At 42.0% G+C, this 430,232-nt stretch overlaps 2 protein-coding genes across 9 annotated transcripts; both read right to left on the bottom strand.

Moving 5' to 3' along the window:
• Positions 1–15,304: 15,304 nt before the first annotated feature.
• Positions 15,305–331,896, bottom strand: gab2 (GRB2-associated binding protein 2). Its single transcript, XM_048532916.2, has 10 exons — positions 331,656–331,896; positions 133,462–133,762; positions 33,417–33,654; positions 31,176–31,774; positions 28,982–29,076; positions 25,965–26,250; positions 19,141–19,231; positions 18,209–18,311; positions 17,279–17,401; positions 15,305–16,322 (listed from the first exon to the last, which is right to left on the bottom strand). The coding sequence occupies exons 1-10, from the start codon at positions 331,725–331,727 to the stop codon at positions 16,182–16,184; spliced, it is 2,049 nt and encodes a 682-aa protein (XP_048388873.1). The 5' UTR covers positions 331,728–331,896; the 3' UTR covers positions 15,305–16,181.
• Positions 331,897–335,032: 3,136 nt separating this feature from the next.
• nars2 (asparaginyl-tRNA synthetase 2, mitochondrial) lies at positions 335,033–418,840 on the bottom strand. Of its 8 annotated transcripts, none has more exons than XM_059646586.1 (14): positions 418,602–418,839; positions 409,083–409,192; positions 405,447–405,567; positions 397,972–398,112; positions 393,731–393,811; positions 386,547–386,647; positions 375,104–375,236; positions 369,492–369,590; positions 368,116–368,153; positions 367,374–367,440; positions 365,045–365,182; positions 360,653–360,750; positions 342,131–342,157; positions 335,033–336,979 (listed from the first exon to the last, which is right to left on the bottom strand). In XM_059646586.1, the coding sequence occupies exons 1-14, from the start codon at positions 418,764–418,766 to the stop codon at positions 336,835–336,837; spliced, it is 1,464 nt and encodes a 487-aa protein (XP_059502569.1). In that variant the 5' UTR covers positions 418,767–418,839; the 3' UTR covers positions 335,033–336,834. The 8 variants fall into 8 exon arrangements, with proteins under 8 accessions (XP_059502569.1, XP_059502568.1, XP_059502570.1 ...); XM_059646585.1 differs by having other exon boundaries at positions 418,596–418,838; XM_059646587.1 differs by lacking the exon at positions 393,731–393,811 and having other exon boundaries at positions 418,596–418,840.
• Between the last annotated feature and the right edge of the window lie 11,392 nt (positions 418,841–430,232).

Here is a 430,232-nt window from a genome sequence, read left to right as displayed (position 1 = left end):
CTAAAGAGGTTCTGAAATAAATTACTTTGAGTTAGTAACAGTCCAGAATAAGTTAGCCTATAGTGTGATTTCTTTTGTGCCATACAACTAAATTTTTAAAGAAGAATGGATGATGTAAGCAGATTGTAAGGAGAAAGTAATGAAGAATATCAAACAACTGTTCTAAACAACAGTGATTTCATTAGGAACAAAACTGGTCTTAGGCTGACACTGGCATTGGATACTGATTTACAGATAGAAACTAGCAAAATAAATTAGAAGATGGTAAACAGAGCAGCTATATTTCACTTAAAAGCTGTGTGTCAGGTACTACAACTTGCTGATCAAAGAGCAGTTGCAGCTACTCTCTCAAAGACCAGGGCAGGTGATCTTAGGTCTTGTTCGAAGCCACGTGTCACATGCCATGACAGTATCAGTGTGTATGGATAGGAAGCTGGGACCACAGGACAGACAAAGACAGAGGTGATAGGAACAATAAAGAACTGACCATTGTGGTCAGAGAGAAGGTCACAACTTTACAAGGTCTCTTTCCCCTGGTGAATTTAAGATCTAGGAGGAGGAAAGGTTGTTGAATGATGGATATCTTAAGCAATTTGACCCCTTCACCACCATCCTCCACTTCCCGACCCTCAGTCTTATAAAGAAGTACTTTTACGAAGCCGAGAGTAGATTGTTTTAACAATGACAACTTGAATTTACAGAATGTTGTTTGCGAAGATCAAAGATACAAGAATGTTAGTTTGAGGAAGAAGCTAAGATATTTGGGAGAAATGGACAATAATTTGAACTCCTGCAAACTGAAATTAGACCAATGTTGGAGAAGAAAAATTAAAAATTAAAACAGGGCTTTGGCTTATTTTCCAAGATATAAAAATAAACCTGAAATTTGGCCCAAAGTTTTAACTTAACTGAAAACATTAAAGGAACAGAAGGAAATTTTCTCTTGACAGCTTTTTAAATAAAAATCCACCATATGTTTTTGTATTGCTAAGTGTATATTTTGGACATTACTAAAGCATGTTTCCAAAATTTCATGTATGATTGGACATTATTAACCCATTGAGTTTCTAACCCCTGAGTCACTATTGATTTGTTTTTTAAATTTTTAATAAAATTATTTCCAGAGCCACCTAATTATTGATATCATGGCAAGGGACCCAGGAGTCTTGGGAAGCAAGGGAAATGCAGTTAAGTGTAAGACAGAGACGGATAGCTTTCTCGTTGTTAATTACATCAAGGGATTCGGCAACATCACAGAAAAATGGTGTTGAGATAAAAGCAGCCATGATCTCAAATATTGGAGCTGGCCCAAAGGGTTGAGTGGCGAATCTCACTCCTATGTTTATGTAGTATCAGAGATAATGGGAACTGCAGATGCTGGAGAATTCCAAGATAATAAAATGTGAGGCTGGATGAACACAGCAGACCAAGCAGCATCTCAGGAGCACAAAAGCTGACGTTTCGGGCCTAGACCCTTCATCAGAGAGGGGGATGGGGAGAGGGAACTGGAATAAATAGGGAGAGAGGGGGAGGCGGACTGAAGATGGAGAGTAAAGAAGATAGGTGGAGAGAGTGTAGGTGGGGAGGTAGGGAGGGGATAGGTCAGTCCAGGGAAGACGGACAGGTCAAGGAGGTGGGATGAGGTTAGTAGGTAGCTGGGGGTGCGGCTTGGGGTGGGAGGCAGGGATGGGTGAGAGGAAGAACCGGTTAGGGAGGCAGAGACAGGTTGGACTGGTTTGGGGATGCAGTGGGTGGGGGGGAAGAGCTGGGCTGGTTGTGTGGTGCAGTGGGGGGAGGGGACGAACTGGGCTGGTTTAGGGATGCAGTAGGGGAAGGGGAGATTTTGAAACTGGTGAAGTCCACATTGATACCATATGGCTGCAGGGTTCCCAGGCGGAATATGAGTTGCTGTTCCTGCAACCTTCGGGTGGCGTCATTGTGGCAGTGCAGGAGGCCCATGATGGACATGTCATCTAGAGAATGGGAGGGGGAGTGGAAATGGTTTGCGACTGGGAGGTGCAGTTGTTTGTTGCGAACTGAGCGGAGGTGTTCTGCAAAGCGGTCCCCAAGCCTCCGCTTGGTTTCCCCAATGTAGAGGAAGCCGCACCGGGTACAGTGGATGCAGTATACCACATTGGCAGATGTGCAGGTGAACCTCTGCTTAATGTGGAATGTCATCTTGGGGCCTGGGATGGGGGTGAGGGAGGAGGTGTGGGGACAAGTGTAGCATTTTCTGCGGTTGCAGGGGAAGGTGCCGGGTGTGGTGCGGTTGGAGGGCAGTGTGGAGCGAACAAGGGAGTCATGGAGAGAGTGGTCTCTCCGGAAAGCAGACAGGGGAGGGGATGGAAAAATGTATTGGGTGGTGGGGTCGGATTGTAAATGGCGGAAGTGTCGGAGGATAATGCGTTGTATCCGGAGGTTGGTAGGGTGGTGTGTGAGAATGAGGGGGATCCTCTTTGGGCGGTTGTGGCGGGGGCGGGGTGTGAGGGATGTGTCGCGGGAAATGCGGGAGACGCGGTCAAGGGCGTTCTCGATCACTGTGGGGGGAAAGTTGCGGTCCTTAAAGAACTTGGACATCTGGGATGTGCGGGAGTGGAATGTCTTATCGTGGGAGCAGATGCGGCGGAGGCGGAGGAATTGGGAATAGGGGATGGAATTTTTGCAGGAGGGTGGGTGGGAGGAGGTGTATTCTAGGTAGCTGTGGGAGTCAGTGGGCTTGAAATGGACATCAGTTACAAGCTGGTTGCCTGAGATGGAGACTGAGAGGTCCAGGAAGGTGAGGGATGTGCTGGAGATGGCCCAGGTGAACTGAAGGTTGGGGTGGAAGGTGTTGGTGAAGTGGATGAACTGTTCGAGCTCCTCTGGGGAGCAAGAGGCGGCGCCGATACAGTCATCAATGTACCGGAGGAAGAGGTGGGGTTTGGGGCCTGTGTAGGTGCGGAAGAGGGACTGTTTCACGTAACCTACAAAGAGGCAGGCATAGCTGGGGCCCATGCGGGTGCCCATGGCCACCCCCTTAGTCTGTCGGAAGTGGGAGGATTCAAAAGAGAAGTTGTTGAGTGTGAGGACGAGTCAGCTTTTGTGCTCCTGAGATGCTGCTTGGCCTGCTGTGTTCATCCAGCCTCACATTTTATTACCTATGTTTATGTACTTGCCTCCTCACAGTGCCTACACAAATACATTTATCTGATTCAAAACAGCCTCAAGCTTATATGTTCCAGCACATGTTTATGTGGAGATTCTCTTTTCCACCAGTTTTTACAACATAGATTTATCTCTTTACCCTTGCTGGACTGTCAACGGGTTTTCTCATCATTGTGATGTACAAAGAATTGGTCAGAAAGTCTATAGTAACTTACCTGCTGCTTTTTTATCTGAATGGATTTCCAATTCATTTCTCCTGATCCAAACCTTTGAATCTTTCCCTTTTGAGATACTAAGTGAGCAATTACATCATCCTGAGCCAGTAACATGTCCCATCTCTGATCAAAGTCCCTTCATGTTGTTCCAATGATGTCATTAAAGTGTTTATGTTCAAGAAAAAATGTTTTGAAATTTTTGTCTAGTTTATTTGTTAAACATTTTAAAATTCCTTAGCTTTTCCTTGTCCTCACCAGATCATTCTGAATTTAATTATTTTCAGACTGTGTCAACAGCATTTGTGATTTCAGATTTTGCTTTCTTCTCTTACAGACTGTATATTCAGTTTGCAAATCAGTTTATCAAAAAATAGTTTAAATTGAGTTCAGTAACACTTCTGCAGCTGTATGTTTAGATCAATTTTGACTGGTATAGTTGATCTCTGTGCTATTTCTATATATACAGGATCATTTAATTCAGTGATTTCTGCTACTTAAGAGTCACTAAGATTGCAAACTGTTCTGCGGCCAAGTTTGATTTGGGAAGTTTCCCGATTGCTTTTCTGCATCTCTCTACTGACTGCGCTTGGCTTCAGCCCTCTCAATAATCAAGTAATTAGTTACAATGCTTTCAACTTAGTGGAGCAACACCCTCACTGCCTTTTTGCCTATTTGGAGATTTTCCTGTTTAGTGTTAGTTTGCGTCTTTTGCTCGACCATTTCAAACATCATGGGTTATATCGCCCTCTGCTGGCTTTCTGTACCTTTTTCAAGTGGTTGCAACACTAGATTGCTGCTGAAATTGTTCAAACGGGTGTAACTTTAATGGACTATTCGTGAGTTTATATTTTGGGTGTTGGGGCAATGGGAGCTGTATCGTTTTCTAGCCTGAGGTCATTTACTGGTAAAGGGTGAACACACACACTACATGTGCAAGTTTGAAATTACATCCACCATCACCATGTTAAAAATTGACCTATTAAGTGTATTTTCAGTAATTCTGCCTTGACACCTCCAGTTATTCCTTTGACTATGACATGGGAGTTTGTTCTGTTTTTGCATGGGAAGACTTTATTTCTTTCAGCTAGCTGTGTCTTTAAAGAACTAATGTCCTGGACAATGTCAATCTCCTTTATGTATGGTTCTATGGGACCATTAGAGGCCACTCCCCCTTTATACATAACATCATGGTAGATTTTCCTTTGTATTTATGATATTCATGACTACACAACTGGGTTGTGTTGAAATAGCACCTGTGCCTTTTCTTGAATGCCAGCAGAGTACTTTTACATGGACTGATCGGCTATGGTTAAAGCGGCTGTCCAACTCTGCATTCTCCATTCCTTCTGTTCCCTTAGGCTCTGTTTCCTATTCCTCTGTCTCTCTCTCTTGTTCCTTGCTGATGCAGATGATTTGACTCATGCCGGTTGTGATTCAAATGTCTCAGTCAGTTCCTTCATGGCAGCTGCCCTTGCTGATGTAACTTCTTGTTCCTTGACATGCATTTTAATATTGCAAATTCTTAGCCTTAGACAACTGTTGACAATGTAGACAACTTCTAAGAAACACTTCTGGTCTCTCGCAAATATACTGTTTCTATAAGAATGCACCTATCCAACATGATCTGTTTTACTTTTTCAAGTTTCAGATTTTTTTTTGTGGATTTCTCGTGAATATCAGAACTGCTGATGATATACTTCTGGTACTGGAGCACGAGCAATAAGGATTGCACCTTTGGTCTAATTGTAGTCAGAGGATCACTTTACGAGGCAGTGGAGAAGACATATCTTGAGCTTTTCCTGTGAATTGATCCAGCATCATCAGTGTTCAGATTTCTAGGGATAATTGTATCTGATTTACTACTTTTCTTTGTAAGTGGCAAGGTATGATTCCTGTTCAGATTTAGGAAAAACAAAATGGGAAATTCTAGGGCTTTGATGCCTATTTTGGGGTTTGAATGTTTGAGTTGTCATATAGCAGTGAAAGTTTTCCTGCTTTTGGTCTCAGTCTTTCTGTGCTTGCAGTTCCAATTCCAAATTCCATAGCTGCAAATCTCAGTCCTTTCTAGCTCCTTTTCTCAGACTAGTCTTTTTTTCCCTTTCTTTAAGAATATTAAAACTTCAGCTCAATTTTCAGCTTTCCCAACACTTTTTGGGCTGAAGTAACCTGGTCTGATTCTGATTTAGTTTCTGCTACCTATTTTGACTCTGGACCATGTTCAAAATGCTCAGCTAGCGTTCTCAGGAATTTCTGTCTCATTGTCTTTCCCACTTTCTTAAATCCCTGCCTGCTTACAAATGACTTAATTGTTCCAAGTCTAACTTTGCCAATTTTAACTCTCCTGAACAATAAAGGCACTGCACCAAACATTGCCACCTTAATTTATCATTAGCATTTTTACAAATCAAAACTTGCTACTCGAACACCTGACATGATTTCAAACCAACCTGAACTCTTTGTTACTTTGCAGTACAGTCCATTAAGGTATTGCTGCAGGTCCAAAGTTGCATTTTACGTTTTGGCAGCTTGGAGTGAATAGTTAGGGCTTAGATAACTTCCATTATGGAATATTGGAGTTTGCCTTTGTATTTGAGATTTTTTTGGGATCATCTCATGTCGCAACTTCAATGAGTAAATGAAGGTCCCTTTCCTAACTGGTCCTGCTAGCATGGTATTCAAAAGCTGCCTGGATGTCCTTTTTCAGCAGAACAAGATATTTTGTATGCACCTTCCTCTGACAGGGTGAAACCACTCATGCTCTTCAGACACTTCGAGCATGAATACAGGACAGCATAGGAACAGATCCTTTGGCCGACAAAGCCTGTGCTGATCCCTAATCCTTATTTAGACTCACTGTTTATTGTCCATATGCAGTTTATAAAGCTCTGTTCGCCTTCCATTTTGAATTGTGACATGGAACTGTCTGTTAGGTCCTCCTGAGGTCCCTACACAAAATGACCGTTTAAAAAAAAATGCTCATGGTATACAGGCATCATTGGCTGGCCCAACATGGATTGCCCAACTCCAGGCACCCAGGCTTTGGGATGGGCTGCACCTTGAATCACAGCAATTCAAACTGGAGATACTTCATCCTTTTATCGACTCAGAAATTCTAGAACCAATCCCAGCATGCATTCCAGTCAGATGCACCTCATGCACCTCATCCTTTAAAGATTTTAGTGTTACTGACCTGACAGAAATCTGGGCTGAAGCAAGCAACAATTCAGCACTGATTGTCAGAATGCCACAATGATTTTAAATTGCACCAATTGTGTTCCCAGTTCATGATTACTGGCGTAATCCTTCTTTGTACCCTTTTGAGAAACAAACAAAACAAATCGAATGCAGTAACTGCTTACGTTTAGTTTGTGTAATTAAAACATAGTGAAACTTTCAGCATTAAGGTTTATTTTCACTTCACGTCACATTGTTCTCTACAAAGTGTGCAGAAACAAGAAAGCAAATTGTGTAATAAAACAGCACAGAGGCTTATTAGAACCTTAAGCAGCCTGTAACACAGTAATTATTATAGTTTGTGCAATAATGCAGTGGTAGATCTGTTCAAGGTATTTCTGTTGTTGAGTAATAAGTACCTTATTGACAGCTCATATTGGGATTATTTTGGTCACAAGCTAAATTTGAAGCACTTCTTTAATCCTGTATTTGACTTAATTGCTACCATGATGCAATGCCAAAAATAGACAGAAACAGGCAAACTTCAAATAAATTATTATACAAAAACACTGCCCTTTGGTCCTCATTAAATACTATTTCATCTTTGCTTCTGGAAAGAAATATCTACATAAGGTAAAAAATATCAAAGTATTGCAAGGAAAAATTTGTAAATATTTACTTCAGTGTATTGAAGCGCTGTTATTGTATATACAGTATCTCATGCATTAAAGCAATGTGCGGCAGTGACAAGGGTGCACATCTAATCCAAATGTGATTCTTAAACCAAATATGTACATTTTCCATGATATTTTGTTTATAAGTGCTATGTTATATTTATACCACATATACTGACAAAATTTTCATTAAATAAAATATAATTATACATTCTACAATGGGAAAAAAAATACTTTTTATGGTTCGACATGACTACCCTGATGGCAAACATCAAAGCAGTTTAACTGCCTTCAGTGTTTAATTGATTTGAACACCGTTATAATAAATTACCTGTGGTATAAACAACACAATAGACAGAAGGAGGACAATGAACTTAAGACACTTGTGAATTAACTCTTCCATTCACCATTTGTGATTTCATAATTCATGATTGGTGACATTCATCTCCCTAAAATCCTTCTGGCTCCATTTGTAAAACTCCATTAATCCTTTGAAATTCAATTCTCCAACAAAGAATATCAGATCTTCTAATAGTGCAAATATAATCCAAATGGTTATGATTCCAAGATAGTCCTGAGTTTCTGGTAGGATGCATTTCTATGAAAATCTATACTTACTCGGGGTCAGAATGGCATTCATAGAAAATCAGAAGTATTTATGAATGCTAAGGAATTACTAAACTAATCGTCCTATTCTGCAGTAAATACAAATGGTACATGTTGAATCCCACAGCTTTTAACACAATTGTTCCACATTACTGAACCTTACTAATTGGAAGTACTCCGGTATTTCTGTGTTTAGGGGATAGGCAAACTAAAATGTAGAGCATAATTTAAATTTGCATTTTGTCTTTGAGTTTATATGCAATTTCTTTAAAATATGCCTTACTTCTGCCTGGACCCCTAGGAACACTATATATACTGAGTAAACTATTGTTCATGCAAAGCAAATTGTCTTGAAGCACTGAAATGATGAATAAATCTATGAAACTGTAACCAAGAAAAGATAAAATTGTGGTTAGGTTTCATTGCTGTAATGATATTGTAAGTTATTTAACTTTTTCCTTTTGTCCTAAAATTAGAGAATACTAGTATTATCCTTTGGCTGGTGTCACTCAATTTGATCAACAGTTAATATCTTCCAAATTGAGAAAGGAATAGTGATATAAATCGGGATCAAATACAAGACAGAATTAAGATATTTCTTTCCCATTTTTAGATTTTCTTACTACTGCACTTATGTGGAGAGACTAGAAAATTACATTTTTCTACTTAAAGGAGAGAATACTGAGGAAAGATTTAATAGAAATGTTCAAAACTAAAAGGGATTTTCATAGAATAAGTATAAAAGAACTTTAAACTCTGGCAGGTGGATTAGTAACCAGAGTAAACAGGTTTAAGAAAATTAGCAAAACAAGCAGTGGTGAAATGAAGAGATTTTGTGTAGCAAATCATTATAATCTAGAATGCACAAGCTGCCTAAGTGGATGGCAGAAGCAGGTTCAACATTAACTTTTAATAGAGAATTGTATACCTGGGAAGGAGACAATTGCCATGCTATAGGGAAGGAACAGGGAGTGTGACTAATTGTATTGTGCTTTTAAAAAATCAGCATAGGCATGATAAGCCAGATGGCTTTCTTTTATCTTGAATGATGCTACATTTCTATTTTCTACACATAGTTCTTCCTTCAACTTGGACAGTGGGACAAGCCAGAATGCAATTCTCAAGGCTACCTTGAATGCGTATTCCATTCTAGTTGATGTGAAACAGAGCTCGGCATTATCGAACTAGCCTTGTTACTTTTCTTCTTGCAGAATTAAAACCCTCTTCTTTGTAATATGACCCGATTGGCAAGGAAGTTAACCCATGCCAAAATGAGTTAAAATTTCAAATCGGAGATTAAACTACAAAATTGGAATTTAAATCAGGCTAACCTTTAAGTCCAACTTTACTGAAAAGAGTTACTGTGTCTCCTATAAGGTTCTATCTTCATTTTATTTCACTGTCATTATTAGAAAACTTTAAATTAACTTCTATATATCCTCTAACTTGCAATGAGGTGCTTTTGTCCCACAATATTTCATTTTTACCAAAACAGTGGAAAATACTTGAATAATTAACTGTTAATCCAGACTGAAATAAAGTCAAAATCTATTCAGACTGTTGTTTGTAACTTGGTGATAATTTAGATGTTTGGCACAAGAGATTTCAATGCGTGGAATATCTAGCCTGATTTATTTTTAGAAGACTCAGATTTTTGGATAATCAGGCACAATAGAGTACAAATATAGCCAGAGGTATGTATAACTTTAATATATTCTTGGTGAATGTCATCACTGCTGTTAAGAGAGAAATAAACAAAATTTAAATAAAAATAATATGAAGGGATCTCATACAGATGTTCCTATCACTTCCATCAGAAAGTGAGATTAAATCTTATGCACTCAGGTTGGTGGGATGTGAAAAGTAACATTACCCAGGAACTGTCTGAAGACTCAACTTTTCGTGTTATTTATTAATGACTTGAATTAAGAAATGGAGATCCGTATATTCAAGTTTGCAGGTGACTTACAGTAATGTCAATGATAGCAGGAAGTTGAAACGGAATAAAGATTGATTAACTTAGTTGGGAAATATATGGCAAGTTGAATTCATTGCCCATTTCTATAGATCATCCATTTTGGACTCAAGAAAGATGGAGTATTTTCTAAGTGGTGAGAAATTAACTACAGAGATCCAAAGAGATTTCAGAATCCAGGACTCATAATCAAACCATATGAGGAGCAGGCATGCAAGTGGAATTGAGGCATTAATGTTTCCTAAAATTGGATTGAATGATAGAGTAAACTCAAAAGAGTCCATTTGGTCTATCCCGATCCTATTTCTTATCTCCTAGGTTCTGAGAAGTGGTCACTCAGTGTCTAATTTCCCGAATATCAACCGCATCGTGAGCGATGAACACAATGTCAGAAACTGAAAAAGCACAAGTAAACTGCTCTTTATCTTGAAAGGAATGGTTGGAGCTTGGATGGTGATAAGGGAAGATGTAAGAGGTATTGCACTCCCTGTGTTCGCATGGAAAGGTGCAATGGGAAGGAGTGTTGGGAGTAACTGAGGTGTGGACGAAAAATGGTCCAGGGAACTATCTCTTTGGAACGCTGAAAGTTGTGTTTGAGGGTGCCATCGTGCTGGAGTTGACAATCATGGCAGAGGATGTTCCTTTGAATATACAGTTTGTGAGATAGAAGGTGATTACCAAGGCAAGACAATTGTTCTGGAAGGAAGAGGGAGGAGTGAGATGATGTCAAATGGAATTACTGAGTTAAGGTTCAGGCCAACCATGATGGGGCAATCATCAGTTGAGGAGAAAGGAAGACTCATTGAAAATACTTGGAATTGAAATCCCGCATTTATGAACAGGATGGAATTAGAGTAGAGATAATGGGAACTGCAGATGCTGGAGAATCCGAGTTAACAAAGTGTGGAGCTGGATGAACACAGCAGGCCAAGCAGCATCTTAGGAGCACAGAAGAATTAGAGTAATTGGGAGGATTTAGTGTTGTCCTTAAAGTATGCAAGGTGTGAGAAAGTATAGTCAAGCTAGCTGTGGGAGTCAGTGCAGTCATTGTGAATATTGGTTGATAATCCATTTCAAGAAATACAGAGAGAAGTCAAGGGAAGGAATGGAAGAGGTGAGGATAAGATATGTAAAGGCAAGAGAAAAGTTTAAATTGGAAGCATCATGAATTCAATTATCTAGCTCAGGGCAAGAGCAGTTCACAGCACTAAAGCTTTCAATGTACCTGGATAAGGGAGATTGTGGATAGAACTGGATCAAAAATGTTCCAAATATCCCACAAGGAATGTAGGCACAACAAACCCAATACAAATAGTTCCAAAAGTACACATTGGTTGGAGGAAGTGAGTGAAATTGGAGTAGATGTCATTCAATTTGGGTAAAATTTTAGCGAGACAGAGGAAGATGGTGGTTGATGGAGATTGGTTGGATCTTTATTCAGTGAAGAAACAGAAAGCTCTTAGACCATCCTGCTAGGGGATGCAAATGTGGAAGGATTGGATATAATAATGAAAATGAGCTAATAGCTGATCATTGCTAATTCTTATAATGTCACAGCGCATCTGGCTAGTTTATTAGCAATTACGCATTCTGTGATTTGAGAATTTATCTAATAGTCTCCCATTTCCATTTTATCTGATAATTGTATGTACTACAACCAATTTGCTTATTTTGTGAAGGCCTACTGAAATTGTTTACACAGAATTATCTGGATTCAAAGAAATAGGGGTCTTTGTCGGTTTGTCTCGTACTACAAAATATACTTGAAGAAAGACTATTTGAAATATATGATCTTAACTGATGTGATCATGAGGCTTTGACTGAAAGGGATTGCAACTGATTCATAAATTCACACATTGCAAAAATATCCCTTAAAAATTATTAACAAAGTACTATTTACATAGAATATACAGAGTAGAAACAAGCCACTCAGCCCAAATTTTCCATCCTGGTCTTCAAATCCATTTAATCATCCTTACATCCATCTTAACCATCTCCATCGACATAACCCTCTACTTCTCCCTCATATCCTTCAAATCTAGAAATCCATTTGTACTTTATGGCGCTGGCAAAAATGTATTACACATTTATAACTTTTCAAAAGATTTTCCAAAGAGTTACCATTTCAGTTATTTCACATCTGTTTGCTTTGTTTTTCTTTGTTAAAGCAAAACAGAATTATTCCAACCTTTTAAATTTGTTAAGAATAATTTGTATTTGACACCACTTCAAATGAGGATCATTTCACCATACATAAACAATGTATGCATCATTTTAGATTAATACTAAGAATTTCTTTTTATTAAATATCATAAATAGTTTTCACATGAATTCTATTTTGTATCTCAGTTCAATATGGTGAACAAACATGAGACTTCCAGCAATTTTTGAAGATTGCATTTACTACACTGCTTTTTAAAATGTACTTCAGAAAGTGTATTAAAGTCACATTGATAATAGTTGTGAAGTCAAGAGTTTGTTGCTGATGAGTCCACTGAAAGTTGTCCACATTTCTAGGGTATCCTGCAACTTCTTTTTGAAGATTTCCCTTCATCGTATAAAATTCTACTATGATAATTGGAGGGAGTAGAAGTATTCCTTAGTGAATACATTTCTCAGACTTGAAGAGACAGGATTCCCTCAGTTGTAAGGGTATGTTTCCAACTTGCTGCTGGGTGTAAACCTGGTTTAGCAGATCAGCTAAAATCAATGAAAGTGAAAACTGGGCATTTTACAAACGGATAATAAAATGTGAGGCTGGATGAACACAGCAGGCCAAGCAGCATCTCAGGAGCACAAAAGCTGACGTTTTGGGCCTAGACCCTTCATCAGAGGGGGGGATGGGGAGAGGGAACTGGAATAAATAGGGAGAGAGGGGGAGGCGGACCGAAGATGGAGAGTAAAGAAGATAGGTGGAGAGAGTGTAGGTGGGGAGGTAGGGAGGGGATAGGTCAGTCCAGGGAAGACGGACAGGTCAAGGAGGTGGGATGAGGTTAGTAGGTAGCTGGGGGTGCGGCTTGGGGTGGGAGGAAGGGATGGGTGAGAGGAAAAACCGGTTAGGGAGGCAGAGACAGATTGGACTGGTTTTGGGATGCAGTGGGTGGGGGGGAAGAGCTGGGCTGGTTGTGTGGTGCAGTGGGGGGAGGGGACGAACTGGGCTGGTTTAGGGATGCAGTAGGGGAAGGGGAGATTTTGAAACTGGTGAAGTCCATATTGATACCATATGGCTGCAGGGTTCCCAGGCGGAATATGAGTTGCTGTTCCTGCAACCTTCGGGTGGCATCATTGTGGCAGTGCAGGAGGCCCATGATGGACATGTCATCTAGAGAATGGGAGGGGGAATGGAAATGGTTTGCGACTGGGAGGTGCAGTTGTTTGTTGCGAACTGAGCGGAGGTGTTCTGCAAAGCGGTCCCCAAGCCTCCGCTTGGTTTCCCCAATGTAGAGGAAGCCGCACCGGGTACAGTGGATGCAGTATACCACATTGGCAGATGTGCAGGTGAACCTCTGCTTAATGTGGAATGTCATCTTGGGGCCTGGGATGGGGGTGAGGGAGGAGGTGTGGGGACAAGTGTAGCATTTCCTGCGGTTGCAGGGGAAGGTGCCGGGTGTGGTGGGGTTGGAGGGCAGTGTGGAGCGAACAAGGGAGTCACGGAGAGAGTGGTCTCTCCGGAAAGCAGACAGGGGAGGGGATGGAAAAATGTCTTGGGTGGTGGGGTCGGATTGTAAATGGCGGAAGTGTCGGAGGATAATGCGTTGTATCCGGAGGTTGGTAGGGTGGTGTGTGAGAACGAGGGTGATCCTCTTGGGGCGGTTGTGGCGGGGGCGGGGTGTGAGGGATGTGTTGCGGGAAATACGGGAGACGCGGTCAAGGGCGTTCTCGATCACTGTGGGGGGAAAGTTGCGGTCCTTAAAGAACTTGGACATCTGGGATGTGCGGGAGTGGAATGTCTTATCGTGGGAGCAGATGCGGCGGAGGCGGAGGAATTGGGAATAGGGGATGGAATTTTTGCAGGAGGGTGGGTGGGAGGAGGTGTATTCTAGGTAGCTGTGGGAGTCGGTGGGCTTGAAATGGACATCAGTTACAAGCTGGTTGCCTGAGATGGAGACTGAGAGGTCCAGGAAGGTGAGGGATGTGCTGGAGATGGCCCAGGTGAACTGAAGGTTGGGGTGGAAGGTGTTGGTGAAGTGGATGAACTGTTCGAGCTCCTCTGGGGAGCAAGAGGCGGCGCCGATACAGTCATCAATGTACCGGAGGAAGAGGTGGGGTTTGGGGCCTGTGTAGGTGCGGAAGAGGGACTGTTCCACGTAACCTACAAAGAGGCAGGCATAGCTGGGGCCCATGCGGGTGCCCATGGCCACCCCCTTCGAGAACGCCCTTGACCGCGTCTCCCGTATTTCCCGCAACACATCCCTCACACCCCGCCCCCGCCACAACCGCCCCAAGAGGATCCCCCTCGTTCTCACACGCCACCCTACCAACCTCCGGATACAACGCATTATCCTCCGACACTTCCACCATTTACAATCCGACCCCACCACCCAAGACATTTTTCCATCCCCTCCCGTCTGCTTTCCGGAGAGACCACTCTCTCCGTGACTCCCTTGTTCGCTCCACACTGCCCTCCAACCCCACCACACCCGGCACCTTCCCCTGCAACCGCAGGAAATGCTACACTTGTCCCCACACCTCCTCCCTCACCCCCATCCCAGGCCCCAAGATGACATTCCACATTTAGCAGAGGTTCACCTGCACATCTGCCAATGTGGTATACTGCATCCACTGTACCCGGTGCGGCTTCCTCTACATTGGGGAAACCAAGCGGAGGCTTGGGGACCGCTTTGCAGAACACCTCCGCTCAGTTCGCAACAAACAACTGCACCTCCCAGTCGCACACCATTTCCACTCCCCCTCCCATTCTCTAGATGACATGTCCATCATGGGCTTCCTGCACTGCCACAGTGATGCCACCCAAAGGTTGCAGGAACAGCAACTCATATTCCGCCTGGGAACCCTGCAGCCATATGGTATCAATGTGGACTTCACCAGTTTCAAAATCTCCCCTTCCCCTACTGCATCCCTAAACCAGCCCAGTTCGTCCCCTCCCCCCACTGCACCACACAACCAGCCCAGCTCTTCCCCCCCCACCCACTGCATCCCAAAACCAGTCCAACCTGTCTCTGCCTCCCTAACTGGTTCTTCCTCTCACCCATCCCTTCCTCCCACCCCAAGCCGCACCCCCAGCTACCTACTAACCTCATCCCACCTCCTTGACCTGTCCGTCTTCCCTGGACTGACCTATCCCCTCCCTACCTCCCCACCTATACTCTCTCCGCCTATCTTCTTTACTCTCCATCTTCGGTCCGCCTCCCCCTCTCTCCCTATTTATTCCAGTTCCCTCTCCCCATCCCCCTCTCTGATGAAGGGTCTAGGCCCGAAACGTCAGCTTTTGTGCTCCTGAGATGCTGCTTGGCCTGCTGTGTTCATCCAGCCTCACATTTTATTATCTTGGAATTCTCCAGCATCTGCAGTTCCCATTATCTCTCATTTTACAAACGGATGTCTGGACTACAACAGCAGTTTTAGCTTTGGGTGGCAAGTTGAAAATTTAGTTCTAAGGTTTCTTTTAAAAATTATTAATGTGCTCAAAATATTTAAAGCTAAAGTATTGTGGAGGCTGGAGATCCAAAATAAAAATAAATGGAACTGCACGGAAACTCAACATCTGTGGAGACAGAAACAAAGCTAATGTTTTGAGTGCAGTATGACTCACCACTCTTTTTTGGAACTCTGAAGATCTAAAGAAGTCATAACCGGACTGAAAACATTAATTTTATTTTTCCTTCTCCAAATGCTGCCAAACCTGTTGGGTTTTCCCAGGATTTTCAGTTTGTATTGCTGAAATAATTAATTTAATTCAGTTCACTTACAATTTATTATATTCTGCTGCTGTGTTTCGAAAAGGTTTCAAGCTTCCATGACATTAAATGACAGTACAGTGAAAATAGTTAGTCTTCTCCCAATTCTCTTGTGCTGAAGAAATTCAATCAGGTAGCTAACAATTTCATTCTTTACTCTTATCACAAGTTTTTGTTAAGCAAAGTATAATAGGAGATATTTAGATGCGGCAAATGTTTGGCCATTGTGAAATCTGCCTTATCTTGTAAGCTTTTTTGAGTGAACATATGGAAGAAATGCCTTCTGGTTTGAACAGGTACAATGAAGTAGCTGCTATATCACAAGGTAATGGAAAGCTATCTGTAAAATTTTGAGACAGTTCAAGAAATAATGCCTCTTCTCCCATTCTGGCATACTATCGTGTAATAGAAAGTGCAGATTCATCTTTCACAGAACTGCAAATACTTTGATTTCCATTGTTTTTCCTTTATATTGCTATTTCAGACTCTTCAAAGTCTCACTAGATTGTCTCACATCAGTCCACTCTTGCATGGTGTTCTGTAGAGCCTGGGTCCTCTCCTTATCCACTTGTACGTAGTCTACTTTTTCATCTGATGTCACTGAGGATGTGGAAGGCTGGTTCAAAATAGGACATAGATTTGAATGAGTTTGTTCCGTCATCACAAATTAACACTGGAATTGGTTGTAATGTATACATTTGACAAGCACATATATAGGATAACTTTGTTCATTTTTGATGGCCACCCACATTGGTTTTGTATTGAAGTAGCCAGTCTGAACTTTCACTAAGTCTGGACAATTTAGATCAGTGGAAGCGCACAAGAGTAAAACTGGCAGGGGAATGAGAGAGAAAAAAGAGAAGCTGAGCCAAATTTGAGTCATAGAGGTTTACAGTATGGAAATAGGCCCTTCAGCCCAACTTGTCCATGCCACCCAGTTTTCACAATCTAGTCCCATGGGCCTGCATTTGACCTATATCTCTCCAAACCTATCCGATCCACGTATCTGTTCTAATGCTTCTCTAGTGTCAAAATTGTACTCGACTTTACAACTACCTCTGACAACCTGCTCCAAACACTCCCCACCCTCTGTGTGAAAAAAATTGTCTGTCTGGATTGTTTTATTTATGTTCCCCTCTCACCTTAACCCTATGCTCTCGAGTTTTAGATTCCCCTACTATGGGGAAAAGCAGTTGGCTGTCTACCTTATGCCACTCATGATTTGACAGATAAAGTCACCCCTCAGTCTCCTACACTGTAGGGAAAAAGTCCCAGTCTATCTAGACTCAACTTATAACTCAAATTTTCCAGTCCAGGTGGCATCCCGGTAAATATTTTCTGTTTTCTTTCTAGTTTAATAATATCCTTTCTATAGAAGGGTGACCAGAACTGCCAGCAGGACTCCAAATGTGGCCCTACCAACATCATGAACAGCTGCAACAGGACATCCAAACTCCTATACTCAATTGTGTAATAATTGTGTAGTGCTTAATCCAACATATTTAAATCCACAGAACATTGACTATCAAAGCAGAAACAAATGATCTAAAATAAACAAACTATGGATTTTACCTTTCGATGAGGACCAGGAGAGCTGGGCTGAAAGTCTAAAGACAAATAATCCACACTCCCAGTCTTTCTTGCACCAGGGCTGCCAGTCACAGCATTCATTGGAGAGGTAGAAATTGGATTCTGCTATTTTAAAGTAAATGAAATAAAATGATAAATGCTTCCTATCGTAATGATGGCAGATTAACTGATCTTAGTTACAAGAACATCCTGAATTCAACAAGCAGCTGTAAAATTCTTTGGTATATTCTGAAGTTATAGATAGGCACAGGATAAAGGTAGATTTTTATTACTTGTGTGAAGAGAGTCAATAAAGATATTTTTGGCAGGCCAAACACTGAAGCACCCTGTCCATCTGGATCATTGTGAAGTCATCCCAGTTTCAGTAAATGAAGAGTTGAAATGGCCCTTCTTGTGACACAGCACACTGGTAACACCAAGACACTGGGGACAACAACTGCAACTTTGACTGCCATAATGTGTTAGCCCTGGAGGAGCCCTGTATAGTTGAGAGGCTCACTGATTTGCACAAAAAAACTGATGTGGTTAGTTAGTGGAGAGATTCTCACTTGCACACTGCCTAGTAGGTCTCAAGTCTTGTGATGTCAGGGGCTGAAGAAGATGTCCCATTCCTGCTCTTTATGAATGAGGATCTCCCAGTGTGAAGGTAGTAAAGTTTCAAAATCAAACTAGAGCAACAAGCTCTCTTGTACAAAATGCAACATTGGATACACTTGCATTCTTGAATGAAAATATGCACTTCAGCATAATAAATCATTTACATTGTGAGAGATTGGCTTGTTGGGTTAACTGATTTTTTTTCATGGTTGTCATTCTGTATGTTAATATAATCAAATTAAGGCGGTATCCTATTTCTGCTTAGTTTGCAACTTACAACTGATCTCCTGGAGCATCGTGTTTTCAATTACTTACCATTGGAACATAATTTTCTTCACTGTCTCCTGAGTCGGTGCTGGTGACACTTTGTGTTGATAACGGACGGCAATTTTGTGAAGAAACAGGGTTTACAGCGGCTCTAGAAGCAATGAAATACAATTTTCCTTCAAGAACTAAAACGCTAACAATGAATCACAAAAATGTTATGGCCCAGGAGGAAGCCATTTGACCCATCCTGTCTGTAAGCGTAATCCAACCAGCATTCTGACTTGGTGTTATTCTACTACCCTTTCCCCATGCATAACCTTGTACATTGTTTCTCTTCAAATAACATCCAATGCCCCTGTTGAATGTCTCAATTTTACCAGCCTCCATCACATTATCTGAGCAAAGACTTTGCATATTACTAAAAAGTTACGTTGCATCATCAAAAACACATGGGTCATAACACCAATGTTGCAGCACACTGAATCCCCATCAAATTTCCCAGACCTTTTTAATGGTCTCTACACAACCACACATGACAGAAGGAATGTACTTCTGTGAACGGGAGGAAAAAGTCATTGGGCAAATCTTGTCCTAGATGATACAGTTCTCTGTCCAAAATATATTAAAATAAACATGATGATCTTTTCAAAATCTCTCAAAGGGAAGTCATCATTTTTGTACAACTGCCATCATTCTGCAGGCAGAAGAAAGTAGGGGATAAAATTGGTCTAAGTCTGTAGTTCTGAGTGAGTTCATGACAAACAGATAGCTTTTATCGCCATGTCAGTTCCTTCTGTTGAAGTTCAAATTCTTAGCAATTCCAAATCAGTGAAAAATAAAAACTGCTGAGAAGTTGGCTACTGATTCACTATAAACTTATTCTGTGTTGCTACCTCGGAACAGTTTCACTCCCCAATGGTTTACTGTTTTGGAAGCAACTTTCAATGGTCTTCTGGATTTATTTTTAAAAGGACACTTACACAGGCCTGGACCAAGATCTGGTTACAGGAGACTTGAAGGGAAGCTCATCAATGAATGTGTGGTTCCGTGATTCCACAGTTCCTGCTTTGGCTGAAATATAAAACATAATTACACAATTGCCGATTACGATATAATTAAACATTGTTAACACAAACCTTTTCAAAATGGCTGACTTTCTGTCTAAATGAGATGTTCTGCAAACACCTTGCAGAAAGGCCAATCACTGGAAATATGTGCGGATGTGAAGATCAGGGTGATAGAAGAGTGACCACAACCAGATCAACACATTGATAGGTAGGAAAAGAAGCCAAACTATACATGCATCATGGGAGTCTAGACGAAGTGTTGGTGATTTTAACAACACAATATACTATAGGAACATTATAATCCCTCTCTACAGTTTTGGTCATGATCTTTGGGATCCTGACAAACTCTTGGCCATCCACTTGGCCTCTCTCTCACCATGACGGAACTTATCCAATCTATAGACTTAGTGACTTTGGTAATCACTTTCTTGCCTTCTGTCTTTTTGAGCTCTCATTCAACCTTTCCTTTTGATTCCATTGGTATGTTACATGGAGGTTAAATCAAAGCCTTCTTTGCTGGGTGAATAGTGATATGATATTCAACATCCTCAAAGTATCCAACTGTCTCATTGAAACACTTTATGTATATTTGCACCAGATCTTCTCTCCATATAATTGGAAGGTGCTTTTTCAATGGGTGTATTATACAACAGCATAAAATGTCCAGAACTGACAGTTCAGGGAAAATAAATTTAAACAACAATTGATATTAGGAAAAGTAATCAGGCGACAATTATAAATCTGAAGGTAAAGAAATATACTGGAGCACAGGATAACATCATCCCAAACCTGAAGGTCTTTTCTGAAAACTGAGAAGAAAATGGCTATCCAAGGAAAGGGGCTCTGGAAGCATTCAATACCATGCTAACAGGGTACAGGGGAATTGTGAGTCAACCTAAATCAGAGAGTCACACAGTGTATGTTCTACCTTGTAGAAACAGGGGTCCTGCTATGATGAAGATGAGCAGTTGTGAAGAGCTGCAGATTGAACCACGAGACGAAAGAAGTGACCAGAAGGATAGTGCAACAGCTGGAGTGATCATAGAATCCATTCAATGTACAAACAAGCTCTTCAGCCCAACAAGTCCGCACTGACACTCAGAGCATCCCACCCAGACCTATCTCCCAAAACCTCACCTAATCTACACATACCTGAATACTACGGGCAATTTAGCATGGCCAGTCCACCTAGCCTGCACATCATTGGACTGTGGGAGGAAACTGAAGCACCCAGAGGAAATCCACACAGACACAGAGAGAACATGGAAACCCAGAGGAAACCCACACAGACACAGAGAGAACATGGAAACTCCACATAGACAGTTGCCTGAGGGTGGAATCGAACCCAGGCCCCTGGTGCCACGAGTTTACAATGATAACCACTGAGCCACCAAGCCCATGTACACTGTTGCTTGTGTGATGTGCTACAAATCTACACATGCCAAAAGAACAACAAGAGCTGAATCTGTAAGATTGTGGAACAACATCTTACTACCCAAATGATACAAACACCTTGCAGAAAGCCCAATCACTGAAAAAATGTGCAGATACAAGGATTAGGGTGATAGAGGAGTGATCGCAACCTAGCTCCAAATATTTTGAAAAGGGGCTCAGTTTATTTCCAAAAAAGAAGAGTTAATTTGTAATTTTCCCACAGTTTAGGAAAGCCATTGACTGGAGCAGTTATAATGATAAGCACAGGGCTTCAAAACAAATAGGAATATTAAATATTGTTGGATTAGTTGTAAAGAGTTAGGAATTTAGCTGAGAACCAATTGTATGTGTACTTTTCCCAGTGGCAACATTCATCCTGTTCTGGGCAGCCAGCTTTTGTGTAACTCAGAGATAATGGGAACTGCAGATGCTGGAGAATTCCAAGATAATAAAATGTGAGGCTGGATGAACGCAGCAGGCCAAGCAGCATCTCAGGAGCACAAAAGCTGACGTTTCGGGCCTAGACCCTTCATCAGAGAGGGGGATGGGGAGAGGGAACTGGAATAAATAGGGAGAGAGGGGGAGGCGGACCGATGATGGAGAGTAAAGAAGATAGGTGGAGAGAGTATAGGTGGGGAGGTAGGGAGGGGATAGGTCCGTCCAGGGAAGACGGACAGGTCAAGGAGGTGGGATGAGGTTAGTAGGTAGATGGGGGTGCGGCTTGGGGTGGGAGGAAGGGATGGGTTAGAGGAAGAACCGGTTAGGGAGGCAGAGACAGGTTGGACTGGTTTTGGGATGCAGTGGGTGGGGGGGAAAACCATTTCCACTCCCCCTCCCATTCTTTAGATGACATGTCCATCATGGGCCTCCTGCAGTGCCACAATGATGCCACCCGAAGGTTGCAGGAACAGCAACTCATATTCCGCCTGGGAACCCTGCAGCCATATGGTATCAATGTGGACTTCACCAGTTTCAAAATCTCCCCTTCCCCTACTGCATCCCTAAACCAGCCCAGTTCGTCCCCTCCCCCCACTGCACCACACAACCAGCCCAGCTCTTCCCCCCCACCCACTGCATCCCAAAACCAGTCCAACCTGTCTCTGCCTCCCTAACCGGTTCTTCCTCTCACCCGTCCCCTCCTCCAACCCAAGCTGCACCCCCATCTACCTACTAACCACATCCCACCTCCTTGACCTGTCCGTCTTCCCTGGACTGACCTATCCCGTCCCTACCTCCCCACCTATACTCTCTCCACCTATCTTCTTTACTCTCCATCTTCGGTCCGCCTCCCTCTCTCTCCCTATTTATTCCAGTTCCCTCTCCCTATCCCCCTCTCTGATGAAGGGTCTAGGCCCGAAACGTCAGCTTTTGTGCTCCTGAGATGCTGCTTGGCCTGCTGTGTTCATCCAGCCTCACATTTTATTATTTTGTGTAACTCAGATTGGGTTTAAGCATTCTGCTAGTCAGGCAGTATAACAGTTGTACTAAACACAAAGGGTTCTCAGCTTCTAAGCCTAAAGTGTGATTATATCAAATATATGAGAACTAGAATACAATCAGAACACATAACAGTAGCAATGTTTGATTAGGCATTGTTTAATTGTTCAATCTCAAGGGGAGCAGATTCAATTCTTGCTATGCTCAATCTCATCTAATTTCTGCAAGAGCTCAAAAACAACAGTTGGGACCCTTCATTTTATATGCAAGAGGTCTGACATCTCTTTTATGCAGTTTTTGTGGGACACCTACAAAGCTTCACTTGGCAATATGCTCCCATTTTTCATCTGGGTCAACTTCAATCTCTTAACGTCTTGGTCAGGAATTAAAGGAACTGTCTATCACATTGTTCAGTCATCTAGCACTGGTTGTCAATATGTAATTTTTATGCTATTTGCTTGTTCTTACAAATAGTTTATTCTATGTTTTAAACCATGAGTTCATGTGAGATCAGAGGCTGAAATCTCTACAGTGAGTACTCACTTTCAGACTCCTCAAAGACTTACCACCACCTACAGTGCACAGGACAGGAGAGAGATGGAATAACCTCTGCTTGCCTGGAAAAGTGCAGCTCCAACTACACTTAGGAAGCTAGACACCATCCAGGACACAGCAGCCCACTTGATCAACACTCCATCTGCCACAGATATTTAGCATTCTCTTCCTCCACTACTGCAGCATACTGACGACAATATATACAAGAGGCACTACAGCAACTCACTATGACTTCTGAACCGCATTGTCCAAACATACAATCTCTGGTACCCAGAAGGACAAGGCCAGTGGATACATGGGAACACTAACACCTGCAAGCTCCCCTCCAAGCCACCCAACAAACATCATCAAACCTTAGCTGGCATTGAGTCAAAAACACAATACTCCATTGCAAAAAGCAGTGTGGGTGTACCCACACCATGTGGACTGCAGCAGCTCAAGAAGGTAGTTCATCATAACCTTCTCAACTGCAATTAGTGATGGGAATGTCTTGTTGGCTTGGGAATGTGGGTGATATTAACAGATCAATCATACTTGCAATGCATTTGGTTTGCATTCCTTGATTTTCTATTTTAACTACAGTGTTAATACATTTGTTATAAAATACAATCTTCTATAATTCGTTGATGAAAGATTTTGAACAGTTGCCAGCTGATATTGCCAACAAAAATTTCTGGTACTTTAACTGATTATTGCTAGAGATATAAACAGGGCTGTAGATTATACATTGAAACATTATAGTAATTTGGGAGGTGCTCAATGCCTTAGAGTTGATATAGAAATTACTGCTGCAGAAGTTTAATATAGTTCAGCAATTTAAACATATCAAAGGAGTGAGCTCTTACTTCATACAGTGCAAATACTTAGGATCAAGAACTACGCAATTATGTGATAATGCAAATTCATAATGAAACATAACAAACAATATATCACAGATGTGCACACATGAGGGGAAAAAGTTTTTACCTTTAAAATTCCAGCTGGATATCTTGTCTGTTAGCAGTTTACATTTGTGGCCTCAGTGCACGGTGTGCAATATCTTTAGCCATTATCTTAAATAGCCTTCTGCCACATATACCTGAATTTCTGGTGCAGGCTTCCATCTGGCAAGGTCTCCAGCAACAGCACAAAGTCAGAAATTACCCTCATAATGGAGGAGAGGTCAGAATAGCTGACCTCAATATCAATCACAAATGCCACCAGGAACCATAGTAAAACTATGCTCTATTGAAAGAATTAATCACAGCGGGTGGAATTACACGGGTCAAACAGCAAGAAGTTGTTATTATCAGTTGATCATTATTGTGCTCATTGGTGTCAGGTGAAGAAGAAAGCTTTCACCCACATCCTTGATTCTTACAGAGTCCCAAATAACTGATATCTTTGGGTCTCTATTGATTGAAGGTAACTTAATATGATCCAGTAGATCAATAAAATGTTTGCAGCAATAAGGCACAGGCTGAATCCTCTGTGGGGAATTACTCACTTTATGAGATCTATACCATCTATTAGCAGCCTGAGGAGTTTGATTGAATGCTCATTATTGACCTGAATGAATACAACACTCAAGTAATTCGGTACCATCCAGGAGAAAGCAATTCCCTTGTCTGTATCCTTGTTACAGATTCCAATGCCATTCTGTACACCACTGGTGTGTGAAAATATATTGTCTCCAGGTGAATTAACATAATTTGTGAATAGTTCTTAAATCACATTGTCTTTGCTGTGGGATTATGGCTCATCACACTCTAGAGTAATTGCTCTTTCATTTAAAAGTCTTGGAATGCCCTAATTGGCCCTGGTTTGGCAAAGCATGGTGTCTTGACTGAAAATCAAGGCTAGCCTTACCATTAGGCAACTAAAGATGAGCAATTAATGTAGCATTGTCAGTGACAGTCACATCTTGATCTTTTAAAAAAAATTCCTTTTTGAACATGGTAATAGCCAAAAGCCAAAATCAAAATACTGTAATTGTTAGAAATTTGAAATGGAAACAACATAAAATAATCAGTAGAGTTAACTGGAACCAAAATGTTAACTCTGATTTTTTCCTTCACAGATGCTGCCAGACCTGCTGAACTTTTCCAGCAACTTCTGTCTTTGTTCCTGATTTACAGCATCCGCAGTCCTTTTTGTTTATATTTAAAATAATCAGGAGGTCGGGAAGCATCCATGGAGAAAGAAGTTAACATTTCAGGTCATAATCGTTCATCAGAATACACAGGTCTGAATGTTACAGGCGTTGGCAACTCATATATGCCCATCCTCACAAAAACACTTGGTCCCAAATGAACTGACACTACCTGTGTTTGCTCTGCAGCCCTAATTCTGATGGGGTGACCTTAAAGAGTTGAGAGTCGGACTTCCATTCCAAATCAGGACAAGGTTCTGCCCTCAAGAATTGCCAGCCTGTGTGATCAGGTGGTAGGCCAAGCAGTCTGAGCAATGGCAGAAGGGACTACAAAGCAACCTATGAAGATCAAGGATGGATCTGAGATCCAGGTAAGTCCCAGGCCTTTTAGGTGGGTACTATCAGGAGTCTGGACAGGGGTGGTTTTGGTGGCCAGGCAAGAATGGTGGAGTGAGGGAACAGTTACTTCAAAGTGGAGTTACCCTCATGTGTTTGGACACCCTTTGAATCCCCATCTCCCTGTTCACATATTCCATTTTATGTCAGATGTAATATTTGGGTGAAATGACTTGCTGACAGGTTCAGTTGTCTCACTCATTAGTTTTTGAAAAACGTTGGGTGGGCTGCTCATGCCAGTACCTACTGCTGACTGTTTCAATGGGACCAGGTAGGGGATTGGCAGGAAAGCTGGAGAAGACGGCATATTTTATGTTCCACATATAGTTGAACACAACAGATTGAACGTTTCGGGTCTGGTGACCCTTCTTCAGAACAGGAAGGGTCACCGGAACCGGACCTGGAACGTTAACTCTGTTTTCTCCTCCACAGATGCTGCCAGACCCGCTGAGCTTTTCCAGCAACTTTGTTTTTGTTCCTGATTTACAGCATCCACAATTCTTTTGGTTTTTATTGTATATTTTATGTTTCTCCCCACCAAAAACACAGTAAGCTTAGGGGCCATAAAATCCTTCTTATAATGGGAAGTCTGACTTCTGATTAAAGGTAATGATCTGAAAAGTTAACTCTGTCTCCCAACAACTGCTGCTAGAGTTGCTGACTTTCTCCATTGTTCTTCATTTTTATGACTATAACAGCACAGGTTGAAATATTATATTTGTACATCTGAGGCAACTAAGGCATACTTTTCCAGATAAATGTATGTGAAACTGATAGAACTTACATTTTCTGTCTGGTTTGAGATTACGGTTGACTGGAGGTGGCAGCAAATCTCCAGGAAAGTTGGGTTTGTGGCAGAGAGAGGCCGAACTTCCTTTGCGTGTGGGGAATGTTGCTGAGGAGAATCCGGGGAAGTCAAAGTGGTGCGGACCAGGACTCATGGGTATGTAGACATCCTGACAACTCTCTCCAGCGGTTGTAACAAATGAAGATAAGGAACCTGGGTTCATTGGCACATAGTTATCTTCTGATTCCAAACTTTCTGAGCGGGACGCTGTGCATGTTGACCTCTGTGAAAACAAACAATGTTTTTCAACTTCCTAACCAGAAGTAAATGTGTTTGACTGTGTTCCGTATAACTTTGTATTTTGTAATGTGTTGAGATTTCTCGTTGCAGAATGCTAGTGCATTAACATTATGTATCTTCAATTTCTCACAATGCCTCAGTTTAAAAGAGGGATCACAAATTAGGCAGAAAGGTTGATAAATTCCAGGTGCAAAGTGACAACTGGGTAGATAAGCAAAGCGTGAAATTAACTGACAATAAATTTTATTTCTAAAGCACTTCTAAAGTAATAAAATATCTCAAGATGCTTCAGAGGAATTATAAAGTAATATTTATCACCATATTATTTTAGGAGATATTAGGTCAGATGAAAAAAATGTTGGTCAAATAGTTTTTAAAGAACAACTTACATGAGAAAAAAAATAAAGAGACAGAAAGGTATCTGAAGGGATTTCCAGAAGATGGAGCCTAATTAACTCAGCAGGCATGGCCACCACTGGTGGAGCTATTAACATTTGTAATGCTCAACAGACAGAATTACAGGAGCGATTATATGTTGGAGGGCTGTAGGTTGGAGGAGATCACAGAGATCGGAAAGGGTAAAGCCTTGGAGAGATCTGAAAGAAATGATGAGAATGTTAAAATCAAGGGATGACTTAATCAGGAACCAACACAGGTCAGAAAGCAAAGAGACTTGTGTAAGTTAGGGCAGCGGCAGAGTTTGGATGATCTCAACTTTATAGACGGTAGTCAACTCTGAGGTAACAAAGACATGAATGAGGGTTTCCGTAGATAAACCGAGGCTGGGATAGAAGTTAGAAAATAATCTGTAGGGAATAGTGCAGCCCATTACAAAACCTTATTTCTGTGGAAAGTTCAACTCTATGTTACACGCACGGAAATTGCAAATAATTAATAGAAAAATAAAATTTCAAGTGGTTGTATGTATAACAAAATATGGAAAGCCTTGAATTGTCTTGCAGTCAAGCATGTACAAAAGGAAACCAATAATGCATATCACACTCTTTAGTCATTCATCCGGCCATTGGTACCTTCTGATACACTTACACATAGTTGAAATGTTTAAATATTATTCATACATGCTAATTCTCAAAATGCAGACAACTTTAAAAACAACACTTGGCACAAGGGAATATGGGAACAGAGAGACTGAGGGTCACAGATCACTACCTGGGTCAGTGCCCTGACCAGGGTTCAGAGGATTGCGCAGCAGTGCTGAAAGAAGGTCAATGACCATCACTGTGCCTTCCAGGTGAATGCCATTGTTATTCTTTGCTGCCTCACGCTTGCTTGATTCCTGCTACAGTACCCATCTTCCACCAACACTTCTGCTCTGACAGCCCCTCTGTTGCATTCTTCTCCCATTACCCCACCACTTTCCCACACCACTAACTCTGAATCCACTCTGTGTTGCCTCCTGACTCCCTTGGAGCATTTCATATCTTTACCCCACAGCCGTGCCATGCGCTTGAGTCTTAACCATTTGCCTCTTCTATGCTGACACAGGAGAAGGCATAGAGGGATACAGCTTGGAAACATCCAACTCATGTGTGCTGACCAGACATCCTGATCTGACCAAGTTCCATTTGCCAGCATTTGACTCATATCATTCTAGATGCTTCCTATTCATATGCCCATGCAGATGCCTTTTAGATGTTGGAATCGTACCAGTCTCCACGACTTCCTCTGGCAGCTCATTCCATACATGCATCACCCTCTGTATAAAAAAAGTTACCCAATAGGTCCTCTACAAATCTTTCCCCTCTCACCTTAAATCTATGCCATTTAGTTTTGGATTCCCTCACCCTAGGGAAAAGACCTTGACTATTTTCACCCTACATACCCCACATGATTTTATAAACCTCGATAAGGTTACCCCTCAGCCTCCAATACTCCAGGGGAAAACTCCCAGCCGATTCAGCCTCTGCCTTTGCTCAAACCAGGGCAGAGAAAAGTAAACAGATTGAGGGAGGGGGCGGTTTCCAGGTATTAGCGTCCTTTCCCGCTCGACCATGAAGAGAGGATACTCACACAAGTGAGGGAAGATGGGGACTGCAGAGATGTCCAGGTCCCAGCAACTGTGTGAGCAGCTTTGTGTGGTTAGCAGACAGCAAAGTGCTTGACTTAGTGGACTACCGCAGCCAGGCATGAGAGGTAAGCAGTCTGTACTTAGATAAATAATTTATCCTAGCATTGTTAGAAAGAAAGAAACAATGGGGCAGGTTTTACAGTAGATAGTGGATTTAGGATATTCTCCTTCAACTAAGGAAGGCACTGATGGGAGGATTCCTGAAATTACTATTCAGTGAAAGAGGGGACTGTCAGCACATTGGAAGCTGGGAGCAACTCTGTGGGCTGTTTGCTACATTGTTTTAATTCCCTAAAAAGAGAGAGAGTTAGGTAACAAGTGTAGAGGGGATTTTTACTTTCTATTGTTTAAATTACAAGCTGCCTATAAAAAGTATTGAGTTCAATATTTTTAGCCCTTTGTTACTATAAAACGCTTAAAACCAAAGTCTTGATGCATCATTCTTTTTAGTTATTAACTGGAAATTCAAATTTCTCTCTAAACTCATCAGTTTCTGTGGAATTCTGAACAAGATACAAAATTTGACAGCGAGAGAGAGATATGGAGCAGTTCAGGATAGTAGTGCATCACAATTAATATAAAGAGCCTTTAAGTTGTGAACATGTTACTTCTTTATGCTCCTTACCAAGTAAGAGCTGAATCCATCATTAACAGACTCCATCGAGAGGCCTTTGTTATTAGTAGCGTGACGGGGATAATCATATGTTTCACATGAAGAAGCTGGTTGGAAGAAATTTTGCACAAGACTGAATCACCAGAGAAATGGGACCATGTTATTTTTCAATTAAACACAGTAATTCCTCCCTTCTTCAGAAAGATACACAGAAGGGTGCATGTTTTGATTTAATATTACTGGTGGGAATCCTCAACTGCCTGCAGCAAAATCAGAAAGCGTGCACGTCAGAACTTCAAATTCAACCATTGACAGCAAGATGGTGAATGGTGCAAGTCTGAACTTTTGATCTATGCTGCAGGCTGGTGAGACACAGAACACTTCCGTTTTATGGAACCATACATTCAACTTAAATCTTCATTTCAAAATTAAATCACAGAATAAGTTACGTAAGAAATGCCCAATTGTACATCCCCATTTTGCTTGTTAAATGAATTATTCATGAATCTTGTCAGTAAGAAATTATAATCCATTCCAACAGACTCATAAATCAGGAATAATGGGAACTGCAGATGCTGGAGAATCCAAGATAATAAAATGTGAGGCTGGATGAACACAGCAGGCCAAGCAACATCTCAGGAGCACAAAAGCTGACGTTTCGGGCCTAGACCCTTCAGAGAGCTCTCTGATGAAGGGTCTAGGCCCGAAACTTCAACTTTTGTGCTCCTGAGATGCTGCTGGGCCTGCTGTGTTCATCCAGCCTCACATTTTATTATCATAAATCAGGAATTGGCTTAGGGCTTACCTGATTTGCTATTGAACCTTTGAGATAAGATTTGCAGAAACCCAGATGAACAGGGGTAACTATGGTTTCTGCTGATTGTCGCAGTTACAGGAACCTATTAAGAATAGTTCCCACTGAGGAAATTCCCGGTCTCATCATATATTACTTATCTCTTGAGTTCTGACTTTCAAATTAGTTTAACACTGGTCTCTGCAGTGTAAACATTACTTCATTTGGTTTGTTGCTAAGTTGCTCCCTTATTTTCTGTTCTTCTTCCCTATAGGCCTTTTATTACCCATCCTCCTAAGCCACAACCTTCTTGCACCATGAAGATAATGCATGGTCTGTTTCCATATTACAATCAAAGGGACTCTCACTTGACTCTTCACAGACAGATTTGGCATTTTAATATTCTCTCAAACAAAAAAGCATTTGCCCGGCTCAGTAAATCCCCAAAGATCTACGACAGCAATCAATGACTCAGCACATGTTTGGGTCTTTCTGTTTTGAATTGCTGCAAATTGCATACGCGCCAGTGCACAGAACCAGAATATTGCTACTATCTGTGATAATGGGAACTGCAGATGCTGGAGGATCCAAGATAATAAAATGTGAGGCTGGATGAACACAGCAGGCCCAGCAGCATCTCAGGAGCACAAAAGCTGACGTTTCGGGCCTAGACCGGCCCGAAACGTCAGCTTTTGTGCTCCTGAGATGTTGCTTGGCCTGCTGTGTTCATCCAGCCTCACATTTTATTATCTTGGATTCTCCAGCATCTGCAGTTCCCATTATTCCTGATTTATGAGTCTGTTGGAATGGATTATAATTTCTTACTGACAAGGGTCTAGGCCCGAAACGTCAGCTTTTGTGCTCCTGAGATGCTGCTGGGCCTGCTGTGTTCATCCAGCCTCACATTTTATTATATTGCTACTGTCTTACTGCTTATTTTCTCAAAAGGGTGTGGCATCTAGTGTCACATCACCAACAGGCTGTTGTCTACCCATCTGCACTGCTGGGCTTTTAAACTCTAGAATCTGGTTGGAAAAAAATCGATTCTATAGATTTCAGTGTCATTTCTGCAGTACTTTATGGAATCTTATGGGGTCAAAGGCAGAGAATGCCAAGCTAATCAATAAAAACAATGTTTTAACAAATATCTGCACCTAAGCTGTTTTGAACCTATTTCCCTCAATAGATGCTTTTTGATTTGTGTATTTGCAGTATTTCATGCTCCTATCTCAGACTTGCAGCTGGTGAAGTGTTTGCTTCTTTAAGATTTTAAAGTGAAGGAGACATTATCGAATATGACAGTGAACAGATCCAAGTTCTATCTAGCCATTTCCAGTCAGAGGTTAAAATACCTGGAGCTATGTGGCTACTTTACAGTGTTAATAAAAATCACTTATAATTTGAAGCCATTACCTCTGTGTAGTCTGTTGTTATCCACTGCTGGAAGTGTATTTCTTCTAGGGATTGTAGCTGCAGACAATGCTTGTTTTCCTTTGCTATTGCGAGTATATTGCTTAGGGCTACCCCAGTCTGGCTTCCGATCTATCTGAACAGGCTTTGGTGGACGTGGAGGAGGTGCAGCTGCTGAATCACCAGAGCTCGTGGATAGCGGGTTGTGGTTTCTGTCAAAAGTGAAGGTCCTTGGAATATTGTAGCAGGACATCGGCGTTGATGGAATATCATAGGAGTCTGTGGAAATCTCACTAAGTCTTCTACAAAGAGTGCTATTGGGAGTGTTAAACGTGTACACCTCTTCGTCATCATTGTCGAACCCAGGTGAGCCAAATTTGGCTGCACCGTCATATCCCAGACTCCTAGGCAAATCAGAAGCAGTGGTGTCCTTTTGTTCTATGTGCGGTTTCTCTGGTTTTGGGAAAATGTGAAAGCCATGTGTTTGCTCACTGACCCCATTGACACAATGTGAATTTGCTTGTGATAACTTCTCTGAATTTGTGTCTCCATCTCTCTTTGCGGTGCCATGCAATTGTACAGACTGAGAAAAACTGGCACTCCTGGATAATACAACCAGAAACAAATAGCAATGAGTTTAGTGCTTCATCTTAATGATCATGCTCAAAGTATCTCTTTTACTTTCATCAGCAAACATTATAGTTTCCAGCTCAGCTGTAATGGTGAGTTTAGTAACTAAAGTATATATCCAAACTGTACAATGCTGCATTGCAATTGAAATGAGCAACTGCACCAATTGAAAAAGTGGAGAATATATACAGAATGTTTTCAATGAACATTTCAAAAGATAAATTGAGGTGCTGCCATTTAGTACAATATGTGAAAGCACATACAACTGCATATAAAATGATTAATAAAAGTTCATGTTAACAGCAAAGTTTCAAAGTTTACAATGTTTTCCTCAAGTGTAATTTGATTCCTACAGTCAGTGGATCTTGTTTTCACAGATTTCTGACCTGTTTCCAAACTTTGCTTAAACTCAATCCCAACTGATTTGCTATTAGTAAGCAACATTTTATTACCAAATGTCGTATCTCTCATAAAATCATCTTGATTTGTATCCTCTAATTCACAATTAAATGTGTTAGCAGGAAGAAATTTTCCAAAGCTATCTCATGGCTCAAAGTGGGAAATACAATGGGTGTAATAAAGGTGTTTTTGGCTAAGTCTGAGTTGCACTGAGTTTCATCGAGGATTTGTTGGTATGAGGCCTAGCAAGTACTGTCATCGTAGCTTATAGATACCTGCCCAACAACTGAATTCCTTTATGCCTGCACCATCTTTATCATTGCCTATACAAATTAGAGACAGGAATGTCAGTGTATTGCTACTAAATGCTCTCTTCTGTTTTCCAGACATGTTTATTCTGATAGCATCATAAGGTACATTTAAGTCGTCATTGGACAAGCATATGGACGTACATGGAATAGTGTAGGTTAGATGGGCTTGAGATCGGTATGACAGGTCGGCACAACATCGAGGGCTGAAGGGCCTGTACTGTGTACTGTGCTGTAATGTTCTATGTTCTATAATAATCAGATCTAAGACATTTCACAAGTCGATCATTATAATATTGCAGTACTGGGTTTTTATCATTTGAGGGCACCAGTAAACTGTACAAATTTTTGAGCATGTTTCAATGTTTCAGCTCTTCTCTATCGGCTATAAGGCTTCTTACATGGATATTTTCAGTAGAGTTTGAACTTTAAGCAGCAAGTTTGAATTTTTGTCCATGGAACATTTAGTTGCTGCTGTTTTCTAAGTACTGAAGTTCTGCACCAATGAGAAATCAGGCTGGGTCCTGCGCAGATTACAATCTAAACTTCTATCAAGCTTGCAGCCATAAATAACCACAGGGGTGGGAGAAGACTTAACATTCAATGGAAGAATTGCTTGTTGCAAACACAAATGCAATGTGAACTGGATTGATATCGGCCAAACTCATTCCGCTCAGTCATTTGGAAAAATAGTGAAGAGCAACCAGGGAGCAAACCTTCCTTTTAAATAATATCAGTCTTGCCATCTGCTGCAAGTTAATGTTTATGAGTTCAGCTCCAGCTGCCTTTGGTTGAGATTTAACACAAGCAAAAAATAGCCCAACTTTATTCCACGTTCTGATGATTGTAGACAATGTAAATCAGACAGCAATGCTGTCATTTTAGTATACAGCTTGGAAATGCATACCTAGCACTTTCGGTTTTCTTGCTCATGCACTGGTGGAGAAAGAGGTAGTCCTGTGGTGCACTGGACGAAAGGATGGGCTGGGCCTGGATTGGGTTTTCAAATGTAAACACTGATGGTTGACTGGCATGTGAAGAGCTGTGTGTGCCGTGGTCTCCAACTAGAGCTTGAACAGAAACACCAAAATCAACAGCAGATGAGCGAGGAGCCTGAGATCCAATCGCAGCATTCCTGGTGACATCTATATTGAAAAGAAATGAATCCTTTCTTAATGGGTTTCTTATTAATCCAAATGCTAACATGTTAACAATAAAAATAAAGTAATCCATGTCAAGGAGATATTTATTCAGTATATGATATAACAAATCGCCAGTCTTATGTCAACTTCAGTATAAGACAGTAATGTTACCATTTACTTCAGCTTCTTCAGCTATAATTTGTGATAATGCTAACGTTATCTAGGTCTGATGACAGAATGACATAGATTTAAGCTTGCCAATGTCTACTTTAAGATTCTTTTTTGCACGTTAAAGGTATTTTCTAATCCTCATTCATATTGTGCCATTGCTTAGTTAACTTATTCATTTCTAATTAAGCTTTACATACCTAACATCCTAATATGCCACCTTTGGGCATATTTTAGCCTCAACTAAAACCCTCTTACACACTGGAAAGTTCCTGTAGGCATTGACAGAGTGGCTTTAATACAGCATGGAGGCCTGATAGACCACCTGCCATTGTGAGTAACCCTCGGCACATTCAAGCCTGTTTCAGGATGACTCAAAGATAGGCAAATGTAGGTTAACTGGGAGTGGGGAAAATTGCTCATCGGCCTGCTTCTAATCCTACATCGGCACCCAAAAGTCCAATTTGTCCAGCAGTAGATCTCTGTTCAAACTTTAACAACAGATATCTTCCAGAGTCACAGACATCAAATGTCAGGAAACTGGGCTTCAAGGTATGTCTAAAGCTGCCAAAGGTCAGTTTGTTCAATGGTGCTCCTTCTCAACCCTACAGTACACCAGATTTTGACTGACTGTCCATTCACTTGGCCCCAGTGCTGATCCTACTTTGGCTGTGACAATGTTTTCAAAATCAGCAAAGGTGTTGCAAAGCAAAAATGCTTGTTAGAAACCTGCAGCAATGAATTACTTTTCTGTAATAAGTAATCACCTTCTCAGTTTCATCCCTCGTCTGAGGCATGGTGACCTTCATGTTAAACTCACTACCAGTCATGTCTCTCTGATGAGAGAGCAATCCTTGGTCCTCTGCGAGAATGGCAACTTTACCTTGTTAGGTAATACTGTAGAGGAGTGAAGCCTGAGACCTTCAGCAGTCTCAAAGTGGCCAATCAGCACAAAGGACATTGGGGATCTGCACCAGACTGTGGAAATATTAATGGGCCCCAACCATTATTGAAGAAGCTGCTTCATTGTGAGATTGAATGCCTGAGTAATGCTCTGGCCCACGTGGAAAACTGATTTGTGGCTTATTTGCCCTTGTGCTCCTCGTGGCTAAAAAAAATCTCTTAGCACTGAACAAGGAGAATGTTCCGGAATATAAGGCTGAGACAATAAAAGGTATTATCGCTAGATGTGGATTTGAGGGATACCCTGGAAGTTAGTCAAGTTGAAAAAGAGCGAGACGATTTCGTACAGGCTGGATGAGTTGAGATCCAGATCATCTAGAAATGAAGATTAGAATTTTTCATTTAATACACTGGGGACAGAGTGGCTAGTGAGGTCAGAACGTAAGCGGTAGATAGGACAAATCCACCTTTACCAAAAATATAAAATTAACTGTAAATGTGACATTTTTACATTGAGTGAGGACATTTTAGTTTCACAAATCACATCCTTGTATAATGGCAAAGTCAAAGCATTACCACCTCAGATAAAATACAATCAGCTTGTTATTATCTGTATCTTTTGAGATCATCCAGGTTCAGAGTTTCTGAGGACTGCACATTAGTCACAGAATGTGAAATTCAGTAAAAGCATTCATTCCCCAGAGGAAGGGTGAGTCATCAATGTTTAAAACAACCAAGCATTGATTTCTTAAAGGATTTACTGCGTGAGTATGCTTTCTGTCCAGGACAACTAAAAGCATTCATTCAGATGACCAAAACCTATTTAGCTGATCAATTATTTTTTCCCTGGTCAAAAATCAAATTTGAGCAAGGGAAAAGGGAAAAGATCTTGTGTGTTACTGTGCTTTTAAGATTTCTGTAGAAAGAATTATGTTCTATTTCTGCATTGTTTTGGTTTGGACAAGGCTTTGCTGTAAGCGTCAAAGAAAATCAAAAATATATTTCCTTTAAAGGTAGGAGTTTATGAAAATTTAGATTTATAGAATCCCTACAGTGCAGAAAGAGGCCACTCAGCCCATAACGTCTCCACTGGCCTCCAAAGAACATCCTACCCGGACCAACCCCACCCCGTATGAGCTTTTTACTGTGGCTAATCCACCTAAACTGCACATAAGACATAGGGACAGAAATTAGGCCATTCAACCCATCGAGTCTGCTCCACCATTCAATCATGGCTGATAAGTTTCTCAACCCATTCTCCTGCTTTCTCCCTGTATCCCTTGATCCCCATGACAATTAAAAATCTATCTATCTCCGTCTTAAATATACGCAATGACCTGGCCTCCACAGCCAGCAGTGAATTCCATAGATTCACCACTCCCTGGCTGAAGAAGTTTCTCCTTATCTCTGATCTAAAAGGTCTTCCCTTTACTCTAAGGCTGTGCCCTTGGGTCCTAGTCTCTCCTACCAATGGAAATATCTTCCCAACATCCACTCAGTCCAGGCCATTCAGTATTCTGAAAGTTTCAATTAGATCCACCCCACGCCCCCATACTTCTAAACTTAATTGACTATAGACCCAGAGTCCTCAAACGTTTTTCATATGCTAAGCTTTCATTCCCGGGACCATTCTCGTGAATCTCCTCTGAACCCACTCCAGGGCCAGTACATCCTTCTTGAGATATGGGGCCCAAAACTGCACATAAGACTCCAAATGTGGCCTCATCAAAGCCTCATAAAGCCTCAGAAGTACATCCCTGGTTTTATATTCAAGTCCTCTCAAAATAAATGTCAAAGTTGCATTTGTCTTCCTAATTACTGACTCAACATGCAAGTTTACTCTGAACTCCCAATACTACCTGTCCCTCCACCTATCTTTGTATAATCTGCAAACTTAGCCAGAATATTCTCCGTTCCTTCATCTAGATCATTAATGTATAAAGTGAAAAGTTGTGGTCCCAACACTGACTTATCACCAGCTACCATCCTGAGAAAGACCCTTTTAACCCCACTCTCTGTATTCTGCCAGACAGCCAGTCTTCTATCCCGCTAGTACTCTGCCTCGAACACCATGGGCCATTATCTTACTCAGTAGCCTCCTGTGCGGCACCTTGTCAAAGGCCATCTTGAAGTCCAGGTAGATAACATGCATTGGCTCTCCTTTGTCTAACCTGCTCATTACGTCCTCAAAGAATTCTAACAGATTTGCCAGGCCTGACCTCTCCTTGATGAAGCTGTGCTGATGTTGCCCTGCAGTGTGGAGACAGGCCCTTCAGCCCAACAAACCCACAAAGACCCTCAGAACATCCCACCCTAACCCATCGCCCTATAACCCACCTAATCTTCCAAGTGTTGAAAAATCTCATCCTTCACAATGGACTCTAAAATATTACCCATGACTGAGGTTAGACTAATCAGCCTGTAATTTTTTGTCTTTTGCCTTACTCCTTTTTTAATCAAAGGTGTCACGTTAGTGATTTTCCAGTCCTCTGGGACCCTCCCTGACTCTAGTGATTCTTGAAAGATTGCCACTAACAGCTCCACTATCTCTTCAGCTACATCTTTGGACTGTAGGAGGAAGCTGGAGCACCTGGAGGAAACTCACGCTGACATGGGGATAATGGCGGTACGATGGCTCAGTGGTTAGCACTGTGGCCTCACAGCACCAGGGACCTGAGTTTGATTCCAGCCCTGGGTGACTGTGGAGTTTGCACATTCTCCCCATACCTCTGTGGGTTTCCTCTGAGTCCTCCGGTTTCCTCCCACAGCCCAAAGATCTACAGGTTAGGTGGCTTGACCAGGCTAAATTGTCCATAGTGTCCAGGAATGTGTTGGCTAAGTGAATTAGTCCTGGAGAATGCAGGGTTGCAGGGATAGGGTAAGGGTTGGGTCTGGGTGGGATGCTCTTCAGAGGACGGTGTGAATTCGATGGGCCAAATGGCCTACTTTTACATTGTAGGGATTCTATTAAAAACAAATGTGCAAACTCTACACAGTCACCTAAAGCTGGAATCAAACCCATGTCCCTGTTGCTGTGAGGTAGCAGATTGCTAACCACTGAGCCATCGTGCCACTCAGAAACATGTTGAAGCAATTGTGGTATGCATTATACTTGTCAGACATGTAATAACATGAGCATCTGGACCTTTGAGGACACAATGGTCAATGTACTTCGAGCTAACATGTCGAAGTGGGAGCCTCCCCACAGGCCTGAGAGCTGCAAAGCAGTAAACCAATGTCAGGAGCAGTGTTAATTGCTGTAAGACAAGACCTCAGCCCCTGCTGGCCACTTGGTCGAATGCTAACTCTGTGGTTCTACTATCTCCACAAGGAGACCTCTGCTGGGTATAAAGGCTGTCCTAATAGCCCAGAGAGCCAAGATAAGTCCGTAATTAGAGGGCTTTAGTAGGGGCTGCTCCTGGACACTGAAAAGTGGGTAGGGAATGCAAGGCCAGGTTTAGAAGCCAGGGCAAGTGATAAATGGGGCATGACTCAGGAGTGTACGGGGGTTTAGTGATGAGGTCGGGTGAGGTATCCCTCCTGACACCTGATGTACCACACAGTATGGACCACCCCTGGTAAATACCAGCAGTTGTGGGAGAAGCTATTTAGTTCCAGTAATTACCACCTAAGGGCCTCAAAAGCCCAACGGCAAATTGGCTGGAGTCTCCCCCCAACACTGTAAACTTTCCCACAGGTAGGTAGGTGGTTAGATATTGCATATCCTTGCCTCTAAACCTGCCAGTGGGGGAGCAAAAAATCCAGTCTCGGGATATAATCAATAGGAGCAGCAACAAGTTATAAAGCGCCCTCAAGCCTTCACCATCATTTTAACACAATCCTGGTTGGTCAACAGTCTCAACTCCAACTTGCTACCTTCTTGTCAAAACTCTCGACTCCTTAAGAGGCCAAGAATTAGTTATCACATCTTAAGTTTATCTAAAAACTGAGGATTCACAACTCACAGAAGTAGAGAATTAATAGTCATAAGGCCATAGAGTTATAGAGCAGTGAAACAGACCCTTTGGTTCGACCAGTCCATACTGAACATAATCCCAAACTAAACTTGTCCCAACTGCCCGCTCCTGGCCTATATTCCTCCAAACATTTCCTATTCATATGTCCATCCAAATGTCTCTTAAATATTGTAATTGTACCCACATCGACCACTTCATCAGGAAATTCATTCCACATGTGAACCACCCAATTATAAAAAATTTGCCCCTCATGTCTTTTCTAATTCTCTCTCCTCTCACCCTAAAAATGTGCCCGCTGGTCTTGAAATCCCCCATCCTTTGTAAAAGGCAACTACTATTAACCCTATCTATAACCCTCACTATTTTATAAACTTCTATAAGTTGGCTTCTCAACCTCCTACACTCTCCTCTGAGGAAAGAAATCTCTCCTCATCCCAGCTTCTACCAACATTTTGCATTAGCTCATATTTTTTGAACTGCCAAAGATATTGGCTTTGGGACATCAAGTGAAAGCATTTATTCAAACCTGGTTGTGCATAATAGCATGTTGTTTCAACTCAAAATCGATATTTTCTAAATATTATGCCCATTGTCGGCTGAGTTGGGTGTATCACAAAGATCAGTAGGGTCCTCAGCTGTTTGTAAACTCAAGTGACTTAAATGAAGACAGTGACAGTATCAATTATAAGTTTGCAGATGATACAAAGGTGGGAAAGTGAGCTGCAACACAAGCAGAGCAAGCAACTTATATGATTGGCTCCTTAACCTGAGACTGTGTTCCAATGTGTTAAATTCCCCAGAGAGGGGCAACAACCTCCCAATATCTAACCGATCAAGTCAGTTCTTGTATGTTTCAATGATTTCACTCCAGAGATTACAGATGTAATGTTTCTGTCCCTGATTACTGAACAACAATTAGATTCCATTAATGAAACTAATGAAGCTTTGCTGCATTGCCTCCAGCATAGGCATATCCTACCTTAAATACGGACGCAGAAACTGTGCCCAGTGATCATGGTGTAGTCTCACCAAAACCCTACACAATTGCAACAAGACTAATTTATTACAGCACTCTGTACCTTTGCAAAGAAAGCAGCATATCATTTGCCTTCCCAATTGCCTGCAGTACCTGCATGCTGCTTTTCTGGGCTCCTTCTATGAGTACAGCCGCATCAAATTGATAAGTTTCACAACTTTTCAAAAACGGTTCTGCTTTCCTGCCAAGTGAATGACCTCACACCGTACTCTGTCACTTTGTGGCTCGCTCTTCTTGTGTTGCAACTTACTTTCCCATCTATCTTTGTATCGTCTGTACATACATATATATTTATATAGGGATATATAAAATACTCGTGTCTTCATTTAAGTCACATGAGGTTAAAAACAGCTGAAGACCCCAACTGATCTTTGTAGTACTCCCAACTCATCAGACAATGGGGGTAATATTTAGAAAATGTCGATTTTGAGTTGAAACAGCATGCTATTATGCATGATAATAAAATGTGAGGCTGGATGAACACAGCAGGCCAAGCAGCATCTCAGGAGCACAAATGCTGACATTTCGGGCCTAGACCCTTCATCAGGCTCTCTGATGAAGGGTCTAGGCCCGAAACGTCAGCTTTTGTGCTCCTGAGATGCTGCTTGGCCTGCTGTGTTCATCCAGCCTCACATTTTATTATCTTGGATTCTCCAGCATCTGCAGTTCCCATTATCTCTGATGCTATTATGCACAACCAGGTTTGAGTAAACTCTTCCAATTGATGTTCCCAAAGCCAGTATCACTCACAGCTCAGAAAATATGAGCTAATGCAAAATGTTGGTGGAAAAACTAATTTTATTGGCTTTGATAAAATTACATTCCCAGTCTCACAAAGATTGCATTCAATCATCAAAAAGTGAAATAAAAAGAGGATGTGGGAATTTATGATAAAATACAATGCTTTGTCCAAGTCTCTGGCTGGTTGTTAATCTTGTCAGAACAAGGAACAATGTGTGCATGCTGGAAGACCATTAAATTACTTAGTGCTGACTTCTACAGAGTTTCCAATTTGGAGCAAAATATGAATTCTACCTTTGAGCTACAAGAAAACTTACTGTGCTGGGCCACATACATTGGCCCTGAGATTCTGATCCACGTCAGAAATCTAGAGCTGAGTTTTACCAAAAATTAAATGTTGATTTTGATGAGTTTCATAGGTTTCTCTCTGTGAACTTTAGCAGTTCTCTGCAGTTCACCTCATTAGGTATACACCATGGCTTTATAGGGGCCAGCTCATGCTATTGTGCACTCTCCAGTGCTGGAAGCCCTTGCCATATCTGGGACCTCCTGGGGTTCTTGGCACCATGTATAAAGACTAGTTATGGACTAGATCCAGTGCTGCCAGTCAGGACCTGCCCTTCACAGTGCACACAGTTGAAGGAGAACAATAAAGAAACAATTCTGCGGGTGACACTTAATTACAAATACATGTTCACATCAGTCAATGTATTGCTAGTTTACATCATCACCTGTTTGACTGACTGTTGTTTTTACAACAGCTACAATAATCAAGTTACACGGGTTACCAGTCCTTAGCATCAGCCCAACTCAGAACTCTACCGAAGGGCATGCTACTCTTTCCCTAATGCCTCACCTAGCCTAACATGTCCTCATTGTTCAACATGGCAAAGCCTTCGAATAGTTGAAAACATTCACTTTTATTCAACAACATCAACGCAAAGGAAAACAAAGGCAAGCTGCATTCACTTATGGAAAGTAGTCTGGTTGTGTCTGGCTTATTGCAACTGACAGTGCTATACTCTGATATGCTGAAGGCGATTGTTATGCTGAACGTAATGTCCCTCTTGCTCAAGATCCACGTCTTCTGCCCAATCAATGGAACCTCATCTTCAAGAGACCTATTGTCTCCCCTGGCTGAAGAATGCAGTGTACGTACACTCAGGCTCAGTCTGGGGCTCGTGTAATGGAGCCATCAGCCATAGTTGCAGAGGGTGGCTCTGGTTTCCCAGCAGCCATCCTTGTAAGGAATCCAGCTCCTGCAGTTAATAAGCAGAAACAGCCTTATTTGCATGAGTATTAGCTTTGGTATATTTGTGGGTTGAGGATCAAGAGATCTCATTCTGGTTCCCAGTAGGACCCTTGGAAGCAGCCAGTTGCATAAAAATTTGATGTAACTGACACCTTTGACAGCCATTGGGATAGGATGGGCAAGCCATTCAACCCACAACTGTAACTGCAATGAAAAGGCGTGTTCCAAAGCACAGCACTGATTTGCAGGACCATTCTCAAAGTGGATCAGAGATGTGCCATGATGACACAATGAGGCTGGTGCACGTTCAGTTCCAATCTCTGTGGACACAGGATACAGGCTGCCATTACCCATTGAGCATAGTGTGAGATGTTGTGCCTGCTGTCTTGAATGGGGACCTGGAGCTGCCAGGAACCTGGTCTGATACTCATGTTGGGAACTGTCGTTGTCTAGTTTCTATCCAGTGGGTGGGAGAATAGAAAGCTTATATATCAATGAGGCAAGATTAGGTACTAATGACATGTAAATGAATGCAAATAGGTCTTTGTGCCGCTCAGACTCTCTTTCTTAATGTTGAGAACCTCATTTTAACGATCTCACCATATTTCTCATCTGACTTGACATTGCCCACATTGTTCCTGCTCTATCTCAGTGTAGTCTGTATTAACATTGCACTGAGGCTAAATCGTTGCAGTAATCAATCCTTAATTGATCCTGAATTGAAGCAGAGAATTCTTCCTGCAACAGTGTCTCCACTTTGCTATGACATCAGATCAAATTATTCAACAGTTAATTTCTACAATAGATCTGTTCCACATTGTTTTTCAAAGTTGGACTATAAATGGACCCCTAGTAGAAATAAATACTGATATTTTACTCCTGTTCACAAATGATACAAAACCTTTTAACGGTGGTAATGTCATACTAATGTAAAATTATATCACAGAAGCTATTTTTGTTACTGGAAGGCAAGGAGAAAGTGATCCAAAAGAAACATTGATTGTCACACAAAGCTAATTATTTTATCAAGATTAAACCCTATGTATCAAGAGTGACATGAGATTATTTATAAGTCATAGCTGAAAACATGTCGTGGGAAATTACGGAGAGAAATAAATTATATTAATGGTAACAATTACAGTGAAAAACTGAAGAAAAATACGGAAATGAAAGAAAATAACTAACTTCATAGTTTAGGCTTAGTGTTTACTTAAAGGCTTTGAATGTTTGAAGCCTCACAAGGTCCAAGAGGCAATGCTGTCCAGTTAAACTAGAAGGGATTTTCACAGCAGTTCGGCAACATATCTGTACACTCCAAGGGGCCTAACCTACAACCAGTAGGCCACACATGCCCCACCAGACCATTTCACACAGACCAATGTCTGTTTTACTGGCAGACAAGTTTACAGCTCATTCATAAGGTCCCATAATGACTAATTGCATAACCATACATTGGAAGGACCAAGTTAGTAATGATGTAAAGTGGAAGTTTTATTTGGAGATGGAGTTTCAAACATGGGTAAATGTAAATGGAGTATTTGCAAAGAGCTGCTCCTCCAATAGCAGAGATAATAGGAACTGCAGATGCTGGAGAATCCAAGATAACAAAGTGTGGGGCTGGATGAACACAGCAGGCCAAACAGCATCTTAGGAGCACAAAAGCTGACATTTCGGGCCTAGACCTTTCATCAGAAAAATGATGAAGGGTCTAGGCCTGAAACGTCAGCTTTTGTGCTCCTAAGATGCTGCTTGGCCTGCTGTGTTCATCCAGCTCCACACTTTATTACCTCCAATAACAGACCCTTTCTTTCCTGGATGTGCTGCTGCTGCAGGTTTACTGGAAACCTATCAACAGCAAATGTGGGAGGGAACCAGCCTGTGAATGAAGGAGCAGCCAGCAGACCAAGGAGCTGAGCATGGAATAGGACGCATTCAGGAACAGTCTGACTTGGCGAGGAGGGGAAGGAGCTAAGCGCTGCACCAAGGGGAGAAGGCAGTGAGAGCAAAAGAGCAGAAGGGAACTGCAAGTTGGGCTGTGACAGTGAGGGAGGGGATGGTGCGGGAGTGGAAATGACAGTCAGGCTGCCAGGTTGCCCTCCCTAATTATCCTTTAAGCAAATTGTAAGAAACAAAATCGTCTTTCGCTAAAGTGTAGGTAAATTTCTCCAGGAAAAAAAAGAAAACTTGCCTTCAATTTCAACATGGAATGTTTGCTGTGGGGCAATGATGCTGGGGGAAATGTTTTGGAATGCAAAGCCTCATGGGTTAATTTCTTGACACTTGAGGGCAGAGTAAGGACAGAGTGAGAGGGAGAAGACGGAGGGGGAGAAGTATGAGGGAGGGGGAAGGGATGAAACAAAAGAGAAAAAGTGGTGAGAGAGAAAGAGGGAAAGAGATAAGAATGTGGGAGAAGGAAAGAGTGAGGGAGAGAAACCAGGCTGTGAATGGTGAAATTCAACTTACATCTGACCCCCACTGTCATGCACCTTCCACTGAGGCCTGTTCAGAGTGTGCCCGCCAGAGAGATCCAATGTCAGTGTTAGTGAAACCTAACTCCTCATGTCAGGCCCACTCACCACCCTGTCCCTGGTGATTATGAATTGTGGTTTATTCTTGTTCTATCCCCAGCTCTAGTTCTGAATCAGAAATGGAATGATTGGCTTTATTATCAAACCTTGTTTCGTTTTTTGGTGATCATTTCCATGAAATAATCATTTTAGTTAATAATTTATTACTTTCTACTTTATTTTCCTGAAGATTATTTGTACTATTATTGCAACAAATTTGGTTGAAATTTGTCCATTGCCCCCGCCCCCCGACTTATGAACAGAAACACTGAAATGCGACCTGCCCATGTGAACAGGTTGGCCAATCTTGCTCCATAATACAAATTATATCAAAAGATCAAAACAACAATACGTTGATGTATTTTATGCACGGCTCCGGGTTAGAGAGGAACAGGACTCGAGAGGTATTAATTAAGCAGCATTGGATTTGAGCTCAGAAATTTTGAAAGTATTTTAAACCCATTTAATTTAAATAAACAAACAGTCGATTTTTCTGATAATGAGGTGTAGAACTGGATGAACACAGCAGGCCAAGCAGCATCAGAGGAGCAGGAAAGCTGATGTTTCGGGCTGAGACCCTTCTTCAGAAATAGGGGAGGGGAAGGGAACACTGAAATAAATAGGGAGAGACGGGGAGGTGGATAGAAGATGGACAGAGAGGAGACAGACAGGTCAAAGAGGTGGGGATGGAGCTTGTAAAGGTGAGTGTAGGTGGGGAGGTAAGGAGGGCGGACAGGTCAAGGGGGTGGGATGAGGTTATTAGGTCAGAGATGGAAGTGGGGCTTGAGGTGGGAGAAGGGGATTGGTGGGAGGAAGAAAAGGTTAGGGAGGTGGTGTCGACCTGGGCTGGTTTTGGGATGTGGTGGGGGAGGGGAGATTTTGAAGCTTGTGAAGTCCACATTGATTCCTTTGGGCTGCAGGGTTCCTAAGCGGAATATGAGTTGCTGTTCCTGCAAACTTCAGGCAGCATTGTTGTGACAGTGCAGGAGGTCCAGGATGGACATGTCGTCTGTGGAATGCGAGGGAGAGTTGAAATGGTTCACGACTGGGAGGTGCAGTTGTTTAGTGCAAACCGAGCATAGGTGTTCTGCAAAGCAATCCCCAGGCCTCCGCTTGGTTTCTCCAATGTAGAGGAGGCCACAATGGGAACAGCGGATGCAGTATATAACATTGCCAGATGTGCAGGTGAACATCTGCTTGATGTGGAAAGTCTTCTTAGGGCCTGGGATGGGGGTGAGAGGGGAGGTTTAGGGGCAGGTGTAGCACTTTCCATGGTTGCAGGGAAAAGTACCAGGTGTGGTGGGGCTGGAGGGGAGTGTGGAGCGGATAAGGGAGTCACGAGAGAGTGGTCCCCCGGAAGGCAGATAGGATGGGAAGGGAAAAATGTCTTTGGTGGTTGGGTTGGATTGCAGATGGCGGAAGTGTCGGAGGATGATGCGTTGGATCCAGAGGTTGGTGGGGTGGTATGTGAGGACAAGGGGGATTCTGTTCCCTGCAACCACAGGAAGTGCTATTCCTGCCCCTACACCTACCCTCTCAACCACATCCCAGGCCCCAAGAAGACTTTCCACATCAAGCAGATGTTCACCAGCACATCTGTTAATGTGGTATACTGCACCCACTGTTCCCGTTGTGGCCTCCTTTACATTGGGGAAACCAAGCGGAGGCTTGGTGACTGCTTTGTAGAACACCTACACTCGGTTCACACTAAACAACTACACCTCCCAGTCGTGTACCATTTCAATTCCCTCTCCCATTCCACAGATGACATGTCCATCCTGGGCCTCCTGCAGTGCCACAATGATGCCACCCAAAGGTTGCAGGAACAGCAACTCATATTCCGCTTTGGAACCCTGCAGCCCAATGGTATCAATGTGGATTTCAAAATCTCCCGTCCTCCTACTACATCCCACAACCAGCCCAGTTCGTCCCCTCCTCCCTAGCCTGTCCTTCCTCCCAACAATCCCCTCCTCCCACCTCAAGTCCCACTCCCATCTCTGAACTACTAATCTCATCCTGCCCCCTTGACCTATCCGTCCTCCCTGGACTGGCCTATCTCCTCCCCACCTCCACTCACCTTTACAGGCTCCATCCCTGCCTCTTTGACGTGTCTGTCTCCTCTCCACCTAATCTCTCCTCGATCCATCTTCTATCCACCTCCCACTGTCCCTATTTATTTCAGAACCTCCTTCCTCTCCCCCGTTTCGGAAGAAGGGTCTAGGCCCGAAACGTCAGCTTTCCTGCTCCTCTGATGCTACTTGGCCTGCTGTGTTCATCCAGCTCTATACCTTGTTATCTCAGGTTCTCCAGCATCTGCAGTTCGTACTATCTCTGAAACAGTGTTGATTTTTGTTTTGATTTGATAGTAACAGGGCTAACGTTGATGTTAAAAGCAGACAGAGAAATAGTATACAAATGTGATGTTTCCAAATGCCGTTCTTGTCACATAATGGTTTGAAAGGGTTAATATCTTGCATAATGTTGTAAGCACCTTCCAAAGTGATGACGTAAGCGATCATATGACTAAGATATTCAAGAAGAAAAATCAAGCATGGTTTCAGTTGAAACAAAAGCAGAAATTGCTGGAAGAAACCAGGAAGTCTGGTAGCATCTGTCAAGACAAAGTAGAGTTAATGTTTTAGGTCCAATATGTTGTGAAGAAGAGTCACTGGATCCGAAACGTTAACTCTGCTTTGTGTTGATAGATGCTGCCAGACCTGCTGAGTTTTCCCAGCAATTTCTGCTTTTGTTTCTGATTTCCAGCATCCACAGTTCTTTGGTTTTATGCTTCAGTAGAGTTGGACAGATTGCCGTACAGCTGAACAAATGCCTTAATATGTAATAAACTACTTATTGTTTAAACATACTAAAGGTCCAGTAATCTCTCCTAAGATAGACTAAGCAAACATACAATCATTTCTATAATGTTTATGCTAAAATTTCATGTTCCATGTCATATGAAGTCTAAACTTATTAACATATAATAGATGTATTAATAATTATTGAAATGAAAACAATGACCTTTAATCCAAGAATAAGCCCATTAGGCTGAAACTACACCGCAGCTATTAATAATATTCAAAGTCAACAGGCTACATCAGGGTGGTCAGTACATCCTTTCATCACATCCAGTAGTCTGAAACCCACATTACTCACTATTGCTTTCTGTTTTTAGCCTGACTATTCTTCCCTTTCATTTTCCAATATTGTGCTACTCCTCACTCAAGCCATCCACGCTTGCATTTGTCAGGCACCCAAATTCGAACACTTAATGTGACCAGCAGCTCTTTGAAAGCAAATCTTCATTTCAGTACTTCAATCAATTCCATACAAAAGGAATAACTTTAACAAAGCAATCTCCCAATGCCTTTGGCACTGTGTTCAGGAAGTAACATACCACCTCATGATTTTCCGCCCACTCATTTTAATTGAATGGGAGCATACATTCATACAAATGCTCCTCATCAATATTAAGACAACTTATCTGCCAAATGCCAAAATAATGCTAGAAAATTACAGTCATTGCAGAACTAGATGCTGATCTGTCTCAGGGCACGATTCCTAGTGGCAGCCAGCAAGTGGTTCGAAACAATGACTGAAGCAGCTTTCATTTATCTTATCAGAGATAATGGGAACTGCAGATGCTGGAGAATCCAAGATAATAAAGTGTGAAGCTGGATGAATACAGCAGGCCAAGCAGCATCTCAGGAGCACTAAAGCTGACGTTTCGGGCCTAGACCCTTCATCAGAGTGGGGGAAGGGGTGAGGGTTCTGGAATAAATAGGGAGAGAGGAGGAGGCGGACCGAAGGTGGAGGAAAAGAAGATAGGTGGAGAGGAGAGTATAGGTGGGGAGGTAGGGAGGGGATAGGTCAGTCCAGGGAAGACGGACAGGTCAAGGAGGTGGGATGAGGTTAGTAGGTAGGAAATGGAGGTGCGGCTTGAGGTGGGAGGAAGGGATGGGTGAGAAAAAGAACAGGTTAGGGAAACAGAGACAGGCTGGGCTGGTTTTGGGATGCAGTGGGGGGAGGGGATGAGCTGGGCTGGTTGTGTGATGCAGTGGGGGGAGGGGACGAACTGGGCTGGTTTTGGGATGCGGTGGGGCAAGGGGAGATTTTGAAGCTGGTGACGTCCACATTGATACCATTGGGCTGCAGGGTTCCCAAGCGGAATATGAGTTGCTGTTCCTGCAACCTTCGGGTGGCATCATTGTGGCAGTGCAGGAGGCCTGTGATGGACATGTCATCTAAAGAATGGGAGGGGGAGTTAAAATGGTTCGCGACTGGGAGGTGCAGTGGTTTATTGCGAACCGAGCGGAGGTGTTCTGCAAAGCGGTCCCCAAGCCTCCGCTTGGTTTCCCCAATGCAGAGGAAGCCACACTGGGTACAATGGATACAGTATACCACATTGGCAGATGTGCAGGTGAACCTCTGCTTAATATGGAAAGTCATCTTGGGGCCTGCGATGGGGGTAAGGGAGGAGGTGTGGGGGCAAGTGTAGCACTTGCTGCGGTTGCAGGGGAAGGTGCCGGGTGTGGTGGGGTTGGAGGGCAGTGTGGAGCAAACAAGGGAGTCACGGAGAGTGTGGTCTCTCCGGAACGCAGACAAGGGTGGGGATGGAAAAATGTCTTGGGAGGTGGGGGTCAGATTGTAGATGGTGGAAGTGTTGGAGGATGATGCATTGTATCTGGAGGTTGGTGGGGTGGTGTGTGAGAACGAGGGGGATCCTCTTTGGGCGGTTGTGGCGGGGGTGGGGTACGAGGGATGTGTTGTGGGAAATGCGGGAGACGCAGTCAAGGGCGTTCTCGACCACTGTGGGGGGAAAGTTGCGGTCCTTGAAGAACTTGGACATCTGGGACAACTCGTCCTCACCCTCAACAACTTCTCTTTCGATTCCTCCCACTTCCTACAGACAAAGGGGGTGGCATGGGCACCCGCATGGGCCCCAGCTATGCCTGCCTCTTTGTAGGTTACGTGGAACAGTCCCTCTTCCACACCTACACAGGCCCCAAACTCCACCTCTTCCTCCGTTACATTGATGACTGTATTGGCGCCGCCTCTTGCTCCCCAGAGGAGCTCGAACAGTTCATCCACTTCACAAACACCTTCCATCCCAACCTCATGTTCACCTGGGCCATCTCCAACACATCCCTCACCTTCCTGGGCCTCTCAGTCTCCATCTCAGGCAACCAGCTTGAAACTGATGTCCATTTCAAGCCCACCGACTCCCACAGCTACCTAGAATACACCTCCTCCCACCCACCCTCCTGCAAAAATTCCATTCCCTATTCCCAATTCCTCTGCCTCCGCCGCATCTGCTCCCAGGATGAGGCATTCCACTCCCGCACATACCAGCCTGTCTCTGCCTCCCTAACCTGTTCTTCCTCTCACCCATCCCTTCCTCCCACCTCAAGCCGCACCTCCATCTCCTACCTACTAACCTCATCCTACCTCCTTGACCTGTCCGTCTTCCCTGGACTGACCTATCCCCTCCCTACCTCTCCACCTATACTCTCCTCTCCACCTATCTTCTTTTCTCTGCATCTTCGGTCCGCCTTCCCCTCTCTCCCTATTTATTCCAGAACCCTCACCCCATCCCCCTCTCTGATGAAGGGTCTAGGCCCGAAACGTCAGCTTTTGTGCTCCTGAGATGCTGCTTGGCCTGCTGTGTTCATCCAGCTCCACACTTTATTATCTTCATTATCTTATCGCTTTTTCTCACATTGGAACAATTGCATTATGAATATTCAATATCAGCTGTGTGTATTTATACATGCATCTTAATATTATGTACTTCTCATTAATTTTGGGATCAGGTAGCTTGGTTCGCTGGAAGGCTAGCTTGTAATGTTGAATGACACCAACAGTGCAAGTTCAGTTCCTGCATTGGCTGAGGTTACCATGAAGGACTCTCCTCAACTTCTCAGGTTAAACCACCACCAGTCACCTCTACCTATTGGGTGAGTAGCCCTATGGTCTGGTAAGACTATGGTACGTGTGAGATTTGATTTGTTAATTTAATACAATATTCTTTATTCATCAATCTCTAATTATGTAGAAGTTGAATCTGCAATTTTATCTTACTTTAAATAAAGTTAATTCTCATTTGAATTGTGTAAAGTTTCTGTATTATTCTAAGTATTTTCAATTTATCTCTAACTTTTCAATTAATGTTTCTTACAGACACTGTACAATTGCCTATACAAGCAAAACGAACGTCATCTACAAAATACCTTGCAAGAACTGTGACAAACACTACATTGGACAAACAGGCAGAAAGCTGGACAAACAGGCAGAAAGCTTGCCACCAGGATACATGAACATCAACTAGCCACAAAACGACATGTCCCACTATCACTAGTATCCTTACATACAGATGAGGAAGGACACCACTTTGATTGGGACAACACATCCATCCGAGGACAAGCCAAACAGAAACACGCACGAGAATTCCTAGAAGCATGGCATTCCAACCGGAACTCCATCAACAAACACATTGATTTGGAGCCAATCTACCATCCCCTGAGAAAAAGAACAGGAAATGACATCACCAACACAGGAAATGACATCACCAACCCAAGGAAACCTAAACAGATAAATAGAAAGCGGGACATGACACCAGTGCTTCACCGGAGGCTCACTGATGATGTTACCTAGAATGGTGACGAAACATCTGGGAACAAACCTTCAAGCTCAGTGAACCAGCTTACATCTGGAACAAAATAAAGACCCACTCTCTTGTGGACCGAGAGGAGGAGAGCGCTGTGTTGGAGGTGAAAGGAGGACGTCGGGTTGGCTGTGCACCCTTGCGACCAGTGGATCTTAATGCTGGCTTCGGCCTAACGCTGGTTCAGGGGAGCAGCCAACCTGCATCGATGGCTGCGGCAAGTGCTCGTGCCCCAGGTCAGGGGGTCTGGAACACCATCCGTGTTTCCGTAAAGAAGGTGGATGAAGATGCACCTGTGGACCGCACCTTCTTCGTGAAGAGGGTCCTGTTGGACTGTTGTGGGTTCGCTGCTGCGGACATTTACTGCCTGCAGGATTTCCCCGGAGGAGGTTTTTACTACGTGACCTTCCGGAGTGCCAAGCTTTGCGAGCGCTTCCTGGAGGTTTTCAAGGAGAAAGGAGGTGAGGGCCCCCTCTCTGTATTGACCGCTATCCCACTGTTTGTGATGCCAGCACAGAGGAGCCGTATAGTGACTGTACACATGTACAACCCGCATGTGCCAACAGTTGATGTCCTGACCTTCCTCGGACGGTATGTGAAGGTGGAAGGGGACCTAACTGACATCGTGGACCCCTTTGGCATCTGGACGAGTAAGAGGCAGGTCAAGGTGACGTTGAGGATGGGTGCAGACGGGAATGTCGCACACCCACCGTCCAGCTTCGCGATCGGTGGGAGCAGGGGCTACCTGACCTATGCAGGGCAACCTAAAGTCTGCCATGCCTGTGGTAGGTCAGGTCACATGGCGGCCGACTGCAAAGCCACCATCTGCAGGAACTGCAGGGAGGAGGGACACCTTGCAAAGGATTGCCCACGAGAGAGAAGCTGCAACCTTTGCAGGGAAGCGGGCCACTTCTATAGGGCATCCCCGCAGCGGGGTGCCACCTACGCCCAGGTCGCCGGCAGGGGAAATGCGGGGCCAGCCCCCCCGGAGGAGAGGAAGGCACCAGGACCCAGCAAGGACCCCACTAATGTGCAGGAGGGCCAGGCCGTGCAGGATGGGCCCGAGGCCAGCAAAGCACCCCTGCAGGCTCCGATCCCCCCCGACAACCTGGAGTCGATGGAGGCGGCGACAGGCGACCCAGGGGAGTGGACAACAGTCTGGAAAGCGAGGAGAAAGGTGCGTCGACGGGCCCAGGAACCGCAACAATCAGGCGGGAAGAGGCAGCTACAGGGGGGCTATAAGAGCTCCTCTGACGAGGAGGATTCGGAGAGGGCCCACCTGAAGCAGAAGTTAAAGGTCTCGAGGGGGAAGGAAAGCAGCACCCCGCTTCCAGGTGATGGGAGGCGTCCTGAGGCTCACTCCGACACCCAGTTAAGTGCCGCTGGAGCACTGGAGGGCCCCCCGGAACTTCCAGGCGGGAAGGAGGAAACAGCGCGTCCCCAGCCTGACCCGGAGCCGGACCCTCCTGCCTCCGCACCCCTGATGGGGGGATGCCACCCGGAAGGCAGCACGGACGGTTTCCTGAGCCCGGAGAGCGTCCAGCAGTTAGCCCGGGCAATGGGCATGAAGGGACAGATGGAGGGGGCTGGACCTTGGACTTGGGGAGGGTACTGCGGTCACTGCCCACAATGGGGGTACGAATTGCAAGCATTAATGTGCGCAGCGTCAAGTCAACCGCGAGATGTGTGTCCACGTTGGCCTACCTGACCACCATCAAGGCGGACCTCCTGTTTCTGCAGGAGTGCGGGATACCGCGCCTCGGCAGGTACGGGAAATGGTCCGGCGCCTGGACCTGTGGGCCTTCGATCTGGTCGGGGGGTAACGACTGTCGCTCCTCGGGCCTGGCTATTCCGCTGCGGGGGCGCAACTTTACCATCTCTCAAGTTCAGGAGGTGGTGGGGGGGCGCCTCCTAGTGGCTGACATCACCTAAAGGAATGCTCCCCTGAGGCTGATCAACGTGTACGCCCCAGCGGTACGGAGTGAGCGGTTGGCCGTCCTGCAGCGGCTTCCACCCCTGCTGGCTACGTCCAGGCCGGTCATCCTAGGCGGAGACTTCAACTGCATCATTGATGCAGATGGAAGATCCGGCGTGGGGACAGCGGGTCGGGGGATTCAACTGGGCGTCACGTCCAGATTCCTGATGGGCACGGTGAAGGACGCCGAGCTGCTCGACGTCTTCAGCACCCCTGCAGACGGAGCGCAGCAGAGGTACACCTGGTCGCGGCCAGACGGGTCTATCCGCTCAAGGATAGACTTCCTGTTTGTGTCACGGGCGTTCTCGATCAGGTCCACCGGCGTCGAGCCGGTGTTCTTCTCTGACCACTGCCTCCTGTTGGCTGTCACTTACAGGACGACCAGCAGGCCGGCAAGGGGACGTGGAAGCTCAACACAACTCTGTTGACCCCAGAGAACGTCGAGGAGCTTAAGAGGGAGTACACCGGTTGGAGAACCGTGAAACCCCTCTTTGAGTCTCCAGGCGACTGGTGGGAGACGGTGAAGGAGAACATCAAGAGGTTCTTTGTCCTCAAGGGTGTTCGGAAGGCAAGAGAGAGGCGGGGAAAGCTGTCGCGACTCCAGAAAAGGGTGCAGAACCTGCTCCTTCTGCAGTTGATGGGGGTCGATGTCACGGAGGACCTCCGCGAGGTGAGGGGCCAGCAAGCCTCGCTCTTCGCCGCGGAGGCCTCCAGGATAATCTTCCGGTCCAGGGTCTGCTCCGTGGAGCAGGACGAGACGTGCTCGCGTTTCTTCTTTCAGAAGGTGCACAAAGAGAGCTCTGTGCTTAGCCAGCTGAAGGAGGACGACGGCTCGGTGACGTCGTCTCGGCCCGACGTTTTGAGGATCAGCAGATCCTTCTATGCCGGACTGTACGACACGAAGCCCACGGACAGCACGGCCTCCGAGTCGTTCCTGTCGTCTATCACGGAGGTCTTAGACGACAGCACGAGGGAGTGGCTGGACCGGCCGATATCCCTGGACGAGCTGGCCAGAGCCCTCAAGTCCTTGGAGAGGAATAGGACTCCCGGAAGCGACGGCTTACCGGTCGAGCTGTATTCCGCTCTGTGGGGCCTGGTCGGCCAGGACCTGCTGGAGGTGTACGATAGTGTGCTTCGGGCAGGGGAAATGTGCAAGTCCATGAGGAAGGGCATCATCACCCTCATTTACAAGAGGAAGGGGGAGAGGGAAGAAATTAGGAATTGGCGTCCCATTTCACTTTTGAACGTGGACTACAAAATCCTGGCCAAGGTCATTGCCAACCGGGTCAGGTCTGTCCTGGAGTCAGTGATTCACCCTGACCAAACCTGTGCTGTGCCGGGCAGGAAGATCGCTGAGAGTCTCGCGCTCATCAGGGATACGATCGCCTACGTACAGGACAGGCGAGTGGACACCTGCCTCGGCAGCCTGGACCAGGAGAAGGCCTTCGACAGGGTCTCTCATGCTTACATGAGGGACGTCCTCTCCAAATTGGGGTTTGGGGAGGGCATCCGCAATTGGATCCGGCTGCTCTACGCTAACATCGTTAGCGCAGTCTCGATCAACGGGTGGGAATCAGACAGTTTTCCTGTTAGATCTGGAGTCAGGCAGTGCTGCCCACTCTCTCCTGCCTTGTTCGTGTGCTGTGTGGAGCCCTTCGCCGCCTCCATCAGGAAGGACGTGAGCCTGAAGGGCGTGACTATCCCAGGCAGTGGAGGCCTTCAGGTCAAGACCTCCCTGTACATGGACGATATCGCCGTCTTCTGCACCGATCGTCGGTCGGTGAGTAGGCTGTTGGACATCTGCGGCCAGTTTGAACTGGCTTCGGGTGCCAAAGTCAATAGGGGTAAGAGCGAGGTCATGTTCTTCGGGAACTGGGACGACCGCTCCTTCGTCCCCTTCACCGTCAGGACAGACTACCTGAAGGTGCTGGGTGTTTGGTTTGGTGGAGCTGGGGCATGCACTAAGACTTGGGAGGAGCGTATCGCCAAATTTAAGCAGAAGCTGGGCAGGTGGACGCTCCGGTCCCTCTCCATCGCGGGTAAGAACCTGGTTGTCAGGTGCGAGGGGCTTTCGGTACTGTTGTATGTGGCGCAGACCTGGCCTATTACCTGGACCTGCGCCGCTGCGGTCACCCGGGCCATCTTCCACTTCATTTGGGGGTCGAGGATGGACCGGGTCCGCAGAGACACCATGTACAAAGACCTGGGAAATGGGGGAAAGGGCGTACCGAACGCCACCCTCGCATTGATGGCTACCTTTGTGTGCGGCTGCATCAAGCTGTGCGTAGATCCTCAGTATGCAAACACCAAGTGTCACTACTTACTGAGGTTCTACCTGTCCCCGGTGTTGCGAAGGATGGGCCTGGCCTCATTGCCGCGGAACGCTCCGAGTAGTTGGGCCGTTCCGTACCACCTGTCCTTCATGGAGAAATTTTTGAAAGGAAACACCTTTGACCACAAGGCCGTCAGGCAGTGGTCAGCACATAGTATCCTCAGGACCCTTCGGGAAAAGGAGAGGGTGGATCCCGTCGTGTGGTTCCCCACGCAGACTGCCAAAGTCGTTTGGCAGAATGCCTCATCGCCAGAACTTTCAAACAAGCACAAGGACATTGCTTGGCTGGCGGTGAGAGGGGCTCTGCCAGTGAGATCCTGTATGGATGCCCGGAATCTCTGCACCACTGCACGCTGCCCTCGAGGTGGCTGTGGGGGGGACGAGACTGTTGATCACCTCCTTCTGGAGTGTGCCTATGCGCAGGAGGTCTGGAGGGGGATGCAGTGGTATTTGTCGAGGTTCGTCCCGAGCAGCTCCGTGACGCGGGACTCTGTGCTCTACGGGCTGTTTCCGGGGACGCACACCGAGACCAACATCAACTGCGCCTGGAGGACCATCAATGAGGTGAAAGACGCTCTTTGGTCTGCCCGCAACTTGCTGGTCTGCCAGCTGAAAGAACTGACCCCGACCGAGTGTTGCAGACTGGCGCACTCCAAGGTCCAGGGCTACGTGCTGAGGGACGCGCTAAAGCTTGGGGCAGCCGCCGCCAAGGCGCGGTGGGGAAAGACCACCGTATGAGGCCCTCGTCCAGAAAAGGGAAAAGAACCCTATCTGGTAACTGTGCCCAGCTGGCGCCTTCCCCAACTGGTCAGGGGGCCAACTGGGACTGTGCGGGGTGACGACTGCCGGGGCGGTTTCTTTGCTTTGTTTTTTTTTCTCTGTTTTGTTTTTTTTCCTTTAGTTGGTGTACGTACCCCCGGGTAACCCGGAGTGGCTTGCATGACTGGGTAGGTGTATAAATGTTTTATTTTTTGTACATTCTATGAATAAAGTATATTTTTTCAAATAAAAATAAAAGGTGACAAAACATCTGGGAACAAACCTTCCAGCTCAGTGAACTAGCTTACATCTGGAACAAAATAAAGACCCACTCTCTTGTGGACTGAGAGGAGGAGAGCGCTGTCTTGGAGGTGAAAGGAGGACGTCGGGTTGGCTGTGCACCCTTGCAACCGGTGGATCTTAATGCTGGCTTCGGCCTAACGCTGGTTCAGGGGAGCAGCCAACCAGCAACGATGGCTGCGGCAAGTGCTCGTGCCCCAGGTCAGGGGGTCCGGAACACCATCCGTGTTTCTGTAAAGAAGGTGGATGAAGTGCACCTGTGGACTGCACCTTCTTCGTGAAGAGGGTCCTGTTGGGCTGTTGTGGGTTCGCTGCTGCGGACATTTACTGCCTGCAGGATTTCCCCGGAGGAGGTTTTTACGATATGACCTTCAGGAGTGCTAAGCTTTGCTAGCGCTTCCTGGAGGTTTTCAAGGAGAAAGGAGGTGAGGACCCCCTCTCTGTATTGACCGCTGACCCGCTGTTTGTGATGCCAGCGCAGAGGAGCCGTATGGTGACTGTACACATGTACAACCCGCATGTGCCAGCAGTTAATGTCCTGACCTTCCTCGGAAGGTATGTGAAGGTGGAAGGGGACCTAACTGACATCATGGACCCCTTTGGCATCTGGACCAGTAAGAGGCAGGTCAAGGTGACGCTGAGGATGGGCACGGACGGGAATGTCGTACACCCACCGTCCAGCTTCGCGATCGGCGGGAGCAAGGGCTACCTGACCTATGCAGGGCAACCTAAAGTCTGCCATGCCTGTGGTAGGTCAGGTCACGTGGCGGCCGACTGCAAAGCCACCATCTGCAGGAACTGCAGGGAGGGGGGACACCTTGCAAAGGATTGCCCACGAGAGAGAAGCTGCAACCTTTGCGGGGAAGTGGGCCACCTCTATAGGGCATGCCCGCAGCGGGAGACCACCTGTGCCCAGGTCGCTGGCAGGGGCAATGCGGGGCCAACCCCCCCCCCCCGGAGGAGAGGAAGGCACCAGGACCCCACTAATGTGCAGGAGGGCCAGGTCGTGCAGGAGGGCCCAGCCCCGCAGGATGGGCCCGAGGCCAGCAAAGCGCCCCTGCAGGCTCCGCTCCCCCCCCGACAACCCGGAGTCGATGGAGGCGGCGACAGGCGACCCAGGGGAGTGGACGACGGTCCGGAAAGCGAGGAGGAATGTGCGTCGACGGGCCCAGGAACCGCAACCATCAGGTGGGAAGAGGCAGCTGCAGGGGGCTATAAGAGCTCCTCTGACGAGGGGGATTTGGAGAGGGCCCGCCCGAAGCAGAAGTTAAAGATCTCGAGGGAGAAGGAAAGCAGCACCCTGCTTCCAGGTGACGGGAGGCATCCTGAGGCTCACTCCGACACCCAGTCAAGTGCCGCTGGGGCACTGGAGGGCCCCCCGGAACTTCCAGGCGGGAAGGAGGAAACAGTGCGTCCCCAGCCTGACCCAGAGCCGGACCTTCCTGCCTCCGCACCCCTGACGGGGGGATGCCACCCGGAAGGCAGCACGGACGGTTTCCTGAGCCCGGAGAGCGTCCAGCAGTTAGCCCGGGCAATGGGCTTGAAGGGACAGATGGAGGGGCTGGACCTTGGACTTGGGGAGGGTACTGCGGTCACTGCCCACAATGGGGCTACGAGTTGCGAGCATTAATGTGCGCAGTGTCAGGTCCATCACAAGATGTGTGTCCACGTTGGCCTACCTGACCACCATCAAGGCGGACCTCCTGTTTCTGCAGGAGTATGGGATACCATACCTCGGCAGGTACGGGAAATGGTCCGGCGCCTGGACCTGTGGGCCTTCGATCTGGTCGGGGGGTAACGACTGTCGCTCCTCGGGCCTGGCTATTCTGCTGCGGGGGTGCGACTTCACCATCTCTCAAGTTCAGGAGGTGGTGGGGGGGAGGGGGGGCCTCATAGTGGCTGATGTCACCTACAGGAACGCTCCGCTGAGGCTGATCAATGTGTACGCCCCAGCGGTACAGAGTGAGCGGTTGGCCGTCCTGCAGCGGCTTCCACCCCTGCTGGCTACGTCCAGGCCGGTCATCCTAGGCGGAGACTTCAACTGCATCATCGATGCAGATGGAAGATCCGGCGTGGGGACAGCGGGTGGGGGGATTCAACTGGACGTCACGTCCAGATTCCTGATGGGCACGGTGAAGGACGCCAAGCTGCTCGACGTCTTCAGCACCCCTGCAGACGGAGCGCAGCGGAGGTATACCTGGTCGCGGCCAGACGGGTCTATCCGCTCAAGGATAGACTTCCTGTTTGTGTCACGGGCATTCTCGGTCAGGTCCACCGGCGTCGAGCCCGTGTTCTTCTCTGACCACTGCCTCCTGCTGGCCGACTGTCACTTACAGGACGACCAACTGGCCGGCAAGGGGATGTGGAAGCTCAACACGACTCTGTTGACTCCAGAGAATGTCGAGGAGCTTAAGAGGGAGTATGCCGGTTGGAGAACCGTGAAACCCCTCTTTGAGTCTCCGGGTGACTGGTGGGAGACGGTGAAGGAGAACATCATGAGGTTCTTTGTCCTCAAGGGTGTTCGGAAGGCGAGAGAGAGGTGGGGAAAGCTGTCGCGACTCCAGAAAAGGGTGCAGAACCTGCTCCTTCTGCAGTTGATGGGGGTCGATGTCATGGAGGACCTCCGCGAGGTGAGGGGCCAGCAAGACTCGCTCTTCACCACGGAGGCCTCCAGGATAATCTTCCGGTCCAGGGTCTGCTCCGTGGAGCAGGACGAGACGTGCTCGCGTTTCTTCTTTCAGAAGGTGCACAAAGAGAGCTCTGTGCTTAGCCGGCTGAAGGAGGACGACGGCTCGGTGACGTCGTCTCGGCCCGACATTTTGAGGATCAGCAGATCCTTCTATGCCGGACTGTACGACACGAAGCCCACGGACAGTACGGCCTCCGAGTCGTTCCTGTCGTCTATCACGGAGGTCTTAGACGACGGCACGAGGGAGTGGCTGGACCGGCCGATATCCCTGGACGAGCTGACCAGAGCCCTCAAGTCCTTGGAGAGGAATAGGACTCCCGGAAGTGACGGCTTACCAGTTGAGCTGTATTCCGCTCTGTGGGACCTGGTCGGCCAGGACCTGCTGGAGGTGTACGATAGTGCGCTTCGGGCAGGGGAAATGTGCAAGTCCACGAGGAAGGGCATCATCACCCTCATTTACAAGAGGAAGGGGGAGAGGGAAGAAATTAAGAATTGGCGTTCCATTTCACTATTGAACGTGGACTACAAAATCCTGTCCAAGGTCATAGTCAACCAGGTCAGGTCTGTCCTGGAGTCGGTGATTCACCCTGACCAAACCTGTGCTGTGCCTGGCAGGAAGATCGCTGAGAGCCTCGCACTCATCAGGGATATGATCGCCTACGTACAGGACAGGCGGGTGGACACCTGCCTTGTTAGCCTGGACCAGGAGGAGGCCTTCGACAGGGTCTCTCATGCTTACATGAAGGACGTCCTCTCCAAATTGGGGTTCGGGGAGGGCATCCGCAATTGGATCCGGCTGCTCTACGCCAACATCGTTAGTGCAGTCTCGATCAACGGGTGGGAATCAGACAGTTTTCCTGTTAGATCTGGAGTCAGGCAGGGCTGCCCGCTCTCTCCTGCCTTGTTCGTGTGCTGTGTGGAGCCCTTCGCCGCATCCATCAGGAAGGACGTGAGCCTGAAGGGTGTGACTATCCCAGGCAGCGGAGGCCTTCAGGTCAAGACCTCCCTGTACATGGACGATGTCGCCGTCTTCTGCACCGATCGTCGGTCGGTGAGTGGACTGTTGGACATCTGCGGCCAGTTTGAACTGGCCTCAGGTGCCAAAGTCAATTGGGGTAAGAGCGAGGTCATGTTCTTCGGGAACTGGGACGACCTCTCCTTCATCCCCTTCACCGTCAGGACAGACTACCTGAAGGTGCTGGGTGTTTGGTTTGGTGGAGCTGGGGCGTGCACTAAGACTTGGGAGGAGCGTATCACCAAATTGAAGCAAAAGCTGGGCAGGTGGACGCTCTGGTCCCTCTCCATCGCAGGTAAGAACCTGGTTGTCAGGTGCGAGGGGCTTTCGGTACTGTTGTATGTGGCGCAGGCCTGGCCTATTCCCTGGGCCTGCGCCGCTGCAGTCACCCGGGCCATCTTCCACTTCATTTGGGGGTCAAGGATGGACCGGGTCCGCAGGGACACCATGTACAAAGACCTGGAAAATGGGGGAAAGGGCGTACCGAGCGCCACCCTCGCCCTGATGGCTACCTTTGTGTGCGGCTGCATCAAGCTGTGCATAGATCCTCAGTACGCAAACATCAAGTGTCACTACTTACTGAGGTTCTACCTGTCCCCGGTGTTGCGAAGGATGGGCCTGGCCTCGTTGCTGCGGAACGCTCCGAGTAGTTGGACCGTTCCGTACCACCTGTCCTTCGTGGAGAAATTTTTGAAAGGAAACACCTTTGACCACCAAAGCCGTCAGGCAGTGGTCAGCACGTAGTATCCTCAGGACCCTTCGGGAAAAGGAGAGGGTGGATCCCATCGTGTGGTTCCCCACGCAGACTGCCAAAGTCGTTTGGCAGAATGCCTCATCGCCAGAACTTTCAAACAAGCACAAGGACATTGCTTGGCTGGCGGTGAGAGGAGCTCTGCCAGTGAGATCCTTTGTGCATGCCCGGAATCTCTGCACCACCGCACGCTGCCCTCGGTGGCTGCAGGGGGGTCGATCACCTCCTTCTGGAGTGTGCCTATGCGCAGGAGGTCTGGACGGGGATGCAGTGGTATTTGTCGAGGTTCGTCCCGAGCAGCTCCGTGACGCGGCACTCCGTGCTCTACGGGCTGTTTCTGGGGACGCACACCTAGACCAACATCAACTGCGCCTGGAGGACCATCAATGTGGTGAAAGATGCTCTTTGGTCTGCCGCAACTTGCTGGTCTGCCAGCTGAAAGAACTGACCCCGACCGAGTGTTGCAGACTGGCGCACTCTAAGGTCCAGGACTACGTGCTGAGGGACGCGTTAAAGCTTGGGGCAGCCGCTGCCAAGGCGCGGTGGGGAAAGACCACCGTATGAAACCCCTCGTCCAGAATAGAAAAAAGAACCCTGTCTGGTAAGTGGGCCCAGCTGGTGCCTTCCCCAACTGGTCAGGGGGCCAACGGGGACTGTGCGGGGTGATGACTGCCGGGGTGTTTTCTTTGCTTTGTTTTTTTTTCCTTTTTTTTCCTTTAGTTGGTGTACGTACCCCCTGGGTAATCCGGAGCGGCTTGCATGACTGGATAGGTGTGTAAATATGTTCTTTTTTGTACATCTTACCAATAAAGTATATTTTTTTCAATAAAAAAAGTGACAAAACGGCTGAAAACTAACCTTCCAGCTCAGCGAGCAAACTCACATCCAGAATCATATAATGTCTCCGCCCTTCAAACACATTAGTCTAGGTCCTCAGATTGAGATTTCCCCAGTTGCCAAGTGTAAAACAGAACAATCCTCATCAGAAAAGTAGCCAGACACCAATAAAACATTTCTCCCCACTTTATCTGATGGGCAATTTTCAAAAACATTGAACTAATTCATTGCAGGTAGTTGCTTCAAATTGTTGGGTGATGGATGTATGTATCAATCTGAAGTTTTTTTGATGTTCTGGCATGTGTGAGCTTAATTAATTCTTGACAATGTGAAATGGATAGGTAATGTTAAGTATATGTAACTACTTGAAAGTGAATGCAATAATATTTTTAGTCATTCCTTAATTTTTTTTCCCATTTGCTCTTTCCAGCTGGCACAGAGGTTCTCATGGGACTTGCAATTTGTTTTTTTTCCTACCTCATCACCATTACTCACACTAATGGATTTCTTGATATGATTCCCTCCACCATATTTGGTTGGAAGAGAAAAGCAAACTTAGGAACTTGAGGCAGCTAAGAGTACAAAACAAGTGCAATGTTCCCCATCTTCTGGTACCTAAAAATTCCAAGTTCAGACAGAAGTGGACGTACCTCACTCATGTAAACAATTTGTCCATGTGTTAATCAACGGCCAAAATACTCCGTTTCCACATGTGCCAAGTCACCACAAACTATATTTGTGAGAATCTGACAAACTTGCCATTGATCATAGTAATTGTTAATGCCGAGAGTTTTGAGAAGATTTGTAGCTCAGGTTGAGGTTCTGGATGTGAGTTTGCTCGCTGAGCTGGAAGGTTCGTTTTCAGATGTTTCGTCACCATACTAGGTAACATCATCAGTGAGCCTCTGACGATATGTTAATGCAGAATTTGGGTCATTTTGTCACATGGAATGTTGCTATTTAGTGCCTGGCATAGTCAATAACAGCAGTGGTGACCTATGCACTGAAACTTGTCTCAACACGGCTTTGCGAACATACGGCAATTCTAGAGCAGCAAATGCACAGCCCTGCTGACAGTTATGTCCTGCAGTACCACGTCTGCATAAGCAGGCATCTAACTGGGGGTTGACAGCTGGGCTACCACCACTTGCTTGCAGACTCGATGCTTACAAATTGAAATTTCCTTTCCTTTTTTTGCTCTTTCCCCATTCATTCTGACAAAGGAATTCAGAATTAGGGCATTGCCGTTAAATAGTATCCACCTCTTGAAATTTTACTTAAACTTTTCAATATAGTCCCTGCAAATGTCCAAATCAGCACATTGTGCAATGCATAATTATGATAATTAGCTGACCATTGAATCTTGGGCATAAGTAATATAAATCTATTCAAGTTAGTGCAACCTGTTTCTAACTATCCATGTCTAAATTGTACTCATTCTATTCCATTTACAAATACAATAAATGTTAGGTTACCTTGTAATCTACAAATTGAAGTGCTCCTGTGCGTTATCCCTTTGAAAAATATGCACATTTCTAGATGTTTAATATATTTGTTTAAATGTGTTATGACATACGTCTGGAGCAGGTGGGTCTTGAACCTAGACAGTTTGAATTTGTCAACTAGAAGCTACATTGATGATAACCAATATCTGAGCACTGTTCTGATGGAAAGACAAGCGTCAGCTGGTCTGCAGGATGTTCAGTAACAGCTCACCTAAAAGCAACTAATGCCCTATTATTTCTTGCCATGGGCCTTGTATGGCACAGTAGTAATGAACTCCCACTGGAACACAAGGTCTAGGTTTGAATCCTACCTACTTCAGTGGCTTATCTTAATATACCTGCATAGGTTGATTAGGAATATTACCTATGATCCCTTGCTCAGGCTCTGATGTTGCAGTGGATGCCCAGGAAGGTGTCTCAATGCTTTTTCAGACAGTGAGGGAGATATACATGTCACTTGAAATACTCCAGCCCACAACAACAGCAATGCCGTGTAAGATAATCATATGAGTGTATGTGATATCAATTTGCATGTATGAAAAAGCAACAAAGGATGATAAAACAATTAACGAGGAAGAAAAAATTTGAGACAGGAGAAAACTAGCTGAAAGTTTAAAACACAGAAGTGGAAATATAAAACAGATAGTCAGAGTTTCTCTAGCTATTTTAACAAAAAGTTAACCAAGTGAATGTTGATCGCATAGAAAGTGTGTGTGGAGAATTATTAATGGATAATTAGGAAATGGCAGATGGATTGAACAGTATTTTGCATTGCTCTCCATTGTAGAGGATACAAATAATATTACGGGAATATTGGGAATCAGGAAATGGAAGGGAGGGAGGAACTAAAACAAATTACAGTCACCAAGGAAGTGCTACTATGCAAATGGTTGAAGCAGGTGCTGGACAAGTTCCCAAGTCTGACGGATTTCCTCTGAGGACTTTAAGAGAAGTAGTTATTGAGATAGTTCATGTGTTGGTTCTAATTTCCCTGAATTCTCCAGATTTGGGAAGGCTTCATTCGATTGGAAGAAAGGAAATATAACTTTTTTGCCCAAAGAACCATGTTTTACGTGATTGAATAATTTAAATTCTCAAGTTGGACAGCAACTGCATATTGCATTCAGAAGCAGTGAATTATTTTTGCAGAAGCAAGGTCAGATATTTTGTTCATGATTAATGGACTGAATTTTCAGGTATTTATCCTGCAGCTCCACTTGCTTGATGGAAACAGAATGGAGGTAGAAGGCAGGAATCTACGGGGTAGTTAAAATAACATCTGTCAAAGATGTGAGAGCTGTTAATAAACATGTTATAGCAGGCAATTAGAAAAATTCAATGTATCAACCAGTCAACACAGTTTCATGAAAGGGGAATAATGTTTCACCAATAAATTGGCGTTCTTTAAAAAAAGACACACTGTGGATAAAGGGGAATTGCTGAATGTTCCGTACTTAAGATTTTTGAGATGGCATGGAAAACATGCCACATCAGATTGTTGTGGAAAATTAAAAACTCGATGTGTTGTTGTTAACATATTGGCATGGGGAGAAAATTCGCTAGCTAACAGGAAACAGAGAAGCGTGTCATATTTTGGTGTCAGAATAAGTAGTGGGCTCTTCCAATTTGTACAAATTAGTTAAATCAATAATGTATGTTTGAATGATTTTTAAAACTGAATTATTCCTTGCTGATAACAACATGATATTTAGTTTCAATGCAGAGCAAAAGCTGCTGATAAACCAATCCTCTGTTTGGCATTTTCCTCTGTGTGGCATTGTCTGGTCTGTGTTGCACATTACACAAACACTGAATAAATGCTGGGGAGAACGTGTCACCTTTAGTTTAGTTTTCCCTTTGTTCTATCTTTCCATCAAGTGAATTTTCACCTTGTTCAAGGCCCTTAGTGCAAGAACAGTGTGCCTGACCTGATTTTGGTGTGTGCTGGATGCTGATTCACTGGTAGCAAAAAGTAAGACAACGTGAAACTGTGTGCATGATAATTCCAGGAAACTCAAGTACTGGTTCATTGACTTCTCTTTTCCAAGTACTAAAAAGTGCTTTTCCCTATAATACAATTTCCATTCTCTCTAGATCTGGTAAATTCATTTTGAAACCTTCACTATCTTTAGTACACTGGTTTTGTACAGCAAAGTCTTGAAAATGTGCTGAGGTAAGGCTATGGCATAGCCACATTCATATGTATAAAACACAGACTATGAAGCTGATAACAGTGATGGGGGGTCGTCTGCCAATTCATACTAAGGCTCAGAAAAGGTGGGATCATTACCATCTGTAACACAATGAGTGTGATTGTGAATCCTGATTGCAATCTGCTTAATTCTGTGTTTCTAATTCTCTAGGTATCTGGAGACAAATTTGTATTGGGTATTTTTATTCTTTTAAATTACATTAAGTTTCTGGTCACAAAATTGAGCTTCCTTGAACCTGAGTTTTGTCCGTACAGGACCTGTTTTGTTAGCAAATGGAGTCTCTGCCAGAAACTTATGTGTCCAGTGAGGCATGCCCTGACACCATCTTGGTGAGAGCTTTGGTACAGCAGCTAGGAGAGTGAACTGCAGGATGCAGCTTAGGCAGATCAGGAAATTAATAATTTGATGTCAGCACTGTCATTACAGCTTTCTGCTCCAACAAACCTTCTTCCTTCAACATATGTACAGCTGAACATGCACTCAGCAGACAGAAGGACCTTCCCACCGGCATTATTCAAAGGGCATCAACTATTTTCAGACTAGTTGCCAATTCATCTCCACTGATAAATCAATCCTCCATATGGCATTGCCTGATCTATGTCACATGTTCCACAAGTTTGGAATGATTGAATTTTTCAAAAGCTTGGTAGTCTGAAAAGTTGGTGAATTCTTTAGCAATTGGTGCTGCATATGGTCATGGTTAGAACACAGAACAGTACAGCACAGTACAGGCCCTTCACCCCACGATGTTGTGCTGAACTTTTACCCTAAACCTAAGGTCCATCTAACTTCCATTCCTACCTTTTACTATCATCCATATGCCTATCTAATAGCCGCTTAAATGCCCCTAATGAGGCCGACTTTACTACCCTCTCAGGCAATGCATTCCACGCTCCTACCACACTCTGAGTAAAGAACCTACCTCTGACATCTCCCCTTAACGGTTAGGGTGCTGGTCAGACCATTTGCAAATAGACATGGATACTACAAATTCAATTCAATTTGACTTGGGTTATAGCATGAACTGAAAATAAGCCAGAAGCAGTAAAGTCAACCTCAGTCTGAATATCTGGTCCTGAGATGGCAATGGTTTAAGCTGCAATGGAAGCTGAGATACTGACTATCCTGGTTGAGCCCACAGGAGTTCTTAAGGATTTGATCAGCATTTCCATGCCATAATGTGTGCTCCAATCCTGTTAAAGGTTATAGCCAGCCTTTTTCATGTTCTTTGACAGCCAGATCTTCCCATGTACCCGCACTGCTGTGCCCACGTTGTCCATCAGCTTCTTCCTTGACCAAGTCCTCTGCAACAAGTTGATGTGTGAGCTTACTGTCTAGGGATTTGGCAGCAGCAATATTATCCTTTCCCTGGCGCAACTCCTGCCCACACGTGCTACCTGATTCATTTGGCCTGAATTTTGTGGATTCTTAAAGAGGGGAAAGGAGGCAAGGGGTGAGGGGAATGTCCGGAGGTGGAGTGCTGATTGTCTTCCCACAGTCATGGCATTCTGCCAATGGCAAGGAAATTGGAGGGGAAACAAAGGGGTGAAAAAGAGACTGAGAAACAGAGGGGAAGAAACAAAGGGTGAGAAACAGCATGTGAGAAACAGACACATAGAAACAGTGGCGGGGGGGGGGGGGGGAACAGAAACTCAGAAACAGGGACAGAGAAATAGAGGGCAAGGAAAGGAAAGATAGGAACCCAAGGGGGAGGAAGCAAAGGGGGAGGAACAGGGGGGGAAGAACCAAAGGCGGAGGAACCAAAGGCAGAGGAACAGAGCGGGGAGAACCAAACAGCAAGGCATTTGATAAGGTTTCCCACGGCAGGCTCATTCATAAAGTCAGGAGGTATGGGATACAGGGTGACTTGGCTGTCTGGATTCAGAATTGCTTGGCTGACAGGAGGTAGAGAGTGGTTGTAGATGGTAAGTATTCTGCATGGAGGTCAGTGCTGAGTGGTGTCCCGCAGGGCTCTGTTCTTGGGCCTCTGCCCTTTGTAGTTTTTATAAATGACTTGGGTGAGGAGGTTGAGGGGTGGGTTATTATGTTTGCTGATGACACAAAGGTTGGAGGTGCCGTTGATAGTATCGAGGGCTATTGCAGGCTTCAGCGAGACATTGACAGAATGCAGAGCTGGGCTGAGAAATGGCAGATGGAGTTCAACCTGGATAAATGCGAAGTGATGCGTTTTGGAAGGTCGAACTTAAATGCTGAATATAGGATTAAAGGCAGGATTCTCGGCAGTGTGGAGGAACAGCGGGATCTTGGTGTTCAAGTGCATAGCTCCCTCAAAGTTGCCACCCAAGTGGATAAGGTTGTTAAGAAAGCATATGGTGTTTTGGGTTTCATTAACAGGGGAATCGAGTTTAAGAGCCGCGAGGTTATGCTGCAGCTCTACAAAACCCTGGTGAGGCCACACTTGAAATATTGTGTCCAGTTCTGGTCGCTCTATTGTAGGAAAGATGTGGAGGTTTTGGAGATGGTGCAAAGGAGGTTTACCAGGATGCTGCCTGGACTGGAGGGTTTGTCCTACGAGGAGAGGTTGACTGAGCTTGGAATTTTCTCTCTGGAGAGAGGGAGGAAGAGAGGTGACCTGATCGAGGTGTACAAGGTAGTGAGAGGCATGGATAGAGCCGATAGCCAGAGACTTTTCCCCAGGGCAGGACTGACTGCCATGAGAGGTCATAGTTTTAAGGTGTTAGGAGGAAGGTATAGAGGAGACGTCAGAGGGAGGTTCTTCACCCAGAGAGTTGTGAGCGCATGGAATAGTTTGCCATTGGTAGTCATGGAAGCGGAGTCATTAGTGACATTTAAGCGACTGCTGGACATGCACATGGACAGCAGTGAATTGAGGGGAATGTAGGTTAGGTTATTTTGTTTTTGGATTAGGATTATTCCACGGCACAACATCATGGGCCGAAGGGCCTGTACTGTGCTGTACTTTTCTATGTTCTATGTTCTAAACAGGGAGGAACCAAAGGAATGAAACAGTGCAGTGGAAAAAGAGGCTAAGATTCAGAAATGGAGAAACAAACACTAAGAAAGTGGAGCATGGCCTCTTGACAAGAGGCCAATTATGTCATTTGAATATTCAACTGAAGACCTCAAATGCTGCCAATGGCTGGCTTTTCACTGGTAAACTCTGACTCTTGAAGTGGGAACAGGACACTGTGTTGGTCAATCAGCCATGATCATACTGAATGGCACTGCAGGCACTAAAGACTGGAATGCTGAACCTTGTTCCTGTATTCTATGTTTCTATGCAAAGCAAGAAAACATTAAGTAGAGCTACCTTGACACAAATGTGGGTAAATCACAATTCACAGTTCCTGTGCCTGATTACTTATATTTCATAGAATCATACTAAGCGAAAGAAGCCATTCAGCTCGTTCAATCTGCATCAGACTAAAGATGACTCTAAATTTATACTAATCCCACTTTCCAGCATTTGGCTCAGAGCCTTGAATGTAATGACATATCAATTGCTCATTCAAGTGCTTTTTAATGGCGGTGAGGTTTCATGCCTCACACACTAATGCACACTAGTACCCCACAGCCATCTGGGTGAAATTTCTTTTCCTTAAAGCTCCTCCAAACCTCCTGCCTTTTACCTTAAAATTATCTCCCCTTGTAATTGAATCTTCAACTAAGAGAAATAACTGTTTTCGATCTGCCTCATAATCTTATACAACTCAATCATAACTCCTTTCAACCTTCTCTGCTCTAAAGAAAATAACCTAGGATTATCTCGTCTTTCTCCACAGCTAAGATGCTCCACGCCAGGCAACAAGCTAATGAATCTCCTTTGCATCCCCTCCAATGCAATCACCTTCTTTCTACTGTGTAGTGACCAGAATTACAATAACCAAAGTTGTGTAGAGCCCCAACATAACCTCCCTGCTCTTAAAATCTATGCCATGACTGATAAAAGCAAATATCCAAGCACTCCCGTAACTACCTTATTAACCTGCCCTGCTGCCTTCATGGACTTGTGGACAAACCAAGCTACCAATTTGTTTATATCCTCCTTCTTCCTCGCTGTCAAGCACCCAACCAATCTTTGTGTCATCTGCAAATGTTATCATCCACCCCCTCTACATTTCCTTCTGAAATTACGAATAGATGTCAAACAGTGAGGGGCTTAGCACTGACACCTGTGGTACGCCAATGAATACTAGCCTCCAACCATCCTCAGTACTTACAGCAGCTAACATATTTAGATTATTTAAAAATTATTTTTCAAATAATCTTTAAATAAAGATGTTGCATTCTGCAAATTACATAATATTTTTCCAATTTAAGTCCATTTGCAATCTCAGGTGCTACTAAACTGTAAACATTTTGATAATTTTGAAAGAAATGATGACAATATCAGTTTGAGAATTCACAATGGTAAAGTTACCACTGTTCTACTGGACCATTAAGCTGCTCTCTGGCTGGAGAAAGACAACTGGTGGCGATTTGACCTGAGGGTCACCACGCCTCAGCTGAGGGCAGACATTGAGAAAGGGAGTCCCCGGTGTTAGCCGTAGCCAGTGTGGGAATTGAACTCTTTGCTATTGGCATCGGTCCGCAGTAAAAACCAACCGTCAAGCTAACTGACACTCCAATAAAAGTGAGTTAAACAAAATCAACAGTTAGGTCACTGCTAAATAATTTTGCTTTTAATTTAAGATCTTGCTTCAAGTGTGGATAAACCTGTTTCACCAAAGTTTTGTTGTTTGCTTTGAAGAAATGTGTACCATTCTAATCAGTGCAATCTCATTCGCAAATATTACGACAATGCAATTTGTTGAGAAACACGGGATCAAGTTGGAAACAATGCATGAACTGAAACTGGATTGTGTCCAAATTGTGGCAGGATCCATAATATACATTGCACACAGCTAAAGAAACCAGTGGCCAATCACAACAAATTGTTCACTTGCCTCATTCAATTAGTTTTTGAGAGCATTGGGCATATTCCATGGCCCGACAAGCAGTATACAACAATGGGCAGCAAGATGCGCCAAAGATTTGAAAATTTTGATATGACAATATAATTGTTGAGACTTGGATTTCAAACAGACCCAGACAAGCTGGTGGTTAATTCTGTGAAGAGTTTTCTTTGATCAGTTGTGGAATAGTGATACCAGCATTTATCAGAGAACTGACGATTGCAAACCCTACAGTGTCAGCAGAAAGACATGTAAGATAATAAAATGTGAGGCTGGATGAACACAGCAGGCCAAGCAGCATCTCAGGAGCACAAAAGCTGACGTTTTGGGCCTAGACTCTTCATCAGAGAGGGGGATGGGGTGAGGGTTCTGGAATAAATAGGGAGAGAGGGGGAGGCGGACCGAAGATGGAGAGTAAAGAAGATAGGTGGAGAGAGTATAGGTGGGGAGGTAGGGAGGGGATAGGTCAGTCCAGGGAAGACGGACAGGTCAAGGAGGTGGGATGAGGTTAGTAGGTAGATGGGGGTGCGGCTTGGAGTGGGAGGAAGGGATGGGTGAGAGGAAGAACAGGTTAGGGAGGCAGAGACAGGTTGGACTGGTTTTGGGATGCAGTGGGTGGGGGGGAACAGCTGGGCTGGTTGTGTGGTGCAGTGGGGGGAGGGGACGAACTGGGCTGGTTTAGGGATGCGGTGGGGGAAGGGGAGATTTTGAAGTTGGTGAAGTCCACATTGATACCATTAGGCTGCAGGGTTCCCAGGCGGAATATGAGTTGCTGTTCCTGCAACCTTCGGGTGGCATCATTGTGGCACTGCAGGAGGCCCATGATGGACGTGTCATCTAAAGAATGGGAGGGGGAGTGGAAATGGTTTGCGACTGCGAGGTGCAGTTGTTTGTTGCGAACCGAGCAGAGGTGTTCTGCAAAGCGGTCCCCAAGCCTCCGCTTGGTTTCCCCAATGTAGAGGAAGCCACACCGGGTGCAGTGGATGCAGTATACCACATTGGCAGATGTGCAGGTGAACCTCTGCTTAATGTGGAATGTCATCTTGGGGCCTGGGATAGGGGTGAGGGAGGAGGTGTGGGGGCAAGTGTAGCATTTCCTGCGGTTGCAGGGGAAGGTGCCGGGTGTGGTGGGGTTGGAGGGCAGTGTGGAGCGAACAAGGGATTCATGGAGAGAGTGGTCTCTCCAGAAAGCAGACAGGGGTGGGGATGGAAAAATGTCTTGGGTGGTGGGGTCGGATTGTAAATGGCGGAAGTGTCGGAGGATAATGCGTTGTATCCGGAGGTTGGTAGGGTGGTGTGTGAGAATGAGGGGGATCCTCTTTGGGCGGTTGTGGCGGGGGTGGGGTGTGAGGGATGTGTTGCGGGAAATGCGGGAGACGCGGTCAAGGGCGTTCTCGATCACTGTGGGGGGGGGGAAGTTGCGGTCCTTGAAGAACTTGGACATCTGGGATGTGCGGGAGTGGAATGTCTTATCGTGGGAGCAGATGCGGCGGAGGCGGAGGAATTGGGAATAGGGGATGGAATTTTTGCAGGAGGGTGGGTGGGAGGAGGTGTATTCTAGGTATCTGTGGGAATCGGTGGGCTTGAAATGGACATCAGTTACAAGCTGGTTGCCTGAGATGGAGACTGAGAGGTCCAGGAAGGTGAGGGATGTGCTGGAGATGGCCCAGGTGAACTGAAGGTTGGGGTGGAAGGGGTTGGTATACTGTTTATTTTATGACATATAAATACACATTGAAGGCAATTAGTTTTGCCCTCAGTTCAGAAGAATTTAGGTGGAACGGTGGCTCAGTGGTTAGCACTGCTGCCTTACAGCACCAGGGACCCGGGGTGAATTTTCATCTCCAGCAACTGTCTGTGGGGTGTTTGCATGTTTTCCCGGTGTCTGTGTGAGTATCCTCTGGGTGCTTCCGTTTCCTCCCACAGTCCAAAGATGTGTAGATGAGGTGGATTGGCCATGTTAAATTGCCCATAGTGTCCAGAGATGTGTAGGTTGTAGGTGGATTAACCATGGGAAAATATAGGGTTATAGGGATAGGGATGGGATGCCCTTCGGAGGGTCAGTGTGGGCTCAATGTGCTGAATGGCCTGCTTCAACATGGTAGGGATTCCACGATTCTACAAAGAATCTAGGATTAAGCAAGTTTTTAAATTTAGTTCAAGACATCAGAGATGGAGTACGTAAGCAAGTTTAGCTTCTTTCATAGAAGGCAATCAAAGCAGTTCAGGGAACTTGTTGCCTCAGTAGAGGGGCCAATTTGTAGAATTCAATATGAGAAGTGTTTGGTTGGAAAACTGCAGTTTCGTCCAAATGAGAACATTTGTTAGAAAATTCATGTTGACAGACTTAGAAAAAACTCATGAGTAGCTTCGAGAATCTGCAGCAAAGAAATGGTGAGGAGGCATTTAAATGGAACCCTAAAGAATTGAGAGAGACGTACAATTTTTTTCTGGGCTTCAGCATCTGTAACTTTATTTTACTTTGTGTTTTGATATCTTTATAATATTCTTCTACATGTAGAGACCTTGGTTTCTTTTGTTTGTCATTTAAATCATAAGGCCATTAAACACAGGAGCAGAGTAGGCTATTTAGCCCATTGACTTCTCTCTGCTGTTCAATGAGATTATGGTTGATAGATAAGCCTCAACTTTACTTTTCTGATTTATCATCAAACCTTTGATTCCCTTAATGAGTAGAAATCTAACTATCTCAGCCTTGAATGTACTTAACAACCCAGCCACAACAGCCTTTGCAGTAAAGAATTCCACAGATTCATTACCCTCTAAGAAAAATTTCCTGCCCATCTCTGTTTCAAATGAATAATTCTTTACCCTGAGATTATACCCTCTGGTCCTGTACTCTCCGTCAAGGGGAATCAACATCTACCCTGTCAAGCCGCCTATGAATCTTGAATGTTTCAATAAGGTATCCTTTCATTCTTCTCAACTCCAATGAGCACAAGCCCAACGTTCTCAACTTCTCCTCGTAAGAAAATCCTTGAATACACAGAATTAACCTGGTGAACAGTCACTGGACTGCCTCCAACACCAGTGTATTTTAGAACTGTAGAACCTCCACTGTGCAGAAAGATGCCATTCACCCATCAAGTCTGCACTGAAGCTCTGAACAGCATCCCACCCTGACCCAACCCCCATCCAGTTGCGGTAACCCCACATTTCACATTGCTTATCCACCTAGCTTGCACATTCTTGAACACTATGGGGCAATTTAGCACGGCCAATCCAACTAACCCGCACATCGTTGGACTCAGGTGGAATCTGCGGAAACCCATGCAGTCACAGAGGGAATGTATCCACGTTCTCTGTCCACACCGACAGACATCCAAGGCTGGAATGCTAACCACTGTGCCTCCCCTTCCTCAGATAAGGTGACCAAAACTGTTCACAGCACTCCAGATGTGCTTGTATTCCAGGTGTGGTCTGACTGGAGTTTTGTATAGTTTTAGAAATACATCCTGATTTTCTACTCCATTACTCCATTCCCTTTGAAATAAAGGCCAACATTCAATCTGTCTTCCCTATTACCTGCTAAACTTGAATGCTAATCTTTTCTTATTCATACACCAGCACTTCAAACCACTCTGAGTTGCAACTTTCTTATTCTTTCCCTATGTAAATTATATGCAGCTCTTCTATTCTCCACCTGAAAGTGCATAACCTAACATTATCCCGCATTATATTCCATCTGCCAAGTTCTTGCCAAAACACTTTACTAAAACTTTGAAGAGGTTGTTGACTTGCTTGCCTAGCTGGCTTGTTCTCGTTCAGATGTTTTGTCACCATGCTAGGTGACATTATCAGTGGAGCCTCCGATGAAGTGATGTTATTCTACTCTGCTTGGAAGTTATACTGTCTGGTCCATTATGGTAAGTACTGTCATTTCTAGTATTGATCAGCATGGGCTTGTATATGGGGTCCAATTCTATATGTTTGTTGACTGCATTATGGTTGGCGAACCATGCCTCTAGGAATTTCCATGCGTGTCTAAGTTTGGCTTGGGCTATTATGGCTACCTTGTCCCAGTTAAACTGATGGCCTTCATTGACCTAGTGTACTGATATTAAGGAGAATTTGTCATGCCATTTTGCTGCTTGCTGATGTTGATGTATTCTGATGGTTAGTTTCCTTCCTGTCAGTCTGACGTAATGTTTGTGGCAGTCATTGCATGGTATTTTATAAAACACGTTGGTTCTACATGTTGTGGGAGTGGGGTCTTTAATCCTTGTAAGTGTTTGTCATAGAGTAGCTGTGGGCTTGTGGGCCACCATGATTCCTAGTGGTCGTAGGAGTCTTGTTGAGAGTTCCGATATGCTCTTGATGTATGGCATTGTGGCCAATGTGATAGAGTGTACTGTGTCCTCCTGTTGTTGTCTGTTAAGTAGGCACCTGTGGGTGAAGTTGTGGGGATATCTGTTTATAGCGAGGGTTTCGTATAGGTGCTCTTCCTCTTTCCTGCATAATTCCAGGGTGTTGTAGTTTGTCCAGGTTGAGTTAAATAGTGTCCTAATGCAGCTTTGTTTGTGGGCGTTTGGGTGGTTGCCTTACTTGAGGAAGGATATGCAGGCACCAGAAGGGAGGAGGTTCACTAGGTCGATACTGGAATTGAGAGGGTTAGCTTATGAGGAGCAATTGAGAGGGATGGGACTATATTAATTGGAATTTAGAAGAAGGGGAATCTTATAGAAGCATGTAAAATTCTGAAAGGAATAGATTAGACAGGTGGCGGCAGGTTGTTTCCACTGGCAGGTGAAGCTAGAACTAGGGAGCAAAGTCTCTAAATAAGAGGAGCAGATTTAAAACTGAGTTGAGGAGAAACCTTTTGCCCGAAGTGTTGTGAATGTGGAATTTCCTGCCCAGTGACGCAGTTGAGGCTACCTCATTGAATGTTTTCAAGGCAAAGATAGATAGATTTTTGAACAGTAAGGGAATCGACAGTTATGGTGAGTGGATGGGTAAGTGGAGCTGAGTCCACAAAAAGATCAGCCATGATCTTACTGAATGGTGGGGCAGGTTTAATGGCCTACCCCTGCTCCTATTTCTATGTCCTTCTTATTATAATGTTAATCTTTTGACAGCCTTTAAAGCATTCTCAATCCTTTGATTTAACACTGTTCCTTGTCTGATTTTTCTTTCAATTTAATACTATTATTATCATTAGCTTACCTAGTTAACCATGGTCAGTTTATTCCTTTTCTGCAAATTTACTCCCTGTTTGCTGTGAGTCATATACTACTGTTTAACAATGTCTGCCATTGTTCAACAACTGAGTTTTAGAACATAGAACATAGAACAGTACAGCACAGAACAAAAGCCCTCTCCCAGGCCACTTCTGCTAACTGCATCTTAATTCCCATGTAATTACCCTTATTTATGTTTTGTGTACTAAAATTTTGTTCTGTTCTTAAAGAAAAGCTGGAATGTTGAGAACATTTTTCACAGGTGAAACTCAATAGGCCTGGCAGCATCTATTTAGACAGAAACGAGGCTTAGTGTTTTGAGTCCAAAATGATTGAACATTTCCGAAGAACAGTCATACCAGACTCAAAATATTAACACTGTTTCTCTATCCACAGAAGTTGCCAGACCGACTGAGTTTCTCCAGCATTCTCTGCATTTGTTTCAGATTTCCAGTGTCCACAAATTTTAGTTTTTATCTCTCTGGAGAAACTCACTGTTTCAGGGCCACTGTACTAAGTCAGAGGCAAAAAGCAGTCATATTTGCAAGTGTGGTCATATCAGATCACCATTTTGAGGTAAACATGATGAGTCAGATCAGAATGTGTCATTCCCAGGCTTTGTTAATTTTTCCTTGTGGAGAAACACTGGCAAACTGTATTGTCCAAGCCAGCCCTCCACCCTGCCTACCCCCAACACACACACACACACACACACACACACCCCTTGACAGCCTGGCCCTGATCAGGCTCCATCGCTGAATGCCTCCTTTGACACTGGCTACAATCCCAGCAATATCAAAGGGTGGAAACCATGAACAACAGGTGGTTAAGCTACCTTGCAAGACACTCACATACTTTGCCGCAGCTCATTGTTGTCTGTCTGCAACCTTTGCCAAAAAGAAAACATAGGGTGTAATCTTCCAGGCTCTGAAATGACATGGGCTTTGGAAGAAATGTAGCAAAATTGTATTGAAATGTCCAGTAAAGAGCTTCTCAACATTGAGAGCAAAATGTCCCATTTTCAAACCAGCTGTTGAAAGCTGAGATGAGAATCTTGAGCAAGAACATAAATTGCTGGAGAAGCTCAGCAGGTCTGGCAGCATCCGTGAAGAAAAATCAGAGTTAACGTTTCAGGTCGGGAGATCCTTCCTCAGAACTTGAGGCCTGTTGCATACATTAGCATTATCCTCATTATAACGCTACTTAGTTCATCATTAGATAAGGGGTTCCATTCCCAGGGGGGCCACATCACTCCCACCTCGAAGGATAAGCCAGATGCGTTAGAGAATGAGTTTCGGGGGCAAGGGCTATTCTCTGTGACATGGCTGCTCAGTCTGTTACATGATCCCCTGCCTGAGACTGAGCTGCCCATTTTTTCACCAGGGCCATGGCAGAACAAACCAAGGTCTCCTGATGAAGTGGATTCTGAGTCTTAGGTTGGTCTGATGATTTAGGGGAGGAGGGGGTTCCCTGTAGTACTTCCACACAGAAAGTGCTGCATTATCCTGGCATGCTATGCTCTGCACAACTGCAACAGGCAAAGAGAGGAGTAATGGAGGCTTAAGAGCTGGAAGAGCATAAGCAGCCTTGTGAGGAGTACAGTAGGACACTGAGCAGGAAGAACAACACTTTTTCCATGGCAGTAGTGTCTAGCACAACAAACCAGACAGGGCTAATTGCCGTCAATGCAGCCAACCCATTTTCACCTACTCCCCCATTATCAGCTTTTCTTCTTCTCTGGCTTATGATCAGCCAATGCTTTGTCTCCCTAATTGTTTTTCTTTCTCTCTGGCAGCAGTCTCAACCTAACCGCTCAGTCCTTATTTCCTGACTCTCTGCAATTAGCGTATATATCACCTTTGCCTAGTCACTATCATTTCTGAAGAAGGGTCGCTGTACTCAAAACATTCACTCTGATTTCTCTCTTGCAGATGTTGCCAGACCTGATGAGCTTTTCTAGTAAATTCTGTTTTTGTTTCAGGATGTAATTGCCACTGGATTTCAATGGCGAGCTGGGTGCAATGATCACACATTGCTGCAAATTTGGTGCCCTTGAAAGGTAAGCAGTCTGTTCCTGTCCTGAATGACAAACACAGCTTCTGTACGCTTGTTGTTTACTTTGGCTGTTTCTAAATACAAGTGATTGTTTTGAACATTTTAGGGCTTTCCTGAACCCGACGGTTCCAACATTTGACAACATGATGATGCTGGGCTACACTGGGGAAAGATTAGCAGGGTTGTAGGATGGGTTGAGGTTACGGACAGGTATTGCGTTGGTTCTTAACAACAATAAATGTTTGCTTTCATGTGCAAGTACACATTCAAGCATCAGCTGTACTACTTACATGCCTGAGAAGCATTGGTTTGTGACTGCTCTCAGTGTACAGTCAAGGGCACCTGCAGGCTGCTAATGCTTGACCTGTGGCACAGCTGGACGTCAAAAATGATTCTGGGGCCAGGGATTGCAGGCCATCCTGGCAGTGGTGGCAACTTTGGCCTGTGTTGAGAGGGATTATAGAACAAGTAGAACATCATAAGGGGCTAGGGTTCAACATGAGAAGATGACTGGAAGGATCTTTGTTGAAAGACTGCAGTTTTTAGGAGGGACCAAAGTCAACAACTTCAGATATTCAGTGTTTAGTAAATTGTGGCTTCTTGAAAACTTTACCTGCTGATGTTACTTTGAAGTACTCTCCTTCTCCAGTTCTCTCCTTGCACGTGGTGACCCTCATGTTCGGCCAAAACCAGTTGACTCTCTCTCTCTCTCAACGAGAGAACAGCCCAATGGTTTGATAAGAGTGTGGTGACTTTATCTTTACCTTATTAGAAGCTGGATGACTCAGAAGCAGATTGACAAGGCAGATCACATGAAAGGGAAGTGCTTGGTACACCACCATGCAAAATGAATGCAGCTTAGTAAAAAATGATCTTTTATCCCAATGTGATTACATTGGTATATTTAGTGTAATAAAGTTTGATAAAATGTTTGGAATAAATAAGGTAATGGAAGCAGTACAACTGTGATTATCCAAAACAATATCACATTTTTGTATGGGAGTGAAAATTTACTTTTTTGGAGTTCTTCAGGCTTACAGCTTCTGGTTTCTCATTTAATGTATTTTATTAGTTGCATCTGCAGTTCATAAAACATGAAACAAATTAGTAGTACATCATCAAATGAAGATTGCTGATGTCACAAAATATTTGTTTGAATCTCTCTACATGCAGAATTCAGTGCTGTTATTGTCACATTCTTTGATGTTCAAGTCTAAGTAATGTTACTATCATTAAAAGCTTTATTCCAACTCCATGAAAACAGTATTAGAGCTGATATTTGAGATCAACAGACATTGTAGACGTGCTCAGATCAACACAAGAAGCACTAATAATGTTATGGATCAGAGATGGGAATAGAGAGAGAGGGTGAGAGAGATAAAGAAATAAAGCAGTTCTCTCAAAATCTGTCACATTAAATATCTCCTCCACTGCACCACACAACCAGCCCAGCTCTTCCCCCCCCACCCACTGCATCCCAAAACCAGTCCAACCTGTCTCTGCCTCCCTAACCGGTTCTTCCTCTCACCCATCCCTTCCTCCCACCCCAAGCTGCACCCCCATCTACCTACTAACCTCATCCCACCTCCTTGACCTGTCCATCTTCCCTGGACTGACCTAACCCCTCCCTACCTCCCCACCTATACTCTCTTCTCCACCTATCTTCTTTTCTCTCCATCTTCGGTCCGCCTCCCCCTCTCTCCCTATTTATTCCAGTTCCCTCTCCCCATCCCCCTCTCTGATGAAGGGTCTAGGCCCGAAACGTCAGCTTTTGTGCTCCTGAGATGCTGCTTGGCCTGCTGTGTTCATCCAGCCTCACATTTTATTATCTTGGAATTCTCCAGCATCTGCAGTTCCCATTATCTCTGACATTAAATATCTCAGTTATTTTAACAAAAATCAATCTTCTGAAGGGCAACCTGGACAACAAAAATCACAGGATGACTGAACATATCAGCATTGATGCAAAATTGACCTTGAGCAAGCTTGCTGCAATTTTTGAATGGCTCCTCTCTCTTAGATCTGGTCATCAGAGAAATCATACTACATGGAATATAGCTCCCAGACTACAAGGATAAACACTCATTTTTAACATGATGTATGTAACTGTACTGTGTAAATATGAAATCAAGTTGTATGTTATTAGCCTTTGATGAATGGATAGACTATTATAGGAGAGTGTTTTAAGAATGAGATGAATCTTTTGCTTTGGGCATAGACCAAAATTATTACACAAGAGCCATTTATTGAAGAAAGTCGGGAAAGAAAAGTTAGATGGTGCTTATAGTGGGTAGTCAATTGATAATGTTAATTTCATGACTGGTGCTAGACTGAAATTTTAACCATTATGCTTAATATTGTGCAATTTGAATAAAACATGTTGTTTTTGACACAGAATATCCACAAACTTTGCTTATAGAAACAGAAGCTTTGATTCTTACACAGATGGACAGGATCTCGGGCTTTGCTAAAATGGCACCAGCAGCCCAATTTTAGAAGTCCCACCCCTGAACCTGGCACCCACCAACATTGCTTGGTGGGTTGCAAAGGGCAAGTTGTAGATTTCGCATCCATAGGTTACACATGCAGTACATTGAAAACTGCAGTTGTCTTAAAACAGACCCCTTTTCATAAGTATATCGGAGATAGTAGGAACTGCAGATGCTGGAGAATCCGAGATAACAAGGTGTACAGCTGGATGAACACAGCAGGCCAAGCAGCATCTTAGGAGCAGGAAAGCTTAAGGTGATGTGGCTGTAGTAACTGGTTTGCTTCAAGACATGGTCGAGCAGTTTCAAGGCTGAAGAGATTACGAGAAGCTGCTTGGCCTGTTGTGTTCATCCATCTCCACACCTTGTTATCCCTTTTCATAAGTGGACTGCTCAGAACATGACTCTTAGCTTTTTGACATTTCACTGAAAGGTCTAACATTGCCAGAGTTATTTTGTGACTTGGATATCCTTTTGGACAGGCCTACCACCCACCCTTCTGGGGCAGATCCATGAATCACTTTGGGAAAGGAAAGGAGCCCTTGTGAAGGATAAAATGAAATCTGGGACTGGTAGAATTGAGATGAATATATGTAAAATGTGGATAAACTCTATGGAACCATCAAACCTTTGAGGCTGTTCATGTTAACTATATTAAAAAAATCTGCACATTTTTAAAAAGCAATCAGCAATTACAATTTTACTTTGGCTGCTCGTGTAAAACTGGGGTTAACATTATTAAATTTGCACTTCATAACTGATTCCACAACCTATCATTTACACAGCATGGATCCTGTCCGTACACAGTTTCATTGGCAGGTCCCAGTGGTTATAAAGTCTTTGACTGTAGGGCTATGAATATTAATAGTTTTTTTAAAAATAAGGAATTAAGTGCAATAATGACATGCTTGTTTTTACAATAGACTGAGTAGTTGAAAAAAATTAAATGAAGTGCATGTTTTTTTTAGCTGACAGTGTATTTTTAAAAATATAAAATCTGCAATAGATCCTTTAAACTTTATTTTAGATTGTCTATGTATGGTTCATGAGGTATGGCTAGGGTGAATATTGTGTGAGTTGGCAAGTAAGGTGTTAGCTGGTAGGAGGGAACATGGATTGGCATGAATGGTACTGAATTGGAACCAAATGGGGCTAGAAAGGGGCATAGATTGGCATAGGCACCATGGTGAGAGGTGTAGATTTTCACAGGGACTTTTAACATTTAACTTTTTTTGTATTCTACATTAAGGGCGACTGTAATGTTTAAATTTTAGTGTTGTTCCTTATTTCTCTACACCTTGTTCTTAAGTTTTTGTACCTAGGTTTTTGTAGCTAAGATGACACCTTGTATGGTGACATGGAAAATTTTTTATTGTACTCCTGTACTTTAAATATATAAAAGACCTGCACAGCACCACAGTAGCTCAATGGTTAGCACTGCTGCCTCACAGCACCAGGGATCTGCGTTCACCCTCAGGTGATGTCTGTGTGGAATTTGCACATTCTCCTAGTGTCTGCATGGGTTTTCTCGAGTTGCTCTGGTTTTCTCCCACAGTCCAAAGATGTGCAGGGCAGGTGGATCGGCCATTGTAAATTGCCTATACTGTCCTGGAATGTGTAGGCTAGGTGGGTTAGCTATGGGAAGCGCAGAAATGGGATATGTCTGGGTTGGACATTCCTCGGAGGGACTCAATTGGCTGAATGGCCTGCTTCCACACTGTAGGGATTCTTTGATGGGATTCTATGAGTTTGTTCTTGAGTACATGTGACAATAAAGTCTGAATCTAGAGGGCTGAAGGGGTTAGTTGGGCATCAAAATAGAAGTTGCTGGAAAGGTTCAGCAGGACTGGCAGCATCTGTGAAGAAAAAATCAGAGTTAACGTTTCAGGTCCAGTGACCATTCTTCCATTCTAAGGAAGGATCACTGGACCCGAAATGTTAACTCTGATTCTTTTTTTTTTACAGATGCTGCCAGGCCTGCTGAGCCTTTCCAGCAATTTCTATTTTCATTCCAAATTTACAGCATTTGCAGTTTTTTTGGTTTTTATTGAGTTGGGCATAAGTTGGCCAGGGGCATGGGAGGCTATGGGACGGAGGAGGTAAGGGTGTAGAGGAACATAGATTGGTATAGGGTCTATAGATGTCCATGAGAGAGTGGATTGAGAGGCATGTGGGACACAAAACTCCCGGAGGTAGACAGGTGTCATGATGTCGCATGGAAAGTTGTAGGGCATGAGGGAGTATGAGGGGTGCGGGCTATGGGGCTAATTTGTCTTTTATTCTTTTTCTTACAAACCCTGGAAAATCAACGTTTCACGCAATGTGACAACTCCTGTAGCTATGCAGTGTTTCCAGGGACAGCCAACCAGACTTCAGTTTTATCCCATTGGTGCATGGGCCTTAGTGGCAATTATTTTATGCATTGTATTTTGAACAGAGTTGCTTGTTGGGTTGGTTCCATTTTGACCAGATATCAAGAGTCCAAATTGAAGCAGATGACCTGTGGAGGGTAGGGAATGATATCCATTCCATTAAATAAGATAGGGAATTCTTTACGTAACCTATCTTATTTGAAGGTGAACTGCATTTAAATATAGTGTTAGCAGAAAAAAGATAAAATAAGAAAAAATAGGATGGATAAATAAAATATATTTTAAAAAAGTCTCTTGACAAACCTTAATGGTGTTTATTCATTAAACTAGTGCTCCTAATGTAACTTGCACAGATAGATAAATCAAAGCATTTATCCTGTACCTTGGCACATTTTTTTCACAGATATCTTTATGCTGAAACACAGTAACTGTTTGCAGTGATAATTATTCTACAATGGATTGCCCAATTTACATCCTTTGAGACAACTCTAATCTGTTTTCTGATTACGTCTAGGATTACGTTTCAGTAAGAAAGAATTCTTCACCACTTAATTAATCCCTTCCACTTGAGCACTAATCATTTACCCGAGATAGTAAAAACTGTAGATGCTGGAGTCAGAGACAACACAGTGTGGAGCTAAAGGAATACCACAGGACAGGCAGCATTAGAAGAGCAGGGAATTTAACGTCTCAGGTTGGAACCCTTCTTCAGAAACCAATTATCCAAGTTACTTTGCAGAAGTTTTTAGATCATTGTAAAATCTATGTTGTTTTAAATTTTAAATGGATGTTGCTGTACTGAAATAGGCCACCATCAATCACATGATACAAGCTGACAACAATTTCTAGTGACTTCAGCAAAACCAACCAGGACAAAGCTAACCTATTATCATTCTGGAACCTCTCACCATCCATTGTGTGAACACTGCAGTCAAATCAATACAATTGCATGTTGATATTTAATGCTGTAAGATGACATGCCTTAGTTGGGTATGACAGTATATTGAAGCACATTGAGTTTAATTACTGGCAGTTTACAATTCTGGAAACAATCTCCATTGTTAAATGGGAATTTTATAATGAATGATTTAATATTTTGATCAAAAGCTAATTATGTCACTTGAATTCTATAAGTGGAATGTATCTGAAAGGCTGTACAAGAATTTGAATTTGAATTCTTCGGTTTTCTTCAGAACCACATTAAATAAAGTCTTGCGTGTGATAAATGTTTTTCATCTTTCCAGTTTCCCTGACGTTGCTACTTGAACCTCATTGATTTGGATGGAGGTCCTGACTAAAGCATGTCATTTTGCTGGTTCAGCCTCATCTAATATTAGAAGATAAGAATGCATGCAGAAAATGACATATAAACTCACATCCCGTCACTGTGTTGAACAAATTCTTTCGTTACTTCATATGGCACATTGACATGTCCTCTCAAATAAATTAATAATGCTAAATAGTGATAAGTTTTATCCTGAATGATACTGAGGACGCAGAAAAAAATGGAGAACGTATATTAGCTTGCACAAAAGCTAGAGTTTTCACATGTAGCGATGAAAGTTTTAGTTAGCCACAGTTAGTGCTACATTTTTGGTTTTGCATACAAGGACAGGTTGCAAGGGAATTTATCTATCAGTGTCAAAGTTCTCAGAAGGCTGAGTGATCTGTGGAGCATTGCAACTAACACTGTGGATTGATTATTGTCTATTTTAAAGCACAGGTAGGTAGAATCTGTACAAGATGATGAGTCATATCTTAGCAAAATCTGGACTAATATCCTGGTGGCGAGCTTTGCTACTTCTGTTGGGGCAGGTTTAAACTGATTTATCAGGGGATTGGAAACCTAAGAGGGAATTCAAATAGAATAAAACCAAAACTGGTTACAGATGTAAAAAATCTGTAAATGAAAGTGGAAAGTAGCAGAAACAAATCCTAGAATTTACTGGAAGCACATTACAAAATGGAGTTAAAAATATAGAATTAAAAGTACTCGATCTGAATACATGTGTATTTGGAATAAGGAAGTTCAACTGATGGTGCAAGTAGAAGTAAAATGGTATGTTTTAATGGTGAATATCAAGGCATGGCTGCAGGGTGACCAAGACTAAGAAGTAAATAGTAAAGGACGTTCAACATTGAGGTTGGATATGAAAAAGGAAAAGGAGGTAAGGTAGTGTTGATGATATTTGATTTTATTTGATTTAATTTGTTATTGTCATGTGTACCCAGGTACAGTAAAAAGTTTTGTTTTGCATGCAGTACTAGAAGATCATGCCATACAAAGATCATAGAGAGGAACACAATGTTACGGGCTGCAAAGGAGGTGCACAAAACACCAGATCAACATTAGATTGGAAACTTGAGAGGTCCATTCAGAAGTCTAATAGCAGTGGGGAAGAAGCTGTTTTAGAAGCTGTTGGTACGGGTGTTTAACCTTTTGTATCTTCTGCCTGATGGAAGAGGTTGAAAGAGTTATAGCTGGAGTGGGAGGGGCCTTTGATGATGCTGGCTGCCATGCTGAGGCAACAAGTGTCGATGGGGTCAGTGAATGGAAGGTTGGCTTGCTTGATGATCTGGGCTGTGTTCACAACTCCCTGTCGTTTCTTATGGTCCTGGGCAGAGCAGTTGCTGTACAAAGCCATTATGCATCCAGATAGAAAGCATTGTATGGTGTATTTGTAAAAGTCAGTGAGAGTCCTAATGGATATGCTGAATTTCCTTAGCCTCCTGAGGAAGAACAGGCATTATTGTGCCTCTTGACCATGGTATGAACGTGGGTGGTGCAGGGCAGATTGAGATCACAAAGAGATGGGATCAGTGTATTAGTGAGAAAAGATCTCTATTTGGGAGAACAGGATGTAGAATCTGTTTGAGTAGAGATAAGAAACAAGCAGGTACAACAAATATTTTTGGTTGGGGTTTCTAGATCACTAAATTTACCGTATTAATATCTGAGAAGGAAATTGACTGCGGTGGTTTAGAAAAATGCATTAAACAGTTTGTCAGTAGATAGACAATGGCTAGTATTTAAAGAATTAACAGTTGGCTTAAATAAATCAAACATCCCTTCACTTTAATATTGTAGCTGCTCTGTGACATCATTGGCCCCAGTAGCAGGAGGCCACATACTATCCTGGAATCACATTTACAGCCAGAAGCATTATAAACAGCCAATGGGAAATGCAAGGAAGCCTAAAAGGAAGGAATTAAAGAGTAGTCAGATCAAAGGAGGAGGCTTATAAAGTTGCCAAAAAAAAATTGTAAGACTGAGAATTGGGAACATTTTAGAATTTAGCAAAGACTGACAAAGAAATTGACACAGAACTATGGAACAGAATATAAATGTAACATAGCAAGAAGCACACAAAATAGATTGTGAAAGCTTCATAAAGTATGTAAAAAGGAAACGATTTGCAAAGACAAATGTAGGTCCATTACAGTCAGAGATAGGAAACTTTCATTTGGAAATGGAGAAATGGCAGAGAAGCTAAATAAACGCTAAATAAATCTGAAGTGTCCCAACCTGAAACATCAACTTTCCTGTTCCTCTGATACTGTCTGGCCTGCTGTGTTCATCCAGCTCCACACTTTGTTGTCTCTGACTCCAGCATCTGCAGTTCTTGTTATCTTTAAATAAATACTTTGTATCTGTCTTAGTAGAGGAATATGCGATAAATAATTAAGATTCAAGGGCCTTGTGAACTTCAGGAACAGCAAAAAATTAGCATTAGTGAAAAAAGAAGTATTGGAGAGCTTACTGGAACCTAAGATTGACAAATCACTGAGAGCTGAACATCCTCACTCAATTGTGCTGAAAGAGACGGCTACAGAGCTAGTGATGCTTTGCTGATCATCTTTCAAAATTCCATTAATTCTGCAAAGTTGACTGCACATTGAAAGGTTACAAATGTGAGCCCTCTATTTAAAAGAGGGTGAAACAAAACAGGGAACTACAGAACTGTAAGGTGACATCAGCAGTAGGGAAAATGCTAGAATCTACTATAAAGGATGTGATGTTTGGATATGTAGAAAATGTATGTTTGACTGGGCAGAGGCAACATCAATCATGTTTCAACCCTCCTGAGGAAGGGTCACTGGGACCCGAAAAGTTAACGCTGATTTTTTCTTCACAGATGCTGCCAGACCTGCTGAATCTTTCCGGCAACTTCTGTTATTACCATGTTTGACAGCCCTGCCAAGAGGCTTTTAAACAATGTAACTCGCAGAGTTGAGAAAAAAAAATCAATTGATGTGATGCATTTAGATTTCAGAGAACATTTGTTAAGTCCCACACAGGAGGTTAGAAAAATAAAATAATGCATACAGGTTGGGGTAATAAACTAATGTGGATTGGCGATCAGTTAATAGGTAGAAAGCAGAGAGTAGGACTGAATAGCTACTTCTCTATTTAGCAGGCTGTGATCAATGATGTACCTCAAGGATCAGTGCTTTGGTCCCAGCTATTCACAATCTATATCAATGATTTGGATCTCAAGCCAATTGTAATATTCTGCATTTGTAGTAAGTCTGTAGAATAGACAAAACTTGGTGGGAACGTGAGTTATGATGAGGATGCAAAGAGGCTTCAAAGGGATTTAGACAAGCAGGTTAAGTGGGCAACAGCACATCAATGGAATTATAATGTGGATAAATGTGAGTTATCAGCTTTGGTAGGAGGAAAAGAAGTACAAACTATTTCTTAAATGGTGAGAGATCAGACAGTGTTGATATTCAAGGCAACATAGTTGTCCTAATTCATGAGTCATTGAAAACTAGCATGCAGTTCTAACAAGTGATTTGGAGGGCAAATAGCATGCTAGCCTTTCCTGCACAGGAATCTGAATATGGGAGAAAACAAGTTTTACCTCAGTTGTATCGAAGACTGGTGAGACCATACATGGAATATTGTACTCGGTCTGGTTCCTTTGCCGAAGAAAGGGGTTCTTGCCATAGACAGAGTGCAGCAGAGACTCACCAGAATATAGACCTGGTTTCCTCAAAGGACAGTTCGACCATCTCAGAAACCAAAGAGTGGTGGAACTGTTCTTTGAAGAAACTGGGCCTATGTTCTGTGGAGTTTAGAAGGGGTAATCTTACAGAAAATTTTAAAAATTCTGAATGGGATAGAAAGAATAGATGCAGGAAAGATGTTTCCCTGGCTGTGGGATCTAGAATCAGAGGACCCAGACTCAGAACAAAAAGCAAGCCATTTAGAACTTAGATGTGGAAGAATTTCACTCAGACAGTGGGAATTCCTTACCCAAGATGACAGTGGAAACGCAGTCATTCGTTAATGTTCAGGGCAAAGATTGATAGATTTCTAGTTATTGATGACATCAAGGGATATGAAGATTACACAGGAATGTGGTGGAGAGGTAAATGAGTAGTCATAATCTAGAATGGAGAAGCATGCTCGAGGTTCTGAATCATTTATTCTGACTTCTATGTCTGTCTATCTCGAAAACTGTCACACAAAACATTGAGCTTTCTGTGAAGTCAATTAGTGTATTAGTGCAATTCAGCAGTTCAGAACCACAGGTATATTTTTAAAATATTAGGACTTGGTATTTGAGTTTTGACTTTTCACCTGAAGTAACACATCCTTTCTTGTCATACCCATCACAAATTAATTTGCTTGTATGTATTTTGTTGCCAACTGTATTTCACATGTAAGTAATGTGCAGAAGCTTCATTTGAATCAATATTGTAAACAAAATAAAAATACATGATCCTGAACTGTAAGTAATAAAGCAGGAAAAGCAGTCTTCTCAGGACTATCTAACTTACATCAAGAAATCTACGCATTCAATAGAAAATAAGCTTCAACTTAAGGCACGTTCGTATTTTCAGAACAGTCATGAGATGTCAGTACCCTCTGCACATCCTCCCAGTTCATAGTTTATTTTCAAGTCACAGCTCTCAGCCTGAGGGCTGCCCTGAGGGTAACTCTGCTCTATGCGATGGATCCAAGATGGCCTCCGGCTGATCAGTATCCCTCTACAATTGTCAAAACTCACATGTGCTTCACCACGAGCAACTTCTGACTCTGATTTCTTGGCCAACCAAGCAATATGTATATGGATGACAACCCCTGTCTGGTTTAATCTGAAAACTTATTTGTGCCATCTTTAGTTTTGTAACATAATTTGCAAACATTGTGAATGTGTAGATGTAAATACTTAATTATTTAAAGATATTTAAAACTTGATTATTAAAGTAATTTTCCTTCAAGCAGCAAAAAGTTAAGGTTCAAAAATCCTTAGCTACCCAACAGGTCTGCAAAATCTATCTCATTTTTATGACTTTAACATGAGTGTTCTTATTTGATTGGTGTGCTCGAGAGCTAGCAATGCCTTGAATTGAGTTGTTTCACTACAGCTATAACACTGGCATCAACCTGATCATGTGGAAAATTGCGTTGGTATATCCTGCCCAGAACAAATTCAATTCAACCAATTACTACTACAACAGGACACCCTTAATTGGTCTGCAAAAAGCAGGATAAATTTAATTTAGTCACTTATGTCTTGCCAGTCTATAATTGTGGCACAGTGACAGTGTGAATGCCTCTGAGCAAGGAAGGCTAGGTTCAAGTCTGACCTGCTCCAGGGATTTGGAATGACATCTCTGAATGGGTTGATTAGAAAATATCTGACCAGTCTGCTCTTGTCCATGATCAAAGTAGGGAAAGAAATGTAAAATCAATTGGCAATTATTCAGTAATAGCCTACTCACTCATGCTCAGTTCAGGTTCTGTCAGGACCACTTATCTCCAGATCCCATTATACCTTTAGTCCAAATATAAATTCCAGAGGACATGTGAGAGGGACTGCCCTAGATATTAAAACAACATTTCATCAATAGCAGCACCAAGGAGCCCAGTGAAACTGAAGTTGATGGAAATCAGAAGGCATGCTCTCTAGAAGATGGATTATATGAAGAGCAGAAGAACTAGAAGCAGGAGTAGGCAATTCAGTTCCTCAGGGAGGCCTCCTACCGTCCCTCGACCTCTTCATCTCTAACTGCCGTCGAGACATTAACCGCCTCAACCTCTCCACCCGTCTCACCCACTCCAACCTCTCCCCTGCAGAACGGGCAGCCCTCCGCTCCCTTCGCTCCAACCCCAACCTCACCAAACCCGCTGACAAGGGTGGCGCAGTGGTAGTGTGGCGCACTGACCTCTACATCGCCGAGGCCAGACGCCAACTCTCCAACACCACCTCCTACCGCCCCCTCGATCATGACCCCACACCCGAGCACCAAACCATCATCTCCAACACCATTCATGACCTCATCACCTCAGGGCACCTCCCACCCACAGCCTCCAACCTCATTGTTCCCCAATCCCGCACGGCCCGTTTCTATCTCCTTCCCAAAATCCACAAACCTGCCTGCCCTGGTCGACCCATCGTCTCAGCCTGCTCCTGCCCCACCGAACTCATCTCCACCTATCTGGACTCCATTTTCTCCCCTTTGGTCCAGGAACACCCTACCTACGTCCGTGACACCACCCACGCCCTCCACCTCCTCCAGGACTTCCAATTCCCTGGCCCCCAACAGCTCATCTTCACCATGGACGTCCAGTCCCTATACACCTGCATTCCACATGCAGATGGCCTCAAGGCCCTCCGCTTCTTCCTGTCCCGCAGGCCCGACCAGTCCCCCTCCACCAACACCCTCATCCGCCTAGCCGAACTCGTCCTCACCCTCAACCACTTCTCTTTTGACTCCTCCCACTTCCTACAGACTAAGGGGGTGGCCATGGGCACCCGCATGGGCCCCAGCTAAGCCTGCCTCTTTGTAGGTTACGTGGAACAGTCCCTCTTCCGCACCTACACAGGCCCCAAACCCCACATCTTCCTCCGGTACATTGATGACTGTATCGGCGCCGCCTCTTGCTCCGCAGAGGAGCTCGAACAGTTCATCCACTTCACCAACACTTTCCACCCCAACCTTCAGTTCACCTGAGCCATCTCCAACACATCCCTCACCTTCTTGGACCTCTCAGTCTCCATCTCAGGCAACCAGCTTGTAACTGATGTCCATTTCAAGCCCACCGACTCCCACAGCTACCTAGAATACACCTCCTCCCATCCACCCTCCTGCAAAAATTCCATCCCCTATTCCCAATTCTTCCGCCTCCGCCGCATCTGCTCCCACGACAAGACATTCCACTACCGCACATCCCAGATGTCCAAGTTCTTCAAGGACCGCAACTTTGCCCCCACAGTGATCGAGAACGCCCTTGACCGCGTCTCCCGCATTTCCCGCAACACCTCCCTCACACCCCGCCCCCGCCACAACCGCCAAAAGAGGATCCCCCTCGTTCTCACACACCACCCCACCAACCTCTGGATACAACGCATCATCCTCCGACACTTCCGCCATCTACAATCCGACCCCACCACCCAAGACATTTTTCCATCCCCACCCCTGTCTGCTTTCCGGAGAGACCACTCTCTCCATGACTCCCTTGTTCGCTCCACACTGCCCTCCAACCCCACCACACCCGGCACCTTCCCCTGCAACCGCAGGAAATGCTACACTTGCCCCCACACCTCCTCCCTCACCCCTATCCCAGGCCCCAAGATGACATTCCACATTAAGCAGAGGTTCACCTACACATCTGCCAATGTGGTATACTGCATCCACTGCACCCGGTGTGGCTTCCTCTACATTGGGGAAACTAAGCGGAGGCTTGGGGACCGCTTTGCAGAACACCTCCGCTCAGTCCGCAACAAACAACTGCACCTCGCAGTCGCAAACCATTTCCACTCCCCCTCCCATTCTTTAGATGACATGTCCATCATGGGCCTCCTGCAGTGCCACAATGATGCCACCCGAAGGTTGCAGGAACAGCAACTCATATTCCGCCTGGGAACCCTGCAGCCTAATGGTATCAATATGGACTTCACCAGTTTCAAAATCTCCCCTTCCCTCACCGCATCCCTAAACCAGCCCAGTTCGTCCCCTCCCCCCACTGCACCACACAACCAGCCCAACTCTTCCCCTCCTCCCACTGCATCGCAAAACCAGTCCAACCTGTCTCTGCCTCCCTAACCTGTTCTTCCTCTCACCCATCCCCTCCTCCCACCCCAAGCCGCACCCCCATCTCCTACCTACTAACCTCATCCCACCTCCTTGACCTGTCCGTCTTCCCTGGACTGACCTATCCCGTCCCTACCTCCCCACCTATACTCTCTCCATCTATCTTCTTTTCTCTCCATCTTCGGTCTGCCTCCCCCTCTCTCCCTATTTATTCCAGAACCCTCACCCCATCCCCCTCTCTGATGAAGGCCCAAAACGTCAGCTTTTGTGCTCCTGAGATGCTGCTTGGCCTGCTGTGTTCATCCAGCCTCACATTTTATTATCTTACTTCAGTTCCTCAAGCTTGGTCCACCTTTTGATAGGCTGATCTCATATCAACAACAATTTCACTTTCCTGCCTGCTCTCCATACAAATTAACAATCTGTCCATCTCTCCATAAATTTACTTAATGTCTGCGCATCTACCACACTCTGGGGGAGTAAATTCCACAAGTTCATGATGCTTCTGGACAAGTAATTTCTCCCCATCTCTGTTTTAAATCTGCTACCCCTTGTAGTAAAACTATGACCTCTTGTTCTTAATTTCCCACATAAGGAAACATCCTTTCCATGTCTACTTTGTTAATCCCTTTACAATCTTATATAACTCAACTAGATCTCTGCTCAATCTTCTAAACTCCAGAGAGTATAGTTGGCATGAAGAACAATGGTTGTGGTTGTTAGAGGCCAATGATCTCAGCTCAGTATGGCACTACAGGAAGTTCCTCAGGGCATGTCTTCAACTCAACTGCTCCTTCATTAATTTCCCTTCATGTGTCATAACATTGGAAATGGAGCTTCTTGTTGAAGTCTACATGGGATTTGGTTTATTTACAATGCTTCAGATAATGAAACAAGACATGCTTTCAGGCAGCAAAATCTGGAAAGCATTTTGGTTTTAGTTGATAAATGGAAAGTAACATTCATGCCATGCAAGGCCAGGTGATGACCATCACAAGCATTAGAGAGTCAAATAATACCTTCTTGAGATTCAACAACATACACATTCTCAGGTCACCAGGCACCAACATAGTGATCACCATAATGTCCTCCGGTTATACAATTCCCTGGATCTCTAATAGGGCAGAAATTGGGTATTCTGTAGTGATTGGTTCACTTCCTGACTGCGTATATCCTCTCCATTACCCGCAATGTACAAGTTAGGAGTGGATGGAATAACTTATATTTGCCTGGTTGGCTAAAACTGCAACAGAGGTTTAACATCGTCCAGAAAAGACACATCCACAATCAGACACCTATACCATCGATTCACTCTACCATGGCTGAAATGTGGAATATTAATAGGGTGCATGGCACAAACTCATCAGGATTTCCTGAACAAAAGCTCCTAATCTTTGATCAATTGTAGCATCAAAAAGCACAAGAGAAGAATAGCAGGCACATGGGAACACTGACACCTTGAAGCTTCAAGTCACACTCCACACCATGTACCATTACTCATTCATTACCATGAGCTCAAAATCCTAATATTCTCAACCGAGAAGCAACGGGAGAGAATCTTCACTAAAAGAGCAAGCAATACCACAAGGAGATCCTTATCACTTTATTAAGGACAGCATAGATGGGCAATACATGCTTGCAATGACCGTAACTTCATTAGATTACTACCATCAAATCTAAGCTGATATAAATCAAGCACCCTCCATAGTTCTGAGATCCTGATCATTAAGCAAGTATACAATTTGTCTCCCAGTCACGTCATTCTGCCATAGCTCTTTGGAGGATTTTTGAGGAGTAATCAGCAAAATGGGTAAAGGTTAGAAAAACATGCCAATGTAAACTTAAAGGGCTGAGTCAAGTGGTTCCATATTATAACAGAGATAACAAGGTGTAGAGCTGGATGAACACAGCAGGCCAAGAAACGTCAGCTTTCCTGCTCCTCTGATGCTGCTTGGCCTGCTGTGTTCATCCAGCTCTACACCTTGTTATCTCAGATTCTCCGGCGTCGGCAGTTCCGACGATGCATGTTATAACATTCTGGTTATAAAGTTCTCGTACAAACTAGGAGCAGGAACAGGCTATTCAGCATGGTCCCGCCCCCTAATCTTTTCTGTCCTTTGCGAAAATTGTGCTGATCGCTCAATTCCCAAACCCATGACCACTACCAACCAGAAGGACAAGAGGAGCTGTAACATGGAAACATCGCCACCTACAGGTTCCCTTCCAAACAACTCACCATCCTGACTTGGAAACACATCACCTTTATGACAGTAATTGCAACTCTCATCTCCATCTTCGGTCCGCCTCCCCCTCTCTCCCTATTTATTCCAGCTCCCTCTCCCCATCCCCCTCTCTGATGAAGGGTCTAGGCCCAAAACGTCAGCTTTTGTGCTCCTGAGATGCTGCTTGGCCTGCTGTGTTCATCCAGCCTCACATTTTATTATCTTGGAATTCTCCAGCATCTGCAGTTCCCATTATCTCTGATACCTTTATGACAGTGCTGTTTGGTCAAAACCCTGGAACACCTTCCAAAACAGCATGTGGATCTACTTGCATTAAATGGACCGCAGCAGTTCGAGAAGGGAGCTCACCTTCACCTACTCAAGGGAATCTAGGGTCGGGCTATAAATGCAGGCCCAGCCCGTGATTCCCACATGTCCTGAATGAATAAAAAACACTTTTTATGGCTTTCCTGACTTCCTCCTAAACCTCTGACTACCATTCAGTCAACAATCTATCTGACTCAGCTCTAAATTATTCAATGCTTCTGCTTCCTCTGTCCTCTGGGTAAAAGATATTCTCAAGGCTATTGGTCTGTGGAAAAAAAAATCACCTCATGTGAATCTTAAATTAGGGAGACATTATTTTGAAATTGCATCCCCTCATTAGTCCCTTCTGCTGAGAAAAATATCCTTTGGACATCCAGTCTGCCAGTCCCTTTCAGGATCCTTAAGATGTTTCAATAAGATTGCTTGCTGTTCCTCCAAATTTCAATGAATACAGTTAAATAACCTGCCTACCTTTATTGGATTACGCTAATTAGACTTTCCAGAAAGGCTGCTAAACTCTAGAAAGCCAAATCATGGCCATTTCCCAAATAGCATTTGAAAAAACAATCGTTCATTCAGAATCAGTTCACCAAGGGTCAGCAATTTCTTTAAAGAAGAGAAAGGAGTTGAAGTGAATGCACAGTCAAAAAATTTGGTAACATGACAGAGACACCTCCTCACTAATGTAACGCTTTACAATAAGGATGGCCCAACCTACAGCAGACCACATGCACCTTGCATTTGACATAGCCCGAAGAGTGCTTTTCTGGTAGACAAGTTTACAGCTCATTCATAGGGTCCGCATATTTAATAATTACATTACTTTCCTGGTCTATGATCCTTCTTGCGTAAGGTTCTGATGTGAAGTGAAAGTTTTATTTGGAGCTGGAGTTCCAAATACAAGTAAGTGTAAGTGGAGTATTTTCAAAGAGCTGCTCCTCCAATAACAGACCCGTTCTCTCCCGAACGTGCTGCTGCTGCAGGTTTACTGGAAACCTATCAACAGCAAATGTGGGAGGGAACCAGCCTGTGAATGAAGGAGCAGCCAGCAGACCAAGGAGCTGAGCATGGAATAGGACGCATTCAGGAACAGTCTGACTTGGCGAGGAGGGGAAGGAGCTAAGTGCTGCACCAAGGGGAGAAGGCAGTGAGGGCAAAAGAGCAGAAGGGAACTGCAAGTCGGGCTGTTACAGTGAGGGAGGGGACGGTGCGGGAGTGGAAATGACAGTCAGGCTGCCAGGTTGCCCTCCCTAATTATCCTTTAAGCAAATTGTAAGAAACAAAATCATCTTTCGCTAAAGTGTAGGTAAATTTCTCCAGGAAAAAAAAGAAAACTTGCCTTCAATTTCAACATGGAATGTTCGCTGAGCATTAACAATGCTGGGGGAATTGTTTTGGAATGCAAAGCCCCATGGGTTAATTTCTTGACACTTGAGGGCAGAGTAAGGACAGACAGAGTGAGAAGGAGAAGAGGGAGGGGGAGAAGTATGAGGGAGGGGGAAGGGATGAAACAAAAGAGAAAAAGTGGTGAGAGAGAAAGAGGGAAAGAGATAAGAATGTGGGAGAAGGAAAGAGTGAGGGAGAGAAACCAGGCTGTGAATGGTGAAATTCAACTTACATCTGACCCCCACTGTCATGCACCTTCCACTGAGGCCTGTTCAGAGTGTGCCCGCCAGAGAGATCCAATGTCAGTGTTAGTGAAACCTAACTCCTCATGTCAGGCCCACTCACCACCCTGTCCCTGGTGATTATGAATTGTGGCTTATTCTTGTTCTATCCCCAGCTCTAGTTCTGAATCAGAAATGGAATAATTGGCTTTATTATTAATTTTCACTGTTTAGAACTTATTAATTCTCAATTTCTACTTATTACATCTTTTTAAGGTTCTAAAAGGGGAGGGCGAACAGCCAGAAATCGTTTTACATATTGGCACAAATGATATAGCCAGAAATAGGTTTGAGGATATAAAAAGTGATTTCAGGGAGTTAGGATGGAAGCTGCAGAGCAGGACGAACAGAGTAGTGTTCTCTGGTTTACTACCGGTGCCACGAGATAGCGAGGTGAGGAACAGGGAGCGGGCGCAGCTGAACACGTGGCTACGCAGCTGGTGTAGGAGGGAGGGCTTCAGATATGTAGATAATTGGGATGCCTTCTGGGGAAGGTGGGACCTGTACAAGAAGGACGGGTTGCATCTGAACTGGAAGGGGACCAATGTCCTGGGTGGAAGGTTTGCTCGAGTAGTTCGAGAGGGTTTAAACTAGTATGGCAGGGGGGTGGGAACCTGAGCTGTATACCAGAGGTGAGCGTTGATGCAGGTGAGGCAGTAGCAGGAGGTAGACCAGCTAGTGGGAAGGATTTTCCTGGGAAGGAACCAAGGGATCGGTTAAAGTGTGTTTGCTTTAATGCAAGGAGTATCAGGAATAAAAGTGATGAACTTAGAGCATGGATCAGTACCTGGTGCTATGATGTTGTGGCCATAACAGAGACATGAGTTTCTCATGGGCAGGAATGGTTGCTGGATCTTCCAGGGTTTAGAACATTTAAAAAGAATAGGGAGGGGGGAAAAAGAGGAGGGGGTGTAGCACTACTAATCAGAGAGGGTATCACAGCTACAGAAGCTTCCTTTGTCGAGGAAGATCTGCCTGAGTCAGTATGGGTGGAAATTAGGAACAGCAAGGGAGTAGTCAGCTCGTTAGGGGTTTACTACAGGCCCCCCAATAGCAGCAGGGAGATTGAAGAAAGCATAGGTCGACAGATTTTGGAAAAGTGTGCACGCAGTAGGGTTGTTGTAATGGGTGACTTTAACTTTCCTAATATTGATTGGAACCTCTTTCGAGCAGAAGATTTGAATGGAGCTGTTTTTGTAAGGTGTGTTCAGGAGGGTTTCCTAACACAGTACGTTGACAGGCCGACGAGGGGAGAGGCCATTCTAGACTTGGTGCTCGGAAACGAGCCGGGGCAGGTATCAGATCTTGTGGTGGGAGAGCATTTTGGTGATAGTGACCATAACTACCTCACATTCTACATAGCTATGGAGAAGGAGAGGATTAGGCAAAATGGGAGGATATTTAATTGGGGAAGAGGAAACTATGATGCGATTAGACATGAGTTAGGAAGCATGGACTGGGAGCAGTTGTTCCATGGTAAGGGAACTATAGACATGTGGAGACGGTTTAAGGAACAGTTGTTGGGAGTGATGAGTAAATATGTCCCTCTGAGACAGGCAAGAAGGGGTAAGATTAAGGAACCTTGGATGACGAGAGCGGTGGAGCTTCTAGTGAAAAGGAAGAAGGTAGCTTACATAAGGTGGAGGAAGCTAGGGTCAAGTTCAGCTAGAGAGGATTACATGCAGGCAAGGAAGGAGCTCAAAAATGGTCTTAGGAGAGCCAGGAGGAGGCACGAGAAAGGCTTGGCAGAAGGAATCCGGGAAAACACAAAGGCATTTTACACTTACGTGAGGAATAAGAGAATGATCAAAGAAAGAGTAGGGCCGATCAGGGATAGCATAGGGAACTTGTGTGTGGAGCCTGAGGAGGTAGGGGAAGCCCTAAATGAGTTTTTTGCTTCTGTCTTTACGAAAGAAACGAACTTTGTAGTGAATGAAACCTTTGAAGAGCAGGTGTGCATGCTGGAATGGATACAGATAGACGAAGCTGATGTGCTGAAAATTTTGTCAAACATTAAGATTGACAAGTCGCCAGGCCCGGATCAGATTTGTCCTCGGCTGCTTTGGGAAGCGAGAAATGCAATTGCTTCGCCACTTGCGAAGATCTTTGCATCCTCGCTCTCCACTGGAGTCGTATCTGAGGACTGGAGAGAGGCAAATGTAATTCCTCTCTTCAAGAAAGGAAATAGGGAAATCCCCGGCAATTATAGACCGGTAAGTCTCACGTCTGTCGTCTGCAAGGTGTTAGAAAGGATTCTGAGGGATAAGATTTATGACCATCTGGAAGAGCATGGCTTGATCAAATACAGTCAACACGGCTTTGTGAGGGGTAGGTCATGCCTTACAAACCTTATCGAGTTTTTTGAGGATGTGACTAGAAAAGTTGATGAGGGTCGAGCTGTGGATGTGGTGTATATGGACTTCAGTAAGGCATTTGATAAGGTTCCCCATGGTAGGCTCATTCAGAAGGTCAGGAGGAATGGGATACAGGGGAACTTAGCTGCTTGGATACAGAATTGGCTGGCCAACAGAAGACAGCGAGTGGTAGTAGAAGGAAAATATTCTGCCTGGAAGTCAGTGGTGAGTGGAGTTCCACAGGGCTCTGTCCTTGGGCCTCTACTGTTTGTAATTTTTATTAATGACTTGGACGAGGGAATTGAAGGATGGGTCAGCAAGTTTGCAGACGACACAAAGGTCGGAGGTGTCGTTGACAGTGTAGAGGGCTGTTGTAGGCTGCAGCGGGACATTGACAGGATGCAGAGATGGGCTGAGAGGTGGCAGATGGAGTTCAACCTGGATAAATGCGATTTGATGCATTTTGGAAGGTCGAATTTGAAAGCTGAGTACAGGATTAAGGATAGGATTCTTGGCAGCGTGGAGGAACAGAGGGATCTTGGTGTGCAGATACATAGATCCCTTAAAATGGCCACCCAGGTGGACAGGGTTGTTAAGAAAACATATGGTGTTTTGGCTTTCATTAACAGGGGGATTGAGTTTAAGAGTCGTGAGATCTTGTTGCAGCTCTATAAAACTTTGGTTAGACCGCACTTGGAATACTGCGTCCAGTTCTGGGCGCCCTATTATAGGAAAGATGTGGATGCTTTGGAGAGGGTTCAGAGGAGGTTTACCAGGATGCAGCCTGGACTGGAGGGCTTATCTTATGAAGAGGGGTTGACTGAGCTCGGTCTCTTTTCATTGGAGAAAAGGAGGAGGAGAGGGGACCTAATTGAGGTATACAAGATAATGAGAGGCATAGATAGAGTTGATAGCCAGAGACTATTTCCCAGGGCAGAAATGGCTAGCACGAGGGGTCATAGTTTTAAGCTGGTTGGTGGAAAGTATAGAGGGGATGTCAGAGGCAGGTTCTTTACGCAGAGAGTTGTGAGAGCATGGAATGCGTTGCCAGCAGCAGTTGTGGAAGCAAGGTCATTGGGGTCATTTAAGAGACTGCTGGACATGTATATGGTCACAGAAATTTGAGGGTGCATACATGAGGATCAATGGTCGGCACAACATTGTGGGCTGAAGGGCCTGTTCTGTGCTGTACTGTTCTATGTTCTATGTTCTATGTTCTTAACTGAGCTCATCTGTACTGTGCAGCAATATACATCTTGCTGAAATCTGTTCACCTCTGAGGAAAAGAAAATGAAATGCCTCTACTCCATGCAAAAAGATTGGCAACCATGCTTTACAAAGTTTTGAGCGTTGGGAATAGTCACAGAAAATATTAGATTTATAGACAGCTGCTCCATCTTTAATCCATTATATTAATATTTTGTTGGTTTTCTTCAGACCTTAAATGTCACTTTTTGATTTGATTTATTATTGTCACATGTACTGAGCTACAGTGCAATGTGTTGTATTGTGTGCTAATAAGTACATTAGGCTAATAGAACAGAAAGCAGATTATAGCGTTACAGCTTTCGAGAAGGTGCAGAGAAAGATCAGGCGTAATATATGAGAGGTCCATTCAGAAGTCTGACAACAATGGGGAAGAAGCTGTTCTTGAAACTGTTGGTATGTGTTTTCAAAATTTTGTATCTTCTGCCTGATGGAAGAGGGTGGAAGAGGGTATAACTGGGGTGGTAGGGTCTTTGATCATGTTGGCTGCTTTCCTGAGGCGGTGGGAATTGTAGATGGGGTCAATGGATGGAAGGCTGGTTTTCGTGATGGATTAGGCTGCATAATTTGTAATTACAGCTCTGTAATATGTACCATTGAGTTAGATTGGATATTAATTGTTGATCATCTATCAATAAAAAACTTGAGAAAATTGTTGGCTGCATTGTTGTGAAAATGTAGGTCATGGTTTATATCTTTCAGAATATAATATTTAGTTTTAGCAATCAAAGTTTTTAATTCTAGAAAAATGGGGCACTCGATTGAAAAACCTCCTTGCAACACTGATGTCAATGCAACCCAAACAAACCTGGGCACATCACGATTAAGTCTTAACTCGAGTTTTGTGTTGCAAGAGCAGAGTTGATATTGTATTGAAGAGATTTGAGCAATGAATGGTCCATCTCTAAATTTGTAATGGAGCCTTGGAGTCTGGAGAGAGCGAGTAACTATACCATTGGTATTATAAACTATTCATATGGAATGCAAAATCAAAAAGTTGAGCTGAAGGCAATATGATTTGTTTGCATTTCAGGTCGGATCATCAAAAAACATACCATATCATCACAGAGATACTGATTCAGGGTAAAGTCTTGGCTGGAAGGCTTTTTTGTTTAATTTTTCTATGCACTTTTCCTTAAAAATTGGGTACATTTTATATATGCTCAAAGCCAGGACAAGAAGAGTTTACAGTCAGTCGATGTCTTTAAAAAACGGAGGACCACCTAGACCAAAATTAATGGAATGATCCCCTGGTAATATGTACCTCAAGGAAATACTTGGAATACGAAGCAAAATTAAAATAAATTTCGGTTGGCCGTGACATATGCTTTGAAAAGATATTAGGATGGGTGAACAAACCTCAGCATTTCATAAGATAAGAAATGTGGGCTGTGGTGTAGATATTAGAATTATGATTATAGCTTAAGTCTTGTTAAGGTATACTGCTGCGTTAGTGGTGTTTGTTTGGTTCAAGCTTTCTACATGTACAACAAAGTCAGCTTTGGTTAATAAATGTGAGATCTCACTGTCGAGATTAGTTCTGTTGGTTAACTGCTGCAAATTTTGATTTCTTCTTTAGAATGTTAATGGACAGGACTGAAATAGAGTGGAGTATTTCATTGATTAAATAACAGATCACTTTTCTCCCCAATTTACCTCTGGGTCTCCCCTCTCAGATACCAACTGTATTCTCAGTTCCCTCCATACTACAGTCATGCTTCTTACCGATCTTGCCCTTTGTAAACATAGATTCAGAAAATGCAATTAAGAAACAAGACTCCACTGCACTTTGATCAACTGTCAGTAATAACCTACGCTTACCTGAAGACAATGCACACAAAGACTCTGATACGATATGAAATGAGTTGGCCTTTCACTTAAATAGATTTAACATGCTTGGGAACATTAAAATAAGACCATGCCACCCACACATTATTATGCATTGCAAATAAGACAGGTGTCCAGGTATTAAAAGCTGACTAAAAGGTACATAGTCAGAGGCAGTACAGTAAATTCTGTTCTGTATTTTAAAGTGTCAATGATCTCCTCTTCACAAACTGAATAATTGATGATACAAGACAGTAAATGGAGATGCTGATTAACATCAGCTTCTAGGTCTTTTCCTCTTGAGGCCTGTCCGTTAACTAAACATTGTTTCATGTGTAACTTTATATTTTCTCATTCCAGATGCTCCACAATACGGGGAATTAATTTTCTCCCAGCATAAAGGCCTAGTTTACTGATGAAGTTTTTTCTAATTTTCCTTAGTAGCAGACACAAATGGAAAAATGTTCTCTACAAATTGGACACATTGCATACAATTAAATTGTCAAGGGGATCAAGGGATACGGGGTGAAAGTGGGAGAATGGGGCGGAGAAACTCATCAGCCACGATTGAATGGTGGAGCAGACTAGATGGGCTGAATGGCCTAATTTCTGCTCCTATGTCTTCTAGTCTTAAATAGAAAGATTCCACCTCCCCGCACCCCCGCACCCCCCCTGCCCACCCCGGAGTCTGAACAATCATTGCTTGGTCAACATGGCTTCTCCAACTCACTGTGCTTGAAGGATAATATGGATGATGGTGTCCACTTTGAGATGAAGGAAAAACAGTCACACTGTATTCTGTAGCTATGACTGCCACTTAACCTACATTTCTTTTAATTTTAGTGAGTGCCAATTGCCTAAACTTGGTAAATATAGCAAAGGGTGTTTCCGGTGTCAGCCATTCATGGAACAATATTGCTGGCCTGGATTTGGCAGCGAATTAATGAGTATGTTTCAGGATGCATCTAACAGGCTAAAAGGCAGGTCTGCAGATTAAAACAGACTGGCCATTCAATGGACTGAATTTCCTATCTACAGCACATTCTGAGCACAAATACAAGACTAAAAAAAAAGGTGACTGATTCCCACTCTCTTGCCCTTTCACACATTTTGGCTGCCCAAAATAGATAGGTCCAGGAAGGCACTCATGTTACATATAAAATTGCGGTTTAAATGCAAGTAACATGAGATTGTAAACTGTGATGTGTATAAGTCACTTCAACACACTTTTTTATTGCATTTGAGCGTGCAGGATCCCTTGGCATCAAGAAATAGATAGAAGTAGATTTAACTGGCAGAAATAACATGCATGTGACAGTTCTAGCATATCGCTACTTTTTTGAAAATTTTTACCCTTCTGATAAATTGAGTTTTCAAAAGCTTCTATGTTAAAATGTTTTGAAGAGGTGAGAAACTTGAATCATTGACACTAATTTCTTGACTGCTATGAATACAGTTAGTGGTCTGAAAATACATGGGTATTCACAGCGAACAGCACAAAGACCTATACGCTTGAGGAAATTAATGTGTAGTCATAAAAATCCAGTGTAAGTAGATCACTATGTCATTCAGTGTGTAACACAAGTTAAACATATCAACTATCATCATATTTTGGATCTTGCTAAGACATTGTTTCTTTCCATAATTCCCACAGATTGCAAACATCTACAAAATGTGGCATGGTCGTTACTAAAGAACACTTTTCTGACTTCAGAGCTTCATCAATAACCAACTATTGCTGCTAGACATAGGATCATGAGTAGGTGGCATTCCTTTGACTACAGCTTCACTTGGAGACTGACCAAAGGTCACTGTAGTGAATTACATATATTAGATATGTTACGCATTTAGAATCCAAAACAAAGGCAAATGAATTTTTTGTTTTAAAAAGGTCAGTAAGTTTTTCTGGAACAGTGACCTAAATGCGTAAGTTCCAAGATGACAAATGATTACAATTAAGTTCCTGGCAGTCAGGCCATGGTGTTAATGGGATAAAATGTTTATACTTTTGGATTGATGACAGGCAGTGTAAAAGTCTTGTGTCATTTTATGTTTTGACTTCAAGGCAGAGGACTGAGAGTTCAGTTGGGAAGTGAACAGTTTCTTTCATAGCAGAAGAATTAAGTTTTGTTTAGTTCATTTCAGAGGAACAAGTCACTTCAACAGATGTGAATTCTAGATTGCAAAGCTTCCAAACCAAGTGAGTTTGGGATAAAAAAATTCATGCCATTAGAATTGAGAACGTTTTGGCCATCAGAATTGTGAAGGGCTAATGCCATCAGTCTTGAAAATAAATCATAAAATTGTCTCTACAGTGCAAGAAAAATAAACTGGAAGGAATCATTTCTATAGAATTGTAAAGAGTTGAGAGAGGAATAGGAATCTCTGCAATGCGTTGTATGGGAAACAGTTTAAAACGTTGCATAAGAGACAAAAAAAAAACTGTAGATTCTGGAATCTAAGGTAGGCAAATAGAAGGCTGCAAGAACATAGCAAACCAGGCAGCATCAGGAGGAAAGCAGAAGTCAACATTTCAGGTATTACCATTCTTCCCGACTGGATGGGGAGGTAGGGGGAGCTGCAGATAAAGGTGCGGGGTTCTCAATGTTGAGTCCTCCGGGCTGTAGGGTGCCCAGGTGGAATATATGCTGTTGTTCCTCAAATTTGAGTTCTGAGTTGCTGCGACACTGGAGGGGGCCGAATACGGGCACGTCAGCGGGGGAGTAGTGAGAGGGGAGTTGAAATGGATGGTGACCAGGAAGTCGGCCGATATGGGCCAAGCAAAGATGCTCGGCAAAACGGTCACCTAGTCAACGTTTACATCGGTGACACCAAATGTAGACTAAGTGACTGTTTCGCTGAGCATCTTTGCTAGGACCATATTGGCCAACTTAACTTCCTGGTCACTGTCTATTTCAACTCCCCTCTCCCCTCTCCCCACTCCCCCTCTGACATGCCCGCCCACAGTGCCCCCCAGAGTTGCAGCAATTCAGAACGTAGACTTGAGAAACAACATCTTATCTCCCACTTGGGCACCATATAGTCTAGAAGACTCAACACTGAGCTCACCAATTTCAAATAACCTTCCCAACCATTCCCTGGCTCCTGGCCTCCTTTTCAGCCTCAACTGTTCCCTCCCAGCTATCAACTGGATTCAACCCTCCCATTGACCACCCAGGTCATACCTGCTCCCAGTGTCCACCTATCACCACCATTCTGCTGCCCAGCCCGCCACCCCCACCTTTATCTGCAGCTCCCCCTATCCTCACATCAGTCCTGAAGAAAGATAATATCCAAAATGTTGACTTTTCCTTTCCTCCATATGCTGCCTGGCTTGCTACGTTCTTCTAGCCTACTGTAAAACTTTGCGTTGATGCCTGTGTTAAGATCTTCTGAGCTGTAGTATAGGTATATACATATATACCGTATATACTTGCATAAAAGTCAAATTTTGAGACTGTTTTTAAAGGTTAAAATTTATGGGCTCGACTATTACATAGATATTAGTTTTGAGGGGCTGAAATTCATGCTAAAGTCTGAAATACTATTTCATGAGCAGAAGCCCAACTAATCTCTAAATGAATAAAGCAAAAAAAAATCACAACAAATTATGGCAATTACCAGATAAAGACAATTGAAAACAAAATGAATTAGTAGGCTATTTATACATACAAAAAGTGAAATAGAAATATAATATACCTTTAAATTCCAAATACATAGTATATTTTAAATTAAACATGCCAAATATAAAAGTTTGTTAAAGCCCTGCAAAATCACACTGTTCAATATCTTCAGCAGCAGTGAACAAAGCTTCATAATCATCAGGATGAATGATATCATCATATGGACCCTCTTCATCTTTGCTGTCCATAGTTAGAGGTAGCACATCATCTACTTCCACTTCTTCATCTATGTCATCCCGTAGATAATTATCCTCTGATTGTCCAATGCTTTCGAAATTCCACATCTCTTGAATGATTTGAAATTAGTGTCTGCTTTTATTTCCTTCTATGAATTGATGATCCATACACAGATCAGTGGCAGTGATAGAGCATGCATACTGCCTCCTTTCATGTGTGTTTATTCTCCATCACACATCCTGTCATTCCACTTCATTCTCATCATGTCCCTTAGTGGCTTATTGACACTAACATCTTTTGCAAAATACTTGTAAATCCTCCGGGAATTACAGTTATGTCAGTGTTATATGATTGGATGTTATGACGACATTCTTCACTAGATGTGATCTAAACTGGTCCCAGACATGCAAACTCTTTTCCTTGCATAGTCCACCAGTTTGCAAAACATGGATGGATATGGATGACAATTCCTTTTTGAAACTTTTCCCTTTGGCAAAATTTTTCTCTTAAAAACAGCCATGGTTTTAACTTAGTGCCAACAGCTGCATAAGAATGAACTAAAGTAAAGATATTTTTCTTACAGCCAGTGGTTTTCACCAATACTGTGTTTCTTCTCCTTTTTGGTCACAGTTCGATTCTGCGACATGTCAAGAGTAATAGGTGTTTTGTCCATGTTTCCAATGCATGATGACTTGATGCCTTCCTCCTGCCAATTTCTGATTACAAACTGGTGAAACTGTAATACCTTATCTTCTAGTTCAGCAAGCAACTTTTGTGCAATTGAGTTCTCTGCAAAAATACTAAGTCATGCCTTGTCATGAACCTTGTACAGCAACCAGCTCTTGCCTTAAAATCTGAAATTCCATCCTTTTTTGATTCGTTTCGTGCATGAACTTGGATAGCTTCACGATCAACACATTTTCCATTTTGACGATTTTCAAGTCCCCACTCAGCAACTTTTTTCACCAATTGTGGCCACTTGCTAGGTTTATGTTGTTGGCAGACTCTCACTTTGGCGTTATCTGATGTTGGTTCAATATTATTCTCCAGTCTCTTATAAGTTTTTCCAAAACACAAAATTCTCTCACTGCTACACAATTATTTGTCTTCTCTGCAACCTCAAGAAAACTTTGAGTTTAAATGCTACTGTATATTTTTTGTTTTTTTTTGGGAGGGCATTTTTACACAAAGTGATGAAGAAATTTCAAAACCTCAACTAGTTATATGACTGTGTTCCATGAGGGCTACAGGGGAAGTGAGCTCAGCTGAGCTACACACAAAGGGAGGTTGTTGCCTGACTTTGACATTATGCATCCGAAACTTTTGTGCCAAATTGGTGTGAATTGTACATCAAATCACATAATAACACAAAAAGAATTCATTTTCTCATCGTAACATTTATGTACAGGATACTATCTTGACTCACAAATGTTGATCTGTCAAGAACCAAGGTCAACTTTTACATGCGATATATGGAAAATTCCAGAGTTTTTGGCCAAATATAGGAGGTCGACCTTTACATGAGATCGACTTTCACTAGAGTATATATGGTAGACTTTTTTTGTATTCTTTTCTTTGCGAAATAAATGTACATTCTGTTGTTAGAAAACATCTGCAGCCTCATGTGAATAAGTTTTAACGAGTAACCATCACATTAACTAAACAATAAATATATGATCTATCAAGATGGGTTTCTTTCTGAGATGTGACGTGTTCAGTATTGCCATCAGTTGACATCATAATAACATACAGAACGGGAAAGTTGCTGGAGGAAGGAGGAGGATCTCATTGGAGGCCATATATACAAGGAATATTAAGGGAGCATCCTTTCTACGTGAACTCTGTGAGGATGGTCTCACTGTAATTGGCACCTTCTGCATCCAGAACTCTAGTCATTTGAGGGCAGGGTCAAGACTGCAATGGCTGTGAAGGTGGAGCTAGAGATATTTGTAAGATTTCAGAGGTTAATATTGATTCTTGCAACAGAGAGCTTATTGATGTTCTATATTCATTGAGGACTAATTACATTTCATTCTGTCTTGCTACAGGTAAACAGACAGTGTGTGTACAAGGATGGCAGGCTTTCCCATGGTGCATAGTGCTATTGACTGCATGTGTGTCACTTTGTGGGCATGCCATACAACTCTGCCTTATACAGAATAATAGTGAATGGTTGTATCTTGAACCAAAGGAAGGTAGAGAGTGGAGTGCCGCAGGGGTCAGCATTCAGATCACTTTTGCTAATCTATACAAATAATCAAGATGTGGGTGTATATAGCACAATTTTAAAATTTACATATGTCACAAAACGTGGAATAATTGTGAACCATCAGGAGGATACCGATAAACTGCAAGAGGATGTAGATGAATGGGCATCTGGTAAATAAAAGTCAATGCAGAGGTAAAAAGTGATAGTTTTTGGTTGGAAGAATAAGGATAGGAAAAAGAAAACAAAGGATACAGTTTAACAAGGGGTGCAGGAGCTGAGAGGCCAGGGTTGTATATTTACACAAATTTTTTAAGGTTGCTTGACAGCTTGAAAGCTCTCCTAATAAGGTGTATGGAATTATTGGCTTTGTAAGTAGTGACATGGATTATGAAAGCAAAGAGGTTATGAAGAACTTTTATAAAATATTGATTTGGGCTCAAATGGAGCTTCTGTGCAATAATACCTCAGGAAGGATGAAAATACTATAGAGTGCCTAGAGGGGAAATAAAATATTATAAATATAGTCCCAGGAATGGGAAACCTTATTTCTGAGGGAAGATTGCTGATGCTGGTAACTGTTCTCTTTGGACGAGAGGATAAAGAGGACATTTTTCAAAATAATCAGGGCGGGGTAGTGTTCTGGAAAGAGTAGACAATCACACCCAAGTATTGTCATGCAGGAAACCAAGAACTTACAGGTTTGCAATGCTTTTTATTTTAAATCTAAGATAGTGAAATAAATGATTAGGCTATGGCAGGAGCTAAAATAAAGTCTTAAACATTTACATTTCAAAAATATAATTATTTTCATCATTATGGAAAAATTTGGAAACCCATAATGGTATAATGTTTGTGATAATAAGGGTGTTTAAGTAGGAATTCTCATTTCAGCACATAACCAGCAAGGTTTATTTTCACAGCAAGGTAGATATGAAGTTTTCATCAAATTGTGACTGAAATGGGTTTTAACAGTCTGTGGCCGCCTTATCAGCGCTCCATGCAAGGGAAATGGACTCACTGACAGCACTATCTGGATTACTGCATGATGCCCCCATGTAGATTCCAGAAGTTGCAGCCAAGGATGTATAACAGCAAATGCAGAATAATAAGAAAGCACAATCCAGACTGTTTAATAACTATTTGCATTTTTTTTGCAAAAGACGGTGGAAGTCAAGTAGGTGTACTAGAAGATCAATTGAATCAACTGTCCAAAACAAAGACGGAACAGGAATTGGTTTAGAAAATGTTAATAGAAAACAATATGGATGTTGCGGCTCATACTTAGTTCAATGCCTTAGATTGTTTAAAGAAATGAGACGAAAGATAGCAGTCATTTTGGGAGAACCTTTCGGTCTTTCACAAATATGTAAATCCTGCCACGGAACTGACAGTAGTTAACTTAGTATCCTGTTCCAAGATGATAAAGAAGGACAAACTGGATAATGACAAATCAGCTATAGGCAAAACAGAACTTATAAATCCATCATCCAAGATTAAGTTAGTAAGTATTGAGAAATGCAAGTGTTGATCAAGGGTAGCTGGCACAAATGTGTTGAAAGCAAATTGTATTTGACAAATGGACATTATTTTGCAGAAGTAACATCTTGGAATGAGCTCCTGTAATGTAATTTATATATTGAACACTTTTTGAAACTGTAAAATGTCTAATAAAATACGACATCAACTTGTCATGTGGTATACCAGGAAATGTGGCAATATGAAAAAGGAACTTGGTTGACAGGCAGGAAATAAGACGTTGGGTAAATGCTACTGAGTTAACATTTCAGATTGATGACCAAACCTGAAATGGTAATTTTGTTATAACAAGGTGTAGAGCTAGAACACAGCAGGCCAAGCAGCCTCAAAGGAGCAGGAAAGCTGACGTTTTGGGCCTAGACCCTTCTTCAGAAACAGGGGAGGGGAAGGGAGTTCTGAAATAAATAGGGAGAGAGGGGGAAGCAGATAGAAGATGGATAAAGGAGAAGATACGTGGAGAGGAGACAGACAGGTCAAAGAGTTGGGGATGGAACCAGTAGAGGTGAGGATAGTTGGGGAGGTAGGGAGGCGACAGGTCAGTCCAGAGAGGATGGACAGTTCAAGGGGGCAGGATGAGGTTACTAGGCAGGAGATAGGGGTGGGGCTTGAGATGGGAGGAGGGAATAGGTGGGAGGAAGGACAGGTTAGGGAAGCGTCGACGAGCTGGACTGGTTTTGAGATGCAGAGGGGGGAGGGGAGATTTTGAAGCTTGTGAAGTCCACATTGATACCATTGAGCTGCAGGGTCCCCAAGCAGAATATGAGTTGCTGTTCCTGCAACCTTCGGGTAACACCGCTGTTTCCCTGATTTAGAGGAGACCACAACGGGAACAGCAGATGCAGTATACCACATTGGCAGATGTGCAGGTGAACATCTGCTTAATGTGGAAAGTCATCTTGGGACCCGTAATGTGGGTGAGGGAAGATGTATGGGGGCAAGTGTAGCACTTCCTGCGGTTGCAGGGGAAGGTGCCGGGTGTGGTGGGGTTGGAGGCGAGTGTGGAGCGGACAAGGGAGCCACGGAAAGATTGGTCTCTCTGGAAGGCAGACAAAGGTGGGGATAGAAAAATGTCTTTGGTGGTGGGGTTGGATTGTAGATGGCGCAAGTGTCGGACGCTGATGTGTTGTATCTGGAGGTTGGTGGGGTGGTATGTGAGGACGAGGGGGATTCTCTTTTGGCAGGTATTGCGGGGACGGTGTGTGAGGGATGAGTTGAGGCAAATGTGGGAGACGTGGCCGAGGGCGTCCTCGAACACTGCAGGGTGGGGGAAGTTGCGGTCCTTGAAGAGTGAAGACATCTGGGATGTACAGGAGTGGAATGCCTCATCCTGGGAGCAGATGCGGCGGAGGCGAAGGAATTGTGAATAGGGGATGGAATTTTTGCAGGAAGGTGGGTCGGACGAGGTGTATTCTAGATAGCTGTGGGAGTCAGTGGGCTTGAAGCAGATGTTCACCTACACATCTGCCAATGTGATATACTGCATCCGTTGTGGCCACCTCCCAGTTGCAAACCATTTTAACTCCTCCTCGTATTCCTTTGACAACATGTCCATCCTGGGCCTCCTGCAGTGCCACAACGATGCCACCCGAATGTTGCAGGAACAGCAACTCATATTCCGCTTAGGAACCCTGCAGCCCAATGGTATCAATGTAGATTTCACAAGCTTCAAAATCTCCCCTTCCACCACTGCATCCCAAAACCAGCCCAACTAGTCCCCGCCTCCCTATCCTGTTCTTCCTCTCACCTATCCCCTCCTCCCACCTCAAACCGCACCTCTATTTTCTACCTCCTAACCTCATCCTGCCTCCTTGATCTGTCCGTCCTGCCTGGACTGACCTATCTCCTCCCTGCCTCCCACCTATACTCACCTCTACAGTCTCCATCCCCACCCCTTTAACTTGTCTGTCTCCTCTCCACCTATCATCTCCTCTATCCACCTTCGATCCGCCTCCCCCTCTCTCCCTATTTATTTCAGAACCCTCTCCCCATCGCCCTTTTCTGATGAAGGGTCAAGGCCCAAAACGTCAGCTTTTGTGCTCCTACGATGCTGCTTGGTCTGCTGTGTTCAACCAGCTCCACACTTTGTTATCTCGGATTCTCCAGCATCCGCAGATTGCATTATCTTTGTGGGTTTTATGGTGGGGTTGGGATTGGAGCGGAGGGAGCGGAGGGCTGCACGTTCTGTAGTGGAGGGGTTGGAGTGGGTGAGAGGGGTGGAGAGGTTGAGGCGATTGATATCATGATGGCAGTTGGAGATGAATAGTTCGAGGGAGGGTCAGGGGCCTTGGGGTGGTGCCCAGGAGGAAGGGGTGTGTTGGAGGTGGGAGAAGGGGTCAGTAGAGGGAGGGTTAGGCTCATGGTTGAAGAAGTAAGCGCTGAGGCGGAAGAAAACTGCTCTATATCTAAATGTGACCAGGATGGTAATTTGTTTTTCGCTTCACAGATTTCATCAGATCTGCTGAATATTTCTAGCATTTTCCAGTTTTATTTTGGATTATCAACATCTGCAGATTTTACTTCTGTATTGGGCAATTGCTGTTGCCGTGACAGGAGAAGGACTTGAAGTGATGTATCCTTAGGCTTAGCGCTACCTTATTTGGACTTACTGAATGAATAATTTGTTTATTGTCACTTGCATTTTACAGTTAATAATTCAGTAAAGTACAGCAAAAATCTTCAACAGTCGCCACAATCCAGTGCCATTTTGAACAGTTTAAGAAATAAAAGGGTGAAAGATAAAACTGAAAGAGCGTTTTGAGCCTTGCATCGCCAGCTGTCCTCCACTACCTCGGTGCCACCTGTACCAGAACGGCCAACATAGGACTCATTGGTTTCCATCACTTTGCTGCTGGGCCCACCTCGCCAACAACGCCACTGATGCTGATGCTGGAACCTGTGTGAACCTACACTCGCCCCGCTACCGGATGCTCCTGACTCTACTGCCAACTCAATGACACCAGGAGTGCCCGCTTTGGGTCTACTGCAATCAAGAGTCTCTGGCTCTACTACCAGACCAGGACGGCACCTCTGCCTTACTAAGAGTCCCGCACTGGTCGCCCTCCCCCTGAGATGTCAGCTTGCCGGCGCTGCCATCATGTAAAGTCTGTTGCCACCGCTGACTCTGATCGCTGTTGCCGTGAGAAGCCGTGTCCATTGCCACCTCCGACCACTGGGAGGAGTTGCCATTTCACACACGGCCCACTACAGCTGCCTTGCTGATTTTGCCAACTAAACTGCCACATAAGGCTCCGAAGAAAAGAAAAAAAGAAGAAAGAAAAACAGCAGAAGTAGAAAGGAAGGGAAAAAAATAGGAAGAAAACATGTGGGAACTAACGACACTTGGGCAAGGGTCCTGCTACTCCACTGCCACCTTGAACTTCGTTGAAATTTGTAGGAAATTTTACAACTAGTGGAAAATAAGCATGCACTTACAATGGTTTAGTGACAAAGACTGTAAAATATATGGCTGAATGTTAATAGGACAGTACAGGGAGGAAGGAGGAAAGCTGTATTCTTGGTGATAAATTTGTTGTTACTTGTTGGAGATGATGAACCTACTGTACTTTGCCAGTCTTCTGTGTCTTAATTTCAAACATTCATTTGTGTTTGGTTTGTTTTCCACCTTTACCTCTGCAAATATACTTCATCTAGCCTTTATTTCTTTGTTCCCAAGAATCTGAATAGGTATTTGTTCTGTTCACACCTGCTGCCTGAGCTTATGTATTTTATTTGGAGTAGTCTGTTCAACTCTTCTCTAGATAATGAAATCAGCCAGATAATCTTGGTTAGATCTTATACTAATCTGCTACATGCTTGCAGATGGTGTCATGTTTATGATTTTTTTGTATTGCAAGAAAAATAAAGCATCTCAAAAAAGTTAAAACACAACACCAGTTCGTGGACAGGGGTGGGTTCAATTTTGACTCTGGGGTGATTGTAGCTCATCTGTGAAGATGGCCCAGTAGTTTTCGGCGAGGTTTCAAGCTATTGAGTTGCTAAGTGGAATGTGGAGTAAGGTTTAACTCTACCTTGACTCTAATAATAACCTCTTGGCCTGCATGTTAGGAGCTAGGTCATGATGAAATCGAATCACAGGGAAATGGGACTCATGGGTATAAGGTTCCAGAAAGGTTCTCTGTTTTCGACTTCGATATATAGATTATACTTAATAAATACTTCCACTGTTCATTGATATGGGTGTGACTACAATCTATCAACAATGCAGCAATGGTGACAAGCAGTGAACAGATCCAGGAAAAAAAATGGTAGCAGTGTCTGAGGAGCATCCAGGGGCAGTGTGTGGAGGACAAAGCCAGACCAGTAATTGACTGCATAAGAGAGTGAAAAACCTGAGGAGAGGTTGATGAGCAAGGAAAGACTTCAAGAAAACCTAGTCCTTCAGAGAGGGAAACCCTGCGCAAGGCTGATGAAGTGCAGCAAGAGCCCATAATAGGAATGTGTCAAGCTGAAAAATCAGTGGACCCCAGTGAGTAACAGATGACTGTAGATTAGAGGTCTTTATAAGCATTGGGTATAAAAGGACACAGTAAATTCACGAGCAGAAAGCATGGGAGAAACAGGGTGTGGGTGACACCATTAAATGAATCCTATTTAACATGTCTTTCTCTTACTGTCTTTGAGAGCACACTATAAAGCACTTCTATTGCAGTAATTTTCAGTGGCTTTTTTTCAAACTCCTGATCTGTGCTGTATGTCTCAAAGAAATCATTTATTATCATGGGCCTGCTCTTGAATGGGCAATAATTGGTAGTAAACTCCATTTAATATGCCTTATCTCATTGTGATTTACAACTGTGAAAGAATTTTCTTTAATGTGATAGTTAATGCATTTTAGGTGAAATAATAAATTCATTCATGGTCTGTGGGCACTGCAAACAAAGCTAGCAATTGTGGTGCATTCTAACTGCCCTTGAACTGAATGCCTTGCTGGGCCATTTTGTTTCATTAAACGTGGGACGTGGGTGAAAAAAGTCCAGAGAGGCCAGTATCCCACCACCAAGTCACCCTTTATTTCCAAGTGCATCTTACATGACACTGATACATCTCCCTCAGGACTAGCTTTCACAGTGAGCAGAACCTTTGACACTCCTGTTCATATCTGCCATCCTGGGCTCCCTGATTGGTCTAGATTGACCTTGTTACAATCACTATGTTCCTCCCCCTCCGAGTCCAGGGACGCCGGCCTCTTCCTTTTCATGTAGACTCTCCCAGGGCATTTTTGCAAGGGCCTGTTTCCTCCAACTAAGCTTCAAATATGGGCATTGGGTAACGGATCATAGCCGGCCTCTTGAGCCTGGAGTGTCTTGGAAGAACTTCATCCTCTTCTTCAGGCGTAAAGATGTCAAGACTGGGGCATGCACTGTGTCCATCACAGACTCTGAGGTTTCTTTAACGCTAGGGGGAGAACCCATGGGTTTCAATTGCCTTTCTGGATGTTTTGAGGGGCCGGGTATATTTTGCTCCTGCCATCGTTGAGAGTTTCAAGTGGTCCACATGCTTGTTCAGGACCATTGCAGCTACCCAAACTTTGTACGTCACAGGATCTGATTTCACATTGACCATGCCTCCTACCCACGCACGGCCATATTCCAGCATCAAACTTTATCCCTGAAGTAACCTGTCCGTCAGCATCTCACTAAGGGTTCAACCAAAGTCACATGCCTCTGCCAGTCATCTTAACTTTGTCAAAGTTCCGACACGGATTCCCCTGGTTCTCGAACTGCCGAATAAAAGTGGTAGCATCTCAGAGTTACGGGAAGCTTGAGGTCATGATATTCATTAACCAAATCTGTCAATTCTTGAGAGGTTTTAATATCTGGTGCCTCAGGAAATGTTAGGGTTCTAATAACCAAAAAAGCTGCAGGTCTACAAGATGTCGGGAGAATTACTCATTCCCTTTCATTTGCCCCCAGTGTTATTTGCCCAGAAAAAAATAAAGCACCCTTTCCACATACTGGGCATAGTCTTCAACAGCAGGATTGAATAAGTCAAGCACACCCAATAATTGCATGATACCAGAAATGCCTGCCCAAACTCAAAGTTGACTATTGCAAACACATTTCTACAGGAGTGTTTTTTTTCTCTTGTCGCCACTGAAATAACTCCAGACACAAGTACCCCGTCACCGAGTCACCCTTTATCTATAGGTGCATATTATTTGACACTGGTCCGGCTATCTTAGAGCCAGTTCTCAGAATGAACACGATGTCTGACACTCCTGTCTGGTTAAAAAGGCATTTAGCACGCTTGCCTTCAATCCTTTGAGTTTAGGAGTTGGGACATCATGTTGAGGTTGTGCAGGACATTGATGAGACCTCTTCTGGAATACTGTGTCCAGTTCTGGTCACTCAGTTATAGGAAGGATATTATTAAGCTGGTGAGGATCCAATAGAGATTTATCAGGATGTTGCTGGGTAGGGAAGGTTTGAGTTGTAAAGAAAGGCTGGAAAGGCTGGGACTTTTTCACCTGATTGTTGGAGGTTGAGAGGTGACCTTATACAAGTTTATAAAATAATGAGGGGTATAGATTAAGTTAATGGTAGTTGTCTTTTCCTTCGGATGAAGGATTTCAAGACTAGGGGGCACATTTTTAAGGTGAGAGGAGAGTTATTTAAAAAATACATGAGGGGCATATTTCTTAACCAAAGGGTATTTTGCCCGTGGAATGAACCTCGTGAGGAATTGGTGGATGTGAGTACAATTACAATGTTTAAAAGACATTTGGATAAGTACATGAATAGGCAAGGTTTGTGGGGATATGGGCCAGGAGCAGGCAGGTGGGACCAGATTAGTTTGGGATTATGTTCAGCATGGATAGGTTGGACCGAGGGGTCTGTTTCCATGCTGTATGACACTATATCTATCAGCCAGGGCTCCCTGATTGGGGCTGTTAATCTGGTCCAATCAGGGAACTCATTTTGAGGTCTATCTGGCTAACCTCGTTACAATCACTATACCAGGCATTACTGACTAGGCTAGCATTTATTGCCCATCCTTATTGATCAGATTAAGAGTCAAACACATTTCTGTGGGTCTTGAATCATGTGTACACCAGAAGAGGTTTAAAAAAAAACACAAGTTTCCTTCCCTATAAGATGTTAGTGAGCCAGATGGGGTTTTACAACAATTTTAGAGGGCAGCTAAGAGTAAACCATGTTACTGATGTTATCAGGCAATATGTTACATTTCTCATGAGCATTTTGTGTGTAGAACCGTAATGTCATTTGGAAGAGAATGACTTTCTAAAATTACCCTGTAGAGCTACTGCCATTAACTTGATGTGATAAGATGGGGCATTTAAGTTTATCTTTTAATAATTCCTGAAACTAAACTTGAAAGGTGACATAATTGGGCCTTTTTTTCCCAAACTGCTGAACTACATCAGAATAGCAGATTTCCCTCTCTAAATGGCATTCGGAACCAAATGGATTTCTGACAGCAACAATTTCACAGACACTAGTTTTTAAATTCCTGATGCATTAACTTCCTTAATTCATTTCAATTTCCATTGGCCGTTGTCATGAGATTTGAACCTGCACCCCCAGAACAACAGCCTAGGCCTCTGCATACCTTGCCCTGTGACATTATCACAGTCTCCTCATACTCCAAATGAGTAACCATTTTCATTTACCAGAGTACTAAATAGTTTGATGCAAATATATTAGTTCACACGTAATAGATAGAAAAATAAAATCCAAAGTATATGTAATTATAAATGAATTTAAGTGGTTTCTTCTAGGTGAATACCTTGGATGAGCAGCTGAAACAAGCTGTCTGAAAAAACTGCAAAAAGCCTATCAATTTAAGTTTCCAAATTTAGTTTCAGAAGACATTAAAAGAAAAACCTAAATGCCTGTGAAACTATCACATCAAGATAAGGTAATCAGCAGTGTTACAACTGTGGCAGGAGGAGAGCTTAGTAGACCTTACACAAGTTTATAACATAACGAGGGATATAGATAGGAGATAGCTGAAATGTAAATGTTTTATTTGATTACCAAAAACTCAATTCATTTCTCTTTATTATGCTAACGATAACAACAGAGATTTTTACAAGGCTCTTCAATAAACTCACCTCCTGTAATGCAAGTACAATGTAAGGCTTCAAGGAAACCTGGTCCTGGACTGCAGACAGGGAAACCCCTTAGAGGGCAGCTAAGAGCTACTGGTGTTATATCAGGCTGCATGATGTTATGTTTCTCATGCACATTTTGTATGTAGAGCCATAATGTCACTGGAAGAGAAAGGCTTTCTAAAATTATCCTGTAAAGCAACTGCTGATTAACTTATCTTGATGTGATAAAGATGGGGCATTTAAGTTCATCTTTTAATATTTCCTGGAACTAAAGTTGAAAGATGACATTGATAGGCTGTTTTTAAAAAAAAACTACTAATCTGAGTTAGAAAAACTACTGAGGCAGACGGGGTAAGGATAGCAGATTTCCCTCTCTGTATGACATTAGTGAACCAAATGGATTTCTGACAGGAACTATTTCTCACAGCCACTATTTCTAAGACTAGTTTTTAAATTCCTAATAAGTTAATTACTTCAATTTCCATTGGCCGTTGTCATGTGATTTGAATCCGTACCCCCATAGCAACGGCCTGGTTCTCTGAATACCTTGCTCTGTGACATTATCACTGCACCACAGTCTTCTCATACTCCAAATGAGTAACTAATTGCGTTTACCACAGTGCCGAATAGTTTAACGCAAATATATTAGTTCACACACAACACATAAAAAATGAAATCTAAAGTAAATACAGTAATAAATAAATTAAAATGGTTTCCTCAAGATGAACACCTCAGACAAGGCTCTTCAACAAACTCAAAAATAACCACGTTTACTACAGGAAAATGTACTCTTCAAACAAATGGAAAATTGGCAAGTTACAAAGTGAATTAACAACACGTACCTTAATCTCTGTGTCTCTCTCACTCTCTCTCTCTCACACACACACACACACACACACACACACACACACACAAAATAGGCAGGATCAAGAGTCCAAATTAAAAACGGTATAATCAGACTGCTTTCTCACAGTTCCTTCACTTTCATGTTGATGGGTTCACATTGCTGACAGTCACAGAATAATGGGAAATCTTCAGAACAGATTACAGATTCAAAGAAGATACAGTTATCAGGCATTTTCCACTGAAGGATATGGAGCATTCTGCGATCAGCTCCAGATGCTAACCCTTTAGACTGAAAGAAACACTACTGTATACTTGCAAGCTTCTGCTAAAACTGCCCACAGCTTCTACATGTGTACTGAAAAAAAACACCCATTACCTCAATCCAGAGGTTGTTGCAAGGTGATGACAGCATAGTTCCAGTAGGACTTTGTTTAGGTCAGTTTGGTCAAAATTAAAGCAATAAACTCCACCATTATCTCTTTCTAAAATTTTGTTGGACACGACTTTCTAAAATCACTTGTTCCTTTGTAAACAACCAACGAATCACTGTTTTCTTTACTCTTTTGACTTTGCAGTTCTAAGCAAAGAATATGCTAAAGCCTTTGCAACTCAGTAATGCCCATATGTCTATCTTTCCTTTCTCATAGTTCATAAAATTGTGCATTCCCAACAGCTGTAGCTTTATATGATATTTTTCGAATGTCTTTTTCTTTCAAATCCCTTTATGTTTCTGCAGGCCAAAACATGATTACAGGTGTAGCATTTTACCTGTATACAGCCTGACAGAAATTTTGCTCTTTCAAACTTTGCTAACAATGCTTTTAAGAACAGCAGCAATGTAATTTCACATCAGAGGCAACCAAAATAGAGCAAGTAAATTTCACATTTTGTAATTAAATACACAAAATTGTGCTCCCTCAAGTGCACCACTGAAATAATATTCAGCAATTAATAGAACATTAGCACCTTCCACAGTCATTGCTTTTGGAATCCCAAATGAATGATACAAATTTAGGAGTTGGTCCTGCCAGTCCCTGTGGTATAAGTTAATGTTTATATATTCCTACTGTTTATATCTTTTCAACGCCTAATATCTCTGCTCCCTAACGGGGTAATTGTCTTCCCTAAATACTTCATATGCTTGCTCACATAGTAGTCAAAAATGCTCTTTCCTTTTTTTAAGCTATTGTGTTCAATGTAAGGGATGTTACTGCTGAAAAGTCGGACATATTCCCATATTAATCATGCAGTACGTGCTACTGAGTGCTCTATTGGTTAGTTAGGGCAGTTCTATCTGCTTCCTGGGCCATTTTCCAAACGGTGAGATAGGACAGAGGCAACCTGATCAGCGAGTCGCTCCTAGCTAATTGCCCTTGTTAAAGGCCAATGTTAAATTTTCCTGTTGGTCTCCAGGTGTGCAGAGGTGACAAGGAAAAGTATTTCTGGAGAAAACCTTTTGGTGTTACGCCAGAGCCAGTGGTTCAGGCAGCCTTAGAGACATTCCCTGCCAGCCTTATTTCAGCTGCACTCTGCCCTGTGGAAGGGGCTTAGCTGTTGTGGTCATTTCCAAAGTTAAAAAGAAGTTGGACAAGCAGTACCTCTATCAAGGGGCATCTTCTTCACTCACCAAAAAGTGCAACATTCTGCTTCCTCACTGATGGAGGGCCTACCATTGGTCAACCAGTTTCAAAAGCCTGCCTCTTATCCTTAACTGGATGACCAACCTGCCTCCTCACCAGTAAGTGGCCAATTTTGGAAAAACTAAAGCAAGTGGCTGCTCCTGAAGCAGCCTGAGTTTGTGAACCCCATTTGAGATTCTTGTCTTGGTACAGGGAAAAGCCCTGCTCAGGATATCTGAGTGCAATGCATACTGTTCATGATTTGTAATGAACTTGTACACAAAACCTTCGTACATGTGCCTATAGTGTATTTATCATCTTATGGCACCCTCAATAACTGATTTACTACTACTTGCACCCTTTTTGATTCCTTCATGACAGAACTAATGCTGTAAAATAGCTGACTTCAGCACAAATGACTCCAGTTCAAAGTCAAATTTAAGTAACTGCTATCACAAAAGGAAATCTGCAATGAAATGTACAAATATATCAATGATAGCAATGGTCATACAACCATACTAGGATGGATCACTGTTAACATTGCAATGTACAGTAGTTTTACGCAGAACTAGGAAGGTACAAACGTTTTAACACTATAAATTAGATGATGGATTTAGGGTCACAATAAGGAGAGCAGTAAACCAAAATCATAATTGCTACTTTCATTAATTAACTGCTGATGAGGTCTGCACAGAGACATGACAATCCTTTGGGAGAAAATTCAGGCAATGTAATTCCTGTTATTTATCATATAGACAAGAAATTGAAGATTTAAGAGGTAGTCTCTTTATGAACAGCCTTTATTCCCCACACTTACATTTTGTTCTGGAACACATTTACATCATTTTATGTTGTGGTGGAATGGGTTGAATGATAAGGAATAAACTGGAACAAATTAAGAAACAGAAAGTTGAGCACTCAGGATAATTATCAGTAAAACTAAACAGCAGACTTCAGCATCAGTACTACAATGCTCTCTGCAACATGCTTTCTGCAAGTTCCTAATGTAGAGTGAGGTATATTTAGTAGATTTCTAACTCTGCGTGACTGCTCACATTTCTAAACAAATATTGTTAAGTGTTTTCTTTCTGTGAGCATGTCTTGTTGCAGTTATGCAGTGTGCCTCTGACTGCTTAAATTGCAGAATCAGAGAACACTGATCTCATCAGCAATGTAGTTCCTGATTGGAAGTGACTAAATCATAGTAAAGCCACACTCATCTCAGAGTAAAAACTACACAGATTCAAACTCCAGTACAGAGATGTAAACAATTGAATGCAGCAGTTGCAATTCACCCAGAAAACGTAAGCCTGACCTGGTCAAAAAGACGATGTGGAGGGTGGGCCCCAGGCAAAAGGCAAAACCTCTTCTGCCATCTATTTTTCAGATGATTCACTAAAGGACCTGCTGGAGATGGCGTGAACATTTTCCATGTCTTCTAGTCAGAGTACAACATCGAAACACAGTTCCTGTTTTCTCCCCATACCCTTTGATCCCTCTCGCCCTAAGAATGACAACCAACTCCTTCTTGGAAGTATTTAATAATTAACAGTCCAAAGATGACCAGGCTAGATGGATTGGCCATGCTAAATTGCTCATAGTGACCATGGAGGTTAAGTGGATTAGCCATGTGAAACGCAGGGTTACAGGAAGAGGGTAGGGGGGAGTGAATCCAGGTGGGATGCCCTTCAGAGAATCAGTGGGACTTGATAGGCTGAATGGCCTGCTTCCACATTGTAATGACTCTTCAATTTTGGCCTCAACCACTTTCTGTGACAGAGAATTCCACAGGCTGTCCACTGAGAGAGATGGGCATCCTCAGGGTGCATAGAGTTTTGCTAATCATGGGGGAGGGTATGCTAAGGAGTTCCTGAGGTGAGGTCAGATCCTTGCAGCTGCTGATCAGGACATTGGAGTGCAGACTGCAATGTCGTGGGATGAATGAGAAGCTGCAGCTAGAAAGTTATGAAACTGTTCTTCACCTTCCAGGTCAAACAGGTCTTGAATATTCAGGAGAAACAGAGTGAAAAGAGAGGAGAAACACTGCCATGTTTTGAGGAGCAAGTTTTGTTGTGCCCTGAATGATCAGCCTTAGTGTCAGCAGAACAAATAAGGAGGGCATATGTAGACAGGATGATAACACCTCCACATCTCCATGTTTAGAGGTACATGATAGTGATCCTTGTACAATGATTCTAGGAGCTGTTAGCTCAGTCATTTAAGCAGCAGAAACACTTGTAGCTTATCCAAGTGAATGTCAAGTGGTGAGACATACCTATGGATGGCCTTCCTGACCTGCTCCCAGTTGAAGTAAGGGAGGCAGCGGTGCAGGGGTAATGTCGCCGGACTTGGAATTCAGAGCCCCAAAGCAAATGTTCTGGTGACACAGGTTCACCATTACAAATGATGAAATTTGAATTCAAAGAAAATCTGGAAATAAAAGCTGGACTAATGGTGACCAGGTAACCACTGTCAATTGCTGTAAAAACCCCTTTAGTTGTTGAATATCCTTTTAAAGGAGGGAAATGTGCCATCCTTACCTGGTCTGGCATGATTCCAGATCAACAGTAATATGGTTTCCCAGTAAGTCAATTCAGTTGAAGGGGCAAATGCCAGCCTTGCCAGCAATGTCCAATCTGTGAAAGAATAAAAAGAAGTCCTTGTTTTCAGGCTCCTATAGTCAGGTATCTTTGCCCTCAGTACCTGACTAAGGGACTGGTGCCTGGAACATTGTGGGGGTGAGGGAGTGGGGCATGCTGAAAAGCACCCTCCTATCCTTGTGTCAGCTGCCTTCCTTACCAGTACCCTAGTCCTTCCTTGATCAGAGGCACTGGGTAGGTGCAGTACCAGAGGTGGTCACCATAGCCCTGGTGGTGCTAAGCACAACATAACTGCCAACCTCTTGTTGGCTGTCATCCTTAGCAAGTGGCATCCCAGTTGAGGTAATTCATTTAGAAACAGGGATGTATCCTCCTGTGTTTATGTAATGAAGGAAATTTGGGACCTTGCTATCATGGTTTATACATAAAGAATGGTCAAGTGGAAGACAGGACTACCAACATGTGTGGGTCTCAACCCTAACAAGACACAATGTTTTCCAACAGAAATTAAACCAAATGTGGAACAATTGCTGAATGTATAAACAAAAATATTGTTTAACCTCTTCCAGCAAAATCATCCTCACTTTATGATGTTACATAATGAATATAATCATTGGAACATTGTCACAAAAATGTTAGCTCATGCCTGGGGGACTGTTAAATTATTTCATAGTTAGCGCATCAGATGAAAAATAATTTCCTCTGCAGTTTTGTTACAAACTTTAAAACAAATTTGTTGTTTATCTAAGAAAATTCTGAAAACCAAATGCTCACTTGATTTAAATACATCTGATTAAAATTACTATAATATTGTAAAAAGCTTAGGGTTCAGATAACTATACGCATGAACAAAAATAAACATGTCTCATTGATTCTCACTCTCTCAGACCAGTGCATGCCGTCCATTATCATAATATTTGGTATTGTTTTAATTTAAATTGCCTAGGTAAATATTTCTGACAGGAATTTCCCATGCAAAAGCTTACAGTTGAAGACTGCATTCCATTGATGGATTCCCCATTTCGACCTGGTAAATCTCTGCTTTTACTTTCTATTATTTGGCCAGCTGCCTGATTTTGGGGCTGCTGCTTAGATCTTAACTCCTATTAGGCAATCCTCCAGATCCTCCACTGCTCTGCTCTTAAATTTAAAAAGATGACTTACACGTGTTCCCAATACAGCAGAAAATCTAGCCTGCCCTTCTGACACAACACTGCCTCGCCCTTGTCTCCAGCTGTGCTGTCTGTCCTCCTCTCCCAGTTTGATTATTTCAGCTCTTGGGCAGCAGAGAGTAACATCCTATAAGATTCATTTTTGAAGATAGCATAATCCAACAATGATTAAAATATAGCAATTTCATTGAAGGATTCAGAAAATGCTGGAAACTGAGGAAAAATGTTGGCACAGCTTCTAAACATCATACTACAGCTTCCTCCATTTCCTACAAACCAAAGGCATGGCTGTGGGCATCCGCATGGGCCTGAGCGATGTCTGCCTCTTAGTAGGATTCGTGGAACAGTCCCTCTTCAACAACTACACCGATACCATCCCTTACAAGATGATCAGAGGATTAGATAGGGTGGACAGTGAGAGTCTTTTTCTGAGGATGATGACTTCAGCTTGTACAAGGGGGCATAGCTACAAATTGAGGGGTGATAGATTTAAGACAGATGTCAGAGGCAGATTCTTTACTCAGAGAGTGGTAAGGGCGTGGAACGCCCTGCCTGCCAATGTAGTTAGCTCAGCCGCATTAGGGGCATTTAAACAGTCCCTGAATAAGCATATGGATAATGATGGGATAGTGTGGGGGGGGGGGGGGTGCTTAGATTAGTTCACAGGTCGGTGCAACATCGAGGGCTGAAGGGCCTGCTCTGTGCTGTATTGTTCTATGTTCTATTACCTCTTCCTCTGCTACCACAAGGAGTTTGAACACTTCATCAACTTCACTAACACCTTCCACTGTGCTCTCAGGGGCCATTTTTGACACCTTCCTCCCACTCCTGGACCTCTCCGTTTCCACCTCCGGAAACCGACTCGCCACTGACATCCATTTCAAATCCACCGACTCCCACAATTACCTTGACTATATCTCTTCTCACCCACCCTCCTGCAAAAATGCTATTCCGTACTCACAATTCCTCTGCCTCTGCCACATCTGCTCCCAGGATGAGGTGTCGTAGTCTAGGAATTCCCAGATATCCTCCTACCTTAGGGACCTTGGTTGCCGCTCCTATGTTTTTAAGGATGCCCTCAACCACATCTCCCCATTTCCCATGCTTCTGCCCTCAAACCCTCTCCCCCCAACAACAATAAGGATAGAGTCCCCCTCAGTCCTCACATACCACCCTGCCAACCTCCAAATACAACATATCATCCTCTGACATTTCTGCCACCTACAATCAGACCCCATCACCAAAAGGATATTTCCCTCCCCACCCCTGATGCTCTCCGCTGATTCCATGACTCCCTCCTTAGCTGCACACTCCCTATCAACCCCTCCACCACACCCAGTACCTCTCCCTGCAACTGCAGGTGGTGCTAAACCTGCTCCTACACCTTCCCTCTCACCTGCATTCAAGACCCAAACAACCTTTCCAAATCTGTAAGAAATTCACCTGCACTTCTTCTAATCTCATTTACTCTATCCGTTGCTCCTGATGTGGTCTCCTCTATGTCGGGGAGAACAAATGCAGACTTGGGGATTGATTTGCACAGCATCTGCACACTACATGCACCAAGCAGCCCATTGCCATCCATTTTAACTTGCCCTTCCACTCCCCTGGTGACATGTTCATCCTTTGAGAGTGGAGGAGGCCAGAGTGAGGCCAATGTAAACTGGAGGAGCAACATTTCATATTTCACCTTGCGAGCTTACAGCCCAATGGCCTGAATATTGATTTCACCAGCTGCAAAATCTCTCCTATCTATCAACATCTAAGCATCTTCCTATTCACCTTCCCACTCCACCCTTCCACTGGCCAACCACAATAACCACTTATCTGCATCCACCCACCTCCATCTCACCGACCCTCCCCATCCCCCTCCCTCTATTTATTTCTGGGCTCCCCACCCCAGGCCCAACAAACAGTTTTCGTTCAAAGCATTGACTTTTCTGCTCCTTGGATGTGGCTGATCTCCTGTGCTTTTCCAGCTCCACATTTATTGACTCCAGCTTCTAGAATCTGCAGGATGTACTGTCTCCATCTGACACATACTAATTGATTGCAGCATTAAAGTCACTTGTATGTCTATTATTTTAATGAGGCACATTGTAGAGATTGAGAAAATAATTCTAATGTGTCTTGAGGACTTCAATGGTGACAACAACCATCATGCTAGTCAAGGATGGCTTATAGATTTTAACGCTTATATCTTGAATCTCCCAGAGAAATAATCTATGTTTAATTAACCTTAAATAATAGGGGGAAAATTGAATAAGGTCCAAAATGGTAGCGCAATGGGTGGTTGACCAGTGCACATTTGCTATGCTGTGTACTTCGTATTGCCTCTTAAATTAAATGATATTTATGTGCTATCCAAAACTAGATGTGCCATTTAGTGGCTACAGGTCTCAACAGGGGGCCCACAATTTTGCAACACTGGGGTCAAGTAAAGCCAGACTTAATCACTTAAAGGGTTGGAGGTTGGAAGGGATGTTTTCAGACAGCAGTACGTGCTGGAAGAGCCTAGGGAGGACTGCCTGATCTTAAAGTAGAATAAATAAGGTCCAGTAAAACAGACAGTGTGCTTCATGGCTCTCTGATGCAGAAGGCATAGCAAAGAAAGGTCCACTATCCATAGTGACCAAGAAGCTCTTGCTGTGACATGGAGAAGGCAGTGGGAGCAGATTATTTTGGTCGATGCCAGTTGTGTAGCTCCTAAACTCATGCACAGAGAATTCTAGGGTTGTGCAGTGGTTACACTATTGCCTCACAGCACCAGTGACCTGGGTTCGATTCAGCCTTGGGTTACTATCTGTGCACACTCCCCTCTTAGTTGTGTGGGATTCCTTGAGGTGGTCTGGTTTTCTCTCACAGTCCAAAGATGTGCAGGTTAGGCGAATTGGCCTTGCTAAATTTCCTATAGCCTCCAGGACTGTGCAGGCTTGGCAGGGTGGGGATTAGCCATGGATAATGCAGGGTTATAGACAGGGTGGGGGAGTATGTTTAGGTGGGATGCTCTTCAGTGATTCAGTGTAGATTCGATGGGCTGAATGGCCTCCTGCCAGGTAGGGATTCTATAGTCATGGGGGAGTCAACATAAATGAACATTCTTGTTTCAATTATCAGTTGTGATGTTAGTCAGCATTGTAAATGAATAAGACTGAGGTTATGACCATTGGCAGAGTTGAACCTATTGAAGAAGGTGACAGTACATTCAGATCATCAATACATGATAGTTCAAAACGGAATTTAGAAGGAGGTTCAATAGAGTGATGAGAACGTGGTCCTCGCTATCTCAGGTACAGTGAATTGAATGGTAGAGATACATTAAAGAGAAATCTAGACATTCTATTGAAGGAAGAAGGGACTTGAGGTTCATGCTGGTTGATATAGAGAAAAGGAAAATGGGATGAGGCTTAATTGGAGCATTAAAATCAGATGGGCTGGGGTGGCTGAAGGGTCTGCTCCTGTGCTGCATATCCTAAGTGATCCTCTGATCTAATCTATACTTTCACATCTCTCTTCTCCCCCGTCCCACAATCTCTTCCCACCCTCATGCTGCAAACTATATTAGCATGCATTTTGCTTTCCATTACCAATGTACATCCTCATTCCTTTCTCCATCCAGGCACCTGGCCAAACACTGGAATACAAACCAGAAGTGGGAATGGAAGAAGAAAGTGTCGATGAACACACATCATTGACACTATCTCATCCTCTCAGATACTGGTGCTGCTTGTTGAGCTGTGTATATTTAGCTGGAACAGATAAGGTTGAAAGTTGCAGCAGCGGCATCAAACCAGCATTACACATGTCTGAGATCGTGACCTTCCTCCGCTGAGTAATTCTGGTGACTGCTCTGAACATCCTCCTCAAGATGGTGTCCAATTTCAGCGGTGTCAAAGGTATGTGTAGCAGTGCAGCCACCAGCTTGGCAGCAAAACAGCCCTGTAACAAACAGGTGTTAAATAGCCAAATTTTGGATTTCAAATGTTTTGGATGTTACTAACAAAACCCACTAACATCCTGGCATTTGTGGGAATTTAATATTTGAAATTACAATTAACCATCTGCTTTGACTGTGACATTATTTCCTGGCCAATCCCTTCATTCTTTCACTGCTGTCAGTTCTGTAGCTTGTCTTGTGCCTAGAATTTGGTAATTAAAGTTTGTGTGTCTTAGACTAATTCTTTTTCTATAGTAGGGAATGGCATTTGTCCCTTGGTTTATGTCTGAGTTGTTTCTATGATTCGTTTATTGGATACTACAATAAGTGAAAAAGCCCAAAACAAAAGACAGTTGAAACATGTGGCATTGAATAATGTAAAATGGCATTTTTACAGGAATATCTAATGGTTAAAGTGCTAAATAATCAGCTGTGCAGGCTATTTTCGCAGGGAACTGAGGCATTGCTCAGTGAACGGAGGATACTGACTGCCAGGACTGACACCCCAGCAAGTGAAGCTCTTGTGATGCACTGGTAGTCTCCCTATCTCTCATCCAGACCAGCCAGATTCAACTCCTACCTGCTTCAGAGATGAATAATAACATCTCTGAACAAGTTGATTGGAAAGTATCTACCCTAGCAAGTGGGAGGCAATCAATGGAATTAGCATGCATATTTTTACAGGTTATTCCAACAAATGGTGGCAAATACATGTAAAGGCAAAATGGAAATAAATAAACTAAACTCAAATATTAACATTTTAGGAACAGAAAGAGACAAAACCGCCAATATTTCAATCCTTACCCCTCCTTGCACCACCCCACTCGCTCCACAAATGTCACGTCTTCAAAGCTCCCAATCCTTCCCTCTCCCTAACATCACATTTTGTTGTTTCGTTCACTGCCCTGGTTTTGCCTGGAGATATATTCTTTAAAGTTATCACCAGTTGTTGAAGTTCCATCTGACCTACCCTTGTCAAACAATTATCCTAAATTTTAGCATTAACAGAATATTCTGTAAACATACTTATTTGGACATCATGGGGGTCATCTTGAGTTCTAAAGGGGAAAAAATGATTTTAAGAATGAAAGGAAGTTGCATGGACTAACTTTCAATCCTCACCTCTGGATCTTACAATGATACAGAATTGTCATTTGCACTTCTGGTTTCACTATATTCATTTAGTAGGATACTGATAGCTTGAATCCAAAACAAAAATGTGGAATTTTCCCAATTACAGTTATAAGCTTGCTGAATGAAATTCATGATACACTAATAACAATATTCTGACAATAATGACTTGTACTGCTTAATATAATCCCAAATCTCATGAGCATAGTCAATCATTTTCTGAAGAATGCACAACACTTCACGCATCATGTAATCACATTTTTATATGTAAATACATAAAGTTAACTCAAAGTTTTTTATTCATTATGGAAATCTTTAAATCACAGGAACCAATGGGATTTATTCATATGATGTGGGTTTTGCTGGCAAGGACACCACTTAGTTTCCATCCTTAATTGCCCTTGAACTGAGTGTCTTCTTAGGCCATTTCAGAGGACAGTTAAGAGTCAACCACCTTCTTTTGGATCTGGAATCACATGTAGGCAAGACCAGGTAAAGACAGCCCATTTCCTTAGCTAAAAGACTTCAGTGAACAACATGGGATTTACGACAATCACTGACAGTTTCATAGTCAACATTACTGACATCAGCTCTGTATCCCAGATTTTAAAATACTATTTTAATTCTACCAGGGTAGGGTTTGAACACAGCTCCCACAGCATTTCACTGACCCATTGGATTACAGTCTAGTCACATCACCGCCATCGCCCCATTTACTACAGCAGGATATTTTTCACATGTTACAATATTAAAACAAAGTAACCAACAGCAAAGTGGAACAATCACAACTGCTGATCTTAATGCTCGTGTCTAATGATTTTAAGTCCAAAATGCAATCAATTATTACATTTATAGAAATCCTATCATGCTCTGCATTGCATTTATGCCACAAATAGGTCCATGGTTGATACATCATTTTGTCCACAGAATGAAAGTGATTCAGAGTAGTTTTCATGTACCTGAGGATGATCAATAATGGGGTAACTATTACACCATTCATTATTTTTCCGCTCAGTCTTGTGGAATGCTCCACTTGCTGGGAAGTGGGCTGCTTTCAGGTAGGTAAAGCTAAGTAAACAGGGATACACCAAATAATAATGAATTGTTTTGAACCAAACTTGGACTTTCAGTATTTCACTCTTGTAAAGATATCATCAATGTTTGTTAGAGTCATTTAATACACATTACTTTTTTTAAACTTACTTAAATGTAATTCATTTTCAACAGGTTGTTCCTAAAAAATTAAGGAAATGATTATGGAAACTCAAAATATAAATGCCCAATTTGCTTCACCAAAGTTGAATACAACATTGTAAGTTCGAGCTGGAGTAACTCATTTGACCCTTTGAGTTTGTTCTGCCATTTAACAAGTTCATGGTTGATCTTCTACCTCAACTCCATTTTCCTGCCCTACGCCTGTAACCCCTTAATGCTTTTAATACACAGTGTTCTATCTGGCTTAAATATATGCAAGACCTAGTATAGAGACTTCTAAAGATCCACAACACATTTGATGAAAATATTTCTCTTCACCTTAGTCTTACCCTTTATTTAACAACTGAGTCTGTTTTCTAGATTGTTTTGCCAGGAAAACATTTTCTCAACCTTCAGTTTGTAAAGCACCTTCGTATGTTTACAAGATAATAAAATGTGAGGCTGGATGAACACAGCAGGCCAAGCAGCATCTCAGGAGCACAAAAGCTGACGTTTCGGGCCTAGACCCTTCATCAGAGAGGGGGATGGGGAGAGGGAACTGGAATAAATAGGGAGAGAGGGGGAGGCGGACCGAAGATGGAGAGTAAAGAAGATAGGTGGAGAGAGTATAGGTGGGGAGGTAGGGAGGGGATAGGTCAGTCCAGGGAAGACGGACAGGTCAAGGAGGTGGGATGAGGTTAGTCGGTAGCTGGGGGTGCGGCTTGGGGTGGGAGGAAGGGATGGGTGAGAGGAAGAACCGGTTAGGGAGGCAGAGACAGGTTGGACTGGTTTTGGGATGCAGTGGGTGGGGGGGAAGAGCTGGGCTGGTTGTGTGGTGCAGTGGGGGGAGGGGACAAACTGGGCTGGTTTAGGGATGCAGTAGGGGAAGGGGAGATTTTGAAACTGTTTTTGCCTCACATTTTATTATCTTGGAATTCTCCAGCATCTGCAGTTCCCATTATCTCTTCGTATGTTTACATTTGGACACCTCTCAACCTCTCTTCTTATGTTCTGTCGAGTTCAGACAAATAAGTAGACGGACCCAAAGACAATCCTCTCGTCCCAGGAATTTGTCAACTGAATGTTCATTATGATTGCCCTAAGAAGAATGCATTCTTCCTTAAGAGAGGAGACCAAAGCAGCACTTCAAGTGTGATCTCACAATTGTAACAAGAGTTGTTTACTCTTATAGTACAATCCCTTTGTCATGAGAACCAACATATACCACATCTGCTCCCAAGGTGAAGCGTTCCACTCCCAGACATCCTCCTACTTCAAGGACCGCAACTTACTCCCTCCAGTGATTCATACTGCCCTCAACCTCATCCGTTGTATTTTCCACACTTTTGTCCTCAAACTCCTTCTCCCAAACAAAAATATTGACAGCCCCCTTTTTCCTTACGTACTGCTGCACCAATCTCTGCATCCGCCAACTTTAGGTACATTTACGTTGGCATTGGACAAGCATATGGACGTACATGGAATAGTGTAGGTTAGATGGGCTTCAGGTCGGTATGACAGGTCGTCACAACATCGAGGGCCGAAGGGCCTGTACTGTGCTGTAATGTTCTATGTTCTATGTTCTATATCATTGCCTTCCTAATTGCTTGTTGTGTCTCCACATTCTCTTCCTATGATTCAAGTACAAAAACATCCTAAAGGTGACTGCTTGAAGTCCTGCCATTAATTATGTATATTTTGTCGAATGCAATGGCTATTCTGAAGTTCTGCTGGATGCTCTCCTGCCTTCCTTCCTCTGTGAACCTTAAGCTCATCCAAATCATTATGATCCACACTCCAATTCGCACCAAGTCACATTCACATTTCACTGTTGCGCTCCCTGGTCTACATTGCTACACTGGGAACCAATGCTTTGAATTTTAATTTTCATTTCTGTATTCCAAAGTCTACCTTCTTACTCCTTATCTCTGTAATCTCCTCCCAATCTGCAAGCATCTGAATGAACAGTCTTCCTCTAATTTGGCCTCTTGTGCATCTCTAATTGTTTTCACCGCATTATGGGCAGAAGCCACGTTTTTCAGCTTTCTAGGCCTGAAGCTAAGAAATTCCTTCCATGAACCTCTCCAACTGTCTGTGTCTCTTTTCTCTTTTAAGAAACTCCATAAAAACAACTCTTTGATCAAGTTTAAGTCATTCTTTCCTCATATCTGCCAAAGTGAATTGGTGTCAAATTTCCATAAAAGCACTCCTGCACCCTGGGAGAATTTATGACATTAAACAATACATAAATGCAAGTTGACACAAAGCATTTACTCAATTTCTTTCTCCACGGACCCCTGCTGTGTAATTCTGGCACTTCTTAATTTTATTTTGGTTTTTCAGCATCTGCTGAACTTTGGTTTTATAAAAATTGAAGGTGTTGATGTTATTTATAATAATGGAAAACATGAAAATAACAGTATTTGTGATGTTTCACAGCAAATTTGGTGACTGGCAGTGCTTTTGCAAATCGCTAAACATAGTTCTTTATGCCATTGATTGAAAATATACTTTACTGGCTTCGTGGACACAAAGATTTCTGCTACCAAGTCAGCTGATTATTGCTTTGAATACAATACCGCTCATGATACTGTTGCGTCTAGTGACAGAATTGCATGTAGGCAACCAGGGGAAAAAAAATTGCAGGAGTACCAACTGCCAATTTCATTGCATAAAGCCATCAACACAAATATATGGCAATTTTTTCATATTAATCGTACCTAAAGCATCTAGCCAGTCACTGACAAAGATCGAAAATGACCAATTGAGTGAATTCTTCGTTTACCAATATGAAGGAGGTCAATGCTTAGAATTAGAATTCCATCCAATTGCCTCATGCCATATCATTTCAGGGTCAGGTAAAGTACAACTGGCAGCAAAATATAACTCCTGCTGCTTTGCATGAGTAGTGTGTCTGAGCTTTAAGCTCAGAAGATCATTGAGAACTTTTTTCAGCTCCGTTGAAAGCCTTCCGCACATCAGTGCTAGTTTGAAATTATTCAGGCATGTTCACTTCATATTGGGTTGAGTTGCTGGGCTTCTACCCACAATGCAGAGGTGAACTATATGTGTGAGAACCAATGTGTTACTCAGATTCCTACCAATGAACAGAAAACTAAAAATCTTCTCCCCTCTGGCATTTGAAAAGATAAAACACAGTATATGATTTTAGTATAGTATAGGAGTTCAAATGTCATGATGTGGCTGTACAGGACATTGGTTAGACCACTTTCTGAATACTGCATTCCATTCTGGTCTTCCTGCTATAGAAAAGACATTGTTAAACTTGAAAGGGTTCAGAAACGATTTACAAGAATATTACAAGGGTTGGAGGGTTTCTCCCGTAGGGGGAGGCTGAATAGGCTGGAGCTATTTTCCCTGGACCCTCAGAGGTTGAGGGGTGACCTTATAGAGGCTTATAAAATCATGAAGAGCACGAATAGGGTGAACAGCCAAGGTCTTTTTCCAAAGGTGGGGGAGTCCAAAACTAGACGGCACAGGTTTATGGTGAGAGGGAAAAGATTTAAACGCGACCTAACAGGCAATTCTTTAATGCAGAGAGTGATATATGTATGGAAGGAGCTACCAGAGGAAGTCATGGAGGCTGGTACAATTGCAATAATTGAAAAGGTACCTGGATGGGTACACCAATAGGAAAGATTTAGAGGGATATGGGTGAAATGCTGGCAAATAGGACTAGATTAATTTAGGATATTTGGTTACATTGGCTAGTTGGACTGAAAGGTCTTTTTCCATGCTGTAAAACTCTATGCCTCTATGACATTCTTTAAGATTTTAACTCAAATCACTACCTTCTGCTCAAGTCTGCAATATGTTTCTAACATGTTCCAGTTTGGAGATTTGTAGCATAGTTATTTTCATATCAGTTGAAAAATCCTTTCAGTGCATTGTAAGTAGAACAAAAGCCCTTTCAAAATTAAAATTACTTTGCAATTAACTATTACAATAATTGACCATCAAAACTATTGGAAAAATTAAAATTGAAATAAGTAGATATTTTTACTGTTCTGGTGCATTTGTTGCTACCCAATATGTTAAAACCAAGTAAACAAACATGTAATTGCCAAGTGGTAAACAGAGATCATGGAGAATAACTAGCAAGTGTCGCATTAGAAGATTTCAGTGTTGCATATTTCGTTACCTGCATTCTCATCAGATTGATTGAATCCACAGATCTGGCAAATGGATCGGACCCACTTGTTCATTTCTTCCTCAGTTTCTGCCACCAGATAAAAGGTACGGTCAATTGTCTTGATGTCAAACACAAAGCTGTCTTGAAACTCTTTCTTTTTGAATGTTAGTCCAGCATCAACCTGCTCACAGAAATGAAGATCTATCACACGGATTGGTTTTTTAGAATGGTCATTTTTGTAGTACTCCAAGACATCAGGGTCTCCACTCATCCGTCCACTACGTAGAATGAACCAACGCTTCTTCCAGGTCTAAGAAATGAATTAGATACAGGAACCATTAAGGAAGTGTACATTACAATATGGTTTCTATTCCTCTATCATCAGCTTTTTAAATTCAGTTAGTTTATCATGTTCAAAACATTGAGATGTTTCCAGTTGTTCTTTTTAAATCATCATAGCCGATATTACAAATTAAACTTGCTTAACTATTGCGCAAATTTTAATAGGGAATTCTGATCTATAATACCATTTTATTTGAAAACAATGGGTTGATTTTCCATTCTACCTATGTGAAGAAGGGCTACAATCTGTAAATAAGATGCCAGGCAAAGAGGTAACATCTTTCTTGATGAGAATCAAAAATTGAAAGATATAATCCTGTCAGGGTGTGGTCTTGTACCTCAAATGACCAGCCAGAAAGTAAGACAAGTGCTGATTTAAAAACTAGACCATGACAACCATTATAAATCACAACGTTTACTCCACAACGGATATAAACTTAAAAACGGACAAAGCCTGGTGGAATTGGCAGAAAAATATCAGATTCAACACAATTTAATGCAGTGAAGTGTGAAGTGATACATTTTGGTTGGAACAATGAACACAAAGATGTGACGGCATGAGACAGGGTACAGTAACGTTTATAAGGAAAATGAAGAATTTCAGTTTTAAAGATAGATTGAAAAACGAGGACTGTTTTCCTGAGGGAAACTTTAAGGATATTTGATAGATACAAGAGGTTTAAATGAAGTGGAGAAAGTAAAACTGTTTCCATTGGAAATGTTCAAAGTTGGAGGATACTGATGATGATGAATGGCAAGTGAACCAGACGTAACAAAAGAAAACCTTACGTAGAGAATATTTAGGATCTGAGATGCATTGTTGGGAGTGCCGCAAAGGTAGGAAGTTCATGGCTTCCACCAGGAAATGGAAAATTAACAAAATAGAAGGGATTACTGTATGGAAAATAGGACTATCTTTTTGTTCTTGTTGACAGCCAACACTGAAATAGCAGGCTGGATGTCTCCTTTGTACTATAAACGTTCCGTGATTCTATAGATTACTGTGTAGCAGATGGTTCATTTCTGTCTCAATCATATAAAGAATAAGAGCATATAAAGAAACTGGATGGCCATCATATATGAATAATCTGAGCCTTTAGATTCCATAGAGATTTGACACAATGGGCAAGGGAGTGTGTGTGTTTTTTTGAAGTTACAAAGTACAGATACATAGTACAATGACAAAGTTGAGTAACTAAAGAACATTTGTGATGATTTTCACTCAATTTTATTTTGGTTTGATTGTATAAGAGAGAAAAGTAAAGGTAAGGAATGTCTCACTTTGCTGACTAATGTTGTCCAAGTACGAAAACATTCACAAAGTCTTAAAAGCACTATTATTACTTAAATTTGGTTTAGAGGCATGTAATAATATTAACAAGATTAGAAGCAGTATATCCATTTTTAATTAATCTATTTTAGTACTGTACAAGTTACAGAACCAAAAGTGGTTTTTCATTCCATCATAATCTTGCTAGCTTTATTTTCCTTCAGTAAGTCAAAACAAATATTATTCCTTGCTTTTCGCTGTAGTCCTGTATCTTCTTCAACTTTAATTATTTATATCCTTTTCCCTTAAAAAAAACACTGGTTTGTCTCTCAGCCAATTCCTTGTGTCCAGACATTCCATATATTAATACTTTTCTCTAATCCTTTGCATCAAGAATTTCTGCCAACATCTATCTGCCCTGTCTTGGTGTCAAATTCTTTATTGATGAACATGCACTATTCACTCCCAGTTGTTCAAAGTACACTGGCAAATTTAGCAAGATGATTTTATGTGTAACTTTCCATGCATAGCCATCAACATAAAAACTCAATTGTAAATTTTCCTTTGGCCAAGCAGTGCAATTGTATAATAACTGGAGCAGGGCTTCTCCAGCATCTCAGATTAAGTGAGATTATCTGAAAATTAGCAGCTCCTCAAGTGACTGATCAATGTTCATAGGTCTTAGTTATTTATTGGTTCCATTCAGTTGCTTTGATCATCTTTGTTACACTGGACCTGGGATCGGAATCAATTGAAGGTGCACAGATTTGTTGCGCATGGCTGTAATTGACTACATTCAGCTAGAATGAATCTAAAATCAAAATAACTGTAGCAACAGCAGCAGAAACCAAACTGAGCCAGCCTTCATTTCACTTAAGGTTATGGCATGTACGAGTGATCAGTGAAGAATTTAAGTGACAATTGTTGTCTGTGCACCAGGTTCCAGGCGCACGATGACTAATGTTCCCTAATGGTGGAATCGGTGGAAATTAAGAGACTACTTTGGACTAGTGGACTTTGGGGCACAAGTTTGCATATACTCGGGTGTAACATAGTGATAGGTGCAACTCAAGTCATGTTTTAAATTCCACAACCTTAGACATTATTTCAGTTGATGTTTCGTGTCTTAGTTGTAATGGGAGATACTGTAAAATGAGGGAGGAAAGGAAATGGAGATTTTAAAAGCCACGTTTACTCTGCTTTAATTATACTTCTGTAGGTTAGACTGATTAAAATCTCAGGTTCTCACCTTCACTACCACTACTTCAGAGCAGATTGAGACAGAAATGAACCATCTGCTGCACAGTAATCTATAGACATTATCTAGATCAGAGATAGTATGTTCTTGCAGAAGAGGCTCACTACAGCATGAGGTTTGTCGGATGTTTCAATCCCAGGAGATAAAGTACATCAGAAAGTCGGTTTTCATCAGCAACTTGACACAAAGTTATGCTTGCAAGAGGCAACACCCCCGTGTTTTGAGATGTGGAAATATCACTTTTTACAAGTTGCCCTCCTATGCTGCATGGCTGTCCAAAGATTCCTGCATAGGCTGGACAAAAGGCATCCCCTTTACGTATCTGTGCAAAAAGTATTAAAGGAGCTCCTCACTTAAAGTGTCCATGCAACCCAAAATGAATTTAAGTAAAGAGATAACAAGGTGTACAGCTGGATGAACACAGCAGGCCAAGCAGCATCAGAGGAGCAGGAAAGCTGACGTTTCGGGTCTAGGCATGATCTGTCAGTCATGACTCCCTGATTGGGGCTGTTAAACTGGGCCAATCAGGGAACATGTACTCAATGAGATCCACCTGGCCAATCTCATTCTAATTAATTCCCCTGCCCAAGTCCAGGGATGAAGGCCTGGCTTCTTTCGTGTAACTTCTCCTGGGATGTTTTCACCCCAGGTCTGTTCCTCTGACTCTGACTCAGGCAGTGTGTAGTGGACCATAGCAGTCTCTTGCTCCCCGACCGTCTCAGGGGAAATTTCTCCTGTTCTTTGGGTAGTAATGGTATTGAGGCTACAACATCGGTTGCATCCATCTTGGACTCTGAGGTTTCTTTGATGCTGACAGAGGGAGGACCATGGTTTCTGACAGCTTTTCTGGCTGTTCCAAGGGTCAAGGTATGTCTTGCTCCTGCCCCGTTTGCGAGGTAGCAGATTTCACGATATGCACATTAGTTCAGGATAGCATCACCTACTAGAGCTTTGTATGTCACAGGACTTCACCTCGTGTCAACCTCCCCTCACACCCAGGCAGGGCTATTTCTGTGGTTTCAAAACTAAACTTCATCCCCTGAAGTAAACGGTCTCTCTCACTGAGAAGGGACACGTGGCTGGCACTGGCATCCCTGAAGCCATTTCACTCTTGCCCCACAAGTCCATGAATATCTGGTTTAAGGTGGTGTGGAGTCTTCTCCCCATCAGCAACTCTGCTGGAACTATCCTACTCTTGACACCACTGAAGCTGGATATCCTATCACCAAGTACATACATTCACACACACACCATGGCCAGGGCTCCCTGATTGGGGTTGTTAACCTGGGCCAATCAACGATTTCCTAATCAGTGACATTAACCTGTCTAACCTCATTGCAAGTTATTATCACATTTACCAACACCTCATTCTGATAGTGGGAAACTTTCCCCTCATTTGTATTATGTTATGAGAGACCTGAGTGACTGCATTGATTTAAATCAGCAATCTCCCTCCAAAGTAGCTGACACCAATGCTTTTCTTGGAGAGTGACCTTCAGCTCTCGAAGTAACATCTTTGTTTGGTGCACTTCTTACAGCAATACTCCAATCCATCAGCATTAAACAGCACATGTGGTGTAATGGTAGTGTCACTACACTAATAATACTGAGGCCGAGGTTAATGTTCTGGGGACATGCATTCAAATCCCACTGTAGCAGCTATTAGTATTCAGTCAATAAGTCTAGATATAAAGCAACTTTTAGCAATGACATTTATCATCAAATTTTTGTGACATGAAATTGAAAGCATTTAATTCATCAAACATGGTGTATTCAAGTCTGTAGCTTCTTTATTAGTTTTCTCTTATGCTTTGGAAAAATCCCCATTGCCCACCTATAAATTTCATAGGATTTCAAGAGTTCTAAATTCAAATGTAAATCTTTAAAAGCTAAGAGATTTCTCACAGCTTGTGAACAGTTGGGAAGATTACCTCACCTTGTTAGTGTCATTTACTTGTGAAAAGATGTGGACACACAAAATAACAAAACAGATGACAGTACAAATATAGTGCCATAAAAGCATTTTTTTGTTCAGACTACCCACTGTATGTAACAAGTCTGTTCAAAAGTACTTTATCATAACAGGCATAAAGAATACTAAGAATTTTCCACTTTATAGATGGATACATTCCTGAAATTAATACATTCCTACATTAAATACTATATAACTAGATGCAATTATTATAAAGGGTCCCTTTCAATTACACCAGCAAATTATTTCAGTTCCAATACATCTTATATGGTTGCTCATGTGAAGGGGGAATGCTGACATCAACTGGTTGAGCCACATAGCCTGTTGCAATGTAACTTCTGCATATTTCTTTCACTAGTATGGTATTATTATGGCAGATTAGAGATAAGTTACAAAACAACTCTGGGTTTTGTTCCAACATTGGTGGGAGTTAGGGAACAATGATAATGACTTATTGGTGACGCTTTTGCCTGAGTCAGTAACTTGTGGGTTCAAATCCCACTCCAGACATGAACATAAAGACACAGCTGACATACTGAGGGAATGCTGCAATGTCAGAGACATTGTCTCTTGCTTGAGATGTTAACTTGAGTTCCTGTTTGCCTGATTGGATTATTATAAAGTATCTCATGACATGATATTGAAGATGACTGGGGGAATTCTTCTTTGTTCCTGACCAAAGTTTATTTCTCAATCAACATCATAGAATATTTTAATATAAAATAAAAGAAAGAACTGAGGATGGCGGAGATCTGGAGCAAACAAAACAAATTGCTGGAGCAATTCAGAAGGCCTTGCAGAATCTGTGGGGAGAATACAGAGTTAATATTGAATCCTTTGACCCTTCTTCAGAACTAGACGCAACTAGGAAAAGGTGGTATTTAAACTGATGACAGGGGTGGGATGGGGGAAGGGCTGAGAAGATAGCTGGAGAGAGGGCTACATAAAGAGACAGAAAAAATGATAGGCAGACAAGGGAAATGGGCCAGGGAAGAAGACAAACTAGATAGGTGATAGTGGTGACTATGGGTAATTGAAAATGGGTTGATTAGAGCGAAAGCGACCCATTTCATGACAGGAACTGGGGTTGTGGGTATAGGTAAATCGATAAGAAAAGTAGTGTCCACATTCTGAAGTCATTAAACTTGATATTGGGTCTTGAAGGCTGTGCGATGCCAAAGCAGAAGATATGGTGTGGTTTCTCCAGCTTGCACCGAGTCCAAAATGTTGGTATGCAGACCACATACATGTTGCATTGAGAGTGTCACATAGAAACAAAGAACCATAGGAATGATATAGCACAGAAGGGAGCCATTTGGCTCAACTTGCCCAAGGTGACCCAAAGACATCTTTTTTCTAATCTCATCTTCCTGCACATGGCCCATAGCCCTGCACCTTACAGCACTTAAGGTGCAGAAACAGGTACTTTTTAAAAAGAGTTCAGAGTCTTTGCCTCCACCACCAACTCACCCAGCAAATGCCAGGTTCCCACTACCCTGTGTAAAAATGGTTTTTCTCACTCCCCTGCTAATGGTCCTGCCACTTGGCTTGAATCTATGACCCCTGGTTTTTGAACTCTCTGCCAAGGGAAACGGGTTCCTCCTGTTTATGCTGTCTCTACCCCTCACAATTTTGTATACCTCAGTTGTGTCACCCCTCAGCCTTCTCTGTTCCAGGGAAAACAATCCCAAACTCTCCAGTCTCTCCTCTTTGCAACAGTTCTTCAACCCTGGCAACTTTCTAGTAAATCTTCTCTGCATTCTCTCTAGAGCAATTATGTCCTTCCTGTAAATGTGGTGTCTAGAACTGCACACAGTACTCCAGTTGTGGCCTCATTAGTGTCTTGCTAGTTTCATCATTATATCCCTGCTTTTGTATTTTATACCCTGCCACTGAAGGAGAGCATATCATAACATAGTGACGTCACAACTAGAAAAGGATTTCATTCAGTTAATGCTCAAGTCATCGGAGATGATCGTTACCATGTCTTCGAAGTCTGCATCTGATATCCCACAATGCCTATGTCTGTGAGAATTTTCAGACTCCTGCTGCATTCTTTACAAGGATGACTGCTGGGATACTAAGGCAACCCCCTCACCCTTGGCTGGTGACTCCATTAGGCAAACTCCCTGAATGAAACCAAGTATATTGGGACAGCACGGTGGCTCAGTGGTTGGCACTGCAGCCTCACAGCGCCAGGGACCCAGGTTCGATTCCAGTCTTGGGCAACTGTCTGTGTGGAGTTTGCACATTCTCCCCGTGTCCGCGTGGGTTTCCTCCGGGTGCTCCGGTTTTCCCCCACAGTCCAAAGACGTGCAGGCTAGGTGGATCGGCCATGCTAAATTGCCCGTAGTGTTCAGGGGTGTGTGGGTTATAGGGGGATGGGTCTGGGTGGGATGCTTCAAGGGGCAGTGTGGACTTGCTGGGCCAAAGGGCCTGTTTCCACACTGTAGGGAATCTAATCTATGTATATAATACTGCCTCATCTTAAATCAATCAACAGGCCTCCTTCAGGTCATGTTTATGCTTGGATTGTTGTGGCAAAGACTGGATGAGATAGTTGCTGAAGAACTGGAATAGCAACAGCAGTCTTCCAAACAGAATAATGAGGATATGGAGCAGGACAGATATCACCTTCTGCATTGCAGCAACAGGCACAAGTTAATCTGGACTTAATGGACATGCACTTCCAATAGATGCGAGTTTGGGAGAAGACACCATTCATTGGCTGTATATTTCCTGTTGCTCGAAAGGCAAACAACCCTTCTTTAGTCCCAGGACAAAATGTAGCTTATTTGTTTGCTGTTCTCTACTGTTGTTTAATATAAGTTGACTTTGACAACTATTTGAAGGCTTCACAACGTCTGATACTTCCACATTTAACAATGACATGTTTGATATGTTTGTACTTAGGGAAAATGTAACACTTCTGACAGGGTTTTAACATTGTATGGCACCAAGAAACGGTGCTTTCTGTACTTTTGTTCTTGTAGTTGTAATGATGCCAGTTGATCAGACAGACACTGGTTTAAAGTGCTAATATATTTAAAAATATGATAGCCTCTGTTAACAAAGTGTCACCCATGCCACCTATATCCCCTCATCTTTCCTTGCCTCCCACTACATCGAGGTGTGTCCTGACTTCTGTAGCTGGGGTGGGGGGTATTGCCCTATGGTGCAGCCTGCTGGAAATTTGGGGTCACCCAAGGGATGTTTGTGTCTAGAAGGTCAAATGTGCTCAGCGTGTCCTGTCCAAATGCAGGCTCACATTCTCCAGTATAAACTTAAAAACAGAGTTGGAGGTCATAGAGTGAAGGTGGAAGGTCCAGGTAATGCTGAGAGGAGACTTTTTGGGGAGGGGGGGGGTTACGGTCAGAGGATGTGGTTTCTCCTCAGTCAGGATGCTTGCTGCTGTTGCCCTGTCTCCTTGTGAAGAATGGGACTTGGTGTGAGGTTGTAAAAATGTCCCCCTGGTGCCTTGCTGCTGATGCTGAGCACCAAGGGCTAAAACGATGGGGTGCAGATCTGTGTGGGCCTCCAGCACCCACCGAAACATTCTGTTGGACCTGCTCTCCAAGGGAGCAGCCAAGCTTCCCAAATGGATGCACACATGCTAGAACCAGCTCAGTTCCATTAACATTGGTGGATTTTGCCATCCTATGAAATGGTTTCCCGAATGTCTCCAACAAACCTGCCTGCTCCTTCTGTGTCTGTTTGCGTATTTTCACAGTTATTAATGGCTAACTACATGGGTCCTCTCCTTCCTGGGGCATATCAACAGCAGCCTTTTGAGTTCCAGTGATTGGGGTGTCTCTTCCTCAGCCAGTTGCCGAGTTGTGCCACTGATGTGCTCACCAGATTGTGCTCCTGGCTCTTGCTAAAAAACCCACTGAGGTATCAGGATCTGAACTTGTGCAGGGTGCAGATGAAAGCCTTGCTGGTGCTTCCTCTGAGTGATCTGTGCCTTCATCCTCTGAGGTTGAGGAAGGGCTGGCCTCCTGTGTGTGGAGGGTGTTTGGACACCACTGGTGTGAGCACAAGACAAGAGAGAGATCATTGAAAATTAGGGGCTGAAGGTTGAGTATGTTAAGAAAGTATGTTAAAAAAGTATGTTCAGCAGCACAGCACTTGACAATGAGTTTTATTTTGTTGCTAGGATGTGGAGATCTCAACATTCTTATGAATGGTCATGGTCCTTTCTTGGAAGTTTGAGGAGCTTTTTGTTGTAGGAGGGGAGAATAAAAACATTGGTTTGGCCCTGACTGCTCTATTGTGGCCTGCTTTCTCCCTGCAGCACAATAGGGAGGGATTAAGTGAGATGAAAGTGGCTGTAAGCACTGTTATTATTGGTGAAGGTGCAGGACAAGTGAAAGGTCTCCTCAGCAAGTGAGTAGGCAGCACAGAGGACAGCAAGATTTCATAACCTGGGGAGATGGGGTACATTAGGACCATTGAGGGGAGATATTATATGCAATGGTGCAAGTGGTAGACCATAAACCTTGGGAAGAGATGGGTGCCGTGGGGAGAGAGAGAGTGTACAAGCTAGATAGTGAAGCAATGATGCTACTAACCCTTATGGGACACACAGGGTTAATTACCTTTCTGTGGCATTGCTGCGTGTCCCTTTGCATTGTGGATTCTGCACTGAACCAGCTTGCTACTCTGGACAAAGCTGGGGTTTTTGGTGTCATGACTCCTCTACTGGTCCTTAGGAAACAGGACAGCCATCTTCTCCACCACTCTATCGACCTGGACTTCCAGGTCCCTGTGGTGAAGTGGTTGTCAAAATACCTCGCAGCCAACAACTAAGGACAGCTCATGCCTTTCAGCATTTGGAATGGTGCAGAGCTGGACTGATGATGGCCAGCTTTAAGCTGGAAGATCCTTGCACTGCCTGATCACCTCCATCTCTGCTGAGCTCAGGATTGTAGCACTGTGAAGGTGGGATGCATAATTAGTGTGGCAAACAACAGAGAACTGCAATGGGAAGTTGACAGTGCTCCCAGTTGGAAACCCTCTATTAAACTCCCCGATATCAACACTCAGAGCCAAAATGTGGGAAGATTCAGTTTCTTGTTTGCCTTGGGAGATGTTAAGTATACAAACAGGAGCAAACATTACTTGATGTTTTTCCAACCTCTTCATCTGTCTATATGAGTGTGAGACCACCTACAGTGAATGATGATGAGGCAAACCAGCCCAAACAAATGATTCTTCTGTTTATACAAGAACGGCCAACACTAATCCTAGTCTGAGACTTTCAGTTGCAGATAGCGTATGAAAGCGTGTTTATTTTCTCATTTTGAATGTGCAGAGCTGGCAGCTGAGGTCCAGTGGACGATCAAAAATAGCAAAATATGTGCTGCGGTCAGTTTCCAATTATTGGTTGTTGATTAATAGCACACAGCATCTACCTGAACTGGCATTGCTTCTGACAGTGGTTCTCCACCATTAGGTTGTACCAGAAATTTATCCAATTTGCCCATTTGTCTCAAAATGGAAATATAATTAAACTTACCAAGCTTAAATTAAAATTTCTCTTAAACAGAGGCATACCCAATTGTCATTTGCCACCACCCTGCTGAACTTGGAATCATATTGAAAAACAGCTCTTTTAAGTTTTAAACAAAAAACCCACTGATTTCCATAAATGTTGACTGCATTTCCTCAATGTTTTCTTTTTGCAAAGACTGTATTCCATTTTCAGTTTGTCCCTGCTGCATTTGATTGGACAATGCCACTTTCGATAATGACTGTTCTATTTTCCTATTTCCTCAATATAGGACATTCCCATCAAGATTAACAGGGTATTTGACTATGTACATTCTATTTCTTGCCCTTCTGCTTTTACCAACTCCCCTCCCTGCTAGAGCCATGATAGAGTATCCACTGTTGTCATTTTCCACCCCACAAGACTCTGCACTCAGTTAATCACCATTCTCCGTTTCTGCCAGATCAGGTGTGAAGCCACCACAAAAAGAAATCTTCTCCTCTGCTTCCAGCATTCCAAAAGAACTATTCCCTTCCTTACAGCCTGTTCCATTCCTTAGTAATCTCTAATACCCCTCCCTCTCTATTCTATTGAGCTTTTACATGCAAGAGCAGGAGAGGCATCGCCTGCCCTTTTATCTCTTCCCCAAGTATTATCCAAGGTCTTAAACACATCTTTCAGGCAAAGCAATGACAAAGTTCTATATTTTCGAATCAGTATACTGCACATTTGCTGCTCAAAGCATGGTGTCCTATGTACTGACGAGACCAAACACATGCTAGTACGGCAAACACCTCTGTTCAATCTGTAAGGGTGACTCTGAACTTCATGTCACTTGTCATTTAAATTCTCCATGTTCTGCCACTCTGACCTATCTCCCCTTGGTCACTAATTGTGTTCCAATGAAGCTCAATGAACGACTGAACAGTTTTCAACCTTCTGCACTCACTCTACACGAAGTTCAACAAATTTAGTTTGTAACTTTTTCCCTGTTCAGTTTTCTCTCTTTTCTTTGCTGGTTTGATTTCTTCCTCTCATTTCTCACTTTCATTTGCTTTTTGACAGCAGCCATCGAACATTTTGCCTTTCTCAGCTCCTCCAGATATCTTTTGCTCCTTTATTTTTAACAATTTTCATTCCCTTTGAACTTGTACTGTGATATTTATTCTTCCTTACCCTTAACTCTGTAATCAACACTCTTATAGATTTTGAGCAAGTGATATAGGGGAAGGTGAAAAATAAAACCAATTATGCATCTAATATTTTCCTGCTCTGATGAAAGGTCACAGACAAATCAGTTTCTCTCTATATACATGCTGGCCAGATCTGCTGAGTATTATCAGTAACTATTTTCCATTTCCAGTGTCCACAATGCTTTGAATTTTCACGAACATTCTCCCATTTCCCCAATATCTCTGAGTCAATCATATAACACTGAAACAGACACTTAGGCCCAACTCATCCATGCTTAATAGGTTTCCTAAACTAAATTAGACCAATTTCCTTGCATCTCTTTGTGTCTTCTCCTTCTATCCCACTGGACTGTGGGATTTGCAGGTTCTCTTCCCTGCTGGAGGACAGCAGGAGAGGGAAGGTGGCCTATAGTATGAGAACAGGAAGAGGCATGGAACAAAAATGCGAAGGAACTGACTGTTGGTGCAGTCATGACATGCAAGTTAGAATTCCCTTCTTCCCACATAACTCTTTAACATCCATACTGATCTACGTCTGAATCTTCATCATCAAGACTCTTGTTTATTTAACAACCTTGCTTTTTAAAAAATTGCCATTTTTTTTGCAAAGAGAGGGAGGGAACAAGGTAACAATATCAAATTGTTGTAATGTAAAAGGATATGAATGCAAGGCATTGTATCCCCTGCAATTTAGTAGACGTAGTGAACGAAGTCATGTCAAGATTTTCTGGGTTGTTTGCAACTGATTAGTTTGTGAAAAGATTCATCAGGATTCTTTGCAGCTTTCCTATATATATGTTCAGCTTCTGCTTTTGGTAGTGAGAATGATCTGGATTTGATGAAGTAGTGTGAAAAAGATGGGTGGTAGCTCACATTTTACATCTCTCCTGATTTTTTTTTCCCCCCACTGTCTTTCAAATTTGGAGAAAAGCTGAATGGATTCTCAATTTCACCCGTTTTCCACTATTGCATAAAATGCAAGCACACTTGTGTCTGTATGCTGTCATTGTTAGATATTTAGAGAGGAGTGATGCATTCTTGTCCCCTGGCATTCGTGGGAGGTTTTACATTCAAACTTTGAGATCTGATGTCAGAAACCTCCGATGCTCTCCCACTTGGCAACAGCAGCATTTCCCACTGTTCATACTGAATTTCATAAAGTACACCAGGGATTGCAAAAGTAATGCCACCAGGTTCAAACGACTCAAAGTTATAAGTTATGTGGAAAATTATAGTTTGATAAAGTTTCTCCACAGTGTATTATCATTATTCTAGTGAATGGATTAAAAAAGCAAATCATCAAGCAAATTCAATTTCAAACTTAATGTCAGAATATTTACATTAATGGAACTTTTATTGTGCAGAGCAAATGATGGGAAGATATGAGGAGTAAATAAATATTATGCTGATCTATTACAGGTTTCCTGTAATTGCAACAAATTACAGACATGTACATGAGAAAGAAAAACATAGATAATGTGTTGTGGTTCAGAGGCAATTACACCTGTGACTTAACTGTCTGTAATTGCAGCCAGTGAGAGTTCTGAAAAGGAACTCAGCTTCAATACAACTATTTGCCATTGCACAAATGTAGACACAGGAAGTAGTAAATAATTATTTTCCAGCAGCTATGTTTGTGCATACAATCGTTGACATGTAAAGCTGTCACCTGCCAAATCACTAACAGACAGCTAACATCATGCCTGCTGGTTACAGCAAATTCAATGAAGAATTTGAGAGAAAATTTCATGCCCAGTGAGCGATCAGAATGCTAAACTTGCTACCACAAGAAATAGTTGAGATGAATTGCACAGATGCCTTTAAAATATGTACATGAGGTTGAAAGGAATTGAAGTAAAATGCAGGTAGGTCTGGATGAAGTGTGTGAGTAGACTCAGGTGGAGAATAAGCAGCAGCAAGGAATAGTTCAGTCAAATGGCCTGTTTTTCTTTTTAAATGTTCTGCAACCCCTCTGTAATTCTTTTTAAAATCCACTTGTGGAATATGAGCTTCACTAACTGGTCAGCATTTTTTGCCTGTTTCTAGTTGCTGTTGAGAAGGTGGTGCTTGGGGTCATGCATTGAGATGGATTGAAGGCAGGATGGCAGACAGAAAACAAGTAGGAGGAATAAATGGGTCTTTTTCCAAATGGCAGGCAGTGGATCCTGGACTGCCTCAGGGATCAATGCTAGGAACCCAGCTACTCACAACATATTAATGATTTAGATGATTTAAATGTGATAGCTCCAAATATGAAATCTCCAAAAGGAAAGCAAGCTGTGAGGAGGGTACAGAGATGCTTCAGTGTGACTTGGACAAGCTGAGTAAGTGGGCAAATGCATGGCAGATGCAGCAAAATGTGAAGAAATGAGGTTATCCACCTTTAGAGCAAAATCAGATTATTATCTGAATGGCCATAAATTGAGACCGAAACTATATAATCAGACTTTTGTGTCCTCGTACATCAATCACTGAAGGTAAGCATGCAGTTCAGGTTGCTAATGTTATATATGATGACAAGGTGTAGAGTTGGATGAACACAGCAGGCCAAGCAGCATCAGAGGAGCAGGAAAGCTGATGTCTTTGGCCTGGACCCAGAAATCTGAAGAAGGGTCTAGGCCCGAAATATCAGCTTTCCTGTTCCTCTGATGCTGCTTGGCCTGCTGTGTTCAAGCAGCTCTACACCTTGTTATCTCAGATTCTCCACCATCTGCCAATGTTATGTTGGTTTTCAAAGCAAAATCATTTTAGTACAGGAGCAGGGAAGTCTTGCTGCAACTGTACAGGGCCGTGGTCAAACCACATATCAAATATCAGTTTTGGTCCCCTGTCTGAGGAAGGGTGTTCTTGCTACAGAAAGACAGCAGCGAAGGTTTACCAGACTGTTTCCTGGTATGGCAGGACTGATGAATGAGGAGAGGTTGACGTAGTTGGGATTATATTCACTGGAGTTCATAAGTATGATGGAGGAATCTCATAGAAACATACAAAATTCTAACAGGACTAGCTAGGGTAGATATGGGAATGATGTTCCTAATAGTGGGGAATGCTAGAACAGGGGATCATAGTCTAAGGATACAGGGTAAACCACCTAGGTTTGAGATGAGGTGAAATTTCTCCAGTGGTGAGCCTGTGGAATTTGCTACCACAGAAAGCAGTTAGGGCAAAACATGGCATCATTTAAAGAGGGAGTTGAATACAGCACTTGGGGCAAGAGAGATCCAAGAATCTTGGGGAAAAATAGGAATTCCGTGCAATTCCTAGTAATATCACATTATGACTGGATACAGTTGCAATTTTTGAGACAAGGATAAGCCAGTGATGGTGGAGTACGGGGGTAGGTTGTGGATATGGAATGGGGTTGGGGGCACAGAGATGTAAAGTGGGAAAGGCCCTGGCTGCCTGGGTATGGACTTGGGAAAAATCAATCATGTAAGAAGTTGGCTAGTTTAAAGGCAGTGGCGGTACAGTCCACAATGCCCAGGTATTGACTGGCAGAGACATTAGCGTTTGCTTATAATTCAAACGTCTCTATTGAGAGTCCTTGGACAACATTCCTCAAAATGCACGGAAGAGAAGACCAGCAGAGCCTGCAAGCTAACCGTTATCCCACAGAGGGACCAACATAACAACATAGGGCACCGATAAGAATATTCAAAAAAGGTGAACTGAAAATTATTTATTCTGAAGTCATGAGTGGGCCTGAACTCCCTTGTAACTATCAATATGTGTCAACCAGAAGATGAGCCAGCATATCTAACCCGCTGGTTATGCTAGCCTCAACACATAACCATGATGCTCACGTGTATAAAGAAGAAATTTGCATTTGAAAAATAACCATGTCAACCTTGTGTTCTCAATACATCTTATGTTAATGGAAACAAAGTCAGTTGTGGGGAGATAAGGCCTCGAGCTGCCTCATTGTCAGCTTACAGCAGGATTCTTCGGCGAATAGCTTCCCTAACACACGATCGCACGTCTACTGTGTGAGCTGCCAGAACTTTACATTTTACTTGTAAACTTTCTGTTCCAGTGCCAGAACTGGTGGGCCATGATTAGATTCTACTCAAGATGTGTGTAAAAGCTACACCACGATCACAAGCCCTGACTTTTCATAGACTCATACACCTCGCAAACAGGTCTTTTGTTCCAACCAGTCCTGCTGAACATAATCCGAAACTAAACCAGTCCCACCTGCCTGCTCCTGGCCCACATCCCTCCAAACCTTTCCTAATCATGGACTTATCCAAATGTTTTTTTAAATGTTGTAATTGTGCCCATATACGCCACTTCCTCAGGAAGTTCATCCCACATGTGAACCACCCCCTGTGTAATAAATTTGTCCTTGTCTTTTTTAAAATCTCTCTGTCCTCTCAACTGGAAAATTAATCCCTAATACTGAAATCCCCCATTCTACGGAAAAGACAAATACCATTATCACTGCCTATACCCCTCATGATTTTATACACTTCTATCAAGTCACCTCTCAACCTCCTATGCTCCAGTGAAAGAAGTCCTAACCTATCCAGCCTTTCTTTATAACTCAAACTTCCATACCCAGCAACATCCTGGTAAATCTCTTCTGAGCCTTCTCCAACTTAATAATATCCTCCCTATAACTGAGTGAACAGAACTGGCACAGTATTCCAGAAGAAACCTTGCCAATGTCCTCTTCAACCTTTATCTTTAAAGATTGTGAAGTCCTCAGCTAGTGTTGGTGAAAAACATGAAAGCAAATATTTGAGAAATGCCATGTGCAGTTTTGTGGCCATAAACCCACATTTTCCTGCTCCAGAACTTACTGTTCACTGAAGCACTAATCTGTCAGAGAAATCTGTTGCCCTAAAATGTTAGTATGTATCTCACAACAAACTTAAAATCAACTAAGATAAATAAAATTACACCCCTTGAATGATGGACAGCTAAAACAATACTAATTTAAACCAAATAAAATCTATCAGTGACTGAGGAAATTAAGAGGACTACATGAAGGATTCCAATTAATATGTTAAAGCAGATATTACACTAACAGTCATGTTCAATTGTCTTAATTGATGTAACGACAACTCAAGACATAAACATTTCTGAAGAAGGGTCCAGGCCCGAAACATCAGTTTTCCTGCTCCTCTGATGCTGCTTGGCCTGCTGTGTTCATCCAGCTCTGCACCTTGTTATCTCAGTTTCTCCAACATCTGCAGTTCCTACTATATCAGTAAAATGAGAAGATTGTTTTACTATCCTCAAAATGTGTTTCTGTTTAAGCTGATAGTAGTTTGGGGCTAATGATGAAAATTCTTTATCGATTAAAACAGTATTGAAAAGGCAAAAGTGGTTGGCACTTTTAAGATACAAAAAAGGAACCTTGATTTTCCACAACTGTGCCAGGAAATGAGATCTTGCTGATTGGGGAGTGAATTAAAATGATGTTATGCCGTTCCCCACTTCATTTCTGTTGATTCCTCTTTGTAACACCTCTTGGTTTTGGCAGTGGGTGACATTCCCATCAGATCCCTGTGGAAGTCTCATTAGTGCACATGCAAATCGAGATTCTGTACAGGAAACCTGTTATTCATATACTGTCTGGCTGCTTTGCTAGCATTCAACATTTTTGTATCTTCGCTTTCCCCTAAAAGCTGTACAAACAGCTGTGGTTCAAGAGAAAGAGCAATTACCACCTCGTCTAGGGGAAATTAGAGGTGGTTAATAAAAGCCAGTCTTTTGAATTGCAGGGACAGATGGCTGCATTCCAGAGCTGACAGCATCTTTTTTATTCCAAATGAAAATCGCGTGCTGTTTGATTTAAATTTTTAAAGGGCCGGGGACTTAAAAACTTAACAGTAAATACACCTTATCCAACATTCAAGAGCATTATGCCTCCTTTATAAATTTGTGGCACCCACGTGATGGGTTAAGAAATGGAATAAGGAAAATGGGATCAGATTGAACACAGCATTGTTTCAATGTTGCAATGGTTCTCCTGAGTGTCTGATTCACTCCTGGTTCATTCCCCTGCTGGTACCAATGGCACCAGCCAGAAACGGCAGCTGGGCATTGGCTTCCTGGTACTGCCCACTAGTTTTGAAGGATGTTGTGGTCCACCCAACTCCATGAAAATCAGCCCTCAAGACACTCATTCATTATCCTCACCACAATAATTCACTTAACAAGGTATTTTCAATCAAACTTGATTAAGCACAGTTTTGGGTACTTGACAAACCTGACAGGTATGAAAAGTAAGGCTGATGAAAGAGCCTTTTATTTGTAAAATGATGGGGTATTTAGTGTATTTAAAATCTCATTTTCTATACTGGTAACAGAGCAATTTCAATCAAATTTCCTATCTTCATTTTATGCCCATTATATCATCACAACGAGATATTAGTGATGCATCAGTCATATTTCCTTCTTTTCAGCAGCCCAATATTCTGAACCAGAAATAAAATGCAGAAAAGTTGGAGGGATATCAAGTTATATGACATTAGAAATCTCTCATGCCTTTTGAAATGTTAATATATACAAAATGCTATTTACTAAGAATTGCTGCTGGTCTGCCCAGAGGACTTAATGAGCTGTTGACAGGTCTCCTTAGTTAAAGATGCAAAGGGGAAAGCAAAAGAAAAAGTTACAAAGCTGTTATGACAGTAACTGTTCTGTTCCCATTCTTGCAGATGACTAATGTCTTTGTGCTTGCTTGACTCAGGAGTGAAGAAAACATGGGCAGATTGTGGCGAGTGAATTTCCTTCAATGCTAAATGTGAGAGTACATAATAAGGGGATTGTTGCAATTACATGCTTCGGAAGTATAGAATTTTAATTCCTAAATAAAAGGAGTTTTATATGCAATCTCTACTTCTTTTTCCCAATGGTAAATTATTTCTCACTGCAACTTAACCTATGTTGATAGATTTTAAAAGAAGTCACACAACCATAGCCGAAAATTCTTTTTCACTTTTCTCCCCTAATTTTTAAACAGTGCCTCCTAATTCTGCGAGAGGAAACTTCCTTTCCACATTCACATTGTTAAGATAGATTTTAAATACTTCAATGAAGTCACACTTTTCTTCTGAATGCTCGTAGAAATTAGTCTAATCTGGCCAAGCTTTTCTCATAAGATGCACCAGTCATTCCAGATATCATAGAATTGTAGAATCCTATAGTGCAAAGGAGGCCCTTCAGCCCATTGAGATTGCACCAACACATGAGAAACACTTGACATTCAACCTAACCCCATTTACCAGCACTTGGCCCATAGCCTTGAATATTATGACATGTCAAGTGCTTATCCAAGTTTTTCCCCTTTTCCAATCTAGTAAAATCATTTCTGAACTATTTCCAAAACATTCACATTCTCTTTTAAATAAGGAGAGCAACTAAAACAGCATTCAAGATGTTGTCTCACCAATGCCCTGTATAATTGAAGTCAAAGTTCTAGCTGCTTCCCTTGACAGGAGATCTGGTACAGGTATTCAGAATCGTGAGTCTTCTGGACATCATACACAAGAACACAAAAGGATAGGAGCAGGAATAGGCCGTGAAGCCCATTGTGACTGTTGCATCATTCAATACAGTCACAGCTGATCTTCTTCAACTTCACTCTCCCACCCATTCATGATATCCCTTGATTCCTTGAGAAAAAATATGTCTACCTCGGCTTATAAAAAATTGGGCCACCCACGACATTTTAGAATGGATCAATCTAACGATTTACCAACCTTTTAAAGTTAGGAACATTCTCCTTACCTCAGTCCTAAATGATAGGCCGATTATCCTGAGCTTGTGCCCCTGGGTTTTTGAGTCTCTGATCAATGAAAATAATTTCTATCTTATTGAGCCTCTTCAGAAAATGTATGTTTCGAGACCTCTGATTGGCTAGCAGCTTATGCTAGATGGTACCTTCATGCCTAGGATCCTCATTTTAGTGCTGATTGGCACTTAATTCCTCAGACCTTCTTGAAACGAGGTGAGGGGGGACTCTCAGGGGGTGAGATTCTGGTCCTCTCCATGATTCTGTGATGACCTCTCAATTCAAGCACACAAAAAAGCGTTGATAATAAAGTGTGAAGCTGGATGAACACACTGGTTTTGGGATGCAGTGGGTGGAGGGGAAGAGCTGGGCTGGTTGTGTGGTGCAGTGGGGGGAGGGGACGAACTGGGCTTCCCCTCTCCCCACTGCATCCCAAAACCAGCCCAGCCTGTCTCTGACTCCCTAACCTGTTCTTCCTCTCACCCATCCCTTCCTCCCACCCCAAGCCGCACCTCCATTTCCTACCTACTAACCTCATCGCACGTCCTTGACCTGTCCGTCTTCCCTGGACTGACCTAACCCCTCCCTACAACCCCACCTATACTCTACTCTTCACCTATCTTCTTTTCTCTCCATCTTCGGTCCGCCTCCCCTTCTCTCCCTATTTATTCCAGAACCCTCACCCCATCCCCCTCTCTGAAGAAGGGTCGAGGCCCGAAACATCAGCTTTTGTGCCCCTGAGATGCTGCTTGGCCTGCTGTGTTCATCCAGCTTCACACTTTGTTATCTTGGATTCTCCAGCATCTGCAGTTCCCATTATTACTGATACAAAAAAGCGTTTCCTATTTTGAAGTGAATCAACACCTCTGTTCTGCTATCTATAGGTGTGAAAATCAGAATCAGCAAAGATAACCGTTATTCATTTTGCCTACTTGTGTCCTGTTCAATGCTGCCCTTTGGAAACACTCAGAACTTGGTGGGGGGGAGGGGGGGAATTTGGGTCAACCTTCAGATCTACACTACCAATCCTCTTTACCTTCAGTGTTGTGGTGAACAGCAAGTGCATTGCTGCAATACTGAAGATGGCTTTTGAACATAATAGATTAATATCGCTCTGAAAATTGCTGGTTGAAAGGATTCAAATGTACAGAATGCCATATGCATTGGATTCACTTTTTACACAGTCATAAATTATGAAGTAACCTTATATAAACTGATAAAACAGATGAGACACTTGCTTTGCAGTACTGTGATGATGGATTCTACCTGACTGCTATCTGACAGGCAAACACAATTTACCTGTCTGTGATATAATGTGCAGTTGCAGTGATAAATGGGACCATCCTCCTACGCATCACCCCACCTTCCCCCAAACAGTAGAAATGATATTCTGTTATAAATCAACATCCAATTGTTCAGCGACCATGCTGGAAAACATACAGCTGGTAAAGCTATTGCGATTTCATTTTTTATATTGTTTTCTGCTCAAATGTATCAATGCAAAAAGTGTTCAAATATTTGCTGGTAGCTTGAGGATTGGGTCAATAATAGCCAATAAAGCAGGTGCAGCAACTTGCAATCCAACACAATACAACAGCAGCCACTTACAACAGACTTTCATTCTCACAAGAATCTATTAGCCATCATCAAAATGCAAAATCAATTACAGCTGCAGTTTATCAACTGCCTTAGATCCTTTGTAATATCCATAATAAACTAAACAATTTATACTGGCACGTTTCCATAAATCATTCCTTAAAAAATATTACTGCATTGCATATGGGCTTTTTGGAGACAAAATCAATGATCACAGCAGTAAAACTATTAAAACGGTAATAATCTTTCTTGTCATGTGGGAAATTCTTCTAAAAACGTGCTTCAGAGTTCAAAGTCAAACATTGATAAGTAAAATAATAATTGGTTACCGCATTTTTCAAGGATATGATTACGTTAGTTAGACACCTCTACTTTGGAGCAGCAAAGTTTTTGTTATGCTGCCATAATGGCTGTGGATATCACTGTGCAAAGTGGATTGCAACGTATCACAAGAACATACTTTCCAAATGATTACTAGAATTTTAAGAGGTACAGGCCCGGGAACTTGGCATGATGGAGTACAACCCTACTCTTCTTTCTCAGATTTGTACTCCCACCACTGCCTTTGTGTTGTCAGTCAGCCAAAACTTCTGCCACCCTTGCAGAGATGTTGCAGATTGAAGCTCAATGTTCCAAGTCAACCTCCAAAGCCATTTGCAGTCCTTGCCCATTGAAAGTTAGTAGCTTTCAGCAGCCATGTTGCATCCATGGGGTTGTACTGTGCAGGAGTATTGGACAAGGTAAAGGCATAAGGGAGACAGGTACTCAGTGAATGCACAAAGGGGATGAGTTGACATTTGATGATGGAATGACTTAATTTATAAGTTTGGTTTGGAATGTTTATTTCAGGTGAGTTTTATTTTAGCTTTGTGATTGACCAGTGACAGAGATTTGGGTTTGCAGCTGGTTACTACGTAACTGGGGGCAAGGACTTTTGCTGAATGCTGGCAACATTTTTCAGCTTGAGATAGACCCTCACATGTCTTCTCTATGCTCTGATGGCTACTGCAGGACTCATCCAAAGAGGTCCATGTAAGTAATGTGGCTCTGTTAACAGCAGAGTCAGGATGATTTATAATGGGGAACAGAGAAATAGCAGAGAAGCTAAATGATTACTTTGTCTCTGGTTTCATAGGAAGATATAAGAAATCTCCCCAAATTTGAGATCCAAGCAACTAGGGACAATGTGGTGAAAGAAAGTAATATCAGTAAGATGGCTGTACTAGAGTAATAATGGGGATGAAAGTTGATAAGGTTCTGAGATATGATTATCTTCATCCCAGAGTGTTGAAGGAAGTGACTAAAAAGACAGTCAACGGATTGGAAATCATCTTCCAAATTTCCACAGATTCGAGAATGATTTGTCAGATTGGAAGTTTGCAAATGTCCCTCCACCATTTCAGGAAGAAGCAAGGTATAAAAACAGGGAACTGCAGAGCTATTAGCCTTACATCAGTAGTAAGGAAATGGTACAGTCTATCATAGAGTCTATGATAAAAGGGAGTGATATATGTCATTTATTTGGATTTTCAGAAGGCATTTTTACCAGTTCCCACACAGGAGTTTCGTTAGCAAAGGTAAAGCACATAGTGTAGTAGGTATGATACTGTCATGGTGTATAGATTGGCTAACAGATCAAAAACATGTAGAAATGAATTGGTCAGTCACCCTTATGTCGGCAGACTGTGACTAGTGGAGTATCACAAGTATCAGTACTTGGGGATTCACCTATCTAACATACAGATCAATGATTTTGAGCTGGGGACCAAATGTATTATTTCCTAATTTGCAGATGGTACATAGCTAAGCAGGAATGTGTGTTGTGAGGAAGATTTAAAATGTTTTAAAAAGGATTTGGATAGGCTTAGTGAATGGACAAGAACATAGCAGATGGACTGTAATGTGGAAAAACTAGAGGTTGGCCACTTTGGTAGGAAGAACAGATATGCAGACTACTTCTTAAACGGTGAAAGGCTGGAACGTGTAGGTTTGCAAAGGGGCTTAGGTATCCTTGTCAGTAAGTCACTGAAGACTTATGTGCACATGCAACAAGCTGTTAGGAAGGCTAACAGAATATGACCTTTAGCGCAAGAGAATTTTAATATTGAGGTGGCAAATTCTTTCCTTCAATTTTACTTGACTAGACCATGTCTAGAGAATTTTGTGCCGTTTTGATCTTTTTCTCAGGAAATATATTATTGCCTTACAGAGAGTGCAATGAACGTTCACTAGATTTGTTCCCACTATAGCGGAACTGTCCTTTAAAGAGAGATTTGGGAAAATGGGCTTGTATTCTTAAGAGTTTCCAAAAATGAGAAGTGATCTCATTAAGAATTTGTAGATTTCAAAGGGATATACAGAGTAGATGCAGGTATAATTTATTCCCTGTTTGGGGCGTCTAGAACCAAGGGCACAGATTTAAAATAAGGTGATGCAATTTTGGACGGAGATGAGGAGAAAAAGCTTTACTTGACAGAGTGAATCTTTGGAATTCAGTGGAATGCTCTACTCCTGAGGCTGTGGAAGCTCAGTCATTGAGTATATTTCAGATAGAGGTTGATTATTCTGTTGATAATAAAAAACTGGTTATGATGACAGGTACAGGAAATAGAGAGGAAACAATGTGTCATTTTTAGATTGGCAAAATGTGGAATGCTACAGGGATCAATGTTAGGGGCTCAAAAATTTACAATTTATATTAATGAGTTGGCTGAAGGGACCAAAGTTATGGTTATTGAATTGTGCTATCAACAAAAGATAGATAGGAAAGTAAGTTTTGAAAATGGACATAGAGGTTAAGTGAATGGGCAAAAAAGTTGTAAGATGAATGACAATATGGGCAAATGTGAACATATAAATTAGATGCAGCAGAAGACCACTTAGCTTACTCTGGCATTCAGTAAGATCGCAGCTGCTGTGATTACATTCTCACCGACCCCTGACAACTTTTCATCCTCCTGCTCAACAAACATCTATCTACCTTGGCTGTAAAAGAATCGAGGACTCCAAAATCTTTTTAGGAAGAGAATTCTGAAGATTCACAACCTTCAGAGAGAAAAGAAAATCTCACCTTTGTTGCATCCCTTATTTTTAGAACAGTAATTTCTAGACTGTTCCACAAGAGGAAACATATTATCTATATTAATCCTGTCAAGAACCCTTAGGATCTTACAGGTTTCAATCAAGAAAATAAAAAAAATAGAAAAGTCACATGCTATCTAAATGGATAGTGGTAGATTTGTAGCTGGATGACCCGATACATAAATCTCTAAGTTCGTGCGCAAGTACACTGAAAAAAGTAAAAAGACATTTATTGTGAGAACAGAATGCAAGAGTAGAGAAGAAGTTTTGCTACAGTTGTACAGCACTCTTGTGAGATCAAGTGTTAATACTCTGTACTGTTTGATCTCATTATTTAAGAAAAGATATAAACATGTTAGAAAGAAAACATTAGAAGCAGTTCAGAGATGGTTCACTCGACTGATACTTAGGATAAAAAGGACCTATGAGGAGAGAAACGTTGGACAGGCTGAGTCAAGGTTTAATGGCATTTAGAAGTATTGCACTGAGGTACATGAGATCCTGAGAGGACTGATATAGAGTGAATTGTTGCAAGGATGAAGTCAGACCAGAATTTGGGGACAGTGTAAAAATAAGGGGTCTTCCGATTAAGATGGAAATGAAGAAAATTTTTTTTTCTCTTAGAGGTTTGAGAGTCTTTAGAACCCTCTCCTCCAGAAAGCAATGAAAGAAAATAATTTAATATTTCTAAGGAAAAGGTGGATAGATTCTTGACAAAGGAGCCGTGTTATTTGCATAGGTGGGAATGTGGAATTGAGGTTATAAAGAGATCAGCCATGATTTTATTGAATGAGATAGCAGGTGCATGAGCAAAATTGCCTATTTATGTGTCAGAGTCTTAATGTATATGCTTTTACATGCACTCATACATTCTGGCATTGGCCTTGCATAGTGTTGTGCATGTGGTCCACCATTGGGAAGTCTGTTCAGAAATATGGCAGCAAAAAGACTCCGAACCATATGAACAAATGAAACACATTCCATTGTAATGAGGCATGAGGAAGCTTCATTTCTGAACAATTACTTCCTCACATTGGATTCAAAAGTATTCTGAAACCTTCAATTATTTTTGGTTTTGTTACCAATACAGCTTCTCCCTTCTCCCATTCTCTGGTGGGCTATGCATTTTCTAGTCTATCTGCTACGATATTCCACGTATTGTGTACTATTAGAGTAGACTCCCTACAGTGTGGAAACAGGCCCTTTGGCCCAACAAGTCCACACCGCCCCTTGGAGCATCCCAAACAGACCCATCCCCCCATAACCTATACACCCCTGAACACTACAGGCAATTTAGCATGGTCAATCCACCTAGCCTGCACATCTTTGGACTGTGGGAGGAAACCAGAGCACCCGGAGGAAACCCGTGCAGACACGGGGAGAATGTGGAAACTCCACACAGACAGTTGCCTGAGGTTGGAATCGAACCTGGGTCCCTGGTGCTGTGACGCTGCATCACTAACCACTGAGCCACCGTGCCGCCCCTAAATATTATATATATATTTTAATGTATGTTCAATTTTGATCATCGATCAACAAACATCGTGCTTTGAATTGATCTTATTTTGTTCATCTATAGCATATGGGCATTGCTGGCTGCCAGCATTTACCATCCAGCCCTAGTTTCCCTTGGGTGTGTGATACTTGTTTCTTTTAAGCAAATTAGTTGATGGCCATTCACTGGTTCCTGTATCGGAGCAATGTCCTGGCCAATCAAAATCAAGCAGCCTGATTTAAAACTTAAACAAAATCAGGCTGTTAGCTGTCAATCAGCAGTCTCCATGGTGACATCTCTTTCAACCAGAGTATACCAAGCAATAACCACTCTCCCCTTAGGTTTGACTCTTGAATCAATATACTTGTGAACTGTGAGGACAAAAATAGTCAAATAGTCAATTTTTCAGCAAGATTCAAATGCGTTCTAATTAATGGCTAGATGTACAAAAAGATAGACTTGCAGTTACTTCAGAGATAATAGGAACTGCAGATGCTGGAGGATCCGAGATAACAAGGTGTAGAGCTGGATGAACACAGCAGGTCTAGGCCCAAAACATCAGCTTTCCTGCTCCTGTGATGCTGCTTGACCTGCTGTGTTCATCCAGCTCTACACCCTGTTACCTTGCAGTTACGTGATGGGTTTCTAGAACTTTACTGCCAATTGTTTTTGTCGTGCAATAACCGTTATAATCTAGGAAGTGTAACATCAAATTTGTATACAGCAATGCTGAAATACAATAACAACTAGATAATTTGTTTCAATGAAATTGGTTGAGTGATTATTTTGGCCAGGAAGCCAGGGAATACTTAGCTGTCGTTCTTGGAAATAGTGCCATAGTGTTTCTTTTTGCCTCCAACTAAGGCAGCAGATGAAGCTTCAGACTCCCTCATCCAAAAGATAGTACTTCCAATCATATTGCATTCTGTCTTTATTGAGTTAAATTGACAGCCCAGATTTTGTGCTTGTTCACGTGTGTTGGGGGATAAATAGGTTTACACATTACTGCTTCACAGAATCAGATACAACTTGAGTAAACTGATAATGGATGGTTCTAATAGATTTCCATAAGATAACATTCTTATGGTTGACAATTGAGATTCTCAAAGAAAATTCAATTTCAAATTAGGCACCTTGAATATAGAAGTAACATCCCAGTGTGGTTCACAAAAATGTGGCAAAAGTCAGACCAAGAAGAGATAACAGATTTTTTTTAAAAGGAGGATCCTAAAGGGAGGATAGGAAAGAGGAGTATGAGAGGAACTTAGGAACTGAATTCAGACAGGTGAAGACACAATTGCCAATAGATTACAGAGGGAGGAGTTTATGTAGAAGTTACAGAACAGTGTGTTTGGGGTGGAACTGGAGTGCTGCAAAGCAAAGATAGGGAAGGGCATTGTTAACTAGAGACTTAAACAAAAGACATTTTAAAAATTGAGGTCAGGCAGGTAATGCAGATTAGGAAGGAAAGGGTTAGGGTTAAGTAGAACTATGTGAGAGAAGATATGGGTAGCAACATTTTCTTGGGCAGTAAGTGAAGGTTGGTGAATCAACAAGACGACCTTTCAAACTGCTGAGTGAGAGGTGTTAAACATACCAATGAGTGTTTCAATGCTGAGATATGAGCAGAAAGCATTAGGCGGCCCCTGCGACAGATAGGACACAGAGGCTGAAGTTCAGAGTGGCATATTCACAAACAGTTTGAACTAAAGATTTTGATCTTTCCAATATCAATCTGCATCAAGATAAAGCTCATTCAACATTGCATGTGACACACATATGGTAATAGCACGAAGGCAGTAAAAACGTAGAGGTTACTGGGCACAGTCGAGCGTACAAGTGTGCTTGTTGAAACTGAACCTGCTTGCTGCTGTGGTCAAGTGGCAACATGTAGATGAAGAAGAGGAATGGAGCAATAGGTGGATTCCTGGGTGACTTGTATGTGGAGATTCAGATAATCTACCTTTTAAATTGAATCCAGGTCAGATAATCAATTCAACTAAAATGGTACGTTCATATCGGTGATCTACCTAAATATCACTGGTTCACAGGCAAACCTTGATGAATATCCATTGAGCCCATTATTGATGTTAATAGCCAATGTCTCCAATGTGGTAGTTGTTACTATAGTCACTATCTTGGTGATCATTGTGCCAGAATTACATAGTGAATTGCTGCATTGTATTCATCCATTAGGTTACATCATTCAACTTGAGCAACTCCGGCTATTTTTGTTGCTATCCTTATGCTTGTGAAGACGACTGCAACACCTAGGTGATCCCACTGTTTAGTGAACGTATTTGCCGAGCTTTCAGAAACAAAAACTAGCAGTGATTTTGCTACATTGTGGGTCACTGCGGCAATAAGTTACGGAAACAAAGAAATCAGGTCACGCACCAGGAGAAATGTAGCGCTGGCTACCTGCCAGAACAGCTTTCAGCTGTGCACTTACAGTACTCAATATGCTGACAGAGAACCAAAGCAACCCCACTCATTCAGGCACTTAGAAATACATGCTATTAATAACACAAGGCAAGCTTTATTTACTATTCCATATCAAAAGATGGGGAAAAATTGAGTTTAAGGATGGATCGAAAATAAATTCAACAAAACCCAGCCTTAGAGGAACATAAAGAAAGGTATTGAATTCATGTATGTAAATGCATAAAGCATATTGAATATGATTGAGCTAGAAGCACAGAGAGCTATGGAAGAACGTGTTGTAGTGGCAAAATCTGTGCATTTATTACTTAAGAAAGGAAGGCACATGGTACTGCTTGTGGAAGACTTTGTATGATTAACACAAATGGAGTCTTCAAGGTAGGCAGAATGCATTTGTTTGACATTGAGGACCAAGAAGGGTATAATTACACTACCAGGGTTATTCCTGAGGCCTTTAAATAGTGAGTGAAAGGGAGAGAGACAGAGAGATAGAGAGAGAAATTGGCATGGAAATCAGAGATGTGAAAGAACTATAGAGAAGTGACAATGGGGAATTTTATTAACCACATTGACATTTGTGTAAATGTTGGAGTAAAAGGAATTGAGGAGGAGGAATTTCTGAAATGTGTCCAGGGGAACTTGCTTGAACAATATGTTCTTGAATCAATGGGGAAAGAAGCATGAATCCGGACTTGTGGAATGAGGTGATCCAAGTGTCTGTGGGGTCCTGTGGGGAAGAATGATCATCCTATCATTAGGTCTGACTTAGTCATCAAGGAAAGCAAGGAACAACCTGAAGGTAAACCTCTAGATTGGAAGACAGGCACCTTCAAAGGTAAGAGAAATTATCCAGTCAGGGTGAAAAATGGGCAAAACTGTATGGAATTAGGTTCCATCTACAAGGCGGGGGGGGGGGAATGTTACAGGTACAGGTTAAGTACAGTGAAAGTGCAAAAGGCAAGGAAACTAATGCCAAGGCTCCATGATTGGTGAAAGATATACAGAAACAAAAAAAGATGCACGGTGTATGTCTCCCTAGGTGTCTTTTTCATTGCCATGAGATTCCCACCAGGCCACAGACACGTTCGCTGGTGTAGACTTGGTGGCTTTCTCACATGGTAAGGGCATCCCTTAACTGCCATTTGTGGGAATAGGATGAGGCCCTTGACTGGGAAAACATGCCTAGTAGGGAAGATGATAGGATCAACCCCATGAGCTTTCCTATTATAGAGTCCCCTCTCAACACCTCCTAGCCTACTCCTACGAGGGAACTAAATTCAGCCCTAAGTGCCACAAAACCTAGTCCTGCTTCAACAACACTGCCAACTGTTTTCAGTTTATACACCTTTACAGTTGTCCATAACAAACAACTGACAGAAATGGAAAATGTTTCCCTTTGAAAATTTTTCTTAGAAACTGTGATCCAACTCCATTTTCGTTTCAGATTGCGGTGGAAGTCTAACTGAAGCAGTTAGTCTAAAGAAGTTAATAGAAACCAAATTCCTCTTGCTGCTGCCCCCACACCCGTTAATTATTCCCCAATACGTCACATTCTGGGAATGGATACCAATACTTGTAAAATCACATTTTCTAACTTCTGTGTTTCAATCAGGCACAACCAGACTGTCTCAAAATTAAGTCCCTTCACCCCAAGCTGCTTACTGCAGTTCTAGCAGGATAGATGGAGGGAATAATGAGGTACAATGTGAAGTAACTAGGAAGGCTCACCTATGTTTCAGCCAGTTCTATAACTGCTCTTTTATTTTTCAGTTAGGCCTACAAATTGAAATCTGAGTATTCCATCATCAGTATTTGACCTGTGACAAGATTCGTAGAATAGAATTGTGGAATCCTTATAGTGTGGAAGCAGGCCATTCAACCCACTGAGTTTACACTGGCCCTCAAAAGGGCATCTCACCCAGACCTACCCCTGTAACCCTGCATTTCCCATGGCTAACCCAGCTAACGTACACATCCCTGGACTCTAGGGGCAATTTAGCACAGCCAATCCACCTAACCTTTGGATAGTGGGAAAAACCGGAGCATCTGGAGGAAAAACATGTAGAACGGGGAGAATTTACAAACTCCACACAAACAGTTGCCTGACTTGAACCTGAGTCCCTGGCGCTCTGAGGCAGTGGGGCTAACCACAGAACTATCGTGCCACCCCAAAGAAGATAGAGATGGCAATGTACACAACAGTTAATGTGTCCTATCTTCCTTTAAATATTTCAGAAATATTCATTCTCTCCATCAGTAGCTGCAAGTTACCGTTTTCATCCCCAAAGGTTATCTTTTGAACCAGTTAGCAGGTTTCCACCATACAACACTTTGAATGTGGTACGTTGCACTTGTAATACCATCAATGTTGCTTGACCAGCTACCTGGATATTTCTTCCAATTAGAGGATGACACAGAGACAAGTTACAATGGGAAATATAAAATTGGGGCAAGTTTAAAAATGTTCAGTAAAGATGTGCAAAATGTGCCCAGAATAGGAAACATAATTTCAGCTATACAAAAGCCTGGTTTGGCCACATCTGGAGTATTGTGTCCAGTTCTGGTCACCTCATTACAGGAAAGATGTGGAGGCATTGGAAAAGGTGCAGAGGAGATTTACCAGGATGTTGCCTGGAATGGAGGGAAGGTCTTACAAGGAAAGGTCGAGAGCACTAGAGCTTTTCTCTTTAGAACAATGAAGGATGAGAGGTGACTTGATAGAGGTGTACAAAATGGTCAGAAGTACAGATAGAGGAGACAGCCAGAGACTTCTTCCTAAGATGGAGGTAGCTATTATGAAGAGGCATTGTTTTAAAGTGAGTGGAGGTAGATACAACAGTGATGTTAGAGGTAGGTTCTTTACTCAGAGAGTGGTAGGGGCGTGGAATGCATTGCCGGAGAGGGTAGTGGAGTCATTTAAGCAGCTATTAGATAGGCAAATGGAAGACGGTATAAGGTAGGGGTGGAGGTTAGATAGACCTTAGGATTAGGGTAAAAGTTCGGCACAACATTGTGGGCCGAAGAGCCTGCACTGTGCTGTATTGTTCAATGTTCTAATTCCAGCTGCCTCTCCTTGCACAGCTGTGTTTATTACTTCTCTTCCTGCTTAGCGACAGAGTAATAGAGTTATAGCATGGAAAGAAGCTCTTCGGCCCATCATGTCTATACCATTCATCAAACATGCACCTCTTTTGATCTCACTTTCCAGCACTTGACCTGTAGTCTTGTATGATATGCTGTTTCAAGTGTTCATTTAAAATAGTTTTTGTCTCTCAAGGGTTCCTACCTCTACCACTCCTACAGGCAGATACCTGCAGTCCTTTGAGTGAAAAATTATTTTCTCAAATCTCCTCTAAACCGACTGCTCTTTACCATAAAACTGTGACTCCTGGTTAGTGACCTCTGTGAAGGAGAAATGTTTCTCTCTGCCCACCCTGTCTATGCTCTTCACAACACATGCCTCCCGAATTTTGTCAATCAGATTCTCCCTCAGCCTTCTCTGCTCTAAGGTAAACTGCCCTAGTCTATACAGTTCATAGCTTCACAGCTAAATCACTGCAGCCCAGGCAATATCTTGATGAATCTTTACTGCACCCTCTTTAATGCAATCACTTCCCTTCTGATAGTATGGTGACTAAAACAGGACTCTAGCTGTGACCTAACTAATCTTACAAGTTCTGCCATCATAACCCCCTTGTTCTTGTAATCACTGTCTTGACTAATAAAGGCATATTTCATAAAATATTCCATATGCCTTCTTAACCACTTGTCCTACTGCCTCATGGATCTATGGACATGCACACCAAGGTCCCTCTACATCCTAGGGTCCTACCATTTATTGTGAACTCCCTCACTTTTTGGTCTTCTCAAAATGCACTAGCTCATGTTTTTCAGGATTAAATTACATTTGCCACTTTGCTGTTCATCTGATCAGCCTGTTTACTTTGTCCTGCAGCCTAAGGCTTTCCTCCTTACAATTTACCATGCCAACAATTTTTGTGTCATCTGCAAACTTACCGATCAAACATGCTACATTTAAGGCTAGATCATTTTGTACACAACAAACAACAACGGCCTCAGCACTAAGTGTGTAATGGAGGTTCACTAGATTGATACTAGCAATGGCAGAACTCTTCTGTGAGAAGAGATTGGTTCAACTGGGCCTATGTGCACAAAGTTTTAGAAAGGATCTGGTTGAGACATATACAATTCAAATAGGGCTGGACAAGCTAGATGCAGGTAAAGATGTTTTCCCTGGTTTGGAGTCTAGAACCCAGGTAGACAGTCTCAAGTTATAGGGGCAGACCATTTTAGGATTGGAGTCATAGAGTTATAGAGATCTACGGCACAGAAACAGACTCTTTGGTCCAAATCGTCCAAGCTGAGCAGAGATATTGTATAAATACAAATCATTTATCAGCATTTGGCCTGTGTCCCTCTAAACCCTTCTTATTCATATACTCATCCAGATGTCTTTTAAATGTTGTAATCGTACCAGCCTCTACCACTTCCTCTGGCAGCTCATTCCATACACTCACCACCCTCTATGTCGAAAAAGTTGCTCTTGGGTCCCTTTCATATCTTTCCCCTCTCACCTTGAACCTATGCCAGAAAGGGTTTGGGCCCAAAACGTCAGCTTTTGTGCTCCTGAGATGCTGCTTGGCCTGCTGTGTTCATCCAGCCCCACACTTTGTTATCTCGGATTCTCCAGCATCTGCAGTTCCCATTATCATTGAAACTACGCCCTCTAGTTTTGGACTCCTCTACCCTGGGATATTTACCCTATTCATGCCCCTCATGGTTTCATAAATCCTTATGTAAGGTTTAGATGGGGAAAATTTTCTTCACTCATAGAGTCATGAAACTGTGGAATTCTTGACAACAGAAGGTTGTGGAGATCAAGCCACTGAATATATTGGAGACAGAGATAATTTTTTTTTAGATTTTAAAGGCATCAAGAGGAATGGGCAGAAAGCAATAATTTGGCATTGAGATGGTGGATCGGCCATGACCATATTGAATGGTGGAGTAGGCTCAAAGAGCCAAATGACCTGTTTCTGCTCCAAGTTTAGATGCTTCTACACATAATTCTTAGGTCAATTTGTAAAATACCTTTGGAGACTTTCTCTACTTACAATGCATATGTAAATGCAAGTTGTTTTTGATGCTGCTGCTACGCAACTCGCTGGTATTACTATCGGGTTTTTATAAGCTGTGTCATAATAAATATATCATCCTCAATCAAACTAATTCTGCATTGTCATTGCTCATTCGTCATTGAGGATTTTAAAGAAATGTTTCTTGGAGGTGACTAATAGTTTCGCAGAACTTTTAAAAAGATATATGGGAACAAATCACACATCTGTCAATAGTGAGAATGTTGATTTACGTGTGATCCTGTGAGAGTATGGCACAAGCACGTTTTATGAAATAACATGTTTAAAACAATCCAAACAATGCATTGATGTAAAATCTTCCCAAAAAAGAGTTTGAACAAGTAGCAACTACTCTTCAATAAACTGTAACAGCATTACCCCAAAACGTGTGACAAATAATGAAAGCCATTACCATGAATCTAACCTGACAATTATCCGATTGATTAAGATATAAGAAAAAAACAAGCACTTTGTGATTTACAAAAGGGAAAGTTTTCTTTTTTTTTAAGCTTTTCTACTTTGAAGTTGAACCCACATAGGAATTTAGCATGCAACACAAGTCTGGGATGCAGTCAATACGTTCTGGATCCAGCAGAGCACTTTCCATTCACTTTGCTGCAGCCTCTAACAGCTTCAGATTCCAGCCTTCGAGCTGTCCTTTAATTGCTTGTGTTGTGTCAGGTGCCCACACCCCATGCACCTCCCTCCCCCAAATCAGAACATGCCCTTGATGCCGTGGGAGTTATTTTTGTGGTCATTGCGTTAACAGGCTGACTTGTTTTTACTTTAAAAAAGGAGTCACTAAAACCACAGCTGGACAATGTTTTTCTCTGTAATCCTCCACTGAAATTTATGTTTAAGGAGTTGAATTTAATTTCCACATTATGACTAATCTAACTACCATTTGTCCAGTAGTTGAACAATGGCCTGTTTTGCATAATGTGATCTTTATCTAAACTACCTTCCAATAAACTCCGAACAGCGAAAGTGATTCAGTTGATTTAAATTTGAATTTTGTCCTATCTCAGTTCTCGATTGAAACATTGCTCTAAAGACATGAAAACAAACAAATCATATATTGATTCTCTTTAATCATGTTCGTCCATACTGGCCCCCTCCTAATTTATACAATCAGCCCAAGAATCTGTGATGCAATTCACTGTAGATGCTAGAGGTAAATGGCTCAGCTCACGAATGGATGGAATAGACATAAAAATCTATGTTGTTTAACCATTATTATCAAAAGACAAAGGCAAGTACCACTCACAGATGAAACAAAAGCTAATCTCCTCCACCGTATTCAAATCAAGGAGATTCTTTCCAATATCATTTCAGAGATTTTGGTGTGAAATTTCCCATGTGCATGGGACACTAACTTTTGGACCATTGTCGCCCCTGATCCCCCATGGGTTGGTGCCTACTCCCCAGTGCGATCATGTAGGAGACTACCAGTTAAAAATCCACTTACACTGATCGATTAAAGGAATTGCGTACAAATCACAGGCCCTGCATCACCAACGTCTTACAGCATAAGTGTTGGCAGGTTTGATTCTGGCCATTTCATTCTTGTGGTTCCTTCAATGGGACTTTGAGAGAAGGCTCTGAGAACGTCGAGGCTAATCCAATTTCCCGGGTACTGAAAACGATCCATTTATTAGCATTTAGATGTGCACTTGTGATGGCAAGGCATACAAGGCTATTGGCCAAATACCGGAAAGTGGGGTTAGAATGGTTAGGTGGTTGTTTTTGACTGGTGCTGACACAATGGGCAGAAGGGCCTTTATCTGCGCTGTAGATATCTATGTTTCTATGACATGGCCAGAGAGTCGTCATGATGTGTAATTTGCTGCACTCCCCTAACTATATGTAACTGCATTCTAACCTATGTGGCAAAATTCAGTCTTATTGTTCAGTTTCGAATATAAAGGCAGAATGTGCTTGAAAACTGTCGTAGAAGTTTGAAGGGGTTAATGTCCATCTTACATTGGCTTCACTCATTCTACTGACGCCACACACAGTCGGTGAGTGGGAGCGAGGTGCTTTACTCTCACTTTTGGAGGGATCAGAGGTGTCTGTTCCTGATCCCTAAAGTCATGCTTCTTGTTTTCTAAGAATAGTGCCTCTTCAGTAGATACTCTATTCCACTTGGGAGGTGATAGAGTTAATGGTAATATCATTGGATTGGGAATCCAGAACTCCAAGTGAATGTTTCAAATAGTATGGATTGGAATTCTGCCATTGCAGATGGGAAAACATAAATTCAATAAAATCTGTAATTTAAAGAAACTGGCCTAATAGTGACTATATAACCATCGTTGATAGTCAATCAATGGATTTTAAAACTAATGTTCTTTAAAGAAGGAAATCTGCCATCCTTACCTGGTCTAGCCTACATATGAATCAGACCCTCAGCAATGTAGTTCACTCTTAACTGCTCTCTGGTCAGTTGGTATGGCAATCAACAATGCTCCCATTTCAATAACAAATAAAGCAAACACTAGTTAGTCTCAAGACAAAGGAGGAATGGTGGCAGCAAACTACCTCAAACAACCTTCAGCTAGTATGACTGACCACAAGGTTCTCGAAATGGTCATCATGGAAAATACATCAGAGGACTCTATAGAAAATATTTGCTGCCTACGGCTATGAATTCAATGGTCCACAAAAAATTCCGCAGACCATTCTCCACCTGTTGACATCAGATTCCCATTAGAAAAATTCTTTGTACTCTGCAGGTAATGAAACCAAGAAAATGCAGAGTTGATTTTATGGTTGCTGTTTATTTGCAACTTCAAAGGATTATAGGCTTGACATACCCCTCTGAGATTCTTGTAAACCTTTCAGGCTTTTATTTTAAAAAACATGGCACAGACATACATTAAAGCATCAAACATTGACTCAATAACGCCACATTAGGAGTTCTTGGCCTATGATTCTGTGGTGCATTCTTTCATCAATAAATGTTGCCACCAATTCCATTTCCTGCCACATTGATAAATGTTGAGTGTTCAGGATGAACTTTTTAAGTGGTGCATGAGAGCCTTACTTCAATGCCTGTCCAATGTTCATTGGTTAGCAAGTGCCTGCATCATCATAGTAGAAATACATATTTTGCTGTTGTCTTGATCTGGTACCATTTAAAGTTACTGTGTTATCACCATTAATTTCTTGATTTCCAGCAAGAAACACCAGCGATTGCATTAAAAAGTCCTGTATATTTTGCTCTGGGCTGGAGCTGGAGTGTGACAAGGAGAAGTAAATGTGTCAGGATAACGATAAACCCTTATAGTAAATAGGTAAACACTAACTGACTCAGCAATTATGTCCACATATATAACATTTTTTGCAAATTAGCACAATAACTAATAGTGCCATTTCACAATTAGTAGGGTCCACTATCTTCACAGAGAAGTCTCAGCAAATCATATGTCCTTTATTCCCTTCTTTGACAGTTTCTTCAGATTGATGATAACTTACTTCCATTTCAGTTTGATGGAATTGGCTGATAAGTCCAATGCATGATCTTCAGACTGCGATTCTTGCATCAAGTGGTGCTTGACAAGTTAGGCAGATGGGTTGTTTGTACCCTCCCTTTTATGGCTAGACATCTACACTACACATACATCACAAAGTCTCTCAATGCATTCAGTGGCTTCCAATTCTGGTCGGTCACAAGACAAGATGTAGCAGGAGTTGGTCTGGATGTTTGACCTCTTCAAAGCTGCTTTTGAGGCCAACTCTGAAATGCTTTCACTGGCTTCTTGGGATCAGTCTGCCATAGCAGAGGCCCAAGTAGGGCAGTCAACATGGTGCCAGGCATACAAATGGCACGTCCCACCCAGCAGAACTGGTTTTGTGTGATTAGCGCCCCAGGGCTGGCTATGTTGCCTTGGCAGAGGATTCTATCATTGGACTGTCTTTCTTGCCTCTGGATTTGGAGGATCTTGTGAAGGCACAGCTGGTGTAATTTCCCAATCCTTTAAGATGTAGGTCATGTCGGCTGTTTCTCAAGCTTTAAGGTGCTCAGTTATGAATGTTGTCCAAGTAACCATGACATTAATCTCAGGTTTGAAATCTTGATCTCACCCCAGTCCCCAAATGCTTCTTTCCTCAGTTAGATGAAAGCTTAGCCAGCACATTGGAGGTGGTGATGAATTTCATCATCTATGTTTGCATTCTTCCATGTGAGCACTCCCAAGATAAGGAAAGTGGCTCACATTTCCCAGGATCTTGCTCTTTATTTAAATTTATATGGAGTAAGGGGCAGGTGTGTTGCTGTGAACTGTTTAGAACAGGACTTTAGTTTTCTAGGTGTTTAGTGAAAAGGCCATTTTCCTGTCTGCTTCGGAGGAAGAGTCAATGATGTAGAGCTCATATTTCTGAATGAGCACATTAGAAAAGCATGCAAAAGCATATTGAAGGTCCACAGCTTCATCAGTCTCTTTGTTCTTTGAATTTAAGGTCATTTAGGTCGAACAGTTTCCCTCTCCATGTCTTTGATAAGGTGCAGCATTGAAGCAAGGAAAAAACGAGCAGAGGGTTTTTGCAATGGCAGTTTTCATAGGTTGTGAAATTCCTATAATGTGGGAGCAGGCCATTTGAACCATCTAGTCCACGTGGCCAATCCACTTAATCTGCACATTTTTGGACTGTGGGAATAAACCAGAGGAAACCCACACAGACACAGGGAGAATGTGTAAACTCCGCACAGACAGCTGGAATCAAACCCGATCCCTGGTGCTATGTGGCAGCAGTGCTAACCAGTGAGCGTCTGTGCCTTGTTCAAATTAAATTATGACTGTGAAATGGTTTATAGTGGTTCTGTTGGTGAGGCTCAGAGCTTGCTTATCTTTGTAGATATAGGCAGAGGATAGCGATAAATTTATATATACATAAAATTCAAACAATTATCAATTGGACTACAGAAATAGTTAAGTAGTTTTCAAGACTATGTATCTTTAGGTTTTTGAGTGTTCATCAAATCTAAGCAAATGGAAGTCAAGATTCTTTCAGAAAATATAAGGAAGGAACTGTTCCTTCGTTTCTTGGAGAATATTTTATGTTTTAGTCCAAGGGCCATCGGCACAGCATTTTACATTTTACATTTCTGAAGCTAGCAGAGAATCAGAGAAAATAAGGATGGTAATAAACCAGGCAGACTAAGATCTTTGGGTCGATAGCAAAAGAAATGAAAGGAGAGAAAAGCTCCAGGAAGAAAAGAGATCAATAAAAAAGAGCCATAGGGAAAGTGCAAACAGAAACAACAATCTAGAATCAGAACTTAAAATGGCAAAGAAAATCAAGCAGGAAAAGAAGGAAGCAGGAGAATAAATAGCAAATTAACAAGTTTAATCTTGGATTGTAATGTTTTCTACGTACTGGTAGAAGTTGACCACAGCTAATTGTGTCAAAAAGGCTTTTTTTTTGGCTTTGTGCATTCATGCTTGTGTGAATACAGGAAATGCACAGAGAAAAATGAAACCAAAATAGAAGAAAAAATTGTGTTCTACCGGAAACATCTGATCAGTAAATGGGAGCTCTGTATCAGCTGTTGAGACAGTCGTCTGGAGAGAAATGTTGATTATGGCCTGAAGCAAGTCAGACAACTTAGTTACAACTGTAAAATTATTTTTGGCAGGAAATGTGATGTGTTTAAGTTTTGTGAAATATCAGATAGTTAAAATATTTTGGAGTTAATACCTTGTCATACTATTGCAGAAAGGAAAGAAATAATTTGTATTTTTATACTGTCTTTCACAGCCTCAGGGTACCACAAAATGTTGATGAATCATGCTTGTGTTCTAGTCATTGATGTAATGTAATAAACATAGCTGTGAATTGGTGCATAGCAAAGCAGCACAGATTGTAATGACATCAACGGTAAGATAGTCAGCATTATTGAAGGATAAAGGTTGTTCAGGACATCTGAAAACTTATCTCTTCTTTAAACAGTGGCACGGCATTTTTATGTTGACCTGGAGAAAAGACAGGGACTTAGTTTTGTACCTAAGATGACACTTCCAATGGTGCTGAACTTTCTCCGCACAGTAGTTGCATGTCAGCTTAGCAAATGCACTTGTTTCTCCGGAATGGGGGTTGAAACCATGAGGGGTACAGATGCTAAGGTAGGCACCTGACACCAAGGTAGAGCATAGTGCACCTGTGTTAAAGGTATCACATAGATCATTTCGGTTTCAAGAGACAACTTGTTTTTAGTTCAGACCACAGGAACAGTCGTAGGCCATTCTGTCCTATGAGCCTGCTCCACCATTCCGTACAATCGTCGCTGATTCAACATTCCGTACCTCAACTTTCCTGTACTTTCCCTGTAACCCCTGATTCCCCTACTGATCAAGTATCTATCTATCTCAGCCTTAAGCATACACAAGGAGTCTGGCCCACAGATCTCTGTGACAAGGAGTTCCAAAGACTCTCGACCCTCAGAGAAAAAATTTCCTCCTCATCTCAGTCTTAAAATGGTGCTCATTTATTCTGAGACTGGCCTCTGGTCCTATGCTTTCCCATGAGAGGAAACATCCTCTCTGCATTTTCTCTGCCAGTTACCCCTTAAGAATCCTATATTTTTCAAAGTGATCGCCTCTCATTCTTTTAAATCCCAATAAAGAGAATCCCAAGGAGATAGTAGGAACTGCTGATGCTGGAGTCTGGGATAGGATGGAGAGCTGGATGAAGCCAGGACGCATCCGAGGAGCAAGAAAGCTGACATTTCAGGTCCAGACCCCTCTTCAGAAATGGGGAAGGGGAAAGGGGCTCTGAAATAAGTAGAGAGGAGGGGGCGGTGATAGAAGGTGGGTAGTGGAGCAGATAGGTGGGAAAGAAGATGGACAGTCAAGGAGGTGGGGATGAAGCTAGTAGAGGTGAGTATAGGTAGGAAATGGGAGTGGGGGTTGGTCAGTGAGGTGGGAGGAGCGGATAGGTGGGAGAGAAGACAGACAGGTCAAGGAGGCAGGGATAACACTGGGGGGTTGCTGGCCTCGGGATGAGGTCAGGGGTGGGAAGATTTTGAATCTCGTAAAGTCCACATTGAGACCATTGGGTTGTAGGGTTCCAAAGCGGAATATAAGGTGCTGCTCCTCCAGTTTTCTGGTGGCATCGTTGTGGCACTGGAGGATGCCCTGGATGGACATGTTGTTCAGGGAGTGGGAGGGGGAGTTGAAGTGGTTCGCGACTGGAATGTGTTGTCATTTGTCCTAAACAGTGTGTAGGTGCTCTACAAAGCAGTCTCTGAGCATCCGCTTGGTCTCCCCGATGTAGAGGAGGGCACATCGGGAACAGTGGATACAATAGACCACAAATAGAAACAAACTGATGTTTGCACATGCAAATTGGCCTAGAAAGATAACTCCAGTTTAATGCTCTAACAACAGTGCAGATGCTTCGGCAATAAGATATATCATAAAGTCATGGAGTAATGCAGCATGGAAACAGGTCCTTTAGTCCAAAATGGTCCATGCTGACCATGGTGCCCACTCAGCTAGTTCCAACTGCCCACATTTGGTCCATATCCCTCTAAACCCTTCCCATCCATGTACTCATCCAAATGTTTTTGAAATGTTGCTATTGAAACCTGTCTCAACCACTTCTTTGGTGGCCCATTCCATATATGCAGCACTCTGTGTGAAGAAGTTGCCCCTCAGGTCCTTCTTAAATATATCCACTTTCACCTTAAACCTATGCCTTCTAGTTTTCAATTCCCCATCCCTGGGAAAAAGACTATATGCACTCATCCTATCTGTGCTCCTCATGATTTAATACACCATAGTAAGTTCACTCCTCATTCTCCTGCGTTCCAAGGAATGAAGTCCTATCCTGGACAATCTCTCCCTATACCTCAGGCACAATAGTCCTGGCAGCATCCTCATAAATCTTCCTTGCATACCTTCCACTTTAACTCTGTCTTTCCTATAACAGGGTGACTAAAACTGTACACAATAGTCAAACTGCGGCCTCAATGACTTATACAATTGTAACATAACGTCCCAACTCCTATACTCAGTGTTTCGACAGATGAAGGCCAGTATGCTAAACACCTTCTTCACCACCCTGTCCACCTGTGATGCTACTTTCAATGAACTATGTACTTGTACTCCTCGGTCACTCTGTTCCACAACACTCCTCAGGATCTTACCATTTACTGTATAAGTCTTACCTTGGTTTGACTTTCCAAAGTGCAACACCTCACACTTATCTATATTGAATTTCATTTGCCAATCCTCAGCCCATTTCCCCATTTGATCAAGATCCCTCTGTAATTTTTGATAACCTTCCAACAATACCTCCCAATTTTGTATCATCCACAGACTTACTAATCATGCTTCGTGCATTCATATGCAGAGCATCTATGTGAATGACAAATAACAAAATTCCCAGCGCTGACCTGGGTGGCACACCACTCGTCACAGGCCTCTAGTCTGAGAAACAACCTCACCCATCACCCTCTGGATTCAAAATTGGTTCAATGGTAGGAAGCAATCAGCAGGCTCTCCGTTGGTCCCATACTACTTAGCCTTCATGACTAACCTGCGTGTGGGACCTTGTCAAAGGCCTTACTAAAGTCCATATATACAATATCCACTGCTCTACCCACCTCTAACCTCTTGGTTACCTCTTTGAAAAACTCTGAAAGATTTGTCAGATGTAAATTCCCACACATAAATCCATGCTGACTATCTGAATGTTGGTTGATTCTGTCCCTCAGTATCCTCTCCAATAACTTGCTTATCACTGTTGTCAGGCTCACTGGCCTGTTGTTGCCTGGCTTGTCTTTGCTACCTTTCTTAAACAACAGAACAACATTAGCCACCCTCCAGTTTTCCGGAACTTCACCAGTGGCTAAAAATAAAGCAAAAATCTCTGCAAGGGCCTTTGCAATTTTCTCCCTAGCCTCCCACAACGTCCGAGGATGGACTTGATCAGACCCAGAGGATTTATCCAACTTTATGTGCTTTAAGGCTGCAAACACCACCTCTCTTGTCGTATGCATGTGATCCAAAACATACCTGCTTGTTTCCCTTATTTCCTCAGCATCCATCATTCTCTCCCCAGTAAACAGGGAGGAGAAATATTTATTAAAAATCTCCCCCACGTCCTATGGTTACACACATAGACGGCCATGCTAATCTTTAAGGGGACCCATTCTCCCCCTAGCCACCTTTTTACTCCTAATATAGCTATAGAACATCTTGGGATTATCCTTGCCCTTGTCTGTCAGATCCATTTCATATCCTCTGTTTGCTGTTCTGATTTCCCTCTTGAGTGTGTTCCTACATTTTTTTTATTGTCATCCAGGGTTTCACTTGAGCCCGATAGCTTAAACCCAATGCGTATACCACCTTCTTTTTCCTGACCAGATCCTCAATATCTCTCGTCAGCTAGGGATCGCTAAACCTGCCGGCTTTTCCCTTTGCCCTAACAGGAACATACTACCCCGGACTCTTGATATTGCACTTTTAAAAGGTTCCCATTTCCCATTTCCTTTTCCTTCAAACAGACTCACTCAATTGACTACTGCTAGATCCTGCCTAAAGGCCCCAAAATTGGCCCGGCTCCAGTTCAGCACCTTAACCTAGCTTTTTCCACAACTATGTTAAAACTGAGAGAGTTATGGTCACTGGACCCAAAGTGCTCTCCATGTGACACTTAATCACTCGCCCAACTATGTTTCCTAAGATAAGGTCCAGTGTTGCACCCTCCCGAATAGGGCCCGCTATATATTGACTTAGGAAACTTTCTTGGACTCATTTGACAAATTCCACCTTGCCTGGGCCTTTTATACTCCGTGGCCCAGTCAATAGAGAAGAAATTAAAACCTCCAACCAATACTACTCTATTATTCCTACAGGTATCTGCAATCTCTCCACACATGTCCTCCTCTACTATCCATTGGATATTTGGGTGTCTATAATACAGGCCCGACAGAGCGACTATCTCCTTCTTGTTTCTAAGTTTAACTATATGGCCTCATTTGATGACCCCTCATAAATATTCTCTCTAAGCACTGTTGTTATGTCCTCTCTTATCAAAAGGGTAACTTCCCCTCCTTGCTTATTTATACTTCTGTCACACCTGTACCTTTTGCATTCTGGAACATTGAGGTACCAGTCCTGCCCTTCTCTCAGTCTGTTTCTGCTATAGCTATAGTATCCCAATCTGCAGCGCTAATCCATGCTCTGAGCTCATCTGCCTAAGCAATCAGGCCTTGTGCGTTGAAATAAATGCACTTTAAACCTATAGTTTTTAACCTCCCTGTACTGTTCTCGATGGCTCATGTATTTTCCCCTGGTGTCTTGATGGCCCTTCTGTTATTCAGAATCCTACCTCCCGCCAAACTAGTTTAAACCCTCCTGGGTAACACCAGCAAATCTCCGCGCGAGGATATTGGACCCCCTCTGGTTTAAATGCTACCTGTCCCTCTTATACACGTCATCTCAACCCCAGAAGAGATCCCAATGATCCAAGACGTGAAAATCTGGTCCTCTACACCAGCTCCTCAGCCATGCATTCATCTGGCCTATCTTTCTCTTTCTAACCTCACTGGCGCATGGCACTGGGAGTAATCCTGAGATCACTATCCTGCTTTTTAACTTCTTACCTAACTCCCCATACTCATTTTGCAGGACCCCATCCCTTGGTCTACCTGTCTACAATGACCTCTGGCTGTTCACCCTCCCCCTTCAGGTTGAAGCACTGGCAGCTGGATGAATGTTACATTGATCAATCAAGGGGAAGCCAGTGCTGGCCATCGATCTAGACAGAATGTGGAATAAGAAAGAGAAACCAAAGATTGAATTGGGTTTGACTGGGGCTTTTTGGGAAGCTGAAGTGTGGGTGCTTGGAAGCTGTGTTTGAGTTTTACTGTTTCTAGTTTTTTAAAAAAATCTTTCGGGGAAGTGAGTGTCACTGATCATTTATTGCCCATCCCTAATTGTCCAGAGGACAGTTAAGTGTCAACCGCATCGTTGTGGGTGTAGAGTCACAGGTAAGCCAGACCAGGTAAGAAAGGCTGTTTCTTTCCCTAAAAGGCATTAGTGAACAAGATGGGTTTTTCTGACAATTGACAATGGTTTCATAGTCATCTAATTCCAGATAACAGGGGGTTTGCGACAAAGACGAGCACTGGGTCCACTGCTTTTTGTCATTTATATAAACGATTTCGATGTTAATATGGGAGGCATGGTTAGTAAGTTTGCAGGTGACACCAAAACAGGTGGTATACAGTGAATATTATCCGAGAATACAACAGGACACTGATCAGACAGGCCGATGTGCTGAGGAGTGGCAGATGAAGTTTAGTTTAGAAGAATGTGGTGTGTTCCATTTTAGTAAGGCAAATCAGGGCAGGGGACTCACACAGTTAATGGTAGGGATCTGGGGAGTGTTGCCAAACGAAGAGACCAAGGGGTTCAGGTGCATAGCTGCTTGAAAGTGGAGCTGCAGGTAGACACAATGGTGAATAAGGCATTTTGCACACTTGCCTGTGATGGTCACAACATTGAGTATCGGAGTTGGGACATTATGTTGTAGCAGTGCATTGGTGAGGCCAAATTTAGGTTACTGCATACAATTCTGGCTGCCCTTTCAAAGGATGGATGTTGTTAAACTTGAAAGGGTGCAGAAAAGATGCACAAGGATGTTGCTGGGACTGAAAGGTTTGAGTTATAATGAGAGGATAAATAGCCTGGTGTTTTATTCCCTTGAGCATAGCACTGAGGGTAACTTTACAGAAGTTTATAAAATCATGAGGGGTATAAATAAGGTGAATAGCCAAGGTCCTTTTCCAAGGGTAGGTGGTGTTCAAAACTACAGGGTTTAAGGTGAGAGGAGAAAGATTTTAAAAAGGACCTGATGGTAACTTTTTCATGCAGAGGATGGATGGAATGAGCTGCCAGAGGAAGTAGTGGAGGCTGGTACAATTACAACATTTAAAAGTCATCTGGATGGGTATATGAAAAGGAAGGGGTTAGAGGGATATGGGCCAAATGCTGTCAAATGGGACTAGGTCTGATTGGAATGTCTGATCAGTGTGGTTGAGTTGGACTGAAGGGTCTGTTCTGTGCTGTATGATTCTATGACTCTATGATTCAAATTCCACCATCTGCCTCCCTAGAACAGAGTCTCTCAATTAATAGTCTAGTGATAACATTGTCTATCACCTGCCCTAAGATGCAGTTAAAGAGTTATTGAATGCTCCGAATAAAGAATTCTGGTTTATAAGAAATACATAAATATTCCTCAGAACCTACTGGAAGCTGTTTGCATTGATCGGTAACTTCAGAATTCAAGCTAAATAAAAGCCTACATGCTTGTAACATGATTCATCTTTCAAGCATTCAATAAGGACCTGATGCTCGTCGTTGAAATGGTTATTGAACTGGCAAATCATAACTTTTATTTTCTTTCTAATTTATCCCTTAACCATATCTGACTGTGTGTGTGTGTGAGTGCAAAAGTTATTATCAGAGAAGATCGGTTTTAAGTAATTGACATTCATTGGATTACTTTGTTGTTTGGTTTTGCTCTGCTGAAGTTACAGCATTAATAATAAATTGTTAATTTCTGCTTAAGTTGTAATCTAGATCTGTTATTCATACTGAGAGGTAGCAAGGCCTGCAGATGCTGGTGTCAGAGATAACACAGTGCAGAGCTGGAGGAACACAGCAGGACAGGCAGCATCAGAGGAGCAGATAAAGGGTCCTGACCTGAAACATAAACTTACCTGCTCCTCTGATGCTGCCTGGCCTACTGTGCTCCTCCAGCTCCACACTGTGTTATCTCTGTTATTCATACTGTCTGGTTAGGAACAGTTAAGCAATTTTGAGGGTCATTGAATATTTTAATTTCACTATGCTGTGAATCCGACGGTAATGAGGCAGATTTATTACGGCTTGCTCTCCTTGTATCGTAATAAAGGCTAATAAAGTGGTATCATTTATTACAAGGAGAGTTGAATACTAAAACAGGGAGGCTATGCTTCAATTATAGAGGGCAATGATGAGACCATATCTGGACGGTTGTCACATTATTTAAGGAAGGATGTAAATGCATTGTAATATTTTAGAGAAGGTTTACTAGACTAATACCTGTAATGGGAGTGTTGTCTTCGTGTAAGGTCTTCTGTGTAAAGGTTGGAAAATCTCGGCTTGTATCTGCTGGAATTACTCAGGAGTCTTGATAGAATAGACTATTTCCTCTTGAAGGGTAATCTGGAAGTGAGGGTGCATGTCAGGATTTAAAATAGAAGTTTGCCCATTTCATACAGAATTGAGACAATTTATTTCTGTGTCCTAAGTCTTCCCCTCAAAAGACAATGGAAGCATGGTCTTTGGATATTTTTGAGGCAAATCTAGATAGATTCTTGGTAAGCAGTTGGGCGAAAGGTTATCAGAAGTGGACGGGAATGTGGTTTTGTGATTGCAATCAGATTCATTATAATCTTACAAAATGGCAGGGCACCCTTGAAGGACAGCCTACTCATTCTCCTTGTTCATATGTTTGTACGATCTTACAATTAATGATGGCCAGATTTAAAATTACAGTGTAGGTTTAAAAAAAACTTGTGTCCAAACTTGCACTGCTTGTGACAAGATCAGGCTCTTCTTCAGGATCTAACAGAATTAATTTTAAAGGCCTCAAGAAGAGGCAAATAATCGAAAGCACTAATTGTGCCAATTTGTCTTTTGATTCCTCTCTCTTACATTGATGGCCTGTTGAGTCCTATTGACAAAGCCCTAACAAGACTTTTGAGATTCACACTTTAGGATAGCTGATCAAAGGTTTGCTTGAAGAGGTGGATTTAAATAGCAACAAAGATGAGACAGAATACAGGAAAGAGATCAAGTGCTTAGCATCATGGTATAAGGCCAGCAACATCTCCATCAACGTCAGCAAAATGAAGGAGCTGGTCTTTGACTTCACAAGTGGAGTGGAGGGCACCTTCAATCTGCAAAGGTGCTGATGTGGAGAAGGCTGAGAGCATCAAGTTCCTAGAAGTATTGATCAACAGCAATCTGTCTTGGTCTATGCACCTGGTCCAACACAATGGTCAAGAAAGCACAACAACATCTCTACTTCCTCAGGAAGCTAAGCAACCAACATAATCAAAGAAAAACTAAAAGAACTGTGGATGCTGTAAATCAGGAACAAAAACAAAGTTGCTGGAAAAGCTCAGTACGTCTGGCAGCATCTGTGAAGGAGAAAACAGAGTTAATATTTTGAGTCCAGTGACCCTTCCTCAGAACTCCTCCTTTGTCAGGTAGAAGATATAAAAGTTTGAGTACACATATGAACAGCTTTAAGAAAAACTTCTTCCCTACTGTTGTCAGGCATTTTTGTAGATCTCCGAAATGTTAATATTGATTTGTCTCTCTCTGCATCATCTCTGCAGATATTAAACAGTATTTGCACTCTGTTCTGCTACCCTGATCCATCTTGTATGGTAAGATCCACCTGTATAGCACGCAAAACAACGCTTTTCACTGTATCTTGGTTCATGTGACAACTTTAAATAAAATTAAATCCAAAAGAAGGTGACAGAAAGGCAGAGAGCATTGGCTACAGGGTTCCAGAGCCACTGAGCCTGATAGCTTAAGGTTTGGTTGCTAAAGAATTGTAATAGGTATGTGTAGGCGAACAGAGTCAAAGGCTTGTAGAAATCTTGGAGGGTTGCAGGAAATAACAGATATGGGAAAAGGGTATAGCCATGAATGGATTTGGACGTTCACAAAGATTTAAAAATCAAGGTGCTGCCAGGCCAGGAGCCAATGTAGGTAGCTTTGAGATGGAGAATAGAGAAGAAGATAACTCAACATGCATCTTCCCACTGTTCTGTGGGATTAAAAATTTAACGTGGAAACTTCCAGTCCCTAGTACTTTATCTGAGATTCATAGCTTAGAATGAAACTTCTTCCGTTTCAGGTAAACCTCCATCACAATAGTGTGAAACATCAGAACCGCATGCGAGAAAGTTGGCTCACAGCATTTTTTTCACATCTTTTAACCTTAGGTATTATTAACAAATACTATTTTTTGACTAGCACATCTTTAACCTATATTGTGGCCAAAGTAAAAGATGAGGCCTGCGTAACCCAATGGGCCACCAGATTGAAGACAAAAAAATAAACTGCAAATGCTGGAATTCCAAGTAGACAAACAGGAGACTGGAAGAACACCGCAAGCCAGACAGCATTTGGAAGAAAGGAGCAGTCAACATTGACTGCTCCTTTCCTCCACACGCTGCCTGGCTTGCTGAGTTCTTCCAGCCTCCTGTTTGCCTACTGAGCCAATAGGTTGCTTTATTCATCTAATATTCTGAACAAGTTGCATGAGATGACTACTTCAGCAAACACCAGACTATTCAATAATGCAAATCACCATATTAACTGTCTACATACTGAAATAACCGAGTGCCAATTTAGATAGAGTCCAAGGATGAAGATTCACAGGTGCCGGAACATTATTTGAAAACAAAACCGAATTCCTTTTAATGTTCTCCACTTCTGATTGAAGAAAAGCTAACTTTTTTAAACACAGTTGATTTAATTATTTTTTGTAGAAAAGTCTACAAAGTAATTGCAGAACACAACATGAACGAACTTTATTGACAAACACATCAGATACTTTTTACTCTAAGCGTTTTCATGCTTTGTAGAAATATCACATCCACATGACTGACTGATATATCTTAATACTTAGAATGCTGATTAACACATCATCTGTTCTTCCCCCAACATGATGATCATAATTCATAAGAATTATACAGGAAATGAGTAATAAGAACTCATGGAAATATATTCACTTGGATCCAAGTTGTCAATACTCAGGAAAATTCTATGAATTTGTTTTATTCTCCCATTTGATTGCTATTGACTGTGAATGTTGTCGACATCAGACAGCATTTTGCTATCAGGCGTCAGCCAATTGTTTTACGACCTAATTTCTGTGAGGTCATGAGAAACCTGATTAGTTTACTTCCAATTTAGCCGTCTCTGCAGACAAGTACTATACCTCTGCTCACTTACTGCATCAATAGCAACAAGTTTCAGATCGGTAAGTCAGAAACACATCATCTCTACCTAACAGCCACTCTTCTCAGTTCTACTTGAATCATGAATGCTCTTGATGTTGAGAAGATGTGTAGTAAATTGGAAACAAACAGACAGAATGCTGGAGATACTCAGCAGGTCTGGCAGCATTTGTGGAGAAAGAAACAGAGCTAGTGTTTTGAGTCCAGTGTCACTACTCTTCATGACTGACCTGAGTTGCAGTCATTACTGTCAAATCTGCTGAATTTCTCCAATATTTTCAGTGTTTGTTTCAGATTTCCAGCAGTATTTTGCCTTTACTCAAGCACTAAATTGACTCTGACAGTGACAATTGATAGTGACATTATTCTATCTTCAGAGGCAAAAATATTTGCTGCTTCTGGGAACTGCCAGGATTCTTAGTGCTGGTGGCATATTTAAAGTGCAGTTGTTCTCCACATCAGCACCTTTGATGCAGATTGAAGGGTGCCCTCCACTCCACTTCCTGAAGTCAATGACCAGCTCCTTCATTTTGCTGACATTGATGGAGATGTTGCTGGCCTTATACCACAATGCTAAGCACTTGATCTCTTTCCTGTATTCTGTCTCATCTTTGTTGCTATTTAAATCCACCTCTTCAAGCAAACCTTTGATCAGCTATCCTAAAGTGTGAATCTCAAAAGCCTTGTTAGGGATTTGTCAAGTGCTACCAGTCCACAGCTGCCCTGTACAGTTCCTTAGTAAGAAGAATTGCCCTGCAGATGGCAGACAGAGGCACCCTAATTGTCCAATAGGGTCCTGGAGCTCGATGAACTGACGCAGAGGAGGGTTGTCCTCTTTCCTCCAGACCCTGACAGTCTGACCCAAAGTTGCCGCCATGGTCAGCCCAGTTTAAATGATCTGGAGATGAACCCCCTGACTGAAGGCTGCCTCCCTTGACTTGTCCCCAGTCAACTCCTCTGAGGCTTTGAAACATGGCCATTTAGTTAATGCACATGCAGCATACTTGTCACAAACATAAATAGCACAGCGCCCCACAGCAAAACATCCAATTCCTTGACTGATAATTGCTGATAACCATCATAGGTAGCTTGTCTTTGTACCTGTGCTAAACAGCTAGGAGAAACAGAAAAACTGCAAGCATTTAAGTTCAGACCGAGGGGGAAAAGTACAAGAAAAGGCAATGCAAGGCAGAAAAGCTTGCGCATCCAGATATGCTCAAAGTCACTGAGTGAGCAAGTGAGGAGCAATGAGATGCACCTAGGTTAAATCCATGAGTTGGGTACCCGTGCCTGCACAATACAATGAAAGTGATATGCAGAACCACATTATTAAGTGGGTTGTAGATGTGCCATAGGGATTCAGAGAGGCTGCTAGGTGTCTGATACCAACATCCACAGATAGGTGTGTGGGTGGTTGCTCCCTGTGGGGATTGCCCTGAGATATTGTGCCTTCTGTTCAAGATGGTCACCCAGAGGTGCAAGCTTGAGTCACCAGATACCCATACTGATTGTCACACGGGGAGAATGGGAAACTGCAAATCGGTAATTGAGAGGTAGAGGGTAAAGCTACTATGGTCCTGGAGGATCACAGAACTGCTCTGTCATTAGACAGAGACTGTTGGTGCTGGTTTAACCCGATGGTCACCATGCCTCAGGCAAGGAGAGAGGTTGCGGAGGAGAGTCCATCATGGTATGTTTAGCCAGTGTGGGGATAGCGAAATATAGTATGCTGATTCATGCAAATAGGTGCTAATAGGCATCTCATTGCTCATCAGTAACATTCTCATCTCACTATTCTGCACTTGTTTGGAGAATCAAGCTTCACTGTCTCAAAAATCTGATTTCTGCCATTTCTACTCAATCCTCCCACCCGGCTTGCCCATGTCATTCAGGAGCTGGGAAGAATCTGTGCATGTTTTTAAACATATAAGCTTTACAACTCTGTTTAACAATGCAAGCATATGTATAATTTCAATTGAAATCTGCGCTCAAATTGTTTCTTTGAGGAGTTACTTAAATATCTTAATGGTTCAAATAAATGACATTGATGGGCCTTCTTCACTTATACGATAGATGTGAATTTATTATTCAAAGTAGGAGCATAAAACATGCCAACTGCATTGGATTAAAATTGGTCAAACTTTTTTGAAGAGATAGCATGTTGAATGGATGAAGGCAGAGTGGAGACAGTAGATTCCAAAAATTACAGCATTATTTTTCATAAGCTTCCACTCGTCAGGCTTGCAAAAAACAGCAAGCTCTTGGGATCTAAGGGAGCATGGCAAATTGGATCCAAAATTCATCCAATGTCGGGAACAGGTAATGGCTGATGGGCATTTTTCAGATAGATGGTCAATACCAGTGGGGTCCTGCAAGGTTCAGTATCCAGCCTTGTGCTTTTGCAGTCTATATTAATGATTTAGAGCCCTGACTGAATGGTTGATCGTGTAGAGCTAGGAATTAGACTCAGGAAGACAAAGAAGGAAAATTCGGCAGCAGAGAAAAACATGGAAGTCAATTTGGAGAAATGTGAGGTAATGGATTTTAGGGAAATGCAATAAATGGGAGCAGTGTCATGTGGAGTCAGAGTGACCCTGGAATGTTTGTCTACATAACCTTAATGGTAGCAAGACAAATGAATAAAGTGGTTAATGTCGCATTGGGCATACTTACCTTTATTAACCAAACCATAGAATGCAAGAGTAGGGTGCTAGAACACTACACTACACTGGTTGGGCAGCAGTACTACAGACAGTCTGGACACCATCCTGCAGGAACGATGCGATATACTGGAGGTCAGAAGATTAATAATAATGTGGCCAAAGTTGGAAAATTTTTGTCTATTCACAAATATTGCTGGGATTGTTTTCGTTGAAAGACAGGAAGCTGAGATATTATTTAATTAAAATTATGAGGGTCCTAGTTAGAAAAAATAAGGAGGTCTTGTGCTGATTGAATGTTGCTTGTGGCTGCGTGAGCTGTTGTGCTCCCATGCAAGTGCTACAAGGGGGAAGTGACAGTCTGTTATTACTAGACTATTAATCCGGAGAGCCATGTAATGTTTTAGAGACATAAGTTAGAATCCTGCCATGGCCTATGGTGAAAATTGAATTTTTAAAAAATCTGGAGTTAAGAGTCTCATGATGACTATGTAACCTTTATCAATTGCTGGGGAAATCTTGTTCGTTTATGCCCTTTTGGGAAGTTCTGAGGAAGGGTGACTGGATGCAAAACGTTAACTCTTTCTTCCTTCACAGATGCTGCCAGACCTGCTGAGCTTTTCCAGCAACTTGGTTTTTGTTCCTTTTGGGAAGGTACCTGATCTAGCCTATATGTGACTCTAACCCACAGTAGTGCAGTTGACTCTTAACTGCCCTCTGGGCAATAATGCTGGCCGAGCCAGTGATGCCTACATCCCATGAACCGTCCTTCTAAGTGACAGAGATTATAGTTTGGAGCTCCAGTGTTGGACCTACTCTTGTAGCCACAGTATTTATATAGCTGGTTCAGGTCAGTTTCAGGCTAATGGTAACCCTAGGATGTTGATAGTCAAAGCTTCTGTGATGGTAATGCTTTTGAACATCATGGAGAAATGGTGTGATTTTCTCTTGTTGGAGATGGTCATTGCCTAGCACTTGTTGTGGCATGAATATAACTTGCCAATCACCATCTCAAGCTTCAATGTTGCCCGGGTTTTGCTGCAATGGACACAAACTGCTTCAGTATCTAATAAATGATGATAAGTGGTGTTGAACGTTGTGCAATTATCAGAAAGGACATTGATGAAGCTGCTGATGCTGATTGGACCTTGGACATTATCCTGAGCAACTCCTACACTGATATCCTTGGGCTGAGATGACTACTCTTCAACAACAACAACTTTCTTCCACTGTACTAGATATGACTCCAACCAGAGAGTTTTCAACCCAATTCCTACGGACTCCAGATTGGCTAGGACTGATACCATATTTGGTCATATGTGGTCTTGATGTCAAGGGCAGCGAAGCTTACCTCGACTCAGGAATTCAGCTCTTTTGTCTACATTTGTACCAAGGCAAGAATGAGATCAAGTGCTGAGGAATGCTGTGGAACTCAAATGGAGTGTCAGTGAGCAGGTTATTTCCTTGTTACTGCTACTTGGTCATTCTGTAGATTTCCTGCCTATGTTTCGTAATGAGATGTTGTAATGAGATTTCATGGGATTTGGAGTCAGTGTGGATCAATGTTGAGCTCTTCAAAGGCAACTCCCTCTTGACTGTATTCTACCGTGCTGCAACCTCTGTTGAGTGCATTTTTGGTGGGACAAAGCATGCCCAGGAATGATGGTGTTAGGTGGGACATTATCTCTAAGGTACAATCTGTGAGTATTACTACACCAGGCTGTGGCTTGACTAGTCTATAAGACAGCTGTCCCAATTTTGACACAACACCAAGATGTTGGAAAGAAGGACCCTGGAGGATCAACAGGGCTGTGTTCATCACTGTCACTTCTGGTACCCTAGAAATGAATAGACTTAGGTTCTGGATCACAAGTTCAGTGATGTAACCACTGCATTAGCACTTTACTTTCTGATATGCCCATGGTAGTCCGTAAGAGTGGGAGCTTCCTGATACAGGGTGGCATCCCTGAAGCTACAATCTCTGGCAACAGGATAGCCACCTTTTCCAGGAAAATCTAGGCATGGAAACAGTCACAAATTTGTGCTCAGTCTGCCTCACACACAAGTAGGTGTGAAAGAGAGAAAAGATGTGAATAGAAATAACTTATTTACCTTAGTCATGAGGTTAAAAACAATGTTTGAAGTGTTTCGTTGAAGGAACAGTGGGAGATGAAGAAAGAAGATAAAGTTTTTTTGTGCAGTGTGTGCCGGGTGCCTGCTTAGAACTCAGTGCCTGAAACGGTGGTCAAGGCTGAAGTTTTCATCAGATTTAAAAACTACTTAGATTGGTACTCAAAATGCTATGACCAGCAGTGCTATGGATCCAGTGCAGCAGAGTGAGATTAGATTTGCCAGATTTTTGCCAACTGATAGACAAAATCATGTTTCCACTACATTTTCTCAGTGGCATTTTATAGGTGTGCGTGTGAGCAATTGACAACAATTTAAATGTTAAAACATCACTTTGTTGAAATTTACATTTGCCTGCCTCCTGTGCAAAAAGCAACATAGACATCCATTGCTGACTTGCGTCATGTATCATGATCATTTTATTGACAGTGCTTTATAAGTTTTTTTACATAACAACATGATTTCTTTCCCGTTTTAATCTGATAGAAAATGGTATTGTTGTCTGAACTGATCATCACTTGCACTGGATGCTAAGTGGTTCTGCATTTTAAAAAAATCTAGACAAACAGTCTATTAAGAAGTAGTAGTAATCCAAATTTAAAATACTAGCCAAATTGAGGAACTCCAAAGACTTGACAAACAAAATAAAATTCACTGAATATTTGAATGCAAATAGCTTCAGACAGCTTACAACTGACTACATTAATATCATGATTATGCAACGGAAGAAAATAATTAACTAAAAGTAATGGAAATATCTGCATCACTTTTCCAATTTATTCGTACAATGGCATTTTTGAGATATGAGTAATTAAATGCAAACATTTTAAATTTAAAACATCATTGTGTCGGAACGTACTTTTGCCAAACTCTTATGCAACAGAACAACATGAAAATCTATCATTTTCTGTGAAAGCAAGTGGCAGCGAGAAGGGCCAGTAGGCATTGTTTAGAGAAGGTTTTAAATAGATGTCAAATTAACAAATTGGTAGTTTATAGATAAGTTAAAAACTGCAATTTTATTGCTGGCTTCATAAGTTATACTTGCCAATGTGTAACTAAAGATAAACAAATCTCCTCTAAATAAAAATGTTCAGCAGAATTCAAGTAATGGATAAAAGCAAAGTTAATTCCTTAATGTATGGCATATATCTAAACTGGGTGTCTACTTCAATTAAGTTAAAGCTGCACAATTTTTATGTCAGTCATTTGCGATAACTTGGCTTGAAGAACTACATTGCAAGACATTTCATCTCTTAGGATATTCATTTATGTGTTCATTGACTTGAGGCATAGAGCCAGAGAGCTGAAAAGTCTGCTTTGCTGAAAGAAACTTCAATTCAGTAGGAACAGGAACCTCAAACATAGAGGTTCTATCCCCAAGATTTGTTCTCAATAGGAGGGAGAATGAGTGGGACATGGCTCACATGAGGGAAACCTGAACCTAGCTGAGTTCAAAGAGGTTCCATCTCGGCTGCAGCTATAGCCTTATCCTGCAATTTGTGACAAAACAATTTTTAAGGGTAGACTTAAATGCACATAAAGGCAGATAGCTCTGTGGGACTGTCAAGCTGTCAAGTTTGTACATTTAGAAAATACCAACTGAGTGCCACTAATTAAAAATAAATCAGCTCTTGGAGGTTTGGGTGCAGTTCATTGATATTATCCTAAAGATTCTAATTATGGCATCATTCCTTGATTGCATTCATTTCATAACCTGTCGTTATCACAGTGGGGCTCTGTAAATTCACACTTTAGTTGGAAGCTCAAATTGGTTATTAAGGTATTAGCTGCCTCTCATGTAGATTTATGAACTCAAATGTTTGCATTTTTGTGGGATTAACTGCTTAAGGGGATTTAAATGAATTGAATAGGCTTTTATCAATAAGATCTTTTCATGGACGGTACCGGATGAGTTGTAATGAAATGTGTAGAAGCAAAGACCATTGGGTGAAGCATGGGTTTACATAAATTGTCATTAAATTGGCAGGGGGCTCTGAAAGGGTCATGGCGATGAATTGGGGTCATTGGTTGGTGTTGAGCTCATGAAGGGTTATTAGGGTGGACAGACATGTATGTGTTGGTATGAAAGGCTTGAAAAACTATTGGGTGGTGGGAAGAGCAACACAAATTGTCACTGGAATTTGAGGGACCATAGATAGTGTCTGGCCGGGCATGAATGAAACTCTTGGAGAACGGGAGGTGCAATAAGGTGTGTGGGGTGAGGGCTAATAAGCTTAATATTTAATAAAACATCTGGGAATAAAGTCCCAGATAACTAGTTCACCCTGATACCCTTGGAAAATGGTGGAACAGTGATACCGGATAGTAATCCAGAGGCTCAAATTTTTGTTGTAAGGTCAATGAGGGCAGGATTATTTCATAAAACTTATCTGGAGCACTAAATAAATCTTCCCCTGGTCTGGCCTTCATGCGATTCTGGACCGACCGTAGTTTGGTTCACAATTAACAATGGCTGAGCAAGTCACTCATTTCCAGGGCAACAACTGATAGGCAACAAATCCTGGCCTTGTCATCAATACCAACATATGCTGTGTACAGAATGTCACATTATCAAGTTGACAGTTCGATGTGCATTACTAAACTCAAGTATTCAACGACAAAAACTGAAATAACTTGAGAAACTCAGTAGGTGTGGCTGCACCTGTTGAGATAAAACCCGAGGTAATGTTTCGAGTCCAGTGAGGATCCCTCTGAAGAAGGGTCACTGGACTTGGAACATGGACTTTCCTGTCTGCCCACCGATGCTGCCATACCTGTTGAGTTTTGCCAGCAATGTCTGTCTTTGTTTTAGATCTTCAGCATCCACAGTTCCTTGTTTTATTCAAGTCTTCAGCGTCTTGACTGATTGCAAAGGATAAATAAACATAAATGGCTTAATGCGTAAGAGATGGGTGTTGCGTCTATTGCCTGTAAACACTGTTGCCGTAACTATGTGGATGGCAGCTCATGCACTTGATTTATAGATAATGGAAATCTCTCAGCCATGGATGATAAGCCTGTTCTTTTATGTTATCATGATCACTTTTGCATGTTGGAATCGGTGTACTTTATTACTGTCCCACATTACATCAGGCTCACCACTCCTTTATCCCCTCCCAGCTGAAGTCATCTACACAACAAAAAATTGTAATTGCTTGACATTGTAACCATGAGAAAGACGAAATTATCACCATCTGAACCAGTCCACGATAAATTGTTTTATTTAACTGAAGTGATCTTATCTGTCTCCATAACATTCATCTGGTGGGACTATTGATTTTAACAGTTATAATCTGGCAGAATGTAGGTGGACCATATGCAGTGTTATATTGCTGTGAACTGTTACGTAAAGAATATAGATGTACTAAAAGCCACTGTTTGACTCAATTTGGAAAAAAAACATGCTTTTGGTATTTTAAAACAAAAATTAACCCTGTGAGTCAACCATTCAGTCTAGCTGCTCATACACTTTCAAATAAAGCACAGTTAAAAATATTGATAACATCAAATATGATATCTCAGAATTTATGAGAGATGAAGTCAATGGAGCCTGGGTCGGACATTTGAAGAGTTTGCAATGAACGTGAAAAAGTTAAACTGATGGAGTGTAAGCAATATTCATTGGGTTCATGCCTCCAATATCTCACAGTGGGACAGCAGCAGTTTAAAAGGTATACAACTCCCTCAGATAGGGCATGTATCTTGGGACGAGAATTGGAACAAATACATGTTCTGGTTTCTAACTGAGCTTTGGAGGATATCAATTTTGTTCCTCTGGATTCAGACTTCTGGTGTCGGAATAGAAATCCTCATATTAGAAGCCGCCTACAAACTCTCTACAGAAAGATATTGGAGATGTATCAGAGATAATGGAAACTTTTCTTTTAATCCACATTGATACCATTGGGCTACAGGGTTTCCAAACAGAATATGAGGTGCTGTTCCTGCAACCTTTGGGTGGCATCGCTGTGGCACCTCAGGAGGCCCAGGATGGACATGTTGTCTAAGGAATGGGAGGGGGAGTTAAAATGGTTCGCGACCGGGAGGTGCAGTTGTTTATTGCGAACCGAGCGGACCTGTTCTGCAAAGGTGTCCCCAAGCCACCGCTTGGTTTTCCCAATGTAGAGGAGGCCACAATGGGTACAGCAGATGCAGTGCACAAGCTTCAAAATCTCCCCACCCGCTACTGCATCCCAAAACCAGCCCAGCTCGTCCCCGCCTCCCTAACCTGTTCTTCCTCTCACCTATCCCCTCCTCCCACCTCAAGCCATTTCCTATCTACTATCCTCATCCCGCCCCCTTAACCTGTCTGTCCTCCCCAGACTGACCTATCCCCTCCACACCTCTCCACCTACACTCACCTCTACTGGCTCCATCCCCTCCTCTTTAACTTGTCTGTCTCCTCTCCACCTATCTTCTCCTCTATCCATCTTCGATCTACCTCCCCCTCTCTGCCTATTTGTTTCAGGACCCTCTCCCCCTTTCCCTTTTCTGATGAAGGGTCTAGGTTCGAAACGTCAGCTTTTGTGCTCCTAAGATGCTGCTTGGCCGGCTGTGTTCATCCAGCTCCACACTTTGTTATCACTGAAAGATATTGACCTGCTACAGATGACCTTTTAGTCCATCATTGGCAACCAAAATTCTATGAAGTTTATACATTTACAAACTTTGAAAAAGCCAAGTTTCCTATGGTCTCACTCTTATCAGTGAAATTATAATTGGGGCGGAGGGGGGTTGGTGGAGGTGGATTTCCCCAGTCTTTGCTGCTGACTCTGCTCTATTCAGCAGGTTCAGGGCTAATAAATATTTCAAGTATCATTTACCCCAAATATGCGTCAATAGTCCTTTAGGAGCTGTAGGACAAAATATTGCCCATATTTCCCATTAAGCAGTTTACAATAATCTGTAATTGATTTAGTTGCCCTTTTAAATGTTAAACATGAGCTCCAAGTGTATATACATTCCTTGTACCCAGAACTGCACAATATTTCTGTTATCAGAGCATTAAAATAAGAGGATTTCAGACTTACGATACCAGCTTGTCATTATCAATCACGTTCAAATGAGAAGGTGGTACTTCCAGAAAAAAAACTAATGTGCAAAGAAAAGTGTTCCAAATGTTTGTTTCTAAGAAAACACATCCTGGCACTGATTCGACAGAAGCAACATTGAGGCCAAAGCTCTTAATATTGGGCATCAATATCGATCTACACAGCTTGTTAGTCATAGCTTCACATAGTGATGTTTCAGATCAATGTATTCAGGTAAATAATTTGTTGTCAGCAATACAGAGAAAGGCCTATTTTTCCAGTGAGAGCAGGGCATGAGATTTTCCGTAACCTTTATAGGCGATTATAAAGTGCAGTTAAAATATTGATCATCTCAAATGTGACACATGAGCCATGATTATTATCCTAATGTGGTGGTGTACTGATCTCCTTCTACAACAGATTTCTCAACAAAAAAAACAACTTTGCATTAACAACTCAACTGGTATAAGACAGGTTGCTACAATTTGTCTGGGGAAAAGGAAATTTAAATATACATCTCTAACTCAAATGGACTAATCAAATTCAATCACAATTTATACACACTTTTTACTGAGTTAAATAAGTAGCCCTTCAGTTGGTATATGTATTGCAGCCCTAGCACATTCGTTGCAGGAATATTAGATATTGAAACAATTTATAAGAGTGAATTTGTTTCTTAAATAAAGTAACAAAATGTGTTTTCAATTAAAAAAGTTTCACTTTATGTCACTATAAGCTCTGCAGTGAATGTTCATCTTTTAAACATATTGCCCAAATTACTCCAAGTTTAGATTTTTGAACAGTCCTTAGTTGGCTGATTTGAGGGAGTCAGCAACTGAGGTGTGAAATTTGTCTTAAAACTGCAGCAGCAGGGATGGTGTGTGAGATGCTGATGTTGGGAATGAGGGTAAGGTCTGGGGACATGGGGAGAGTGGAAATCAGCCAGGATTCCTGATCTTTATCTAATGACCTCAGCAGAGAGTATGAGATGATGTGGGGCAAAGATGGAGTCGGCCTTGCCAGTGGTGATTTAGTGTGTGGTCTCACCCAGTGATGGGCAGGGGTACACCATGGGGGAGCGCAATGAGTGGGATCCATGTGGGTTCCTAGAGGGGGTATCAGTCATCCAGAGCGCTTTAAGTGCTTGAGCTGGGAGATGTGGGATCCACTGAGATCCACCCTCAACCCCAACCCCCTTGTCTCCTCCCCCATCACTTTCCTTCTGCCATCAGACACCTATTCGCTAGGATCCAGTGATGATCCAAAGCCTCAGGTGTGCTGCCTCCCTAGCGGCACTGCTGTTCAAAAGACAGGAAATTTGTCCAGCTAAGTGTTTGAATGGCTCTTAATTCAGTGGGTCTTTCTAAGGGAGATGAAGTGGACTCCCATTGGCCCACCAGTGGTTGAGAGTCCTGACGCCTGCATTAAATCTGGCTCATGTATTCACTTTTGGCACAGAGAAGGCCACTAAACTCATGGTGTCTTGTACGGCTCTCAATGGAGCAATCTTAATTAAAACATTCCCTGTTACATCTTGTAGCTCCCTTGTTTTATCCCATTCAATGCCAATGCAATTTTCTTTGGAGATTATTCATCATCTATGACTCTATCCCTACCACTCTCATAGTTGGCAACTGAGTTCTAAGTCATTTTCACATTCTACATTAAAACTTGCCCCCAACATCCTCTCTGAATCTCTTACCCAAAAATGTCACAGCTTTACAACATGGAAAAGGCACTTGATTCAACATGTCCATTCTAATCTAAGATAACAAAGTGTGAAGTTGGATGAATACAGCAGGCCAAGCAGCATCTCAGGAGCACAAAAGCTGACGTTTCGGGCCTAGACCCTTCATCAGAGAGGGGGATGTGGAGAGGGTTCTGAAATAAATGGGGAGAGAGGGGGACGCAGACCGAGGATGGATAGAGGAGAAGATAGGTGGGGAGGGGATAGGTCAGTCCGGGAAGGACGGGAGGTCAAGGAGGCGGGATGAGGTTGGTAGGTGGGAATTGGAGGTGTGGCTTGAGGTGGGAGGAGGGGATAGGTGAGAGGAAGAACAGGTTAGGGAGGCGGGGACGAGCTGGGCTGGTTTAGTGATGTCGTGGGGGGAGGGGACGAGCTGGGCTAGTTTTGGAATGCAGTGGAGGAGGGGGAGATTTTGAAGTTGTGATTATCTCTCTCCACTCTAATCTAATCCCATTTTCCACCACTTGGCACATAGTCTTGTAAGCTACAGTGTTTCAAGTGTCCACTAGATACTTCCTAAACATTGTGTGGGTTCTCATCTCTACCAGCCTTTCAAGCAGTGAGTTCCTGATAACATGTCCCCACCCTTTGTGTGAAAATACTTCTCAAATTTCCTCTAAAACACCTTCACCTTGCCTTAAATCTATGTTCCCTGGTTAATGGCCTCTTTATTAAGAGAGGAAAAAGTCTTCCTATCAATGCCCCACATAAATTTCTACAGCCTTCTCTGCAATAAGGAAAACCACCCCAACATATCAAGAGAAAACCGAAAGAACTGTGCATGCTGCAAATCAGGAACGAAAACCGAATTTGCTGGAAAAGCTCAGCAGGCCTCGCAGCATTTATGAAGAAAAAATCAGAGTTAATTTTTCAGGTCTGGTGGCCATTCCTCAGTTTTATTGTCACGTGTATTCAAGTGCAGGGATATAGGAATACAGTGACAAATGTACAAAGTTGCCATTATCAATGCCAACTTCGGTACAAAGGTACCTATGTACAAAATCTTAGGTATAAAAATAGAAAAATAAAGAAATAAGCTTCATAAGTTCAACATTGCAAACTTTCCTTGGTATAAAGCAGAAAAATACATGAATAAAGTTAAAAGTTAAACATTACAGTCCTTCTAAGCCATGGGGCTGCAGACACTGGGCTTTCCCCTTATGGCTTGCTGATTCCTCCCCCTCATGGGGTACACTTTCACCTGCACTGGGCGACATCCTGCCCAGGTTCATTAGCCGCTACCCTGCCAGCGGCCACTTGGCTGCTGATTGCCATTTGAGTTTATAATAAGGGGCCTTAACCACTTTCTCTATCTTTCCTGCTGCCTTCAATGATCTATGGATATGCACACCAAGATACTTCTGATGCTGTGTACTTCTTAGGGTCCTACCAATCATGTATTCTCTTGCCTTGTTACTTCTCCCAAAATGCATCGCCTCACAATTTTCAGGATTAATCCTATTTGCTACTGTTCTGCCTATTTGACCAGTCTATCTCGATAATCCTGTTGTCTTAGGCAGTGCTCCTTTAATTTTCTTCCTGGCTGCAAAGATCTCCAAGGCCTATGTGCAGCAATGACTTCTGGAACTGGAAATCAATGTCATGGTTGGTGTGCCAATGCTGATCACCATGTGCAGAACCTTGGAGCAGCTGCATGCACTCATACAAGCCGTACAAATTAGAGGGAACATTGGTCTGAAGCTTCCCTCACAGCTATTTATCACTGTACCAATTTTAATATCATCTGTGAACTTACTGATCATCCATCCTTCATTTGTGTCTAGATTATTCATGTATACTAAAAACAGCACAGATGCATCAGCAATCTCTATGTATACCACTAGTTTGTTTTGTGACTGGAAATCTACCTTCTACCATCACCTCCTGCCTCCATGAAGTCAATTTTAGATCCAATTAGTCCTGAATCCCATGGGCTCTCAATGTCTTGATGAGTCTCCCACACAAGACCTTGTCAAAAGCCTTCCTGAAATTCACATGCATGTCAGTCAACTGCACTATCCTCATCTATACTCCTAGTTGGTTCCTCAAAAATTTAGTGAAATATTTAAGACATGATCTGTTCCTGACAAAGCTGTGTTGACTATCCTTGATTAATCCTTGTCTCTCCAAGTGGACATTAAATCAAAATTTTTTCCAACAGTTTCCTACCACTGATGTTGGGGTCCCTGGCCTGTAGTTTCCTGGTTTATATCTATTTCCCTTCTTGAATAATGATACATTAACTTTTCTTTGATGCTCTGGCGTTCCTTTTGCAGCCAGCAAGGCTTTGAAAACTAATGACAACCTTTGCAATCTCCTCCCTTGCCTGCCATAGCAGCCAGGGATACAACTCATCTGGACTCATTTACTCATTCACATTTTAACCTGCTAAAACTACTAATACCTCTTCCTTCTCAATGTTAATTTGTTCATGCCGCTCCTTGATTTCTATACCCAAGTCATCCTTTACTATAGTAAACGCAGATGTAAAGTACTTTGTTTGCTGATGGTCCTTACCATTTCCATGGTAATCCTCTTGCTCCTAATATACTTTTAAAACAACACTGGATACTCCTTTATTTAGCCCAATATTTTTATGGCCTCTCTTCACTTTAATGGATTTTTACTTGAAGTAACCCCTTGCACTTTAAATCTGAGTCTATAGTCCTCTCACCATTTGCTAACAATTTAATGAAGACATATCATCGTGAATGTATTTATTAAGGATTCACATTAAAGAGTGTAGACAGTGCAGATTTTTTGTTTTTAAAAAGTGGGGATCACGAAAAAACATCAATTCATTTAAACACGTCCCAAACAACCAATCCCGCGTAGCAGCAAATTTATAGTTCATCACCTTCTTGGGGATTAGGGCTTTGTTTGGAGTTCCTTTGGACTATAGCCTGCTGAGAGACAGAGACAGAGATAGGTAGATAGAGAGTGAGAGTGACAGTGTGAATGAATCTACCCAACTTATCTTCTGCCTTACTGAGAAAACACATGCACCAACAGATTCAAGAACAGCTTCTTCCCTGCTATTAGATTGCTGAATAGATCTCTCTAATTTCAAAGCTAATGTTGATCTTGCATTTGGCAGTTATAAGCTTGTATGCTTCACCCTGTCTGAACATCCTATGATCTGCCTGCACTGCTTACAAAACAAAACTTTCACTGTACTTAGGCATGGGACAACAATAAATTAAATCAAACACTTTTTGAGGGAGGAGTGTGGTTGCTGAAACCCTGATCCGGCCGTTGAACTGAAAATCCACCGAATGAACATTTAGCACAAATGCCTGCATGAATCCTTGTTCATAATCTGCCAGTCAAAAACAACCCATTTATATGTGTTCTCTATTTTCTCCCAGACATCTTTTCACCACGGTAATATGTTACTCCCTACACCATGTGCTTCTATTTTGTGCGATAAATTTTTAAGTGGCACATTGTTAAATGCCTTCTAGGAATCTAAATACAGCATATCAACTGGCTCCCTCTTATCCACAGTGCTTGCTACTCCTTCAGAGGACTTCAATAAATTCGTTTAGGATGATTTACCTTTTGTAACATCATGATGACCCTTTCTGAAGGCTTTGACATTTTGTAACAGCCCAGCTATAATCTCTGCAATAATTGATTCTATCATCTTCTCCACAACAGACTTCAACTGGTCTGCAGTTTCCTGTTTACTGCTATCTTCCCTTATTAAACAGAAACATTACATCTGATACTTTGCAGTCTATTAGAACCTTTTCAGAATTGAATGAAGTTTGCAAGATTAACAGCTCTGCATCTATTACCTTAACAGCCATCCCTTTTAAGACACTAGGACAAAGCCCATCAAAAACCGGGGACTACTCAGCCTGCATATCCATTGGTCTGCTCTGCATCACTCCCTAGCAATTGTATTTTCACCATGTTCCTCTCTCTTTCACCTCCCAGAAGATTGTTGGGTTCCCTTCGATGTTGATTTGCCATTTCATTTCCATATTCTCTTTTTGAAAGTTTTATTTTCTCTTTGACAGGCATTTTTCCAGAAGAATTCACCTGACATGCATCATGTTTTTTTAAAAAAAGCATACGTTTATCTTTTTGTCTGTTATGTTTAAAACTACAGAGACTAACTGTTTATAAATAGTGTAATGCCAATGCAGGAGTAAAAAGGCTGGTGTTTTGTTTTACTGCTTCAAGATACATTTTTGCTTATTCCTTTTTTCCTTCTTCTTTCCAGAGTTGCTGCTTAATTTATCATGTTAACCAACGCCAGCTCCATGCAAACTGGATAGCTGTCATCCCCAGTGAAGAGATGTGCTGCCCAATTTTCATTGTTGAAGCTTGATCCCTGCTATGTCTTTCACTTTCTCATTTCAGTCAGAAAACTGAACTTTGGAATGGGGAAGACAAATATCATCCAAAAGTCTTAAATCTGATCACTGTGCAATGAATATGGATATCCATTGAGAACAAGCTGAGCTAGACTGTCATGTTTTCCAGAATGACCATATTCTAGGGTCACCAGTGGGGAATGGTATTTCAAAAATTGATTTGGTCACTACTCTGAGTTTGTGCCCATAGCAGTCATGCTGAAAGAGATGTACATTTTAGGGGACATCGCTGAGCAAAAACTGAAATGGGCCAGTCTTATAGCCAATGCTTGCTGTGGAGGGGAACTTGCTGGTCGTGGTGTTCCAATGGGCCTGCTGACTTTTTCTTCCAGGCAGTAGAGGTCGCAGATTTGAACGATGTTGTCAAAGGAGCCTTGATATATTGTTGCAGTGTATTTATAGATGGTCTATAGTGCTGCTACTGTGCATTTAGTGAAGGGAGTGGACATTGAATGTGGTGGATGCGGTGTCAATCAAGCAGACAGTCTTGTCTTAGATGGTGCCAAAAACATTGAATGTTTTCAGAGATGAACATATCTAAGCAGATCAACAATATTTCATCACAATTCTGACTTGTAGATGCTGGACAGGCTAAAGGGAGTCACGAGGCAAGTTACTTCATCCCTGCCTCTCCATCTGCTCTTGTAGACCGAGTGATCGAGAGGCTAATGTTCTGGGGACATGGGTTTAAGTGACATGGTGGCAGATGGTGGAATTTGAACTCAATTAATAAATATGGAATAAAAAGCTAGCCTAATTACAATCTTATAATGGCTGTCAATTGTTGCAAGATCCCATCTCGTTCACTGATGTATTTTAGTGAAAGAAATCTTTCACCTTCCTTGGTGCATTCTTTATGCGATACCAGACCTTTGAAGTGTGGTTAATTCGTTGCTGCCCTCTCAGTGGCCTACCAAGCTGTTCATTTGTATCAAACCAGTACGAAGTCTAACAAAAGAAATGAAACTACCTGGTGTTGAAGTACTCACTGGAAATAACAACTGCAGACATGGCAATGTTAAGTCTGCAAGGTCCTCCTTCATAAGATCTGAGGGCTAGTGCCAATATTGGGAGACCAGAATCACAGAGCAGACAAGTAAATAGCCTGAAATTGTCTGCAAGGTATGATTGCAAGAAAATGAATATGTTGCAGAACACACTGTCGCCTTCATTATCCCTGGCATGCCCTGTCTCACCAGTAATGATAGATTGACCACAGATAGTTGCGCCATGCTGTACGGTCAAGCAATAATCGCCCTGGCAGGCCTCAACATTGACTTTCTATTGGGAACTGCCTTCAGCCAATTCAATTCAGTCTACACTACATCAAGAAACATTGGGCCTGACAACATTCTGGCAATAATACTGAGAACCTGAACCCCCTGCCCCCCTCTTCAGTCCAGCTACAACTTTGGTATCTACTTACCTACATCACTGAAGCCCATCATCACAGTCTAAGGGTAATTTGGGAGTGGCAATAAATGCTGGCCCAGCCAGTTACGCCTACATCCCACCAGCGGATTAAAAAAGAAATGTCCCTACCCACTGGGAGGAAAAGAAAGTGCATGGGGAATTTCCACCAGGCATTGTCAGAAAGTTTGCAGTGGTCAGCCAATTGCAGCATTGGACAATAGCTTGGCAGCATGCCACGCCATCATACAATAACTGGTCTGTGTAGTCTGAGGGCAACAGGGAAAATGGATCAAAACAGCTGCTGTGTGTCCAGGGTGTAAAGATTAGCAATCAAAGTCACAGTCCCAAATAAAATAGTAAATACAAAGCAACTTAATCACTATCTGAAAGTCAAAAGATTAAGTCTGAAGCTCTAACAGAATTAATATCCAATTATCAAATTCATGATCACAAAAACTCCATAGTCTGGAGAAGGCCTACTTTTCTGCATTGTAGCTAGATGAATTAAGCTGACACCACAAAGCTTTATAAAATGCAATTATTAGTCACTTATTAATTGAAAGAATTGACCACCTTTTGCATCTTAAAAGAAAAATATGACTTAATTTGGAATGTGCAGCCCACAAGACTTTATACACATTACAATTTTATTTAAATTCAGGACTTATCCCCCCATAATAAGCTCTGATGGCGTAAAAGGTGGCCAAAGCATAGACTGCATGTTAAGACAAGTGCTGCTAGGGAAACCAGCCTCTGTCAACTGAGCTTTGTTGTTGCTGTGTTGGGTTGTTTTTGCATTGTTTGTGTTCTTGAACAAAGTAAGTTATTGACATTTGTTTAAACGTGCCAACTTGCTGCTCAAAGCAATACAGCTGCACAAACAATCATGCTCTACGTGTCATAAAGCTAATTAATTCCAGCCATTCGTGTTTTATGGGTACAACTCTCTATTTGCAGGTTATGTATGAGGAGGGTCAGAAGTGGCAGAGCAGACAGATGAAGTTACAATTGAGATACTTCATTCAGGTATATCCTTACACTGGTACTCATGTCTGCAAACCCCACGAGATAAAAAATTGGTTGAAACCAAAGGGAAGTATCAACTCACCATAGCTGCCTTTGACTTGAATTAACAGGATATAACTGGTTTGAATTCAAAGTAACCTGAAGGACTGAGATTATAATGGGAAACCAGCTGGTATCCCCACCTGCCCAGGTGACACTAACTGGAAGCATTTGAATTTATCGGAAGCTTTTAACATCTTGACTAATTCAATTATAAACAACCAGAATGACTGGGACTCACAACAGAAAATCAGATGCAATTCCATTTGCCCAAGTGACTTCAACTGTGACCATTTCAATCTTTTGGAACCAGTTGGAATTAAGTGGAACTTGCTGATATGTAGCAATGATTCCTTGAATTGGAAACTATACAAGACAAATGACTTGACGCAAGTAAAACAAAACTGATAAATATGCAAGAACAAAGGCACTGCCTTTTCAGATTTGTCATTTTAGATTTGCAGATTGTTATAAATAGCTAAATGGCATTAAAACAGAAGTTGCTGGAAAAGCTCAGCAGGTCTGGCAAGATCTGTGAAGAAAAAATCAGAGTTAACGTTTCGGGCCTGGTGACCCTGCCTCAGAACTGGTAGTTAGCTTCTCACCTCACACCAATGAATACATTATCTATATTCAAGCTTATAAATGCTAACGCATTTAACACTTTCAAGCACTTCTGAAATTTTTTTCCTAGTTTCATGTCCATTTCGACTCGTGCAATGGGAAAATGTAATCAGATTGACATTGGAAGTTTCACAGTATAAAAAAAATTAGAACTGTTTTTATTCTCATCAAGAAAAACAAGAAAAGCCAGTATTTGATTAACCAAAGCTGTAAGTGTCCTCAGTTGTCTAAAACGTTACTCATAAACTTGGTGACAGCACTCCAGCCTTAAAGTGCTGTTTGGAGGCCCTTCAGTGTTCACAAGGAGGAAGTGGTTGCGGTGGATTGGGGAATTCCTTGGGACTTTGGTAAAACAGGCTGATTGGAAAATCCCTAACCTAAGTGGACAATAACAAAAGTCAGGGGCAGACAGAATAGGGAAGATGACAGTGTCTAAACATGGAACTGACCATCGGGGAGTGGGTGGTGTGGCAGAGATGTCTAGAGAGGCCATCTTGACTTTGGGAGCAATTCACGGCCTCTGTTATGAATCTGTCAGGCATTTAGGGGAGGTTCTTACTCAGCAACGACCTTTTAAAAGGGTATTACTACTTATAAACAACCTTCTTTAAGGCACATCTCACCTCATTAACATGCTTTTTATCTTACCACATGCGCTGAGGAAACTACATGCAGAGAATTCTTGGTATGGAAGTCAGAATGGGTACCTGGCCATTTCAGCTTGCCACTTGCTCCAAAGAACGTCCATGTTGGACATGGGCAGCCACGCCGCAGGGTACTCTCCATGGGCACCAGCCATATACACTCGATATTCACTGTCATTAGCATCCAACTTGTGCCAGTTTCTAAGAACCCTCTCCAATCCACTTTTATTACACTTCTGAACTTTAATGCTGTACTGGCAACAATCATTACAATGCATCTACAAGGACACTTTGTGCTCAGAGAATGCACTCTGCTCATCGAGTGGACCAGGCTGCATCTCCGTCCTGTTGATTTGCTGTCATAGTACACATTACTTGGGAGCTTACCTGAATCCTCTTACGAAGGAGAATTTGATTAGGCCTTTCTTCGCTGGTGTTTGGAAGAATGAGAGGAGCATACTGAAGCATACGAGATTCTTGGGGAACATGACAGGATAGATTTAGGAAAGTTTGTATCTGTTTGCGTGGAGTCCACGATGGAAGGGCATAATGTCAGGATAAAGGGATGTCCCATTGAAGGCAGAGGTAAGGGAAAATTCCTTCTCTTAGGGGGTAGGGAATTTATGGAATTCAGCAGAGAGCTGTATATTGGGCAATTAAATACATTCAAGGCTGAGAGAGAGAGATTTTTAATCAGTGAGAAAATTAAGAGTTACGGTGAAAAGGCAGGGAAGTGGAGTTGAGGACTGAATAGCCTAGTTCTGCTCTTATGTCTGATGATCTTATAACGCTCCTGCCTTGCTTGCCTTTGTATGTTCTGCCCCGTCAGCACAAAACACCAAGCTCACTGAACTGCTGTAATGTGCTGCCATTTAGCACAGACACAAAGACAGAAAGGCTGCAATGGATCTCAGCAGGCCTCAGTCAAAACAAACAACAGAGCCTTTGGTCAAGGGATCCTGGTGCAGTAAGTGTAGCATAGTCTCGAAGACCAATGCAGAGGCTTGCACTCAGTCCGTCAGCACTCAGGGCTGTCAGCAAACCAGGATGCTGTGCACATAAGTAGTGAAGAGCTGGTCGTCAGGCATCTTGGCTCTTTCTCCCTTACTGTGGGCTGTAGTCCAGGAGGAAAGAGAGAAAGGCAGGTATTAAGGAAAATGAAAATGGGTTGCACAGCCGTTATTTTGGTGTCAATGTCCTGTATGATTGCAGAGGGCACATAGTGTTAAAGGTGTTGGTGGTTCGGGAGGGTGACCAATTGAGGGAAGATGTTGCAGGCAACAGTGAGAGTCGTAGGGTCATACAGTCATACAGCATTGAAAAAGACCCTTTGGTCCCACTAGTCCACACTGACCATATTCCCAAACTAAACTAATCCCACCTGCCTGTGTTTGGACCATATACGTCCAAACCTTTCCTTTTCAAGTACTTACCCAAATGTCTTTTAAACAGAGAAACTGTACCTGCATCCACCTCGTCCTCTGACAGGTCATGCTGCAAATGAATTACTCTCTGCCTAGAAAAGGTGCCCCTAATGTCCTTTTAAAATCTTTCTCCCCTTACCAATGAAAATGCCCCCTAGTTCTGAGCTCTCCCACCTTACTTGAGCCTTACTGGGAAGATGGGTGCAGTAGCAGAGGCAGAGAGAGGGCGAGCTAATGGAGAGCAGATAGTGGCACTCATACTTGAGGAATAGAGAAGGACTTTGACCTTCTTCTTTCAATGCACAGTGCTTTCCTCCTCAGCCTGCACTGAACTGGGTGGCAACCTTGGTACTAGGCTGGCATGGTCTGGTGTCATGGCTTTTTCTGCCGCTTGGGGATAATGGGGGAGGAGGATATCCTGCCTGTGTACCACTCTGTCCAGCAGGACCTCCACCTCTTTGCCTGCAAAGGAAGGTGGCAAATTTCCTTTGTCTCTCATGTCCAGGGCAAATGTGATGAACCATGCAGGGTAGCCCTAGACTCTCAATGCTTGTCTGGGTGCACAACACCTCTTAACAATGGCATTGTGCCAGGGATGCTGGACAATTCTGAGAAATCTCAACAGCAACGCAGTGCTCTCGGGACAGCACATGATAAGATTGGGCTAAAATTGGATGTGGCAGGGTAGGTAGCTGCTGAGGCAAGTTTGGCAAAAGACAGTGAGAGATCTCACAGCAAAATAAAAGCCTCCAAAAAAGAAAACACTGCTGGCACTGAGCAAAAAGGAAAAAAAAACTGTAAGGTGAGGCCCAGGTTTTGAGTTGGGATCAAACATCAGCATTATCGTGATATACAAACACACACACACACACACACACACACACACACACACACACACACACACACACACACACACACACACACACACACACACACAGAGAGAAAAATATGCACCAACCAGATGAGACTTCAGTGGTATAAACTGTGGATGCCGTGAATCAGGAAAAAAGAACAGAAGTTGCTGGAAAAGGTTAGCAGGTCTGGCAGCACCTGTGAAGAGAAAATCAGAGTTAACATTTTGGGTCCGGTGACCCTTCCTCAGAACAGAGGGTTCTAGGGAAGGGTCACCAGACCCGAAATGTTAACTCTGATTTTTTTCTTCACAGATGCTGCCAGACCTGCTGAGCTTGTCCAGCAACTTCTGTTTTTGTTCTCAACTGGTATAAACTGGCATCGTATGCCCATGCCTGCTTCGTCATGTCGAGACTGGAGGCCAAACCCAGCATAATCAAATTCAGTCAGTTACTGTCTGCAAATGTCAAGATGACAGCTGCTTTGAATTTTTACATAAATTTGACTGTTTGAGGAGATGATCACATTTAAACCACAGTTCAGAGATGTCAAGCAGATAATTGGAAAGGCACAAATCAGCAGAGTAGAATGCTTCTAAGAAATCAGACGTGTAGGCTGTAACGCACTGTAGTCATGTGGAATGGTTTGTCCATGCAGTACTATTTACAGATAGAAAGAGATTCAGCAATGAATAGTACGTCTGTAACCAAGGTAACAGAATTACGTACACGACTGTGTGTCACATTTGCAGCTTCCATTCTCTGCTGTCAATAGTGCCAGCCCTTTGAAGGCATCTGAGTGTCTGGCAATGTCTGTTTGCAGGACTGATGAGGTTTGCTGTAGATGTTGATTACATGCCTGAGTATTGCACTCATGTCAAGAGCAGAGCAGAGCAGAGGTACAAACACACATCAGGCTTGTGGCAGAATATACCTCAACCCTTTACAGATAATTTCAGTGTTTGGATTGATTGAGGAAATGTGACGGTATAGATGAATAACATCCTACGTTTATTTTGTCTGCTGCACTTTCCACAACTCTGGTCTTAAAGAAGCCTTAAAAATGAAAAAAGAGAGAAGCAGAAGAGGATAAGGAAAACCATGAGATCAGCAGTATTTGGAATGAGATAGTCAAGTGCAGTTATCATTCAGGATTTATCCATCAGATCGAATTGATAACCTTTTTTCCTGCAAAAATGGAAGATTGCTTTGTATGTGCTCATCATGTTGGTTAAAGCTTTCCTTCTATTGGGTTTGTTGTCAAATACAGGAACCCAATGTCTTCCCAGCTGAAGGGTGATGCTGGGTGTATAACAAAGTAAATGCTTTGCCCTGGCTCGCCTTTTTGTACACTTCATTGAACCAGGATTGATTTCAGACCTTGATAGAATGGTAGAATGGGGAGATATGACAAAACATCAACGCAGATTGTGTTTGAATACAATTCAGCTGCTGCTCGTGGCCTACACTGCCTCATGGATGCTCAACCTTGAGTTGCAAGATTGTTTCTCATTCGATCCTATTTAGCACGGTAATAATGCCACACAAACTAACGAAGGGTGTTCAGGACTTCTTCTCCACAAGACATTGGAGAGTTCACTCCTTCTGATAGTGTCAACAGCAGATGTATCTGCTACAGGTAGATTGGTGAGGATGAGGTCAGGTATGCTTTATGCAAGTATGTGGCCCCAGCCCAGCAGCTACATCCCTCCGGGCTCAGCCAGCTCAGTCAGTAGTGGTGCTACCAAGACATTCCTGTGTCCCCACCCAAACTAAGTTCTGCCACCTTGCTGCTCTCTGTGCTTCTTCCAAGCCATGTTTAACATGCGGAAGATCTGATTTATCATCTGGGGTTTGGCGAGGGGGAAGCAGTATTCCATGTAAGAGCTGAGTGACTTATTTTTCTCTGTTGTCCTTTTGTTTCAGTAATTTACCAGGCTTTCCTATTCTCACACACTCACTGTCCATCTGATGGACAGAACAGTTGCAAATCTCACATTGTGATGATGTGTTCTTTGTGCAGCATTCATTATAACCCTCAAGACTGTGGACCTGACATTTTTATAGAAGGTCTTAGTAAATTTATGAACACTTGGATGAACCCGTTTTCATAATGAGCTCTTATTTTCACTTAACCTCTGACAACATAAAGCAAGGAAATTATTACCTTTACAGTGTAAAATAGAGAAATTGTGACCTTGGCCTTTTGGGCAGAAGAGCGTCATGCCCTAGTGAAGATTTTGACAAATGTAGCTAAGTTAATGGGGAGATAGCAACTGGCATGGTGGCTCCGTGGTTAGCAATGCTGCTTCACAGCAACAGGGGCCTGGGTTCGATTCCACCCTCAGGTAACTGTCTGTGTGGAGTCTGCACATTCTCCCTGTGCCTGTGTGGGTTTCCTCTAGGTGTTCTAGTTTTCTCCCACAGACCAAAGATGTGCTGGTTCAGTGAACTGCCCACGGTAAATTGCTCAGAGTGTCTAGGGATGTGCGAGTTAGCTATGTGAAAATGCTGGGTTATAGGAATAGGGAAGGGGGCTGTGTCTCAGTGAGGTGATCTTTGGAGGATTGACGTGGACCTGATGGGCTAAATAGCCTGTTTCCACACTGCAGGGATTCTATGATTCCACGCAGAATGGTGACAGCGGGGGTGAATGGACTTGCTTAACAAGCAATGCCCTCAAATGATGGGCATCTTTCACCCATGCATACCTATAAACCATCAGGATCAGATAACTTTACAAGGCTGCAAACGTTTTATAGAAAATAAAGAAATTGAAATATACAAATCACCCTAGTTGGTGGGGCACCTCTTCTTATTGAATGTGCTAGACAGTAACTCAGGCAACACAATATGTAAAAGGAAGAAAAGAGGAATAAAAATATAAAACACAGGTGTCCAATGGTGCATGCATGCAACTACACAAAAAAACTTCCCTTTTACACCAAGTCTAGTCTCTTTCAAGTCCTCATAAATGGGAGCTGTGATCTCATTCTGATTTTGTCTGTTCCGTGCTATGAGATTGATTAGTGGGGAATTTGTTTTTTTAGTTCAGGCTAGTCTTTTGTCCCTTCGAGACTTTCCATCTGGCTCGCATTTTGATCTCATTTTCACTTTTTATATAGAATAACTCACAGAATTGTTACAATGTGAAAAGAAGCCGGTCAGCCCATTATGTCTGGGCCAACAACTTTATAGACTTTCAGGAGTTTGAGAGGTTTTTGTTGACGCACCCAATGTACCATTTGAATAGCAACAATTCAATGAAAAATGACTTTTCTTGACTATCTGAGCAAAGAGTTATGTCTTACAGTTTTAAAATGTGTACTCATTCAGTTACCATTAAATGGTCAGATCGGGCTTGCGTGTTGCTGCAGATCCAATTTTGGATGGAATGGTCTAGTTTTGAGGCAGCAGTGGTTGTGAGGTCCTAGAGAGAAGGGCAAGTTGATCTCCATTCCAGTGAACAGGAACTTTATATTAAGTATATACGAGTCAGGTAGATGAGAATATTACTGGAACTTAACTGCCTCAGTCATTTAGGGACATCAGTGTTACTGGTGATGTAGGTCACTCATGACCAGAATATAATTTAACAATAATCACACAGTTGCCTGGAGGTTCCCATTAGGATAGGCCAACAGCAGAAGCTTCAGGACAAACATATTGCCTTGTAGCCTAGAGTCAGCAGGTTGTTGTATAAACAGTCCAGTAGGCTTGAGCACTCAGGCACATGCCATAATTTCGAGAAAATGTTTTAGGTTGTGGTGAAGGTGATCATAAACTTTATTGGAGACAAAATATTTTGGAACACTGCCCTCTTGTGAGCACCCATCAATGATCAGCATGTCCAACTGAAATGGTCACATGGATAGTGCTTTGGCTCATTTGTGCAGAAGTAAATTTTGGGTCAAAGTGTTCCTGATCCCCATTGAGATTGACAAAATGTGAAGCTGTGGGGAGAGGGAGAAATGCTCAATGACCGCATTCCCAAAAATTGCACATCCCCCCAACTTACTTCCCCCAGAGGGTATATCAATCACAGATGGACCAAAAAAAAAAGCCCTAAACTGCTGTGGGCCTAGAGGAGATGAGCATTAGATTTCCCATCCCAGTGTGAGGAAGTCCCAGCAATTCTTAGAACTTTACAGTGGCCACTGCTGAGACTGCAACTCAGCCTACAAAGACTGTGGCTAGATCCCAGAACCAGGAAAGTTCCAAGCTTTTTACACAGGAATCCTTTCCTGAGGATAGGATTAGGTAAGGTGATTGGGTCATGTTGAGGAAGCTGGCCAGGAAGTGGAAATAAAAAAGGAGGTAACAAAGTCGGGGGATGCCCTCAGTAGACAGAGGGAGTCGCAAGGAACTGACCTGCCTGTTCTTCATATTTTTAACCAACTGGATTAAAAGAAAACAACAATTTCATTTACCTGCCCATGTCGACTGTACAATGGAATGGGCAGCCTGACATTTGAGTGAATTGGCTAGTATCAGACTTAGTTATTGGATCTTCTCAAAAGCTTTCTGAAATTCTAATTTTGCCATATATTTCCTCTTGTTTATTTGGATGTTATTTCCTCAAAAACCTTGAACAGGTTTACTAAAAAGGTGATTTCTCTTCATAAATGTTAACTTCGCTCAATTTTACCCATATTTTCTATTTCTTATGTTGCCTCGTTCTTTTTTTATATATTCCAGCATTCTCCCTCAGACTGATGTTGGGCCTGTCATTCCCCTGAAGCTGTGCAGGACAGAAGGATCGAACATTAAGATCCAACTTAAAAGAGATGCATCACCCAAAACAGGTTTGGGTTTCGCAACATGTGACAGCACGGGTGCATCTGGCTCATACGGCTGATCAATGCTTACAAACTGCAACAAAATCACTTCTTTTGTTGGCCTCGTGGGCACCCTTCAAGGTGCCTATCACTGGAGGGCCAAAAGCTTCATCCAAGTCTCTGCCTCTTTGTAAGATTGTGGCTTTCTTTGAGGAGAGAGAGCACGGATTTTGAGAGAAATGGGTTGTTTGGAAGAGCATTGGATATTCTTGGAGGGTGATTGTAAGGCATGTGTGCACGGCACAAAGAGGAGAGTCAGTGTGACTGTACTGGCTGTTCAGCGGAAGATTTGAGGAAGCTGGAGAGAGAGAAGATTGAGTGGAGCCACAAGGTTTGTAGCCTTGCAGATGAATGCCGAGTTCATCAAGGGTTGGAAAGATTAGGACATTCGCTTATGTTGTTCTGCGGTTCTGAGTCCTCATGGTGCATGGTCTCCAGCTTGGAGGGACCCTCCTGCTGTCATTCCTGGTCATGACAGTGCACTGTCTGCTTGTTTGAAGAGGCTAGCTGCTCCTTTTGTCACGTGAGAATGAGCACCTCAAGCAGTCTCAGATTCCTGAACTGCTTCCTCCAGGTAAGACTGTCTTCTCTGGACTCCTTTCCATTCCTATTGCTGGTGCAGCTTCAAAAATCCTCATTCAGTTGAAGTTTTTTGGCACACATGCTTCTCCTGGAAATCAGGTAATGATTGTGCTCATTATCTTTGAATAGTTGATCAATTCTGAAGCAGTTAAGGAAACGTGGCAGAGTTCTTTCCTTGATAATAAAATGTGAGGCTGGATGAACACAGCAGGCCAAGCAGCATCTCAGGAGCACAAAAGCTGACGTTTCGGGCCTAGACCCTTCATCAGAGAGGGGGATGGGGAGAGGGAACTGGAATAAATAGGGAGAGAGGGGGAGGCGGACCGAAGATGGAGAGTGAAGAAGATAGGTGGAGAGAGTATAGGTGGGGAGGTAGGGAGGGGATAGGTCAGTCCAAGGAAGACGGACAGGTCAAGGAGGTGGGATGAGGTTAGTAGGTAGATGGGGGTGCGGCTTGGGGTGGGAGGAAGGGATGGGTGAGAGGAAGAACCGGTTAGGGAGGCAGAGACAGATTGGACTGGTTTTGGGATGCAGTGGGTGGGGGGAAGAGCTGGGCTGGTTGTGTGGTGCAGTGGGGGGAGGGGACGAACTGGGCTGGTTTAGGGATGCAGTAGGGGAAGGGGAGATTTTGAAACTGGTGAAGTCCACATTGATACCATATGGCTGCAGGGTTCCCAGGCGGAATATGAGTTGCTGTTCCTGCAACCTTCGGGTGGCATCATTGTGGCAGTGCAGGAGGCCCATGATGGACATGTCACCTAAAGAATGGGAGGGGGAGTGGAAATGGTTTGCGACTGGGAGGTGCAGTTGTTTGTTGCGAACTGAGCGGAGGTGTTCTGCAAAGCGGTCCCCAAGCCTCCGCTTGGTTTCCCCAATGTAGAGGAAGCCGCACCGGGTACAGTGGATGCAGTATACCACATTGGCAGGTGAACGTCTGCTTAATGTGGAATGTCATCTTGGGGCCTGGGATAGGGGTGAGGGAGGAGGTGTGGGGGCAAGTGTAGCATTTCCTGCGGTTGCAGGGGAAGGTGCCGGGTGTGGTGGGGTTGGAGGGCAATGTGGAGCGAACAAGGGAGTCACGGAGAGAGTGGTCTCTCCGGAAAGCAGACAGGGGTGGGGATGGAAAAATGTCTTGGGTGGTGGGGTCGGATTGTAAGTGGCGGAAGTGTCGGAGGATGATGCGTTGTATCCGGAGGTTGGTAGGGTGGTGTGTGAGAACGAGGGGGATCCTCTTAGGGCGGTTGTGGCGGGGGCGGGGTGTGAGGGATGTGTTGCGGGAAATACGGGAGACGCGGTCAAGGGCATTCTCGATCACTGTGGGGGGAAAGTTGCGGTCCTTAAAGAACTTGGACATCTGGGATGTGCGGGAGTGGAATGTCTTATCGTGGGAGCAGATGCGGCGGAGGCGGAGGAATTGGGAATAGGGGATGGAATTTTTGCAGGAGGGTTGGTGGGAGGAGGTGTATTCTAGGTAGCTGTGGGAATCGGTGGGCTTGAAATGGACATCAGTTACAAGCTGGTTGCCTGAGATGGAGACTGAGAGGTCCAGGAAGGTGAGGGATGTGCTGGAGATGGCCCAGGTGAACTGAAGGTTGGGGTGGAAGGTGTTGGTGAAGTGGATGAACTGTTCGAGCTCCTCTGGGGAGCAAGAGGCGGCGCCGATACAGTCATCAATGTACCGGAGGAAGAGGTGGGGTTTGGTGCGGAAGAGGGACTGTTCCACGTAACCTACAAAGAGGCAGGCATAGCTGGGGCCCATGGCCACCCCCTTAGTCTGTAGGAAGTGGGAGGAGTCAAAAGAGAAGTTGTTGAGTGTGAGGACGAGTTCAGCTAGGCGGATGAGAGTGTCGGTGGAGGGGGACTGGTCGGGCCTGCGGGACAGGAAGAAGCGGAGGGCCTTGAGGCCATCTCCATGCGGAATTCAGGTGTACAGGGACTGGGCGTCCATGGTGAATATGAGGTGTTGGGGGCCAGGGAATTGGAAGTCCTGGAGGAGGTGGAGGGCGTGGGTGGTGTCACGGACGTAGGTGGGGAGTTCCTGGACCAAAGGGGAGAAAATGGAGTCCAGGTAGGTGGAGATGAGTTCGGTGGGGCAGGAGCAGGCTTAGTCGATGGGTCGACCAGGGCAGGCAGGTTTGTGGATTTTGGGAAGGAGATAGAAACGGGCCGTGCGGGGTTGGGGAACAATGAGGTTGGAGCGCAACCCTGGCCCCCAACACCTCATATTCACCATGGACGTCCAGTCCCTGTACACCTGCATTCCGCATGGAGATGGCCTCAAGGTCCTCCGCTTTTTCCTGTCCCGCAGGCCCGACCAGTCTCCCTCCACCGACACTCTCATCCGCCTAGCTGAACTCGTCCTCACACTCAACAACTTCTCTTTTGACTCCTCCCACTTCCTACAGACTAAGGGGGTGGCCATGGGCACCCGCATGGGCCCCAGCTATGCCTGCCTCTTTGTAGGTTACGTGGAACAGTCCCTCTTCCGCACCTACACAGGCCCCAAACCCCACCTCTTCCTCCGGTACATTGATGACTGTATCGGCACCGCCTCTTGCTCCCCACAGGAGCTCGAACAGTTCATCCACTTCACCAACACCTTCCACCCCAACCTTCAGTTCACCTGGTCCATCTCCAGCACATCCCTCGCCTTTCTGGACCTCTCAGTCTCCATCTCAGGCAACCAGCTTGTAACTGATGTCCATTTCAAGCCCACCCACTCCCACAGCTACCTAGAATACACCTCCTCCCACCCACCCTCCTGCAAAAATTCCATCCCCTATTCCCAATTCCTCCGCCTCCGCCGCATCTGCTCCCACGATAAGACATTCCACTCCCGCACATCCCAGATGTCCAAGTTCTTTAAGGACCGCAACTTTCCCCCCACAGTGATCGAGAATGCCCTTGACAGCGTCTCCCGTATTTCCCGCAACACATCCCTCACACCCTGCCCCCGCCACAACCGCCCTAAGAGGATCCCCCTCGTTCTCACACACCAGCCTACCAACCTCCGGATACAACGCATCATCCTCCGACACTTCTGCCACTTACAATCCGACCCCACCACCCAAGACATTTTTCCATCCCCACCCCTGTCTGCTTTCCGGAGAGACCACTCTCTCCGTGACTCCCTTGTTCGCTCCACACTGCCCTCCAACCCCACCACACCCGGCACCTTCCCCTGCAACCGCAGGAAATGCTACACTTGCCCCCACACCTCCTCCCTCACCCCTATCCCAGGCCCCAAGATGACATTCCACATTAAGCAGACGTTCACCTGCACATCTGCCAATGTGGTATACTGCATCCACTGTACCCGGTGCGGCTTCCTCTACATTGGGGAAACCAAGCGGAGGCTTGGGGACCGCTTTGCAGAACACCTCCGCTCAGTTCGCAACAAACAACTGCACCTCCCAGTCGCAAACCATTTCCACTCCCCCTCCCATTCTCTAGATGACATGTCCATCATGGGCCTCCTGCACTGCCACAATGATGCCACCCGAAGGTTGCAGGAACAGCAACTCATATTCCGCCTGGGAACCCTGCAGCCATATGGTATCAATGTGGACTTCACCAGTTTCAAAATCTCCCCTTCCCCTACTGCATCCCTAAACCAGCCCAGTTCGTCCCCTCCCCCCACTGCACCACACAACCAGCCCAGCTCTTCCCCCCCACCCACTGCATCCCAAAACCAGTCCAACCTGTCTCTGCCTCCCTAACCGGTTCTTCCTCTCACCCATCCCTTCCTCCCACCCCAAGCCGCACCCCCATCTACCTACTAACCTCATCCCACCTCCTTGACCTGTCCGTATTCCCTGGACTGACCTATCCCCTCCCTACCTCCCCACCTATACTCTCTCCACCTATCTTCTTTACTCTCCATCTTCGGTCCGCCTCCCCCTCTCTCCCTATTTATTCCAGTTCCCTCTCCCCATCCCCCTCTCTGATGAAGGGTCTAGGCCCGAAACGTCAGCTTTTGTGCTCCTGAGATGCTGCTTGGCCTGCTGTGTTCATCCAGCCTCACATTTTATTATCTTGGAATTCTCCAGCATCTGCAGTTCCCATTATCTCTGAGTTCTTTTCTTTACCAGCCACGTGGCTGACTGATTCCTGGTCTTTCCCTTTTTGGAGAGCCGTTAAAAATATCACCCATTGCAGCTAAATCTCCAGTTAAAATGTATATTTCTATGTATATTGGATATCATCTAAAAGGAATGATTGTAGCTAAACAGTGTTCCCATTACTTTATTCAGTAACCAAAGAAACAAGTTGTTGGAGGAGAGTCTCACAACAGTTGACTATTCAAGCATTGAAACAACCCTTTTGCATAAAGTTAGATCTAAGTTTCTCAAAATAATTGTGCAAACTCAGAACCAAACTCAGCGTTTCAGAAACGAACACAGAAAGCACCGGAGAAGTTCACCAGGACTATCAACATCTGTTGAAGACAGAAACAGAAGTAATGTTTTGAGTCCAGTCTGACTCTTCTTTAGAAATGAGTTGCAGTTCTGAAGAAGCTGGACTTGAAACATCAACTCTGTTTCTCTTTCCCGAGCTGCTGCCAGACCTGTTGAGTTTTTCAACCATTTTCTGTGTTTGTTTCAGATTTCCAGCCTCTGCAGTCTTTTGCTCTTATTTTTAGCATTTCAAAATGACTGAATATAATGAGGTCAAAAACACGTACTGGCTGGGTTCAGCCTCAATACATTTCCTATTTCTTTCTCCCTTTTTCCAACTGCTAACTGGAAATTTATTGCTGAGCCAAGTTGGCAAATTACCACTGAGTTGAAGGTAGAAATGATGATTTTAACATCTTGGGATAGTTTGAAGTATGATCGGAGTTTCTGTATTCTGACTCATGTGAAGATTTAGGCCATATGGAATACTTCACAAAATTTGTATGAACTGCTTCTGTTAAAAAGAACAGAATCAGTAGGATATAAGTAGATTTTTGTTTTTCAAAATGTTCAGCTTTGTAGTTCTCAATTGCCACCCAATCTCAGCAAGTTTCCAAATTCTGTCTACAGACAGGGTTTTTGGGTTGATGTTTAATAAATCATGTACTTCGGAAAAAAAAAATCATAAGGCCAATAAAAGAAAACTAAATTGCACTTGGACACCAATCCACTCTAAGGTCTCTGTTAATGCTATTCTCCATTTGACTATGTAAAAATAAACCAGCCTCATGACTCTTCCTCTGATCTGACAAATGTCAGTCTGCAACCTGCACTACAGAGGTAACGTGTGGCCGTACAGTTTACAAAGCCTGTAGATTTATTTATAAGACAGTCATCTCCAACCCTTTCTATGCAGAAGCACTGGACATGATCACTAATAAAATAATTCAAAGTAGTTCTTAATGAAACAAAACTCACCACCTCCCCGCCTATACTCTCTTTTCCATCTTTCTATCTATCTTCAGTCCGCCTCCCCCTCTCTCCCTATTTAATTCAGAACCCTCTCCCCATCCCCCTTTTCTGATGAAGGGTCTAGGCACAAAACGTCAGCTTTTGTGCTCCTAAGATGCTGCTTGGCCTGCTGTGTTCATCCAGCTTCACACTTTGTTATTATGCAGGAATATAATTTTACTTTTTCAAAATTCTTAACATGACTCTCCTGTAAATTTTCAGTGAGATACTAATTTCTGGTTTGCTTGAAACATCAGTTGTAATGTAAAAAGGACTAATATTTGAGGGACAAATAGACGGTGCTGACAAACATGAAATTGCTCTGAATTTCAAAACTGGAGTCAGATACAAATCAAGAGAACAGGTTCAAGCTTGGTTTTCAACATTGGTCTTTCAAATGACTGTTCAAATAGTTTTATGTTGAAGGCGGAAAAGCTGCAGGGTTAATCTAAATGATATTTCGGATAGTGCAAACCTAATTGACAGAGCTTCTCTAGCATAGTATACATTTTCACACACCCACCACTCTCCACCCTCAAGATGAAAAATTTGATTTCAGATGTTTGCATATTTCAATGCAATTCTATTTCATCTTTCTCACTAATTTCGGGCACCACACTCCAAGAATGATACGCAAGTTTTAATGCAAAAGCAAAGTTACAAGAATGGTTCCAGGGCTCAAGGACTTCAGTTAGAAAGAAAGATTGAAGAAACTAGGAATGACCTTAAGAGACAGTTGAAAGTAATCTGATATTCCAAGTCATGAGTTGTCTGGACAAAAATGATAGATGGAAACATTTCTCATTGGCTAAGTCAAGAACCAGAGGCCAAAGAATAAAAGGCAACATGTGGTAATATTCTTTCTGACGTCGTGGGAAGAGTTAGGATCTGGAAGCACTCCCTATCAGCGTAGTGAAGGCAAATACATTTGTGGCTTTCAACATGAAATTGCAAAAGCATCAGTAAATGATAAATTTGCAGGGCCACAGGGAAAGGGTGGGGAAGTGGGACTAGCTACATTGTTCTTGCAGTGAGCCAGCATTATTTCACATGCTGCAGCCACTTTATGATTCAATGTCAAAAACAAATCGTAATGCCAAATACATCAAGTTCATGCTAATTCACAGACATCATGTAATGTTTATGTAAACACCACCTGCTCTTGATATTATGATTTCAGTCACTGGCTGGAACTGCCTTCCAAAGCCAGGCTTATAAATATTCTGTAACTCTAAACACTTCAAACATTAATGATTGTTATCTCAAATAAAAACAGACCATCTAAGATTAACTGGGAGGGTACAGATAAAGTTTTTTTTTGTTAATTGATATTTGTGATGGAGATGTAGTTGTCATAAAGACAGACGCCTCATACATTTAACCGAGGTGGCTGCAGGAAGTACAGAAATAATTCAATTGTTTTGGCATGCTGAGCAGGATATGGCAGACCTCAAGTGCTTAAAGAATGGCTTGAGAATCTATGTCATTATCGTGCATCATTTATTGCATTTTATTTCATCCTTTTAACAAAGAGAAAATACTTCAACTTTTTAAAGTTCTGCATAATTCCTTCTCTGCAACGTTCATCAATAATGTTTTTGTCGCATCTTAATAATAAAAAAAGTTGAGTGAATCAAGGTACAGAAATATTAATCATGTCACAAACAGAATTCTACTTTACTCATGAAACTCGGGTGTTTTATTTTACCTTTAACACTCAAGGCTATTAAAATGTCACAAACTTGGTTACACAGTTGAGAGACATTGTGGTGTGCAGCTAATATTAATACTGAAAGTGAATTTGGAGGCGGGGTGGATGGTTGTCATGATCATTTTGGTCAATATACAAGAGGCCAATTGTCTCTCCTCATCATTCTCGCCTGCATTTCAACCTTAATATGCAGTTATATTGCTTACCTTTCTATGACCTCAAGGAGTAGTTTCATGGTGAATGTTTTATAAATGCTGCATTCAGAAGAAATGTGACACATCAACCGCTCCAGCAGGATTTTATTGCACTAAAGTGACATTGGAGCATAAACTGACAAGTATAGGTATCTGTTTACCTCGTCCAGATGCCACATCATGGACCTATAGACTCTTTGAATTAATAGAATGGCTGGCAGAAGCAGTCTAAGATATTTTTCATTCCTAGAATTCTGCTCCCGAAAGCAAATTGTCTCATTTTCTAATAGCTGTATACATTACATTATGTGCATAATATTCTGAAGTACTGAGTTTCAGCAGTAAAAAGTAAAAATTTTAATGATGAGCTATTCACTGGAAATGTTACTATTATAAATGAACATTTCAAATTGAAAGCATCTCAATGAGAGACAATTAGACATCAACTCAGCAGTTGCAGGTGATGACTTAAAAATGACCATCAGACATAAGTTAAAAAAAGGGACAGTTTCTTGATCAGATGGGCTAAGAAACGAGAAATGGCACATGGAGTTTAATTTAAATAAATGCGAGGTGTCGCATTTTGGTAAGGCAAACCAGGACAGGACTTACACAGTTAATGATAAGGCTGTGGGGAGTATTGTTGAATAGAGACACCCCGGGTGCAGGTTCATAGTTCCATGAAATTGGCATAGCAGGCAGTTGGGGTGGTAGAGAAGGCATTTGGCACAGTTGCTTTCAATGGTCAAGGAACTAAGTATAGGATTTTGGGTTATGTTGCAGCTGTATGGGATATTGGTGAGGCAACTACTAGAATACAGTGTTTAATTCTGGTTCCACTGCTGTAGGAAGGATGTTGTTAAACTGGAGGCTTCGAGTTACAAGGAGAGACTGGGACTTTTTTATCTGGATTGTCAGACGCTGATTGGTGACCTTATAGCAGTTTATCATAAGAGACATAGATAAGATGAATAGCCAAAGTCTTTTTCCAACAGTGGGGAAAAGACTAAAACTAGAGGATCTGGTTTAAAGTGAGAGGACAAGGATTTGAAAGGGATCTGAGGGGCAACTTTTTCCACATACAGGGTGACGCATGTATTGAATGAGCTGCCAGTGGAAGTGGTAGAGGCGCGTACAATTACAACATTTAAAAAGACATTTGCTCAGGTACATGAATAGAACATCTCAGAGGGATTTGGGCGAAATGCTGGAAAATAGGACTAGTTCAGTTTAGGAGACCTGGTTGGCATGGAGGAGTTGAACTAAAGGGTCTGTTTCTGTGCTGTGTGACTGTATGACTCTAACTTCCAGTCTCATGTGTTCCTAATGGTATTCCATTAAAAACTGGCAATTGCCTTTCTAAAAAAAAAAATATTTTATTCATTCATTCAAGGGATATGGGTATTACTGTCTAGGCCAATATTTATTGCCTGTCTCTAGATGCCTTTCAGATGGTGGTGGTGAGCTGCCGTTTTGAACTGCCACAATCTATTTTGTGCAGGCAGACCCACAATTCTGTTACAGAGCAAATTTCAGGTTTTTGACCCCATGACACAGAAAGGACAGTCAGGATGGTGAGTGGGTTGGCCGAGAATTTGCAGATGATATTGTTCCCATGTATCTACTGACGTTGTCACTCTCAATGGTCGCGGTCATGGATTTGGAAAATGGTGTCTAAGGAACCTTGATGAATTTCTGCAGGGCATCTTGTAGTTGGGAAACACTGTTGCTGCTAAGCATCTAAGGAGGGGGGAGGTGTCATTACTGTTGCAGGGATCAGACCAGGCAAAATATTTGCTTCTGCTGAAATCCCACTAATGGTTGAACAATTAACTTAAAAGGACAATAAGGTGGAAGGCAACATAAACCATCCTCTGGCTTATTTACATATTACTTGAATTCTGGTGTTTGTTGTAGACACCTATTCTCAACAACTACCTAAAATATTTTCTGCAATATATGGAGGACAAAAGCCTTGGCATAATTGGCCACCGGCTCCTTAATTGTGCTTATCTACCACAAAATAAAATGATATAATTCATGTTCACAGCATACGAATAGCAAGACCCATGAGATTTGAGGCTGATTTTATGAATTAATTCAAACTGGTACAACCATATATTGCTTGGAAAAGTGCTTATTCCATTTGTGGCTGCCATGTAATTAAATGCTACAATGATTAGACACTGACTGAAGAAAATGTTCAATATGACAGAGATTCAATCAGTTGGCTTCAGCTTCATTCAGTATTGACATTTGGGGGATAGATCGATACTTTCATTTTTCAGTTCATGTCTTTACCAAATTTCTAATTTTCCACAAAAATAGGCACACTGGTTCAAATATCAACTGAAAAGCCAAAGTAAATTGAAGGATCCTGATGCTATTCAGTCTAAATACTGTACAGCAGAATTTTTGTTTGAGAAAGTCCATTTGGTTGAAATGGATTACAAAATCACAAATACGTGAATACGGGTTTATTGCTTAACTGGAAGCCAAAATTGGAATTAAAAATACATATAAATATTCCACAGTTAAATATCCAAACAAAAATTGTATCTTCAAAACACAACATTCTGAAAAAGGTAGAAGAATATGTGAACAACTCTTCATTAAAAGTGTATGGATATCATCAAAAGATGTGTCGTATGTCTACTAAACATGCTTTTCCTGCCATGACGTTTGGTGCCGTTATTCTGATCTTAAGCAGACTCCCCGTAATAGACAGCAATGTTCCAACTTTTGTTCTGCTTTTTACAGTTGTAAGGAGCTATGGAAACTGCTGTGAAAAGTGACAATTATGATGGATTACGTTGGAGCAGTTATAATTTCATACATTCAGAAAGAAACTCTCAAATCTTCACATCTGGAAAGTGGGTTTACTCTGGGCTGTGTGTATGGATTGAATTGTCCCAAGCCAGGCAACTCTACCCCGGACAACCCTGTTCCTGCCTTTACTCAATACTCTTTTGTTGCGCAAAACCCATGAACCAGCTGTACCTTTAACAGTCAGCCGTAAACATTTTGACACTTTATTAGCTACCGTGCAGATGGATTAGTATAATCCCCAACACCGATGTTTCTATAAATATGTTCAGTTTTACGCCAGGAGCTAATACTTCTTGCCAGCTTTATTTCTCAAATTGCAGCTGTTTGCATCGCTATATGGCAACAACCAGTTACCAATTGTCCCAGGTTTTGTTAAAGCTTAACACTGAAGAGATATTTTCCCTGCTTACAACTATATCCAGAATGAACTGCATGCTGTAACAAATCACTATCACTCCCATATGACTTTATCATGACACCAAAGTAGCTTTATGACTTTTCACCCATTTTAAAGACATTAAAAATGTTAAGGACTTTTCTACAAAGAAAGGATTCCTTTAAAGTAAAGCTGTGCCGAAGAATTATTAGGAATTGATAAAAGAGATTAAATATTTAAAAGATGCAGCATCAGAGAATTTTCATGTGTGCAAAGGAACACTGACTAGGCATCATAAAAAGAATACGTCTATGAAAATGTCATCAATTTATTGAACTTGCAAAAATATGTTTTCTCAAAAGGAAATCAGACTTGTTTGTAGCAGAGCAACCTGAACGTTTAAAATAAGTACCAAAGACCACAAATACTCATACCTCTTGTATCCTGATGTCAGAGCCTGGATTGCATGCCATCCATCCTTCAATCCATTATTTTGCATTACATCATTTTCATTTGCTGAGTCTATTTCCTGATATTCAGACAAAACAACACAAAGGGTGTTGATGGAAATAATAGCTAAATTGCAGATGGTCAGTGTAGCACGTCTGGTCTCTCACTCATGTTTAGCTTTGTCTGTGATTATCTGCAATTGCACTGTCAAGTGTCAAACCAACCAGAATTGTAAACATCCTGAACATGTCAAACTGAATATTTATGACAAATCTAGCCACACACTACACCACATGAAAATGACACTCATGTTTTTGGACGATCTAAGTTAAAGCTCGAGTTGAGATAACTGCAGCTATAGCAAGCAGGTGGCAGTGTTTCATATCTGAAACTGTCATAGTGGAAACTTATGATTCAAATCTTATTATACTCAGTTTCATTAATGCTGGAATAAAATTACTCCCAAATTCAATGTTATGCAATATTCATTTACAGCTTATTTCTGCCTTTAATGCCTGATATATTAGTTGTGGTAGGAGGAAAAAAAAACTAACCAAGTATAATGAGCTATAACTCTTATACCACTTGGTGCCAGTGCTTCTAGTGCAGTGAAATCTGAGAGAATCAGCATGCGACTGTACTCATTTCACTCCTCCCATGCAGAAACTGTACAGGGATAAATTGAGTACAAAACCACTGAAATCTGCTTTCTGTCCCTTTGATGATACTTTTGTGCCTTCAATACAAGTTGGTGGTGTAAAGTTAATTTATCAGTTTTGTCTTGTTTGGTGATGACAGTGCTGGCTACACAAGCCCGACACTCATAGCAAAGGTTTCAATAGATTCAATACAGCTGAAAGGCTGGTCAGAAAACCTTTCAAGCAATTTTATGGGGATTTATTTTTGCAGACACAGCATTCAAGATCTGAGATATCATACTGAAAATTTCTAAGTATGTTTCTGATAAGGCTCTTGGCTGAAATGAGGTCCCCTTCGATAAACCATGTTTAGCTTATACCACTGAAACCTGAGGAGAAAAGCCAAGATCGCCACCTACACTCTCGATGACTGATTGTATTGTTAAATCTACATCGTGTGTACTTGTATTATTATTGTCAATCTCCGGCAATCACTGAAACGACGATTTTCTGCCTAGGAAACACTGCCTCTTGATCATAGGTTCTTGTATGTGACATGGGCCTGATCCTGGAGATGCATCTCCAAATCCACAATGGCCAGTGTTTCTGGAAGGTGGAATTAGTCCTTGGCTCATGATTCATTGGCATTCCTCTCTCCTCTTCCTTTTCCGTGCTCCCTCATACTGACAGATTTCTCAAAGAATCATGTCCCTTCATACAGGAGGTTCCTCCAAGGTGGCTTCTTCTAACAGAGGGTCTACCACGTGTCTAGTTGTACTTACTCGTTTAGGGAAAATCCAGAAGCCCAGTCAAATACTTTGGGGACATGGATTCAAAACCCACTACAGCCAGCTGATAGAATTTAAATTTCAATAATAAAAATCTAAAATTCTCATTTAATTTCAGTAACAGGGGCCATCAAGCTATCATTAATTGTTGTTAAAATCCATCTGGTTCACTAATGTTCTCCAGGGAAGAAAATTGGCAATCTTCATCTGGTCTGGTCAACATGTGACACTAGACATTACAGCGATGTGGTCAACTTCTAAATGTCTTTTAAAATAGCAAAACAAATCAGTTAAAGGCTGAGTTGAGATGGGGGACAAATGCTGGTTTTGCTGGTGACGCCCATAACGTAGGAAAGAATAAAGAAAAAATAAATTCTGCAGATTTTGAACTGTTTAAATTTAAGACTTAGTTAAGTGCTCAAAGCTCCATTCAGCAGAAAGTAGGAGCATAATTACCTTTTCAAAAGGGGCTAAGGAAAGCACCAGGTCTGTTCAGCAACTGAAAAGTATATTGACCGCCACATTCCAAAACCACATGCTCAGAAGGGGCCTTTGAATCAACTTCCCAGGCAAGGGGGCAGATTTGAGGTGGTAAATAGTCATGAGCTCCTTTTTGCCACATATTATACAGGCAATTGGGCTTTTCGGACACAAGTGCTAAAACCTAGTGCTGCGAAGTAACTGCTTTATACAGTTCCTTTGCCTAGCACATGTTTTCCAAAGGGAATATCTAAGCTGATATATGTGAAGGCCAAGAACCAAATAGAGGGAGACCAAACCGCTGCATTTCAGATATGGGAATGTAGTTGCCAAAAGCGATGAAACCTGAAAGACATATTGCTGATGGACATTCATTTTTCTAAGGGAAGTAATGTCAGTACCACCCCTCCAGAAACTTCAATGCCTACATAACTATTACACTGGATGATTGTTGGGAAGGTAATTTGGTACTGTATGATAAGCAAATTCCGATCAAGGACCAGTGTTAACTGACAGGCCACAGCAAGATTATTATCTCACCTCTTTATTCTTACCGGCAAGCATGATAGTACGCGTTTTCTCAGGCACTGGAACAGCTCAGGTGCAGACATAAAGCTACGAATAGCTTGTATAGGCTAAAATGGTAATGTTCAGCTGTGGCCTGAAACTTGGCTTCATTTTGGCATGTGGCTCAGTGGTTAGCACTGTTGTCTCGCAACACCAGGAACCCAGGTTCGATTCCACCCTTGGGCGACTATCTGTTTGGTGTTTGCATATTCTCCCTGTGTCTGTGTGGGTTTCCTCTGGGTGCTCTGAATTCCTTCCACAGTCCAAAGATGTGCAGGCTGGATGAATTGGCCATGGGAATTACAGGGATGGGGGAAGAGTGGGTGTAGATCTGGGGGTGGTGCTGTTCAGAGGGCTGGTGTAATTTCAATGGGCCGAATGGCCTACTTCCACACTCCCAGGATTCTATGATTCTATTTTCTTACAGGCATACTGTAATGTTGACCCATGCGAATGATGCCATGCATGATTCATCATAAATGCCACTTTCACTCTAATGCACATCATTAAAGGGCTTTGGTGCCAAGCTGCCCCATCTCTTGTCTCAGAGTCATGTCTGTGCTGAGTTTTCTTTCCGTTCACTCATGTCTTTTTAATCATCTGCCCTTTCACTGCTCAGAAAGGCTGATAATTAAATGATATGTGTAAATTCCCCCAAAGCTTTCAGAATATTTTCCCCAAATGTTAATCCATTTTATTGTTCATTCTTATAAATGTCATTTAGATGCAATTATTGCCTCACAAAAAAGCCCCATCACTTACAGGTTCAGTTCTCACTTACAGTTGTGATTCGTTTTCATATAGATTAAGTGCTATTTGCAAGTGCCTTTCAGGTAGAATTTGTATTAGTTCGAAATCATTTCAAACAGGCTTGGATCTGGAGTTTAAAAACACCTCCTACGTCTCCAAATGGTAGTATAATCTAATTCTAATATAGCTACTGGCAGCAAATGGTGTTTATTGATTTGAAATTGCGGTTCCTATAGCAATAAAGTAGTATACACAATTGCAACACAGGGAGCACAATCTCGTTTGGTATTTTAAAATAAATAAATCCTGATCCCCTAACGCAGTGAGAAAGATTGCCTCAAACGTTCCTCTTGGACAGCTGTTTCTAATTTATATTCACTTCTTTGAAGGAGGTGTCCAGCCACAAGTAAAATCCCGCAAAAAGATATATTTCTCCGGAAGTCTGGCAAAGTTGCAGTCCATTCAATCTGACAAGCGAGAATACTCAATTCATAGTTACAGCAAGAACAGTCATCATACTCCACCTCTTTGATCTATTTCCTTTAATTGCACCTTTGAACACATTCTTTGACAGATTTTCTCAGAGTTCTCCTTAAAGTTTTCATTGAGATTATTGGGAGTTTATTTCATACGCCCCAGGAAAAATGAAATTCCCCTGCATGTATTAGTATTCCCCTGCATGTAGTGTTGTTCAAGACTAATTCATTTTATACTGATTCAGTAGCTCAGTGGTGCGGTCAAAGGCCAAATAAATAGTTGAGTTAGAACCAACTGCCTCCACCGCTGTTAAGAATAAAACATCTGCTGATTTATTGTTCACGTACTACCAAAAAATATACAACAAACACAAGCGATTGGTCTCGTTTACTATTTTAATGTTTGATGGTTAGTAGTAGGACCTAATTGAAAAGAAAACAAATTGTAAGTTTATTAGAGATAACAAGGTGTAGAGCTGAATGAACACAGCAGGCCAAGCAGCATCAGAGGAGGAGGAAAGCTGATGTTTCGGGCCTAGACCCTTCTTCAGAAAAGATTTCTGAAGAAGGGTCGAGGCCGAAACGTCAGCTTTCCTGCTCCTCTGATGCTGCTTGGCCTGCTGTGTTCATCCAACTCTACACTTTGTTATCTCTGATTCTCCAGCATCTGCAGGTCCTACTATCTTTGAAAGTTTGTTATTTCATTTACCAGATCGTCCACACAATCTCTAAAACACTCAGTTTCCTGTTTATCACTGCTTAATTAATACAAATTTGTTGAAATAGATTCTTTTCTGTATGGAAACTGGGCAGCTGTGGTGCATCTCGAGAGCCCAATGCCTCTGAGGAAGTAGGTGCAAATGTTTTTCCTACTCTGAGCAATTTGCATGCCCTGGGCTCACAATTTGCACAGCTTTGCTCCTTGGTCGGGTCATACGTCTGAACAGTGATGAGAAAACTAGAACTCTCCAACCTGCAAGTGTACTCCTCACCATCATGACCAGCACTTTTGTCCTGCAGTGTGGAAAGGGAAGGGAGGTGGAATCAGGAGGAGAGGAGCAAGTTTTGAAAAAAAAAACCCTGCTTCTCCCTGGACTAACTTCAATGCTCTGGTCTATGGACTCTTGGGACAAGTCCTTGTGTCGGCTTCCATTTGAGAAATCTAATGTACATATAAATGAAGGGATGGAAGGTGGGAACATCTCTGCTCACTTATTAATGCAGAGTTGCTAGGCCTCTACTTAGAATTGCAAGTTTGTTACATTAAATGAGAAAGCCCTGAAAATTCTAGGGAACCGAGTAGGGGGCAAACATCATCCTATTAGGGGCAGGGCTTACATTTTTTTGGGGCGCTGATGTCAGGTCAAGTGTATATGCCAGCATTGAGTAGCAATAAGAAGTGAGTTTGCCTTGGTTGACTAATTAGCAGCCAGAGGACACATTCACTGCCCAATTAGGAACAGGGAGTGAGAGCTCAAAGTTTGAGATTCTCTCCCAAAAGGCTGAGTGTGCTAGAACATTAGACTTTAAAGACAAACATCCATATATTTTTACTGGGTAAGGTAATCAAAGGAAATATATTAAACATGGGTAAACTGGAGTAAATTTACAGGTCAGGATCAGTCTAATTTGATTGGTGGAACAAGTTCAAGGTGGTAAATGTCCTCCTGGTTTCCACAGCTAGACTCTGCAAAATACAAAGACTTTTTATATTGTTTCAAGGCCTTTCACCTTGCGATCTTACTCAGTTAAATATATTATTACTGCTTTAATCTTTGTAGTATCACACTAATTGTGTCTTGTTTTGCTGCTAGTTAATTTGTTCATCTAAATTTAGCGAGTGATAAATCATACTTCTCTTCTTAATTCAGTAGCATTGCTTCTGAGCATTTATTTGACTTTTTGCTGGCTTTAAATAAATCACTCAACTTGCTACCCATTATGTAAAAACGAAACGGACGTTTGAATAATCCAGAACATCTCTGGGTCACTTTTTAAAATTTTCTTTTGAAATAATTATGTTAACTGAGATCTAAGAACTTCCTCCTCCTAGAAAATAGAAATATTCACATTACATGAAATGGGCACAACTTTAAAATACAAAAGAATACAGCTTGTTGATCACACAATCTGAAAACAGCACAACAACTTTCACCTCAATATGCTATTATTTCAAGAAGAAACCAGATTAAGTATAGGCGTGATACTGTTACTGAATAACAGTAACCACAAAAATCACACAATAGAATGCAATGTGTACTTCAGGAACCTTCTAAGCAATAGAATAGGAGTTAGAAAAATGAAGTTTGCATAATTCTGAGGTTGTAAATGACTTTTGGAACATATATGTCAAAATGTCAAAAATTGAGACAGTCTTTACAAAAAGCCAATGACTTTAGGAAAAAAAATTTTAAAATAGAGATGAGAGAATGCTTAATGACTTATAATTGCCAGACAAACGGACAGAAGTTTGGAATGAGCCTAGTACTGAAGGTTGCCTAGCAACAGGCTCTGCACTTTTGGTTTTTACTGTATCACAGACTTGGAAACTGGACAGGTGGAATAAGCTGCTGAAGGGCAAACAGCGCCTCCTCTCTCAGTCACAATATAACTCTTAAAGAAAACCTGTTGAAGAAATATTTTAGTAAAATACATTCTAGGTACTAGCGAATCTCACTGGATTCAGAATCCCTGATCTCCTTAGTCTGAATTTTAAACATTTAATTCAATCTAAGGACCTGGGTACACGTGACCTTTTATGCGAACTGAGTGTCTCTCATCACTCCAGTAACTGGATCTCGTTGACAGAAAGTCAACAGAACTGTGAGAAAATCACTTCATTTTTCGCTTTTGCTTTGGACTCTTGATCAATGGGTATTTTCCTATTTGTACACTCATAATTGCTCTACAGAGCGGTGTTGTCTTGTCTTGTTTGAGTGTGTGTGCATTAATAGTGATATAGTTTAGTCCTGCAAAGGAGCTGGGTTGGTAACCAATTTGATTACATGTTTGAAGCTGTTTTATTTCTAATAAACAAATTCTTGGCGAGTCTAGTGAAGAAACTTGGTTCAAGTCTCTTTTCCACTGCACAACAGTAATAGAGAAACAAGGTGACTATTTTTGGTGATAAAGTAAGACTATTAGACTTTGGAGCAGCTCATGGCATAGTAGCACTTGATTTCTAGCGCATTCCTCTTATCAGCGTCATAATAATATGCATAAAAGATGTAATAGCTTTGTACAACACGCCATATGTGCAGATCAGTTCCTCATTAAACATTCTTCCCAACGGACATTTAAACTTTTCCAGTAATTAACTCAATTCTAAAAGAAAGAGTAATTCAGTCAAAGGCAATTTATTGCTGACATAGAAACAAATTACATCCACAATAAAATAGCCCATTGATACAATTCCACCAGATTTGGGCTCAATATAGTTTGTGTTTATGAGAGACTGAGATTAAACGTTCGGGGCATCATTCCACAAGTACTGAAAGCAGCTCTCAATGTCAGTACATTACTTTGTAAATTATTTATGCAATTTATAATGTTTATTAGATTTGGGTTGGCAAAGAACGACACATTTTAGAATTGTTTATGGCAAAGAGTGCAAGGCTAACAATGTGTTTGATAGGGCAAATGACATCATACGGCTGATTTTCCAAGGTTATGGTAACGCCAGTTGGGGCTCACTTGTTGTCCATACACATCTGTATTTCATCATTGAGACATCACATTCAGTGCAACAGCAATTTCCTATCTTGTGCCAACTTCCACACAGTTAGGTCAGAAAAACAACAACCAATTACCACAAGCTTGAAGTTCAGGCAGGTTTATTTCATCCAGTTATTTACTAACATTTCTCTCCTGTTGAGACACGTCAATCTCCGAATGCTGAGAATCACCCAGCTCTTCGCCAGAAGGCCGGTCAGCTCCACACAACTGTGTGATCTTACTCAGACAAAGCGTTGTGGGAAATAGGAGAGAAACGGCGTCGGAATGGGTCGCCAGGTTCTTTGAAAGTCTGAGATTAGAAAATAATGCTGGGACAGAATATAAAAGCGAGAAGAGAATGAGAATGTTTAATATCGGAGATATTTAGTTGGCCTGGCAGTCATCATCTGAACGCATTGATATTGTTCGCTTCCATGGATATTGCCAGACGTGCTGAGTATTATTCGCATTTCCCTTTTCCGTTTCAGATTCCCAGAAACAGCAGGATTTTGCTTCTGTACTACTGTTTTTCATCCCACAATGCCTGACCTGGGAATATGCTGGTCTGCCACTGGTTGCTCAAAATTGGTGCTCTGTTCCCCACACATCATGTTGGAATGGACTGAAAATTGTACTTCAGAAATAAATATATTAAATCAGAAACTATTCTGCCATGACAAAAGGTGAATTACAAGATTTTAGAAGTTTTGCATATTGTACCGAGTTCCTTTAAAAGCTGCACTTCCTTTTCCCACCACACTTTTGCAGCACTATCATATTCCGGTCAGATTCCCTCCTTCACATCTCCCCTCAGAGTTGATATCTGACTCAATTCATAACTATGACATAGAAGAACAAGATGAGAGTAACTGACAAGGTGAATCAGGACAAGAGTTAGAGTTAGAGAAAGTGGAGGAGGAAAGAGATGAAACAGGCCAGCGACAGAGACAGAAATGAACATAATCTAAATGGAGATGAAAATGAGAGAATTGGAGTGAAATTTGAAAAGGGACATATGAACAGAGACAGGAAGAAAATGCGTGGTTTTCTGACACACATGGCAAATAGAACATGCTACACCATACCACAGGCCAGAGTGTCCACTCAGTGCCAATACTGGGTGCATTGGCACTGCCTATGAAACTTGCTTGGACTTCCAACTGACAGTTGAAGTAGTGATGGGACAGTACAGACATCTCATTGATAGATCAAGACATGTCGAGGATGGGTGAAGAAGGGATACGTCCCTTTTTAAATTACATGACTTGTCCTAATCAGGCAATCTAACTTCAATGGTGAGAGAATGTGTTGGATTGGATCTGGGAAGTCAGGGTGGGAGAAGGATTCAGATTAGTTTGGGGTGCAGGCAGTGGCAGGCATGGCTAGATTGGGAAGAGGTAGATGCAGACAATGCCAATCACTGGGGGCTGTGCATCTACTGCAACCCAGGGTCATTGACCAAATAGTCTGTTAATCAGAATGCTCTATATTCCAATCAGGCCTACAGAGCATCCACTTGACTGGATATTCAATCTGTGATGACTGTTGTCCTGAATTAATACCTTTATTGGCTGAGTAGGGCGTGCAGATTCCCAATGTATCCATCCTCTCTTACCTTGCGTCAGAACTGGTGTGAGAACTGTTCTGTTGAGCCTGGCTATCTCATGGCTCATCTATTCTACCCCTGGACTTGCTTCCTAAATCAAGCTCTTCTCTTCCATTCGATGGTGTTCCATGATGACTGATGGCTCTTTCCATCCCTTGCATGGACTTGCCTTTCCACCTATTTTCTCCCCTTTGATGGTGAGGTGAGGGACAGTGTGTAATTGTGAGACAAGTTTGGAGAATGGGAGAGAGTGAGAGAGAGAACACAAGTGAGGAGAGCAAGGAAGGGAGGGAGAAAGGAAGGACGGAGGGAGAATGAGAGGAAAGGAGAAAGAGAGTGGCGTGATATTAGAAAGACTGTGAGAGTTACAGTGTGAGAGAGCCTGAGACAGCAAGCATGAGAAAATACGGTTGAAGAATTTTGAATACGAGAAAGAGAGAGACAAGGTCAGGTGCAAGATGGGGAGTTCATTGCAGGGTTGGGAGTGATAGTGTAGTCCTTTCTGGAACACTGGCTCATCACAAAAATTGCTGCAAGTGTTATCCAGCAGGACACTCCCAGGGTAATCATGTAGGCACGTTTGTATACATGGCTGAGGTTTACATCACTGAGCTCAGTGTCAGGCACTTTTCCAAATGGTCCCAGGAAGCAAACATCAGCCTATCAGAAGTTTAAACCTCTCAATTTCACCATGTGTGTCCATGCCTCAACTTCCATCGGGCTTTGGAGTATTTCCTAATTCCAATCCATATCTCAAAAACATGAACTCCGGAAAATCCGGGCCCATAAGTCACTCTTCTGTGTTATGATGCTTCAGCTCCCATTGCTGACAGTTATTTAGGTGATGCGTTGAGGTTTGGTGCGGAACGATGAGAAGATTATGTTGCCTCGCTTTTTTTCTTTAAATGCACTTACGATTGCGTATGCACCTAATACAAATGCTCTGTTCTAAATGGAGTGTGGTAACAGAACAGATTATGGTGATGCAATTAATCTGGGTGGAAATAATGTTGCTGTAGAGCTGTTAAATTACACTTCATCCGGCTGCAGATTGATGTGTACAGCTAGTCACTTTCAGACACTCATCAAGATTGTCCCAGTTTTGAAAATGTTGAAGCTTTTTCCAATGATGAGCAGCTTTTGTCTGGAATTTATGAAATTTGGCCTAAGACCAGCTAAATGACAGAAGCAGGAATAGGCCATTTGACCAGTCAGTCTGCTCCAGTTCTAGATGATGTACTGCTAGTTATAACTGTAGGTCAAAACAAGACTATATAAATACTTTGCACCTTTGATAAATTGTAATGCTTCCTCAGTCTAGGTAAAAGGCCAGCATACTCGTGAGTCTTTACGTTGAGTGCCCAGTCATTGTCACAGATTTTTCATCTTTCTTCCGTAGGAGGACGATTGGAGAAGTGTAGGTACTTGACAACTCTTCAACGACACCTCAGTCCAAAGACTTCTGGAGGTAGTGCCAGGCTTCCTCCCAGTGGTGAGGTGGGATCTGGTGGTAAGGTATCTTTCCTGTTCAGCCATCTTTAGTCATAGTCCTGTGGTTTACCAGGTCACAATACCCAATATCTTCATCATTTTTCCTCAAAGTTGTCCCCTATTTGGGGAAAGATAAGCAAGTTATTTCCTCTTGATATACTCTAATTCATTAATATTCATCTGTGAAACAAGCTTACAGATGTCTCCTTTAGCCAGTCCACAAACCGTGACAGGGGCAAGATTAAAGGACATCAGTGAGCATTCTTTGTCTCTGAAATTCGCAATGTGAGTGGGTACCCTCGCCTTCTCTTCCAAGATGACAAGTGTTTTATGAAATGGGAAATCTGCAATATGTGAGACTTGAGGCTGTAGCTAGGCCTAGTAGTGAAGGCTTATACCAGCTGTTGCCAACTCATCAAGAATATTGATTATTGGAGCAGGAAAAGAGAAGCCCAATTCCCTACTCCTCAAAAGGTCCAAGGGCCCATGACAGACAGATACACCTTCGGTGCGCAGAACAAAATCAAAGTCTCCTGAGCTGCATATACTAATCTCGTAATGTGATTTTCATACCAGTCACAAACTTGCTTTCCAATGATTCCTGAACATCTTAACACATTCAACACCATAGGTATTCTCAACTTCATGACTCTCACTGGAGTATCAGTTGGGATACGAACTACCAGCAGCTCCAGGCTATGTGGCCATAATAAGGGATATCTGAATAAAAGCAAAATGCTGTAGAGACAGGAAACCAAACACAGAAGGCTGGAGAAACTCAGCAGGTGTGGAGTTAACATTTCAAGTCCACATGATACTTCTTCAGAACTCCTGAAGGGAATAACTGACCTCTGCAGGTCCTCCCAGAGGAAGGAAGAGATGTCAACTTGCTCACACCTCTCAGCAAAATTTGGAAAGAGCAATTGTAAATAATGGTTAACACCTTTGCTCCTGTGTGAATTACAATGTTTCTATCATGCCAAATTTCACATTCATGATAAGGCAGGTCCTACTGCTCTATACAAGATCAAGTGACCAACTGAAGGAAACATGCCCTCCTGCCTAGCTCTTGGTGGAAGGCCTAACTAATTTATCATCTGGTGAAAGTGGAAGACTATTGTACTAGATGGGATCTCAGTGCCTGCTGGCAGTAGTGGCTGTGGTTGTTGAAGCCAGTCCTGTTTGAATTGCCTAGCCCTGTCATGATTCCAACACCTCTTGGGCGGAATCAGCTGTAAGGCTTGCTGCGGTGATAATACAGCAAGTGCCTACCTGTGCAGTAATCTGTTCTGCCTGTCCCTTCAGTACTCCCAGTTGCACTGACAGACATTTCCCTGACTGTGGATTCCTAAGACCAGGAAACAGACAATCTTTCTCCATGATGTGCGCAATGTAATTCTATGCTTCAAAGAAGGACAAATTGAAACTTGTCATTATTAGGTTTCCTCACTTCCATCTTGAGGTTCTAATACTTCACCATTTCAGCCAGATAGTCCTTTTTGTCACTGGTCAATTTGAAGGAGGGATGCAGGAAGATCAATAGGAGGAGAAAATGTCACCATCTCCTGGGATATGGAGAACAGGTCCTCAGTTAGGAACACATATTAATATTTGAGAGCTGTGTAAAAAAACTGGAGTGTATGGAAGTGTTAGGAATTTTTTTGGATTGAAAATAGTTTACCTCGTTTTTGCGGAAATAAAGTTAACAGTGTAATGTTCCCTGGAGGTTTACCTGCTGTTAGCAAAAAGTCAAATGACTTTTGAGAAAGCTTTCCAAGGAGATAAGAGCCAAGGTTTAGGGCCCTGAATTATCAGAAAAACCTGACTTTGAAAAGATTATGTGGCTTCTCTGTTCATAGTTGCCTGGCAGCCATTCTCAACTTAGCTTTCTGTTTTATAGACCCAAGGAGTCATAAGGAAGAAAATCTCTCTCTCTCTCTCTCTCTCTCTCTCTCTCTTTCTCCTTCTCAACTGAAGTTCTTTGGAACCAGATAGTTTCCAAACATGTGCATTTTTGACTATGTTTGACTACTCCTGAAGTGCTGAAATGTGGCCACCTTTCATTACTAGGATGCACCCTGATTTCAATCTGAACTGAAAGTCTTCCATCAGTCTACGGTTGTCAAGAGTTAAAATTCATTGACAGGGAACCTGCTGGATTATGAGAAACCATCACATTTGATTCCTTATTTTCCTTGGCTAACAAGAATTTAAAAAAATCTTTTCCCCTTTTCATGTAAACAACTTTTATCTTTGTTGTGTTGTATGAGTGCTACTGTGTTTGGAGTTGGGGGGGGGATATATTCATAATTCTAGGTTTTACCTGAGATTTTAATCAATGTCTGACACTTGTTTTAAGATTTTTTTTAAGAGAATAAGATTGATGTTTTAATAAGTTGATTATCTGGAGCTCATTCAGACATCCACATCTCTTTTATTCTGAATGGGAGTATGAAAGGAAAACAATTGATCATTTTGTTGATTGAACATCTGTACTATTGGTGTGGCAGGTGGAGCACTGAGGCTTGTTCACAAGTGCATTCCTGCCAACTCAGTTGTAACAGCTTGCCTTCAACTTGTTTGTTCTTGTAAAACATTTACTATTGCTGTGATATGCTACTACTGTCCCAAAGTCCCTTGTCAGTACCTCAAAGAACCGCTGCAGACTTCTTTGAATATCCGTACCTCTCCTTGATATTTCCTGTTGGACTTGCCACTCAACAGAAAGTAGACCGTGAGACCAGGAGCATGGTTTCCTTTCTCTGTTATCCCTACCTGCTTTCCTTTGATGCTACAAAGTGTGGAGCTGGGTGAATACAGCAGGCCAAGCAGCATCTCAGGAGCACAAAAGCTGACGTTTTGAGCCTCGACCCTTCAGAGAGGGGGATGGGGAGAGGATTCTGAAATAAATAGGGAGAGAGGGAGAGGCAGACTGAAGATGGATACAGGAGAAGATAGGTGGAGGGGAGAGTATGGGTGGGAGGTAGGGAGGGGATAGGTCAGTCCGGGCAGGACGGACAGGATGAGGTTAGTAGGTAGGAAATAGAGGTGCAGCTTGAGGTTGGAGGAGAGGATAGGTAAGAGGAAGAACAGATTAGGGAGGCGGGGACGAGCTGGGCTGGTTTTGGGATGCGAGGGGAGATTTTGAAGCTTGTGAAATCCACATTGATACCATTGGGCTGCAGGGTTCCCAGGCGGAATATGAGTTGCTGTTCCTGCAACCTTCGGGTGGCATCGTTATGGCACTGCAGGAGGCTCAGGATGGACATGTTGTCTGAGGAATGGGAGGGGGAGTTGAAATGGCTCATGACTGGGAGGTGCAGTTGTTTATTGCGAACCGAGCATAGGTGTTCTGCAAAGTGGTTCCCAAGCCTCCGCTTAGTTTCCCCAATGTAGAGGAAGCCACAATGTATACTGCATCCGCTGTACCCATTGTGGCTTCCTCCACATTGGGGAAATCAAGCGGAGGCTTGGGGACTGCTTTGCAGAACACCTATGCTCGGTTCGCAATAAACAACTGCACCTCCCAGTCATGAGCCATTTCAACTCCCCCTCCCATTCCACACACAACATGTCCATGGGCCTCCTGCAGTGCCACAACGATGCCACCCGTAGGTTGCAAGAACAGCAACTCATATTCCGCTTGGGAGCCCTGCAGCCCAATGGTATCAATGTGGATTTCACAAGCTTCAAAAATATCCCCTCCCCCTACTGCATCCCAAAACCAGTCCAGCTCGTCCCCGCCTCCCTAACCTGTCCTTCATCTCACCTATCCCCTCCTCTCACCTCAAGCCGCACCTCCATTTCCTACCTACTAACCTCATCCCGCGCCCTTGACCTGTCTGTCCTGCCCGGACTGACCTATCCCCTCCCTACCTCCCCACCTATACTCTCCTCTCCACCTATCTTCTCCTTTATACATCTTTCGGTCCGCCTCACCCTCCCTCCCTATTTATTTCAGAACCCGCTCCCCATCCCCCTTTTTCTGATGAAGGGTCTAGGCCCGAAACATCAGCTTTTGTGCTCCTAAGATGCTGCTTGGCCTGCTGTGTTCATCCAGCCCCACACTTTGTTATCTTGGATTCTGCATCATCTGCAGTTCCCATTATCTCTAAAATAGGTAAGGAGACTATTCTGGAATTTGCCTAAAGGTCCAATTTCCTACACTGATGTTTGAGCCTCTAATGATATAGGGACTGCTTTGTCCTCCCTTCTAATCATTGCCAATTTCAAATTTCAACACCTTTTGCTCCATTTTGGTCAGGCACATTTCAAGTTTCTCCATTGCCTTGCGATGCCTACGTTGTGGAATCCTGGCAATGACATCAGAAATGTAACATGAGTTTTATGTATACAGGCAGCACAAGAATTACGAAGTAAAGCTTCTTTATTCCACTGGTATCAAATTGTTAAAAACCTGAAGGGAAATCATGATTAAACTAAGAAACCCAAGTACTTTTGTGGAATTAAGCCTGTGGTTCACATTTGGTTGAGGAAATCTTTTGACTATTTTTGTTTCTCCGTGAGGCCTCTTTCTCACAAAAAAATCTCTATCCTCTAGAGAAGGTTGACTCAACTGCTCAAACCGCTGTACTCTTTAATTGTATTTAATTCAATAACTTTAACTTAATTGCTGGAAGCTCAAATGCAGATAGCAAGTCAATTTCTTAAATTCACTTCAATGTTATTAATTATTTTACATTGCTTTGAAATGTAACACGGTACTATCGAATCATGGTTAAATGATTGGACTGGTAGTACACAGCCCTGGATTAATAATCAGTAAGATAAGTCCAAATCCCACTGATGGAGTTGGGATACTTAAATTCATGAAGTAACATTTGAAGTAGAACCTAGCGTAGACTATTTTGCCCCTTAAGTCCCTTCTGGCTTTGGCTAATTAAATTTAATCAAAAGCAACTATCAATAATCGTCATGATGAAATGCCTGAAAATTGTAAAAACTAATCCAGATCATTAATTACCTTCAGCGAAGGAAATCTGTTGTCCTTACTTGGTCTGGATTACATGCAAGTTCAAATCAAAGCAATATGAATGGCCTAGATAACTACTGAAGTTGTCTCTTTTTTAAAAAGAAGGGCTGATAGATATGGCAGTTGCTTAGTCAACCGGGTCAGGCACATTTTGACACAAGTATAGGTCAAGTGAGACTTGAACCAGGCCTCCTGGCCCAGAGGTAGGGACACTACCACAGCACCATTAGTGCCTTAAAATTGAATTGTCTTTTGCAGAGGTTAACAAGGGAAAAGCACAACCTGACCACCAACTTGTGGAGAATTAGAATTCAAGTTTATTAATTTTTCACCACAAATCAGAGATCTATAACATACAAACAGCCGTTCGGCCCATCGATTTCATGCTGGTCAAAAACAAGCACCTAACTATTCTCATCCCATTTTCCAAAAGTTAGCCCAGACCTTTGACACCCCAGCACATCTTAATACTGCTGAAATATTACGAGGATTTCTGACTGTATCATCCTCACAGACAGCAAGTTCCTGATTCTCACCACCCACTGCGAACAAAGGGTTTCTCCTCACATCTCTTCAAAACATTTGTCCCTTACCTGAAATCTATGCTCCCTGGGCATTGATGACTCCATCAAGTGGAAAAGTCTCTTATTCTCTACTCTATCCATACCACTCATAATTCTACACATCTCAGTCACGTCCCCGCTCAATCTGCTTGGCTCCAAGACAAACCACAGACTATCCAATCTCTCTTCATAACCGAAGCTCTCCAGACTTGGCAATGTCCTGGAAAATCTCTTCTGCACCCTCTGTCATGCTATCATGTCCCTCCTATAATATGGATTCCAAAACTACACATATACTCTAGGTGTGGCCCATACCTTTGTTTATACAGAGATAATACGGTGTAGAGCCGGACGAACACAGCAGGCCAAGCAGCATCAGAGGAGCAGGAAGGCTGACAATTTGGGCCTAGGCCCTTCTTCAGAAAGGGGGGACGGAAAAGGGGTTTCTGAAATAAATAGGGAGAGGGGAGGTGGATAGAAGATGGATAGAGGAGAAGATAGGTGGAAAGGAGACAGACAGGTCAAAGAGGCGGGGATGGAGCCAGTAAATGTAAGGAGGCGATAGGCCAGTCCAGGGAGGATGGACAGGTCAAGGGGGCAGGATGAGGTTAGTAGGTAGGAGATGGCGGTGGGGCTTGAGGTGGGAGGAGGGGATAGGTGAGAGGAAGGACAGGTTAGGGAGGCAGGGATGAACTGGGCCGGTTTTGGGATGCAGTAGGGGGAGGGGAGATTTTAAAGCTTGTGAAGTCCACATTGATACCATTGGGCTGCAGAGTTCCCAAGCGGAATACGAGTTGCAGTTCCTGCGACCTTCAAGCAGCATCATTGTGGCACTGCAGGAAGCCCCGGATGGACATGTCGCCTGAGGAATGGGAGGGGGAGTTGAAACGGTTCACGACTGGGATGTGCGAACCAAGCGTAGGTGCTATGCAAAGCGGTTCCCAAGCCTCCGTTTGGTTTCCCTGACGTAGAGGAGGCCACAACAGGAACAGCGGATGCAATATACCACATTAGCAGATGTGCAAGTAAACATCTGCTTGATGTGGAAAGTCTTCTTGGGGCCTGGGATGGGGGTGAGGAAAGAGGTGTAGGGGCAGGTGTAGCACTTCCTGTGGCTGCAGGGAAAAGTGCCAGGTGTGGTGGAGCTGGAGGGGAGTGTGGAGCAGAAAAGGAAGTCACGGAGAGTGTGGTCCCTCCAGAAAGCAGATAAGGGTGGGGAGGGAAAAATATCTTTGGCGGTGGGTCGGATTGCAGATGGCGGTTCATTGTTTATATCGTTCTAGCACAGCCTCTCTTGCTCATGAACTCTGTTGCCTGGCTAATAAAAGCAGGCATCCCTTATGTCTTCTTAACCACATCATCCATCTGTCCTGATACCTTAAGGGAGCAATGTCGATGCGCACCAAGCTCTTTTAGTGCATTAGTCACTCATCATTGTTTTCGCACCGATTTTTGGGTCAATATTATAAAACATTCCAATCATATTGTTATTCTTACTGCAACACACACAATGGGGAATATGCCACTGATATTGATGAGGATGTGCATATGCACGTTTTTCTGATTAAATGCATTATCTTTGTCATGTATTATGAAGAAATCTCTAATTTCTTTACCCAGTGTTTCCAAAACATAGCAAATTGACAGTCACCAGACTGAATGCAAACAGTGCCTGTTATTAATAATTGACATTTGCTCTAATTTTCACCCTAAAACAGCTCAGAAGACAAATTTTAGTTTGGATTTCCCATTTATGAACCAAAATTAGATAAAACAAAGCCAAAGTGCGAGAAACAAAGAGGAGTTATCAATGCAATACTAGCAAGAACTTCCCTCCGGTTGCACCATTTCTGTAGAAATAAATATGGCTTTGAAACAATGTGAGACTCATTCAATACACATGCAAAGGGGAACTTTGCAGCACTGTGGAAATACAGTAGGAGACTGTAACTAAATGGAAAATATTTTTCTGTTCGGTATGACTGTACAATGTATGATCATATAGTTTGGGAAAGGTCAAATAAAAAGGATGTAGGTGCTCTACATGGGAATATGTCTGCCACCATCAGCAGCTGACATGTGGAATCTGTATCATAAAGCCCTTTATGTATTTTGTAAAAGCATGCTCTAAAATTGTTCCCAAAAGCATGTGATGTAAACTATAGATTCATTGCACTAAAAGATTTTATTTTCAATGGTATGAGGTCTTTACAGTGCCTTTAAAAACCAGACAAATTTTAAAAAGCAGGCTTCAATAATCTGTAGGACAGTCCCAAAACATAAAAGCCTTTCAAAACTTGGGTCTGGTAGCAATTTAGCAAGATAAAGCTGGCAACATTGTTGGTGCCTGACTTATTCAGTGAATATTAAACAATTACATTATCTACTTGGTAAGTGGATTAGTAGTAATGAGTACAAGATAATTCCTTTCATGCTGTGTGTTATATTAAATCATTTAATATATAAAAAAACTCCGCTGTTCCTTAAAGATTTTCAACAAATGCAGTGTTCATAAAAACATGCACTCAGCAACATCTGATTGATCAACCCAAGATCAATAACAGAGGAAAAAAGAGCAGATGTGCATTTAATGGATTTAAGCCTCATTTAGGGTCCTGATTCCTCTTTTGATGTGACTTACATGGACCTTCCAATTGATATTATTGAAGTTTGTAGTGCCTTTTGGAGTTTTAAGCCTCCAGGGCTCAAGTAACATTTATGCTGCGTAGATTTTAAAATTGAACAGAACTGGCACTGGTCCATGTGTAGAAAGCAATCACTCAACATTTTATCCTTTCATGGGGCCTGAGTGTCACTGGGTGTGGATAGCATTTGTTCACCATCCATAATTACCCTTGAGCCGAATAGCTTGCTAGACCATTACAGCGGGTAATTAACTTAACCGTATTGTTGTGGATCTGCAGTCACATGTAGGTCAGACTGGGTAAGGACTAGAGATTTCCTTCCCTAAAAGGACATTATTCAACAGATGAGTTATTACAACAATGAATGGCAATTTCATGGACACCATTACTCACACTCACCTTCAATTCTGGATTTCTATTAATGAATTTAAATTCTACTGGCCTTTTAGTGGGATTTGAGCCCATGTTGCCAGAGTTTTAGCCTGGGCCTCTGGGATTACTACTCCACTAACAATATCACTATGCCATTAGCTTCCCATAAATGCTTCACATCCTATTAATTTTTCAAATCCTGTCATAAAATATCAAAAAGGGGCAATTCAGTCTGTAATTTCACGCTGGCTCCCTGGAGAAACATTTCTGCTCATCCCACTCCACTGCCCTGTCACCTGTTAATAGTTCCTTTTCAGGGTCTTTTCCAATTCCTTTTTAAAAAACAAGATTGAATCAGCCTCCACCACAGTCAGGCACTGCTTTCCAGCCCCCAAACACTTGCTGTACGGAATTATTGTTCCTCATGGATCTAGTTCTTGACCCTTCAACCACCACAGGATTCATTTCTCTCTTCCTAGACCCCTCACGTTTTTGAATATTCCTGTCAAATCATCTTTCAACTTTTTCTTGAAGGAGAGGAATCCCAGCTTCTTCAATCTATCCAAATGACTAAAGTCCGTCATTTCTGGAAACATACTGATGAAACTTTTCTGCACCCTGTCTCAAGCATTCATATTCTTACAGTCAAAGTGTGGTAGGATCTGTTTCTGTGCTGTGTGATTCTTCGGTCTAATCAGTTCATGGCAACTGTAATTCCAAACTAAGCTAGACCCACTTGCCTATGCCTGGCCCATATCCCTCCAAACATTTCTTATTTATTCATTCTTATTTATACTTACTGATAAGTCAATACAATTTTAAGTGAAGGAGGTGAACATCACCCAGTCTATGAATGAAAAGTTGGAGGCATTTCTTCCTCCACTTGGCCAGGTTGTCCAACAGCTATTTAAAGATAATTAGCCCATTAAATGGCTCAGGATCATGTATATCTGCTTAACTTGCTCATTTCACTGCATGTATTTATTTACATATTCTCAGTTTTCTCTGTTCTTGCACCCTCTTTAGAAATATATCACATTTTTAATATTGCCTTTCTCAATCTTTCTGCAAAAAACTATCACTTTGCATTTCTCTTCAACAAATTTAATCCTCTGTTTGTCTACCACCAGGTTGGCTTATGTCACCTTGAAGTTCATCACTATCATTCTCAGCTCAGTGTTTCCAATGTATAATTTCTTTTCCAGACGCAATGCAAAGCTCATAATTTCTTTAAAATGTTTGTAATTGATTTCACAAAATGTTTAAGGAGGGTCTTCATGAGCTTACATCAATTGTAATTTTATTTAAGAGAAGATAACGGTTCATGTGACCTGGTGATCAGTGACCTGCAAGCAGTGCCAACAGGAAGTTGGCTGAGATGCAAAAACAGGTCACCAGTTGAAGAATAGTGGCAGCAAGAAAAGAGAACAGAGTTAAACAGCCTAGAAAGCTGAATACAGGGTTACATCAGGAATATGAGTTAAGTAATTTTGTTACCACTGCTTCAATTTTGCCAAAGTTGATCAGACTGTTTAACAGATTCAATTAAAGGAGTCAGATTAAAGAATTTCTGGTGAACTCGTGTCATCAAGGCAGTCATGAAGCTGGTGAATGAAGTTTTGCTCAGAGATAATGGGAACTACAGATGCTGGAGAATCTGAGATAACAAAGTGTGGAGCTGGATGAACACAGCAGGCCAAGCAGCATCTTAGCAGCACAAAAGCTGACGTTTCGGGCCTAGACCCTTCATCAGAAAAAGGGGATGGGGAGAGGGTTCTGAAATAAACACCCTCATTGTTCCCAGGGATCTCTTCTCAGTCAACTCAAGGTCCTGAGTAGTCCAAGTAATGCCTAAAATAGATCTGAGCACCACACCAGAAACTAACATCTCATGAGGCAAAAGGTGGCTCCCATCTTCCTCCGATTTGAAAACAAACTGTTCACCACTACTCTCAATTTCTGGTCACCCTACCAACCTTATGTCCATGCTATAGCTTTTATCTCATGCCCTTCAACTTTGTCGACAAGCCTGTCCTGTGGCACTTCATCACATGACCACTGTGCTAAATGGAATAGACTCAGCATAGATCTAGCAGCTAGATATGAGGTCCTATGTGTCCACAACAAATGAACACAAATCTGTTCCTTCATGGACTGGCATATTCAACCATCGATATGATGTCAGGACCCATCCTCACAGGTCATTTTTATTTTCTGAGAGATGTTGAGAATATCTTTAAAAGTTGAATAGAACATTTAATATTGTAAGCTTTGACTGCCTTTAAATACCACTATCAGCAGAGGTTTTGGAGTTCCCTTCCTACAGCTTTCTATCTCCTTGGAGATGTTCTGTAAAACCTACAACTGAGACCCTCATCTGTTCTAATATTTCATCTGGCTTGGTATCAAATTTTGTTTGATCATGCACCTGTGAGGCACTTTGAGATGTTTTACGACAGTAACAACATTATACACATGCAAGGTGCTGTTGTTTCTGTGTTGTAATGAAAGGAAAGAAGAACAGCTGAAGTTTAGCAGCACTGTGCCAGAAACAGAAACCCCAAAATAAAACAGAATAATGTATTGACAAATATGAATAGAGTTAAGCTGTTGCTTGTTTGGCAGAATGTTTCACACTTGTGGTGGAAACATGAACAGATGGTGCTGCTCAGAGTGAAATGTTACCTTCCAGTTCAATGTCAGCTGTCGACATACCAAAAACAGTATGTGCCACAAACTATTGTTCAACAATTGTGAAGAAATTACTAGTGAACACTTCATCGTGAAGCACATATTCTTAATTGAATGATATTGTCTGCATTCTTTTTAGTCTAAGTGCCTTTCTTCAAACTAAGCGTTTTACTCTTCAAGCACATTTCAAATTTGTTTGATGATAGCTACATTAGTTTGCCCAGAGAGGAACTAATGCTCAGTAGACTGGGATATTATTCCCTGGAGTGTAGGAGGCTAAGGGGTGATCCAATGGAGGTTTATAAAATAATGAGGGTTATAGATAAGATGAATAGCCAAGGTCTTTTCCCCAGGGCAGGGAAGTCCAAAACTAGATGGCACAGGTTTAAGGTGAGAGGGGCAAAATTTTAAAGGGACATGAGGGGCAACGTTTTCACAGAGGGTGGTGCATATATGAAATAAACTGCTAGAGCCGAGTACAGTTACAACATTTAAAATAAATTTTGACTGGTACAAAAGAAGAGGAAAGGTTGAGAAGGATATGGGCCAATTGTAGGCACATGGGACTGGATCAGTTTAGGAAACCTGGTCAGCATGGATGGGTTGGGCTGAAAAACATTTTGAAGGTGAAACATTGCAGAAGTAAGATTGGCAATTGGTGATTTCCTCCATAGAGTATACAGCACAGCAACAGTCCAAAAACAGAAATTGGTGAAACTGAGCAGATCTGGCAGCATCTGTGGAGTCAAAGCAAAGTTAACATTTCAAATCCAGTGGCTTTCTACAGAACTTCTGGAATCCATCCTTATTGGATGGTTTCTTGTGGGAAGTTCATTTTCCAATAACATGCTGTTATTTAGGACTCCACTAAGGTTGCTGAATGAAGAATGGATGTAGTATAGATATATTTAATGGGAAGCTGGGATAAATAATTGAGGAAGAGGAGGAGGAAAGGTTACACTGATAAAAGTGAGATAATTGACTTAACATGAATGTCATTCGGGTGGCTGAATGTTTTATTTTAGAGTAACAGTCCAATAAACTGAAGATGCTGGAGGCCTGAAACAAACAAGAACAAGAATCGCTGGAGAAACTGTGCAGGTCTGGCAGCATCTGTGGAGAGGTTGCAGACTCCAGTGATCCTTCTTCAGAAGTTCTGGATCTAATTTCTATAGCTTCATAATGTAAAGGTGCTTGATGAAACCATAGTCTCCCCTGTTCATTAGAAGGAGATTGTGAATAACACTGCATTTCTTCAGCCAGTGTAAGTGCGTCTCTCAACATCAGACAGGAGAAACCACAACTCCACAAATAATTAGTAACATTGTCAATTTGGCTAAAAATTCCTAAACATTTATCAGGTGTTGAGTTCATTTTGTAAAACGAGGTTTGGAGTCAACTTTGCTAAAGGTATCCTTATCGCTGAAAATATGGTTTCCATTTGGCAAAGTTACTAAATTTCCTATGGATCAAAGATCAGGAATATTTCTAATTTCCAAATACAATGCACTAAATAAGGCAAACTTCTAAAAATATGTTAAGGATGATTGTTTACCTTAAAGCCTCCTGGATCACAGAAGGGCAAAGAGGCAGAACTGACAGATTTCTCAATGTGATCTACACAAGCAAAAGGAAAATCTCTGGTCTGCTTATGAAACACAATTAAACAGCTTCATAAATAAAATATACCAATGAGCTTTACCAAACACTTTTATAACTTGCAGATAGTCTGTTAACACAGACAGCTATTTTGTACTGGAAAATGCCTGGGGCATTAAAAAATGGTGTTTATTGTTTGTTCACTGCAAGTGAAATTGCAAATAGAAGCATGCAAATAGAATCAATATCAGAACACACTGTAGATGCAGATAAACATGGAGACTGACGAATTCAACCACATCATTCCCAAAAGGAAAATGCAGGTAAAAACAAAGAAGTAGAGCATTTTGAGGTTATTGCATGGACACACAATCCAAAATAAAGACACAATGTTATATTTGTACAAAGCATTAGTTTGGTCACAATTCTTAATATCGACAGTTTTGGATTCAGAAAGGACATCAAGGCAATGCAGAACTCAAGGCATAGATTTACTAACATGATGCCAAAGCTAGAAAACTACAGCTGAGAGAAGAAACTTCAGACAGGAAACTATTTCCATTACAGCATCAAAGCGATGTTTAAAATTAAGAAGGTTTTGATCGAGTGAGGAGGGAAAGATTATTTCTTCCAGTTGGGGAGTTAGCACAAGAGGTCACCAATTTAAAAATAATTATCCAGAGAATGAGGGATGGTGTTGGAGCAGTTTCTTATGCAGAGTTGCTGGAATACGAAATACGTTTGTCACAGGAAATGGTCGAGGGAGAAACAAGTGCATCGTTCAAGTTAAAATGAAGTAAACAATTGAAAGAGAAAAATATACGCACACTTTGCATGTAAAGGTTGTATTCATAGCTGTCTTCACATGATTTTTTTTGAAACTCTATAGAGTAACATGATTGAGCACCAACAATTCAATAGAATTTTCACTTCTTTCCCTAGGAGAAAAACGGGACATTTTGGACAATCTTTATTGGATGAAGATGTGTATTTCAAACATTTAAAAAGCCAGCATAACCAACCAAACTAGTTCACTGAAAATATTATCTCCATTCAATGCAGTGAACAAATCTAAGACAGAACATGTTAAAAATGTGAAAAAATATTGAGGCAGAAAGGCTCAGCTACATAATTCACCAATATTATCAGTCCATCCATCAACACACTCCATGTAGCTCTTTAATCATGCTGTGTTGAATCAAAACTTTATCTACTTGCAGTGTCTTTAGTCATTAGATGAAATATGAATTAGCGTCCAAGTCACAATGACATTTCCTTCTATTATTGACGTAGCAATCTATCTGAACTAATAACATTTCCAAATAGAGCAAAGATACAGAACACCACCCAGTTTTAGAATGTGACTATTGCTGAACATTGCCAGCTTCTGACTGGAATGCTGAGTAGAAACAGATTGCATAATTGTCATAAGAGTCATACTAGACTAGAAACATTAATTCTGATTTCTCTCCCCACAGATGCTACCAGATCAGAGTTCATTTAGCTCTATGTTTTTGTTTCAGACCTTCAGCATCCACAGTATTTGGTTTTATATGTCATTTGCAGTTAGTCAGTAACAATGTGACATATATTTTGTATTTCATGTTTTAAATAAGCGAGTTTCATTATAATTGTTCTCAGCAAGTTGCCAGGGTTCGAAATACCTTCTTGTATGCATGTATTTTTAACAAGGTTTTACAATCTTTGAGGTGCAGACATTACGGTTACTAGTTTAGTCCATTAAAAAAGGTCCAGCAAAAAAGTTGTGCTATTCCCTAGCAACAGGTATCCAGGAATAGAGGCACAAAAATCCAAAAGGTGCTATTCAGTGAGACTGTGTAAGACAGGAATGTTAAATTCTCTAGTAAGCAATCCTGCAAGACCTCTGGAAACTTGAGTTTAGAGAAATTGTTTGCTGTGAAGCTGAAGAAAGATTGAGATTAGTTTGCAGTTTATTTGTTTGAGATAGCTCTAGCGAGAGATTGCATTTGAAGAAAATAAAATCTATCGAATGCACAGAAATTTACTGGAAGGAAACAAACTGCAGCTGTACCAACTTTCAGATTTAGATTTAGGTTTTATTGTCAAGTGTACTCAAGTAGGGGGTACAAGAGTACAGTGAAAGTGTATAATGTCGTTGCACATGGCGCCATCTTAGATATAAAGTACCTAGGTACAAAATCTTTGTTACAGAATGGAAAAATAAAGAAATAAGTTAAAAAGTTCAGCACCACAGTCTTCTTAGTACAAAAAGTAGAAAGAGAAATAAAGTTAAAATGTCAAACATTATAGTCCTTTCTTAAGCCATGGGCCTGCAGATATTACAAGCTGGGCTTTGCCCAAGACTCCTCAGGCTCTCCCCCTGCACTGAGCTAAGACCCACATGGGCATTCCAGGTTTCGCCGCTGCTCACAAGGCTCTGGCTCCAACAACCGCATTACCGCTGCTGCCATCCCTCGCAGCCAACTGCTGGGCTGGCAGTGGCCCACAGCTGCTGCCATGCTCCAATATTGCCGCTGCCTCCACCATTTCTAAAAAGAAAGAAATACTAAAGACTAAAAGAAAAGAAGAAAAAAGGAAAAGAAGGGAAAAAAAGGAAAGCAGGTGGAATCCATGAGATCTGGAGGCTGGATGCTGCCTAATTCACCGCCGCCATCTTGAAACAACCTGAGCACAAAGCTAATGATGAATCTTCACTGGGCTTTTGGTGTGAAGATATCACTGGGATAAACGAAAGAGTGTGAGGTTGAATCCTTTTCTGGTGTTTGTAATCAAATATTTCTGACTTTTATTGTCCAGTGTAAAAAAAATAATCATTTTTACCATGTTTAATAAACATTTTATTTCAGTCTGCTAGAGGAACACCAATAGGCAATTGCAAATAATCTTCAACATCTGGCTTCAACAGTTTAAGATCCTAATTTTGTCTTCCTTTAACAAGTCAGGCTTCACTCTGGGAGCTGACTTGTCCAGTATGAACATTAGCTAGGAACATCGTAACATGCTTGGCATGTGAGAGAAGAAAAAGTATGTTATTTGGTAACCTGCCTGTGGGCATTAAATAAAGAGTCATATGGACAGTTTTTGTTGGGTTAGGCTAATTGCAGGTTACGTTGGGCATCTAAATTATTGCTTACTCATTCACTCCAAATGTCTACTATTATTTTTTTATTTTCTTTCCATTAAATTTCATAACAACTATACTTTAAAAATATTTATTGCAATGAGCACTTTTGTAATGTTATACTTCTTAGGTAGTCTTCAAGTTAAGGAAGATTTGTTTTCAATCTAGTTTGATAGATGAAGTGGCGGATTTAATATGTTACTGTATGATTGGCGGACTTTGCTGCATGTAGAGCATATGATGCTTGAAGGGTTGAATAGATGTGGTGTTAGGGGATTTCTGCATTCTCTCCATTGCCTGGTCTTCACCTCTGTATATTCCTAAAGTCTCTCAATGAGTCTGTGCCTTCCTGGATGAGCTTCTCCCAGGGTCTCTCCTAAGTCGATGAAGCTGCCCAACTTCTTCATAGCTGCTTTGAGGACATCCATTAAAACACTTCCATTGTCATTCTGAGAGTCTTCTGTTGTTAAAATTCAGAGCAGAGCAGTTCCTTTGGGAGTCTGTGGTCAAATGTATGAACGTGTCCTGCTTAGCAAAGCTGGCTGAGTGATTGGCACCACAATGCTGCACAATGTAGCATGGAAGAGGATACTGCTGGTGGGACTGCTTTTCTCACCACTGGATTAGGGAAAATATTGCAACAGGCACCAGAGGGGGACTTTTCCAATGCTTTGAGGGGCCCGAGGTAGGCTGTCCGTGATGCCGAAGAGAGAAGTGTTATTATAGGATTGTATTTGATCGGTCAATAAAAATATTGAGAGACCGGAGATACAAATCAGAACATTTTATTTAATAGCAAGAGTTCTATATCAGCATGCTTCCTCCATGCCCTTTACTAGCATCTGTCATTGTGCTCGAGTGAAAGCACAGAAAATAAGCCTTTGATCTTTTTATTATCCGAGGCATACTGCATTGTGTCAAACTGATATTGTAGGAGGCTAATTATCACCTATGGTAACTTAGAGGAAATTCTTAATAAAATAAATATTTGTAAAAATAATAGTTACTGGCTCTTTAAGTCCATGACAAAAAGATTAGTATTTTCCTCATTTTGTATGATTTTGTTGCATCTAGCTCAATCTTTTATGAAAGAAAACACTAAACTTCATTTTGATATAACCCGTTTGTGCAATTCAGCACATGTCTGTTTGGAGAGCAAAACATTTGCTGTCATGCAAAAACACCAGTGTACATCTGGTATGGTTCTGTGGTACATGTTAATTGTGAAATGACTTGCTTCTTCAGAGAAATGCCCCCAGTGTCATTTGTATTCTTCAGCCTGGTCAACTGTACATGTGAGTACATGGATAATTTGCTTCATTCTACACTATCTCAATGGCGATATTCGAGATACTGGGAATGCGAAGATCCCTAATGCAGGAGAGTATCAAATCATTTACAAAGCAATGTCTTATTTGACACTATCAATATGCAAGCTCCAGTTCTTTATTGGAAATGTCTCAATTTAAAAAAGGTTCGCAGAAGGTTTTCAAACTCCATGCTAATGTTTGTTGCAATTAAAAAGATTAAGAGTACATGCGCGTGTTGTATTTTTTGGGGCAGGAACTTTCTTTTTTGCTGCTGGGTCAGTCTTGCCAGTCACAAGGTAGATTCTTGAGTGTTAACAGCATAGATGGAGGAAATTCATTCCATCGTGTTTGAAGCAACTCTTTCAAGAGAAAAACCTAAAATTAATTCAACAGTCCAGTTCCCTTTTCAAAGCAATGTAGAGTCAAGGTAATTCCCTGACAACAACTAAAATCCTTGTGGTCTCGCTGCGCCAAAACTTCTGCTCATAACAAATTTGCTTCTCGCCTTCTGTTATTGCTACTCTGTGACCAAATAGTAAGGATTCTGCAACTGCAGGTCGCAGAACTTGTTTCATCCTTTTGGTGAAAAGCTACTGGGCTTTCTTTCTCAACAACTAGCTAAAATTATGAACTCTGGACATGAGGAACTGTAACTGTGAAGTTCTATTCATAGCATGTGTTTTACTGAGCAGAGGAAGCAGAGAAAGAACTCAGTGTTGTCATCACTAATAGTTATAATATCCAATCATGAGACCCAATATGAATGTATGTCCAGTTTGTAAAACATTGCTTAAAATTTCCTAGAAGTGGTGAAATCACCAGTTTGTTTCACAAATAACCCAATGATCCATTTCAAGGAATGCTATTCTTTCATAAAGCAAATACAATATGGCCTGTTCTGTGTGGCAGAGGTCTAGCAAGGTTATGCTGCAACTATGCAGTGTATTGGTTGGAATAGCCCTGGAGTCAGGTCGCTACATGATAAATGATGGCAGCACATACAGCAGAGTAAAAGGGAGTGGAATACAAGAATTAGAGAAGCTCAAGTCTCAAGTTTGGAGGGAAGCCAATTAATATGGAGGGGAAACATCATCTAACAACATGGTGAAGTCAGACTATTTCTTTAGAATAAGCCACTCCAATAGGACATCCATTTAGGATGGATATAGCAGGCAGCAAGGTGCTCAGTTAATAGCACCACTACCTCACAGCACCAGGGACCCAGGTTCGATTCCAGTCTTGGGCGACTACCTGTGTGGAGTTTGCACGTTCTTCCTGCATCTGTGTGGATTTGGTCTGGTTTCTTCCCATAGTCCAAAGATGTGCATGTTCGGTGGATTGGCCATGCTAAACTGCCCGTAGTGTGCAGAGTCATGCAGGCTAAGTGAATTAATGAGGTAAATGCGGGGTGGTTATGGGTGGGACGCTTATCGAAAGTTCAGTATGGACTTGATGGGCTAAAAGGCCATTTTCAGCATTGTAGGGATTCTTCGATGAAGACTTTTCTAATAGTGATGAATGTTTGGGAACAATTTGCAATGCAAGGTAATGGAGTGAAACTATGTGGTGTTCAAAAGAAGCAAGTGATTGGACAGGGACTGAAAAGACAAGTTAGATTCTTCATGTGTTTTACATTCCTCAAAATACAATGATAATGGTTAGACCACCATTGGAAAAAAAAGCTAAAAATTAAGCAACATAATCTGGAGTAGAAATTACTAAAACCAGTAATTGCTGATTTATTCAATCTGGGCTGTTCAAAGAGAAACAAGAAATGGCGTAAGTTACTGGAAAACATGGATTTGATCTTCCAGCTGAGCACACCAACACGGACAGCCTTTCACCAGAACCACTGTCAATATTTAAAGACACTGTCCACATTGGTTTTTTGCATTTCATCTTGGAGAAAGAACATTTTTGTGGACATTTTTGTCATTCAAACAGAAAACAGGTATGCAAGTTAGAAAAAAAAATGCACTAAATACAGCAGGTCTACTTTTTCTCCTTGGAGTGGTACAATAGAGACTTTTCCACTATTGGTTTGAATCGTAAGTGAAGAATCTCATGGCAGGGTCACAGGATTTTGCTGAAAGCTATTGGAGGAGATAGGATGCTTTAAAGAGCAGATCTTTGGATATTGTTACACAGCACAACATTCTCATTGCTCGATGGAGAGAGAGAACCCACGGGCTCTGGAACTATCGGAACGCCTGTCGAAAACCCAGGCACGCCTTGCTCTCACGCCGTTTGCAATTTTGCAGCTTTCACATGGTCTACATGCTTGCTTAGAACCATCACGCCTATCTTACCAAAACTTCATCTGCTGAAGTAAACGGTCTCTATAGCTCAGCCAAGTCTTGTGTCCAGCGTTGGGGATCCTGATGCCATTTCACCACCTGGTTCACAGTCTTCTCCCAGTTAGCAACCCTGCTGGAGCTATCCCTACAGCCACAGGGGAGGTAGTTCTATAATCAAATAGGAACCGGGGCAGTTTGGTATCTAGTGAAGCTGTAGGCTGTTTCTTTAAAAAACCAAAAGAACTGCGGATGCTGTAAATCAGGAACAGCCTGCCTTCAAAGTTTGGACTGCTCTTTCTGCCAGACCTTTGGATGATGGATGGTATGGAACTGTTCTTAAATGTCAATACCATTTTACTTGAGGAAATACTCAAATTCCCTGCTGATAAACAAGGGCCCATTATCTGTGACCAACACTTCTGGGAGTCCTTGTATTGCAAAAGATGCATGCAGTTTTTCTATCGTTGTACCCTTGTTTGACAAATGAACACTGTGCAGGTCTAGGCACTTCGAGTGAGTGTCCACAATGATTAAGAACCCTGGGCCCATGAAAGGACCTGCACAATCAACATGAATGTGGGAGAGATGCTGGCAGTAATTTTGGCCTATTAGCTCTCCGGACACGACCCCACCAATGTAACTGTGTCTGTATCCAATCCTGGCCATCAGATAGAACACCTTCATGTCAGAAACTAATGGATAACCCTGGAGGAGGAATTCAGCCACTATCTGGCAACCACTGGGACAATCACTTTTGCTCCCCATAACAACGTACAGTCCTTTGTGATCTGTTCCGTCTGACTCCAAAAAGGTTTCAGTTCTGGTTGTGATAGCCCTTTGGATTCCCCCATCACCACCAACTGTTTCCATTTTATTGGGACTGTATCTTTCTGCATCCAAAGTCTGATATTGTCAGCTGTGACTGGAAGTGTGTCCAGAAAATTTAAAACTGTTGCGGTCTCCTCCAGTGGTGGTACCACCGGTGGTGTATCTGCCAGTGGGAGGTGGCTCGATACATCCACATTTGCTACTTGGCCTTCTGGCCAGTGTTCCAACCTGTAATTATATGCATTTAGTATTAGAGCCTACTGCTGAATTTGGCTGAAGCTACAGATGGCACCACCTGGCCCTCTTTATGTAGATCTAACAGGGGTTTGTGGTCTCCTATTATAACAAATCTAAGTCTGTAAAGGTATTGGTGGAATTTCCTGACTCCAAATATGACCGCCAAATCTTCCCTTTCTATCTGGGTGCATTTACGCTGTGCATCAGCTGAAGTCCTGAGAATTCAGTGGGCCACTCATTAGTTGATACTACACTGATGCTGTACGGGGAGGCATCATATGTCAATGCCAGATCTTGCTTGGGGTCATCGTGTACCAACACCTTAGAGGACGATAGCTGTTTGTTCACTTCCCTGAAAGCTATGGCTTGGCTATGTGGCCATTTCCAAGGCTCATCTTTTAAGAGTTGATGCAAAAGTGCCAGGGTATGAGTGAAATTTCCGTAATAATTCACCAGCACAAGGAATAGCCTAAACTCTGGTACAGACGTGTGAGCCGTGACACCTTTGATCGTCCTCACTTTATCTTCCAGTGAGTGTCGCCTGGTCTTGTCGACTCTGTAGGCCAAGTAGGTCACTTGGTGAGCCTTGAGGAAACATCTAAGGACTATGCCCAAGTTCTCCAAGTACTCCTTATGGTCTTCCCTTTATTAGCATGTCATCTAGATAAATGGCTCTGGGGAAAACTTTGCAAAATGCTCTCCATTATCTACTGAAAAATGGCACAGTCTGACAATACCCCAGATGATAGCCTTGTATATTGGTACAAACTCTTATGGGTATTGATTGTAACATACTTCTGGGAATCCGCATCTAGCCTTAAATTACAAGTACACATAGCTCATGTCCAGCTTTGTGAAGGACGGCCTCCTGCCAGTTTTGCTTATAAATCCTGTATTTCAAGGGATTGGGTATTTATCCAGCTGCAAAAGGCGGTTCACTGTTTGTTCAAAATCTCTAAAAAGGTGAACTGAACCACTGGGGTTTCACAATCATCATGACCGGTGCTGCCTATTCTGCAAACTGGACTGGTTTGATGATTCCTTCACTTCCCATCCTCTATTTGCTTCCTGGTTAACATGCAAGGGGGCCAAGGCTTCTGTAATAGTCTCTAGACCTCCCTGACAAACTTCCAGGTATTTAATTGGGATTTTAATCAGGCAGCCATTTTCTAATCGAAAAACATTGAGTCAATCTCGCTGAACCTTTCTCAATGAATTCCTCCCTATCAGGCTTGGACCCGAACCTTTTACTACAAATCAGTGGTAACTGGACTAGCTGCCTCTCATAGAATACTAGAACCAAAGTTGTATCCTTAACCTGCAAAGGCTCCCTGGGATAGGCTCTCAGCCCATCAGAGGTCTTCTGCAAACTTAAGGGTTGGAATCCGGAGCAAATTTTGTTAAAGACAAAATTTGTTAAAGATAAGTTCTGCGATCATGGAAATGACTGCGCCAGTATCGACCTCCAGTAGAACCAGGTGACCATTTAACCAGATGTTTGTTTTGATAGGTTCTTATTTGGATGTTGCTAAGCAATTGAACTGTTCTAAACCAAATGTAAGTGGACTTCCCAGGCTGTGCACTCTCTTGATTACTGGCCTATGAGTTATTTTACTCATAGGTCTAGTGCGACTCTTTTGCTGTCGAGTCTGCATACTGGCAGCAACTGCAATGGCTTACTAGCCCAGATCTTGAAGAAAAATTTAACTGCTTGGCCGAGGGTTGGCTTTGTTTTGGGGTTCCACAGCCCACGTCCAGTTAGTAGATGCTTTTACATTGTTACATCATTAATTCCACATACCAAACGGTCTGTCAGCATCTCATTCAGGGTTAAACCAAAGTCACATGCCTCCTTCTGAATCCAATGTTTTAATTTCCGTGCACTTCTCATTACCTCGTTTTCAACAGGAATTATTGGATTTCATTTTACAAAACGTAAACAGTGTCAGTAATCTTCTACCATTTTTATGGCTGTTGTATTGATTTTGTCAGCTGCAATTTTATTGTCTAAAATCTAAAAGTGCCATGTTAAAAGACCAATGAGGGCAGAAGTGCAGCAATCACTGGTAAACAGTTTCACTGGATAGAGATGACGAGGAATTAGGAAAACTCAACATGGAAAGGACCACATCCAATCTTTAAAGTAATGCTGACTACCAAGTCTTTCACTGTAGGAAGAATTTAATGATTTTCTGTTGTCACGTAGATGTCACAGCTACAAAAACAATAGTGGCACTTAAGTGCTTCACAGACAATGCACCAGGAAAAGGCATCAGTAGGCGGCAGAAACCTTGGATAAAGTTGCATAATTTTAAATAACTGGGATACAGGTTGTGATTATCTTACAAACTGCCTTCACAAATTAATCAGACTGAAAGTATTTTTAAAATAATTAACCCTTTCGTTGTAATCAGAGATTAGATTCCAAAATACCATATGTCTTCATACTGAGTTAAACTGACCAGGAAGTTCCCAGTTCAGTGATATGGCTGTGCTTAGTTTATTGAACTATGGCATGATAGAAACATATTCCTGAAGTTTGGAGGGAATTGTCAACCAGAGTGTCAGCTCCTGATGGGATGCAGTGAGCTCTGTTGGAAAGTGTGCATTGACCTTCACCAGGTGAGGCCAAGATTTGGGCCTTAGCAGTAAGAGCCTGAATGAATTAGTGATGTACGGACTACGTTCAAGTGCAGAATTGGCTCCTAGGGCAAAGGACCCAATTGTAGCCATTGCACACTTAGTGGGACAATGGGATTTCTAATTTTTATTTATTCATTCATGGGATGTGGATGTTGTTGGCAAAGTCTGCATTTATTGCCCATCTTCAATCATCTTTGAGTAGGTGGTGGTGTGCCACCCCCTGAATCATTGTCTACTACAGGTAGGCAGTTCCAAGATTTTGGACAATGACATTGAAGGAGCACTAGGAGGTTTTCAAGTCAGGATGGGTCAGCATAATGGAGGACAGCCTGCCATTTATGGTATTCCCAAGCACCTACTCCCCTTGTACCCAAAAGCAGTAGAATTTATAGATATGAGAGGTGCTATCAAAGAAACTTTTGCAATCTTCATTCTGGGACACAATGGAACAATAGTTTACCAATAGAGGAGGGAATGAATAATTAAAGTGAAAGTTAAGGTGCTAGGCAAAGTGTTTGTCAAATGGATTGCTTTGTCTTGGATAGTGGCAAGATTCTTGCATACGTTTGGACCTATTATCATCCAGATAAGACAGAGGTATTCCATCACCATCATGATTTGTGTCTAGTATCGGGTGAAATGGTGAAACAGCAGATACATTTGCTGCAAGTGACTGAAATCTAGCCTGCTCTTCCAGCCAGTGCCTTTATGTGGTCTGTCCAATGTTAAGTTTTTGATCAACATTTAGCCTCAGGACAACAGGTGCTGTTCAACTCTTTCTTAAAAACTTAAGAAGTTAGATCAGGAATAGACCAGTAATTTGCCCCACCATCACCCCAACCATAACTGATCTACTGTCTCAATTCCATTTTCTCCCACAAATCCTTGATTGCTATTTTCTGAGAGATCAAAAATCTCTCTGTTCAAGCTTTGAACATATACAACAATGAAGAACTCATAACCATAAAAAATTTTGAAGATTTGTAGCCCCCTGAATGAGGTAATTTCTCCATGAAACTGTTTCCATAAGTTTTAAGATTCCCCAGCTGGGAAACAACCTCTTAGTCTCTATGCTGTCAAGCTCCTTCACAAATCTTACGTTTCAATGAGATCACTGCTCATTCTTCCAAACTTCAAAAAGAATATAGGCCCCATTTACTCAGCCTCTCACCTAAGCGGTCACCTTTCTTATCTCAACCAACCTATCGAACCGTACCATCTTCAAGGTAAGTGTATCTTTCATTAGATATTGAGACCACAACTGTATGCAATACTCCACATGTGGTTTCAATTGTAGCAAGATTTCCTAATCCTTGTTACTCTAAATCCTTTGCAATTGAAGTCATCATGTAATTTGCCTTCCCAAGTGTTTGCTGTATTTTCAAGCTATGTGAAGCAGTATGGAGTACGCCAATGTTGCCCTAAACATCAACAATTAAAAATGCCCTGCAGGGGTGTCCTTGGGCTAAGATGATTGGCCTAGGCAACTGCACATACCGTTATCTGCACAAGTTATGACTCCAGACAATGGTACAATTCCAGATTCTGATTAAAATCAATTTACCAGGGCTTCCTGATGCCACATTCAATGAGGTATTGATTGGATTTCACATCCTCAAATATTGGCATGATGTCAATGGAAATTACCAATTTTTCACTATGGTGTTGTGCACCTGTAAAGAGGAGGCGGCAAATTAGGCTTTCCATGTGAATTCATCTGTCCACCATTTTCAGACTGATGGATGTACGCTTCAGGACATGGCCAACTAAGTCAGTGGGAGCATTACTGAGCCACTTTAATGATACACTACCCTCTGGTTCTTCCAAGTGCTTTACAACACGGAGAAATGTTGATCCATTAGCTGGGAGAGGATGGAAGATGGTAATAAGAAGGAGGTTTTCTAGTCCATGTTTAATCATGAGACTTTGACATCAATGTTAAACATTCAGGGCCACTCCCATTGAGGGCAAGACTGGGAGAGGCTAGTCCTTGATGAGTACGTAATACAGTTCGCCAAGCTGAACACAAATTCTTAGGGGTGAATGAAGAGAACTTTGCAGAGCTGACTGGCATAGGAATAGAGATAATAGGAACTGCAGATGCTGGAGAATCCAAGATAATAAAATGTGAGGCTGGATGAACACAGCAGGCCAAGCAGCATCTCAGGAGCACAAAAGCTGACGTTTCGGGCCTAGACCCTTCATCTGATGAAGGGTCTAGGCCCGAAACGTCAGCTTTTGTGCTCCTGAGATGCTGCTTGGCCTGCTGTGTTCATCCAGCCTCACATTTTATTATCTTGGCATAGGAATACACAGGTTGATGCGGAAGGTTTGCCTAGTATTTATTCTCATTATACTTTAAGATAATTTGGTGGTTTGCTTAGACAGTTTAAAGGATATAGTTAAAAGTAAACCACATTGCTGTTGGTCCAGAAACACTCAGCGATGAGACCTAGTTAGGACAGCAGGTATTCTCCCTCAAGATATTCTATAAGAAGGATGTTGTTAAACTGGAAAGGGTGCAGGAAAGATTTAGGAGGATGTTGCCTGGACTGGAAGGTTTGAGTTATAGGGAGAGGCCAAATAGGCTGGGGGTATTTTCCCTGGAGTGTCGGGTTCCAAGGGATAACCTTAGAGAGGTTTATAAAATCATGATGGGCATGCATAGGGTGAATGGCCAAGGGTGGGGGAGACCAAAACTAGAGGGCATAGGTTTAAAGTGAGTGGGGAAAGATTTAAAGAGAATCCGAGGGGTAACTTTTTCACGCAGACAGTGGTGCATGTATGGAATGAGGAAATGTTGGAGGTAGGTCCAATTACAGCATTTAAAAGGCATCTGGATGCGTACATGCATAGGAAGGTTTAGAGGGAGACTGGCCAAATGTGGCAAACGGGACTAGGTCAGATTAAGATGTACGGTTGGCTCATGCAAATTGGACTAATGAGTCTGTTTCTGTGCTGTACGACTTTATATTGTGAACTAGATGAATTCTGAAGATCCTAGAACTGAAATATTAACTCTTTCTCTCCGACAGAAAAGCTGCAGAATCCACTGGCATTTTTTACATTTCAGAATTCCAGTTTCTTTTCCCCAATGTCTGAACCATTTTTGGATCACAAACCCAATCACTGGAATATCAGGCTCTCTGCTAACTCTCTATGATAGCAAACCACTTATGGTTTTCTGACCAATAAGAGAAGTGACACAGCCATTTTGTCAGAGGAAGGATTTTTAATGAAGGGGAGCGAATAATGCTTCTGAGAAGCTCATCTTCCATGGATTATAGAGATTGCGGCATTTACTAGAATGCAAAGGAGACATGGGAAAGTTGGTCCGCATTCCTTCTACTCCTATCTGGAGGTACACCTTGAGCAAGAAGAGGGCCTGCAGTGAGGTGAGCTCTTTTAAGGCAAGCAGAGGACATTTTCTTCAATCAGGCCAGGTTGGAAATGGGCAAAGAGGTAAGGAACAGTGTAGCCCTTTTAATCTGGACACAGTAGGCCAGGAGGATCCAGGACCTTGGTTTGTAAGAAAACGAAGTGGCACGGTAATGCTTAAGTTATTGATCTGAAATGTTAACTCTATTTCTGTCTTCACAGTGCTACTATGCCTATTCAGTATTTCCAGCATTTCTTGCTCTTATTTCAAATTTCCAGCATCCACTGTAATTTGCCTCTGGATTACGAATCCAATGATGTAGCCACAGTGCTCACATTCCTGTGCAGAATGATCATTTCAGTGCTGGTGAATATCTGCTAGTGAAAGGAGGACAGAACCTTGATCATAATACAACAACTAGTTTTCAGTGCAAAGTCCAGACGGAAGGTGAATTAGCTACAAATTAGATACAAAATATGAACGATGGCCATTTGAGCATGAAACCAAAAAGTGACCTTAGCCTTAAAGTTTACTGCAGCAGGATGTCAGTGATTTCAGGATAGGAAGAGAAAAAAAAACAGCCTTTTTTAAAAAAGTGAAAATGGGATTAATGTCACAATGAAATCTCTCAACTGTTAATTGAGATTGCTTTATTTTTCCAAATGTAAATAAATCAAATTGCATCATGCTTCCTCAGCATACCATTTCAAACTCCATAGCAATGTGCATCTTCCTGGCCACAACTGAATTATTTTTCAATTCTACTGCACATACTTCAGACATTCAAGATTCCAGATGCCAAATATTATTTACTGAAGTGGTTCTTGCTGTTTTCACAGAATTGCATAGTGGCTCTTGGCAGAAAAGCCTTGACCACAGAATTCTATGAAGAATGCATGACCTGGATGTATCACTTGACCAACTCAAGTCTCCATGTTGATTAGCTTGTGTGCAAAACCAGATCAAATGTGTTAGCCACAGTATGCTGACACATTCTTTACTGTGTTAGTGGAAGCTTCAAAGCAGCTTTATGATCATGCACGCTGTAAATACCAGTCTCCTGGCAGAGATCAGTAAGCTCATGCATTCATTCATTCATCCATTCATCCGGAATACACAGCAGTAAATGAACTTTCACATCTCTGATGAAAACTTAATTGCTCACTAAAATTCACTAAGGACAATTATCCACGATTTTCCATTTTAATACTTCACCCTTAACTTCTGACAGCTAGCATGTCCTTACTGTTGTTAGCTGTGGTAATTACCACTCTTGAAAACACGTTATTTGGGATATTTTGACAACAAACTTCCTCATCAACACTATTCAGTATTTTGAAATTTGCTAGGGCTTGATACGTATGGCGAAACCACAGTAATTCACCGCAAATGTTCTTTAAGAAAAGGCTTCTATCCCCGTAAGTTCAAAGTTTCACATCTTCTTTGGGAAGAAACAGGGTTTTTAAGTTTACTGCACTGTGAAGGAAAAGAATCCATTTCTCAGCAGTTCCAACATACAACTTCAACACAAGTTGACATTAGTAGCTTGGAAAAAGAAGGGGAATTCCTGAACAACCAATTCAGTTTGCTTACAGCTTGTCACCTGTGTCTAATTCATTCACCTTGATGGAATAAATGCAGCTCTGTTGGTATCCAAGCCTGGAAAAGCCATTGGACTAGATGCCATTTGTACTGACTTAAGAATTCTGTGTAAAGAAATGGCTGTGACTTCTCTGAAATACTGTCAGTTGGTAAAATTCCACCTATTTGGAGATAGGTTTTAAAAAAAAATTGCTCCACTGAAACATCCACATAAACATTGGAAGAATGTTTGAGGTCTTCAGCCACTCCCAAATACTTCATACTTATTAGAAATAGCTGGAGAGACTACTAATTGAAAGCCCAGTCTTGGCCATTGAACAAATCATTTCAAAAGGAGAAAATGAAAATTGGAAAGGGTGCAGAAAAGATTGACATGGATGTTTCCAGGACTGAAGGGACTGAGTTATAAAGGAGAGCCTGGAATTATTCCATCTTTACAATGCCATGCTCAGCCACTGACACTGATGCACGAGCACTCAGAAGAACAAATTTTGCATACTGAATGAACATCCAGAGGTTTCTGTTTGGGGACTCACGTTATTCAATATTTACACCAGTGACGTGTCTAAGAGAGAGCACAACTTTGGTCACACAAAACCAGAACCTGCCCATGACTAAGGAGTTCCAGGCCATTGATTTATAGAGAATGGGGTTCTTTTACCACCATTTACAACCTGCTTCAAACCTAGAAAGGCCCTTTATCTTGACCTTCAACCACAATACACACAAAAAAAAACTAAGTTCTGAAAATCTCATTTTGCAGCACTGAGGCGGACAAGCAAACCCATTTCTGCTTAACACAGTCATGCTTCATTGCATTGCATGCTGGAAATATTGTAACTGTAATCTGGAAATGCAAATCAGCATCTATCACTCTGCTAGAATACATAGGGAGAATTAAGAGATTTTGGATTGTCCATTCATTACACATAGTTGCAGTTATATAAGCCTTTGAGTTGTTTCCTTCTTTAGGTAAGCATCACTGTATGGAACATGCACATAATTGACGGACAATCTAAATCTTATTGTACGTTCTTTAGAGAGTGAGCCTGCCAACCTCCTGTTTCCAAATGCTGCACCTGCATTGTGCCAATCTGACCTATTTTAAAACAGGGTTCTAAACTAGCAAGACTTCCGTGGCCAGAAAATGATCTCCCAAAATACCAGCACTATTTTTTTCTTTACAGCTGCATTTTGTAACTATCAGAATGGTTATCAGTGTTCTCTTTGCATGTAATTGCAGGATGTTTAGCAAAAGTTGAAAAAAAGGATTTCAAGATGTGAAAGAGAACTGCCATTAATATTTTTATTGCTATATTTTAGACCCAACAACAGATGTTGTTACGGTGTTCAGAACCATTCACTCCTCAGATACCAAAGCAACCAGTGTCCATGTGCAGCAAGATATGGACATTCAAGTTGCAGTTAATAAGTGCTGGGTAACAATGACCATTACAATTAAAGGAGAATCTAAACACCTCCCTTTGAGTTCAATGGCATCGTTGTTATTGAATCCCTAAACATTCTGCGGGTTGCCATTGACTTGAAACTGAACTGAAACAGCCATATAAATACGATGGCTACAAGACCATGTCAGCCACTGAGTTCTGCATTGAAAAACCTCGTTTCCTAACCCCCACAACTTGCCTACAAGCCACAACTCAGCAATGTGGATAGAACACTGTCTGCTTGCACGGGTGAGTGCAGTTCCAATAACACTGATGAATCTTGGTTCTATCCAGAACAAAGCAGCCCACTTGACCGGAACGACATCCACAAATATTAACTTCCTTTCCAACCGATGTTCAGTATCAGCAGTATATACCATTCACAAGATGCACTGCAGTAACTCACCTTTAACAGCACCTACAAGCACAAGGGCAGCACATACACTGGAGCACTACTATCTGGAAAGCTCACAGAAAGCCACACATCATCCTGACTTAGAAATGTGTTGATAATAAAATGTGAGGCTGGATGAACACAGCAGGCCAAGCAGCATCTCAGGAGCACAAAAGCTGACGTTTCGGGCCTAGACCCTTCATCAGAGAGGGGGATGGGGTGAGGGTTCTGGAATAAATAGGGAGGGGAGGAGGCGGACCGAAGATGGAGGGAAAAGAAGATAGGTGGCGAGAGTATAGGTGGGGAGGTAGGGAGGGGATAGGTCAGTCCAGGGAAGATGGACAGGTCAAGGAGGTGGCATGAGGTCAGTAGGTAGATGGGGGTGCGGCTTGGGGTGGGAGGAAGGGATCCCACCCCAAGCCGCACCCCCATCTACCTACTAACCTCATCCCACCTCCTTGACCTGTCCGTCTTCCCTGGACTGACCTATCCCCTCCCTACCTCCCCACCTATACTCTCTCCACCTATCTTCTTTTCTCTCCATCTTCGGTCCGCCTCCCCCTCTCTCCCTATTTATTCCAGAACCCTCACCCCATCCCCCTCTCTGATGAAGGGTCTAGGCCCGAAACGTCAGCTTTTGTGCTCCTGAGATGCTGCTTGGCCTGCTGTGTTCATCCAGCCTCACATTTTATTATCTTGGATTCTCCAGCATCTGCAGTTCCCATTATCTTAGAAATATGTTGCGCTTTTTCAAACTGTTACTGGCTCAAAAACCTGGAACTCCCTTCCTAATAACACTGAGTATACCTATTAAACATGGACTGCAACAGTTTAAGAAGGCAGCTCATTACCATCTTCTCGGGGCAATAGCCAGTGATCCTCACATCCTGTCAAAGAATTTTTAAAAAATTCTGCGTAAAGAAATTCATCGTTGGATCTATTAAAGTCCATTTTCCATTCATGAACTTGAATTGTAGACTCACCTATAAACAGTATGTATGTTCTACCCAATGAAATTGTTAGCTACATCATAAAGATCCCCATCAAATCATCTCAGTCATCTCTTTTCTAGAGGATGGAGTCCCAAGCTTTTTGAATCTTTTCCGATATTACAGAACAGCTTGGTTTTAGAATCAATTCCAGTAAAATTTTTTTGCACCTATCCAATGTTTCTATAACCAATATTATGGAGACCAGAATTGTTCAACATATTCCAAATGTGGTTTAATATAGATTGGTACAAGTGCAACATAATTCATCTGCCTAACAATTCCATCCTTCTAGAAATGAACATTCCAATTCTTTGATTGATATTTTATGGTTTTATTAACCGGTGTTGCTAACGGTTAATGATGAGTATCTGTAACCACATCACCATTTGGACACATTTTCCAAAAAATATGTAACTCATCTAACCTACTGTTATTCTTCCTGCCAAATGATACATCCTTACACTTATTTCTGTTTAAGTTCACATTTGTCTTCAAAGCAGTCTCGTCCAACGTATTCACTTCAAGGCCAATTTAAATGGTCATGGCTTTCTGTACTGTGTATAACAGAATAAGGAGTAAATTGAACTTGCATTGATGACGTAAAATGTATAATATTGATTACTCCACCTGTTATACACTGTGCTCAAAGATCCCTTCTATTGACTTCATTGGCAATGGAAATTGCAAGGTATGTGAAGAAAAAAACCAGAGCTAACATTTTGGGTCCGGTGGTCGTCCTCAGAACTGGGGAAGTTCTGAGGAAGGGTCACCAGACCTGAAATGTTAACTCAGATTTTTTTCTTCACAGATGCTGCCAGACCTGCTAAGCTTTTCCAGTGGATTCTGTGTTTTTTTTTGATTTACAGAATCTGCAGTTCTTTCGGTTTTTATTGCAAGCTACGTGGTGGCTGACCAATCTGATGTCACACATTTTATATCTTTAATGCTTATTTTATCTACCAGCAAAGATATCTAAGGGCTAAATATCAGGTGGAAAAGGCCTTGTGTGTTGTGTGATGGAAACTACTCAATATCCTTTTGGCCGTTGATAGCCCAGGAACAGGAAATTCCAGATTTATTTTCCCAAAGCCAAAATTTGAAGTGAAATAGCACTGAGTTATTACAGAGCAGAAATATGGGGAAAACACTTTCACAGTTGAGAGGGAAAATACTGTGATGTAATCTCAACCTTTAAGTACGTGGAGATAAAATAGAAAAAACACTTTTTTTTTAAGAGGAGTTTCTATGGTTGTATACTAAGCAGCACATGGTCTCATATGTACATCGCAATTTTAACTGATCGAGGGAAAAATTCTTTTCTGTGCCATTTACTCTGTAATCTTCAAAACTATTCAGAAGGTTATATATATCAGTGAGGTTGCCCTTATTCTCCTAAACTCCAAAGGCAAGTCACCCTAACCTATAAGGCAACCCACTCAACCCAGGTATCAATTCAGTAAACCACTTCTGAACTGCATCTAATGCATTTATATGACAAGATTAAAAATGCCCACAGTAATTGAGATGAGGTCTCATCATTGCCCTGTATAACTGAGGCACAACGTGCCTACTTTCATGTTCAATTCTTCTTGTAATAAAGTATTGGCAGCCCATTAGCCTTCTTGATTATGTGCTGTACCCACATACTAACTTTTGTGGTGCACCAAATCTTCTAAATCCACGTGCACCTATGACCAATGCAAATTGCTCTGTTTAGTATTCCACTGTGTTAGTTTTTCTGCCAAAGTGAATAACTTTACAATTCCTCACATCACACTCCAATTTCAAGATTTTTGCTGACTCACTCAATCTCTGTATCCATCTGTATTTTCCTTAAGTCTTTTCACAACATAGTTTCCTATTTAAGATAATAAAATGTGAGGCTGGATGAACACAGCAGGCCAAGCAGCATCTCAGGAGGACAAAAGCTGACGTTTTGGGCCTAGACCCTTCATCCGAGAGGGGAATGGGGTGAGGGTTCTGGAATAAATAGGGAGAGAGGGGGAGGCGGACCGAAGATGGAGAGAAAAGAAGATAGGTGGAGATAGTATAGGTGGGGAGGTAGGGAGGGGATAGGTCAGTCCAGGGAAGACGGACAGGTCAAGGAGGTGGCATGAGGTTAGTAGGTAGATGGGGGTGTGGCTTGGGGTGGGAGGAAGGGATGGGTGAGAGGAAGAACAGGTTAGGGAGGCAGAGACAGGATGGACTGGTTTTGGGATGCAGTGGGTGGAGGGGAAGAGCTGGGCTGGTTGTGTGGTGCAGTGGGGGGAGGGGACGAACTGGGCTGGTTTAGGGATGCGGTGGGGGAAGGGGAGATTTTGAAACTGGTGAAGTCCCACCCTCCTGCACTAGAATACACCTCCTCCCACCCACCCTCCTGCAAAAATTCCATCCTCTAAGTCCCAATTCCTCCGCCTCCGCCGCATCTGCTCCAACGACGAGACATTCCACTCCCGCACATCCCAGATGTCCAAGTTCTTCAAGGACCGCAACTTTCCCCCCCACAGTGATCGAGAACGCCCTCGACCGCGTCTCCCGTATTTCCTGCAACACCTCCCTCACACCCCGCCCCCGCCACAACCGCCAAAAGAGGATCCCCCTCGTTCTCACACACCACCCCACCAACCTCCAGATACAACGCATCATCCTCCGACACTTCCGCCATCTACAATCCGACCCCACCACCCAAGACATTTTTCCATCCCCACCCCTGTCTGCTTTCCGGAGAGACCACTCTCTCCGTGACTCCCTTGTTCGCTCCACACTGCCCTCCAACCCCACCACACCCGGCACCTTCCCCTGCAACCGCAGGAAATGCTACACTTGCCCCCACACCTCCTCCCTCACCCCTATCCCAGGCCCCAAGATGACATTCCACATTAAGCAGAGATTTACCTGCACATCTGCCAATGTGGTATACTGCATCCACTGCACCCGGTGTGGCTTCCTCTACATTGGGGAAACCAAGCGGAGGCTTGGGGACCGCTTTGCAGAACACCTCCGCTCGGTTCGCAACAAACAACTGCGCCTCCCAGTCGCAAACCATTTCCACTCCCCCTCCCATTCTTTAGATGACATGTCCATCATGGGCCTCCTGCAGTGCCACAATGATGCCACCCGAAGGTTGCAGGAACAGCAACTCATATTCCGCCTGGGAACCCTGCAGCCTAATGGTATTAATGTGGACTTCACCAGTTTCAAAATCTCCCCTTCCTCCACCGCATCCCTAAACCAGCCCAGTTCGCCCCCTCCCCCCACTGCACCACACAACCAGCCCAGCTCTTCCCCTTCACCCACTGCATCCCAAAACCAGTCCAACCTGTCTCTGCCTCCCTAACCTGTTCTTCCTCTCAGCCATCCCTTCCTCCCACCCCAAGCCGCACCCCCATCTACCTACTAACCTCATCCCACCTCCTTGACCTGTCCGTCTTCCTTGGACTGACCTATCCCCTCCCTACCTCCCCACCTATACTCTCTCCACCTATCTTCTTTTCTCTCCATCTTTGGTCCGCCTCCCCCTCTCTCCCTATTTATTCCAGAACCCTCACCCCATCCCCCTCTCTGATGAAGGGTCTAGGCCCGAAACGTCAGCTTTTGTGCTCCCGAGATGCTGCTTGGCCTGCTGTGTTCATCCAGCCTCACATTTTATTATCTTGGATTCTCCAGCATCTGCAGTTCCCATTATCTCTGATAGTTTCCTATCTATCTTGGTCTCACCCATGGTTTCAGCTACCATGTCTTTGTTCCCCTCATCTCAGTCATTGATATAAATCATAAAAAGTTCAGTCCACATTCTATACCATGAGCTTTAATTTTGCAATAACCTTTGATGTAGCACCTTATCAAATACCATCTGGAAATTTAAATATGTTATGCTCCATTTTATCTACAGCGCATGTTACTCCATCAAGGAATTCTAATAAATTGGATAAACATAATTTGTCTTTCACAAAACTATGCTGAGTCTTACCAATTAGAATCATAGAATCCTACAGGGCAGATAGAGGCCGCTCAGCCCACTGAGTCTGCACTGAACCTCCAAAAAGCATGCGCTCCTGATGCTACCCCAACTCCCATTCCCATAACACATTTTCCATGGCTAATCCACCTGGTCTACACATCCCTGGAAGCTACAGACAATTTAGTATGGCCAATCCTCCTACATCTTTGGAATGTGGGAGTAGCTTGAGCTTATGTAAGTGTGCAGCTTTAATATCTTTAATGATGGATTCCCCATAACAGAGGGCAAGCTAACTGGCTACAGTTTCCTGTTTTCTGCCTCACTTTTCTTGAGATTATATTGACTACCTTCAGGTCAAAAAGAATCTTTCTAGAATCTAGGCAGCTTTGAAAAAATAACACTAATGCATCCATTACCTCTTTAGCCAACTCTTTTAAGACCCTACGATGAAGCCTATCTAGACCCAGAGATTTGGCAGCCTGTGGACTATGACTTTGCTTGGTACTAATGTCCCTCTCTCCCTTCTACACAGTTATTTATCACTATTACTGGAATGTTTTTTGTATCTTTTATAGTGAAGGCAGAAGCAAAATATTTTTTCATTTCTGCACCAATTCCTTAGTATTCAGATTCTTAGAAGACCAACGCTCATTCTGAACAGCAGTGATTAGACTCGAAACATTAACTCGTTTTTTTTTTCTCCACAAACGCTGCCAAACATACTGACTTTCTCCAGCAACTTCCGTTTCTGTTTGTTTCAGAACTCCAGCATTTGCAGTTTTTTTTAATTATATGGACTGTACGTAATATTTTCCTTTAAAATACCTGTAGAAATGCAAGGGAGCGATTGAAAGAAGCAAAGAGGAAGACTGAGGAGGACATGGGAAAGACTAAAGAAATGTAGGAAGTAGAGGGAGAGAGAGATAGGAGTTGGGAGCAGAGGGGGAAGGGAGGGGAGGGAGGAGAGATCGAGAGCGAGCGAGCGAGAGAAGGAAAAAGAGAGAGAGTTTGAGGACACAGAAATGCAGGGACAGAGTAAAAGACTGACGGAGATGGCGTGTGAGAAAACGAAGGAGACAGAATGAGCGACAGAGAAGAGTCAGTGAGACAAAGCGAGAGAGAAGCAGGAAGAGAGAGTGAGAGAGAGAGAGGGAGATTTCTCTACTCTCTTGCCAACTGATGTAAACAGTGTTTTTCTGGTCATTCCTCACCAACAAGATATGCATCAAGTCATTGTTTAATCTTCTCAGCTCAAGGCATAGATACATCGACTTTGTGAATTTCTCATAATAATGCTACCCCATCTCCTGTAGAACCTCGTGAATATACAGTGCAACTGTTTCTTTATTTAAATCTCTTAACAAACAATGAAATCTTCTAAAATTTACACAACACTTCAATTGTGGCTTCATCTTGCTTATGTAATCTGTGCATTTGGACACAAAGCCAAGTATTCCATTTACATTTTTTTTCCCTGGACTTATCTGCTTGCATTGTTTTTATTAGCCTGTGCAACTGCACACTGACATCCTTTTGTGTCTTTACGTCATTTAAATTTTATCCATTTAAGTTGTATCTTTTTGCAACGGCTCATCTTGAAAATTGTACAAACTATTTTACATGTCACAGTAAACCTAGTTACTGACAAATCAGGCTGTCAGAGTTTTTTTCCCCCCAGTAACTAGTTATTATTTGTGGCTTAAATAATCAACATTTAAAATGCATTCCCATGGAAACCTGATAAATGCTTCTAAATGTTTTGCCTGCATGCTTTAATGGAATTCTTTTAAAGATGTCTTATTTTCCTAAAATATTGTTCTTGGCAACTCCAAAACTGAGACATATGGAATTTTCTGGCAGTTCAATGTGATGCATCCATTGTATTCTTTTCATTTCTCTGTGCACCACAGGTTATAAAAGTTCTGACATACATTGTGTATCTAGTGGAGTGGCTGAAGTTATAACTGAAGTGGACGTTTGTTTGACATGACCTTTGTAAGCAGAACCGCAGTTTTATAAAACATCAGGAATACGAAGAACGGGCGATTTTGTATTACACACAGAATTTTGTTTCCATTTTTAACAAGGTCCAAATGAGGGGAAAGGTCTTCTTGTTCAATGAATGATATCATGAATGGTGGGCCCATGACCCCAGGCTGCTTGTTCCCTTGACCAGTAGAGAAGATCAAATTGGAATCACAGAGGGCATTGGAGTGAATAAATTCAACTTTCCTAGTTTATTGTCAAATCTTTTGAAGGCCTTAAACTGCCCGGGAGTGAGAAACTGAAAAGTAAAGTGTAAAATTGGAGCAGTAATTTGCTGATTTACTGTCCTTCACATCATTTTAGTCCTTACAAATTTCACTGTGACTCCACTTGTCAGGAGCATTTCAAGCTTGACCTTTGTTTGATCGATGTAAGTCCCTTACATAGATGACAGGCTGTCAGTGCTGTCTAATGCTGTAACTGACGTCGTATAAATCTTGGACTACTGAAAGTAAATGGAGGCAGAGGGACAAATGAGACAATTGATCTTCAGAGACTTCGATACAAGAAGAATTCTAAGATGACTTTTTTTGACTGAATAACACCAATTAAGACACCAAGGTTGTTGAGTTTTACCAAAAAGAAAGGTTCCTTACACAGATTTCACACGTTTATCCAAAAAAAGTGTCTTCAATGTAAATTTATTCTTACCATTGGTCTAGACTAGAAAGATTTCATTGTTAATCAAACTAGTTCAGTGTAACAAATGACACATTTACACAAGTTTGAGGTTTATAAAAACAGCAGATGAAAGAAGCTGCACAAAGTTAAAGAGATTGAGGAAATAAGTGAATATTAATAGGAAATGTAGTCAAAATAAAACCAAATTAATAGAACAATAAGAAAAATCAAATTCATGAAAGCCAAGATGAGGAAATCTATTGTTTTGTAAGATGTCTGATAATGAATCAGGGCTAGAAACATAATTTTTATTCATTCACAACACGTGGTGAGGCCAGCATTTGTTACCTGTCTCTATTGCCCTTGAGAGGATAGTGGTGAGCTGTTAATATGAAATTTTGTAGCATTTTTCAGCTAAACAGATACCAGACACTGGCATCCTGTGGAGTTGCCATATGCCATATCAGTCTGGTCTCCCAAAACTAGTACATGCTATCTCCTGTTATTGCCAATTCATTTAGGTCAAAGCATACAGAGAAGTAAATGCTCTGTTAAAAATTGCTGCTACAGTTGTAGATATTTCACAGCAAAGTGTTACATGTGTCTGTGTGTCAGCTGGTATAATGTATCCACAGGAGGGTTGCCTAAACTAACCAGCTGATAGGCTTATAAGTTTAGCCTGTCAATGATATTCTTACTTGCAGAAAGAAGACGAAGCATATTACCATTGACATTGGCCTGTTTATACTAAAAGCTGAGCACTGTCTGAGATGATACTTTCATTTGTAAGTGCTGCCATATTAAAAAAAAACTAGTCAGTCAATTACTTTCCTGAAAGGCTGCCGTCTGAATTAAATAAAAACATCAACTACAGGGAGAGGCTGAAATTACTCATCTGGTGTACTGTGCCCTCTTGTAATGCAAGATGTGCAGCTGATCTGCAGTGGTCACAACAATATCTGTAACAGTAAACAGATTTTGAATCATCCTATTTCAATTACATCATACTTTTCACACAGAATTAGAGGCTTAAAATCACACTGCCAAATCCAAAATCACTTGTACTAAGCACAGCTAACTCTACATCATGATTTCCATAATTCAGTCTGGAGCAACAAAATGAAAATCATAGTAGCATACTGGTCTACCCCTCACAAAGCTGAACTTCCAATCTCAGCTGTGTGTCTGTGGACAGTGGAAGCGTGAAGGCCAAGTGTTTCCCAATAGGGATGAGGTCACTCTTGGATACAGACTGCTGCTGCTTAATTGAAAGACACTAGGGCAGAAAACAGATGAAAAGCTTTCTCGTTTAAATAAAACTAGCCCATCCTTCTTGACAAAAAGCTGTCAGTGCTGTTCCACATCAGATTACCCTTTCTGTCCTGTGAATTAAATTAATTGCCAAAATTCTTAATTTCAGACTGAATTCCATTGGAGACACATGGATATTAATGTCTTAAAATTTACATTCAGGTTTAGTTTTCTCTGATAGCTACCAGTAGCCATAGTCCACAAAGGTCTGTAAGCACCTCTCACAGTTACAGGCACAATCGTGCAAGAGCACAATAATTAGGGATGAAAGCACAGCTTAATTTTGTTTTCAAGAAAACAATGATCCAGCTTCAGTGGTTCAGTCTAAATTTCATGTTCAGGGACTGATTTCTTCAAGGATTGTGAACTCACATTGGTTAAAAACTTGGACTGATTAGACTTGTTTATATTTGGTTAGGTTCAGAAGCCATCTACATGCTTAACATGATGCAGCAAAGTTATTTGTTGAGTTCATCACTGTTATGTGAGTAACTTTGCATTAGTCTTCATGGTGAAAGACACCAGTGGCATACCAGAACTCCAAGGGAATTAGGGGCAGAGGTGAATGTAGTAGCCATCATGAAAGACGAAGCACTGGGGATGCTGAAAAGCCTGAGGGTGAATAGGTCACTCAGACCAGATGGACAATACCCCAGACTTCTGAAGGAGGTAACCGAGGAGATTGTAATATGGTTAGAGAGGGTTCAGAAGTCATTTACCAGGACATTGCCAGGAATGAAGGGCTGATCCAAAAGGGAAGGCTGGGACTTTTTTGACTGGAGCATAGGAAGTTGACAGGTGACCGTACTGAAGTTTATAAAATAATGGAGGGCTATAGATATGGTGGATGGCAGGTGACTTTTCCCTAAGGTGGGGGATCTCAAGACCACTGGGCATATTTTTAAGGTGAGAGGAGAAAGATTTTAAAAGACACGAGAGACATTTTTTTAATGCAGAGAGTGGTTCGTGTGTGGAATGGTGGATGCGGATACAGCTGCAACATTTGAAAAACATTTAGATAAGCACGCAGAAAGGAAATGTTTGGAGTGATATGGGCCTGAAGCTGGCAGGTGGGACTAGTTTAGTTTGGGATTACATTTGGTAGGGTCTGGTAAGACTGAAGGATCTGTTTCCATGCTGTATAACTCTATGACTCTACAAAGACATTGCAGGTGATCTGTCAGGAGTTACTGGAGTCAGGGAGGGTCACAGAGGAGTAGAAAATAATAGAAGTAATACTTGCTGTTTAAGAAGACGGGGGAAAATAGACAGTAAATTATAGGTCAGATTATCTAGCCTCGGTTGTTGGCAAGATTTTAGATTCCATTATTATGGTTGAGATTGCAGAATACTTGAAAGGGCATGGCAAATTAGGGTGGAGTCAGCATGGCCTCCTCAAGGGGAGGTCACACCTGACAAATCTGCTAAAATTCTCTGAGAAGGTAACAATCAAGTTAGACAAAGGAAAGCCAGTGGATGTGATCTATTGGGATTTCAAGAAGGCCTCCTGCCCCACAGGAGGCTGCTAAGATAAAATAATAGCCCATGGTGTTAGGGACAAGATACTGGCATGGATAGAAGGTTGGTTGATTGGCAGAAGGCAGAGAGTGTGGATAAAGGGGTCTTTTTCAGGATGGCAGATAGTGACTGGTGAAGTTCCACAGAGGTCAGTATTAGGACCACAACTATTCATGTTACACATTAACAATCTTTTATAAGGGAATTAAGGGCATTGTATCATCTATAAACTGAGCAACAAAGATAGATAGAGTGACAGGGTGTGATGAGGAAGTGGGGAGGCTGAAGGAGCACTTGGACAGGATAGGACAGTGGGGATAGAACTGGCAGATGGTATACGATGTTGATAAGTTAGAGTTTATGCATTTTGGCAGGAACAACAGAGAGACTTCACAAGCTTCAAAATCTCCCCGTCCCTGACTGCATCCCAAAACCAGCCCAGCTCATCCCCACCTCCCTAACCTGTCTGTCCTTTCTCCCACAGATCTGCTCCTTCCATCTCAAGCCCGCCCCTGCCCCCCCCACCTCCTACTACCAGCCTCATTCCTGCGTCCTTGACCTGTCCTTCTTCCCTGGACTGACCAATCTCCACCCTAACACCCAACCTACACTCAGGAGGCCTAGAATATAAGAGCAGGGATGTACTGCTGTGGCTTTATAAGGTTGTAGTCAGACAGCATGTGGAATATTGTGGGCAGTTTTGGGCCTGATATCTAAGGATGGATGTACTGGCCTGGGAGGGTGTCCGGAGAAGGTTTACAACAATGATCATGGGGATGAAGACTGTTCAGAGGAGGAGTGGTCGAGGACTCTGGGTTTAGATTGATTGGAAGGGGTGGGTAGAATTGGATTGAAACTTACAGAATACTGAGAGGCCTGGATAGAGTTGATGTGAAGAAGATATGTCCATCAGTAGGGGAGACTAGGAGTGTGGGCACAGGCCTCAGAGTGAAGGGACAACCCTTTAGAATTGAGACAAGGAGAAATTTCCACAACCAGAGGGTGGTGAATTTGTGGGATTCGTTGTCACAGAAGGCTGTAGAGGCCAAGTCATTGTGTGCATTTAAGACAGAGATAGGTTATTGATTCATAAGGGGATCAAGGGTTACTGAGAGAAGGCGGGAGAACAGGGTTGAGAAACCCATCTGCCATGGTCATGTAGCATAGCAGACAAATGATCCAAATGGCATTATTCTGTTCCTACATTAACGTGGTGAACAGAAAATGGTTCTGTAGCAAAAAAAATGCACAGTACAAGATAACAAAGTGTGTAGCTGGATGAACACAGCAGGCCAAGTAGCATCTCAGGAGCACAAAAGCTGATGTTTCAGGCCTAGACCCTTCATCAGAAAGCTCTCTGATGAAGGGTCTAGGCTCGAAACGTCAACTTTTGTGCTCCTGAGATGCTGCTTGGCCTCCTGTGTTCATCCAGCTACACACTTTGTTATCTTGGATTCTCCAGTATCTGCAGTTCCCATTATCTCCGTGCACAGTACAAGCCTGTGTTTGAGCTTAAGCCATAGCAATGATAAACTCCTCAAATAACTGTTGTGTGATGTGAGCTGTGTAAATTAAACTTTTAGTGTTATTTATATTACTTTATATCATCTATCATGAATAGCTCCAGGGAGAAGGTGCATCTTTCAGTGACAAGTGACTTACACTATCCACGGTGTTAGATACACTCTGGTGTGAACAGTGTACAAGTGACTTCTTTAGGTACTATACAAAAGGTGCTGTGCTTTTCCTTTCTTAATTTATAAAGGAGTGTTTTGAGGGTAACAGAACTATATTTTTATTGTCTGTTTACACAGTTTTGAATTTGTGTTCAAAGTAGATAGTATGATTTATTCTACTTTAGCTTCATTTCGTTTGTTAATAAACATAAAACTCATTATTAAAACAAAGTCTGCAACATTGCGTGCGTATGTTTCAGTAAGAGGACACTCATCAAAACCAAAACAAAACATGTGCTATTGAGCCAGAGTATCCACAGTATTTATTCCAGTTCCCTCTCCCCATCCCCCTCTCTGATGAAGGGTCTAGGCCCGAAACGTCAGCTTTTGTGCTCCTGAGATGCTGCTTGGCCTGCTGTGTTCATCCAGCCTCACATTTTATTATCTTGGAATTCTCCAGCATCTGCAGTTCCCATTATCTCTGATCTCTATTGAGCCAGATATCAGTTTGGAGTCTGGCTTGTCCAATGATAAAAGCAGCTGAATCACACCAGCTGCAGAGAGAGAATTTGGTATGTGGAAAAACTGGTTTGAGAATAGGAGGAGGAGGAGGAATCCATCACCGTGACTAAATGCACCAAATCCAAACAGGGTACTGTCCTGAAGCATATATTAAAATGGGTCCTTAAACTATCAGAGTGCTTACATAGTTACCAGAATGCAACCTGAATACATACGCACTTCAGTTGGGCAAATCAAACTCTGATACCAGAGATATCAGACTGTTAGCTTGCTGCTGTAGCTGTTCTATTCAACAATGTCATCTTGAGTTGCGTAGGAGAGGAAGATTAATCAAACAACATAGACATCTCAAAATCAAAGTGATCAGTTATCCACAGTTCATCAACACACAGCAGCAAAAACATGGTCGAGCAATCAAGTCACAACAAAAAACATGAGGTTGTTTTTTAGTTCATTCAAGAGACATAGATGTTGCTGGCTGGGCCGGCATTTATTGCACGTCTCTAATTGTCCTTGAGCAGATGCCTTCTGGAACTGCTGCAGTCCTCAGGGAACAGGGACATCCAAAGTGCTTTTAGGAAGCGAGTAAAGGATTTTGACCCAGCAATAATGAAGGAATGGTTCGGGTTGATGGGTGACTTAGAGGATAATTTGCCAGAGTTAGTTAGTGTTCCTATGTATCTGTTACCCTTGTCCTTCTAGATCGCAGTCGCCATGCACTTGGAATGTGCTGTCCGAGGATCTTTGGTGAATTTCTTCAGTGTGTCTTGTAGATGGTACACACTGTTGCAAGTGGGCATCAGTGGTGGAGGGTGTGAATGTGTTGCCAAGTGGGCTGCTTTGTCCTGGAAGGTGACAATTTTCTTGAAGGACACATGCATTTCTTGTCAGCAGCTAAACAAACTATGGAGTGGGTATATTTAAAATGATAGGGCATGAGAAAATTCAGCTTGCATGGCTGACAGAACAAAATTAAGCCTTTTCAAACTTTTAAAGTAATTTTCAAACACAAAACCATGCTGACAATCAAGTCCTTATCCAATTGGTGGATGATGATGGAGTCAAATTACAACTTTATTCCATGTGGAATAGGCATTTTGGTGGCCATGTATTGTTAATGTTGGGAATAATCAGGTCCCTTTTAAGTGATAGGATCATGAGATACCTGCAATTGAAAAAAAAACACCAAATTGCAACAGGAACAGGGGTAGGCCATTCAGCCCCTCAAACCTGTCCCACTATTTAATTATATCCTGGCTGATCTTATACCAGGAGGTTTAACATCTGTAGTTTAACCTTTAGATGTGTGCCTCAACAAGCCAGTTATGCATCATGTTTGCATTGAGTAGAATAGGTAGATGCTTACTTGAGACCGACACCTTCTCGAAGAGTAAAAATGCTTCTCTTCTTGATGTTTTGTGCGATTTCACTATAAAATTGTTTGTGCTTTAATGCACAAATTTTTATTAGATAATTCCAAAAATGCCATGTATGGAAGTGAGTGAAAGGAGAGCAAGGTGGATTGTTGAGAAATGATTCTGATGGCAAAAGCATCAAATCTCATCCAGACGGAGATCCTCACAATGACCCCGTAAATTCAACTATCTCTTTGCATCTGATGCAAAGCTGTTAACAGTTTTTAAACATTTTCATTGTGCTTAAAAGGTATCTTTGCACATCAAGTTATTCAGTAATCTGTGCCATGCCATGACTTAAAATAAAACCTGTTATTTTGTTTCACATTTCAAAACTGCAGGCACCAAATCAGCGGTTTACATTACATGGGGTACAAGTCATCTTCAGTTTTTGGAAGGGCACTTGGACTAAACACCAACATCTACGTTAGTTCAGGTAGTGTGGTACCTGTTCTAACTGTCACTCACACTCGACCCACCCAGACCCAGCACACACACTTCAATTTATTCCCTTTCAAGCAGAGGGTGATGCATGTATGGAAAGAGCTGCCAAAGATGTGGTGGAGGCTGGTACAATTACAATAATTAAAAAGAGGCATCTGGATGGGTACATGAACAGAAAGGATTGAGGGGGATTGGGGCCAAATGCTTAAAAATGGGACCAGATTAATTTAGGCTATCTGGTCAGTACAGATGAGATGGACCAAAGGATCTGTTTCTATGCTGTACAGCTTGATGACTCTATGACTGTGGCTTTATATTCCAGGTTTCTTACTCTTTCCTTTAAGAGAAATTAAAACCATAGCCAACTGGCTGACTCAGGCCTGGCACAGAGTTGGGCTGACTTGTCCAGGTACAATAAACCACCAGTGATTGATGGCAGAGGACTACCAGCTAAAGCTGCTACATTTGTGACCCTCCTTCGCATCGATTACTGCATTTTTCCATAAATTCTGCCTTGTTTAAACAAAAGTACATCTTTTCTATTGTCTGCGCCAAAACTGGCAGCCAGCCATTCTGATTTTACATTGAAGTGGTGTTAATGAATTTTTATAACATTCTTCATGGGATGTGGTGTCACTTTTTTTTTTACGCCCATCCCTTGATACTCTCACTGCGTGGTTAGCTAAGCCATTTCAGAGGGCAGTTAAGAGCCAATCACATTGTTGCGGGTCTAGAGTCATATGGAGGCCAAACAAGTGAGAAAAGCACCCCTTTCCTAAAGGGCATCAGTTAGGGCAGCACACTTACTTCTGAAAAAGGCATTTGTATATTATATGCATTTGGTTGACCAATGTCAAATATTTATAGGGTAGAATAGATAACTCATGTTATTTTGATGCAAATAGCTTAAAGTGTAAAGCAAAAGGTTGCAAGTTTCTGCGGTCACTTCAGACAGGAATCTGACCCCCACGCTCTTGTTCCACTGATCCATTCACCCGCCTCCAGTATTCACCCTCCACTTGGACCCCTCCCCTCAGCTGCTTACCTGCTCTCAATCTCTTCATTGAAAACTGCTGACTTGACAGCAGCTGGCTCAATTTCTCTGGTCCTCTCACCCACTGTAACCTGTCCCCTTCTGAAATTGCCATACTTCGCTCTCTCAGGTCCGACCCTGACGTTATAATCAAACCGGCCGACAAAAGCGGAGCTGTTGTGGTGTGGCGCACCCATCGTAGCCTTGCGGAGGCTCAATGCCAACTCTTGGACGTTTCTTCCTACCTCCCCCTGGATCATGACCTCACATCTGAATGTTATTGTTGCCAGCAGTCATCAACCTCATTTCCAGACCCCTGTTCACCACAGATGTCCAATCCCTCGATACCTCCATTCCCCACCAGGATGGTCTGAAACCTCTCAGCTTCTTCGTCAGAGGCCTGAACAATTCCCATCCACCACCAGTCTCCTCCAGTTGACTGAACTGGTTCTCTAACTGAACAATTTCTCCTTTAATTCATCTCACTTCTCCAAGCCAAAGGACTGGCTATGGGTAGCCACATGGGTCCTAGTTATGCCTGCCTCTTTATGGCTATGTGGAACAATTCTTGCTCCTGTCTGACACCAGCCCCCTCCCACAGCTCTTTTTTTTGCACAATGACTGCTTTGGTGCTGCTTCATGTTCCCACCAGGACCTCAAAGGATTCGTTCATTTTGCCTCCAATTTCCACTCTATAACTTTCATATCATCCATTTTTGACACTTCCATTCCTTTCCTTGACACCTTGGCCTCCATTTCAGAGAATAAACTGTCCACTACAAAGCCACTGACTCCCATAGCTGCCTTCACTACAGGCATCGCACCCCACTTCCTGCAAGGACTCCATCCCATTCTCCCATTTGCTTTACCTATGTCACTCTGGACAAGACTGGCAGCTTAATGTGCCAGGGTACAGATGGTGGACAGAGGGAATGGGGAGCTGCATTTTGGATTAAGTGGAATATCACAGCAATCGTCAGAGATGAAATAACCGAGGGATCATCCAATGAGGCTTTGTGGGTGGAGCTAAGAAATAAGAAGGGAATGGTGATGTTATTGGGATCGTACTACAGGCCCCCAAATACACAACGGGAATTGGAGGAGCAAATATGCAGGGAGATTGGGGAGATCTGCAGGAGCAATACGGTTGTCATAGTAGGGGATTTTAATTTTCCTAACATAGACTGGGACTGCCATAATATTAAGGGCTTTGATGGGGTAGAATTGGCTAAATGTGCTCAGAAAAGTTTCCTCAAGCAGTATATAGAGGGTCCCATTGGTGGGGGGAGGGGGGTAAAACTTGACCTACTCTTGGGAAATAGGGCAGGAGAGATGACTGAGGTGACGGGGCTTGGGGTGAGGGGGGGGAGCACTTTGTGGCCAGTGACCACAGTTCTATTAATTTTAAAATAATTATGGAGAGGGACAAATTGGTCCATAGGTTCAAAGTTATAAACTGGGGCAAGGCAAATTTTTGAAGGAATTGGACAGGAGCTTGCAGGGGTTGATTGGAGCAGTTTGCAGGCAAAGGGACCTCCGGCAAGTGGGAGGCCTTTAAAAGTGTGACAGCTAGAATTCAAGGTCTGTGTGTTCCTGTGTGGGTGAAGGGCAAGGTTGACAGGAGTAGGGATCTCTGGATGATGAGATTTTGAGGCTTTGACCAGAAAAAAAAGAGGCATGGCTCAGGTGCAGGCAGCTGGGATCAAGGGAATCCCTGGAGGTAGACAGGACTTTACTGAAGAAAGGAACCAGGAGGGTGAAAAGGGGTCACAAGATAGCTTTTGATAAGAAGATTAGGTTGAATCCAAATAAACTTTTTACACAAATTAAAGGAAAAAATAACTAGAGAGAGAATGGGAGCCCTCAAGAACCAAAGTGGATATACTCGTGTGGAACCACAGGAGATGGGCAAGGTCTTCAAATGAATATTTCTCCTATGTTTCCTGTGGAAAGAGACAAGACCACCTTGGGAACTTGAGGAAGTTAGTGGCGGTATCTTGGGGACAGTCCATATCACACTAGGTGGTGGCGTTGGAAGTATTAGAATGTATGAAGGTCAATAAATCCCCTGGTCCTGACCAGATATATCCAAGAAGCCTGTAAGAAGCTAGAGATGGAATTGTGGGGTCCTTAGATGACATATATTTGCATCATCATTAGCCACGGGGGAAGGTCCCAGAATATTGGAGTGTAGCGAATGTTGTGCCCTTACTCAAGGAGGGCTGCAATGAAAAAACTGGGAACTATAAACCAGTAAGCTTAACATCCATTTTAGCTAAGTTACCTGAGAAGATTTTGAGGGATAACTTATACATGTATTTAAAAAGACAGGGTTTGATAAGGAGTAGTCAGCATGGTTTTGTGCATTGGGAATCATGCCTCACAAATTCGTTAGAGTTCTTTGAAGAAGTGGCCAGAAAGGTAGATGATAGCTGGCTGGTAGATATCATTTGTATGGATTGCAGTAAGGCCTTTGATAAGGTCCCACATGGTAGGCTGCTCTGGAAGGTTAGATCACATGGAATCTGGGGAAAGCTGACCAAATGGTTATACAATTGGCTTGAGGGTGGGAAGTAGAGAGTGTAATAGTGGAAGGACGCCTGTCGGACAGGAGGCCTGTGACTAGCGGTGCGCCTCAAGGGTCAGTACTGGGCCCATTGCTGTTATTTATATCGAAGATTTGAATGAAAATGTATAATACATGATTAGTAAGTTTGCAGTTGATATTAAAATAGGTGGTGTCTTGGACAGTGAGGAAAGTTATTAGAAATTGCAGCAGAATCTTGATCAGCTGGGGAAGTGGGCTGAGAAATGGCAAATTAAGTTTAATATAGGCAAGTGTGAAGCATTACATTTTGATAAGTCAACTCAAGATAGGAGTTTCACGGTGAACGGTAGGGCCTTCAGGAGTGTAGTGGAAGAGAGGGATCTTGGAGTTCAGGTGCATGGTTCTCTGAAAGTGGAGTCAGAGGTAGGCAGGGTAGTGAGGAAGGTTTTTAGCACACTGGCTTTCATCAGTCAGGGCATTGAGTGTAGAAGTTGGGAAGTTATGTTGCAGTTGTACAGGATGCTGGTAAAGCTGCACTTGGAGTAGTGTGTTCAGTTTTGATCACCTTGCAATAGCAAGGATGTTGTTAAACTGGAAAGAAAGGGTGCAGAAGAAATTTACGAGGATGTTGCCAGGACTCATGGGACTGAGTTATAGGCAGAGTTTGGACAAGCTAGCACCTTTTTCTTTAGAGCATAGGAGACTGAGGGGGCCATCGTATAGAAGTGTTTGAGATCATGACAGGCATGGATAGGACGAATGCACTCAAACAGGGTTGGGGAATCCAAGACAAAATGGCATCAGTAAAAGGTAAGAGGAAGTGGTTCTGGGGGGGTACATTAACAACACTTAAAAAGGCATCTGGACAAATTGACGGATAGGAAAGGCTTAGGAGGATATGGGTCAAATGCAGGGAAATGGGTTTAGTGTGGATAGACATTAGGTGTCGGCATGGATCAGTTTGGGCTGAAGGGCCTGTCTCCATGCTGTAGGACTGTACACTATCCACGGTTTTCACATCAAACATGTCATTAAGGATGAATGTGATAATATTGAATAAAATGAATTATTTCAGACTTATGACCATAATGATTCAGCCCTAAGTATGTGATAATTGCTTGATTCAGATTAAACAGTAGTGGGGCCAGAAAAATGGCCACCAACTAGTATATCTGGTATTTCTGTCTTTAGCTATATTCATGAGGGTGAAGAGGGTGTGTAATTCGAAACCTACTCACTCCAAATAGGATGCAGTTAACAGTACTCATTGAGATCACATCTTTTAACTTCTGGAATGCAGCAGGACTTTGTTGCATTTTACCTCAGCTGCATGGAGGTATGAACCATTGATTGGAGATGGGAAAGGCTTAAAAGACAAGCAAAATGATTTAGCCTCTCCTACGGTTCATTGTACATATAACTTGTAACATGAGTAGCATTTGTGTTCATGAAGGGCATCATGGCAGTGTCCCATTAGAGGGCCCATTAAAGAATGGCCAAAGACTTTCTGCACAAAAACATCAGCAGAAACACGAGTCCAGAAGTCCCACCCCTGAATCAGGCAATTTTACAGGGCTAATTGGGGGAGGGAGTGGTGAGGAGGTAAAAATACGACTGCGTTCTAAACTACATGGGGCTTCTCCCCAGAGGCTGTCGCCCATAGAAATTAGCAGCCGCTTCGTGCGATTTTGGCAAGATCTGCAACCTCAAAATATGCAAATTAAGACCTGATGTAAATGTGTGTGAACCTTATGGACTGGTTTCGAGAGCTGGGGTACCGCCTTCTGTGGAGATAAGGTTCCAGGATACCTTTGGGAGCGATCCGGTGGCTTTTGGGAAAGAAGTGTAAAATGTGTTGGAGCTATCAACACTGTCAGGGGATTTAGCTCTACTTGGCTCTTTTTCTTCCCCCCCCCATAAAATTTCACCCATTACTTGACTAGTGCTGTATGGTATAACTATCCATTACACAGTTGTGTGTCTTCCATTTCATGTTTGATTGATGGCTCAAATGGTTTTGGGCACTTAAGCAGAACTATGAATTCCAATCATTGTTGCACTTGAGTCATTTGTATGCTATTATTTTTTATTGAAGAAATGGAAATTCACAATTTGGCAAAGACTGCAATACATATTTAGAATGTAATTCTAAATTCTATAGAACAATCATTGACTGATTTCACTGTGAATCTTAAGCACATGGTAGATACTCGGTAGTTGACAGTGTGTGCGCAAGGGCTACTGGATAGAGGGGTAGGCATTGGTATTAAATTGGTGTAGGGTTTTAAGGGTCATATCTTAGAATAAGGCTGTACACCAGCCATGGCAATTGTAAAGATGCAAAGCCTTACATGGGGAATTTGAGATGTTAAAATTGGTGGGTATAGGGCATGACACGGCATATGTTAGCACAGATATAGAATGGGGAGCATGAGAGGCTGAAATGGAAGGGGCTTTCATCATTTTACATGCTGTTAACAATGACTGTACCATACAGCATGCTTCTACTTGTTGTTCAGAACTGTCTGCTCTGACTTGTAATCTAGCTCATCTCCCTGGATCAGAACGTGCAAGTGTTGGTAGCCATTTTTAAGGTTGGATTTCTCCTGACTATTTCCGCAACCTGGGAGCAAACATCCAGGCCAATGTATTTACCAGATTGTCACTTCTACCAGTTGGTAAGCAGTCAAGTAAAAGATCAATACTGTAAATGTGGGAAAGTCTTCAGATGGACTAAAAATATTCATGAAATGAATAAATCATAGAATACACTTCAAAAGTATTGAAAGTGCAAAGTCGAGCCTCCTCTAATAATGTCTAATTGTATAAGGTTTTTCCATTTGTTTTATACATACAGTCTAGACATTTATTGAAACAGGAAATCTGAAGACACTTCCTTTACCTGTGGAGAATTATTAGCGGTTAGCTGCCACCTAACAGCCTAATTGTTTTACAAGCGCTAGCCTCTGCTTCTACAAATGGTTTAAAAGAGTGTAGTTGCTTACTTGCAGACAGTTATGGGCTATTAAATAGCTTCCACTTTTCATAATGGGACTTGACATTCTATTCAAAACTGGTTAATAGGTGGCTGTGGATTAAAGTGCTCAGATGGTTCAACTGCACATAGGTGAGCCTCTGATTGTATCTGAAGGTCTGGTGCACGTTTTTCTGGGGGCAGAGGCAGACCTTTTAGCCTGCCTCCTCTGGATACAGCCAGCCTTCATTTCCATCTGTCAGTTTTTTTAAAAACTCTACCCTCTCGCCTTAAAAATGTGCCTCTAGTCTTGCTATGACCACAGGTTACATAATTTTCTGAGAAATCACAAATGATGCTGAACATTGTGTAATCATCAGTGAACATCCCCACTTCTTATGACGGGGGAAGGTGGTTATCAATGCTGCAGCTGAAGATGGTTGATCCTAGGACCCTACCCTGAGGAACTCCCGCAGAGATGTCCTGAAGAGGAGATGACTGACCTCCAGCAATCACAACCATCTTCCTTTATGCTGGGTATGATTTCAGCCGATGGCAAATGCTCCCCAATTTCCAATGATTCCATTTTTGCTAGGGGTCCTTGGTGTCATGCTCAATTTAATGCCCTGGTGTAAAAAGCAGGAATTCATTCCTCATCTCTGGAATTCTACTTTTTTGTGAATCATTGAACTGTAATCAGCTCCAGAATAGCGTGGCCTGGTCAGAAGCCCAATTCAGTGTAAGGAGCAGTTTATGCATTTATAGTGTTGTCGATGATTCCTTCCAGAACTTTGCTGTTGAGGGAGAGTAGGCTGATAGGGGGTAGTAATTGGATTTGTCGTGCACAAGACCCACCTGGGCAGTTCTCTATGATGCAGGATAGGTGTCTCTTCTGAACAACTTGGCTTGGGGCAGAACTAGTTCTGAAGCACTGATCTTCAGTCCCATTGCTGGAATGTTGTCAGGGCCACAGCCTTCAGTGTCCAGTGTCCAGTGTCTGCAGATTTTTTTTAATATCCCAAGGAGAGAACCAAATTGGTTGAAGACTAGTATCTGTTATGCTGTGTAGCTCAGTACCAGGTGAGATGGTTAATCTACTTGACATTTGCAGCTGGAGATGGATGAGAGTACTTCAGCCTTGTCTCGTGTCCTGAAGTCCTGGACTCCCCCATTGTTGAGGATGGCACTATTTGTTGAGCCTCTTGTTAGCTGTTTAAATGTGCAACACACAGATGTGTCAGCACTGCATAGTTTAGGTTTGGCCCATTGATTATGGAACTGCTTAGCTGTGACTAATAGTACAATGTGTTAACAATGGGTCTCATCTCAAAAATGTTGCCACCATTTCTCTTTCTATGCAATCATTGGGCACGTGCCAAGACTTATTGATACTGCACATGCTCAGTTTGTTTTAAAAACATTTGCCACTTTGGTTGCTGCGTTCCTTGATGCTTTTACTCCCACACATCTTTCCAGGCTTGCTTCTTGTTGCTCACCAACCCCAATCTTGAGCACTTTGTTAACAGTAGGAAAGGTAGTGAAGTGAGGTAAAGGGCTCATCGGTGAGAGGGACCAAACGTATCAAGGGAGGCAGTGACCAGGCAAGAGTTGAAGGGAGCAAATGAGTAGTATGGGGATTTTGGGGATAGTTAGGTTCAAGACAGCTAATGCTTTTGAATGTAAAAATTCCAGGTCAGGAATGTGCCTCAACATCATACCACGCTTTCTTATGGGAAAGTGGTTTTTAAGAAATTCATTAGGAATGCAAACTGAATACAGAAACTGTAATGTTTGATTATTTTCCTGGAGCAAATATGGACAAAACTGCATCAGGAATCCAAAATAATAACGGCACACTACTAGCTGCCTCTAATGCACTAGAATCACTGTAACAATCGGATATTAGCCACATGTAAAGAGGCAACATATTTCAGCGGATGCTTACGAAATAAATAAAGCATTACTTCACCAATAACCAGATTGTAAGTAAAATGAGTCAGACTGAAAATGTCAGATTTAAATTATACCTTAAAATCAAAATTGTGACTTCCATCTTAAAAATGTGGAAAAGTGATATAAAGTGGTTTTAAGATCTCTTGGCTCCATCTGATATCGATCATAACTTAAAATTGTTCATATAAATACCTTGTAATTAGCTTAAAGTGGAAGCTTGAATTAGCAACTACAAATTTAAATTTTGGGATTTTATTTGGAACTTCAAATACTGTTGTTGCGATGAACAGCATAAATGCTGTCAAAAGGAAATCCAGGTTAGTACATATAAGGAAAAAGGAAAAATAGATGTACAGAGTGCTAAAAGAACGGGGGGGAGGAGTAGTTTTGTGGAGCATAAACAACAATGTAGACCAACTAGGTGGATCAACTGGTCAGCTTGTGGGGTAAGTTTTGAACTGCCCCACACTCCAAAATCTCCTCACGGTGTTAACAGAATCCAGCAATATTTTCACTTTTTAAACCTAGCTTATCTGCACTCTGATATCAATTTGGCCAAATCTGCGCAATATTATTTGACTCTACTTTGTCTTCAGGAAATGACCCTCTGATCTACTAATGCAATGGTCACACATCGTCAAACCTCACAGGGACTATCAAATGGCATGAAGTAGTTTTTTTAAAAATCAGATATATTTATTTTTGTGCCTTGCAATACATTACAGCATCAATACAGGGCTTCTGTAATATGATACAAATCAATTAATTTAAAGTATGCCAAGAATAAAGAGAAGTGGATAGCAGACATGAATCAAACAGTCTGAATAAGTCGGTGTCTTTCTGAGTGAAGGGTAGTGGCAATTGGTATATTGCAGGGATCAGTCCTCAGGCCCTAACTAATTTCATCATATTAATAACTTAGATGATGGAACTAAATGTAATAGCTCCAGGTTTGCAAACAACACAAAGCTGGTTGGAATGGTAAAGACATTCTTCAGCACTAATTTGGACAAGTTGAGTGAGTGGCAAATGCATTGTGAATGAAGTATAATGTAGCTAAATGTGAGGTTATTCACTTTGGTAGCAACAAAAGCAAGAGGAATTACTATCTGCATGGAGATCGACTGGGAAAGGCATGCAGCAGTGTGCAATAAGACCTGGGTGTCCCCATGCAGCAGATCCTGAAAGTAAGCATGCAGGTGCAGCTTGCAGTGAACAATTTAAATGATCTGTTGGCCTTCATAGTGAGACAATTTGAGTACAGGATTGAGTACGGGAGCAGGGATGTCTTGCTGCATTTGTACAAGGCTTTGGTGAGGCCAAACCTGGAGTACTGTGTGCAGTTGTGGTCTCCTTATCTGTGGAAGGATGTTCTGGCTATGGAGAGAATGCATTGAAGGTTGACCAGACTGATTTCTGGGAGGACAGGACTGACTTACAAAGATACACTGGATCAGTTAGGACTCTAAATCACTGGAGTTTAGGACACTGAGGTGAGATCTCATAGAAAACAATAAAATTCTAACAGGGACTGGACAGGGTAAACACAGGATGCATGTTTCCAATGACTGGGAAGTCCAGAACCAGGGATCATTGTCTAACGACACAGGCTTGGCCATGTAGGGCTGAGATGAGAAGAAATTTCTTCACTCAGATGTGGTGAGCCAAAGGAATTCTCTGTCGCAGAAAGTGGTTGTGGTCAAATATTGAATGTTAGTAAGGAGGTGTTAGAGAAATTTCTTGGGCGAAAGGGATCAAACAATATTTTTCTCAAACCAGAAATGGCAGATTCGAACCCTGTCTATGCCTCCATGGGGCAGCACAGTGGCTAAGTGGTTAGCACTGTTGCCTTGCAATGCCAGAGACCTAGGTTCAATTCCGGTCATGGGTGATAGTGCAAACTCCACACAGACATTCGCACTGTGTCTGTGTGAGTTTCCTTCGACAGTCCAAAAGATGTACAGGATAGGTTGATTGGCCATGCTAATTTGCACTGTAGTGACCAGGGATGTGAAGGCCAGGTGGATTAGCCATGGGAAATGCAAAGTTATAGGAATAAAGTTGGGACATGGGTTTGGGTGGGATGCTCTTTGGGGTCCCAGTGCAGACTTGATGGGCTGAATGGCCTCATTCTGCACTGTATGGATCCCACAATATGGGGAGAAAGAGGGAACAGGGAACTGAGTTGGATGATCAGCCATGGTTGTATTGTACAGAACCTGAATAGCCCACTCCTGCTTTTTTTTTTGTGTTCCTATATTTAAAAAAATGTTTTGAGAAAGGACTTTAGACATTGGGGTGAAATTGTTCTTGCTTGTTGATGCAATATTAGATGACAGCTAATCATTTTAAAACACATCACCAATTGTTTTTAAATTTAAAAAGGGTCATCAAATCATTTATAACACAGAAGTAAAACTATTGGGCCCATCAAGGCTATGCCAGCTCAACACAGAGCAATCTAATCAGTCCCACTCCTCTAATCAACAGTGGAGCCCTGCAAGTTCGGTTTCTTTCAAGTGCTCACGTCATTTCTTTTGAAATAACGGATTGTCCACAAAGCTGATGGAAATTGAAACAGTAAGTTACCCATCATTACCACTCATTGCACTTTAAGACAAAGTGTTCTGTCTTTATTTTCGTGCATCTGTTGCTCAGTTTTGAATTTGGGTCTGCTATTCTCTGTACCATAAATTAATGGAGACAGGTTACACGCCCACCTGTCCTGCTCCACCCCACTTCCACCTTGTCCAAACTAGTCTTAATCTGGCAAATATCTCACTTAATCTTAATGTACCTTACTTCAATTTCCTTTGTCCCAAAGTATAACCAGATCAGACTTCACAATCCAAAATGACCTTCCAAAACATCCCTTTGACTCTGTCACCCACATAAGTAATTTATACCATATCTCTAGGAGGAAAGGTCGAGACCTCGAGGGCTTTTCTATTCAGAATGACGAAGGATGAGGGGTGACTTCATAGAGGTGTACAAAATGATCAGAGATATAGACAGAGTGGATAGCCAGAGACATTTTCCTAGGGTGGAGGTAGCTATTATGAGGGGGTATAGTTTTAAAGTGAATGGAGGTAGATATAGGGAGATGTCAGAGGTAGGCTCTTTACTCAGAGTGGGAGGGGCATGGAATGGATTGCCGGAGAGGGTAGTGGAGTTGGCCTCATTAGGGGCATTTAAGTGGCTATTAGATAGGCATATGGATGATAAGGTAGCAGTGGAGGTTAGATAGACCTTAGGTTTAGAGTAAAAGTTTGGCACAACATTGTGGGCCAAAGGGCATGTTCTTATGCTCTCTAATGGGGGCAACTGCACTAGAGCCTGATTCACTCGCTCCAATCTGAATCTGACAGAGTATCATCTACAGTATTGTGAAAAGGCTAAAAGAGGAACTGGACGGAGTATACTGAAGGTTTACAGGAACGATAGGAGAAATGCATGGGTATACACTTCAGGAAAAGCACAGACAGGCTAGACTTTTTCTTTCTTGAAAAAAGTCTGAGTGATAACCTAATGGAGGCCTTCAATATTACGAAAGATTTTGCTGTTTTCTAGGCCTGGGAGAAAATACCTTACTCACTTGGAGCTTGAAGCAACAAAGTTTACTTCAGCTGCTGATGGATATTCTATGCTTCGATTTTTCATCTTCAACATTCCTGGACATTCTTGAACAGTTATAAAATAACAAACTGAATTCTACTAGATTTGATGGTACATCAAATGTTTATAGATTTTTTTGACAAAGCATACACTTGTCCACTTAAAGTGAATTGCTTGTTAATTTGTGTTATGAAAGTTGAAAATTAACAAATCATCTCATTTAAATTTTTCTGATACATAGGAACAGGACTAGACCATTCAGCTCCTCATGGCTGATCTGTTGCCTAACTCAATATATTTGCCTTTGGCCCATATTCCTTAATACCTTTGCTTATTAAAGCTGTATCTATCTCAGATTTAATATGAACTCCTGGCTCAGCATCCACTGTGGATTGTGGAACAGAGTTCCGAACATCTGCAACCCTTCGTGCTTAGAAGTGCTTCCTAACATCTTTCCTGAATGTTCTAGAATAACCAATCTGTGGAATTGGTTTATCTTTATCCATCCTGTCTTTTCCTGTTAATATCTTGAAGACTTTGATCAGATCAGCCCTTAACCTTGTAAATTCTAGAGAAAAAGAGGCCTAATTTGTATAATCTCTTCTCAATCTGATATCCAGGTATCATTCTGAGAAACTCACATTGTACTCCCTCCAAGGCCAATATATCCATTCTAAGGTGTGGTACCCAGATTTACTTACTCTACTCCAAGTGAGGTGTAACTGCAGCGCAATTTCTGCATCCTTGTACTGCAGTACTCTAGATTTAAGACCAGCATTCCATCAGCTTTCTTGGTTATTTTCTGCAACCTTTCTTTGACACTTTAAAGATCTATGCATCTGAACTGCCAAGCTTTTTTTAAAACATCCACTATATTTAACTTCATACCATCTAGAAGGTACCCTGATCCATCCCTTTCATGTCCATCTCATACCTGCTTAAATTGAACTCCATCTGCCATACTAAGCTTGTTCACTTAATCTATGAATATCCCTTTGGAATTTTATTCTCTTCTGTACTCTGACTACAATGCCATCTAACTTTGTGTCATCTGCAAATTTGGACATATGACTTGCTATGCAATTACCTGAGATGTTCACAAATAATGTGAATAATTATGGCCCTAACAGAGATCCTTTTGGGACACTATTAGTCACTTCTTACCAATTTCAGTGCCTGTCTATTGTTTTCACTTGCTTTGTTGACCACTCAAGCAGTAATATGCCCTCAAACCTGTGGCCTTCTACCTTAGATAACACACACACACACACACACACTCTTATATAGGATGTTATCAAATATCTTCTGCAAGTGCATATAAACAACATTCAAATGATCAAAACAAACCCTAATATTCTATAGATAACACACTATGGAGCTGGAGGAACACAACACGCCAGGCAGCATCAGAGGAGCAGGAAAGCTGATGTTTCAGGTCAGGACCCTTCTTCAGATTTTTGGCTTGCTGTGTTCCTCCAGCTCCACACTGTTACCTTTGACTCCAGCATCGGTGGTTCTTACTATCCCTAATATTCTAGGGAATGTCCTTAAGTGGGGACATGTATTCACTGCAGAGGACAGAAGCAGAGTCTGTGCCTGGGGGAGGGGCACCTTTTGGCTGGTCAGAGGCAGCCAGCTTAGATTATTCTGTAAATTGAGGCGGCAGCAGTCAGGAAGACCCAGGCTATGAATGCGCAGTTAAAGAAATAGGGAGCCACTTCTTGTTTGAAAATTCCCACAAAAACAAAACGTAAAGTGGATGATGAATGTCATGTTTTTGGGACAAAAGGACTGATCAATTCTCTTCTGCGTCACTCCATGGGAAATCATATTGTCTTTTCACAAACAAATGGTTGCATTGTGAAAGGAATACAAACATGAAGACATATTAAAGCACAAAACACAAGGAAAAATATGACGAATATAGGAGTGATCAATGCAGTATTGCCAACAATTCGAAAGGTGTACAGGTGACTAGTTATTTCAGAAACTTTTGGAAACCATTAAAAAAGACCTAGGCCAACTTTCAATTCATCTTGCTGCAGTGACAACCGATCATGCAAAAAACATGGTCGGAGGCAAGGCCAGACTGACCGGTCAGATATATGTAAGGTTTAGGCAGTGCTAGAAGGTGAATGGAGTTACATTGTATTTGCCATACAGCACTTGCTGTTAAGTGCTAAACACACAAAGTGTCATGCAATGTGTAACTCCCACCGTACATACATTAAGACACATGGGTTGAACAACCTCTCATTAATCATTTTATATAAGGAAACGGTTTCAGAGAATGGAGATACACTTTTCCATTGTGAGGTATGTTGGCTAAGCCGTGGGAATGTACTTCAATGTTTGTTCTGCCTGCAAAATGAAGTCAGTTATTTTATAATGGAAACGTCAAACAAGGTCCCTGAACTCTCGGATCATGTGTGGATGCGGGATCTGGCCATTCTGACAGACTTAACAAGCCAATTGAATGATTGGAATTTGACGCTGCAAGGTAAAAGACAGGCTTGTTTCACAGCAATACTCAAAATGTGAGACCATTTCAGGCAAAACTGAAGATCTTGTGACAACACTCAAAAGGGCACACTGATTCATTTCTGTCTCAGGAGGAACTGAGCTGGGACAAGAAAGGCAGTGTTCTGCTTCCTTCCACTTGCAGGACAGAATTGCTCGACATCTTTAATGAAAACCTCAAGGCACCATTTTCTGAATTCATGGTACATGTTTACAACATCTGCTTACTTGACAACCCCTTTGCTGTCGATATGGATAATGTCAGGATTTACTGAACAACATACTTCACGAGAAGAAATTGATTGGGTTTCACTCTCTGGTTCCTAGTCATCAGTTCCAAAATTTGTGAATAATTCTCTCAGGATGCGCAACCTTTACAGCAGTACATATATCTGTGAACAAACTTTCCCAATAATGATGCTGAAAAATCTAAGCTAAGGTCCCACCTGCAGGACATATTATGGAGTGCTTCACACTTTGAGCCTAACTTTGACAAATGGATTACTTTGAAACACCCTCAGAGTAGCCACTCTCTTGGTAAGTGTTATCAGGCATACTTATTTCTACTTTTTTTGTCTTCTGTAAAAATACATTGTTAGACATAAGATCTTTAGGAATATTTTAAAGAGACAGTCACGTACATTAGAAAAAATACAAACTACTTGAGATTGATGGAAATTAAAATCTACAGCTTTTACAATTATCAGAAATTTGCCAAAATATATCCTTATGGCCTCTGTGGCAAAAAGGCGAGGCACCACTGATTCAACAGCTCAGAAGACTCATCGAATCAAAAAGTCTCATTTCTGCACCCAATTCAAATGTTTATATGAGACAGGCATTCAATTGTTGCTTGTATTTCCAACATATATGAAGAAAGTTACACATTACCTTCTACATAATTTATAAACATCTGTCACCCCTTAATATCACTAAATCTGAAATACCAGAAACCTTCATTCAGAACATGTCTATTTATACCTTTCACTGGAAGAAAAATAGTGACTTAAAATCTTAAGGGGATAGGTTTCTCCACTGCAAACTGTTCCTGTTGCTTCCTTCATGACCAGTGACCTTTCTCATGACCAATTACCTCAAAAGGCACTTACTAATGAAACGTTAACCTATTTTTGATGCTGAGTGACCAGTTGTGATTTCCAGCAGTTCTGTTTTTAGAGCCTCAGTTGCTGACATAGAAATGCTTTAATGTCTCATGAAATTGGATGATAGGTGTACATTGACTAGTATATACTGATTATTACAGGCTAATGGTACACTTGAGCTTACTTCCATAATTGAAGGGCCAAAGGTTCACCAATTATTACTTCAAAACTGAGACTTACAAATATTTTATCGCACCTTTGGGCTATATAAATAAAATGAACTGCTTTTATCTATACTGATGAGCACTAAAGCCAGATACAGTTTGTTCTTTATGAATCGCTGATGGGCTAAGACTAGCTTTGTCTGCTGGTGAATGGATATGAATTTCATTTATAGCCCAAAGAAACAAAGGGTCACTTTATACCTTTGTCTTGCTCCATGGTGGTCCTGCCTGACTGACTGACACCTGGCTACAGCATTGACTCTGCATATGTTAAATTGGAAGCCAGTATTGGGCTAAGGAAATAAAATGAAGACTTGTTCTCCTCAAACAGCCGGCTAATTGTTCGCTATTTTTGTACATTTATAATGTAATACTAAGATAATATGTCTTGCTTTACTCCTCAATTAACCAGAAAACTATAAAATTATACCTCTAAATGAATTATACCTATGAATTATACATTTCATATAGAAAGATAGCAAAAACCGTAGAAAAGAGAAATAGTCACAAACACCTTCTGTGAATTTCATGATGCTCTTTGATTATAAATTATCATTGTGATCTCTTTCTTTATCTTACAAGATTTAAATTGCACTAAGTGGATACCAGATTGCAGAGCTGGTACAACTTATTTCGAAAAAAAAAGACAATTTTGTCGAAGATATTTTATCTTGCACTGACCAGGACATTTTAAAAGAATATCATTTAAAGCTGAAAACCATTATTTACACTGTTGGACAGGAGAGTGCTGATTGGTTGGCAATTTGATCATGATCAATAGAGGTGGTGCCATGGAGATTGTGCCAGCTTTTTAAAAAAAGTAAGTTCATAATGTAAACCGTTGTGCCTATTTAAAATCATCAATCATGAGGCTATTTCTGAAACTTGGGATTTACCTTGAAGTGTCTCCAGTTGAGATGCTATTGGATTCCCTCAAATGAGTTACAGCCTTTAGTGTTTTCTCATTGACTACAGGCAACCATCCTCAGTAGGGACACTATTCCTTCTGTCTTGCCCTGTGTACACCTATTAGCAATGTAGCAGATTTTCCAAGCTGACAGAGATTCAGTCATGGACAACTCTAGTACTGACCATTTTAATTTTTAAGAATAAATGAATCCCAGACATGCATGCAACCCATTTTACCGGGGAATCAAAGACTGAGCTGACTGAGGTCTGACAGCTTTTATCAGATCTCTGACCGTTAACTGAACCTGACCTTGGCTGCTGTTTCAACTAGAGACTGTAGAAGACAGAGAGACATAAATTACCACACTGTCAGCAAGTCAACAACCGTACAATGAAGCTAATGTCTGAGCTACATTTATTCCTGTGGGAAGGGTTCACAATACTAACTCTCAAGAACGCCACAATCAAGTGGAAATTGTAAAATTGACACTGCAAAAATCAGCCTGTAGTGATTTGATTTAAAAGATTAGGTTTATTGCAGCGATTTAAAAAAAGGTGGCACGTTCCAACCATGTGTGTGCATTCAGTCCAACCCAGCAGCATCAGCCAGCAGACTAAAAGCCAGCTGGAGGACATAGGATAAATGTGATATTGAAGATTCAATGTACTGGTTAAAATGACCCTTTTACTGATTAATAATAATGATGTAATGCCAGAGAGCATTTTCCAAATGCAATCAGCTTACAGCTGTGTTTGCATTTCACTGAAGCTGAATACACAATGCAAAAGCACTGTTATTGTTCACTGTCATTCTTGATGATTCCATTTTTGGCACGCAATATGTTGAATTTTACTCCGTTTTCATACCACGAAGGGTTAGAAGAACATGAAGCAGCCCAATATTTTAAGTGATATTGTGGTCCCTATTCTGAGCGTTAGCATTCCTGTTCTCACGAGTATGATTTTAAAAAAAATTAAAATCTGAAGCCAAGAAAATTAAGCATTTTTTAAAAAACAACCACTTCCCCACTCTCCGCCTTATTTTGTGAAGGAAATAACTCCTTCTGGAGTTATGTCTCTATTGGCACTGAATCTTCATCAGTTTCTCATGGAAGTAGCCACTCAACGTATTGATGCACAATATCTGCATTCTTTGTGCTATTCCAACCAGTCAGCCAGCCCTGATCCTGCTAACACACAAGCCTATCCAGCTACATTCAGTGGATAGGTTATAATGGAAAATCTGATAGATTTTTTTCCCTTCCCAATCAAGGGACGCAGTTGCAAAATGAGGTACATCCATTAACAACTCACAAAGAAAAAAAACACACAAACTTGTGTGTAGACATGACTTCGTCCACCTCACAGCCAGTGCACTGGCTATGTCTCTTCACCATGGAACATAAACAACTCTAAAAGTCAGAACATTTCATTCTGTGTCACGGTGATAAACTAGCCTCATCGTCCTCCTCAGCCCATCTGCAGATTGTGATATGTTTGACCACACCACTCTTCTTTAAAGCCTTTTTGTCATTTCACAACTTGGTGGGTCTTCACACTTCTGGTTCATTTGTTTCAAACTGATCATAGCCATAAAATTACCTGAAATAGCTTGTTTTCCTGCCCATACACTTATTTCATTACAAGATTTAAAAGAGCTTACGGTAGACTAACCTGAATGTCTTAGATGCAAGGCTTTGAAGAAACAACTTTGGAAATGAAACACAAGAGCCCACTAGCTTGCTTTACAATCTGAAGTTCTGTTGTTTAAACCAGAAAGCTAAGCATTACATTTTGAAAACTATTTAAACTATTATTCTTCAAAGTAAACTGGTTTAATGTCTGTCAAGGTCTTTTTTACATTATGTGGTGATGCCAAAATATAAATGGATTTTCACTTAACTGGGCCCCGAGACCCCGGTAGTGTTGAAAAAATTTTTAAACAAAACAAAAAAAAAATCCAGATTCCTAAAATCCTTTACCATATTGATCCTGCAGGATTTTCTTGTGTCAAAAAACTCTCACAGGGTAATTTACTTGGATTCTGACAGAACTTTGAAATCCAATTAATTAAAATCAGTATTCATGTATTATGTGGGTAGAAATGTTTGTTCCACATATGTGAACTTGCAAGCCCATCAGGAATTAAGTTATTTTTTGCAGAGCGTGACATCTGAATAAAAATGCCACAACTTCTTAAAATGTGCAAAAATGCTAGCAGTAGTATTTTAAAGATAACTGAACAAAGATGGCAATGAATAAATGGAAAAAAATCAGACCACAATCAGCTTTATGCAACGAGGTATCATTGACGTATTCAAATCAAAAGGACTTGAAATCCATGGCAATTTTTTTTTAAACCATGTCCCCTTTACCATTCTTCAAACCAAGTATCTTGCAAGATTTACTGATGATTGCAGTAATTTGATATTCTCCAATACTTTTCCAAATATTACAACAATCCAATTGTGTTGATTGCTCATTTAACCACAGTTTATTCTCAAACATTTAGGAACAAGGACCAAAATTTGATGGTTTGTTCTCCCCTAAGCATGAAACCAGAAGTTTTAAAGAGCTTGTTTTGGTTCTATGCCTCCAGCCCAATGAGCTAAAAAAGGGTTAGAGGTGAGTAAATTTGTACTTGCTAAGCGTCAGGCAGAGTAAGTGTGCAGTGAGCTGAACCACGCAGGAAGGAAGATGGGTTTTGCGCTCTGGGAAGATTATCCGAGTGCCTGTTTCAACACCAAATAAATGTTTGCTTGGAAGACATGATACCTCGTACTTCTGTGCTTAAGTTACAAATGCAGTTACACAGCCAAGTTATTAAATTGCAAAAAGCTGCCTTCAGAGACAGAGTTCCTATAGGCTTGAAATGGCCACCATTTTTCATGAATGATGAAAATATCAGAAAATATCCAGTTTAGTTTCAATAAAAAGTCAAAACAAAAATGAAACTGCTGGGCAAATGAAACTCTATTTTATCTTAATTACCAAAATGGAATGTTTCCATTGTGAAGCATTTCTAAATAAATGACTAATTGGTATCTATTTTAAAAACAGGGGGAAAAACCCTAAGTAAAAGTTTAGGAATTATTTCAAATGCATTTTGATATTTCATAAAAAAAACACACTTGTTGCAAGCATTGGTCTGATCAAACACTACCTATCATAACTGTCTATAATACTCATGCCATAGGCCATCATTTCTTTACAATTACAATGAATGGCAAATCATTGTTACAGCATTTTCCAGATGAAGTTGATTAAAAATTGGTTATTCAAATTCATGTTTCAATAAAAGTTAAATATTGCTTTGTTTTCTCTATTGCTTTTAGCAAGTTCAGCCGACCATTGTTTAACTGCATGTTACATCTTCTGTAGGTCGGTCTCAGAAATATCAGAACAAACTGTGCTGGATCTCAGATAACAAGATGTAGAGCTGGATGACCACAGATGGCCAAGCAGCATCAGAGGAACAGGAAAGCTGATGTTTCGGGCCTGGACCCATCTTCAGAAATTGTTTCATCTGAGTAGCATGGACAAAAGTGCTTAACTGTGTTGATTTGTTACAGGTAAAAGGCAGACCTTTACAAAGATTGCAATTGCTCAATGTTAACCAAGTGTGGGGCTGGATGGACACAGGAGGTCAAGAAGCATCTGAGAAGCTCAAAAGCTGACGTTTCGGGCCTAGACCCTTCATCAGGGGTCTAGGCCCGAAACGTCAGCTTTTGTGCTCCTAAGATGCTGCTTGGCCTGCTGTGTTCATCCAGCCCCACACTTTGTTATCTTGGATTCTCCAGCATCTGTAGTTCCCATTATCTCTTGCTCCATGTTCCTTGTTGCAAATTTGAACAAAAATTAGAAGCAACCTCTCATCCTTTCATACTTCCTGTTTTAGTGGTTATTTATTATTTCCACATTCAAATCTCAGAAACTGGAACCAACAAAACCATGACAACATCTGGAGCCTTGAGAGACAAAGTCAACGTTTTGAGTCAAATCTGATACTTCAAAACATTAACATTGTTTTTCTGTCTCAATAGATTCTACCAGAACTGAACTTTTGTAGCACTTTCTGTTAGATATAATTTATGTTGGGTTTCAGCAATTTTCCAAAGTTCCAGCAGAAATTTACTTCTGTCCCTAGGAACACTATTCATTTCTGTATCGATCAAATACATTCTATTTACACTTCAGTTTCCTCTTTTACACCTTAGCTCTCAAAGTAAATTTGGACATCGCCTCAAGCAACCTAAGAGATAGGAACAAGAAAGGAGATTCCATTTTAGAATAAAATGCAGAAAAAATGTGGAAAACGTGGAACCACTGAATCAGTTGTACTCTATACTCCAAAACGTCCAGAGTCTATTCGAATAAAATTGAGCAAAATGCAAAGAAATGCTGAAACCAGTAAATTATTTTGGATGAGGATATTGATCAACAAGACGACAAATGGGACATTTTAAAGTAAATTATACTGAATACATAGGGCAAAAATCTCCCACAGATCAGAAAGTTAAGATTAGACAAACGTGGTCGCAAATGGATTAACAAGCAGTATAAAAAAAACCTAATCCCACATCTGCATGTATACTTTTTTAAAAATCCCTTGGAATGTCTTTTCCACATGTCCACCAACAGCTAAAGTAACTGTAATTTTACATAAATATTAAAATAGCTTGGAACTGCTCCCATTTCTAATTATGGCAGAAATAGTAATTTCTTAATCTTAATACGAGTGCAGTAGGATACCCCTGGAATGGTTCATACCAAGCTTAGTACAAGAATCTGGCCTTAATGCATCAACCATCTCTCCGCAGTTACTCAATCGTACTTGCCGCAAACTAACACCCAATAAAGCAATGTCTCTTTTGGTAGAGTGTACAGCTTGTGGTCTGTGTTTTTGCCAGAACACTACAGATGATTCCAGGCTGCTAGCAAATGAGATAAAACGATGCTTTTGGCTCTCTTTGTTTGAAATGAATATTGCAGTATCACTGGGGAAGGAGTGAAGTCATTGTTTCTCATATTTCTAACACTGACACTCTGGAGCAAAGGAGTCAGGTCTCAGTTTAGCCTGCACTGAATAGTAGGGTAGGCTCAAAAGGCGTAGATTGCCTGCTCCTGTTCCTAGGGATACAGGCACATGCTATTACCAAACAGAGACTTAGGAAGAACACTTTAACACAAAATGGTGTAAAACACAACTAAGTGCTTTGAGCTCTGAAAAACTACTAATGATCAAACTGCAATATGTCAACATTGCATATAAATAGTCAGGAAAAAATGGCTTTAGTAGGGAATGTCAACTAGTAGCACAAGGCTTTTGCAAATGCATCAGCTCAACCAGCAACTTTATTTCTCTTTTACCGCAACTGGAATGATTTGGACTTGTTTCTTGAATCAGTTTGTTGTGCAGTATTTTGACATTATGTAATGGAAAGTTGTAAGTAAATGACAAGCCAGATTACTGAAGCATACCTATGTCAAGAATCAAAGTTACTTTGGAAAAAAACAGTCATGGATAAATCTAGAGTCAGAGAATACTTTCTCCTGCTCAAGAAACAAAGTGGATTGTGATCGTCACTAATTAGTAATGCAAGCTAAAATTAAAAGCTAATTATTTGAGAAATAAAATACTGCAGGAGTGAATGCTTGCACAAACGCAGAGAGTGACACACATTAAAATTCTTTATGAAATACATTGCTCAATTATAGACTGTAGCAAACTAACAAGCGTCCGCCTTTGAAAACCCTAAAAGTGCACTGAAAATCACATTGAAGATTACTGATTTTTATGCAATAAAAAAAAGCCATAAACATTGCTGGCCCATTCAATTGATAATTGACAAACATTAATATTCTTCAAATCCAAATAATGTCCCAGTTCCTTTCTAAGTCTGAAATTGATCTTGTTCTGTAAATTCAAGACATCTTTTCATGGCAATTGTACTGGGAAGCTAAACAAGAACTAGAGGCCACATTTTTATAATGCTTTGCAGAAAGAAACACCAGGTGAAAGGAAACATTTTCTTACAGCAAGTTGTGAGGGTATATGGAATCCATTGTCTGGAAAGTGTGGAGGAGGTGGGATCAACTAAGCCATTCCATGATTGTTAAAATAGAAACAAGGTGTACAGGGCTGTAGTAACAATCTCCTGCCTTTTCCTTAAGTGGTCAGAGAGCTAATGCAGACACAATGAGCCGAATGGCCTCCTTCTAAACAGCAATAATTCAGTGTTCGCTCTGTAATGTTTGTCAACACCTCATAACTAAAATTAGTAGTCACTTGAACACGGACATGAAAGTGCTTTACAATATTCAGCAAGAAAATTGGTGGCATGTGTTTGCATGATATTTGAAAATTAGAGTCAGTATTGATTAAAATGAAGAAAAATTCTTCATGAGCATGTCCACTCACATCTCTATCTTTGGAATAATTTCAATAGCTGTATTAGTTTATATCTGAGCAAAAAAAATTACACTTGCAATTCTACTGGTACGTACTTTAAAACGGAAGCTCTCTTGAAGAAAAGAGAGCGCCCTCCTCAGGCAGATGAAATAGCGTAATAATTTCCACAAGTGGTTCAGAGTAAAATTTGTATTTGTCTATCACTTCATCTCATCCTCAAGTATCCCAACATACTTTGCAATCAACAGATGATTTTAAAGTGCAGTCACTTTTGACAAACGTGGCATCAATTCACACACATGCAAGTTCTTCAAACAATGAGCCAGGTTTTTGATTATCTTAATGATACTAATGTTTCTCTTATGAGCCGACTACCTAGTAGAGCAAATTCTGGGTCTGAGCCTGGCTTCTGCCCATTCACGTGTCAAAGCACATAGCAAATAGGAGTAGGATTAGGTCGTTTGGCCCTGCAAACCTATCCCACCATTCAATAAGATCATGGCTGATCTTCCACAGGCCTAAATTCCTCTTTTGTTCCAGCTCTTCATAGGCATCAACTCCATGATATTTCAAAAACCTGCCTCCTCTAAGTACTTTCAGTGATCTAGCCTCCACAACTCTGAGATACTGAATTCCAGACATTCATTGTCATCTGGGAGAAGAAATATCCTTTGCATCTCAGTCTCTTATTCTGAAATTATATACCCTAGTTCAAAATTCTCCTACATAAGTAAAAGTATTCTCAACATCTGCTCTATCAAGCCTCCTCAGCATCATGTCTGGTGCAACAGAATAACGACTTTCACCTCTAATGAACTATGAGGTGTTGATCGCTGAGCTGGTAGGTTGGTTTGCAAACGTTTTGTATAGTAGGTAACATCATCAGTGCACCTCCAATGAAGTGTCGTTGGTCTGTCCTGTTGTTATTTATGTGGGTCCAGTTGATGTGGTGGTTGGCCTCACTTCCGGTTCTGCTTCGTAGTGGTTCGTTTATGGGGTCTATTCCCACATGTTTGTTGATGGAGTTCTGGATGGAGTACCAGGCCTCCAGGAATTCCTGCACGTCTCTTTGGTCAGCTTATTCTAGGATGGTTATGTTGTCCCAGTCAAATTAGTGGCCTTCTTTGTCCGAATGTATGGAAACGAGTGATAGTTGGTCGTGCCTTTTTGTAGTTAGTTGGTGCTCATGTAGGCTGATAGCTAATTTTCTTCCAGTCTATTCAATGTAGTGTTTGTGGCAGTCCTTACATGGGATTTTATGTATAACGTTGGTTCTGTTAGTTGTGGGTATGGGATCCTTTGTTCTCATCATTAATTGTCATAGTGTAGCTTTAGATTTGCGTGTTACCTGGTGGTTGGAGGTGTCTGGTGGTCATCTCTGATATGTTCTTGATGAATTGCAGGGTGTCTAGTATATCTGGGTGTACTGTGCCTTCCTGCTGTTGCTCCTTGTGTAAGTACCAGTAGACCAAGGTGGGTAGCCATTGTTTTTAGAAACGCCGTGGGAATTAATAAACAATGCTTAACCTGTCTAGCTATCCTTTGTAAGTCAATCCTTTCATCCCAGGAATCCCAATAATTCAGATCTTTACTTAAGTAAGGTTTCCACTGCCACTCTGTGGATGGTGCTCTGTTCCGAATCAGGCATCTATGGATTTGTGCCTCACTCTGGAGACTGGTACAATTAATGAAGGTTGACATTCCAGACCAATGTGAGGGAATTCTGTACTTCCATAGTTTTATGGCTCTTCTGAAAGGCAGCACCCAAGTTTATCATTGGGGCCTTTTGAGTTCTCTGTATCTTACCAGACACACCTCATTAATTGACTACCATTCCTCTATGGCATCTCTCACAACTTACCACTTAGCATCCATCAGCTGAAAGATCAGCATCTATTTTGTCCATAGCATCTTTGAAAGTGCACAGTGCACTGGACAAGCACTGTCAAGTTTACAGCTGCCCTGGAACGATTGCCCTACACATGGTAGACTAGACAAACGGGGTGCCTAGCTTTCCAGGCAGGGTCCTGGAGATCCTGCTGGATGAGGTGGTGTGACACAGCAGTGTCCCCTCCCCCAGGGCCAGCAGTGGAGGGCACACGACAGGACTATGCTGTCTCGGTCACAGCAGTTTCAGCCCAGGAATGCCCAACAACTTAAGATGATGACCAATGTCCTCCCTCCACTCAACTAAGGCAAGTATGACCATCTTCTCTCCAATGCCTCCTGTTCATGCAACATCGTCCCTCACTCATGTGTCAGCTTGCCTAACCCCTGACACCACTAACACTGCACACCTTCCGCGTTGCATATCCACCCAACTGTACTAAAAAGTAACCACTGTGTTACCCACTTTCATCTCCTGTAATGTTTGCCCACTTCTTATTTCAGAAGGAAAACAGCCCACAGTAGGTAGAAAGAGTCAAGATGGGTGGTGTGCTGTCTGACATTTGGCTGGGGATCCTGACTTTGATCACCCTGGGCAGGTCCTGGACTGATATCAGAGGTCTGATATCAATAATTTATTGTGCTGGGACACCCTGATTGAAGACCATCTTTCTGAACTTGACCGAGGCCTGCTGATAATTACAAGCAATTTCCTGGCTTTACGTCTGTGCTAAATGGCATGGCAAGACTGAAGTGATATAAGCCTGGTATCTCTGGTTAAGGGGAAAAATGCAAAACAAGTTAGGGACTCTTAACATCCAGCCAGGCACAGAGTAAGCGAGGGGGATACCAGTCAGTAAAGAGCTCGAAGATGTGCTGTGGTCCGACCCTTGAGGTGGATGTGTCTCAGTAGCATTGCTGCAGTATTACAATGGTAGTAGCATTAAAGTGCACAAGCATCCTATAAATGGACTGGAAAAGTGCCATGAGGGTTCTCAGAGGCTGGCACCATGTCAATCTCCACAGACATGGGATACACATAGAGCGCGTCCCCGAAATGTTGGTACAAAGATTCCACATTGGTGGTTATTCAGAAAAGTGGCGAGCTGAATCAGTCAGGTGTTCGCTATGGTTTCCTTGTCAGGTTTTTCTGAGGTCAATTTTGGTAGGGTGGGAGGTTGAATATTAACAAGGTGATGGGTGCTATCAATATGGCATTTAACAAGCAATAATTAGCTTCAACCGGCAACTCACAACAGCCCAAGTTGCTCCAGACATCGAGATGGGTCCAATTCTGCCACACATTGCACTGACCCTTATAACATTCTGCCTATTGTGTTGAATATCAGAAAGATTGAACACGTTGTCCTCAACCTCTACCGCACACTCCACATTTCACAAATCAATCCTACTTCCTGTTCAGCCATTGACTCAGGCTGAACCAAACTGTAATCAAGAGTTCTGTTCAACCCACCTTCCAAACTATACCCTCATGATCACAAAAGTCACATACATCCAGCTGAATGGGAAATGTGTGGATGGGGGCTGTGCCAAAGAAAATCTCCATGCTCAGAAGAGCAGCAAGTGATTTACATTCAGGAAGGAGTTGCTCTGGAAGTCCTCAACATTGACCCTGGATTGCATGTAGTCCAGTAGATCCTGCTGTGTTTCTTCAGCATCCTCTGTTTTTGCTCCACATTTTTATAGTCCATTACTTCGAATGAGAGATAACATGGCATTTGTCTTCACTATTACCAAATCTGGATGCTAGGTTTTTGCCATTCATTCTCTAGGACGTCCAAATCATTCTGTGCTGTAGCTTTCTGCGGTCTTTCTCCATTTAAATAATATTCAGCCCTTCCATTCTTCCTGCCAGTGTGCATTACCTAAAGTTTTCCACGATTTATTCTACCCACCAAGTTTCTGTCCATTCTTTAAACCTGTCAATAACACACGTTGTACGTGTTTGTATCCTTCTCATCACTCATCTTCCCACCCATTTTTATTTCATCTGAAAACTTGGCTATTGTACATTCACTTTCCTCATTCAAGTCATGAACATACATTGCAATTAATTATGTCCCAAGCGTTGATTCCCGTTATACTGTACTGGTTAAAGTTGGCATCCTGAAAATGCTCCTTTGTATCTTCTATGCAAAACAAAAACTGAAAGAACTGCGGATGCTACAAGTCAGAAACAAAAACAGAATTTGCTGAAAAAGCTTAACAGGTCTGGCAGCATCTGTGAAGAGAAACCACAGGGTTAATGTTTCAGGTCCTTCCTCGGTTCTGGGGAAGGGTCACCAGACCCGAAATGTTAACTCCGATTTCTCTTCATGGACGTTGCCAGATCTGCTGAGCTTTTCCAACAACTTCTGCTTTTGTCTCCTACTCATTAACAAATCATCTATCCATGCTAACATACTACCTCCAACACAATGTACTCACTAAATAATCTTACATGTTGTCCTTGTCAATGCCTTTTGGAAATTCAAAATATATTACGTATACAAGTTCCCTTTTATCTATCCTGTTTGTCACTCCTCAAAGAACTGTAATAAATTTATTACAGATGATTTACCCTTCATTAAGGCATATGGACTCTAAATGACTGTATTTTTGCATTTCCATGTTGTGCTATCACATTCTTTAACATTTTTCCCAACAATACTTTACACATAGTCTGCATACTTTTGTCTACTCACCCAGACTCCATGATCTGGATTATTCCCTAACCTCCTCCTGTCTGCGAAGTCTTCCATGAAACCCACAGTTCTGATCTAGATATTGGTACCAGCAATATATCATATTTGTCTCAAATATACATTTTTGTCTGATTAGGTCTGTGCTATTGTTTGGTCAGGGATCCAAAAGTCTGAATTTGTGTTCTTCCTTCACTCTATGTCAACTTTGATCACTCTTCCCTTCAATCTACTCCTGTTTCAATCCAAAGTCCTGCGCTTTCAAAACTAATAGCTTGAAGCTTGAGAGAAAGAACTGCAATGGTGGGAAGGAAAAGAAAAATAATGGCAGTGTTAGATAACTCTACAAAAACCCTTTTAAAACTGATATTTTGCAAAATTAATTTGGAGTTTTTTTCTATGTTTTTAATTATCTGTAAGTGAAAAAAAAATCCTCTGAATTCTACTCCCAGTCAAACCTTGCTCCAGTTCATACTGGGCGATCTAGGTGGTTTAGTGCGTAAGAAAATTAGCTACTCTAGAAACCAAGACCGCAGCACTCAGAAGTAAAAAGAATTTTTAAAAATGATGAAATAAAATAAAAATAAAGCTTCCCTCAGGCTTCTATAGTTGCCCATCTATGCTTTCAAAAACTCAATTGGGAACTTGTGGTCAAGAACTGCTGAAGAAGTTATTAAGGGAGAGGATCTGAAAGGAGTGGGTGGCCCAGGTTTTATAGGCAAATTGGATGGATGTAACAGTGGAAACAGAGTAGGAGGTCGGGCTGACGTTTGGAGGAGGGGGGGTGGGAAGAGGAAAGTGGGTAGGGAAAGCAATTGTAGTAGCAGAAATGGGCAGGAGTGCCAGAACAGGCAACTGCTACTGTGGCAGCCACGGAACAGAGAGAGTGGTGACTTATAGGACAAAGGCTGGAGAAGATAACAGTTCGTACTCGGCCATAGGCAAGTAAGATTAGTCTGAGAGTGTAGTCTGCTGTGGAGTCTCAGGGAAGAGAGTTGCAATCAGATTGGAGTCTAATCATTGTGCAACAAGTAGAAAAAGTGAGATACAAAAATAATGTGATAAATATCATAACACAAAATCATGGCTAGGGCAAGTGCTGCCAGACGTTTTTCCTCAATTTACACAACCACATTTACAAGACTTTGGATAGATACGTCAGCCAGATGGACAGATCTGCACTGAACCAAGGTCAAATCCCTGATTGCCCACAGTGTGATATAGTGGCTCTTTCATAAATAACTTTAAAATTTAACAGGTCGGAGGTAGTTTTGATAAGCACTTACACTTTGAAGTAACTGTCTTAGCAAAGCACACAGCAAGTTCCTGATTTAATTTATGTCATAAGTGAGAAGTCAAGTATAGACCAAGTATTTCCCAGAGTGAGAAAATCAAATATTTAAATCTGTAATCATCTACATCTTTACTGCATACCACTTACATGTTAGTGGTTAGACAGAATCACAAGCTCAACTTCTGAGCAGGCCTTTCAAAGAAAAGGGGGAGAAGGAGAGAAAATATATAGAAGCGAACACTGACTCTCACCAGAGAATAAAAAAGGGAAATGCTACTTTAAACTTCAGGAACATGTGGTATTCTAAATTACTGTACATTTTCAAAGCTGCAGGTGTAAAGAGATTTGTTTAGTGACCATTGCAATTGGTCAGCAAGATAAATTTGCCAAACAATTCTTTTTAAGAACTATATCTCACACAAACAAATGTACTGCTAGGGCCCGAATGCAAGCCTGAAAAGAGATTTACTAAGCCAGGTTTGTGGTCTCAATCCGTGAGAGCCATAAATATATGGCAAGTCTGTGTTAAATACGCTCTAAGTCAAACTGTGCATCCAATCCATCTAGTACAAAAATATAGCAAAATTTATTTTTCTTCTATTGGGTGACCACTTAATAGAATGATTCTTGTCTTGACAATACATGCTCTTGCTTTTATTCCTGCATGGGATTTGGGTATCACCGGCAACGCTGGCATTTGTTGGCCCTTCTTAGGTGCCCAAGCACTGACTGGCCATTTCAGAGGGCAGTTAGTGAAATCACATACAAGTACAGAAATTGCTGGAGAAATCAGCGTCTGTGGAGAGAAAGCAGAGTTAATACTTCAAGTCCAGAGACCAGTTTTGAACAAGAGTCAGCGGACTCGAAACATTAACTCAGGTTTTGCTCCACAGATGGTGCCAGGCCTGCTGAGTTTTCCCCAGCAATTTCTGTTCTTGTTTCAGATCTTCAGCATCTGCAGTTCTTTGTTTTATTTTAGCAAATCACATTTTTGCCAAGGTAAAGAGTCAATGCTTATTCCATGAGTGGTGATCATTCATTTTGTCTTAAAAAGTGATCCATTTTGAATAACATTGTACTTTAAAATAAACACAGTTACTGATATTTAAACAATCTCTAAACTTTGCATACTAACTTACACAGCTAAGACTGTCTCTAACATTTTTCATACGCTGGACTTCAACACAAACAAAGTCAAAAAGATCATACATTAGTGAAAATCTACTGTAGCAAATCTGAGTCAGGACTGGAAGTCACCTTCAGGAACTTGGCATTGACTCCTTCTGGCACTTGTGTTAACCAAATAAAATCTGAAAGGCTGAGTACACCCATTTATGATTTAGAAATGAAAAATCTGTCTCTTTATCTGAACCAAGTTATATAAAACACAAATAAACATCCATAATCAAACTGTATTATTGTAGTTTTATAAGCTCAAAAATCAAACAATTCTTTTCATATCGCAGAATTTTATCTGTATTGACTACGTTGCTACAAAGCTTAAAACAAAAATAAGCTGTCTTATTCATTGTAATAAAAAAACCTCACCTTAGGGCATTGGAAATAATATGTGTTCTTCAAGCGCATTTGTATTTATTATTCTCTTCTTTTACAGTGGAACTAACTCTGAGACACGGCCGATAGCCCTCGGGCCTTGCTGAAATAATCACCTTTGTTTCTGAGCTGTTTAAGCATGGAAGGAGTTCCATAAAGAGCTCAACTATTTCCTTACTTGACATCTATGGATGTGTATTTTCTGGTAGGGGCCTCTGAATGGCAAGTCTTAACTCAAAACCCCCAATTCATGTTTATTTGTGTTACATGACTGCATCTTTTCTTGTGTGACCCAAATCCTTTACATTTTAATCATGTAGTTCCCGACCATCCGTTGCTTTAGATCCAAAAGCCCTGACCCAAAATGAAACACATTGCAATTCATAGCTGCTGTACACACTTCCCAATTCCATAATCAAGAAGCAAAACAGTCATAACATGCCAGTATCCTCAAGACTCACATTTGATTTCCTTGTGCTTATCGAAACCTCATTTATAAATTTATTAAGCAACTATCAAACACAGATCATAATTCCTAGAAGCATGGCATTCCAACCGGAACTCCATCAACAAACACATTGATTTGGAGCCCATCTACCACCCTCTGAGAAAAAGAGCAGGAAATGACATCACCAAACACAGGAAATGACATCACCAACCCAAGAAACCTAAACAGATAAATAGAAAGCGGGACATAACACCAGCGCTTCACCGGAGGCTTACTGATGATGTTACCTAGAATGGTGATGCAACGTATGAAAACAAACCTTCCAGCTCAGCGAGCAAATTCACATCCACATCCACAGATCATAAGGTTTTCCAGGGGTCGGAGGATATGCTAGCATGGATAAAGGATCAATCTACCTCTCACTTATCGGGTATGAGCTCCCCCTGCCACTTTCCTGCTCATTCCAACAACACATCCATGTAATTTTGAAGCTTACAGCTATCCAGCCGCCACACTACCCAGTATGTGGCCAAATTTTGTGACATTTGCAAATTTCTCAAATGAGCCCCCCATGTTCAAGTCCAAAATGTTAATGTGTAAAAACAAACAACAGCGTCCCAACATCAAACCCTGTCAAACACTAGTTGAAACAGCTTTCCGTTCTCAAGAGCAGCCAACAACCATTCCCTTTTTGTTGCGTTATTAAGCCAACTTTGGATACCCTGCATTCTGTGGCTTTTTACTTTTTGACCAGTCTGCCATTTGGGAGCTTATGTAGACAATGTCCACTGCACCACCCTCATTAATCCTCCTTATCACTTCTTCAAAGAATTCAATCAAATTTTGAGGGCATGATTTTCCCTTCACAAAGCCATGCTATCTCTGACTAGTCCATATCTTTCTTACTAATGGTTACTCAAACTTCTAAACAATTTTCCCACCACTGAATCAGGTTAACTGGCCTATAAATTGTTTGGCATTTCTTTTTGTATTTTTTTTAAACAACAGAACCGCATTTGTATTCTTCCAGTCCTCTGAAGATTGGAAAATAATCGTCAGCACCTCCCTGACCTTCAGCATCCTGGGGAACAAACCATCCAGCCCTGTCCAGGATTCCAGCTGCTCCAATGCAACTTCTTTTGTTATGATTATTTTATCCAATATTTTCACATTGCTCCTCTTGGGTTACAATATCCAAGTTCTGTCCCAAGTACACTGTTTTTTTAGGTATACCATTTGAACCACTCTCAAGGGCTGCCAACAACCATTACCAGCAAAACGTGGGGTTAAACAGGGAATTCTCTACCTTGACTGCTTATGAGTGCTGAAAAATGTCCACTCAACTATTTATACTATGTAATGACTTAAATACATTACTCATTTTTGTTAAGTTAGCTGATGGTAAAAAGCAAAGTACATTGCAAGCTGCGAGGAAGACAAAGCTACAAAGAGACATAGATAGATAAGAGTGAGTAAAATAAGGTGGCAGATAAACATTACATGGTGACTTGAGCTATTTGCTATAGTTGTCAACATAAAAAAAAGGTACGAAACCTGGTCAAGGCCAGAGGGTTGCACAAGTTAGCATGCAGGTACAGCAAACAATTTAAAAGGGAGCAATTACATGCTGACCATCATTATATTAGACTTGGAAAATAGGGCAGGTTTGTGACAATTCTACGGGATTATGGTAAGACCAACCTGGAGTACTGTGTGCACTTTGAGATGCTATGTTTACTGAGTGTAAACTGGTCCAGTGATGACGGGGTGTCATAAACTGATAAGCTGAAATAAATGGGGTTTATATTCGCTGGAGCTTAGAAGAATGAGAGGTGATCTCATTGAAACATACACATTTCTGGAAGGGGCCTACAAGGTAGACACAGTTGTTTGCCTGGCTGGGAAATTTAGAACACATGCACAGAGTCTCAGTTAAGATTGAGATTAGGAGGAAACTTCTTCAGTCAGGCTAAAAATCTTTGGAATTCTCTACATGAGGGTTATGGATGCCTCACCATTGAATATATTTGACGGTGAGACACTGGCTTTTAGTCTTTTTGGAATCAAAGGGATATGGCGTGAGACTGGGAAAATTGAGTTGACATTGAAGTTCAGCTCAGATTGCATTCAATAAAGGAGCAGATATGATGGGCTGAATAGTCCACTTCTGCTCCTATTTTGTATATTTTAATCCTCTTACACCACATTCACTCCACACACTCCCTAAAGATAAACATACATACAAAAACCTGGAAATCCCTTCCCACAGTTTCAAACTATATCAATTCATGTGGTCACTGAGTAGCAGTGAACAAAAACATAAATTTTCAAGGCTACAAGAGTCCATATGATAGTTACCTTTACTCCCCAACTTCTTGGTTTTTAACTAATGTGCATTGACTTCAATCCCTTTTGCATTGAACTGTCATTGCATAAAGTGCCCTATGATCAGTTTCCAGTCACCTAATAGTCCACCGGCTAACAGTTAAGTATCAAACATCTCGACAGTAAACACTCACCCTATTCTTCCTTGTTCAGTGTGTGTTATCAAGTACATGGCATGCAAAAGCCAGAAGTGAGTGGAAAAGATCCAGAAGCAAAACATTGTAAGATTTTTGTTTTTGTTAAGCACTGTCTGTCTGCACAGGAATTGGGGGCGGGTTCAAATTATTGTAACCTCGAGCATGCAGCCTTTCCAGTGACCTCACTGCAAGAAAACATGCCCCGCCACATCGTAATCCTGGGAAACTACACAGGCAAGGGTGGAGTTACAATCACAGTTAGGAGTAAGTAACATAATTTTCTTGCTTAAATCCATGAGCCTGTGACATGTAAATAGGGCAATAAACATTGACAAATTATAAGGCACCATCAATTTGAAACAGAAAACAGGCAGGAAAGCACAAAGAGAAATTTCACACTTTAAATTAAAAAAGTAGTATCATACACTCCTGAATATAAAGAAACACTATTTGTATTTATAGGATTAACTGGTGTGATACTGTATTGGCCTGACATGTGAGCAATTTATCAATTTCCTCCTGATTCAAAACTAATAGCATGGTTTACAAAGATTGTGAATCATCTCTAATCTGTTTGAAATGTCTGAACTTAGTTTTGTGTTTCCAAACCAATGCTGTTTAGAAGCACTACATGAAGTCAATTAACTGTACAGCACAGGAGGCCATCTTGCCCCAGTCTGTGCCAGTTCTTTTGAACAATCTTCCAGTTCATTAAACTTCCGTCTTTCCCATATACAAATAATCCCTGTTTCAAGCATTTATTCAATTTCCTTTGAAGGCTATGACTGAATCAAAGGGGACATGACCACTAGCAATATTATTGCTTGATTATTAATCCAGAAACAGAGCTAATGTCCAGGCGACAATGGTTTGAATCCTGCCTTGGAAAAATGGTGAAATTTGAATTCACTAAGATTCTAATGAAAACTGTGAAGCCAATTGTGGGAAAAAAAATCCACCTGGCTCACTAATATCCCTCTGGAAAGGAAACTTGCATTCCGCACCTGGGTCTGGCTGAGATGTGACTGCCCTTAATACTCCAAGACCACATTGAACCAAATGTGACATCAAGGAACCTTAACAAAACTGGAATCATTGGGAATCAGGGCAAACTCTCTGCTGATTAGTGTCATACCTGGCACAGAGGAAGGTTATTGCAGGTGTTGGAGGTCAGTCATCTCAGTTCCAGGACATCTGTGCAGGAGATCCTCAGGGTAGTGTCCCGGGCCTAACTATTTTCAGCTGTTTCGTCACCTTCTCTCCATCATTAGGTCAGAAGTGGGGATGTTCGCCAATGAAAGAACAAATGTTCAACTTCATTCATAACTCCTCAGATATTTAAAGCAGTCCATATTCAAATGCAACAAGCCCTGGACAAAATCCAGACTTGGGCTGACAAGTGGCAAGTAACATTTATATTGTACAAATACCGGGCAATGACTGTCTCCAGTAAGAGACAGACAAGCTACCTACCATCCCTTGACATTCAATAGTGTTACCATCATTGAATCCCTGGAAGTTACCATTAACCAGAACCTGAATGTGCCACAAATGCAGATCAGAGGAATACTAGGAATACTCGGCAAATAATTCATCTCCTGATTCTCCACAGTCTGTCCACCATCTACGAGGCATAAGTCAGAAATGAGGTGTAATACTCCTCACTTACCTGGATGTCTGCAGCTCAAAACAACACTCAAGAAGCTTGATACCATCCAGGGCAAAGCAGATGCTTCATCCACAAGTATCCATTCCCTCCACCACTGATGCTCAGTAGCAGCAGCATGAACTATCTACAAGATGCATTAGAAATTCAATGATCCTGAGGCAGCACCTTCCAAACGCACAAGCACTTTCATGTGGAAGACCAAGGGCAGCCAGTACATCGCTACCTGCAAGCTCCCCTCCAAGCTACTCACCACCTTGACTTGGAAATATGTCACTATACCTTCATTGTCACTGGGTCAAAACTGTGGAATTCCCTCCCTAATGGCATTGTGGGCCTACCTATAACAGATGGATTGTAGCAACTCACCACCACCTTCAAGGCAACTGGGAGCATGCAAAAAAAAGGGCTAGCCAGTGATGCCCACATCCCATGAATGAAATTTTAAAAGAAATTCTATTCACAACTCTGTCGGCAATATATTACAAATTCCTACTATTGGTTGTGTGGAGGTTTCCCTAAGTCACCTCTGATTCTTTTGGTGGCTGTTTACAGAAATGCATTTGGACATTGCATACTCCAACCCGCCTTACTTGTGCAACATTTGATGAAAACCTTTCCGTTTAAGCAATAGCCATTAAACTTACCACATGAAGTTCCAATCACCTTAAATTCACATCGTCTCATTACTTACACTTCAGTCATTGGAAACAATTTTTCTTTGTTTGTTCTTTCTAAACGTTTCATACTTTTAAAAAGATCTGTCACATCTTCTCTTGACCTCCTCTGTTCTATGGAGAGCTATCCCAGCTTCTGCAGTCTTTCCATGCATTTATCATCCCTCATCTCTGGAAATATGCCAGCAAATCGCTAACTGTACCTTCTCAAAAGCCTTCACCACATCCTTCCTCATTGTGGTGCCCTGAATTGTGAAAAATACACCAAGGGTGTCAACCTTGTGTTGTGTGCAGGTTTAGCTTCATCTGCTGGCCTTGGTTTTCTAAGCTTTCATTTATGAAAATCTTCATCCAATAGATTTCTTTGGTGCCCTGTAAATCTGAACTACTAATTTCAAGTACTTGCGCACAAATATTTGTGTCTCTCCCTGTTGCAAATTTTAAATTTGCCATTTTTAAAAAAATGTATGGCCCCTTCTAATTCTTCCCTTAAAAATAAAGGATCATCGCTCATGCGTCTACCTCTTCCTCTAAACATGCCCTCGAGAAGTTCATTGTACTCACAGCAAGAAATACATTTCCACAAATTTCAAAAACTATCTTCAAGTCCAAGTCGTTAATGCCCATCAAAACCAGTGATCATGGCACTGAACCTGGGGAGATCCTTCCCTAGTCCAAAGAACAATAATTCATAACTGTTTTTGATTGTTTGGGCAATTTTGTACTCACACTGCCCATTGAATCCCATCTGTTTCAATTTTGCTAACAAGTCTGATGAATGTAATAGAACAAATTAATTTTAATGAAAGGACTGCTGTCAGAATTATCGCAAGAAACTAAAACCTATGATTTGTCACAGACCATTAATCTGAAGCCTAAACAGTAAGTGACCATGATGGACATCATAAGAGCATCTTATCCAGTTAAGCCATCAGAGGACCTCGTTTTAGGCACTCTAAGGGAACAGAAAATAGAAATGCGGTGGGGTTTGCAGAGCGGGACGGGAAGAGAGAACAACCTGCTTCCAAATTCACTCATCATTATAACAAGTGTTCAGCCACAGCAGAGTGTATAATTTTGTTTCCAGCTTAGCATTTGTGCAAAGCAGCTCACCTTTATGTTAGTGCAGTGCTTTAAAGTTTTAAAAAAAAATGAGCAGTGTGAGTCATTATCTTGAATGGAGGTAAATTGATAGAAAGGAACTGATTATGGGTATAATAATGTTACAGCAAAACATTGTTTTCATATCAGGGCGAGGCTCACTGAGTATGTTATGCAGGAATTTTCTCTGAAAGACAGTCAGCAATAAAACAACTACTTTGCGCAATCATATCATTGTTAACACAACATTGAATACAACAAGCAATTCAGAAACAAGCCATGTGATTTACCCAGAGTACCTCTGCACAGGTCTCATCCTTTCTCACATCAACATATCCTTCCAATCATTTCTCGCTCATGAATTTAGCTAGTTTTCCGTTAAATGGATTCAAACTATTCACACTAAATTACTCCATATGAAATAAAACTTCATTTTCTACTGAAATTCCTTTTTTTTTGAAAACAAAATGGGGAAGAAGAAAGTTGAACAAAACTAGGAAGGAGACATGGAAGTGATTGAAATTTTTTTTGCAGATTGGATATGGATGTCACTTGTGGTGTCAGTATTTATTGCCCATCCCTAGTTGCAAACAAGAAAGTTAAGCATCAACAACAATGCTGTGAGTCTGCAGACACATGTAGGCCAGACCAGGGAAGTGTGGCAGATTTCCTTCCTCAAGGACGTGAGTGAATCAGAAAGCTTTTTACAACAATGGTTACAATTAGGCTGACTTTTAATTCCAGATTTTATTGCATTCAAATTTCGCTATCAACCACAATGGGATTTGAACCCATGTCAACAGAATATTAGCTTTTGATTCTGGATAAGTAGCATAGTGACATTACACAAGATATCAAAATAGTGCACATAGGAAAGCCTTTTGAAGTGAATATGGGAAAGTGTTGAAATAAAGAATGATGGTCCCCAAACTGTGCTGCAGAGAAGCTGTGATTTAAGTCCTGTTGCTGAGGTACAACAGACTTGCTGTAGGCTGCCATGGTAAACTCAGCTGGCTGAGACTGCAGAAGAAAAGTGGATAAAGTTTCTGGAGGAATGTGTGAATGAGGACAGCCTTTAGGAATGACAAATAGCACTCAGATGTCGAACAAGTTTAGTATCCAGAACTGGTATAGAAATTAAGACAAAGTGAAAATAACAGATGTGTTTCGTTACCAATAACACCCCCAAAACAGTGAATCAATATTTTGCTATTTCTGATACAAGAGTAGCAAAAGAGCCTGAACCATCATGTCAGCTGATGGATCGTTGTCATAGTTACAGCAGAAACTTCAACTAACAAATTATTTGTACTCTTATGAGCAAGTGAACTGAAGTCACCAAAACTTAAAACTATACAAAATTACTGATTTAGACAAATTCATTCTGACTAAGTTCCAGAATGAACAAATTGTCTGGACTTGTAATGTTTCTAATACAAGCCAGAACAATGATGTACCTTTTTCCACTCAACCTAAAATGAAGATAATTTCTCCAACAATTTTACAACCCCATACATGGTGATGTGTTTTATTCACATAGTGCATTTCACGTGATTTTTTCCACGTCATTCTCTGACATTATCGTTAAAGTCACATTCCCAAATATGAGCTAGTATAGATGACATATCCAGTCTCAAGTTATAAATCAGATAAATAGTACATTCTGTGCTTTAAGAAAAAAATTTTGGGACGCAGCCCATCCAAATGCAATAATAAAACCAGTTAGATTCTTGTCATCCAAATTCACATATGCACTGGAATAAACATCTTTAGGCATAGAGCTATCCTTTCAGGATTTTCCCTTTCCTCCGTCAAAAGTAAATAATACTGAACAACAGTTTGAGATAAATTGAGCAATGGTTATTCATAATTTACTATTTCGTAAGAGCTCTTAACTCAGAGCAGGTATTCAAAATTTTGAGTTGCTTCATGTATCCCAATTTTAGAGTCATATATCACAGACACAGACCCTTCGGTCCAACTCATGCACGTTAAACTTCATCTACCACTCCTCAGTTCATTGGCCCATCTGATTCAGGTCCCATTGTACTCAGAGATAATCTTCTTCACTGTCCACTACATCATCCATGTTGGTGTCATCTGCAAACTTACTGAGCACACCTCCTATGTTCACATCCAAATCAATTATATAAGTGACAAAAAGCAGTGGACCCAACACTGATCTGATGAATGGTCTAGGCCCGAAACGTCAGCTTTTGTGCTCCTGAGATGCTGCTTGGCCTGCTGTGTTCATCCAGCCTCACATTTTATTATCTTGGATTCTCCAGCATCTGCAGTTCCCATTATCTCTGATCGTCGTGACTCTGCACTTGTCTCAGGCTTCTGGCCCTAAAAACAACCCTCAACCACCACCCTCTGTCTCCCATCTTCAAAGCTAATTTTAAATCTAGTTGGCTAGCTCCCTGGATTCCATGTGATCAAACTTAATAATCAGTTGACTATGCAGAATCTTGTTGAATGCTTTGCCGAGTCCATGTAGACAGCATCTACTGCTCTGCCCTCAATCTTCTTTATCATCTCTTCAAAAAAAAAAGTCCAGTTAGTGAGGCACAATTTCCCACACACAAAGCCATAGAGACTCTCACTAATCAGTCCTTGTTTTTCCAAATGCATATACGTTCTGTCCCTCAGAACCCCCTCTAACAACTTACCTACCACTGACATCAATGTCACTGGCCTATACTTCCCTGACATTTCCTTACAGCCTTTTTAAAATAATGGCACCGTTCAACTGATCTTTCCGGCCCTTTCTAGTTAGAGGCTAGAATGACAATAAATTTGCATCACAGATTTCATCTCCTGAAAATGACACACAAAGCACAATAACCAAGCTCTTTCAGGTTTATAATGTTAGGAATTAAACCAAATAGTTTGGATCATGTTTCATACAAGTATGTATAATTATTCCATCATCCTTAAGACTAATTGAAAAATGTTCCAAAATATAATATGAAAGAAATTAATATTTTTTCAAAAGAAAATGCCAAAATGAAGCTCCAATGTATAAAAAGCACCATATTTAGTATCTTGGGTAAAATCCAGTTTAAAAAAATTAAAGCTGTTGACCAACACGCCTACATAAAAATCACCCATTATTATTATTATTATGGCTGTAATTATATACTGGCTTCTAAAAATAAAATTGCTTTAAATCAATAACAGAAACACTTCTAACCTGCATTAAGCCCTGCTCACCCACCATTGGTGTCCCTGACATACACTGACTCTTGGTCTGCCAATGTTTCAAATCTCGAGCTCTCATTGTGTTCCTCTATGGACCATGCCTTCTAGCTTCTCCAGCCCTACGATCCTCCAAGGAGTTAGTCTCTTCTAAAAAAAAACACTATTTGCTTTGGCCCACTACCAACACTGAGCCTTTGGCTGTATAGATGCTAAGCTCAGAAATTTCCTGTTTAAACCTCTTTGCTCGTCTCCTTTAAGATATTCTTTGAAGCTTGCATCATTTCACAATGTTCCATGTGGTTCAGAGTCAAATATTGTTTAACAATATATCCATGAAGCACTTTGATGTTTATTCTCACTGCTTTAAAAGGTGCCATACAAATACAGCTTTACATATATATTTAGTTTTCCCAGTCCTAATTGGTTTATTAAAAAAAAACTAGCAAAGCAGAAGCAATAACTGATGTTACATCATGACTTGAAATCATAATGTGTAAAATAGGTAGTGTTTGCTCCGAAACAGCTACAGAATTTCACTACAAGTAAATATTTCAGTAGACGTCTCATGAATTACAAAGGCTTTGTCACATAAAATATAAAAAAAATCCATTTCATTTAACAAATCAATTCTAAGCTGACACAATGTAAATTTATCCCTTTTCCTTTATGCAATGTTGGAACAAAGCCAAATGAACACTGTACAGCTAAATCTTTAATTACTGAAAATGCAGTGAAGCTACTAGAGAGTTCATTTAGTTTGGGTAACCCAAAGGGCTCTACAGGCGGAGCAATTCAGGTAGAATACATGAATTATAAAAACGTGGGATAACGCTAAACACATTTTCTCGGCATGGAACTCCTAATAACTGATGAATTAGGATCCAGTTGACTGGGAATGTAGTTTAATGTCAAGAGTTCATTATACTTTAAGCCATCAGTAATACTGTTAAATGAGTTCAACAGTAAGACATTCTGAGGAAGGATCACTGGACCTAATTCGTTGACTCTGCTTTCTCTCCACAGATGTGCCAGACTTGCTGAGTTTCTCCAGCCTTTTATATTTTTGTTAGAAATGGTTTCATCAAACTGGTTTATAATACTGTAGCACTGTTCTTTAAGTGTCACACAGTTGTTTTTGCATAGTTAGTTGAATAACTTGTTGGAATAATTTGAAGAATGCGTCACTAATTCAGAAAGTTTCCAACCAAGTCTCCAATTAAAGTAAATTAACATCAATACCACATTGCCAATTTTCAGTTAGCTGACTATTTGTCAGATAAAGTATTCACAGTCCAATGACAACTTCTGACCAAGCGCAATAAAACATTTTGCTATGACTAGCGCTTTCTTAATCAAAATGACATTACAAATTAACTGGTCTGAAACTGCAACTATGGTACCTTGAAATGCAGAAGATAGTGATGTAAATGTGCAGCCATCGTTGACTGTGATTTTAAGACCATCGAGTGACGCTTAACTGTTTGCAGGCATCCAAAGATAATTTACATTAGGGGAATGTGAATGCAGTAAATCCCCTTCCCCATTTCACAAAACATTCATACTCAAATGAGTAAGGAACCAGCAATTTGTCAGTCTGTTCAGACAAACAGCAATGAAAGGAATTCTTAGCCATAATCTAACCAAAATAGATCTGGAATACACTAGCCACAATCATACTTGGGTCACTAGTCAGCAGGACAGGGGTAATTTGAGAAGACAGCTAATATATGTTCCAATTTTTTTGTTCAGTATGAGCATGGGATGAAGATGCAAGATCCCTCCAGACAGCATTTAAGTTTTCAATTGTATCTGTGACTTTTTACTAAGCTCACTATGTGCTAATGAGATTTCAAAGAGAACTCACCACCATTGTTACCTTCAGAACAAATCGTCATCTTTACTTTGCCTCAACACTAAGCCAGATAGACCTTTCTCAGCTCAAAGCCAGCCAGGTCAAAGGTATACCTTTTCACTTCAAAAAACTACAATCACTTAATCTATTGTCTTGCTCTAATCAGTTTATGCATGTCAGACATTGCATGGGACAACTCTCAACAGGTGAGGAGACCTCAGATACTGGTGGACTTAGCTGGGTCAGCTCGAATTAAAATGTTTGAGCCATGTCTTTATGTGAGATTGAGGACCAGGAGAGATAAACTGTATTATTTAGCTAACTAAATGTTATGGAACCTTTCTTGGGAGTTGTATGCATCACATGTAGAAAATAAATAATATTAAACTGAAGAGGGCTCAGACGTGATTTATCAGGATGTTGTTGGGAATGGAAGTTTGAGTTTTAAGCAGAGTTGGGATAGGCTGGGACTGTCTTCACTGGAACAAAGTAGGTTGAGGGGTGACCTTGCAGAAGTTTACATAATCATGAGAGGTATGGATAAAATAAATGGCACGTATCTTCTCCCTAGGGTGGGGAATTTCAAGACTGGGGGCATATTTTTAAAGGTGAGAGAAGAAAGATTGAGGACAAACATGAGGGGCAATTTAATTTTCTTACATAGTGTGGTTCATGAGTGGAATGAACTTCCAGAGGAAGTGATGGATGCGCGTACAGTTACGACTTTTAAAAACCATTTATAGAAGTACATAAGTAAGAAATATTTAGAGGGATGTGGGCCAAGCACAGGCAGGTGGGACTAGTTTAGTTTGGAACTGTGGTTGGCGTGAACTGATTGGACCAAAAGGGGCTGTTTCCATGCTGTATAACACACTGGCTTGCAAGAGATCCACGCCTGTCTTCACTGCAGTTGCCAATGCCAGCCTCCCAAACATGAGTGAACAGCCTCAAAATTAGGCTGCCTGGCCTTTCTCTCATCCTCGTCATCTTGCACAGTCATAGCTCACCCAAAAAATCAGTGTGGTGGACATGGTTTGGCAGTTGTGGATCTGCTACCATCTTTCAAGCCTTCATCATCATGAACATGGTCTGTGAAACAGTTGGGCTGTACCCCATCTGGTATTGGAGCCCCAGTTGTTGAACATCTAAATTAATAATGTCGATTTGGAGACAAACTGTAATATTTCAAAGTTTGAGAAAGACACTAAAGTGGGAAAGTAAGATGTAAGAATGATGCAACAAAATGGTGCAATGAATGTTGCAATGTTTTCAAGATGATTTGGACATGCTGACTCCTGGCTCACTATTCCCGTGTTCTCATCAAATTAAATCAACACAACTTTGTTAAGGTTGGACTTTAGTCGCATATCAGATTGGTCAGTCAAGTCAAAATTAACTTTCAAAGAGCTCTGGGGTTTTTAAAAATAAAAAGGAGTATTTCAAGTTTTTAAGAATTTGTTGGCGTTGACAAAAAGAAACAATGTATTGCATGATTAAGCAAACATTGATGATGCTTTACAATCAATTCTCTTTAACAGGAATTCATATGCGTACAAGCATATGGTGAAATTGGACACAATCTTCAGGGAGCAAAACCCATTTAACACATGGTTGAGCCAGAAGCAAATTGATTATGGTCCTGCATTTATTTGGGTCGACAACAGAATGTTGAACTGTTGTAGAATTGAGTTTTTTTTTCCCCCATGATTAATAATTGACTTGATGATGTCAGTGAGGAGTTAAATTTATATTTTGTTTAATTGTGGTTACTATAAACACTATGGGAAAGAAAAAATGAATAGGTTGAAAGTAAAGGTAGTGCTTGCTGGTTATATGGCTCAAGCTAATGTTTTTATATGTTTTAGTTTGTGACAAAGTATCAGGTCTATGGGTGTGTTCGCATTACATTGGAGTTAGGTTCCATTATGAGTTTTGTCATTATTTTGATTGTCCAGATGAATCGTTTGGAATAATACAGTTAATCACTAAGAAGTGACAATACATTCTTTAACGGAGACAAATTGTTCATTGTTCACAATCTTGGAAAAGATTTGACACAATAGACTCATGAGGAAAGTTACAGGTCATGGAATTAAAGGCTCAGTAGCGACATGGATACAAAACTGGCTGAGTAATAGGAAACAGAGTAATGGTCAATGGATATTTTTCAGGCTGAAGAAAGGTTCGTATAATATTCCCCTGGAGTCAGTATTATTGAATTCCCTGATAAAAGTTAATGACCTAGATCTTGATATGCAGGGGGCAATTTCTAAGTTTGCAGATGATGCAAAACATACAATTGTAAACTGTGAGGACAACAGTGTAGAACTCCAGAAGGATGTAGACCAGTCAGCAGAATGGGCAGATAGGTGGCAGATGAGTTTCAGTGCAGAGAATTGTGAGGGGATGCATTTTGCTTTGAAGAACACAAAGATAATCTGAAATAGGGGCTACAATGAAAAGGAGCAGAGGGACCTGGGTGGATAAGTGCACAGATGATTGGAAGTGGCAGGACAGTTAGAAAAGTTAGCATGTAAAATACAAGCGTCCTCTGCTTTATTAACAGGAGCACTTATTCGGCCTCAGCTGATACTTGTAGAGTTCTGGATGCCACAGAATAGGAAAGATGTGAACCCACGACAGAGTATGAAGATTTGATTTTCTAGAATGGTTCTGGAGCTGAGGAAATTCAACTATGAGGACAAATGAAGAATTCTGAATTGCTCTCCTCAGAGAAAATGTGGCTAAGAGTAGACCTGACAGAGGTTTACGAAGTCAGAGGAGGGTTGGATAGAGTAAAGCAGGAGAAACTATTCCTACTCAAAAAACCACAAGTGCAAGAGGGAATAGATTTAAAATGAACTGAAAAAGCAACAAGAGGGAATTAAGGAAGAACTTTCCCGACACAGTGAGTAGTTTGGGTGTGGAATACGCTGCCGAGGAATGTGGAGGAGGTAGGAGCAGTTGTGGCGTTCGAGAGGGCATTGGATGGTTATTTGTTTAAAAATAATTAGCAAGGCTCTGGGGAAATATGTGTTTGGCCCTTGGTGACGATGCCCATTTGTAGGCATAATAAGCCAAAATGGCTTCTTCTGTGCTGTAGCACTTCAGTGATTGTGAAAACGTTGACGGAATTGGCAGGTTGAGAAGAAATTTGTTAAATGGGATGAAGATTCGTATTTTAAAGAATAAAGGAGACAGCAGGAAGTAATGTCACTAGGATGACCATTAAAAAAAGCATTCAATAGTTAGGCACAGGCTAACTAGCCAATCCAAAAACCATAACCGTGAACTTTTCATGCACTAATAAGACAATTAGAGTTCCAGGATAGTGACCAGTAAGGGTTAATAAAGCCTGAGCTTTAGCGGTTTAAATGTACAAAGATGATGATTAAAAGCAGAGGAACTACCTCAGCCAACTGTCAACCAGTAAGTGGAACGCCATTAATGGATAGGCTGAAAGCTACGGTGTTCATAAATTATCATCTCTTTGTACTTATGATGAGAAACTTAATGAATTCAGTGGAACTTGAGACACCATATGTAAAACAAGAATGGGTTGGTTATCAGAGATAACAAAGTGTGGAGCTGGATGAACACAGCAGGCCAAGCAGCATCTTTAGAGCAGAAAAGCTGACGTTTCGGGCCTAGGCCCTTCATCAGAAAAGGGGGATGGGGAGAGGGTTCTGAAATAAATAGAGAGGGGGGGGGGAGGCGGACTGAAGATGGATAGAGAAGGTAGGTGGATTGGAGAGTATAGGTGGGGAGGTAGGGATGGGACAGGTCAAGGGGGCGGGATGAGGTTAGGAGGTCGGAAATGGAGGTGCGGCTTGAGGTGGGAGGAGGGGATAGATGAGAGGGAGAACAGATTAGGGAGGTGGGGATGACCTGGGCTGGTTTTGGGATGCAGTGGGGTGAAGGGAGATTTTGAAGCTTGTGAAATCCGGGTTGATAACATTGGGCTACAGGGCTCCCAAGCGGAATATGAGTTGCTGTTCCTGCAAACTTTGAGTGGCATCATTATGGCACTGCAGGAGGCCCATGGTGGACATGTCATCTAAGGAATGGGAGGGGGGAGTTAAAATGGTTTGCGACTGGGAGGTGCAGTTGTTTATTGCGAACCAAGCGGAGGTGTTCTGCAAAACGGTCCCCAACTCCCCATTTGGTTTCCACGATGTAGAGGAAGCCACAACGGGCACAGCAGATGCAGTATACCACATTGGCAGATGTGCAAAGTCATCTTGGGGCCTGGGATGGGGGTGAGGGAGGTGGTGTGGGGGCAAGTGTAGCATTTCCTGTGGTTGCAGGAGAAGGTGCTGGGTGTGGTGGGGTTGGAGGGGAGTGTGGAGCAGACCAGGGAGTCCCAGAGAGAGTGGTCTCTCCAGAAGGCAGACAAGGGTGGGGATGGAAAAATGTCTTTGGTGGTGGGGTCAGATTATAGATGGCGGAAGTGTCGGAGGATGATGCGTTGTATCCGGAGGTTGTGGGGTGGTATGTGAGGACAAGGGGGATTCTCTTTTGGCAGTTATTGCGGGGACAGGCTGTGAGGGATGTGTTGCGGGAAATGCGGGAGACATAGTCGAGGACATTCTCGACCACTGCTGGGGGTATGTTGCAGTCCTTGAAGAACGAGGACATCTGAGGTGTAGGGAGTGGAACGCCTCATTCTGGGAGCAGATGTGGCGGAGGCAAAGCAATTGGTAATAGGGGATGGAATTTTTGCAGTAGGTGGGTGGGAGGGGGCGTACTCTAGGTATCTGTGGGAGTCAGTGGACTTGAAATGGATATCGGTTTCTAGGTGGTTGCCCGAGATGGAGTCAGAGAGGTCCAGGAAGGTGAGGGATGTGTTGGAGATGGTCCAGGTGAACTGGAGGCTGGGGTGGAAGGTGTTGGTGAAGTGGGTGAACTGTTTGAGCTCCTCTTGGGAGCACGAGGCGGCACCGATACAGTCAACGTAATGGAGGAAGAGGTTGGTGATCAATCAGGATGAGCAAATATAGATAGTGAGGATTCACACAGCAACAGATAAAGGGAGGGTTATTGGTTATAGGAGTGCAACATAGATAAAGAATAGTCATAGGCATGAGTGACAAAAAAATAGCTCAGCTCTGCTGAGAGTAAACCCATGCAGGGAATAGAGGGGGCGGGGGGAGGGGGAGCGGAAAGTAGGTGTAATCAGATTGGAAGAGTATGTTTGTGTTCTGAAGTTGTCAGACTCAAATGTTGCGTCCTGAAGGTCGTAAACATGAATATGCAAACAATAATGATACACATCCTCCCAATTGCATTGGAGAACTGCATTTGGCCTAATTCAGAAATGTTAACATGTGAACAAGATGGTGTATCAAAATGGCAAGCAATTGGGTCATTCCATTTTACATATCGTGGAGGTGTTCTGAAAAACAGGGAGACCATAATGAGCACTGAATAAAATGAACAAGATTGAAAGGATGAGCAAAGTGATGCTACAAGGCGTCTGTTCTTGGAGCAGAGGGAAAGGAAAAGGGCAAATGCTACAACTTCTGTAATAGCATGTGTGGGGCTACGGGGTTATTGCGGTAGAATCAGAGTGACAGAGAAGTGGACTAGGGTGCAGTGGAAGGAGTTACAATTGTATCAGAAGAGGCTTCACATTGGGGTTAAAATTGTACTTGGCCTGCTGTGTTCATCCAGCTCTACACCTTGTTATCTATAAGTAGTGGAAGGAATCATCTTTGTGACATGCTGGCAAGGGAGGGAAGGGAAAGATTTGCTTTGGTTGTGTCATCATGTTTCTGATGGAGGAAATGTTGGAGAATGATCCTTTGAATGCAGAGGCTGGTGGAGTGGTCAAGAAGAACCTATTGGGAGGGTAATGGCTGAGGGTAGAAGGACAGTTAATAGTGGATCATGGAGGACTTCATTGATGATGGATTTTGGTTGGGGGTGTTGAGTCCTCTGTTCAAGAAAAAGGAAGACATTCTAGAAGAATCCCCCGAGAAGATCAGAACAGATACAAAAATGGAGAAACTGGGAGAAAGCAATGGAGTCCTTACAGGAAGCACAGTGTGAGAAGGTGTAAACAAAGTCTGGTCAGGGATCAGTCATCTTAGATTGCTGTAGTGTTGGGGAAACCACAGTGAGGGTTCAAGCGAGAGGGAGTTCCAGGATTTTGATACAGTGACAGAGAAGGAGGATGACACATGATTTGAAAGGATCCATGATTTGAAGGAGAACTTGCAAGTTTCCCCAGCATTTGCTGCCTTTGTTCTTCCAAGCTGTACAGGTGCCACAGGTTTGGCAAGTGTTGACGAAGGAAGTTTGACGTTTGGAGTCCACCTGGAAAATTGTACACACTGCTGTCACTGCATGCCAATGCTGGAGGAAATTAATGCTTCAGGTATTCGATGGAGCTCCTATCAACAGGTTTCCTGATGAGATAGGGGACTAAAGGGAGACTTACAATTCACTTAGCTAACCAATAGCCTGAGGAACTGAGTAGGAAAGACATTCCATTATTAAACAACCTTTATACGGATGCTGCAAAACCCAAGCACTCAGAAACACATGGACTATCAATGCTAGAAAGGTAATATTGTTGGACAGTTCTAAATTCAGACATTCTGAAAGGCTAAAGGTTTTGCTGCTCCTGAGGCTCAAATTACCAATGGTTTGTTCAGATATCCAGCTCCTTGATAAATTGTGGATTAACAGCTGGCCGAGTCACACAACCAAGAGATCCCCTTTGTCATCATCCATCTGGGTCTAATTCAGTATCACTGCCTTAGTCCCATTATAGTTCCAAACTGTTATCTGTATCAAATTTTAGTTAATCATTCTCCAATAATATTTATTATAGAATAAGATTCCCTATTCAGTATACTTCACTGCTGAACTACTTGAGAGACGAAAGAATATTCCTCTGATTTGCAAGCTACATAACATGCTTCAATTAATCAATTCCACTACTAGTTACATTTCATTTATATTTATTGTGCCATGGACTTCCACTTTCCATTTAGTTTTAGTTACATGAGTGACTCCAGATGCCCAAGAATCATCCATGTTAAAAAGTGCTTCCCAAAAAAAGCTGGAACAATACACAAAAAACACAAATTGAAGAATGAGTTAGAATTACAAAGATGAATCTAAAACAAAAAAAGTTCAGATGGAATTCACACAGACGCAAGTGGGGAACAAAACTTCACTTTCATGTCTTTATTTATAACAAATTAGTTATAACGCAGGTCAATAAACCTTCATTCTTTCAGGCCTGGTGCATTCACTGCTTCATTTGTAATTTGACATCAATTAAAGTGGGGAGAGAGGCCAGATTACCCAAAATTTAAATTAAAATATCTTCAAACAGACAATTACAATATTTAAAGAAACCCTTGGAAAATGAAATAATTTTCTACATGCACCTAAACAACAAGATGCAAAAAGGTAGAGTCAGTGTTGTACAGCATGGTAAGAGACCCATTGTGTCCACATGGGTCACCAAACACCAATCAATTCTAATCTCATTGGCCCTTAGTTTGTATGCTATGGTATTTCAAGTTTTTATCTAAATTGTTCTTCAATGTCATGAGGGTTTCTGCCTCCACCAATGTTTCGGGCAGTGCATTCCAGGCACCCATAACCCTCTGGATAAATAAAAAACCTTTTTTCTCAAATCTCCTCAAAACCACCTGCACCTTACTTTAAAACTGTGGTTATTGAGTCCTCTATCAGGGGCAAAGTTTCTCCCTGTCTACCCAGTATGTGTCCCCCAAGTACAAACAAAAAAGATCAAGCTTAACATTGAGCATGCAACATATTAATGTAGTAATTGTAATGCAACAACTTCTTGCCTGATAGCATAAAGTTGGCTGGAATTAACAGATCTATTCGGTAATAACTGATCTGCGTGCTTGATAAGTACAGCAGGTTTTAACCACATAATAATAAAAAGCCATATCAGCACATGGTTACAAATAAGACTGAAATCCCACCAGAAAAACTTGTCTCTTCTGAGTAAAATAACTCAGTTTTATAAAGATACCTTTAATGTCCAAAAGCCCAGGTAGATGTTAAAAAAGGGAAACATACAATAAATAATTGTGAAGACAGGTAGGTAGGGAGTTAACCAGAATTCCAGTCAAAAAGATGGGGTTTCAAGATTGGATGAAAGGACACAAAACCAGAGAAAGTAATTTCTTGGAAACTTGTAAATGTACAACATCAAGGTTGAATGCAGTAGGTGGGGTAAGACTATGGAGTAATGAAAGAGTGAGATAGGTCAGTGAGTTCCACGAAAACAAGTGTTTGTAACTTCACAACTTGCCTTTTTGGTGACTAGCAGCCAAGTCAATTGGCTCTGTTCAAGTTTCACTAAAGAAGTCACGCGCACAAGAGTCAAGTACAAAGCTGAGACCTCAGTGCACTAGTAGCCTTTTGGTTGCGATGCTAAACTCAGACAGCATCTCCTTTCCAACAAGGATGCAAAATACATTCTGCTACTATCAAGAGCAGCACAGGAATTTTCTGATATCTAGACCGATATATATCCCTCAAATCAAAGTCACAAAATAGATGTCAATGTTTTGAGTATTACCCTTCTTCGGGATTTCAGACCTGAAACATTGACTTCTCCTTTCCTCTGAATGCTGCCTGGTTTGCTGTGTTCTTCCAGCTTTCTGCTTGTCTACCTTGGATTCGGCATCTGCAGTATTTTTCTCCTCTCACACAATATAGATCAACTGGTCATGATCGTTAAACTTCTGTAGGAGCTTGCTGTATACAAATTGTCAGCAGTGTTTCAACATCACAACAGTAATGTAATTTAGGACATCCTGTGGTCATGTAACGTCAATGCAAGTCTTTTTTTCTTCTTTACGTAGCACCGTTTTCAAAAGTTTTAGTATCCCAAAGTACTTAAAGTGATCATACAGTAAACAATACAGTCAAAAAAGAAGTGAAGTGACTGAAAGCTTGGCAAGAGATGGATTTTAATTCATTTTTTTTAAAAATAAAGGAATAGAAGGTGATGAGATTTTGTGAAAGAATTCTAGAGCTTAATACCAAAAATGTCACACCCCCTCCTCTCTTGCCTCCCTTTCTATCCTTCCTATAATATCTATACCCCAGAACATTAAGCTGCCAGTTCTCAACCATGCCCTAGGTTCATGTGCCTGCATTTAAATGGTCATTGGATAAACATATGAATGATAATGGAATAGTGTAGGTTAGATGGGCTTCAGATTGTTGCACCAACCTGTGAAACCATCGAGGGCCGAAGGGCCTGTACTACACTTGATGTTCTATGTTCTACTATGAAGTAATATATGCAGTAGAAGTTTCAACAAAGTTGAAGTTTGAGTTCATGTCTGCTAATACAGTAGTATGAGTGAGCAAATAAAGATCACACAAAAAATGGTAATGAAGGACAGATATAATTATCCTGCAGAGTTTGGAACAAATAGTGTTGAGTGTGCCAGCAAGTGATCGCCATGCTGAAGTCAAGAGCAATGAAACTAAGTGCCTTACGAGACATAATTACTTCAAAAGGATTTTGCAACTGAGGTGCAAACAGGAATTATTGACAAGTGAGAATGGATTTTGCAGCAGAGTCTGAAAAGTATGATTTTAGTCTTCTCTATTTTGAGTCAGAGAAGTTTAGATTCATATAGAAGTAGCGCTAACAAAAGAAGAAGAAATTATGAAATGATGATTTACTGTTAGGACCACTTTGTGTTGTCAAATAATGATTGGAGTCATTAAGGCAGGATTTAGGAACAAAGATTAATCTACAATTTAGCCCATTAATGGAAATGGAGATCGAGGTGGAGGTGCCAGTTCTCACTAACAACTGGGCTGCTATAGGGTCTAACCTCGAAATGTCTACTTTCCTGACCCTCCAAAGCTGCCGGACCCGCCATGTTCCTCCACACTGTATTGACTCTGACTCCAGCATGCGCTTTTCTTGCTATCTCCATCTGGCTTGAGGTGATTAGTTACAAGTAACATTGTCATTGGCGCCAATGACAATCTCCAACAAGAAAATCTAACTACTGCCCCTTCACAATGCTGTGGCATTATCATTGCTGAAACCCCCATTATCAACACCCAGAGGACTTACCATTGATCAGAAACTGAACTGGCCATTTAAATATTGAAGGCATGAGAGCAGATCAAAAGCTTGGAACCTATTGACAAATAATTCACCCCCTGAACTCCCCAAAACCTGCCTGACATCTGCAAGGTACTAGTCAAGGGAGTCATGGTATACTTTAACTTGCCTGGATGATTGCAGTCCCAACAACATAATACTGTAGGCTGAACACCATACAGGACAACGAAAACTACTTTTTTGGCATGCCCAACTATAAACATAACATGCGGTCTTTCCAGCAATAATGCACAACGGCAGCAGTGTGTACCATTGATAAGCTGCACTGAAACAAAATTGACAAGGTTTCTCTAATAACACTTGTTAAACCTACAACCGCTATCACCTTTGAAGGTCAAGGCCAGCAGATACACAGGAGGATTACCAAATGCAAGTTCCTCTCCATACTATACACCATTCTGACACGGGGAAGTATAATCACTGTTTCTTTACTGTGTCAGAGTCAAAAAACCTGGAATATCCCTTCTTAACAGTACTGTACTTAGTCCTACAATAGACGGACTACAGTAAATTCCTGGTGGTGGCTCACCTCCATCTTCTCCAGGACAATGGAGGATGGGTAATAAATACTGGCATGGCTAACAATGCCCACATCTCATGAATGAAGTTTAAAAAAAACTTCTACCAGATGATCTTGCATTACTTAGGACTCAGTGGATACTGTAGAGCTACAACTCAGTACAAAACTCAAAGTTGAGCAAGTATCTAGAATTTAACTCAAAACTTAAATGTTGTTAATTTTTTGAGGATTTAAAACTGGTCTGCTCTCTAAGGAGCTGATAAAGGTCAAAAATCACACAACATCACTTTATAGTCCAACAGGTTTATTCAAAAACGCAAGCTTTTGGAGCTCAGCTCCTTCCTCAGGTGTAGTGAGGAACGAGGTCAGTGTCAGAAGATTCTGATTTTGAATAAACCTATTGGACTATAACCTGCTGCTGTTTGATTTTTGACCTTGTCCACCCCAATCCAGCACCAGCATCTCCATATAATGAGTTAGTCAGAACAACTAAAACCAATTGACCGACTGTGTACCGCACTACAGAGGTTAAACCTGAAATCTATAGTAATACTAGCATACCTAGTTAGATATCTTTCTTTTCAAAGCCACATTTCATCACTCATACATTTTAAACCATGTATACAGTTCTTCAATGGACAACATCCTCCAAAAAAGGGCAGATTGAAAGTGGTAGATTACAGAAGAAACCATTTCAGCTTCTTCAATGTTTTTACTTTATGTAATTCTCCCTGCTACAAGAAAAATAGCATGCAGAGTGTTTAAGACACATTTTTAGACTCAAACAGTAAAAAAGAATCCTTTTGCTGCCATTTTTTATTTTAAAAGTCCTGGAAACAGACTCTGTCATTAACTGGCAATCTTCTGAATGCAACCATTGATCATATCACAATTAAAAATGATCTCAGCAAAAACATCTTCTGGTTGGACATGGAAACAATTGATTAAGACTCAAGACAAATGATGGAATACTGTAATGGTGCCAGAATAAGTGCTAAAATGATATATCAATGTTGCAAGGCCACAACAGATTAGTAGCAAAATTCTATTACTGGGAATTAAGCTGCAAACAAACTACTGCTTTAGGCTCAAAGGCAAATATTGTGAAACTGAAAAAAATCAAGTGAGCTATTATATTGCATAGCTTAAATACTGACTGTAAAAGGTTGTGTTGCATCTGTTTACTTTTCCAAGTCCAGCTTTCGATGTACACACAATGTCAATTCCAAGTTTACTGTTTACACCTGCCCCGACCAGCTTTGACAAAGGCCGAACCTCTTGAAATAGCAGTTACACTTTTGACCCATTTCAGGATCTAACATACGGGGTCTTGCTTCCAAAGAGTCAATGACTTCCTGTCACTTCCCTGCCCAGGTTGCTTTATAAATAATCAGTTTTGTCAGAATAACGTGGTTGACTCCTCCTGGTCTTGCACCAGATCCCATGGGGCGATAACCTAAATTCTGCTGGATGTGCATAATAGCGTGGCAGATCAGTAACCACACTAAGGTTCAAAGCCACGTTCTGCCACTGTGTGTAGTGCTTAGCACCACAACTCTGCCCAAATCATGATCGTTTTGAAATAATCCACGTTCAGTATCTGCACATTTATTTGAAATCCGACACGAACATGGAGAGGGTTTCAGGGGTGCATCTGACGTCAGCCTTCGGTTTCATTCTGGCCACGGAAGCAGCATAGTGTCTGAGTTACACACATATAAAGAAAGACTGTCGTTGGGACAAAGGAGGGTGGCGAGTGGAGCTGATAATATCCACTAGAATTCCGTGGAGCGGGGGATGTAGAAGCGCCAAAACAAAGTTGAAGGTTAGGCATGAGGTCACATTATGCAAAAATAGCAATGCATCTAGGAAATATTGGCGTGGGAGACAGGATCAAAAACAAAATAAATAAACTGCAACCCCAACAAATCCTAACATCAGGATGAAACAGTGCAAGAATTACAAGACATTTAATATAACCCAGATGCAGAAATAAACTATCGCCATGGCACAGGCGTTATCAATATTACTCTGAAATGAACCAAGTGAAAAAGAACGTCAGAACAATATCCTTCTAATTTCCTGAGTTCCTTGAGTTTAAAAGTGCGAGAGTTCTGAAACGAATCTAGCTGACAGGCATAAGCGCCAAGTATCAGTTTTAATTTCTCTGAAATGATTCCAGGAAGAGACATCAATACCCAGCACATCAGAGATCTGCATCAACTGGAGACTTGAAGCATCTAAACTAAAAACGCCCTACCTTCCAGCTGTACGTCACATTTAACGCCAGACAAATATTGCCCCTATGGAACAACGTTGACATGGTCCCAATCATCAGTGGACTCCAAACCCACGTTAGAGACGTCAAGGAATTCTAATGTATTAACGCCCTTCAATGAAATTTGACAAACCAGTACCAATGGAATCGTTTTCATAATGCTTACTTTCCTGAAATTGCAATTCGTAAAAAGAAAATTCGACTAGCATCAGTTTCTAATTGTTTATATATAAAAGCTAATTCACGTTTTGTTTAGGATCAAAACAAACGCAAGTTGTGTTTTCAGCTGTTAACAGTATGCAGCTCTCTTCGAGATAGCATTGCGGCAGAAATTAAAAGGCTTTATTAAAGTTGGTTGATCGCTGCCATTCTCTACACATCAGAAGGGCGAGGACACCTGCCGCTGAAGCGTTGGTGTTTTGAAACTGTCACTGTTTAGAAACCTATGACAATGCACCATTCTTACTTACATATCGCCTCAGCTTCTTTTCTGGTGGAGATTTTCTCAACCAGCCGCAACAAACGACCTCTCCTCCGCTCATTCTGCCCAATACTAGTCTTCCAAGGACACCGTGCAGTCACATTCAGTGAGAGGCGAACGAATTGCCCCTTAAGTTTCGCGCTGTCCTGCAAAGGGATGCCAGTAGATATTGCGGTAAATTGTAACCGCAAGCTCCAACAGTCACTACAAGCCCCACAGTGGCTGCTCCAGCTGCCGGGCTCATATAGGAAGTAGTGAGCAGAGCTTGTTGTTTCGAGGAGCTCCGCTCCGCGCCCCGCCTTTCAGCCGCTCTTAAAGGCGAATGCCATCTTTAATGACGGCCAAATAAAACACGCGCGGTCTCAAACGGATTCCGAGGGGTATTCGAGGCAATAATGTTTTCCGGCTTCGTTTTAGGAAGGCAGATCTTTATGACTACAGGAGATTTTACAAATGTTAATTGCAATCGACAGTTCAGATACGCAATGAAATTAAACTAAAACTAATGTGCCAATGCGCACTTGAGAGACCACTCAGTCGAATATACACCTGAAATGTTCATTACTTGCGTGGCCCAGCAGACTCCCGTTTCCAATTCACTCAGAATCACAGAATAAAATGGTTAAGATAGCACCTCCCTCCCCGGGGAAAAGTGAACCCTTTAAAAGGGGCGTATCCAGTCAAGTCTAGTGTTGGGGATGGACAAGAAATTGGATTGTAAACAGAGTTGTGACAGGCTTCTTTCGTGTAGTGATTATGTAATAAAAGCGCTAGTGTCAACAACTGGTTTACAAACGCTGCCTGGTAACAGATGTATCTACAACGCAGACAGGCGGTTAGAAAACATGAAGGTTTAGTGGATGTTCACCAGAAACGACCCCTCCCCCACAGTCTGTCACACTAGCAGCAGACTCTGACGGGGTGTTGCTGACCCCACCTCAGCGGCCGATCATCACACATGAGCCGAAGTACGGACTATTGGTACCCGGCAAAAAACACATCACAACCTCGTTGCGCTGAATGCAATTTGCGCTTCAAAGGTTCGCGGTTGTTTGCGCCGGGTTCGCCGATATCTGAGAAATTACGCTCAAATCAAAAGCGTCAGGCGTATTGAATTAACTTCGGATCAAAGCTTAAACATACTGAAAAGGTTCAGAGTTTCAAATCGAGCATCCATTTATTCCGAGGACTCCTTAACTTCCTTGGCAGTTGGTCGGATCTCAGTTTTATATTCAATAGTCCACAATTGTTCTCAAATTACCACTGAATATTTGAAGAGATCGTAGGTACAGCCGATGCTGGAGAATCTGAGATAAGTGTGAAGCTGGAGGAACACAGCAGGCCAAGCAGCATCAGTGGAGCAGGAAAGTTGACGTTTTGAGTCGAGACCCTTCGTCAGGAAAAAAAGGGTCTCGACCCGAAACATCAACTTTCTTGCTCCACTGATGCTGCTTGGCCTGCTGTGTTCCTCCAGCTTCATACCGTGTTATCATTGACTATTTGGAGCCAGATTTCCTAGATACACTATTTAAATATCGCGTACTGACATTTTCAATTCCCCTTTGTACTCCAATAAACTGAGGTCTTAAAATTAAATCTAGGTTTTGCTTATTTTTCAAGAGGAATATTGATGAAAAAGGGCGAGAGGGGGTACCTGCGGAGTTTAAGCACTGGCACTGATGACCCGCATCTCGATTATACATGATTTATAATTCTTTTCTCATTCCATCTGTACTCATGGTCCCAGCTTAAACAGCACCAAATAATTTCATACATTACAAAGCACTCAAAAGCACTTCAGTAGTTGTGTAGCATGTTGCAATATGCGAAAACGCCATACAAATGCAATTTTAACCGATAAGAAATGTCTTAAATGAGAACTTCAATGTTCTAGTTCTGTTACAAAAATACAACGGAAACATAGCACAGATTGTAACGAATTCGAATAAAAGCTACAAACCAGCTTTGGTAAAGATTTATATATGATTCAACGTTCTCAGAAGAATGCTGGTCGAATCCAGAAAGAAGCATACAGCGACTAACAACAAGTCTGTTGTTATTGAACAACTGTTTCATATTACCGACATCGAAAGAAGTGACCGATTTCATTGGACTGAAGGAGCAGCTGGCTTGGTTGTCAATGAGAAGATCTTCGTTGCTTGACTTTCAGAAAACTCTGGTAGAACCGTCATTTGAAGTCTGAATGAATCCCTAATGCAATCAGCCCAACAAAGACAACTGTCCACAATGACAATGTTGCACACCCAGTGCCACTGGCCATAAAAAAACCACACAAAATGATGAATTTGGCTTTAAAAAAAGCAGGCATCACAGATCTTCACATAAATTTACCTTGTGAGAAAGTCAAAAGAAAACGATTTCTTTCATATATTGGATTGTCTTCAATTACATACTTTGAGGAAATTAAAGATTCTTCCAACAAGACAACAAGCCAGCAACGCCAACAAACATTTTAAGTAAAAGATGTTCACTAAAAAGGAGAGCTCCCTCTTGGCACAAAATGACAGAACAACATCTGAATTGATCAGCCTCAGATTCATTCAAGAGGAATTTGTAAAGTCAGAGACCTGGGGTGAGGAGAGATAGTCATAAAATTTATATACTTGCTAAATCAATTGTACAACAGATTAACCAGGAGGAAAATGACTGGGGGGGGGGGGGGGGGTAGGCAGGGGGTGGTGGGGAGATTCTGCATAGAGAAGTTGGCTTGAAAGAGTTAATTCAGAAGCTCTGGAATAGCTGCATGCATTGCTAGAAATGGCCATCTCTGAGTGTAGCCAGTTAGGCTTCAGTTGTCTGTAATCATGTGCTTTAGATCTAACCACTATCTCATAGAAGATAACAGTGTCTCTTAGCTAATGTTAGTGTGGTTATCTAATCTTACTCTATTATATATATGCTATTTTACTATGTAATGATTTTTTGTTGCTCAAGAATATGCCATTTCTATTGAGATCTCCACATGGTCGTCCTTTACCACTTTCTATCTCCAAACTTTAGATGTGTGAGAGGAGAGGCTAGTGGCAGCGTTCTACCCAGAATCTTCATACATCACTAGGGAGAGTAAAGATCTAGCTAGATCCATCTTACAAGATGCCAGCTGTGTGCATCTCTTGGAACAGAAACAGTCATACATAAAATTATAGAGTTAATGGGATGGAGAGTTCAGGGAACTTGCCTTGAAACTTTAATGAAGGTTTGCTTGGGATATCTGATGGAAGTCACATCATCAGCCAGTCCTGGTGGTTAAAAAAATTGGGGAAACCCAATCTTTTCTGTCCAGTATAATGTAGTGTCATTTAATTGAATCATTTCCACTGAATTTTCGATTGTATAAAACATATGTTGTTCAAATATTAAATTTTATTTGATGCATATTACATGCCTTACAGAAATGCTAAAATATAAAATGAGTGTCTCATCTACAGTTGATTTGCCTGCTCCTTGACCAATAAAAGTCCAAGACTAAAAGAGCTGTTTTCACTGTCACCCTGAAAAGATCAACTCATTTTGCACACATCTGTCACCTGGAATCATGTGCTTTGCATATGTTGATCACACATTGCACAGTAGGGGGAGCTACATCTTATTAACCATCTGGTCACCTTTAAAATTATTTGAATAAAATGGAATATGAAGTTTAAGCCTGCCTGAACATGTTTTGTCACAACTAAACAATTCAAATGACTTCCTAATCCACAGTTGGACCTCCTGGCTCACGTACGAAGTAGACAACGCCACCTTATAATCATGTAGTTTGCAGATTACACAAGTAATTTTAGTTAAGTATGCAAATTATTCAAAGTCTGACTAGGCAAAAGAACAGCATTTATTTAATACTCTCAGCTAGTAAACAAAATCAATCCAACAGTATACTAGTAAATGTAATCCTGAAATAATCTTTGATCACAAATACTAATTTCAATGGATTTAAATTGCTGCAAAAAAACATGAAAATCCATATTTATAATACTGCTGACAACTTCATAGTGTTAGAACAAAATATAAATCAAACTAAAAACACATTATTTGGATACATGATTTGTAATAATTCTTTGCCAACTGGGTCCTAAATATCCTTCTTCCTCCAGTGTTAATTCCAACTGAATTCCAGGTTCTATTTGTCTAGCCTTGTTGACTAATCTCTATGCTGTATATGTGCCCAAACCCATCTATGCCTTAATCCTGTTTGACACAAAATCCTCTTTCCATGTAATTCCTAACATTGATCACTTTTATTAGTTTCCTATTCTTATGTGTTTGATTTCACAAATCTGTCCCGTTTTTAAAATCTTTATGCTCAGTTGCCCTTGATTCTGCAACTTCTTTAACCCAATTCACTGACTATTTATTCTTTCACCTTGTTCCTTCCCCTTCTTTGAAAAGCCTCTTCAAATATCATACTTTGGATGACGTTTTATGTCACTTCCACCAATTCATGTCATAACTCAGACATGTGTGTGTGTCTTGGATGCATCTTGCTACACTATCATACATGGCTGTCATTTCCAAAATGATAAATCTTAATCCAATAAACACTAGGCTTCCATTATTCTTGCTTGGAATGGAAAACTGATTTGCTTCAAGCACTACCTGCACTCTTATTTTATGTTGGCAATAAATCTGACATGTATAAATGTACCATGGTACAAGTGAATACACGAAACCCAAAAACATGATAAATAACATAATAAACTCAATATCAAAAGATATACCCAAATGGTTTGTTTAAACAAAACTCATTGCAATTACCATTTATTCCAGTACAGTAAGATCTGAATTACACAATACATGTACTTAATCACAGATCTCACTGAAAGAGAAATAGAAATTAATTTTTCTTGTTAGCCAAAGGTATTTACCAAACCTGAAGAAAGTTTGAAGAATGGTACTCTAGTATATCCCCTTAATTACATAAAAAAAGTATCCTGGAAAGATTTATCAGAAGGAAACACAATAACTACTGCCACATGGTCACCCACCATCTTTCTCATTACAACTCACATCAATTTCATATGCAAATATTTAAGGATTGATTAATCTACTGTACAGTCTGAGAAAATATTTTCTATTTTCCAGTTTTGCAAGGCTCAGTTTTCCTTGAAATAGAATCTTTAATCATAAAAGATGATTTGTTCCTCTCACGTCTACAAAAGGCAAGAGTGAGAAAACCTTGGAAATGGAATAACATCTTTAATGTTCTCAACACCCAAGATACATTGCAAATATCGCTCGAATCCCAATCCAAATCCTCCGTGTGGCACTGATCCAAACTGGCGAAGTTCCTCATACCTATAAGAGATGAGATGGTTTAAAAGCATTATATACATTTTTCAATTCAGCTGTAGTGTATTGAAAATTAATTAAGATTGCATTTAATGGATTGTGCTCATGTCAACAATATACAGAAAATGCTTTGTTTTAGCTATTTATATTCTTACAACAGGTTATTTAGGTATCTATTTATTTAACTCTGATTTAAACTGTTCTTTTTATATGTGACCATATTAGTAGATAGCAGTGAACATGGACCACTTCAAATATGAATGTAACAAGCTATATGTATACAGCATCTCTAATACAATGAAGCTCCCCAAGGTGCTTTAGAGTTGTGCCATTGCTAAAGTTGCCACAGCCGCAGAACCATTGGGCTGCTCTCTCATTACAGAGAGACGACCAGTAGGGTTTAACCTGAGGACCACCATTCCTCAGGTAAGAGAAGTTGAGAAGGGAAGTTCTTACTGGTAATCTCAACTGATGTGGGCATTGAACACATGTTGCTGGCCTTATTCTACATCGCAAACCAACCATTCAGCTAACAACTAACTGACCCTCCCATGGGGCTACAAAACAAATTCTACCACCAACTCACAAAAGGCTATATTAATACAGATGGCCAAAAGCTTGGTCAAGTAGCTGTGTTTTCAAGAGTGTATAGAAAGAGTAGAGGGGCTTGATGAAATTCCAAAATTTAGGGCTAAGAGAGCTGAATACACTTGCGTCAATGGTTGAGCAATTAAAATCAGAATGCTCAAGACAGCCACGTTGGATAATCACAGATATTTGAGAGTTGTAGGGCAGAATGAGCTCAGAGACATGGTGGAATGAAGGCACTGAAGACAGTGATCAAAATGTGGCTCAAAACTGTGATGTAAATGATTGTCTACCTAGTGCCTTTAGCTACTGGCTGTACAATGAGTGGGTTAAGCATTGCAGAACTAAGCAATCACTATTGACCTGAATCAGAAAACAATCTCAGTGCTTTATTGGGTGGGGGTGGGGGTGGGGGGGGGGCAGTGGGAGGATGGGGTACTGGAGATAGTTGAAGCAAATGGACAACGTACCACTTGATGCAAAAGTGAAATTAAGCAATCTTGATAATGGATAATTCTGGAGGGCTGAATCTCAGTAGACAGTTGGATAGGCACCAAATTTTATGTAAACAACCTAAGCAACTGGTCTTGGAAGGAGAAGCACTCAACGGTAAAAGTTTGGACCTTTGCCAAGGTCTTAATAAAGAGCAAAGAATAGTGACTCGGCAAAGGATATGTTAACAATGACAACCAACACGGCGAAGACTTCAGTTGGGAAAAGGACTGAATGAACTCATCACGCTCATGGAAGAGAGACAGGAGACAAACCGCAAAATGAAGGAGGAGTCAAAGCTAAAAGAGATGGAAAGTGGAGAGGAAATGGTGATGTAGAGTAGTTGGTGAAATAGTCTGAATCTTAGAGGTGAAGAAACTCATTTGGTATTGGAGTAGTGTTGAACCAAATCAGCCACTGTACTTCTGTATTCGCTACATAATAAAACTAAATTGCTGAAAGCCCACAAAAATTACTTCAATGGTTCCTAACCAGACTTTGAATAATCAATCCCAGAACTGGTGAATAATTACTTCCAGATACCGGTTCTGCATCTCAAACAGAAGGCTTAACTGTTTATAATCTTATCAGCGGAAAAATTAAACATGGTTACCTGATTAATATGTACGCTTTAAACTCAAAACATTTGCTTTCAGCCCTATTCACACAAGACAGACAAACAAACAATTAAGGAATAAATAAAAGAAAATAACAGAACTGGCCAGATTATTTAAATGGTTTAACATGATGCGCTGTTTCACAGGCACAAATGTGTTTCTTTGGTTGCTTTTCTGCAACATTGATCAGGGTTACCATCTCAGTTCACCCAAGCAAAAGCAGCTATACTTCTAACTCACTCTCAGATAACAAGAACTGCCAATGCTGGAGTCAGAGACAACAGTATGGAGCTGCAGAAGCACAGCAGGCCAGGCAGCATCAAAGGAGTAGGAAAGTTGACATTTTGGGTTTGGTCCCTTCTTCAGATTTATTTAGAAATAGGGAGGTGGCAGGGAGTTGGGAAGTAAAGAGAGAGGAGGTGTTGGGCTGGGAAAGGTAGGTGGATGGTGATGGGAACCCTTCCAGACCTACTGGAACCAATTCTTAGGATTGACTTTGTTAATAGCCAACTTCTGCTGTCTGTTTAATAACAAACTTCTTCCTGGGGTTGCTATAACTGTCAGAATCATTTTAATCAAGAAGCAACCTTCAATTAGCCTCCAGAACTGGCCTCATAGTCAAATGAAGCTTGTATGCTCTGTTCTCTTTTGACTACAAGGTGTCTCAAAGCCCATAGATCATTTCTGGCTCATAATTCCCTGTTCCCAACTCCAAACCAAAACTGACAAAAGAATAAGAATTAAAAATAATGGAAAATCAGTGAGGGTACTAACAAGTAGACAATGGAAAAAATAGGTTTGTGGGGGGGAAATGTCATGGAGAAAAGATGCCTTTGACGAACATGATGGCTGTGCTTCCATGATATAGCAGGATAATTTCAACAAGATGTTCAAGGCATGGTGATGCTTAACATGGCTGAGCCAGATTTATAAGTGAATGACTGAACCAGCTGTGCACTAGGTGCTGCTGGGTTTTCAACCCTCTGACTTAGAAGAGCAGGATTTGGTGTTTACAACAGAGTGGAAAGAGAGTAGAATTGAAAAATATAGATGGTAGATGGACAGCAATTTACAGGGATGAAATATATTAAGTTATTTTAATACATATTAAATTTCATAGATCTCAGTGGTGTTGTGATGGCTGGATCTTTGGGGGAGTTGATGATGTTGTGTTACTGTCACTGGACCAGTAATTCAGAGACTCAGGTAATGCTCTGGGTACTAAGGTACAAATCCCATTTTACAGCAGGTCAAATTTGAATTTAAAAATTTGTGAATTAAAGTCTTAAAATGACATTGTAACCATTCTCAACTCTTGTAAAAATCCAACTTAGTTGGTCTGAACACTACGTAACTCCAGGCCCACAGCAATGTGGTTGATTCTCAACTATCGTACAAAATGCCCTAGCAAGCCATTCACTCATATCTATGGGCCAAAAAGTCTCAAAAAGGAATTAAGTTGGATGCTCCACCTGCCATCAATACAGGCACTGGAAACAACACTGGTGATGGCCTAGTGGTATTGTTGTTGGACTGTTAATCCAGAGACCAAGGTATTGTTCTCAGGACCTGGCTTCAAATCCTGCCATGGCAGATGGTGGAACATGAATTGAATAAAATTCTGGAATTATGAGTCCAATGACGACCATAAATCTATTCTCGGTTGTCAAAAAAACCTATCCAATTTACTGATGTCCTTTGGGGAAGGAAGCTGCTATCCATACCTGGTCTGGTTTACATGTGACTCCAGACTCATAGCAGACTCTTAACTGCCCTCTGGGTAATAAGTGCTGGCCTACTCTAGCTAGCAATGCCCTTATCCCCTGAATGAATTAAAATAAATCTCAATCGGTTACCCTTTTAACTGACATCTGAGGCCCAATTTGTTTTAAAACCATGGCAAAATTGAGAGCTCTCTCTCACGGACTAGTCAAACAACAGCCTGACAGTCATACTCACAGAATCATATCTTACGTACAATGTCCTCATAACACGGTTACCATCGTTTGAAGAGGTGTGGCATGATGGTATACAGTTGGAAGGAGTTGCACTGGAGTCCTCAATGTTCACTCCAGGCAACAAAGTCTCATGGCATCAGGTCAAATATGGGCAGGAAACATCCTGCAGATTATCATCTATTGCCCACTCAGCTGATAATTCATCACACCTCCATGTTGAGCACGAAGGATAAGGGAAATGGGTCAATGAGCAAAAAATGGCAGATGGAGATCAATATGGATAAATGCAAGGTGTTGCATTTTGGTACAACAAACAGGGGTAGGGTCTTGGGAAGTGTCGTGGAGCAGAGGGAACTAGGGGTTCAGGTATATCATTCTTAGGTATTTATGTCACATATAGACAGGCTGGTTAAAAAAGCGTTTAGCACACTTGCCTTCATTGCTCAGTCCTTTGAGTACAGGACATGGGTTATCATGCTGAGGGAGTACAGGACTCTTTTGGAGTACTGCATCCAGTTTGAGTTGTCCTGTTATTGGAAGGAAATGATTAAACTGGAAGAAGTCCAGAAGTGATTTACCTGGATGTTGCAGGGTCTGGAAGGTTTCTGTCATAAAGAAAGGCTGGGACATTTTTCATTGGAGCATAAGAGGTTGAAAGTTGACATTACAGAAGTTTATAAAATCATGAGATGTATAGATAGGGTTCATGGTAGGTGTCTCTTCCCTAGGATGGGGGATTTCAAGAATGGGGGGCACATTTAAAAAGGACATTGGGGCTTTTTTTTATAACGGAGGGTGGCTTGCATGTGGAATGAACTTCCCGAGGAAGTGATGGATGCAGGCACAATTACAACATTTAAAACCCACTTAGATAAGTACATGAATAAGAAAGGTTTTGAAGGATATGGGCCCGGAGTACGCAGGTGAGACTAGTTTAGTTTGGCGTGGACTGGTTAGACTGAAGGGCCTGTTTCTGTGCTGTATCAACTCTAAAGACACTGTACTTGAGAACATCAACACCTTGGAGTATCCCTCCAAACCACCTGGAAATATAAGTGTTCCTGGATCAGGGATTCAGAAATCACGGAACTTCCTCCCTAACAGCCCTGCAGGTGCACATACATAAAATGAACTGCTGCAGTTCATCTGTACCTTCTCAAGGTCAATGAAGGATAGGCAATAAATGCTGCCCAGTCAGCATCACCCAAATCCTAACCGAACTTTAAAAAATGCTGAAGGGATAGGGTTTGGAATTTGACTGCAAGTTAATTTATTTATAGAAGAGCTTTAATGGAAGAGGTTTGAGGTTGGTAAGGGGATAGATACAAGTTTTTTTGGTGATTGAAGTCTGAAGATTTAAGCCAATTTCAGGACTTCACACAAGGCACTGATACAAAGAAAGTCTGCAATAAAGCAAGTACAGGGATAAAAACCATAGATAGAGATTACATACAGAGGACAAAGTATAATGAGTATTCAGTTCAAAAACTGTACTTGCTTACCAATGGTATGTGTCTTTTAGTCCATGCCTGCAACATAATAACAGTTAAATTAGTCACCTTAATAGGAATAAATCATTTGCCTATTAAATTGAATCAAATTGCAAAACTTTATTCTAGGCTTTCACAAAACTTAAAAGATATCATTGAAATTTTATTTCCTCCATTTCAAGTGCTCTTTCTTGTCACCAAAACATAAAAGACCTCTTTCTGTTTGGACTGTGCCAACGTACATTGAGATTTTCTTGCCCCTTCTGCGGCTAACCAAACATCCCAATATCTCCTTATTCATCTGACTAAAATCAGAGATCAATCTAAATCACACTGAAGATAAATCTGGGTGGTACTAGCAATGCCACTATTTCCACTGCTTACTAGCAATCAAATATGCCTTCAGTTGATATGTTTGCAGGATCTTAAACTTTACGGTGGATCTTCAAGTGATATACTCTTAATGCTTGCATTTCTCCATTACTACAGGTAAAGTTGATCAAAAAATCCAAACTATTGGCTAAAATTAGGAAATATTTTGTTGAGATCTTGCAGTCTTTCCACTCTTCTCATTTTCTGCCTTCCAAGGATCATGTTGACTTATGCTTTTTGCAGTTTCATAGGCAGTGATTTTCAAAAATATGTCTACTAAATTGCATTCAAGTCAATGTCAAAACCCTACCGGAACCCATGACCACACAAACACAGTTAGGCAAGGATGATTTCTCTCTTTCCGCAGACTATTTAGGATTAGCCAAGTACAATGGGCTCACAATTAATTCAGTTGTGACTGAGCTACAAACAGGAGAAAGTTTCTGTAAGTTTTCTTCTGCATGGCTTAGTATTGCAGAGATCGCCTATTTAATGTAACAAACAATGGCCAGCTTCTAATCATAATTTTCTTTCGGGAAAGGGGGAGGTAAAATAATGCAGAATGGCATTTATGAAAACTATTACATACAATGATTCATATTTTAAAGAGTTTCCTTTGTTTATAAAAGGTCTTCCCCCATGAATGCTCCATAATATCCCCAACAAGGAACATTTTCCTGAGTTTCAGATGAACTTTGCATGAGACAAACACAATTGCTTCCAACAGGTCTGGAAAGTTTTGAGGCTCATTGAGATTATGGGATATTAAGCTATTGCCTGAGACATTTGAAATCCCAGCCAGGCAAAAATGACCTACATAAATCAGTAAATTACCATTACAAATTACAAATGTTTGACCTCAGAAATACTGAATAAAAGCTGTTCTGTAAGGAGTATTCAAACTTGCAACAGTATTTTAATTTCAGCTATTTAAACAATACTACACAGATCAATGCAGCTTCAACTTACAATTTACAATGATTGAAATTGATTTCTGTCAAAAATGCAATCAAAGATGAGCAAACAGATTGAGGAAGGGGTGAGCCACTGTCACCATTCTGAACCCCAGCGATGGTGCCATTTAAATATATCGGACAGAAAACCTACACTTGTCCTGATACAAAAGGCTTTGTCTCAGAGATGAAACAGGGTGGAGAAGACATGTGTGGTCCTAAAACTGACAATTAAAATAAAAATACAAACACATTCTTTGCATACGATCAAGGGTTAGTATTCTTAAGGCTTTCAATTTCTGGTCCTTTAGTACTTTGGAATATTCTAGGAACCCAAAAAGAACCTTCACCTCTTCTGGTAAGTAGGAGAGCTTCCTCAATAAAAATTCATGAAACTCTTTAGGCACACCTTCAAACTTGACAATGCACACCAGTGTGAGCCCAATTGGACAATTTACAGGCAAATTACATGGACGCGAAAACCTTGATCATTTAGTTTGCGTGTATAACTACAGACACTGATTCCAATCAAAATCACAGGAGAATGTGGTCTCCCTCACCAGAATATTTAGCCTTTAAATTAAAGCTGGAAGGTAGAGCACAAGAATTGGTAATTTCAATTAAGAGCTAGGCAAAACAAAATTAAAACTGAACAGACATGGCAGTGTAAGATTTTAAAAAAAAAGAAAGTACAAACAATGTAAATTCTGACTGACCTGCTGCACGAAAGAAAAAACACTGCATTTCAAATTTGATTAAGCAATGGGGTAAACTCCAAAACATCATAACTTAACTTCACATAACAATTTCATTCAGAAGCACCAGTAAATACAGATTTAGGTTCACGAGCAGTTGCCAAAATTTCATAAAAATGTCCTGTTCCTACGTTCTTTTATCTTCAGTTCCTTCAACCACCTTCCAACTTCCTCGAATACTGCGTGCTCTTTGCTTCATCAATGAACACTCCAATGAACGGGCAGCCCTCCGCTCCCTCCGCTCCAACCCCAACCTCACCATCAAACCCGCAGACAAGGGTGGCGCAGTGGTAGTATGGCGCACTGACCTCTACATCGCCGAGGCCAGACGCCAACTCTCCGACACCACCTCCTACCGCCTCCTCGATCATGACCCCACACCCGAGCACCAAACCATCATCTCCAACACCATTCACGACCTCATCACCTCAGGGGACCTCCCACCCACAGCCTCCAACCTCATTGTTCCCCAACCCCGCACGGCCCGTTTCTATCTCCTTCCCAAAATCCACAAACCTGCCTGCCCTGGTCGACCCATCGTCTCAGCCTGCTCCTGCCCCACCGAACTCATCTCCACCTATCTGGACTCCATTTTCTCCCCTTTGGTCCAGGAACTCCCCACCTATGTCCGTGACACCACCCACGCCCTCCACCTCCTCCAGGACTTCCAATTCCCTGGCCCCCAACACCTCATATTCACCATGGACGTCCAGTCCCTGTACACCTGCATTCCGCATGGAGATGGCCTCAAGGCCCTCCGCTTCTTCCTGTCCCGCAGGCCCGACCAGGCCCCCTCCACCGACACTCTCATCCGCCTAGCTGAACTCGTCCTCACACTCAACAACTTCTCTTTTGACTCCTCCCACTTCCTACAGACTAAGGGGGTGGCCATGGGCACCCGCATGGGCCCCAGCTATGCCTGCCTCTTTGTCGGTTACGTGGAACAGTCCCTCTTCCGCACCTACACAGGCCCCAAACCCCACCTCTTCCTCCGGTACATTGATGACTGTATCGGCGCTGCCTCTTGCTCCCCAGAGGAGCTCGAACAGTTCATCCACTTCAACACCTTCCACCCCAACCTTCAGTTCACCTGGGCCATCTCCAGCACATCCCTCACCTTCCTGGACCTCTCAGTCTCCATCTCAGGCAACCAGCTTGTAACTGATGTCCATTTCAAGCCCACCGACTCCCACAGCTACCTAGAATACACCTCCTCCCACCCACCCTCCTGCAAAAATTCCATCCCCTATTCCCAATTCCTCCGCCTCCGCCGCATCTGCTCCCACGATAAGACATTCCACTCCCGCACATCCCAGATGTCCAAGTTCTTTAAGGACCGCAACTTTCCCCCCACGGTGATCGAGAACGCCCTTGACCGCGTCTCCCGCATTTCCTGCAACACATCCCTCACTCCCCGCCTCCGCCACAACCGCCCCAAGAGGATCCCCCTCGTTCTCACACACCACCCTACCAACCTCCGGATACTACGCATTATCCTCCGACACTTCCGCCATTTTCAATCCGACCCCACCACCCAAGACATTTTTCCATCCCCTCCCCTGTCTGCTTTCCGGAGAGACCACTCTCTCCGTGACTCCCTTGTTCGCTCCACACTGCCCTCCAACCCCACCACACCCGGCACCTTCCCCTGCAACCGCAGGAAATGCTACACTTGTCCCCACACCTCCTCCCTCACCCCCATCCCAGGCCCCAAGATGACATTCCACATTAAGCAGAGGTTCACCTGCACATCTGCCAATGTGGTATACTGCATCCACTGTACCCGGTGCGGCTTCCTCTACATTGGGGAAACCAAGCGGAGGCTTGGGGACCGCTTTGCAGAACACCTCCACTCAGTTCGCAACAAACAACTGCACCTCCCAGTCGCAAACCATTTCCACTCCCCCTCCCATTCTCTTGATGACATGTCCATCATGGACCTCCTGCACTGCCACAATGATGCCACCCGAAGGTTGCAGGAACAGCAACTCATATTCCGCCTGGGAACCCTGCAGCCATATGGTATCAATGTGGACTTCACCAGTTTCAAAATCTCCCCTTCCCCTACTGCATCCCTAAACCAGCCCAGTTCATCCCCTCCCCCCACTGCACCACACAACCAGCCCAGCTCTTCCCCCCCACCCACTGCATCCCAAAACCAGTCCAACCTGTCTCTGCCTCCCTAACCGGTTCTTCCTCCCACACATCCCTTCCTCCCACCCCAAGCCGCACCCCCAGCTACCTACTAACCTCATCCCACCTCCTTGACCTGTCCGTCTTCCCTGGACTGACCTATCCCCTCCCTACCTCCCCACCTACACTCTCTCCACCTATCTTCTTTACTCTCCATCTTCGGTCCGCCTCCCCCTCTCTCCCTATTTATTCCAGTTCCCTCCCCCCATCCCCCTCTCTGATGAAGGGTCTAGGCCCGAAACGTCAGCTTTTGTGCTCCTGAGATGCTGCTTGGCCTGCTGTGTTCATCCAGCCTCACATTTTATTATCTTGGAATCTCCAGCATCTGCAGTTCCCATTATCTCTCACTCCAATGATGCATTCTACATGTTTGTGAGCTTGTTCGAAAAGACCTCTCTGCGCACTGGCTGTGACCAATTACAGATGGCTTCAGCGCTGGCAGTCTGTTTCAATTTATTTCAGCAAAGCCAGTCATATTGGTCAACACCTTGACCAAATTACCCTATTACGTCTTCTCTTAGAACAATATCAAAACTTCAATTTTTGTCTATGTTGATATCTGCGCATCATATCAAATGGCATGAGTGATTTCTGGGATTTTTGTATAAATTTGTTCGTGCAATATGGGCATCACTAGCTGGTGCAATGCCTATTGGCCATCTCTACTTGCCTTTCAGGTGGTACTTGTGAGCCACTTTCTTAAACTGCCGTTGCTTGTCCTGTATGTAGACCTATAATACCATTAGGGACAGTGTTCCATGATTTTGATCCATAATACTAAACAGTATATTTCCAACTCAGCATGATGAGTGGCTTAGAGAGGAACCTCAACTGGTGGTGTTCCTTTGTATGTGTTGTCCTTGGCCTTCCAGATGGAAGTGGTTGCTGGTTTAAAATGTAATGTCTAAGGAATTGTGGTGAATTTCTGTAGTATATCTTGTAGATGGTACACACTGCTGCCATTGAACACTGGTGGTGGAAGGAGTGGAGTTTTGTGGATGTGGTGCCAATCAAACTGGTTGCTTTGTCCTGGATGATATCAAGCTTCTTGAGTGTTGTTAGTGCTGCGTCCATTCAGGCAAGCGAGAAGTAAGCCAACACACTCCTAACTTGTGACTTGTAGATGAGGGACAGGCTTTGGGTAGTCAGGAATGACACATATCTGGATTCCTAACCTCTGGAGATGCCAGTGTAGCAACCATGTTTATATGACTAGTTCAGTTCAGTGTACAGTCAATGTTAACCTCCATGATACTTATGGTACGGATTATGGTACCACCAGCACGAGGGATGATAGCTAGATTCTCTCCTATTGGAGTTGGTCCTATTATGTGGGGTGATTGTTACTTGCCACTTTTCAGCCCAAGCCTGGATATTATCCAAGTTTTGCTGCATTTGGATATGGACTGCTTCAGTATCTGAGGACTTGTGAATTGCGATAAACATTGTGTAATTATCAGCGCATGTCCCGCCTGCTGACTTTATGATGGAGAGGTCATTGATTAAACAGCGGAGGATGATTGGATCTAAGATGCTACCCTAAGGAACTCTGGCAAAAAATGTCTTGTAACGGAGATGACTGACCACCAACAAACACAACCGACTTCCTTTATGCTGGGTATTACTCTGTCCAGCAAAACGCTTTCCCTGATTTCCACTGATTCTAGTTTTGCTGGTGCTCCTTGATACCACACTTGGTCAAATGCAGCCTTAATGCTGTTGTCATCTCACCTGTGGAATTGTTCTCTTTTGCGTATGTGTGAACCAAGATTTGAACCAAGGTTAGATGCTGAGTGGCACTGACAGAACCCAAACTAGGCACCAGTGAGCAGGTTATCCCTAAACAAGTGCTGCTTAGTAGCACTGTTGTTGACACTTTCCATCATTTTTTTGATGACTGACAGTAGATTGATCAGGTAGTAATTGCCTGGATTGGATTTGTCCTGCTTTTTATGTACAGGACATACGTGGCATCTAACCAACAATTTGAACACAGCTCCCGAGTCCTACACCCAAAATTGTGCTGCACAGTGTGAACAGAGCCAGTCTCAGAACAACATTTGGTAGAACACTGCAGCTCACTTCCAAACATGCAAACTATCATTTACTCCTAATTTATAGCTCAATGCTGATGGCAGTGGCAAAGCTACACTGATTGCTAATTTCTGAGAATATGTTGTTTCAGACCTCTTAATAACTTATTGTATCTTTGTTACTTTACTCTTAATTTCACAACTGCTGGCTTTTCCGAGACTTCTGTTTAAAACAGACAGTGGGACTGATTTTAGATATGTAAAAAGGTAAGAGAGAGACAAGAATGGATTTTGGACTGCTAGAGAAGTAGTAAAAGGGAACAAAGAAATGGCAGGGGTATTTAATAGGTAATGTGCATCAGTCTCCATGGTGTGAGATACCAGTAGTATACCAGGACTTCAAGAGAGTCAGGGGGCAGAGGTGATTGTCGTGGTTGCCACTAAAGGACAAGGTGCTGGGCAAGCTGTAAGGTATGAAGTAGATAAATCACCCACACTACTTGGACTACACCCCAGGGTTCTGAAGGAGATAGCTGTGGAGGCTGGGGTGGGACTGGGGGTGATTTTTCACGAATGGCTAGAGGGTCCAGAGGACTGGAAAATGGCTGATGTAACAACACTGATTTAAGGGAGGGAGGCAGACGACAGGCAATTGTAGGCTGGCTAGCTCAACATCAGTTCTTGGTAAGAACTTAGAGTTCAGTTTTGAGTACAATATTGCAGAGTACTTGGAAGCACATGGTAAAATAGGACTAAATCAGTAAGGTTTCATCAAAGGGATACCATGCCTGAGAATTTTATCAGAATTCCTTGACGAGGTAAAGAACAAGTTAGACAAAGGACAGCTAGTGAATATAATTGATTTGAATTTTCAGGAGGTCTTTGACAAGGTGCTGCACAGGTAGCTTCTAATATAAGTGGCCATGATGTTAAAGGGCAAGGTACAGGCAAGGATGGTGGATTGTCTGACTGGCATAAGGCAGACTGTGGGCAGCTAAAAGGATCTTTTTCAGGATGGTAGCCACTGACTAATGTAGTTCCACAGTGGATAGTGTTGGGACCACAAGCTACTCATGTTATACATTCACAATTCAGATAAAGGAACTGAGGACATGTCGCTAGGATTGCAGATGCCACAAAGTTAGGTGGTTGAGGAAGTGAGCAGGCTGCAGAAGGTAATGAACAGGCTACGAGAATAGGCAAAAAAGTAGCAGGTGGAATACAATGTGGGAAATTGAGAGGTTATGCACTTATAGGAAGAATAGGGGCATTGACTATTTTCTAAATGGGGAAATGTGATGTTCAAAGGGACTTGGGAGTCCTAATTCAGGACTCTCTTAAGGTTAACATGCAGGTTCAGTTAACATTTAAGGCAGCAATGCTTGCTTTCATTTTGAGACAGCTAGGCTATAAGAGCAGGATGTACTGCTGAGACTGTACATGGCCCTGATTAGTCTGCATTTGCACGGTTTCAGGCCTCATTACTACAGAGAATGTGCTGGCCTTGGTGGGGGTCCAGTGGATGGACACAAGAATGATTCCAGCAACGAAGGGCTTGACGACTCAGTCTGTACTTGATAGAGTTCAGAAGGATGAGGTGAGATATCATTGAAACTTATGGAATACTGAGAGGCCTGGATACAGTGGACATGGAGGTGATGTTTCCACTAGTAGGGGGACAAGAATCCAAGGGCATGGCTTCGGAGTAAAGTGACGACCCTCTAGAACTGAGAAGGGGAGAAATTTCTTCAGAGGGTGGTTAATCTGTGGAACTCTTTGCCGCAGATGACTGCGGAGGTCAAGTCATTAAGACAGAGATAGATTGATTCCTTACTAATAAGGGGATCAAGAGTCAGAGGGAGAAGGCGGGAGGATGGTGCTAAGGAACGTATCAGCCAAGACTGAATGCCGGCGCAGATTCAATGGACCAAATAGCCTACTTATGCTCCTAAATCTTATGGTCTTGTAGGAACTTGTCGAAGTTTTTTTGAAAGACCATGTTCATCACAGATTTCTTTCTTGAAACGTGCACTGGTTACTTTGAAATACTTTCTCCTCATCAAAATATTTAGTACTTTCAGCCTGAACCAAGGTTCTTTTTGTGATGATGCTAAATTTGGTTGTATAATGGACAGTGAAGGAGGTTATCTAAGAGTTAAATGGGATCTTCATCAACTGGGCCAATGGGCCGAAGAGAGGCAAATTGGGTCTAATTTAGATAAATGCAAGATGTTGCATTTTGGTAAGGCAAACCAGGGCAGGATTTACACAGTTGATGGTAGAGCCCTGAGAAGTGTTGTCAAACAGAGAGACCGAGGTGTTCAGGTATATTGTTCCCTGGAAGTGGCAACACAGGTAGATAGGGTGGTGAAGGTGGCATTTGATATGCTTTCCTCTATTGTTCATAATGGTGAGTACAGGACTTGGGATGTCACTTTGCAGCTGTACAAGACATTGGTGAGGCCACTTTTAGTACGGCTTACAGTTCTGGTGACATTACTATAAGAAGGATATTATTAAAGTAGAAAGGGTGTAGAAAAGAATTCCAAGGATGTTACTGAGACTGGAGAGTTTGATTTATAAGGTGAAGCTAGGTAGGCGAGGACTTTTTCTTCTCTGTTGGTAAAAATCATGAGAGGCATAGAGAAGGTGAATGACACAGGTCTTTTCCCTAGAGTAGGGGGTTCAAAACTAGAGGGCACGGTTTAAGGTGAGAGGGTAAAGATTTAAAAGGCTATCCATGGGGCAACTTTTTCCACACAAAGGTTGGTACATGTATGGAATGAACTGTCAGAGGAAGTGGTAGATGCAGGTACTGTTGCAGCATTTAAAAGGCACCCAGACAGGTACATGAATAGGGAAGATTTAATGGAATACAGGCCAAATGCAGTTAAGTAGGACTAGTTTTCTTTAGAAAACCTGGTCAACATTGACAAATTGGACCAAAGAGTCTGTTTCTGTGCTACATGAGTCTATGATTGCATTTGTAGACCTCTAAAACAGCCAAGTGAAGAGCGTGACATTGATAAAGCTTTGAAAGAATTCTCATGATATTTTCATAGCTGGCTCAATACAGTCCTCATGATCAATGGTCCTCTTCTATCACCTTGCATCAATAGAAATCATTACTGTTACTATCACAGTTAAAAGGACCACTTGGTGCTGTTTTCTTCTATTCCAGTCTTCCTTCTCTTCATCAAGAAATAGAATTCCAAGACAAAAGACTGCCCTCATGTTGATCCACAATCAGGAATTTCTGTTTCACATTCCAGCACGTGCTCAGGTAAACAAAACAGAGACAAAAACAAAAGTTGCTGGAAAAACTCGGCAGGTCTGGCAGCATCTATGAAGAGAAATCAGAGTTAACATTTCGGGTTCGATGACCCTTTCTCTTCAGATGCTGCCAGACCTGCTGAGCTTTTCCAGCAACTTTTTTTAAAATTTGTTTCTGACTTACAACATCCACAGTTCTTTTGATTTCCAGATAAAATAGGGATCCTTTCAACTTTTAATTTTGTAGGGCTAATATGATTTAATCTTACTACAGAAGTTGCTTGTAGATGATCCTGTTTAAATGGCGCTAGGGTGCAAGGGTAGTTAGTGAATGGTTTAAGGAACATTTTTGTCTTGAAAGTATTATCTTACCATTCAAAACATTACACAGTCAATTGACAATATCATGGGTTCATTAAATATACATGCAATAAAGTTTTTGAGAAGTTTGCAGCTTGGGTTGTGGAGGAGGTTGTAAGCTTGCTCACTTAGCCGGTGTCTTTGGTTGCAGACGGAGGTCTGGCATTCCAACCGGAACACAATGAACTGGACCTGATATACAAACCATGGAGAAACAGAACCAAAAGTAATACCAACCACCTCCACAAGCTGAGGCATATAAATAACAAGATGGGACAGAACATCAACGCTTCACTGGAGCAGCAGTGACATTGCTGAGCAGGGTGACGAAATGTCTGCAACAAACTCACCAGCTCGGCAAGTAAGTCTACAACCCCAATACATGCAGTAGATCCATCAGTGTTCTGTCTAGTGAATACACGGTTGGATACATTAATCCTCAGAACATCTGTTATTTCCCTCCTGGCTTCTTTCAAATGGCTAGAATACTAATCATCAACATTCACGGAGGTCAGTTCTCAAGCACCTCCCTCCTCATTATGCTTATTTCATCTAACACTTTACAATTTAAAAAGAAAAGTGTGATGAGTGCATCACCCCTCTCCTTTGTCCTCATAAAGGTAAAATACTCATGAAGAAGGCATTCCCAGTAATTCTCTGCAAGGCACAGGCCATTCTTTCATTATCCTCTTGCTCTTAATGTACTGTAAAAGATTTTTTGCATGTTCCTTAACTTTACTAGCCAATATATTTTCTAATCTTCTTTTCTTCCCAATTGCCTTTCTCATTCCACACCTGTACTTTCTATGATCATTTAGTTTCCAGAAGTGTTTTGTTTTTAAGAGATTGTAATTTTTCCTTCTTTTCTCTTATCCTGCCAGCTTCTGGACAAGCAGGGAAATTTTTGCAGTACTGCCCATTTTTTTGTGGGAAGATACCTACACTTTGCCTAATAAAATTTTTGCTTTTAAATGCCTGACCAATTTGCCACAGATTTTCCTCTTCCTTCAAGTGGGTGGAACCAGTCCACTTTTACCAGTTCATCTCTTGATCTCAAAGTTTGCCTTCCCCCAATTTAGAAAGTTTACTTCTATTCTAACTTTGTCCCTTTCTATAATTATGCTAAAATTAACTGTATCATGATCGCTACCTCCAAAATGGCCATCCACTACTATTTCATTCACTTGGACTGCTTCATTTCCTAAAAGTAAATCTAGAACTGTGACCCTTTCTGGCTGACTCAAATTGATGAACATCAAAATTAAAAGCCAGAGGAGAATATCAAATTGAACAGACATTCTGCACAGTTAAACAAACTAGTCAGTGTGGGAGATGTCAGGTGAGTACAACTGCATTCTGTTTTATAAGTAATTGTTAGATACAGATAACATATTCCGGGTACCTAAAAAACAAAGAACAAAGAACAAAGAAACCTACAGCACACGAACAGGCCCTTTGGCCCTCCAAGCCTGCGCCGATCAAGATCCTCTGTCTAACCTGTCATCTATTTTCTAACGGTTTGTGAACATTTGCTCCCTGCCCATCCATGTACCTGTCCAAATATATCTTAAAAGACACTAACGTGTCTGTGTTTACCACCTCCGCTGGCAATGCGTTCCAGGCACCCACCACCCTCTGTGTAAAGAACTTTCCACGCATATCTCCCTTAAACTTTCCTCCTCTCACTTTGAACTCATGACCCCTAGTAACTGAGTCCCCCACTCTGGGGAAAAAGCTTTTGGCTATCCACCCTGTCTGTACCCCTCATGATTTTGTAGACCTCAATCAGGTCCCCCTCAATCTCCGTCTTTCTCATGAAAATAATCCTAGTCTATTCAACCTCTCTTCATAGCTAGCACCCTCCATACCAGGCAACATCCTGGTGAACCTCCTCTGCACCCTCTCCAAAGCATCCACATCCTTTTGGTAATGTGGCGACCAGAACTGTACACAGTACTCCAAATGTGGCCGAACCAAAGTCCGATACAACTGCAACATGACCTGCCAACTCTTGTACTCAATACCCCGCCCAGTGAAGGAAAGCATGCCATATGCCTTCTTGACCACCCTATTGACCTGCGTTGTCACCTTCAGGGAACAATGGACCTGAACACCCAGATCTCTCTGTTCATCAATTTTCCCTAGGACTTTTCCATTTACTGTATAGTTCGCCCTTGAATTTGATCTTCCAAAATGCATCACCTCGCATTTGCCCGGATTGAACTCCATCTGCCATTTATCTGCCCAACTCTTCAGTCTATCTATATTCTGCTGTAATCTCTGACAGTCCCCTTCATTATCAGCTACTCCACCAATTTTAGTGTCATCAGCAAACTTGCTGATCAGACCACCTACACCTTCCTCCAGATCATTTACATATATCACAAACAACAGTGGTCCCAGCACAGATCCCTGTGGAACACCACTGGTTACAGGTCTCCAATTTGAGAAACTCTCTTCTACTACTACCCTCTGTCTCCTGTTGCCCAGCCAGTTTTTTATCCATCTAGCTAGCACACCCTGGACCCCATGTGACTTCACTTTCTCCATCATCCTGCCATGGGGAACCTTATCAAACGCCTTACTGAAGTCCATGGATATGACATCTACAGCCTCTCCCTCATAAATCAACTTTGTCACGTCCTTAAAGAATTCTATTAAGTTGGTAAGACATGACCTTCCCTGTACACAACCATGTTGCCTATCACTGATAAGCCCATTTTCTTCCAAATGGGAATAGATCCTATCCCTCAGTATCTTCTCCAGTAGCTTCCCTACCACTGACGTCAGGCTCACCGGTCAATAATTACCTGGATTATCCTTGCTGCCCTTTTTAAACAAGGGGACATTAGCAAGTCTCCAGTCCTCCGGGACCTCACCTGTGTCTAAGGACACTGCAAAGATATCTGTTAGGGCCCCGGCTATTTCCTCTCTTGCTTCCCTCAGTAACCTGGGATAGATCCCATCCGGACCTGGGGACTTGTCCACCTTAATGTCTTTTAGGATACCTAACACTTTCTCCTTCCTTATGTCAACTTGACCTAGACTAAGCAAACATCTATCCCTAACCTCAACATCCGTCATGTCCCTCTCCTTGGTGAATACCGATGCAAAGTACTGGCTAAGAATGTCACCCATTTTCTCTGACTCAGCACATACCTTTCCTTCTTTGTCCTTAAGTGGGCCAATCCTTTCTCTAGTTACCCTCTTGCTCTTTATATATGAATAAATGGCTTTGGGACTTTCCTTAACTATGTTTGCCAGCAACATCTCATGTCCTCTCTTAGCCCTCTTAATCCCCTTTTTTCAGATTCGCTCTACATTCCAGGTATTCTTGCAAAGCTTCGTCTGTCTTCAGTTGCCTAGACCTCATGTATGCTTCCTTTTTTCTCTTGGCTAGTCTCACAATTTCACCTGTCATCCATGGGTCCCTAATCTTGCCTTTTCTATTCCTCATTTTCACAGGAACATGTCTCTCCTGCACGCTAATCAACCTCTCCTTAAAAGCCTCCCACATATCAAATGTGGATTTTCCTTCAAACAGTTTCTCCCAATCTACATTCCTCAGATCCTGCCGAATCTTGGTATAGTCAGCCTTCCCCCAGTTTAGTACTCTTCCTTTAGGACCACTCCTATCCTTGTCCATTAGTATTGTAAAACTTATGGAATTATGGTCGCTATTTCCAAAGTAGTCCCCTACTGTAATATCAACCACCTGGCTGGGTTCATTCCCCAGCACCGGGTCCAGTATGGCCCTTTCTCGAGTGGGACTACATATATACTGCTCTACAAAACCCTCCTGGACACACCTTACAAATTCTGCTCCGTCTTGACCCCTAACACTGAGTGAATCCCGGTCAATGTTGGGAAAATTAAAATCTCCCATCAACACCACCCTGTTTCTCCTACACCTTTCCATTATCTGTTTACATATTTGTACCTCTATCTCACGCTCGCTGTTGGGAGGCCTGTAGTACAGCCCCAGCATTGTTACTGCATCCTTCCTATTTCTGAGTTCTACCCATATTGCCTCACTGCTTGAGTCCTCCATGGGGCCCTCCTTCAGTACTGCTGTGATATCGTCTTTGACCATTACTGCAACTCCTCCACCCCTTTTACCTCCCTCTCTATCCCGCCTGAAGCATCGATATCCTGGGACAACTAGTTGCCAGTCATGCCCTTCCCTCAACCAAGTCTCAGTAATAGCAATAACATCATACCTCCAGGTACCGATCCAAGCCCTACTGGAGGCAAAATTTACATTCCATTAAATTCAGACTGATAAAATGTCAAAAAAAAAAAATGCAACCATCTCTCATTATAGTCTCGTTTGTACATTAGTGTCGTAAAGTCTGACAGCACTGACACAGGCCCTTCAGCCCAAACTGGTCCTTGACACTAAAATGTCCATCCACGCTAACCCCATTTCCCAGCACTATTCCCATATTCTTCTAAACCTTTCCTATCCATTACTTGTCCAAATGCCTTTTAAATGCTGTTAATGTACCTGCCTCAACAACTTCTGCTGGCAGCTCATTCCATGGACATACTACCCCTGGGTAAAAAGGTTGCCCCTCAGGTTCCCATGTATTCTTTCCCCTCTTACCTCAAACTGATGCCCTTGAGTCCTCGATTCCCCAACCCTGGAAAAAAACGGAGTGCATTCACCCTATTCCATGCCTTACACGATCTCATACACTTCTATAAAATCATCGCTCAATCTCCTACGCTGTAAAGAAAAAATGTCCTGGCTTGTCCAACCTCTCCCTATTAACTCAGTCCTTTGAGTCCTGGCAACATCCTTATAAGTTTCTTCCACATTCTTTCAGGTTTGGATTAGGTTAGATTACCTACAGTGTGGAAACAGGCCCTTCGGCCCAACAAGTCCACAGTGCCCCTTGAAGCATCCCACCCAGACCCATCCCCCTATAACCCACACACCCCTGAACACTACAGGCAATTTAGCATGGCCAATCCACCTAGCCTGCACATCTTTGGACTGTGGGAAGAAACCAGAGCACCCGGAGGAAAACCACGCAGACACAGGGAGAACGTGCAAACTCCACACAGACAGTTGCCCGAGGCTGGAATCGAACCCGGGTCCCTGGCACTGTGAGGCTGCAGTGCTAACCACTGAGCCACTGTGCCGCCCCAAGTAATATTTTTATATTAATAACATCCTTCCTATAGTAAGGTGACCAAAACTGAAAACAATACTCCACCTGCAGCCTTACCAACATCCTGTACAACTGCAACATAACTTCCCAACTTCTACACTCAACACCCTGACTGATGAAAGCCAGTGTGCTAAAAGCCTTCTTCATTGCCCTGTCTATCTGTGACTTCACTTTCAGAGAACCGTGAACCTGAACTCCAAGGTCCCTCTCTTCCACTATACTCCTTAAGGCCCTAACATTCACCATGAAACTCCTAACTTGAGTTGACTTTCTAAAATGCAACACCTCATACTTATCTATAATAAACTCCATTTGCCATTTTTTGGCCCACTTCCCTAGCTGATCAAGACCATGTTGCAATTTCTAATAAACTTTCCTCACTGGCCACGATACCATCTATTTTAATGTCATCTGCAAACTTACTAACCATGCCATTATACTCTGATTCCTAACCTCAAGCCAATTATGTATCTCCCTGGACTCCATGTGATCTAACCTTCCAGAGCAGCCTACCATATGGGACCTTATATCAAAGGCCTTACAGCAGTCGATATAGACTTGGTCTACCTCGCTGTCCTGGACACTTCAAAGAACTCTAACAAATTCGTGAGACATGATTTTCCATGCATGAAGCCATGCTGGCTACTCCTTACTGAACTCTGTCTTTCCAAACGCATGCTTTTCTTAAACCCTTAGAATCTTCTCAGGTAACTTACCTAAAACAAATGTTCATGTTATTGGTCTATAATTCCCAGGCTTTTCTTTGCAGGCCTTCTTGAATAAAGGCACAATGTTCGCTACCCTCCGGTCTTCCGGGACCTCATCCATGCCTAATGATGGGACACCTATATCAGCCATTGTGCCCGCAATTTCTTCTCTAGCATTTTGCAGGGTTCTTGGATATATCTGGTCCAGACTAGGAGATTTATCTACCTTCATACATTTTAATACTTCTGACACCTCTTCTAGTGTGATATGCACTATCCCCAAGATATCGCCATTAACTTCCTCAAGTTCCCAAGTCTTCATGTCTTTTTCCATAGGAAACACAGAGGAGAAGTATTCAAAGACCTTGCCCACCTCCTGCGGTTCTATACATACATATCCACTTCGATTCTTGAGGGCTCCTATCCTCTCTCTAGTGATTCTTTTTCCTTTAATGTACTCAGAGAATCTCTTTAGATTCACCCTAATCTTTCAGTCAAAACGATCTCTTGACCCCCTTTCGTCTTCCTGACTTCCTTCTTCATTAAACTCCTGCATCCCTATAGACTTCCAGGAATTCCCTTGATCCCAGCTGCCTGCACCTGAGCCATGCCGCCTCTTTTTTCCCGGTCAAAGGCTCAAAATCTCTTATCATCCTGAGATCCCTACTCCTGTCAACCTTGCCCTTCACCCACACAGGAACACATAGACCTTGAATTCTAGCTGTCACACTTTTAAAGGCCTCCCATTTGCCGGAGGTCCCTTTGCCTGCAAACTGCTCCAATCAATCCCTGCAAGCTCCTGTCTAATTCCATCAAAAATTTGCCTTGCCCCAGTTTATAACTTGAATCTATGGACCAGTTTGTCCTTCTCCATAACTATTTAAAAATTAATAGAACTATGGTCACTGGTTGCAAAGTGCTCCCCCCGTCACCTCTCCTGCCCTATTTCCCAAGAGTAGGTCAAGTTTTACCCCCCCCACCCCACCACCACCACCACCAATGGGGCCCTCTATATACTGCTTGAGGAAACTTTCCTGAACACATTTAACCAATTCTACCCCATCTAAGCCCTTAACGTATTGCAGTCACAGTCTATGTTAGGAAAATTAAAATCACCGACTATGACAATCCTATCGTTCCTGCAAAATCTCCCTAATCTCCCTGCATATTTGTTCCTTTAATACCCGTTGTATATTTGGGGGCCTGTGGTATAATCCCAATAACATCACCATTCCCTTCTTATTCCTTAGCTCCACCCACAAAGCCTCACTGGATGATCCCTCAGTTATTTCATCTCTGACGATTGCTGTGATATTCCGCTTAATCCAAAATGCAGCTCCGCCTCCCCTCTTTCCACCACCTATGACCTGCCTAAATCACCTGTACTGTGGCACAGTAAGCTGCCAATCGTGTCCCTCCCTTAGCCTTGTTTCTGTAACAGCTATCATATCCCAGTCCCACACACCTATCCATGCCCCGAGTTCATCGGCCTTACCTGTTGTATTGAAACAGATGCAATTTAATTCAACAGGCATTCCCCGATCCGTGTAATATTCTAGCATGACCTGGCTCTTCATCTTGCTATTTCTGACGACTGTATCTCCTTCCAGCCTCGCACTTGCTTCCCTGTTGTTGAGGATTCCAACCCCCTACCAATCTAGTTTAAACCCTCCCTGGTAGCACTAGCAAATCTGCCGGCCAGGATATTGGACCTGGCAGTTCAGGTGCAACCGGTCCCTCTTAAATAGGTCACTCTGCCCCAGAAAAGATTCCAATGATCCAGTAATTTGAATCCCTACCCCTTGCACCAATTCTTCCGCCACGCATTCATCTGCTATATCATGCTGTTCTTACCCTCATGAGCACGTGGCACTGAAGTAGTCAGAGATTACCATTGTCAAAGTCCTCTTTTTAAATTTTTCTTCTAGCTCTCTATAATCACTCCGCAGGACCTCATCCTTATTTCAAACAATGTCATTTGTGCCAATGTGCACAATGACTTCGGGCTGCTCACCATCCCCCTTGAGAGCGTTTTGCAGTCATTCTGAGACATCCTGGAGCATGGCACTTGGGAAGCAACACACCATTCTGAATTCCTGTTTGCGGCCACAGAATCTCCTGTCTGTCTCCTAACTATCGAGTCTTCTATCACTGAGGTCCTGTTTACCACTACTTTTTCATGTTGTGCCCCAGAGCAACCTCCCATAATAATGGAATTCATACGTTTCTAAACGTGCCCCAGTGGTACAACTGGAATAGGAAAAGGAAATAAAAAGGGTAAGTTATAATAGCATCTCCTCCAGTAAAAGAAGATGCAGCACAATTGACATAGGTTTTGATTAAACTCAATGGTGAAGAAATTTGTTTCAGATCCAACAGAAAACTAAATACAAAAGATGTTCATCTCTGAAATCTTGCATATGCCTGCATTTTATTGGTTTTTAAAGTTGGTAATGTAAATATTGTATTACTGTTGATTTACATAATGTTTGTCATATTTGAATTGTTAAAAAAAACTCTCTTATGTTCCAGTCAGCAAACTTGAGCAGGATTGAAAGCTTTTCCTGAAGGTTGTGCATTAAGTAGCAACTGAAATGAATTAATGTATGTGACTGAGTCACAAATAAAGCAGCAAACTCACAAAAGGAGTAGTCATAAATGTAATTCTGGCATTGTTTTTGTGGATGTACAATTTTGACATCAATACTTACTCTTCTAGGCGAGATTTCAGTAGATCAAGTCGCTCCTCCCTCAAGCTTCCACCACATAATTCTCCTACTCCAGGCACCAGAAGATCGACAGCCGCAACCTAACAGATAATACCACAGAATGCTGAGATTACGTAAAGTATTTGAAGATATAATAAAATTTCCAGTTATTTCATTCTGCCAGTATATCCAGGTACGTCAAGTGGCCAAAGTGTTGGTAGATGAATTATCATACGAAATGTGAGGTTGTCTACTGTGGTAGGAATAGAAATTCTTCGCTCAGAGGGCCATTGGACAGATTCTTTATCCACAGGGGACTTGAGGCAGAAAGCACAGTTAAGGTACACTAAATTAGCTATGATCTTATTGCATGGAAAAGTAGACTCGAGGGATCAAATGGCTTGTTTCTGCTTCTGCTTCTGCTTCTGCTTCTATTTCTTACGTTCAGGAGCAGATTTTAGTTCAGTCTGCTTTGTAGCAGATTTTTCAAGTTAAACCTGTGCCCTGTAGGTCTCCTTAATGCAAGCTCACTGTTGGGAATGAGATTTTATTATTAATAGTGGTACTTTCCAAAGTTTTTGCAGACACAGCAATAAACGAATAAACTGATGTTCAGTCCGTGATTTAAAAACGTAACCATGTTATTATTTTTTGATTGAGTGGGAAGTTTTGTGTCATTGGTCTGGTATGCATTAGCAGTTTCAGGAATCTAGACAGTTTGTTCATTCTGAAACATGGCCATGACATGTTGTTGCTTATATCAGTTATCTCTTTCAGTTGATGGATTTTGTGATTTTAATATACTTGATTCATGACCCAATAACTGAGAAATCTAGGCTTCAAAGTTAAGAACTACAATTACCCAAACATCAATGAAAACCAACCAATGGGACTGATGTTCTGGCTCCTGGGTTCAGGGTCTTTGATACTGACAAATGAGAACTAGCAAAATCATTAAAGCATTTTCTTATTGGTCCTCATATTGAAAAATAAACTCATCAGTTACCTTCAGCGTACTGATTCCAGATTCTAAACTTGATGGAAATGTTTTAGGATTTAGCAGTTAACTTTATGACTACTTTAATTGACCCCATTCAGACATTCCTTCAGAACATTTCTCCTTTCCTTTTCTGTAGCCTTCATCAGCTAATCTTACCAAGTCCAGGCTACCAGCTATCTACTGTACCTCATGGCAAAGGTTTCAGTTATATCACATCTCTGCAGCACAGTTTCTACACAACCTTCCCCATGTTCACTTCAACCGATTCCACTAATTGCATCACATTGAGGTGATCACTTCCACTTATCTTTCCTATTATATTCAAATATCATCTTCCCCTCTTATGTAAAAGAAAATACTAATTTGGAAAGTGGAACTTGCTACCACATGGAGTCATTGAAGAGAATGGTTCGTATTTACGAAAGCAGAAGTCAGTTAACACAGGGAAGGAAGGATAGGAAGAATAGGTTGATAGGGTTAGATGACATGGAATTGGGACGTGGCTCATCTGGCGTATATACTGGTATGGACTTCAGGTCATGTAACACAAGTGTAAAATAATTGTTTCACATTAGTAGCTATTCAAAAGGAGAGCCAAACAATCAGGTTGGCTCTGCGCCTCACCCTTATTACAAAACATTTGTGCTCAGCCATCACATTAATACCCATCCAGTTCCTATCTTTTAATTTGCCATATAAAGATAACTAGTTGTAAGACACACACTGATTTTTGAAGCATTATAGCACTGTAATGAAAAGTAAATGTAAAATTTTTTTCTTTGGATACCAAATTCAATACAAAATAAAATTCTTTCTGGTGGATAGGTACACACATCTGCTGTAATGACAAATGAAATTGGAAACAACTGTTTACCCTACTCTGTATATTTTCCATTTCCTCACCTCAAAATGACTCTAATGGCTTAACTGGTTAAGACATTAAAGTTAAGTACCTCAGCCATACATACCAGTAGGGGCTTAAATTTGATTTTCAAATGTGCTGATTTAACAGATAATATAATTTAACATTGTCTCTCTTGGTTAGGAAGGTGAAGATTGTTCAAGTTCCTGCTCTCAATCTCACATTTACCAAATATGGATTACTGAATGATGACATCATACAAGGCCAGTATTAAATTCACCTTTAATGATCACTCAAGATTAATTACAAGGAATATCAAATTCTTGGTCACCACACTTGAGAAAGGGCATGAAGTGTTGGAGAGGGTATAGAAGACATTTGGCTGCACTTGTGGAAAGAAATCAGAGTTAATGTTTCGGGTTGAGTGACACTTCCTCAGAACCCTGTGAATAACTGATTTCTCTCCACAGGTGCTGCCAGACCTGCTGAGCTTTTCCAGCAATTTCTGTTTTTGTTTCTGATTTACAGCATTTGCAATTCTTTCAGTTTTTACAGAAGAGACTTGTTAGAACCATTTCAGGGATAGAAGATAAATTATGAAGCTTTCCTTTGAGATCAAACAACACTGATTTGGAGATATACTGCTGTTCCATCATGGCTGCTGGGTTAAAATCCTGGAATTTTCTCCCAACTGCACAGTCAATGCATCAGCACCAAACAGACCACAATTGTTCAAGGCAGCAGGTCAATGCAATCAAGGGCAATTAGGAAAGGATAATAAATGCTAGCCTTAACAATACCCAAAGTATTGCTGAAACAGAGGGTCCAAGATAACAAAGTGTGGAGCTGGATGAACACAGCAGGTCAAGCAGCATCTCAGGAGCACAAAAGCTGACGTTTCGGGCCTAGACCCTTCTCCAGCATCTGCAGTTCCCATTATCTCTGAAACAGAGGCTGTTCTCTTTACCGAGAACGAAGCTTAGATGGAAATCTTGAAGAGACATTTAAATGAGGAAAAGCTTTAGATTTGGTGAGTAAAGAGAATGGTTTTGAATGGTTACAGGGTTAGTAGTGAGAGATAATAAATTTAAAGGTGATGTAGTGGAAAAAACCTCTTGCAATCAGCAGTCAAGATTTGGAAAGCAGTACCTGAGAGAGTGATGGATGCCAATTCAAAGGAAGCTTTTAAATAAGAATTGGGTAACTGCTGAAAGGACAAAAACTCTCATGGATATGAGAAGCAGTGGAAAGTGGGATGAAGGGGTAATCCTTCGAAAGAGCTGGCAGAGACTAAATGGATCAAATGGTCTCCTTCAATGAGCTATGCTGGATGTGAGTTTGCTCGCTGAGCTGGAAGGTTAGTTTTCATACGTTTCGTCACCATTCTAGGTAACATCATCAGTGAGCCTCCGATGAAGTGCTGGTGTTACGTCCCGCTTTCTATTTATCTGTTTAGATTGCCTTGGGTTGTTGATGTCATTTCCTGCACTGGTGATGCCATTTCTTGTTCTTTTTCTCAGATGGTGGTAGATGGGCTCCAAATCAACGTGTTTGAACAAACACATTGATTTGGAGCCCATCTACCACCTTCTGAGAAAAAGAACAGGAAATGACATCACCAACCCAAGGGAACCTAAACAGATCAATAGAAAGCGGGACGTAACACCAGCGCTTCATCGGAGGCTCACTGAATATGTTACCTAGAATGGTGACGAAACGTATGAAAACTAACCTTCCAGCTCAGCGAGCAAACTCACATCCAGAAACTCAACTTGAGCTACAAATCTTCTCAAAACTCATGACCTATGCTGTAATTATGTCCCAATCTTGAAATTTTACTATTGATAATGTTCAGAAAATGCACATTTCGGAAAGCACCAAACATTTAATAAGGTAATTCATCCATATAATGCAGTATTTTTACAACTTGTAATTAACATTCACCATTCTATGTGGTGCACTATAGGACAATTTTCATATCTTTCAATAGTAATATAATTTAACCATGGTAATGTGTATTTGTATTTCATTTTAATCTTAATCATTTGGAGACTGTATCAAATTTAAACATGCACATTGTCCATATTATTTTGGGATTTTTTCTTTAATTACTTTATACACTGCAGAAATCCTTCTGGCTCAAATTTTAATAGTCTTTACTATGGAAGAGAAAAACTGACAATTAAAAATATGTAGTTTTACAAAAAGATGAATTCTTTGAATAAGGTGAAAATGAAGATGAAAGGGAGATAACACGTATAATTGTATCATAATGCTGTTTGTAGCAACGTGATGTCATCATTTTGTTATTTTTCAAAAATCTTCCTGAATAGATTGTTATTTAGTTTATTTAAACCATTGTTACAGAACATATTCTGGTTATACAAACAACAGTGCAAGAGGCTACATTCAGTTAGAATCTGAATGAGTAGATTTTGAACCATTATGTCTCCCATCACCAGAGAAGATGAGTTAATGAGCTTATGTTAGATATTACAATGCTCAATACATCAATCATACAATTTCTGCTTACTGTATGCTGAGGATGATCTTGATTATCTCTGGCATAAAAGGGCTTGATGTCATAAGGATAATTAACCACAAAAACAGGGATATTGCCACAGTGCCGTACCAGACAGTTCTCATGCTCAGTCTGTAGGTCACAGCCCCACTGTAAAAGATGACAATCAATACTTACTTCAGCACCGCTTCAAAGATACTGCATACAGCACATGCAGATGCATACAGCTTTTATATAATTACATTCAATAACAAAAATAATTAAAGAACAACATCTTTCCAGTTTTAGTTTTTAAAAAAGATAATTTGGAAGCATCTTTTTAAATGAAATACTACTCCATTATCATTTTAACTTGCTTTAAGCAAAGCTTTCTAGCTTGAAACAATTCATTAAGTACCTCAAGATGCCTACTAAAATACATAATAGCTGAAACAAAATTTGAGAAATCTGCTTCCTGCCTACCAGCTGAAATATCATGTAAGTACAATCCCCATCTCATTACAAATGATCACAATGGCAAACATGCCATTCCAATGAAATTACAGTTTCAGCTTCATGAGAAATGAAGGAGTTGGACAGCAACACATTTATGCACTTTGTTTAAATTATACATTAGATGTGCTTTCAAATATCCATGACTGCCACGTTAATTTTAGTATGTATTTGTAAAGAAATTCCTTAAAATCGGAATTATGCACATATTTTGTTTTAAAGAAGCTATTGCTCAATAATAGAAAATCAAACTAAAACAGAATTACGTGGAGTAACTTTCCTTCTGTATGGATTTGCAAGTATTTGTCTGTAGCATCAACTGGAAAGAACTAGCTATAGGGAAGTTGAAGAAACATGCTCAGTTCAGCAGGAGAATTTTTGAACATCTACAGCTGTACTGTGTAAAGTTGTGAGATTTGACAAGTCTTACTCTCCTGGTTTCTGCTAGAAATATTTGTTACACTTCATCACAGGTAGTGAACACATTATGCACATCATTCAGAAAAAGAATTTTCAATTCACATCAGAAAACAATTTGTCATACTCAGCTATACTCATATCACAATCTTTTTCTATTTAAAAATCCTGATCAGCTTTCTCTAGCCTAAGAGAGAACATTGCGCAGTGACAAATGTGCAAATTCACAATTCATTAATTGTAATAAGTATTTTCCAATTATTAGTGGAAGTCATATTTAAGAAATTAAAGGTTGTGTCTGGAATTCAATACTGACAACTGCTTTAAATCTGAGCAGAAGTATTCATTGGCATGTCATTCACGACAAGCACAGTGGCACATATGGCTATCACTGTGTTGAATTACAGGGAGTTAATATTGCAAATTGGCTAGAAAACTTCAGAAATCAGGGCAACATTGACAAATACCCATTTTGTGTTTAAGTCCAGGCCTGCAGTTTACCTCAGAACTTTCTCTTACACAGTACAAAAACTGTAGAAATTACTGCCACTGGTTCCTTTTTAGACCGCATCTGCATTTAAGCAGAGGGGTTAGAACTAAATAAAAGCAATTCGGTAAAAGGCAACTAAATTGATGTATGTATTGTAAAGCCTGCTCTACTAGAATACACACTGATGAAATACCTCTTGTCGAAACTTACTTTGTGCACAATATATTTTCCATTCTTACAGGAATACAAATTTGGAGAATGCTAAGCACAGGAGATAGAAATGCAAAGCTTCAAATATAGCCAATAAAGCTGTCCAACATTGTTACAGCCTTCATTTTTATTACCTCAGCATTTGGATATGAAAATAAATGGAAAGAATAATGCTAAAAGCAATTGAGAGCAACAAAGTCGTCATCTAAGGAAGAAAGTGAAATATTGAAGACAAGAAACAGAAGTAAAAAGGTTCAAAGAAAAGACAAAAAAGGTAGGATATTCAGCAGTGAAGAAGGTGGAATGTGAACAATAACTCCAGATACTTTATTACAATTTGCCTTCCAAAATCCATGTCGAAGAAGCAAAGGATGAGAACAAGTTTGCCGTAAATATACAAGAAAAATGTCTCATCTACAAATGTTAAAATTATGGCCAAAGGATTACTTCTTTAAATGTTTGTCCCAATGCTGAATTAATTTGGGGAACTGAGATGAAGCAATTTGAACAAGTGATTTTTTTGATTTTAACCATTTAAAAAAAAAAACTAGGCTTAACATAACAAATGTTAACTGTTTGTTATAGAAATATTAAAATCACCAATTAACAGTTGGGAATTAGGTTTTCAATAAAGTGGTCTAGAAAAGCCACCTAATATCTCCAAGCATTACATGTCCAATATCACTGTTGTAGTTTCATAAAATCATTCCACTTTCAGGTCACACTTTTTACCTTTGGTTCAAATTTGAAGGTTTCTGTGCTTTGCTGCAAAATGTCAATTGCTTCAGTGTAGGAAAGCCTAAAAAAAAATTTATATTTCAGTTATATTGAATAAAATGTTATATTTTCCAAATATTTTGATTAACCACAATTATCAAATCTAGCGGGGTATGCAACATTATAGACTGCTTTTTTTCAACATGTATTTCCTTTAGGCAATATTAACATGATCATGCATAGAATCACAGACCCCTTATAGTGTAGAAAGAGGCCATTTGGCCTATTGAGGCTGTGCCAACCCTCTGAAGAACGTCCCACCCAGACCCAGTCTCCCAACCTTTCCCAGTAATCCTGCATTTACCATAGCTAATCCACCTAGTTTACACATCCTTGGATACTACAGACAATTTAGCACGGCTGATCAACCCAACCCGCACATCTTTCGACTGTGGGAGGAAATCAGAGTACCAGCTGAATACCCGTGCAGTCATGGGGAGAATGTGCAAACTCCACACAGAGGTTCACCCGAAGCTGTATTAGAACATTGGTCCCTGGCACTGTGAGGACAACTGTGCTAACCACTGTGCCACCCCATTACAAGTCTGTTATCAAAAGTGAAAAATGAAAAGATGCATTACAAAATAGCTTCCACGTAGAAAGAGAGGATGCCAAACCTACATGCTGCTGCAAAACATGTAAAGAATTTAGACATTAAAAATACATTGAATTTTTATAAGAGAAATAACTCACTTACACTTGAAATGAATTTTTCAGCATCTGTTCCATCCTTTCCTAGGAATAAAATGTCCATAATTAGTCACTAATTCTTTTGGAGAAGACTGGAAAATAGAATGGAATTTTCCTTAAAAATAATTCCTCACCGGCTCATGGACTTTGCTTTAACAGAAACAAAAAAGATATGATCACCATCTTTTGCTTTGTTCCATCATCTCTCTTGTTACTTAATGAACCTACTGCGGTTCCCATCATTCTAAAAAAAAAATCATAGAATCTCTGCAGTGTGAAGCAGGCCATTGGGCCCATCAGTCCGCAACAACCCTCTGAAGAACACCCCACCCAGATCTATCACACACCCACAACCCTATCCCTGTAACCCTGAATTTCCCATGTCTAATCCACCTAGTCGGCATATTCCTGGAAACTATGGGCAATTTAGCATGGTCAATTCACCTAAACTGTACAACCTTCGAATGTTGGATGAAAACCAGGGCACCTGGTAGAGACTCACACAGATTCAGGAAGAATGTTCAAGTTCCACACAATCATCTAAGGCTGGAATTGATCCTGGGTTCCTGTGAGGGAGCACTTTACCGCCTCTCACATCCCCTTCTCATTCCCTAATGTGTATTAGCTTAGAAGCTGGTCATCTCAAACATCTTGCAGATCTGATGAAAGTTTATGGGCTGGATAAGTTAACTGCATTTCTCTCCCTACAGATGCTATTTGGCCAATTGAGAATTTCTAACAGTTTCAACATTTATTTCTAATTTGTTTTCGATTCAGTTGGAATTAGATATTTCCAGTGACACTTTGCAATTCTTAACATATCAATTCAGAAACAGAAAAAAATGTATTAATGTAGAAGCATTAAAATTATTTATATTCATTATGAACGTGGTGTTAAAATTGATAATCACTTTTTATATCTTAATCAAAGTGATGCGTTAAGTTTCTGGGGTAGAAATTATAACTCAGAATGCTAACAAACAAAAAAGTCCAAAATTATTTGTGATGGAAATTTCCAAAAAAGAGAAAATCTTAATATTCTATTCAGACAGCACCTGTGGACAAAAGGATATAAAAATATTTTGGATTTGACACCTTTGTTAAAACTGCCATGTACTCGTGATTTTGGAATTTTGCTTCATCAGATTTTCATAATTCTAAGATAGATGTACAAAAACTGCTAGAAATTATGTGGTTTCTCAATGCTACATCATCCAGTCTGTATGGTTTTAGTATGCAGAGCACTGGTCAAAAGAAGTTCCAGGATTTTGATCCAGTGACACTGAAGGAATAGCGGTATAATGACAGGACCTGGCTAGTATAAATCTCATTACAGGAAATCTGAAGATTAATTTACAAGATTGGAGACGGAATATACAGTACCTTTTGTCCAGGAGCTACAGTATTGTGGAAGAGCTCAACATCATCTGGACAGTTTGAAAGAATATGTGAAGTTGTGATCTTGAAGAGAGTCTCCATGACCTGGAGAAATCAGATAATATTGTCAAAACCAGTGTCAAACATTGCAGTTCTTCTGAAATCAAGTCTTAAATCAATCGACTAGAGGAAAGACAAGTCTTTTCATGCAAGGGATGCAGTCAACACCTCCAAAATCAGCATTTATTTTCCATGGGAACATGGGAGTAAATTGTGTGCTTTGACACAAATCAGTGGCTCAACTGCCATTTCAGAGGGCAATTAACAGTCAACAACATTATCACAGGCCTGGAGTTACTTACAGCCTGTTCTAGATAATAGATTTCCATTCCGAACAGATACTAATAAACCAGATGAATTTTTCCCTCTTTTAGTCTCATGGTCACCATTACTGTTGGCTTTTTATTTCAGGTTTAAGGAACTGAACTTAAATTGCTAGCACCAAAGTGGGTTTTGAACTCATGCCTCCGGCCTTTGGATTAAGAGTACAGCAGAACAGCATGTTATGCATTACACAATTCTAGTGAAATTTGTAAATACCAGATTTAGAGGTTTTCAGAATGAACTTGGAAGTCTACAGTATTTTAAGCTTTATTGCAAAAATATTTTCTCCACTTTGTCTGAAAATTATCTGCAGTGCACTGTATTTCAGTATGCCAATGTACAATGCCATAGACAATGCACTGCTGTATGGCAGGCTGGAAAGGAAATTAAAGCTCCAGAACAAAATTACTCAAGAAAACCAAGCTGGCAGAAGCTGAGAAGTTAAAACATTTGCCAAATCACTCTGAGCCGACTTTCTTAAGAATAGGGTGTGGGCATCACTGGTTAGGCCAGCAATTGTTGACAATCCCTAACCACTCTTGAAGGTGGTAACAAACTATTATTTGGGATCATTGCAGTCTGTATGGTTTTAGTATGCAGAGCACTGGTCAAAGGAAGTTCCAGGATTTTGATCCAGTGACACTGAAGGAATAGCAGTATAATGACAGGACCTGGCTAGTTGGGGAGCTTGTAGGTACTGGTACCATGCCTCTGCTGCTCGTGTCCTTGCAAGCACTTGGCATCCACCACCCAAAAAGTGGCATAAAAGAAACCTAGTTGAAATGCTGCAATGCATCTTGTAGTGGCAGCAATGTTTGACATCTATGTCTCGATAGTCAATTGGACTGAATGTTTATATTGTGAACACAGCGACCATCAAGCAGACTGCTTTGGCCTGGATGTTGTTGAGCTTACAGTTTGTTGCAGCTGCACTTATCCAGGTTAGTAAGAGTCTTTTTAAAAAAAAATATAGTCAAGGATATGGGTTTTGCTGGCTAGATCGGCATTTACTGCCCATTCCTAGGTGCTGGTAAATTGGTTTCATGAGTGTTTGCAATCCATTTGGTGCAAGTACATTCAATGCTATCAGGAAGGGATTTTTAGGATTCTGACCCTCGGAAATTGAAGGAATGCTCAAAGTCAGGATGGTGAGTGGCTTGGAAGAGAACCTGCAAGTGGTGGTGTTTCCATGTATCAATCATTTTTGTCTTTCTGAACGGTAATGATTATGGGTATTGGAAGTGCTGTCCAAAGCAAGTAAAAAGTCTAAGGAGCAATGTCTCTTGCAACTAATTACAAATAATATCAAGACAGATAGCAACAGAATGCTTTTATACATTTAAATAAGCAAAAGGGTAAAGTGATTATATGTTGTTTGGAGGACAAATTAATTTTAGGGAACCAGAAAATTGTACAGAAATTCTCTGCAGTGTTTGCAGGAGAAGACTAATTGCATTCCGAAAATACTAAATAATCAAACAGCCAAAACATGGAAGCGGCAATGAATACAATAACTATCAGTAGAAAGAAACCTGATGGGTTGCATTCCAGTATATTAGAGGAAGAAGTGATAGAGGATACACCGCTAATACTCTGGACGACTGGAAACTGCCAATGTAACACTTTTAATCCAGAAGGGAGGGATTAAAAAAAGGTACCAATAAGCCACTTAGTGTAACATGTGCTGTTAGAAAAATATTAAGAGTTTATTAAAAGAGGTACAAGAGCAGTGCATTGAGAAACATGTAATTTGATCAAGAAGAGTCACATAGCTTCATGAAGGGGAAATTGTACCTGACAAACTCATTCTGAGGAGGTAACAAGCAAGATAAAGGGAAACTTGTGGATCTAACATATTTGGATTTCTAGAAGGTATTTGATAAGGTACCATTTGCAAGGCTTCTTAATAACACAAGATCTCATGGCATTGCTGGTTGTATATTAACATGGATAGAGGATTGGCTAATTAATGAAAGACAGAATTGGGTAACGAGTCAATTTTCAGGAATGGCAACCTCTAACTAATTGAATACGGCAGGGATCAGTGCTCGGGCCACATTGTTTACAATACACACGAACGTCTTTGACGAGGGAAATTAATGTATTACAGCCAAGCTTGTGGAGGACAAAAATAGGTGAGAAGGCGAGTAGTGAGCATTACACAGCACTTGTAGAGGGATAGAGAGAATTCATGCAATGAGCAAAAACTTGAGAGGTGAATGTAATTTGGGAAAATGGGAGGTCACCCACTTTGGCAGGAAAAAGAGAGGAGCTGAATAACATTAAATAGAGTGCAGAAAACTGCAGAACAAAAGTATTTAGGAATACTCACATAGAAATCACAAAAAGATAGTATACAAATTGAGAAGTTAATATGGAAGGCAATAGAATGTTGGCCTTTATTTCAAAGGGAATGGAGTAAAAAACAAAAGGCTTATAAAAATTGAACATTACACTAGTTAGCTCCACCGAGAATACTGTGAACAGTTTGGTCCCCTTATCTAAGGAAAAGTGCATTGGCATTGGACACAGTTCAGAAAAGTTTAATTTTGGGTATGGAGAAATTATTTTATGAGAAGTTGAGCAGGTTTGTCCCATACGCATTGAAATTCAGAAGAATGAGAGATGACCTTATTGAAACATTAGAGTTTCCCAGGAGTCTTGACAGGGTAGAGATATGAAGTTTGTTTAATGCTTTTGAGAAGATTTGTAGCTTAGGTCATAGACAAGATCACCGATCCGGTGAGTTTGATTGCAGATGTTTCATCACCCTGCTAGGTAACATCATCAGTGCACATCAGTGAAACAGTGCTGTTCTGTCCTGCTTGTTATTTATAATGCCTTGGTTTGCTGGGGTGGTTGGCATTACCTCCGGTTCTGTTTTTCAGTGGTTTGTATATCTGGTCCAGTTCAATGTGCTTGTTGATGGAGTTCTGGTTGAAATGCCAGGTGTCCAGGAATTCCCTGGATGTCTGTTTGGATTGTGCTTTTATGGATATGTTATCCTAGTCGAATTTGCGTCCTTTGTCTGTGAGAATTGGTCATGTCTCTTGGTGGCTACTTGGTATTCGTGTATTCTTATTGTCAGTTTTCTTCCTGTTTGGCCCATATAATGTTTCTCACAGTCCTTGCATGGTATTTTGTATATTTTGTTAGTTTTGTTGGTTCTGGATATGGGATTCTTTACGTTTGTCAGTAGCTGTCACAAAGTGGTGATTTGTGGGCTACCCTGATACCTAGAGGTCTGAGTAGTCTTGTGGTCATCTCTGATATGTCTCTTATGTATGGTAGGGTGACTAGTGTGTCTGGCTACGTCGTGTCTTCTTGTTGCGGGCTATTGCGGAGGTAATGGCGGATTGTGCTTTTTGGGTATCCAATCCTTTTAAAAACTCCTGTAAGTGTTTGTGTTCTGCTTTGCACAATTTCTGGATGCCGCAGTATGTTATGGCTTGTTTGAATAATGTCCCGATGCAGCTCCATTTATGGGTGTTGAGGTGGTTGCTGGTGTAATTATGTATCGGGTCCATATGTGTGGTCTTTCTGTATACACTAATCTGGAGTTCCCTGTTGTTCTTATGTTCTACCATTATGTTGAGTTTGTTTCTTTGTGGGAGAGTCTAGGACTAGCGGCTATCATCACAGAATTACAAGCTGCCCAGTTAGAACAGAGATAAGGAGGAATTTATTCAGAGTGGTGAATATGTGGAATTCTTTACTGCAGAGCACTGTTGAGGCTGGATCATTTGGCCTATTAAAAGCCGAGATAGACGGATTTTTAAATTAGTCAGGTTGTGAGGATAAAGTAGGAAAAGGGAGTTGAGGTCAACTATAACCTCACTGATTACAGAGCAGACTTGATAAATCTAATGGCCCACTTCTGCACTTACAGAAACATGTCTGCAGGATGACAAATTGGGACCTGAACACTGAAGAGTACAGGACATTTGCGGAGGAGGAAAGGAAGTTAGAAAAAGTGCACAAGATGGTTCTGTTGATGACAGTTTTAATACAATAGAGGCAGTAGACCCAACTTTAATTAAAAAAAAGTAGCAGCACTTTTGGTTGAAATGAGAAACAATAGAAGCAATAAGTCACTATGGGCATGTTGTTCAGGGTCCTTAACAGAAATCACGTTGTAGGATGGAAGACAAGAAATGAAGAGAAGCAAAGTACAATGATAACTGTAAGGGATTTTAAGCCATACATGCACTGGAAAAATCAGATAGGGAAAAGAAACCTAGAAGAGACATTCTTAAATGATTTTCTGGAATACTTCCTTAGAACAGCATGTTATGGAGCTGAAGGAGAGAAGGCTACACTAAACCAAGTATAATGGAATGGGAATTAATCAACTCATAGTGGAGGTGGTCCCAGGAGTAGTGGTCACAATGAATTTCACATTCTGTTTGAGGAAGAGACGAGTGGGCCTGAGATTTATATTTTACACTGAAACAGGGACACTTATGATGGTATGAAAACGGAGCTAAATAAAATGAATTGGCAAATTAAGTTAGATCATTACAGATGCAGAGCCTGACATTTTAGGCATTATTTAGATTACACGAATGCTTTAAATAAAATGAATATTTAGGTAGATTAGTGGTTGAGAAGTGAGGTGGAAATTGGGGGAATCCACAAGACGGTAGATGTGCAAAATCAATTTACCACAAATGATCACGTATCCAATTTTGTGAAAAATAAGGCATCATTGATTGAGCGACTAGTAAATGATTGTTAGGCGGCATGTATTTAAAAATGGCAGCGTGAAGCGTGTACACAACTTTGGGTGAATAATTTGAGTTTTAAAATAGGCTACTACACTTCTCTCTTCATGTATCACAATAAATGAGACTCTCTTGTAAGTTCATATATTTAAATAAAACCATACATTTTACATTTTAACCAGGAAACGGTGATTTATGCTTTACTTTGAGTATGAGAATTAATTTGGTGGTTAACTGAAAAGTAAGATTGCAAAACCATTACAGCTAATTATATCATGTATAAAAACTATGGATTGATGACAATAAATGAGGATCAAGATATTACTTTTTGCTTCTGCAGGAGAAGGACATGAGAAAATATTAATAAATATATGTTATAATGTAATTTATGGTGCATGGTTATGTCATCATTAGCAGATTAATGAAGCATAGCAGCTTTAGATCACACAGAGAACAATGTAGAAAAGTCACTGGATTCAGTACAATATTAATAAACAGTTGACTCATTACCTCCATAATGTCTTTCAAACTTTCAGTGAAGGCAAGTTCTGCTTCTACCATGTAAAATTCTGCTAAATGTCTTCTAGTTTGGGAATTCTCTGCACGAAATGTTGGTCCAAAGGCATATACTTGAGTGAAAGCCCTAATAAACAAACTTTTTTAAAATTTCTGATTGCTGAACTTAATCAACCAACCTAAAAGAATTGAACATTTTTTTTAGCCTTGTGATTACTTTCTGCAATTTGGAATAAGTTAAACTAAATTCTTTAATACAATTTGTACAGCAACAAAAGCAGGTTTTGGGGAATGAGGTTGGTTGGCTCGCCGAGCTGGTTTGTTGTTTCGCAGAAGTTTCGTTACCATGTTTGGTAACATCCTCAGTGCAGCCTCTGATGAAGCGACAGTGTGTTTTCCTGCCTGGCTTTTAAACTCTGGGGTCCGTTGCAATGGATTGCCTCACTTCCGGGTTTCCTCCATAGCGTAATGTATACGTAACGGTTCTCCTTGTCCACAACTTCTACTGGGACAACACCAAGATCCTGGGGCAGGCCAGGCAGAGGCAAGCACGAGAATTCCTGGAAGCATGGTAGTCCACGAAGCAGACTATTAATAAACACATTGACCTCGACCCACATTACGCTATGGAGGAAACCCAGAAGTGAGGCAATCCATTGCAACGGACCCCAGAGTTTAAAAGCCAGGCAGGAAAACACACCGACGCTTCATCAGAGGCGGCACTGAGGATGTTACCAAGCACAGTAACGAAACGTCTGTGGAACAACAAATCAGCTTGGCGAGCCAACCAACCTCAACACCCACAATCTTACAGGTTTTATGCAGTTTAAAAGTAAGGATTTTCCAAGAAAATCTCCAATGCTTACAAAAGATTAATGTACAATTTTTAATTAAAAATTGTAGTCGAATTAAATCTGTAAATCTACATACCTTAATAAGTTTATTGTGACCAAATCAGTCCAAAATGAGCAATTTAAGCAAAACATCAATGTAAAGATTGACAAATAATAAATGAACATAACTCAGTACTTCAGCTAACTATGGAAAATGACATTAAGTTTACCATTTGCAGATCAAATCAAAATGGTCTAATTCAGAGAATTCAAAAGGATATATTTCATTATTCAAAAACTGCCATTAGGAGAAGCTGACATATTTGAAGCTTACAGCACCTGTATTTTAAGTCAAAAGCATACATAATGGATGATGTCCAGTAAACATTATGGATTTGAAAACCGGAGAGATTAGATCACCCAGAGATGCAATTTAAATGACTGCAAATGCCATTTTTCTGGGTATTTCTCCATCTTCATTAAAATTACAGAACAAGATTCAGGAAAATGGCTTTAGAATTTCTAAGACTATGTTTTCATTAGCACTTTGTTGGTACTTTTGTTAACAACTGGTTGTTATGAATAATCCTGTTCCCAGCTAAGTCTGTCGATAAGAATATGACAAATAGGAGTAGACCATATGGCCCCTTAAGCCAGTTTCACCATTCGGTATGATCATGGCTGATCATCTGCCTCAATTTCACTTCACTTCCTCAGACCTGATCCCTTTTGATTCCAATGGACCAAGTATCTAAGTCTTTTTTATTCATTCATGGGATATGGCCATCAGTGACTGGGCCAGCATTTATTGCATGCCTGTATTGGCCTGTGAGGAGGTATGGTGAGCTGCCTTCTTCAACTATGGCAGACGACTTGCTGTAGGTAAACCCACAATGCTAGTAGGATCATGGAGAGTGTTCCAAGGTTTTTCCCCAACAACACTGAAGAAACAGTGATATATTTCCAAGTTGGATGGTGAATGATTGAGGGGAACTTGTGGGTAATGGTGTTCCCATGTTTCTGCTATCCTTCACCTTCTATACGGTTGTAATTGTGGGGTTGGAATGTGCTATGCAGCATTACTCAATCATGGAGCATCCACAAACATTTGAGGTTCAGAATTCTAAAGATGTCAACCCATTGAGTAACAAAAATTCTTATCTCAGTCCTAAATGCTGCCCCTGTTCTCTAGATTCCACAATAAAGGGAACCACTTTTCCTATTCTGTCCTGTCAATGTAGAGGTTAAAGAACTTGATTATGTCAGACAATGGGAAATTTACTGTTCCCTCATCCTTGATACAAAGGAATGACAGTTACAAACTGTTGATGTTAAAGCTGGAATTATCCCTATCAACAGCAATGACATTTTCACCTGAATAGATGAAGTCAGTCACCAAGACAGTTAGGTAAAATGTAACGATAACCCCCGTTAAGTTTCAGACTAGGGCTTGGTTTTGTTTAGTTACATATATGAAGGTTCTGAGTCTAAAAAGCTTCTGAGTCTAAAAAGCTTCTAAGGTGAAGTAAATTATACGCACAAATTGCATAATAACAAACAACGGTCTGAATTTGCTTACAGAAATTAAAAAAAAATGAACTGCTCAACTCAAACTGAACAGAAACATGTAATGTTTGGCAGCAATGGCCAATGTGATAAAGTTATTACAGCTATATTTATACTTATTTCCAGCCATGAAATGTGACTTTTTGAAATTGTAACTACCGATTCTTCATGGGTACTGATGAGCAAAAATAATTTGAGAGAGACAGGTATTAAGTTGTTATCTAAGAAAACAAAATCTGAATCCTGGTGTATGGTCATTTTGCTTCCCTATTTGCAGCAGACATGTTCGGCATTTGTAAAGTCAGAACTTTAAGAAAACAGCTACAAGCCACAGAAAACAAGTGAGTAAATATTCTGTTAAAAGTGAATCGTTTAACGTATTTGTCTTTTCTGTCACTGACTCCCAATGTACCAACAGGTTTTATACTCCAGTTTACAAGAAACAAAGTATTCCTACTTTTTGTAAGCATAACAGCACAATGAACAGGAACTAGTATGAGGGTGAATTCCTTACTTTAACTGTTATCTTAACAAGCATTCTGATTGCACTGGTTTAATCAAGGAATTTAATCAAACTAAAAATATGTGCTGGAGGTTCCAAAATCCATTTCTCCCAGTGGAGAACAGGACTTGGGGGAACCAAATCCTTGAATCACCCTGTTTAATTATGCAAATTTTCATAGTAATTCAAGTGCTATACCAGAAATACAGAGACAATTAGAAACAGTCTGGGTCGTTCAATGTCACTCAAGTGGAAACATCTTTTACCTCATTTCTCTCACATTTTTAATAGTTAGAACCAGATAGATTGAATAAGAAAATCTAATTGATTAGATCAGAGGGCCTGATGGAAAACTGAATTTTTTTAGGCTTCAAAAAAAGTCTTCTCTCATATGATCTGGGCCAAAAACATCAACAAAGCAATCTCGTAAGTTGAACAAGAACATAACTATGTGCAGCACAATTTCATGCTGTCTCTCATCAAACAGGAATTTTTATTACTGTATCTAGTCTACCAAATATGACTAAAGACCTCTGGTGATTGATTGAACTTCAGAAAGCAGAACACTGGCAGATTCAGATTAAACTATAAATCAAGGAACAAATTTAAGTAACAGGCAAGCAGTTGCAATACACAATGAGAGATAATGGGAACTGCAGATGCTGGAGAATCCAAGACAACAAAATGTGAGGCTGGAGGGGAAGAGCTGGGCTGGTTTAGGGATGCAGTTGGGGAAGGGGAGATTTTGAAACTGGTGAAGTCCACATTGATACCATTAGGCTGCAGGGTTCCCAGGCGGAATATGAGTTGCTGTTCCTGCAACCTTCGGGTGGCATCATTGTGGCACTGCAGGAGGCCCATGATGGACATGTCATCTAAAGAATGGGAGGGGGAGTGGAAATGGTTTGCAACTGGGAGGTGCAGTAGTTTGTTACGAACTGAGCGGAGGTGTTCTGCAAAGCGGTTTCCAAGCCTCCGCTTGGTTTCCGCAAACAACTTTCCCCCCACAGTGATCGAGAACGCCCTCGACCGCATCTCCCGTATTTCCCGCAACACATTTCTCACACCCCGCCCCCGCCACAACCGCCCAAAGAGGATCCCCCTCATTCTCACACACCACCCCACCAACCTCCGGATACAACGCATCATCCTCCGACACTTCCGCCATTTACAATCCGACCCCACCACCCAAGACATTTTTTCATCCCCACCCCGTCTGCTTTCCGGAGAGACCACTCTCTCCGTGACTCCCTTGTTCGCTCCACACTGCCCTCCAACCCCACCACACACGGCACCTTCCCCTGCAACCGCAGGAAATGCTACACTTGCCCCCACACCTCCCCCCTCACCCCTATCCCAGGCTCCAAGATGATATTCCACATTAAGCAGAGGTTCACCTGCACATCTGCCAATGTGGTATACTGCATCCACTGTACCCGGTGCGGCTTCCTCTACATTGGGGAAACCAAGCGGAGGCTTGGAGACCGCTTTGCAGAACACCTCCGCTCAGTTCGCAACAAACAACTGCACCTCCCCGTCGCAAACCATTTCCACTCCCCCTCCCATTCTTTAGATGACATATCCATCATGGGCCTCCTGCAGTGCCACAATGATGCCACCCGAAGGTTGCAGGAACAGCAACTCATACTCCGCCTGGGAACCCTGCAGCCTAATGGTATCAATGTGGACTTCACCAGTTTCAAAATCTCCCCTTCCCCAACTGCATCCCTAAACCAGCCCAGTTCGTCCCCTCCCCCCACTGCACCACACAACCAGCCCAGCTCTTCCCCTCCACCCACTGCATCCTAAAACCAGTCCAACCTGTCTCCGCCTCCCTAACCTGTTCTTCCTATCACTCATCCCTTCCTCCCACCCCAAGCCGCACCCCCATCTACCTACTAACCTCATCCCACCTCCTTGACCTGACCGTCTTCCCTGGACTGACCTATCCCCTCCCTACCTCCCCACCTATACTCTCTCCACCTATCTTTTCTTCTCTCCATTTTCGGTCCGCCTCCCCCTCTATCCCTATTTATTCCAGAACCCTCACCCCATCCCCCTCTCTGATGAAGGGTCTAGGCCCGAAACGTCAGCTTTTGTGCTCCTGAGATGCTACTTGGCCTGCTGTGTTCATCCAGCCTCACATTTTGTTGTCTTGCAATACACAATGAAGTGGTTTCCACTATTTTTGCAGAATCTTACTCTATCCTTAAATTAAAAAATAGACTAGATCCAACCCTAATATTCACACTGACTAATTCCATTTTGTATCTCTTACAAATATGATACATTTCAGGTAGATGGCAGAGTGTCTATATGGGGTTCCAGAGCTATTTGCTTAGGTTCGACACAAGAAAACAAAAAATAGTACATGAAATCAGAGGTGTGGAATGTGCTCAAATGTAGATAACAGGTAGAAGAAATAAAGGAAATAAAGGAAATAAAGGAAATAAAAACAGAAAATCATCAACATGCTGTCCACAAACAAAATATAAACAGGAGAAGAAAAAAAAGCACAGAAGGCTATGATTTGAATTCCTTGAATTCAAGGTCAAAGCTGAAGCTACAAAGCATTTAAACAAATTCAAGCATCATTAGAATTGCAGGAAACAGAAGTCAGAGTAGGATTGGGCAAGGAATTAAAGTAACGGTTGACTTTTGTTCTCTCCTTTCCCAGTCTCTGAACTCGCTGGAAGAAACCTATTAAATCCCACACTTTTGCCAGTTACAAAGCGGAGGTGTCAATGCTGCTCCTGGGGGAGACACAGTCAGAAGTCACATGACACCAGGTTATAGTCCAACAGGTTTACCTGAAGTCACAAGCTTTCAGAGCGTTGCTCCTGACTCACCCGACAATGGAGCAATGCTCCAAAAGCTTGCCATTTCAAATAAACCTGTTGGATATAACATGGTGTGGTGTGACATGACTTCTGACTTTGCTAGTTATGACAAAAGATTATAAACTCAAAACATTCACTGTTTCGCTCTCCACAGATACTGAGTATTTCCAACAAAAAGCTTTTGCTTTTATGGTAGGAATAAGGCACTTATTCTCCAACAGGCATGACACAATGAACAATGTTAAAGCTATTTATTTGGAAGATTTTTCGAGAAAATATATATGGTGCAAAACTATCAGCTGAGAACCGACGGGCCTGCTAAGTCATTCCAAGTACAGGAAAGTGCAATTGGAAAGTATTGTCCTTCGAAGCAGAGTTGAGTAGGCTCCTGGAGTTGGCTGGGTGGGGATGAGGGGGTGGGGTCAAGGTCAGATGGATTGTTGGTTAGGTTTGGTGGGCCACTGGGGTGGTGTAGGGAGAATCAGGAGGAACAGTGGTTGCAGCGATATGACAGCTGGAGGCACGAGAAATCCTGGCTTTAAAGGCAAGTTACTTCTAACCCCTACTTACAAGCGAATTCTCGGAGGCCAACTTGGAGTGTGCCCCAGAAGAAGTGAACCAAGGTTCTTGTTGATTGAAATTAATTTCTTACCTTGGCCTCTGTCCTCAATATCTTTTTTCACAATCAGGACTTGGAGCCTACTCTTTTTCTCTCTTACTCAGATTGTTAAATAGTTATCTCTGCTGTCTGGTATTTCTAATAATCATTTGAATTATTTAAATATTCTTGGGAGGTGGGTGTGCAGGCCAGATAAACATTTACTGTTAATCCTTATCATGATGGAGAAAGTAGAGGGGAGTTGCCATTTTCAAGTACTGCTCTCTTAGCTTAATGAGAAACCTGAAAGGGAATTTGCAGTGGTAATGTCTCCATGCATCTGTTCTTGCAGATAGTAGAGATGTTCAAAGTCTGTACCGCTTAACATGGTGGAAGGGCCACACAATGAAAAGTATCTTCAATGCAATCTCCACAAAGATTATATGGTGGTCACTGCTCGTGATATCATATCATGTACAAACACACTTGTAACAGGTAGACTGATACGGATGAGGTCAAGTAAATTTCTTCCTCTTAGAAATTTCCTCACCATTTTCCACAAACCCAATCTAGCAGTGATTTCATTTAGAACTCAGGCAGCTCAATCTTGGTAAGGGAGTCCATGTTTGACCTGATGTGATGAAATTTGATCCAGTATCAATGTTGAAGACTCCCAGATCAATGGCCTCTTGATTGTAAATCACTTTGCTGCCACTTGTGGTGGCAATGTCCTAGGACAGAGCAAACCCAGGAACGGTGGTGGTGTCTGGGACATTGTCTATAATATACGAGTCTTGTGGGTGTGACTATGTTGGGCTGTTCCTTGACTAGTCTGTGGGATAGCTCTCCCAGTTTTGGGATAAGACCTCAGATGTTTGTAAGGAAGGCTTTTCAGGTTGATAGGGATGCATTAACCATGGTCATTTCCAGTGCCTAGGTCAGTACCTTGAGGTGCGTCTGGTTTCATGCCTTTCTTTTGACTTTGTTAAGGGCTGATACGAATAACTCGATTGCTTCACAATTTCAAATGGCTTTTTTAAGAATAACGTGTAACCAGGCTAAGTGAAAATGGCAGATTTCAGTCCCTAAAAGGGCATTAGTGAACTAGATAGGTTTTAATGACAATTGGCAATGGTTAAATTGTTGCCATTAAACAAGTTGTTAATTTTAGATTTTTTAAAGTTGAACTTACAATGCACCATCTGTCACGATGGAATGTGAATTCACATCCCCACAAGCTTAGTCTGGGGCTCAGATTACAAATCCAGTAACATTATCACTAAAGTACTACAATTTATTGTATTAAGAATTTATTACTTTGATTTTTTGTAAAATTGAATCTCATGTTTGTAAACCCTGCCTTTTTGACATTTGATAACCAATGAAGAGAAAAATTGACATGTACCCCCTCACCATCAATAAGAATATGTTGGAAAACTTTGAGCAAGTACTTTTCTCATAGAAAATGGTGGAGTTTACAATTTCTTTTATTGCCATAATCAGTATCAGCACTTCCACACCTTCATCCCACCAATGTAATTTTAAAGCATTTTTAATACTGAAATTTTAAACATTGTTAATGAAAGGGTTTGGATCAAACTGGAGTTGAAATACAGGTCAAACTGAATGACAGCATAGATTCACGTGGCAGAATTGGCTGGTCCTTGTTCTTTCACATCTTTCTACATAGACAATATGATAGCAACAGAGAACAAAATCGCTGACCTAGAACAACATGACTCTAAATCTTAACATACATAGCTACTGAAACTGAAAACCAAGGCATACAGAGTTAGAATTATAGGAATAAGATTTAATAGTGATTCTTCAACTCCTGGAAATCCTAGCAGCCCAGAGTGTGTCATCTTAATTTGAGTGAACAAAATCAAAGCACGGTAGGTCAAGTGATCTTCCCCAACTTAGAACTCCGGTTTCATTTGAAACAAAACAGAATTGTGCATTTTTCTGTAACTTAAATGAGAATTTGGCAAAATTTTAAGGTATCACATTTCACCACCTTCAACGTGTGATTAAATTAGAAGTGTGGCAAAGTAACCCTGTGTTTAGAAAACCATGGAGGATTAAACTGTGTGGTTCTACAGGAAAAATAGAAGATCAACTGAAATGAATGCAGAAATTTCTTCCAAGGCTGAAAACATTTAATAAACTATTCCCTACAACTAAGCCTGCATTCCTTTTCCTCCATGATCCATGATTTTGAAATATCAGGCTTGCAGATGAAGCTATTAATGGAAAAAGGTTTACACCAACATGACAGATGATATGACAATTCTACATCATTCTTATTCTTCTTCTAGGCTTTTGGAATTTCAAACAGACAGGATGAATTTATTGGGTTATGGGAGAAATATCTAGTTGAAATTTGAAGTAGTAACTTGAGAAATCTTAATAAATTAACAGTTGTTTTTCCAAGTTTGAATATACTTAGAATGGTAATTAAGAGTGACCAGGAAACATGTTTTGAAGCTGCTTTTGCGATATGGGCAACATTGGCAAAGTTCATTTCCCCTACTCATTATACAACTCATGACTTCTAGACGTTTAATCCAGTGCTACAGCCATTACTCTATCCTACCTATTAAGGGCACCCAAATTTAATTGACTGATTCATCTGCTTTGCAAAGTGAAACAGTCTTCTACAACACAGTGAAAGGTTCCTCTAAATTTAATCAAGGCAAGACATTATCTACTTACATTTACTACTCACTAGTACTTAGATTTTGTTCGTGCTACCACGTCTTCCCTCTTCTGCCTGAATATTTAATTATAACAGTAAAGTATAGTGAATAAGATGGCATTATGTAGAATCAATTGAGGAAAATATTTGCATTGCATCCTTGCTCTAGCCTTAATAAATAAAAATTGTTCAGTAGTAAGATTTATTGCAATGGAAAAGTAACATGAAATGTATATAATCATTACTCTTCTAAATAGCTCTTCTAGACATTTCCATGGCTTTACTTATTAAATTAGAAATTAAGAACCATGGGGAACTGCAAAATATATAAACATCGTTATGCCCTCAATGCTCAGTCTAATCACGTAATCAGCCAACCTCAGGTTCCCATCCCTGCTGACACTTTGATATCGCAAATTAAGCATGAACAAGGGGGAAAAAAAGCTTAAACGATAAAAGAATTGTTAACAAAACAGTCTGGCTTCTGCTCAGTCATACTGATTAATCTCCCTAGGGGGAGACAAGACAGGAGATATCAAGGGCCATAGCAAGAATTTCAAATCCTCTCTGGCCATAGGTGAGGTTCTGAAGGACTAGAGGATTGGAGGACTAACATCAACCATCATCTAAAATTGATGAAGGAATCAACCAGGAAATTACAGGCAATCTAACCTCGGTGGTAAGAAAGTATGTTAAAAAATTCTGACAGATAGAGCATATCGGCAATTCAAGAGACATGGATTATTCAGAGGTAGTACAGATTTGTTGAGGGAAGGTAGGGTTTGACAAATTTGATTGATTAAGTTTGATTTGATCAGATCTTTCGAGGATGTATCTCCTTCTCAATCTCTCTCCTAGCCTGAGACATAGTAATCCTCTGGTTAAACCACCACCAATCGTCTCTCTTTCTCCCTCTCTTTTTAACGAGAGACCCGTCCTGCATTCAGGTAAGACCATTGCAAGTTAACCTTTAATTTACCTTTCACGTGCATCACGCCTGCCCATACCTCACAACCTATCCAACACTGAGTACTGTGATCGCTACATATGGTAGGAGATTTTATGCTGTAATATTGGGAGAATGCCATCTAAAACAGCTTAGAAGGAGCGCTACCATTCGTCTCAAATGAATGATGGATATAAGATATACGAAGAATACATTCTGAAGATCATGACTAGCTCAGACAGATGGCAATGCAAACTTAAAAATCTACAGGTTTCATATTTTATGCTGGAATTACTTGTGTTTGTTAAGTGATGTTGATAGACAGCTAACAGAAAACAGCTTTGAAGAATACTGATTTACTAAAATACTATATTCTAGAGTCAGTGTGAATCATTACAAGGAATAATTGGGCTAAAGTTTTCTGCAGGAAATAAAGTTATGACAGAAGGCAACAATTTAGGGTGAATTTTCATTTTCAGTCAGTGACAATGTACTTAAAGGACACCAAGACCAATAGGATTGGGAGATTAGGGAGAAAGTGAAGTTGAAGTAAAAGATCAGCCATAAATATACAGAATGATAGAACATAATTCTATTTCTTACGTGCTAACAGGAAATTTTGGCTAAATAAAGTACCAACTGTAGCAAGTAATTTCTTCGTACCGGAAAATAAAATTGATGCTGGCCAAAGCAAGTGCATGTGCTGCCCAGAATTGATCTTTTATTTTGTTCCAGAATCGTCATATTCTATCCGAAACAACTGATGAAACTACCTTCATGTATGAAAGTTCAGAAGCAGACTAACAAAGCTTCAGTTCCTTTGTTAAACAAGTGTAAGAATGGCCCAGTCAGAGTTCTAGTAACCAAGATAAAGTCAATTATTTCAAACTTCACTGTAGAATTTGAGCAGTCTAGGTATTTTATGAAGTGCAATTTCTTGATAGACACACAAGATTTCATGACATTATTTGAAAGGGAGCAGGGATATCTGTGGTGACCGATTCCAAAACATGCAAAAAAAAATTGAACTAGTTATTTATCTTGTTGTTTGTGGGACCTTGTTGTGTGCAAATTTAAAAATAAAACATTATAATTGTTATAGTGACTGAAAACATATAAATTAGACAAGAATGCTTTTGGTCTTTATTTTACAAAGTTTGTAGTAGGATATAAAGTCATTAGTCAGGTAGCTGTGTAGTAGACTTGTGATGAATGTGGAAGAAATAATTTGAAGTTTTATTGTAAAGATTAAAGCAAATATATTCTGGTGAACAATGCCTCTTGAATACATTATTAATAAAACAGTCTTTTTGGCTTCCAAAGCTCTGCCATCCTCTAACAACAAATCAACTCCACTTTAAACAAGGATTAGTGATGGAAATCAAAATTCAAATAACAGACAACTTTGAACACTATATATATATAGACTTAAAAATGGTTGAAGTGCTTTTTACCCTGTCATCACTTCCAAATGTAGTTGTCCAGACACAGTTAAGAAGGAAGGAACATCAAAGAAATGAGTGTTATCACGCTTTTCAGCTATTTTGCTTGCAGGCTGAAACAAGAAATAAACAAATATTTGAAATAAGCCTCATTTAATATTTAATTCATATTTAATGATACTTAAAATCTAAATTTGGTGGTTGAAGAATGAAATATGATTTCAAATTATATTTGAAACTCTTGCATTTGAAAGGAGGAATTGACTGAATTGCTTCACCAGCTCTCCTGATCTTCTCATATTTCTGCGTGGTTAAACCAATTGTCCAACATCCAACCTTAGATGAGTCACAACTTCCTCCGGGCTAACACCTCTAAAGACAGTGAGTCATTATTTTAAGCCTCTGTTAAAAACTCCATGCCCTCATCGCTGGCTTTAGCTTCAGACTGTTCTGAACCTGGCATCTGACTCAGTCCCAACTGAATTTTAATCCCTTATCCTCTCTGTCACATTGCAGCACATTTTCACAAGTTTACTATTCCTACCTCATCTTGTCTACTACTGAAGCTTGTGCACTTCTTTTACCACCTCCAGACTCACTGTCTCTCAACGTGATCTTTCATGGCTTCTCATCTTCCACCATCTAAAGATAGAGAGGCAGTTGAGCTGACATTATCTGCACTAAATTTCCTATCCATCATCCCTGCCCTCAATAATCCACAATAGTCTAGGCTCACTAACACATCATTCTTAAAATTTTCGGCAGTGTTTAAGTAGTCTTATAGTTTGCCCTTCTCTGTCTTAGCAACATCCCCCAGTCCAAGGCCCTTCTGTAACACTGGCCTGGATTTTTTGATGGTCAGACAGTTGTTGTTCCACTGTAGATAGGAGTTGCGCATGGGGACGCTGCATATGGGGAATAGCCATCGTAGCAGAGTCTGAAGAAATTTCCACGGAAATACAAGATGCGGGTTGCAAATATTTTGCCATCCTGGTAACATCATCAGTGCACCTCGGTGAAGCGTCAATGTTCTGTCCCACTTGTGACTTGTATGCCTCAGTTTGTTGGGGTGCTTGGCATTACTTCCAGTTCGTACACAGGGTCTAGTTCAATGTGTTGTTGATGGAGTTCTGGCTAGAATACCAGGCCTCCAGGAATTCCTTGGCATGACTGTGTTTGGCTTGTGCAATTATGATTGTGTTGTCCCAGTCGAATTTGTGTCCCTTGTTGTCCATATGCAGTGAGACAAGCGAGAGTTGGTCGTGTCTCTTGGCAGCTAGTTGGTGTTCATGCATCCATATAGTCAGTTTTCTTCCAGTTTGGCCTGTGTAGTGATTCTCACAGTCCATGCATGGCATTTTGTATATTTACGCGGTTTTGCTGGTTTTGGGTATGGGATCCTTTACATTTGTCAGTACCTATCATAGGGTGATTGTTGTTCTGAGGGCTACCCTGACACCTAGGGGTAGGAGTAGTCTTGTGGTCATCTCTGAAGTGGCCTCGATATACAGTAGGGTGATTAGGGAGTCTGGTCGTGTGCTTCATTCTTCAGTAGTCTGTCTTGCTGATGTCTCCTGAATTGCGTAATTTCTTCAAGGTCATCGTAATCCAGTTCCCCAACTGTCACTGAACTTCATGTGCTTACCATTTGACAGCAGTTGTCAAAATGGTTACCTGTGATTCTGGGCCATTAAAGTGCCACCATATGGCAGCTGTTTACTGTAAAATGGGCATGGTTTGCCTCTCCAGAGTTTTGCTCAGGTTTAGAATGTACCACTAGTTAAGGAAACCCACAGTGAAATCTCCTGTCAGGAATGCAGAACACTCTCCTTTCATAAAATAAGATAGGCAGAGAGGAAAGCTGTGTGCGATGTCACTGCTTGGAAAATCCAGCTCAATATTCCATCGTAAGATAACAAAGTGTGAAGCTGGATGAACACAGCAGGCCAAGCAGCATCTCAGGAGCTTTTGTGCTCCTGAGGTGCTGCTTGGCCTGCTGCGTTCATCAGCTTTTGTGCTCGTGAGATGCTGCTTGGCCTGCTGTGTTCATCCAGCTTCACACTTTGTTATCTTGGATTCTCCAGCATCTGCAGTTCATATTATCTCTCTCAATATTCCATCAGTTGCCTTGACTGTACACTCAAATTCATTTCCCACTGCCTTGTTTCACCACCCAACTTCTTAAATACTTGGCTATTACCATTTCTTCAAAGGTTTTGACCACCCTTTCTATCAACTTTGTTTCCTTAAAAACAAAATCACACTTCAGTTGAAATTGAATTTGGACATTTTTCTGCTAAAGACCACTAAAATACATTGTTAGTATAATAAATTGTAAGAAAAGCTTTTTGAATTTATATATAGAAATATAAACTGAAAACTTTACAGAGTCATTTCTATTTCACTGCAGGTCAGAATTCCAATATGACTTAGCTTGAACACTGATTGAGCACTGCAACACTAAGTATTCAGCTTTTCTGATTTATGTACTTCTTCAGAATTCCCTTAAAAGTGAGATATGTTTGAAAATTGAAATTGGGATCTGGACACTGCTGGCAAGGGCAACAGTTATTGCCCATTCCAAACTGTCCTTGAGGTGGTGGTATGGCGCTGCCTTCAAAGAATCACAATCTCTGTAGTGTGGAAGCAGGCCATTTGGCCCATCAAATCCACACCATCCCTCCAAAGAGCATCCCACCCGGACCCACACCATCCCCATTACCCTGCATTTCCCATGGCTAACCCACCTAGCCTGCATATCTCCTACCCAATGGGAAACTTAGCATGGCCAATCCACCTAATCTACCCATCTATGGCCTGTGGGAGGAAACTGGAGCACCCGGACGAAACTCACGTAAACACAGAGACAATGTGCAAATTTCACATAGACAGTTGCTTGAGAGTGGAACTGAACCCATGTCCCTGGCCTCCCTGCTAACTACTAAGCCACTCTTTTTCAAACGTGCCTTTTTGAACTGTCGTCGTCCTTGTGGTGTAGGTTCATCCACAGTGATGTTAGGAAATGTTGCAGAATTTTGACTCAGTAAAACTAAGTCAGGATGATGTGCAGCTTTGAGGGGAACTTGCAGGTGGAGTTCCCATGCTCTTGCTGCCCTTACCCCTCAGTAGGGATGGTGACTTTTACAAAGTGCTGTCAAAAGGTGGAAAAGTGAACATTTCACATCAATTGATCTAAGAATTGTTTCTGGTAGAGTTGATAAACAATTTGCTGATACTTGCATCCAAAAACTGTGATTTATTTTGTAGAGAAGCCAACCGAAATCCAAGTGATGTAAAAGCAATTATGGAGAAAATGAAACACATCATTAAAATTTCATAGAAAGTCATGGACAGCATTCTTTAGAACCAGTCAAATAGATGTAACAGAATAATGCAAACCAAGAGCATAATCCTAGCAATGCATCCACTTCAGACAGTTGCTTATGTGATTGATCACAGATTTCATCTGGCAAGTCTTTGCAACATTTGCAGACATGAAACAAATAGCACAGTAACAGAAAATGTTAAACGCCTTCCAGCTAATCCAAAATAAAATCTTCATGACAAATGTGCAGTTCTTTTCCCTGCTCCCATGAGCACTACTTCCATTTGTTTTACTAAAATGAATACGAGATTTCATGAAGGAGCATTTATCTACAATTTGCCGCACAAACAGTAAGTTCTTACTTAATGGCATCATGTACCCAGAATGCAGAGAATAGCAAAGGAAAATGATCTCACATACTAAATACTCAATGAAGATGTCATACAATATTAAATAAATTGTAATAATAGATTCAAACCCATAATATAAGCCCACTGTTCGACATTTTGTTGTTGACTGACCTACCAAGCATAGGATATGTGCCGTTTTTGTTGAATAGCAGGAAGGTGATTAATCTGCACAATCAATATGACAAACATACAATTTTTGTTACATTTGCAAACAATCAAAACCATGAAGTTTTGATTCAGTTACAACACTGATTTGCCACCACTAAGATAAAGCTGTATGGTGAGTTGATGATAATGCTCATGAAAACAGGCTGTCACCATCTTGTGGCATCAAAGAATCACTGCATGAAATTTACCACGATTTCTCTGACATGTACATTTTCTTACATTAAGTCTTGTTTATTTTTGCAATGGGTGAAGCTGCAAAACAGTTAACTGTATTGTGTTGCATTCTGAAATTTGAAAGACACAAATAATCCAAGTTCACTTATTTCCATTAGCTGACTTCAAACAACTTAGTTGTACAAGTTGTTAAAGGATGTCACTACTTGGTTTTGAAAGGGAAGGCAATGGTCTAGTTGTATTATCCCTGGACTGTTAATCCAAACATCCAGATAATGTTCTGGGGACCTGGGTTCGAATCCCACGATGGCAAATGGTGGCATTTGAATTCAACAAAGAAAAACATCTGGAATCAAGTGTCTAATCATGATTATTGTTGGAAAAACAAATCTGGGGAACTAATGTCCTTTAGGGAAGGAAGCTGCCATTCCACATGTGACTCCAGACCCACAGCCATGCAACTCCTCTGGATTAACTGCAATTAGAGATGGGTTTTAAAAAAAAGACACCTTCATCCTATGCAAGAAAAGAAGTAATAAATATCTGGACCTAGAAGCAAGGATCCTAATGATGACCATGAAACAAGTGCATATTGTTGCAAAAACCCATATGGTTGGCTAATGCACTTCTGGAGACAATAATCTGCCATGCTCGCCTAGTCTGGCCTTCATGTGACTTCAAGAACCACAGCAATATGGTCAACTCCTAACGTCCATCTGAAACGGCCTTGTAAATTACTCAGTCTTGTTGACCCACCAGAAAGTTTAATGAAAGGAATTAAGCTGGATGGGCCAGCAGCATTGAGCAACGCAATGGAAACGACACACACAGTGCTGGCAAGACTGTAAAATCCTCAATATTAACATCTGGGGCTTTTGACAAAATTGTGAGAACTGTACACTGACTCCAGGCCCGATGAAATCTCATGATATCAGGTCAAAGCAAGGGCAAGGAATCTCCTGCTGAACATCACCTCCAAGGTCCCTTCAGTTAATGAATCAGTACTCCTCCAAGTCGAACATCACTTGTAGGGAGTGATAATGGGAACTGCAGATGCTGGAGAATCCAAGATAACAAAGTGTGAAGCTGCTGTGTTCATCCAGGTTCACACTTTGTTATCACTTGTAGGAAGCTCTGAGGTGTGGTGAGAAGGGCACAGAATGCACTCTGATTTTGGGGAACATCCCCAAGATTGGCTCGCTAGCATGTGACCAACTGAGCAGGGCAAGTCCTAAGTGACACAACTGTCAGGCAGCCTCACCACCTTCCATAGGCTCACCAAAACACTCGCTATAAATAACATTATCGTTAGGAGTGAACACCGCACAGACTTGTTGAGATGAGTCATGCTTTTTCACTGATGATACCCTCCATTGTGTTTCATGGGACTATCAACACGTTAAGTAGGATGGATTTCAAACAAATCTAGCATCTCAAGACTGGGCATCAACAAGGCACCGGAAACCACCATCAGACATAGAAGAGTATTGAAACAAATTGCAACCTCACAAACCAGCATATTCCCCTCTGTACCTTTATCATCAATCAAGGAAGGGAATAAATCCTGGTTCAATGAAGGTGAAAATGCTTGGGCAGCACAAAAGATAACTAAAAATGAGGTGTCAGCCAAATGAAGTGACAATACAGGGTGACTTGCATGTCAAACAATAGTGGGGACATGGAGTAGATAGAGTTAAGTGAACCCGGAAGCAATAGATTAGACCTAAGCTGTATAGTCATATCACTTTCAGTTGTGAATGGTGTTAGGCAATTAAACAATTCACTGAGGTGGTTTCACAAATATCCCTATTTTCAGTGACGGCTCAGCCCAGTTTATCGATGCAAAATGGCTGAACCATTTGCAAGGATCTGTAGCCACAAGTGCTGAGTGGACATTGATCTTGGTTCACAGTTATTAATCTTCAGCCAAATCAATTCACTCCTGTGGGCTATGACAACATGCTGAAGAAGTACTAATTTTGTACTCCAGAACTGGCTAAAACCTTAGCCAAACTGTTTCAGTAAAGCCACATTATATATTTTGATTTAATCTCATTTCAATGAAGTGGTGTTTCACAGAAACATATGCACACAATGCTGCAGATTTTACTTTAGCAATGAAACAGAAGTTTATTAACAAAATAAAAGACGATGAAATGAAACAAGCCAAAATGGAAAATTGCCCACATATGTCCCATCCAAGATAAAAAAAACGACAAATGTCAGCGGGCCAGTAACCAACCGCTCGGTCTATTCTCAATGTCCAGTGATAGAAAGTGAAACAAAAGCTTCAACTATAGCTCTTTTGCGATATTAATTGATTATTATAGGATTTTCCAATGTTGGCACATTAGTGGTGCAAGAATGGTAGCGAAAAAAAATACTAATCAGGCTTGGGGTCCCCTTTGCAGAACACCTCCGCTCGGCTCGCAATAAACAACTGCACCTCCCAGTCGCAAACCATTTCCACTCCCCCTCCCATTCTTTAGATGACATATCCATCATGGGCCTCCTGCACTGCCACAATGATGCCACCCGAAGGTTGCAGGAACAGCAACTCATATTCCGCTTGGGAACCCTGCAGTCCAATGGTATCAATTTGGACTTCACCAGCTTCAAAATCTCCCCTTCCCCCACTGCATCCCAAAACCAGCCCAGTTCGTCCCCTGCCCCCACTGCACCACACAACCAGCCCAGCTCTTCCCCTCCAGCCACTGCATCCCAAAACCAGTCCAACCTGTCTCTGCCTCCCTAACCTGTTCTTCCTCTCACCCATCCCTTCCTCTCACCCCAAGCCGCACCTCCATCTCCTACCTACTAACCTCATCCCACCTCCTTGACATGTCCGTCTTCCCTAGACTGACCTATCCCCTCCCTACCTCCCCACCTATACTCTCCTCTCCACCTATCTTCTTTTCTCTCCATCTTCGGTCCGCCTCCCCCTCTCTCCCTATTTATTCCAGAACCCTCACCCCATTCCCCTCTCTGATGAAGGGTCTAGGCCCGAAACGTCAGCTTTTGTGCTCCTGAGATGCTGCTGGGCCTGCTGTGTTCATCCAGGCTCACATTTCATTATCACTAATCAGTCTACACAACTTCTATTTCTGGACAGTACTTACTTCAATTTGGAAGAGCTCCCCAGCTCCTTCACAATCATTTGACGTTATTATGGGTGTGTGTATATGAACAAATCCATTGCTCTGCAATTTTAAACAAAGTTGAAAGTAGTTACTATCTATTTGGTTCACTCTGTTCTGCATACTCCTCAGAGCTGTTTGAAACAACTTGAGACAAATTTTGTTAGCATCTGTTGACGTACTGGCATTTGGATTATTTTGTTGGCACTTGATTTAGTTTGCACCTACACAGGTGACTATAACTGGATTTAATTTAGTCATGAGAGACTTCAGTATTGGGCAGTAGCACAACTTCCCTCAGGAAGCTTGGACATGATTTGGTAAGGAATTGATTTCACTTGCATTGTCTGAAATCCATCTAATCAGCAGCAGATCATTCCAACAGAAGACAAATGTCAAAGTATAACCAGTAGATCCACTGCCTACCATTTCCAATTTACAGCAGCAAGCATCAACGTCCAGAAGGCTTTAAAAAAGAATACAGCAGTAAATTTTGAACAAATTTGCATAATGTGAGTAAGAAGTAAGCTCTATTTCCTTGATGCAGTACTCAACGAGTTGAAAAGTTATAGTGCTCAAATGTTAACTCTTCTTCTCCCCACCAATGGTGCTCAACTTTCTGAATACTTCTACTATTTTCTGTTTTTAGTCAATTAGAGACTAAAATTTAAATCAAAATTCTGGAATTCCCTCGCCAGTAGGACAGTAAGTATACCTATGACAAATGGACTGCAAATACTGACGTTGCCAGCAATAGTTTCATCCAGTAAAAGAAAAAGAAATGAACAGTGCTGAATTTACCTCCTTTGGAATCTAACAAACAACGTGGCACTGCTGCTTTGATCTGTTGCTGTTTGGGAAGGATTAGACCCCTAGTTCATCCATATGGTTAAGTCCCCTCAGAATGTTTAATGTTTAAGTTAAGCTAAGCCACCTCGGACTTTTCTAAACTCCAGAGGGTATAGGCCTAGCCTGTTTAGCCTTTCCTCAAGGTAGTCCTCTCATTCCAGGTCTAGTAAGCTTTCTCGGAACTGCTACGAATGCAGTGACATCATTCCGTACATGTGATGACCAGAACTGTACACAATACTCCAGATGCAGTCTCACTAAAGCTGTGTATAACTAAAGCATAACCTCCTTACTTTTGCATTCAATCCCTCTTAGAATAAACAAAATATTGTTAGCTATCCTGAGTACTTGCTGTACCTGCATTCTAACCTTGTGATTCATGTACCAGGACACTGAAATGCAGAGAGATCTCATACGTCTACAACCTCTCACCATTTGAATAATGATTCCTTTTTATTCTTTCATCAAATGGAAAATTTCACATTTTCCCACATTACATTATTTGCCATATCTTTGCGTAGTTAATCTATATCCCTTTGTAGGTACCTAATGCTTTCTTCACCACTCATTTTCCTATGTATTTTTGTGTTTTCAGCAAATATCAGCAATTAATTTATGTACGACTGATATAATGGGAGCACACAGGACCTCGAGAGTGACGAGGGATTGGCTGCAATGAGTTGAGGAGCTTATGTGGAGTGAAAAATAAAGACAGTACAGAAGGACAGTGAATTCAGAGGGTAACATGATGAGGAATTGAGACAGATATTAAAATCACCAAGGCTAAGAAGTCACTTGTTGCTGAGGAAGGAAAACAGTGAAAACATCTTATTAAGAAATCTGTCATGGTACCTATATGCGAAGTAGAGAATTAGTATTTTAAAGGCAAGGAGACAGACATTAAACAGGAGGAAACAGAAGGTGTCAGAGTAGCAGGAGACCAACTGAAGGTCTAATTTGTGCAAGTGCTACATAACTTCTGCAGTGATCTGGGCATAATAAGTAGGAGAGGATATAGTCACAAGGGATAAAAGAAAGATATTACAGCCACAAGAGAAGACTTTTGTTTTAAATGGTGAAGTGTCATGCCCCATCTGCCAAACTTCCATCAAGTTCATTATGTTGATACAATCATAGTCATCGGTTATTGGATTGCAAAGGGTTCATTCATAGGTGAATGAACAATTTGGAAGGACATACGCAGCAGAGAGAGCCAACCTACTTGCAGAATCCACAGGGTTAGCACTGGAGGGATGAATGAGAAAAGAATAATGTGGCCAGAATGGATGCCAGCAGGTGGGGTGAGAAGGAAAGATCAGTCGGAGAGCATTTAGAGGTTCTGCTCATAGAACATAGAACACCACAGCACAGTACAGGCCCTTCGGCCCTCGATGTTGTGCTGACCTGTCATACCGATTTGAAGCCCATCTAACCTACACTATTCCATGTACGTCCATATGCTTGTCCAATGATGACTTAAATGTACTTAAAGAATGACGAAAGTAAGATTAGGACCAATCAAGGATAGTAGTGGGAAGTTGTGTGTGGAGTCAGAGGAGATAGGGGAAGCGCTAAATGAATATTTTTCGACAGTATTCACTCCAGAAAACGACAATGTTGTCGAGGAGAATACTGAGATACAGGCTACTAGACTAGGTGGGATTGAGGTTCACAAGGAAGAGGTATTAGAAATCCTACAGAGGGTGAAGATAGATAAGGCCCCTGGGCCGCATGGGATTTATCCTAGGATCCTCCGGGAAGCCAGGGACGAGATTGCTGAGCCTTTGGCATTGATCTTTAACTCGTCATTGTCTACAGGAATAGTGCAAGATGACTGGAGGATAGCAAATGTGGTTCCCCTATTCAAGAAGGGGAGTAGAGACAACCCTGGTAATTATAGATCAGTGAGCCTTACCTCAGTTGTTGGTAAAGTGTTGGAAAAGGTTATAAGGGATAGGATTTATAATCATCTAGAAAAGAATAAATTGATTAGGGATAGTCAGCGCGGTTTTGTGAAGGGAAGGTCGTGCCTCACAAACCTTTATTGAGTTATTTGAGAAGGTGACCAAACAGGTAGATGAGCGTAAACCGGTTGATGTGGTGTATATGGATTTCAGCAAGGCATTCGATAAGGTTTCCCACAGTAGGCTATTGTACAAAATGCGGAGGAATGGGATTGTGGGAGATATAGCAGTTTGGATTGGAAATTGGCTTGCTGAAAGAAGACAGAGGGTGGTAGTTGATGGGAAATGTTCATCCTGGAGACCAGTTACTAGTGGTGTACAGCAAGGGTCGGTGTTGGGTCCACTGCTGTTTGTCATTTTGATAAATGACCTGGATGAGGGCGTAGAAGGATGGGTTAGTAAATTTGCAGACGACACTAAGGTCGGTGGAGTTGTGGATAGTGACAAAGGATGCTGTAGATTGCAGAGAGACACAGATAAGCTGCAGAGCTGGGCTGAGAGGTAGCAAATGGAGTTTAATGTGGACAAGTGTGAGGTGATGCACTTTGGTAGGAGTAACGGGAAGGCAAAGTACTGGGCTAAGGGTAAGATTCTTAGTTGTGTAGATGAGCAGAGAGATCTTGGTGTCCATGTACACAGATCCTTGAAAGTTGCCACCCAGGTTGACAGGGTTGTTAAGAAGGCATACAGCGTTTTAGCTTTTATTAATAGAGGGTTCGAGTTCCGGAACCATGAGGTTATGCTGCAGCTGTACAAAACTCTGGCGCGGCCGCACTTGGAGTTTTGCGTACAGTTCTGGTCACTGCATTATAAGAAGAATGTAGAAGCTTTGGAAAGGGTGCAGAGGAGATTTACTAGGATGTTGCCTGGTATGGAGGGAAGGTCTTACGAGGAAAGGCTGAGGGACTTGAGGCTGTTCTTGTTAGAGAGAAGAAGGTTGAGAGGTGACTTAATTGAGACATATAAAATAATCAGAGGGTCAGATAGGGTGGATAGGGAGAGCCTTCTTCCTAGGATGGTGGTGAGAAACTTTGGATAGACCCCTATGAGGATGCCAAGAGAGGTTCAAAGGGAGGTTGTAGGCTTATTCAGGGACGGTAGGAAAACCAACTAGTGGATTAGACATGTTAGTTTTAGCTCTATTGTTTCAAAGCAAGTGCTATCTTACAGGGTGTCATCACAAGTTATTGGTAATTTATAACTAATTTTGTACTTGGGTGGAAGTTCATCACAAGTTCTTAGCTCAGTAGGTCAGATTTGAAGAAAGGAAAATTTACGCAGCAACTACTGAATCTTAGAATCTGTTCTTTTGTGAATAACAATAGCTTTCAAATGATGTATTTATAAAAAGGGGTTTCCCATTATTTACTATACTAATATAAATATTTGTACATATTATACTCAACTTACTTTGAAAAATGAATGAATAGCTGTGGATGCTTCACTTCGTATTCTGAGAAGTGAACTGAAAATATTTGTTTTGCAACGAAGATGAGGAAACTGTCTTACGTATTCCAGCGAATGCCTCTCCTTGATCTTGAATGGCAAATTCTATGATTAAATGCAAACATCCAAATAATTTCACAAGATTATTTTCTCGGGAAAATTTTGGTCTATACTCTATGTAAGATTATTGAATTATTTGCAAGTTAATATACAGAATAGAGTCAAAAATCAAAAAACAAAATTAAAAGTAGGTCTTCGTTGATAGACAGAAATCAGAAAGGTAAATTCAAACATCAATGCAAACTCAAACTTACTTTTTTTTGCTTTCTGGTTTCCTTGTATAATGTGTATTAGCTACTCAGCGCAAAACTGCACAGTAGGTCAATGAACATGTTTCCTGATTTTTATTAATGTCACATATTAACAAAAGTTTATGGAAGATTTGCAAGAGTGTCCCATTGGTTCTTCTGTATTGAGTTATAGTATTTGGTCTCTATTCAGTGCACTTCCATGGTACAATGGTTCACAGTAGACGCTTCCAAAAATAAATCACAACTCCTTCACCACATGCAGATCTAAAATTCTGCACTCTTCAAGACTGCTCACTGACATTTCCCGAGAACCAAGTCATCAATTTAAATTTCAGATCAGCGTTAAAATGTATGGAATACAAGAGAGCAAAAACAGCTGTGATAAATACAGACAATATTCCATACTGGGAAATTATTGAAAAGTGATTGTGTGTCAAAAATGCAAACTACATTAACAAGAGGGCTCCAAATGTTCATATCATAAAAACAAAACGTTCTCCACATTTTAAAAAGAAACAAAAAAAATTACGAGTTCGGCTAGGCGGATGAGGGTGTCGGTGGAGGGGGACTGGTTGGGCCTGCGGGACAGGAAGAAGCAAAGGGCCTTCAGGTCATCTGCATGAGGAATACAGGTGTATAGGGACTGGACGTCCATGGTGAAAATGAGGTGTGGGGGCCAGGGAATTGGAAGTTCTGGAGGAGGTGGAGGGCGTGGGTGGTGTCACGGACGTAGGTAGGGAGTTCCTGGACCAAAGGGGAGAAAATGGAGCCCAGGTAGGTGGAGATGAGTTCGGAGGGGCAGGAACAGGATGAGACAATGGGTCGACCAGGCCAGGCAGGAACTCGTCCTCACCCTCAACAACTTCTCTTGTGATTCCTCCCACTTCCTACAGACAAAGGGGGTGGCCATGGGTACCTGTATGGGCCCAAGCTATGCCTGCCTCTTTGTAGGTTACGTGGAACAGTCCCTCTTCCGCACCTACACAGGCCCCAAACCCCGCCTCTTCCTCCGTCACATTGATGACTGTATCGGTGCCGCCTCTTGCTCCCCAGAGGAGCTCCAACAGTTCATCCACTTCACCAACACCTTCCACCTCAACCTCAAGTTCACCTGGGCCATCTCCAACACATCCCTCACCTTCCTGGGCCTTCCAGTCTCCAAAGGTAACCAGCTAGAAACTGATGTCCATTTCAAGCCCACCGACTCCCACAGCTACCCAGAATACACCTCCTCCCAAACACCCTCCTGCAAAAATTCCATCCCCTATTCCCAACTTCTCTGCCTCATCTGCTCCCAGGATGAGGCATTCCACTCCCGCACATCCCAGATGTCCACGTTCTTCAAGGACTGCAACTTTCCCCCCGCAGTGGTCGAGAATGCCCTTGACCGCGTCCCCCGCAACACATCCCTCACACCCTGCCCCCGCCACAACCACCCCAAGAGGATCCCCCTTGTTCTTACATACCACCCCACCAACCTCCGGATACAACGTATCATCCTCCGACACTTCCACCATCTACAATCTGACCCCACCACCCAAGACATTTTTCCAGCCCCACCCTTGTCTGCCTTCCGGAGAGACCATTCTCTCCGTGACTCCCTTGTCCGCTCCACACTGCCCTCCAACCCAACCACACCCGGCACTTTCCCCTGAAACCGCAGGAAGTGCTACACTTGCCCCCACACCTCCTCCCTCACCCCCATCCCAGGCTCCAAGATGACTTTCCATATTAAGCAGATGTTCACCTGCACATTTGCCAATGTGGTATGCTGTATCCATTATACCCGGTGTGGCTTCCTCTACATTGGGGAAACCAAGCGGAGGCTTGGCGACCGCTTTGCAGAACACCTCTGCTCGGTTCACAATAAACAACTGCACCTCCCAGTCGTGAACCATTTTAACTCCCCCTCCCATTCCTCAGACGGCATGCCCATCATGGGCCTTCTGCAGTGCCACAATGATGCTGCCCGAAGGTTGCAGGAACAGCAACTCATAATTCCGCTTGGGAACCCTGCAGCCCAATGGTATCAATGTGGACTTCACAAGCTTCAACATCTCCCCTTCCCCCACTGCATCCCAAAACCAGCCCAGCTTGTCCCCTCCCCCCACTGTATCCCAAAACCAGCCCAGCCTGTCTCCGCTTCCCTAACCTGTTCTTCCTCTCACCCATCCCCTCCCACCTCAAGCTGCACCTCCATTTCCGACCTACTACCTCATCCCGCCTCCTTGACCTGTCCGTCTTCCCGGGCCGGGACTGACCTATCTCCTCCCTACCTATGATAATAAAATGTGAGGGTGGATGAACACAGCAGGCCAAGCAGCATCTCAGGAGCACAAAAGCTGACGTTTCGGGCCTAGACCCTTCATCAGACAGGGGGATGGGGGGAGGGAACTGGAATAAATAGGGAGAGAGGGGGAGGCGGACCGAAGATGGAGAGTAAAGAAGATAGGTGGAGAGGGTGTAGGTGGGGAGGTAGGGAGGGGATAGGTCAGTCCAGGGAAGACGGACAGGTCAAGGAGGTGGGATGAGGTTAGTAGGTAGCTGGGGGTGCGGCTTGGGGTGGGAGGAAGGGATGGGTGAGAGGAAGAACCGGTTAGGGAGGCAGAGACAGGTTGGACTGGTTTTGGGATGCAGTGGGTGGGGGGGAAGAGCTGGGCTGGTTGTGTGGTGCAGTGGGGGGAGGGGATGAACTGGGCTGGTTTAGGGATGCAGTGGGGGAAGGGGAGATTTTGAAACTGGTGAAGTCCACATTGATACCATATGGCTGCAGGGTTCCCAGGCGGAATATGAGTTGCTGTTCCTGCAACCTTCGGGTGGCATCATTGTGGCAGTGCAGGAGGCCCATGATGGACATGTCATCAAGAGAATGGGAGGGGGAGTGGAAATGGTTTGCGACTGGGAGGTGCAGTTGTTTGTTGCGAACTGAGCGGAGGTGTTCTGCAAAGCGGTCCCCAAGCCTCCGCTTGGTTTCCCCAATGTAGAGAAAGCCGCACCGGGTACAGTGGATGCAGTATACCACATTGGCAGATGTGCAGGTGAACCTCTGCTTAATGTGGAATGTCATCTTGGGGCCTGGGATGGGGGTGAGGGAGGAGGTGTGGGGACAAGTGTAGCATTTCCTGCGGTTGCAGGGGAAGGTGCCGGGTGTGGTGGGGTTGGAGGGCAGTGTGGAGCGAACAAGGGAGTCACGGAGAGAGTGGTCTCTCCGGAAAGCAGACAGGGGTGGGGATGGAAAAATGTCTTGGGTGGTGGGGTCGGATTGTAAATGGCGGAAGTGTCGGAGGATAATGCGTTGTATCCGGAGGTTGGTAGGGTGGTGTGTGAGAACGAGGGGGATCCTCTTGGGGCGGTTGTGGCGGGGGCGGGGTGTGAGGGATGTGTCGCGGGAAATGCGGGAGACGCGGTCAAGGGCGTTCTCAATCACCGTGGGGGGGAAGTTGCGGTCCTTAAAGAACTTGGACATCTGGGATGTGCGGGAGTGGAATGTCTTATCGTGGGAGCAGATGCGGCGGAGGCGGAGGAATTGGGAATAGGGGATGGAATTTTTGCAGGAGGGTGGGTGGGAGGAGGTGTATTCTAGGTAGCTGTGGGAGTCGGTGGGCTTGAAATGGACATCAGTTACAAGCTGGTTGCCTGAGATGGAGACTGAGAGGTCCAGAAAGGTGAGGGATGTGCTGGAGATGGCCCAGGTGAACTGAAGGTTGGGGTGGAAGGTGTTGGTGAAGTGGATGAACTGTTCGAGCTCCTCTGGGGAGCAAGAGGCGGCGCCGATACAGTCATCAATGTACCGGAGGAAGAGGTGGGGTTTAGGGCCTGTGTAGGTGCGGAAGATGGACTGTTCCACGTAACCTACAAAGAGGCAGGCATAGCTGGGGCCCATGCGGGTGCCCATGGCCACCCCCTTAGTCTGTAGGAAGTGGGAGGAGTCAAAAGAGAAGTTGTTGAGTGTGAGGACGAGTTCCGCTAGGCGGATGAGAGTGTCGGTGGAGGGGGCCTGGTCGGGCCTGCGGGACAGGAAGAAGCGGAGGGCCTTGAGGCCATCTCCATGCGGAATGCAGGTGTACAGGGACTGGACGTCCATGGTGAATATGCGGTGTTGGGGGCCAGGGAATTGGAAGTCCTGGAGGAGGTGGAGGGCGTGGGTGGTGTCACGGACATAGGTGGGGAGTTCCTGGACCAAAGGGGAGAAAATGGAGTCCAGATAGGTGGAGATGAGTTCGGTGGGGCAGGAGCAGGCTGAGACGATGGGTCGACCAGGGCAGGCAGGTTTGTGGATTTTGGGAAGGAGATAGAAACGGGCCGTGCGGGGTTGGGGAACAATGAGGTTGGAGGCTGTGGGTGGGAGGTCCCCTGAGGTGATGAGGTCATGAATGGTGTTGGAGATGATGGTTTGGTGCTCGGGTGTGGGGTCATGATCGAGGAGGCGGTAGGAGGTGGTGTCGGAGAGTTGGCGTCTGGCCTCGGCGATGTAGAGGTCAGTACGCCATACTACCACTGCGCCACCCTTGTCTGCGGGTTTGATGGTGAGGTTGGGGTCGGAGCGGAGGGAGCGGAGGGCTGCCCGTTCTGCGGGGGAGAGGTTGGAGTGGGTGAGAGGGGTGGAGAGGTTGAGGCGGTTAATGTCTCGACGGCAGTTGGAGATGAAGAGGTCGAGGGAGGGTAGGAGGCCTGGGGGTGGTGTCCAGGAGGAGGACTTGTGTTGGAAGCGGGTGAAGGGGTCAGTGGAAGGAGGGTTGGGTTCCCGGTTGAAGAAGTAGGCATGCAGGCGAAGACGGCGGAAAAACTGCTCTATGTCCGACCGTGACTGGTATTCGTTGATGTGTGGTTGTAGGGGGACAAAGGTGAGCCCCTTGCTCAGGACTGACCGTTCGTCCTCAGTCAGTGGGAGGTCTGGGGGGAGGAGCTCGAACAGTTCATCCACTTCACCAACACCTTCCACCCCAACCTTCAGTTCACCTGGGCCATCTCCAGCACATCCCTCACCTTCCTGGACCTCTCAGTCTCCATCTCAGGCAACCAGCTTGTAACTGATGTCCATTTCAAGCCCACCGACTCCCACAGCTACCTAGAATACACCTCCTCCCACCCACCCTCCTGCAAAAATTCCATCCCCTATTCCCAATTCCTCCGCCTCCGCCGCATCTGCTCCCACGATAAGACATTCCACTCCCGCACATCCCAGATGTCCAAGTTCTTTAAGGACCGCAACTTCCCCCCCACGGTGATTGAGAACGCCCTTGACCGCGTCTCCCGCATTTCCCGCGACACATCCCTCACACCCCGCCCCCGCCACAACCGCCCCAAGAGGATCCCCCTCGTTCTCACACACCACCCTACCAACCTCCGGATACAACGCATTATCCTCCGACACTTCCGCCATTTACAATCCGACCCCACCACCCAAGACATTTTTCCATCCCCACCCCTGTCTGCTTTCCGGAGAGACCACTCTCTCCGTGACTCCCTTGTTCGCTCCACACTGCCCTCCAACCCCACCACACCCGGCACCTTCCCCTGCAACCGCAGGAAATGCTACACTTGTCCCCACACCTCCTCCCTCACCCCCATCCCAGGCCCCAAGATGACATTCCACATTAAGCAGAGGTTCACCTGCACATCTGCCAATGTGGTATACTGCATCCACTGTACCCGGTGCGGCTTTCTCTACATTGGGGAAACCAAGCGGAGGCTTGGGGACCGCTTTGCAGAACACCTCCGCTCAGTTCGCAACAAACAACTGCACCTCCCAGTCGCAAACCATTTCCACTCCCCCTCCCATTCTCTTGATGACATGTCCATCATGGGCCTCCTGCACTGCCACAATGATGCCACCCGAAGGTTGCAGGAACAGCAACTCATATTCCGCCTGGGAACCCTGCAGCCATATGGTATCAATGTGGACTTCACCAGTTTCAAAATCTCCCCTTCCCCCACTGCATCCCTAAACCAGCCCAGTTCATCCCCTCCCCCCACTGCACCACACAACCAGCCCAGCTCTTCCCCCCCACCCACTGCATCCCAAAACCAGTCCAACCTGTCTCTGCCTCCCTAACCGGTTCTTCCTCTCACCCATCCCTTCCTCCCACCCCAAGCCGCACCCCCAGCTACCTACTAACCTCATCCCACCTCCTTGACCTGTCCGTCTTCCCTGGACTGACCTATCCCCTCCCTACCTCCCCACCTACACCCTCTCCACCTATCTTCTTTACTCTCCATCTTCGGTCCGCCTCCCCCTCTCTCCCTATTTATTCCAGTTCCCTCCCCCCATCCCCCTCTCTGATGAAGGGTCTAGGCCCGAAACGTCAGCTTTTGTGCTCCTGAGATGCTGCTTGGCCTGCTGTGTTCATCCAGCCTCACATTTTATTATCTTGGAATCTCCAGCATCTGCAGTTCCCATTATCTCTCTCCTCCCTACCTATACTCTCCTCTCCACCTATCTTCTTTTCTCTCCATCTTCGGTCCACCTCCCCCTCTCTCCCTATTTATTCCCGAACTCTCTCCCTCTCCCCCTCTCTGATGAAGGCTCTAGGCCTGAAATGTCAGCTTTTGTGCTCCTAAGATGCTGCTTGGCCTGCTGTATTCATCCAGCTTCACACTTTGTTATCTTGGATTCTCCAGCATCTGCAGTTCCCATTATCACTAATGACTAAATTCTTGGTTTTAGTCATGTTGCTAAGGGCTGAATGCTTGTCAGCACACTTGGGAAATAAATCTTGCTTTTTTCTTAATGGCACCATGTAATCTTACATCCATTCAAGATAATAGATGGATTCTGGATCAACATACCAGTTAAATACCAGTACTACCTAAGCAGTGCAATGGAGAGGGCAGCATGGATGCTGGGCTCAAATTTCTGGATTAAGCCTGTAACAATTGCCTTTTGACTGAAAAAAACTGAGCCAGGTCTGACAAATTAAAATGATTAGGATTCCAGAAATATATCAGTTAGAAAATAGTTATAACGCAAACTTTTGAGGAAAGAAGCCAGTTAGCAGAGAAAAAAGACATTGGTAGAGATTACTGGGAAGAATTTTACATCAAACTTAAGAAACAGAAAGAAACTGAAGAAGAAATAAATTTTGACTTTAACTATCTTACAGATAAAAACCCTAAAGCCAAACATACCACAGGATTACAGGCTCCAACCAATCTGATTTTATCAGCTAGCAGCTCTGCTCTCTGTTTCTTGTGGGGACTCTGTACCAGTTTCCCCCAAATTTCAACTGCGCTACCAAAAGTTATACCTCTGTAAAAGCAAATATAAAGTTAATAACCTTAAATTCATGATCAGAAACAGCTCAATAAACTAGGGCTGCAGAATTAAATAATGAATGTTAGCATATATTACAGGTGTGAGAAACATTATGTTTTAAAATCATACTTTGTAAGGCAATTAAACAACGTATTTAAATTCAGCAGCTTTAACACCTGCTTGCATAACCTCAAGTAAAATAGTTTATGTTCCATGATTATGTGAAACTATACTGAGTTTGACAAAACCACAAAACCATACGATGGGCTAAGTTTTATATCAGTTATAAATAAAATAAATACAATGCAGAGAAGTGCAATGTCATTGATTTTCGTAGGAAGATAGTAGAGAGACAATTTTAAAGAGAATGCCAAAGCAGAGAAACCTGGGTACATATATGCACGAATCACTGAGGATTGACGATAGGATATTTTGAGTATGCAGTTAATAAAGCATATATTATCTTAGGCTTTATTACTAAGGGAATTCAGCATAAAGGCAAGGAAGTCATGTTAAACTGATACGGAACACTGGACTGGCCTCAACTACAGTACTGCATCTGGTTCTAGGATTACACTTTGTGAAAGATATGAAGACTTCAGACAGTGCACAGAAGAGATTCACAAGGTTCCTTGTCACTGGGACCAATGTTATATAGATAGATAACAAGGTGTAAAACTTGAAGAACACAGCAGGCCACGCAGCATCCGAGGAACAAGAAAGCTGACATTGGAGCAGTTCACCATGTTCATTGCGGAGGAGGAGAAATATCTGACAGGGACAGTTGTGTGCGTGCGTGCACACACGGGGGTAGGGGGGTTTCACCCAGAACCATGGACCTAAACAAGTCCGAGAAGGTTCCAAAAGTTTACAGTAGTCTACAGAATTTTCCAATCCAAGTTTGTTGCGCTTTGTTGTCCATAGCTGAAAAAAGAACATCTAAACCATCACTGTTTTTCTGTGTTCTTTTCATTCTTGGTTTCGAACAATGAGTTGAAGTTGAAAATCAAACTTTATATTTTAAGCAGCAACTCGTTTTAAAACAAAAAAGAGCAAATAAACTGATGCTTTTTATGGGAACTAGCCTGGAGAGATAATTGCAGGCTAACTATTGTCCGAGAAAACCCACAGATGTTTCGGCACTCGGTCATTCTAGACTTCGGATTGGCAACTGGTTAGATGTTGAATTGGTCAGCCAAGGCAGGACTGGTGCTGGCCAGCCATTCACACAGAATGCTTGAAAAATAGAGGAAAGAAAAGTGAACCAGTTTTGAAAAAGTTGCTGGAGAGTGCTACTGTGTTTTGTCCCCCTTCTCTTTAGATTTCACTACAGTTGTTGACTTATTCACTATTCTGATAGCAAAATACCCTTCTGTAAGAATTGGGTGAATTATTCTGGAAATCTACCAGACCTGTGTGCACGAACTGGTGACTTCAGAATTCAAGAAAGATCTGCAGTTTACTTGCTTGTGAACAACTCCACTGACCCAAGATTTCTGAAGGCCTGGCACCCATCATGAAACTGTTGAGCAGGCTAATTACCATTCTTAAAAAGAAAAAGAACTGAGGATGCTGGAAAACAAAATCAAAAGCAGAAATTGCTGTAAAAACTCAGGTCTGGCAGCATCTGCGGTGAGAAAGCAGAGTTAACGTTTTGAGTCTGATGACCCTTCTTCAGAACTCAGTTCTTTATTTTGATTGAAATTATCTTTATTACAATTCCTAACCCTTTTCCTTCTAATTTATCCCTTAACTGTGTCTGTCTGTCAGTCTGAGAATGGGGGTTTCTAGTTAAAGAAGATTCGGTTTAGACCAGAGAGATTAAGTAGATTGCTTTGTTGTGTATCCATGTTTTGCTGAATTAACATTATTAATAGTAAACTTCATTTCTATTTTAAGTTATAATTTTAGTATCGGGTATCTTTTATTCTTCAAGACTGGTTAGGAATAATTGAAGGATTTTAAAGATCATTAAATGTTTCAAATTTTACTGTGTTGCAAATCTAGGGACAGGGAAGTTGATTTAAGTTGATTTGCTGTCCCTGCGATAGGGTTAGGGTTGGAACAAAAAGCATAACTTGTTAATCTGCGTTAATACTGACTGACTAGTTTACTTTATCACATATAATCCTTTATAAATCTTTTCGGCACAATTTTACCATCTTGATGTCAATTTAACTCATGTTCAACTTACCTATGTGGGGAGAAAAAAACAAAGCTGTTAGCATTATATCAGGCAATGCAAACTGGGTTAAGGGATGGAAAGGTGAGAAGTAAATGTGTTAAGTGCTACCTAGAAGTAGAAGAAAGAACAACTAGCAAGGACACATGAACAAAATGGCTAATACTAGGGGGCATGTGTTTAAGGTGAGAGTGGGGAAGATCAAAGGAGATGCGAGGGGCAAGTTTTATTTTTACACAGTGTGGTAAGAGTCTGGAACACACAACCAGGGATGGTGGTGGAGGCAGATACAATAAGGGCATTTAAGGGGCCTTTGGATAAGCACACAAATACGCAAGACATGTAGGGATTTGGACCACGGGCAAGCAGAAAGGATTGGTTTCATTTGGTGTCATGCTCAGCACAACATCGGGGACTGAAGGGCCCATTCCTGTGCTGTACTTTTCTAACTTCGAAACCAATCTTTGAAACAATTCACCAAGTACAATAGATTAGCAGTTTAAATTCATGACTGTCCATAAGAAATTGTGGGGGGGGGATCACTATTTTTGCCTTCATGTTCAGCACTTTCCAGTGAGCATGCCCACAGATACAAATAGTACAGCATACGGAGATCAAACAGGTATTGACACGTAAAGCAATCACAAGCCCTTCTTAATACTAACTCCATAGTTATGCTATGGTGCAAAGAGTCAATTAATGAGACCATCTAAAAATTCTTAGCATTTTACTAGATGTGTTCATCCAATTTATTGAAAAAGGTTGACAGATGAATTAGAACAAAACCATCCAAATAAAATGAAGAATTACAAAATTTAAAAATTAATCAAATTTTAAATTGTTATTCAGAAACAATATCCTATAGTAAATGATTGTTAACTGTTAAAAGATACATTCCATGTACAACATCCAATCCTCCCATTCACAGTCAAAAGAATAAGGCTAAGTGGAAACTCAAATACGATAAACTCTAACAACAAAAACAATTGATTATTGATTTATTTGCCATTTATGGAACTTGGCCATTGCAATAGCAATTCAAAAAGGTAATTACTGCTGAGGAAGTACTTTGGGAAATCTAGAGAATGTAACAAGAAGCCATATAAATTTCGTTTCTTTTTAACACCTTGTAGGTTGAGCTGTCTCGGTCTGCAGACAACTGGCATGTACATGACAGCCAATGGTCTCATGTACAAAATATCACCTTTACTGCCAGTATGTAAATTTACAACCCAGCCCGAACATTTGAGACTTAAGTATACAATATTTTTCTATGAAGATCAAACTTTATAACCAAATCAACACCATGGAAGGGGCATTTCCTCACCTGATATCTAAATCTGGCTGTGCAACTATTTGAAGATTTTGTAATGAACTTCCATCATTAATATTCAAAAACGTAATTTCCTTCTGTGCACGTACAGCCCGTACCCAGCCCTTGATGGAAAAAAAATGTGTTAGACTGAAAATTTACTTTTACAAGGAAGAAATCTGCAAATGAAAAAAAAATTGGTATTGTAATTTTAAAGTTCCAAAAATTTCTACCAAAAATAGACTGACAATACAGTCTATGAAATTGCTGAGGTCTCCCAAATCTTTGTTTATCTTTTCCAGTGCTCCACTCTCAAATGACTTGAATAAAATTTCCATCCATTATAGTACTCAAGTTGCTGTCAGTCATAAATGATATTCTGTCCAAGAATAACAAAGGCAAACTATCCTGCCTCATTCTTCTTGCTCTGACTGCAGGCTTTCACACAATTGATCGTGCCAATCCCCTCTGACACCTCTCCTCCACTTCAGAGTTAGGCAGGACAGGATTTTATTTTTGTTTATGGTAACCAAAGCAATGATACAATTGCTTCTCTTCTAATTCTCACAGAACTATCTTGTTCCCCAAGAATGCAGTCTTGGGCCCAGCTATTTCTATTCCATGTTGTCCCTCAGATTATCTAAAAATATGCCAGTTTCCCCACGTGCTGATGACACCCATTCTTTCAATGTGAAACTATATTTCTCACAATGTATATTGACAATTGTTACAAAATGCCTTATTAAAATATCTGCCATGTCATGACTGACCCAGCCCTCAAACTGAACTTTCAGATAACTTTAGTCAGTTGTCTTCACACCTTTTAGTTACTGTAAGTTTAAAATATTATAGCGTCAAAGAACATGGAAACAGATCATTCAGTCCAACTCGTTTATGCCAACCAAGTTTCCCAAATTAAGAGAAGTCCCATTTGCCTGCATTTAGTCCATATCCCTCAAACATTTCCTTTTCATGTACCCATCTAAATGTTTTTAAAATGTTGTAACTGTACCTGCATTGATCATCTTCTCTAGCAGTTCATTCCACTTGCTAGCCACTCTCTGAAGAAAGTTACCTCTCAGGTCACTTTCAAATCTTGCTCCTCTCAAATTAAAACTATGCCCCAACATTTTGAACATCCCCAACCTAGCAAAAAGACTTTTGCTATTTTTCTGCTTTAAATTGGAGACCCCTTATCTTTAAAACAGGCCCTCTAATTTTATATACCTTATTCCTCTCCCTGAGAGGAAACATCCTCTCAGCATTAATTCTGCCATGCTCTCTCAGAACCTTGTATAATTCGATAAGAACACCTTAAATTCTTCGAAACTTCAATGAGTACAGGCCCAATTTTTGCATCCTTTCATTCCATGAACCATGTTGAATAGCATCACCTTCACCTCTAGGACTTTCCCAACATTGAAAGCTTTGTTCAAGTACCTGTAGTTACAAAACTAAATCTAAAAGGAACACGTTAGGGGTATAACGGAATATTTTCGACATGCCTGAATGAGTATATTCCCAACAATAATCAAAAGCCCAATACCATACAACACAAAGCAGGCTAAGCAGACTAGCACCTCCTCCACCCACCCCACCAAGTACCTCCAGAGATATTATTACACACCTCTGGAGTAGCTAAGACTTGAACCTGGGCCTCCTGGCTCAGAGGTAGGGACATTATTATTGTGCCATTAGTCACCCTGCCCTCTCCTATATCACTTCCCAGTCTTCTTTATTATATTTTACTTGAGTAATTACCTGTTTAAGTATTTAAATAATGCCTCTACTCCTACTTGTGCAATTAATTTACTACTTGTCCCAACTGAAATTCCTAAGTTGAGATAAATAGGAAATCTAGAACAGACAATCAACCGCTTTTTCCCGTTAATATCACAGCATATTCCTTCCATACATGGTCTCTAACTGTTCAGTCTAGAACTCACTCTCTGCTCTGCTTCGACTCTGCAACTGCTCTTCCTGGGATTTGCTCTCTAAGCACTGTTTCTACCTCACAGCTGCTCTCTCTGGAACTTCCTCTCTGATCTATTTTGGCCTCACAACTGCTCTCACTCACTCTTTGCTGTAACACCCCACAGGCAAGCCTCTTCTATAAATGGTGTCATGGAATCTTTTACCCAGAAGGTAACATTAGAGTCTTGGTTTAGTAGCTCAAAGTGACAGTGCTTCAGGTGTAAATTAAACAGTCAAACCTTAATATCCTTTCTCCCTCTGGAGTTGGCAAAGATTTTGAGGGATTAGCAGATTTTATTTTCTGATATTGTGCAGTTACTTGAACCTTAGAAAACAGGTTCAGGAATAGACCATTCAGCCATCTGAGCTTACTGCACCATTCAATATGATCATGGCTGATCATCCAACTCATTAACTTGGTCCCATTTTCTTCCCATACCCTTTGATCCCTATAGTCCTAGGAACAATAGCAACTGCCTGAAAACAATCAAAGTTTTGGCCTTACCCGTTTTATGTGGAAGATAATTGCAGAGGCTTACCACTCTATTTAGGGGAAGGATTTTCTCCTCGTCTAAGTCCTAAATGGTTTGCCACGTATTCTTAAGCCATGATCCTTAGCTCTGGACTCTTTGGTCATCAAGAACATCCTTCCTATCTAGTCTGGCTGGAATTTTATAGTTTTCTGAGATCCTGATCACCTCATTTTTCTAAACTCTAGTGAATATAGCCCAAACTGATCAAATCTGTCTTCATATGACAGTTCCGCCATTCCAGGAATCAGTCTGGCAATCCTTTATTGCAGTCCCTCCATAGCCAGAACATCCTCCTCAGATAAGGAGACAAATACCGCACAGAATATTTCAGGTGTGGTCTCACCAATGCCCTGTATAACTGCAGCAAGGTATCCCAGTTCCTGTACTTGATTCATCATGCTATGGCAGCCAACATACCATTTGCCTTCTTCACTGCCTCTTGTGCCTATACGCTTACTTTCAGCAAGTGGTGTATGAGGGCATCCAGATCTTGCTGCACCACTTCTTTTCGCAAATCACCACAGAGATAATTATCTGCTTCCCTGTCTTTGCAACCAAACCGAATAAGCCCTCAGTTATCCACGTTATACAGCATCTACCCTGTATTTGCCTGCTTCTCGACTTGTCCAAATTGCACTGAAGTTTCTCCATATCCTCCTCACAGCATATCTTTCCATTCAGATTTGTTGTCTGCAAACCTGGAGATATGACATGTAGATTCCTCATCTAACCCATTAATGCATCTCAAGAGTAGCCGAGGTCCAAGCACTGTTCCCTGTGGTACCTCATGAGTCACTGCCTGCTGCTTGGAAAAAGACTAGCTTATTCCTTCTCTTTTGATTGCTGTATGTTATTCAATTTTCAATTGATTTCAATACACCACATACTTTAATTTTACATGTTAATCTCTGATGTGCAACTTGTTGAAAGCCTTCTGTAAAAGCAAGTAAACCACATCCACTAGTTCCCACTTAATCATTTAGTTGAGGATGTAACTAGAAAAAAATCCAGCAGATTTTTCAAGTATGACTTCCTCTTCATAAATCCGTGCTGACTCCGTCCAATCCTGTCACAATCTTTCAAGTGCTCTGCCAGTACATCTTTCCTCCTGCATCCTTTTCCCCAATGATGTCAAGCTTCCCAGTAAACAACATGCTGATTTCACTCTATATTCCTTCTTAAATATGGGGTTATATTAGCTACCTTCCAATCCATAGGAACTGTTCCAGAGTTGGAAGAATTTTGGAAGATGACCACCTGCTGCATTTGCTGTTTCTACAGCTGCCTGCTGAAGTACTCCAGGAAGAAGCTTATTGGGCCCTAGGGATTTATCTGCCTTTAAATTTGGTTAATTTACCCAATACCCTAGTAATACTAATTTCTAAAAATTCTTCCTTCCCATTAGACCCAGTTTCCCCCAATGTTTTTATGGGATGTTATCTTGTCTTCCTTTGTGACAACAGAACTAAAGTATGTATTTAATTATAGAATTCCTACAGTGTGGAAACAGGTCCTCCGGCCCAACAAGTCTACACCAAGCCTCAGGCCATCCCACCCAGACCCATTCCCCTGTAACTGACCTAATTTAGACATCCCTGAACACTACAGGCAATTTAGCATGGCCAATCCACCTAGCCTGCGCATCTTTGGACTGTGGGAGGAAACCCACGCAGACACAGGGAGACTGTGCAAACTCCACACAGATAGTCGCCAAGGGCGGAATAAAACCCAGGTTGCTGGTGCTGCGAGGCAGCAGTGCTAACCACTGAGCCACTGTGCCACCCCAATCAGTCTGCCATCTTTGTGCCCTTAGTAAGTTCCCCTGTTTCTGACTGTAGGAGACCTACATTTGTCTTTATTAATGTTTTTCTCTTCAGATACCTTTAAAAACTTTTTTTTTGTGTGTTCCCTGCAAGCTTATGCTTGTGCACCATTTTCCCATCTTAATCAGACTCTTTGTCATTCCTTTGCTGGAATCTAAACTGCTCCCAATCTTCAGGTCTCTTGCTTTTTGGCCAATTTGTGTGCCTCTCCTTTGGATTTAATACCATCCCCAACTTGCCTGGTTAGCCATGGCCTGTCTACATTCCCCATTTTATTTTTATGCCTGACCAAATGAATAACTTTTGCTTTTCATCCATGTGCTCTTTAAATGTTTGCCATTACTTACCTGGCATCATCCCTTTAAATAATGATCCCCAATGTATCATAATTAGCTCACACCTCATACCATCATAATTTCCTTCATTTAAATTCAGGACCATTGTCTCCATAACAACTAAATCACTCTGCATCTTGATGAAGAATTCTGTCCTATTGTGGTCACTTTCACCTAAGGGCCTATGTTCAACTCGATTGTCAATTGTTCCATCCTGATTACACGATACCCAGTCACGAATGGCCTTTTCTCGAATTGGTTCTTCAACATATTGATCCATAAAACTATCCAAAATACTTTCCAAGAACTCATCCTTGACTGTATTGCTGCTGATTTGATCTGATCTGATCTGTATGCAGATTGAAGTTGCTGATAATTACAGCTGTCCTTAAATTACCCGCATTTCTAATATCCTTTACAATGCCTTCCTTCATATTACTACTACAGTTTGGGGTCAATATACAGCCCCTATCATTTTCTGCCCTTTGGTGTTTCTACATTAAACCCATACAGATTCTACTTCACCAGAATTAATATCCTTCCTCACAATAACATCAATTTCCTTTGTGATCAACACTGCTGTGCTCCCTCTTTTTGGATGTACTTTCTAAATACTGAAAATCCATAGATATTCAGTTCCCATTCTAGGTCACCCTGCAGCCAGACCTGTAATCCCCACTATATGAGACATGTTTAGATCTATTTGCAGGATTAATTTGGCCATTTTATTGCAAAAGCTTCATACATTGAGGCACACAGCCTTAAGGCAGCTCTTTTTTGACAATACTCAACAACATTCCACCCTTACCCAGGTTCACTACGGCCCTGCTCAATTTTAGCCACTGAATTTGAATTTTCTGCCTGTCACATTTTTATTTCCCATTCGGTCATTTGTATTGTCTTTATTTCCCAGTCTTCTGAACAGGTTCCCATCCTCTGCCATTTTTATTTTAAACTTTCCTGATTCCATTCATAAACACATCCTCTAGCTCCAGTCCTGCCCAGTTGCAAACTGTCCAGTTTGTGCTAATGTCACCTCCCCCAGAGCTGGTTTCAATGCCCCAGGAATCATGCACTATGTCTCCAAAATAACAAACAGGAGGCAGTTCCACAATAAAATAGCCTCAGCAATGAAGCAGCCTGCGCATTAGTATGAAAGACGACACTCAGAGCTCCAGAGATAACAAGGTGTAGAGCTGGATGAACACTGCAGGCCAAGCAGCATCAGAGGAGCAGGGAAGTTGATGTTTCGGGTCGAGACCCTTCTTCAGAAATGGGGGGGGGGTGAGATTCTGAAATGAATAGGGAGAGAGGGGGTGGTGGATAGAAGATGGATAAAGGAGAAGATAGGTGGAGAGGAGACAGACAGATCAAAGAGGAGGGGTTTGAGCCAGTAAAGGTGGGGAGTTAAGGAGGGGCTAGGTCGGTCCAGTGAGGCCGGACAGGTCAAGGAGGCAGGATGAGGTTAGTGGGTCGGAGATGGGGTGGGGCTTGAGGTGGGAGGAATGGTTAAGAAGGCAGGAATGCGCTGGGCTGGTTTTGGGATGCGGTCAGGGGAGGGGAGAGTTTGAAGCTTGTGAAGTCCATATGGGAACCCGGCAGCCCAAGGGTATGAAGCAAAATATGAGATAGTGTTCCTGCAGCTTTTGGGTGGCATCATTGTGGCAATGCAGGAGGCCCAGGATGGACATGTTGTCCAAGGAGTGGGGGGGGGGGGGGGCTGGTTTAAATGGTTCGTGACTGGGAGGTGTAGTTATTTTTCTTTGTGAATCGAGTGTAGGTGTTCCGCAAAGTGGTCCCCAGGCCACTGCTCGGTTTCCCAAATGCACAGCAGGCCACAACAGGAACAGAGGATACAATATACCACATTAGCAGATGTGCAGGTGAACATCTGTTTGATGTGGAAGGTCTTCTTAGGGCCTGGGATAGGGGTGAGGTGCAGGGGCAGGTGTAGCAATTGCTCCGGTTGCGGGGAAAAGTGTCAGGTGTGGTGTGGTTGGAGAGGAGTGTGGAGCGGACAAGGGAGTCACGGAGAGAGTGGTCCCTTCAGAAAGCTGAAAAGAGTGGGGAGGGAAAAATGTCTTTGATAGTGGGGTCAGATTACAGATGGTGGAAGTGTCAGAGGGAGATGCGTTGGATTCGGAGGTTGGTAGGGTGGTACGTGATGACGAGGGGAATTCTGTTTTGGTTGTTTTGTGGGTAGGAGGTGTGAGGGATGAATTGCAGGAAATGCGAGAGATACGATCAAGGGCATTTTTGGCCACTGTGGAGGGGAAGTTGAGGTCCTTGAAAAAACAAGGACATCTGGGATGTCTGGGAGTGGAATGCCTCATCTCGGGTGCAGATGCAGCGGAGGCGAAGGAATTAGGAATAGGGGATGGCCTATTTGCAGGAAGGTAGGTGACAGCAAGTATATTCTAGGAGCTGAATATTCTAAGACCTCCTGTGGTTTGCTGGTAGTGCCCCATCTCTGAGCCAGAAGGCCCAAGTTCAGGTTCAACCTGTTCCAGAGTGGTGTCACAACATTCCTGAACAGTTTAATTAAAAAATATCTTTAAAAATGACACTGTTTGTACTTGCAAGCATTCTCATCCAGAAGTGAGATCCCCAGCATCACAGATGCCAATTTTCAACCAATTTCATTCAATCCACGTGAGATTAAAAAGCGACTAAAGCCACTAGACAAATCAAAGGATAAAACAAAGGTCCTGAAAACATTCCAGCAAGTCTTCAGGACTCTTACAACCCAGAACTTTGCTAAGGATACAGCAACGTTGTTTCAATACAGCCACAATATTAGCATCTAAATTGTCCAGCTTTGTCCTGAGCACAAAAACAGGACAAACCCAACCTGGCCTAAATACCAACCCAGAAGTCAAATATCAAGAATCAGCAAAGTGACAGAAGGTGTTAGTGACAGTGGTATTAAACAGCACTTGCTTATCACAATATCCTGCTCACTGATCCTCAGTTTGAGTTTGCTACAACCAGTTGTCTCCTAACCTTATTCCAGTCTTTGTACATTGATGGATAAAACAGATGACAGAAACGAAGAGCTGTTGATTCCCCTCAACATCAAGGCAGAATACAACCAACTGCAGCATCATGGAGCCCCAGCAAAACTGGTGTGAATGAAAATCAGAGGGAAATGTATCTGGTGATTGGAGTCGTAGCTAGCACAAAGGAAGTCAGTTTTGTATGTAGGAGATCATCCATCTTAATCGGAGGATTCTGCTCCTGGAGATATTTTGTAATCAGTTTGTTCAGATGTGCTATGACACACCTCTAGACGAGCTGGGCTTTGAACATAGGTCTTTTGGCTTCAAGTTAAACACAATACTACTGTTCCTTAGGATAGTAACCCCGCATAACCATCTTTAGCTGCTTCACCAATACATTCCTCAAAAGGTCAGAGTTTGGGATGTTTGCTAATGATTGTATAGTGTTCAGTACCATTCCTGACTCCTCAGAGACTGAAGCAATCCATGTCATATGCAGTGAAACTGGTAATGTTCACCCAACATAAGTACAACGCAATGTCATCTGAAGAGAATCTAAACCAGGTACACCTGTGACATTCAGTGGTATTACAATCACTGAATCCTCAAAATGAAAATCATAGGGATTGCAGTGACAAGAACGTGAATCAGACAAACTGCAAAAATATTGCAGCTACAAGAGCAAATCAGAAGCTGGGAAATCAGAGTATCTGAACTTCTATTCAAAGCCTGTTCACTATCTACAAGGCACAATTCAGTTCTAAGATGGAACAGTCGTCACTCACTTGGAAGCATGCAGCTCCATACTCAGATTTTTAACATCATGCAGAACAAAGTAGCCTACTTCACTCACTCCACTACTGACATGGAGTGCCAGTGTTGGACTTGGGGGTGGACAATGTCAGAAGTCACACAACACCAGGTTATTTTCCAACAGAGATAATGAGAACTGAAGATGCTGGAGAATCCGAGATAACAAAGTGTGGGGCTGGATGAACACAGCTGGCCAAGCAGCATCTTAGGAGCACAAAAGCTGACGTTTCAGGCCTAGATCCTGCATCAGAACAGACCCTTTTCTGATGAAGGGTCTAGGCCCGAAAAGTCAGCTTTTGTGCTCCTAAGATGTTGCATGGCCTGCTGTGTTCATCCAGCTACACACTTTGTTATCTCGGATTTTCCAACAGGTTTATTTGAAATCACAAGTTTTTGGTGCACTACTTTAATTAATCCAATCATAGATCATCCCTTCATTTGCTATTCAGCTGCTGGCATTTTTGATCACCTGCAAAGGCTTATTATTTAGCCTGTCAACACTCCACTCACACCATGTGTACTGTCTTTTGATACACTTAAAGAGCTAGAATTATGTTGCAATTATCTCTCTGCCTGTAAATTCTGTTCCTGTGTGCTTCCTGCCACCTCACCTGATGAAGGAACAGCACCCTGAAAGTTGACAATTTCAAATAAACCTGTTGGAGTATAACCTTGTGTCGTGTGACTTCTGACTTTGATGCAATTTTCCTGCTTTTCTAAATCCTAAAATTTGAATTTAATTCCTTCACTTTGCCGTCTCTCCCACACTTTTATTTAGTGCTTCTCTCGTCCCGATCCTAGTGTTCTCAAGTACTGTTCATCAATATATTCCTTTTCGGTTTCAGGTTCATCCATCAACTTTTGGAGATGATGCCTGGCTTCAACTTTTCAGCTGATTCTTAACAAACTGAGATATTCTACATGTCCCTAGACTGGTCGATTGTTACTCTCCAGAAACCACTCTGACGCTGGAAAACTACCATGCCGTGTAATCAGGAGGTAATGTATTATACGAGTGCAGACACACAGCCACTCTGGAGGTGATGGTTACCTGTACCCGGATCTCCTGCCCCTTGGCAGTCGTATCCAACAGCGCCTCAGCCACCTTCAGTCTGGACCCATTGCTGCGGCCCGTAAAAAGACCGTCGCCCCCTTTCCTCCGAAGGGCAAAGCAACACCGAGGCAAAAGCAACGCCGGCAAACGACCACTGCTCCTCCACATTACTGCATCGGCTCCATAATGTGCCTGTCAGAGCGGCGGCGCATGCGTTGCCGGGCCGCATCACCGCGCACAGCCCTACGCTGCGCACGTCCAAGCAGGGTCAGCGGCAGCGCACGCGCGCACACGCGCACACGGCACCTCCCTTCTTGTGCGGAGCCGGGCTCGGCGACGCGCGCGTGGTCCACGCTGCGCGTGCACGGGCGGACGCAGCGTCAGCTTATGCGCGCACTCAGGCTTCTCCCGAAGTTGCCTCAAGAGACAGTGAATCACTTGCAACCCAACAAGTGGAAGCTGCTCAGTATTGAATCGCTTCCAGCAATTCATAGTTGTGAGCAACCTGAGAAAAGTGTTTGTTCTGAACGCTCTTGTTGATTTAATATTTATACTGAAGTTCAGAACATGATGCAAACGTACTAAGGAGAGACTTATGAATGGATCATAGAGTAAGAAGATGCCGTTCGGTGCCTCGAGTCTGTACTGCTCAAAGTTTCTGATGAAGGGTCCCGACCCGAAACGTCAGCTTTCCTGCTCCTCTGATGCTGCCAGACCTGCTGTGTTCTCCAGCTCCACAGTCTGTTAAATCTGTACAGCTCCCACTTTCCTGCCGCACCTTCAATTCATTCTTAAAACATTTCCACGAATGCCATTGTGAATCTTGGTTTCAGTGATTCTATTCAGATTTTTTTACTGGAAAAATCGCATTGGATGTGCTATGAGTTGAGTGATCGTAGGAGCTTTTAAGAAATAGTTATGGATGCATTGTTCAAAAGAGCAAAGGAGTACATCAAAATCCACCCTATCAGTCTGGACAGGCTGAGAGGGTGGTCAGATTTAGGGCTTTGTGAGGCTTTCTGCAGGTCTAAGGGGTTGTACACTAGATACATGTGGCTATCAAGTCTTCCTCAGAGTAAACAGACACATTCAAGGAGAGGGGTTCCATCCTCTTTACGTTTGAATGCTCACACCATGATAAATGTTTTCAGAATCCTTGCCATAACCTGTACATCCTGAGACAGTTTCAGGTGTCTCAACTATTCAGTGCATTTGTTTGGATCCTTTGTGGATAGATCCTAGGCTACTAGGGCTCTCCACCAAAAACATGGATGCTCACACGAGCCCAGAAGCTCCAAAATCAAATCAATGGAAATTTGTAATGACTGCCACGTTATAATAGAATGACCATCAAGTAGGCAATTAACCTTCAAAAAACATAGTTTAAATGGTCATATTGATGCCAGAACATCCTGCATACTGGCCCACCAAGGCGTTTCTGTACAGTACGGGGTTGCTATCTTCATAATCTAGCACAGCAGAAATGAATTGAATTGGAGACTGATGAATTATTGAGAGTGCTGCCTATTCTGAGGAGGATTTATGGAAGTGATATTTGATTCAGTGGACAATAGAAATACACAAGTTGACAATGACCACGCCCAGAGTTAGGGATGCAAGAAAAATATGCAACTTTTCCCTCTGCTTATGATTCAACTGAGGTTTCCTATCATCTCATTGGAGAGGAGATGGGTACCTGACAATGATAACCATCGGTGGTCTATCATAAACATCCCAAATCATGCTATTGGTCTTCTGCTAAAATCAGCCCTAGTGCTGGATCAAGGACTGGAATTGTTTCAAAGATCACAATTTTATGTCCTCCATTTTAATGTCACATGAATTTGGCATGCGCCACTAGGCTAGAAATACATGCTATAATTGCTTATCCCTAGAGAGATTCTTTTATTTTCTTTATACTTTAATAGGATGTGGGTCTTGCTGGCAGGTCAACATTTATTCCCTATTCCTAATTTCCCTTGAGAAGATTGTTGTAAGTTGCCTTCTTGAACCCTGCAGTGCTTATGCAGTGGGTAGACCCACAATGACATTGGGAGTGGAGTTCCAGGATTTTGATCCAGCGACATTGTAGAAACACCAATAAGTTTCCAAGTCAAGATGGTGAGTGGCTTGAAGGAGAACCTGCAGGCATGTATCCACTACCTTTGTCCTTGTAAGTGGAAGTGGGTGTGAGTTTGAAAGGTGCTATCTAATGAGCCTTGGTGAATTACTATACTAGACATCTTCATGTAGACGCCGTCCTGGCAACCAGAGCTGGTGAATGAGCAGGCTGCTGCATTGAAGCACTGGCATGGGAGATGCCCATGACAGACAACCTCTGGATGGCGGAGTGCCAGAGAAACAAAGCAAAGACTGTGCCACCTATATCTCTGCAGATGCCAGCTCTGTCAATAGGGTTGGCTGCAGGAACTGTGCCAATGCTCAAAGGATTGAAGCTGCTGCCTGACTACTTTTCTGTCTACCTGCACCCCTCTTCTCAGGTGGATGGACAATACCTGGCAACAGATCCAGACATCCCTGCAATTGCTCAGCACACCTCAAGGTTAAGGTCATAAAGTGCAGGAAGCTGTCTGTAAGGTTCACCAGTTGGAAAAAGTTATGCGTTTTAGTTTTTTGTCATAGCCTGTGGGGTTGCTTGCTAGCCCCACTTCTCCTAATTACCTTGGAGAAAGTGGTGGTGAGCTACCTTCGTAAACCACTTCAGTCCATTTGGCACAGGTAAACCCACACTGCTTTTAGAAAGGAGGCATTTAGGATTTTTATCCAACTATAAGACCATAAGATTTAAGAGCAGAATTAGGCCATTCAGCCCATCAAGTCTGTTCCATCATTTGATCATAGTTGATATGCTTTTCAACTCCATTCTCCAGCTTTCTCTCCTAACCATTGATCATCTTCCGAAGCAAGAACCTGTCTATCTCTGTCTTAATTGCACTCAGTGACTTGGTTTCCACAGCCTTGTGTGGCAATGAGTTCCACAGATTCACCATTCTCTGGCTAAAAGGTGTTTTGAAAGTGTGAAGTAGCCTTGCTGAGTTGGTAAGTGCATCTTGTGGATGCCATGCACTGCTGTCACTGGTGTATTGGTGATAAGACCATTAGGAAGGAGCAGAAGTAGGCCATTTAGCTCCATTAAGTCTACTTTTCCATTCAATGGCTGATTATGGCTGATCTAATAATCTATAACTCAATTTTCCTGCCTGTTCCTCATAATTCTTGATTCCCTTACTGATGAAAAATTTGTCAATCTCACATTTTCAGTTGAATATACAGAAAACTTAGACTCTACAGTCCGCTAGGGTAAGAATTTCACAGGCCCACTTTGGTCTGAGAGAAGAAATTCCTCCTCACAGCTGTCTTAAGTGGTGATCCTTTATCTTCAAATTATGCCATCTGGCCCTAGACTCTCCCACAAGGGAAACAGACCTCTCTGCAGCCACACTTTCAAGCCCACAAGAATGTTATATCCTTCAATAAAGTCTCCTATCACCCTTCAAAATTCCAATCCATATGGTCCCTACCTTTTAAACTCTTTTCACAAGACAATCTGTCCATACCCAGGATCAATCTAATGAACTTGTTCCGTTGTGCCCCCAATGCCACCATATCTTCCGAATGATGTTTAGTTCTTCAGTATCGTTGGAGCTGCACATGGGCAAGTAGGGAGTATTCCATTGCACTTCTAACTTGTGCCTAGTATGCAGCAGCCAGATTTTTGGGGAGTTTCGAAGTGAGTTACATGCTGCACAATTTCAAGCCTCTATCCTGCTCTTGTAACAACTGTAATGAAAAGATTGGCTCTGTTCAATTTCTGCTGAATGGTAATGAATTGTTGTGCATTCAGTGTTAGTAATACCATTGAATGTCAAGGAGAGATAGTGAGATTATCTTTGGGTCGAGATGGTCATTGCTTAGCACTTGTGAAGTAGGAATAGCAACCCAAACCTGGATACTGTCAGGGTTTGTCTGCATTTGAACTTTGACTGCTTCATTATTTGAGGAGTCGTGAATGGTGCTGAACATTATGCACTCTCAGCGGAATATCCCACTTCTGACTTTATCATGGAAGAAAGGTCAGTGATTGAGTAGCTGAAGATGGTTTGGCCTAATACCCTGGAAATCCTTTTGTGACATTCTGGGACTTAGATGACTGACCTCCTAAAACCACAACCATCTTCCTTAGTGCCAGGTGTAACTTCAAACAGTGGAATGTTTGCCCCATGATTCCCTTTGATTCCAGTTTTACTAGGCTTCGTTAATGCCGCATTGATCAAATGCAGCCTTGCTGTCAATAGCAGGTCACTTGCACCTCACCTCTGGAATTCAGTTATTTTGTCCACGTCTGAACCAAGGTTGTCATGAGGTCAGGAGCTCAGGGGAACTGAAACTGGGTGTCAGTGAGCACAGTCAGTATTGCTTCACAGCTCTGTTGGCAACCTCTTCCATCCATTTGTGGATGTTCAAAAGTAATATAATGGGTTGGGAATTGACTGGGTAAGACTTGTCTTGCTATTTGTGGATAGGATAAATCTGGACAACTTGTCACATTGTTGGGGAGATGCCAGTGTTGCACCTGTAAGGAACAGCTTGGTTAAAGAGTGATTAGTTCTGGAGGACAGATGTTCAGTACTTTAGCTGGTATGTTTTGAGAGTCTTTCGTCATTTCAGTATTCAGTGTCTTCAAACATTTCATGACATTATGTGAAATTAATCAAATTGTCTGAAGACTAGCGTCGATTGTGCCAGGGACCACAGGAGGAAGCTGAAATATTACATCTCTCCAAGCTTCTTGCAGAAAACTGTTGTAAATATTTCAGCCTTGTCTCTTGCACTGATGTGCTTGGTTTCCCATGATTCAGATTTGGGATATATTGCAGCCTTCTTCTCTGTGTATTGTTTAATTGTTCATCTCCATTCACAGCTCAATGGAGCAGGACTGTGAAGCTCAGGTCTGAACCACTGGTTGTGACATCACTGTACTTTGTTGCATTATGTCCCTCCTGTTTAGAATGGAAGTAGCTCTGTGTTGACCTTGACATCTTGCTTTTAGTTAAGCCTAGCTGCTCTTTTATGCCATCACGTACTATTCTTTGAGACTGGGTTGAACCAGCAGCTGGATGATAGTGGTAGACTGGGGTAATCCAGACCGTGAGGTTACAGATTGTGGTTGAAAACCATTCTGTAGCTGCCTGGTGAGTGTCCAGTTTGGAGTAGCTAGAATATTTGAAATTGATATATACAGTTGTTGTGCTACACAACATGATGGAAGGTATCCTCAAAATGTTGATGGAACTGCATCTTGGGAAACACTCTACGGTCGTCACACCATAGCAACACTGACTGGGGGCTTTATGTGATTATCAGAGCCACAAGTGTGTGAATATAAACATTGTTGAGAAGGTTCAGCAATCGCAACTATGTTTTTTTAATTTCCTTTGGACTCCATGACTAGCTTGCCCTCTATGACATGCTGGCATGCTGCAACTCATCCAATTTCTATTGGTTCCTTCTTTACCCTACTTTATTAGAGGTTTGCTGTAGTTTTTATTTATTATTTATTGATTATTGCAGGTTCAACCAAGACATTCAAGAAGCATTGGATGATCATTTAAACAGAAATAATATACAAGAATATGTGGAAAGATTGGGAAGTGGCTCTAAGTGATAATTTTTGTTCAGAAAGCCTGTTCAGACATGTTGGGCCAAATGGCCTTTTTTTGTAACAAAGCAGTTCTGTTATTCTGTGATTAGAGAAATGAAGGGCTGGTTATTCCCCACGTATCTCTGCTGCTTGACCTTATGGGTTTGAACCTTTGCAAAGGCAGAAGTACAGATTGTCACACGACTTTCAGGCTCTCTCTGATGTTTATCTAGTTTTGTCAGTTTAAATGATGATCATCATTCCACTAGGAGGCTTTTACCAACCAACGTTACAAAGATAGCAAAAGATAGTCTTAGTGATGAGGCAAATATATGATTGTAATCTTATCTGGGATCAAATTTGACACCAAAGTTGTAAACAAGATGGTTGAGTTTCAGATTCTTCCCAGAATGAGGGAAGCATTTGTTTGATAGGGAATACAATTTGAAGCAGAGACTGAAAAGGATGACTACCCATTGCCTAATTGGAGGAAATTTCTGCTCATCCACTATTAGATGTCAGATAAGCAGTTTGATACCGTGGCAACAGTGGAGGAACAGAGAAATGGTGTGAGGTAGAGCTGGGTATTTCCTGTTTTCATGTGCAAACTATCAACTGTGCTAAGCAAGTTTCAGTCACAAAGCAATTAGAAAGCACTTAACACAGGCTGCTTACTTTGTCCTGAAATTGCTGTATTTAGGAATAAGAGCCAGTTAAACCAAACAAAAGGAATATATTTTCATCTGCTTTCTGAATGCCCAACTATTGCAAGAACCTTAGGAATTGGAGGTAGTGCAGAAAAGGTCAACTAAACTGATAATGGGAACTGCAGATGCTGGAGAATCCAAGATAACAAAGTATGGGGCTGGATGAACACAGCAGGCCAAACAGCATCTTAGGAGCACAAAAGCTGACGTTTCGGGCCTAGACCCCTGATGAAGGGCCTAGGCCCGAAACGTCAGCTTTTGAGCTTCTCAGATGCTTCTTGACCTGCTGTGTTCATCCAGCCGCACACTTGGTTAACATGGAGCAATGGCAATCTTAGTAAAGGTCTGCCTTTTACCTGTAACAAATCAACACAGTTAAGCACTTTTGTCCATGCTACTCAGATGAAACAATTTCTGAAGATGGGTCCAGGCCTGAAACATCAGCTTTCCTGTTCCTCTGATGCTGCTTGGCCATCTGTGGTCATCCAGCTCTACATCTTGTTATCTGAGATCCAGCACAGTTTGTTCTGATATTTTTGAGACCGCATCCCAAAACCAGCCCAGTTCGTCCCCTTCCCCCACTGCACCACACAACCAGCCCAGCTCTTCCCCTCCACCCACTGCATCCCATAACCAGTCCAACCTGTCTCTGCCTCCCTAACCTGTTCTTCCTCTCACCCATCCCTTCCTCCCACCCCAAGCCGCACCTCCACCTCCTACCTACTAACCTCATCCCACCTCCTTGACCTGTCCGTCTTCCCTGGACTGACCTATTTCTCCCCCCCCCCCCCCCCCACAACCTCCCCACCTATACTCTCCTCTCCACCTACTTTCTTTTCTCTCCATCTTCGGTCTGCCTCCCCCTCTCTCCCTATTTATTCCAGAACCCTCACCCCCATCCCCCTCTCTGATGAAGAGTCTAGGCCCGAAACATCAGCTTTTGTGCTCCTGAGATGCTGCTTGGCCTGCTGTGTTCATCCAGCCTCACATTTTAGTATCAACTAAACTGATAGTTTGGTTAAAATACCTTAACAGTGAATATAGGATGTATCTGGGATTATTAACTCTATGCCTTAAGGTAAATATTTTTAACATTTCTTAAACAGATAGATAAATTGAATTCAGTATTTGACAATGCCACAAATTCTATAATCATTGCAGTGATTGTAATGAGGTCAGCCAACTGGACATCTAGAATATGAGTTCCCTGGTTGGGGCTGTTAATCTGGTCCAATCAGGGAGACCTAGTGGACAGATTAAAAAGGGACTGTCAGAAATACTGACACTCTGATAGCCAACTCTGAAGAGACCATATTAAAGTCAAGGACTGTGTTTGTTTAAAGTATAAGGTGATTTGGTGATGGGAAACCAGCTCTTGTGGAGTTATTTCAATCAGGATCAAAACTCAAGCTTCAGATAAAGATTCATGCAAAATTTTGACTTAAAAGCCCAAAATTTGTGCGCTGACTTGGAAGACAGTGTGAAAAATGAAATGGGAATTCAATAGATGTTTAGGAGAATGGGCAAAATAGAAACATAGACAGTATGATCAGGTGTAGGCTACTTGGCCCTTCAAGATTGCTCCACCATTCAACATGAACATGGCTGATCATTGTGCTCAGTACTCCATTTTAACTTCCTTTCCGTACCCTTTGATCCCTTTAGCCCTAAGAGCTGTGCCTAACTCCTCCTTGAAAATGTTCAATGTTTTAGCCCCAGTTGCTTCCTGAGGCAGAGAATTCCAGCAGCCCACTGGGTCAAGAAATTAATCCCTATTTCAGTCCTAAATGCCTTTCTCCATATCTATAGACTGTGACGGTTGGTTTTGGACGCGCCAGTCACTTCATGAATAATTGTGGTTCAAGCATTGAACCCTGTGATATCACACTGCTCATTAGCTGCCCTTCTGAAAATGATTTCCTGCTGTCCACCAGCCAATTCTCTATCAAATCACATGCACTTTAATGTGAAAGAGGTATCATTTTTAGACTTGATCAGATTGGTAGTACACCTTTCTGACAACATATATTCTGAGGAAGGGTCACCGGACCTGACACATTAACTCTGTTTTTTCCTTCACAGATGCTGCCAGACCTGCTGAGCTTTTTCAGCAATTTTGTTTTTTTGCCTTGATTAACAGCATCCACAGTTCTTTCGGTGTTTAATATATATTCGTTGTACCTTTCTAATAAGAACCCTTATACATCTCTACTTGGCAGTCGTCTCTCAATCAAAACTTGTTATCTTTCTCTATTTAACCGATTTCAGTTGATAGCCACCACTCTATCCTTTCATATTCTGATTACACACACAAATGCACTGTCAACACATACTTCTACTTCCCCATATTGTGTAAAACCAACACCAGTAGGGTAGAAACTCATCTGTGCCTGTTGCATTCCAATGATTCACAGCCATCTGCAGGAACAAATTTTGAACGCTCTGCATTCTTGGTGAGTTGAGGCTGCTGCATAGATAAGATATTATGTAGATAAAGAATCATGGCTAGCAGTAACTGTGTGCCTTATCAATTTTCCAATGCAGCAGCTGCTTGTTAGCTATATCTATTTCAGCAAAACTTGAGTGGAGCAACATCCATATACGGTCTAATCAAAGCAGCTGAATTCCCAACAGTAGTGCTAAAAGCATGTAAAGCGCATGAAAGGGGCCTGAAGGTAGTTTTTAGGCAAGGGGCCCTGAAAACCGGTGAAATAATATTGGCTGAACATCTTACAGGCATCCTTGACGTGCAGGACAAGTTAGTTGGTCCTCATTTCAGAAACTTACAGCAATGAGAAGTAGGCATCAAGATCCAGTTTCCAGATCTGTCGTCACCTATTTCTAACCAATTTTTAATATGTTTTAAACTCCTTACCTCCTTCTTCAGTCTTCAGCTTTCACATCACAAGTTGGTGTTACCTAATCAATGTTCCCTCATTTACTTTAACTCCTTTTTCTTTATTTTAATTTTGAAGCCATGCAAACACCTTTGTCTTTCAACTTGATTTCTCAATAAAATGTGGATGCCAAGGTATTCGGGATGTGTCTGTTGTTACTGTTCAGCATCTAACAAGGGCTAATGATTTTATAGTTGACCATTTTGATGATATGTTCAAATTATAGCGCTGATCATAACTTCCCCTTAAAATGTTGGATTATATATAGGTAAGTGAAATACTGAATTGAAAATATAAATTTAATTTTTGACGTTGAATTTAAAATCTTTTAAGATGTTTCGGCACACAAATGATAATTATATTTATGTAACCCTTAGTAGTTGCAGTGGGAACATGACAGCCTAATGGTATTATTGTGAGTCTATTAATACAGAGACTCAGGCAAAGTTCTGGGGACCTGGGTTTGAATCCTGCCACAGCAGATAGTGGAATTTAAATTCAAAAGAAATCTGGAATCATGAGTCTAATGATGGCTGTTATCAGTTGTTGAAAAAACCCATCCGGGTTCACTAATGCCTTTCAGGGAAGAAAACGGACTTCCTTACCTTATTTGGCCTAAATGTGAGTCTAAACCCACAGCAATATGGTTGATTCTTAACTACACCTAGCCAGCGACTCCCTTGTCCTGTGAACGAGTAGAAAAGGCTATCTACTCCAACAGAAGAGGACTTGAACTGGATGTGTTGATGTAGCTTTTACAACATTCCACCTATAGATGACAGTGTGGTACTGTAACAGAGAGTTACACATTTTCTCAATTTGATAGAATTTACCACAGAAACACTTATTAGCTAAAACAGCAAAAGAATGAGCAATCTGAAATTTTCAGTCAATTGAAACCAAAGCAACATCATTTCATAAAGAGAACAACAAATTTAATCTTCTTCTTTGAGGAATCATTAAAAGTAAGGTTTTACAAATTATGCAGTGGACCAGCACTCTCAAAGACCAAAAAAGAAGTCATAATTGAGTGCTCCAGTATAAAACAATGTTTTGAATATAATAAATAAAGCCTAATTATAACATAGTTGTGGTTTTACATTGATACTGTAATATCCACAGCCTTGGACTTTGATTTGGAAAGGCAGCATGAAACAAAATAACATGTAAGAGCATTCTGAGGCATTCTCAAAATAATACAAAAGCACCAACATATTGATGTCTTGAAATTTTGTCAATTATTTCAGGATTAAGAAACAGTTTTCCTTTGCTTGAAAGTTTTGACTCTGGCTTTGTGTTCAATCACAAAATTAAACACCTTGTGAAGACTCTATAACATTGAAATCTTGACGTTGGTCTTGTGAAGTAATTTTGATGATACCTTGATGGGAAAAGATATTCAGAACTGAGGCTAAGTATGAAAATAAGGGCTCTGTCAGTTAAGGTGGAATTCCTCTCCAGTTAAGGAGGAATTCCTCGCTATGAGTGTTGTCAACCTTTGGACTTTTCTTCCACAGACAGCAGTGAAGTTAGGCTGTTGAATATGTTCAAGGTTGGGTCATGGAGATTTTTGATTTACAAAAGAGGGAAGGTTATGGGGAGGGAAGGCAGGAAACTGGAATTGCAGAAGTGATCAGATAAATCTTCATCTTATTGAATGTAAATTAAGGTCAGTGGACTCAGTTGCATACTCGTGTCCTCATTGTTGGAAATTGGGGATTGTTTTAAGTGGTCAGAATAATGGGAACTGCAGATGCTGGAGAATCCAAGATAACAAAGTGTGAAGCTGGATGAACACAGCAGGCCCAGCAGCATCTCAGGAGCACAAAAGCTGACGTTTTTGGCCTGGACCCTTCGTGGTTGTTATTCTCTTTATGAAATGATGTTGATTTGGTTTCATTTGACTGAAAATTTCAGATTGCTCATTCTTTTGCTGTTTTAGCTAACAAGTGTTTCTGTGGTAAATTCTATCAAATTGAGAAAATGTGTAACTCTCTGTTACAGTACCACACTGTCATCTATAGGTGGAATGTTGTAAAAGCTACATCAGCACATCCAGTTCAAGTCCTTTTCTGTTGGAGTAGATAGCCTTTTCTACTTGTTCACAGGACGAGGGAGTTGCTGGCTAGGTGTAGTTAAGAATCAACCACATTGCTGTGGGTTTATATTCACATTTAGGCCAAATAAAGTAAGGATGTCCGTTTTCGTCCCTGAAAGGCATTAGTGAACCCGGATGGGTTTTTTCATGGTTGAAGGGTCGAGGCCGGAAACGTCAGCTTTTGTGCTCCTGAGATGATGCTTGGCCTGTTGTGTTCATCCAGCTTCACACTTTGTTATCATTGTTTTAAGTGGTGTTCTTTTAGTGCCC

This window comes from Stegostoma tigrinum, chromosome 6 (assembly GCF_030684315.1).
Source record: "Stegostoma tigrinum isolate sSteTig4 chromosome 6, sSteTig4.hap1, whole genome shotgun sequence".
Taxonomy (NCBI): Eukaryota; Metazoa; Chordata; class Chondrichthyes; order Orectolobiformes; family Stegostomatidae; genus Stegostoma; species Stegostoma tigrinum.
Note: the sequence above shows the minus strand (reverse complement) of the source record. Positions and strands in the feature narration are given on the sequence as shown.

Coding starts and splice junctions, on each gene's coding strand:
- nars2 (XM_059646585.1), bottom strand. CDS start 418,766: ATGTGGAGGAGCAGTGGTCGTTTGCCGGCGTTGCTTTTGCCTCGGTGT. Junction 393,812..397,971: donor CTATTCATTCATTTTTCAAA/GTAAGTTGAGTA, acceptor TTAAAATTGCAG/AGCAATGGATTTGTTCATAT. Junction 365,183..367,373: donor CCTTCAAATTTGAACCAAAG/GTAAAAAGTGTG, acceptor CATCTTTTACAG/TGGGGCTGTGACCTACAGAC.
- gab2 (XM_048532916.2), bottom strand. CDS start 331,727: ATGAGCGGAGGAGAGGTCGTTTGTTGCGGCTGGTTGAGAAAATCTCCA. Junction 133,763..331,655: donor AAAAGAAGCTGAGGCGATAT/GTAAGTAAGAAT, acceptor TTCATTTCTTAG/ACCTGGAAGAAGCGTTGGTT. Junction 17,402..18,208: donor AAGAAAATTATGTTCCAATG/GTAAGTAATTGA, acceptor ACTTTAAAATAG/CAGAATCCAATTTCTACCTC.